Genomic DNA, 487,587 nt, shown 5'->3' with positions numbered 1-487,587 from the left:
TGGCCCGGAAGCCCCTTCCTCTGGGCCAGGAGCAGCAGGACAGAAGGTGGCCCAAAAGCCCTTTCCTCTGGGCTGGGAGCAGCGGGAGGGATGGTGACCAGGAAGCCCCTTCCTCTGGACCAGGAGCAGTGGGACAACGGCTCAGAAGCCCCTGCCTCTGGGCCGGGAACAGTGGGACTCAGTACCTTGGTCTGGTGGTCTGGTGTCCTCTGCGCCTTGATAATGTGGAATCAGGTGGCTGCCTGTCTGCAGTGGGGTGATTCGCTGTCTTCCGCATGACTCAGGACCTCGGTAGGGCGTGCACAGACCTGCCTGTCTGCAGTGGGCTGATTCGGCGTCTTCCGCGGGACTCAGGACGTCGGTAGGGCGTGCACAGACCTGCCTGTCTGCATACATGAGGCCCTGGGTTCAATCCCTGCGAACACACACACACACACACACACACACACACACACACAAACTGACAGTTGTTTTTTTAAAGATGTTTTGTGGTTTACCCTAGAAACACCAAGCTTGTGCACACATGTGCATGGGCATGTGCACACATATATGCACAGGTGTATATATTTGTGCCTGTGTGTGCTCATGCATGGGGAGTGTTACCATGCAGTCCATAGTTCAAGTTCAATTCAGTCAGCCACCTTACTGAATATGTTTGGTTCCAAATAACTTAAAGCTCTTTCTAAAAATAAAATTCATCTGCTACAGACATTTTCATCATGAATAACAGTAAAAATAATATGCCACAAACTCAGCAGGGGAATTCTAAAAGAATAGTTCTCAAAATGACCTGAGCCACTAGAATATGCACATAGTCAAGATGAATACTTTCAGGATAAACATACTCATTTGTGTCATTTTTTTCAAGGACTTGTTTCCTATTTCCAAAAAGATTTGAGGTAGTCTCTGGTAATCGAAATCAAACATATTAGTTTATCCTAGAATTTCACATGACAAAATCTCTAGGAAATGCTTATTTTGGTTTGCATGAGAAGGAAAAAAGATAAAGCATGTGAAAAGGAAATAGTTGGAGAAAAAAATCATAAAAGTATTTTGTTTAAATATGAATTTAATATAATAAAAATCACAAATAGGGCAAGAAAAAATTATTTCAAATCTTTGTGTTAGTTAGCTTTTCATCATTGTGACCAAATACCTGAGAAAAACAGCTTAGAGGAGGAAAGGTTTATTTTGGCTCACAGTTTCAGAGATTTTAGTCCATGGTCAGCTGGTTCCATTGCTTTGGGCCTGAAGTGAGACAGAACATCATGGTGGAAAAATATAATAGAGCAAAGCTGCTCATGTCATCATAACGTGGAAGCAGAGAGGGGGAAAAGAGCCAGAGAGGAAAGGGGCTGGAATAAGATACATCCTCAAGGCATGCCCCTGGGGACCTACTTTCAACAACTGGGCCCTATTTCCTAATAACCCATTCAGGCAAGTGCTCTCATGATCCATTTACCTCTGTTGGCCATTGAACACTGCTGCACTGGGGATCAAGCCCTCAATACATGAGTCTTTGGAGGACACTTCATATTTAAACTATAGTAAGTCCCCAACTTATAAACATTTGAGTTGTGAACTTTCACAGATACAAATGGACCTCGCATTTGGTTTTTTTTTATGCTTTACATTGGATATTTATGTCGAAGGTGTGTAAGACTCACCGTCAGACTTACAAATGGATCTGACTTACGAATTTTCTCCCAGAATGGAACTCATTCGTAAGTAGGGAACTTACCGTGTAACTTTCTTATAGAACAAAACAAAGTAGAGACAAATAAAAGAACTCAGTGTAAAAAATTTTGATTGCAATGACAAATGATGGCAAGAATGTGAAGAAATTGGAACTTTGCTGATGAGAGTGTAAAATGGTGTCACCACTTTGGAAAATAGTTGGCTGTTTCTTAAAAAGTTAATTTTCCATATAATCCAGAAAGTTCACTCCTAGATATCTTCTCAAGAGAAATAAAAATATATGTCCACACAAGACTTATACATCAATGTTCACAAAAGCTGTATTCATAATAGCCAAAATGTGAAAACAACTCAAATATCTGCAGTTGAATGGATAAATAAAATGTGGTATGTCCATTAATGGATCATTATTTGGCAATAAAGAGGAATGATGCACTGAAACATACTACAACATGGCCAAACCATGAAAACATTATACAGCAAGTCTCCAACTTACCAATGAGTTTCATTCTGGGAGAATGTTCATAAGTCTGATTTATTTGTAAGTCCAACAAAGTGAGTCTTGTACACCTTTGACACAAATATACATTGTAAAGCATAAAGAAATCAAACACACACACAAATACTGTAAATAAATTATTTTTACTCTAAAAGTTACCTTAAAATGTAACAGTACAGTGTAACTGTAAATAAATTATTTTTACTTTTATAGTTACCTTAAAATGGTAATGTATGGGGGATCGAACTCAGGACCTTGCGTTTGCGAGGCAGGCGCAGTGCCACTGAGCTAAATACCTGGCCCTGTGATGGTTTTTAATTTCCCTAAAGGGTTTTCAAATATATGCACCGAAGAACTATAAGGGTGAGTACCTCATTATCCTTTATAGTCTCGGAGTACTAATTTGCCTGGCTAATCAAGGTAATGTCTCAAGATCTCAGAAAATGGTTTTCATAATGGAGTCCTAAGTAGCTACAGTAAAAACAGGCTGTCAAAATGGAAGAAAGCTGTCTTATCTGTCCCTCACCTATCAGGAGCAGTTCTGTCTCCTGGCATTTTTGCCACTCACGATACATGGTATGGTTCTTTAAAACTCATTTAATGTTTATACCAAAGGTTGTGCTCTGCAGGTGTATGTGGTGCAGAGGGTGAGGTCTGGAGCATTGGGCACCGTGTGCATTGTTAAGGACACAGGACACAGTGAGACAAAGTGGGATTTAACTGCGTCAGTCATGAGTCACACTACCAGTGTTGTCAGGTATTTGTTCTTAATTGTTATTGTAATATATTTTCAGTTGTTTTGTTTTTCTAATTTAATTCTCTCTGTTGTCTGACTGTGAACTGCTAACAGTGTTAAACTTGATGTAAATAAATGATGCCCTTGAAAGAGAAAAAAAAATGGTAATGTAGACATGTGAACTACTTTTGCAATTTGTTCATATCCATGAATGTTCGCTTTAATGAGAGGTCTGTTCATATCTGTGAAAGCTCACAACTTGAATGTTCATAAGTTGAGGACATATTGTACTAGGTAAAAGAAGCCAGTCACAAAAGATCAAATATTGTATGAATCCATTTATATGAAATGTCCAGAATAGGGAAATCTGTGGAGGCTGAAAGAAGATTAATATTTGCCCAAGAGCCTCAGGTAGAAATGGTGAACTGCTAATAAGGATGAAGCTATACTGGAGGTGATAAACATGTTCTAAATGGTGGTGAATTTTTCATAGCTCTTTAAGTTTACAAAAAATCATTGAATTGTATACTTAGAATAAGTGAAATTATGTATATTATTGTCCAATATTGCTGTTAAAATAAACAATATAATGAATGACCTTATCGCCTATGTATCACTGGTTTTCAAGCTTAAATTCACTGTAAAAACTAACAAAAGGAAGATAGATACAATAACATTAAAATGTGGGGGTTTTACACATCAAAACACAAACTAAAAATAAAATGCAAAGAATAAATTGACAGCCAGGTGTAGCGGCACATGCCTGTAATCCCAGAACTGGGGGGCTGAGGCAGGAGGATTGCTGAGAGTTCATGGCCAGCTGGGCTACATAGTGAGTTCAAGGCCAGAAAGATCCTTTAAAAAAATAAATTGACAATGATATTTGACATACATAAGACAAAAATGTTCAATTAGTATATATATAAAGATTTCATAAAAATCTGTAAGAAAGCAGTGAGATTTCAATACATCAGTGGGCAAAGGTGTTAAGCTATTCTGATTAGACTAGATCAATGCCTGCTCAAAAATAACAATTAAAAAAAATTACAAGTAAACAAACAAATATAACCATCCCTTGTATCTGCTAGGTATTGGTTCCAGGAGTCTCCTCAAATACCAAAATCTGCAGATTTCAAGTTCATTATATAAAATGGCCTAGCATTTACATATAACCTGTGCACAGCCTCCTATATATTTTAAATCATCTCTAGATTGCTTAAAATACCTAATACAATGTAAATACCACATGAATAGTTGCTATACTGTATTGTTTAGGGAATAATAGCAACGAAGCAAGTCTGTGTGTGTTCAATGCAGATGTAATTTTTTCCAAATATGTTTGATCCGAAGTTAGTTGAACCTGAGGATGCAGAACTCATGGATATGGGAGGGGGTGATTAGATATTCAGCCCTAAGGAAAGTCAGAATTAAAATATTAATTAACAAAAAAGTAATGTTCTATTCTGGCCTGAATATGGCGAGACAAGTCCTCTTTGTGTTATTAGATTAAATATAAAGAAGGATATCCTTTAGGAAAACAATTGGCCATTTGTCCCCAAAGTCTAAAAATATGACTTTGAATTAATAATCTTCTATAATTATAGAATTCTAGCTCAAGGAAATAACTTAAATATATATGGAAAATGTGATAGTGTACAAAGATGTTCTGCTTAGTGGGATCTATATTAACTACCTAACTGCCCAACAAGAGAATGTACATATAAATTAGTCCTCATTCATAGAGTGGAATTCTTGTGAGCATTAAAAAATATTTATGAAGAGTTGATAATAACATGGGAAAGTATTTGAGTTATATTTAATGAGGAAGACAAAATATTAGGATATAATTAAGTGAAAAATAATTACAGCAAAATACAGTATAATTTCAATTAGTTTAAAAAAAGTGTAAAAAATAAAAAGACCAGAAGAAAATATACTGAAGTATTAGCTATTGCCACCTTTGGGTAGATGAGATTCTCAAATATTCATTTCAATAATACACTTATGGTCAGAAAACATAGTTTACCCAATCTTTTTCAAAAAGGCAATCTTCAAAGCAAAAGCCTAATAAAGATGGGTATTCCAGAATAGCTCATTGTCTACATTTCTAAATTCATTATAACCTTACCTACCAAAACCCCATATTGGATTAAATGATACAATGATTTTGGTATGATGCATCAAAATTTTAATTCACTGAACAAAATGCTGTATTCTGGGTTGTTCACATTTTTGAAAAGAACTACTGCTAAATTGGCAGTTGTAAATTATTTCGCAAGTAAAAACTCAGCAAACCAACTGGGGCTGTCTGCCTATTTGTCACATTTAATCATGACCCAATAGAGCAATCAATGTTTGCCATATATCAAAAGCAACCATGCAATTAAGCTCTGGCCCAATGTCAGTTAATTCAATGAGACAAATAGGGCTTTAAAAAAATTTCTAGTTGGCATGGCATGAAGTAAAATTGATTGATTAACTGAATTTCTCAGTTTTCAACTGATTTGAAATGTTTTGAACATGCCAACCTCTAGCCATTTTACTTTGAATGCAGCCTATTTCTAGCTATACCATTTCATCAGGGCCAATAATACTTTTTAGAAAACTTTTTATAGTTATTAAGGTACCAATGTTTACATTTCATCTGACAATCACCCAAGGTGCAGCCTGTTAACCACAGGAATGAAATGCAGGTGGCCTCCAGCTTGGGGTTAGAGTAAAAGTCCTTAAGAAATGGACTTGTAGAGGAATAGCAAAAGGAGCAGCTTCTGAAAAAAGCTGCCCTGCAAAAATCAGCCACACTTCCCAGGTCTACTTTCCATTTCATATTTACAGTTGGCTATCACAGCCCTTTGTGGCTACGAGGGTTTCCTTGCAACTCAAGATATTTTGTTTTCCCATCCTTTCTGTCCTGTCTGCTGAGGGATAATCATTAGGCTAGGAATGCCTGTACCACTAGACTTTCTAAAGGAATTAAGGCAGCCACCAGGCCATGAGGCAGTAAAGTATAGCCCTAGAGGTGAGGTATCTCAGGATCTGGTCTCAGCAATTTCTTTATAGCAAGGTCTTGGGCCAATCAGTCCTCTGGGCTCTGGCTCCACTGAAAGTCTGAGGAGTTCCATATTGAATAATGTTATACTAGATCATGAAGTCCCCATCTACGTCCTCTCAGGACATTATTTGTGAATTCTGCTACACTTACAGCCTGTCCTCTACTAGTCAGTCCCTTGATTGCTAGCTCTTCAAAGAAGCTCTAAATTTGCCAGGACATAGATTGTCTTAGACTCCACAACAAAAGGAAGCCACCCCCATGGGGTTTATGCTTCTGCCAACAGGAGAAACAGTCTTTATCCTGCATGTCTGTGCACAGAGTGATTTGGAAACATGAGTATAGATCCTTCAGTCTTCTAACCCTTTTTCCTCTTTCCCATCTTCAGTTATAAGTGGGTTCCAATGTTGACATGGTAACCCATAGTCAACAGAGCACCTTCTTACATGTTCTCTTGGCCACAGAGACTCAAAACTGAAGCACTTCTCACATTACCTGTTCGAGACCAAAGACTTTTAGAGCTTATCTGTCAGGTAAGCAGCCATTAGGGCGGGGCACTGTATTCTGAGAGTGTGTGTGGCCACCACATGCTCTCCCACACCCATTTAATAGCTAGAGCATCATGGGAAAAGGTAGGCTAAGTACGCCATTAGCTGCTGGGATGATGACCATGTAAATAGATATAAGCTTTCTGGAAAGCAATTGGTATGGACTATCATAAGACTCCAGCATACTGTATGTCTGAACTTACGTCCATAGGTCTGACATACAGAAATATAATGACAGACAGGGCCTGAAATTAATGGACACAAGAAGGGGTTCCTCCACCTGCCTACTACCTCTTCCCTTTTGTGTTCTTCGGTTTTGTTTTGAGCCTGGGTCTCCCTCCATGGTCTAGGCAGGCCTGAACTCACCATCCTTCTTCCTCATCCCCTCAAAAGCTGAGATGATAGGCCTGTGCCGCCATGCCTGCCTCCCTTCTCCTTCCTCCATAACTTGGCCGATCCAAGGCCTTGCCCCAGGAGCTTACTCCTGGTCTCCTACCCACTGCCAGCCTGCTGCATGCGGTGCCCTTCTAAGCCCTCTTATGATAGTATTTGTAAGCTCTTCTGCTGCGAGTACACCCAGGCTTCTTTCAAGTCACTTGATTTGTATGTCCTCAAAGAGGCTGTGAATTCCCTGATACATAGATCATCTTAGACTCCAAAATAAAAGAGGGAAGCGACTCCCATGACATTCATGCTTCTGCCAACAAAAGAAGTGTTCTTTAGCCTGAATGGTGTGCATACAGAATACTTGAGAGGAAACTGATAGACCTTGCAGGCTCCTGCCTCTCTTTCCTCATTTTCCTGTCTCCCACTACGACTTGGTTCCGATATTCCCATGGCAATCACCAGTCCTAGAATACAGACTTATGTTTTCTCTTGGCCACAGAGATTCAACCTCTGAAGGATTTCTCACAACTGCTTGTCAGGACTGGAGACTGAAAGAGCTTATCTTTCAGGTGAGCAGCCACGAGGGCAGGGCTCACCAGATTTGGAAAGTGTGCATGTGTGTGTGAGTGTGTGTGTGTGAGGGCACGCGTATGCGCATGCCTGACCAGTCATTCTTTTATTACTTAAGTACATGACTGTTTTCTCCCCAACATCTTTTTATTTTCTTCTTCTGAAGCCTCAGGACTTGACAGAGACAGAATACAACTATAATTTCATGGCAACCCCAAACCCCAGCAGTGACTGCTCGGACTCAGAGCAGTCCCATATGAAAATAAATTCCCCGGAGAGCCTCGCAGGGGATGATCTCCCTGATTCCCACACCTTCCACAAAGAGACCAAAACCACCCTCAAAGGTAACGTGTGTCACCAGGAGACAACAACCTTTCATGAAGGATATGTTGTGGGTTCCTCAGTCAACGGCCACCCTACTGTGGAAGGACCAGAGGACACAGGGAGTCTAGGAAGATGCATGGACAATAATTCTGACACCACCAAGGACAACCCTAACCAGGCGCATATACAGATGTATCCTGATGTGGAAGAGGATGAGGAGACAGACTCAGATAGCGAAGGCGAAGTAGCTGATCAAATTGTCACTAACAACAACAAGTGGATAAATAAGAATTTAAGACTCAGAGGGCTATACATTGACCCTGTGGATGGCTGGCCAGTAATTCAGCTTGTCAGTCCCAAACTCACCAAGGAACAAGCACCAGAAGATAGTCACAATGAGGAGAGAAAGGAGGAAAGCGAAAGCAGCGAAGATGAATATGGGGATGCAGATAAACTAATTGAAAACTTCAAAGACCAAGATGAAGGCATGCTAATGGGATTAATTGAAAAAGAAAAAGAGGACACGAAGATCAAGAACAACGAAGACACCTGGAGTGATGACGAAGAGTATGTGGACCTTTATGAACGAATGCTGGTGTATAAAATATCTGATGACACCAGGCTTCCTGATTCCAGTGAGGATGATGGAAGACAGCTCAATGAGAGTTCCTTGGAGAAGGAAAACATCCCAGACAATGAAGACCCTCAGGACGCTGATAAACAAACCTATGACTCTGACAAAGATGATGCCCTCTGGCTCCGAGAACCACCTGAGGGAAACTTCCAGCTGGGCAGCAGCTCCCCTCCTCATCCAGCTCAGGTCCCATGTGAAGAACACCACACATGTGAGGACCTGCCCACGTGCAAACCACCAGAAAATACACAAGTCACCCAAGTCCCAGAGATGCCGGCAATGCTCCCGGAAGATGAACCTGCTGAGGTGAGCACAGAGCTGCCTCCCGGGAGAGGATGGGCAGGCCTGGTGGAGGTGCTGGGTTGGCCAGGGACAGTGTTGGGGCAACACTACCTTCTGGGAAGCAGGGCTGGACCCCAGGTGTCTGACAGGATGCACAGGGGGAGGAGGTCAGAAAGGAAAGGAGTCTTGTTTTCTCTTGTTTTCTCCCTAACATCTTTTTATTTTCTTCTTCTGAAGCCTCAGGACTTGACAGAGACAGAATACAACTATAATTTCATGGCAACCCCAAACCCCAGCAGTGACTGCTCGGACTCAGAGCAGTCCCATATGAAAATAAATTTCCCGGAGAGCCTCGTAGGGGGTGATCTCCCTGATTCCCACACCTTCCACAAAGAGACCAAAACCACCCTCAAAGGTAACGTGTGTCACCAGGAGACAACAACCTTTCATGAAGGATATGTTGTGGGTTCCTCAGTCAACGGCCGCACTACTGTGGAAGGACCAGAGGACACACAGAGTCTAGGAAGATGCATGGACAATAACTCTGACACCACCAAGGACAACCCAAACCAGGCGCGTATACAGATGTATCCTGATGTGGAAGAGGATGAGGAGACAGACTCAGATAGCGAAGGCGAAGGAGCTGATCAAATTGTCACTAACAACAATAAGTGGATAAATAAGAATTTAAGACTCAGAGGGCTATACACTGACCCTGTGGATAGCTGGCCAGTAATTCAGCTTGTCAGTCCCAAACTCACCGAGGAACAAGCACCAGAAGATAGTCACAATGAGGAGAGAAAGGAGGAAAGCGAAAGCAGCGAAGATGAACATGGGGACGCAGATAAACTAATTGAAAACTTCAAAGACCAAGAAGAAGGCATGCTAATGGGATTAACTGAAAAAGAAAAAGAGGACACGAAGATCAAGAACAACGAAGACACCTGGAGTGATGACGAAGAGTATGTGGACCTTTATGAACGAATGCTGGTGTATAAAATATCTGATGACACCAGGCTTCCTGATTCCAGTGAGGATGATGGAAGACAGCTCAATGAGAGTTCCTTGGAGAAGGAAAACATCCCAGACAATGAAGACCCTCAGGACGCTGATAAACAAACCTATGACTCTGACAAAGATGATGCCCTCTGGCTCCGAGAACCACCTGAGGGAAACTTCCAGCTGGGCAGCAGCTCCCCTCCTCATCCAGCTCAGGTCCCATGTGAAGAACACCACACATGTGAGGACCTGCCCACGTGCAAACCACCAGAAAATACACAAGTCACCCAAGTCCCAGAGATGCCGGCAATGCTCCCGGAAGATGAACCTGCTGAGGTGAGCACAGAGCTGCCTCCCGGGAGAGGATGGGCAGGCCTGGTGGAGGTGGTGGGTTGGCCAGGGACAGTGTTGGGGCAACACTACCTTCTGGGAAGCAGGGCTGGACCCCAGGTGTCTGACAGGATGCACAGGGGGAGGAGGTCAGAAAGGAAAGGAGTCTTGTTTTCTCTTGTTTTCTCCCTAACATCTTTTTATTTTCTTCTTCTGAAGCCTCAGGACTTGACAGAGACAGAATACAACTATAATTTCATGGCAACCCCAAACCCCAGCAGTGACTGCTCGGACTCAGAGCAGTCCCATATGAAAATAAATTTCCCGGAGAGCCTCGTAGGGGGTGATCTCCCTGATTCCCACACCTTCCACAAAGAGACCAAAACCACCCTCAAAGGTAACGTGTGTCACCAGGAGACAACAACCTTTCATGAAGGATATGTTGTGGGTTCCTCAGTCAACGGCCACACTACTGTGGAAGGACCAGAGGACACACAGAGTCTAGGAAGATGCATGGACAATAACTCTGACACCACCAAGGACAACCCAAACCAGGCGCGTATACAGATGTATCCTGATGTGGAAGAGGATGAGGAGACAGACTCAGATAGCGAAGGCGAAGGAGCTGATCAAATTGTCACTAACAACAATAAGTGGATAAATAAGAATTTAAGACTCAGAGGGCTATACACTGACCCTGTGGATAGCTGGCCAGTAATTCAGCTTGTCAGTCCCAAACTCACCGAGGAACAAGCACCAGAAGATAGTCACAATGAGGAGAGAAAGGAGGAAAGCGAAAGCAGCGAAGATGAACATGGGGACGCAGATAAACTAATTGAAAACTTCAAAGACCAAGATGAAGGCATGCTAATGGGATTAACTGAAAAAGAAAAAGAGGACACGAAGATCAAGAACAACGAAGACACCTGGAGTGATGACGAAGAGTATGTGGACCTTTATGAACGAACGCTGGTGTATAAAATATCTGATGACACCAGGCTTCCTGATTCCAGTGAGGATGATGGAAGACAGCTCAATGAGAGTTCCTTGGAGAAGGAAAACATCCCAGACAATGAAGACCCTCAGGACGCTGATAAACAAACCTATGACTCTGACAAAAATGATGCCCTCTGGCTCCGAGAACCACCTGAGGGAAACTTCCAGCTGGGCAGCAGCTCCCCTCCTCATCCAGCTCAGGTCCCATGTGAAGAACACCACACATGTGAGGACCTGCCCACGTGCAAACCACCAGAAAATACACAAGTCACCCAAGTCCCAGAGATGCCGGCAATGCTCCCGGAAGATGAACCTGCTGAGGTGAGCACAGAGCTGCCTCCCGGGAGAGGATGGGCAGGCCTGGTGGAGGTGCTGGGTTGGCCAGGGACAGTGTTGGGGCAACACTACCTTCTGGGAAGCAGGGCTGGACCCCAGGTGTCTGACAGGATGCACAGGGGGAGGAGGTCAGAAAGGAAAGGAGTCTTGTTTTCTCTTGTTTTCTCCCTAACATCTTTTTATTTTCTTCTTCTGAAGCCTCAGGACTTGACAGAGACAGAATACAACTATAATTTCATGGCAACCCCAAACCCCAGCAGTGACTGCTCGGACTCAGAGCAGTCCCATATGAAAATAAATTTCCCGGAGAGCCTCGTAGGGGGTGATCTCCCTGATTCCCACACCTTCCACAAAGAGACCAAAACCACCCTCAAAGGTAACGTGTGTCACCAGGAGACAACAACCTTTCATGAAGGATATGTTGTGGGTTCCTCAGTCAATGGCCGCACTACTGTGGAAGGACCAGAGGACACACAGAGTCTAGGAAGATGCATGGACAATAACTCTGACACCACCAAGGACAACCCAAACCAGGCGCGTATACAGATGTATCCTGATGTGGAAGAGGATGAGGAGACAGACTCAGATAGCGAAGGCGAAGGAGCTGATCAAATTGTCACTAACAACAATAAGTGGATAAATAAGAATTTAAGACTCAGAGAGCTATACACTGACCCTGTGGATAGCTGGCCAGTAATTCAGCTTGTCAGTCCCAAACTCACCAAGGAACAAGCACCAGAAGATAGTCACAATGAGGAGAGAAAGGAGGAAAGCGAAAGCAGCGAAGATGAATATGGGGATGCAGATAAACTAATTGAAAACTTCAAAGACCAAGATGAAGGCATGCTAATGGGATTAATTGAAAAAGAAAAAGAGGACACGAAGATCAAGAACAACGAAGACACCTGGAGTGATGACGAAGAGTATGTGGACCTTTATGAACGAATGCTGGTGTATAAAATATCTGATGACACCAGGCTTCCTGATTCCAGTGAGGATGATGGAAGACAGCTCAATGAGAGTTCCTTGGAGAAGGAAAACATCCCAGACAATGAAGACCCTCAGGACGCTGATAAACAAACCTATGACTCTGACAAAGATGATGCCCTCTGGCTCCGAGAACCACCTGAGGGAAACTTCCAGCTGGGCAGCAGCTCCCCTCCTCATCCAGCTCAGGTCCCATGTGAAGAACACCACACATGTGAGGACCTGCCCACGTGCAAACCACCAGAAAATACACAAGTCACCCAAGTCCCAGAGATGCCGGCAATGCTCCCGGAAGATGAACCTGCTGAGGTGAGCACAGAGCTGCCTCCCGGGAGAGGATGGGCAGGCCTGGTGGAGGTGCTGGGTTGGCCAGGGACAGTGTTGGGGCAACACTACCTTCTGGAAAGCAGGGCTGGACCCCAGGTGTCTGACAGGATGCACAGGGGGAGGAGGTCAGAAAGGAAAGGAGTCTTGTTTTCTCTTGTTTTCTCCCTAACATCTTTTTATTTTCTTCTTCTGAAGCCTCAGGACTTGACAGAGACAGAATACAACTATAATTTCATGGCAACCCCAAACCCCAGCAGTGACTGCTCGGACTCAGAGCAGTCCCATATGAAAATAAATTTCCCGGAGAGCCTCGTAGGGGGTGATCTCCCTGATTCCCACACCTTCCACAAAGAGACCAAAACCACCCTCAAAGGTAACGTGTGTCACCAGGAGACAACAACCTTTCATGAAGGATATGTTGTGGGTTCCTCAGTCAACGGCCGCACTACTGTGGAAGGACCAGAGGACACACAGAGTCTAGGAAGATGCATGGACAATAACTCTGACACCACCAAGGACAACCCAAACCAGGCGCGTATACAGATGTATCCTGATGTGGAAGAGGATGAGGAGACAGACTCAGATAGCGAAGGCGAAGGAGCTGATCAAATTGTCACTAACAACAATAAGTGGATAAATAAGAATTTAAGACTCAGAGGGCTATACACTGACCCTGTGGATAGCTGGCCAGTAATTCAGCTTGTCAGTCCCAAACTCACCGAGGAACAAGCACCAGAAGATAGTCACAATGAGGAGAGAAAGGAGGAAAGCGAAAGCAGCGAAGATGAACATGGGGACGCAGATAAACTAATTGAAAACTTCAAAGACCAAGAAGAAGGCATGCTAATGGGATTAACTGAAAAAGAAAAAGAGGACACGAAGATCAAGAACAACGAAGACACCTGGAGTGATGACGAAGAGTATGTGGACCTTTATGAACGAATGCTGGTGTATAAAATATCTGATGACACCAGGCTTCCTGATTCCAGTGAGGATGATGGAAGACAGCTCAATGAGAGTTCCTTGGAGAAGGAAAACATCCCAGACAATGAAGACCCTCAGGACGCTGATAAACAAACCTATGACTCTGACAAAGATGATGCCCTCTGGCTCCGAGAACCACCTGAGGGAAACTTCCAGCTGGGCAGCAGCTCCCCTCCTCATCCAGCTCAGGTCCCATGTGAAGAACACCACACATGTGAGGACCTGCCCACGTGCAAACCACCAGAAAATACACAAGTCACCCAAGTCCCAGAGATGCCGGCAATGCTCCCGGAAGATGAACCTGCTGAGGTGAGCACAGAGCTGCCTCCCGGGAGAGGATGGGCAGGCCTGGTGGAGGTGGTGGGTTGGCCAGGGACAGTGTTGGGGCAACACTACCTTCTGGGAAGCAGGGCTGGACCCCAGGTGTCTGACAGGATGCACAGGGGGAGGAGGTCAGAAAGGAAAGGAGTCTTGTTTTCTCTTGTTTTCTCCCTAACATCTTTTTATTTTCTTCTTCTGAAGCCTCAGGACTTGACAGAGACAGAATACAACTATAATTTCATGGCAACCCCAAACCCCAGCAGTGACTGCTCGGACTCAGAGCAGTCCCATATGAAAATAAATTTCCGGAGAGCCTCGTAGGGGGTGATCTCCCTGATTCCCACACCTTCCACAAAGAGACCAAAACCACCCTCAAAGGTAACGTGTGTCACCAGGAGACAACAACCTTTCATGAAGGATATGTTGTGGGTTCCTCAGTCAACGGCCACACTACTGTGGAAGGACCAGAGGACACACAGAGTCTAGGAAGATGCATGGACAATAACTCTGACACCACCAAGGACAACCCAAACCAGGCGCGTATACAGATGTATCCTGATGTGGAAGAGGATGAGGAGACAGACTCAGATAGCGAAGGCGAAGGAGCTGATCAAATTGTCACTAACAACAATAAGTGGATAAATAAGAATTTAAGACTCAGAGGGCTATACACTGACCCTGTGGATAGCTGGCCAGTAATTCAGCTTGTCAGTCCCAAACTCACCGAGGAACAAGCACCAGAAGATAGTCACAATGAGGAGAGAAAGGAGGAAAGCGAAAGCAGCGAAGATGAACATGGGGACGCAGATAAACTAATTGAAAACTTCAAAGACCAAGATGAAGGCATGCTAATGGGATTAACTGAAAAAGAAAAAGAGGACACGAAGATCAAGAACAACGAAGACACCTGGAGTGATGACGAAGAGTATGTGGACCTTTATGAACGAACGCTGGTGTATAAAATATCTGATGACACCAGGCTTCCTGATTCCAGTGAGGATGATGGAAGACAGCTCAATGAGAGTTCCTTGGAGAAGGAAAACATCCCAGACAATGAAGACCCTCAGGACGCTGATAAACAAACCTATGACTCTGACAAAAATGATGCCCTCTGGCTCCGAGAACCACCTGAGGGAAACTTCCAGCTGGGCAGCAGCTCCCCTCCTCATCCAGCTCAGGTCCCATGTGAAGAACACCACACATGTGAGGACCTGCCCACGTGCAAACCACCAGAAAATACACAAGTCACCCAAGTCCCAGAGATGCCGGCAATGCTCCCGGAAGATGAACCTGCTGAGGTGAGCACAGAGCTGCCTCCCGGGAGAGGATGGGCAGGCCTGGTGGAGGTGCTGGGTTGGCCAGGGACAGTGTTGGGGCAACACTACCTTCTGGGAAGCAGGGCTGGACCCCAGGTGTCTGACAGGATGCACAGGGGGAGGAGGTCAGAAAGGAAAGGAGTCTTGTTTTCTCTTGTTTTCTCCCTAACATCTTTTTATTTTCTTCTTCTGAAGCCTCAGGACTTGACAGAGACAGAATACAACTATAATTTCATGGCAACCCCAAACCCCAGCAGTGACTGCTCGGACTCAGAGCAGTCCCATATGAAAATAAATTTCCCGGAGAGCCTCGTAGGGGGTGATCTCCCTGATTCCCACACCTTCCACAAAGAGACCAAAACCACCCTCAAAGGTAACGTGTGTCACCAGGAGACAACAACCTTTCATGAAGGATATGTTGTGGGTTCCTCAGTCAATGGCCGCACTACTGTGGAAGGACCAGAGGACACACAGAGTCTAGGAAGATGCATGGACAATAACTCTGACACCACCAAGGACAACCCAAACCAGGCGCGTATACAGATGTATCCTGATGTGGAAGAGGATGAGGAGACAGACTCAGATAGCGAAGGCGAAGGAGCTGATCAAATTGTCACTAACAACAATAAGTGGATAAATAAGAATTTAAGACTCAGAGAGCTATACACTGACCCTGTGGATAGCTGGCCAGTAATTCAGCTTGTCAGTCCCAAACTCACCGAGGAACAAGCACCAGAAGATAGTCACAATGAGGAGAGAAAGGAGGAAAGCGAAAGCAGCGGAGATGAATATGGGGATGCAGATAAACTAATTGAAAACTGCAAAGACCAAGATGAAGGCATGCTAATGGGATTAATTGAAAAAGAAAAAGAGGACACGAAGATCAAGAACAACGAAGACACCTGGAGTGATGACGAAGAGTATGTGGACCTTTATGAACGAATGCTGGTGTATAAAATATCTGATGACACCAGGCTTCCTGATTCCAGTGAGGATGATGGAAGACAGCTCAATGAGAGTTCCTTGGAGAAGGAAAACATCCCAGACAATGAAGACCCTCAGGACGCTGATAAACAAACCTATGACTCTGACAAAGATGATGCCCTCTGGCTCCGAGAACCACCTGAGGGAAACTTCCAGCTGGGCAGCAGCTCCCCTCCTCATCCAGCTCAGGTCCCATGTGAAGAACACCACACATGTGAGGACCTGCCCACATGCAAACCACCAGAAAATACACAAGTCACCCAAGTCCCAGAGATGCCGGCAATGCTCCCGGAAGATGAACCTGCTGAGGTGAGCACAGAGCTGCCTCCCGGGAGAGGATGGGCAGGCCTGGTGGAGGTGCTGGGTTGGCCAGGGACAGTGTTGGGGCAACACTACCTTCTGGGAAGCAGGGCTGGACCCCAGGTGTCTGACAGGATGCACAGGGGGAGGAGGTCAGAAAGGAAAGGAGTCTTGTTTTCTCTTGTTTTCTCCCTAACATCTTTTTATTTTCTTCTTCTGAAGCCTCAGGACTTGACAGAGACAGAATACAACTATAATTTCATGGCAACCCCAAACCCCAGCAGTGACTGCTCGGACTCAGAGCAGTCCCATATGAAAATAAATTTCCCGGAGAGCCTCGTAGGGGGTGATCTCCCTGATTCCCACACCTTCCACAAAGAGACCAAAATCACCCTCAAAGGTAACGTGTGTCACCAGGAGACAACAACCTTTCATGAAGGATATGTTGTGGGTTCCTCAGTCAACGGCCGCACTACTGTGGAAGGACCAGAGGACACACAGAGTCTAGGAAGATGCATGGACAATAACTCTGACACCACCAAGGACAACCCAAACCAGGCGCGTATACAGATGTATCCTGATGTGGAAGAGGATGAGGAGACAGACTCAGATAGCGAAGGCGAAGGAGCTGATCAAATTGTCACTAACAACAATAAGTGGATAAATAAGAATTTAAGACTCAGAGGGCTATTCACTGACCCTGTGGATAGCTGGCCAGTAATTCAGCTTGTCAGTCCCAAACTCACCGAGGAACAAGCACCAGAAGATAGTCACAATGAGGAGAGAAAGGAGGAAAGCGAAAGCAGCGAAGATGAACATGGGGACGCAGATAAACTAATTGAAAACTTCAAAGACCAAGATGAAGGCATGCTAATGGGATTAACTGAAAAAGAAAAAGAGGACACGAAGATCAAGAACAACGAAGACACCTGGAGTGATGACGAAGAGTATGTGGACCTTTATGAACGAATGCTGGTGTATAAAATATCTGATGACACCAGGCTTCCTGATTCCAGTGAGGATGATGGAAGACAGCTCAATGAGAGTTCCTTGGAGAAGGAAAACATCCCAGACAATGAAGACCCTCAGGACGCTGATAAACAAACCTATGACTCTGACAAAGATGATGCCCTCTGGCTCCGAGAACCACCTGAGGGAAACTTCCAGCTGGGCAGCAGCTCCCCTCCTCATCCAGCTCAGGTCCCATGTGAAGAACACCACACATGTGAGGACCTGCCCACGTGCAAACCACCAGAAAATACACAAGTCACCCAAGTCCCAGAGATGCCGGCAATGCTCCCGGAAGATGAACCTGCTGAGGTGAGCACAGAGCTGCCTCCCGGGAGAGGATGGGCAGGCCTGGTGGAGGTGCTGGGTTGGCCAGGGACAGTGTTGGGGCAACACTACCTTCTGGGAAGCAGGGCTGGACCCCAGGTGTCTGACAGGATGCACAGGGGGAGGAGGTCAGAAAGGAAAGGAGTCAGGGAGGAGATGTAGAGAAAACACCAAGGAGCACTGGGAGAGAGATGGAGGGTAGGAAGAAAGACAAAGGCGAATCATTATGACAACAAACAAACCGCAACAAAAACAAAACAGTTTTGGGATGGCCTCTGTGCTTCAGTGTTGACTTTGAAACTGGCCATTTACAGTTGGGCTATTTGTAGTAAAAGGAACAGAGTTCCATAAATGAGTCAACACTGGCTGCACTGCTGGGAGGTTACACTTGTTTAACTCATCCTCCCTTTCTCGCCAGATGCTGAAGACCAGCACCAAGGAGTCCTCCTCGGTCTCCCTGGGGGAGTCAGAGGACGATGACACTGGATCTGACACACAAACCACAACCTGTGTGAACTGGAGGCAGGCCTTCCGCTGGCTCCGGAAAAGAGTCCTCTCGTGTATGGGGAGGAGAGTGACAGTCAGAAACCCACCAGCAACCCCAACCAAGAAAAGTCTTCCCACTTCCAAGGAAACCCACCCCAAAGAAACCCTCAGTGATTAATTAGCACAACCCAATCCACTAAGCACACTAAGCAGTGTGATGGCCCCACTTCTATAGTCCTGTGATTTTATTATTTTAAATAAAATATGCATTCGTGTTCTCCATGTCTGCTTCCTCCAGTACATCTTCTTGGTGGAGGCTGAAAGGAGCCATGTTGTGCAGAGGGCTGAAATGCATTTTCAGCAACTGGTAGGTAGCATGCACTTCCTCAAGAGCTGTGCTGCTTCTCTCCTTTCGCCCTGCTGCCCAGGTGTTGTTCAATCTCATCAACTTTATCCATTTCAGGGATTTCATCCTGTTTTGTCACTAACTCACGTCCCCACATTTAGAAACCAGCAGCACAACCATCAGACTCTCACCAGGGTGGTGCACTCTGGGGTGATCATCCAGCGCCTGAGCAAGCAGCAGTGCAGATCCAGTCACTCAGGAAGCCAACTCCACTTGACAGTGTTTGGGGCGAGCAGAAAGCAATGCTCATGGTCCTGGGGCACCAGGCTTCTTCTGGCATCTTGGTGACTCCTAAAAACCACAGAGATCTTCATCCATTTCTCCTTAAGATGAAGGAGGAGAAACTCTTGGTGGGAGGGGTGGCGGGTGGTGGTGGCATGAGACACTCAGAGCCACCACAGGGAAAGAGGACAGCTACAATCCTGGTACCTTAACCCATTGCTCAGGATTTGTGTTCACTCTGAGGCAGACAGGGACTCAAAGGCTGCTTTGGCCAAAACATCACAGTAACCCATCTCTTGGGCCTACAGATATCAAACTATTTATTGCTTACATGAAAATGTTCCTGCTTCCTCCCCTAATGTGTGTTATTTTCCCTAAATAAGGAGATGAACAACAAAAGTATTACACAAACCTATTAGTAATGAAATCTCAGCCATGCCCAGTGGCACACTCCTGCAATCCCAGCTACTCTAGAGGATAAGGAGGGGGATTCAAGTTCAAAGCACATTTGTGGTAACCCCTCTCTGATTAAAATAGAAAACAGGAGTTTGGCCTTGTGGTCTGAAGTGGATGGCCGTACCCTGCTCCATCTGGCTTGCTCCACCCACTTGCATCCAGGAGACCGTGAGGAACCCACCCCCCCACCCCCACCCCCGGCAGGCCCACCAGCTGCCAGCTTGGCTGTGCAGGCACCTGTAACAACAGCCAACACCACCCCAACCCCCAACCCCCTGCCTCTGGCCTCTTGGCTGTGCAGCTACCTGGTTCCATATTATAGAGGCACAGGGGGGACATAAACGCCATTGTCCTGAGTTGCAGAAGAGAACAACAGAGAGAGAGGGCCTCTCTCAGGCTCCCTGATGAAAACTGAAGCCCACTGGAAAGGTGAAGAGAATCTCTGCAGTATAGGTACACCAGACCACCATACTTGGTAAGTTGGAGGGATCATTACCTCCCATTTGAACTTGGACTATTTTCAGGGGAAAGACAGCCGGAACCTGTAATAGAACCTTGCAGAGTTCAACCCTGCAGGAGGACAGGGAGCTCATTTTGGGACTTACAGCCAGAAATCTGCCTGAGTCTCACAGGTCTGTGACTGGCTTACTGAGACTCATTGACTTATAACTGACAGTACCAAAAACAAAAATGAGAAGACATTTAAGCAAGTCACAAAGTCAAACTTCCACCCCACAAAAGGCAATTTCTGGGGAAAACAAGGTGGAAAAGTCTGATAATCAACCACCTGGACACCCTGAACTGATTGCACAGGAAGTAACAAAACAGATGAATGAGGCTCTAGAAAAATTCAAAGCAGAAATAATCTCCCAGATAACTACAGAGATGGTGAGCAGAGTGAAAGACATAATTAGAGGCTCTAGAACAGAAATAGATAAAAAAAAATAGATGAGCTCAGAAACATGCTGGAAGCCAGGAATGCCCAGCATAAGAAAGAAATGGAAACCATGATCACCCAACATAAGAAAGAAATAGAATCCATGAAACAGATTCAAACAGATATTCAGGAGATTAAAAACTCCATTGAAAGCATACAAAGCAGATTAAGGGACTCTGAAGATAGAATATCAGATATAGGAGACAGGATTGTGGTTAAGGACCATGAAAACAGAGATTACTTAAAAATAGTAAGGGACCATGAGAAATCAATCCAGCAGCTGCTAGATGATGCAAGGAAGAATAACATAAGACTGATAGGAGTCCAAGAAGAAACAGAAGAGAGTCCAATTGGCATAAAAAACTATTCACAGAAGAATAGCAGAAAACTTTTCAGACAGAGGTAGAGAATTGGATATACAGATAAGTGAGGCATATAGAACTCCAACTAGCCATGATCAAAAAAAAATTTATGCCTAGACACATAATAATCAAGATCCCAGAAACCCAACAGAAGATCAAAATTCTACAGGCAGTTAGAGAAAAGAAACAAATCACCTATAAAGGAAAGCCCTTCAGAATCATGGCAGATTTTTCAACACAAACCCTCAAATCAAGGAGAGCCTGGAATCAAGTATTTCAGGCCCTAAAAGAAAATAACATCCAACCTAGACTGTTGTATTCTGCAAAATTATCTTTCAAAATTGATGGGGAAATTAGATACTTTCATGACAAAGAATACCTGAGAAATTTCATGAACACCAAACCAGCACTCCAAACAATCCTAAGCAATATCCTAGAAAAAGACAATGAAGGTCACAACTCCATGAGACCCAACAGAGGGAAGCCACCAGACAAGGTAAGAAACTAAAGGGAAAGGGGGGGGGAAAAAAAGAAATAAAAGAGCCAACAATAGTAAAACATGACAAGGATGAGTCAATATCTATCAATTATAACTATCAATATTAATGGTCTCAACTCACCAATCAAAAGAAATAGACTCACAGAATAGATTAAGAAGCAAAATCCAACAATATGCTATATACAAGAAACACACCTAACTCAAAAAGAAATTCATAGACTGAAAGTAAAAGGATGGAAAACAGTTCTCCATGCCACAGGAACCCAGCAAAAAGCAGGGGTAGCAATTTTATTTGCAGACAAAGTAGATTTCAAAACAAAACTTATTAAGGGAGACAAAGATGGTCACTACATCCTTGTGAAGGGAAAAATCCAAGATGAAGAGATGACAATCCTAAATATATATGCACCAAATACGAATGCCCCCAACTATACAAAACAAATATTAATGGACATAAAAAACCAAATAAGCAGTAACACAATTGTAGTGGGGGACCTCAATACCCCACTATCACAAATAGACAGATCATCTAGACAAAAAATGAATGAAATTCTAGAACTGAAACAAGCTATTGAACAAATGGACTTAATAGATGTTTACAGAGTGTTCCAATCCCACAAAAACAGAATACACATTCTTTTCGGCTGCACATGGGTCATTCTCCAGAACAGACCACATGCTAGGTCATGGAACATGTCTAACTAAATGTAAAATAATTAAAGTTACCCCCTATATATTATCAGACCATAGTGCAATAAAATTGGAGATCAATAACATAAGAAACAGCAAAACCCCCACAAACACATGGAAACTGAAAAACACCCTCCTGAACAACCAATAGGTCACAGAGGAAATTAAAGAAGAAATTAAATAGTTTCTACAAGTAAACGATAATGCCAGTACAACATACAGGAATCTATGGGACACAATGAGAGCAGTTATATGTTGGAAATTCATAGCAGTGAATGCCCATATTAGGAAAACAGAGAGAATGCAAATAAATAACCTAATGCAGAACCTCAAGGTCCTACAAAAAGAAGAGCGTAAGAAATCCAAAGCTCATACAAGAGAGGACATTTTAAAGATCAGAGCAGAAATCATTGCAATGGAGACTGAGAAAGATACAAAAAAATCAATGAATCAAAGAGTTGGTTTTTCTAAAGAATAAATAAAATCAAAAAACCTTTAGCTAACTTTATCAAAAATAGGGAAGAAAAGGCTCAAATCCATGCAAGTAAGAATGAAAAAGGTGAAGTCACAACAGATCCAACAGAAATCCAGAGCATCATCAATACCTACTTTGAGAACCTGTACTCTAAAAAAATGGAAAACACAGAAGAAATGGACAGATTCCTAGATACATACAAATTGCCAAAGTTAAATGAAGAAGATATAGAAATTCTAAACACCCCAATTACAATGAGTGAAATAGAAAATGTAATAAAAAATTTAACAACAAGAAAAGCCCAGGTCCTGATGGTTTCACTGCTGAATTCTACAAGACATTTAAAGAAGAACTATAGCCATTCCTCTTTAAACTCATCAAGGAAAGTGAAAGAGAAGCAAGGCTTCCAAATTCATTCCTGGAAGCAAGTGTTACTTTGATTCCAAAACCAGGGAAAGACCCAACACAAAAAGAGAACTTCAGGCCAATCTCCCTAATGAACATAGATGCAAAAATCCTCAACAAGATACTGGCAAACAGAATACAGAGTGTCATCAAGAAGATCATACACCCTGACCAAGTCGGATTTATCCCAGGGATGCAAGGATGGTTCAACATATGTAAATCAATAAATGTAATACACTATATTAACAGAATTAAGGACAAAAACAATTTGATCATCTCAATAGATGCAGAAAAGGCATTTGACAAAATCCAACACCCATTCATGATAAAAACACTACAGAAAATTGGCAGAGAAGGTCTTTATCTCAACCTGATTAAGGCTATCTATGAAAAACCAACAGTCAACATCATACTAAATGGCCCAAAACTGAAAACGTTCACACTAAAATCAGGAACAAGACAAAGATGCCCACTATCACCACTCCTGTTCAATATAGTTCTGGAAACATTAGCCACGGCAATTAGAAATGAGAAAGAAATTTAAAAGGAATAAAAATAGGAAAGGAAGAAGTTAAACTGTCATTATTTGCTAACAATATGATACTATACATAGAAGCCCCAAAAAACTCCACCAAAAGACTTCTACACTTAATTGACAGATTCAGTAGAGTAGCTGGATACAAGGTCAACACTCAAAAACAACAGCCTTCTTATACACAAATAGCAGACACACTGAGAGAGAAATTAGGGAAACAATTCCTTTTACAATAGCATCCAAAAAAATGAAATATCTAGGAATCAATCTAACAAAGGAAGCAAAAGACCTCTATACTGAAAACTACAGCACTTGAAAAAAGAGATCGAAGAGGATATAAGAAAATGGAAAGACATCCCATGCTCCTGGGTAGGAAGAATAACTATAGTGAAAATGGTCATACTTACAAAACTACTATATAGACTTAATGCAATGCTGATTAAAATTCGAACAATATACTTCACAGAACTAGAGAAAACAATCCAAAATTTCATTTGGAACCAGAAGAGACCTAGAATAGCAAAAGTAATTCGAAGCAACAGAAACAAGGCAGGAGGTATCACAATCTCCAACTTGAAACTACACTACAAAGCTGTTGTGATAAAAACAGCATGGTACTGGCAAGAGAACAGACCTGAGGATCAGTGGAATAGATTAGAAGATTCAGAAACAACTTCAGACATGCTTGGCCACCTCATCTTTGACAAAGGAGCCAACCACCCCTATTGGAGGAAAGATAACCTATTTAATAAATGGTTTTGGAAAAACTGGATTTCAACCCACCAAAGATTAAAACTAGACCCATATCTATCACCATGCACTAAACTAAGATCAAAGTGGATTAAAGATCTAAATATTAAAACAGAAACACTAAACTCGCTGGAAGATAAGTTAGATAGAACTCTTGAAGACATTGGCATAGGAAAAGACTTTATGAACAAAACCTCAGTAGCACCGGAACTAGCACAAAGAATCAACAACTGGGATCTTGTCTTATTAAAAAGTTTCTGCACTGCAAGGGAAACACCAACAGAGCTAAGAGACAACCTACAATCTGGGAAAAAAATTTTAGCAGCTGTACCTTAGACAAAGGACTACTACCTAGAATATATAAAGAACTGAAAAAAATCAGACCCCCAAATTCAAAGACCCAATTCAAAAATGGACATCTGAAATGAACAGACATTTCTCAGACAAAGAACTAAAAGCAGCAAATAAATATATGAAAAAATGTTCAACATCACTGGTCATTCGAGAGATGCAGATGAAAACAACACTGAGATTCCACCTCACTCCAGAAAGAATGGATGCTATCAAGAAATCAACAAATAACAAATGCCGGCAGAGGTGTGTGGAGAAAGAAAACCTTCTCCACTGTTGGTGGGAGTGCAGACTGGTGCAACCACTGTGGAAATCAGTATGGAGATACCTCAAAGAACTAGTCTTTGAGGTCTCATTTGACCCAGCTATTCCCCTGCTGGGGAACTTCACAAAAGAATTAAAAGAATCATACCACAGCAATATATGTGCACCCACGTTTATAGCAGCACAGTTTGTAATAGTTAAAGCTTAGAAAGAGTCCAAGTGCCCATCAACTGGAAACTGGATAAAGAAGATGTGGTTTTTTTATAAAATGGAGTACTACTCAGCCATCAAAAATGAGAAATTAGAGACATTTATACCTTAGTGGATGCACACTGAGGCCATACTCTTAAGTGAAATAAATAGGACATATATATGTAAATACCGAATAGTTTCTCTAGTGTGAGAAATTGAAAGTGTAAATAAGGATTAAAATGATTAAAATGAATAATTGATAATTTGAAATAGGAAGAAAATGTCCAAAGAGGTAGGGATGGTGGGAGGGGAAGGAGAAAGGAAAGAAGGGAAAGGAAAAATTATGAGAAAAGAAAAAAAATGGAAATGAAGTCTATGTAAATAGGGAAGTTTGGAGGGTGTGAAGGGCACACAGAAAAATTAAGAACCAAGATACATCATGTACAGGTACAAGCACCCAATGATAAATGTAAACGTATTGTATACCTAAAATGTACCAATAAAAGAATTTAAGGGGGGAAAAAAAGAAAGGATAAATAACAACAGTGAATGGGAGCATCACACTACCAGACAAAGGCAGAGCCAGCAATATAGGTAAATGAGAAAATAGGTTCCCCTGAGCATTTTTAACTTCAAGTCAACCTGCATTCATTCATTTAGTCATCCATCCATCCATTCATTAAATATTTATTGAACTCTTACTATGTGCCAGACTGTATTCTAGACATTGGAGATAAAGCTGTGAGCAAAACATGTAACTCCAACCTTGAGGGAGCTTATATTCTAATAGTGGAAGACAGATAACTCACAAACCAAAAAGAAATGTCAAGCAATGGTGATGCCAAGAGGAAAAATAAATAAGGAAGATTACATTAGGTGAGTAAGTGACTGGGCAGGGTGGAATTTTATACGGTTTGGTGAAGGAAAGACTGATAATGTAACATTTAAGCAAGACCTTAAAGAAGTGAAGGAGAGTACCATGCAGGTATTTAGGAGACAAGTGCAAAAGCCCTTAAACCTGGGCTGGGGATTTAGCTCAGTGGTGCTTGCGCCTGCCTCGAAAGTGCAAGGTCCTAAGTTTGATCCCCAGTACCAAAAAAAAGCACCCCTAAACCTGCTTCCAGAGGAGCAGGGAGGTGTCTGGAGCAGAATGAGCCAAACAATGTAGAAGACAGGATCTCAGAAACAGTAGGGGTCACACCTTCAAAGATCCTGTGGCCCATTCAGTAACTTGGAATTTACTCTCAAAAAGTGGAAAGACATTGGGTATGAGTCAAGATTTGAAGGCTCACTCTGCATGCTGTGTGGAGGACAGAAGTAGAAGACAACAAGCCAAGCAAGATGTGGGAATGGCTTAGACACATGATGTAACAGAGGTGGCCCAGTCTTACAAAGGCAGCCACAAGCCATCCCCATAGAGGGATTTGGTAAGAGCTGTCAGCTGCTAGTTTTTCCAGGCACCAGCAGGAACAGGTGCTTCTGACCCGGGGTGCAAGGGGAATATTTGAGTGGCATACCCCATTATCCAGGACAAATGTCCTGCCAAGAAGTTTTGAAAAAAATTGATAGGTTCCAAAAAAGTGTAACTGTGTTGAACCTGTTTGAGAATAAACTTGACTATTCTTATAACCTTAAAATAAATTCACTCAGTGGTTTTGTGTTTTATCTTCCCACAATGAAAGCATTAATAAGGTTTTTTTGGGGGGTGGGGGGTTGGTACCGGGGATCAAACTCAGGACCTTGCACTTGCGAGGCAGGTGGCAGCACCACTGAGCTAAATCCCCAGCCCTAGTTTTTAAATGAATATTCAAGAATCAAACAAACTCTTAAGAGATGAGGAAGAATAAGTAGGAAAGATGGAACATTCCAAACAATTTCATAAAGATAATGTATCAAAATTAGGAAAGACTTGTATAAAAAATGATAGAAAATCTCATTCATGAATATAAATGCAACAACCCAACAATATTTGCAAACCAAATCAACATATATTCAAAGTGATTTACATATGACCAAGGTTATTTTAATATCAGAAAATCTTATAGAGCCATTTGTTTTACAAAGGAATCATAAATCAGAGAAATATCATGTTTAAACCTATCAGATTATCAAAAGGAACTTTTAAAAAACCCTTTAAGTTTTGAGAGAGTGTCTCACTAAGTTGCCCAAGCCAACCTCAAACTTGCAGCCTGCTTGCCTCAGTCTCCTTGTGTGCTGGGATTATAGCCATGTGCCACTGCACCCAGCTGTATTCCACTTCTTGAACTGGTTATGGATCCATGACTGTTCATTATATTATTTGCTATAATATATACCTATTCTTTTTTAAAATTTTTATTTATTTATTTGTTTTGGTACCGGGGATCGAACTTGGAACCTTGCGCTTTCGAAGCAGGCAGAAGAACCACTGAGCTAAATCCCCAGCCCTATACGTATTCTTTTGAATGTATACAATGTTTCAGTTTTTAAAAGAAAGTGGATGAACCAAAGGACTAAAACCCTTCTTCACACTTAAAATTCAACTGGTGAGACTTCTCATTTCCCTTACTTGCCTGTTGGAAGAAATGATTTTTTCTTAGGATGTGCTTAAGACAAAGAAAATTGGTACACATAAACTGCTTGGCTTAGTATCAGACATCTGTTAAGTGTTCCATAAACATAACTAGTATTATTACCATTCTCTTCCCCATTACCATCGGCACTGCCAGGAGAGCAACTTTAATTTTATGATCAAATAGAGGGTTTATGAAAATTCTTAACAGAATAAGTTATTGGAGAATATCTGGTATCACTGGACCTTGGTATCCCGGACCTTGGTATCCTCAACATTAGTCAAATGCTCAGAGGGACGTGCTTGCCTCAATCTCTTCACTCTGCCCTGGGGCTGGCTTGGTTGTGATTGAATCCAGGGGCAGAGCCTGGAGACTTCCTCTCCTGAGCCATGATGGATGATGCTGAGAACCTGGTGTGTGGCTCACTGTTCTCAAGAAACATGGAGACAGTGGTTTCCTGCTGTTTGCAGAATGTGTGATTACCTCATTCAGAACAGTCTTCTCAACCTGCCTAAGGCCTTCCTAGCCTATCAGATAGATACTGCTATGACTCCGCCTTCTTTATTTGCTCTTGACTCACATTTTCTCCAATCTTGTCTGTAGCAGAAGTGGAACCTTTGGTACTATGATTCCAGCCTCTAACTCCTCTCAGGCATTTTAGATTTGACCTTGTTATTAAGTCTCCCTATCATTGGCATCTCAATAATTCCTATCAAACTTTAGCTTATCTCACCCTATGGTTCTCCAACTTCTGGGGTGCATGGAATGAGGAAATGTTTCTTGGTTCCAAGCCCAACCTGGTGGGTGTATTAAGAAGCTTTTGGTTGCAAGTGAGAATTTCCACTTGATAATATTGATAAATATTAAAAAGACAGTATTGGCACAGTAATGAAAAGCTACAGTGATAAGATGACCTTCTGGGGCCCAATGATGACACCAAAGATATGTTTTTTTCCCCTTTAGGCATGATTGCTTCATCCTAAAGCTGTCTCCTTTTGTGTTTGCAAAATGGCTGGAAGCAGGTTTAATGATTGTGTGTTTCCTCATTTACATCTTGTAGGAAGAAAAAAAATATGCTACTTCCAGTAGCTCAGGAGTCTTTAGCAAATGCCTCTAGAAAAACTGTCCTCTTGACTCATTGTCCTGAATTGGGTCATGTGTTCTGAACCAAGCCAGGGAGATGAAACATTGCTGATAAGTGGTTAATTAGAACTTCCTGCTGTGCTTCAGAGTGGGTCATCCTCTCCCAGAGTACACAGGCTGGTAGAGGAGATGTGATACCTGTGCTCTATTGGCCCTTCTCCTCTGTTCTGTACTGCTCTGTGCCCAAAGAGGCCAACTCTTCAGATTGCATCACCCAGTTCTCTTATTCTGTCTTTAGTTGGATTTGATCATGGGAACACTTACAGGGGATCAGAGGAAGTCTTGCTGTCGTTCTAACTGTGGCTGTGTTGTTCTAGAGGGATACCTCCTAACGGGTGTCCCCAAGCCTCTCCAGAGTCAGCTCTCTTCAGAGCCCTCATGGCTGGGATTACTGTCCCTGTAAAAGGGGCCCAAGAGAGACCTCTTGCTCTTCTGACATGTGAGGTTAGAGTGAGAAGATGGTGGTCTGTGAGAAAGTTGGCCTTCACTAGACACTGAACTTTCTGGTGCCTTAATCTTAGACTTCCAACCTCCAGAGCAGTGAGAAATACATTTTGTTGTTTATAAGCCACTTCATTTATATTATTTTGCTATAGTAGTTTGAATGGACTGAGATAGTGATCATCCTACCCACACCTCTGTAATTAGCCGCTTCACCAACCTCTGTGATTGTGTCCACTGCTTTCCTCCTGGACCTTGATTTTACAATACCTGAATGAAAACTGGGGACATATTACCAAGAAGGGTGAGTGGACATGATGGCAGTCAAAACCAGTCAATGCCCACTGTTGCTTACTGTTACCTCCTGCCTGCTTCCCTAACTAACCCATGGGAAACAAGAAACCTTCCCTTCATTGGTTTCTAATAGTTCACTGGTCTAGCTTGTTATTCTGCCACAGATTAGATATGTGAACAATATTTTTATAAATACTTGCAACGAGAGTCTTATGTGTCTTGTCTCCCAGAATCATTTCCCAAGAGCAAGAGACTTCCAACTGCTTTGTGAACACAGCCTCACAGAGAAAGTCGCTAAAGCTTTCAGACCCGATATTCCTTCCAAGAAATGCTGCCTGACTGCTTGTAGTACATGCCAACAGTCAACTGGAAAATGGAAGACAGATATGGCTAGAGAAAATAAATAGGCAGGAAATCTCAGAATGAAACAGGACTCAAATAACATATTCCACAAGTAATGCAAACTTCAAAAGTTTCCTGGGGGTTTGACCAGACTTCTTCAATGGTCACAGCATTCCTCTCATTATCAGCAACCCCTCTTCTTCCTCTACATTATGACTATTTGTAACTCCATGGAAAGATTATTTTTTTTGCTCACAGAAGCACAAAGACAGGTTTGGGCAAAACAGTTTTGGGGAAGGGAGATCTGTGTGGTAAAAGGGGCACAAACTGGAGTATCTGAGCTTGCTACACAGAATTCCTGTTGGACAAAACACATTGCAAGGTGCATACATACAGTTAAGAAGAGTATATTAAAAGATGTGAAAAGATGAACTTAGAGCTATGGAGAAATCCCATTCCAAAAAGTCAGACACCCCCACCTCTTCAAGAAAGAATGGGCCCTTGGAACTGGTATACCCAGTTGTCAACTAAGGTGAAGTGAAGAGGAAAAACTTCTGGGTTGTGTCATGATAAATGTGCATGCATATGAAGTGTGTGCGCGTGCGTGCATGTGTGTGTGTGTGTGTGTGAGAGAGAGAGAGACAGAGAGAGAGACAGAGAGACAAAGAGAAAGACAGAGACAGAGAGAGAGAGAGAGACAGAGAGAGACAGAGACAGAGACAGAGACAGAGACAGGGATTGATTTCCTACCATGGACAAAGTTCTCTTCTCACTTCCTCTGCAGCTTTATGGGGTGTGGGTGTGGGTGGGAGTGTAGCACACCTCCTTCCACTGGTCCTGTCCTGACAGCTGGGGAAGGATGTGTGCATCTACAGAGGGACCTGCATTTGGCATCTGCCTCAAAACAGCTGTTTTAACCATGTAGGAAGCACCACAAGGTCACCAGTCATTCTCCATGAGAATGAAGGCCAAGGATGCAGAGATAATTGTGTCAACGGGATTCAACTTCCTGGATGACCTCATTTCAAAGATCTGCAGGACTCAGATAAGCATTCCAGGGCTCTGGCACAGAGCCCTTCCAGAGAGAGGAAAGGGATAGGAAGCTGACTTTCCATCAGTCTGCACCACCTTCCTTGTGCTGAGACAGCACACCTGGGACCACCAAAAGTCACAATGCCCTGTACAGGCTCTGATCAATTCCACACAAAAGTCAAAGTAAAGTCTCCATGGATCCACAGTTAGTTAAGGGGCTTTTCCTTCCATATCCCCCATCATAGATTTGTCATATTTTCATTCAAATGTATTTATATGTTATTCTAGAACTTTTTCTTCCTTTTGTATTCTCAGAAAACACGTCAATAATAGTAAGAAGAAAAAAATTGGTAAATCTCAGAATATAATTTATAATATTAATAGCTATAGCTAGTAATAAAGAAAATTAAATGAGGTTTCTAAGCATCTATGTATATTTTGAGCCCTTTTTATGTCAGACATAACTATAAGTGCAGGAGTTTCCCATTCTGGAAGAGGTCACAGATTTGTTGGAAGTAACAGATTCTTAGGTAAATGATTATATAAGTCCAACAAAGTAATTTTATCCTTAGGAATTTTTCTAATATTACATTGAATAGTAAATAAGCCAAAATAAGAGTCATTTATCAAAACTTCATGTACTGCTCAGTTTTGCCCTGGAGTTTATTAATTTATCCCATACTGTTACCCCAAATCATCTGCCTTGTTCCTATAGAACTTTCGGCCATGATGCAAAACTTTCAAAGTTGTGCCATCCAGTTAGGCAGCCATAAGCCACGTGGAGCTATTGAGGCCCTAAAATATAACTAGGTAACTGAGGAACTGAATTTTATATTGAATTCATTTAAATATGCACACAAAGCTAGCAGTTGCCATGGACCACAACATAGTTCCAGAATTCTAGTCCCATGAAGATGTGGCTAGATGGGCCCAAACCAATGAATTTCCATCAACTGAGATTAAAATCAGGTAACACACCAATGGGAATGGTCAATGAAGTATTAAAGAAGAACTATCTGCCTGTCCATCTAGACCTACTCAACCTTGAATGTCTGGGAGAAAATGAACCTGTTACTCAGATGTAGCAGGAGAAAAGGCAGGAAGGGGAAGCATAAGGCAAAGTCAAGCAGCTAAAATGAAAGAACCAGGTATAAACAAACCAAAAAGCAGATTTGGGAGGACAACCCAAAGCTCATGAATGTCAAAAAGGAAAATTAAAGCAGGTTGAAAGTCAAATCCTATATTAAAACATTTAAGATGCATTATTAGAAAAATCAAGTCCAATCCAAAAGCCATTTATTGACATCCCTCCTTGTATAAATAAATCCTTTTTCTAAATGTTTCCTATATGCTCAACACCAAGTGAGGGCTCATAGGAAATCTACAGTAATATTATTTTTTACCTTAAAGCTTGAAGTTTTGCTGTATAGAGCAAATGCACACCTGCAGGATAGTAAGAAACCTATAGAAGACAGTACTGAGTAAACTGCACTTAATTTAGCCACATCTAAAACTCATCTGTAAACAAAAAGCAAGATGGGTTGAGAGACAGGGAGAGAGGTGAGTGCAGGCTGCTCTTACCTGAGAGGACTTCATGGAGAGCAGCAGGTGTGGTGTAGCTGCTCTGCAAGTCTTAGGACTAGGTTGAAGTTAGACTGGTCACCATTTACCTCCAGTAACATCCTTCATTAGATCCACCCCTGGTTTTGCCTGTAAGCTCATCATCTCTCATGATACATGGGCAGAGCAGAGTTCTGTGAACTTGCTTGGAATGGCCATGAGCCTTGTTTGAATTCCAGCCTCACCAACTCCAAAGTGGATAACCTCAGGCAAATTCCTTAGCCATTTTTTTTTTTTTTTTTTTTTTTGCCAGTACTGGGGACCGAACCTAGGCCCTCTACAACCCTAGTCCCTTTTATTTTTTATTTTGAGAAAAGGTCTTGCTAAATCACTTAGGTTGCCAGGATAGGCTCAAACTTGCAATCCTCTTGCCTTCGCCTCTCAGAGTACCAGGATTATGGATTATTTAACCATGCCTAGTTAAATTCCTTAGCCTCTCTAAACACTGGTTTTCTACAATGTAAAAAATGAGAGTAGTATTATCCATGCATAGGGTTTTTATTAGAATTGAATTAGATAAATAAAAGGCTTACATAGAGCAACTTTTAAAGCTGCTTTTTATACTTAAGAAAACCTACTTTTTTGAGATATGATTGACATACAAAACAGTATACACATTTAATGTATAGAACTTGGTGAGTTTGGAGATAAGTATATATCCTTGAAACAATACCACAATCTATGCCATCAACATATCTATCACTTCCAGGGCTGGGGATTTAGCTCAGTGGTTCTGCTGCCTGCCTGGCAAGCACAAGGTCCCAAGTTCAATCCCCGGTACCAAAAACAAACAAACAAATGAAAAATATCTATCACTTCCAAAAAAGGTTTTCTCCCACTCTGTTATTTTTGTGTATGATAAAAACAGTTAACATGAGATCTACTCTTTAGCAACCGTTTTAGTATATATTATTACCTATAGGGACTATGCTGTACCATAGGTCTCTGGAACTTATTCAGAGGACATAACTGAAACCCTGCTAATGCCTTTAACTAATATCTCTTCATCCCCCAACCCTGTGGTAACCACCAATCAATTTTGTTTCTATGAGGCTGACTACTTTATATTCTTCATACAGTATATGTGAGAACATATGGTATTTGTCCTTCTTATTTCACTGTCCTCCAGGTCCATCCACATTATCATATATTACATGATTTTCTTCTTTCTTAAGGCTAACTGGTTTCCACTGTATGTATACACTACATTCTTTTCATCCATTTATCCATTGAGGAACACATAAGTTGCTTCCCTGTCTTGGTTATTGTGAATAATCCTACAGTGTACATGGAAATGCAACCATCTCTTTAACATACTGATTTTATTTGCTTTGGATATATAGCCAGAAGTGTGAGAGTTGGATCATATGGTAGTTCTATTTATAATTTTGTGAAATATATATACTCTTTTCCATAATGGCTGTACTAATTTACATTCCTACTCAGTGCACAAGAGTTCTTTTTCCTCCGTATCTTTGCCAACACTTGTTTTTTTTTTACGATACCCATTGTAACTGGTGTGGGATGTTATCTCATTGTGGTTTTAATTTAAATTTCCCTGAGTAATGAAGTGGAGCACTTTTTTCATTTACCCGTTGGTCATTTGCATGTCTTCTTTAGAAAATGTCTATTCAGCTCCTCTGCCCACTTTAGATCAGGTTATTTGTTCATTTGTTGTTGAGGTATAAGTAAGTGTTCCCTATATTTTGGATATTAATTCTTCATCAGATGCATGTTTTTCAAGTTGCCTCTTCATTTTGTGGATTGTTTCTTTTGCTGTGTAGAAGCTTTTAACATTATTTGATAATCCTCTGGTTCTGTGCAGGTATTCCCTATCCTAAAAACTTCCCTGATCTTTTTTCCCTTGCTATTGGGTGCGTGTGTGATGATGTGCTTACTGCTCTCATAGCCAGTGAGCTCCTATACCTTGCTTCTCCTAAACACTTCCAAGATTGTTTGTGCTCGGCATCCCATGCAGTTTTACCATTTGTCTTAGATATTTCACTTTTCTAGAAAATACTGCTGGTGATGACTGCATTAAAGTAAGTTGGAGTAAATTTGGTAGATGTCCACATTGTGCTTTCCAGCTCCTACTGGAATTGTCTGCAAATATGCAAGATCATTAGGCAATAAACAAGGCTCTCACTTGAACATATGCTCAACTCTGAAAGATAACCAGCAATAATTTGTCCTTTTATTGAGCTTTTCTACATGAACACCGGAACATGTGATAAATAATATCACCCATTTAAGGACTTGCTGCTAATAAGATGAAATATCTGTAACTTCTGATCCTAGAAGATGGTGGGAGGTGGGTTCCATACTGCTGTTCTTTCTGGCCATCTGGTGTGCCAGCCAGTTGAGTCCTGGCCATGGTCTGAGGTAGTGGTCTGAAGGATGCACAAAGTCACCAAGGCCCTGGTCAGTGTAGTCTGGAAATTAGAGGTAAAGGTAAAGGTGTTGTCTTGGTTACTTCCTTCACTTCTGGGACCAAATTTCAGACATATACAACGTGAAAAAGGAGAGGTTTATTTTAGCTCACCTTTTGGTCCATAGTCTGCAGGCTCCAAGACAGGGCAGTGTGGCAGAGGGGCATGGCCAAGGAGAGCTACTCGTGATGTGGCAGATAGGAAGTAGAGAGAGAACCAAGGCAGGAGTTGCGAAGGAAGATTCAGTGTCAGATCCACAGTGACCCACCTCTTCCGACCCTGAACCCACCTTCTAACAGTGAGTCAGCTATGTGGTCCCCATAATCCAATCACCTTCCAAAGGCTCCACTTCTAAGCACTTGAGGTTCTTGCGGGGAACATCTAGACAAAAACTATAACAAGCATCTATGTAAAATAAATGGGATTTACAGACTGACCAGCCCTTTAATACAGTATACAATGAATAAAATGAATACTCTTGCTGTACCGTTTTTCATTTACAATATAGAATAAAATTACATCTTTACTACTTGGTATCTTTTTAAAATTTGGCAACAAATATTTTCAGGAGCAATTGAATAAAACAAGAAATCTGCATATTTAAAAACTAAGTCCTGAATTTCTATGTAACAAAAAGCCAAGGAACACATAGCTTGTATAAAATGTTTGCTGGCACTTATGATCCACCACGAAGGGTCCTGGTGATATCAGTGACCACATGAAAACCAGGTACAAATAGGAAGACAAGCCAATCTTTGCTTCAAACATTAGATGGTTTTAAGGAGGCTGTGGTCACAAACAAGAATTCACTTGTGCAGCTGCCAATTATCAAATAACAACTCTTCTAAATTAATTTTGTCTATTTTTATTCCAGTTCTGCACATACAAAAAGTGAACTGATAGCTGTATACATGTTGCCCCATTAGCAAAAGAAGAGGCCTTTTTTATGTTAGAGTCCTCAGATATTTGAAATGAGACATTGGTTAATTTCAATGATGGTTTGTTTCATCTTCTTCAAAACAATTCATGAAATCAAAGTAAAACTTTTGTAAGTTTATTCTCAGGAAAATCATCTGACATTGGTAAGAATGCTGCTATGAATTCAGTTTACAAGTTCAACATTAAAGATAAGATGTTTTAATTTGCATTTTTCTAGTGGCCAGAGATGTTAAACGTTTCTTCATGTATTTATTGGCAATTTGTACTTCTGAGAAGTGTCTATTCAATTTGCCTGCCCATTTTTTGATTGGGTCTTTTATTTTGGGAGGTATAATTTTTTTTAGTTCTTTATATATTCTAGATGTAAGTGCTCTGTCTGAGGAATAGCTGATAAAATATTTTCCCATTCTGTAGGTTGTCTCTTCACTTTGTTGGTTGTTTCCTTTGGTGTGCAGAAGTTTTTTAATCTGATATGGTCCCGTTTGTTGATTCATGATGCTATTTCTTGTGCCACTTGGGGTTCTTTTCAGAAAGTTCTTGCCTATACCTATGTCTTCAAGAATTTTACCTTTTTATCTTCTATCAGATTAAGTGTTTCTGCTTAACATTTAGATCTTTGATCCATTTTTATTTTAGTTTAGTACATGGTGAGAGACATGAGACTATACTCAATCTTCTGCATGTGGACAGCCAGTTTTCTCGGCACCATTTGTTAAAGAGGCTATCTTTCCTCCAGTGTATGTTATTGGGCCTATTAGAGAAATGCAAGTTAAAACAATACTTGAAAGAATGGCTGCCATCAGGAAATCAAATAATTATAAATGCTAGTGAGGCTTCAGAGGAAAAAGTAACCCTTCTACATTGTTGATGGGAATGTATACTGGTACAACCACTGTGGAAATCATTATGGAGAGTCCTCAAAAAACTAAAAATATAAATTCCATTTGATCCAGTTATTCCTCTTCTACATATCTTTGGAAAGAATTAAAGATATCCTATTAAATGATACATGTATACTCTTGTTTATAGCAGCACAACTCACAATAGCTATATCTTGGAAGTGGTTTATATGTCCATCAACAGATGAATGAATAAAAAATGTGGTATTTATATACCATGGAGCAATATTCTGCCATAAAAAATGGCAAATTTGAGTCATTTGTAGAAAAAGGGATGTACCTTGAGACTGTAATATTAAGTGAAATAAACCAGACACACAAGCTTAAATATCACATGATTTCACTTGTATAAGAAACTCAAAATATAAATAACTGAAGAGAAAAATAAAAAATAATAGGAAACAGCAGATACCTCTTTTGCAAAAGAGAAGGGAGGCAGGAGGGTGAGGAGGAAAAGGGGATGACAAGAGAATTAAGATGTGCTGTGTACATGTAACAACTCCCCAAGGATCATCGGAAAATAAAAATGTACTAATAAAAATAAAAATTAAACAAAATATAAGCTGTGTTTTGAGGTAATAATAGGAACACAAATTTGGGAGGTAGCACAGGCTCATGGAAATGGAAAAATAGTGTTCTTACTAAATTAAGAAAAGACAGAGCAGAATGTACTTGGAAATGGTTATAGAGCACATAATTCATAAATGTGTCCAAACCACTCTGATACGTCACTAAAGGAAATTGTCATTGTCAAAATATTACAAATATTCCTAAAAAAGCAAAGTAACTAAAGTACAAAATTCTTGCGACAGAGTGTACATTAAATATCCCCCTCAAAACAAACAAAGCAAAACAAAACAAAACAAACAAAGCCCACATACTAACAATAACAGCAAAACTTCAGCCTGGCAAAGTACATTTTCTTTCTGAGTTGCCTATTAACAATCAGATTTTATAAATGTATGAATCTTTGAATAACCTCTTTGTAACACTTACATATTCTACAATACTCTTGAATTATTTTAGAATAATTCCTCACATGTTGGCTGCATCTTAATGAAAATGTATTGGAATAATTATTTTAAAAATTTCAAGTTGTGAATCTTTTTATGAATTATAATTATCTATAACAAGCTCATATAGGGACTCATTGGAATTGTCTCTATCAAACCAAGGGAGGAAATAAACTAAGCCGTGGGTCCTCAGGGGTATGTAATACTTTGGCTTATGGGAAAAAAATCTCTTGCCGAAGCTCCTATTTTTAATTGGATCAATTTATATTCTGTACTAAAATGGAATATAATTAAAAAGGTCTGCAATTTTACAGCATTTTAACTTTGGTGAAGCATTAAAAAGAATCATGATGAACAAAAATATTTGACAAGTTTGCTTTGTAAAATGCTTGTTGAATAAAACTGCTCTGAATGAGAAGAAAAGAGATACCTTGTTGAAGTTATTTGGACTGAAATAATTCAATATGAAAACATAAGAATTGAGAATAGATTTCAGTTAGCTGCATTTTCTCTTGAGTTTACTAAGCAATGCAGCATCTGCAAAGAGTATTTTTTCAGTTAAAACTATTTTGGTTTATAGAGAAGGGTCAATTTTCCAATTTAATAATGGTGATCCTGACCCTACCAAGGTCCCCAGTCGCGCGGAACACACGCCGATTCAGCCTGCTGCAGACAGGCAGGTCTGTGTACACCCTACCGAGGTCCTGAGTCATGCGAAAGACACCGAATCACCCCGCTGCAGACAGGCAGCCACCTGATTCCACACTACAAAGATGCAGAGGACACCAGACCAACAGACCAAGGTACTGAGTTCCACTGTTCCTGGCCCAGAGGTAGGGGCTTCTGAGCCGTCGTCTCACTGCTCCTGGTCCAGAGGAAGGGGCTTCCTGGCCACCATCCCTCCTGCTGCTCCCAGCCCAGAGGAAAGGGCTTTTGGGCCACCTTCTGTCCTGCTGCTCCTGGGCCAGAGGAAGGGGCTTTGGGGCCACCATCCCTCCCACTGCTCCCGGCCCAGAGGGAAGGGCTTCTGAGCCACCATCCCACTGCTCCTGGTCCAGAGGAAGGGGTTTCCCAGCCACCATCTCTCCGGCTGCTCCCAGCCCACAGGAAAGGGCTTTTGGGTCACTATCCCTACCGCTGCTCCCGGCCCCTGTCCCACCTCACCCAGCTCAGAGGAGGTAATCCGTGCAGGTGACAACAGCACCCCGCCCCAGTCAAAATGAGAAAACACATAAATAAGTCTCAAAACCAGACTTCCAGATCACCTACAGCAACCCCAAAGGGAAATGAGATGGAACACTCTGATACTCAACCACCTGGACCCACTGAACTGGCAACAAAAGGGGATCTGGAAAAAATGAAATCAGAAATAATTTCTCAGATAACAGGAGAAATTGTGCCCCTAGTGCAAGACATGATTAATAAATCTAGACAGGAGCTCAGGAACATGATGGAATCCCAACATAAGAAACAAATGGAATCCATAAAACAGATGCAAATAGATTTCCAGGACATGAAAAACTCCACTGAAAGTCTACACAGCAGAATGAGCCAATGTGAGGATAGAATTTCAGATAGAGAAGATAAGATTGCAATGAGTGACCAGGAAAAGAAAAATTGCTTCAAAATTATAAGGGAACAAGAGAAATCAATCCAGCAGCTGCTGGATGATGCAAAGAAGAATAACATAAGACGGATTGGGCTCAATGAAGACACAGGAGAGAGTGGAGATGACATAAAAAAATCTCTGCACAGAAATAATGGCAGAAAACTTCCCAAGCAGGGGAAAAGAGCTTGACATACAGATAAGTGAGGCATATAGGACTCCAAATAGCCTTGATCAAAAAAAAATCTACACATAGGCATATAATTGTTAAAATTACGGAAACACAACAGAAGAACAAAGTTCTCCAAGCAGTCAGAGAAAAGAAACAAATCACATACAAAGGAAAGCCCATCAGAATCACAGCAGACTTCTCAACACAAACCAACAAGGCAAGAAGAGCTTGGAGTGACATATTCCAAGCCCTAAAAGAAAACAGCCTCCAACCCAGATTGATGTACCCTGCACAGCTATCTTTCAAAATGGATGGAGAAATAAGATACTTTCATGACAAAGAGCACTTAGGAACTTCGTGAATACCAAACCAGCACTCCAAAGAATTTTACACAATATCCTAGGAACAGACATTGAGGATCACAACCCCAGGAAGCAAAGCAAAATGAATCCATCTGGCATGACAAGAAATTAAATGTAAAGGGGGAGAACCCAACAAAAAGAAAAAGTCATGGCAATGACAAGTCAATACATTTCAGTTATAACCATCAACGTTAATGGTCTTAATTCACCAATCAAAAGAAATAGACTGGCAGAATGGGTCAAGAAGCAAAATCCAACAATATGCTGCATACAAGAAACACACTTCATTCAAAAGGAAACTCATAGACTGAAAGTTAAAGGGTGGAAAACAATACTGCATGTGACAGGAACCCGAAAAAAAGTAGGAGTAGCTATCCTCTTTGCAGATCAAGTAGATTTCAAACCAACACTGATTAAGAGAGACAAAGAAGGACACTACATCCTTGTAAAGGGAAGAATCCAAGAGGAAGAGATGACAATCATAAATATCTATGCACCAAACACTAGTGCACCCAACTATATAAAACAAATACTAATGGACTTGAAAAGTCATATATGCACTAATACAATTGTAGTGGGGGACTTCAACACCACACCATCACAAATAGAAAGATCAACTAGACTAAAAATAAGTAATGAAATACTAGAACTCAATCGAACTCTTGAACAAAGGAACTTAACAGATACTTACAGAGTCTTCCACCCCACAAAATCAGAATACACATTCTTCTCAGCTGCACATGGGTCATTCTCCAAAATAGACCACATACTCACACATAGAACATGTTTAAGTAAGTGTAAAGGAATTGAAGTTATCCCCTGTGTATTATCAGACCATAGTGCAATGAAATTGGAGATCCATAGCAAAAGAAACCCCAAAAATTTCATAAACATGTGGAAACTGAACAACACACTTCTGAATAACCAATGGGTCACAGAGGAAATTAAAGAAGAAATCAGACAGTTCCTTCAATTAAATGACAATGACAATACAACATATCGGAATCTATGGGACACAATGAAAGCAGTCTTATGAGGGAAATTCATAGCAGTGAATACGCATATTAGGAAAACAGAACGAGTCCAATTAAACAACCTGATGCTGAAGCTCAAGCTTCTAGAAAAAGAAAAGTAGGACAACCCCAAAGCTCATACAAGGGAGGAAATTATAAAGATCAGAGGAGAAATCAATGCAATGGAGACTAAGAGAACGATACAAAAAAATCAATGAAGCCAAGAGTTGGTTCTTTGAAAGAATCAACAAAATTGACAAACCTTTAGCCAACCTTGTCAGAAAAAGGAAAGAAAAGGCCCAAATCCATGCAATTAGGAATGAAAAGGGTGAAATGACAACAGACCAAGCAGAAATCCAGAGGATCATCAATACCTACTTCCAGAACCTATACACCAATAAGATGGACAACACAGAAGAAATGGACAGATTCCTAGATACATATGAATTACCAAAGTTGAATGAAGAAGACCTAAAAATTCTGAACAACCCAATATCAACCAATGAAATTGAAAATGTAATTAAAAACTTATCAACTAAGAAAAGCCCGGGCCCTGATAGCTTCACTGCTGAATTCTACAAGACATTTAGAGAGGAACTGCTGCCACTACTGTTTAAACTCTTCAATGAAATTGAAAGGGAAGCAATACTCCCAAAGTCATTCCTGAAAGCAAGCATCACCTTGATCCCCAAAGCAGAGAAAGACCCAACCGAAAAAGAGAACTATAGGCCAGTCTCACTAATGAACATAGATGCAAAAATCCTTAATAAGATACTGGCAAACAGAATGCAGAAGATCATCAAGAAGATCATACACCCTGATCAAGTGGGATTCATCCCAGCGATGCAGGGATGGTTCAATATACTAAAATCAATTAATGTAATACACTATATCAATAGAGCCAAGGACAAAAACCATATGATTATCTCCATAGACACAGAAAAAGCATTTGACAAAATCCAACATGCATTTATGATAAAAACCCTACAAAAAATTGGAATAGATGGTCTCTACCTCAAACTGATAGAAGCCATCTATCAAAAACCAACAGCCAATATCATACTAAATGGTCAAAAACTGAAATCCTTCACACTCAAATCAGGAACAAGACAAGGATGTCCACTATCACCACTCTTGTTCAATATAGTTCTGGAAACATTAGCCACAGCAATTAGACAAGAGAAAGAAATAAAAGGAATAAAGATAGGTAATGAAGAAATCAAATTGTCATTATTTGCAGATGACATGATACTCTATGTAGAAGACACGAAGAACTCCACCAAAAGTCTTCTAGACTTAATAACCACATTCAGTCAAGTAGCTGGTTACAAGGTCAACACACAAAACTCAATAGCTTTCCTCTACACCAATGACAGACTCACTGAGAGAGAAATAGGGCAAATAATTCCTTTCACAATAGCATCCAAAAAACTGAAATACCTAGGAATCATCCTAACGAAAGAAATCAAAGACCTCTTCTCTGAAAACTATGGCACTTTGAAAAGAGAGATTGAAGATGATATCAGAAAATGGACAGACATTCCCTGCTCCTGGGTAGGAATGATTAATATAGTGAAAATGGACATATTTCCAAAACTGCTATATAGATTTAATGCAATTCCAATTGAGATCACAGCAACATACTTCATAGACCTCAAGAAAAAAATCCAAAAATTCATTTGGAGCAAGAAGAGACCCAGAATAGCAAAAGCAATTCTAGGTAACAGAGACATGGCAGTGGGTATCCCAATCCCCAACCTGCAACTCTACTACAAAGCTACTATGATAAAAACAGCATGGTACTGGCAAAGAAACAGACTTGAGGATGAGTGCAACAGATTAGAAGATGCAGAAACAACGCCAGACACACTCAGCCATCTCATCTTCGATAAAGGAGCCAAACACCCTCACTGGAGGAAAGATAGCCTCTTTAATAAATGGTGCTGGAAAAATTGGGCTTCAACTTGCCAAAGATTAAAACTAGACCTATATCTCTCACCATGCACTCAACTAAAATCAAAATGGATTAAAGATCTAAATATTCAAATAGAAACTCTGAACCAGTTGGAACAGAGGTTAGGTAGAACCCTTGAAGACATAGGTGTAGGAAAAGATTTTATGAACAAAACCTCAGTTGCCCGTGAACTAAAACAAACAATCAACAAATGGGATCTCTTCTTATTAAAAAGCTTCTGCACAGCAAGAGAAGCCACCAGCAGTGTGAAGAGACAACCCACAATGTGGGAAAAAATCTTCACCTGCTCTTCCTCAGACAAAGGTTTACTATCTCGAATCTATAAAGAACTTAAAAAGATCAGACCTCCCAAATTTAAAGACCCAATCTGAAAACGGGCATCTGAAATGAACAGACATTTCTCAGACAAAGAAGTAGAAATAGCAAATAAATACATGAAAAAATGTTCAATATCACTGGCCATTCGAGAGATGCAAATGAAAACAATGCTGAGATTCCACTTCACTCCAGAAAGAATGGCTGCTATCATGAAATCAACCAATAACAAATGCTGGTGGGGCTGTGGGGAAAGAGGAACCCTGCTCCACTGCTGGTGGGAGTGTAGACTGGTGCAAGCACTGTGGAAATCAGTATGGAGATATCTCAAAGAAATAGGACTGGAAGTCCCATTTGAGCCCGCTATTCCACTGCTGGGGATCTTCCCCAAAGAATTAAAAGAATCATACCACAGTGATGTATGTGCACCCATGTTCATAGCAGCGCAGTTTGTAATAGCTAAAACTTGGAAACAGCCCAAATGCCCATCAACTGGAGACTGGATAAAGAAAATGTGGTTTTTTAATAAAATGGAGTACTACTCAGCCATCAAAAATGAGAAATTAGAGACATTTATAGCTTAGTGGATGCACACTGAGGCAATACTCTTAAGTGAAATCAATAGGACACACATGTATAAATACTGAATAGTTTCTCTGGTGTGAGAAACTGAAAGTATAAATAAGGACTAAATGTATAATAGGTAATGTGAAATAGGAAGAAAAGGGGCAAAGGGGAAGGAAGTGGGAGGGCTAGGGGAAAGGATAGAAGGGAATGGGATTAATATGAGAAAATGGAAAAACAGGAACAAAAGCTTTGTAAATAGGGAGGACTGGAGGGGTTGAAGGGAGGGCTGGGCAAGGGTGAAAAATAAGAACCAAGAGAGACTATGTAAAGGGGCAAATTTCCAATGATGAATGTCATTATGTTGTATACCTAAAATGTACCAATGATTAGAATGAATAATCGATAATGTAAAATAGGAAGAAAAGGTCCAAAGGGGTAGGAGTAGTGGGAGAGGCAGGGGAAAGGAAAGAAGGGAAAGGAAAACATGATGAGAAATGGAAAAAAATGGAAATAAAGTCTTTGTAAATAGGGAAGGGTGGAGGGCGTGAAGGGAGGGCTAGGAATGGGGAAAAAATAAGAACCAAGATGCATTATATAAAGGTACAACTGCAATGAGAAATGTAATTGTGTTGTATACCTACATTGTACCAATAAAAGAATTTAATACAAAACAAAACAAAACAAAAAGTAATGGTGATCCTTCTGCCTCAGCCTTTTGAGTTCTGGGATTACAGGTGTGTACCACCACGCTTGGCTTTGAATAGAACTATTTATGGTTCAGTCATTATGATGAAACTAATTTTTTAGTCAATACATAATTTAAGAACTATGTAATTATCATTATTTTAGTGTCTTGTTCTATCTCAAGCGTCCCAGGTTAGATACTTTCTGGCTTTATCCTAGCCATAGTTCATACCAGCCAGCATCATGATTATTTACACTTTATTCTTCCCCACTTGACTGCAACTTCCCTGGGAACAAGAATTTGATGTTACTGATTCACTTCTTTTAGCTGCCCTTACTACATGCCAGGCACTGTTTAACTATTTTAATCCCCATTAAGCTCTGAGATGAGCACTCTATTTATCCCCATTTATAGATGAGAAAAGTGAGGTTGAATAATTCAACTATGGTCCTGTATTATAGATGAGCTGAGCTGGGATATAAGCATAGGGGCAGTCTGGCTGCAGAGTTCATGCTCCTAACCCCACCCTACATGACTCTCTTTGGATAAATATCCTCAGTAAATGTTTGTTGAGTGAAAAAAAAAATGAAGGAGTGAATGGACTGAAAGAAGGCAATGGTGCTCATTATAAACAACATGGGTGAAAAAAATGGCAGCAAGCAGAAGGAAGTACCTATCACACAACTGCATATTCACACCCCAGGATGGAAAGGCTTCCAGGTGGAATGAGGACTCTTCAGTGGAAAGTGATTTACCTCGAGTAAAGAGGCTTGTTTACACAGGAGGCCAACTGCCAGATGCAAGCAGTAGAAAAAACAAAGGTATTGTCCCTCCGCTGACAACAGAGGCCTGCTCATTTGGCTTGTTTATTCAGTCAGACAACCGGATACTGTCTGGCTAAAACCAGGATGTTGAGTGTCTGTCTCTCAGGGTCTAGAGGCAGGCTGCCCGGCAGCTGGTACCTGAAGGACAGGAGTCAAGTCTGGGAGAGCTCTTGCCTCAGCAGAGGAACTGAGGGAGAAGGAAGAGGAATCTAGATTTTGATCTAGGCCTGCTGATGCCTTTGATAGAGATGAAACTGTCATGGGAAGGAATGCCCTCCAGTGAGGTTCAGGCTATTTGAATTTGAGACATTTGGAAAGTGATTGGAGAGAGAAGAGGTGGCTAGGCAGAGAGAGGGCCATTGTGTCCTATGCTGCCTTTTAGTGAGGAGGGCTCAGCAGTGCTCCTGGAAGTTAGTATGGGCAAGGGAGAAATCATTGTCACCACATGAAAGGAACACCGGATGAGAACATGTTGCTTGAATAAGGAAGAGTATGACAATCACCACACACACAGCCCACTTCCACAGCCTCCCATGGCAAGACAAAATGGCCGGCAGAACTTCAGCTCCTGGGGAGGCTGATACCTTCCTTGGTCCATCCTATGTTCTCCTGACTCCAGGAGCGCCAGGACCACCCCCAGACCATCAACTCTCATGGGGCTTCCTTTCCCAGTCTTTGTTCTTCCTTCTTTCTCTTCCACAAGTACATCCCTCACCAAGTCCCACCACCACGTTAAATTGTTTTGTGTCTTCTTACTGCAGGACCTGAGCTGACATGCTTTCTACATCTCAGAAAGTGACAGTGCTTTTTAAAGACCCAGAGAAAAACCCTAGTGTCTTATTCTCTGGTGTCTTTGGGAATCAAGGACCCAAGATGAATGGTTGATTGATTCACTTATTTAGTTATTACTTGATCAGTCACTTCAGTAGGTGTTAATTAAGAATCACTGTTTTCCAGGAACTGCTGGTCCTTGGGAGTCTTAACAGTAAACAAGGAAAACATAAGTGAAAATCCTTCTGTGCAACTTGAAAATAAAAGACCATGAAGAGTCTGGGGAGGAAAATTCTCTCTGGGGGTCACTGAACCTTAGAGAAATATGGGTTACCAGATTTTCATGGCTGTGATTGAATACCTGAGATAAACAACTTAATGGTGGAAAAATTTATTTGGCTCAAGGCTTCAGAGGTTTCAGTCCACTGAAACCTGGTTCCATTGCTGTGGACCTGAGGTGAGGCACAGCTTCTTCATGGAAGAAAGGGTATGGTAGAGGAAAGCAGCTCACCCCTTGGTGGCCAGGAAGGAGAGACTATAAGAGAGCCAGAGTAGAGAAGGGGAACAGACTGGATATAGACCCCAAGGTTATACTCCCAGGATTCCTTCTCTTCTACTAGGTCTTACCTCCTGTTTCCATCAACTCTCAGTAATACCATCGAATTATGATCTCATTAGTGAATGAATCCACTTGATAAAGTTAAAGCCCCCATGATCCAATCAACTTCCAAAAGCCCATCAGCTTGCCTTTGGGGATCATTTTAGATCCAAATCACAATATAACATAACACACCTGATTCAAAAACATAAAAAATGATCCCAACACACAACAAAGATGTTCAAGTACAATCAGCATAACTTCAGATGCTGCCTTTCATACCTTGCATACCCTTTCACACCATGCACACTCAGTTCCTCCAAATAGACAAGGGGAACACTCTGGTTGTAAGACAACACACAGCATCACTGGATCCCATGGCACTCCCACAGGTGGCACTGGCCAGTCACCTTTGCTGCTTCTACTCCCTGGTGCCACCACTATATCGAGGAGTGGGGCCGAACACTACCACCTGGCTGCAGCCACCAGGAATTTGATTTACATGAAGTAGCCTAAAAATCACCCAGTTAAACAAGCTCCAGACTGGGAAATGAGCTAGGCAAGAGCTGATATCCAGCCCAAGGGTGAGTTATCAATTGTGAGAACAAGACAAGGGAACAAGCATAGTCTGGGGCCAGCCAGAGTGGCACATCCTATAAAATGACTCTCAGGAGGTGCTGAGACCCAATTCCCTGCTCTGCGCCAATCTGTATAATGGAAGGAAGCCAGAGAGCACAGCCCAGTGAGCTGTTGGAAAAGATGAGCCACAGAGACTGTTGGACTCAGCAGTGCTGTTCTGAGGTCTGTGGGTGAAGGCTGTTGCTCTTAAGAAGCAGTGGATTTGAATCTGAACTCTGCCATTCTCTTCCTGTGACAGAACCAGTCCTTTCATGTCTCCAGGCTGTGGTTTCCTGTGCTATGAAGGAAGGATAGCAGCTGCACCTACATCACTGGATTATTGTGAGGGTTAAATGAAGTGACTTGTGGAAGGTGTGTAGCACTGTGCTAGGCAACTCAGAAGTGCACAACGAGGATTGGTGATCTTACCCTTGCTCCCCTGACCTAGCTAGTACCCTAACCAGGTGTCCTACTTTTGCCTACTTTATTTTCAAAAATGAAAAACAAAGTGTAAGTTACCTTCTACTTCCAGGAAGGGGTTTTTGGAAATAACCCCCAACATGAGGACTCCAGGAGCCAGCAGACTGTAGATACTCTACTCCAGCCCATAGAGAAAACCTCTTACCAGCCACTGGAGTCTCTGCTTCAGGCCCTCACAGGGACTCTGGGAAACATCAGGGACTTAGGCCGAACAATTGGATGGATTGTGCCTCTTACAGCAATTTCATCTGTGACTCTGAGTAACAGGTTTTGATCTCCAGCTCACTGCCAGTTAGGAAGTGAAACTCTTTCTGGAACACTTGCTGTTTTGTTGGTTTTCCCCTAGAGATTTTACGATTTCACCTAGAGACTTCCGGCTGATGTGCTGTGCTGTGTATAGAGGATACCCCTGTAAAAACTGACAAGAGAATTCATGGGCTCCAGTGCTTTTCCATGGGAGTGGGGACACTATGGCCCTTAAATCAACAACTGGACACTCACAGATGTGCATTTCCTGCTACCAGAGAGAATGCTGGGGCTGTGTCCCATGGCACCTGGGAGCCATACTGAGAACTATGTTGGGCGGCTTTTTGTGTAACCTATGGCCTAAATGAGAAGACAAGAAAGAAAAAAGAGCCTTTGTTTCTGCTGACACATTTGCCTTAGGAGTCTGGATAGAGGAGCTGGGCTCAGTTTGGGGCTTCTGGGCAGGACTGGAGCTGGGAGCAGTGCTGAGAGAGCTCCTAGGCTTTTCCATACCGACTGCAAGTGTAGTGATTAAAAATCAGTTCTGTAGATGGCAGGGGAGGCCCTCCTTTAGTAGGCCTCTCTTGGGCAAACAGCAGAGTGGGAGAATGACGGGAAGTCTTTGTGTGACTTTCATTCCTCTCTCACTTGAAATCTTGTTGTGTTTGTGACTTTAGGTCAGGCAATTTACTTCAGAGATCCCTCAAGGAGGATACCTAGGCCATTCCCACCTCAGTCTTCCCATCTTTCCTTTGTCTTGTTGGTCAAGCTGCTGTGTGAGCCAGCCAGCAAAGGCAGCTATAAATACTCTTCTTGGCAGCTGGCTTCACATGGGGTCCACAGCTGAGGGCGGCCCCCCTGGGAAGCACCTGCATCTCTTCAAGGGCCCCTGGGAGCCTGAGCCTTGCTTCCTGCCATCAGTCTTTGAATAGTGCATGGGTTGACCTTTTCCATCTGTGAGGAAGCCAGGGTGGTAATCCAGCTGCCCAGCTGCATGTACAGGGCACCAGGCTCCAAGCTGCCAAAACCCTCTAAACTCCGAGCCTGAGCCTCATGTTCACAAGGTTTGATAAGAGAGAGGCAAAGAGAAAGAAGGAAGATGCTTTTTGATGCTTCTCCTCTTGATTTCACTTGTTTCGGGGAAGAATGAAACACTAATCAACCAAACCTTTTTACCCTGGATGAGTCAGAAACTTGATAACCGGAGAGTTTTTCAAAAATCAATGAACAGATTTTTGTTTGTTTGTTTTTTTGCTGTTTTATTTATGAAGCATGGGCTGAAAGATCCCTTATGGGCATTTTAAATAACCACAGGCAAGTCACAACAGCAGCTAATGGTCAATTGTAAATGGAGTTTGGCTGTGTGGTTATCATTCAAAATGAGACAATATTTAAAAGCCAGGCTGTATGTGAGATAAAGGAGAGTTTAAAAGACTCATTGGAAGACAGTTTTCACACTTCAGTGAGCAGAAGAATGGCCTGGAATACTTATTTAAGAGACAGACCTTGGAGCCCACCTCCTGAGATCTGATCCTATAGATGTGGGCCAGGGCCAAGGATCTGCGTCTGAGTCCATAATTCCAACTCCAATGCTCCAGGATGGGATTGCACTTTGAGAAACGATGCCCTAAGACAGTGGTGCAGTGAGGACCCAGGACATTTGTTGGAAATGCAGATTATCAGGCCAACTCCAGACAAAGAAACAGAAACTTTCGGAAGTGCCCAACAATCTTGTTTTAATAAACCTTTAGGTGATCCTGAAGCCCACTGAATGCTAAGAAATACTGTCCTGAGGGATTTCTCCCAAGAAAGGAGTGCAAACCTGGGACAGTGGTGACATAATGTGTAGCCAAGGTTGAGACCACTGCTCTGGGTCATTCCATGGGAATATAAATGGTAATCTCTTTCAGAGCCCCTATCTTCTTGAGTTTACACCTTTTGGAGCCAGGATTAGCATTAATAAGGCAAAAGAGAAATGTATGGGCTTTGTTTCAGACAGCCACATGTTCAAGTCCAGTCCCCAAAGGGACCTCCTTGGGGGTTCAGTTCCACTTGAACTGTGAAGTGGAGGCGATGCTACCTGCCGCACTGTGGTGCTGTGGGGAGTGGGGAGACCCTACCTGGGAGAACCCTTATCCAGGGTCTGAGACATGGTGAAAACTCCATCTTCCTGTCTGTCTCTGTAATCATTGCTTCTTTTAGTTTAATACAAATCTGGAATAGAGCTCAATGACTGATTTTCTCTCCAGAGAGCATCACAAGACTCATGTTAAAATCCACCTCTTGTTTTAGGATGGAAGTATGAAGAGCTCGGTGAGCAACCCTGGTTTTGGAGAAAGCTGCTGGCCCGAGGGCTAAAGCTGCTCTAACTCAGCTAAGCCGGATTCTACTTGCAACCACATCTCCATAATGGGCGATTACTTTCTAATATGGTTAGGCTTTTCATACAACCATTTTGCCTTCTCAGTCCACCTCTTTTGCTTGAGATCCCACTACGGTTTGGAGGCAGAGGTCTTTCATCAACTGCTATAAAGGAATCACTTCTGTCTCTGTGTGTACTGTTAGCCTGTAATTCAATCAATTAGAGGATCAGTCAGCACTGTACACTTATGTGAGAACAGACTGAGTAATCACTTGGGCAAGAAGCTAGGTTGCCTGTGTTTTATATTTTATATTATATATAATAATGCTATTGACCCTAGAAAAATAATTGACAATGATCACTTCAACAGATTCTAAAGATGAAACATGTCGCCTGAGAAAAGGAATGAACACATGCCACTTGGAGCGTGAAGCTTACACAGACCACATTTGTGGAGGGAAGTGGGAATCATCTGTGTGCAAGGATCAGATGTTCCACATACTTTGCATTTGGACGGCAGGGTGTTTAGTAAGGTCAGTGCTGGTAGTGGTGGGCAGCCATGGAAGCCAAATAGTTAATTTATGGGAGAATAATCATAGCCTTAGGGCAAGGAGAGATGGGTATACCTACACCACTCTGCCACCTAGTGCTTTAGCTCCGGCCAAACATCTACTGAGGGCCTCCCAGGTGTTAAGCACTTTGACACGCACAATCTCATTTGGTTCCCACAAATACTTATCACTGTCTGCTTTTTGTAGATGAGAAATTGAGGTGCAGAGACATGAAGGCATTGGACAAACATCATGCAAGCAGTTACTAGCAAATCAGTACACCAACCTAGGCCTTCTGTCTCCAAGTTCAGTGTTTTTTCTGTGTCACAGTCATTTCCTTACAAAAGGTAAAAGAAATATTCCAACCGGCACTGATTTGGAACTTTTCTATCCATTTTACAGATGATATGATGAAGGTAAACCACAAGGCTTTAAGAAAATGGACTGTTATAAACCACTCATTCAGCCACAGGTTATTCTGAAATAAGGACAGAGGAGAGACTTGGGCTGGCCTGGGCCTGATCTGGGCCTCAACATCAAGGGTGTTCTGGCGGCTGCCATTTTCCACTTAAATGTTTCCCCAAGAGAAGGAGCCGAGTCACTGAACCCAAGCTCAGAAACAGGGAGTGTTATTTTCATTTATCCTAGGAGACATTACTTGCTTTCATTATCCAGCTCACTTATTTTCTCATTCATTCAGTCTTCATTCTTTCATGGTTTATCCTAAGTGAGGCAATCTCATATACTCACATATCTCCTTAAACTATTTTGTAAAACTACATGTCCTCTTGAACTTTTTAAAGATGAGGTCTAACGTTTCTCTTCCCATGCTTAATTGAGAAGAATGTAATTCTGGCATATAGTAACATTAACAATTTAAAACAAAAGTGTTAATGTACACTTTCGTGTGAGTCCAAAGGAGCAGAGTAGATAAGCAATTATATATTTATGTCATCCCAAATTTACAAATACAAGAACATAGTAAAAACATCTTTTTCTTCCTTGATTTCATATTTCCATTCCATTTCCTCAATAAGGTATTTCATACTTGAAAAATCTATTACTAACCACCCTATCATAATTCTGCAGAGCAATAATTAATATAAATTAAATTGATTTTTAAATTTCCTATAATTTTAAGGCTTTGTATGTTAAAAATTTTCCTCACATTCTGTTAAAATTATTAAAACAAAATTAATCAAAACAACTGTAGGGAATGCACCATAAAAATCAGGGAAACATAAGATATGCCTTTCTTAAGGCAAGCTAGGAGAGGAAAACCTTTCCCATGATAATCTGCCTGCAGGTATGTCTCAGGTTGATGTTATCAAGAGTACAGGTGGTGGGGCTGGGGATCTAGCTCAGTAGTTTCGCCATTTGCTGTGCAAGCGCAAGGACCCGAGTTCGATCCCCAGTACCCCCCCAAAAAGAGTACAGGTGGAAGTCTAGGATCTTGAAATCAATCCCCTGAAATGTATCCAATGTAGCATGAGCAGCTGAAGGCTACTTCCCTAGGAGCCCAAAGCACTGAGCCTCCATAAGGGACTATGAGCCAAATGAACAACCAAATAGCACAAGCCAGATGCCGTGCACATTACATCTTGTTGGGACCAGTCAAGAGACAAACCCATTAGTAATTTGAACAGGAGAAATCTAGTGAAGAATTGCTAGCAAGGCAAAGGATGATTAATTGCTAAAAGGTATCTGTCTGGTGTAATAGCAGTAGAAGTTGAAGGAAAGATTTTCAAGATTTAGAAGGGGGTACAGTAAGATTGGCAAGCTGACCCTGAAAGAGAAGGCGGGGCTGTTAGGAACAACAACAAAAATCTGCTGTTGGGGGGCCACCCATCCTAGTTCTCTGAGATCTGTCACCACTGAGATGAACACTGCGGGGACCCTTTGCCTCCCAAGTTGCTCACAACGGTGTGGAAACAGGACAGTTACAGGGGAAGTGTCCTCTCCCTTTGCAGCTTGGCTGTCTCCCTGCTGCGCCCTCTATTGGCGAAGCTTAGCATTGAGCCTGTGTCAAAGGACAAATGCAGTGCTTAGAGTCCAGCTCCAGAATCACAGAGCAAAACCAAAACCCCGAAAGGATAGGTTTGGAGCTGCAAGGCAGTAAATGGAACAAATGTCAAGAGAAAAGTAAAGTTAAAGGATAAATGACTTTTACTGTCTTTTTCCCCCCAAAATAATAGATTAATAGACTCTACATCGGATCCTGAGTTAACTCCTTCTGCCTCAGCATAAACAATGGAGTAACTGGATGCTAAATGAATCCTTGCAGCAATGCCCAGGGCTGAGAATCTTACTCAAAGCTCACAGACCCCTGTCTTTGCTTCTATGTGCAGGCACAGTGAGCCCACTCTCTCACATGTGCAGGAAGCGTAACCAGGATTCTGGAAGTGAGAATTACTTGTCTCTCATCCTGACCTCAGTTTGAGGAGATGGCTTTGTCGCTAGCTTTTTCTCCTTTGATTCCTACCCAAGAGGAGTAGAAAGGCAGGGAGCAAGGGATGAACTATTTTGATTTTTTGTGAAATGATTTCACACAGTCACCAAATTGGCACACATTCCCCTTTTCACCAACTCCCCTACAATCTTTGTCACTGCAGTCAAGAAGATATTTTAAAAAACCCCTAACATATCAGTGTCAACCAACTGTGACAGAATTATTTCAAAATCATTCTCCGTTGGCTTTACTCGGATGACATGCTCAGCTCTCTTCTATAAATCACCCCATTACTCATCACAAGCATCTTTAGAAAGAGTCTCTGAAAGGCCACACAATGTGCAGAAAGTCTCCTGTTAGGGAGGAGAAGGTTGAGGTGTGTCCATTACCATCACTAATTGGCTGTGTGTGTGAGAAAACCATCCAGTTCCCATCACCTCCTTCTGTCACCCCCAACACTGTGGAGGCCTCAGGACCATAGCTATCATCGTGAAGTTCACGAGAGTCTGTAATACTGTGTCCATGTTGTTGAGTATTGTTGAGATGGATGGGCCAAGAGAATTAGTTAGTGGGATGTCTACATAGCTTGGTATCCACAGTTCTTTTCTATTACCTTTTATCTACATTATTTTAAAAAGTGAGTTTCCTATTAAATTACAATATATTGTACATATAGTAAAGTACACAAAATGATGATTTCTTACATAAATATATGCCTTTATAATTACCTTTTAATCAAAATATAGTGCATTAACTATCCCCAAAAGATCCTTTGTGCCCTTTCTTAGTATCTTGGCCCTACAGGTAACAACTATGCTGACTTCTATCACCATAGTTGTTCTGTCTGTTCTTGGACATCATATACATGAAACCTTATAATATATACTCTGCTGTATCTGACTTCTTTCACTCAACACTCAACACTGTCTGTGAGATTCATCCCCAGGTAACTCCCTCCTTCTTATTGCTGAGTACTATTCCATTGTATGAATTTACATCAATTTATCCTTTCAACTGGTGGTGGACATTTGAATGGTTTCCATTTTTGACTTTTATGAATGAAGCTTCATGTACATCTCTTTGGGTGGATAGATAGACAGATAGATAGATAGATAGATAGATAGATTCTTGAGTATTATATCAATTATAACAATCCAATCAGAAGAACAAAACCACATAATAATTTGAGTAGGGAAAGTGTGATTTGAATAATGTTTATAATAAATGTAATAAGGGATTAGCTACTAGGAAGTAAAGAGAAATCTCAAGAATAGAGGAACCTGGAAATCTGTCTTCCAGGGTCTCATCTCATGGCAGTGTCATACCTAATGCATTTACTACAATACTGATGAAAGGGGTTGGCCGGGGGAGCTGTGAGCCACCAGGAGCTACTGGATGCCAGGCCCTGAAGGAGCTGGGCCCTGGGGCAGCTGCCCGTGCTGCCCAGGCAGGATGCTAGCGGAGGGCACTGAGGAGCCTGAGGAGTCAGCACACTGGCACCAGGAAGCAAAACTCTTCCTCCACAGTGGTTCACCAGTAGTCTCTGCTCAGCAAACTTCAACACCAGCTGGCAAAGAAAAAAAACATACTTAAAGAGGCAAGATCCATCTCACTGAGCAGGCAAAAAGGGTCAGTTGTCAAGAGACAATAAGTCAATAGTTGGTGCAGGTGTATTCACAGAAATGGAATTGTTGGATCACACAGTTATTGCACATAGTGGTGGATTTTGCCAGTTTTCTAAAGGTTTGCACTAAAGTACAATCTCAGGAGCAATGTACAAGAATTCTAGTTGCTTCATGTGCTTGCCAACATGTGAACTATCAGTTTTCTGACCTCACATGTTCTGTTGAGCATGAAGTGGTATTTCACTGTGTGGGCTTAGCACTTCCTTGATGAGTGATGATGCTGAGCACCTCTTTATGTGTTTCTTGGACATTTAGATATTCACTTTAGGAAAGAGTCTGTTCAAGTCTGTTTTCATTTTTTTAAAGTTATCTTTTTTTCTGATTGATTTATAGTAGTGCAGTAGTAGATGATATAGGCTGGTTGCAAATCATTTATCGGATATGTGTATTGCTAATATCTTTTCCCAATATGTTATTTACCTGTGTTATTTTTAAAAAATATTCTGAGATAGGTCACAATACTGTATATCCCAAAGTGCCGTCTCTTTTAGGCTAAGTATCAATGGCCACCGAGTCGTGGTGACATGTTTATATGGCTTAGAGTAAATTTGGAATTGGCCTGTGTACTTGCCTAAGAAGGCAAACAAATATTTTAATAATTATCCAACTCCATTTAAAATATTCGTTCTTCATTTACTCTGCCAGTTCAATTATTGAAGTTGAAAATTTTTGAAGATGGAAAAAAAAGGTCTGGATTGATTATGAAAGTTTCTGTTAGAATCAGATTCTCTTTCTCTATTTGCAAGACAGACATCTTTAAAAATCAACAGAAAGACAATGCCACTTCTAAGCATCCCAATGGCACTTTTTCTTCCTTGTCATGGTTCTCTGTTTTCCTTTATAACATTAAGTTTCTTAAGAGCAGAAACTGGCATGTGCTGTGTAGTCAAAGAATGTTCCTTGAAAAAAAAAAGTGTAATTGATTGAATCACAGTAATCACTTAACTTTAAAAGTGAGTTAAGTTATAAAGTGGGTTGGGGCCGGGGATTTAGCTCAGTGGTTCTGCCACCTGCCTCGCAAGTGCAAGGTCCTGAGTTTGATCCTGAGTACCAAAAAAAAAATTGGGTAAACTTACAACCATTTACTTATGTCCATTTTTAACTGACGGTGTTGAGTGTAAGTTAGGGGAGCCGAATAAACCTGGAAGGAAGGCCTATTTCCTGAGGCATGAAACATGGGAAATGAGAAGCACTAGCACAATCCCTTGGCAGTGAGGACTGATAAGAGAGGGGAAGAACTAGTGTGGCTCAGACCAGGAAGCCATCGGAAGGCATCTGGTGATGTAGTGCAGGATGGCTGGCCGCAAAGAGCACAGCACAGGGTAGGAGCCATCTGGGAACACTTCACTAGAGCCAGCACCTCCAGCTACATGCTGGACTTGCCCAGGATTCACTGCAGATCCCTTCATTCAGAATGAGAGTGAGGTAGACAGGTGTGTGTGTGTGTGTGTGTGTGTGTGTGTGTGTGTGTTTTAATGTGTGCCAGGTGATTCTGAGGCATGATTGAGATTCAGAATGCATGCTCTAGCAAAGTGAGGCTGGAAGGCTTTTGCAAATATTGACCCTGAGGTCTATATGAAGAATATTTATATAAATTTCTTTGGAAGAACCTAGAGGACACAGCAACAGAAGTTGTTGTTGCTGCTAAGTGGGTGTTTTAGCCTAGATCTGAGGGGTAGGATTAGATTTCCAGTAGTGAGAATATTTCTTTCGTTGTAAAAAGAAAAGCACAAACAAGGAGTTCTGAACTAAAGGTAAAAAAATAAGGAATTAGGGAGCAAAAAAGTAAAAATTCACAATTCGTCAATTTGTATCCTTTTTGCTACAATTGTTACAATTAGCCCATTGGATTTTTTTGGTACCCTGAGACTATCAAACAATGTGGAGAAATTATTTAGTGATAAATGGTTATGTTCCACACAAAGAAGGCTTTGAATGCCAAGGTCAGAAGGGTGGCCACCCACCAGGCATAACTCTTCAGACTAGGGAATTCATTCCTGGGGTAGGTAGTTTCATTAGTAAATCAGTCTGAACCCTAAAATCGTACAATTCTCTGATACACACCATTTGCAAGATGTGAAGTAATAATTACTTTTGAGGCTGAGTTTTCTTCACATCTATCTTGCTAATGCCAATGTGCCTTAATAAGTCATATTTTCCACGTGATTACAACTGGCAGTTGTTGGCAGGGTTTGGGCTGAGCATGAGAACTAGAAAACTGATGGGAAAGTTTAAAGCCTTGTAAACCTGACGTTTAGAAAGAAAGTATAAAGTCAATTGCAAGGTCTCTGCCTGTCCAGATAATAGCATGGTATTAGAAAAAGAAAACCAGTGAGGTTAAAAGAACTTATAATTATTGGTACTGTTCTACACTAAAATCTGGAGGTTCTATGTCCCAAAGAACCAACTGGAGAAACCAGCTCTCCAGCTATTTCCAATCCCAGCCAAATTCACCCAGCCAAACATTCAACAGCTCAATTTATAACAAGTCTGGATGAGCTATTCCAATAGGTTGTTTGGAGAAGGCTTACTTCTAAGAACATTAGACAATATAGCCTAACTGAAGGAGAAAAACTTACATCATTCTGGCAAGACAGTGCTATACTTATTCATTCATTAAACATATATTGGATGACACCTATGTGCCAGGCACTGTGGTAGGTGTCAAAAAGCACAAAGGAAAAATGTGATTCTGTTTTCATGGATCTGAATCTGAAGAAGAAACTAAGTATAATAATGTCCTGAAGTGAAGTGATAGAGAAACACAATGTCATGGAGCATACAGCCTAGTCTTAGGGCCAGAAAAGTTTAAAGTCAGAGGCTACTTCCAGGAGGAGTGGCTACTTAAGTGGAATTTTAAAGGAGAGATGGAGTCAAGGATGAGCTGAAGTGACTTACAACAGCTTGCAAAAAGCAATTAAGTACATTTCTTCCCAACTCTGCCTTCAGTGGCCTGATTGGTAGCTTGAAATCAGCAAAGGTAGGAGTATTTACACTTTTGAAATGAAGCTTTTTCTTCCTAGAGAGCCTGTTAAACATTTGCCCCCACACTACTGGGAAGGCCAGAGCCAAAGGGGGAAAAAACGTTTCAGACCAAGTATATACCACATGCAAAGGCAAGAAAAAAAAAACCATAGAGGTGTTTTTCTAGGCTATAATGTGCACAACTATAATGGAGGAAGATAAAATCAAAAGGCCATGCAGGACTAGGTTTCGGAGGGGATCATGTCATGGAATTTTAACCTTCATTCCAAAAGGGAAATGTGTGTTAAGCTAAGGTGTGATCTACCGAGGTTTTCCACTTGGAAACATCCAAATGTTCTACCCCTGGAGCCCCTCCTTAATAGTAAATTGTAATCATCTTATACAACCTAAATTGAGATGAAAGAGAATTTTCCCCTGAAATCACTCCCAAACCCCAAAATTAAACAAAAAGCAACACATTAGAGAAAGAGCACTTCTAGCTTTGCCCCACCTGTTTGTCCAGCCACAGTGGCTGTGGGTGTGCCATCTGTGGATGAAGGGACTGCGTTTGATGCACTGTGCACTATCTGCCCTGGAGCACACTTTAGTCAGTGCGGGAAATGCCAGCTTCCTCTAGAGCATTCACACAGACCTGGACTCAATTTCTTGATTCCATTGATGGACACAGGGCTCAGCTTTTAAGCTTGGGAGATATGGCCGTTTACTTTGTAAATTTTTCTAATTTTGTAACTGGAGGAAACAGAGAAAGTTGGGTCACTTGAAAAGATGCTGTCATTGGCTTTCCTGGGTATATTTCAAACATAGCTTCAAGTTTTCAGTTCAACTGTTAATGAGCCACCTTAAAACTTCATCCTGTTAGCAAAATGGCCCAGCTTACTGCTGGGTGCTGTGGCAATGTGACTTGACTAAGGATGTCTGTTCAACTTCCCACTTATTAGGAAAATTTCAACCAAAATATGGTAAAAATTAATAAATGAATAAATATATTTCTTCCTAATGTGACACTTTCCACATACTCTTCTCCTAGTTTAAAGAATGTGAGCCAGGCTATGCCTTGCTTCTTATAGTATTATGTTGAGCCAAGATTCTTCAGGCCATGAACTTATTCTCCAATTCCACCATTGCCCTGGTGGGCCCCAACTTCAGGACTCATTCATTAACTCTGTAACCCTACATATGCAGTGAGTACTGCCTGAGTTTTTCCTTGTATTTTTTCTTGCAAATATCTTTTCATTTTGGTCTATTTCTAGTGGTTTTGAGCTTTCCTGGAGAATAAATAATAAATATATAATCCAAATTGAGATTAGAGTGAAAAAATTTGCTCCTAAAACTACCCTCAAAACCAAAACTGAGACAAAAATCAAAATAAAGAAAATAAAAGCAGAAAGTTCTACTTCTTTTTTTTTTTTTTTCTCATTGGGAATTGTACCTTTATATAATGCATCTTGGTTCTTATTTTTTCCCCATTCCTAGCCCTCCCTTCATGCCCTCCACCCTTCCCTATTTACAAAGACTTTATTTCCATTATTTCCATTTCTCAGCATTTTTTCCTTTCCCTTCTTTCCTTTCCCCTGCCCCTCCCACTACCCCTACCCCTCTGGACCTTTTCTTCCTATTTTGCATTATCGATTATTCATTCTAATCATTGGTACATTTTAGGTATACAATATAATGACATTCATCATTGGAAATTTGCCCCTTTACGTAGTCTCTCTTGGTTCTTATTTTTCACCCTTGCCCAGCCCTCCCTTCAGCCCCTCCAGTCCTCCCTATTTACAAAGATTTTGTTCCTGTTTTTCCATTTTCTCATATTAATCCCATTCCCTTCTATCCTTTCCCCTAGCCCTCCCACTTCCTTCACCTTTGCCCCTTTTCTTCCTATTTCACATGACCTATTATACATTTAGTCCTTATTTACACTCAGAAAGTTCTATTTCAGTATCAGATTGCCCACCACCATAGCCTGATTTGGCTCAGGTGCGCAGCCCATTGTGTGTGTTGCCATCTAAGTCCAATTGTTAAATTTCTGTTTAATATAAAGATTTATTAGCTATAAGAAAAAGGCTGAGAAACATAAGGGAACTCTATAGAGTGCCCTTGGGCTGAGAGAGAACACTTGAGGAAGGACCAATGTGGAAGGGGCCACCCTGCCTGGAGAAGGTGTGGCTCAGCCACCAGACAGCAGAGGTTTGTTGTAGAGCTCCGGGGTTTCTGGGTAGACCAGAGGCTTTCTGAGGTGCGGCTGAGGAGCCGGCCGTCAGAGCTGGTAGTGGGAGTGTACCATGGGAGTCCAGGGTTGGGGGCGGGGGGGCTCTGGTTTTCATTAGGGACAGCTGCAGAATGGCTGTGAGGTTGCAGAGGGACCATGCTCTGAGGCTGAAACCAGTTCCACCAAAAGTCCTCTCATTCATACTGCCAGCACCCCCAGTCACCCTGAGATGGCCAGAGCCTTTCCTCCTACAGTGTCCCTCTAGTGCCCTCTACTGGAAAAAAGCCTTTAGCACTTTTCTTTTTAATTGTATTATACATACATAGATATTTATTATAAGTAAAATACATTTTATTGCTCACTTTAAAGGAGAAATACTTAAAGGAATCCATATATATATTGAAAAGCACATTCAGAGCTAAGAGGCAGCAAGTCGATAAATGACACAGGAGGTCCAACATTCATTCTACTGGGAACTGGAAAATATGGTCACTCTCCCAGCCATTTAAGTCCCACCATAGCTAGTTAGCTGTGCTACATTTCTCAGACCATCCCTGTACTTCATGTAGTTGCTTCCCACTCATTCTAGGTGTTAGCTTGGGGCGCATGGTTATGAATTGTAGTTTCCAATATAGTTTTGAAGTGACAGTGTTTTGTGATTTCATTCCTTCCTTCTGGTCCCTGAGTGAATCATATGGGCAATTATCCAGCTTCTGCTGATGCAGTCAGCCCATTGTTCTGGGATGCTTCTCCCCGAAGTTCCAGAACACAGGGTTGTGCCATACACTCTGCTTCCCACAGTGTCTCTTTGGGAACTCAAGCAGGCTCTGCTGCAGGTGCTCCATCTTCTTGATGGTACAAATAAGCTCTAAGCATGACAGTCCATGGCTAAGAGAAAGGATTCCAAAACCAGAAGTACCTTATTTCCAATGTTCATTTAAACTGCATGTTAAGTACTCAGATCTCAGTTTTCTCATCTATAAAATAGGGGTAAAGACCACCTGCTCCTGTGAGTGTTAGAATGATTGAGATAATGTGTGTAAAATACTTGGAAAGTATCAGATGCATAGTAAATATTTAGTAATAGTTATTATAATACTATGCCAATATCCAAACTTAGATTCCCAGAGAAATAGTAAACTCAGTTGTTGATCTCCTCACAATGCTAAAATTTTAGCAGTGGTTTATGCTTATTACAATTTTGAGTATCATTATTACCAACTAAAAGAAAAATGAGTGTTTTTCTTCTTTTTTCTTTAAGACAAAGTCTCACTATGTAATCCAGGCTCGCCTTAACTTGTGATTCTCCTGCCTCAGCCCTCTGAGTGCTGGGATTATAGGCATGCTTCCCCAGGCCTGCCTGAGAAATGAGCTTTGATGGAATAATTTTTACTCTTTTCTAGGTTCAGTTTCAGAGCAGAGAATTTGCAAGGATTTTGACTATGTTTTTTCTTTTTAATTCATTGGATGGTGTTGTTCATTATCCACTTGAGGGGGCATTAGAATAAATTAATATTAAAATATTTAAATCTGGAATAATGTGTTTGAAATGCCATTAGGAAGATTTATCACCTGCAATGAGAAATCAGTGCTCCATTAGCTCCAGTGCCTCTTCAGTAAGTTTGGGGACCTCTGGCTCAGATCAGTACCTGGCACATGTGTCCTTCTCTGTCCTGACTGCTGTCTGGGTGTCTGTTCTGGAGTTTTCTGAGGACTTGCTCTCCTGATTCACTTTTCAGCTCAGACACCTTCCATCTGACTGGGTGCTCTTCAATGGCGTCAGCCATTGAGCTGGGGCCCATGAGCACTACTGGTGCGATGGACTGAATTGTGTCCCCAATTCCAAATTCACATGTTGCAGTCCTAGCCAGACCTCAGAATGTGACTATTTGGAGACAGGACCTTTAAAGGGTGACTAAGTTAAAATGAGGGTGTTGGGATAGATCCTAAACCAATCTGATTGGGGGCCTTGTAAAAAGAGGAATTGGGGACCCAGAGACCAGACGGATGTGCAAACAGAGGGATGAGTATGTGAAGAGGCAGCAAGAGGGTAGCCATCTGCAAGCCTGGCACAGATCCCTCCCTGTGGCTCTTGAGGAAACAAACCATGAGCACACTTTGATCTTGTACTTCCAGCCTTGACAGCAACGAAAACATAAATCTCTGTTGCTTAAGCCTCCTAATCTGGAATTTTGTTAAAGCAGCCCTAGCAAATTAATGTACAGAGACAGGCAAAATTCACTTTTCCAACCACAGGTAATACAAAATATATTGGGTGAAGACAAAATAATTAAAAGAGCTACATTTCCAACTAAGAGAATAGATCTGTGAGAGGGAACCCACCAGATCTCTGAGGTGCTACCGTGATTGTTAAAAATATAGACTGTAACCAAACTGCTGGGCTCAGGTCCCAGCCCCGTGCTTGCTGCCCCTGTGATCTTGAGCACATTCCTTTACATCTCTGTGCCTCAATTTCTTCATCTGGAAAATAGACATTATAATAACACCTTGCTTGTAATGTTGTAAGGATTACAAAAGTTAAAGAATGTAAAATGCTTGCAACACCTGGAACACAGTGAATGGTGTGGAAGAATTTGCTGTTGCCTGGTCTCTGAAAAAGACTTAAAAGGAAATATAATTATAGGTTCTTTCAATCAATTAAGCACTTGCCAGCATTCTCTAAGACTCCTTATTTATAAGATCCCTTTCCTTGGTTCAGACTTGTTTCCCTTTGCCAATTTTATTCAAAGATAATGACCCACTTAAGTAGAAATACCAAGGAAGCCATTATGGAAGGAAAAGTTCTCAGGAAATTCCCAAGTAATCTGCTAGGGAGAAAATACAATATTTTAAATCTACTTAAGAGCCAACCAGCTCCAAATGAGTCTACTGTTACAAATTAGAAGGAGGGGAGTTAGAAATGGGATGGCTCCTGGCCTGTGTGTTGATTTTGTGAAACTGCTCCAGCTGTGCTCTTGTGATTTGTGTATACTTTTGTATGTATACTCAACTTCAATAGAACTTTACTTAAAACAAATGCCTTACCAAAATATATAATCCAAGGTCACCCAAGAACTTTTGAATCCTTTCTATATCTTCTTCACGAGTATCCAAAATTTTCTTTGATGAAGAGCTCTGATCTTGGAATTAAGCTTAGAAATGAGCAGAATAGACAATTGCTAAAGGATCAGAAAAAAACTAAAAAGTTTTTAGTATAAATACATCCCATGTAATATTTGGGATATATTTATACTAACAAATATTTGTTATTCATCTGAGATTCACACTTAACTTGATCATTGTGCACTTTTATTTTCTAAATTCAAATTTTAACAACTCTTTTATAGTACTATATAAATATGTACCAAATATTATACAGGATATATTTATACGTAAAATGATTGTTTATCTGAAATTCCCATTTAATCATGTGTCCTATATTTCATCTGACAATCCTATTCTGACTCTTTTGCACATACTGATTCATTTAATTCTCATACAAGTGAATTTCATGGATGAGTAAACTGAAGAGGGAAGGCTAAATAGTTTGTCCCACAAACTTGGCAATATCAAGTGCTGGTAAAAATGTTGAGCAACTAGAACTGTCATATGCTGCCGATGGAAATGCAAAATGGTATAGCTACTTTAGAAGGTTGCTTGGCAGTTTTTAAAATTAAACTTCACCTCTCATATGACGCTATCTACTGTATGACCCTATTTACCTTATCAGCTACCAAAACAAAGAAAAAAATATACACAAACATTGAACTGAAGATGATAAAGTCCATATGGGTGTAAGTTAGGAATTCAGAAATGATTTATATACCAAAGCGGCAAAGTAAACAAATGTATTGCAGAGCCAATTCTCTTGGAAAAATAAATTACAGATAAGGGAAGAGGAAAGCTAGAATAAACTCTCAGGTGCCTGATTGGAGTCTATTCTTCAGAGGAAAAGTCAGGATTTTCCACTGGATGCAACTCTGTTCTCACCCTCTGCAACAGCTGGAGCAACAGGGCAGAGTTGTGGGACTGCACCCCTTCTCGGGACCATGCTTACCCTTCCTAAGTGTGGTCCAGGAAAAATGCATCCTCAGAGGGCTACTTACTGTTAGAACATCTGAAAAGTCTTACAGAATTTTGTGAGGAAAGTATTGCTAATGAATCTCAGTGAGTTGTAGACCCTGGTCTGAGGGGTCCACAATTTCCTCAATTTTTGAGGAAAATACCTCCCATATCTGAATGTATGAATAAACTATTGAGGGGTAACAAAGTCAAAACCATCTGCTGTCATTTGAAGATTCTGTCTGTGATATTTCTTAGGGCTGTCGATGTCTTCCATCTTTCCATGAGGTAGAATTGGTTTTTTTTCCTAACGACTTCTCAGGTTTTTTACTTTGTAAAGGAACTATATGCTGTATGAGGAATAGACTGGTCCCTGTCTTTTCAACTAGCTCAAAAAGTAAAGGCTAATTTTGATAAATGTCAAGTGTTTCCATGTTGATAATATGAATCATTCGAGGCGACTACTTCAAAGGATGTGTTTCTGGTTAATGGAAGAATAAGTTCTCTACTGAAAAGAAAAGGAAAGAAAAAGAAATAACTACCATTAACATAAACCAGATACTCAGAGACACCACCCATTTAGCAATATCTTTAATGGATTCAGGACATACTTGAACTAGTTCTTTGGAGGCTCAAGGGACTATTGGGATTTCTGAGATGAGAGAATTAAATATTACCCTCTCTCCAGCTTCTGAAAGGCCTCAGGAAGGCATGCTAGGTTCGAGCAACTCATCTGTGCATGTATGTGAATGAAGATGGGCCTGGAGGCCCCCTGGGTCCTGCCTTCCTGTCTGCAACCAGTAGGCCTCCTGATCCTGATTTGGAGCTGCCATCCTGGAGCACTGCAACCCCCCTACCTCCACAAACACCCCAAGAGTAGAGATTGGCTAGCCAGACTGTCATTCCTAGGCCCCTAGCAAATGTTGAAAATACCAGCTTGGGGTTTTGATGTCCTCTAGGCTAATGCTATTCAAACTGTGGCTGGCAATGATGTGTAATTAGTCCATGATGAGGTCCAATCTAAAACTAAGTGCTTAGAAAATTTGTAGCAACTTGACAGAGTAATCTAATAATGAGTCTAACCACTAAAAACTTTTCCTTTTCTACTGTTCAAAACTAGTATTCCCTGACTTTTGGGTGATACGGCTATGAATTTTCCAGAATTCCTGGGGTGGTAAGAGGAATCTTTCCATTCTTTCTTTCCACACATTCTTCTTCCCCTGCCAGGACAGCTTTTCATTCACACATCTTCTCTTGGAGACACTTCACGCTTGGACACCCTAGTCTGTCTCCCTCCCTCCTAAGGGAGGAGGTGAGTGTACTAACCCATTGGCTGTCAGAGAGCAGTTTGTTTTATTTTTAAAACAAATGGGATGACAAAATTCACTGAATTTCTTGTTTTGGCCATTCTAGCTTTATGCCTAGGACAGTATCCATTGCTTCAAAGGGATGGATACATCTATAAAGGATACATATAAACAGATATGTTTATCCTTGCAATGTGTGTGGAGATACATAGTGTGTGTGCGCATATATATATATATATATAATTATTTTACATTAAAATGTATATGGATGTCCATGGGTCAGTCAACAATTTCAGGCCAACATGCTGGAGATAATAAAGCAGAAAAGACCCTTTACTTTGGTGGGCCTCATCCTTGCCTGTACCTTATAATCTCCCAAAGAGTTTTTAAAAATACACTGATGTCTGGTGTCATGAGTATTTCCCCAGAGATTCTGAAGTTACTCATCTAAATATGGCAGAACATTCTAATGTGCATATAAGGTTGCAATTCAGTTTTATTTAGAGTATAAAGGCCACAGTTACAGTGGTATTAATTTCTATGGGAAACCAGTAGCATGCGGTTTCCTGTGTGGCCAGCAAGAGCAGCCATGGGAGTCAAACATGGTCTCTTCTCAGCTCATACAGGAAAATTTTCATGTGCTGATGTTACATTGCCCTGTTCCATCATCAAGGATAGCTACACCTTTGTCATATACAGGGTTCAGGTGTTGGCCTTCTGTCTGGAGAGATGCTAGAGCAAGGCTGATGTTTGCAGCTATGAACTTAAATAAGGTAACAGGATAGATGGCCATGACTTTGTATCATTTGAAGCATCGAAGTATTCTTCAACTTGGCTAGAGAGTTCCAAACACCTCTGCCTAAAAGTTTGCCCATCTCAGAGGAAAGCTCAAATCCCAGAGAGCGGGGATGTGAAGTTTTGCCCTAGGAGAAGACAGAGAGTTTGGATTCAGAAATCTCAATCCATAATTTAAGCTCTCTGTCTTAAACTCTCCAGTCACCTATCCTTAATGAACTGGTTGCTGGAAGTAAGATTAACTCCTTGGAAGCTCTCTCTTTGTTGTTTACTCATATCCTCAACTCTTGAGGAGAAGAATAATAAATTTATCTTTGAGCCCCACCAGGTGAGAAAGTAGCAGTTAACATACATCAACCCATTTCACTTCCACTTCCACCCTAAGAAGTGGCTTCTTCACTTGGCATATATGAGGTTGCTTCTAATGGGCACCAGGCCATCTCTCTGTCCACCAGTGGGTCATAGCCAGTACAGCAGCAGCTCCTGCCTTTCAGACAGCATGGGTTAAAAGACACATCAGTCTGGAGCTAAGGACAGAGGTCCCACACACTTTCCTGCACAAGATAATGCTGTGGCCCATGACATGTTCCTGTAGGTGGTTGAGCTGAGCTCCTAGGCTGCTTCCTTGTGGGACCTTGAACGGTTGGATTTTTATGTCCCCTGTCAGGCAGCTGGTGGGACAGAGTATCTTTCAAACCCTTGTGTATTAGTTATCTTGCTATAAAATGTGGCTTGAGTAATGTCTATCTGAGAGTTGCCATAGAGCAGGAATACAGGCATGGCTTAGCTGGGTTGTCCTCTGCTCAGGCTCTGAGAGGCTACATTCAAGGTGCCAGCCAGGCTGTGTTCTCACTGGGAGACTCAACAAAGGAGGAATCTGCTTCCACACCCACTCAAGGTATTGGCAGAACTAATCTCCTTGGGGTCTTGTGTCTGACTGTCTTGGCTTTTGTGGGGGCTATAGGCTTTCAGCCCTTATACGTCATCCACAATCTGCTGCCATGTGGCCCTTTCACTCACAGCAGCCTACCTCAAAGCTACCCAGGGAGAGTCTCTTTCTGTGAAATCATCTATTGCCTTTGTCACATGAGGTAACCTAGTTGAGGAACAGGAACCCATAACATCTGTCACAGAATGGAACGCAATCAATGGGCGGGGGGCGGGGATGACATCTGTAGCCTTCACCATTTTCTATTGTTCAGAAGCAAGTCACAGGCTCCACTTGCACTCAAGGGGAGGGTCTTACACAGGTTGTGTCTGGCACACTCAGCCATTTCCTTTTGATATTTGACACTGACTACAGGATTTCCCCTTTGTTTCTTCTTCCCAGGCCTGACCTGGGCCTAATCTTTTTGTCACTGGTCCCTGATGGCTTCCTACTAACTCCAGCACTCTCCCACTCTTTCTCCCTGAAGATGGTCCTGAATGATATAATTTAACCTACTGGTGTTATACAGCCTTGACAAATAATGCCACCTAACCTCTGAGGAAGCTGATACTGAGAAAGGTTCAACATCTTGTCCAAGGTCACTCAGATTATAAATCTGCTTTAGGGTATACAATAGTGATAATAATTGTCAGGACTGATAATTAATGAAATAATCTATGGAGAAGTACTTTATAAATTAAAGAACACAGTGTAAATATTAAGCATCTTCCATTAAATACATGGATTTTTTGGATTTTGTTTTCTTAACAAAATAGATCCTTACTTATATTTGCCCTTAAAAAAACCCTGCATCTAGGCAAAATTCTATTTACACAGCTTTGTGGCATATTAACAAGAGTTAAATCTTCCTAAATGTGTCTAGCATAATCCAATGTGTAGCATACAAAGCATAAATGGGGGAAAATTAATCAAAGAAAAAAGTCTTTAATCTCCTTTTCCTCCTTTGTTCTTTGTATTTCCTATTCAGACTTGTGAGTTCCATGAATGCACCACTGACTTTGGGAGAAGCAGACTGTCTTTTCAGACCCCCTTTGATGCCCCAAAACACAGAGAAAAGCAGAGACCTCCTTCCCTCTCCACCCCAGGGCCCTACACTGCCCATCTGAGCCCAGCATTCTCTCCAACTTCAACCAAGAAGACTGGGGAGCCAAGGCTGCTGGGAGCCCCTGGGTGGGGGCTTAGGGAGGTTGCTGAGACTCAGGCTCTCACAGATTCCTGCAGTAACAAACTAACAAGACCTGAACCTAGACACAATTAGGTTTCCATTAGCTGGATAACTGCTTCTGTGCCCAGAAGTAGAGAGAAGAACAATCACACCATTCTTTAACAAGCCTGGGGTTTATCTCTGGTTACTTCATGCAGTGAGGACAGACTGCAGAGATTCCCACATCTCTCTGGCGTTGAGACTGGTTGGTAACAAAGTTTCCTACTCTCTCATACAGCCTACCACTTACAGATAAGAAGTCATTCCTCCCATTATTAAATACTACCTGTGTGTTCTCACAGGATTTTCTGCACAGTGCTTAAACACAGTCTTGTGATAGACACATGTGGTCCCAGAAGAGCATAGCCTCTCAAGGTGAGGTAATATGTGATCCAACATCAGAGAGATATGGACTGGAAACATAACTTGGCTATTGGGCACCTGGTTACCTGGTTTTACTCTCTAAAATAAGAGTATTATCACTACAGGAAATTCTCAACTTATGAATGAGTTTTGATCCAGGAGAATGTCTGTAGGTCAGATTCATTTATAGTCCCACAAAGTGAGTCTTATACAGGAAATCTGTGAAAGTTCACAGTGTAAATGTTCATAAGTCAAGGAATTATTGTACTTAATTCACTGTTATGTTCTAAAATTAGTGATTTAATACATATAAAATCTTTTCAGAGGGCATGGTCTGCAGAGATCAACACTGACCAGTAGAACTTACCATAATGATGGAGATTATTGGATCTACCCTGTCCAGTGCAGTAACACCAGCCACATGTGCCCACTGATCTCTGAAAATGTGGCTGCTGGAGTTTTCAGCCTTTAAATTCTAAAAAGGCTGTTGGGCCATTATATTCCCTCAGGCTACAGACACAGGCCACCTTTCTTTCTGTCTGTGGCTTCAGGAAACTGATGTTCACTGACAAGTTACCCTGGGAGAACAGATGGAGCTGTGACAGAGCAGAGAGTGGATCCTAGAGCTCCAGGACCCTCAGCCAGCTCCCCTCTACACCCAGGGGCAGCAGGACCTCAGTGGAGAAGAGCTGAGTGTGGCACCCAGAGGCTGCTCTTGGGCTGCCTGTCAAGGCACCTGAGAGTCAGGGTTCCACCAGCTCAGCAATTTGGCTTAAAGAAAGTAGAGACATGTCTTGTCTTCATATCCCAGGGGAATAAGAGTAATCTCTGCTACAGCATTATTATCATCTTTTTCAGCCAGAATGGAGATGTCCTTACCAGGGCTTCAGGGTGGGACTGAATCATAAACTAGGGTGGGAGTGAGGGAGAGGGTGGGTGAAAGATATATACTAGACAGAAGGGAAAAAATGCGTAGAGGGGAGCAAGATGCCCTAGACAGAGGTATTCCAACTTCCCACACCAGACATTCTCTTTGCATTCCCTTAATAGAATTGCATTACACTGTACAGTGTTTTACAGTTTGTAGCCTTGGTCATTAATAGCCTCTGAACCATAATAACTAATTCTTTCTGCTGGATAAGTAGAAAAGAAGACAAATGTTATTCATTACATTATTATGCTTGTAGATAACCTCCTATGGAGTGGGCAAGTAGGGGAAACAACTTGCTGGGTGGCCAATATTTTCTATTTAACTTGCTGACTTTGGGCTCCCTTCATATTCTACATGCTAACTAAAAGTCTCCTGAGGGTTGAATACATAAAATGCTTTCTCTAGAACTGTGCTGTGCAAGGCAATAGCCACTGGCTAAGTGTGGCTACTTAAATTTAAATTGAAAAAGTTATAATTAAGATGAAAAATGTTATCCTCAGTCACACAGGCCACATTGGACTAGAGTCGATCCTGTCAGAGAGAGCACATGAAGGACTTTTCTATGGGTGAGGTGAATTCTGTCATGCTACAATGCTCCAGGAAGGAGGATCATTATACGGACATCTGGAAAAGGGCTGTCAATGGCCACTTTTTGTTGTTGTTAAGCTTACTTAATACTTAAAAACTATATTTCAAATCCTAATGAATCATAACAGTCATAATCTTGTGTATCACTTACAGATAAAGATGAAAAGCTTCCCAGGTACACAGCAGTTGTCTCTCTTTTGAAAGCTTTTAAGTGTTCTGCTTCCTGGGGGCTGATGATATTTCAAGAATCTAGTCATAACTCATGAGCAACAGTGTCTTTTATGTACTGAGGCTTAGTTACTCTGCAAAGGTGACAAGAACACATGGGTCTGTGCTCAAGGTGGGGACTGGAAATGCCCTGCTGCCAACATGGATTAAATTAACCGCTCACCCCAGGGACACTCAGCCTGCAGAAGGCAAGTGAGGGAGAAGTTGCCATTAGGATGCAGGTAATGGGGGCATTAAACTATTGACTCTATGGAGAGAAAATGAGCTTAGGGTGGAACTGCCTGGGTACATACAGTGTCTACACAAGTGGATTATCTTGATAATGGTTTGATGCTCCTCTGCATTTTCCCAGCAATGACATGCCCTTACATGGCACAGGGGTGGTTGCTACTATGTTTGAGCTTGGAGTATGATGCTGCCTCCCATTAGAAGCCATTATCCTTTTCTATAGCTGCAGCATGCCTACACAGCCCGCTAGTAGCAGAAGGGCCAGAACAGAATCATCTAAGTTCCAATGTAAAGAAACAGAAGCCACTGCAAGACAATGGGAAAAGCAGATAGGAAGAAGGAAGGTGTGTTTGGTCCCAGTCTGGCCCAGGTCCAGCTACCTGTCTGTGTGACATGGCAAGTCCTTCACAGTGGGTTGCCTTGCTATACAAGGACAATTTTCTCTGAGGTTATGTTAAAATGGTTCCCAGTTGTTGGGTGTCTCTTGACAGGCTTGGTATCAGTCAATTGGCATGTCAGAACTAGCCAATGGCTCTGAGAAGAGGTCACTGCTCTGACTGTATCTTATAGCAACATAAAATTTAGGTGACATCCCAAACATGTACAGTGAGAGGTAGTGGTCAACACTAAAGCCAGGTGGTCTTACTATTGGTGTAGGTTTCTGAGTCTCCTGGCCCAGTATTTCGTCAATACATGTATTTACCTGTCCAGTCTCCTCAGGCTTCCCCACTTACCTGATTTAGCAGTAAAGAGCATCGGCTCTGGGTACAAACCCCAGCTCTGCTGTTAACCCTCCCAAGGTGGCTTTCTCCTCTGTGAAGGGTATCTCTCAATGCTGAGACCCCCTGAGAGCTGTCAGAAATTCAGAATCACAGACCCTACCACAAACAAAGTCAGAGCCTACATTTTAACAAGACCTCGGGTTTATTTGCACACTGGAGTCTAGTACCTTGGTATACCAGATAATATGGCATTGTGAGAAGTTATTCTGTAAAACACATCAGAGTTCCATGGGGGTCTGTTTTGCATAGCCAGCCCTATAGCACTGGTCTAGACATACTTCACTTGTGTACTCAGAGGCTCTGCCACTATAGGTGCCCCACAGTGAACATAGCTGTGTGCAGTCAGATGGTTGTGAAGAAAATTAGGGAGATGAAGTGACCAAAGACAATGAGGGGCTTTACCAGTCATCTCCTGTAAACTTAGGGGTGGGAGAAAAAACACTGCTTAAGTCAGAGTCTGTTGTTACAACTTCCCATCAAGATTGGTGCTCAACTGGGTAAGATCCAGGAAAGCAAGATCCTGGGGATACTGAGTGGCCCCTGTTACTCAGGCCTAGCAGAGCCTCGTCTGGTCCTCAGTTTACCATAGTTCCACTTGCAAGGGACTCTGTTTACAGGCATCTCACCAAGCAACTTTGAATAAAGGGGCTCAAACTTCTTTCTTTCCTGTCCTCCACACCCCTACTTACTTTGGGGGGTTCTCACACAGCAGGAATTCCTCAAGACAGGAATTCTTTGCAAATGACTTATGAGAGGCTTGCTGTCAGGAGTAGGGGTAGAAATAGGTTTACCACATAAAACACAGGGTGCCAGGTAAATTTAGATTTTAAATAACCAATGAATAATTTTTAATACAAGTATCAACCAAATATTTAATGACACACTTATATTAAATTATTATTCATTGGTCATCTGAAATTTAACTGAGTATTGTTATTTTTATTTACTAAATCTGACAGAGAAGAGAGCTAAGTAAGCAAAGAGGTGGGTTTTGCTGGAGCTCATGGGAGACCAGTGTCACACAGTCTATGACAGAAGTAGTCACAGGGTAGGGTCAGGAAGGCCAGCATTCCACGCTCAGGTATCATTCAGTTGGTGGCCACCATATACCCTGAGCACAGCAGGAGGGGTGCTGGTCATAGGCAAGGGGATGAGGTGGACCCCATTAGGGTTCAGGCAGTTCTCCAGAGAAAGAGGAAGCTGAGTGCCACAACAACCAATACTCCATCAGGATAGAAGCTCCACTGTTCATAGCCCCCGATTCCCAAGTCTTGCTGACCACCGTCTGGCCTCTGAGAAGCCAATGTCACCTTCCTGGTAGTCTTGAACTGGGAAGCATCCTTGAACCTCTGATCCCCATTGGCCTCATTTCAATAGGAATGGATCTATACATACAGCTTTCAAAAATAGAACTAAGTTCACTTTGTCCATGAGCTGCCAGATCTGCATGATCAGTGTAGCACCCTGCCGACTTTGGTTTGCTCTGGGTGCTCCCAGAAGCTGGGCTGAGCACTATGCTCCATGGTGCTTCAGGAACAGGGTCACTGTTTCATCAGGACAGGAAAGGGTGGGGAGGAGAAGCTTCTAACCCACGTCCCTTCCCAAGCTGTGAGGTCCGGGCAGTCTTCAGGTGCTTGGCTCAGTTGACGTCATTTTCGGACCATAACATGCTCACATTGGCTTGTAGATAGAGCATAAATCATACATAAGCAGTTAAAGGAATTCCTGGGAATGTGTTTGATTTCTACTTCCTCTTTAAGGTCTAGTAGAAAATTAGAGATGAATGGAAGTATTCAGGATCAACTACTTAAAAAGTCAGTCTGTCAAATAAAGAGGGAATCTTTTGCCCATTTATTCAGCAATGAGGTTATAGGAACAATATTCTGAAAACTTAGAATCCTTCTCTCACCACCACTGTTAGTCATTGCTAGCTCCTCACCAGCTACAATTAGAAGAATCACCCCTGCATACAGTCTAGGGAGCAAGATATATATATATATATATATATATATATATATATATATATATATATATATATATCTTAAGTAGGCTTCTATGTTTAAAGGTGTTTGAAAAATCCTGCAAGACGGAAGTGTTTGAAAAATCCTGCAAGACAGAACTATTTTTTTGGAAGTTCATGGAATTCACTTATATTGCTAAGGTTTGGGGAAGTCCTGAGGAGAAGAATCCCAGCTTTTTGCAAGTCTACTTGCTTGTAAAACACCAGGAGTTCTGCTGGTAGTGTTAAGAAAATGACAGCCTTCAGGGAAAAGAGCTGGAGACAGTCACTTGAGACAGGACCCTCTTTACCATCTGCACTGACCAGCTTCCCCTTTTATTCCCCCATTACTAATTTCTCCTAGATTAAAAAAAAACATATTAAAAGCAGTTAAAGGGTAAACAGAAATCAGGAGGAGTAACCTTTATTATTGTCAAGCCAATTATCCAATACACTCTCACAGTATTCCTCACCTTCTTCTACCCAATACCCAGATCTAGAATGATTTGAGAGTGAGAAAAAAGCATAGAGCACCAGCTCATCCAGGAAGCCAGCGCATGGGAGAACTCTTAGGACATGAGTGAACCATGTCAGTGTGTCCTGCAGGCTCAGGAACTGGGAGGACTGGCTGTTTTTTTGTTTTGGTTTGTTTTTTCCTTGGTACTGGGAATTGAACTCAGGACCTTGGGCTTGCCAGGCAGGCACGCACCACTAAACTAAATCCCCAGCTCTTGGACTGGTTCTTCTGCCTTTTTTCAAGAAAGACAACCAACTGCATATCTTACACTGAGGAGAAAGGTCTAAATGAACCCTGCTCATTCTGACAGCTGGGAGAAAAGACATCTAAGAAGGAAGAAATTACCAGTGGTCTGTTCTTCCAGATTTAATACATTCTTATTCTATATAAGTATGAGGGGTATAGACAGAACATATTTGTTTTTTCTCCAATCACAAAAGTAGGAAATATGTGAAAATTTCCTTGAGTGTTACTTGAGAGGCATTGAGTAGGTCTTCCTGTTCCTAATATAATTTTTAATATAATTAACTGATACATGAAATTCCATCATTAGAGATTTCTTCCTTTGAGCTAAGTCAGTGGTTTCATCTGGGGATTATTCACCTGTCTCTCTTCCTTGTTAAAACAAATGGCTAAGTGAAATAAATCAGATATACATATGTAAATATTGCATTGTCTCTCTGGTGTGAGAAACTGAAAGTGTAAATAAGGACCCGAATGTATAATAGATATTGTGAAACAGGAAGAAATTGTTCAAAAGGAAAAGGGATCTAGGGAAGGGGGTGGGGGAAGGGAAGGAAGGGAAAAGAAAAAAAATGAAATAAGGAAATAAAGCTTTTGTAAATAAAGAGAGGAAGAGGGGCTGAAGGGAGGGGAGGGGAATGGAAAAAAAAAGAAATCAAGATATATCATGTACAGGTACAAATTTCCTATGATGAAAGTGATCACTATGTATACCTAACTTGTACCAAAAACCTTAATAAAAAAAAATATTGCTAAGCCTCACCCCTAGAGTTTCTGATTCAACAGCAATCTGGGAACTAACTACATTTCTAACAAGTGCCTAGGAGATGCTGCTGGTTTAGGGAACCTCACTTTGAGGACCACGAGTTAGAAGGCCATTATGAGATAGAGGGTGTACAGAGCTATTAGTAGAATGGGTGGCATATGCAAGCCTGCCATACTCATTGGTTCTCAAACTCAGCTGCTCATCAGGACTACTTGGGAGCTTGTAAAAATCCCAAAGCTCAGTCTGAACCCTGGACCAATTACAGCCGGATCCCTGGGGACATACTCCTGCCCTCCCACTTTCTGAGGCTCCTCAAGTAGTGCCAATGTGCAGTTGTAGTGTGGATGCACTGCTGTCCATGGAAGGTTGTAGAGAAAGCCACTCACATTGGACAGTAATTTCTAACAGCTGCTGAAGGCCCTGGTCTGGAGAGGATCAGGGACACCTCTGGCCCTGTGGGGAAGACCCTGCAGTCCTCTGGGCTTCCCCTTACAAGAGCAAACCGTTCCAGATATGACCTGAATCCAAGGCCCAGGAACCCTTGTTTCTATTTCATCATTTTCTTCCTTCACCATCTCTGAATGGTCTGAACTTGTCACCTGAAATTGTCGCCTATCCCTCAATCCTCTGGAACAGGGAGCAAAGGGTCTCTTCCCCAGCTCTCATAGTCTACAGCTCAATTCTCTCCTGAACTGAGTAGCCCTCCCAGGCCCTGTGCTGTGTGCCCACTCTCTGCCTCCTCCTTGATCTCTTGAGCATCAGTCCACTTCTTTTCACTCCAATGTCCTCCCATGTTCGAGTCCTCACCAGTTTTCATCTGACCCCCATGACCTCTCCTGTGCTGGACCTCTCACCTCACTAATCCTCAGGTCCTTGCTTGCTCACCCTCACACTGCCAAGGAGGCATCCTGCTAACGCATACAGACCCTACGGTGGGTGCCTCCCTTTCTCTCCAGCCACTGGGACCTCCCCAATGGATCCTTGCTCAGGACCTTCACACAGCCTTCACCAGGGACAAGGAGCCCTCCCAGACCCTGACTCCTGCTGAGCCTTCTCACCTAGCCCCTTCACCATGATGCCCCCAAAACTGTGCTCCTCTCCCCAAAGCCTGGGCATAATACAGGCCAGTAATATGAATAACGAGAATCATCCTAACCATTGTTGGCTTGTTGTCTTTCCATATAGACAGAGGAAGGAAGGAAATAAGGGGTAGAAAGTCTTCACTGATGAGTACTACCAGTTATTTATCAAGTGCTAATTGTGTGTTTCCCAGTCATGTAGCACAGACATGAGGACATGATCCCTGCTCCAAGGGATTTACACCCAAATTCTCGTGGAGATCTTCCTCAGGTGTCACCAGGATGGCAGGTCTACCCTATTGACAAGAGACTTTCTTTGGTTTAACAAATGTTTAGAAATTCTTGCAAAAGCAAGTACTAAGGCACATTTTGTTACACATTTATTACATTATATTTTCCCAAAGGACAAAATTATATATGTTAAAAAATAAAAAATGAACAAATTAATATCTGTATCTATCTAAGTAACTGAGACCTGGATTGCTGTCATTCTAACCCATTCATGAGGCTGAGAATCCATGAAATGAGACCACCACAGAAACTGCTGAGGCTGTGCAAATCTCCAACTGTATCTGCAACAGGTGGCCATGCTCTTGTCCCTGACTTCTGCTTCCCTTCTCTCCTGACCTCTCCTCGATTCTTTCCTCCCAGGTGTAGCTGCCCCATCCACATGGCCTCCAGGCCTCTGCCACTTGGCCCAGCTGAAATAATTTCCTCTTCTTCCCAGCCCTGCCCATCCTTCCTGCAGCCTAGGATGCTTTCCCAGATTTCTGGTAGGGCTGCACTTTATGTTTGAGGGTGGAGACAAGAAAGGAAGAGCTTTATTATCTGAGCCATGACCTCTAGGAGTATACCTCCTTCCCATCTGCAATTCTACAAGCCATTAAAAGGTGCAGTCCTGATCAACCTAGAATGCAGCCTGCTGGGCACAGTGGGAATTGAGAGTTTTGAATAAGTGCACCCCTCCACACACTCCTCACCCTATTCTGCTACACTATCCCCGGTCATGTTTCCATAGGAGCCACACCGTTACAGATGCTAACTCCAGCGGCCCCTCCTAGAGGAGCCACTGCTGACTGCAGCAACTGGGACATGAAATACAGGCTTGATCAGCATAGGCTCTGTTCTTAACTTCCCAATCACAGAGTTCTCAGGCTGCTATACTGAGCCGGCAGCACATGCAACTGTAGAGGCTGAGGAGCAGTCCCAGAGACTAAAGACCAGCCAAGAAATTTTTATTCCTTGCCAAAGATAAATCCCAAATGGATGACTTGAGTGCATAAGGTGAGTAATTGCAAAGACAAGACAGAGGTTGCAGGAGTCCTGGACAAGTTTTCTCACCTGACAAATGTTTTGCTATTTCTTCTACCCAGGGCTTTTTATTGAGAATAATCAGAGCAGGCAACAGTGACATCTGCTGTTCAGAAGAGCTTCACACTGGGTAAAGAAACCAGAACTTTCCCAGAGCAGTGTCACCCACCCCAATTACACAGAACCAAGTGCTGAGGTCTGTTGGTGTCTTTATACGTGTTTTTTGATGAGTTCCCATTTGTCTGGTACAAGCAGGTGAGACATCATTCTAATTGATTGCAGTTATAATATTCTTGGACCATGAGCGTTCGGAGAACCTAGTACAGCCAAAGTACAACTTGCAAACAGTACTAAATCGAATTGACTCTACCTAGCACTACGAAGGTACTGGACCCTCAATAAATAGTTGATATGTTTGAGAATAGGGGCACTCATGAGTTGAACTGTGTCCTCCTAAAAGATGCTCGAATTCTTAGCCCCAGTGTCAGTAACTGCCTATTTTGGGAAAGAGAGCCTTTGTAGATGATTAGGTTAATATGAAATCATTAGTCTTACTGGACTAGGGATCACTACGCTTTCCTTATAAAAAGAGGGAATTTGGATACAGAGGCTGGCATGATGTATTGATAAGCTGGGATAAAGATTGCAGCAAACTTCTAGAAGCTAGGAAAGAGATCTGAAAAGGGTTCTCCCTCACAGCCCTCAGAAGAGAGCAACGAACTCTGATAACACAATGACTTCAGACTTCTAGTCTGCAGAACTGGGACAAATTCCCACTGTTCTAAGCCACATGGCTTGTGGTGCTTAATGATGACGGCCCTAGCACACTAACACAGGCATTGATTATGGTTAGAAGAGTCTGCTTATACTATAGCTTCAACTGCATAGCAGCATTTGTGGTAGAACTAAACAACATGGTGGGTTGTAATCCTATTTACCAGTGGTACAACTTTAAAGCTCAAAGATGGTCAGGTAGTTATTGACCAGATATCTTTTTTTTTTTTTTTTTTTGGTTCCGGGGATCAAACTCAGGACCTTGCACTTCCCAGGCAGGCAACAGAACCACTGAGCTAAATCCCCCGCCCTCGACCAGATATCTTGTTCATAAAATGAGAACACTGACCTCCTCTCACTTGACATGCCCTTCAATAAGTTCATGCTTCTGAACATGGCCTATAAATTGGATCCAGGCCTGGGCAAATTGACAGACTTTACACAGAATGATGCCATCAATGTGACCCCATAACCACTTTACTCTGTGCCTAAGACACTGACTTGCAAGGAACAGATCAATGGTCTATCCTTTGCTTTTGTTACCAACTGGGATTGCCTAAGGGGAAGCACTAGTGGGAGACCAGATGGTAGGAGGTAAGTGAGGTGAGGGCTTTCATCTGGCTCTTGCCCTGTTGGTTCATTAAGAGCTGGCTATATCATTTATAGAAAACTCCAGCTCCTGCCAGGAAACTATTGCCACACAGTGTCCCTGTTGGAGTTCTGGAAATCCCTGGCCCTCTTGGCCCTTCAGACTTGGTTTATGACAGCTCCCTTCAAGGGGTAACCAGGGTACCCTATTAAACATGACTCACTTGTTTGCACTGTGCTCATGCCTTAGTAAATTCCCCTTTAGTAAATTCTCCTCGGAGTATCCAGCTTGAGTATGCCATCTTTGCCTGCCACAGCTCATTTAGTAATTAATTTAGGAAGTGGTCCCAGAAAACAGGGAGCAAATAAAACCATGGGGTGTTTGGCTTATATGTTAGATGACTTCATGGATAATCTTTGTGAAAGACAGGTAACTCATGGTATGCAGTGTATCATGACTGACCAAATTATCCAGCAGTGGTTGGAGGGATAAGTACAAGGGTAAGATACTGGGCAATTCAGGGATTAGGGCTCTGCTTTGCTATAGTGACAATAGTGATTGGGATAGTTCCAAAAATTGGGCACAATATTTCACATTTATTACAATGAACAAAGAAGCAAAGTTTATTTTTCTACTATGCTTTCCCCAAAGATGGGAAATACTACCACAGGTGGTAGAAGGGCATTTCCTGGAGGCCAGTGATGGATAGTGTACTTGCCCATGTCCCTGTCATACTGGGTCCAACATGGACACTTACTGTGGTTATTTCCTCATTCTCAGGATGTGTAGGTGCAAAAGATCACCTTAGCCATTAGCAATGTTCACATTAGTTTCCTGTCCTACGGAGTCGGGACTATTATGGCTGGAAGGGCCATATGGATTCTTCTGGGACTTACTCCTCTGCCAAGATGATAAATCAAAAGTGATGCCACCTCTCTGGGGAATTTCCAAAATTGATACTGCCATGGTATCTTGAATGATACAGGGGTGGTGATACCTACTGCATTCTCATGAAAGATCACCTGCTTGAGCTGGTGCAAATTCTAGATGTGTCATGGAGAACGAAGAGTTTCACAAATTAAGTACTGTTGGACTTTTACTATGCATTTCATTAATTTAATCCTGAATATGTACAGGGGATATTCTGGATGAGAGACAGATTAGTTCTTATGATTGACATAATAACAACTATGCAATCCTCCTTTGCTCTCATCCTTACTCCTAGGCTATGTTAGGAAAGCCAGATTTTTAAAAATCTACATATGGGGCTGCATACTCTGTGTGGCAAAGGACAGAGAATAACAGTCCTCTGTTCATATACAGAACACAGGCAGCTATCCCTTTCCTTCCCGAAATGGGGAGAAAGAGACTCTTCTCCTTGAAGATGGGGGTGGAGAGCACTCTGGGTTCTCATATTAACTCTTCAGTTAAACTCCTTCAGGGACCAGATCACCTTGTGGGGTTCCATACAACGTAGAGATGTCTCCAAGGTCCCCACCTCATTCCTCCTTGAAGTGTAAATATTTAGGGAATCAAGGTTCCAGATTTTGTGGCACCTTAGGATTGACCTAGAGCAGAGATGGTGAACCATTTAGAGCTTTCAATGATAACAAATAGTCCATGTGGCACACATACCATAGGTTCCACCACTGACCTAGAGAAATAGTCTGGACTATAACCATTTTGGCCTTCTTGGCAAGATAGGAAAAGATTTATTTTCCTTTGCTTTAGAGCAAACAACCAGGAACTACTGATCTAAGTCTCACAGTGTACGCAAAGTAAAACATTGTTAGAAGACAAGCATTATCTTTAGATTGTATACATTTTTTTGGGGGGGGGTACCAGGGATAGAACTCAGGACCTTGTGCTTGTGAGGCAAGCGGCAGAACCACTGAGCTAAATCCCCAGCCTCAGTTTGTACACATTTTTGTTTCTCAAGAGGGCAGTGCTTTTTACAGGTGTACTGAAAAATGCAGGGAAGGCATTCCTGCATGGGTGTAAATGGGGTCCCTCTTCCCAAAACCGCAGCGCTGAGAATAAGAAATGGTTGGAAAGAAAAGAAGGGAAAAGAAAAAACATGAGAAAAGGAAAAAAATGGAAACAAAGTCTTTGTAAATAGGGAAGGGTGGAGGGGGTGAAGGGAGGGCAGGGGAATGGGGAAAAATTAAGAACCAAGATACATCATGTAAAGGTACAAGATTCCAATGATGATGTACTGTATACCTAAAATGTACCAATAAAGTTCATGGGAAAAAAAGAAAGAAATGGATGTCACTTCCAAAGCAAGATACGGGGACTATTGGCAAAGGGAAAAGGCAATAGATGCTAGAGAGGCCTCCAGAAAATGCTCACAGTTTAAATAATGTCTCAAGCAAATCCAGGATGACATTGAATGGCCAACACTAGATTCCTAGTCAGAGCCTATCTGGAATACCCTTACCACTATATTCAACATTGTCTTGGAGCTTTTTAAAATACAATTAGACACAAGAGAAAATTACGGTTTACATGGAAAGGAGGCAAAGAGGAAGCCACGTTCTTATTATGTGTAGATCTCATTGCAGTCTAAAAGAATCAACTGAGAAATTAGCAAAAGTTATGAGAAATAAGCAAGTAACTGAGTTGCAATAACTGATAAATTTTCTACATACAAAAATTAGAAAAGTCCTCTCTAAGATTTAATTTTGAAAACAATTATGAGATCCCTACTTTATTTCTTGTATGGAAACTAACTGAATAAATATTTAAATGAATAAACATTTAAAGTAAGCAAAACTATTGACTTAAACACTGAATTAAAAAATAATAAGAAATAATATTAATTGAGCGTTTACCCTGTGAGGCACTACCTCACAATATCCTGTGATGGCTACAAAGGCTGATGAGTTCAGAGAGGCTGAGTGACTCAGCCAAGATCACATAGCAAGTGTGATTTAAGCACAGGCACACTAACTAGAAAGCATATTCACTTCTTCTTTGGTTTTGGTACCAGGAATTGAAGTCAAGACCTTGTGCTTGCCAGGCAGGTGCAGCTCCACTGAGCTAAATCCCCAGCCTGGCTCACCTAATCACTATATTATACGGTTTGTGAGCTGGGTGTGATGGTGCATGCCTATAATCCCAGCACTCGGGAAGCTGAGGCAGGAGGATTGTTGTGAGTTCAAAGCCAGGCTGGGTTACATAGTGAATTCAAGCCCAGCCTGAACCACATAGGGAGACCCTGTCTCAAAAATAAACAAATAAATAAATAAATAAATTTATGCTCTGTGTCCCCCAAGCCTTTATATATTGCAATCTAATACCCACTGTGAGATATTAAGAGGGTGAAAACTTACTTCAACTATGGAGTTTAGAGGTGGGATGTTTGGGTATTGATTATAAGATAAATAAGGTCATTAGAGTGGCCCTCCCACAACTGGACCCCAGCAGCTTTGTAAGAGAGACCAGGAGAGCCTCACATGCACACCCACTCCCCCTATTGCCTGCCATGTGCTGCAGTGCCACCTTGGGACTCATCCAACAAGAAGGCCATTGCCAGATGCAGCCCTTCCACCTTGTACCTCAGAACACTTGGGGAAAGGAAAAGTTTTTCAATTTTTTTTTTTACAAAGTATGATCTATAACTCAGATGCCATAAAGACAAAGATTGATCAATTTGACTTTGTAAAAGTTAAAGTTTTCTGTGTGAAAAAATTCAGTGAAAAACAACTAAGAAAAAAATACGTGCAACATGTGTCAAAGGACACATTTCCTTGACATAAAGAATATTTGTAGATTAGTAAGGAAACCCTGCAATTGAACAGAAAATTGAGAAAGAAATACGAATAGAAAAGATGTCCAAATGGAATATAATTAAAATAATGAAATTATGACAATAAAAACCACTCTTTTGTCTTGTATATTGGTAAAATATTTAAATATTATAAATATTTTAAAATAGTATTAGCAATGATAGTGGAAAGTGCATTTTAATATACTGTATAAATTGAAACAACTTCTTCATAAAATAATTTGTCAACATTCTATCAAATGTAAAATGCACAGAACCTTCGACATAAAAAATTCCACTTCTAAGAATCTAATCTCGACGGTAATTGTACAAGTGTAGGAAGATGCCCCTGAAGCAATGTATTAGGTGGCTCAGGAAAGCAGTCTAAATGCCTATTACTGAGGGCTGAGAAAAACAGAAACTATAAACCCGAACTGGGTGTACAGGTGGCACATTTTGGTAATCCCAGCTACTCAGGAGACTAAGACAGGAAGACAGCAAGTTCAAGGCCAGTCTGGGCAACTTAGTGAGACCTTGTCTAGATAAATAAATACTAAATAATAAATAAGTAAACAAATGTGTGTGGGTGGGGATATAGCTCAGTGGTAAAATCCTCCTGGGTTCTAGCCCTAGGACTGAAAAAACAAACAAGTAAGCAAGCAAACAACATAAACTCAAATTCTTTCATCCAATCTGTGTTAAAAGTAGTTTGAAATTACAGGCCACAAGTTTTAATGGTATAATGAAAGCTTTGAATGAAGAACTTGTAATGAAAGCTTTGAAGAAATTGTTGATACAAGTGTTTTTGATAAGTGATGCTACTGGTTAGCTCTGATCCATTAAGAAGGTAAGAATTTAGAGATTATTTGCCAACCAATTACTGCAACATTAAAATAAGTCTAAGTAAGTTTAAATAAGTTTTAATCAGTCTAAATAAGTTTCCATTAACATCAGTTTTATTAAAAAGAACAAAAAGCTTTGCTAATATTTTGAAGTTTGTTTTCATCACTATCAGAACTGCTAACTGTAACTTTGAAACCAGATATGTTTATATTCTCCTGTAAACTGTGTTTGCAGATGAGATTTGATTGCTCATCAAGCCTGAGACACAAAACCACTAATTATGACCTCATGGGCCTTGTAATAATAAACAAATCCATACAAAATCTGTGCAGCTTTTCACAGAGTTAAGAATGTATCTTTATTTTGGCTTTCTCCTTTCCTCAGTTTATGTAAATAAAATATGTAATTTTAAAGTAGTGTCCATGCAAGATTCATTATTTAAAACACAATTCAAAACTCTTATCTTTTTCAATTAGCTAGGTAAATTATGGCATATCAAAACAATGGAATAAAGACTAGAGCAAACTGTCCCCAGCCCAAATCTGAATGTGGAGGGCTTAAGTCACTTACAAACCCTAGAACCGAGTTTCTGATTCAGTTGGTCTGAACAGGGCCTAAGAATGTGCATTTCTACCAAGTTCCCCATTAGGCTGGGGTAGCTGGGCTGCAGACCATACTTAGAGAAGCACCACTTTAAAGGCCTGAAGTAGCTCTCTCTGCAGAAGTGAGCCAAAGGAGAGGGGACTACGGAGCTGACCTCATGGGGTCTCGGGGTAGGAATCTGCATGATTCTAGGTTAGGGAAGGAAAAGAAACAACTGCTGGCCTCAGGGTGTGGAAGGCAGGAGCAACTGTGCTGTAGCTTTGGGGACATTACAGGGGCATGGTAGGCAGGCCTAGAGTGGGCAGGAAGGTGGTTGGTGGAGGTGGCAGAGGTTGGGGACAGACAGCCCAACAAAGTCAGAGAGGCCTCTGGTTGCCTCTCAACTCGAGTCCAGAGGCTCTGGCTTTAGGTGAGAACAAGAAGATGAGAGAGCTTGAGAGGTACCTGCACAATGGGCAGGGGTACTTGGCACCTGAACAAAGGTACAGCACCCAGCTACCTATGTGGGATGGGAGAAGTGAAACCTCCAGCCCCCCAGCTTTAGAAGGCTCCAGCCACATATACTGCTGTGGCAGCAGAAAGGGCTGCTGAGGAGTCTGCCAGTCTCAGGAGGCCAGGTCCCATGGGCTGTGACCTTCCTTTAAAAGTGGGCTTTGTAAGACAAAGTCCCAAAACACAGAATAGATGAGGTGTCTGCATGAGAGAAGTGAGAGAAGACAGCAGCAGTTCCTGAGAGCTGCAGAATGCACTAGGCATTATTACTGCCAACAGACAGTTGTCAGCTGAGGCTGGCCTTGGGCTTGGAGAAACCCATCTGGAAGTATCTTTCATATGACTTGAGCATGTCATATGTACGAAGTAGAAGAAGAAAGCTAACCACCCAAATAGGAAGGAAAGGCTAAACATTGCTACAAGCCCCAGAGTGGGTCACAAACACAGAGTTTGCCAGGGGGTACTGTTGATACAGTGTGAGAGCATCACAGCAGCTCTGCTTTCCAAGGGACACAGAGCAGCTGATCTGAGAGCAGTGACACAGCCCGGGGACCTTCTGCCAGAACCTTCTCTTATTCAGATGGAGAGGCTGCCTCTGTGAGAACCAGCAGGACTGGAACCAGTTTGAGGAGATGGAGGGGATGTCTGGTCTGAGATGATGGGGAGTATTACATGGTAGGACGGCTATAACAATATACCAGACCCTGGGTGGTTCAGACATCAGAATGTTACTGTCTCGCTGTTTTGGAGGCCCAAGATCAAGATACCTGTGGGGTTGATTTCTTCTCAGGATTATGAGGGCGAATCTGCTCCGTGCCTGTCTTCTAGCTTCTGGTGGGTTGCTGTCAGTCTTCAGTGTTTCTTGGCCTGTAGATCCCTTACCCCAGTATCTACCTTGAACCTTACATGATATTCTCCCTTCTGTCTATTCTATGGCTTGAATATTGCCCCCCCAGTTCATATTTTGGAAGCTTGGTCCCCAGTGTGGTGGTGGGAGGTAGGGCCAAATGGGACCTCCTCAGGACACTGGGACATTCCCTTAGAAGGAATGAAGGTAGCTGAGATCTCATGAGAGCAAGTTTCTATAAAGGCCTGAGGGTGACCTGAGTTTTCCCCTGGTTTCCTGTTTTGTGACGTGATTCTTTCTCCCATATACACCCTTGCCTCTGCCATGGGCCCAACAGAGACAGCATGGTGTTTGGACTTTCAACTTCCAAAACTGAGCTAAACAAACCTCTTTAATTTACAGCATTATTCTGCCTCAGGTATTTCATTACAGCAACAAAAAATGCATAAGCCTGTCTCCAATTTTCCCTTCTATAAGGAAATCAGTCATATATTTCAGTGCGACCTCATCTTACCTGATTACACCAACAAAGATCTATTCCAAATATGTTCCTGTTTCGAGGTACTGGGAATTTTGAGGAGACTCAACTAAAACTGTGACAGAGGCCCTGGTGATCTTTATCCAGGTTCCTGACTTTACCTTTTTTTTTTTTTCGGTACCAGGGATTGAACTCAGGACCTTGCGCTTGTGAGGCAGCTGCAGTGCCACTGAGCTAAATCCCCAGCCCTTGACTTTACCTTTTAATGAAGCAAACATGGCACTTTCATGAAATTTTCATTTGGCCAGGCAATTCCCTGGAAAATCACCAGACAACCCATTACTCAGGCTCCAAGTGGAAGTACACCAGGGTGACTAGGATTCCCCAGTAAATTCCATTTGTAAGAATGTAAGCAACTCACAGGTGGGATTAAGTTACTGGGTTCTGCTAGGGCTAAATGTATTGTCTCCCCCCTCCCCCCACCTGACCCCCAGGGCACCCTGGAGGCAGCGTGGCAGATAGGCACAGCTGGCAATGGCACCAACCCCTGAAAGTTCTATCAGTTCAAAGGCAGCATACCAAGTACAGAAACAGGAAGTCACCTGGAGAACTACCTGTGATTCTCAACCTTCCTCACCTCATTTTGCCCTAACACTATTCTGCCCTGTATGCCTCTCGATGACTGCCTTAGCCTCCTCATTTCCACCTCTGACCCACTGCAGTGCATTGTCAATGCAGCAGCCTTGGTGATTCTTCTGAACATAATATAAATTATGTCAGGATGGGAATGGGATTAAGCTACTCAAGATGAGGCTAAAACACACATAGTCCTCCCCATGTCCTGGAGTGCTGGAAACAGAATGGCAAACTCAGGCAAAGCTGCTCAGAAGGCTTTGACTCAGAGCTCAAGTCAATTGGTACCACTGCTCCACAAGAAATGGCCCATGTTTCCATTCTTGGCACATCTCTGTTTTTCCCTGTCTCATTCTAATCAGCCACTCTGGCCTCCTTGCTGATCCTACAGCCCACCAGGCCAAATCCGATAGCAGAAACTGCCTAGATGACTACAAGGTCACTCTGCTCTCCTAAAGACCTTAGATGTCAACTTCCCAGGCAGGCTTAGTCTGATGGCCCCATTGCAGTTGCACTCTTCTTCTAATCCCCACCCCCTGCTACATTTTCCCTATAGCACTTACCATCTTTTAACATAGCGCAAAATCCCTTATTCTGTTTATTACCTGTACACCCCCACTAGAATGTAAGCTGCATGACAGTGGAAATGTTTTTGTCTTTTGATGTACCCTGAGGGCCTAGGACATTGTTTGGCATATAGTACATATTCAGATTAGGATTGTCGGACACATGGGTGTGGAATTAGACACATTGCAGGCTCCATCTCAGAAAAAATGGCCTAGAAACTGCAGTGCCAGGACTGCAGGAATCTGCATTGTTACAAAGCTTCTGGTGTGATTCTTAGGCTCAGTGAAGTCTGGGAACCAGTATGAGTCTAACTGATGATGTTACACAGTTGTAGCCCTGGGTCTCTGAAAAGTACATAGAGAGAACTGGGACCAGGTGGTAAAAAGACAACTAGCATAATTGGAAAAAATTTCTGCCAGCTGTTCCTCAGATATAAGACTGATATTTAGACTATATAAAGAACTGAAAAAAATCAAATCCCTCAAATTTAAAGACCCAGTCAAAAATGGGTATCTGAGATGAATACACTTTTCTCCAATGAAGAAGTACAAATGTCAAATAAATATATGAAAAAATGCTCAACATCACCGGTCATTTGAGAGATGCAAATTAAAACAATGCTGAGATTCCATCTCACTCCAGAAAGAATAGCTATTATCAAGGAAAAAGGATGGGGAAAAAGAAACCCTACTCCAGTATTGGTGGGAGTGTAGACTGGTGTAAGCACTGTGAAAATCAGTATGGAGATTCCTCAAAAAACTAAGGCTACAGCCACCCCCAGCACAGAGGAGGAGACTTCTGGGCCACTGTACGACTGCCACCAGCACCGAGGAGCAGAACTGCCCCCAGTGCCGAGGAGGTGAGCTGGATGGGCACCAGCAGCACACACAGCTCCCCTCCACCCCCGTTGAAATGAGAAGACATGTAAACAAGTCTTAAAACCAGACTTCTAGATCACCTAAAGCAACCCCAAAGGAAAAGGAGAGGGAACAATCTGATACTCAACCACCTGGAATCCCTGAACTGACAACAAAAGAGGACCTGGAAAAATCACAAATAATTTCTCAGATACCAGCAGAGATTATGCCCATAGTGCAAGACATGACTAATAAATCTAGAGATGATACTGACAAAAAAAATAGAGGAGCAGAGGAACATGATGGATTGGGTCTTTAAATTTGGGAGGTCTCTTGTTGCTTTTGCTGTCTTCTGGCCACCGTGAACTGTTGCCTCTCTGTCACCACACCTTGGAGCCAGCCGATTATGGACTGAAACCTCTACAAACTAAGCAAATATAGCAACAGCCAACAAATATACTATGCAGAATTTACCCTACAGATAAGGCATCTGATGCACAGAAAGGCTGGCAATGAGCCTGCTGCAGACAGGCAGGTCTGCGCATGCCCTACCGAGGTCCCAAGTCATGCAGAAGACGCCAAATCAGCCTGCACCCCGGCAACAATCCACTGGACCCCCCAACCCCGCTTCTCTGTACAGACACCTGGTTCCACACTACAAAGACGCGGAGGACAACGGACCACCAGATCACGGTACTGAGTCCTGCTGCCTCCGGCCCAGAGGTAGGGGCTTCTGAGTCACCATCCCACTGCTCCTGGTCCACAGGAAGGGGCTTCCCGGCCACCATCCCTCCCACTTCTCCCAGCCCACAGGAAAAGGCTTTTGGGCCACCATCCCTACCGCTGTTCCCGGCCCCTGTCCCACCTCTCCCAGCTCAGAGGAGGTAATCCGTGCAGGTGACAACAGCACCCCGCCCCAGTCAAAATGAGAAAACATGTAAATAAGTCTCAAAACCAGACTCCCAGATCACCTACAGCAACCCCAAAGGGAAATGAGATGGAACCCTCTGATACTCAACCACCTGGACCCACTGAACTGGCAACAAAAGGGGATCTGGAAAAAATGAAATCAGAAATAATTTCTCAGATAACAGGAGAAATTGTGCCCCTAGTGCAAGACATGATTAATAAATCTAGACAGGAGCTCAGGAACATGATGGAATCCCAACATAAGAAACAAATGGAATCCATAAAACAGATGCAAATAGATTTCCAGGACATGAAAAACTCCACTGAAAGTCTACACAGCAGAATGAGCCAATGTGAGGACAGAATTTCAGATGGAGAAGATAAGATTGCAATTAGTGACCAGGAAAAGAAAAACTGCTTCAAAATTATAAAGGAACATGAGAAATCAGTCCAGCAGCTGCTAGATGATGCAAAGAAGAATAACATAAGATTGATTGGAGTCAATGAAGAAACAGGAGAGAGTGCAGATGACATAAAAGATCTCTTCACAGAAATAATGGCAGAAAACTTCCCAAGCAGGGGAAAAGAATTTGACATACAGATAAGTGAGGCATATAGGACTCCAAATAGCCTTGATGAAAAAAAATCTACACATAGGCATATAATTGCGAAGATTCCAGAAACTCAACAGAAGAACAAAGTTCTATAAGAAGTTAGAGAAAAGAAACAAATCACATACAAAGGAAAGCCCATCAGAATCACAGCAGACTTCTCAACACAAACCCTCAAGGCAAGAAGAGCTTGGAGTGACATATTCCAAGCCCTGAAAGAAAACAGCCTCTAACCCAGATTGATGTACCCTGCAAAACTATCTTTCAAAATTGATGGAGAAATAAGATACTTTCATGACAAAGAGCATCTTAGGAACTTCGTGAATACCAAAGCAGCACTCCAAAGAATTTTACACAATATCCTAGGAACAGATATTGAAGATCACAACCCCAGGAAGCAAAGCAGAATGAACCCATCTGGCATGACAAGAAATTAAATGGAAAGGGGGAGAATCCAACAAAAAGAAAAAAAAAGAAACATGGCAATGACAAGTCAATACGTTTCAGTTATAACCATCAATGTTAATGGTCGCAATTCACCAATCAAAAGAAATAGACTGTCAGAATGGGTCAAGAAGCAAAATCCAACAATATTCTGCATACAAGAAACACACTTCATTCAAAAGGAAACTCATAGACTGAAAGATAAAGGACGGAAAACAATACTCCATGCGATGGGAACTCGAAAAAAAGTAGGAGTAGCTATCCTCTTGGCAGATCAAGTAGATTTCAAATCAACACTGATTAAGAGAGATGAAGAAGGACACTACATCCTTGTAAAGGGAACAATCCAAGAGGAAGAGATGACAATCATAAATATCTATGCACCAAACACTAGTGCACCCAACTATATAAAACAAATACTAACGGACATGAAAAGTCATATATGCACTAATACAATTGTAGTGGGGGACCTCAACACCCCACTGTCACAAATAGATAGATCAACTAGACTAAAAATAAGTAATGAAATACTAGAACTCAATCGAACTCTTGAACAAAGGAACTTAACAGATGTTTACAGAGTCTTCCACCCCACAAAATCAGAATACACATTCTTCTCAGCTGCACATGGGTCATTCTCCAAAATAGACCACATACTCACACATAGAACATGCTTAAGTAAGTGCAAAGGAATTGAAGTTATCCCCTGTACATTATCAGACCATAGTGCGATGAAATTGGAGATCCATAGCAAAAGAAACTCAAAAAATTTCATAAACACGTGGAAATTGAACAAACCACTTCTGAATAACCAATGGGTCACAGAGGAAATTAAAGAAGAAATCAGAGAGTTCCCTCAATTAAATGACAATGACAATACAACATATCGGAATCTATGGGACACAATGAAAGCTGTCTTATGAGGGAAATTCATAGCAGTGAATATGCATATTAGGAAAACAGAACGAGCCCAATTAAACAACCTGATGCTGAACCTCAAGCTTCTAGAAAAAGAAGAGTAGGACAACCCAAAAGCTCATACAAGGGAGGAAATTATAAAGATCAGAGGGGAAATCAATGCAATGGAGACTAAGAGAATGATACAAAAAATCAATGAAGCCAAGAGTTGGTTCTTTGAAAGAATCAACAAAATTGACAAACCTTTAGCCAAGCTTGTCAGAAAAAGGAAAGAAAAGGCCCAAATCCATGCAATTAGGAATGAAAAGGGTGAAATGACAACAGACCAAGCAGAAATCCAGAGGATCATCAATACCTACTTCCAGAACCTATACATCAATAAGATGGACAACACAGAAGAAATGGACAGATTCCTAGATACATATGAATTACCAAAGTTGAACGAAGAAGACCTAAAAATTCTGAACAACCCAATATCAACCAATGAAATTGAAAATGTAATTAAAAACTTATCAACTAAGAAAAGCCCGGGCCCTGATGGCTTCACTGCTGAATTCTACAAAACATTTAGAGAGGAACTGCTGCCACTACTGTTTAAACTCTTCATTGAAATTGAAAGGGAAACAATATTCCCAAATTCATTCCTGGAAGCAAGCATCACCTTGATCCCCAAAGCAGAGAAAGACCCAACCAAAAAGGAGAACTATAGGCCAATCTCACTAATGAACATAGATGCAAAAATCCTTAATAAGATAATGGCAAATAGAATGCAGAAGATCATCAAGAAGATCATACACCCTGATCAGGTAGGATTCATCCCAGGGATGCAGGGATGGTTCAATATATGAAAATCAATCAATGTAATACACTTTATCACTAGAGCCAAGGACAAAAACCATATGATTATCTCCACAGATGCAGAAAAAGCATTTGACAAAATCCAACATGCATTTATGATAAAAATCCTACAAAAAATTGGAATAGATGGTCTCTACCTCAAACTGATTGAAGCCATCTATGAAAAACCAACAGCCAATATCATACTAAATGGTCAAAAACTGAAATCCTTCATAATAAAATCAGGAACAAGACAAGGATGTCCACTATCACCACTCTTGTTCAATATAGTGCTGGAAACATTAGCCACGGCAATTAGACAAGAGAAAGAAATAAAAGGAATAAAGATAGGTAATGAAGAAGTCAAATTGTCATTATTTGCAGATGACATGATACTCTATGTAGAAGACACGAAGAACTCCACCAAAAGTCTTCTAGACTTAATAACCAAATTCAGTCAAGTAGCTGGTTACAAGGGCAACACACAAAACTCAATAGCTTTCCTCTACACCAATGACAGACTCACTGAGAGAGAAATAGGGCAAATAATTCCTTTCACAATAGCATCCAAAAAACTGAAATACCTAGGAATCAACCTAATGAAAGAAATCAAAGACCTCTTCTCTGAAAACTATGGCACTCTGAAAAGAGAGATTGAAGATGATATCAGAAAATGGACAGACATCCCCTGCTCCTGGGTAGGAAGGATTAGTGTAGTGAAAATGGCCATACTTCCAAAACTGCTATGTAGATTTAATGCAATTCCAATTGAGATCCCAGCAGCATACTTCATAGACCTTGAGAAAACAATCCAAAAATTCATTTGGAGCAAGAAGAGACCCAGAATAGCAAAAGCAATTCTAGGTAACAGAGACATGGCAGGGGGTATCAAAATCCCCAACCTGCAACTCTACTAGAAACCTACTGTGATAAAAACAGCATGGTCCTGGCAAAGAAACAGATCTGAGGACGAGTGGAACAGATTAGAAGATGCAGAAACAATGCCAGACACACTCAGCCATCTCATCTTCGATAAAGGAGCCAAACACCCTCACTGGAGGAAAGATAGCCTCTTTAATAAATGGTGCTGGAAAAACTGGGCTTCAACTTGCCAAAGATTAAAACTAGACCTGTATGTCTCTCCATGCACTAAACTGAAATCAAAATGGATTAAAGATCTAAATGTTAAAATAGAAACTCTGAACCAGTTGGAACAGAGGTTAGGTAGAACCCTTGAAGACATCGGTGTAGGAAAAGATTTTATGAACAAAACCTCAGTTGCCTGTGAACTAGCACAAACAATCAACAAGTGGGATCTCTTCTTATTAAAAAGCTTCTGCACAGCAAGAGAAACCACCAGCAGTGTGAAGAGACAATCCACAATGTGGGAAAAAATCTTTACCTACTCTTCCTCTGACAAAGGTCTACTATCTTGAATTTATAAAGAACTTAAAAAGATCAGACTTCCCAAATTTAAAGACCCAATCTGAAAATGGGCATCTGAAATGAACAGACATTTCTCAGACAAAGAAGTAGAAATAGCAAATAAATACATGAAAAAATGTTCAACATAACTGGTCATTCGAGAGATGCAAATGAAAACAATGCTGAGATTCCACTTCACTCAAGAATGGGTGCTATCATGAAATCAACCAATAACAAATGCTGGCGGGGCTGTGGGGAAAGAGGAACCCTGCTCCACTGCTGGTGGGAGTGTAGACTGGGGCAACCACTGTAGAAATCAGTATGGAGATACCTCAAAGAACTAGGACTGGAAGTCCCATTTGACACTGCTATTCCACTGCTGGGGATCTTCCCCAAAGAATTAAAAGAATCATACCACAGTGATATATGTGCACCCATGTTCATAGCAGCACAGTTTGTAATAGCTAAAACTTGGAAACAGCCCAAATGCCCATCAACTGGAGACTGGATAAAGAAAATGTGGGGTTCTTTTTATAAAATGGAGTACCACTCAGCCATCAAAAATGAGAAATTAGAGACATTTATAGCTAAGTGGATGCACATGGAGGCAATACTCTTAAGTGAAATAAATAGGACACACATGTATAAATACCGAATAGTTTCTCTGGTGTGAGAAACTGAAAGTGTAAAGAAGGACTAAATGTATAATAGGTAATGTGAAATAGGAAGAAAAGGGGCAAAGGGGAAGGAAGTGGGAGGGCTAGGGGAAAAGATAGAAGGGAATGGGATTAATGTGAGAAAATGGAAAAATAGGAACAAAATCTTTGTAAATAGGGAGGACTGGAGGGGTTGAAGGGAGGGCTGGGCAAGGGTGAAAAATAAGAACCAAGAGAGACTATGTAAAGGTGCAAATTTCCAATGATGAATGTCATTATGTTGTATACCTAAAATGTACCAATGATTAGAATGAATAATCGATAATGCAAAATAGGAAGAAAAGGTCCAAAGGGGTAAGGGTAGTGGGAGGGGCAGAGGAAAGGAAAGAAGGGAAAGAAAAAATGATGAGAAATGGAAAAAATGGAAATAAAGTCTTTGTAAATAGGGAAGGGTGGAGGGCATGAAGGGAGGGCTAGGAATGGGGAAAAAATAAGAGCCAGGATGCATTATGTAAAGGTACAATTCCCAATGAGAAATGTAATTGTGTTGTATACCTACAATGTACCAATAAAAGAATTTAATTAAAAAAAAAAGAAGAAAGAAAGGCTGGCAATGTTCACATAGCAAGGAAATTGTGTGAGCAGGCCAAGTCCATGCTGTAAACCACTGTATTCTGCAATACAGATGCTCCTGGGTTTGGGATTGGGTTATGTCCCTGAAAGCAAATGTGTTAGGTTGAAAATGCATTTACAACACCCAATGTACTGAGCACCATAGCATAGTGACACGGCACACTGTAGAGCACTGATCGTTTCTCTTCCTGATTGAAGGGCTGCGTTTTGCTGTCCTTCCCAGCATCATAAGAGAGAATTGTTCTTCACATTCTTAACTTATGTAAAAAACAAAATCCAAAATCAAAGTCTGCTTTCTACTGAATGTACATTACTTTTGCATCATTGTAAAGTTAAATAAATTTTCAATCAAACCAAAAAAATAAATAAATAAATTTGGGAGGTCTGACTTTTTTTAACTTCTTTATAGATTCTAAATAGTACACCTTTGTCTGAGGAACAGCAGCTGAAACTTTTTTCCCACATTGTAGGTTATCTCTTCACTCTTGGTGGTTTCTCTTCCTGTGGAGATGCTTTTTAATAAGAAGAGATCTCACCTGTTGATTTTTTGTGCTAGTTCATGGGCAACTGACGTTTTGTTCATAAAATCTTTTCCTACACCAATGTCTTCAAGAGTTCTACCTAACCTCTGTTCCAGCCGGTTCAGCATTTCTGTTTTAATATTTAGATCTTTGATCCACTTTGATTTTAGTTTAGTGCATGGTGAGATATATAGGTCCAGTTTTAATCTTTGACAAGTTGAAAACTAATTTTTCCAGCACCATTTATTAAAGAGGCTATCTTTCCTCCAGTGAGGGTATTTGGCTCTTTTGTCAAAGATGAGGTGGCTGAGTGTGTCTGGAGTTGTCTCTGCACCTTCTAATCTGTTCCAGTGATCCTCTGGTCTGTTTCTTTGCCAGTACCATGCTGTTTTTATCACAGTAGCTTTGTAGTATAGTTTTGAGTTGGTGGTTGTGATACCCCCTGCCATGTCTCTGTTAACTAGAACTGCTTTTGCTATTCTAGGTCACTGCTTGTTCCTAATCCAAAAATGGGCATTTGAAATGAACAGACCCTTCTCAGACAAAGAAGTAAAAGCAGCAAATAAACATATGAAACAATGTTCAGCATCACTGGTCATTTGAGAGATGCAAATGAAAACAACACTGAGATTCTACCTCACCCCAGAAAGAATGGCTGCTATCATGAAATCAACCAATAACAAATGCTGGTGGGGCTGTGGGGAAAAAGGAACACTGCTCCACTGCTGGTGGGAGTGTAGACTGGTGCAACCACTGTGGAAATCAGTATGGAGATACCTCAAAGAACTAGGACTGGAAGTCCCATTTGACCCAGCTATTCCCCTGCTGGCTATCTTCCCCAAAGAATTAAAAGAATCATACCACAGAGATATATGTGTACCCGTGTTCATAGCAGCACAGTTTGTAATAACTAAAACTTGGAAGCAGCCCAATTGCCTATCAACTGGAGACTGGATAAAGAAAATGTTTTTTAAAAAAATAAAATGGAGTACTATTCAGCCATCAAAAATGAGAAATTAGAGACATTTATAGCTAAGTGGATGCACATTAAGGTGATACTCTTAAGTGAAACAAATAGGACATACATGTGTAAATACCAAATAGTTTCTCTGGTGTGAGAAACTGAAAGTGTAAATAAGGACTAAATGTATAATAGATAATGTGAAATAGGAAGAAAAGGGACAAAGGGGAAGGAGAAGTGTGAAGGGTAGGGGAAAGGAAAGAAAGGAATGGAATTAATATGAGAAAATGAAAAAATGGAAACAAAATCTTTGTAAATAGGGAAGGGTGGAGGCATTGAAGGGAGGGCAGGGGAAGGGGGAAAAATAAGAACCAAGAAAGATTATGTAAAGGTGCAAATTTCCAATGATGAATGTCATTATATTGTATACCTAAAATGTACCAATAAAATTCATTAAAAAAACACTAGGGATATAGGTTCCATTTGACCCAGCTATTTTCCTTCAAATATCTTCCCAAAAGAATTAAAAGTATCATTCCACAGTGATATACTCACACCAATGTTCACAGCAGCACAAATTTTAATATCTAATTCATGGAAACAGCCCAAATGTCCATCAACAGATGAATGGATAAAAAAGATGTGTTTTTTAAAATACAATGGAGTACTAGTCAGCCATAAAGAAGGATAAGTTTGAGACATTCCTAGCTAAATGGATGCACCTAGAGACCATACTCTAAATGAAATAAAACAGACACACATGCATAAATATCCCATTGTTTCTCTTGTGTGAGAAACTGAAAGTGTAAATAAGGACCAAAATGTATAGTAGATATTGTTAAATAGAAAATGTTCAAATAGGAATGGGTGTGGTGGGGCAGGAAGGGAAGGAAGGAAGTCGAAAGAAAAAAAACATGAAAAGAAAGACAAAATGGAAACAAAGCTCTTGTAAATAAGAAGGGCAAGAGGGATAGAATGGAGGGGAGGGGAATGGGAAAAATATGAATCAAGATATATCATGTACAAGTATAAATTCTATACAATGAATGTGATTATTATGTATATCTAAATTGTACCAATAAACTTAATTAATGATTAAAAAAATTACATGATTGTCTCAACTGATGCAGAAAAAGCCTTTGACAAATCTGACATAATTTCATAATGAAAACCCTGAGGAGAATAGATATAGAAGGATCTTATCTCTATCTGAGAAAAATCATTTGTGATAAACCAATGTCCAGCAGCATATTAAATGGGGAAAAGCTGAAAGCTTTCTCTCTAAAATTACAAACAAGACAAGGATATCCAGTATCACCACTTTTGTTCAAGATAGTACTCAAAACATTAGCTAAAGCAATCATGCAGGAAAAAGAAATAAAAGGGATACTTATAGGAAAGGACGAAGTCAAAGTATCATTATTCGCAGATGACAAGATCCTCTACATAGAAGACCTAAAACTTCAACTAAAAGACTCTTACAATTAATAACCAAATTCAGTAATGTAGTAGGATACAAAATCAACACACAAAAATCAGTATCCTTCCTGTACACTAATAATGAACCCACTGAGAAAGGAATTAGGAAAATAATACCATTCACAATAGCATTAGGAAAAATTAAATACTTAGGAATTAACTAAAGAATTGAAAGACCTTTACAATGAAAATTACAGTACTTTGATAAAGGAGATTGAAGAGAACATCAGAAAATGGAAAGATATCCCTTGTTCCCGGATTAGGCAGAACCAATATAGTCAAATAATTCCAAAAAGGATAGACATATTTATTGAAAATTCCAATCAAAATGCCAATACTGGTCTTCACAAAACTAGAGAAAACAATTCTAAAATTCATATGAAACCAGAAGAGACATAGACTAGCAAGAGCAATCCTGGACAACAACAGCAAGACAAGACTAATCATATTTCTGGACTTTGAGCTATATTATAAAGAAAATTACATTCATTAAAAACAGCAAAGTGTCACGAAAAAAACCCCTGCAGAAATATGTGTCCATGGAACAGAATAGAGGATGTGGAAACAACTCTAGGCACATTCAGCTACCTGCTCTTTTATAAAGATGTTTAAAAATTTACGTTTGAGAAAAAATAATGTATCAAATGGTGCTGGGAAAACTGGCTATCCATATGTAGAAGATTGAATTTAGACTTGTATATCCTACCATGCAATAAACTAAAATCAAAATGGATCAAAGAACTGATGTTAAAACACAAACACCTAACCTGCTGGAAGAAAAAATAGTTAAAACTCTTGTTGTCACAGGTGTAGGCAAGGACTTTCTGAACAGAACCCTAATTATACAGGAAACAGTACCAAGAATCAACAAATGGTATCATATAAAATTTAAAAGCATCTGCACAGGAAAAGAAACAACCTATAGAAGTGAGGAGACAACTTACAGAATGGGAAAATCTTTTGCCATCTATTCTTCAGAGGATTGATATCTAGACTATATAAAGAACTCAAAAAAATTAAGACTCCTCAAATAAAAGACCAAATTTTAAAAATGGGCAGACAAAATGAATAGGCACTTCACGGAAGAAGTACAAATGGCTAATAAATACATGGAAAACATCCTTAGCATTGATGACCATTGAAGAAATTCAAATTAAAACAACACTGTGATGCCATCTTACCCCAGAAAGAATGGCCATCATCAAGAAATCAAATAATAACAAATGCTGTCAAGGCCATGGGAAAAATGAACCCTTCTACATTGTTGGCAGGAATGTAAACTAGTACAACCACGGTGTAAATCATTATGGAGATTCCTCAAAAAACTAAAATCAGAAATTCCATTTGTCCCAGCTATTTTCCTTCTAGGTATCTTCCTGCAAGAGTTAAAGGCATCATACTATAGAGATACATCCCTAACCATGTTTATAGCAGCACAATTCATAATAGCTAAATCTTGGAAGCAGCCTATGATGAATGGTTAAAGAACATATAGTATTTTCACATAATTGAATACTACCCTATCATAAAGAAAGATAAACTTGAGTCACTTGTAGGAATAGATGCACCTTGAGACCATAATATTGAGTGAAATAAATCAGATACACAAGCTTAAATATTGCATGGGTTTCTCTTATATGAAAAATCTAAAATCTAAATAAAGAGCAAAATGAAAGGTAAATAATAGGAAAAGAGAGATAAGAAGGAGGACACATGGAGGGGAAAGAAAAAAATGTAGCAGCCATGAGGGAAAGGAGTGGGAGTATAAAAAGAATTAAGATGTGTTATGTACATGTACCAACTCCTCACAATGAGTGTAATCGTTACGTACTGCAAACATGTACTAACAAAAAAAAGAAAGTTTAGAGAAATGATGGCTGGGAGAAAACACGTGTAACATGTACAACAAGTGGAATGCCAACAAGTTAGGAAATACCAATAAGTCTTATACTCACCTCAAAGCACTAGAAAAGGGTAATTTAAAAATAAATTCAAAGTACATGTAGTGCACACTCATAATCTCAGTGACTCAGGAGGTCAAAGCAAGAGGATCACAGCTTTAAGGATAGCCTGAACGACTTAGAGAAACTGTCTCAAAAAAGTAAAACAAAAAAATTAAAAATAAGATATCCTATTTATCTCAGAGGAATGCAAAGTGAGAAATAATCTATCACACTGAAGAAAAGGTAAAAGATTTATTCTGATATGGGCAAGGCTGTGAAGGAACAAATACTATCATACACTTACTGATGGAGGTATAAATGGGGGCAAACTTTTAGGAAACTAATTTAGTGGCATCTTCAAATTTTTAAAGAGTTTCTTTTGATATCACAGTCTTACTTATAAGTATCTATTCACCAGATATAAAATTGCCTAAAGTTTAAGAATATGTACACAATGATGAGAACTGAAAGTAGGCTGGGGAAGCAGCTCAGTGGTACAGCACTTGCCTACCGTCATGAGGCCTTGGGTTTCATCTCTAACAGTGCAGAAAAAGAAAAAAGAAAAATTGAGAATAACCATCAATAGCAAATAGTTAAATAAATTGAGACATCTTCCTGTAAAATATTAAGTGTTATGGTGGGTATCTAGATGTCCCCACAAAGCCTCATGTGCTCATACATGGGGATTTTCAGGGGTGGTTGAATTAGAGTGCGAATATGGATTAAGTGCGTGTGATAACTAAATTAGTCTACTGGTTGGTTTGGCAAAGTTCTTGGTATGGATAATGGGAAGGCCCACCCTTGGTGTGGGTGGCACCAACAAATAGGCTTGTAGCATGAATGGAATAAAAGGGAAAAGGAGGCTACTTGTTGCCTCCTGCCTAGCGTGCCATGGACTATTTCTCCTCTGCCATGCTACCCTGCCTTAGAGCCAGACAATTATGAGCTGAACTCTCTAAAAACTGTGAGCTAAAACAAACTTTTTCTTCTTTAACTTGTGAGTATTGGGTTTTTTGTCCTAGCAATGAGAAAGTAACTAAGACCTTAAGTAATTATTGTTACAAGTGAGCTGTACCTACCTGTATGTCCATGATAACATTAAGTGGAGGCAGAGGAGAGTTTTAATGAAAGAAGCAAATTATACAGTGATGTATTTTGGTGTGAACCCATCTTTATACTTTTTTTTGGAAAAACTCCAAAATATGTATGTACATATGTGTGTGTGTGTGTGTGTATTTGAAAGAAGAGAAAAAAAACTCTGCGGAAGGATACATATGAAACTCTTAAAATGGAGTATTACAACCACTATGATTGATTTCAAAATTTTAAAATGTTTTTAAAACTAAATAAAAAACCAGTTATCTTGGATATACCTCCTGATGTAAATTTTGTAGAACAATAATAACCACCATTAAATTATTTTTCAAAAGCAACTCTTTCCATATATGCACAATTCAGTAGAGTGTTGTCTAGTATACAAAAGGAAACTGAATGTTTTAAGTTGACGACTAATAAAAACTACATCAAAACAAACATTTTAAAGGCCAGAGACACTCTAATGCTGCAGACATGTAGAAAACAATGAATTGTAATGGGAAAAATCTTTTAAAATACTTTTAGAACACTATACTTCCTATTCTGCATTCATTTGATAGTAAATAGTACACAAAGTTATGTTCTGACACAGAGCTTTTAAAAAGTGTTGCTCAAGACCTTCGCAGCTACATGAAATACAAAACTACATTTAAAATATTCAGGCACATTTTACGTCTGGATTTTCCTAAGCTGCAATGGCACCTCAGCGCCACAAACCCTTTCCTGCAGAATGTGAAAGTGGTATTAACCATGTAGCAGCTTACCAGGTGTATATCGGTGATGTGTATTTAATTCTGGCCCACTGCTTCACAAAATCGACAGGAATGCCTCCTTTTGCCATGTTCTTTGAGGATATATCTGAAATGAAGAGAGATCAATCAAAGGACTTCTTAATATTTCTAAGAAGATGTACGGGTATGGACAGCATTCCATTTATTCAGAGGGCCAATATAGGTCACCTGAAAACTCCAGAAGACGGTCTAACATGTGTTCTGAATCTGGAGGAAGACTTAACTAGGAGCATAGAAGACCTGAAAACCTCAGCTTCTCAGGCAGGTGAAACTCATCTCGTACAATTTGTTGAGGAGTTGTTGATTAAACAGGAAAAGTGCAAAAAATTTCTGGAATGCCATATTTCAACTCAGAAGAAATTTGAAGAATACAGCTGGCAGAGAAGGCTGTCTGAAAATCCTGCTGGGGCATCTGTATCTGGTAAAGAAACTTAACATCTGGGGGCAGCACAGCAAGTCTTTCCATTGTAGTCTACCTCCAAGTTGGCTATATAATAGTTTCATTTCCATTTTCCAAAAAACTACTTCCTTTTCTGTTTTCCAAATTTTCATGGTCATGCATAAAAATAAATATGTGTTACAAAAAAAAAAAAGTATTCATACCAAACCTAAATCTGAGGCCATTTTCAACAATGGAAATGTTGAGTTAAAAGAGAAATCTATAAGATTCAATATAATTTTAATATACAAGTTTCAGAATCCAAGCCAAAATTATACTTTTAAAAATAAACTTTAATTTTATTTACTCAGTATTAATTTTATATCATGTACTAAGTAAAATTATTTGATCTCTTAAGCTAAGTGATCCAGGTACTAAATTCAATGTGCATTATGCTCTCAAAAGCATTAAAACAGTTAAAAAATTATTTGCAGGGGCTGCTGATTTAGCTCAGTGGCTCTGTGCCTGCTTGTAAGTGCAAGGCCCTGTGTTTGATCCCTGGTACTGACAAAAAAAATTCTTTGAAGAAAACCAGTGATTACATTTATCAAACATCTGTTACTGATGCTAAACACATCACAGATTCTTGATTTTAATACCAACTTCTCCACCATAAAAAATAAAGTAAAAAGATCTTCAACTGAAAATCTCATAATCAGTTCTTTCATGCCTCAAATCAGATTTTAAAACCAATTTTTTAAAATATTAGATGTGGTAATCTCATTATTAAAAGACAGATTTATGCCGGGGATTTAGCTCAGTGGTGCTGCTGCCTGTCTCGTAAGCGCAAGGTCCTGAGTTTGATCCCTGGTACCAAAAAAAAAAAAAAAGAGAGAGAGAGAGAGATTTATAATGCTGAAAGAATATCATAGACATCTGTTTTCTGCATGACATATGACATACTTAACTGGAGTTTTTAAGAAAAAAGCTAATTTAGCTACACATAAATTTGCAATTATAGCTTACAAACATAGTGTGAGATGTGCTATTAATGGGTTACTGATATATGAGGAACTATAAAACCTTAAATTGCTTTCTAAATTCTAACATAAGTGTCCTTCAGGTATCACAGTGCTTTCGTAACAGTAATCCATCAGAAAATTTCAAGTACTTTTGTGACGTTTAGGATATAGTTAACTTGGCCAATGGAGAATGTAATCAGTAGGAAATACGGCTTCTCAAAATTAAATCTTATTTAAAAACTAAAATTTATGCTATATATGAATATTATAATTTCACAAGAAAGATTGTCAAACATTGTAATCACCTCTACAGAAAATGAGATAACTGGACTAACTAGACATTGAAATTGCTAAATGATTGCTGTGTTTCAGATCTAATATGTCCCCCAAAAAGCTCATTCTGTTAAAGGATTGGTTGCTGATGGGCTTTGTGGAAGTGATTGGATCATGCAGGCTGTAATGTTGTCAGTGGATCAATCCACCGATGAGATGGTACTTTAATGGCATTTTTGGGAGGTGATGGAAACAGGAGGTGGGGCCTAGTTGAAGAGAGTGGGTCATGGGGGCATGACCTGGGGGACTATATCTGGGCCCTTCCTCCTTCCTCTCTGCCTCTTTTCCTTTCTTTCTGCTTCCTGACTGCCATGAGGTGAGAAGCTATCCTCCATAACACCCTTCCACCATAATGTTTCTATCTTACCACAGGCCTAAAAGCAATGGACTCACTGATCATGAACTAAAACGCCTGAAACCACGAGTCAAATAAATCTTTCTTCCTTTTAAATTGTTTATATCAGGTATTTTGTCCCAGCAATTTAAAGTGAACCAATGTAACAATACTGTTTCTGTGAAGACAAGAGAAGGAACTATTTTGCAACAAAAAATCATATTCTAGTGGTATTGAATTCTTCATTCTATTGAAAAATTCAGATTATTATTTTGCCATCGAGAATTTGATTTGCATAATCTACACAAACCAATATAAACTTGGTTTTGTATAGAACATATTTGTATATTGAAAATTTTTATTATTAAAAATTTAAAAGTAGTAATTTTTAAGAATGTGATTTTACCTAAGTAAAGGGGCCCTTTTCTAACTCAGAGAAAGCCACAGTATAGGCTACCAGTGATTCTAAAAACCACCAAGTCAAACCAGGGTCTGGACCACTAGGCATACCACATAGGAGAACATTTTGCCTTTCAGCTCCACTCCACCCTCTTCCCTCACCGCCACTCTGCCTAAGGTAAGATTGGGAGCAGGGGCAGCTTCATGTGTTTTACTCTACAAAGTGGCTGCTAAAGTCTGGGTATGTGTGCCCTTGTATCCTACTCTTGATCTTAGCCAAAAGGCCAAGAAGCGATTGCCCTTGTACCCTTCAGGAGACTGTCCACAGTGGTCACAGGATACACGACTCTAAAAAGCTCACAAACCATCATTTTAGGTTGTAGCCATGGTTCTCAAACTTTTTTATATATTAGAGTCACCTGGAGGGCTTGTTAAACCACACATTTCTGGACCCATTCTCAGATTTAATTAAGAAGGCCTGGAGCAAGACCCAAAAACAGCATTTCTAACAGATTCACAGGAATGCCTTTGCTGCTGGCCCAAGGGCCATCTTTGGAGGACCACTGATTTGAAACGTCAGCAGTGGTTCTGATCAGTAGATCCACGGGGGCCTGTAAACCTGTGTGTTAAACAGGACCGGTCTTTACTCAGAGTGCGTAATGACATTCAATCCAACGTGTGTCATTGTCCTTTTAATCACTAGGTGGCAGCACTTGCATAGACATCTCTATACACAAATCTGGTATAAATAACGAATCGCAAAAAGCAAGATTAGAAAGCCATAGGAATTGGCTACAAATTGGCTGATAACATAAACCTGCAAATTGGATGATAATATAAACCTGACAAATAGCCAAAAGGTTTCCCTCCTAAGAATACATTCCCATGCAAATCGAGCTTCAAGGTCAAGTAAAATAAGCTGTTTTAAATAGCACCAAAGGAATCATCACACTGGAATCGGCCCTCTGTTCTGACACCCAGGTGTGGGATTTCATACTTATCCCTCTGATAATTCAAAATTGTTTGGGCCCGGGGATTTAGCTCAGTGATGCCGCCACCTGCCTCTCAAGTACAGGGTCTTGAGTTCGATCCCCAGTATCAAACAAACAAACAAACAAAAAAATCGTTTCTCTGTGGACAGCAACATTTCTCAAGGAGCTTGTTAAAACTGCCAATTCCTCTCTCCCTATTCCATTCTAATTAAGTAGATTTGGGGTTAGGTACAGACAGTCCTATGTTTAACAGGTATCTCAGGGGATTCTGAGGTGCAGCCATGCTTTGGTACCTGCACCTGTTTGTTAAAAAACTGTATCTGGAGATTTTTGCTTTGTGATTCTTTCTAGGTTCAAATCTCATAACAGTTGCAAGTGCAGAAGAGCTATGCATCTCTGAGGTCGCCATCAGTCACCACATGACAACTGAGCACTTGCAAGAAGGCTGGTCTGAACTGAAACCTGTGTCAGGGTTAAGTAACATCAGATTTCAAAGTCTTGGTAGGGGGGAAAAGAATGTAAAATGTTTCATTAGTCACTTTTTATATTGATTACATGAAATATTTTAATGTATTATTAAATATATTAATATTGGGTTAAAATATTCTTTTTAAAAATTTTATAAAATGCTTACTTTTTTATTCATTAAGTTTATTGGTACATTTTAGGTATACAATATTATGACATTCATGATTGGGAATTTGTACCATTACATGATATACCTTGGTTCTTATTTTTTTCTCCTCCCCTCCCTTCACCTCTCCACCCCTCCCTATTTACAAAGACTTTGTTTCTGTTTTTTTCTTTTCTCATATTTATTCCTTTCCCTTCTTTCCTTTCCCCTACCCCTCTTAATTCTCCTTCCCTTTTGAACCTTTTCTTCCTATTTCACATTACCAATTATATATTTTGATCCTTATTTACACTTTCAGTTTCTCATACCAGAGAAACTATTTGGTATTTATATATGTGTGTTCTATTCATTTCACTTAAGAGTATGGCCTCGGTGTGCATCCATTTAGCTACAAATGCCTCTAGTTTCTCATTCTTTATGGCTGAGTAGTACTCAATTTTATTTAAAAAAATAACACATCTTGTTTATCCAGTCTCCAGTCGATGGGCACTTGGGCTGTTTCCAAGCTTTAGCTATTACAAACTGTGCCATTATAAACATGGGTGCACATATTTCGCTGTGGTATGATTCTTTTAATTCTTTGGGGAAGATACCCAGCAGGGGAATAGTTGGGTCAAATGAGACCTCTAATCCTAGTTCTTTGAGGTATCTCCATACTGGTTTCCACAGTGGTTGCATCAGTCTACACTCCCACCAATGATTGAGAAGGGTTCCTTTTTCCCCCCAGCCCTACCAGCATTTGTTATTGGTTGATTTCTTGATAGTCATTCTTTCTGGAATGAGGTGGAATCTCAGCATTGTTTTCATTTGCATCTCTCCAATTACCAGTGATGTTGAACATTTTTTCATATATTTATTTGCTGCTTTTACTTCTTTGTCTGAGAAATGTCTGTTCATTTCAGATGCCCATTTTTGGATTGGGTCTTTAAATTTGGGAGATCTGTTTTTTTAAGTTCTTTATATATTCTAGAGTGTAGACCTTTGTCTGAGGTATAGCTGGTAAAAAATTTTTCCCACATTGTGGATTGTCTTTTCACACTATTCATAGTTTCTCTTGTTGTGTGGAAGCTTTTTATTAAGAAGAGATCCCACTTGTTGATTGTTTGTGCTAGTTCATGGGCAACTGAGGTTCATAAAGTCTTTTCCTATGCCAATGTCTTCAAGAGTTCTACCTAACCTCTCTTCAAGGTGGTTTAGTGTTTCTGTTTTAATATTTAGATCTTTGATCCACTTTGATTTTAGTATAGTGCATGGTGAGAGATATAGGTGTAGTTTTAATCTTCCGCAATTTGAAACCCAATTTTTCCAGCACCATTTATTAAAGAGACTATCTTTCCTTTGAAGTGGATTAAAGATCTAAATATTAAGTCAGAAACACTAAACTTGCTGGAAGATAAGTTAGATAGAACTCTTGATGACATTGGCATAGGAAAAGACTTTATGAACAAATCTTCAGTAGCACAGGAGCTAGCACAAAAAATCAACAACTGGGATCTCATCGTATTAAAAAGTTTCTGCACTGCAAGAGAAACTACCGACAGAGCTAAGAGACAACCTACAGTGAGGGAAGAAATATTTAGCAGCTGTAGCTCAGACAAAGGTCTACTATTAAGAATATATAAAGAACTGAAAAAAATCAGACCTCCCAAATTCAAAGACCCAATTCAAAAATGGGCATCCGAAATGAACAGACATTTCTCAGACAAAGAAGTAAAACCAGCAAATAAATACATGAAAAAATGTTCAACATCACTGGTCATTCGACAGATGCAGATGAAAACAACACTGAGATTCCACCTCACCCCACAAAGAATGGCTGCTATCAAGAAATCAACCAATGACAAATGCTGGCAGGGGTGTGGAGAGAAAGGAACCCTTCTCCATTGTTGGTGGGAATGTAGATTGGTGCAACCACTGTGGAAATCAGTATGGAGATATCTCAAAGAACTAGGACTAGAGGTCTCATTTGACCCAGCTATTCCCCTACTCAGAATCTTCCCCCCAAAATTAAAAGAATCATATCACAGCGACATATGTGCACCTATGTTTATAATGGCACAGTTTGTAATAGCTAAAGCTTGGAAACAGCCCAAGTGCCCATCGACTGGAAACAGGATAAAGAAGATGTGTTTTTTTTTTTTATAAAATGGAGTACTACTCAGCCATAAAGAATGAGAAACTAGAGACATTTATAGCTAAATGGATGCATATTGAGGCCATACTCTTAAGTGAAATAAATAGGACACACATGTGTAAATACCGAATAGTTTCTCTAGTGTGAGAAATTGAAAGTGTAAATAAGGATGAAAATGATTAAAATGAATAATTGATAATTTGAAATAAGAAAAGGTCCAAGGGTTTGGGGATGGTGGCAGGGAAAGGGGAAAGGGAAGAAGGGAAAGAAAAAATTATGAGAAAAAAAATAGAATAAAACTCTGTGTAAATAGGGAAAGGTGGAGGGGGTGAAGGGTGAACAGGTAATGGGAGAAAAAATAAAAACTAAGATGCTTCATGTTCTGGTACGAACACCCAATGATAAATGTAAATGTTATTTTATACCTAAAATGTACCAATAAATATATTATATATAATTTTTTTAAAAAGAGGCTATCTTTCCTCCAGTGAGGGTGTTTGGTTCTTTTGTCAAAGATGAGGTAGCTGAGTGTGTCTGGAGTTGTCTCTGCAGCTTCTAATCTGTTCCAATGATCCTCTGGTCTATTTCTTTGGCAGTACCATGCTGTTTTTATCACAGTAGCTTTGTAGTATAGTTTCAAGTTGGGGGTTGTGATACCCCTGCCATGTCTCTGTTACCTAGAATTGCTTTTGCTATTCTAGGTCTCTTCTTGTTCCAAATGAATTTTTGAATTATTTTCTCTAGTTCTGTGAAGTATGCTGTTGGGATTTCAATTGGGATTGCATCAAATCTATATAGCAGTTTTGGAAGTATGGCCATTTTCACTATATTGGTTCTTCCTACCTAGGAGCAAGGGATGTCTTTCCATTTTTTGATATCCTCTTCAATCTCTTTTTTCAGAGAGGTGTAGTTTTCAGAATAGAGGTCTTGGATTTCTTTTGTCAGGTATTTCAATTTTTTGGATGCTATTGTGAGAGGAGTTGTTTCTCCAGTTCCTCTCTCAGTGAGTCTGTTGTTTGTGTATAGGAAAGCTACTGATTTTTGTGTGTTGACCTTGTATGGGTTAAAATATTCTTAAAAACAATTCCACCTATTTATGTTTTTAACATGGCTACTAAACAAATTAAATAACATGTGTCCTACAATGTATTTCTATTAGACAGTACTGTTAGAGGATGTAAAGAACTATGGCAAGAGTGGGGAGGAAAAGTGGAAATCAGAGAGACAGAGAACAGGGCTTGGGGTTAAGTCCTGAATGCCCAGCCTTCTGACACTGTTCATCAATGAAGGCCTCAGATCTAGGCAGCTAGGCCTGGAACAGAAACACCATCAGCTTGCAGCCTGCAGGGTTCTGCAGGGGCTCACTGCAGATAGGATGTGAGGACTGCAGACACCCTGGGAACACCAGGCTCTCCAAATGGCCTGCATTCTACAACACATCTGGTGTTGGTCTCTTTCTAGAACTCCCTGGGCTGTTTCACATAGGAAAATGTGGTTCCTGCAAATCACTGTTGAGATGTGGGGCACCCCACCTGGATCTACTGAACGTCTATACAATTGCAAAAACTCTTCTTTACAATAGAGAAATTTTGATTGCCGCCAATCATCAAATAAAGCCATACTGCTTGTTTTTTGTTTCTGTATTACAGAGAGAAAGGTTGTTAAAGTATCCACTTTGCAATACTAGCAGTGAACTCCAAGCAGCAGGCTCTCAGCAGAGTCCCCACACCAGCATCATCTGGGAATGGGTCTGAAATGCAAATTCTCAGGCTCCAGGCCTAACTTAAGAGGTCCAAAAATCTGGGGATAGGACCCCACCTCCTGGACTTGACCAACCCTGCAGATGATTATGACATGTACCCTAAAATAATCACTGAACCTTGGAAAGAGGGTGCCATCAAATGGGAGGTCCAAGTGGATGGAGAGCTGATGGCTTCTGGCCTCTCTTGTGTCTGCTGCCATTGAGAAACTGTGCTCTCAACCCATTTAAAGAGTAGATTTGAGTCAGGACCACCAGGGTTCTCAGTTTCCCTTCTGGGCAGACGGGGGCATTCTTAAACTTCTCTAAATGGGTTCTGCCACCAGAAAATTGGGAGAAATAATACATCCTATTCAGGCTTATTATTGGGAATGAATGAACAAATATATGGAAAAGACTGCACATGATTCCTAGCATGTAAGTAAGACATCAGACTTGCAGGAGAAAACAGCCCAGAGCTTGTCTATGGAGTCATTCTATCCATTGTTCTTATCGCTTTGCCCATAGAGTGGTTGCTTTTTTTCATAGAAATCACTTACTTTCCATGATTAGTCAGTGAATCGACAATTCAATCTAATCTCATTTTTGCTATGGACACATTAAAATTTTATCTCCTCAAACTTATGATTCAGATTTGAATTCAATGAACTCCCCAAGTGGTTTTTGAGGTTTGAACTTCCCTCCCTCTCACATTAAGGCTTTAGAGGTGGCTTTGATAAAATGAAACCAGTTTTCACTAGAACTCTGGTGCTCACTCTTGGGGTTGCTGTCTTTTTGTACATATTTTATGAAATGTGCACTTCTTTTTTAAAGCTCATGTTGTGTATTAAATCTCTAGACTTGTTCTTCCTATGTGTCTGTTACTTTGTGTCCTTTGACCTACATCTGTATCCTCCTTTAATATATAACAGATATTTGTGAGGTGACTGTGATATTGGAATTTGGCAGGCTCAGCCAAGGGCTGGGATGGGTAGTTTTCTTTCCTGGGCCTTAAAAAAGGTGTTGCGGGGGAAAAGGTTACACATCAGGAAATACCACTTTAAAAGAACCTGAGATGGAATGAGTCATCAGCAAGTACCTGCCACAGCCTCTCTCCCTCCATATTCAACCAGTCAGGGCAGCAAGTCTGTCTAACAAGCATCAGAAACACTCAGGATTAGGCCAAATTAGGAAACTGAAACCTAGAATCGCCTGGCTCTTCCCACTTGCTGGGTTCTCAGGCAGAAGGTATCTATGTATTATTAAGGATTTCTCAGTCTCCTGCACTTGAGGTGAACGTCATCATCATCATTGTGCTAAGACATTTAGACTGTAGGGGGATCTACACTAAATTCTAACCCATGGGCCTGACCTTAAAAAGGGGCAGAATATATTCCCTGTTCCATTACTGGCCACTCTGGCTGAGGCAGGGCTGCTGGTGGAGAAGGAAGAGAGCACTGAGTCCCTTCCTTTCTTCTGAGTCCAGGCAAGGCTGGGCTTGAGGGATGGAGGGAGGTGGGCAGGCAGGAAACTGCCCTCAGGGGCTGGGAGAAACCAGTTCCCTCTTCCTGGAAAGTTTCAGGCCTTGAAAGACACTGTGTGGCCTAGGAGCCAGGCTGTTCAGCAAGCTCACTGCCCATAGCTGCATCTACCCCTTCCTGGGGTGTTGAGACTGGACAGTACCTATTCATAACCATGGGGAAGGGAATCTAGAGATTTCATACATCCAAGTGTGTTCCTTGCCTTCCATAGCTAGAAGCTGCCTCGGCGGCTTAAAGATTCTTCCTAAAGTTCATTGTTGAGGGTTGTCTTTGAGTCACATTCTCTTCTCTTTACTAAAGTGATTGTCAAGACCCAAGCTGTCAGAAATGCCTCCCTGGACTTTCTTCTCCAGGTGAATGGTAAACAGGCTACATCACACAAACTAACTCCAATTAATTGGCATTGTCCTGGAGCCACAACTTGGAAGCCATCACCCAGCTCGAGCAGAAGAAATGTGGTGATTGATTATAAATGTCTATGGAGGGCAAAATATCATGAATTTGCCACCTCTCTTCTAGACAATGATTCTTCATTTCCTCAGCCTCTTCATGGGAAGACTTCTTTGGGCTATTTTATGTACATTTTGCTACAACAAATAAAATAATGATAATCACTATGGTATATATAACCCCTACTAAACTGACATTATATCCTTACTACAGTATCAGCTATTTTCCACAAATCATCTGGTATCTTCATAACACCCTCTCCAGGAATGTATCATAATGTTCCATTTGGAGGAAACTGTTGAGACCCAAGAAAATTAAGTAGTGCTTCAAAGGAAGTAGGGCTAGGATTTGAAGCCAATCCAGTCTGACTCAACTAGCTAGAGCTGTTTTCTCAATGCTATGCCATCTATTCCCAGACCTCTCATTATTGGACTATGTCTGGTTTCTTCAATATAATAAAATAAACATATTATTACCTCATGAAAAAGGAAACTCTGTGCAACAGACATTGGAGCCATGCAGTAAGTGAATGCTAGATGCTTGAGTGGACAGGAGCTTTTATCAGCTCAATCCCCACTCATAGACTCAACCCAGGCCCACAGAGTGCTGTTATCTCAGAGATGTCTGCAGGCTCTGCTCGCCCCACCAACCCACCTGTTACCTGACCTTGTGTCTCCTATGGAATGAGGTCTTCAGATGGTTTCCTTGCTTTTGCCAGTGTTTACCCAGGACGCAGACTTTGCTTTCCACTAGTCTCAAGTCCATATTTTGATGCAGCCAAATCTTATTTCTCTGGGCTCCATTCCAAACCAAAGAGGGTGAGCAGAATGAATGGAAAGAATGTTTAAACAGTTTTGAGAATGGACCGTGTTAAGTCGCTAATGGGGGCCAGTACTAAGGATTCCAAGGCTGGAGAAAGCACTTTGGCAGCATAAGAAGGTGAAAATGCTGGTGAACACAAGCAAATTTTGGTTTTAATTAGAAATGTGTTCATCAAGGCTCCACATATTCTTTTTTTCTGTGAAATTCAGAAAATGAAAATAAGATACCTCAAGGAGTATACTATAGCATTACCTACAATTCAAAAGTGATCTTTTGCTTCAAGGATGATGAGGGGGAAGAGGAAACCAGGATTCTTTTGTTAAACAAATTCTAGCCTGGTTAGAAACCACATGTACACATGAGGTAAAGAACTGGGCTAATGACTAATTGATGTTGCTACAAATCTCCTTCATTCATTCTTGACTCACATGGGTCCTTCTCACAGGGTGCACTTATGCAAATTGCTCAAGTAATTTTTTTGTCTTCTTGCCAAGAAAAAAAGAAGTTTCTGTCTCTTAAAATTGCTTGCCTAAGTCCTGACTCCTGTAACTGGAGAAAGGCTTGGACATGACTTTCACTTGGGTATGTCCCTCCTGTGGATGGGCAGACAGACCAGGAAGCTCCTCGACACACATTCTCCACTTGTCCCAGGGTCCTGCATTCTCCTTTCTTCTCCTAGCAGTGACTACTCCTTTTTAGTCCCCGTGGCTGCCTCCTTCCCAGTTTCTTCACATTGAAGGGCCAATGTTCATCCTTTGGCCTTCTTTCTTCTTTTTCTCTCCTTCCCTTTGTGATTCCATCCATTTTTGTGGCTTTCAATAGCACCGTGTACCAAGGACTCCCTCTGTTTTATACACCAGCCCACTTCCCAAATCCCCACTTTACTTCTTTACCTTAATGTCTAACAGCCTCCCCTGCCTTACTAGATCTAAAATAGAATGCCGTTATCTTTCCCCAAACCATTCCAAAAGAAGTCTTTCTGTCCCAGTTAACAACATCTCCATCTTTCCTCATGATCTAGCCAAAAACCGTATATTATATGTACACCTTGTCCATCTTTCACCTTGACAAGGTGAAAAGGTAAAATCACATCTGATTTTATTTAATTTGGTCTTTTCTTTTTCTGTATTAGTCTAAAGACTTGTCTAAGTTACATAGGCTCCACTCCACCCCCCACCCCCAAATTCTTTGCTTCATTAATATTTGTAATTTTTAAGTTCAATTTTATTTATTTGTGGTCTGATCTTTACTCTTCCTAATTTTGGGTTTGGTTGGTCCTTGCTTTTTGAAATCCTTGGAGTGCATTTTAAGGTTATTTAAGATTGTTCTAATTTTTTATTGTGCATTTGTTGGTACAAACATCCCTCTCAGTACTGTTTTTGTTGTTTAATATATATTTAGGTAAATTGTATTGTCATTTTCATTTGTTTCTAAAATTTCACCTTGACACCTTGACTTTCACCTTGACACCTCACTTGCCCACCTATCAAGACATCTGTTGACTTCAAAATATATCCGTAAACTCTTTCTCCATCCCTCTGTTCCTACTGCCCTCTCCATTTCAAATTCTTTGCAATTGCTTCCCATGTGCCCCATCAAGCATTTTCTCTCTGACCTCACTTCCTGCTCTTCTGCCCCTCACTAACTCTGCCCTAGCCATACTGACCTCTAATATACTAGGAAACACTGGCCACAGGACCCTGGCACTGGCTAGTCCTACCTCCTTCAGGACTTAGTTTAAATATGTCCTGCTATGGTACTGGCAAAGAAACAGACCCGAGGATCAGTGGAATAGATTATAAGATGCAGAAACAACTCCAGACATGCTCAGCCACCTCATCTTTGACAAAGGAGCCAATCACCATCATTGGAGGAAAGATAGCCTCTTTAATAAATGGTGTTGGAAAAACTGGATTTGAACCTGCCAAAGATTAAAACTAGACCCATATCTATCACCATGCACTAAACTAAAATCAAAGTGGATTAAAGATCTAAATATTAAAACAGAAACACTAAACTTGCTGGAAGATAAGTTAGGTAGAACTCTTGAAGACATTGGCATAGGAAAAGACTTTATGAACAAAACCTCAGTAGCACCGGAACTAGCACAAAGAATGAACAACTAGGATCTCGTCTTATTAAAAAGCTTCTGCACTGCAAGAGAAACCACCAACTGAGCTAAGAGACAACCTACAACATGGGAAAAATTTTTAGCAGCTGTACCTTAGACAAAGAACTACTACCTAGAATATATAAAGAACTGAAAAAAATCAGATCCCCAATTTCAAAGACCCAATTCAAAAATGGGCATCTGAAATGAACAGACATTTCTCAAACAAAGAAGTAAAAGAAGCAAATAAACATATGAAAAAATGTTCAATATCTCTGGTCATTCGAGAGATGCAGATGAAAACAACAGTGAGATTCCACCTCACCCTAGAAAGAATGGCTGCTATCAAGAAATCAACCAATAACAAATACTGGCAGGGGTGTGGAGAGAAAGGAACCCTTCTCTATTGTTGGTAGAAGTGCAGACTGGTGCAACCACTAGATACCTCAAAGAACTAGGACTAGAGGTCCCATTTGACCTAGCTATTCCCCTGCTGGAAATTAAAAGAATCATACCACAGCAATATATGTGCACCCATGTTTATAGTGGCACAGTTTGTAATAGCTAAAGCTTGGAAACAGCCCAAGTGCCCATCAACTGGAGACTGGATAAAGAAAATGTGGGTTTTTTATAAAATGGAGTACTACTCAGCCATAAAGAATGAGAAACTAGAGACATTTATAGCTAAATGGATGCATATTGAGGCCATACTCTTAAGTGAAATAAATAGGACACACATGTGTAAATACCAAATAATTTCTCTGGTGTGAGAAACTGAAAGTGTAAATAAGGACTAAAATGATTAAAATGAATAATTGTTAATTTGAAATAGGAAGGAAAGTTCCAAAGGGATAGGGGAAGTGGGAGAGGAAGGGGAAAGGAAAGAAGAGAAAGGAAAAATTATGAGAAAAGGAAAAAATGGAAACAAAGTCTTTGTAAATAGGGAAGGGTGGAGAGGGTGAAGGGAGAACAAGGAATGGGGAAAAAATAAGAACCAAGATACATCATATACAGATACAAGTACCCAATGATAAAATGTGTTGTATACCTAAAATGTACCAATAAAAGAATTTAAGCAAAAAAAAGCCCCTCCTGCTATGCCTTTTTAAAATAACACCTATCATCTTCTAACTCACTTTGTAATATACATATTTATTATGCTTTATTGTCTCACCTATGAGGGGTAACCATAGGAACAAGGATTTTGTTTTGTTTTGTTCACTATGTATATTGAATGTATAGGACAGTTTCTAGGCTTATAGTAGACACTTAATCGATATTTATTAAACAAATGAATGAATATTGCATTTAAATCCTAATAAAAGAAATAACCACTCCAGGATTCCTACTGGTATGAAGCCACTAGCATCTTGGTGATCCTTTTCCAAGCACAACCAAAATTATCTCTGCCTTGTGACCCTGAGTTGTAGAAACAGCCCCATACATCTGAAATGATGCCGAAAGAAGTTGTAAGAATTTAATTTCTGTCTCTTGAATACCCAGTTTATCAGACTCTGTCAACCTTCCTAATCTAGCTTGCCAAGAGTCACAAGACCACTTGGAGGACAAGTACCCTCTCTGAACCCTAGACAGGCATATTTAGTCACTGATTCTACTTGGCCCTAATGACCATGGACTGCGCTAAATTCTCTCACTTTCTTGCTTTTGAAAAACGTTTTTTGTTGTTGTTGCTTTTACTTCCTACACTGGTGTCTGGTTTTCAAACTGTGTTTGATTCTTGAATCAAACACAGTTTCTTAATCTCTTTGTGCCTCAGTCTCCTCATCTGTAAACTGAAGATTACGGTAAAAGTAACCAGCTCACAGGTTTGCGGAGATTGACTGAGTAAATGGGTGCATAGTGCTTAGAATAGTGAAGCACTTATAATAGCGTTCAGTAAATGTTAGCCATCATTATTAGTATTGTTATTATCATTACTAACATTAAACACAGAATCTTACTTGGCTTTTTAATCCTACCACATCACATAGTGTCTGAGACACTAGGCCTCATGGTGCCTGAATGCTTAAGAAAACTTTGCTGAACAGATGAATGAATGAATGAATGAATGAAGAGCTATTTCAGATATATATACATATGTATAGCTATACAACAAATACATACATATCTATATGTAGATTTATAACAAATATATACATGTAAATATTCATATATATGTGTGTGTGTGTGTCCTGGGGAACGAACCCAGGGCCTCATGCATGCTAGGTGAGTGCTACTTCCCCAGCCCCAGAGGCTAATATGTTTTCAGCTCCTCTTAGCATAATCCAGCACATAGCAATCCTCAGGAAATGCTTGTTAATGGGAGATGGAAGGTTTCTGTATTTATTCTGAGAGAATATTCTAAACATTAAAAAAAAAACCACTAGAGGCAGCACTGAGGGGGTTGAGATGGTGCTTATAAAGCTCTGGGAGATGGATAGATTAAGTGTGTGGTTTGGGGCAAATTTTTTAACTTTCTTGGGTATCAGTGTTCTGGTGATCAACTGGGGCTAAGTTTAGTCCCAGTATCTTAAGGGGACTAAATCCAACAATACTTGCAAAGTGCACAGCTCAGCCCACCTGGTAAGTGCTCACTCAATTATCAAGAATTTTAAAACTATGTCTCAAGTATGGCTGACATGTGGACCCGTATATGAGGGCTGAGGATACAACAGACAAGTGGCTGCCTGGTAGCTTGATGATGTAATAGCCAAGTGCCCGAATACCCATCTTTTCATCCCCATGACTCTTCATCTTTGTGTACACACCACACGCACTTCCTTATATGTACCTTAACCAAAAGTTTCTCTTTCTTGTTCTCTCCTGCCATGAACCTGGGACAGTCTCGATAAGTTCCTGCTTCTGTAACCAGAACTTCATTTGTCATGTGTAAAGTATTTCTCAAAAAATTTTAAACAAGTCCAGACAAGTTGTATCCGTTCAGAATACTTGAGTGATAATGAAAACTGGGCAATTTCCATGGACTTCCTCTCCCCTACTTCTGCCCTGGATCCCCTCCAAGTCCACACAAGTAAGCAGAGGGCTGAAAGGAGACTTGCTATGTGATGAATCAAACACTTCATTGCAGATGGCATCCATCTTCATGCCTGCTCAATATAAACCAAACTTTTCCTTCGTTGGTTTCACCTAGAAAATACTCAGCAGTTTGTAATTTATTATCTCTGGCCCTCTGTGAAGCCTGTGTGACAATCTTTTTTATAAATCAATTACTTTAATTTAAATGTCATATATTTGTATTGGATTGACTTCTCCAGTAACTTATGACTGATGTCTTTACAAAAGACAGTTAACTGAGAGAGAATAATGGAAAGCTTTCTTGTGCTTGGATTAGAGGAGAGGGGCCCTGCTTGTGTCTTTGGCATTTTGAACCTGGACAAGAAAAACTGGGAGAAAGGCAGAGGAAATGGCTTATATCTTAATCCCTCCATGTTAAAAACTGGAAGCTGCTTTACACTGCAACATTAAAAAGTTAGAAGAGTACCAAGTCAAACAACTAATTTGTTCTCCTTGTATGAATTTCAAAAAGTCAGCTTAAAAGCTCTCAATCTTAGAAGGCAAAAATGGTAAACAAAGGAAACAAATGTACAATATGGCAGAGAGGATAATTCTTACATGTTGCAGAATGTCTTCATTTTTTCATTTTGTCCTAGAAATGAAAAAGTGATCAGAGGGAAATAATACTGCTGTACAGTGCTCATCTTAATAATCATTCAATATTGTTGCCTTTTAATCTTTATTTTGATTATAATAAATGAGTTAAATTTGTCTAGGGATTCAGTGATACATTTGCCTTATGTATATAAACATTTGGGACTAACTTTTTAATAATCATTTGGAGTAGGAGTGCTTGGAGAGGATGGTAGGAAAATAATGGATTCATTAGGTCAGTCTTATTTCCTGTCAAATCTCAGTAGCAAAAGTGTACTGAAAATGTTCACTGACAAGTGAGTAAATACAATGGTGCAATTAATCATGTATTAATGTGTATAATATTAGAGAAAGAAAATTCAAGCAAGTGGAAAGATGTTTCTGCAGTGATCTATGACTCTGTTATTGCCCTTCTGTGACATTGCCCTTCTGTTGACATTTTGACATTCAAACTAATTTTTAATTTCCCAAAACAAACCATCAAATTTTTAGCTTCCATTTATTACCATGATATATGTGTAATAGATGCCATCATCCCATCCAACCTTTACTCCCCCAACCTATTAGTTTTACCTGGTCCCTAATCCACAACCCATTCTTAATTCTCATCCCATTCCTCCTTGACTTCCTTTTATCTTTTACCCTATCCTTCTGGGTGGCTCAACATTAAAATATTTCTGGTGTCCTAATTGTCATCCAATAGCCTGACCAAGACTGGTAGCAGAGGGCACATTTGGAAGTCAGAGGAAGAAAAAATCAAAAAGAAATCCATGAGATTTGGCAACAGGGGTGGGATGGCAGAGGGACATTGAGAATGGTTAAAGATGACTCTTTGGTCATCATATGATGAGAAGAGTGAAGGCACTAGGGAAGTGAGGAGCAGAAGAAGGTATGGGCACAGAAGGAAGAGGATGAATTTTGTTTGGGACATGCCAAGGTCAGGAGCAACATCAAAGTCCTGAGTGGTTGATGATTCAAGAATGCAAGGTGCATAGGTGGTCAGGTTCTTGCAGGTCTGAAGAGCAGAGGGCTAAGTCCCTGAGAAGGAGATTCCCAAATGAGGGCAATGTCCAGAAGGTTGTGGGGATCTGGCTTTCATGTGTGCCGGGCCATACTCCCTACTTTCCAGCATTGAAGGGGTTACACTTCCACTTGCTTATTACTGAAGAGCTCTTTAATATAAAGGTGGAGCAAGAAGTTAATCATGTAAGCCAAGTGTGGCTGAAGCAGTTGTCAGAGCTATAACAGAGGAAATGCCCACTATTCCTCTAGATCTCACTTACTGAACTAAAGAATTCCATAAAATTATTTCCCTGACAGTTTTTCCCCCTGAGAAAAAACAGGACTACATTTGGGAACCCAAAAGCAAGGTTGCTAAGCCTGCTGTTACAAAGTCCCAGAGACTGTGTATTAGTCAATTTTTCACTTCTATGACAAAACACCTGAGAAAAACAACTTAAAGGAGGAAAGTTTTATTTTGCTGCATGGTTCATCCCATGGTTGCTTGTCTCCATTGTCTCTGGGTCTGTGGAAGGGGTAAAGGGGTGAGAGAGAGAGAGAGAGAGAGAGAGAGAGAGAGAGAGAGAGAGAGAGAGATGGGGGCAGGAACGAGGACAAGATTAGCCCTCAAGGGCACACATAAACCTTTAAAGAATATTTCAAATCATAACAGTCTAGGTGGCTTAAACAACAAAAAATTACTATCTCACAATTCTGGAAGCAAGAAGCAAGGAATCTGCAAGGTTTGTTCCACTTGAGGGATGTGAGAGAGAATATGTTCTAGGTCCCTCTACTCTGCTTTAGACATCTGTCTCAATGTTGACATGGTGTTCTTTGTGTATCTTTACATCACCTTGCCCCTGTATGTACTGCTATGTCTGAATTTCCCCCTTTTATAGATACACCAGTCAAACTGGGTTGGTGCCTACCTTCACTTCAACTGGATTACCACTACAAAAACCTATCCCAAAATAATATATGTCCTAAAAATATATATTCTGAGATACTAAGGGTTAGGACTTCAACATCTGATTTAGGGGTGGGTAGGAGTACACAATTCAATCTGTAAGAGCAAGTAAGAAGGAAAGAACAAGTGTGGGAGGAGTCATACATTCTGTCAACTTGGTCAAAGTATGTCAGAACTGATTTGTCCTCAGACCTTTGGAAATCCCCTGCATCTGGATTTCCCAATTCTTATAATCTCATCCCGCTAGAAAATAAGATGTCCAAATGCATTCCGTGCATTTCTAATCACAAACCCATTCCACTTCACTGCAGGAAATGTGTTAATTAGGTCTTATTTAGAGTAATTTAACTGCTGTAGTTAAAGTAAGAACTTTGAGGTATTTTATCATTTCTCTAAGTCTTAAGCAAATCTGTTCCTGATGTTCAAGACATTGCAGAGTATTAGATTATCTGAAGGTCTATTTCCTTGGAGTAAGTTAGGTTGGTGATAAAAGTCATTGGTGACCTTTTCATTTCTTTTCATTACAGTAAAACTCCATCTAGTGTTCTTTCAAAATTTTAAGGAAAACGTCTAGATGAAGCAGAGTGTGTGTTTGGGACAGATAAATGACTGCAGATTCAAGAGCTCCTATGAAATACCAGATACTGTGCTAAGCTCCAGGATTCATGGTCTTATGTGAGAGGGAATATTCATATACTAAGAGTAGATGAAATTTACAAGTTGGAAGGGAAGATCCAGCAGATCAGAGACAGTGAGATTGAACCTATTGTTTTCAGACAGAATCTTTGCTTATGGTTAGGCAAACATTTCAACTGGTCATTTTCTCTGCCAGTTATCAAATATTTGTATATTACCCTTGCACATGAGTACACAGTTGGGGGGACATTAGAGAGGAGGATGGAGGTGGTAACAAGCCTAAGTAAAAGAAGTAAGATTTAGATAATGTATTTGTCTATTGGCAATTTCTATAATGAAGTATTGAGGGCATGATACATTTATAACAAAAGAGGTTTTTTTTAGCTTATAGTTTTGGAGGCTGAATGTCTCAATAGCATAGCACAGGCTCTGGTGAGGGCTTACCTCAGCTATGTTACCTCATGATGGATGACAATGGTGGGTTGGAGTGTGAGGGAGAAAGAGATTACAATGGCAAAGAGGAAGCCAGAGAGTGATTCAAAGGTCAGGGTTGCTCTGCTAACAAGTCACTCATGTAAGATCTCATGAGAGCAGCTTTACTTCCTTACAAGAACAGTGCCCCCAATAACCTAAGGACCTCCCACTAGGCCCCACCTATTGAAGATTCCACCACCTCACCACAGGCAAGCTGACGATCAAACTTGTAACACATGAACCCTTAGGGAACAAACTCAAACCATATCCAAACCATAGCATGTAGGCATACAGTTTAGAGAATTAGCTTGGGAAAATTAAACAGATTCTCAAGCATCTCAGTGTTAGGACCCTTTTGCACTCTTAAAAATTTATTGAGAAACTTACAGGTCATTTGTTTATCCTGTTTATATTTATTAATATTTGCCATGTTAGAAATTAAAACAGAGAAATTGTTATAATGTGTTCATTCACTTAAAACAAAAATAATATAAATAACATCTTTCATATATATTAACTCCATTTTCCCCGAAAAAGATAATGAGAAGATGGGCATTGTGCTATAATTTTGGAAACTTAATGTCTGGTATAAGAGAAGACAGAATCCTGTCCCTATGCTCTTTGCATTAAATGTGTTACTTAAATTGTTTTGGCTGAATAATATAACAAAAATCTAACCATACACAGAACTGTAGTTGGAAAAGGTAGGACCTTGTAAATCTCCCAGAAAGAATCCAAGAACCTCTATGGGCCCTCTGGCCACACTTTGAGAACTGCAGAACTAGTGTCCTTATAATCTTCTTACTTTCTGATTAGACTTCCTCTTCTAAATATGCTGTTAAAAGGAGATTTAAACGTTGGGAATTTTTTTGTATATCCTTTTATTGGTATATTTTAGGTGTACAATATAATGACATTCATCATTGGAGATATGCACCTTTACAGTCTCTTGGTTCTTATTTTTTCCCCCTTCCCTTGCCCTCCCTTCAATCCCTCCATCCCTCCCTATTTACAAAGACTTTGTTTCCATTTTTTCATTTTCTCATATTAATTCTTCCCTTCTTTCCTTTCGCCTACCCCTCCCACTTCCCCCTCCCCTTTGCCCCTTTTCTTCCTATTTCATATTATCTATTATACCTTTTAGTCCTTATTTACACTTTCAGTTTCTCACACCAGAGAAACTATTCGGTATTTACACATGTGTGTCCTGTTTATTTCATTTAAGAGTATCACCTCAATATGCATCCACTTAGCTATAAATGTCTCTAATTTCTCATTTTTGATGGCTGAGTAGTACTCCATTTTATAAAAAACCACATTTTCTTGATCCAGTCTCCAGTTGATGGGCATTTGGGCTGTTTCCAAGTTTTAGCTATTACAAACTGTGCTGCTATGAACATGGGTGCACATATATCACTGTGGTGTGCTTCTTTTAATTCTTTGGGGAAGATACCCAGCAGGGGAATAGCTGGGTCAAATGGGACTTCCAGTCCTAGTTCTTTGAGGTATCTCCATACTGATTTCCACAGTGGTTGCACCAGTCCACACTTCCACCAGCAGTGCAGCAGTGTTCCTCTTTCCCCACAGCCCCGCCAGCATTTGTTGTTGGTTGATTTCATGATGGCAGCCATTCTTTCTGGAGGTGGAATCTCAGCATTGCTTTCATTTGCATCTCTCAAATGACCAGTGATGTTGAACATTTTTTCATATGTTTATTTGCCATGTCTACTTCTTTGTGTGAGAAATGTCTGTTCATTTCAGATGCCCATTTTTGGATTGGGTCTTTAAATTTGGGAAGTCTGATTTTTAAAAAATTCTTTATAGATTCGAGATAGTAGACCTTTGTCTGAGGGACCACTGGTGAAAATTTTTTCCCACATTGTGGGTTGTCTCTTCACACTGCTGGTGGTTTCTCTTGCTGTGTAGAAGCTTTTTAGTTAAACTTTGGGATTTTAATCCCTAACATGACATTAAAAACTGATCTGTGTCGTATGCCTACCCTCAAAGTCTTAACTCCACCTCTGCATGTGAGAAGACAGCTTTGTTATAAAAGTCACTACCTTTTAGTTTGTTTTTAGGGAGTTTAAAAATAGATCAGAAACAGCCTTACCCAGTACATACATTTAATCACCACAAACATTTCTTTTTTTATGCCTCTAAGCCTGAACATCCAGACATATACACTTACGCACTTATAAATAATATTAAAGTATGTATCCATGAACCACAGGCAGTAGGAAGTATTCTGTGAATTTTGTTTTATCTTTTTTTTCATCCTTTCAAGGAACTATGCCATGTGAATCAAGATGACAGGTAAAAATGCATAGGAAAAGGAAAGAAACTGCCTTGTTGCTCAACTGTCCCAAGCCCATCTCTGATTAAAAACCTATGGCTCCCTAAACCAAGAGGGCTTGACCCTAACAAGGCCATGGTTATAGCCACAAAAGACTGATCCTCAAAAATCTTATATAGGATATGGACAGTCTCACACTGAAAGCAGCTGACAGACGGTATTTTTAAGCTAGTGGTTTGCAAAATACAATGTACATGTAATACAGTTAGTTGATAGGGGACTGAGTTTGGTAAGATCTGTACACAGATGCCAAAAGGGCTGAAGAAGCCCATCATGAAGTGAAGTATGACACTGCACTGAATTGTATCAAGGATGGTACTGATACTTGTCTTGATTGCATCCCTCAGTAGATGCAATGGAGTAGAACTGGCTATGAGAGTTTTCTAGGATGGCAGGTTAATTTGGGTTCTCACTAATGGAAGGTTTTATGACTCTAGTGAGTCCCTGGAGAAGGCAAGGCAAGCAAAGCTGGAAAAGATAATTCTTTCTCAATTTTAGTGCCTGATTTAGGATAGGTGGGCACAGAGGATAAATACTGTGTTTACTTTCAAAGAAATGTTAAAGTAATTATAATTATTGCATCGCATTGATGGATTAAACTAGAATAGGAAGCATAGGACATAATGACATAATGTGGTTTATTTCAAAGTACACACACACATACTGTATTTCATAGAGCAATAGAGGAATTTTTTTCCAAAAGAACAAATAAGATTAGGAAAATAAGACTCATGGATTCCTGCACATTCCTAGTTTCATGACACTGCGGTTTTATTGGGTTAGTGTAACCACACTTGGCTACCAAAATAGCTTTCATTCTGAGGTTGTTACTGCAAAGTAAGTAGCTTACAGTTCCCTCACACCTCACCGGATATTAATCTTTCAAAGTTCTTGCCCTCCCTTTTGCAATGTTCCTGATGTTCATACTTCCTATTGAGAAACTGCCACACACATTGAGGATATCCTGCTTGGTTAGCAGGTCAATTTTTCCGAGTGGCAATTCTCAGGAAAGTTGTTTTGGGGGGCAAACCTATACCATTGTGGTCCTGAAGTTTGTCAGATCCAGATCATCAACTAATCATGGTCTTGAACAATAGTTGTCCAAAGTAGCTCTCTTGTGGAATTGCCACGGCTAGGCAATAATTTCTTCTTATTTAGAAGCATTAGACATTGGTAGGTGTGTTTCTGCTATCAGTTATGCCATTTTATGTTAGGTTATGCAACAAAATATCTTTTGAAAGCCCCAGATACTTCAAGAAGTGCTATCACATTGAAAAAATTATAAGAAGGTGATTTGAAGAAATGATGGTCCCAGCAGGATTTGTTTTTAAACTGTGACCTCTCATAGCACTTCATAATTGTTTTGTTAGTGCCAGGAAATCTCATGTAGGAGAAATATGGTCAGTTTTTCTAAGATTTACATCATTAAAGGATATTTCTCTTTTTTTCCATTAAGTTTATTGCTACATTTTAGTTATACAATACAGTTACATTCATCACTGGGATCTTGTACCTTTACATGATGTATCTTTGTTCTTATTTTTTCCCCATCCCCCTGCCCTCCCTTCACCCCCTCCACCCTTCCCTATTTACAAAGACTGTGTAAAGGATATTTCTTAATTAGGAGGAGTTTGTTCAAAAGTTGGGGAAATTGAGAGAGCAGTTTGAAGGACTCAAATTCTAATTCTGTGGGTATCTGTTATTTATTACTACATAAAAACACCTTAAAATTTAGTGGATTAAAACAAAAATCATCTTACTGTTCCTGTGAGTGAAGAATTAAGCTAGAGCTTAGTGGGGATGGCTCACCTCTGCTCCACATAGTGGTTTCTGAGCCAGACCAAGTGGCACTGGAAGATGCAAGGTCACCTCAGTCACATGCTCAGGGTCTGGCGCTGGCTGCTGGCTGGGACAGCTCACTTCTCCTCCAAGTGTGCCTCTATCTCCCTGGAATTCTTCATCATTCAGTGGCTCCTCAAAGCAACTGGATCCCCAAAGGAACTGAAAACCTTCTCAAGACGCAGAAATCATATGGCATATTTTTCTCACATTATATTGATCAAAGGAAAGCACAACCTAGAATCATGCTGAGGGGAAACAGACTCTAGTTTTTGGCTGAAAGAGCAGCTGCTACCCAGGAATTGCTAGTGGTCATATTTTGCTGAAAAGCTACTACAGTGGAAGGCTCCTAGCAAAGAGGTTCTAAGTTTCTTCACTGAACAAACTAATATTAGCAACTTGCCTCTTGTGTTATTTCAAATGCTCCAAAGTGCTGTTATCAGACTACTCTTTGTAAAGAAAAGAGCCACCAAGTACACTGGCCAAATAAACATGGCATTTATTATTAAGATCAATTTCAGAGACAATTCAAATGTGGGGAAAATGTGCATGTTAGAGTTAATGAGAAATGGTAATTATCCAATATATGGCTCAACAGAGTTCTAAGATGAATGGATAAATACCTGAGGACTAAAAACTCATTTCTTTGATCACTAACTCCATTGAGTACCAACTTGCATTGATCTCATCCAGCCTGAGGCACTCATTATGGCCTTTGTCTAACAGAATAGGGCCTTAAAGGACCATTATTTCTCTTCCATTCTCTCATCAAACTATGGAGAAAAGCAGTCCATGGGAATAAGGAGAGCAAATGAGTATATGTATTTGTAGCTCAAATACCAAAGCTACACTTTATTGAGAAGTTGGCCCCTACTTTAATTGCTCTGAACCACGCAGCTCAACCAATACACCTTCACCTTCTAGTGGTTCTTTAATTTCCTCACTGTGTTTTCACCATTGAATAAGTTCTCACTACTTTCACAATGGTTTCCTAGGTGATAGGGTTTCCAGGAATGCACTAAGTCAGAGATTACCATATTTCCAAAGTTAATCAATGCCTGCTAAGTCTCTGTTATGTGCCAATAGTGTGCTGGGTGCTGGGAATACAATGGCCAAAATGCTGGTTGAGGGCCTGAGGGTGGACCTTAGCGGTAGAGCGCTTGCGCATGTATGGGATTGATCCCCAGCACTGAAAAACAAAACAAAACAAAAGCTGATGAATGTGGAGTCTGACCTTTTTAAACTTACAGTCTGATTAGAGAAATAGGCCATGAAAATGTAAAATGAATGTTTTAAATAAGAGATATTGTAAGTGTTATGGGTGGAATAAAGAAAGTGATGAGAGAAAACAAGAGGAACCTCCTTTAGACAGAGATGATCATGGAAGTGCATTTGGAAAAAGTGATGTTTAAGCACAGACCTAAAGATCTGAAAGGAAGAATCACATAAAAAGTCAGGGGAAAGTGCTTGGAAACAAAAGAACACAGTGAATATAAAAGTGCTGAGAGGAGAAAGAGCTCACCATGTTCTTAGTATTGAAAGTAGACTGATAACATCAGAGTACAAATAAGCAAACTTCTGTAGAAAATCATAAAACATACCTCAAGATGCAAGTTTAAATTTGTGCCATATTCCACATAAGGAAAATAAATGATTACAAAAATCTTTAAAAAGCAAAATAAGACCACCACAGCAAAAATAACTGGACCCAGAATTTTAGAAGTCTGCAAAAAAATCTTTGAAAGGAAAAAAATGGGGCCTATAGTGGTGTTTTTTCTACCTTCTTCCTAGTCCTATATTGAGAATGTTTTGGGGGTTTATAGGAGTTTATTCATTAGTCTAGTGTTTCTTAACCATAAAATGAAGTCATCCTTCAAAGAAAATATTATAAATAATCGCATTAGCTTAAATTATTTTAATTAAAATGTTTCTTTGAGGTGAATGAAGTGTAAATGCCTTATACTCATACCACTTCATGAAAATCTAAAACTAAATCAAGTTTATGAATTAACTACAAACTTTCAACCAATATATAAAATAAGTAAAAATAATTAATAAGTGAAAATTATCAAGATTAATTTAGAGTAATGGATGATGTTATTTGCTGCTAAGTTGTTGATGTTTGATTTAATAGTAGAAAATGTACTAAATGTATGCATTTAGTTTTACTTGCTGGAAATTTTGGCCATCAGTTGAATCATTATTATCATTGTCATTGTTTTCTTCTTTAAATGCACACACCAAAATACAATATGGAAAATTTTTAAGTACTGTTTTAAAAATTCTTTGTTTTTCACTGCTGCATTTACTGCCAATCATTGCTAGTTTGTATACACACACATACAAACACACACACACACACACACACACACACGACTTTACAAAGTAGCCAGTGACTAGGAATTTACGCTGATGGCCAACTTTGCAGTCTTTTATACTTTCACTCTGTGAAGCAACATACCACTCATTCTCCACTACCTGTCTCTATGAAGTGATTGCAAAATCTCACAGCGCATGTTGAAATGGAATTTGATTTTCTCTAGTACTGTATTAACATGACCATATGTACAAACCAGATGTCTTGCTAAAATTGTGTGAGGTACAAAAATTCTAGAATGTGATTTTATTACTTTAATATTATCATAAATATGAAGATAGAAAAAATGCCTGTTAGCTGTTTCTTTCTTCCTTGCTTCTCATATGAAGAGATAACACCTCATCGCCCTTCCTTTGAATAGAGGCTTCATGATTTTGGACACTTGTGAGGGTAGGTCATAAGAGTTTTTGAAAGTTCTACCTGGACTGTCTTGCAATTGCTTGGCACACTCTCTTCTGGAACTGCCATACCCTGAGCAGGCCAAACAATTTGTGATGGATCTGCCTTTGACAGCTGTGGCTGAGCTGCCACCCAAGGGCCTGTGTCAAGTGCCAGTTATATGAGCAAGCCCCAGATGTCTTACTGTGACTGCAAGAGCAAAACAAGAGAATTCTGTAGCTAACCCCAGTCAATTTACAGAAATATTCAAGACAACAATAAATTGTGGTTTATGTCACTGGCTCCAAAGTTTACACTATTTTCTTGACACTACACTGTGGCCTATTAAAAATTATAATAAATTTTCCTAATGTCAATACTTAAAAGTTGATTCCTGTGATCTCCTTTTGTCATTATATAGCCCTCTGAGCCAGCAAGGGTAAGTGTGGGTATCACCATTTTATAGAAGAGTAAATACAGCCCAATTAGACATAGACCATGTACCTTAATTGAAAGTATTTAACCCTACCAGGCAGGATGTGTATGCAAAATATTCCCTACACTGGTTGCCATTCTACCTACCATTTTATCAGAAAAGATTTATTTACTTGGCTAGTGATCTGTTTGTGTCTCCAACTGTTTCTTATTAAAATGTGAGCAGGACCAGTTTATACAACAAACAAATTGTCAGGTACCATCTGTCAAGACCTGCCTAAGAGTCCACAGACAGTTACTAATTTCAAAGTAGGGTATCCATAGTGGGGACTCCAGGCACAAACTCTTTCTTCAGAAGGCCTCTTAGATCAGCCCTTAAGTGGAAGATGCTCCTTGATTGGTGGCAGTCACTTGACTGCATTAGCAGGTGAGCCAGCCAGATCCCAAGCCCCTGGTCTCCTGACTCCAGAGCTTTTTGCTCAGTGGGACCTGGCCACTGCTTTGGGCTCACTCTAGACTGAGACCAGCATTTGGTCCTCCTGGGGGAGCCATGCAGTGCAAGAGAATGTACAGCTAACCAGTATAGCCTCAGGCAAATAAGTGAAAGAGTTTTCAAACTCCACTTGGTACAAGGACTCATGTTATTTTGAAGTTTTCTCCTTTACCCTGTTAATACTCAGATGGAGGGTGTTTCACTGGAATGGAATCACTTGCAGTAAACATGAAGATCACCCACAGAATCTACTTAAGTCTCTGCTAGAAGCCAAAAACACCACACAGTTATGTGATCCAAATCCCTGGGTCAGACACATGCGTGGCTCTCAGATCACTTCTCAGCAAAATTCTTTGGTTAACAGTGGATTCAGCCAGCACACTTGCTGAGTGCCAGGATAATCAAGATCACTTTGCCCATAGATGACAGTTCTGGGAAACATGAGGGCAGCTGTAACTCTTCAGGTCTTTCAAAGCATTTCAAAAGCCACAAAGAGCAGTGTGTTAGTCAAAACCACATTTTCCTGACAGTGCTTGGGGCTCTCAGAACTAGGCACATGACTAAATTTATTCAAGCATTTTCTCCATCATCGAGCAGGGTTTTAGTTTTGTTTTTGTTTTCAATTAATGGTTCCTTCAAATACCACTCATACAGGAGAAAATAAACACTATAACAATAAACATCAATTATTATAAAATTTTCCCCTATGTTTATAATTCTCAATAGGAATGCCTGAATTCCTGTAGAATATGATGAGAATTTCAGTTGGTAGGAAGAATTCAGAGGTTCAGGCCACCAGCTCTCCAAAGAAAGGAGATGGAATTTCTACATCAATGACAGTCCTCTTTAGCTACTGTGTTAGCTACCTGGACCTCTGATTTATTTGTTTCTTTTTCAAAACAGAATGAAAATCACTTAAGTAAATTATCTCAAGGATGAATTGCAGAACAACAGTATTTAACACATATTAAATACTCAGTTGGATAAGTGCTTCATTATGCATTATCTCATTGAATTCACAAAACATTCTTGTCAAGTAACACTTATTTTATCATTCTAAGGAAAAAAATAAATTATATTTTTCTCTATATGCCCATTCAACACTCTTTTGTGACCCTGTATATAGGTTTATTCCTGTTCTTCAATTGTCCATTCAACACCAAATGAGTGTCTTATGGTTCAATTCAATTCTGTCACTAAACAAGCTCAGCACAGACTCCACATATTAAGAGCTCAGTCCGCACAACCCCCATTTCAGACATCAATCATAAGTCCCAGGCTGTCTCCTGTATTTTTCACCAACCAGCTAAAAGTCAGAGTTCCCAAAACTCTCTTTTTGGATTAAATAATTTGCTAGCGTGGTTTTCAGAACTCAGGGGTATACTTAATTATGTATATCAGTTTATTAAAACAATAAACGATATGATAAAGTATACACAGGAACAGTCAGATGAAGAAACACACAGCATGAGGTCTCAGAGGATTCTGGGTGCAGGAGCTTCTGTTCCTGTGAAGATGAGATGTGTCACCCTCTCAGCATGGGCATATGTTCCCCGAATGAAGTCTCCAAATCTCATAGTTCAGGAATTTTTATGTAGGATTTACCATGTCAGTAAGATCAACAATTAACTCAGTCTCACTTTTTTCTACTTCCTAGAGGATGGAGGGTGAGGAAAGGTCCAAAGCTTCTAATGATGGCTGGGTCTTTCTGGTAACGAACCCACCAAGAGATACCTCATTAGAACAAAAGATGCACCTACCACTCAAGATATCCCAAGGGATTAGGAGCTCTGTGCCAGGAGCCAGGGTCAATGAACCAATATCAGAATAACAACAACAACAACAAAAAGCATTTCTGTCACTCAGTTTAGGAGCTCCGTGTCAAGAACAAATGACAGAGACTTAATACTTTATTATATCACCTTATAATCTCCATTTCACAAAGAAGGGGATTAAGATATGGTATGTTTCCCTAACTAGCTGAAGATCACCCAAGAAGTAACTGGTAGAACAGGCATTCTAATCCCAATCCACCTGACTGCAGAGCTGGCAATCACAGCCTCCGTGCCATGCAAACTTGCTTCAGAGGCCTGCCTGTACATCAACAGAACATTTGTACAGTGGCACACAGCAAATGGAGTCAGTTCCTAACTTTTGATTATCCAACATACTAATACATATTTGGTCACAGTGGCATGATGATTTATAACAAATAATACATATATTTCGTCTTTTTCTCTCTTTCTTGGCACAGAGCTCCCCAGATCTTTGGGATTTCAGAAGTATCTTTTATGCTAATAAGATGACTAAAGGTGGGAGCTACTGGATTGCTTCAGGATGGGGCTGGTTGCAAGGGGAACCAACCAGTTGATTAGAGGATTGGAATTTTGACTATAACTTCTAGTGAGAGGCTGGAGATTGACTTAGTCACCAGCTGGCCAATGGTCTAATCAATTATGTATATGTAATGAAGCTTTCATATGAAAACAAGAGGATGGGGTCAGATTGCTTCTGGGTTGGTAAACACATCCAGTCCCAGACCTCACCCCCCTATACTTTTCTTCTGGCTGTTCATCTATATCCTTTGTAATAAACCCCAAAAGATAAGTAGCTATTTCCCTGAGTCCTGTGAGCCCAGGTGACTCTCCATTTATGGCCTGTTAGAGTATGGGTGACAGTCTGAGACTTGTGACTGACATCTGAAGGGGTAAGATTCTTGTGGGACTAAGTGCTGACCCTGTGGGGCCTGTGCTAACACTGAGCTAGTTAGCCTCAGGATTGAATTTTAGGATGCAGTTGGTGTTTGCAGAGAACTGGAGAATTGCTTGGTGTGGGAATAATGGCCACACATTTGGTGGCCTTTCCAAGAGGGTGATCATAGAGAAAAGTGGTTTGTTTTTCTCATAGTCACTTTTGGGTGTACTCTCCTCACCCTTAGTCACCCTTCTGTTGACACTTCTGCAAAGGGAGCCTATGATAGTCCCGTGCCTTCCACCAAGAACTCCTGTCCTTGTGCCAGGGGCCCTCTGGGTTGGACTGGTGGAGGAATTGTTCCATTCAGCCCTCTCCCTTGCCAGCTCCCTGACTGCCCTGTCTCTAGTTCACTCCTTCTATGGGCCCCATTTTCTTACCTGCTCTCTGCTGTCCAACAGTAAGATTTCCCATCAGAAAACAAGCATGTTAGTCTCAAAAATACAATGTACCAATGAGCCCTCTTCATTGCAGCAGCCCATTTAAGAGCATTCTGTATTGAAAAATTCCTATCTACCCACATCTTAAAACCCAACAGTGAAAACTGTGCTTTAATATATGTCAAGATGAAGTTAAGCCAAAGTTTCCTGTTTCACTTTTTACTGTACTCATTTAAATAAATCCTTAGTGGACTCTGTTTCCTACTGCCAGAAAATATTAGTCATTTCCACGTCTAATGGCACATTTTGTGAAATACTCTGCACTGTAGAGTCACACAGCATCTGAGTTATCTACTCTGACTCTCCTTCTGGCCTTCATTGTTTTGAAATTATTCCATAACTATTTTTCCATTTCTGTTCATTTAATGGCAGTGTTTGTATTCTTCATTCTTTTCCTTATATTCTTTCAGGCTAGCCTTTGAAATGTCAGGCTTGGTTCACAAAAATAAAATTTAAAAACAGGAAGAAAGGAACTTTGTTGTCATTTCTTTCAAATTGTAGGAGTAATATATTTTGTTTAAAAATTAGATTTTTAACCAATTAATTCATGCTTTGAGAATCATTGGTATAAAAGAGAGCTTAAAAAGGCCTTGGAGATTATTTCTACCTTACTTAAAGCTCTACTAGTTGTAACGTACACTCAGACTGGCCTGAATACAGAACTTTTACTGGAAGCAGCTGGGATATCTTCCAGACTGGCAAGGACTGAAGAACATAGCAGCAGTAGGACAGAAGGAGTTAGTTCCTTCCTTCCTCTTCCCTCTCTCTCTCTTCCTCCATCCCTTCCCTCCATGCTCCCCCCTTTTCTCCAGTCCCTTTTCTAGGTTGCTCTGTTCAAACAATCAAAAAAGAGAGTTGATTGCTACTGGCCAGCCAATAGATTGACTCCTCCCTAGGTTCTGTGTCACCTTTGTGTCTTCCATGTTACAATGAGGGAGTTCTCAGAGAACGGAGGGGTAATGTTGGCAGAGCTGTCAATAGCATCTACCACATTAGCTGCATAGAGAAGTGCAGTTTGGAAAAATTGAGACTGGCCACAGAACATATATCTAATATTTGGTAAAACCAAGCCTGGAGGCGGTAAATAAAAATTTAGTTTCTTGGCCAGAGGCATTCTGGAGCTGCCAGTACTAGTGCTGGAGAGTTCATTGTTAAATCTTCATGAATTTTTTAAGCAGGTCAACCTTGGTAATTGAAAATTAGCCATAGTTAGAATATTTACACTATGAAAATCATTTACCATTACAAACCAGGAGATTTTTCCCTTTCCTTTTCAAAGAATCAGCTTACAGGAATGCCCTTGCTCAGTTCCATGAGGGGGGACTTGACAAAAATGCAGATACCATATTTGAGGTGAGTGGCCAGTTCTGCATTGTCTGATAGCAGCCACACTAACTGTATCATTACCTGATTGTCCTGTAGCCAGCTAGACTCCTGGGTAGACCTGGACAGCACTTTTTCTCTTCTTTATAATTCCACAAAATAAGCCCATTGTTCTTGTGCCTGCTCTTGTTACCAAATTCAAAGCCAATTCCTTCCTAATTGTTAAACAATAAATATTCACTATTTAAAAAGTAAGACAAGCCTGACCAAGTGCATGTAAACCAAAAGTGTTCTTCAGAGACGTGCTTAAAAGAACAAAGCAGCCAATAAAAAAAATTCCTCCTGGGGATTTGACTTTCTGGGTAGTTATTTAAAGACAAATCATGTACAAATTGCTCACAACATCTTTCTCCAGCCTCCAGTAATGTGGCCTGGCTGCTCACTACCTCATTCCCATCAGCAGATGATGGTTGGGAGAGAAAGGAACCACCATGTCTGTAAGTGATTCCCCAGGGTCCAGGCCTCTGCCACCCATTATGAAGCCCACTGACGTACCTCTATTGTCATACTGACGGTGCTCCATTCAGGCTCTTGTCCCACATTTCTTAAGAGGCATAAACTACATGTACCTCACTGACCACAAGACAGCACTGGGATGGGGGGAGGGGCACTGTATTTCCATCCAGTAATGCTTCCTGGGTCACAGAGCCTAAAATAACACAAAGCAATGCTCCAGCCTTTCCAGAGGAATGTGAGGGCAGTGATCACCACCACTATTGCTCTGCTGTGACTCTGGCGTGATTTCCCAGAACATGATGTCGTTATGAGAGTTCCTAGGCACGCAGATCTGGCACTATTGCACTTTCTTAGGATACTCAGGAAACATGCGCATGCCAAGATAAATACAGTCCTGGCACTTACATCTATGGAGATAAAAGCATTTCATGAATTTTGATGCCCTATCTTCTTCTTTCTCTTTTTCCTTTTTTCTTCTTCCTCCTGTCTTCTCCACTTCCTCCTCTACCTCATCCTCAACCACATTCAATATTTATTGAACTTCCAACACAATACTGAGTTAGGTACTTTGAGAAACACAAGAATATGCACTGAAGTTAAAAAAAAAAAAAGAAAAAGAATACAACTCAGGATCTGGATCTGGCTATCTTCCTCTCTAAGATTAACCTATGTAATCTTACTCATTGTTTTTCAAAAGCCCATGTTATTAACATGATTATCAACATCCTGTTATCAACACAGATCCTTAGTTATGAAGGATATTTCATGATCCATCCCTTGTAGTTTCTTGGAAGAGGCAAGCATTTGGAAAGCTAATGAGAACATGGAGAAATACCTTCTATACAATGTATTAAGATTTATTGTACTTATTTTATTAAGCCACAAATTGTTTTCAGTGGATTAATGCATTATATAATGTAATCTTTACAACAACACTGTGAGGTGGGGTATCCCATATATTGTAATATTGGACAGTTTTAGGTCCACCTGTTCTTTTCAGATCAGAAGCTCCCTGGATGAGGGACAAAATCAGAAATTCTCACAGTTGAAGGAGAAAGACAAATAATCTAGGACTTTCCTTATACAGAGAGAAAACTGTGGTAGGAAGGCAGCATGAGGTAGGGGAAAGAGGGAATTCTATCTGACCGCCTAGGTTCCTCCCCCACTCCCTAGACACAGATTAGACACAAGATTTGCACATGACCTCTCTATGCCTTGATATCTTCTCCTCTAACATGGGGTCAATACTATTCTCTCTGCTCAGTTTGTAGGGCTACTATGAATATTAAATATGGTAAGAGATTGAAAACACTTTGAGAAACATTAAACTCTATAAAAAATGACATCTCTGTACCTATTTCTGTGAAGATCTAACACTAGGTTACACTTAGTTGAATATGTACTTGTGTGAGTCCCAGAGTGTAAGCTCTTTGGAAAAAGGAAACAAGTTTTATTTGCATGTTTATCAACAGCACTTAGTACAGTGCCTGTTAAAATTTTATTTTATACCTATTTATCAGAAAATGATTACTGGATGGATGGGTGAAAGAAACATAAATTTGACGTGCTAAGGGTAGCTCTGAACATCCCCAGGGCTATTTCAGAGATGATTGTAATTCAGTTTCTGTGATATGACTACATCGGGGCATGGTAGTCACTGTGTCTCTACTACAGCAGAAAGGTCACTCTTGTTTGCTGCTGCATTAGAGAGCATGCCTCTCTTTTCTCAAAAGGGCATTTCCATTTCCCTTTTGAAAATTCCAGTCTAATTATGTTGGGGGTTATCTAGAAACCTTAGGCTGAAGTCTTATAGGCCATACTGCTGGGACCAATACATAGCCATTTGAAGGTAGTGGTAGGGCTTCTAAGACCCAACAGAGCTGCCCAAGTCGTTTCCCCTCTGGGATATGGATCTCTTGTTGGGCAGCCCTTCCCTGTTCACATCTAGATGTAGATTCTGTGGCCACTCCATCCAGCCCTATAAGATATTCCCAGGAAATGATGAGCTCATCTTCATCAGCTACTTTATTTGGGAATTCAGGAGTGTGTGTCTATGAAGCATCTCCTCTATCCTGTGTCTGAATTACTGATGTGGAAATTTTCTCTGAGGTGAGAGATGAATTCAGGAGTGTGAACATCTTCAAGGAGGGAGTGTGAGTAGATAACAATTTTGGAGGATACTCACTTGATAAGTGGGGTCAAGGACAGGAACAAAAAGAGCAGGGGAGACATAGAGAAAATGAGAGAATGAGAATGAAAGGTAGTGACACCAGAAAGTGACATGTCATGAGAGCCAAAGAAACAAAGAGATGAAGTAACAATATCAATGCAATGTAGTCAGCAAACGTAACTCTGACAAAAGCTTACTGGATGTGGCAATAAGCAGTCCTTAGTAAGATGAGGGTGCAACAATTCAGACTTGTATGAGTCAGAAGAAGAAAGCCAGGAAAGTGGGTGCCTGGGAAGATGAGGGTATGATGGGGATCAAATTTTCAAGAACTTAAACAGAAAAGAATTGTTGACTGGTAGTTAGAAGAGATAAGCAAATCAAATGAAGAACTTGCCAATTTGGACAAATTTCAGCCCACCTGATGATATGGGAATCAGGCTAAAAGAGAAGGGGAGAGTGGCTGGGGATGTAGCTCAGTGGTTTTGCTGCCCGCCTCGCAAGCACAAGGAACTGAGTTTGATTCCCCCCAGTATCCACCGCCCCCCCAAAAAGAAGGGGAGGTTCCAAAAAGAGAATGCCCAGGGGACCAGGATGTTCAAGAAAGGATGGGATTCATATGACCAACATTTGAGACTCCTAGCTTAAAGTTGTGAAATGAGGGCCAGTGACATATTATTAAAAGTCAACTTCTGCAAACACCACAAAGAAACCTATTAGGCAATGAAAATGGGAGAATATATACAGAGTTTGAATATCTGGGTTCAAGTGCTTTAAGGAAGATCTTTTAATTTTTTTGGATGTGGTACTCTACATTAAAACCAAGGCTTCACATATGCACACTACCACTAAGCTCTACTCCTAGCCAAAGACAGGTCTTTTAAAGGTAGACCTGGTTAGGATTAGACAAAATTCATGATGGGACAGTTTAGTATTGGTGGACACAGGACTGTGAAAATTAAGTCTTGAATAAGTAAACAATTGTTTGACAACCATTTGCTCAGAAAGACAATCTATTGTCCAGAGAAAAGAGTTGTTTGCCCAGATGAGCAAATTATTTGTGCAGACAAAAGCAAATAAGGAAGTTACTATTGATTTACAGTCTTTTTTCCTAGGTAAGAATTTCCTGGAAAGAAAAAACAGATATCATATTGACAGAGATGGTTTTAATCCTCAGTCTTGAGAGGTAAGCTTTGTGGATCTTTGCAGGTGGCTTCAATTCTCAACATCAAGGGCCTCTTTAAGAGTGAGCATAAACCAGAACACTACAGCACTGGTTCCAAACTTTGCCAACACTGGAATCACCTAAATACTGATGTCTGATAATACTGAAATCATTTTAAAGTACTGATGTCTGGTTTGCACCCTAAACATTCTAATTTAGTTGGTATGAGACATGACTTGGGCATCAGAATTTTTGCTCTTACAAGTTCAGGTGATTCTAAAATTTGGGAACCACTTCACTAGATTTAAAGGGAAAAAAATAGGGATGAAGGATGAAGTAGCCATTTGGATGCTGCTTTAGAAATATAAGAAAAGAACAATAAAAGTTTGATGAACTACACATATTATAGGTTGAAATCAGAGAACAGAACCCCAGAATAGGCACAGAATGTAGCTTATAGCATGAAAGATATGGGTTGGTGGTAAAAAAAAAAATACCACAGTGGGAAGATCTGAGGAGGGGGCACTTATGGCAGCTCAGTGGTGGGTTGGACAGAGAGGTCTGAGCAAGTTCATTATGGTGATCAGAGTGGGGAGAACAGATCTGACCCAAGGGCGGTTCATACAGCTAGGAGATGTGATCTGAGGAGAAGCTTGCAGTACAGATTTCAGAAGTAGAGGAGGCCTAAAACATGAGGGTGCTGCTTCTCTGACAGGTGAGAGTGGAAGCTTGGGGTATCATGGAGGAAAAGAAAAATGTGAGGTGATGAAGGATGATGGAGTAGAAAGAACACTGTGAAAATATGGAGGTGGCCATGAACAGACAGGAAGGTTAGAAAAAAAGACACCTGTGTCTTGGTAGCCTAGAGATGATGCTAGAGAGTAAGAAATCTTGTCCAACACCCCTTAATGCTGAAAATAGAGGGTGCCTGCAAGGCGGTAAGGGCTGCCTGGGAAAGAAAGAGCAGCAGGGGACTTGGGTCCTGCAGAGAGACTGAGCCACATCGGCCACAGGGCCAAAGGTGGGGAGGGCTAAGCCCTGGGTTAATATTAAGGTGAACTTGTCCCTATGGAGCAAAAGTTTCAGTAAGAAGTAGAGAGAGGGATGGGGTGGAGAGGAATGTGTAAAGTTGGAAGAGCTGTGTAGAAGATCATGGGGTGAGAGCAGGAAGCCAGAAGGCTGGTTGGAGAGAGGAAACAGCAGACACCAGGACAGCAGTGCGCTGGCTGACAGCTGCCTTAACCTGAGACCATATCAATGAACAAGGCTGTTGGCATCATCAGGGAATTACTTATTTTTTTCATCCCTGAAAAAATTATTTAATTTTTGAATAAGCCATACATTTGATGGTTTAAACATCAAAAGTGTACTGAAAAGGGGTACAGTCAAAAGCCTCCCTTCCATTTGGCCCCTGATAGTCCATTTCTCTCCTCTTCAATAAGCAACCATTAAAGTTTCTCCTATAACACTGAAAGACCTGAGGTTGTGTACACTTACACAGATGTGTAGATCTACATGTTCCCCTTCCATTTACACAACAGTGGCATATTCTCAGGGTAGTTGCTGTGATACAACTCCAGAGCCTGTCTTTGCATAGCATACAATAGGAACAATGCCCCTAGAGGTGTTCAATATGGAAGAATTTGACAATATGGCCAGTTTTTTTTTTCTTCACAGAAGTGTATTTCTTGGACACCTTTAACATCATTACCTAAAACACATCTTTATCCTTTTTTTTTTTTATGGTCATTACTATGGCATGGTCTGGATGTACCATAAATTAAATGTTCTACAAAGGATGTTTTGGTTGCTCCCAATTATATGCTTTGTAGACAATGCTTATTATTTCATTTTGCACATGCCCAAGTACATAAAATGAATTTCTCAAACTCTAGTTACTGGTCAGTGGTTTTCTGCTAAAAGTAAATTGGCAATGCTTTCTCTAAAGGTCCAGATAATTTTCCCAGACATATGGTCTCTGTCTCAGCTCTCAATTCTGCCATGGTAGTGTGAAAATGGATAACATGTAAGTGAGTGAGCATGGCTACATTCCAATAAAACTTCATTTTGGAAGCTGAAATTTAAATTTCATATTATTTTCATGTGTTACAAATAATATTCTCCTGATTTTTGTTTCAATTAATTAAAAATGTGAAAATTATTCTTGAGATTGTAATGCTAAGTGAAATAATTAGACACAGAAGGCTAAATATCACATGATTTCTTTTATATGAGAAACCCAAAATATAAATAAAGAGCAAAGTAAAAGACAGATGATAGGAAAGAGGGAGGTAGACTTTGTGGAGATGGGAAAAGGACCTGGGGATGAGGGGGAGAGCAGAGGGCAGAGAAGGGAAGAGGAAATAAAAATGATTAAGATGCAATATGTATAGGTACCAGTTCCCCAAGATGAACATAATTATTATGTGTCACAAACATACAGTAATAAAAAAGAAACAAAAAAACTATCCATTCTTACCTCATGGTCTATATACAAAGATAACTGCCCATGGACTATAACTTGCCAACCTCTGGTTTACACAATACAAATTTTCATAAATATTAATAAATTGGTCTTCATATAGGCTGCATCACTTCATATTTTCAACAGTAATATTTAAGTTGCTATTTTCCCCTCAGTCTTGCTGACTAAGTGTATCATGAAGCTTTTGGAGTTTTGTTAAACAGAAGACTGTCTTGGTTTCTGCTTCTCTGAGAATGAACATATCATCTTATATTTTTAAAATGTCATTCATAGTTATTTTCTTGTCAATCATCAGCTCATATCCTATGGTAAAATTTATTTCAAATATCAAGTTTCTTATGGATAAATTGTTTTTCTTTTTTTGAAAATAGAAATGAAAGGGAAAGGGGGTGAAAAAGGAATTAAGATGTGTTATGTACATATGCAAGCTTCCCACAAGGGATGTACACATTATGTACTATGCACATATACTAATAAACTACAAAAATAGAAATAACTTTATTGCATTTTCTGATTATACAAAATGATTATAATTATGTCAATAGCAAAAAAATTTAAAACAGTTATAATTTTATCCTCCAGACATACCTCCTTTTTATATTTGTGTGTCTATTTTCCCAGACATTTTCCAGACATTTGTATATGAATATGCCTTTAAAAAAACATGATTCATCCAACGAAATTTATTGTTCTATCAGTATTACAAAACTCATAGTACATTTATCATTTTGCAACTTGCTGTTTGCACTCACTGATAGATCATGGAAATTTTGTTGTCAGACCATCAGTGCAGACAGTTATAACAACAAAGTATGAAATGCAAGCCAACAGTGCAGTTTCTTGCATCCTCCCTGGGCTGATGCATCTGCCTGTTCTGATGGAGATGCCAGTGAACCAGCAACAGAGAGTAGCACAGGAGTGTTATAAAGCTGAGTGGAAGCTACCTCCTTGGTGACTAGAGAGAGTCATTTGTTCAACAAATACAGTACTAAATACTGGGGACAGGAAGTGGCTGAGGTCAAGGGGATCTGCTTTAGATTAGATGGACACAGGAGGTCTGGTTAAGGAGGAGACAAAAGCAATGAGGCCTAAAAGACAAAAAGGAGCTGGTCAAGTCAAGGTCTGGAGAAGGGAATTCCAGGCTGAGGGAACAGCAAGGGCCAAAGAGGAAGATGGGGTCAGTCCTAGAAGCCTTGCGGGCTTCTTGACAGAAAGTTCTGCTTTTATTAAAAAGCAAGGGGAAGTCTTTGGAACATTGATGTGATCTGATGTGTACTTTTGAAAAAATTTAAGTTTAGAATTTTCAGATAAAATTACAGAATGTCCAAGTAACTTTGAACTTCAGATGAACAATTACTAAAATAAATTTAAAGATCGAAATGTTTTTCATCACAATTCACAAATGGGGAACATCTCATCTAAATGAGGTACTCTGATGAGCTGAGCAGAGGATGTGGGTTTTACAGGCAGGAAAGGGCTGAAAGAAGCAGAAACTAAGAGCAGAAAGGGGATTGGTTGTTTCAAAGTTATTTGCTTACAGGGTTAAAACAGAAGGGACCTCCTTATCATGCTGGCTCAGGTAAACAGGGCCCCGTCTGGTCAGCTGTAAATCTTGTGTTTTTGTTTTTTTTAAACTGGACTATTTCAAAGTTCAGTCTACGTGGCATCTAGCATGAATCACTATTCTGGTTTGGTCAATCTGTTGGGCCAAATTTAGGAGCTCAATCCACCACAATGTATTCCTATAACTTTTATTTAATATAATGAATAATTTGGAGGCAATAAAAATAGTGGCACACAATTGTAATCCCAGCACTTTGGGAGGCTAAGGCAGGAGGATTGCAAGTTTGAGCCCAGGTTGGGCAACTTAGTGACTTAGTGAGACTCTGTCTCAAAATAAAAATAAAAAGTGCTAGGGATGTAGCTCAGTGTGAAGGCTGTGGGTTCAATCCTCAGTACTAGAAAAAAAGTACATACTAAAAAATTACTCATTGTTAATAGTAAATTCAAATTTAATTGTGTGTTCTGTATTTTTATTTGCTAAGTCTAGCACCTTTATTATTCTGGCTGTTAAGGAGAGTTTGGGGGGTTTGAGTGGTGGTAGCATAGATTCCTTAATCAGCTTTTCGAGAAGTTCAGGAAGCTAGTGTGGTTGCCCTGGAGATGGAGGAAAGGGAGTAGGTAAAGTATGTGTTGAAGGTAGAGTGAAAAGAATGTGTTGACAGATTGCTGTGAACTAATAAAGAAGGAGAAGCACCAAGGTGACTCCTAAGTTTTTGATACCTGGCTGGATGATCACAGAATGATTGTGGTATTTTCTCTTTGTTTTACAAAGTCTGCATCTTGGTGGTTATGCAATAAAAAATAACAAATCAAAATAAGAAAAAAGAGGTTTAGGGCAAAGGTAGAGATCTTCTTTCTTATTGAGAAGCAACAACTCTCCAACCTCACCTTTTAAAACCAACAGAGATACATATACTTAAAAACAGATTATTTATTTTTGTTTCTGGGAAAGAAAACTATAATTTTTACTTGAATTAAGAAAAAGAAGAAACATAAAATGTTATTTGATAATTGGTTCAAGCACTAATTGTATTTTGGCTCCATCCTATGGTCAATTTCTCACTATATAGAAAGAGTATATGATAGTAAGGAGAAAGAGGTGTGGGGAGTAGAAGGGACAGAGGCAGCTAGGAGAAGAAGGAATAAAAAGATGGGAGAAAATGTAAGAGATTCAAAGGGTTTGGCTTCTAAACTGCCTACTGGTCCGTTTTCTTATTCAGTTGGTTAATCATAAGGTATTTAAGGCACCAGTTTATACAGGCTAATGATGGCGGTTCACTAGTCTAAGGAGCAGGAGGAAGAGTATTTACTGAGGTAGTACTACTAGATACTTTACATAAGTTTTCCCAATTTTTACAACAACCTTGATGTAGGTATGCTTGTCCCTGTTTCACAGAGGTTAGAAACTTGCCCAAGAACGCAGGATAAATGGTTATACTTACTTAGATTTGAATGCAAGTCATTCATCTGAACCCCAAGTACGTAGCTCTTTTTAATTGCATAATATTCCCTCATTTGGCTGTAAAGAGTTTAAATATCTTCATACCTAGTAATATTTATAATGAATTTCCTTGTTGGCTCTTTTTCTCCTTTAATGATTCTCTAATTCCAGAAATAGCCCTTTTTAGTATATGTGCTGCCGAAGTGAGCACAATAGCCCTTTTTAATTTAAAAAAAAAATTGCTTTCCTGTTGAGTATAAATAAGGACACAAGAGCAAAGAGATGAGTATTTCAGAATGGTTTTTATTGTGGGAACAAAAATCTGCCTATAGATTGACTCTGTTGGCAGAGGTGGTTGATAATCTTTAAAGGAGAAATTTTTTTTGTTGGGATTTGTCTGAGATAAGGCCTAGGCTAATATGAAATGGGGAACATTGTTAGAAGAGGAAAGGAATTTCATCTTAATAAAATGCCAAGGAGTCTTCTTTAAGCAGAAAAACATGGCCTGGTTTCTTGGGAAGAGGATTTCATGTCAGTTTGTTTTAATTAATGATTTTCATTTTCTTCTACGGGGTTTGGGACCTGGGAATTTGGTGGCAGAAAAAAGATGGCCTTGATGGAGTGACTTAGTCCCAGGGTCTAGGCCTGAGAAGACTCTTGTGAAGTAGACATACTGAAGAGGGTTGGGATACTTGAGAGATTTCCTATTCTTTTGTGCTGTGTAAATCTTTTTGCTTTGTTCATCTTTAGGAAACTGATTAACCAGCACAATTCAGGTTGTGTTAGCAATACCTTCAAGACTGAAGGAAGAACTGTATTAATTCTGGAGCAAAGCCAGGAAAGAGGCAAAAGCCTTCAGAAGCTGTTACAAGGTAGTCAGAAATCTCTCTGGAGTTCTACCAAATATGCTAGAAGTGAATAGATTTCCCACTGTGGTATAGAATGAGATTTATTAATTTAGTTTTGTTATTAAACAAAGGCAGGAGGACAAAGGGAGGGTCAGAGTATAGTATGGTAGGGAAAATTCTCACAGCAATATGTGTGCACAGCAGAGAATTAGATAAGAAATGAAATGCAGGAAGGTCCTGTGGTTGGGTTTCTCCCACAGAAGGAGAAAATTCCTGTATTCCTTATTATGCAAATAATATGCAAATTATGAATTTGCTTAAAAAATTTGGTCACTTCATTTTGTCTTCAAGAGAATTGGGACAACAAAAGGGAATGTTTGTCAGAAGTCCAGAGTTGTTAGATATCTTCCAGGGGAAATGAAAGGGTAATTTTTTTTCTCAAACAAACATCCAAGTTTTGAGTGAGTTTTTCAAATGCCTTAATGTTTCCCTTGCACAAAGCATATCAAAACAAAACAAAACAAAAATTATGAAATGGTCAAAATATGACTCATATAGAAAATGACATACAAATGAAAAATTCTTTTATTCCCCCTTTCATTTTGCCATAGGGTGTATCTATTCTCTTTCTTGGCTCAACAGTGTGAAATAAAGATGGTTTTTGCTATCATTTGCAGCCATTTCTCTAAATTAAACCTGTCACTTGGGAATAATACAGAACACATTTGGTGATATGCGAGCTCCGGAGCATCAAACAAATGGACCAACTGCTTCCACAGCTGCGTATGTGACACAACCAAGGATGCCCAAGGATGCCCAAGAATGCCCAGGTAGCCAGCAGAGACAAAGCCAAGGTGGCTGCTGGTAAGAAAAGGTGGATGTCACTGGACTTGAAGGAGGGACTGGGAAGGACATTGGAGAACTGCTGTCCCTCTACAAACAATCTAAAATTTGGACAAAATCTGCCTTTGGTTCAATTAAAAATCTTTTCTGAGAATTAGTTGACCTGATTAGAATTAATCCTTCTCCTTCTTGTAGCAAAAGGCTATAAAATATGTCTCCTAACAACAGAAATGTTTTACCATCTTATAAGGGCACTGTTTCATAAAAGTCACACTTTCTGCCTCCCACTGTTCTCCCCACAATGACTGAAGCATCACAGTCAGAACAAACGTAGCAATTTGCCTTCAGTATCATTGCATGTTCTCAAAAGAGGTGACAATTCTTAGCTGTGGATTAACCAATTTTAGTATACTTTGGTAAGAATATTCCAAATGTTTCCTTTTATCTAATAAAAGCATCACTGTACCAACTGCCAGTTTCAAATACTTGGGATTATCTCTATCTTTCTTCTTTTGTGCTTCTCTTTCCCTTCTTCATTCCAACCCTTTTGCTACCTGAGTGTTGGTTTCCTCCACAATCAGACGGCTCAGTAGGTCATCAGGTAAGACCAGAGTGTTGGCAGCTGCAGAGAGAAAAAATGAATGGGGCCAGAAATGCCAGGACCCAAAAAAGCCAATGGCTACTGTAAACTCCAAAAACAGTGTGGACTCCAAATGCGACCCCTTCTGCACTGCAAGCTAGAACTGGAGAAGAAATGCAGTGCAACATCCAACATATATGAGGGGTTTTAAACATTTAGGAAAGGGGTTGTTTAAAACTGAGCCACAGAACAACTACAGAAAAACTTCACTTCAGGGTTTCCAGTTTTACTCCACCACAGTGACTAGGTGAGAAACAGCTACAAGAGACAGTTGTAGAGAGGGTGCAGGCTAGACACAGACCCACTGAGAAGTTTAAAGTAAAGCTGGGAAGGACACAGTGCCCCACCATGCAATGTAAGAAGCCAGATCTGATGAGTGTGGCTTTCAGGGACAACTGCATCTAAAAGTATTGGCAGTTTAAGTCCAGTGGTCTGCTTGAACCCTCACCCCACTGCACACATCCAGAACAGAGAGATAAGTGGTCTGATTGCTTTCCCCATCTACCAAAGTGAACAAGGACACATGTTGGCTTGGACAGTTGCCACAGTGATGGTTGAATGAATGGAGGGGGCCTCTGGAGCAGAGTGGGGGCCGCCTCACAAACCCACAAGTTGTAAAGCTAGGTGGAGAAAACCATGACTTGCTAGATTTCAAGACTGCCTGTTTTGCAAAGAAACCATTCAAAAATACAGAGGAATTTTTTTGGAGTCATTTTTTGGGGAAAGTTTTGGATTTTAAAATGTTTTTCCTTCTTAGTTTTTTCTTTTTTCCCTTTCCTTTCTTTTCTGTTTTTTCTTCTTTGTCTTGTTCATTCTTTTCTGTTACTTTTATCTAATTCTATTAATTTTCTTTTACTCCTTAATAGGATGCTTTATCTCACTTTTTTCTCCTCATCTTTCATTACTAATTTTCCAAATTTCACTTTTTTCATTCTCCTATTCCCCACCCCCTCTATCTTTGCTAGTATAACAATTAAACCTTTAAAATATTTAGATAGTTAACTCTATGCTATTACTGTTGAACAGTTTTCTATTGTTAGTGGAGGTACAGTTGTAGCATTAAGTAGATATTTATGATATTTCAATATTTAGTATATCTTAGTATTTATATTATAATTATAGATCTTTTTGTCTTACTATAAATTTTTATTTTATGAAAACTAAAACAAAATTTCATAACAATCTAATTCTATGGTCAAGGATGGTTCATTTTTGTTTTCTTTTTTTGTTTTTTTAAAATTAAATTCTTTTATTGGTACATTGTAGGTATACAACACAATTACATTTCTCATTGGGAATTGTACCTTTACATAATGCATCTTGGTTCTTATTTTTTCCCCATTCCTAGCCCTCCCTTCACGCCCTCCACCCTTCCCTATTTACAAAGACTTTATTTCCATTTTTTCCATTTCTCATCATTTTTCCTTTCCCTTCTTTCCTTTCCCCTGCCCCTCCCACTACCCCTACACCTTTGGACCTTTTCTTCCTATTTTGCATTATCGATTATTCATTCTAATCATTGGTACATTTTAGGTATACAATATAATGACATTCATCATTGGAAATTTGCACCTTTACATAGTCTCTCTTGGTTCTTATTTTTCACCCTTGCCCAGCCCTCCCTTCAACCCCTCCAGTCCTCCCTATTTACAAAGATTTTGTTCCTGTTTTTCCATTTTCTCACATTAATCCCATTCCCTTCTATCCTTTCCCCTAGCCCTCCCACTTCCTTCCCCTTTGCCCCTTTTCTTCCTATTTCACATTACCTATTATACATTTTAGTCCTTATTTACACTTTCAGTTTCTCACACCAGAGAAACTATTTGGTATTTATACATGTGTGTCCTATTTATTTCACTTAAGAGTATTGCCTCAATGTGCATCCACTTAGCTATAAATGTCTCTAATTTCTCATTTTTGATGGCTGAGTGGTACTCCATTTTATTTAAAAAAACCCCACATTTTCTTTAACCAGTCTCCAGTTGATGGGCATTTGGGCTGTTTCCAAGTTTTAGCTATTACAAACTGTGCTGCTATGAACACGGGCGCACATATATCCCTGTGGTATGATTCTTTTAATTCTTTGGGGAAGATCCCCAGCAGTGAAATAGCGGGGTCAAATGGGACTTCCAGTCCTAGTTCTTTGAGGTATCTCCATACTGATTCCCACAGTGGTTGCACCAGTCTACACTCCCACCAGCAGTGGAGCAGGATTCCTCTTTCCCCACAGCCCCACCAGCATTTGTTATTGGTTGATTTCATGAGAGCAGCCATTCTTTCTGGAGTGAAGTGGAATCTCAGCGTTGTTTTCATTTGCATCTCTCAAATGACAAGTGATATTGAACATTTTTTCATGTATTTATTTGCTATTTCTACTTCTTTGTCTGAGAAATGTCTGTTCATTTCAGATGCCCATTTTCGGATTGGATCTTTAAATTTGGGAGGTCTGATCTTTTTAAGTTCTTTATAGATTCGAGATAGTAGACCTTTGTCTGAGGAAGAGCAGGTGAAGATTTTTTCCCACATTGTGGGCTGTCTCTTCACACTGCTGGTGGCTTCTCTTGCTGTGCAGAAGCCTTTTAATAAGAAGAGATCCCACTTGTTGACTGTTTGTGCTAGTTCAGGGGCAACTGAGGTTTTGTTCATAAAATCTTTTCCTACACCGATGTCTTCAAGAGTTCTACGTAACCTCTGTTCCAACTGATTCAGAGTTTCTATTTTAACATTTAGATCTTTAATCCATTTTGATTTCAGTTTAGTGCATGGAGAGACATACAGGTCTAGTTTTAATCTTTGGCAAGTTGAAGCCCAATTTTTCCAGCACCATTTATTAAAGAGGCTATCTTTCCTCCGGTGAGGGTGTTTGGCTCCTTTATCGAAGATGAGATGGCTGAGTGTGTCTGGCGTTGTTTCTGCATCTTCTAATCTGTTCCACTCATTGTCAAGTCTGTTTCTTTGCCAGTACCATGCTGTTTTTATCACAGTAGGTTTGTAGTAGAGTTGCAGGTTGGGGATTGTGATACCCCCTGCCATGTCTCTGTTACCTAGAATTGCTTTTGCTTTTCTGGGCCTCCTCTTGTTCCAAATGAATTTTTGGATTGTTTTCTCAAGGTCCATGAAGTATGCTGCTGGGATCTCAATTGGAATTGCATTAAATCTATAAAGCAGTTTTGGAAGTACGGCCATTTTCACTATATTAATCCTTCCTATCTAGGAGCAGGGGATGTCTGTCCATGTTCTGATATCATCTTCAAACTCTCTTTTCAGAGTGCCATAGTTTTCAGAGAAGAGGTCTTTGATTTCTTTCGTTAGGTTGATTCCTAGGTATTTGGGTTTTTTGGATGCTACTGTGAAAGGAATTATTTGCTCTATTTCTCTCTCAGTGAGTCTGTCATTGGTGTAGAGGAAAGCTATTGATTTTTGTGTGTTGACCTTGTAACCAGCTACTTGACTGAATTTGGTTAGTAAGTCTAGAAGACTTTTGGTGGAGTTCTTGGGGTCTTCTATATAGAGTATCATGTCATCTGCAAACAATGACAATTTGACTTCTTCATTACCTATCTTTATTCCTTTTATTTATTTCTCTTGTCTAATTGCCTTGGCTAATGTTTCCAGAACTATATTGAACAAGAGTGGTGATAATGGACATCCTTGTCTTGTTCCTGATTTGAGTGTGAAGGATTTCAGTTTTTGACCATTTAGTATGATATTGGCTGTTGGTTTTTCATAGATGGCTTCTATCAGTTTGAGGTAGAGACCATCTATTCCAATTTTTTGTAGGGTTTTTATCATAAATGCATGTTGGATTTTGTCAAATGCCTTTTCTGCGTCTATGGAGATAATCATATGGTTTTTGTCCTTGGCTCTAGTGATAAAGTGTATTACATTGATTGATTTTCATGTATTGAACCATCCCTGCATCCCTGGGATGAATCCCACTTGATCAGGGTGTATGATCTTCTTGATGATCTTCTGCATTCTGTTTGCCAGTATCTTATTAAGGATTTTTGCATCTATGTTCATTAGTGAGATTGGCCTATAGTTCTCTTTTTCGGTTGGGTCTTTCTCTGCTTTGGGGATCAAGGTGATGCTTGCTTCCAGGAATGAATTTGGGAGTATTGCTTCCCTTTCAATTTCATTGAAGAGTTTAAACAGTAGTGGCAGCAGTTCCTCTCTAAATGTCTTGTAGAATTCAGCAGTGAAGCCATCAGGGCCCGGGCTTTTCTTAGTTGATAAGTTTTTAATTACATTTTCAATTTCATTGGTTGATATTGGGTTGTTCAGAATTTTTAGGTCTTCTTCGTTCAACTTTGGTAATTCATATGTATCTAGGAATCTGTCCATTTCTTCTGTGTTGCCCATCTTACTGGCGTATAGGTTCTGGAAGTAGGTATTGATGATCCTCTGGATTTCTGCTTGGTCTGTTGTCATTTCACCCTTTTCATTCCTAATTGCATGGATTTGGGCCTTTTCTTTCCTTTTTCTGACAAGGTTAGCTAAAGGTTTGTCAATTTTGTTGATTCTTTCGAAGAACCAACTCTTGGCTTCATTGATTTTTTTGTATCGTTCTCTTAGTCTCCATTGCATTGATTTCTCCTCTGATCTTTATAATTTCCTCCCTTGTATGAGCTTTGGGGTTGTCCTGCTCTTCTTTTTCTAGAAGCTTGAGGTTCAGCATCAGGTTGTTTAATTGGGCTTGTTCTGTTTTCCTAATATGCGTATTCACTGCTATGAATTTCCCTCATGAGACTGCTTTCATTATTTCCCATAAATTTCGATATGTTGTATTGTCATTGTCATTTAATTGAAGGAACTGTCTGATTTCTTCTTTAATTTCCTCTGTGACCCATTGGTTAGTCAGAAGTGTGTTGTTCAATTTCCACATGTTTATGAAATTTTTTCAGTTTCTTTTGCTATGGATCTCCAATTTCATCGCACTATGGTCTGATAATGTACTGGGGATAACTTCAATTTCTTTGCACTTACTTAAACATGTTCTATGTGTGAGCATGTGGTCTATTTTGGAGAATGACCCATGTGCAGCTGAGAAGAATGTGTATTCTGATTTTGTGGGGTGGAACACTCTGTAAACATCTGTTAAGTTCATTTGTTCAAGAGTTCGATTGAGTTCCAGTATTTCATTACTTATTTTGTGTCTAGTTGATCTATCCAGTTGTGACAGTGGGGTGTTGAGGTCCCCCACTACAATTGTATTAGTGCATATATGACTTTTCATGTCCGTTAGTATTTGTTTTATATAGTTGGGTGCACTAGTGTTTGGTGCATAGATATTTATGATTGTCATCTCTTCCTCTTGGATTGTTCCCTTTACAAGGATGTAGTGTCCTTCTTCATCTCTCTTAATCAGTGTTGATTTGAAATCTACTTGATCTGCAAAGAGGATAGCTACTCCTGCTTTTTTTCAGGTTCCCGTCGCATGCAGTATTGTTTTCCACCCTTGAACTTTCAGTCTATGAGTTTCCTTTTGAATTAAGTGTGTTTCTTGTATGCAGCATATTGTTGGATTTTGCTTCTTGACCCATTCTGCCAGTCTATTTCTTTTGATTGGTGAATTGCGACCATTAACATTGATGGTTATAACTGAAACGTATTGACTTGTCATTGCCATGTTTCTTTTTTTTTCTTTTTGTGGGGTTCTCCCCCTTTACATTTAATTTCTTGTCATGCCAGATGGGTTCATTCTGCTTTGCTTCCTGGGGCTGTGATCCTCAATGTCTGTTCCTAGGCTATTGTGTAAAATTCTTTGGAGTGCTGGTTTGGTATTCACGAAGTTCCTAAGTTGCTCTTTGTCATTAAAGTATCTTATTTCTCCATCAATTTTGAAAGATAGTTTTGTAGGGTACATCAATCATTTTTTGTTTTTATGGTATGTCAATATCTAGTTTTTCTTTGACGCTGTTATTGTTGCTGACTTTGTTGCTATTGTCAGAGTGGCATTGTTATTGCAATTAATTGGTATTCTCTGTATACTAATATCTGATTGCCTTTGTGTTATTAACAATACTATGGTCCATTCAAGAAAACTGGGTGCTGGGCCAATTACTGTATCTTCCTCTCCCAAATAAATGAAAGTAGATGAATCTTTAGACAGAGGAAAAAGCCTATTGTTATCCAATTCCAGAGAGCATCACTGAAAAGCAAACACTAACCAAATAGATTTCTATATTAGCAACAAAATCTGTCCACTATAATCAATCTACAAACCTCAGCATGCATTGACACACAGAGAAACAGACAAACAGACACACTCACACTCATGTGCTTGCAAAACATGAGAAGACAAGGCAATAAATTGTCTCCTAAAACTCCAAGCTCCCCCAGAGCTGCTCCATGAGGCATTAAAGGGGGAAAAAACAAAAACAACACACCCAAATTATTCAAAATGATAGAATAGAAAATTTAAAAAACAGATTATTAAGGTCCTCAGCAAGCTCAAAGAAAATATAACCAAATAGGTAATAGACTTAATAAACAAAATGATAAGAAATTTATGGAAGAAACTAAAAAACAAAGCTAGCTGAGCTAAACAAAACAGGAATGACCAGTTAGCATATAATTAGAGTTTATAAAAAGGTATCAAACAGAAATCCAGGAAATTAAAAATTCTACCAAAAGTATTGGTAGCAGAAGTGAACAATGTGAATAGAGAATGTAAGAACTAGAAGTTAGGGCTGATGTTGATGATCAATGACTCAGAGATGCCTTAAAACCAAGAAGAGAATATGAAAAATGGATTCAATAGATTCTAGACAACATGAAGACTAATCGAAGATTAATTTGAATTAGTGAAAAATCATAAACCAGCATAAATACCATTAAAACCTGTTTATAGAAATAATAGCAGAAAAATTTCCAAATATGGGGAAAGAATTCTACATACAGATAGTTGAACTTAGAGAATCCCAAGTAGCCATGATCAGAAAGGAACCTCTCCATGTCACATCATAATAAAAATCCCAGAAATCTGGTACAAGGACAGAATCTTAGAAGCTGCTAGAGAAAAGCAGTTAATCACTTATATAGGTAAATCCATTTGAATTACAGCAGACTTCTTAAACATAAAAGGCCAAGAAAGCTTTGAGTGAAGTGTTTCAAGTCCTAAAAGAAAATGACTTCCAATCCAGACTTCTATGTCCTGAAAAATATCTTTCAAAACTGATGGTCAAATAAGATATTTCCATTACAAAGAGAAACTTAAGAAATTCATGACTGACAAACAAGCAGTACATAAAATTCTCAAGGATATCCTAGAAAGAGACAATGAAGCCAATAATACCAAGAAATCTAATACAATGAATATACCAGGTGGGACAACCAGTTAAGCAGAAATGGGATGGGGAAGGAAACAGGAAAATAATGCAGTGACAGGAACAAAGTAATATCTTTTAGTAATAACTCTCAATGTGAATGGTCTCAATTTCTGAATCAAAAGACACATGTTGACAGCATGGATCAAGAAACATAATCCAACAGTATGTTATATACAAGAAACATATTTAAACCAAAAAGTAATTCACAGACTAAAAATCAAAAGATGGAAAACAATGTTTCATGAAACAGGCACTCCCAAAATAAACAGAAATAACTGGTCTATTTTCAGACAAAGTGGACTTTGAGCCAAAACTTAACAGAAGAGTCAAAGGTTACTACATATTGGTTAAGGGAATAATTTAATAGGAAGAGATAACAATGTTAAACATGTATGTACCAAACACTGGGACACCCAACTTTATGAAACAAACACTACTAGAATTAAATATCAAATAAACATCAACACAATTATAGTAGGGGACTTCAGTACCCCCACTGTCACAGATAGACAGATCATCTAGACAAAAAAAAATCACCAAAGGATATCAGAGTTGAACCAAACTTTCAAAGAAATGGACTTAATAGATATCTACAGTGTTCCACCCAACAACAATAGAATACATATTCTTCTCAGGAGCACATGGGACTTTCTCCAAAACAGAACACATTCTAGCTCATAAAGCATGCTTTAGTAAATGCAAAAGAATCAAAATTTTCTTTGTATATTATCAGATCACAGTGCAATGAAATTAGAAATCAATGGCAAAATAAACTACAGAAATTGTGCAAACACATAGAAATTAAACAATACTATCTTGAATAGTCAATGGGTCACAGAAGAAATCAAGGAAAAAAATTAGTTCCTAGAATCAAATGATAATGCCAGTATTACAACTGGAACCAATAGAGCACACTGAAAAGAATCCTTTTAGCTGTGAATGCCCATATTAAAAAAAAAAAAAAACAGAGTGAGCTCAAATACATAACATAATGGTGCATCTCAAGGTCCTAGAAAAACAAGAACAATCCAGATCCAAAGTTAGTACAAGGAAGGAAATTATAAAGATCAGACCAGAAATTAATGAACCTGAAACTCAAACAAACAATACAAAGAATCAAAGAGCTGGTTCTTGGAAAGAATAAACAAAATTGACAAAGCCATCACCAATCTTACCAAGAAAATGGAAAGAAAAGACTCAAATCAATGAAATTAGAAATATAAAATACAGACACTACTGAAATCCAGATTATTACTAACCACCTTAAAAACCTGTACTCCAATAAATTGAAGAATTCAGAGTAAAGAGATAGGTTCTTAGATACATATGAACTACTAAACCTTGAATAATCCATTACCAGGCAATGAGATTGAAAAAGTAACAAAGAAAACTACCAACTAAGAAAAAGCCCAGGTCCCGATGGATTCACTCCTGAATTCTACAACAACTTAAAGGAAGATATAATACCAGTAGTGCTCAAACTCACTAATGAAATTGAAAGAGAAGGAGCACTCCCAGAGTCATTTCTGGAACTAGCATTATCCTGATTCCAAGGGCAGAAAAAGACCTCACCAAAAAAGAGAACTACATTCCAACCTCCTTAATGAATACAGATATAGAAATCACCAATAAGATACTGGCAAATAGGGTGCAGCAAATCATCGTGAAGATCATACATCATGACCAAGAATGGTTCATCCCAAGGATGCAGCAATGGTTCAACATGTGCAAATTAATAAATGTAATACATCACATAGACAGAAGCAAGGACAAAAACCACAAGATCATCTAAATTGACACAGAAAAAGCCTTTGACAAAATCCAACATCCATTCATAATAAAAAATCGTGAAGGGAATAGATATAGAAGGAACTTATCTCAACCTGATGAAAGCCATTTATGACAAACCTGTTGTTAGTACCATATTAAATGAGGAAAAAAACTGAAACCTTTCCTCTAAAATCAGGAACAAGACAAGGATATCTACTATCACCATATCTGTTCAATATAATACTTGAAGCCTTAACTGGAGCAATTAGACAAGAGAAAGAACTAAATGGGGTATGTATAGAAAAGAAAGAAGTCAAATTATAATTATTTGCAGATGACATGATTCTCTGCAGAGAAGACCCAAAAATTCCATCAATAGACTTCTAAAGTTACATTCCTGTATACCAATAATGAACTCATCAAAAAAAGAAATTAGGAAAACAATACCATTCATAATAGCATCAGAAACATTAACTATTTCATAATTAACATAACCAAGGAAGTGAAAGACTTCTACAATGAAAACTACAGTACACTGAAAAAAGAGATTGAAGAAGACATCAGAAAATGGAAAGATATCTCCTGTTCCTGGATAGGCAGAACTAATACAGTCAAAATGGCCATAATTCCAAAACTGACATACAGATTTAATGCAGTCTCAATCAAAATACCAGTAGAAGCAGAGAAATCACAGAACCAGAGAAAACAATCCTAAAATTCATATGGAGCCAGAAATGACCCAGAATAGCAAAAGCAATCATAGACAACAAGAGCAAAACTAGAAGCATCACAGTCCTGGACTTGAACTTATACTATAAAGCTACAGTGATAAAAACATACTGGCACTGTCACAAAACAGACATGAGGATCTGTGGAACAGAATATACTAGTGATGGTGAACCTTTTAGAGCTTTCAATGATAACAAACAGCCCGCTGTGGCACATGTGCCATAGGTTTGCCACCACTGGAATAGATGATGCAGAAATAACCCCAGGCACATTCTTCAGCTCTCTAATCTTTGACAAAGGGGCCCAAAACATGCTGGAGGCAAAATAGCCTCTTAAATAAAAAATAAAAATTCAATTCAACCCAGCTGCTCCTCTTCTAGATATCTTTCTGAAAGAGTTAAAGACAACATATTACAGTGATAACATGCATATCTATGTTATACCAGCACAATTCACAGCAGGTAAATCTTGGAAAGCTGCCTGTATGTCCATCAACAGATGAATGGATAAAGAAAACGTAGCATTTACACACAATGGAGTACTACTCTGCTGTAAAAAAGAACAAACTTGAGTTATTTGTAGGAAAATGGATGCACCTTGAGACCATAATATTGAGTGAAATAAATCAGGCTCTCAAGCTTAAATATTGCATGGTTTCTCTTATATGAGAAATCCAAAATATAAATAAAGAGAAAAATAAAAGATAATAGGAAATAGGGGGATAGATATTTTATAAAAGGGAAGGGGGCAAGAGACTGAGGAAGGGGGGGAAGGGGAGAGGGGATAGGGATAAAAATGAATTAAAAGGGCTGGGGATTTAGCTCAGCGGTGCCGCTGCCTGCCTACCCAGTGCAAGGTCCTTAGTTTGATCCTTGGTACCAAAAGAAAAAAAAAAGAATTAAGATGTGTTATACACCGGTATCAACTCCTCGCAAGGAATGTGTTCATTATGTATTGCAAACATGTACTAATAAGAAATAAAAATTGACAAAAACTATTGTATGATGAAAAAAATCTTTTAACCACTAACCCAAATATTTGTCCTGCTCAACAACTTTTAAGAGGTCCCCATTTTGTTTCTGGGCATGGTAGTGCATGCCTGTAATCCCAGCATTCAGGAAGCTGAGGCTGTAGGATCACTGAGAGTTTGAGGCTAGCTTATACTACATAGTGAGTTCAAGCCCAGCCTGAACTACATAGTGAGACCTTGTCTCAACTCCCCACCCCACCCCCCCGCCACATCACCAAAAACAGTTCCCCATTTCATATGAAGCAAAGTCCTAAGCCTGGTATTGCAGGGTCAATATGAGCTGGTTCTGCTCATCTTTTATAGCCCTAGCCTTCTATCTTCCTTTAAACATATACCGCTCTTGACAAAATGTACCTTAGCCACCTGGGTCTTTCCTTCAGCTGTTTTCCCTGCCTGAAGTTCCTCAACTCTATCCAAAATTTCTCCATTTCTGCATATCTAAAACCACTAGCCCTAACTCTAGTCTTTTTGCCATCTCTACCTAATCTTTCTTCTTGGCTACTAAAAGGTACCTGCATAATGAGGCCAGCCTGACAGTAATGACCCAGGTACTGCTGGCTCTGTCCTACACATTTTATGGACCTAGCCCCCCATCTAAGTTCTATTATACATGGGTTTCTAAAAGTTCCCAAGTACTTCACTTGAACAGGGACAGTTTTTAGACCTTGCCTTTGCTCTACCATCTTCCCCAAGCACCTGCTGGGAACTGCTGATGAGGATACTGCTACAGTACTGGAGCCCCTGCCATATCAAGGTTGTACAATATTCTATATAACCTCTGTGAGTTGGTGAAAGAGCATGCAACTCATTACTGAGAACTTGGAGTCCATTCTATTATAGAGGTCCCAAAATAATGCTATTGATATTCTAATGATCTTTGAGGCACTGTGAAATAATTCTTTCTTCTTACCACCCCCAGCTCCATCTTGTCTCCTTGCTCCACAGGATTCAGATGTTAGATAAATGTGGACAGGACATTGTGCTGTACTTGGAATTGAACCCCCAGCCCCAAATACAGCATTCACATGGGTCAAATATGTTATGCCTGCTTCATCTTTTCATAAGAGCTCCACTAGTTCGTACTATAAACAGATGAGGGGCTGGACTACCTATACATTTTCCAGAAAATACAGCCTCAGTGAGTCACTTATTATAGCTGGGAATCTATCATATCTCTCATGTGTGATGGGGTGGAAAAATGGTTAAGACCTGTGAGCTTCCATGATGCCTTCACACTGCACTGTGGTTTCTGACCACATGTGGTTACTGAGTGTTTGAAATGTTGCTGGTCCCAAGTGAGATGTGTTGTGAGTATAAAATACACACCAGGTTTCAAAGATTTACTTCCTTTCCCAAAAATGTAAACTAAGTCATTAATAACTTTTCTAATACTGGGCTGGGGATTTAGCTCAATGGTTCTGCCACCTCCCTCCCAAGCACAAGGTCCCGAGTTCCATCCCTGGTACCAAACAAAACAAAACAAACTTTTCTAATACTAATTATATGTTGAGATGGTACTATTTTGGATCTAATAGGTCAAATAATATGCTACTAAAATGACTTTCTCCTATTCATTTTTATGTTATATGGCTTCTAGAAAACTTAAAATCAGGTACAACATATGTGGTTTATATTTGGGGCTCACATTAATTTTTATTGTGCAGTGCTACTCTACAGGAGTTCTCTAGTTTGCTTGTTAGAAATGCAAATCCTCATGTCCCACCCCAGAGACTAAAAAATAAACTCTGACAGCCCACCCTTCTTCCCAAAAGAAGGGATTAACAAATGCTCCAGCTGATCCCCATTCACACTGATGTCAAGCTCATCTGCTAAAGAAGGTCAGATCTCAATAAATTTTGTTTAATGATTCAGTCTTGCTGGTTTCTTTTAAGTTCAAAATTCTTCTGTCAGTCCATCATTCAGTCAGTGAGCAATAAAGTAAATACTAATCTTTCTTCCAACTGTGGAGAAACAGCTTGCTGGTAATTTCACAAGTTACCACTACCATGAAATGCAAGTCATTATCAGGACATCTTTAACAATTCTCAACAGAAATGTAATGAATACAAGGGCTATACCAGAAGCAAGAGATAGGTTTGGAATCAATGTAGAGAAAATATGATAAGTTAAAATATAGAACAGCTCTGGTCACCAAGCCAGGCCAACTGGCTGAGGTACTTTGCAGTGGCATCGCTCTGGAACTGCCTCTGCCTGCCTCAGTGCCCTGCTGCACAAGGACAGCCACAGCCTGAGCTCCACCTGCACTCCCACCACCACCAACTGGAGTTTCACTGATACCGCCTAAGACCCTCCAGTCTTTGCTTATCTCAACTTTTCCCCTTCCAGGATTCTAAAATTCACTGCAACACTGCAAGTTTTCATTCCTTGTGTCAACATGTTGTTATCAAGATCATTAGTCCATAGCCATGCTTGAAGAAAACTCCCACAAAATATGCCAGACACACACGAAGCCTGTCTTCTTCATGCATGGGTGCTGAGCAGACAGAAGTAGCTGTAGCAGACTTGCTTTGCACACTCTGTACAGTAATGTCCTCCAAACAGCAGTCTCCCAAAAGCCAACTCCATGTTTAACATACTTAGTAGTTTTGAAAACCTCATCTACATACTTATTAAAACAAATGCATGCATACTGTAATACTTCTAATTCCTAGGTTATTCTGGGTATTGAAATGCAGGTACTGATATAAATGTAGTAGATGCACTATTAAAAATGAGACCATAGGGCCAGGGATTTAGTTCAGTGGTTCCGCTGCCTGCCTCGAAAGCACAAGGTGCTGAGTTCAATCCCCGGTACCAAAAAAAAAAATGAGATCATAAACCGAGCATGGTGATGCACACCTGTAATCCCAGGACTTGGGAGGCTGAGGCAGGATGATCACCACAAGTTCAGGGCCAGCCTGGGCTACATAGTTAGTTCAAAGCCAGCCTAAGCTACATAGCGAAGCCCCGTCTCAAAAAAAAGAAAAAAATGAGACAAGTGTGTTCAATTTTGTAACTTGCCTTTTTCACTTGTCAGTGTTAAGTGGGCAACTTTCAGTATTGTTTGTATAAATTTACCTTTTTCCACTTAATGGTTATACAGCGTGAATATTTAATTAGTTTATTTCAACATCAGTGTCAAAACACAGAAAGCTCTCAATAAACATTGGATTTTTTTCTTTAAATATGAAATTTATTTATTTTATTTTTTTACATTTAAAAATTAATTTTATTGGTACATTTTAGCTATTCATAATGATAACATTCATTATATGGAATTTGTGCCTGTACATGATATATCTTGATTCTTTTTTCCTCATTTCCTTCCCCTCCCTTGAATCCCTTTTCCTCTCCTTATTTGCAAAAGCTTTAAACATTGGATATTTTTAAATAATCATACTAATATTTATATATTTTCTTATTAACAATTCTCATTCCTAAAACTGTATTTGTATTTTAGCTTCCTTCCTCATGTACAAACATCCAATATACATACATAAAAGAATGAACTCTAGCTTTTATTGATCAATTCTATACTTTAGCTTTAGTTTTCTCTTTATTACTATGACCTATTTTCTTTGGATTAATTTTTATGTTCTTTTAGTTTCTAGAGTTGAATGTATACTTATGCTTCTTTTTTTCCCCCCTATGTTCTAAAAAATCATTTTAAAGCTATCTAGGAAAAGTATTTTAATTTGACTTTGGCTACATCCATTGTCTTCATTGTCTCACTCGGTTTAATCTTAATTTGAATTTTGAGTCCTTTTGATTCAAGGATTCTTTCAAATAATATTTTAACATTTCTAAGTGTTGTAAACAGGTTTATTACCATTGCAAAGTTTGAGCCTATTGCTTTGTATTTAGGAAATGTGGCTCATATGCTTTGAATTTTTAAGAAATCACCAAGTTTTTGTTAGTCATGGAAGAGACATTTCTCCTACCACATGTATTTCTGAGGCTCCAATGAGTTGCAGTGTAGCCTGTTAAGCAGAGGATGTGCTGCAGTGCAGGGGCCCTGGCTGTTTATACAGAGTGTGCCATCTGGTAAAGGCCCTGTGCCTATGGAGAACAGGCTGTTGGTTGCTCTGTGCTGGAATGCACAGCTACTCTGTGGGTTGCTCAGCTAGTCATAATCTCATGTTTACTGTTCATGTTTGTAAACTGTGATACCAGGAAATTGCAAGTCCAGCATCAGAGATGATAGCTGTGACTACGAGATCCCTGCTGTGTGGGTTGAAAGGCAATAAGAATAGACTGTGCTCTTTTTCATCAGTTTTGACCAGCCAATTCATTCTTTTTAACTAGCAATAATATTCTCAGTGGACAAGCCTGCCTTATGCTTTAGAACTATGCTGCCCAAGATGGTAGCCACTGGATACATATGGCTATCTAAATTTAAATTAATATCAATTAAATAAAATCCAAAATTCAGCTCTTCAGTTGCACCAGCCACCATGCTCAAGAGTTACGTGTGGCTAGTGGCTGTTGTACTAGACAACGAAGATATAAACCATTTTCATCATTGAAAAAAAATGTCTATTAGATAGCCTGCTCTAGATATAAAATTAGATAGTGTGGTGGTCTTTGGATATGTAAATCTGGGTAGGTTATAGTTCCTATTATTCAGTCAGGCACTAATCTAGGTGTTGCTATGTAGGTACTTAGTAGGTATGATTAAAATCATAATTGACCTAGGTGTGGTGGCCCATAACTGTGATTCCAGAACCCTGGGAGGCTGAGGCAGGAGGATTACAATTTCAAGCCAAGTCTAGGAAAACTTAGTGACTTAGCATGCACCTGTCTCAAAAATGGGGGCTGGGGGTGGGGACTGGGGGGATGTAACTCAGAGTTAAGGCCCTGGGTTCAATCCCTGGTACTGAAAAAAATCCATAACCAGTTGACTTTTAGTAAGGAAGATTTGTTAGATAGTTTGGGTAGGTCTGCTTGTATCAGTTGAAGAGCTCTAAAGGCAGAACTGAGATCTCTCTCTCTAATGAATTATGGCTGTGGAAGTTCTAGCCTTGCCCAAGAGTTCCATTCTGCCCTTCCTCGCAGCCTGTTTCTCCCACAATTGGATAAACCAATTTCTTGGAATAAATCACTCCATGAATAGAGATACAGACATAGATAGTTAGGGCTATAACATAAACTGTTTCTCTGATTGAACCAGGACTAATATAGAGAGGAACTCTCTCATCTGTACAACCCCAACACTACACACAGAACTGCCCATATTCATTTGCATTCCTGTCTCAACACAGGAAATGCCCTTTTTCTTTTTGACAAGCAGTCTTTCCCCAGTACTCCGGACCCAAACTCTCATTTAATCAAATGCTTAGTTCCATTAGTGATCCCTGTCCTCTTCTGTGTCTTTGTCCTTTTCTTTTTCTCTGGATTCTTCCTTTCATGCTTTAGTACAACTCAAATGCTTATGTGCAGGAAGGTTGTTTACTTAGGAGGGATCCCAGGGTGGGAGAAAGAGTGGTAACAGGGAAAGAAGGAAAGCCAGTACATAGATGAATTTTCTTAATACCTTCACGGGTACCTGATGCTCATTCCCATGGGACCTTGTGAGCAGCAGATTTCTGAAATGCATGTCAAAATTGTCCACCCATTCTGTAGGTAGTAACTTCAGTTTGTTGGTTATTTCTTTTGCTGTGCAGAAGTTTTTCAATTTGATATGATTCCATTTGTTGATTCTCAGTACTATTTCATATGCAACCAAGTTCCATTCAGAAAGTCCTTGCCTATGCCTATGACTTCAAGAGTTTTACCTATTTTATCTTCCAGCAAATTAAGTGTTTCTGTTTTAACATTTAGATCTTTGATCCATTTTTATTTTAATTTGTACATGGTGACAGACATGGGTCTCTGTTCAATTTTCTGCATGTGGACACCCCATTGTCCCAGTACCATCTATTAAAGAGGCTATCTTTCTTCTAGCATGTTTTTGGGCCCTTTGACAAAGACCAAATAGTTGAATGGCCTTAAAGTCATTTCTGCATCCTCTATTCTGTTCTACTGATCCATGTGTCTGTTTTTGTGCCATGGTGTTTTTGTCACTGAAACTTTGCAATATGACTTCCAATCCAGGATTGCAATGCCTCCCACTTTGCTTCTGTTAGCCAGGATTGTTTTTGCTATTCTGAGTCTCTTCTAGTTCCACAGCATAACCAATAAAAATTAAAAAATAAATTATCCACCCAAGAGATGAAAGAGAAAAGTATTTATTTGTTAGCTGCCACTGCCCTCAGACCAAGGATCATCTCTTAGGTGTTGAGTTGCCTGGCTTCTGGGTTGTATAGGCATGATGCCAAAGAGGATCCCTACAGGAATTCTCAGCCACAAAACAAAGAAGAAGCAGAATGAAAGGAGGAAGTCAGAGGCAGTGGCCCAAAGTGAGGCACTGCCATGTTAGGCCTATGGGAGCTCAGAGCTGAAGTCACACACAAGTGTCCAATATAGTCCCCTTCCATTTACACACTGGCTTGTCTCCTTATATCCCTTCATATTCACACTTGGAAGAATGTAACCAGGACTTCAAAATGGAACTTTAAAAATCAAATTATTTTCTCTTAAAGGTAAGAAATTTTTCCAAATTTCCTACTGCTGACAGCACAGTAAACACTTCTTTCCCTTTGGCATAAAAGTGACATAATATGAAAAAAAAGTGACACAGATGCCACAGAAGGACTGAGCCCAGGTTTCTTCCCACAAGAAAAGGAATGAATCAAAGATGGCTGGAACTGATAAAGCAGTTGTGGAGCTCTGCATTATCTATCTAAGCTCCTCATCTCCCTGAGCTAAAGATGGTTGGAAGTGATAAAGCAGGTGTGAAGATCTGCATTAACTCTCTGTGCTCCCCCACCCCTCTATTCCTTAGTATAAAGGACCCTTTCCCACTCACACAAGGTGAGATGATGATGATTTGAAGCACTGTGTCCCTCCATCTCCTTGAATAAATCATTTTTCCTTTTTACCAAAATATATGGCTATTTGATTTGGTCAGCAGTAAGCAAACAAACCTAAGGTATGAACCTAAGTGGCTGGTAACAGTTTTGGTGATCCAGCCAGGAGGTAAGACCCTGCTCCTGAGAAGCATGCATCCCAGAAGGCAATTGGAAAAGGGACTAACTGCTCCTGGCTAGCTAAACCCATGGTCAGGACTCCGGGGACATTCCAGCAGTGTCCAGAAACACTTTTGCATCCAGGAATATCTTCCCTTTCCTATTCATGGCATCAGCTGGTTATCAACAATTTTGTTGACAAAAGGAAAAGGTTGTTTGGGAAGCTGACAAGCTCTGCCTCGAAAGTGCACTCTAGGAATCTACTGTCTCCAACATTTGGACCTTCCTTTAGATCATTCAGCAGTGCCATTTGGGTGAGGTAAGGATCTTCACCTTTTGGAATGATTTGGGACCTATGGCAGGTCATTTTGGGACACTGAGTAGTTGGCAGTGCCATTTGCTTTGAGGCAAGCACCTTCACCATTTGTGGCCATTTGGACCTAGTACAGGTAACTCAGGGACAGTGACTGATGTATATTCAGAGATAGAAAAATATTTCCAGGCACTCTTTTTGTTTATTTGGAGTACTCATTTGTTTTGGTTTGCTTTCATTGCTTTTGTTTCTTTTATCTTTTTTCTTCTTATAACCACCTTTATTTTAGGATGGGTTTCAGTACCTTCTAGAATTATGTAAGCCATTTGGGGTTTCAAGCTGATCTGTAAGCCAATACAGAGTTCAACATTCTTAAAACATTTGATGATAAAAAAGTTTGGATTAATAGATTTTAAAAGGATAGAGGGCGGCACTGGTGGTGTATTGAAAAATTCTATTGTAAACTGCTAAGGAAAAAAAGTGCTTGGGCTACCTTGTAGCTCCCTAAGTAGTTTTATGTACCTGTAACTTAGAAAAAAGCAATTTTATTGAGAGACAGTATGGGTTAACTTTGGTAAGAATAATATCCATAGCTGCTTTCCTCAGACTTTTCTGGACTAGTGGAACTACAAGCAAGAGCCTTCTGAGCCAATGACTATGCAGCTTCTTGGCTAATGTTGGTAAGTTTCTCATCGGGGTTTACATTTTCCATTTTAGCTAACAGTCCTTGGTTCATTGTGTGTTTCAAAATATTTGTCATACCTTCTTTATTGAAAACTGATTTCTGTCTCCTGCTATTTCCATTCCTTAACTAGAAAAATGGAGACGTTTGACTACAGATGGTTTACCCTTGTGTTTTCCTTGGTGGAGCATATTGTCCCTAAACTGGTTTTATCCCCATATTAGAGACCTTGAGAATTAGCACTAAATGAGATATGTAAACTTCTGACCAGCTATGTCTAAATTTTAATACAATGAAAAATGTCTTAAAACCTGCTGCAAGAGCCTGTAAATAGATTAAGACCTATACTTACTTAGTTAAGGCAGGAAAAAGAAAAGACTAAAGAGCATGAAGTAAATGTTATTAGTTTCTCATTGTTTATGGCTGAGTAGTACTCCATTTTATAGAAAAAACACATCTTCTTTATCCAGTCTCCAGTTGATGGGCATTTGGGCTGCTTCCAAGTTTTAGCTATTATAAACTGTGCTGCTATAAACATGGGTGCACATATATCACTGTGATTCTTTTAATTCTTTTGGAAAGATACCAAACAGAGGGATAGCTGGGTCAAATGGGACCTCTAATCCTAGTTTTTTGAGGTATCTCCATATTGATTTCCACAGTGGTTGCACCAGTCTGCACTCCCACCAACAATGGAGAAGGGTTCCTTTCTCCCCACAGCCCTGCCAGCATTTGTTATTGGTTGATTTCTTGATAGCAGTCATTCTTTCTGGAGTGAGGTAGAGTCTCAGTGTTGTTTTCATCTGCATCTCTAGAGACATTTATAGCTAAATGGATGCACATTGAGGCCATACTCTTCAGTGAAATAAATAGGACACACATGTGTAAATACCAAATAGTTTCTCTGGTGTGAAAAACTAAAAGTGTAAATAAGGTTCAAAATGTATAATTGATAATGTGAAATAGGAAGAAAAGGTCTAAAGGAGTAGGGGAAGTGGGAAGGGTAGGGGAAAGGAAAGAAGGGTAAAGAAAAAAATATGAGAAAAGGAAAAAATGGAAACAAAGTCTCTGTAAATCGGGAAGGGTGGAGGGGGTGAAGGGAGGGCAGGGAAATGGTTAAAAAATAAGAACTAAGGTACATCATGTAAAGGTACAAGATCCCAACAGTAAATGTAACTGTATTTTACACCTAAAATCTACCAATAAACTTAATAAAACAAAGAAAATGTTATTAAAAGTTTTGGGTTTGTTGCAATCATTTTTTTCTTATTTTGTTTTATATCTCTTTTTGTTGCAATCTTAAAGACTTAGAAATCAGAGTTGGATGAACATTGAGATAATGTGACACATATTAATGTAGTACTGCCTGGGCATTATTTCATTTAAAAGTTGAAATGGTTTAGCTTCTCAGAAAATGTTACATAGCAATATTATAAAGGCTGCTTCTAGCATTCGTAGAAGGGGTCCTAAGAAGCAGTATTTTACTAAACACTGGTTGAAAGAGTTAAAAATGGCTACTCCACTTGAGAGCTTCTGTACTAAGTCCAAAAGAAAGAATAGACAGTTTTGTCTTGTGCATTTACTTGTGTCTGAGTAAACATTATCCAGCCATGCTTCTTACTAATTTCCTGAAAGATGGGTCCCCACATACGTGGGCAATAATTTCCTTGACTCTAGAATGACAAACTAGAAAACACTGATATGGGACCAATATATCCTCCTGTAGTTTGTAGATATTTCTAAATCTTCTGAGCTTTGCCATTTCAAATGGCCATGATTAGTAAAGTTCTTTTTATGGTTTTCCAAGTGGACTCACTTAGGGGTATCATTATTATCCAGGACAGCCTGCTTTTGGTGACATAAAAATTTGGTTAGAAAATAATTCACTGGGGGTCAATGAAAATATTCAAGTTTAAAAGCCCCAGAAAACTCTTCAAAGATTTTTAAATAGCTTTCTGTTGTAGTACATATAGATTCAATACAATTTTTGAGAGTTTTCTCTTTCCTCAACAACAACAAAAAAATGGTTTTGGTACATTAACTTGAGTTTGTCAGATGTTTTACATTTTGTGGGCAAAGTAGAGGTAATTGTTAAAAATTAAATTATACAATATCTGAGTTCTTTATTGGTAAGTAAATTGGTAAGTCTAAATTCATGTATTCTTTGTTTCTTAAAATTTTATAAATGATAATGTATTTAAGTCTATTAAATGTGTTTCATATACTGTTGATATATATGCATCTGTATAACACTACTATAAGATAAAAATATATCTGATCTTTTAATAAGTGTCAGAACAACTACTCTAGAGGGACAATAAATATCTAAAAATGGAGATTTTTGTCTAACTATAGGCTAAGTTAAAGAATAAGCTTTAAAGAATAAGTCTCAAAGTGATTGAGGGTTAATCCTAAAGTTAATAATTTGTATAAGCACAACTCATTTAATAGTCTATAACAGTTGGTTCTAAAAAATATCTTTTGCTGTGAAGAGTCAATAGCTATCATTTAGCTGGTCTGTTAATGGGTTTGTTTATGTGGCCTAAAGCATGTAATTTTAAGAGATGCTAAAAGACTTGCTTGCTTTTATGTAATACATAAACTATTACTTTTACTATCTGGTCTTTGCTTAAATTACTTAAAATTAGTTTTTTAAGAGATCACTTTATTTTTATAGATAAGTCTTGAAAGGTTCACAAATAAAGATTTGGGGCTGCTTCCATGTCAAGTATGCTGTATGTTCATTTCTAGATGTTCTATACTTACATGTATAAATGACACAGTTTGGGATACAAATATGAGTTAATAATATGAGTTTTGAAACTACTGATAACCTTTTTGTGAGATAGCATAATTTTGTAATGGTCTAAAAGTTAACATTTTTGTTGTAAATTGGTCATATATCTTAACAGTGTATTTTTTGAGTACAGTGTTTCTAGTTAGTGACAGTTTGTTCTAAGAAAAATATATAAGAACAAAATTTAAAATATGCACAAAGATAATGTCAGAATCTTTATTTAAAACATTAAGGCTTATAATATTGATCTGTTCTTAGTAAAATCTACAACAAAACTTTAAAAAGAGAGGTTTTATATTTGTCAAAATAATTTCTCGTATTCTCTATTTTATGGTTAAGTTTTGTTCGTTTGTTTTTGAGTTAGAAACAAGGTCTTGGTTTGTAGTTCATTCTGGCCTTAAACTCACTATGTAGCCCTGGCTGGCCTTGAACCTGAGTTGATACTCCTGCCTCAGCCTCTTCAGTGCTGGGAATACAAGAATGTGTAACCCTAACTGGCTACTCTTGTTAGGTTTTAAATGATTAGGATAATTAATTCTTAGGAAGTTCATATTTACTTAGATATTTGTTTAAATTTTTGTCTTAAAAGTAACTACAATTATATATGATTTTTCTTATTTTTTTTTAAATATAATTGCCCTAGTATAATGCAGGTAGCCACGACTGTTGTCTTAATATGTTGTAAAAGTTACTAAATTGTTTTGCTAAATTGTTACATTAGCTATTGCTAATAGTCATGTAACTGGCAAAAGCCGTATTTCTCTTGGTTCACAAGAGATAGTATTTCTCAAAACTGTACATTCTTATTGGTAATATAGACATTAATTTTGGCACACTGCATTCAAAATTGTTTATAGTTCTGTATGTGTACCTAAGAAATCCTAAAGGTGTTACTAAATTATAATTATTGTTCTTGGCATTAGTAAATTGTTTGTTTTCTCCCAAATGATAATTCACATTGGCTTACAAAAAGAGAGCACTCTTAAATATTTGCTTGATATAACTTTCTAGCAGAACTAAGCTTGCTTCATAGAAATATTGGCTTTTAAAAATTTTTCCATTTTTATTATTTTGTTTGTAATACATAATGATTACATTCATTGTGGGGAATTGATACATGTACATAGCACATCTCAATTGCTTTCTTTCCCCTTCTGTTCCACCCCCTTTTAAAAATTTTTTCTTTGCCATCATCAGGTTTATATATTTATAAGTCTTTATAAAGTTAATTATCATACTTATAGATTAACACCCAAACTAACAAGTCAAAAAACATAAAACACATAAGACAATTATACTAAATCAAGGTATACTTTTAGATACATTGTCCATGTTTGATTACAATAACTTTTTTCTCCCTCTTTTTTGTCTCTTTTATTTTGCACTTTATTTATATACTGGGTTTCTCATATAAGAGAAGTCATGTGATATTTAAACCTGTGTGTCTGATTTACTTTGCTTAACACTGTGGTCTCAAGGTGCATCCATTTTCCCACAAATGACTCAAGTTTATCTTTCTTTATGGTAGAGCAGTACTCCGTTGTGTATAAATACCACATGTTCTTTATCCATTCATCTGTTGGTGAACATATAGGTTGCTTTCAAGATTTAGCCATTATAAATTGTGCTGCTATAAACATGGGTACGCATACATCACTGTGGTATGAATTCTTTAACTCTTTTAGGAAGACATCTATAAGGGAAACAACTGGGTCAAATGGAATTTATATTTTTGGTTTTTTAAGGAATCTATACACTGATTTCCATAGTGGTTGTACCAGTTTACACTTCCACCAACAATGAAGAAGGGTTTCCTTTTCCCTCTGCAGCCTTTCCAGCATTTGTTATTTGTTGTTTTGTTGATGATAGCCATTCTATCTAGGCTAAGAAGGAATTTCAGTGTCATTTTAACTTGCATTTTTTCAATAGCCAGCAATGTTGAACATTTTTTCATGTATTCATTGGTTGTTAGAAGTGTCTATTCATTTTGGATGCCTATTTTTTTGATTGGGTCTTTGAATTTGGAGGGTCCAATTGTTTTTGAGTTCTTTATATATTCTAGATTTGAGTGAGTCCTTTGTCTGAGGAGTAACTGGCATAAATTTTTCTCATTCTTAAATTGTCTCTTCATTCTGTTTATGCTTTCCTTTGCTGTGCAGAAGCTTTTTAATTTGATGTGATACCATTTGTTGATTCTTGGTATTATTACTTGTGCAACTGGGGTTCTGTTCAGAAAGTCTTTGCCTGCACCTGTGTCTTGAGGAGTTTTACCTATTTTTTTCTTCCAGGAGATTAAGTGATTCTGTTTTAATATATTTAGATCTTTGATGCATTTTTATTTTAGTTTATTTCATGGTGAGTGATATACTTAACCAATGGAGTGAATGACCTTGGCAATAAAAACTACAGTACTCTAAAAAAGGAAATAAAACAGGACATCAGAAAAGGGAAAAATATCTCATTTTGAAATTGCATTTCTAGAACTGCTGCACAGATTTAACACAGTTTGAATCAAAATACCAGTAGAATTCCTCACAGAACTAGAGAAAGTAGTCCTCAAAATCATACAGAACCGGAAGAAACCTGGAGTAGCAAAGCGAATTCTGGGCAATAGGGCAAGGTAGGGGGCATCATAATTCTGGACTTCAAATTATACTACAAAACCACAGTGATAAAAATATCATAGTATGGACAAACAAAACCAGACTTATGGATCAATGGAAAAGAATAGAAGATGCAAAAACAACTCCAGGCACCTTTGGCTACCTTATCTTTGACAAAGGGGCCAGATATTTTCCCTGGAGGAAAGATAGACCTTTTAACAAATGGTGCTGGCAAAAATGGCTATCTATATGCTGAAGAACATTGGATTTCTTTAATTAACTTTGTCACTATATTTCTTAGTTCAAGTCTACTGCACAGACTAAATTTGCTTTCCTCTTACTGACTTGTTTTATGTCTGCTTGTAAGCTTTGGAACTATTTGTCAAGGTTCTAATAGTTTAGGGTGCTGACTAGAAAATAGGGTTAGACTTCACAACAGACTCTAGATAAACTCAGCCTAAGAGCCACTCTTTCTAAATCTCTGATATTGCCAAGAAGGGTTTACAACACTGACTTTAATCATCTGTCATATCTCCTCCAATATGAGATATGCCAACTGACCATCCATGGGGAAAGCTACCTCAGCACCAAGGATCAAGGCTATCCAAGGTTAATTGGCAATGCCTTCAGGGAAGAAAAATACACATTCAGAGACAATGGGGCAAGTTACAAGCATCAAAGAGTCACCTGTGTGTCAACCCTACCAAAATAAGTAGATCTGCAGAGGTTATGAAAGAGGGTTCCTATGCATGACTGCCTAAAAGCAAAAGGTCTTTTTAACAGGTGTAATGATTAGACATCTTTTGACTTTAGCATCTTTTGTACATGATTTCACACCCTTTAATGATACAGTGTCATGCTCAAGCAGGTGGCTTTCCCTTGCTTGTGTTCCAGCCACTCGTGATAGAATGCCAATTCAACAGGAGCCAGTCAGCCAGATGATGATGTGTCACATCAAGGCCCTCAAGGTTGAGGGCTAGAATAAAGCAAAGGGAGAATTGTAACCAGCACTGCAAAGTGGAACTTTGAAAGTGACTTTTTCTTTTAGAGATAAGTAATTTCTCCAAATTTCTTCCTCCTGACAGCATAGCCAACATTTCTTCCCCCCAGCCAGAGTGACAAAATATGCAGATGCCCCAAGAGGCCTGAGCTCAGGTTCTTTCCCACAGGAAAGAGGAATGAATCAAAGATGGCTGAAAATGATAAATCAAGTATTAAGATCTGTATTGTCTATGTTCACATTTTTCTCTGTTCCTTACTATAAGGGACCCTTACCCATCCGTGCAAGGTGACATACTGATTTGAAGTAAACGGGCCCTTCCATCTCCTCAGAGGTAGTTGAATAACACTTCTTTTTCCTTTTTACCAAAACATATGGCCTCCTTTGATTTGATCAACAGTAAGAAAGCAAATCTCAACATATAAAGCAGGTAGATAGAAGCAAACAGTTCTGAAGTCACATACAAGTTTCCAATACAGTCCCCCTCCTTGTATCAGCTTATCTTCTTACATGGAAGGAGGGAAGGGGAATACTCACACTTGTTGGAAGATTTGTGTGTATTTGATACCTTCACTTTTCACTTCTTATTCACAAATAATTCCTCTGTGTCCTGGCCCTGCCCCCATTACCTCCACTAGCTCCTAGACTATTCTTCTTAATGTCACTTACAATCTCCAAGTTGCCAAATGCAGTGACCCTCTTGCAGTCACAGTTTTCTTGATATCTCAGCATCATTCAAGACAGTTGACAACCACTTTCATCCACATATAATCTCATCTCTAACTTTACAGCAGCTTATTTTGAGGATTATCTCCTGGACTTTCTTTCTCAGGGTCATTTCCGGGCTTTTCCTTTTCTAACATCAGATGCTCTCAGGGCTCTGTCCTGAAGCCTCTTTTCTTTCCATTATGTACTGTCCCTCTTGATTAATTCTTGTATTCTAGTGAATTACTGTTTTTTGTACATACCACTTGACATTTATTTCTCTAGCCTTGATTTTTTGGGTCAAATCTGGACTCATATAATCAACTGCATCTAACAAGAAACTTAACAAATCCAAATGGAACTCCTCATGATTCTCCTTGAGCCTGCTTAACTTAGTAAATGATATCAACATTTACCCAATTGCTCAAGGAGGAAGCCTACAAGTTATCTTTGATATGATCATTCTCATGCTCATATTCAATGTAACACCAAGACCTGTTTGCCCTGATACTAGACTGATACTACACTGTACCTCCAATCCATCCAACATCTCTCCAGCTCAATTACCACACCCTTAAGGGTCAGGGCCATCTCTCTCCAGAACACTTGAAAAACCTCCTAAGGGCTCTTCTCACATCCATTCTATTTTTTTAATTAATTTTATTGTTACATTTTAGGTATACAATATAATGACATTCATCATTGGAAACTTGCAAATTTACATAATCTCTCCTGGTTCTTATTTTTTCCCCTTCCCCTGCCCTCCCTTCAACCCCTCCATTCCTCCCTATTTACAAAAACTTTGTTTCCATTTTTTCATTTTCTCATGTTTATTCCATTCCCTTCTTTCCTTTCCTCTACCCCTCCCACTTCCCCTTCCCCTTTGCCCCTTTTCTTCCTATTTCATATTATCTATTATACCTTTTAGTCCTTATTTACACTTTCAGTTTCTCACACTAGAGAAACTTTTCGGTATTTACACATGTGTCCTATTTATTTCACTTAAGAGTATCGCCTTAATGTACATCCATTTTGACATAAATGTCTCTGATTTGTCACTATTTACGGCTGAGTAGTACTCCATTTTATTTTTAAAAACTACATTTTCTTTATTCAGTCTCTAGTTGATGGGCAATTCGGATGCTTCCAAGTTTTAGTTATTACAAATGGTGCAGCTATAAACATGGGTGCACATATATCACTGTGGTATGATTCTTTTAATTCTTTGGGGAAGATCCCCAGCAGGGGAATTGCTGGGTCAAGTGGGACTTCCAGTCCCAGTTCTTTGAGGTACCTCCATACTGATTTCCACAGTGGTTGCACCAGTCTACACTCCCACCAGCAGTGGAGCAGGGTTCCTCTTTCCCCACAGCCCCGCCAGCATTTGTTATTGGTCGATTTCATGATAGCAGCCATTCTTTCTGGGGTGAGGTGGAATCTTAGCATTGTTTTCATTTGCATCTCTCGAATGACCAGTTATGTTGAACAGTTTTTCATATGTTTATTTGTTATTTCTATTTCTTTGTCTGAAAAATGTCTGTTCATTTCACATGCCCATTTTTGGATTGGGTCTTTAAATTTGGGAGGTCTGATGTTTTAAAGTTCTTTATAGATTCTAGATAGTAGACCTTTGTCTGAAGAACAGAACGTGAAACTTTTTTCCCACATTGTGGGTTGTCCCTTCAAACTGTCGGTGGTTTATCTTGCTGTGCAGAAGCTTTTTAATAACAGCAGATCCCACTTGTTGATTGTTTATTGTAGTTCACTGGCAACTGAGGTTGTGTTCATAAAATCTTTTCCTACACCAATGTCTTCAAGAGTTCTACCTAACCTCTGTTCCAGCTGGTTCAGCATTTCTGTTTTAATATTTAGATCTTTAATTCATTTGAATTTTAGTTTAGTGCATGGTGAGAGATATAGGTCTAGTTTTAATCTTTGGCATGTTGAAGCCCAATTTTTTCCAGCATCATTTATTAAAGAGGCTATCTTTCCTCCAGTGAGGGTGCATGGCTCCTTTGTCAAAGATGAGGTGGCTGAGTGTGTCTGGAGTTCTTTCTGCATCTTCTAATCTGTTCCGCTGGTCCTCAGGTCTGTTTCTTTGCCAGTACCATGCTGTTTTTATCACAGTAGCTTTGTAGTATACTTTCAGGTTGTGGGTTGTGATTCCCTCTGCCATGTCTCTGTTGCCTAGAATTGCTTTTGCTATTCTGGGTTTCTTCTTGTTCCCAATGAATTTTTGGATTGTTTTCTCAAGGTCCGTGAAGTATGCTGCTGGGATTTCAATTGGGATTGCATTGAATCTATATAGCAGTTTTGGAAGTATGGCCATTTTCACTATGTTGATTCTTCCTACCCAGGAGCAAGGGATGTCTTTCCATTTTCTGATATCCTCTTCAAACTCTCTTTTCAGAGTGCCATAGTTTTCAGAGAAGAGGCTTTTGATTTCTTTTGTTAGTTTGATTCCTAGGTATTTCAGTTTTTTGGATTCTATTACGAAAGGTATTGTTTGCCCTATTTCTCTGTCAGTGAGTCTGTTGTTCGTGTAGAGGAAAGCTACTGATTTTTGTGTGTTGACCTTGTATCCAGCTACTTTACTGAATTTGGTTATTAAGTCTAGAAGACTTTTGGTGGAGTTCTTGGGGTGTTCTATATAGAGTATCATGTCATCTGCAAATAATGACAATTTGACTTCTTCATTTCCTATCTTTATTCCTTTTATTTCTTTCTCTTGTCTCATTGCTGTGGCTAATGTTTCCAAGACTATATTGAACAGGAGTGGTGATAGTGGACATCCTTGTCTTGTTCCTGATTTTAGTGTGAAGGATTTCAGTTTTTGACCATTTAGTATGATATTGGCTGTTGGTTTTTCATAGATGGCTTTTATCAGATTGAGGAAGAGACCGTCTATTCCAATTTTTTGTAGGGTTTTTATCATAAATGCATGTTGAATGCTTTTTCTGCATCTATTGCGATGATCATATGTTTTTTGTCCTTGGCTCTATTGATATAGTGTATTACATTTATTGATTTGCATATGTTGAACCATCCTTGCATCCCTGGGATGACTCCCACTTGGTCAGGGTGTATGATCTTCTTGATGATCTTCTGCATTCTATTTGGCAGTATCTTATTAAGGATTTTTGCATCTATGTTCATTAGTGAGATTGGCCTGTAGTTCTCTTTTTTGGTTGGGTCTTTCTCTGCTTTAGGGATCAAGGCGATGCTTGTTTCCAGGAATGAATTTGGGAGTACTGCTTGCCTTTCAATTTCACTGAAGAGTTTAAACACTAGTGGAAGAAGTTCCTCTGTAAATATCTTGTAGAATTCAGCAGTGAAGCCATCAGGACCCAGGCTTTTCTTCCTTGGTAAGTTTTTAATTACGCTTTCAATTTCATTGATTGATATTGGGTTGTTTAGAATTTTTAGGTCTCCTTTGTTCAACTTTGGTAATTCACACGCATCTAGGAATCTGTCCATTTCTTCTGTGTTTTCCATCTTATTGGCATACAGGTTCTCGAAGTAGGTATTCATGATCCTCTGGATTTCTGCTGGGTCCGTTGTCATTTCAGTCTTTTCATTCCTAATTGCATGGATTTGGACCCCTTTTTTCCTTTTTCTGATAAAGTTGGCTAAGGGTTTGTCAATTTTGTTTATTCTTTTGAAGAACCAACTCTTGGCTTCATTGATTTTTTTTGTATCATTCTCTTAGTTGCCATTGCATTGATTTCTGCTCAGATCTTTCTAATTTCCTCCCCTGTATGAGCTTTGGATTTGTTCTGCTCTTCTTTTTCTAGAAGCTTGAGGTTCAGCATTGGAATGTTTAATTGGGCTCACTCTGTTTTCCTAATATGAGTATTCTCTGCTGTGAATTTCCCTCGTAAGACTGCTTTCATTGTGTCCCACAGATTCCGATATGTTGTAATGTCATTGTCATTTAATTGTAGGAACTGTCTGATTTCTTCTTTAATTTCCTCTATGACCCATTGGTTATTCAGAAGTGTGCTGTTCAATTTCCATGTGTTTATGAAATTCTTGCAGTTTCTTTTGCTATTGATCTCCAATTTCATCGCTCTATGGTCTGATAATATACAGGGGATAACTTCAATTCCTTTGCAGTTACTTAAACACGTTCTATGAGTGAGTATGTTGTCTATTTTGGAGAATGACCCATGTGCAGCTGAAAAGAATGTGTATTCTATTCTGATTTTGTGGGGTGGAACACTCTGTAAACATCTGTTATGTTAATTTGTTCAAGAGTTTGATTGACTTCTAGTATTTCACTGCTTATTTTTTGTCTAATAGATCTATCTATTTGTGACAGTGGGGTACTGATGTCCCCCACTACTCTTGTATTAGTGCTTGTATGATTTTTCATGTCCATTCATATTTGTTTTACATAGTTGGGTGCACTAGTGTTTGGTGCATAGATATTTATGATTGTCATCTCTTCCTCTTGGATTGTTCCCTTTACAAGGATGTAGTGTCCTTCTCTGTCTCTCTTAATCAGTGTTGGCTTGAAATCCACTTGATCTGCAAAGAGGATAGCTGCTCCTGCTTTTTTTCAGGTTCTTGTGGCATAGAGTATTGTTTTCCACCCTTTAACTTTCAGTCTATGAGTTTCTTTTTGTATTAAGTGTGTTTCTTGCATGCAGCATATTGTTGGATCCTGCTTCTTGACCCATTCTGCTAGTCTGTTTCTTTTGACTGGTGAATTGAGATCATTAACATTGATGGTTATAACTCATACGTATTGACTGGTCCTTGTCTTGACTTTTTCTTCTTGTTGGATTCTGCCCCTTTGCATTTAATTTCTTGTCATGCCCGACGGATTCATTCTGCTGGGCTTCCTGGGGTTGTGATCCTCATTGTCTTTTTCTAGGATATTGTCTGAAATTTTTTTGGAGTGCTGATTTGGTATTCATGAAGTTCCTAAGGTGCTCTTTGTCATAAAGTATCTTATTTCTCCATCAATTTTGAAAGATAGTTTTGCAGGGTACATCAATCTGGGTTGGAGGTTGTTTTCCTTTAGGGCTTGAAATATGTCACTCCAAGTTCTTCTTGCCTTGAGGGTTTGCATTGAGAAGTCTGCTGTGATTCTGATGGGCTCTCCTTTGAATATGATTTGTTTCTTTTCTCTAAGTGCCTATAGAGTTTTGTTCTTCTGTTGCATTTCTGAAATCTTAGCAATTATATGCCTATGTGTGGATTTTTTTTGGTCAAGTCTAGTTGGAGTCCTATATGCCTCACTTATCTGTATGTCAAGTTCTTTTCCCCTTCTTGGGAAGTTTTCTGCCCTGACTTCTGTGAACAGTTTTTCTTATGTCACCTGTAACTCTCTCCTGTTTCTTCATCGACCCCAATCAGTCTTATGTTATTCTTTGTCTTGTCTAGCAGCTGCTGGCTTGATGACTCGTGGTCCCTTACAACTTTAAAGCAATTTTTCTTTTCCTGGTCACTAATTGCAATTTTATGTTCTAACATCTGAAATTCTGTCCTGACATTGGCTCATTCTGCTGTGTAAACTTTCAATGGACTTTTTAATCTCCTGGAAATCTGTTTGCATCTGTTTTATGGATTCCATTTGTTTCCTATGTTGGGATTCCATCATGTTGCTCAGCTCCCCTATTTTTTATCTGTGTCCTCTCTAGATTTATTAATCTTGTCTTGCACTATGAGCACAATCTCAGCTGTTATGTGAGTCACTATTTGTGATTTCATTTTTTCGAGATCCTCTTTTGTTGGCAGTTCTGAGAGTCCAGGTGGTTCAGTATCAGATTGTTCCTTCTCGTTGCACTTTGGGTTGCTTTAGGTGATCTGGAAGTCTGGTTTTGATACTTGTTTACATGTCTTCACATTTTGACGGGGGTGAGGGGGTGTGATGCTGGTGCCCTTGTGGCTCTTCTCCTTGGCACTGGTGGTGGCTCTGGTCCTCTGTGCTGGGGGTGTTTGTCCTCACATCCATTCTTATTTCTACTCCAAATATTTATCCTTACACCAAAGACACAGTCTTACAATGTCAATCAGATAATTTTACATCTTGGCTCAGAATACTTCAACACATGCTGCCTGTCTTTTTATGACATCTACAGTTAAAAACAGGACAAGAGGTTCAGAATGGCCTGACCTCCACATGCTTCTCCTGTATAGTCTTGTATTCTAGCCCCCTTCCCTCAGATTCAGTCTTATATCAAAATCATTTTAGGTGTGTTACTCAGGGACACTGGGTCCTTTGCTTTTTTTGGGTCTGGTAGGTATGCTTTCATACTAAAATATTCTCCTCCCACTTTGTCCTGGGGAAACCCATCTCTTTGGATCTTAGACTTATCACCATTTTCTCAGGCTTACTATGGTCTGTTTCTCTATAATTTAAAATTTTGTACTTCTCTTTCAAGGAACTGAATGTAATGTGTACTGATATATTTGTTTATTTGATTATTTACTACTGTCAGTCTACCCACTCCAGGAGGGAAGAAACAACAGTTATGCTGCTTAGTATCTTTAGAGCCTAGTATAATGCCTAACACTCAAAAGCATTAACTCAATGAGTAAAGAGATGGAGATAAGGAAGAAATTAATTATTTAAAATTTAATAGGAAAATTAAATTTTATTGAGTCTGAAATAGTTGAGACTCAACTTCAATTTGTCCTTTGAAGTGATCATGTGCTGCAGCAGTCCCAAACCATTTTGGCACCAGGAACAGTTTCCAAGAAGACAGTTTTTCCATAAAGTAGGGGAGGAGAGATGGCTTCAGGATGATTCAAGCACATTGCATTTATTCTGCACTTTATTTCTATATCATCATATCCTTTTTTTTTAGTTTTTGGTACCAGGGATCAAACTCGGGTCCTTGCACTTGCGCAGCAGGTGCCGAAACTACAGAGCTAAATCCCTGGCCCATCATATCCTTATTATATAATGAAATAATTATACAACTCACCCTAATGCAGAACCAGTGGGAGCTCTGAGCTTGTTTTCCTGCTACTACATGGTCCCACCTGGGGGTGTTGAGAAGCAGTGACACCAGATGTATGTTGCTTATGTGCAGTTGACTCAATAATTTTGTCTTGGTTGCTGTTGCTGCTTCACAAAGATAAGATATTGGAAATGTCATAATACTTTTCAGTGCTTTTGTGGTGATCTTGGCATATTTTGCCTTGACTTTAATAAAGAACATATGAAGATTTGAATTTGTCTCAGACATACTTTTAAGGCAACCATCATTTGTGATCGCAAGCAATTGATACTCTTTTAGCATGGACAAAGATGATTCAATTAACTTATTCATAATTGAGATGTGGATACATTATTTCCAAGTCTGAGGGTCTTCTGTGGTTGGGAAGTAATATTTAAACCCCCTTTTTAATCATAAGATTAATTTAGTGAAGACTGTTATAGCATCTGAATATCCACTTGATTTTTAATAATAGTGACAAAAATTTATTTGTTAATTGCTTATGTGACAAACCTTGGATAAATATATATCTATTTGTACATGTTTACATTCTTTCTGTGGAGTTAGTGCATGTACATAAAACATCTTAATTCTTTTTTTTTTCCATTTCCTTTCCTTCTCTGCCCCTCCTCCCTCTGTCTCTTGATCCCCTTCCCATTTGAGAAAGATCAATCTCCCTTCCTAAAATCTATCTTTTACTTTGCTTTTTATTTATAATTTGGTTCTCTCATATAAGAAAAACCATGTGGGGCTAGGGATTTAGCTCAGTGGTTCCAGTGCCTGCCTTGCAAGCGCAAGGACAGGAGTTCAATCCCTGGTACCAAAAAAAAAAAAAAAGAAAGAAAACCCATGTGATATTTAAGCTTGTGTGTCTGATTTATTTCACTCTCTTCTGAAGTGGCAGATTGAGATCACTGGGCAGGTTGAATATGTCACACTAGCAAGCAAGTTTGTGACCCATTCTGTGTCACTGAAATCTGCTGCCAGTGGTGACTGTTTTTCTAAAAGAAGTATTTGGAGTAGCTCTTCCAACTCAACAACCCTGGCCAGTGATCTGCTTTTAGAAAGACATTTCTCTTCTCTATTTAGGAGAAAAAGTGTGTGCTCTGTGTCCACCTCATCACAGAGCTACGAAAACAGGTGTGAGTTAAGGGGATGTACTTTAAAGTGGTTGAAAATTTTAATCATATCCTGCAAAACATTACTAAATTCAGGCGATACTGTTTTTTTTTTCTTAAGTTCTTTTATTGTTACATTTCAGTTATACAATACATTTGCATTTGTCATTGGGTGCTTGTACATGTACATGATGTATCTTGGTGCTTATTTTTTCCCCATTACCCATGCACCCTTCACCCCCTCCACCCTTCCCTATTTACATAGACTTCATTTCCATTTTTTTCTTTTCTCATAATTTTTCCTTTCCATTCTTTCCTTTCCCCTTCCCCTCCCATCAACCCTACTCCTTTAGACTTTTCTTCCTATTTCAAATCATCAATTATTCATTTTAATCATTTTAACCCTTATTTAAACTTTCAACTTGTCATACTAGAGAAACTATTTGGTATTTACATATGCGTGTCCCATTTAGTTCACTTAAGAGGATGGCATCAATGTGCATCCATTTAGCTATAAATGACTCTAGTTTCCCATTCTTTGTGGCTGAGTAGTACTCCATTTTATTAAAAAATCACATCTTCTTTATCCAGTTTCCAGTTGATGGGCACTTGGGCTGTTTCCAAGCTTTAGCTATTACAAACTGTGCTGCTATAGGCATGGGTGCACATATATTGCTGTGGTATGATTCTTTTAATTCTTTGGGGAAGATGCCCAGCAGGGGAATAGCTGGGTCAAATGGGACCTCTAGTCCTAGTTCTTTGAGGTATCTCCATACTGACTTCCACAGTGGTTGCGCCAGCCTGCACTACCATCAGCAACGGAGGAGAGTTCCTTTCTCTGCACAGTGCCAGCAGCATTTGTTATTGGTTGATTTCATGATAGCAGCCATTCTTTCTGGGGTGAGGTAGAATCTCAGTGTTGTTTTCATCTGCATCTCTTGAATGACCAGTCATGTGAATATTTTTTCATATATTTATTTCATGCTTTTACTTCTTGTTCTGAGAAATGTCTGTTCATTTCAGATGCCCATTTTTGAATTGGGTCTTTGAATTTGGGGTGGTCTGATTTTTTTCAATTCTTTATATATTCTAGATAGTAGTCCTTTGAGGTACAGCTGCTAAATATTTTTTCCCACATTGTAGGGTGTCTCTCTTTTTTTTTTTTTTTGGTAGTGGGGATTGAACTTGGGTCCTTGTGCTTGTGAGGCAAGCGGTGGAACCACTGAGCTAAATCCCCAGCCCTGTAGGTTGTCTCTTAGTTCTGTTGGTAGTTTCTCTTGCAGTGCAGAAGCTTTTTAATGAGATAAGTCTCCAGTTGTTGATCCTTTATGCTAGTTCCCATGATATTGAGGTTTTGTTCATAAAGTATTTTCCTATGCCAATGTTTTCAAGGGTTCTACCTAACTTATCTTCCAGCAAGTTTAGTGTTTCTGTTTTAATATTTAGATCTTTAATCCACTTTGATCTTAGTTTAGTGCATGGTGATTGGTATGGGTCTAGTTTTAATCTTTGGTAGGTTGAAATCCAATTTTTCCAACACCATCTATTAAATAGGGTATCTTTCCTCCATTGATGGTGATTGGCTCCTTTGTCAAAGATGAGGTGGCTGATTATGTCTGGAGTTGTTTCTGCATCTTCTAATCTATCCCACTAATCTTCAGGTTTGTTATTTTGCCAGCACCATGCTGATTTTATCACAGCTTTGTAGCGTAGTTTCAAGTTGGGGATTGTGATACCCCCTGCCATGTCTCTGTTGCCTAGAATTGCTTTTGCTCTTCTAGGTCTCTTCCGGTTCCAAATGAATTTTTGGATTGCTTTCTCTAGTTCTGTGAAGTATATTGTTCGAATTTCAATTGGGATTGCATTAAATCTATATAGCAGTTTTGGATGCATGGCCATTTTCTCTATATTGGTTCTTCCTACCCAAGAGCAAGGGATGTCTTTCCATTTTCTTGTATCCTCTTCAATCTCTTTTTTCAGAGTGCTGTAGTTTTCAGTGTAGAGGTCTTTTGCTTCCTTTGTTAGATTGATTCCTAAATATTTCATTTTTTTGGATGCAATTATAAAAGGAATTGTTTCCCTAATTTCTCTCTCAGTGAGTCTGTTATTTGTGTACAAGAAGGCTATTGTTTTTTGAGTGTTGACCTTGTATCCAGCTACTCTACTGAATCTGTCAATTAAGTGTAGAAGTCTTTTGGCAGAGTTTTTTGGGTCTTCTATGTAAAGTATCATATCGTCAGCAAATAATGACAGCTTAACTTCTTCCTTTCCTATCTCTATTCCTTTTATTTCTTTCTGTTTTCTAATTGCCATGGCTAATGTTTCCAGAACTATATTGAACAGGAGTAGTGATAGTGGGCATCCTTGTCCTGTTCCTGATTTTACCATGAAAGTTTTCAGTTTTTGACCATTTAGGATGATGTTGGCTGTTGGGTTTTTACAGATAGCCTTAATCAGGTTGAGATAAAGACCTTCTATTCCAATTTTCTGTAGAGTTTTTATGATGAATGGGTGTTGGATTTTGTCGAGTGACTTTTCTGCATCTATTGAGATGATCATGGAGTTTTTCTCCTTGACTCTGTTAATATAGTGTATTGCATTTATTGATTTAGGAATGTTCAACCATCCTTGGATCCCTGGGATAAATCCGACTTGGTCAGGGTATATGATCTTCTTGATGACCCTCTGAATTCTGCTTGCCAGTATCTTGTTGAGGATTTTTGCATCTATGTTCATTAGGGAGATTGGCCTGTAGTTCTCTTTTTGGATTGTGTCTTTCCCTGGTTTTGGAATCAAAGTAACACTTGCTTCCAGGTATGAATTTGGAAGCCTTGTTTCCCTTTCAATTTCGTTGATTAGTTTAAAGAGGAATGGCTATAGTTCTTCTTTAAATGTCTTGTAGAATTCAACAGTGAAGCCATCAGGTCCTGGGCTTTTCTTTGTTGGTAAATATTTTATTACATTTTCAATTTCACTCATTGTAATTGGGGTGTTTAGAATTTCTCTATCTTCTTCATTTAACTTTGGCAATTTGTATGTATCTAGGAATCTGTCCATTTCTTCTGTGTTTTCCATGTTATTATAGTATAGGTTCTCAAAATAGGTATTGATAATGCTCTGGATTTCTGTTGGATCTGTTGTGACTTCACCTTTTTCATTCTTAATTGCATGAATTTGCACCTTTTCTTTCCTTTTCTTTGATAAGGCTGGCTAAAGGTTTATCAATTCTATTTATTCTTTCAAAAAACCAACTCTTTGATTCACTGATTTCTTTGTATCGTTCTCTTAGTCTCCACTGCATTGATTTCTGCTCTGATCTTTATAATTTCCTCTCTTGTACAAGCTTTGATTTGTTATGCTCTTCTTTTTCTAGGACCTTGAGGTTCTGCATTAGGTTATTTATTTGAGTTCTTTCTGTTTTCCTAATATGGGTGCTGCTATGTATTTCCCGCATAGAACTACTTTCATTGTGTCCCACAGATTTCTGTATGTTGTACTGGCATTATCATTTACTTGTAGAAACTGTCTAATTTCTCCTTTAATTTCCTCTGTGACCTATTGGTTATTCAGAAGTGTGTTGTTCAATTTCCATGTGTTTATGAAATTTTTCATGTTTCTTTTGCTATGGATCTCCAATTTCATCACACTATGGTCTGATAATATACAGGGGATAACTTCAATTTCTTTTACATTTACTTAGATATGTCCTATGAGCTAGCATGTGGTCTATTCTGGAGAATGACTCGTGTGGAGCCAAAAAGAATGCGTATTCCAATTTTGTGGGGTGGAACACTCTGTAAACATCTATTAAGTCCATTTGTTCAATAGCTTGGTTCAGTTCTAGAATTTCCTTGTTAACTTTTTGTCTAGATGATCTGTCTATTTGTGATAATGGGGTATTGAGGTCCCCCACTACAATTGTGTTAGTGTTTATTTGGTTTTTCATGTCTATTAATATTTGTTTTATTTAGCTGGGGGCATTTGTATTTGGTGCATATATATTTAGGATTGTCATGTTTTCCTCTTGGATTGTTCCCTTCACAAGGATGTAGTGACCATCTTTGTCTCTCTTAATTAGTTTTGGTTTGAAATCTACTTTGTCTGCAAATAAGATTGCTACCCCTGCTTTCTTCTGGGTTCCTCTGGTGTGGAGAACTTTTTCCATCCTTTTACTTTCAGCCTATGAGTTTCTTTTTGAGTTAGGTGTGTTTCTTGTATATAGCATATTGTTGCATTTTCCTTTTTAATCCATTCTGCCATTCTATTTCTTTTGATTGGTGAATTGAGGCCATTAACATTGATGGTTATAATTGATAGATATTGATTTATCCTTGTCATAATGTTTTACTTTTGTTGGCTCTTTTATTTCTTATTTTTTCCCCTTTCCCTTTAGTGTCTTACCTTGCCTGGTGGCTTCCCTCTGTTGGGCCTCATGGAGTTGTGACCTTCATTGTTTTTTTCTAGGATATCATTTAAAATTGCTTGTAGTGCTGGTTTGGTGTTCATGAAATTTCTCAGGTGTTCGTTGTCATGGAAGTATCTAATTTCCCCATCAATTTTGAAAGATGATTTTGCAGGATACTACAGTCTAGGTTGGAAGTTATTTTCTTTTAGAGCTTGAAATACTTCACTCCAGGCTCTCCTTGATTTGAGGATTTGTGTTGAGAAATTTGCCGTGATTCTGATGAGCTTTCCTTTGTAGGTGATTTGTTCTTTTTTTCTGCCTGTAGAATTTTATTCTCCTGTTGGGTTTCTGGGATCTTGACTATTATATGTCTAGGTGTAGATTTTTTTTTTTATCATCACTAGTTGGAGTTCTATATGCCTCACTTATCTGTATGTCCAATTTTCTACCTCTGTCTGGGAAGTTTTCCACTATTACTTCTGTGCACAGATTTTTTTATGTCAATTGTACTTTCTCCTGTTTTTTCGTGGACTCCTAATAGTCTTATGTTATTCTTCTTTGCATTGTCTAGCAGCTGCTGGATTGATTTCTCATGGTCCCTTAATATTTTAAAGAAATCTCTGTTTTCATGGTCCTTAACCACGATCCTGTCTTCTATATCTGATATTCTATCTTCTGATTCCCTTAAACTGCTGTGGATACTTTCAATGGAGCTTTTAGTGTCTTGAATATCTGTTTGAATCTGTTTCATGTATTCCATTTCTTTGTTATGTTGGGAGATCATGGTTTCCATTTCTTTCTTATGCTGGGCATTCATGGCTTCCAACATGGTTCTGAGCTCATCTATTTTTTTTATCTGTTTGTATTCTAGCACCTCTAATCATGTCTTTCACTCTGCTCACAATCTGTATAGTTATCTGGGAGAGTATTTCTGCTTTGAATTTTTCTAGAGCCTCATTCAATCTGTTTTGTTACTTCCTGTACTATCAGTTCAGGGTGTCCAGGTGGTTGATTATCGGACTTTTCCACCTCATTTCCCCCAGAGTTTACCCTTGGTGGGCTGGAAGTCTGAGTTTGTGCCTTGCTTAAATGTTTTCTCATTTTTGTTTTTGGTACTGTCCTTGGTTTAATTCCTGGGTTGATACTTCAAAATTCGTTATTGTAAGTATATTTGTTGCTTGTAATTAGAACCATTATGGAATAATTGCTTCTTAGAGGTGTCTTCCAGATATAGCTGGTCTTTAGGATTTGAGTCTCTAATGGCACTGAGTCTGTCTCATTTTCATTATACATGGAAGGATCAATGACTAGATCAATAACAACACCTTGGCCCAAGTGATACAATCAGCAACACCATAGCATCAAGTACATCTTAGAAAAGGACATTTTGTGGTAGTTATTAATCTATCACCTTTAATTGTATGAATTAAATCAAAATCGAGGACCAACCCAACATATGTTTACAGTGAATAAACTCTTCAATATAGCAACTTTACCTTTCAGGATGGGAGTTAGAAGGAGTTGGGGAGGAAGGGATAGATAGGTGGAAGGATGGGGGAAGGTTAGCAGTGAGGCCAGAGGACAAGAGTGAGAGAAGGAAAAAGAGAAGAGAAGAAAAGAAGAAATCCAAATTATGGCCAGAACAGGAACAAAAAGGGTGATGAAGAATAATGTGGGACAGCAAGAGAATGAGTGTGAGAGAGAAGGAATGGAAAGAGAAAAGAAAGAAGAAGGAAAAAAAAGAAGAGAAAAAAATTTGCAAAGAGGAGGAAAAAATTAAAAATAAGAGAAAAAAAACCCAATAGTACTAATTTTGGAAATAAAAAATAAAAATGGAAATGAAGTGCCTCCTTCAGGGTATGTGTCTGCTGTCACAATAGACAACATGGGCAGCGGTGTCAATATAAGTCAATGAGTCACAGCAAGCCAGTTGCAGACCTGTGCAATTCAGGCAGATATCTGGCTGCAAGTCCCAAGTTGAGCTCCCTGTCCTCCTGTAGGGTTGAACTCTGCAAGGCTCTATTGCAGGTTACAGCTGCCCTTCCCCTGAAGACAGTCCAGATTCTGATGGGAGGTGAGGATCCCTCCACCTTACCCAGTATGGTGGTCTGGTGGTCTGGTGTCCCCCGTGTCTTTGTAGTGTGAAGCCAGGTGGTGGTACAGCTAAGAGGCCAGAAGAGTGAGGGGGGGAGGGGGCCAAGAGGGGGTCCTACAGGTGCCCTCATGGCTAAGTGGATCGCAGCCATGGGCATGAGCTGGATGGAGTGAGTTCCCTGCAAGCCAGGACCTCTCTCAGGCATCCGCCAATGTGCCTTGTGTGAGCTGGATGGGGCGGGTTCCCTGCCCAGGTGATATTGTTTAGCTAGCCAACACTTCTCTATGGGTGACACAGTGCATATGAGAAACATGTTCAGAAGTGCCCTCCTTGATCCAAGTAGTAAAAACCAGAAAGCTGTCCAGTCATGACAGCCTCTTTATTTGTGCATATACCATCACAAAATGACTAATACAGCTTTTCTTATATGTAATCACTCAAAGACTTGAATAGTTCTATAGCTGTGGTGTTGCTTGGTAACAAAAGTGCAGATAACATATCCCTGTTCACATCCTTCTGATAAATGTATCACATGAAAATATAATGATTGTTGCCTTGTTATCAATATCAGTAACCTCATTAACCTAGATAGAATACCATAGAGATTCAATCTTTTCTGACATTTGTGCCTCATATCCTCTACAATTTCATCAATTCATCCAGTTACGGTCCTGGCCAAAGGAGGAACATATGCTACCTTTTGGAGTGCAGCCCCTCCTAAAAGTTCACAAGAAATGTCCTCAGCAACAGGCAGGATCAACTCTTCACCATTAGTAAAGGTCTTCTTAGCTTAGCAATACAGTTCGACACTAAGAAAGATGCAGACACATTTGATGAAGTGGTGGCCTTCAATAATTCCTTCTTTGTGTTCACCTTTATTGCTTTTTTTGAAATCTACAAAGACTTGTCTTTTAATGCAGTGTGATTGGTCTCAATGTGGCAAGGCAGATTTGAAGGTTTCATGGCTTCTTTTGCATAGTCAGTCACCACATATTACTCAAATAGGCTTAAAGAATATGAATCACCTGTTCTGATGGACCTGTAATTTAAGTAGGAGTCCTGTTATTCTCTTTTAAATGCAGCTTTCTTTTTGTAGGCATCCTTAGTGGCTTCTCTTTTCTCGCAATTGGGTCTTTTCCCTTATCAGTGAAGCTCTCCAAGGACATTTGTTTTTAAATACATTTGGCTGGGGTTAGCTTGGGGGCTTACCTAAACTGTGACTGAGACCAGTGTGCAGGACAGGAAAAAAGTGCAGACAGAAGGGGTAAGAAAAAATAATGGATGGGCCACATATGAACTAAAATAAATATCAGATTCTGACTTAAAGACTGCCACCAGATGCAGCTTGTTACTTGCCATTCATCAATAAGGTTTTAATAAGAGTCTGCAAGCAATTGATTTACTATGGTTTCTGCATCAACACCTTAGCTCCACATCAGATGATCAGTCATTAGATTTTCATAGGGAGCATGCAACCCATATCCATCACATCCACAGTCACAGTAGCATTCATGCTCCTATGAGAATCTAGGGCCACTGCTGATCTGACAGAGACAGAGCTCAGGAAGTAATGCTAGCAATGGAGAGCATCTGTAATACATTTAAGCTTTGCTTGCTCCACTTACTCACCACTGACCTCCTAATGTGCAGTCCATTTCCTAGCAGATATTGGTATGAGTTCCTAGCCCAGAAGTTGGAGACCCATGTTATACCCAATGTAGCTTATCTTAATGAGATCAACATTTTTTGCTTTTTAGACATGTAGTCTGTTCTTTCTCATCTCCATGTTCACCACACTTTGCATTCCCATTCTATAACAACAGAAGTCAAACAATCCCAGCACAGAGGAAGAGTCTTCCAGGCTTCCATACACCACTCCCAGCACAGAAGAGGGGAGCCACGTGGGCACCAGCATCACACCCCCTCACCCCCGTCAAAATGTGAAGACATGTAAACAAGTATCAAAACCAGACTTCCAGATCACCTAAAGCAACCCAAAGTGCAACGAGAAGGAACAATCTGATACTGAACCACCTGGACTCTCAGAACTGCCAACAAAAGAGGATCTCGAAAAAATGAAATCACAAATAGTGACTCACATAACAGCTGAGATTGTGCTCATAGTGCAAGACAAGATTAATAAATCTAGAGAGGACACAGATAAAAAATAGGGGAGCTGAGCAACATGATGGAATCCCAACATAGGAAACAAATGGAATCCATAAAACAGATGCAAACAGATTTCCAGGAGATTAAAAAGTCCATTGAAAGTTTACACAGCAGAATGAGCCAATGTCAGGACAGAATTTCAGATGTTAGAACATAAAATTGCAATTAGTGACCAGGAAAAGAAAAATTGCTTTAAAGTTGTAAGGGACCACGAGTCATCAAGCCAGCAGCTGCTAGACAAGACAAAGAATAACATAAGACTGATTGGGGTCGATGAAGAAACAGGAGAGAGTTACAGGTGACATAAGAAAAACTGTTCACAGAAGTCAGGGCAGAAAACTTCCCAAGAAGGGGAAAAGAACTTGACATACAGATAAGTGAGGCATATAGGACTCCAACTAGACTTGACCAAAAAAAATCCACACATAGGCATATAATTGCTAAGATTTCAGAAATGCAACAGAAGAACAAAACTCTATAGGCACTTAGAGAAAAGAAACAAATCATATTCAAAGGAGAGCCCATCAGAATCACAGCAGACTTCTCAATGCAAACCCTCAAGGCAAGAAGAACTTGGAGTGACATATTTCAAGCCCTAAAGGAAAACAACCTCCAACCCAGATTGATGTACCCTGCAAAACTATCTTTCAAAATTGATGGAGAAATAAGATACTTTATGACAAAGAGCACCTTAGGAACTTCATGAATACCAAATCAGCACTCCAAAAAAATTTCAGACAATATCCTAGAAAAAGACAATGAGGATCACAACCCCAGGAAGCCCAGCAGAATGAATCCGTCGGGCATGACAAGAAATTAAATGCAAAGGGGCAGAATCCAACAAGAAGAAAAAGTCAAGACAAGGACCAGTCAATACGTATGAGTTATAACCATCAATGTTAATGATCTCAATTCACCAGTCAAAAGAAACAGACTAGCAGAATGGGTCAAGAAGCAGGATCCAACAATATGCTGCATGCAAGAAACACACTTAATACAAAAAGAAACTCATAGACTGAAAGTTAAAGGGTGGAAAACAATACTCTATGCCACAAGAACCTGAAAAAAAGCAGGAGCAGCTATCCTCTTTGCAGATCAAGTGGATTTCAAGCCAACACTGATTAAGAGAGACAGAGAAGGACACTACATCCTTGTAAAGGGAACAATCCAAGAGGAAGAGATGACAATCATAAATATCTATGCACCAAACACTAGTGCACCCAACTATGTAAAACAAATATGAATGGACATGAAAAATCATACAAGCACTAATACAAGAGTAGTGGGGGACATCAGTACCCCACTGTCACAAATAGATAGATCTATTAGACAAAAAATAAGCAGTGAAATACTAGAAGTCAATCAAACTCTTGAACAAATTAACATAACAGATGTTTACAGAGTGTTCCACCCCACAAAATCAGAATAGAATACACATTCTTTTCAGCTGCACATGGGTCATTCTCCAAAATAGACAACATACTCACTCATAGAACGTGTTTAAGTAACTGCAAAGGAATTGAAGTTATCCCCTGTATATTATCAGACCATAGAGCGATGAAATTGGAGATCAATAGCAAAAGAAACTGCAAGAATTTCATAAACACATGGAAATTGAACAGCACACTTCTGAATAACCAATGGGTCATAGAGGAAATTAAAGAAGAAATCAGACAGTTCCTACAATTAAATGACAATGACATTACAACATATCGGAATCTGTGGGACACAATGAAAGCAGTCTTACGAGGGAAATTCACAGCAGAGAATACTCATATTAGGAAAACAGAGTGAGCCCAATTAAACATTCCAATGCTGAACCTCAAGCTTCTAGAAAAAGAAGAGCAGAACAAATCCAAAGCTCATACAGGGGAGGAAATTAGAAAGATCTGAGCAGAAATCAATGCAATGGCAACTAAGAGAATGATACAAAAAAAATCAATGAAGCCAAGAGTTGGTTCTTCAAAAGAATAAACAAAATTGACAAACCCTTAGCCAACTTTATCAGAAAAAGGAAAAAAGGGGTCCAAATCCATGCAATTAGGAATGAAAAGACTGAAATGACAACGGACCCAGCAGAAATCCAGAGGATCATGAATACCTACTTCGAGAACCTGTATGCCAATAAGATGGAAAACACAGAAGAAATGGACAGATTCCTAGATGCGTGTGAATTACCAAAGTTGAACAAAGGAGACCTAAAAATTCTAAACAACCCAATATCAATCAATGAAATTGAAAGCGTAATTAAAAACTTACCAAGGAAGAAAAGCCTGGGTCCTGATGGCTTCACTGCTGAATTCTACAAGATATTTACAGAGGAACTTCTTCCACTAGTGTTTAAACTCTTCAGTGAAATTGAAAGGCAAGCAGTACTCCCAAATTCATTCCTGGAAACAAGCATCGCCTTGATCCCTAAAGCAGAGAAAGACCCAACCAAAAAAGAGAACTACAGGCCAATCTCACTAATGAACATAGATGCAAAAATCCTTAATAAGATACTGCCAAATAGAATGCAGAAGATCATCAAGAAGATCATACACCCTGACCAAGTGGGAGTCATCCCAGGGATGCAAGGATGGTTCAACATATGCAAATCAATAAATGTAATACACTATATCAATAGAGCCAAGGACAAAAAACATATGATCATCGCAATAGATGCAGAAAAAGCATTCAACATGCATTTATGATAAAAACCCTACAAAAAATTGGAATAGACGGTCTCTTCCTCAATCTGATAAAAGCCATCTATGAAAAACCAACAGCCAATATCATACTAAATGGTCAAAAACTGAAATCCTTCACACTAAAATCAGGAACAAGACAAGGATGTCCACTATCACCACTCCTGTTCAATATAGTCTTGGAAACATTAGCCACAGCAATGAGACAAGAGAAAGAAATAAAAGGAATAAAGATAGGAAATGAAGAAGTCAAATTGTCATTATTTGCAGATGACATGATACTCTATATAGAACACCCCAAGAACTCCACCAAAAGTCTTCTAGACTTAATAACCAAATTCAGTAAAGTAGCTGGATACAAGGTCAACACACAAAAATCAGTAGCTTTCCTCTACACGAACAACAGACTCACTGACAGAGAAATAGGGCAAACAATACCTTTCGTAATAGAATCCAAAAAACTGAAATACCTAGGAATCAAACTAACAAAAGAAATCAAAAGCCTCTTCTCTGAAAACTATGGCACTCTGAAAAGAGAGTTTGAAGAGGATATCAGAAAATGGAAAGACATCCCTTGCTCCTGGGTAGGAAGAATCAACATAGTGAAAATGGCCATACTTCCAAAACTGCTATATAGATTCAATGCAATCCCAATTGAAATCCCAGCAGCATACTTCACGGACCTTGAGAAAACAATCCAAAAATTCATTGGGAACAAGAAGAAACCCAGAATAGCAAAAGCAATTCTAGGCAACAGAGACATGGCAGAGGGAATCACAACCCACAACCTGAAAGTATACTACAAAGCTACTGTGATAAAAACAGCATGGTACTGGCAAAGAAACAGACCTGAGGACCAGCGGAACAGATTAGAAGATGCAGAAAGAACTCCAGACACACTCAGCCACCTCATCTTTGACAAAGGAGCCATGTACCCTCACTGGAGGAAAGATAGCCTCTTTAATAAATGATGCTGGAAAAAATTGGGCTTCAACATGCCAAAGATTAAAACTAGACCTATATCTCTCACCATGCACTAAACTAAAATTCAAATGAATTAAAGATCTAAATATTAAAACAGAAATGCTGAACCAGCTGGAACAGAGGTTAGGTAGAACTCTTGAAGACATTGGTGTAGGAAAAGATTTTATGAACACAACCTCAGTTGCCAGTGAACTACAATAAACAATCAACAAGTGGGATCTGCTGTTATTAAAAAGCTTCTGCACAGCAAGATAAACCACCGACAGTTTGAAGGGACAACCCACAATGTGGGAAAAAAGTTTCACGTTCTGTTCTTCAGACAAAGGTCTACTATCTAGAATCTATAAAGAACTTTAAAACATCAGACCTCCCAAATTTAAAGACCCAATCCAAAAATGGGCATGTGAAATGAACAGACATTTTTCAGACAAAGAAATAGAAATAACAAATAAACATATGAAAAACTGTTCAACATAACTGGTCATTCGAGAGATGCAAATGAAAACAATGCTAAGATTCCACCTCACCCCAGAAAGAATGGCTGCTATCATGAAATCGACCAATAACAAATGCTGGCGGGGCTGTGGGGAAAGAGGAACCCTGCTCCACTGCTGGTGGGAGTGTAGACTGGTGCAACCACTGTGGAAATCAGTATGGAGGTACCTCAAAGAACTGGGACTGGAAGTCCCACTTGACCCAGCAATTCCCCTGCTGGGGATCTTCCCCAAAGAATTAAAAGAATCATACCACAGTGATATATGTGCACCCATGTTTATAGCTGCACCATTTGTAATAACTAAAACTTGGAAGCATCCGAATTGCCCATCAACTAGAGACTGAATAAAGAAAATGTAGTTTTTAAAAATAAAATGGAGTACTACTCAGCCGTAAATAGTGACAAATCAGAGACATTTATGTCAAAATGGATGTACATTAAGGCGATACTCTTAAGTGAAATAAATAGGACACATGTGTAAATACCGAAAAGTTTCTCTAGTGTGAGAAACTGAAAGTGTAAATAAGGACTAAAAGGTATAATAGATAATATGAAATAGGAAGAAAAGGGGCAAAGGGGAAGGGGAAGTGGGAGGGGTAGAGGAAAGGAAAGAAGGGAATGGAATAAACATGAGAAAATGAAAAAATGGAAACAAAGTTTTTGTAAATAGGGAGGAATGGAGGGGTTGAAGGGAGGGCAGGGGAAGGGGAAAAAATAAGAACCAGGAGAGATTATGTAAATTTGCAAGTTTCCAATGATGAATGTCATTATATTGTATACCTAAAATGTAACAATAAAATTAAATTTAAAAAAAAAGAACTCAAATCACCTCCACCTCTCATACCATCATAAAAAATAGCCATTATTTTAACAGCTACTCTTTAAATACCTCAATATATTTTAAATAAACATGTTAGAGTAAATCACCACCTGCTAGCGTTTTGGTGGCTATCTTTCATAATGTTTTAAGTAATGAAATTCAGTATTTCCTGTGTTTCCCCAAATGTAGTATTTATAGACTTCCAGAAAAATAGACCATAACCTTGAAAAGGCACAAAATCTTTAATACAGTGGATGATATGTGATATCTATTAAATGTGCAGGCTGAGTTAGGAACTTGACCAACTGAGGCAAAGATATAAATAAAATGTTCCCTTTTTTTTGGATAACCGGCTAGGGAAACTAAATAAAGGAGAGCTTAGGCAATCCTACCAACTATTTATCTAATTGCTCAAGTCAAAAACCTAGGAGTTACCATTGATTCATATGTGACATCATTCTTTAATCATCTGAGCCAATTCTAGTCATCTAACGTTTCTGTCTTGATGTTATTACTATTCTGTTCATACAGCCTCTGAACCATGATGGCTGGCAGATTAAAAGTGAAGATAGATGGAGCCGGGGATTTAGCTCAGTGGTGCTGCCACTTGCCTTGCAAGTGCAAGGTCCTGAGTTTGATCTCTGGTACCAAAAAAAAGAAAATGAAGATAGCCATAAAATTATCTGAAAATATTTGAACTATCATGTCTATGGGTATGCAGACATTTCAAATAGTGATTTGTAGATTTCATTCAATCCATCCCTCATTTTGCCATATCCTTCCTTAATGTCTTCCACTTCATTCTCTACACAGCAACCACAAAGGTAATTTTAAAACTTGAACTTGATTGTCTCACACTACTGTTTAAAATCCAGTCTCAATGGCTTCTCAGCATAATCTGTCATCTGCTCACACAAAGGCAGACATTTCCTGTTGCCCTATCTGCCTCTCACCCTGCTCCTCCCAACTCTGAGCTCCAATTGCATACTGGACTCCCAATTCCTCATATGCAGTGTTTAAAGGTTCCTGAAAAAACACCAAAGCCTAAATACAGCTTTCTGGCTTTGCTTGAGAGGATCCTCTCCATTCTCCTGCCTGACACCCCCTCTACTGGCCTTCCAATCTCAGCATGGGCATCTGTTCCTCGGGAAAGACTGCTGATTTCCCATGAAACATGCTTAGACCCTCAGACCTCTCCTTTAGAACTGTGAAACAGTTGTAAATTATGTACAGTTCTGTAAGGCCTTGAACTTAGTTTCTGATCATTCATACTACACCATAAGATTTAAGTTAGCAGCTTGTGTAATATTTCTCACCAGAGTGCCCATGGCCTTTAGTAGAAACCTAGATAGAATTAGTGTCCAGAAAATGTTTTAAATTGAAAAAAAAATCAATGAATAGTTAGACATTTTATAGTTTAAGTATACCATTCTACTTGCTGTGATCAAACCCCAATTCTACTTGAAATTTTTTGCTAATTATTTGTAATTATCCTCTAAGTTTTCTTTATTTCTTATTGGCTAGGTTCTGTGTTTTTTTTTTCTTTATACACTCTTGGGTTTGTGTGATTGTTTACTTGATATGTAGTGTGGGATGTGGACTCTGAGGGATTGATGATCTCAGCCAGGCTGGAGCACCAGGCGAGACTAAGTGACAGTGAGTTCTACTGAAGAGCAGTGGATGTTAAAGAAAAGAAGAAAATTGCACCCAATAACATGGTTCATTCTAGCAGATCTATTGCACACAAGGCCAGAAAACAAGCACTGAGCAATACTTCAGCATACAACATTTTTTGGTTGCTTCCCAGTTCACAAACCCTGGAAACAGCCCAGTAGATAGGGCAGACCAAAAGTAGTTTCATCTATGTAACACAACTCTGCACTGCAGCATATAAGGGTGGGTGAACCCATGTTATATCTGAGTTAGCCAGATTGTCTCCCACAAATTTGAAATCAGGAAGAACAACAACCAAAGGGAAAAAAACAGGAAAGTTAGGAATTACTGGCATTATGTTTAAGTTATTAATAGCAGAGGACTCGAGAGCCATTTCTGTTGATTACTGTATTCTCGGGAGCCTGTAAGCTGTCTCTGTAGTATTCCAATAAATTCCCCTGGCTTTTTGGAATCAGTCAGAACTGGTTTTTGTTATTAGCCACTCAAACTGTCCCATGATTACAAATAGAGAGAAGCTACCTCTGTGCAGATCACAGTGAAAACTGCAAAGGTAGGGAGGTCATTTTACAAATTACAGGGGAGAGAATGAGAAGGAGAGAGGGAGACTGAGAGCCTGAGAGCAAGAGTGAAAGAAAGTAATAGACAGAATGAAAGTGAGAGTGGGAGAGCCAGGGGGAGAGAGCACAGTGTGCAAATGAGAATCAGAAGGGGGAAGAGTACAGAGTGAGAAAAGGGGAGGGGGAGGGAGCACAGGCCCTACCACTGGAGGAACAGGCAGAGGAGGGGAAGAGAGAGCAAGTGAGAAGGTAGAGCAAGAGAAAGGTAGCAGAATTTGAGCATATCCAGTGTAGGCTGGAAAGCAGAGTTCTGTTGGGGCTAAAGTCATATAAAGGCCCAAACTAGGAAATAAGTCAGGCTCAAGGAAAAAGAAATAGGCTAAAATATTTAGTAGGGGAAAAATCAACTTAAAAATGGAGAAGAAAATGAGCCACCAGAATTTGGAATGTGCTTCCTAAAGGGCTTGGGATTTTTTAGTTTTTACTGCTTTGAATTGACTTAGCTTATGAAGGGATTTGCTGAAAAATGTGAAAATAGAGAAAAGAGAAAGAGAGAGGGAGGGAGAGAGAGAGAACCACACATAAGGCTTCAAAGGTTTTGCTTGAAGACTAAAGTGACAGAGCCTTTGTGAAATCCCAAGAGTGCACGAAGCACTGAAAACCCAGAAGTGCTCCTTTGCTCATTTTCAGACAGAGATGACATCTGGTCTAGTGATTTCCTCACTGGAAAAATCTGCTGGCTTTACAGTAAGACACGCTTTTGGTCAAGTTCACAAAACAGATTTATTTTGATTTTTCAAGCCAGAATAAATATTCATAGCAGCTCTATGCAAAGAAAACATTTTTATTATTTTACCACCTATATATTATAGAATTTCAAGTCATGCACAAAAATCTTCTTGATTCCTTAAACAAAATGGATCACCAACTACATACAAGTTTGATGCATAGGGTGACTGAGCAAAGTGGGACTTTATATCATGGTCCAGTATGAGAGAAGGTATCCTCTTTCCTGCATGACTCTGGTCACCTGCTCAGCCACATTGAGGCTCTTCCATATCTTCCGGATGAACTGTGGTTCTCAGGAAATTTGTCACCTGGGCTCTGCCCGGAATGCTATGTCCTAGACACCCCTGCCAGGCCTCAGCTTTTTTTTTTTTTTTTTGACATGTTTTTTATAGTAGAGAAGAAGCATTACCTTCATTGGTGGGATTGATTTGATAAATGCTGTCTTACTGAAGGAGGATAGAAGAAATAAAAAGTAGAAAGGAGACAAGAAAATGGTAACTAAAAGAGTACATTTAAGAAGATTGCAACTTCCAGAACACAGCTGAAGTTACCCAGTGATCCATATCAGCATTCCTTTGGTTAAATTTAGGCTTCTTTTGTTCCAGACTCATCATACTCAAAATACCTCAGGAATACTGGAAGTCCATACATTGGCTTAATGGAGAAAAGAAAGAGCAGGAACCTGATCCTGAGATAAAAGAACAGGCTGAGAGAATCCAAAGAATGTTTAAATTACCCATTCAAACAAAACAAAACAAAACTGGACCCATACGGTAGAATGGGCTAGTATTCTTGAGGGGTATCTATCTTAGTTACTTTTCTTGTGGCTGAGACAAAATACCCAACACTCAAAGTTAAAGGAGAAAAGGTTTACTTAGCTCACAGTTTCTAGAGGTTTCAGTTCATAGGTAGCTAGCTCCAAGGCAGAGTGGCATGGCAGAGGAGAAACAGTTCATGGCAGACAGAAGGCAGCAAGGCAGCAAGCAGCAAAGTAACAAAGCAGCAAGCAACAAGCTTCTATTCTTTATATCCTATCCAGGCTACCCAACCTTAGAGCAGGTAGTACTCACACCCAGGGTAGGGTACTCTTAATCCTAGCATTGCACCTTGAATCCATCCCAGCATCACATCTTTGATCCCAGCATCACACACCCTATATCCAGCCATCTCTGAAAATCCCTACTATGACCACATGAGGCTTTAGGGGGATATCTAGATATAAGCTATAACAGAGGTGCCTTTTCCTAGAGTTTCCATCCCTTCAAGAGAAGCATAAATGTTCCTGTTTGAAGGAATGTCTCATTTTCCTGAATGCTCACATACCATTCTTGAGGATGCACTAAAATTTCTGCCTAACAAACTCTTCCTGTACCTCTTAGTGACACATGGAATTCTTTTTCCACAACAGAAGTTAGCAAACCTGCAGCCCCATTTTATGTCTAGGGAGGATAAGTTTCCTTATCTCAACTTCAGTAACCTCCTCAGACCCCATCTGGTGATGTTACCACTAGACTAAGTCATATGTCCCCAAGATCTAGCAAGATACTTAGCACATGGTAAATGCTCAATAAATCCTTGTTAGTAGGTGGATAAAGTATGTTATCTTTCAACTTCAATACCTCATTTCTAAAAAGACCCAATGGGTGGGCACTTCTTAACACTTGTGAAGACAGAGTCCTGGACATTGGCTTCAACTCTTCCCCTTTCTTCCTGCTACATCAGATCCTAGTCCTGTCACTGCTTCATCCCTAATACTTATATGTGTCCCTCCTCTTTCCTTGCAGAGTTACTGACTCAGGTAACTGTATCCCATGGCTGGCTGCAATACCTATTCATTTGTTTTCTTGGCTTCCTCTTACAATCCCACCCCCACTGAAAGTTGCCAGATTCAAACGCAGTTTAAATTTCCAGTCAGAAACTGTGCCTCATTAGAGTCTCTGGAACTTGTTCCAACTGCTGATTCAAACAGTGGTTCCTCTCTTATATTCACTGGAATCACTGAGAAACTTGCATTAATCATAAGCCAGATGTAGATGGATTGAGACTAGCCCACCTGGTTTTTACCTCAGTTTATTTAATCTATCTGAATAAGGATGGGGATGTCCTTCAACTTTGCTCCCTTGATAGACCATGGGCTCAGAGAGCCAACCATGTACTCACAACCAGGCAACTCACCCATTCCCTGGCCCACTAGTATCCCTCTCCAGGGTGACTATTGTTCCCAGTCCATGTTATCATCTGGAAGGCATCGGAAACCCCAGAGAACTGAGTCATGAGTAAGGTTGGAGATGAATCCTGGCTTTTATGAGTTGCTTTCTGAGGAGAGGTCCCTGAAAAAGGATGATAGGTGGATAGTGAAGAAAAATGCCAGGGTAAGAATGAATACTGAGAGAAGTTTCTTTTCTTTTTCTTTTTTATAAGTTCACTGTGTCCAAACAGAGTACTGGAGAGGCAGGCATGTAAAGGTATAAGATATTTCCTCCTAAAGTGAAACAGCATGAAGAAAAAGCCTACTTAACTTTTGGAGCTGGACTGGGAGATGGAACTATTGCTACCATATTACAGAAGGAGATTTGAGAAAATTAGTCACCCATCATCCATGTTGCCTGACAGTAGGACCAATAAGATCAGCTTTGCTTTGTTTGAGGTAAGTTGAGAAGGAAATGCCCATAACCAAAACCATAATAGCAATAACCAAAACGGTCTGACAAACAAAAACCATTAAAAAAAGGGAAAGAGCGTCATCCTGGATATAGAAAAAAAGCACACATTCAAAAGTAATCTCCAGAAAAATACACATGAAAATTTCAGAAAACTGTCTTGGAAAATATGACATGATTCTTCCTCCAGTGAGAGTGGAGAAAGTTATAAGAAAATATCTGCTGATATGAAGAGAATTTCGAGTAAGGAAAAAGGGAGATATAGAGAGGAGATTAAAAAACTCAAATGTTTAAAAAATTTTTAATCCACATGAATGGAAAGAAAAATCAACATTGACTTTGGAGGAAACTGACAATGTACTTGGAAAAATTGAAAAATTTTCACCCCAAACAGAAAAAGTGCTGATATCCAAGCCATCCACCCAGAAACTCTGATTTCATTAACCTACAATAGGGCTTTTGTGTGTTTTTTTGTATTTTGTAATTGTTCTTTGCTTTGTTTTTAATCCTGATATCCCAGCCACATCTCAAACCACTTAAATTGGAGTGGCTGGGGATAGGCATGGGTATTTTTTAAAGTTCCCCAGGAAACTGCAATGTATAAGCACAGTAGAGAACTACTCACTGTGCAAGAGCTTTATAGGCAAAAATTGCAATTGGAGGATTTCAATATTACTTTTCATTTCTGAAGGCAGTAGGAAACATGGTTAGGCATTCAAGTATGGACATCCCTCCTTAACAATCAAGTTCTGCTCCTATGACTAGGTCATTACATGTGTTGGTCGCTAAATGAGGAATTATATATATATAGGACTTATATATATATATTATAATATTCAGAACAAAGAAATGGTCAAAGAAAAATCCAATTTAATGACTTTACTATTATTTGCATAACCCTTATACACAGTACTGTAATGTATAACAGAACTTAAAACTACAGTACTATACAGCACAATCAGCAAAAAATTACAGTACTGTATAAACAAGGTATACTATACTAAAAAGAGACATTGAGGCTCTATAAACAAAATGTATAGAACTGTACAAAAAAAAAAAAGAGGGACTGTAAGTCTGAACAGTGGGTTGTAAGCCCAAACAGTCATTAAATAGGTAGGTTGTTAATTGAGGAATATCTGTGCTTATACCAGTATAGATCTTCCAGAAGAAATAAATTGAAGACATCCTTCAACTGGCCAAATATGTAACAAAACAAAGAACTAAAAACTAGTAAAGTCATAGTTTAAAATGCAAATATTGGCACAGTGCATGGTGATACATGCCTGTAATATTATCTACTTGAGAAGCTGAGGCAGGAGGACAATGAGTTTGTGGCCAGACTGGGCAATGTAGTGAGACCCCTGTCCCAGTCAATCAATCACTGAATCAATAAAATGCAAATATTGTTCCTGAAAAAGTATATAAGGAAAAAGCATAATTTAATAAATAATTTCTATATTATATTCGAATGATTAAAAAGGAAAGGTAGAATAAATATATATTATATACATTTCATATATTGTATACACATATACACACATGCACATATTTGAATATATGTGTGTGAAAAAAGAGACAATAAAAGCAAAGTAAACTTATAAGTTATTTAAAACTTTATATTCAAAGTTCCACAGCTGTGAATTGATTTTGGACCCAATTATCTGGTCACACCACTAGGAATAACAGTGTAAAACCATGCTTTCCTCTGTAAAACAGTGTTAAAATTTATTTGATTTTCTGAATCAAATTTAATCCTGCTTAGGGCCGGGGACTTAGCTCAATGGTGCCGCCACCTGCCTCATAAGCACAAGGTCCCAATTTCGATCCCCTGTACCAAAAAATAAAAATTAAAAAAATGAATCCTGCTTAAGCATCATCTATAGAAACATGGGAAGACTCCTTTCCTACCTTTGGGTCATGTCAGAATTTATATCGAGGAAAATAAAGGAGTCCAGGTTTTTCATCAATTTTGATTGCTGCTAACTATGATTGTAAGTGTACATGCTTCATTCAAAAGTTCTCCTTCAGTCTAAAAGGTGTTTTCTCTACACAAAGTGTAGCAATAGCTCTTGATTGAGGCCCCAAGATAGGGCCACAAATATAACCTCACTCCTTCCAGAATCCAAGCGCTAGAAGCAAGTCATGGCCTTCTTCAAGACTTGAACTTGTAACCATGTTAGCAGGCCTTCACCTTAAAAACATAAGGATCAAGGGCTTTCTATTTCTGAATAAAATATAGTAAGTCATGGCAAATTCACATGGCAACAATTAGAACGAGCCAGATAAATTATGAAAGACACAGTTGTAAGGGTCTCTGAAAATGAGGAAGTAATGAAGGCTACATAAATTACCAGTTGTATGTTCTTGGGACATTTTTAGAATTCTGGGCGTAGATTCAATATTATACTTGGCTTGTAAAGAAGGAATCTTCTTGGGAAAAGAGAAACCAGAGAGACTTTTGTCAGTCACGTGGGGTTGATGAAAGAAATTAGAAACTTGAGCAATGCTAGACTCAGCTGGTTTTCCCCATGGGACATCTTCTGAGTTCAAGGACTATGCAAAGAAGGCTGGAATATTTGGTGAAAGGCTTCCAAAAGGCATAACAAAATCTCCTCTAGTTTTATGATGCTAAGGAAAAAAATTCAAAATACAGAAAGAATTTCTGCCATTCAAATACACAGGCAAGTACTATTGAGTAGGTCTTCCAGATTTTGAAATTGTATTAGGGCAAAGGAGAGGTGGCTAAAGAGCAAAATTCAAACATCCAAAGCACAGCACCAAATCCCCTACAATCATTTAGGCCTGAGAACACAAAGCTCCTCCAATCTCTAATCAAAATCCTGAAAAGGCTATATTTTGTGAAACAAAAAATTGAAATGAACTAAGACTTAACAAAGTTACAATTTTAACTGCAACCTCTTCCTAGATCAATGATAAATCCCTTATCCTATATGCCTTTCCAAAGAGGCCCAAAACTATGGCATTATGCAATCTCAAACTAGAGCATCCAGAACCATGAGCTAAAATAAACCTTTCTCTATAAGCTAAATGCCTCAAGCATTCCATATAGTAATACAAAACTAACTATTATAGCATGCATGGAACTAAAAAAGAAATGAAGAGCAACATAAAGTGTAAATAGTGCTTCATTTCACAATAATGATAATGATGCCTTGAGATATTATGACATATGTAAATAAAATATGTAAGAACAATATAGCATGAAAGTTGGGATAGACTATATTAAATTAAAGATCATATTATAAGGGCCAGGGATTTAGCTCAGTGGCACCATACCTGCCTCACAGGCACAAGGTCCTGAGTTTGATCCCCAATACTTGAAGAAAAAATCATATAATTTGCAGTGAAATTCTAAAAGAGTAATATAAAAATTTATAACTGGTCATCTAATAAGTAGAGAAATAGAATCATAAAACATACTTGATTAATCCAAAAGAAGTCTAGAAAGAAGGAATAAATGAACAAAGACCAGGTGAATAAGTAAAATATAAATAGCAAGATGGTGGACTTAAATCAAACTGTGTCAGTAATTCCATTCAACTTAAATGAGCCAGATAATTAAATTTTTGAAAAAGATTGTTAGATTAAATAAATTGTAAAACCCCATCTATATAGGTAGACACTGGTAAAAGAGAGCTGATGACATTATTTTAATAGTTACGCTAGTATTAAAGGAAGTCTTAAATTATTTTTCAGAAAATTCAAATCATGGAATATGTACCCTAAGTACAGTGGAAATTTAAAATATAAATCAAAGAAAGATAATTAGAAAATATTCAAGGATCAAAGTCAAATAAAATTGGAAAATACTATGAACTGAATGATAATGAAAGTGATGTATTATTATACGATGATATCAAAAAAGAAATTTACAGTTCTAAATGCAAATATGCATTTGAAAAACAATAAATTGAATTCAGAGAAATTAAATCCAAAGAAAGTAGAAGAAAGGGACGATTGATGAACAGAATTAATAGGTAAGAATAGTAACACTGTTCAGGAAAAAGAGAGAAAACTATCGGGAACAAAAAGGGGACTATCACTAGACATTTAATAAATAAAAGGATATTATGAACAACTTTATGTTACTTTATTTTTTAATTTATTTATATTTGCAGTGTTGGGGACCAAACCCATTGCCTCAGGCATGATAGTCAAGCAATTCTACCACTGAGCTACACCCTCAGGCTACATCATTTATTTTTGAAAATTTAGATAAAACTGATAAAATCTTTTAAAAAATAAATTTACTAAAATGGACACAAGAATAGTAACTCTTGGGACAGGGATTTAGCTCAGTGGCACCACTGCATGCCTCACAAGCGCAAGGTCCTGAGTTCAGTTCTCCAGTACCAAAAAAAAAAAAAAAAGAATAGGAACTCTTGATAGTTCTAGATTTGTTAAAGAAACTGAATTGAATATTGAATAGTCTTAGATCTACTAAAGAAATTGAAAGAAATTAAAAATTGTTTTCTGTGGGGAACTACCCTACTGCTTATGCCCAAAGCAGGCTATGAGCAGTGCAGGCTGTAAAGAGTTAACCCCACAATTGGCTTGTTTTGAAAAGTGAGTCCAGTTGAAGCCGACTTGCAGAGGTCAGAGTGACACTTACTCAAATTCCATTCCCAGAGTTAAAACTTGCTTTACTAAAAAGACAAATTATTAACCACAACCTATATTTTGGCTGTTCTGTTCCTAATTCAAGAATGCTTTGTCTCTTCCTTTACAAGTTTGCCTGCATCAGTAACATGTCCAGAGCAGCTACACATCCTCTCACGTAGCCTCTTTACCTCAATCTAACTATGATGTCACCAATAAATATTGACAGCTCTGGGTGTTCAGGGCCTTTACTTGTTCAGCCATGCTTGTACGAGCATTGGTCATCCTGGCTCCCCATTTCTCTGTTTCTTTAATTCCATCTTTCAGTTTTTCTTTTAATTTTGCATTGTAGCACTTAGCAGGAGATTGGAAGCCATTGCAGAGGTCTCTGATCATTTTCCAAGGGGTTCAATAGTGAATCTTTACAAATATGTAAGGAATAAATATTACTATTACACAAACTCTTCCACCTCATTCTACCATGTTTCTTTATTCTTGTCTAAATAAATCAGAAACTTAGTGTAAAGGAGGAAAACAATGTAGATAAGTATTATGGCTTACATCTAGATGTTTCCCCCCAAAGTCTCACGTACTCGTAGGGTTTTGGGAATGACAGGGTCATGGGTGTGTGATACTGGATTACTCCACTGATTGGTTTAGCATAGTTCTGGGTGTGGATGATGAATTTATTGAAGAGGGAAGACTCATCCTAGGTGTGGGTGGCACCAACCAATAAGCTTGTAGCCTCACCTGGATGGAATAAAAAGGGAAAGCAGAAAGAAGGCTGCTGTGTCTTTCTTAATGGTTTAATGGCTTGTTATGCCATTTAGTGTTTCTCCTCTGTCATGCCCCTCTGCCATGCTATCGTATCTTGGAAACAACCAACTATGGACCTCTATAAACTATGAACTAAAAAAACCTTTTCTCCTTCAACTTCTGAGTGTGTAGTATTTTGTTCTGATAAGAAAGTAACTAAGACAACAAATGTTCTCAGGACTGCCTCCAAAGTGACCTACAACCTTCCAGAAAATTTGTTTCTTTGATGAGAATAGTCACATTTGAAAAAGGCTTTACCTTCCATGGGGGAGAGAGCAAGACATATCTTCAGAAATACTAATTCTTGTTTTTCTTACTAAGGGTTGGGAGTGAGGAATAAAGAGAAAATGTTGCTTTTTTTCTTCATTATAAATTTATAGTAAAAAAAGATATAAGTGCATGTTGCAGGGAGCTCAGTTTAGAGGTAAAGTAAAGTGTTTAGGACAATGCCCAGCACACAGAAATCACTTGATGTTTGTTTAGTTCTATTCTCACTTTAACTTTCCAATGTTCATATTAGCAGCTGGTGGTAGATTCCTGTTTTTTGCTCCTTGCTTCCACTCTATCTTTTTGGGCAACAGTCCTGCAATATTGTTAACTAGATATTACCTTATATCTACTCACAGCCCATGTGTAGAGTTTCCAGTACTTGGGCTTCGGAAGATGAAAAAAGACATGGGCCAATGAAGACCAGTAACACTATGATAGTTAATTTTACATATCAATTTGACTGGGCCATGAGATGTCTGTGGTAAAACACTACTCTGAGTGTTTCTGTGGTGGTGTTTCAGATGAAATTAACATGTGAAGTGGTAAACTTAGTAAAGCATGTTGCTCTTCCTAATGTGGGTGAACTTTATTCATCAACTAAAGGCCTGAGTAGAACAAAAGTGCTGATCTTTCCCCAGTAAGAAAGAATTTGTCCTGCTTGATTTTCCTTGAATTGAACCATTGGCTCATCCTGGGTCTTTTGGACTAGAATCACACCATCAGTTTTCCTGATCTCAGACCTTTGGATTTCAACTAGAACTATACCATTAGCTCCCCTGGGTCACCAGGTTGGTGACTCACCCTGTAGATCTTGACCTTTGTTAACCTCCATAATTATGTGAGAGAATTCATTTTAATACATTTCTTTGTATGTTTTATACATAAGGAGTCAATAGGAAGAGTTGAAAGTGGAGCAGACTCAGGATGGACAGAAGAGAAGGACCCTGGGGACATGGGCTAAACCTCTCTTAAGTTGCCCCTGAAACTCCCCTGAAGACCTTTCAACCTTTCAGCATGTACCAGGCAGTCTGTTCCTTCTGTGTCATGACAATCAAGTTGGGTTTTCTGTCACTTACAACCCAAACAATGTTTTCTTTAATGAAAGCACACACAGATACTCCTGATTTTTCCTTGTTATTTTTACTGAGTCTGATTAGAGACTACATTGTTGAATAATGAAGCATTTTGTTTTCTAACTTTAGACCAGCACTGACTAGTAAAACTTTCTTTAGTAATAAAAATGTTTTATATCTGTACTGTCAAGAGGCCCCTGCACTGCATAAAATTGCCTAGAAAGAGAATGTTGACCAAGATGAGAAGAGGTCAAGGAGAGCAGTCTGGTGGGAAAAAAAAGAGCAAATAGATGAGCAATGGCCAGCCAGGCAGATATGAAGAGTCCAGACAAAAGTGGAGCACAGAAGCCTAGAGAAAAACATGTTTTCAAGGAGGGAGTAGCCACCCTTGCCAAATTCATCTGAGGAATCAAACTGTCAAACAAAGATCCAGTAGAGATGAAGAGGCCAATGACACTCAAGAGGACATAGATAATTAAAGGACTGATGACCCTGAGAAGGTGTGAGGTCTCAACTCAGAGCATGTATACTTCTCTACAAGCCAGACCCTTTGTATTTAATGCAGAACTGACTCAAATAGACAGAAACTCAAAAAGGTGGAACAGAAAGCAATGGTGTTTCTTCCTACTGCTCTGCTTTGAAACAAGTTTTCTAAACTTGTACTTTTCTATTCCTGGACAAAACTTCCATTGCATGACTTAGTTACTCTCGGATAACAACAATGAAAAATCAACTTGTCATGTTTATCACCTCATATATTGTTAAAACTCCAAAATTTATTTAATTTTAAGTTTTTCCCTCCTCCAGCTCTGCCCTATCCACCCTAGAAAATTATCAGCGAGGGAAGGGAAAAGGAGATTTTTGTTCCTGTTTTGTATGCCTCACTCTATCCAAACATCCTCTCCCTCTCTCCACTCCACCCTCACTCACTGACAACTCTCTCAAAAGATACTCTCAACTCATCATCTTAGCTCTTTCTATTATTTCACCTGGAGACAGGCAATGAGCTAATGCCCACAAAACAGATACTACACTCTTCATGTATATCCTAGAGAGGTGTCCCATCCCCCTCCCCCTTTTAGGATATTTGAGTACTTTGCTGTCAGACTTGTGGGGTCTGCCAAAAGTCAGAGCACAAGAATCCCATTTTAAAGAAAATACATGTGCTCTTCAACTTACAATGAGGTTGTAATAACCTAACAAGCCTACTGAAAGTTGAAAATATCATAAGTGGAATATTAATTTAATCCATTTAAACTACAGAAAATCATACTTAGCAACATATTCATATCTAGTGCATTGTATGTGTCAGTTGTTTCCCCTCATAATAGTTATGTGGCTGAGAGCTGTGGCTCATGACCACTGCCCAGCATTACCAGAGAATATCATACCATTTATTGCCATCCTGGACAAAGATTGAAATTCAAAATTCCAAGTACAATTTCTACTAAATGTGTATTACCTAGGCACCATTGTAAAGTGGACCCATCATAAGTGGAACTCTCCTAAGTCTAGGACCATCGGTCTGTACATAAGAAGGAGGATGAATACACAGAATCATGCAGCCATTGTGGCTAGACTTGGCTTGATGCTGCATTTAACTCCTCTATATTATTCATTCCAGCACCACATACACTCTTCTTTCTAACCATTCATATGTCGTATGCTTTAGAACAGAAGTAGGAGGAAACAAAGAACCACATACCATTACAAAGGTTGCTAACTGCAGAAGGAGTCTACGCTGAAGGGCAAATGGCAAATGAAATATTATCTCTACTATGGACCCTAGCATGGGACTGTATTGTCTCTAAGATACACCTACTTTATTTACTTGTAGCAAGGTATCTTGTGGGTTGGCAGAGACCCTGGAAAGGAGATACAAAAGCATAGGAGAAATCACTAGTCTGAACAGAATTACGATGACTTGGTAGAATGGAGACCACTACAGAAATAGTGTGACTTTTATCTTTATTTAACAGGATGATATAATTTATGGATACATAGGATGCCATATTGATTGGGGGTGGAGAGGAGCAACCAGCACAGACAGAGCCAACTAAGAAAGAATGAGCATAATTTGAACTGAGCTAAAAAGTGAGTTAGTCAAGTCAATTTAATTTAAATAGGGAAGATAACACACCTAAAATTATTTTCTCCCATTCTGAAATATTATTTGGCTGTCATCCATTGTTTTATTTAAGTGTTTAAATATGTTACAGAAATGCTTAGAAGCTTCCTTGTGCTAACAGAATTTTAGATTCTGACCACAGGTTTAGTAATTCAATCTAGGTACAACCTCTTCCCTTTTTCTTGGAATGCTTCACCTTCTGAGGTCAGCCAAATGTTTGACCTGCCTGAGATCAAGAGATAGCTAAGGATGGCCAGTGATTTAGCTCAGTGGTTCCTCCACCTGCCTCACAAGCCCAAGGACCCAAGTTCAATTCTGGGTACCAAAAAGAAAAAAGAAATAGCTAAGGAATGGCATAAGTACGTGCACATGAATGGTGATGTTAATGGTTGTTTGCATCTCTTAGGTTAGTTAAGAAATGAATATAACTTTAGAAAAGGGTCTTTTGATTGTACAATAATGGTAAACTACAATGTTATATTCTCCACGAGTAGATGATGATGATGACAATGAGAGAGAGAGAGAGACAGACAGACAAACAGATGTTATGGTACTTACTCTCTGAAAAACTCAGCCACATGTTGGCTTCCATTTGATGTTAACAAAAAAACTACTCTCCCAAGTAAACAGAAAATTATTAAAAATTCTAATTCATAAGAGAGTATCCTAAAACACCAAGGTTAATTGCTTTGTTTACTGAAGAAAAATAGCCCTGGAGAGAGGTACATGCTTCTCACACTAGCTCATGAGATAAGTGTTCAGTGTGGATCACCATTTATAAAGTTACCTACTGGTATCTCAGTATGAACCAAACCACCCAGATATGATACATCACATTCCTGAAAACTACTAAGCTTCCTTAAGCCCCTGCCCTGTCAGCAGAGGCAGGGAAGTGTTGCCTCAATTTCAGTATACAGAGCATGTGCTTTTCCACTCCAAATTTCATCCTATTCTGTACCTCCATGGGATCCCAACAACTGAGGACAACACTAGACAGTGGGCCTCTAAACAGGTTCACTCTTGATGGACTCACTACTACAAAATCACATCAACAATTTCAGGAGAGGTCAGTCTCACAATTAGGAAACACATTATTCTCCAATTTGCAAACTCTCAGCATTATGGCGAATACAAACACAAGTGGGTTGGACTCCTTACCTGATGTGAGCATTCCTCTGCAACATCCTTGTCAGTTCTCATCATTTGGTTGGAGAATTCCTAGGTAGAAGTAAAACATGTTATTATCTCAGTAGGCACAAATTATAAGATCATAAAGATTTATATTCCCATGAATAAGAGCTTCTCTTATTTTTTTATTCTCACCAAACTGTCTCTTATTCTATTCTCATCAAACCAGACATGGAACATTATCAGATTGTTTAACTTTGTCAAATCTGATTTGGGGAAAAAAAAGTATATCTGTTTACAGGTATGTTTCTATGCATTTAGATAAAATTAGAATTTTAATTTGTTTTTAATATTGTCAGGTTTATTACTTATTACTATTTTTTATCTAATTGAGTTTTCCTTTCCTTATTTTTTTGTATATCAGAATTATTTGCCATACATTTAGTAAATTTTCCCCCATTTTCACTTGTACTTTATTCACACCATACTTTGTCATGTAGATATTTTAAATTTTCATATGGTCAGTTGGCTTTTTCTTTTAGAACTTCTTGGTTGTCTGCTAGGCTTACAGAGATCTTGGGACCTTGCGCTTGAGAGGCAGGCATCGGAACCACTGAGCTAAATCCCTGGCCCTCCCTGACTCTTGATAATAAAAATATTCATTTTTCTGGGGTATTGTTCTCCACATTTTGTAAATCATACATTCATCTAGAATTTACCACAGTATAGTGTGAATATAGGTGACTAACTTTTTCTTTTCAAATACTTGAAAAGAGCTTTTACACATCCCTTCTCCTATCTGAATGACTGAATAGTCATTCATTGAGTGAGTTAAAAATAGTACTGGAATGGGCCAGGGATTTAGCTCAGTGGCACCACACCTGCCTTGCAAGTGATCCCTGGTACCAAAAAAAAATAGTACCGGCATGATGGTGCATACTTGTAATTCTGGCACTCAGGAGGCTGAGGCAAGAAGATAGCCTCAAGTTCGAGGCCAGCCTGGGCTACATAGTGAGTTCAGGACCAGCTTGAGCTACATAGCCAGACCCTGTCTTGAAAGAAAAAAAAAAAAAAACAAGAAGAAAAAATAAAATAAAAAATTAATAAAAATAGTTTTGGCAAGTCAAATTGGCTCTTATTTTTACCACTAGTCCAGACTCAGGAGAAACAGAAAGGACTGGATTCCCATTTTACAGAGGCTACACCATCCTCTTTGTTTTGTTGTATCTTCCTTGAGTCCAAATAACAATTAGCAAAACAGCTTAAATAGAAAAATAGCTTGAGGAAAGTGGGTACTTTCTTAATTGTGTACTAAGGTCTTATAATTTTCTTAAGAAGCAGATCTCATCCCATTCTGATTTCCAGACCAGAGATAATCTTTGCCAATCTACTCTGGAAGAAATGAAATAGCATTCTGTTCATTCTCCACTGTTTGGATAAGGAGTGTGACTGTATTTGTGGTGGTGGTATGGGAGGGTGCAGTGATAAAAAAGATGCCATAAAACAATTACATCTGTTTATGAGTTGACACACATGAATTACTATAGCAGAAAACAATTTAAGATAGCTGAAAAGTCATAAGACTATTCTTTCCACTACAGCCATCCTGGATTTACACATACCAGAATGCTCTAGGGCTATGTCCTGAATTTTTGTCAAAGGTCCTAATAACATTTTGGATTAATTCAAATTCCAAGGATAATATTGAGGTGATTTATGACAAGAAAAAGTGACATTTAAAAATATAGTCACTAGTAATTTATAAACTGAAGATGCTTTTATGTCAATACTCAATTGGAGAAAAGCAATCTTTGTAGGAATTTCCCTTTTCTTCCCCAGTATACAAATAGCCAGGCTGTTTGTATGGACACTGCTGCTTAAGTAGAAGATTTTACACTAGACTTCTAAAAAATTGCAAAGAAGCTCTGTAAAAGGAAATATGTCTCACACCAAATAGTCCCTTTGCTTATTAAAACAAGCATTTTATTCTATATTTCACTGTAGAGATATTATGGGGTTGAAAAGGAACTTTGTTGGAATTGATCTGGAGTTAGTGCTTAGATTCAAAGTTCCAAAATTCTAATTTTTTCATTTGAAAAGTGTCAAAGCATCTGTCCAGATTTTAGTTTCAAAAGGATATTCCATTCACTGTAATGAAAAAATTAAAGCTCCTACATTATTTTACTCATAGAATATATGCCTGCTTTGACAGATTTTATAAAGGACTGATCTTTTAGCAACATTCGTATGTTTAAAATAATTATCACTCTTATTTTATCCAAGTACTTAAATTCTTGATGTTTTAGCCTCAAAATTTATTGAGAGAGAAAGAGAGGCTGTTCAGTTTATAATGGATGTAGGAGAGAAAGGGCTTAAACAATGAAACTTGAAAGAACAATTTTAGTAAAACAAACAAAAACAAGTTTAAAGTTACCAAACAACTATGACAGGAAAATCATGATTCTAAATGAAAAGGACTATTTGGGCTGTAACTTTAAAAATTACCTGGATTTGTCACTATCTACAAATAAATTCCAAGCAAACAACAAAACTCCATATTTTGGACTTATTATCTAGGATATATATTAGCTGAAGAATGAAATCATAGACAAAAATGCAGTTAAAAGGAGTGTTTAGGGCAGGGATTTAGCTCAGTGGTTCTGCCGCCTGCCTCGCAAGCTCAAGGACCCAAGTTCTATCCCCAGTAGCAAAAAAAAAAAAAGTAGTGTTTATTGAAAGTACAAGAAGAAAGAAAGCTTTTGGTAGTTGGGAGCAGTCCCCAAAGTAGGGATGCCTTGTGATTTCTTTGGGGTATTTCATGAACAAGCAGAGTGCAAAAGTTTGCTTAGCATCCAGCAGTCACCTATCACAGGTAGCCCTTTGAGGTTTAAAATGAACAAGTACCAGTCTACACTCCCACCAGCAGTGGAGCAGGGTTCCTCTTTCCCCACAGCCCCGCCAGCATTTATTATTGGTTGATTTCATGATAGCAGCCATTCTTTCTGGAGTGAGGTGGAATCTCAGCATTGTTTTCATTTGCATCTCTCGAATGACCAGTGATGTTGAACAGTTTTTCATGTATTTATTTGCTATTTCTACTTCTTTGTCTGAGAAATGTCTGTTCATTTCAGATGCCCATTTTCAGATTGGGTCTTTAAATTTGGGAGGTCTGATCTTTTTAAGTTCTTTATAGATTCAAGATAGTAGACCTTTGAGGAAGAGCAGGTGAAGATTTTTTCCCACATTGTGGATTGTCTCTTCACACTGCTGGTGGTTTCTCTTGCTGTGCAGAAGCTTTTTAATAAGAAGAGATCCCATTTGTTGATTGTTTGTGCTAGTTCACAGGCAACTAAGGTTTTGTTCATAAAATCTTTTCCTACACTGATGTCTTCAAGGGTTCTACCTAATCTCTGTTTCAACTGGTTCAGAGTTTCTATTTTAATATTTAGATCTTTAATCCATTTTGATTTTAGTTTAGTGCATGGTGAGAGATACAGGTCTAGTTTTAATCTTTGACAAGTTGAAGCCCAATTTTTCCAGCACCATTTATGAAGGAGGCTATCTTTCCTCCAGTGAGGGTGTTTGGCTCCTTTGTAGAAAATGAGATGGCTGAGTGTGTCTGGCGTTGTTTCTGCATCTTCTAATCTGTTCCACTGGTCCTCAAGCCTGTTTCTTTGCCAGTACCATGCTGTTTTTATCACAGTGGGTTTGTAGTAGAGTTGCAGGTTGGGGATTGTGATACCCCCTGCCGTGTCTCTGTTATCTAGAATTGCTTTTGCTATTCTGGGTCTCTTTTTGTTCCAAATGAATTTTTGGATTGTTTTCTCGAAGTCTATGAAGTATGCTGCTGGGATCTCAATTGGAATTGCATTAAATCTATATAGCAGTTTTGGAAGTATGGCCATTTGTGGAAATCAGTATGGAGATACCTCAAAGAACTAGGACTGGAAGTCCCATTTGACCCCGCTATTCCACTGCTGGGGATCTTCCCCAAAGAATTAAAAGAATCATACCACAGTGATATATGTGCACCCATGTTCATAGCAGCACAGTTTGTAATAGCTAAAACTTGGAAACAGCCCAAATGCCTATCCACTGGAGACTAGATAAAGAAAATATGGTTTTTTTATAAAATGGAGTACTACTCAGCCATCAAAAATGAGAAATTAGAGACATTTATAGCTAAGTGGATGCACATTGAGGCAGTACTCTGAAGTGAAATAAATAGGACACACAGGTGTAAATACCGAATAGTTTCTCTGGTGTGAGAAACTGAAAGTGTAAATAAGGACTAAATGTATAATAGGTCATGTGAAATAGGAAGAAAAGGGGCAAAGGGGAAGGAAGTGGGAGGGCTGGGGGAAAGGACAGAAGGGAATGGGATTAATATGAGAAAATGGAAAAATAGGAACAAAATCTTTGTAAATAGGGAGGACTGGAGGGGTTGAAGGGAGGGCTGGGCAAGGGTGCAAAATAAGAACCAAGAGAGACTATGTAAAGGTGCAAATTTCCAATGATGAATGTCATTATATTGTATACCTAAAATGTACAATGATTAGAATGAATAATCGATAATGTAAAATAGGAAGAAAAGGTCCAAAGTGGTAGGGGTAGTGGGAGGGGCAGGGGAAAGGAAAGAAGGGAAAGGAAAAATGATGAGAAATGGAAAAAATGGAAATAAAGTCTTTGTAAATAGGGAAGGGTGGAGGGCATGAAGGGAGGGCTAGGAATGGGGAAAAAATAAGAACCAAGATTCATTATGTAAAGGTACAATTCCCAATGAGAAATGTAATTGTGTTGTATACCTACAATGCACCAATAAAAGAATTTAATACATTTTAAATAAATAAACATTTTTAAAAATTAAAAAAATAAAAAATAAAAAAAATAAAATGAACAAGTAGGACTCAGTCTTTCTAATGCAGAGTTCAAAAGAACAAAGATGTGTATACCTACTGTCTGTCAGATTATCTATCTAGAAGGCTATGTCAGAATGCAAGGTATTTACATGTGTTTGAAGCTGAAATATGCTGCGCACTAATATCACTGTTTCCTTGAGAATGGCAAAACCACAATTTTCAGGTGAAAAGGACAAGCCCAGAGCCAAAATTACAGGCTTATTGTGTGTTTAAGGCCTTTATGAATTTTTTAGTGAGTTTCCTAGAAGGAAAAAAAGACAAATAACTTTTAGGTCCTGAAGCCAAAGTTTCTCTTAAAAGTACAATTTTCAGATTCCAATTTCCTTGTCTCCTTTCTTCCCATTTGAAAAATTGTTTTTTCAATTTTTATTTTTCATTAGTACATGTTTGCATTACATAATGATTACATTCCTTGGAGGAGTTAGTACTGTTACCAGGTTTCTGGGGTGCTTGCCAAAAATGTTAATGGGGTTCTGGGGTGCTTGGGACTTATTCTAGAGCTTCTAGGTACCTGTCCTGTATAAAGAATTGGACAAAACAGGTACAAAAGGTAGCAAGGTTTTACACTTATTAAAGGTAGAAAAAGAAACATGCTCTACAAAAGGAGTTGGGACCAACTAAATGTAAGAAAAGAGATACACTCTGCAAACCACATACCAACTTCCCTAGCCAGTTTTCCATGCCCTAATTTCCTGCCTCATTTCCTCCTGAAAGACATAAATCCCCATAATTTTTTATGGGGTTCTGAGAGAGTGGAAGTCTCCATTTGCATATAGCTATTTTCTGGTTAAAGGGACTGTAAGCCCTACCTACTGGGGATGATGTTCTCTTCAACTACCTTAGGATGTTGTGGCTCATCAGCTGGGTTGAAGATATAAAAACCAATCAGAAGACAATAAGAAAGGACTTAGCATCTATATGTGAAGGACCGCTGAGCTGCCTGTTTGAAGGGAGAAAACTTGGTGAATTTATCAGGAGAGTTAATTTACTATTAGGTTGGGGACATAAAGACCAAATATGAGAAGGAACAGGTCATATTCCCACACTTCCTGTGGAGGAGAAACTATGGGAAAGAGAGATGTTAGATTAAACCATCAGGAGTCTGATAGCCATAGCCTTAGCACTGTACACAGAGCAGTACTGGAGCCTTTCTGAAGAGGAGTCTCAGGCCTTCCAGAGGTTCACAGTAATAGTTTTTCTTTTCTGGGTGGTCTCTTTATTCAGTGGTTCAAGTGCGGCTGGCTTTATGCTACCTAGAAAGGTAAACCCAGCTATCTATCCCTCCTATCTTTTCTGCAGTGGGTATGGCAAGGATAACTAAAAAGGAGCTCTTCCGTTCTGGTTTTAATTGGTTTGCAGGAGTCCCTTCAAGTTTTAATGAGAACTTGGTCTCCAGTGTGGATAATAGGTGATCCCCCTAGGTTAGGAGCTGGTAACATTTTGTTCTCATATAATTATATAGCCTGTCATACTTGGCCTGGATTAATATGACACTGTAAGAGTCTTGTGGTCTCTGGATCTACTACTATATCAGAAGATAGAAAAGGCCTCCCATATAACATCTCAAACAGACTTATATTTAGTCCAGTTTGTTTTGAACCCTCATGAAAGCTATTGGAAATAATCGGAGCCAAATCTCAGAACTCTCTTGGCAAAGTTTTGCCAGAGTTCACTTTAGGGCCTGGTTGGCTCTCTTGACCTTTCCAGAAGACTAGGTCTCCATGTAGAATGGTGATGGTGCTTTATTCCTAAATCTTTTGCCACCCCTTGAATGAGAGATAAAAGAAGGTCCACTGCCACTCTGAAAGGAGTGGGGCAGTCTAAACTGCACCTTGACAGCCTTTGTGGCCTTTTCTAAATGAGAAAGGTCTCAATCCAGCCTATAAAGGTGTTCATTAGGACCAAAATTTGTTTAAATCCCCCACATGGTGGCATGTCCTCTACATAGAATGTCCCTCTCTGTACAAGGTCTAACAAAGCACGTGGTTCGGGCTTGCCAGGGATAAGGTAGATACAGAGTGGGCAAGATTTGCAGACCTGTCAGACGGTTTCTGCTAGTCCTAGTCCTGTGAAAATTCAAGTGACTGTTTCCAATGTAGAATCTCTTCCCATATGTAAAGAATCATGAAGGGTTTTTATAGCTTTCCACTGTGTCTCTTGAGGAAGGACCAGTATGTTTTTTAAATATCACCAGAGTCTCCTTTTAGTTCCCCTTGTCTCAAAGCCCATTTATCTTCCTGGGGTTTATAGACTGGTTTTAATGGTTCCTTGGGAACTGGAAATAAGGCTAGTATCTTGAGAGTCTGCAAGGCTGCCCTTCTTGCCTCAGCCTTTTGATTTTTCCAAAGAGACTTTCGACATGTCTCTTTGATGTTCCTTGTAATGAATGACAGTGACCTGCCTGGGAAGATAGACTACCTCCAATTTTGCTAATAAATCTCTTCCTAGTCAGGAAGTAAGACACCATGGGACAATTAAAAACTCACAACTTAACATATGATCTTTGAAATGACATGTCAAAGAAGGAATAAAGAAGCTCTGACTAGGGATCTCAACCCCAATTATGGCTATAGATCTAGAAGAGGATTTTCCAGAGAATGGAAGTTAAAACAGAAGCCAAAGGAATTGAAATTGCTTACTCATGGCATCCAGGATCACCCAGGGCTTTTCACAGAAGATAGAGATGTCCATGGACAGGGGCACTGTAGGCTGCCCCAGGCCCCTTTAGTCCTCTTCATCAGAGTGGGAGATGAGGGTTTTGGCTGGCCTAGCCCCTCTCTTGGAGCAGACAGCCCATCCTCAAGTGCTATGATTCAGGCACATAGGCCACCTGACACACAGCACAGGGCCTGAGCAGCAGCTTGGTAGAGTCATGTGCCTAGCATCCAGTTTTGTTGCAGGCCTCAATTGGCATGGGTTTTTCCTTAGATGACCTGTGTGTGCTTAAAGTATTGCCAGTTGTGACAGTCAGAACTTTGGTCTGTCTTTCTGTCTTTTTTTTCCCTTGCCCTTCTCTTTCCATCTTCTTCTAGATCCTGACTATTGAACACAAAAAAGGCTGTGTCCAGCAATCAGGTCATATGGGTCTGGTGTCCCACCTGCAAACCTACCAGGATCTTTTGAAAATCACTAGCCTCTCATGGAAACAGGTGAGAGAGATCCATATTCCCCTGAGAAATAGGTAGGCAATGATATCAACATTTTTCTTCAGAGGCCTCTTTAAGTACCATAGTTTCTGGGCCTTTCCAGAGATAAAAGGCCTGAGCATAAGGGATTTCACACTGCCTTCTATGTCTTTTACAGAAATGCTCTAACCAAAAATAGTATAAATTAGACTACCATTCTGTACCCATTGCTTGCCATCTCCTAGTTCATGAAGACAAGGATGGAGCCTTAGGGCTTCAACTATGCTACCTTCAGGATCAAATTGTTCCCTGCATGGTACTACCTAATAGTAAGGTGGCTAGGGTCTCCAGAGTGTTTCCCATGGCACATCATGGGGCCCATAGAGAGAGAAGACTAGATCTAGGGTAATTCAGATGGTACCCCATACAGAAGGATTCAGTACTTAAGGCATCCCTTGTAAGACTCAAGGACTACTAAGCAGACATCTCCAGCCAGCATAGCACCGGTACCTTCTTATTTATTTATTTTTCTTTAGAACTCTCCATACCCTGTGGCCCACTGACTCCTTAGAGAAAAAGGTGGATCCCCCTCAGAGGCTCAACTAGCTACTGAGCAAGGTGGACCCCACCCCCACCCCGGGTTCCAACTAGACATTTGAGCAATAACACATCCCTAAGAGATCAGTAAACTCTTAAGAGATCAGAATGGAGCCCTCTGTGGGGCTCCCTTAGATCAGGATGGAGCCCCATGAGGGCTCCCTTAGCTACCTGAGAAATGCTATCTCTTGCACTTACCTTGATAAATAAAACTTTGGAACTTTGTTTAAGGCATTAGAGATAGAAATCTCTTTTTTAAAAAAAAACTTTAATATTCCGAAGTACAGGGATGGCTCTACTTTTGCACATTCACAGCCACTTGAGTTCACCTTTACTGGCTGTTTTTTTGTTCTGCTCAGGCTGTCAGGCATATATTTTGAAATTACTTGAATTTCTGTCAGAGAAAAATCCAGGCTGGAAATATCTTTCATTCATGATGGAATTTTTTGTTGTTGTTGCTGTTTTTTAGTTGATGGTACAGTCAGACCTTAGTACACAATCTTATAGACCAATAAGGACCTCTTTATTTAAAAAGATTGCAGCTCAGGTCTTTGGCCCCTCATATTGGAGTCATTAGGTTTATTAGACCTCCCAGTTTCTTGGGGTTTATTATTTTGGGGTCCTATCTTCAATCAGCTGTGCTCCTGCCCTGTCTACTACCAGTGTCTATTTTTTGTCTTGTGTTACTACCACCATTTACCCTTAACACCAAATATGTGGTGGCAAGCAACCTGCTATTCTTAAGCTTATGCCTACTTGTAAGGACTTGACCTTTTCTAGATGAGGTTCCTGTATTTGATTATCTCATACTATTTTCCCATTTAATGAATCTGTGTGACCAACCCATGTGACCAAATCAAATGGCCCATGAACATGACAGAATCCATGTGCCTGACCCACAGGATGGATCAAAATGGCCAACAAACATGTTGGACCAGGTGACTAACACCTAATGAACCAAAAAGTCCACCAAATATGGCAAACCCTTAGGTGATTCAGTGAGGCCAGCAGATCACCTTTCTTAAAGTCAATTGAGACAGTGAATATAACCTACTCATGGAGAAAAATTGATCACATTCACAGTCCTGCATGTTCATTATGCAGCACACATACATGGTCAGGGATCCAGAATCTCAGGGTCCATCTTATAATTCTGCCTGTCACATTCTAACAAGTTACTTGCAAAAGTTCTTAACTTCTACATTCAGGAGAAGATCAGAATTACAGTGAGATGCTCAGATATCAACTTGTGAGCAAATCCAGTTTCTTAATCAGTATAAGAAGGTAGCTGGTGGCTCTTTCCATACTAGAACTAGGAGAACTTTCAAATATGGCCCTCCTAAATAATATGTTTTCATAAAGAGTAAAGAGGATCTCCCTTTCCATGGGCCCCAGCTTTGGAGTAAGAATTTACTCATCTTTGCTCACTCTGAAGTTTATTGGTAGCTTCTTATAAAATCAGTCTCAGTTGTGCCCAGCTAAGCAGGCACAATAGACCTATGAAAGCAAAACCAGAGATGAAACAAAGAAATGTTCTGACTCTTCAGCATTGCACTTTTAAATGATTGCAAAAGACGGAACTGGAGAAAAATTCCAAGTGGTGGCCCACTAATGTATGCTCTGATTTACTGGGAGTACCAGAGATCGAACTTGGGACCTTGCACTTGTGAGGCAGGCGGTGGAACCACTGAGCTAAATCCCTGGCCCACTCTGATCTTAATAGAGTTCACAGTGTAGTTCAAGTCTCTCACATTCAGCTCACTGCATATCACTATTTGATATGAGGAAACAGAATGGAAATTGAGAAGGCAATCTTTAAGAACAGGTGCAAAACCAAAATTCCACACTACCAGAAATAGTGATGGGGCCACCAAATGTGCAGTTATACTCATGACATTTTCATAACTCTTTCTTGTGTTTTTTCCAGATCATTTTATCAAGAGAAGTCATATTTATCTGCCAAAAATAGCAACAGTAAGTACATTTATCTGTCAAAATGTCTATTATATTTGGATCTCTGCACCAGAAGATTTTCCTCCAAAACCTTTATGAGGAAATTTTAAAAGAAATAGAGGTGTTTCAAGTCCCTATTTGATTTTCTCTTACTGGAAAATTTGGAAAAGGAACCCAGGCATAACTAGCTGAAAAACAAACCTGTTTATACAGATTCACTTTATAATCCCTGCTCTCTCTGTATATCTATATCTATAGATATATATACAGAGAGATCACACCTTTTAAAATTACCCCCCCCTTCAGAAAACAAGGAACAAACACTGTCTTTTAAGGGCTTTTCAAGGTACTAAATGGCCACATGGACATGAGGTGAAAGACAGCTTGTCAGCCCAGTACCATTATCGTTCCTCAGGTGAGGTGCGTAATTCCTCATATAAAGAAATCACTCTGCCACATTCTTATGAAAAGAAGCAGTCACTGGTCATAGGCTTCATTGTGTCTACACTAGACAGGTTTAAAAAGAAAACTAGTATGGTCTTTGGCTATTCCCCCCAATCCTTTTGCCTCTTACCTTTACTTATTTCCTTTTGAGACAGGGTCTCACCGTGCAGCTGAGGCTGCCCTTGAACCTGTGGCTATCCATGTGCAATGTAGACTGCTTAACACCGTCTCTGGCCTCTACCCACTAGATTCCAGTAGCGCCTTCCTCCCCATGTTGTTATAACCAAGAATAGCTCCAAATGTTGCTAAATGTCCCTTGGGGAGTAAAATTATCTCCAGCTGAGAACTGTTAGACTAAGGGAATTACAAAAGAAATGAAGAAAGAGTCCCTTTCTATAAGAAAATCTTATGGAGACACAGAATATTAGATACAGAAGCATCATCATAGCCAAGTCTCTCCTTTTCATTAGTGAAAACATTGAGTGAGGCATGGAGACATTAAGTGACTTGCTCAGTCAGTTGTACAATGAAAATGTTTCAGAAAAAGTGTGGCATATAATCGAGCCTAAATTGTATTTGTGTATATCACAGATGTTATGGAAAATGAAGGAAGACAGGGAATCATGTTAGTTAGCAGTGGCACAAAGGAAGTAGGACTGAGCCTCAAGAGCTGAGCACTGAAGGATAAAACAGGCAGGAAGAAGTGGGAAGGGGATGCCAGGTGTGATCATGCGCAACCACAGCATGGACACAGACTTGAAGGTAAGAGTGGAGGATGGCGCATGATAGCCATGGCAGAGACTAACTTAGAATGGAAAAGATGAAGTTTGAGATATTGAGTGCATCCAAATTTTGTGGACCTCTGAACCTCCTTGATTAAGTCCTGGCTTTTGTCAAAAACCCTCCAAAATGGGGCTGGGGATTTAGCTCAGTGGTTCTGCCACCTGCCTCACAAATGCAAGGACCTGAATTTGATCCACAGCACCCCCCCAAAAAAAAACCCTCCAAAATATCCTTCTGATATCATCTTGAGGAAGGCAAAAGGAAAAAAAATACTGAATGGGAATTGAGAGATCTGAGTTATGGTTCCAACAATTCACTGACAGCTTGTGACTTCTTGGACAAGCCCCTTTATTTCCCTTGGTCTCAGTTCCTACATCTGCAAAACAAGGGGGCGGAACCAGATGGTCCCCACGGTCCTTTCCAGCTCTCACATTGTATGATTCAGTGAACACTCACTGCTAAAATTTCCCCTACACCTGCTATCACTTTGCTAATGGACCATGAGCTGTTTGCTGTTGGCCCTAATGTGTCTCCATCTCCACAGGTTCCCTAAGGAGGCTGTGAGGGGAAGGAAGGGGGGTGACTTCTGGTTTTGCCACACAAGATCAAATCCATATGTGAACAGCCTGACTGCAAGGAAATGTACCGAAACTCCAAACGTTCCTAAAGAATTGCAATGTTTTCTGCCATAGAATAAGACCCACCATTTCTATTTTACTAAATACATGGTTGCATGGTTCACTTAGTTAAAAAAAGAAGTACAACAGTCGAAGAGCAAGGGAACAAAGAACAATTCTTCTAACATGAGATTGTCATATCATTTAGTAAATTCCAACAAATCCCATAAAAGGATTTAGTATAGTTTAGTATAAATGAGAGCAAAGAGAAAATAAAGACTGCTGGGACACTATAAGCAAGATTCAAGGACAGCTGAAAAAATAGGGAAAGATATTTGTAATACCTTTGACCAATGAAGGATTGCATCTAGATTAAATATGAAGTTATTGCAAGTCAATAATAAAAAGAAAGCAATCCCAATAGGAAATCCAGCAAAGGCAATTTCCAAAGGAGAAAAACTCCAAAGTTAAAACAACATACCATGAAATAATCAAAATAAGAGATAATAAGGGAAATAGAAAATTAAAGGAATGGTGAGATATTGCTTTATAGCTTTGGGGCTAGTAAAAAGCTAGAAACCTGAATAATGCTAAGTGTCTGAAGACTTACACAGACTTCTGTACTATTGGTAGGAATGTGAACTGGTGCAACCAGTGTGGAGAAAAATCTTGGTAGAAGCCTACTCATCAAAAAAGTAAAATCATACTTAATGACCCTTAGTGAGTAAACATCTATATTAGTTTCCGAAGGCTTCCCTTCCCTTCCTTTCTTTCATTTTTGTGGTACTGGGGATTGATCCCAAGGTCTTGCACAAGCTAGGTAAGCACTCAGGAGGACTTCACTCTCTGAAAGCTCTACATAGAGGAGAATCCTTTCCTGTCTTATCTAAGAGACTCCAGGCACTCCTTGCCTATGGCTGCGTAATTCCAGTCTCCTCTTATCTTCTGTTTTTGTGTATCTCCTCCTCTTCTGTCTCGTCTGAGGACAGTGGTCATTTGATTTAGAGCTCATCTTAATCCAGTATAACCTCATTTTAACTTGATTACATTTGTGAATACTTTAGTATCAAATAAGGTCACATTCACATGTTCTGGCTCTGCTAGTAATAAAGTATCTCCCATCTTAATATCCTACCAGAATCCTAGACCACCTTTTCCCACCTCCTGCACCTCAGCACTTAGCACCTGCTTTCCAGTCTCATGTGCTGTCCTCTCCTCCTTGCATGCTGAGCTCCACTTCACTATACCTTTTGGATGCCTTGAAACCACCAGGCTCTTTTCTGCTTTACTACCTTTATGTTTTCCTTCTCCCTAAAATTGTGTCAGTTGAATGAACAAAATGATTAAGTACATTTATGAACAACACCAAATTCATCAGCATGTTGCCCAAACAGCTTCTCTGCACCTTGGACTTCACATTCTCTCAGCCCCTGGGCATGTGATTAGTCACCATAGCAAATGGACTCTCCTGTATGTTGCCTCTCACACAATCATTCCTTTCCTTTATTATCCTAGTCTCAGCTCACAACACTGGGTGCTTTGTTTAACAATTTTCTACCTGAACTTTGGCCAATGTTTCATTTCTTTATTCTTTCATTGACAATTGTATTGAATTAGGCCTCATGTTAGGCACTGTGCCAGGTGCTGTGGAAAACAGTGATGATAAGACAGATCGAGTCTCTGCCCTCACAACATTTACTCTCAGCCTAGATCTTCACTTGTACATTCTACTGACAGATTAGTTTTTAAATTCCTCTTTGCATAAGCTTCCACCCCTTTAAAGCCTTCTATAGCTTCTTGCTATCTAGTGAAAATAGTTTACATTTTTAGCCTAATACTTCCACCCCTGGAAATTCATCTTCTCTTGCCCATCTATATTCCCCTGTGCCAGATAGTCTACCTTTCTGCTTGGCACTTTTGCTCAAGCAACTCCTCTTACTTTTTATTTTGATTCCATTTTTTCCTTCTAGCTTTATTAGAGTATAATTGACGAATACAAATGTATATATTTAAGCTATACAATGTGGTGCTTTGATATACATATATATTTACAAAATAATTGCCACAATCAAGCTAATTAGTATAGTCACCACCTCATAGTTACCTATTATTTGTTGGGGTTTTTTGTGTGTGATGAGAACACTTAGATCTACTCTTCACATTTTCAAGTTTATAATATGCACATTTTTTTTATACCAGGGATCGAACACAGGACCTTGCACTTTTGAGGCAGGTGCCAGAACCACTGAGCTAAATCCCCAGCCCAATATGTACATTATTGTTAAATATAGTTTCCACACTGTATATGAGATTTTTAGAAGTTATTCATCTTATAACTGAAAGTCTATACCCTTTGACCAAAATCCCCCATTTCTCCCCTCCAAATTCCTAGCAACTAGCATTTCACTCTCAGTTTCTGTGATTTTTATTTCAATTTCCACATATAAGTGAGATTATTGAGCATTTGTATTTCTGTATCTGGTTTAGTTCACTTAACACAATGTCCTCAGGCTCATCCATTTTGCTGCAAATGACAAGATTTCTTCCTTTATGAAGGATGAATAATATTCCTCTGTGTGTGTGTGTGTGTGTGTGTGTGTGTATACATACACAAATCACATCTCACATTTTTGTGATCTGCCCATCCATCAAAGAATACTTAGCTTGTTTCCATATCTTGGTTATGGTGAACAATATTTCAATGAACATAGGCATGTAGCTATCTCTTTGAGATACTGATTTCATTTCCTTTGTATATACCCTCAGTATGATTGATGGGTCATATGGTAAATGTACTTTTAATTTTTTAAAGAAACACCACATTGTTTTCTACAATAGCCATACCAATTTATAATTCCACCAATGGTGCACAGGGGTCTTTTTTTCTAAATCCTGATCAACACTTATCTTTTAAATTTTTAAATGGCCATCTAAAAAACTGTGAAGTAATTTTTCACTGTGGTTTTTAATTGCATTTCTCTGAGTATTAGCAATGTTGAGCAATTTTTCATATGCCTTTTGGCCATTTATAAAACCTGTTTGGGAAAATGTCTGTTCAGGATTTCTGTCCATTTAAATATTTTTTAATATTGAGTGTGTGAGGGTTTTTAAAAAATATATTTTGGGATTAGTCCCCTGATAATTACCTTGCATATATTTGCTCCCATTCTATAGGTCATCTTTTCATTTTGTTGTTTTCTTTGCCATACAGAAACCTTTTAGTTTCATGCAGTCCCACTTTTTTATATTCATTTTTCTTTGCTATGTTTTTGGTGTTATATTCTTAAAATCATTGGCAAAATCAATTAGTCACTGTCAAGGAATTTTTTCCTATATTTTTTGCTAGAATTTTTCCAGTTTCAGGTCTCATGTTTAAGTCTGTAGTCCATTTTGTGTATAGTATAAGAAAAAGATTTAATTTCATTCTTTGCTTATGGATATCCAATTTTCTTAGCATCAATTACTTAAGAGACTATCCTTTTCCTGTTCTGTGTGCTTGTCAACTTTGTAAAAGATTAGTTGACTGTATGTTCTTGGTTCTATTTCTCTGCTCTCTCTGTTTCACTGGTCTATATATGTATTTTTTAAAAACTTGTTAAATTTATTTTTTATTTTAATTTATTAGTACCTGTGTATAGTACATAATGTTCACATTCCTTGTGGAAGGTGCTACATGTACATGACACATCTTAATTCCTTTTTTCATCCCCCTTTCCCTTTTATCCTCCCTCCTCCACCCATCTCTTGATCCTCTTCCTTTCTTTTTGTATATGTTTGCAGTACATAATGCTTATATTCCTTGTGTGGAGATGGTACATGCATGTAACACATTGTTTTGATGACTATTACTTTGTAATATACTTTGAAATCAGTCAGTATGATTCTTTTATGCTTTGTTCTTTCTGAAAACCAGTTTGACTGTTTTATTTGGGGTCTTTCGTGGTGTCATACAAATTTCAGAATTTTTTTTGTAAAAACTGTTACTTGAATTTTGATAGGGATTATACCGAATATAAAGATTGTTTTGGGTATTATACATACTTTAACAACACTTATGAGCTTTATATTAACTCTTTCACTTCATGAGCATGTGATATCATTCCACTTATTTCTACATCTTCAATTTCTTTTGTCAGTAGTTTATAATTTTCAGGGTGTAGCTATTTCACCTCACTGGTTAAGTTTATTCTCACATATTTTATTCTTTTTGATGCTATTGTAAAAACTATGTTCTTAATTTTTTATAGTCCATTGTTAATGTAGAGAAACACAACTGATTTTTATATGTTAGTTTTGTGTCCTGTACTTTTATTGAATTCCTTTATTAGGTCTAAAAGTTTTTTGGTGAAGTCCAGAATTTTCTATGTACCAGAATGTCATTGGGAAATACAGACAGTTTTAGTTTTTCCTTTCCAGTTTGTATGTCTTTTTTTTTTCTTGTCTAAATACTCTGGCTATGATTTCAGCCCTATGTTGAATAGAAGTAATAGGACTGGACATATTTTTCTCATTTCTAATATTAAAGGAAAAGCTTTCAGGTTTTTACTATTAAGTACATAATATTAGATTTAGGCTTGTCATATATGATCTTCATTATGTTAAGACTCTCTGTACACCTACTCCTTCTATGCTTGCTTTATAGAAAATTTTTAGATTTAAACGATGTAGAGGGCCAGGGATTTAGCTCAGCGGTTCTGCCACCTGCCACTCAAGCACAAAGACCTGAGTTTGATTGCCACTACCAAAAAAAAAAAAGCTCTTGTTGCTTTACTACCATCTATCTGCCTTGAACTGCTATCATTTGCAATGCCACTCTGCCAAGCTGCCTTGCTTTGGAGCCAGCTGATTATGGACAGAAACCTCGATGAACTGAGGAGCCTTCTGGGCCACTGTACCACCACCACCAGCACTGAGGAACAAAGCCACCCTCAGTGCTGAGGGGGTGAGCCAAGCAGGCACCAGCAGCACACATCGCTCCCCCACCCCTTCAAATGAGAAGAGACACAAACAAGTCTCAAAACCAGACTTCCAGATCACCTAAAGCAACCCCAAAGGGAAACTAGAGGGAACAATCTGATACTCAACCACCTGGACTCCCTGAACTGCCAACAAGAGAGGATCTGGAAAAAAAGAAATCACAAATAATTTCTCAGATAACAGCAGAGATTGTGCCCATACCGCAAGACATGATTAATAAATCTAGAGAGGACACAGATTATAAAAAATAGAGGAGCTGAAAAACATGATGGAATCCTACATAGGAAACAAATGAAATACATAAAACAGATACAAACAGATGTCCAGGAGATTAAAAACTCCACTGAAAGTTTATGTGGCAGAATGAACCAATGTGAGGACAGAATTTCAGATATAGAAGATAAAATTGCAATTAGTAACCAGGAAAAAAAAATTCTTAAAAATTGTAAGAGACCATGAGAAATCAACCCAGCAGATGCTAGACGATGCAAAGAAGAATAGCATAAGACTGATCAGAGTTAATGAAGAAACAGGAGAGAGTACAGATGACATAAAAAAAACTCTTCACAGAAGTGATGGCAGAAAACTTCCCAAGAAGCAGAAAAGAATTTGACATACAGATATGTGATGCATATAGGACTCCAACTAGCCTTGATTTAAAAACATTTACACATAGGCATATAATTGTTAAGATTCCAGAAACCCAACAGAAGAACAAAATTCTATAAGCACTTAGAGAAAAGAAACAAATCACATACAATGGAAAGCCCATCAGAATCACAGCAGACTTCTCAATGCAAACCCTCAAGGCAAGAAGAGCTTCGAGCGACATATTTCAAGCCTTAGAGGAAAACAACCTCCAACCCAGATTGATGTACCCTGTAAAACTATCTTTCAAAACTGATCTGGAAATAAGATGCTTTCATGACAAAGAGCACAATAGGAACTTCATGAATACCAAACCAGCTCTCCAAAAAATCTTAGACAATATCCTAGGAAAAGACAATGAGGATCACAACCCCAGGAAGCCCAGCAGAATGAATCCATCGGGCATGTCAAGAAATTAAATGCAAAGGGGGAGAATCCAACAAAAACAAAAGGTAATAACAATGATAAGTCAATATGTATCAGTTATAACTATCAATATTAATGGTCTCAATTCACCAATCAAAAGAAATAGACTGGCAGAATGGGTCAAGAAACAAGATCAAACAATATGCTGCATACAAGAAACACACTTAATTCAAAAAGAAACTCATAGACTGAAAGTTAAAGGGTGGAAAACAATATTCCATACAACAGGAACCCCAAAAAAATAAAACAGGAGCAGCTATCCTCTTTGCAGATCAAGTGGATTTCAAACCAACACTGATTAAGAGAGACAAAGAAGGACACTACATCTCTGTAAGGGGAACAATCCAAGAGGAAGAGATGACAATCATAAATATAAATGCACCAAACACTAGTGCACCCAACTACATAAAACAAATACAAATGGACATGCAAAATCATACAAGCACTAATACAAGAGTAATGGGGGATATCAATACACCACTGTCACAAATAGATAGATCTACTAGGCAAAAAATAAGCAAAGAATACTAGAACTCAACTAAACTCTTGAACAAATGAACTTAACAGATGTTAACAGAGTGTTCCACCCCCACAAAATCAGAATACACATTTTTTTCAGCTGCACACAGGTCATTCTCCAAAATAGACCACAAACTTGCTCATAGAACATGTTTAAGTATGTGCAAAGGAAATGACATTATCCCCTGTATATGATCAGACCATAGTGCGATGAAATTGGAGATCAATAGCAAAAGAAACTGCAAGAATTTCATAAACACATGGAAACTGAACAACACACTTCTGATAACCAGTGGGTCATAGAGGAAATTAAAGAAGAAATCAGACAGTTCCTACAATTAAATGACAATGACAATACAACATATCAGAATCTATGAGACACAATGAAAGCAATCTTACGAGGGAAATTCATAGCAGTGAATACTCATATTAGGAAAACAGAGTGAGCCCAATTAAACAACCTGATGTTGAACCTCAAGCTTCTAGAAAAAGAAGAGCACGACAAACCCAAAGCTCATACAAGGGAGAAAATTAGAAAGATATGAGCAGAAATCAATGCAATGGAGACTAAGAGAATAAAACAAAAAATCAATGAAGCCAAGAGTTGGTTCTTCGGAAGAATAAGCAAAATTGACAAACCCTTAGCCAACCTTATCAGAAAAAGGAAAGAAAGGGCCCAAATCCGTGCAATTAGGAATGAAAAGGATGAAATTACAATGGACCTAGCAGAAATCCAGAGGATCATCAATACCTACTTGGAGAATCTATATGCCAATAAGATGGAAAACACAGAAGAAATGGACAGATTCCTAGCTATGTATGAATTACTAAAGTTGAACAAAGAAGACCTAAAAATTCTAAATAACTCAATATCAATCAATGAAACTGAAAGCATAATTAAAAACTTACCAAGGAAGAAAAGCCTGGGTCCTGATGGCTTCACTGCGAATTCTACAAGACATTTAGAGAGGAACTACTGCTTAAACTCTTCAATGAAATTGAAAGAGAAGCAATACTCCCAAATTCATTCCTGGAAGCAAGCATCACCTTGATCCCTAAAGCCGAGAAAGACCCAACACAAAAGAGAACTATAGGCCAATCTCCCTAATGAACATAGATGCAAAAATCCTTACTAAGATACTGGCAAAGAGAATGCAGAAGATCATCAAGAAGATCACACACCCTGACCGAGTGGAATTCATCCCAGGGATGCAAGGATGGTTCAACATATGCAAATCAACAAATGTAATACACTATATCAATAGAGCCAAGGACAAAAAACATATGATCATCTCAATAGATGCATAAAAAGCATTTGACAAAATCCAAAGCACATTTATGATAAAAATCCTACAAAGAATTGGAATAGATGGTCTGTACCTCAATCTGATCAAAGCCATCTATGAAAAACCAACAGCCAATATCATACTAAATGGTCAAAAACTGAAATCCATCACACTAAAATCAGGAACAAGACATGTTGACCACTATCACCACTCCTGTTCAATATAGTTTTGGAAACATTAGCCATAGCAATTAGACAAGAGAAAGAAATAAAAGGAATAAAGATAAGAAATGAAGAAGTCAAATTGTCATTATTTGCAGATGACATGATACTCTATATAGAAGACTCCAAGAATGCCACCAAAAGTCTTCTAGACTTAATAACCAAATTCAGTAAAGCAGATGAATACAAGGTCAACACACAAAAATCAATAGCTTTCCTATACACAAACAATAGACTCACTGAGAGAAAGAGGGCAAACAATTCCTTTCACAACAGCACCCAAAAAACTGAAATACCTAGGAATCAACCTAACAAAAGAAATCAAAGCCCTCTTCTCTGAAAATTGTATCACTCTGAAAAGACAGTGAAGACAATATCAGAAAATGTAAAGACATCTCTTGCTCCTGGGTAGGAAGAATCAACATAGTGAAAATGCCCATACTTCCAAAACTGCTAAATAGATTCAATGCAATCCCATTGGAAATCCCAGGAGCATACTTCACAGACCTTGAGAAAACAATCCAAAAATTCATTTGGAACAAGAAGAGACCTTGAATACCAAAAGCAATTCTAGGCAACAGAGACATGACAGGGAGTATCACATTCCCCAACTTGAAACTATACTACAAAGCTACTATGATAAAAACAGCATGGTACTGGAAAGAAACAGATCTGAGGACCAGTGGAATAGATTAGAAGATGCAGAAAGAACTCCAGACACACTCAGCCACCTCATCTTTGACAAAGGAGCCAAACACCTTCAATGGAGGAAAGCTAGCCTCTTTAGTAAATGGTGTTGGAAAAACTGGGTTTTAACTTGCCAAAGATTAAAACTAGACCTATATCTCTCACCATGCACTAAACTAAAATCAAAATGGATTAAAGATCTAAATATCAAAACAGAAACACTGAATCAGCTGGAACAGAGGTTAAGTAGAATTCTTGAAGACACTGGTGTAGGAAAAGATTTTATGAACAAAACCTCAGTTGCCCGTGAACTAGCACAAACAATCAACAAGTGGGGTTTCTTCTTATTAAAATGCTTCTGCACAGCAAGAGAAACCACCAACATAGTGAAGAGACAACCCACAATGTGGGAAAAAAATTTCACCTGCTGTTCCTCAGACAAAGGTCTACTATCTAGAATCTATAACAAATTTTAAAAAACCAAACCTCCCAAATTTAAAGACCCAATCTGAAAATGGGCATCTGAAATGAACAGACATTTCTTAGACAAAGAAGTAGAAATAACAAATAAACATATAAAAAAATGTTCAACATCACTGGTCATTGGAGTGATGCAAATGAAAACAACGCTGAGATTCCACCTCACCCCAGAAAGAATGGCTGCTATCATGAAATCAACCAATAACAAATGTTGGTGGGGCTGTGGGGAAAGAGGAACCCTGCTCCACTGCTGGTGAGAGTGTAGACTGGTGCAACCACTGTGGAAATCAGTATGGAGATACCTCAAAGAACTAGGATTGAAAGTCCCATTTGACCCAGCTATTCCCCTGCCGGGTATCTTCCCCAAAGAATTAAAAGAACCATGCCACAGTGATATATGTGCACCCATGTTCATAGCAGCACAATTTGTAATAGCTAAAACTTGGAAACAGCGCAATTGCCCATCAACTGGAGACTGGATAAAGAAAATGTAGGCTTTTAAATAAAATAGAGTACTACTCAGCCGTAAAAAATGAGAAATTAGAGGTATTTGTAGCTAAATGAATGGATACTGAGGCGATACTCTTAAGTGAAATAAATAGGACACACATATATAAATACTGAATAGCTTCCCTAGTGTGAGAAACTGCAAGTGTAAATAAGGACTAAAAGGTATAAGGGATAATGTGAAATAGGAAGAAAAGGTGCAAAGGGGAAGGGGAAGTGGGAGGGGTAGGGGAAAGGAAAGAAAGGAATGGAATTAATATGAGAAAATGAAAAAAATGGAAACAATGTCTTTGTAAATAGAGAGTCATGGAGGGGTTGAAGGGAGAGCAGGGGAATGGGGAAAAAATAAGAACCAAGAGAAGTTATGTAAAGGTGCAACTTTCCAATGATGAATGTCACTATATTTTATACCTAAAATGTATTAATAAAATTAATTAAAATTTGTCATAAAAAAGATGTAGAATTTTGTCAAATGCTTTTTCAAATCTATTGAGATGTTTTTTGATTTTTATCTTTCATTGTTAATGTGCTATGTCACTTTTACTGATTTGCATAAGTTGAACCATCTTTGCCTCATATTAATTAATCCACTTTATCATGGTGGATAATCCTTTTAATTGCTATTGAATTTAGTTTGCTAATATTTTGTTGAGGATTGTTCTATTTTTATCAAGAATGATGGTATATAGTTTTCTTTTCATATAGTGTCCTTGTTTGGCTTTGTTATTGAGAGAATATTGGCTTCATAAAATGAGTTTAGAAGTATTTCTTCCTTTTTAATATTTGGAGAATTTGAGAAGGATTGGTGCTAATTTTTCTTTAAGAATTTGTAAGATTCACTCATGCAGCCATCTGTTTGTGGGGTTTTCCTTTTATAGAAGATTTAGCCTGTCTCAGCTTGTCCTATATTGTCAGTTCCATTAGCACTGGGGACTTCTGCTATTTTGCTCATTTTTTAAATGAATAATTTCCCTATCTAATGGACACTTAAACATTTAAAAACACTTTCTGAAATAAAATGATGGAGTGGTAATCGGTTGCAAAATTCAGCCTCTCTGAAACTCAGCATCTAGACACTGGAAAATAACAATCTGGGGAAGAAAGGGAGGGGGGAAGGAGGGAGGGGGGAAGGAGGGAGGGAGAGAGAGAGAGAGATATCACTGGGACTTGGCAAAGAACTGACAGGAGAAATTCAAAGCGACAAAGAAGTTGAAAACACAGAGAAGGTTGAAGTCTACAACACAGAGAAAAGAAGGAAACAATTTGAACTCTCCCCCAGTTCTTGCAGCTTGCAGGGAGGTGAACCTGGCTCCGCAGAAGTAAGGACTCTCAGTGCTACCCTCCCACCAGTGACTGGGTGATACAGCCATGGGAGACAGCTGCAGATAGCAGGCTAGAAAGAGATCCTCTGAAAAGTTTAAACTCAGGTCAGGTAGGACATGGATCCCAACCCTCACAGTGAGAAACCAGGCCTGGTTTGAGTTGTGCTCAGAAACACATGAGTCTGAAAGTGCCTCCCTGTGATAATTATTTGACCCTGTGCCCTGCTGCCTACATCTAGCACAGATATGAGATCTGATTGCCTTCCCTATCTACCAACCTGAGCAAGAAAGTATTTTGGTGTGGACACCGGCATCACCTGGGGTAAACAGGGGCCTTCTAGAATAGGAGACACATGTCAAAACCCACAGGTCATAAGACTAGGTGAAGAAAACTGAGACTGGATGGACTCCAAGTCTGTAGACTGTAGAAGGAAACCACTCATTCAAAAACACAGAAAAAGAATTGTTTTCTGTTTTTGAACTCATTTTCTTTTTCTTACTCTTTTTCTTTCTTTTTTTCCTTTTTCTATTCCTTATTCTCCATATTACTTCCTTTTTCCCTTTATCTTCTATTTTTTTGTTGGGTTTTTTCTGTTACCTTTATCTAATTCAAAAATATCCTTCTACTCCATACTAGGATCCTTTGTCTCACTCTTCTCTTCTTCTCATCTTCCATTGTTAATTTTTCAAATTTTACTTTTTACACTCTGTTGTTCTCAGTACACTATATCTTCACTAGTATAGGCATTAAGCATTACTAATCTTCAGATAAGTAACTCTAAGTTACCACTATTGAATTCTTTTCTATCATTAGTGGTGGTATAATTATTGCATTTAGTAGGTACTTGCTATATGTCAATATTTGGTTAGTCTTAGGATTTATACTATACAAATTCACCAATTTAATTTGTTCCACAATTCTGAAAAAGATGGCAATGTTTGTGATCATGCAGGAAAGATAGACACAGTCATGTTCAGCACCTGATGCAGAATTTGCAAACAAAAACAAAATTTTGCCAAATGCTTCTGTTTGTGAACCAAACTGCTCACAAATAAAAGTGTTTGTGAACTGAGGTACCACTGTAAATGTGGATTTCTTTTCTAAGGTTGGGGTGGCACATCATTGGTTTTTATGGTATGCCAATATCCAGTTTGCTTTGGATAGTATTACTATGGCTTATTTACTAGATACGTCCAGGGTCACATGGTTATTGCTATTAATAGGTTTTATCTCTATGCTAATACTAGAATAACCTTTGTGACATTAACAATACTGCAGTCCATTACTGGAGAACTGGGTACTTGGACAAATACACTGCATCCCCCTCCCATTTTAACAGAGGTAACTGTATCTTGGAACAGAGGCAAAGAATCATAGTTAGCTATGCCCTGAATGCATACTCAAAAGCAGAATAACTAAAGAGATGTTCATATTAGCAACAGAATCTCTCCACTATAAGTGACCACATACCTAAGCACAAAACAAACAACAACCACAACAACAACAACAACAAAACCCAGCAAACAAAAAACACTAGAAACATGAGAAGACAAGGCAACAAAATGTCTCCCAAATCCCCAAAGCCGATCCATGGGGGGACTGAGGGAGAGCAAAGCAAAAGCCACACAGCCAAACTATTTGAGAGAATGAGAGGAGACTTTAAAAAAATAGATTAATAAGGTGTTAACCAGACTCACAGAAAATATAACTAATCAGATACTAGAGATAATAAGAAAACAATTAGGGAGCTTACAAAACACACTGATAAAAAGCTTGCTGAACTAAACAAAACATGGAAGAACAGTTTAGCAAAGAACTAGAGCCCATGAAAAGGTTCCAGAGAGAAATCCAGGAGATTAAATATTACATTGAAAGTACGGGCGGCAAAAGTGACCAATGTGAGGACAGAGTATCAGAATTGGAAGACATAGGTGCTTTCAAAGACCAATTACTCAGAGATATCTTAAAAACATAAGAAACATGAAAAATGGATTCAATAGTTCCTATATGATGCACAAAACACTAATCTAAGATTAAATGGAAGAAGTGAAAAAATAGAGACAGAACAAAAAGCATAAAAATCTGTTCACAAAATAATAGCAAAAAACTTTCAAAATATTAGGAAAGAGTTCAGCATACAGACAAGTGAGGCATATAGAATTCAAAATGGCCAGAATCACAGAACCTCTCCATATTACACCATAGTCAAAATAACTGAAGTCCAACACAGGAACAGGATCTTAAAACCTGTTAGAGAAAAGCAATGAGTCGCTTATAAGGTAAAACCATTAGTTACAGCAGACACAATCCTTTAAGGCCAGGTAAGCTTGGAGTGAAGTGTTTCAACTCCTAAAAGATAGCAACTTCCAACCCAGACTTACATACCCTGCAAACTTTCTTTTAAATTTGATCGAAAAATAAGGTGTTTCCATGTCAAAAACCATCTCAAAAAATTAATGACTGCAAAGCCAGCACTATAAAAAAATTCTCCAGGGGGCCAGGAATCTAGCTCAGTGATGCTGCCGCCTGCCTTGCAAGCGCAAGGTCCCAAGTTTGATCCCTGGTACAAAATATAAAATAAAATAAAATAAAATAAAATGTAAAACAAACTCTACTGAACATAAAAGAAATCAGAAAAACACCAACACTGTTATAATGAGGGAAGCTCAATATCATACTAGCACAAATACACAGATGAACTAGACAAAAAAAAAATCATTCAATATCAGAGTTCAACCATACCTTTGAACAAATGGACTTATTAGATATCTACAGAGTACAACAGAATACACATTCTTCTCAGCAGCACATGGGCCTTTCCCCAAAATAGACCACATGATAGCCCATAACGCATCCTTTAGTAATTTCAAATGAATGAAAATTATACCATGAATATTATCAGATTATAGTGCAATGAAACTAGAAATCAATGGCAAAAGAAACCACTTCCATTTTTGAATTGGAAGACTCCTAGAATTAATAACGAAACTCAGTAGCATACCAGGATACAAAATCAATGCAGAAAAACCAAAGGCATTCCTGTACACCAAATATAAACTCACTGAGAAATTAATGAAACATTATCTATCTTTCTCAATAGCATCAAGAAAAATTAAATACCTAGAAATTAACCTAACCAAGGAAGTGAAAGACTGCTACAATGAACACTCCTGAAAAAGGAGATTGAAGAGGACATCAGAAAATGGAAACATATTCCCTGTTCTTAGATAGGAAGAACCAATATAGACTAAAATGGCCATACTTCCAAGACTGATAGACAGATTTAAGGCAATCCCAATCAAAATACCAATAATATTTCTCACAGAACTAGAGAAAAAAGTCCTAAAATTCATATGAAACAAGAAGAGACCTGTAATGGCAAAAGCAATCCTAGGCAACAAGAACAAAAAAGGAGGTATTACAATCTGGGACTTCAAATAATGTTACAAAGCTACAGTAATAAAAACACCATGGTACCAGCACAAAAAGACATGTGGATCAATGAAACAGAACAGAGGGTGCAAAAATATCCCCAAGAACTTTCAACTATTTGATCTTTGACAAAAGGCCCAAAAACATACACTGACACAAAGACAGCTTCTTTTATAAATAGGGCTGGGGAAATTGGCTACCCACATGCAGGAGATCGAATCTAGATCCATATCACTCATCATGTACTAAATTAAAATCAATGGATCACAGATGAAAATGTTAAGACAGAAACAATCTGCTACAAACTTAAATAGGTAAAACTCTTGAATAGATATGGTAGGCAAAGACTTTCTGAACAGAACCCTAGTTGCACAGAAAATAGTACCAAGAATCAAAAAATGGTATCATATAAAATTTAAAAGCTTCTACACAGCAAAGGAAACAATCTACAGAAATAAAGAAACAATCTACAGAATGGGAAAAAAATTTTGCTTACTATTCTTCATATAGAGAACTAATATCTAGAACATATAAAGAACTCAAAAAAATTAGACTTCCAAAATAGAAGACCTTATCAAAAAATGGGCAACTGAAATGCACAGACACTTCTTAGGAAAAAAAAAAAGTCTAAATGGCCAATCAATATATGAAAAACTGTTCAACATCTCTGACCATTAGAGAAATGCAAATTAAAACATTGAAATTCTAACTTGCTTCAGAAAGAAAAATCATCATAAAAAATCAAATAATAACAAGTGCTAGAGAGGCTTCAGGGGTAAAGGAACCCTTCATTGTTGGTGGAAATATAAACTAGTACAATCATTATGGAAATCAGTATGGAGATTACTCAAAAAACTAAAACAAGAGAGAAAAAACTTGGAAGAGCAAGCTTCAAGATATAAGATCACAGGAAGCCCAGCTGTTGAGCTTTGGACTGATTTTTCTGGGAGCTAGAAGCACAGATGCTACAACTGTGATATCCCTTGTGGCCCAATAGGAAATATTGAGTGGCACTGAAACACCTAGAGACTCAATTTAAGGAACTGGTGCCAATTTATGAAAAGAAAACTGTGGAAGTTGAAGGGACCACTGCTTCAATCAAAAGTAATTTTAAAATGACAGATCACTTCTCCTTGAGTGAAGAACAAAAACCAGAACTACTTATGAAGCATGAGAGAGAATCCAATCAGAGGGACAAGCATGATGAAGATGATGAGCTGATTTTTGTTGGGATGGAACATGTGAAAGAAGATTCTGAAATTCTCTTAGTCAAAGTGATTTCAAATTCAAAACCAGTTATTTCAAACATTTTGAACAGTCACTCCACGCTCATATTTGAAAAGAAAGAAAGGCCACCTCAGTCAAGACCTTGCTCATGTGTCTCAACCTGGAATTCACGTGACCCCAACAGCCAAAGCAATGGCTGCCATGCTGAACTCTCAGTCTGAATGGAGATCAACAGATAGTCCGAGATCAACAGATAGTCCCATTACAACTAAATCTTCATCCAAACTTGCTTATAAAATGAGCTCACCAGAAGTCATTCCTCCTCATGATTCAAACCAACTTTTCACTGCTAATAAAATCAGTAGAAATCCCAAAAGATCTAAACTCGGGAATGAAATCCCAAATGTACATTCTTCTACTATGACCCCTCCTGGTATCTCTCCTATAATGGACACATGTACACCATCAAAAAAGATCTGCTTGTCAAGAAATGTTCAGAATGGAACATCTTTTCCTTGGACTCATGCTAATGAAAAGGCACCTTTTGTTCTCAGGGATCCAGACCCAGAAAATAGCTCTGATGCTTTGGTAGAAACAAGCTTATCAGGTCTAACAGGTCAAAACAAGACCTTTGATCCTAAGACAGGAAGTCTGATCCTGTTACTTAGTGACTTTTACTATGGACAATTTAAAGGAGATGGGCAGCTAGAACCAAAGACTCACTCAACCTTTAAATGCCTCAGCTGCTTGAAAGTTCTGAAAAATGTTAAGTTTATGAATCACATGAAGCACCATTTGGAATTTGAGAAGCAGAGGGGTGATAGCTGGGAAAACTATACCACCTGCCAGCACTGCCATCAGCAGTTTCCAACTCCATTCCAGCTGCAGTGTCACATCAACAGGATGCACACTACCCAGGAGGCCTCTGCTATCTGTAAAATCTGTGAGTTGTCATTTGAAACAGATCAGGTTCTCTTACAATACATGAAGAACAATCATAAGCCTGTGGAAATGCCCTGTGTGTGCCAGCTTTGCAATTATAGATCGTCGGCCTTTGCTGATGTGGAAACACATTTTAGAACATGCCATGAAAACACTAAGGATTTGCTTTGTCTGTTTTGTCTTAAAATTTTCAAAACTGCAAATTCATATATGAATCATTGTTGGAGACACTGGAGCAAGAAGAGAGTCTTTCCATGTTCCAAGTGCTGGCTACAGTTTTTGAGTTTGAAGGAGGAAATAGAGCACAAAAGCAAAGATCATCAAACATTTAAAAAGCCAGAGCCACTGGAAGGGTTGCCTCCCAGAACGAAGGTTATTATTCAAACTTGAGTTCACCCATCAAGAGGTACAGAATCTATTATTGTGACCAACATTGACTTTTGCCTGTCACCTGTAAAAGCTAAAAAGAGAAAGAACTCTAGATATTCTGGACTCCTTTGCAGCCAGGGTTCTGGCTAAATATATGTTTTACACACTTCCCTGGATTCTGAAAGGCAGATATGAGACTAGGTCATCTGTATATCATGACTGATGCTAGCATGCAGTGTCAGATTTTACAGTGACATCTCTAGCTCCCTACTATAAAGAAGCAGTTCAGAAATCTTTGTGCCCTTTCTTCACTCAAACCCCTCGACAAAAGTAAATACTACTCTGATCTTTATCATCAGAGATTAATTTTTACTGTTTTTGCACTTTAAATAAATGTGTTATATCACTTCAATTAAATGGAATCAAACAACAACAACAACAAAAAACTAAAACAAGAAATTCCATTCTACTCAGTTATTCCCCCTCAGGTATCTTCTTGAAAGAGTTAAAGACATCATATTACAGTGATGCATGCGTGCCTATGTTTATAGCAGCACAGTTCATAATAGCTAAAATTGGAAATGGACTATACATTCATCAGTACATGAATGGGTAAAGGAAATATGGTATTTATACACAATGGAGTACTACTCTATCACAAAAAGGATAAACGAGTTATTTGTAAGAAAATGATGCACCTTGAGACCATAATATTAAGTGAAATAAATTAGACACACAAAATTAAATATCACATAGTTTCTCTTATATGAAAAATCCAAAATATTAATAGAAAGAAAAATGAAAGATAGATAATAGGGAAAAAAGAGATGGAAAGATAAAGGGAAAATGGAGCCAGGAGGGAAGGGAGTATAAGGTGATATAAAAAGAATTAAGGTAAGTTATGTACTTGTATCATCTACTAACAATGAATGTAATCATTATGTGCTACAAACACATGCTAATAAAAATTTTAAAAAATAAAAAGGGGACAAGTGGTTAAAAAAAAGTTGAGTTTTGAGGGAGCATACAACATCCAGGTGGAAGCTTTCAATATATTACAAACTGAAAATTGGGAGGAATTTGCAGATTTGGGATATGTCAACAGGTTGTTGAAACTGTGAGGAAAAATGAGGTAACAAAAAATGATCAAATATGACTGATTAAATGAGGTCATTATATGCAATGCTGGAGGCTAACTATGGAGCCTAATCTTAGATCTGGCTCTGGAGTTCTTTCCCAAGTAAAGAATAAAACAGCAGCTTCCCACCACACTTGCTGATCTGCCAAAGTGAGGCAAATGCAACCCCTCCCATCTGAGGAGCTCATGCTTTGCTAAAACATTCCACATACAGTGTGCTGAATTTATGAGAACCACTGCTGGGTCTGGGAACAATGACTACTGCTACCTAAGAAGCATTGTTCTGGGTTAGAGTTAACCGCCCCACGTGCTCCCCCCCCCGCCCCGCCCAGCCATCAGATCACCTAGGCCTGCAGAAGCTAAAAGATTCCAAGAGTCTGAGAGCACATCACTATTAAAGAAAAGGTTAACTTTACAGGACTGTCTAATTGAAGTGGCTTTAAATAATCCATATACATCACAGGTTTCTTACCAAACAGTTCAGAATGCAGGGCCAATTGCCCACAGTCACCCTGAAAACAGCAAGGAAAGACTGAAACCAAGCATTAAATCAACTTGCCTCTTTGGTTGCACATTAGAATCACCTGAGTATCTTTAAAAATTAATAAAAACAGTTGCCTGAGTCCCACTCCACACCAATTAAACCAAAATGTCTAGGGGGTTGGGGACTTGTTCATCACTATTTTCTTGGAGCATTATAGATGACTCTAATGTATTGCTACGGGATTTAAAAAAACAAAACGAAACTTGTTTCAAGCTATAAAATTGTATTGCTGGAAAATTTTACTTTCTTCCCTCCTTCCTGGAAATTAAGAGGGCATATAAATGATCTTAGTGTGTTTTCCTCAACCCTGATCATCATCTTGGAACCTACCTAACAGTAGCTGCTGGATGCATAGTTGTGTCTCATATGGAAGGAGCCACTGGAAAAAACGGTCCACTGGGGACCTGGCAGCAAGAGGATGAGTAGATCACACCCCAGGACAGGACAGTTTTGCTGTGGCTGCAGATTCATTTGGTTAGTATTTCCCTTTTTTCCTCCTTTGCCGTGAAAAATACTCAAATACAGTAAATATCAGAGCTGTGAGGGGTCAGGGTCCTGGCCTCCTCCTAAAAAAACTCATGTTAGTAATGAGGATGGTAAAGAGGAAATTGCAGAGTAATACAGTGATTCCTCAAGACCAGATGCATTTTCCACTCCTCAGACTACACCCTAACATTTACTTGCCTTTCAGGGACATTCAGAGGACAAGCACACTAGTACACCTAAGGGATGGAGACTGTGAAGAATGATCTGAAGTAAACTAGGTACAAATAAGGGGGCAGGTCCAAAATTAATTTTTACACTATTTCAGGACACCACATACAATCATAGGAGAAGTGAACAGACTGGCCTTAAATACTATATTGAAGGACTGGATGAGAGCACTTGACACAATCTACCACTGTGTCTCTTTTAAAGCTACCTCCTCAGTGACAGGACACATTCCCAGAGTTCTCCTGTCTTGTAACAGCTCCTTCATTTCCCTCACTGCTCCTCTCCCTCCTTGGGGGACTCTGAGGAATACCTGCTGAGCCAGAAGCCTCCTAGGAACAGCCTGAGACATGATCAGCCCTATCCCCTCATTTTACAGGAACGGAAACTGAAATCCAAAGAAAGTCAGTAATCTGCCCCAAATCATGACACTAACTAGTGACATAAATAGGATTCCAATACAGGTCTCCTAGCCTCCAGCTGCCTTCACTGCTCAGTTCACCTATCCACTGTGTCTCTTCCTTGGACACAGGAGAGAAAACATCCAAGGACATTGCTGATCTTATAGGAAGCTGGTGCCTTTCAGTCTTCTAAATCCTTGCTATTTAAAGACAGGAAGTAGTAAAGAAATCATCCAGCCGGGGATTTAGCTCAGTGATGCCGCCGCTGCCCCACAAGTGCAAGGACCAGAGTTCAATCCCCAGTACCAAAAAAGAAAAGAAATCATCCAGAAGCTTGTCAGAAATGCAAACTCAGGCCTCACCCAGACCTACTGAATGAATCAGAACCTGCAGTTTAACAAGACCCTCAGCTGATTCTAATACACATTAAAATTTGTGAATCATTTTTCTAAATCACTATTTAGATATTCACTCATGAATGGATGTATTTAACATATACCATGTAAAATAGAATGATAGGTTTTGAGGTTATACTATAATAAAAACAGAATGTGTTTTAATAATTTCTTAATTTAAAAAAATGTCAAATCCAGATATTTAGTTGGATTCATTAATACATGTGGATATGATAACCTGATTACCATGCCTAAATAATTTTAGATTTAACTATTGTGTTATTTATGATAAAAATAAAAATATAGACATCCATAATCCTGTTATCAAGTACATTAATTGATTTCCAGTATTCCCAAGCCACCCTCATCTATATAGAAAGCCTTTATTTGCATCAAAACCATGATTCAGGATTAACTCTGTGTTCAAGACAAGGAATGAGTACCAGTTCCATTGTCATTCTTGTCAAATTCATGGCACAGAATATGTTTAGTGCCATAGTGATTGTTATATCTCTCCAAATTTCTCTGAATTTCTTGGGTTATCAAAAATACAATCATCTGTGGTATGGATTTAAAGAAGCCAAACCACATCTGATGTCTGCCAATTTTCCTTCTCCTTTCTCTTATTAACATTGAATTTCTAGTCAAGAGCTTTGGCTTTTCCTTGTTTCTTGGCAACAAAGCTTCCAGAGGAAGTGCAAGGGCAAGGGCAAACACAAAGACTTAACAGAACAAAGGCAGACAGGATAAACATGCACACAGGCAAACACAAAACCTATGAATATGAAAACAATAGATCCCCCTTTGATATACTGACAGAGTATGTATCAATCCCAGGTGTCACAGCCCCTCTGTTCTCTGTTCCAGTGCTGTCCTTGTGTGCTCTCATAACAGCATTTGTAACTTTTTGGCTGACAATACTAATTGCTGATTGTAAATAAAATCAAGTCTGAACTCATAAAAACAAAATCTTTGGAGTAAATACTGCAGCTGGGGAGAGAAGCATTACATGTTCAAAGCTGCAATAGCAATACAAGCCAGGATGTGATAGAGCAACCAAAGAAGAACAAAGATGATATGCACAACAGATACTAAAAGGAGATTTGGAACTGGAGCGGGGAAAGGGGTGGTTCTCTTTCCCTCTCTGAAGACTGGTCTTTTTTGCTTATCTATTTTCATAGTAGGGAAAAGATGGCCACTCCACAGCTCTTACTGATGGAACTGCAGAGAACAGCTGTCTCTCAAACACCTCCAAATTCCCAAGCGAGAAATGATTGATCCAGTTTGGATCAAGTGCTTACCCCTGCACTATTCAATCTGTTAGCAATACCTGACTGTCAGTCAGTACTGTAATCTATACCTATGGATTATATGCAGGACAGGGGTCAGTTCCTTGAATAAGCACTTTGTTGGCTTCTGACCTGGCCAGATATACCAAAAGTTGGTCACATGCCAGTGGCCTGACTGTCACTGCATGACCAGAGAAATACAATGACAAAGATGACAAGCATTGACCAGTAGCAGCACCAAGTCCAGGAATGTCTGCCTGAGCTGGGTACCTGGATGGAAATTCGTATCAGTTTTCCACAAGCACAGCAGCACTATCTCAGAGGAATTCAGAGGGAACAGATACTCATGGGTAAAATATTGAAATCCTCTCAAATTCACCTTCCTTCATCTCTCAATTCTGTTTGATACCCTATATCTGGCCCTGTTTTATCATTTTAGTACCTTCTCCTACAACTCATTGTGTCCCACTCTCCCACTGGGGCTCCTCCTCTTAGCATGTAGGCACCAGACTTCTGGAGCAAATACATCTGCACAAGTATCAGGAGAAAAAGCTGTCTAGCCTCCAGTCAGGTTTCTACTTCCCTATTCTGTTCCCTTCTTTGGTATTATCTTCTTAAAGATAAATTCATGGGGAATTATGCAAGTAAGAACTACATATTCAAATACAAATTTCACTGAGGCTCTAGGCAAATGAGGCCTGGACCAATTCTGATAATTTGATAAAACCATCATACAATAAACCTGCTAATTTAGGTTAATTATATGGTGATTATTGGTAATAAGTTATACTGGAAATTTGTTCACTTTACACATTGTGCTTTAACAGCCCTATCACTTAGTATTACCATATCAGTTACATTAGAGTGCTTCTGGTGCCAAGCAACAGAAAACCTATAAAACCATCTTAAGTATCTCACACTAGTGAAACTGATAGTGTAAACAAGGGTTAAAATGATTAAAATGAATAATTGATAATTTGAAATAGGAAAAAAGATCCAAAGATGAAGGGGTGAAGGGAGGGGAAGGGGGAAGGAAAGGAGGGAAAGGAAAAACTATAAGAAAAGAAAAAAACCGGAGATAATGTCTGTGTAAATAGGAAAGGGTGGAGGGGGTGAAGGGCGCACAGGTAATGGGGAAAAAATAAGAACCAAGATACATCATGTACAGGTACAAGCACCCAATGATAAATGTAAACATATTATATGCCTAAAATGTACCAATAAAAGAACTTAGAAAAAAAAAACTCAAAAAAGAAAAACCATCTTAAGTAGTAAAAAGTCATTATCATGGTAAGGAGGCCACCATGAGGAAGTTTTAGAGTTTAATGGCTCAAACATATTATTAAGGTACAAAATCCTCCCTTCTTTCCTCAGTGCCAGTCTCAGCATATTGGTTTGACCTTTTAGCTAGCTCCCCTCATGACCCTAACATGGCTGTCATAATCTTAGGATAGTGATATATGCGCACCCATATTTATAGCAGCACAGTTTGTGATAGCTAAAGCTTGGAAACAGCCCAAGTGCCCATCAACTGGAAACTGGATAAAGAAGATGTGGGGTTTTTTTATAAAATGGAGTACTACTCAGCCATAAAGAACGAGAAACTAGAGACTTTTATAGCTAAATGGATGCATATTGAGGACATACTCTTAAGTGAAATAAATAGGACACACATGTGTAAATACTGAATAGTTTCTCTAGTGTGAGAAACTGAAAGTGTAAATAAGGATTAAAATGATTAGGACAAATAATTGATAATTTGAAATAGGAAGTAAAGGTCTAAAGGGGTAGGAGAAGTGGGAGGGGAAGGGGAAAGGAAAGAAGGGAAAGGAAAAATTATGAGAAAAGGAAAAAATGGAAACAAAGTCTTTGTAAATAGGGAAGGGAGCACAGGGAATGGGGAAAAAATAAGAACTAAGATACATCATGTACAGGTACAAACACCCAATGATAAATGTAAACATATTGTATACCTAAAATGTACCAATAAAAGAATTTAAGCAAAAAAAAAAGTATATAGCAAACTCATGTTCTTGTGGGGAAGATGGCTGTGGTTGTGTTTGTCACCTGATGTAGAGTTTGCAAATAGAAGCAAAAATTTGCCAAACACATCTGTTTGCAAACCAAATTACTCATGAACAGAAGCATTCGTGAACCAAGGTATTGCTGTAGTTATTTTTTCTATTCTTGGATTTGTAACTAGAATGACATATGTGGTCTTTCATATATCAGAGTGGGAAAGCTGAGCAGAAGTCTCTGAAGTGGCCTTTCCTCACCCCAGCCAAGATAGAAAATTTCAAAAAGTACAATATCCTGAGGAGAGTGATGGATCTAAGCATACAGAGGCTGTGATTCCCATTGCATTACCATTTAATTTATCAGTCTGGCCTCTACAAAAGCCAAGTGGATTTTGGAGAATGATTGCAGATTATGCAAACTCATTGGCTCCAGTTGCAGTTGCTTTACCAGATGAGATGTCTCTGATTCTGACAGATTAGCATTGCCTCGGGTACATCATTTGCAGCAATGGATCGACAAGTGTGTATTTTTTACAATCTATACCAGATAACAGTATCAGAAATAGTTCTGGTTCACTCGGAACAGACATTAATTACATTTACAATCATACTCCAGGACATTTTAAACCCAATGTGGGAAGTAGTGGCAATATGATGGAGGCCTTATTAAATCGCATTCCTTTCAGATAGTGGCATAAACTTTATGCAGATCCAGTGGCTCACACCATTGTTGGTAGTCCACTTCCACCAGAAGACATAGTAAATGTTTCACCAAACTATGAGGTGTAGCTGCCACGGGGTTACTTCATGCCCCCCATACCAAGAGAACAGCAGACAAGAGGAAGTCAGCATCATGACATGAGGAATTGACTGAGGACCAGGAAGCAATAGGGCTGCTTTTACGGATCAGGAGCAGGGAAGACTGTGGCACCCAGGTGACCTACTTGGGTGACTCTTAATGGAAAATCAGTAAGTTCAACAGTCACAGCCTAGCACTGCAACCAGCAAGTAAGCCACATGGACCAGATAAGGGAAAGGGGAAGCTTGAATGAGTGGTAGAAGAATATGAGTATCTGTTTCTGCCTTTAAAATAACTGCTAAAATGAGGACTTTAGTTTACCCCATTTGTCTCCCTCTTGTAAGTCTCCCCAGGAAAAAAGCCTATCAAACTCTGAGAGCGCTATTAACAGAACTTATAAGATGCAAGTGAATCCACAGTGCATCACCCATCATCTCCTTCAGGGCCCAAGAACTCATTTCCCTGCCTGCTGTAGGATTGGCAGCTGGCAACTATGAGCTGAATCCCTCTCCAGGCATTGCCCTCTGCTGAAGAACTTCTTTACTGAATATCATACTTTCTTCTTGGGTACAGGCTATATCCAACTGAGCAATGTGGGAATATAAGGTTGATATAAGACTCTGAAGGGCTATTGCAGCTGCACAGCCACTGTGGTATTAGTGAGGCCTTTCTTACAAGTGCATTACAATTCACATTCTCCAATAAAGCTATCTTCACGTTCGAAAAAGTATTGATCCCAAGAGAATTCCCCAATAACTTACCTCCATGCAAGTCTCTATCTCATAATCTATCTACCAAGGAACTCAAAGTACATTATTTCACTTCATCCTCACTATAATTTTGTCACTATTTTGCCAAGGAATCTTAATCCCTAAGAAGTTTTTGGAAAATTGCACCATCTCTGATTCTACAGCCTATGCTCTTGATTAAACATGCATCAGCAAAGTATAATTCCTGTGCTAGAATTAGGCAACTATCCTTCTGGACGAGCTTCTGGGTGCAGCCACTTGGGCACTAACTTGCAGAATGTGTCTTCTCATTGCATGTTCCCTGGAACCTCCCTGGAAGTTTCAGAGGAAGAAGAAAATGAACTCCAGGCCCTACCGAGCTCCTGAGTCACGCGGAAGACGCCGAATCAGCCCGCTGCAGACAGGCAGGTCTGTGCACGCCCTGCCGAGGTCCTGAGTCATGCGGAAGACACCGAATCACCCCAGTGCAGACAGGCAGCCACCTGATTCCACATTACCAAGGCGCAGAGGACACCAGACCACCAGACCAAGGTACTGAGTCCCACTGTTCCCGGCCCAGAGGTAGGGGCTTCTGAGCCGTTGTCTCACTGCTCCTGGTCCAGAGGAAGGGCCTTCCCGGTCACCATCCCTCCCGCTGCTCCCAGCCCAGAGGAAAGGGCTTTTGGGCCACCTTCTGTCCCACTGCTCCTGGCCCAGAGGAAGGGGCTTCTGGGCCACCATCCCTCCCACAGCTCCCGGCCCAGAGGGAGGGGCTTCTGAGCCACCATCCCACTGCTCCTGGTCCAGAGGAAGGGGTTTCCCGGCCACCATCCCTCCGGCTGCTCCCAGCCCACAGGAAAGGGCTTTGATGTCACCGTCCCTACCGCTGCTCCCGGCCCCTGTCCCACCTCACCCAGCTCAGAGGAGGTAATCCGTGGAGGCGCTAACAGCCCCCCATCCCAGTCGAAATGAGAAAACACATAAATAAATCTCAAAACCAGACTTTCAGATCACCTACAGCAACCCCAAAGGGAAATGAGATGGAACCCTCTGATACTCAACCACCTGGACCCACTGAACTGGCAACAAAAGGGGATCTGGAAAAAATGAAATCAGAAATAATTTCTCAGATAACAGGAGAAATTGTGCCCTTAGTGCAAGACATGATTAATAAATCTAGAGAGGAGCTCAGGAACATGATGGAATCCCAACATAAGAAACAAATGGAATCCATAAAACAGATGCAAATAGATTTCCAGGACATGAAAAACTCCACTGAAAGTGTACACAGCAGAATGAGCCAGTGTGAGGACAGAATTTCAGATATAGAAGATAAGATTGCAATTAGTGACCAGGAAAAGAAAAATTGCTTCAAAATTTTAAGGGAACATGAGAAATCAATCCAGTAGCTGCTAGATGATGCAAAAAAGAATAACATAAGACTGATTGGGCTCAATGAAGAAACAGGAGAGAGTGCAGATGACATAAAAAATCTCTGCACAGAAATAATGGCAGAAAACTTCCCAAGCAGGGGAAAAGACCTTGACATACAGATAAGTGAGGCATATAGGACTCCAAATAGCCTTGATCAAAAAAAATCTACACATAGGCATATAATTGTTAAGATTCCAGAAACACAACAGAAGAACAAAGTTCTCCAAGCAGTCAGAGAAAAGAAACAAATCATATACAAAGGAAAGCCCATCAGAATCACAGCAGACTTCTCAACACAAACCATCAAGGCAAGAAGAGCTTGGAGTGACATATTCCAAGGCCTAAAAGAAAACAGCCTCCAACCCAGATTGATGTACCCTGCAAAACTATCTTTCAAAATGGATGGAGAAATAAGATACTTTCATGACAAAGAGCACCTTAGGAACTTTGTGAATACCAAACCAGCACTCCAAAGAATTTTACACAATAGCCTAGGAACAGACATTGAGGATCACAACCCCAGGAAGCAAAGCAGAATGAACCCATCTGGCATGACAAGAAATTAAATGTAAAGGGGGAGAACCCAACAAAAAGAAAAAGTCATGGCAATGACAAGTCAATACGTTTCAGTTATAACCATCAATGTTAATGGTCTCAATTCACCAATCAAAAGAAATAGACTGGCAGAATGGGTCAAGAAGCAAAATCCAACAATATGCTGCATACAAGAAACACACTTCATTCAAAAGGAAACTCATAGACTGAAAGTTCAAGGGTGGAAAACAATACTCCATGCAACAGGAACCCCAAAAAAAGCAGGAGTAGCTATCCCCTTGGCAGATCAAGTAGATTTCAAACCAACACTGATTAAGAGAGATGAAGAAGGACACTACATCCTTGTAAAGGGAACAATCCAAGAGGAAGAGATGACAATCATAAATATCTATGCACCAAACACTAGTGCGCCCAACTATATAAAACAAATACTAACGGACGTAAAGAGCCATATATGCACTAATACAGTTGTAGTGGGGGACCTCAACACCCCACTGTCACAAATAGATAGATCAACTAGACTAAAAATAAGTAATGAAATACTAGAACTCAATCAAACTCTTGAACAAATGAACTTAACAGATGTTTACAGAGTCTTCCACCCCACAAAATCAGAATACACATTCTTCTCAGCTGCACATGGGTCATTCTCCAAAATAGACCACATACTCACACATAGAACATGTTTAAGTAAGTGCAAAGGAATTGAAGTTATCCCCTGTATATTATCAGACCATAGTGCGATGAAATTGGAGATCCATAGCAAAAGAAACTCAAAACATTTCATAAACACGTGGAAATTGAACAACACACTTCTGAATAACCAATGGGTCACAGAGGAAATTAAAGAAGAAATCAGACAGTTCCCTCAATTAAATGACAATGACAATACAACATATCGGAATCTATGGGACACAATGAAAGCAGTCTTACGAGGGGAATTCATAGCAATGAATACGCATATTAGGAAAACAGAATGAGCCCAATTAAAGAACCTGATGTTGAACCTCAAGTGTCTAGAGAAAGAAGAGCAGGACAACCCCAAAGCTCATACAAGGGAAGAAATTATAAAGATCAGAGGAGAAATCAATGCAATGGAGACTAAGAGAATGATACAAAAAATCAATGAAGCCAAGAGTTGGTTCTTTGAAAGAAGCAACAAAATTGATAAACCTTTAGTCAACCTTGTCAGAAAAAGGAAAGAAAAGGCCCAAATCCATGCAATTAGGAATGAAAAGGGTGAAACTACAACAGAACCAGCAGAAATCCAGAGGATCATAAACACCTACTTCCAGAACCTATACACCAATAAGATGGACAACACAGAAGGAATGGACAGATTCCTAGATACATATGAATTACCAAAGTTGAACGAAGAAGACCTAAAAATTCTGAACAACCCAATATCAACCAATGAAATTGAAAATGTAATTAAAAACTTATCAACTAAGAAAAGCCCGGGCCCTGATGGCTTCACTGCTGAATTCTACAAGACATTTAGAGAGGAACTGCTGCCACTACTGTTTAAACTCTTCAATGAAATTGAAAGGGAAGCAATACTCCCAAATTCATTCCTGGAAGCAAGCATCACCTTGATCCCCAAAGCAGAGAAAGACCCAACCGAAAAAGAGAACTATAGGCCAATCTCACTAATGAACATAGATGCAAAAATCCTTAATAAGATACTGGCAAACAGAATGCAGAAGATCATCAAGAAGATCATACACCCTGATCAAGTGGGATTCATCCCAGGGATGCAGGGATGGTTCAATACATGAAAATCAATCAATGTAATACACTTTATCACTAGAGCCAAGGACAAAAACCATATGATTATCTCCATAGACGCAGAAAAAGCATTTGACAAAATCCAACATGCATTTATGATAAAAACCCTACAAAAAATTGGAATAGATGGTCTCTACCTCAAACTGATAGAAGCCGTCTATGAAAAACCAACAGCCAATATCATACTAAATGGTCAAAAACTGAAATCCTTCACACTCAAATCAGGAACAAGACAAGGATGTCCACTATCACCACTCTTGCTCAATATAGTTCTGGAAACATTAGCCACGGCAATTAGACAAGAGAAAGAAATAAAAGGAATAAAGATAAGAAATGAAGAAGTCAAATTGTCATTATTTGCAGATGACATGATACTCTATATAGAAGACCCCAAGAACTCCACCAAAAGTCTTCTAGACTTAATAACCAAATTCAGTCAAGTAGCTGGTTACAAGGTCAACACACAAAACTCAATAGCTTTCCTCTACACCAATGACAGACTCACTGAGAGAGAAATAGGGCAAATAATTCCTTCACAATAGTATCCAAAAAACTGAAATACCTAGGAATCATCCTAACGAAAGAAATCAAAGACCTCTTCTCTGAAAACTATGGCACTCTGAAAAGAGAGATTGAAGATGATATCAGAAAATGGACAGACATCCCCTGCTCCTGGGTAGGAAGGATTAATATAGTGAAAATGGCCATACTTCCAAAACTGCTATATAGATTTAATACAATTCCAATTGAGATCCCAGCAGCACACTTCATAGACCTTGAGAAAAAAATCCAAAAATTCATTTGGAGCAAGAAGAGACCCAGAATAGCAAAAGCAATTCTAGGTAACAGAGACATGGCAGGGGGTATCAATCCCCAACCTGCAACTCTACTACAAACCTACTGTGATAAAAACAGCATGGTACTGGCAAAGAAACAGGCTTGAGGACCAGTGGAACAGATTAGAAGATGCAGAAACAACGCCAGACACACTCAGCCATCTCATCTTCGACAAAGGAGCCAAACACCCTCACTGGAGGAAAGATAGCCTCTTTAATAAATGGTGCTGGAAAAATTGGGCTTCAACTTGCCAAAGAGTTAAACTAGACCTATATCTCTCACCATGCACTAAACTAAAATCAAAATGGATTAAAGATCTAAATATTAAAATAGAAACTCTGAACCAGTTGGAACAGAGGTTAGGTAGAACCCTTGAAGACATTGGTGTAGGAAAAGATTTTATGAACAAAACCTTAGTTGCCTGTGAACTAGCACAAACAATCAACAAATGGGATCTCTTCTTATTAAAAAGCTTCTGCACAGCAAGAGAAACCACCAGCAGTGTGAAGAGACAATCCACAATGTGGGAAAAAATCTTCACCTGCTCTTCCTCAGACAAAGGTCTACTATCACACATCTATAAAGAACTTAAAAAGATCAGACCTCCCAAATTGAAAGACCCAATCCAAAAATGGGCATCTGAAATGAACAGACATTTCTCAGACAAAGAAGTAGAAATAGCAAATAAATACATGAAAAAATGTTCACCATCACCGGTCATTCGAGAGATGCAAATGAAAACAACGCTGAGATTCCACTTCACTCCAGAAAGAATGGCTGCTATCATGAAATCAACCAATAAGAAATGCTGGCGGGGCTGTGGGGAAAGAGGAACCCTGCTCCACTGCTGGTGGGAGTGTAGACTGGTGCAAGCACTGTGGAAATCAGTATGGAGCTACCTCAAAGAACTAGGACTGGAAATCCCATTTGACCCTGCTATTCCACTGCTGGGGATCTTCCCCAAAGAATTAAAAGAATCATACCACAGTGATATATGTGCGCCCGTGTTCATAGCAGCACAGTTTGTAACAGCTAAAACTTGGAAACAGCCCAAATGCCCATCAACTGGAGACTGGATAAAGAAAATGTGGGTTTTTTATAAAATGGAGTACTACTCAGCCATAAAAAATGAGAAACTAGAGACATTTATAGCTAAGTGGATGCACATTGAGGCAATACTCTTAAGTGAAATAAATAGGACACAGATATGTAAATGCCAAATAGTTTCTCTAGTGTGAGAAACTGAAAGTGTAAATAAGGACTAAATGTATAATAGGTCATGTGAAATAGGAAGAAAAGGGGCAAAGGGGAAGGAAGTGGGGGGGCTAGGGGAAAGGATAGAAGGGAATGGGATTAATGTGAGAAAATGGAAAAATAGGAACAAAATTTTTGTAAATAGGGAGGGCTGGAGGGGTTGAAGGGAGGGCTGGGGAAGGGTGAAAAACAAGAACCAAGAGAGACTGTAAAGGTGCAAATTTCCAATGATGAATGTCATTATATTGTATACTTAAAATGTACCAATTATTAGAATGAATAATCGATAATGTAAAATAGGAATAAAAGGTCCAAAGGGGTAGGGGTAGTGGGAGGCACAGGGGAAAGGAAAGAAGGGAAAGGAAAAAATGATGAGAAATGGAAAAAATGGAAATAAAGTCTTTGTAAATAGGGAAGGGTGGAGGGCGTGAAGGGAGGGCTAGGAATGGGGAAAAAATAGGAACCAAGATGCATTATATAAAGGTACAATTGCCAATGAGAAATGTAATTGTGTTGTATACCTACAATGTACCAATAAAAGAATTTAATACAAAAAAAAAAAAAAGAAAATGAACTCTACCCCAGCTCTTCTCTCCCGGCTCCGTAAGTCTTCGTACTTATTGCTTTGGGTTCTAGGGGTTATCTACTGTGAAGCTGCAATCACGTTTTGTGCTGCTATACTTGTGACACTGTGCAGAGGAGTCTTCATGGCTTGACCAGCTGCCCTCTTCAATCCTGGGAGTCCCAGATGCAAGATATTTGGCTTGTTTCAAACACAGTAATTGATCTTGATTTTAAGAATTCAGTGGTTTAGTAAGTAGTGTGGCTCGGAAGTTACATAACGAGGTCTGTATCAGGTCTTATTTTCCTCCCTTGAGTAAGGCTAGGTACCTAATATCCTCCAAGTTCCAAGGCGGATATAGCACATGCTTAATGGAAACGTGGATTTGCAGTCCCTACCATGACAGAGGGACACATTGTTAACAATTGCTGCAGGTAACTTAGAAGTCCTCATCTTTTATAACAATTTTATTCTCACTTTATTCTCTGAGTGATCTAAGAGTATGAATGCTTATCAACTTCTGCACATACATAATATTTATAAGTAACTAGACAGAGCAATGGAGCATGTTTCATTATTTTGCATAAGAACTTCCCTTACACAACTTCCATATATAACTTGCCTGGCAACCCCCTTTTCTACCACTGAGGCACCAGTGCAGAACACCCTCTGAGGAGTGCTCTTAGCCCCTCCACTGGAAGCTTCCCAAGACAATCAGAAGAAAGGTCCAGGTTCTACTGGCCCCAACTTCTTATGGACAGTTCCTCTAATGTCTCTTGGACCTACCTCTCATTACTCCCAACCATGTTTCTTCTGCCTTGGAAGGTCTTTCTCCTCCCCACAACTCACATGTCAAACTCAAAGCCTGTCTTCGTCTTCCCATGTCATTTCCCAGCCTTCTCCCCTGACTTGCAATCCATACTTGTTGCATCCTCCCCAAGATTCCACCTCTGAAGAGCCCCTTCCACTCACATCATTTCCAAAGCCTTGTCAGCATGTCCTTGTACAGATATTAGACCACAATCACCAGCTTCAATGGAATCAGTTGGAGTTTTAGAGTTAGAACACTATTTTAAGATCAGATTCTGTCATTTACTGGAATGTAATCCCAGGGAAGTCCCTGTACCTCTCCAATATCCACTGTCCTCATTTGTAAAATGGGGATAGTAAAACTTAGGGAGAGTTAATGAGGTAATGTGGTGGAAAGTAACCTTTACATTTTAAAGTGCTGTATAAATGTTAGCATTTTTGTATGGTTCCTCTCCAATGAGCTCTCTGAGACCACATCTTTTACTTCCTTTCTCTCTGGGTCACATACAGTGCCAGTAACACTGTAGGCTAATCTTAGACTCAGAGTTAAAAACGAATAAATGAAAACCACTGGCCTATCAGAATTAAGGTGACATCCTAAACACATTAAATCTATTGTACATACTGTTCTACAGAGTGAATCTAAAACATCCTCTATAGGGAAATATCCTGACAGAGCATGAACATCAATTTACTGCCCATCCTTGCAAACCCACATAGGGAAGAGGAACAGTGCCAAACAGATCCAACCTGCCTTCTAACATTGGACCAACACTGCTAATGGGGAATGTGCTGGACTCTGGAATTCTGGTAAGCTTTCCCCCAAAAGGCTGCTACCTTTAAATAACTATCTTTAAAAAATCGCACTTAAGAAATCATTTTCAACTGAGGTATTATTTGTTCCTCTTTGATATCTGATGCAACCCTTAGTGTTTTCCATTGCTTTCTAGCTGTGTCACATTTCCCTAGAAGACAGAAATGAAAGTGATGACTAAGAAGATTGCATTTAAATTTCAAATGTTTGACCTAAACATCGATTTCCCCACCTACCCCCTCCCATTCTTGTCCCCTTGCCATGCAAAAGGGAAAATTACCATTTTTCACAGTATAAAGTCTTAAACTTGCATCATTACTTGTAAGCGTGCAATCTTTAAACACAAATTGAGTCCATTTAGCTGAAACTGTATGGAGATGAACCTACTCAGAGAATTCAGATTATTTTCTCTTTCCCTAGTAATCTTCTAAAAATAAGGAAAGGGTTACATGTCAGAAGTGTACCAATTGCAGTCTACTTGGCCTCCATCACTTAGAAACAACCAGACATGAACCCATCTCCACTGCATTTTCTGTATCCCAATCTTACTTCCAAGTTAAATTATTCAATGCCCTATGTCTGGAGTGCAGGGGAGAAAAGCATTGGAAAAATACAGTGACAAGAGGAAGAAAATATTAATTTGGAGACTTTCTTCAGGCCATCTCTAATATTTCCCTCACAGAAGCAGGATGAGATTTCTCAATTGAGTATTTTTCATAGCTGGCCCAAACTTGAATAACACAGGCAGTACTTTGATGGACAGCTAAGTTAATTGAATGGTTGTGGTGATGAATTAATGCTTGGCATTTTCCAGGGCAGTCTGTTCCTGATATGATCACTATGAAATCAAAATCTGCTTTAGATTAGCAGACATTTTAGCCCTGCTTTTATTCAGGCAGACTCCCTGTGGGTCTGTTTTTATCAATATTTTATTGTTAGCCAAGGTAGCAAAAGATAGATTATTGAAAACCAAATGGTCACTAAGGTATCTTTTGCATGGAAGAATGATACCACTTATGGAACTCTATATTTTCTTAGTATCTTTTTTGAAAGTTAGGCAATAGAACTATGAAGCTAAGCAAAACCACCCCTAAACATAAGATATTCATGGTCTTTGGCTCATTAACTTATCATTTTAATATGTCAGGTAATGACATAGTTGGACAAGGGTGGAATGGGGGCTTAGGAAGGAGATTGATCAAGATTTAACAGATAAGTAGGAACTTGATGGAAAAATGGAAGAAAAAGGACCATGTGGCAAGGAGAGCAACATAAACAAAGAAGCAAGATGAATAAGAGGATGCCCTGTGAAGAGAATGAGCAGACATTTTTCTTCCATATGTGTTGAACCCAGGGCCTTCTCAATAAAGCACCCCAGCCTTCTCCCCTCCACCCACTTCAGACAGGGTCTCACTAATTCTCCAAGTTGTTCAAACTTGTGATCCTTCTGCCTAAGCCTTCCAGAGTGCTGGAATTACAGGCTTGTGCCACTGTGCCAAACTCGCATATGTATTCATACACACAGTGGTCAGGTCATGGAGCCTAGGTTACCATTTTGCTCCCCTCTGGCCCAGAAGCACTCAGAAGAGGTCGCTCCTGAGGCCGTGGCAGCCCAGGAAGCACTGGCCTCTAGCACCTCCTGTTCTGTCAGCCACCCACCTGTCTCATGGCTCCCTCCATCACCACTCCCAGAAATCTGGAGGTGGGGTATCTTCCCAGGGCCCGGGGTGAACTGAGGAAGGCTCTGCTGTTCCCTGCCCAGTAAGTGGCCCACTGTGCTGCAGAGCTTTAGCGGGTTCGGTGTCTTCCGGAATAATCTGGGCAACAGCCTTGTGTGCTTCACCTCTGCCATCGGGGTTCCCTCCAAACTAAAGGGTTTCAGACCTGCCTATGTGAGGGCCTGTCAAGGCTGGGGAGAAATATCACCACTGGGTCCTCAGAACTGTCCCCCTCCCTCACAGCCTAAAAGCTCTGTAGTGCGGCCAAGCTTGGGTCCCTAAAGTGGCTCTGCAAGTTTGTCAGGCAGCCTATTCCCCTCAGTCCTCACAGAGGACAGGAGGAAGCCCAGCTGGGGCCCCTGCTACATTGTGTCTTTGTATTTTAAGCACAAATGAAAAATTAAATATCTAAAGAGGCTTTCAACCCCCGAACTGGTAACAGCAGACACTGATGGGAGGCGGGGTGCAGCAAAGGAGAGACGGGATCTGCAGGAGGTGTTTTTGTACATGCTGTAGTCTTTTTTTTTTTTGGTACTGGGATCAAACTTGGCACCTTGCGCTTGCGAGGCAGGTGCTGGAACAATCCCAGGCCCTGCTCTACTCATTTTGAGTGTTGCACTGTGCATGTGGATTGCTTACTCTAGAAGTGTAATTGCTTTTAGAATATTCTTTAGAAAGAAAAGTGATATTTTAGAGCCCCTGAGTTTCAGTATTTTTCCACAATGCAGTATTGAATTGTTACCTTTGTACTCAAAAGGCTTCCTTGAAACTAAACTTCTAAACTCAGTTTGATCTTGTGATTAAAGTAGATCTCAGACACTAACCTACTTTGAATCCTTAAGTTTCATTACTCCTTTTACCTCCACTTCCACATCTTTGAAATAGGAATAATTATAATTTCCATTTCACAGATTTAGTGAGATTAAATGAACTTATGTGTATAGAGCACTTGATGTCTGCCACAAAGTAAACTTAGGTACTCACAATCAGTATCCTTATCAGTTGCTATTTACCTCTGTCACCTTTTGCTACAGTATGTGATAAGTTTCAGGTAAGTAATGCATGCCTCTGAGAAGCATGACACATGAATTCAATGAGAAAAATGAATGGCTCAGTGGTAGAGCACTTGCCTAGTGTGCAAGAGGTCCTGGGTTTGATCCCCAGCACTACCAAAAAAGAAAAAGAGAATGTGATATTATTCAAGTGGTAAAAAATTTTCAGATATAGGATGAGTAAATTCTGGAGATCTAATGTACAGCATGGAGAGCATAGTTAAAAATGGCATATTACATATCAATTTGCTAAGAGAATAGATGTATACAGACACAAATGGTGTGAAATTAACTATGTGGGGGTTCTGAACAGATTAATAGTTGTGGTAAACATTTCACAATGTATGTGTATATGAGATCATTACATTGTATAGCATGAATACATACAATTTCTATTTGTTAATTATTCCTTAATAAAGCTGGAAAAGTGAACTTAAAGGTTTTCAAAACCTCTGTCTCCGATTTATTGGAGGAAAACATCCTTTCCTGTGAGCCATCTGTGGTGCAGAGGACAGAAGACAGGAGCTATATCGAGGACCTAGGCTCAAGCCCTTGCTCTTCCAATAAACTGACAGTTGGCTGGTGGGCGAACCACCAAGGTCTCTGGCTCTGAATTTCTTCACAGAAATGTCATACGGCCAAGAAGCTAATGCATGTGAAAGGGATTTATACCCACTAAAACCTTGCATGTTTGAGGTACACCAAACCAAAATTCTGTACACAATTGATGACCTATTAAGAGAATAGCTGAATTAAACAAAGCAAGTGACAACCATCTGGAACTTTCTACAGTGCCATGAGAAAAATTTGCCTTTTGTAAAACTCAGAGGTGACTAAGTTAACTGCTGAGGGAAGCATTCCCTATCAGCATGCCCTCTCGGTGGGGTTGTTGGTGTCACCTCTCCCACCATACCCTTTTCTTCACAGACATGTTCTCTGGGATCTATATCTGGATCCTTTCACTTCTCTGAAAATATCTTGCCTCCTTCAAATCTAGGACACCAAAATACACTCCAGGTTTCTATAGTTCAACCCACAACTACTTTTAATCAGTTCAAAGAAATCTTAGACAACCAAATACATCAATTATCTGACATCAAAATAACACCAACACTCTAGGCTGCAGTTTCCTTACCAGGAAAATTACATCTCAAATTCTGAAAGTCATGAAATTGGCACAAGTGTAAACAGAGTTCCACTGTTTCTTACAGCACTGTCCTTTCTGGGTAGTTCTGGGAACTTACACTCCTAGACGCATGCTGAAATCCACCTCACACCCAGCTTCCTGGAATCTTGAAGAAGATGGTACCTGAGTTGTTTGAGTTCTCGGTTGCACAAAGCTGCTGTCTACCTTGTCCTGACCTACCTGTACTAGCAGGCCCCTCATACAGCTGTTATTAGTAAATTCGTACTTACTGAAGAGACAAAGGAAAGAATTCATGGATGAAAGGATTAGCTTGTTCATTCAACAAATATTTTCTAAATTTCTATTATATAAAGCAGATTGTGTTTCCTAAGAACCTAATCCACCTGTTCAGTGGAGGGAGAGTCTGTGGAGGCTTCCTGAAGAAGTGAAGCTTAGCTGAGACCTAAAAGGAGAGTAGGAGGTGATTTAATACAAAGAAAAGCCATGAGAGAGCAGGCCCAAGGCCCTGCAGTGGGAAAGAAAGAAGAAATAGATGGATGAATGTGTGAGTGAATGAAAAGGACAGAGCAATGCTTGAGCAGCATGGCTTGTCCCTCATTACTGCCACTCTACCTCTGATTGGGTTTCTTTCTCATTTAGCACATTCCCATTGCCAGATACATGTAGTTATATTTGCTTAGTCTACAAAGCAGGTATGAGTCCTGGACCCTTACTACTGAGGTTAGAAAAGAATTTTGTAGTGTTTATATAAAAACTTTTCCTCAGTTCCTGTGGCATGCAAAACACTTGTTATCCAAATAGAGGGCTAAGAAATCATACTTTTACTCCCTCAGAGGAGTCATTCCTTTCAACTTTTCACAAATTCACCCCAAATTTTTCTAATTAAGAGCTTCCATTTCAGCTTTCTCCATTATCAACATAATTGTAACAGCTTCCCAAATGGGCTATAGCATTCTAGTCTTTTGGTTTTGTACTTGGTTACTTTGCAATAAAATCTAGTAAGTACACTGTAGAATTTAACCATGTCTTTCTTTCATAAGGTAAAAATCCTCAAGGGAAATATGTTTATTAAGTAGAAAGAAGAAAAACTTTTGCCATTCCTGAGAAGAGGGTATGAACTCTGTAAATGTCACCACTGACTAACTTTATCTATTTTCAGAAGGCCCTGGGGGGTTTCAGGGCTTCCCGTATGGTATATTAAAAAATGACATTCCTCTGAAAGAGTAACTCAAAGCCTTTGCTTCCTGGAGCACTCACTCACCTGCCACAATTGTAACTGAAGTGAGTGGAAATTCCAGGTGCCCAGATTGCAAAACTTTCAGTTGCATCCCCACCTGCTGTTGGGTACTACAGGTCCCTGCACATTTTAAGACCATGAATCGAGGGTGTTCTGTGTCTGATAGCTTTCTGCAGGCCCCAAGGCTTATGACTGTGCCTTTTTAGCACCTGCCTTTCCTCCTGTGTCCATTACAATTAATTCAGTTTACACCCAGTTTACCTCAGAGCTGGGCTTCAATTCTTTCAGTGTGACTCCAAGAAAGTGGCTTTTAAGAGGCACCTGTACTCTGCCGTATTCACTGGAGAAGGAGGGGACCTGAGTGGGGAGGAAATAGGGCTGGCTGTGGTTTTCAAGTCCCACCCTATTTGTAAAGACTTCTTATACTTGCAAATTTGTTTTTCTCCATACCAACTTGAAGACATTAAATTAAAGCTAGATAATAGGAAGTAGAGAGATAGACCTTTCTCAAAGGAGAAAGGGATCAAGAGAAGGAATGAGAAGGGGCAGAAGGGAAGGGAAAGAGGGTGGAAAAAGGAATTAAGATTTGTTATGTACAGGTACCAATTGCCCACAAGAAATGTAAACATGTACTATAAATATGCACTAGTAACAATAATTAATTTTTAAAATGTTTGTAATAGTGGCTCATTATGTGAGTCTCTCTACTTTTGTGGGTTCTTCAAGTTTCCCAGGATAAATTATAAAAAGAACAATTAAGCACAACATTCCACATGATGCAAGATCCCTGGTACTTTATTTCCTCCTCTTCGCCTGCACCAAAGACTAGGGAACCTTTGACAGCTGAGCATTCTGCTCTAAAGCTCTCCTGAATCCCAACTCCTTTTCCCACTTAGTTAGAAGCAAGCTGCAAGTTTATGCATCTTACATCCTACTGATACTTTTATAAAGAAACTGTTCTCACTGTGATAGAAATTACAGGTTCATTTCTTCTGAGAAAGAAATTACATATTAACTGGCATTATGATGTTATTTTTACCCTTTATTTAGAAGGTAAAGTTTCTAAGGACTATAAACTTACAAAGATGCTATCGGGAATAAATTTTATTTCTATGTCTAAAAGTCAAATAAGCAAGTATGATGTCATAATAGTTGCATTTTGCAATACTGCAACCGAGGCTTTTATAATCACCTAAAGTCTAAGTCACAATACAGATATGTAAAGTAAAACACAGAAAATGAATTATTTAAATACCATTGCCACAAATTTTAAAAGGGCATTGAACATTTACAAAGTTAATAATAATGCACAGCATGATTATAGAAACCATGAGGCTGAAAGTCACCAGCTTCTCAGGAACTATTATAAAAACTCCACATTCTGGTCATGAGGGGTATTCTACTCCCACTTGAAAACCATTCTCTGGACAGATGTTTTCTAATACAGGCAAGGCCAGGACAAATTGACTTTTCTTTCCTTCCTGTAGAATAGAGGAAGACTATGGGACTTAAGGAAAAACCACTGATATTGAAGACTCAATGCCAATCTTGACCCAAGCACTTTTCCACCCTACCCTACAGCTCAATCCTCACATCAAACCATCTTTCCGGGCTCTGGATGAGAAAAGGAAGCACACCCCCCTCATGCTCCATTAAAGCATCCATATATTTTTAAACTTAGAACATGCTGGAAAATATGGGTTATTTTGAACTAATAGGATAAATTTGTGAAAACTCCCTTTATGCTTTGATGCAATTTATAGGGCAGTTTTAAAAAGCAGTTTTTATTACTTTCAAAATTATGGTTTAACTTTAGGATAGGCCAGCAATTGATTGTTTTTGTGAGTATCAGCAAGTGATGAAATAAGAATAACTTGAAATTAAACATTAAGTTCTAAAATATCAGCTTGGAATACATTTGTTCTTTTTAAGCATTTTAATAAAATTCTACTCCCATGTAAACATAATAGCAATAGCTTTTGCCTAGTCTTGATTGGCAGGTTTACCACGGGGCATTCCATCTTTTTGTGCATGTGTACGTGTGCAGAGCTGGGGGTCAAACCCAGGGCCTAGCAAGTGCTGTATAACTGAGCTACACCCAGCCCCACTCTGTCTTAATTAGGTGATGAGCTCTTGTTAGAGCAGGAGTTGCAGGCAAGTGTTCATGAAGGACAAACTGCACCATCCAGGCTTGCTCAAGAAACCCCACTCCATGAGGAGGGGACAATTGGCAATCTGCAAAGCAAATGCACAGCAAATCATAAATCACCAGCATCAATGCAGCTAGCTTTCCAGAGGTGCATGAGCAGTGACAGGAGCCCCAAATTGAGGGTAAATGTGCTGTGTGTTACTTCAGTGTGCACATCAGTTCAGCCCCACCACATCAAGGTGCCTTGTCCCCTTTACACACACAGAGTGTGTGCTTATATCTGGTATCAGTCTCCTTTATCTTGCCCATAGCTAGCCTGCAGAAGTTTGGTGTATTGACCCACATTCTAGAAGGCAGCCTAGCCGACTTCTTGAAAGCCAGCACCTAAACACCCCACTTTTATATTGAACCACAGGAGCAAATTCTCTATATGCTTTGTTTGAATAAATAAGATGTAGGGGAGTGAGGTCCTATTTAAATAATTACACAAGTTCAGGGAGAAGACATGACTTGGCCAGAGTAGTATGAATAAATATAAAGGTGGGACTTCTAGTTTCACTTGCAGAGTTAGAGATTTGTGTCTATTTCTCTCAAACCTATTGAAATTTATTTGTAAAATTAATATTACAAAAAAATTGTAAAGAAAAAATTATGCTAAGCAAACAAGGAAGTCTGCATATGGGAAGGATTCCAGTCACAGGAGTGGGCAGAGTGAAACACTTCCAGAATACAGGGTTAGGTGAGAGGTTCAAACAGAACAAGATGCACATGTGCTTGGTCATCAGTATTGACCAAGTCACCAACCTCTCCAAGGTTCAGAATGAACTCTCGGATATTCTAAGTGTGATAGCAGAAATTTAAAAGCTCAATAGAAGGGTTAAATTATAAAGTTGAACAAATCTCCCGAGAGGTATGTTTAAGAAAAAAATTGAAAAGATAAATATTCTAAAATAATACAGAGGGTTAATCCAGGAGGACCAATATGCAAAAAGAGAGAATAAAAAGAGATGGGGATCAACTGGAGACTGGATCAAGAAAATGTGGTTTTTTTATAAAATGGAATACTACTCAGCCGTCAAAAATGAGAAATTAGAGACATTTATTGCTAAATGGATGCACATTGAGGCCATACTCTTAAGTGAAATAAACAGGACACACATGTATAAATACTGAATAGTTTCTCTAGTGTGAGAAACTGAAAGTGTAAATAAGGACTAAAAGGTATAATAGATAATGTGAAATAGGAAGAAAAGGGGCAAAGGGGAGGGGAAAGTGGGAGGGGTCAGGGAAAGCAAAGAAGGGAATGGAATTAATATGAGAAAATGAAAAAATGGAAACAAAGTCTTTGTAAATAGGGAGGGGTGGAGGGGTTAAAGGGAGGGCAGGGAAATGGGGAAAAATAAGAACCAAGAGAGATTATGTAAAGGTACAAATTTCCAATGATGAATGTCATTATATTGTACACCTAAAATGTACCAATAAAAGGATATACAAAAAAAAAAAGAGATGGGGATGATCCCAGCAGCCCAAATGTGGTTAGGGCTGATATAATTTAGCACATCACAGAATGGTGAATTAAAACAAAAAAACAAAAAACCCCAAAATTTACAGAGCCTTTAAAGGACTTGGGAATTGACAGTTCCAGATACTTCTGAAGTGGAAAGTTAATGGAAACAACAACCTAACAAGAGATGGGTGAAAGTGATTTAAGTAGTAATAAGTAGCCTTTGCTTTCCTCCTTGCTCCACCTCAATAAGCATTTCTTCTTCCCTATCTCCTGTAAGGTGCAGGCCATTCTTTGAAAGAACTCTTTCTGCTGGAGGTCAGCTAGCACAGTTGGTAGTTTGAAAACAGTACTGCAAACCAGGGCATGTGATGATTGTAACAGGCTGAGAACCCAGCTCTCCTTCCCCAGCCTGCATCCTCAGTTGGATATCAAAGCACCAACAGCTTACTTGTAATCTTGGCAAAAGTTAAGAAAAATTTCTTCTGGGAAATCTGATTAATCCAAAAGGAAGGGGAGTAAAAAGAACTAAGATGTGTTATGTACATGTACCAACTCCCCACAATGAATGTAATCATTATGTACCAAAAACATGTACTAATAAAAATAAAAATTTTAAAAATTATTAAATCAGAGGTTTCCTAGCTAACCCTAAAATTAAAGTCAAAATTATCAAGCCTGCAAACTCAGAGTTTCTACTCTAATCTCCAACACATATCCAAGGGTTACCAGATATCTAAGGAAAGCCCAGAGCAAGGAAATTATAGATCAAAACAAATTGATAAAAACAATTTGGAAGAAACAAAATGTATAGTGGCTCAAAGCATCATGAATACTCTCAGAGAAATAAGAGGCAATGATATACCCTTGAAACAAGAATAGGCAACTATGAAATGGAACATTCAGATTACAAAAAAACCCATATATTAGAAATTAATCTACATGTTAGTGATAATGAAAACTCAAAAGAAAGATCAGAAAATATAGTTAAGATAGTCTATAAAGCAGAGTAAAATAACACAAGAAAAAATAAAGAAATTAGAGGACCAATCCAGGAGTTTCAAAATCTGACAAGAGTTTCAGAGAGAACAGAAAAATAAGAGGGAGTAAATCATTTATAAAATAATTCAAGCAAATTCCTCAGAAGTGAAAGATGACTTTCTAGACTTCCTGAAAGAGCCTCTGAGGGCATAGAACAATGGATGAAAATAAACCCTTGCCCAAGACCATCACTGTGAAATTTCAGAACACTAGTGATAAAGAGAAGATCCTTCTTAACTTGACTGCTGGAGGATGCTCTCTACCAAAACAACAGAGAAAACCAAAAAGAGGAAGAGATGAAGAGTTCAACTTGGGAGAAAAACATAGGGAATTCCAAGATTGATGGCAAAGGGAAGTCTCAAGTGATCAGCTCTGTAACAGCCTGAAGAGTGCTCAACCTGAGGGCATAAAGAAGTAAAATGATAGGAAGGACAGGCTCTACTGAAGAGGAGAAAGGGAGTAATAAACTATCTAACGTTGGCTGATCTTGTATCTGTTAAAAGATAAGTCTGTTACTTGGTAGGTACAAAGAAAGAGAAACAAAAGGGGAGAGGGAAGTCAAGAATTTCAGAAGAAAAGAATCATAGTCTAACTTGAAAATTTTATTTGCATAGGCAAGCTATACATATAGAGAAATTGATTTAGTAAAAACTTGTATTATCATGGGAGGGTAGGGCAAGAAAGGATAGAGAAGAGAGAATGATGTAAGACAGTTGAGGATTCATCTATCATAATAGGTGGTTATGTCTAAAAGTCACAGTTGTAAAGAGTATAACTTGGGCATGTTATTCAAAAGTACCAAGAAAATACACCAGAAAATATGGCCAAACGATGCCAAAGTGGTTGCCTCTAAGAAAGGTAAATAGAACAATGTGAGAAGTGGCGCAGGGAACCTCTTTGTTTTGTTATAAACTTTTAATATTAATTCGCCTTTTAAATAATGTACGTGTATGCCTTTGATAACTTAGTTGATTTTTAAAATATCTATGGTTTTCAAAATAGAAAATAAAACAAACACAAAGGATTTTAGTTCTTTACTAACTCACTGAGTCAACATGGCCCAGAGAAGGAGCTACTTTCACTCCTCTCCTTCCAAGTATGTAGCACAGAGTAAGCATACAATAAATGTGGGTTGATTGACTGATTGTGTCATTGATTAATTAAAACGAGCTGTCAAAAATATGAATGGGGTCCGGGGATTTAGCTCAGTGGTTCCACCACCTGCCTTGCAAGCGCAAGGTCCTGATTTCAATCCCTGGTACCAAAACAAAAAACAAAAAATATGAATGGGTTTCTTGAGCTACATTAAAAGAAAATTGTAGAAAAAATTAATAGCTAACACTATTGTCAGTCTGTATTATAAATGCTAGTCACATATCACAACATTTAATCCTCACAACCCCATGAAGAAGATACTGATATTGCTGCCTCTTCATTTATAGATAGGGAAACTGAAGAGCAGTGAAGCTATATTACCCATTCAAAATAACACTAAGAAGTATTGACACTGAATCTACACCCATGCTGGTTGATTCTGAAACCGTCTGCTCTTACCTGATGAACTGTACAAGAAGTGGAATATTCTATTCTGTTTTGAGCACATCCTACACACATACACACACACACACACACACACACAAACACACTTTAGAAGTGGAATCACAGGCAGTTGAATGGGATAAGAAGAGATCAAAAACAATGAATGTATGAGAAATGAGTAGTTTTTCAATAATAACAGTCTAGTTGTGCTTGGAAGGGGGCTGATCAAGAAGTCTTGAATTTGTTCTATATGTCCCCACTATAAAACTAGAACTGATTTTAAAGATTATCTGGAACTGTATCTCATCTGATAGAAGTTTTTCACAACTCCATGGTGTACTTGTTTTGAATTACCATCAAGAAATACTTGAGGGAGGATAAATTTACAAAGAAAAAGGGTACACTTGGCTCACAGTTTAGGAGGTTTAAGGACATGGTGCTGGCATAAGCTCAGGTATCACATAGATCCTTATGGGTGCAACACGTGACAGGAACACTTGTGGGAGGAAGAAATTATAGTACAAAACAGAAATCTAGAAAGAAACTGGAGTCCCACAATCCCTCCTGAGGGCATAGCTCCAATGAAAGTTCTAACGTTCTCCCCACTGAGCCCCACCTATTAAAGATCTACCACCTCCCATCAACACCCTAAGGACCAAACCTCCAACACATGATCCTTTGGTGGGGGGAACAACATTCAAACTATAGCACATGGAAGATCAACTTCTTTGGAAATGGTCTCATTACCAAAATTTATGAGCTCATCAAACTCCAGGCTTAGAAGAAACTAAAGGCATTTTATCCAATCACCCTCAGGATGTTCAGATTTCTTTTATAGAACCTTCCCAAAAGACAACACAGCAGAGATGGCACACTTAAAAAAAATCAGAGTTGCACATACACATAGTTGCAGGAGTTGAATAGTTCTACATGATTTGGCAAGAACAGAAATAACTTCCAGGCAATATCAACTTTCAATATTTTAGTAAATTTTTAAAGAATGATTTGCCTTTATATTTATATCATGCTTACATTCCTATATCTTGCTTTTTCAGTACTAGGTATTCTACATTAATTACTCACAATTTTAGACAATTTATTCTTTAATTTCCCACCCACAATATGTACAAACATCCTTGCCATCCTTTTTTAATTTCAAAATAATTTATACAATAATTTTTCTTATATCATTGTTTTATGTACACTAAAAACTACAAGCCCTATTCAGAGCTGAGTCATAAGGTAAACCACAATTATTTTTCCTTTTCTACATAACTTTGTGTTTTCCCATTGCTCATCACTAATCCAAAACTCTTTCTGCCAAACATCTGAATTTTCTTACTCTCCAGGTATTCAAACAGATCAGATATTCTTCTCATTTTACCCCTTTGAGAAAGTCTCTTTCAAATCCTCCTACTTTATACTAACCTGGCTTGTTCTAACCTATCCTGGTTACCCTCTCTAGAGCTGGGGCAGAGTTACCTTGGAATTTACCTATATCATTGCTTGGAGATTCCTTCAGCTTTCTCCCCTTTCCTGCATCAATTTTCTGTTTTTTCCCATTGCTTTAATAGTGCTTATCTCAGAGAAACTTCTTAAACTTCTTAAGAGTGGTTGTTCACGGGAAAACTCTTGATCTTTTCAACTACGTCTCTTTATGCTACCTCACACTGGGTTCAATATTGTATTAGAGCTGCTAGTATTGCTATTAAGAAGTCTGGAGTCATTCTGGAAATTGGCTTTTTGTATGTGACCTGTTTTTGTCTTCCCTGAAATCTTGAACATCTTCAGTGTCTTAAAGTGTCTTCAGTGTCCTGAAGGTTCACAATTCTATTGTGAGTGTAGGTCTATGTTCTTGCATTGTGATGGACATTCCATACACAGCTCTGGTTAGTAAATTCCTGTAATTTCAGACCTGGAAAATGTGCTTGGAATTACATTGTTTGATGAACTACTTCCTTTGCCTTTCTCTGTCCCCTCTTTTGAATGCTATTATTTAAATACTGTACTTCATGGATTGATTCTTTAATTTCTTTATCTTACTTACCTAACCTCTCTTTCGCTTTTTTCTTTCTATTTGAATTTCTATCTTTCCAATTCTGTACAGTGTATATTTCAATTTCTACAGTGTTATGACTTATTCTAATACTTCCATATCAACTGCTTTGCCCATAAGGGCTCAACATGCTAGCTTGTCCCTAAGGTAATCTTTGTTTTTCTTTTTCTTTCTTTGCACGTTTACAAAATCTCTCTTGGTTCTTATTTTTTCCCCATTCCCCTGCCCTCCCTTCCACCCCTCCATTCCTCCCCATTTACAAAGACTTTGTTTCCATTTTTTCATTTTCTCATATTAATTCCATTCCCCTCTTTCCTTTCCCCTACCCCTCCCACTTCCCCTTCCCCATTGCCCCTATTCTTCCTATTTCACATTACCAATCATTCATTTTAATTGATATTAACACTTTCAGTTTCTCACACTAGAGAAACTATTCGGTAATTACACGAGTGTGTCCTATTTATTTCATTTACGAGTATCGCCTCAATGTCCATTCATTCAGCTATAAATGTCTCTAATTTGTCATTTTTATGGCTGAGTAGTACTCCATTTAATTTTTAAAACCCACATTTTCTTTATCTAGTCTCCAGTTGATGGGCAATTGGGCTGCTTCCAAGTTTAAGCTATCAAAAATTGTGCTGCTATGAACATGGGTGCACATATATCACTGTGGTATGATTCTTTTAATCCTTTAGGGAAGATACCCAGCAGGGGAATAGCTGGATCAAATGGGACTTTGAATCCTAGTTCTTTGAAGTATTTCCACATTGATTTCCACAGTGGTTGCACCAGTCTACACTCCCACCAGCAGTGGAGCAGGGTTCCTCTTTCCCCACAGCCCCACCAGCATTTATTATTCATTGATTTCATGAGGGCACCCATTCTTTCTGGGGTGAGGTGGAATCTCAGCATTGTTTTCATTTGCATCTCTCCAATGACCAGTAACGTTGAACATTTTTTTTTCATTTGTTTATTTGCTGTTTCTACTTCTTTGTCTGAGAAATGTCTGTTCATTTCAGATGCCCATTTTTGGATTGGGTCTTTAAATTTGAGATGTCTGATTTTTAAAAATTCTTTATAGATTCCAGATAGTAGACCTTTGTCTGAGGAACAGCAGGTGAAATTTTTTCCCATATGGTGGGTTGTCTCTTGACTCTGTTGGTGGTTTCTCTTGCTGTGCAGAAGCTTTTAAATAAGAAGAAATACCACTTGTTGATTGTTCGTGCTAGTACATGGGCAACTGACGTTTTGTTCATAAAATCTTTTCCTACACCGATGTCTTCAAGAGTTCTACCTAACCTCTGTTCCAGCTGGTTCAGCATTTCTGTTTTAATATTTAGATCTTTAATCCACTTGAATTGTAGTTTAGTGCATGGTGAGAGATATAGGTCTAGTTTTAATCTTTGGCAAGCTGAAACCCAATTTTTCCAGCACCATTTATTAAAGAGGCTATCTTTCCTCCAGTGAGGGTGTTTGGCTCCTTTGTCAAAGAAGAGGTGACTCAGTCTGTCTGGCATTGTTTCTGCATCTTCTAATCTGTTCCAGTGATCCTCTGGTCTGTTTCTTTGCCAGTACCATGCTGTTTTTATCACAGTAGCTTTGTAATATAGTTTCAAGTTTGGGGTTGTGATACCCCCTGCCATTTCTCTGTTGCCTAGAATTACTTTTGCTATTCTAGGTCTCTTCTTGCTCAAATTGAATTTTTGGATTGTTTTCTCAAGGTCTGTGAAGTATCCTACTGGGAATTCGATGGGGATTGCATTGAATCTATATAGCAGTTTTGGGAGTATGGGCATTTTCACTATGTTGATTCTTTCTACCCAGGAGCAAGGGATGTCTTTCCATTTTCTGATATCCTCTTCAAACTCTCTTTTCACAGTGCTATAGTTTTTGAAGAGGTCATTGATTTCTTCCTAGGTATTTCAGTTTTTTGTTTTTCTTTTTTTTTTTTTTGGTACCAGGAATCGAACTCGGGACCTTGCGCTTGCAAGGCAGGCAGCAGAACCACTGAGCTAAATCCCTGGCCCAGTATTTCAGTTTTTTGGATGCTATTGTGAAAGGAATTTTTTGCCCTATTTCTCTCTCAGTGAGTCTGTTGTTCACACAGAGGCAGGCTATAGATTCTTGTGTGTTGACCTTGTGTCCAGCTACTTTACTGAATTTGGTTATTAAGTCTAGAAGACTTTTGGTGTTCGTGGGGTCTTCTATATAGAGTATCATGTCATCTGAAAATAATGACAATTTGACTTCTTTGTTTCCTATCTTTATTCCTTTTATTTCTTTCTCTTGTCTAATTGCTGTGGCTAATGTTTCCAAAACTATATTGAACAGAAGTGATGATACTGGATATTCTTGTCTTGTTCCTGATTTTAGTGTGAAGGATTTCAGTTTTTGACCATGTAGTATGATATTGGCTATTGGTTTTTCATAGATGGCTTTGATTAGATTGAGGTAGAAACCGACTATTCGACTATTTTGTAGGGTTTTTATCATAAATGCATGTTGGATTGTGTCATGTGCTTTTTCTGCATCTATTGAGATGAGTATATGGTTTTTGTCCTTGGCTCTATTGATGTAGTGTATCAGATTTATTGATTTGCATATGTTGAACCATCCTTGCATCCCTGGATGAATGCAACTTGGTCAGGGTGTATGATCTTTTCGATGATCTTCTGCATTCTGTTTGCCAGTATCTTATTAAGGATTTTAGCATCTATGTTCATTAGTGAGATTGGCCTGTAGTTCTCTTTTTTGGTTGGGTCTTTCTCTGCTTTAGGGATCAAGGCGATGCTTGCTTCCAGGAATGAATTTGGGAGTATTGCTTCTTTCAATTTCATTGAAGAGTTTAAGCAGTAGTTCCTCTCTAAATGTCTTGTAGAATTCAGCAGTGAAGCCATCAGGACCCAGGCTTTTCTTCCTTGATAAGTTTTTAATTATGCTTTCAATTTCATTGATTGATATTGGGTTGTTTAGAATTTTTAGGTCTTCTTTGTTCAACTTTAGTAATTCATACATAGCTAGGAATCTGTCCATTTCTTCTGTGTTTTCCATCTTATTGGCATACAGGTTCTCAAAGTAGGTATTGATGATCCTCTGGATTTCTGCTGGGTCCATTGTAATTTCATCCTTTTCATTCCTAATTGCATGGGTTTGGGCCTTTTCTTTCCTTTTTCTGACAAGGTTGGCTAAGGGTTTGTCAATTTTGTTTATTCATTCGAAGAACCAACTCTTGGCTTCATTGATTTTTTTGTATCATTCTCTTAATCTCCATTGCATTGATTTCTGCTGTGATCTTTCTAATTTCCTCCTTTGTATGAGCTTTGGGTTTGTCCTGCTCTTCTTCTTCTAGGAGCTTGAGGTTCAGCATCAGGTTGTTTAATTGGGCTTGCTTTGTTTTTCTAATATGAGTATTCACTGCTATGAATTTCCCTCATAAGACTGCTTTCATTGTGTCCCACAGATTCTGATATGTTGTATTGTTATTGTCATTTAATTGTAGGTACTGTGTGATTTCTTCTTTAATTTCCTCTGTAACCAATTGGTTATTCAGAGGTGTGTTGTTCAATTTCCACGTGTTTATGAAATTCTTGCAGTTTCTTTTGCTATTAATCTGCAATTTCATCACACTATGGTCTGATAATATACATGGGATAATTTCAATTCCTTTGCACTTACTTAAACATTTTCTATGAGTGAGTATGTGATCTATTTTGGGGGGTTTTTTGGTACCGGGGATTGAACTCTGGTCCTTGCACTGCAAAGCAGGTGGTGGAAACATTGAGCTAAATCCCCAGCCTTCTGTGGTCTATTTTGGAGAATGACCTGTGTGCAACTGAAAGGAATGTGTATTCTGATTTTGTGGGGTGGAACACTATGTAAACATCTGTGAAGTTCATTTGTTCAAGAGTTTAATTTCTAGTATTTCATTGCTTAGTTTTTGGCTATTTGATCTATCTATTCGTGACAATGGGGTATTGAGGTCCCCCACTACTATTGTATTAGTGCTTATTTGATTTTTCATGTCTGTTAGTATTTGTTTTCTATAGTTGGGCACACTAGTTTTTGGTGCATATATATTTATGACTGTCATCTCTTCCTCTTGGATTGTTCCCTTTACAAGGATGTAGTGTCCTTCTTTGTCTCTCTTAATCAGTGTTGGTTTGAAATCCACTTGATCTGCAAAGAGGATAGCTACTCCTGCTTTTTGGGGGGTTCCTGTTGCATGGAGTATTGTTTTCCACCCTTTAACTTTCAGTCTGTGAGTTTCTTTTTTAATTGTGTTTCTTAAATTCAGAATATTGTTGGATTTTTCTTCTTGACTCATTCTGCCAGTCTATTTCTTTTGATTGGTGAATTAAGACCATTAATATTGATGGTTATAACTGATATATATTGACTTATCATTGTCATGACTTTTTCTTTTGTTGGACTCTCCTCTTTTGCTTTTAATTTCTTGTCATAACCAATGGATTCATTCTGCTGGGCTTCCTGGGGTTGTGATCCTCATTGTCTTTTTCTAGAATATTATCTAAAATTTTTTGGAGAGCTGGTTTGGTATTCATGGAGTTCCTATTGTGCTCTTTGTCATGAAAGTATCTTATTTCTCCATCAATTTTGAAAGATAGTTTTGCAGGGTACGTCAATCTGGGTTGGAGGTTGTTTTCCTTTAGGGCTTGAAATATGTCACTCCAAGTTCTTCTTGCCTTGAGGGTTTGCATTGAGAAGTCTGCTGTGCTTCTGATGGGTTTTCCTTTGTATGTGATTTGTTTCTTTTCTCTAACTGCTTGTAGAATTGTTCTTCTGTTGGGTTTCTGGAATCTTAACTATTATATGCCTATGTGTAGATTTTGTTTTATCAAGGCTAGTTGGAGTCCTATAATGCCTCACATATCTGTATGTCAAATTCTTTTCCCCTGCTTGGGAAGTTTTCTGCCATCACTTCTGTGAAGAGTTTTTTTATGTCATCTGTACTCTCTCCTGTTTCTTCATTGACTCCAATCACTCTTATGTTAATTCTTCTTTGCATCATCTAGCAGCTGCTGGGTTGATTTCTCATGGTCCCTTACAATTTTCAAGAAATTTTTCTTTTCCTGGTTACTAATTGCAATTTTATCTTCTATATCTAAAATTCTGTCCTCACATTGGTTCATTCTGCAGTGTAAACTTTCAGTGGAGTTTTTATTCTCCTGGAAATCTGTTTGCATCTGTTTTATGGATTCCATTTGTTTCCTAAGTTGGAATTCCACTGTATTCCTGAGTGCCTCTATTTTTTTATCTATGTCCTCTCTAGATTTATTAATTATGTCTTACACTATGGGCACAATCTCTGCTGTGATCTGAAAAATTATTTGTGATTTCATTTTTTCCAGATCCTCTTTTGTTGCCAGTTCATGGAATCCAGGTGGTTTAATATCAGATTAAACTGTCTTGTCTCCCTTTGAGGTTGCTGTAGGTGATCTAGAAGCCTGATTTTCAAACTTGTTTATGTGTCTTCTCATTTCAATGGGGTGGGGAGTGTGCTGCTGGTGCCCACTTGGCTCACCTCCTTGGCACTGGGGGTGGCACTGCTCTTCTTTGTTGGGGGCAGTGGTATGGTGGCCCAGAAGGCTTCTCCTCAGGGCTTGGGGCAGCTCTGCTCTTCTGCACTGGGGGCAGTTGTAAAATGGCCCAGAAGGTTCCTCCTTGATGCTGGGGGCAGCCCTTCTCTTCTGTGCTGAGGGTGGTGGTAAGGTGGCCAGAAGGCTCCTCCTCAGTGCTGGGGGTGTCTCTGCTCCTCTGCTCTGGGGGTGGTCTCCCAGCAAAATCTTCAGACCATCTCAGGTTCTGGATTGCTTGCCTCTCCCTCTGGAGTTGGATTCCAGGTTCTTCTCATCTGGAGCCAGCCTTTCTGCTCCTAGTCAGCGCATGTGACTCCCTGCAGAGGTCAAAGATTGACCTCCTGCCCTCTGGCTCTGGGTGCAGGATACTCCACACGGCCCAGGTGCCCTCTATTCTAATTTCTAATATGTTTCCTCATTATTATATTCTAATCTCTCTACTAAAATATTCATTTATTATGTCATTATTAATCTCTTGTTGTAGTCAGGGTTTGCAAGGAAAAAAGATTTAATACAGGACACATAACCTATAGGATTATTTTATAATAGTCTACCGAAAAAGTTAAATGTATAGGCATGAGAGAGACCTAGCTGTGCATTAAAGACCCAAAGAATCCAACCAAGGGCCTGGACCCCACAACAATGTCCCAGCTGAAGGCCTAGAGTCTAAGGCAATGTCCTCCATGAGTCCAACCAGTGGCCTCAAGCCCACATCAATATCTCATGCTTGTCCATATCTAAGATCTTTGCTGGAAAGGCCCAAAGGCCAGTGGTGGAAGTTAGAAAGCCTGTGCCAGCAGGGTGAAGGATTTGTGCCACCAGGCTGAGGGATCTACACTGGAACCATGAAGTGAGGCTCACAGCAAAGATCAGAGCTTCCCTGATGAGAACAGCAGCCATTCCCAGTGACAGTGAGAACTGAGCTCCTTCTGTGATAAAAGAACAACCAACTTCACATCAGGAAAACCACCCACTGCAAGCTTCTCCCATAAAATCAACTGCCAATGATCTTCCCTTTTCTCTCTTTATGCTGTTGGCAACAATTTTCAGGTGGGTCTTCCCACTGATTCAGTTCAGCTGGGTGTTCCAAGTTGACCATTAGTTAATCTACCACATCTCTAGAGCTTTTTCTTGTTGTTCTATTAAATGTGCCTGCTAGCCTTCTATTTCTGTTTTGTGGTTAAAATATTTTCTATCTTTAAATATATTAGTAAGGTTTTTTCCTTGAAAGTTTCTTCTTGTGTAATCTTGTTGTACAATTTTTATTTTTTATTAGTACATATTTGCAGTACATAATGATTACATTCCTTGTGAGGAGTTGGTATATGAACATAATACATCTTAATTTTTTTCTTCCCCTTCCCCTCTCTTACCTCACCACTCCTTCCATCTCTTGGTCCCCTTTTGCAAAAGATCTATCTCCTTATTTCCTATTATCTATTATCTATCTTTTATTTTGCTCATTATTTGTATTTTGGGTTTCTCAATAAAGAGAATCCATGTGATATTTAAGTTTGTGTGTCTAATTTATGTCCCTAACATTATGCTCTCAAGGTGCATCCATTTTCCTACAAATGACTAAAGTTTTCCTTCTTTATGGCAGAGTAGGACTCCATTATATAAATACTACATTTTCTTTACCCATTCATCTGTTGAGTGGATATATAGGCCACATAAAGATTTAGCTATTATGAATTATGTGGCTATAAATATGGGCATCCATGTATCACTGTAATATGACGTGTTTTAACTCTTTCAGGAAGTTACCTAGAAGAGAAATAGCTGGGTCAAATGGACTTTGTATTTCTAGTTATTTTAGGAATCTCCACACTGATTTTCATATTGGTTGTACTAGTTTACATTGCCACCAACAATGCGGAAAGGTTCCTTTTTTTGTTGCATCCTCTCTTTTGGTTTTTTTTGTTTTTTGTTATTTTTAGTTCTTTTATTAGTACATTTTAGGTATACAATTTGTTTACATTTATCATTGGGTGTTTGTACCTGTACATGATATATCTTGGTTCTTTTTTTTTTCCCCATTACCTGTGCACCCTTTACCCCCTCCGCCCTTCCCTATTTACATAGATTTCATTTCCATTTTTTTTTGTTTTCTCATAGTTTTTCTTTCCCTCTTTTCCTTTCCCCTTCCCTTCCCTTCACTCCTTCATCTTTGGACCTTTTTTCCTATTTCAAATTATCAATTATTCATTTTAATCATTTTAACCCTTGTTTACACTATCAGTTTCTCACACTAGTGAAACTATTCAGGATTTACACATGTGTGTCCTATTTATTTCACTTAAGAATATGGCCTCCATATGCATCCATTTAGCTATAAATGACTCTAGTTTTTCATTCTTTATGGCTGAGTAGTACTCCATTTTATAAAAAAACCACATCTTCTTTATCCACTTTCCAGTTGATAGGCACTTGGGCTGCTTCCAAGCTTTAGCTATCACAAACTGTGCCGCTATGAACATGGGCGCACATTATATCACTGTGGTATGATTCTTTTAATTCTTTTGGGAAGATACCCAGCAGGGGAATAGCTGGGTCAAATGGGACCTCTAGTCCTAGTTCTTTGAGGTATCTCCATACTGACTTCCACAGTGGTTGCACCAGTCTGCACTCCCACCAACAATGGAGAAGGGTTCCTTTCTCCCCACAACCCTGCCAGCATTTGTCATTGGTTGACTTCTTGATAGCAGCCATTCTTTCTGGGGTGAGGTGGAATCTCAGTGTTGTTTTCATCTGCATCTCTCGAATGACCAGTGATTTTGAACATTTTTTCATATATTTGTTTGCTGCTTTTACCTCCTTGTCTGAGAAATGTCTGTTCATTTCAGATGCCCATTTTAGAATTGGGTTTTTGAATTTGGGAGGTCTGATTTTTTTCAATTCTTTATATATTCTAGATAGTAGTCCTTTGTCTGAGGTACAGCTACTAAAAATTTTTTCCCATATTGTAGGTTGTCTGTTAGCTCTGTTGGTGGTTTCTTTTGCAGTGCAGAAGCTTTTTAATAAGATGAGATCCCAGTTGTTCATTCTTTGTGCTAGTTCCAGTGCTACTGAGGTTTTGTTCATAAAGTCTTTTCCTATGCCAATGTCTTCAAGAGTTCTACCTAACTTATCTTCCAGCAAGTTTAGTGTTTCTGTTTTAATATTTAGATCTTCAATCCACTTTGATCTTAGTTTAGTGCATGGTGATAGGTATGGGTCTAGTTTCAATCTTTGTCAGGTTGAAATTCAGTTGTTCCAACACCATTTATTAAATAGGCTATCTTTCCTCCAATGAGGGTGGTTGGCTCCTTTGTCAAAGATGAGGTGGCTGAGTATGTCTGGAGATGTTTCTGCATCTTCTAATCCATTCCACTGATCCTCAGGTCTGTTCCTTTGCCAGTACCATGCTGATTTTATCACAGTAGCTTTGTAGTATAGTTTCAAGTTGGGGATTGTGATACCTCCAGCCATGTCTCTGTTGCTTAGAATTGCTTTAGCTATTCTAGGTCTCTTCTGGTTCTAGATGAATTTTTGGATTGTTTTCTCTAGTTCTGTGAATATATTGTTGGAATTTCAATTGGCATTGCATTGAATCTATATAGTAGTTTTGGAAGTATGGCCATTTTCACTATATTGGTTCTTCCTACCCAGGAGCAAGGGATATCTTTCCATTTTCTTCTATTCTCTTCAATCTCTTTTTTTCAGAGTGCTATAGTTTTCAGTGTAGAGGTCTTTTGTTTCCTTTGTTAGATTGATTCCTAGATATTTCATTTTTTTGGATGCAATTATAAAAGGAATTGTTTCCCTAATTTCTCTCTCAGTGAGTCTGTTATTTGTGTACAAGAAGGCTATTGTTTTTTGAGTGTTGACCTTGTATCCAGCTACTCTACTGATTCTGTCAATTAAGTGTAGAAGTCTTTTGGTGGAGTTTTTTGGGTCTTCTATGTAAAGTATCATATCATCAGCAAATAATGACAGTTTAACTTCTTCCTTTCCTATCTTTATTCCTTTTATTTCTTTCTCTTTTCTAATTGCTGTGGTTAATGTTTCCAGAACTATATTGATCAGGAGTGGTGATAGTGGGCATCCTTGTCTTGTTCCTGATTTTAGCATGACAGTTTTCAGTTTTTGACCATTTAGTATGATGTTGGCTGTTGGGTTTTCATAGATAGCCTTAATCAAGTTAAGATAAAGACCTTCTATTCCAATTTTCTGTAGGGTTTTTATCATGAATGGGTGTTGGATTTTGTTGAATACTTTTTCTGCATCTATTGAAATGATCATATGGTTTTTGTCCTTGACTCTGTTAATATGGTGTATTACGTTTATTGATTTATGGATGTTGAACCATCCTTGCATCCCTGGGATAAATCGGACTTGGTCAGGGTGTATGATCTTCTTGATGACCCTCTGTATTCTGTTTCCCAGTATCTTGTTGAGGATTTTTGCATCTATGTTCATTAGGGAAATTGGTCTGTAGTTCTCTTTTTGGGTTGGGTCTTTCCCTGGTTTTGCAATCAAAGTAACACTTGCTTCCAGGAATGAATTTGGAAGCCTTGTTTCCCTTTCAATTTCCTTGATGAGTTTAAAGAGCAACGGTATTAGTTCTTCTTTAAATGTCTTGTAAAATTCAGCAGTGAAGCCATCTGGACCTGGGCTTTTCTTTGTTGGTAAATATTTTATTACATTTTCAATTTCACTCATTGTAATTGGGGTGTTTAGAATTTCTATAGCTTCCTCATTTAACTTTGGCAATTCATGTGTATCTAGGAATCTGCCCATTTCTTCTGTGTTTTCCATTTTATTGGAGTAGAGGTTCTCAAAGTAGGTATTGAATATCCTCTGGATTTCTGTTGGATCTGTTGTGACTTCACCTTTTTCATTCTTAATTGCATGGATTTGTGTCTTTTCTTTCCTTTTTTTGATAAGGTTGGCTAAAGGTTTATTGATTTTATTTATTCTTTATAAAAACCAACTCTTTGATTCATTGATTTTTTATATTGTTCTCTTAGTCTCCATTGCATTGGTTTCTGCCCTAATCTTTATAATTTCCTCTCTTGTATGAGCTTTGGATTCGTTATGCTCTTCTTTTTCTAGGAGCCTGAGGTTCTGCATTAGGTTATTTAGCTGAGTTTTCTCTCTTTTCCTAATATGGGCATTCACTGCTATGAATTTCCCACATAGAACTGCTTTCATTATGTCCCATAGATTCCTGTATGTTGTACTGGCATTTTCATTTACTTGTAGAAACTGTTTAATTTCTTCTTTAATTACTTCTGTGACCCATTGGTTGTTCAAAAGGGTGTTATTCAGTTTCCATGTGTTTGTTGGGGTTTTGCGGTTTCTTATGTTATTGATCTCCAATTTTATTGCACTATGGTCTGATAATATACAGGAGGTAACTTCAGTTCTTTTACATTTACTTAGATATGTCCTATGAGCTAGCATGTGGTCTATTCTGGAGAATGACCCGTGGGCAGCCAAAAAGAATGTGTATTCCAATATTGTGGGGTGGAACACTCTGTAAACATCTATTAAGTCCATTTGTTCAATAGCTTGGTTCAGTTCTAGAATTTCCTTGTTAACTTTTTGTCTAAATGATCTGTCTATTTGTGATAATGGGGTACTGAGGTCCCCTACTACAATTGTGTTAGTGTTTATTTGGTTTTCCATGTCCATTAATATTTGTTTTATTTAGCTGGGGGCATTTGTATTTGGTGCATATATATTTATGATTGTCATCTCTTCCTCTTGGATTGTTCCCTTCACAAGGATGTAGTGACCATCTTTGTCTCTCTTAATTAGTTTTGGTTTGAAATCTACTTTGTCTGCAAATAAGATTGCTACCCCTGCTTTCTTCTGGGTTCCTCTGGTGTGGAGAACTGTTTTCCATCCTTTTACTTTCAGTCTATGAGTTTCTTTTTGAGTTAGATGTGTTTCTTGTATATAGCATATTGTTGCATTTTCCTTTTTAATCCATTCTGCCATTCTATTTCTTTTGATTGGTGAATTGAGGCCATTAACATTGATGGTTATAATTGATAGATATTGATTTATCCTTGTCATGATGTTTTACTTTTGTTGGCTCTTTTATTTCTTATTTTTTTCCCCTTTCCCTTTAGTGTCTTACCTTGCCTGGTGGCTTCCCTCTGTTGGGCCTCATGGAGTTGTGATCTTCATTGCTTTTTTCTAGGATATTGTTTAGAATTGCTTGTAGTGCTGGTTTGGTGTTCATGAAATTTCTCAGGTGTTCTTTGTCATGGAAGTATCTAATTTCCCCATCAATTTTGAAAGAAAATTTTGCAGGATACTACAGTCTAGGTTGGAAGTTATTTTCTTTTAGAGCTTGAAATACTTCACTCCAGGCTCTCCTTGATTTGAGGGTTTGTGTTGAGAAGTCTGCTGTGATTCTGATGGGCTTTCCTTTGTAGGTGATTTGTTTCTTTTCTCTAACTGCTTGTAGGATTTTGCTTTTCTGTTGGGTTTCTGGGATCTTGACTATTATATGTCTAGATGTAGATTTTTTTGATCATGGCTAGTTGGAGTTCTACATGCCTCACTTATCTGTATGTCCAATTCTCTACCTCTGTCTCAGAAGTTTTCCACTATTCCTTCTGTGAACAGTTTTTTTATGTCAATTGTGCTTTCTCCTGATTTTTCATGGACTCCTATCAGTCTTATGTTATTCTTCTTTGCATCGTCTAGCAGTTGTTGGATTGATTTCTCATGGTCCCTTACTATTTTTAAGAAATCTCTATTTTCGTGGTCTCTAACCACGATCCTGTCTTCTATATCTGATATTCTATCTTCAGATTCCCTTTATATGCTGTGGATACTTTCAATGGAGTTTTTGATCTCCTGGATACCTGTTTGAATCTGTTTCATGGTTTCCATTTCTTTCTTATGCTGGGTATTCATGGCTTCCAGCATGTTTCTGAGCTCATCTATTTTTTTTATCTCTTTCTGTTCTAGATCCTCTAATCATGTCTTTCACTCTGCTCACCATCTCTGCAGATATCTGGGAGATTATTTCTGCTTTGAATTTTTCTAGAGCCTCATTCATCTGTTTTGTTACTTCCTGTGCTATCAGTTCAGGGTATCCAGGTGGTTGGTTATGGGACTTTTCCATCTCATTTCCCCCAGGATTTACTCTTGGTGGGGTGGAAGTCTGAGTTTGTGCCTTGCTTAAATGTCTTCTCATTTTTGTTTTTGGTACTGTCCTTGGTTTAACTCCTGGGTTGATAGTTTGAAATTGTTTATTGTAGGTATCTTTGTTGTTTGTAATTAGAACCCTTATGGAATGATTGCTTCTCAGAGGTGTCTTCCAGATATAGCTGGTCTTTAAGTTTTGAGTCTCTAATGACTCTAAAGCTATCTCATTTTCCTTATACTAGGAAGGTTCATTGACTAGATCAATACCCACACCTTAGCCCAAGTGATACAATCAGCAACACCACTGCATCAAGTACATCTTTGAAAATGACATTTTGTGGTAGTTATTAATCTATCACCTTTAGCTGTGTGACTTAAATCAAGATCGAGGACCAACCCAACATATAGTGAATAAACTCTTCAATATAACAACTTTACCCTTTGGGATGGGGAGTTAGAAGGGGTTGGGGAGGGAGGGATAGATGGGAAAAAGGATAGGGGAAGGTTAGCAGTGTGGTCAGAGGACTCAGGTGAGAAGGAAAAAGAGAACAATAGGAAAATAAAGAAGAACTCTGACTGAGGACCAAAACAGGGACAAAAAGGGAGATGAACAATGTGGGAGAGCAAGAGAGTGAGTGTAAGAGAGAGAGAAAGGAAAGAGAAAAGAAAAAGAAAAAAAGGAGAAAAACAAATATTTGCAAAGAGTAGGGAAAAAGATTAAAGATAAGCAGAGCAAAAGAAAAGAGAAAAAAAACAAAATAATAAAACTAATTTTGGGAATAAAAAATAACCATGAAGATGAAGGGGCTCTTTCATTGTATGTCTCTGCTGTCACAACAGACAACGTGGGTTGCAGTGTGCAGATATAAGTCAATGAGTCTCAGCAAGCTAGTCACAGACCCATGAGATTCAGCCAGATTTCTGGCTGCAAGTCCCAAGTTGAGCTCCCTGTCTTCCCGTAGGGTTGAACTCTACAGAGTTGTATTGCAGGTTCCACCTGCCCTTCCCCTGGAGATGGTCCAGGTCCTGATGGGAGGTGAAGATGACTCCAACTTACCCAGTACAGTGGTCTGGTGGTCCGGTGGTCCGGTGTCCTCTGCGTCTTTGTAGTGTGGAACCAGGTGGCTGTACAGAGGAGCGGGGGGTGGGGGGTGGGGGTGTTGTTGTCCAGTGGATTGCTATCGGCGCGTTGCTCGTGACTCACAGCATTGCTACGGCGTCTGCAGACCTACCTGTCTGCAGTGGGCTGATTTGGCGCATTCCGTGCAACTCCTCTCTATCATTTGTTATTACTGGATTTCTTGCTGATAACCATTCTTTCTGGAGTAAGATGGAATCTCAGTGTTGTTTTAATTTGCATTTCTTTAGTGGCCAGAGAGGTTGAACATTTTTGCATGTATTGATTGACCATTTGTACTTCTTCTGAGAAGTGTGTGTTCATTTCAGTTGCCCATTTTTTACTTGGGTCTATTATTTTGGGGTTCTAATTTTTTTTACTTCTTAATATATTCTAGATATTAGTTCTCTGTCTGAGGAATAGCTGGTAAAAAATTTTTCCCGTTTTAAATCTGATATGATCCCATTTGTTGACTCTTGATGTTATTTCTCGTGCAATTGAGGTTCTGATCAAAAAGTTTTTACCTATGTTTATGTTTTCAAGAGTTTTACCAATTTTATCTTCCAGCAGATAAGTGTTTCTGTGTTAATATTTAGATCTGTGATCCATTTTTATTTTAGTTTAGTACATGGTGAGAGATATGAGTCTAGATTCAATCTTCTTCTGCATGTGGACAGCCAGTTTTCTCAACATCGTTTGTTAAAGAGGCTGTCTTTCCTCCAGCGTATATTTTGGCCCCTTAGTGAAATATCAGATAGCTGAATGTGCCTAGGGTTGTTTCTGCACCCTCTGTTCTGTCCCACTGATCCATGTGCCTGTTTTTGTGCCTGTACTATGGTGTTTGTATCATTGTAGCTTTGTCATATAACTTGAAGTCCCAGGTTGTGATGCCTCCTGCTCTTCACTTGTTGCCCAGGATTGCTTTTACTATTCTGGGTCTCTTCTCGTTCCATATCAATTTTAAGATTGTTTTCTCTAGTTTCTGTGAGCAATGCTATTGATATTTTGATTGGGATTGCATTAAATCTGTAATACCAGTTTTGGAAGAATGGCCACTTTTATAAAATTAGTTCTACCTATCCAGGAACAGAAGATATCTTTCCATTTTCTGATGCATTCATTGGTTTCATCTTGTGTAACCTTTTTCACCATCTGAGTTAGTTTTCTCCAGTTGTTGATCTGATTATTTGACCTTTATGTTTTATATGGTCTCAGAGGTCTGTTATTCTTTGGTTGTCTTCCCTTCCTCTTTTTGGCAGTACTAGGATTGAATTCAAGGCCTCTGCACTGAGCTACACCCCAGCTTTTTTTTTTTTTTTTTTTTTAAGTCAGAATCTCACTAAGTTTTTAAGTTTCTCAGGCTGGGATGGAAATTCCTATCCTCCTGCCTTAGCCTCCTGAAGCAGAAGGCATGTGCCACCAGTCCTGGTTGGTTATCTCCTCTTTCAAGAGGGATTAAAAAATTGATTGGAAGCTCTGGCCTTTGAATGTTGTTTGTCCAATTTTGATTTCACTGGTAGAGTAATCTAGCTTGGTTTTTGTGTGTGTATGTGTGTGAGACCTCAAACATAAGAAATATCAGATATTTCTTCTAGGGCTGCTCAGATATGCTGGAGAATACTTTTTTGTCTGAATGTGGAGTCTTGTCTGATAGCTCAGGAGTACTTTAGATAATACTTGTTACTGCTCTCATCTGTGCTTTCAAACCTCAGTCTAAAGACTATGTTTTAAAATCTCATAGAAAAAAAAACTGCTAAGGCTAGAGAAAGGATCAATGTTCTTGCATCACTAAGTTATTAGAGGAGTCAAGTAGTCTAACTAGTTTACAATTTTTCTATCAGTCACCTCTCCTTCACCATTGTTCCATAGATAGCTGATATTACCATCTCTATAACCTCTGAGGGATTCTAAAGTTATGATCAAGGAATTCACAATTTTTCTCATTATCAGCTTAACATTCACCTTTTCCAGATCTTTTAAGTCGGTTACCAGTTGTCCATTTTATTTCTGCCTTCACAATATTGCGGGAGAGGCATCCTTGCCTATCCTCATGATTTGGTGCAGCTTGAAGACAATCATATTTTAGTTTTAGTGGTTTGTGAGGGGAGGGGAGAAAGAACTACAAATATGTGTTCAATCTGCCATCTTTACTCCCAAATCTCCTGCATTCTTTTTGGGAGCAGTTCTGACGGAAAGTTGGGCACTGCCCACCAAGTACCATAAGTGGTTCCCACTAATGTGACAACTGAAAATGTCCCCCACCATATTCCCAAAAACACTCTGGGTAGAAGAGCAGTTTTACTGTCTGTTGAAAACCCCTCCAACCCTTTAAGAAGATGATACCTGGAACTGCTGCCCCAGAGGGAAGGTGAGGTGTCCCATAACCTTTAAGGGGGCTTCTAATCCTCAGATGTTAAGAAATTACTGATTCAATAAATCAGTCCTTTGGCTGTCCCAAGTATAGCAGTGCCTGTATAAACTAAGAACTTCCTTCTAAACACATACTTCTATGGTAGATTTCAACCTCAAAATCTACTCAGTTTAACTCAGCAGTAATTTACAGGATGTATTTTATGCACAGCATTGGACTTGATGCAATAGGGAACAAAAGACAATTTTAAGATGTGTCTCTCCCCTCAAAGAGCTTCTAGTCCATGATAACCCCATTAGAAATGTATAGAAACAACATGAAGTAGAGTATGACTAAGGGCCAAATTTCTTCTGCTACTAATGATATCACTTGTTAATGTTTCTTTTTAACTATTTCTAAGACTCCTTCACATTTTCTATCTTGGGTGATAGTTCCTTAAAGGAAAAGAGTACATCTATATTCCCTGTGGCACAAGCCTGTAATCCTAGCACACAGGAGGCTGAGACAGAAGGATTGCAGTGAGTTCAAGGCCAGACAGAACTACATAGCAAGACCCTGTCTCAAACAACCAAAATTAATTAATTAATTTTTAAAAATAAATATATCCCCTGCGGCAAAGAAGAAGGATTATCCTAATCAACTTAGACCCATCAGAACTCAGCCCATGATCACAAATGGATCTATCCCACTTAAAGTGGTTGTGACCCTCTCCAATCATTGTGACAACCAAGAATGTGCCCACACAATTTCAAATATCTTTGGAAGGTAACTCTCCAAGGTGGAGAACTACTTTCACTCTTTTTTAAAAGGTAGATGCTACATAGTGGAGGACAAGTAGAAGAGAACTTGGGGATATAACTATAATGTCCATTACAATATTATCATCTCCATTTCAAAGATGAGAAAATTGAGACTCAAAACATTTAAGTAACTTGTCCAAAGTTATTCTGTGATCAAAGACAACTCACCTAACTTAATCCCCAATTACTTATTATTATGGAGCTAATAATGCCATTGGAAAGTTTGCAAACTTTGTGCTTCATGTAATCTGATTACACATATATTCAGACATATGTGTGCACTTGCACATTAACCTGCTTTCACCCCAGAAGAGAAACAATGAAAACATTATAAATGACATCAAATGACCTTTCAAAAATTGTCTCAAATACTGTGGTCTACACTCCTCAGCTGAAGTACTGTGAGGCTGTGAATGAATGAATGATTGCGCACATGTGCGCACACGTGTATGTGTGTGTGAGTGCACGCATGCACGCGGGCGTGTACATGCTGGCAAGATACGTGTTTCCTGACTTATTTTCTATTTTAAGTGGCCCTGGGGATGTAAGAGAAGTCAGATGATTTGCAATCGTGATAGATTAGTCTTTAAAATATGACCGATGAATGAGATGGAATCCCTGAGGGTGGAACGTCTGAGCACACTTTAAAGGAAATCACCACAAGCGATATGAGCCCTGCCTCTCAGTTGGTGAACCCTGAATTATCTCATTGATCTCACCACTCACCTCACTCCTCTGCTGCCTGTCCTGACAATGGGTAGGAGAATCTACTTTAAGTGCATTCTTAGCAACATTCTACTCACACACAGGAGTCCCTTCCAAAAAAACACCCAATTTCTGGTAAACCCTGCTCCACCTTCTGGACAGGTTACTCAACTAGCATTCTGGCCCCAGATGCTGAAGCCCCAGCTCCACCAATGTCCAGAGCTCTACTCATCATGGAATATTTTGAATCAGAGAGTGGCACGATCAGATCTGTGTCAGAAAGACCACCCTCCCTATTCCCATTCCTGGCAGTAGGAGCAGAACAGACAAAAGTAGAGGGGGTTTAGAGCAAGATCAAGCAGGCTGCCATGGGGTTCAAGCTTGAGCAGTGACCACACAAAAGGAAGGAACAGATCCAGGAGAATCTGATGAGGCAAAACTCACAGATGAGGTGAAGGGAGACTTTACCTCATCGATACATAGACCACAGGAGGGTACACAGCAGGGTACACTTAGAGGGGAGGAAGGTCTGTCTGAGTGGAGTTTGAGATCTGTTTACTTGGAGGTGCCTGCAAGGTATGCAAGTGGAGATATCCAAGATGGGTGTTTGGGGTCAAGGGCTCAGTCCAAGGTTGGGTTGAGATGAGCAAATGTAGGAGTCACACCCATAGAGATGTGACAACTAAAGCCACAGCAGACAATGATGACAAAATTCTCCAGGGAGAGTGTGGAGGGAGGAGAAAAGAGGGCCCAGGCTGGATTTCTGGGAACAAATGAAGAAGTCATCTGGAAACTACGAAGAAACTGAGAAAAACAATTAATATGCTTGGCTCCTCCTTTGGATCATAACATTGTTTTTTGCTCATTCAACAGAGATGTGGGCAAATTAGACCAACAGAACTCTCTATATTACTACACTGGAAGACTTAAAGGAGTGTGCACAGTCAAATTTAAAGCAAACTGGAAGCTTGGGTGTAGCTTAGAGGTAAGCAGAGTATATGTGAGGCCCTGCTACAAACTAAGCTTCCTTCTCTGCTCACATCAAGTTATAGCATGTTTATCTGATAGCTATGTAACACTGTTCACATTGACAGTGCATCACTCTGCAATGGTAGTCAGAAAAAGGCATGGAAGGACTAAATGACTCAGATGCCAAGAGTCTCCAGGGACAGATGACACTGAGGGAAAGATGAAGATCTCAGTGATGGAGAAATGGGGAGGAGATATTCCCTTTTATTGTAATAGCCATGTGCATGCTAATGGAACACATTTAAAACCTCATTTCCCACCATTTGATGACCTATAACATATAGGGATAACAGAATTTATTTAAATCTTGATTTCTAAGAAGTAGAAACTTTTCTACTTATAGGAAACTTAAGAATAGGCAAAACCAGACCACTACTGATTATAGGTCTTGATAATGGTTAGATCTGGAGGGTAGTTATCAACTGGAAGGGAGCCAGATGGAGTTCTCTATGGCAATGGAAAGAAATGTTCTGTATCTTGATCTGGGTGGTGGTTACTTAGAGGACATAGACATAGAAATTTTCAGGTTGCACATTTAAGACTTGGTATTTTACTGTATATAACTTCTATACTAACAAAACTAATTAATCTGAAACTAAATATAGCATATATTCCTCACTACACACACACACACACAACACACACACGGCAGATACAGGATAAGGTCTACATTGCCCGGCTGAGAAAATAAAATTATAAGAATACTAATCCACTTGCAATGCCGGGAAGGAACTGGAGGACCCAGTGAGATCCTAGAGCTGAAGTAATGAATAAGAAAGTGACTGGGTGGGAAAATTGGAGGCTGTGACCTGAGTGGGATGTTAACAAGGTGAAGCAGTCCTGCTAAATGGCAAAGTCCAAGGTGAGGCCATTGTGTGAAATGCTGAAATGTAAAGGTGGACATCTTTAGAACTGATGTCTCGAAGGAAATGAAACATTAGAAGTATCTGTTATGTGGTCCCTAAGGCTCCCTCAAGAATGTAGGAAGAATTGTGTCAAAGATTCAAAGTGTCTAGGAAAATGGCCAAGGAGATGAGCAAGAGGCAGCTTAACATGATCAAAAACCACTAAAGGTGATTTATGGCTGTTTTTGATGATAGTGAAGAGAGAAACAGAAGTAACTGGTATATAATTGAGAAATTGGCTTTTTAAGTAAAAATACAAAGTTAAAAGATAGTGTTATATTCTTGAGAGAGAAGGAGGAATTTTTGGTGTTTGATCACCTTCTCTTTGTTTCAACAGCCCTCTATGCTATCCAACCCTAACAAATTAGCTAGCAATGGCCCCAATCTTCCCACCCCAACTAGGAGTTCCTTAAGAATTGTGTCTCTCCCATACTCTTAGGTGAAATAAATCAGACACAAATGTTTAAATATTGCATTGTTTCTCTGGTGTGAGAAACCAAAAGTGGAAATAAGGACTGAAATGTATAATGGATGTTGAAAAACGGGGGGAAAAAATGTTCAAATGGGAAGGGGAACAAGGGAGGAGGGAGGAAGAAAGGAAGAAGGGACAAGAAAAAAAGTGAAAAAAGAAGGAAAAAATGGAAAGTAAGCTTTTGTATGTAGAGAGAGGAGAGGGCATAAGGGGTGGGAGGAAGTGGGATAAAATAAAATTTATTCTAAAAAAAGAATTGTGTCTCTCTCAGTGCCTGGGATGCAATGAATATTTAATGAATGAAATGGGAAAACAAAACAAAGGAGAGAAGATAGGAAGGAAGATAGGAGGGAAGGGCCTGAATTCTAAAGAAAATATAAGTTTATAATTTTTTAAAATAAAACTAAACCATGCCACAATGGGATAAATGGGGTCCATAAAACTTAATGCTGTGAAGTGCAGAATTATGATACTAAAAAGTAATTGAAAATTATATTTTAAATTTTTAAAACATTTGTATGTGTTAGATCTGTGGGCAAGTGACTAATTAGTGACCTAACTGAAGTCACATAGCTCTCACCAAAAGGCAAGTACTATAATGAGCAACCTTCCCCAAAAGAAATACAGTTGAAATGAGTATGGGATCCACTTGGCAACTGTATTATATTTGATGTCATGTTATTGTGGGTAGTGTGCCTGAGTTTTATTGTAACAAAGAGTGTGATCCAAAAAACATCATCATCACTATTATTGTCACTATCTTTTTTCTCTGCCATGAATATTAATCCAAGTTCCAGTTGAGCCAGGTAGAAACCAGGACCTGTACATGCCCACTGGGGAAGCAGAACCTTAATCAACCAGTAAAAAAAATTTTCTAGGAATTCAGATAACCTCTCATAAATGACCATCTGATGCTGGAGCAGAATGGCAGTGCTGAGTGAGGCAAGCAGAGGAGACCACACTCCTAGGATCCTGGCTGGGAGAGAGTCACCTGTCCTTACCATGGTTTTACCCCATTTCTGAGTTCTTTCCTCTCTTTAGCTCTCTGTCTTTCACTACCTTTCTCCGTGTTGATCTTATCATATCAGAAATTGTTCTAATAAATTAAGGAATTGGAGACTAAACAATTTATTCATGAAATTGTGAAAAGATGACTGTGTCTGTCATGAAGGAAAGTCAACTTGAAGGGTAAATTTTAGGCCCCAGTGAATCTGGACCTGAAGGTTGTTTGGGAATCTGGAATCATCCCTCCAAGGCACTTACCTGGTATAATCTCTGCATCAATTCACCACAACCCATGGATTTTTTGAAGAACTCAGTCTCAGTTCTAGCCCTTCCACCACTGGGAACTGGGCCATAAGTTGGTATCACAGCTTCCTTTTCTACTAGGTATATCCTGCTTTCTGACTTGTACTGTTTGGAGAGTTTTGTTTGTTTTTAATTTTCAAAATGTCCTTTGAAGTAAATGAAAATACCCTTTCATTTAAAGGTGAAAAACTTCTACTGTCACCATTTCCTTCAGGCTGCTTTCCAAATGGTGTAATAAAATCAGTTCCCATCTACAATCTTAGAAATGGTGAGAACTTTTCCTTACTATTTAAAAATATGGAACATGTATAGGGAAGATAAATCCAACTTAACATGTATGTAAACATCAATTCTCTAATAGAAAAATTGTAGTTCAAAATAATACAGTAAAATCAAGTAATCAATCATTTTCATGTAAACTCAGACTGTTCCTAATACTTTTGCAGTAAATGTATTCTCTGTAAATTCAAAGGATTTCTTCCTGGTCAAACTGAAGCTGTAGTAATTTATACACTTTATAATGTAATGTGATAATTTTTAAAATATTAAATTTCTCTCTTAAAAGCTCCTAAATTCATAGACTTAAGCCATGCAGAAAAGAGAGAATTCCAGGTAAGGACTTTGTTGAAGTAGTAATAGGCAAAAGAACAAAAAAATTGGAGAAACTTCTAAATTACTTTTGAATGAATGTCCTAGCAAATATTTTAAAAATTAATTCCTTAACATCATAAATTTAATTTAAGAAATTTAAGAAAATTTAAGAAATTTAAGAAAAGCATATTTCAATAAACTATTTACATTTCCAACTCAGCTGGAACACCTGTTTCTTTATCTTGTAAGTAAACAAACAAATTAGTTTGGTGATTAATGTAAGAGACTGTGCTGTGTTAAGAATATGCCTAAGGGCTGGGGATTTAGCTCAGTGGTTTCGCCTTCTGCCTTGCAAGCAGAAGGTCCTGAGTTCAATCCCTGGTATCAAACAAAAAAAGAGTATGCCTCAGAACACAAGGAAGGGCTTGACTTGCCATGTTAGCTCTGGGCAAAATTTCCACATCCCAACCAGTTATGAAGTATGGTTGACTGACCTAATAGCCCTGTTACATGGTCCAAAACGTTATTTCTTGAAGAGTGATTGTGGATCTTCTCTTTTGAAATTATAACTCTCAGCCACTATGAATTGGAATTTCTGAAAGAAGTGCCCTAGAATCTGTATTTTTCAAGGAACTCCAGGTAATTGTTATAAGCAACAAAATTTAAGAGCTAGTGAGTTAAGACTACACATATTTCTTCACATTTCTTTTGGATTTTATAGAGTAGTAAAATTTGTAACTGTCATTATTCCATGGGCCAGGGATTTAGCTCAGTGGCACCTTGCCTGCCTCCCAAGCACTGAGTTTGATCCCTGGTACCCAAAAAAAATTATAACTGTCATTATTCCTAACAGTTTATAAGACAGGAAGGGGAGAGAGTAGGGACAGGTAAGATAAGCTCAAAAGTCACTTGCTGTCATATAGTGGCTATGTGACTGGAAATTAAACATTTTTCATATTTTTCTGAATTTTGGCTACTACATCTGAAAATGGGGGTAACAATAACTTCATAGGGCTTTCAGGAGAATTACATCACATAATTAACACAGATTAAATCACACTGAACATAAAACGACAAGTAGTTCCACCCTTGAGAGACAACTACCACAGGAATATGAATTGATTTTATGCAGGAAGCAATATGGCCTTTATGATTGCTCAGTGAAAACAATCTGTTCTTCATTATATCACCAGTCTTGGAATACATAGTTACTTCCAATCAGCAGCCAATATTCTAGTAAAAACCAAAGTGAAACAAAAATGCTCAGAACCACTGAAAATATTTAATATTCTACAAGTTTCGGTTGTGATGAGGCAAGAAAAAAATTATAAGTGTCACAAGAGGCCACAAATGATATGAATATTAGAAAAAACTTCAGTAGTATTCATTAGTACAAAAAGGGTAGTTTAGTAAAGCAGCTATAATACAAAAAGCAAAAGTTTTCTTTCATTATAATGCAAATTTTATATTCACCAGTAAATTTCATATATAATGGGAAAAATTCAATTCCCAAAGCACAGCAAAACATAAAATACACAGGAATTAATCAAAAAAGAAATACATAGTACCTATATATTTTTAAGTAAATTTTTATATTTTTACCACAATTTTTTTAAAGTTAGCCTTGGTGGGACATATATACACAAGTATACTCATAGACATTACATATAATATACACACACCTCTGTACCAACACATAAAACGAAGATTTAAATTTATCATATCCCAGCTTTTAAAAATTACACTATGGGCATCATTTCTCTTTTTATAGTCTTAAAGCAATATGTAATCCTAAATTTGCACATCTGAAGATACAATCCTTGGTTGTAGCAAGGTGAAAAATACATAGCTCCAAGGAGACTGCTTGTCTGGTTAATCTGAGTTTGAATTTCCTGAAGCTTTTTTTCCTTCTGATTTAATTCATTATAGGTCTCAGTCAACTTAAAAGCTCTTGCCCCAGATTGATATTTTTCATTTTACTGAGTTAAAATTTAGACATAGCTTGTTAGAAATTTACACACTTTATCCTATCTCTATTGCTAAAAGCCTCTACTGTGGAAAAAAGAAATTAGTTTAGAAATAATCCTCCCCACCAAGAAAAGCACAAAGGCAAACCAGCTATAGTCAAATTTCTCTATTTTTTTAGTTAAGGCATGGAGGTGGCAGGAGACAAAAATCAGTTTTCATCAAACAAATTTTGACAAGTCTTTTTTTTTTTTTTGGTACCGGGGATCGAACTCGGGTCCTTGCGCTGCAAAGCAGGCAGCAGAACCACTGAGCTAAATCCCCGGCCCTGACAAGTATTTTGAAACACAACCAGTTTGAAATGAATCAAGGACTATTAGCCAAAATGTGGGGAAATTTAACCCCAATAAACTCACTAACATTAGCTGCATGGAAGGCTCTTACTTGTACTTGTCTAGAAAAGGGCAAGAAAAGCAACTACGGAGAGTGTTCTGGCCAAAGTAACTCCCAAGTATTTTCTTAAGGACGGTTGTATAAAATCAGAGTGTCTTTCAGTTATACAGGCCATGTTTTATCACAATAAAATCCCCTTTTTCTAGGTCTCAGGTAACTAAAACTTTTCTAGGTAGCTACACAGTTGCACAAGCACTTTTATTTCTGAGCAATTTACAACATAGCTCCTCAATTACACCATCAGTGTCTCTATTCTCTTAAAGTCTCTTAATCCAACCTTTTTTTTTCAACAAATGTTTTTAGAACCTTGAACTCTATATTGGCTCACAAAGAAACCTCAGAATTTCTAGAAGCCTCAAACGACTTATATAATTTTAGAAGATACTGAAACCTTGCTGCCCATCCTAAAATAAAGGTTTTTTATAAGAAAGAAAAGAAGAAACAAAAGCAAAGGAAAACAAACCAAAATAAATGAGCACTCTAACCCAAAAAAACATGTGCCTGGAAATTTTTTTCTACCTCTGGATCCCTTCTCACACTAATGACGTGCACTAAGCCCAAATGGTGAAGATGCTTGCCTCACCCCAAACAGCACTGCTGACCAGTCAGTGCCCCCAGAATAACCTGCAATAGGTCTAAAATAGCTTCAAACAGTGAAGGTCTTTAGTTCACTTAAATGGCACTGCTGAACAACCTAAGAGAAAGTCCAAATCATGGGGACAGTAAACCCCGGGAGTGCACTTTCCAGAGGGAAATTAGGCAGAGCTTGTCAACTTCCCAAACAACCTTTTCCTTTTACCAACAAAATTGTTGATAACCAGCTGATGCCATGAATAGGAAAGGAAGGATATTCCTGGATGCAAAAGTGTTCTTGGCCACTGCTGGAATGTCCCCGGAGTCCTGACCATGGGTTTAGCTAGCCAGGAGCAGTCAAGTCAATTTTCTAATTGCCTGCTGGGATGCATGCTTCTCAAGAGCAGGGACTTTTCCTCCTGGCTGGATTGCCAAAACTGTTACCAGCCACTTAGGTTCATACCTTAGGTTTGTTTGCTTACCACTGACCAAATCAGATGAGGTTGTGTATTTTGGTAAAAAGGAAAAAGAATTTATTCCAAGCTAGCTTTGCAGACATGGAGGGGCCCATTTGTCTCAAATTACCATCTCCCCTTATACAGGTGGGCAAGGGTTCTTTATAGTAAGGAACAGAGGGGAGGGGGAGCAAGGAGACAATGCAGATCTTTACATCTGCTTTATCACTTCCAACCATCTTTAGCTCATTATCAACTTTCTTATGGAAAGGAAACTGGGCTCTAGCCTCCTCTGGCCTGAAGAGAGGAAGGGGTATTGGTTATATGCTCAGCAAGAGGAAGTTTGGAGAAGTTGCTTATCTCTATGAGAAAAAAAATCTAACGTTTAAAGTTCTGTTGCACACTGCTAGTCACATTGCTATATACTAGACTGCTTTAAATGATTTGAATATATTAAATTATTTAATCCTCACAGAAACCCTCATGGATACACATGATTCTTCACTTTACAAATGAAAAAAAAAAACAAAAACCAAAACCTAAAAAACAGAAAGGCTAAGTAACTTACCCAGGGACACACAGTTCTTAAGAGCTGGAAGCCAGGCAGCCTGATTCCAAGTTCATAACCTCTCTGATTGTTGACAGTGAGTTAACAGAGTCTATGTATCAAAACAAACAAGAAAAAAGATGAACAAAATAGACAGAGGACCAAGAATTTAAACACATTGCCAAAAAATATATCTGACCATGAAACATTCAAACTCATAATCAAAGAAACAGCATATTAAACACTAAGATGCCATTTATACCTATCAAATTGTCAAAGATTTAAAAATGTTAAGTACCTTAAGTACCTAATGTTGGCCACAGCACTGAGAGATGGGCAAATTCCATACACTGCTAGTGAAAACTTATAACACCTTTATGAAGGGCAAGTTGGCAATATTTATAAAAAGCCTTAAAATGTGCTGGTCTTTTGACCCTACTATTTCACTTTTAGGAATTTATTCTGAAGAAAATGTCAAATGAGTGCGAAAATGTCTGTGCAATCATGTTCATTACAGTATTAGATATGATAGAAAAATAAAAGCAATCTATACCTATAAATTTAGCTAATAAATTCTGTTACACTAAAAATGACAATGTTGAATATATATTTTATATGAATATTAAAAGATGAATATGACATAGTGCAAATTTTTTAAATGTATAAAACAGAAAGCATAGTATAATAGTTCTTTTGTAATATAAATTTAAATGCCTAGAAAGTTTAGACAGAAATATATACTTAGATATACTAAACTAATAGTAGTGGTGACTTTAGGGTAGAATTAGTTTTTCTCTTGTGTTTTTTGGTGTTTTCCAAATTTTTTCTATTAAGCATGTTTTATCAATGAAGAGGACAACAATCATTCTTAAGAAAAAGAAAGCAAAAGGCATTTCTCCAGCTAAAAGAATGAACAGAATTTGGTGTCAGATTTCTGGAGGAAAGAGAACTGAGCAGAACAAGTCTGTAGACAAATAGAGAGAAGGTTACTCTCAGTAACAAGCAACAAGCCACTGGCTCACAGCACAGTTCTTTGATGAGAGGCTTAACCTCCTTAGCCAAGCAGTTGGCAAAAAGTCTAGAAAGAGCTCATACAGAGATGATTAGGATATGATTCTTCATTCAAAAACTTAGTTGCTCCCACCCTGACTAGCAGCATCAACATGACAATGCAAGACAGAGATCTGAGCCAAACTGGAAGGCAGGCAGTTCTGGTAACCATCCTAGGATGAGTTGATTCACTAGTGCCTTGGGCAAGGAGGAATAGGAAGTAGGTAACATTACCCTATTGGAAATCATTAATAAGGTATTCTACATAACTATGCTGGGGTTAACTGCAGAGTAAATTATATCAAGCTTTAATTCAATAATATGTGCTCCTTCAATCTCAAGTGACTTTAGTTATATTTGGAGATTAGAATTTGAGATGCTTCTTATATCTAGATGAGTCCTATGAGACGTCACATCAAAATTGTGGTGGCTGGATTGGCAGACTCATAGAATGCTGGAACAGTGCATTAGTTGATAATTTTAACTTGGTGTGTTCAAAAAGAAAAACATTGTTGGCATGACACCAGCACTCATAAGCCTTGCTGAATTTATATTGTTAGTCTGGAGTCAGGTTGTGAATTCTGGTGGCTGGACTTGGAGTTTGGAGTTAGGAAGCAGGAGAGAGAATAAAAGAAAAAATTTCAGCAACGACAAAACAAGACCATTGCTTTCTATTTCTCTGACCAGTTATTTACAATAACTGAATGTTCAGCTGCAAATTTCAACACTAAAGGAGAATGGTTTTGGCGTCACCTGGAGAATAAATCAGAAAGCAGCTTTGAAATTATTCAAAGGAAGATTCTTCTAGTTTGAGGAAGCCAGGATAAAAGTGATAAAAGTGATATAAGAAGCCAGTAGAAGATTATTAGGGTATGGATAGTGGTTGGTCTTATTCCATAGTTACAACAGACAAGGAAATTATTGCTAAGTGAAGCAAGAGCCTCTGACTTCCAGAAAGATTTGACACTCAAATATTTTCTGAAGATGGTCATGGGCCCCTCCCTCTCCCACAGAAATAAAGGGCAGAGGATGCCCAACCCCCTGTCAGGGGAGAGTAAAGAGCTGTTTTAGTTGCTTTTCTCATTGCTGAGACAAAATATCTGACACTGAAAGTTAAAGGAAGAAAAGTTTATGTAGCTCAAAGTTTGTAGAGGTTTCAGTTCATAGTTGGCTGGCTCCAAGGAAGGATGGCATTGCAGAGGGGCATCACAAAGGAGAAACAGTTCATGGTAGGCAGAAGGTAGCAAGGCAGCAGGCAGCAAGTAGTGACCCTGTTTCTGTCCCTTATGTCTGATCCAGACTACCCACCTGGGTGGGTAGCACTCACACTCAGGATGGGGCAGCCTTAATCCTAGCATTGTATTATGATTCAATTCCAGCATCACATCCTTGATCCCAGCAGCACACACCCCAGATCCATTAACCTCCAAAAAGCCCCACCTATGACTACATGAGGCTATGAGGGGACATCTACATACAAGCCATAACAGGGCTGAAGGAAAAACTCTCAATGATAAATATGTACTTATGACATTATATGGGGCTTTTTGGTGCTGTGTTTCTATAAACAATTGAGGGAGACTTATTTTTAGATTTTTTGGATATTACTTTTCTCTGTTGATTTGTACCTTGCAAAACTTCCATCACATACCTCTCCACCACATGACACATTTTTCTTCTTTATTTTTACCTAGATACTCCACTACTAACTCAAGGGTGAGAGAGAAGGTATTTGACTAAGATATCCCAGCAGTTGCTGTATCAGAAACAACTCTTCACCTTAGCAGAATGTCAATGACTATTAACAGCAGTAAATGTCCTTACTACACCAAGCCTATCTTTAAGGTGGGAGTCCTGTCTTCACAGCAACAGCTACTCCCAAAGACAGGCTGTTAAGGAGTAAAGGAAAAGAATAAAAGGGGAGGGGAAAAGCAGTTCATAGTTTTTTTAAAAATGAGGATATGGAGAGAGGGTGAGCCAGTCCCAGCACCCGGAAGGAAGCTCCCCACCTCCATCCCAGGCTCCTAGGGCAGAGAGGGTGAGCCAGTCCCAGCACCCAGAAGGAAGCTCCCCCGCTGCCATCCCAAGCTCCTAGGGCAGAGAAGGTGAGCTGCGTGGACACCAGAAGCACCGCCCCCCCGTGGAAATGAGAAGACACATAAACATGCCTCAAAAACAGACTTCTGAATCACCTACAGCAACCCCAAAGGGAAACAAGATGGAACATTCTGCTACTCAACCACCTGGCCTCTCTGAACTGGCAACAAAAGAGGATCTGGGGAAAATGAAATCAGAAATAATTACTCAGATAACAGCAAAGATTTTGCTCATGGTGCAAGACATGATTAATAAATCTAGAGAGGACACAGATAAAAAAAAAAAGGATCTGAGGAATATGATAGAATCCCAACATAGGAAACAAATGGAATCCATAAAACACATACAAACAGATTTCCAAGAGATTAAAAACTCCATCGAAAGTCTATGCAGCAGAATGAACCAATGTGAGGATAGAATTTCACATATAGAAGATAAGATTGCAATTAGTGAGGGGGAAAAGAAAAATTGCTTTAAAATTGTAAGGGAACATGAGAAATCAATCCAGCAGCTGCTAGACGATGCAAAGAAGAATAACATAAGACTGATTGGAGTCAATGAAGAAAAAGGAGAGAGTGCAGATGACATAAAAAATCTGTTCACAGAAGTGATGGTAGAAAACTTCCCAAGGAGGGGAAAAGAACTTGACCTACAGATAAGTGAGGCAAATAGGACTCCAGCTAGCCTTGATCAAAAAAAATCTACATATAGGCATATAATAGATAGGATTACAGAAATCCAACAGAAGAACAAAATTCTACAAGCAGTCAGAGAAAAGAAACAAATCACATACAAAGGAAAGCCCATCAGAATCACAGCAGACTTCTCAATGCAAACCCTCAAGACAAGAAGAGCTTGGAGTGATGTATTTCAAGCCCTCAAGGAAAACAGCCTCCAACCCAGATTGATGTACCCTGCAAAACTATCTTTCAAAATTGTTGGAGAAATAAGATACTTTCATGATAAAGAACACCTCAGGAACTTCATGAATACCAAACTGGCACTCCAAAAACTTTTAGACAATACCCTAGGAAAAGACAGTGAGGATCACAACCCCAGGAAACCCAGCAGAATGAATCCATTGGGCGTGACAAATTAAACGCAAAGAGGGAGAATCCAACAAAAAGAAAAAGTCATGACGAGGCTTTTAAAACTTTTGACTTCATCTCCCTAATAAGTGTATAATTCAATCTTATTATTGTACTGATTAGTATTTTTCTGATTCTAGAGTTGCGCACTATTCCTTGTGCTATACTGGCTATTTATCATCTTCTTATGTCTACTTTTTAATTGGGTTGTCTATTAATGAGCTCTAAGAATTCTTTATATATTTTGCTCATAGGCTATATGCACTGTAAATATGGTCTGTTTAAGGACTACTTTTCATTTTAATGATGTCATTTAAAGTTCTAAATTTTGATGGAATCTCATTTATCAATTTTTTTCTTTTATACATCATGTTTTTTGTATCCTAGGTAGTTCTTGCCTACCCTCAATTCATAAATATTTTCCCTTATAATTTCTTCTTAAAGTTTTATACTTTTAGGTTTTCTTATTTAGGTTCATAGATCCCTTCAAGTATGGAAAAAAAGGGTTGAGGTTAATTTTTTATATATGGATACCAGGTGTTCTAGTGCCATTTGCTGAAGACACGATCTCTTCCTTGGCTCTTGAATTGAGTTTATAGTCTATAAAATGCTAATGTTAAATAATCTTTCAAAACTCAGTGGACCATATATGTGTGGTTCTATTTCTAGATTCTCTGTTTTATTCAAATGATCTATATGTCTTTTCTTACAGCAACACTGCCTTGATTACTGTCACTTTAGAAGAAGTCTTAAAATTGGGTGCTAAACATCTTCCAACACTGTTTTTGTTTTTGTTTTTGGCTTTTCTGGATCCTTTGTACTCCTACATAACTTTTAAATTTCAATATCCAGTTCTTCATTTATAGCAAGTATACACAGACTTGAATTTTTATACATACCTTGTGTTCTCTAATCCTGCTAAATTCAAGTACAAGTTCTAGGGGCTCCTAGAGATTTCTTAGTATTTTCTCTGTAGATGATCATTTCATCTACATATAAAGATTTTGCTTCTGCCATGCCATTCCTATCCTACTTGTGTCATTTTGTTGCCAGACTATTTTGGTGGGGACTAGGTTTCAAAGTTTAATGGACAGATAAAAAGTAAGCATATCTGCCCTTGTTCCCCACCTTAAGGAGAAAGCATTGTATCTTCTCCATCCATACAAGGCGTTCTCACTGGAAGTATGGAGTACATGTCTTTAATCTGTTGAGAAGTTTCTTTCTACTTCTAGTCTCCTGATAGCTTTTGCCATGAACAGCTGTAGAATTTGGTCCAATACTTTTTCTCCAACTAGTGACAGGATCATATGGCTTTTTCCTTTCCTCTGTTAAAATGATGACTTTGGGGGGTGGATCTTCCAATGCTGAACCAACACTGCCATCCCTATAACAAAACCACTTTCTACATCCTGCCAGATCTGACTTCTAAGAGTTTGTTTTGTTAAACAAATTTCTATCTATGTTCATACTTTTTTCTTCTATTATCTTTATTCAATTTTAGTATTAGCACAATGTTGAGTTCCTAAAATGAGGGGAGAAGTGTTCCTTCTTTTTCTGCTTTAATTGTTTGATATAATTTATCAGTTAAAATGTATATGAGCCTGCTGTTGTCATATAGGTAGGTTTTCAAGCTAGGAATATACTTTTTTAATAGGTGCTATTCAAATTTTATATTTCCTCCAGAGTTAGTTTCATTAATTTGTCTTCTAAGCTACTTCTTAGAAGTTGTCAAACTTATTTCAAAAAATATTTTTGTAATATGCTTTCTATATCCTTTTAAATTTTGTAAAATCTGTGGTAATGTCTCCTAGATCTTAATATTGTAATTTTAAAAATGTATAACTGATATTGTGTAACAGGAAGAAAAGGTCTAAAAGAGCAGGGGAATTGGGAGGGGTAGGGGAAGGGAAAAAAGGGAAAAGAAAAAATATGAGAAGAGGAAAAAAATGGAAACAAGGTCTTTGCAAATAGGGAAGGGTGGAGGGGGTGAAGGGAGGGCAAGGGAAGGGGAAAAAAAATAAGAGCCAAGAGACTCATGTAATGGTACAAGATCCCAATGATGAATATAACTGTATTGTATACCTAAAATGTACCAATATAGTTAATGGGGAAAAAAATGAGGATATGTGTGTATATGTAACATAAACGACTTTTATAAGGTTGGGATTGAAAATAAATTGTGGAAATTTAGGATGAAGTTAAGCACAAGGATCATGCAAGAGATAGAAAATATCTAAGAACCAAAAGTCTATTTGTTTTTGGCCACAGAACTACTTTCTTCCCAAACACAATTATTTATCATTCTAATCATTAGCTAATGAGTTCAGCAGAATTAGCTACTTATGGTTTTTGTTTCCCTTTCATCTCCAGGACAAGTGGTTCTGTTTACTTAAATGATTTATGTGCCAACTACAAAATGTAGCTAACATAGACATGCTTGCCTGTTCCCTCCTCAGACATTTCTGGATTGGTTTTCTTCAGAAAGACAAACATCTTGGAGATTCGTCACAACCCTCAGAATTCATCACAAAATTATCTATCCACTCTAACAAATCATTTAGAATAAGACAGCAACTCAAAATAAAAACAAAAAATGGCATTAACAGACCAAACACTGGGCAATAAAATATACACATGATACTCAACGTCACAAATAATAATCAAAGGGTGAGGGCTAAAACATTGATAATATTCAATGACGATCAAAGTGTGGAGAAGCAGATATTTTTTATGGGAGTATACATTATTGTAATTTCTCAGAAAAGAAATTGGTAGGTCTACCAAAACTTTAAATGCATGTACCCTTGTGCCAGGATGACTACTTCTAGATAATTATATTGAAGATATAATATGGTGAATATCTATGTTCAAAGATATTTATTAAAGAGATATTTGAAGCGACAAAAGAAATCCAGAAACAACTTAAATATTGCTATGGTTTGCATGTTAAATGTTCCCCAAAGTTTCATATGTTGAAGGATTGGTCTCCAGCTGATGGATTTGTTGAGGTAACAGAACCTTTAGAAGGTAGGGCCTAATGGAAGAAAATTGGATCCATGGGGGCGTGCCCTTAAAGAAGATGTTAGAACCCCAGGATTCTCCTCCCTCTCCCTATGATTCCTAGCTACCATGAAGTGAGTGGCTTTGACCTCCCACATGCTCTACCACACCCCACGATGTTCTGCCTCATCAAAGGATGAAAGCAACAGGGCCAAGTGACCATGGTCTGAAACCATAAGCTAAAACTAAAGTAAGTCCTTTCTACTCATAAGCTGTTTGTCTCAGGTATCTTGTCACCACAATAGAAAGTTAACATAAACATCCATCAAAAAAGGACTACCATAATTACGGTAACTTCATGTAGTAGAACAATATGCAGTTTCTTTAACAATTCAGGTAAATATATATGAATGAACAAGGGAAACTGTCCATAAATATATTTCAACTAAATTGTATTTAATGATCTTATATTCCCTTATTTTAAAAGTAAAATAATATTAGAAAACTTCAAACAAAATGAGAAATTCTCTACTCCTGTCCTCCCCAATCTCCCAGCTGCTTTTTCAGAAAGTCACTTCTCGCTACCTTAGTTGTTTCTTTTGGCATTTATATGTCACCTTATTTCTAAACTACTGCTCCTAGAACATATGTAATTTATTTATTTAAATGACTTGTTTGCCAAATACAAAATACTGAAATATAGTGCAAACCACATGTGCAATTTTAAATTTTCTAGCAGCCACATTTTTAAAAAAATTAAAAGAAATAGATGAAATGAATTTCAATATCTTTTACTTAACCTAATATATTTAAAATATATCATTGAAATATTTCTTAATGAGATGTAGCTATGATTTTAATGTTCCCTCTAAAATTCATGTTGAAATATAATTGCCAGTGCAACATGTTCTGAGATGAGTAGGTCAAAGGACTCCACACTCAAGAATGCTTTAAGGCCATTATCAAGGGAGTAGGTTAGTTATACAAGAAGTCTGGACTCCTATAGTTTCCTGCTTCTTTCTCTCTTTCTCATGCTCCCTAACCATATGATGCATTGCACTGTTATGAGTCAGCAAGCAGCCTCCCACCAGATGGAGCCCCTGGATCTTGGATTTCCCAACCTCCAGAACCAAGAGCCAAAAAAACTTATATTGTTTACAATTTACTGAGTCTGTGCTATTCTATTATAGCAGTAGAAAATGGACTTAAACAGATATTTTACATTCTTTTTGTACTAAGTCTTTAAATTTCATTGTATAATTTATACTAATAGTACATCTCAGTTTGGGCCAGCCACATTCCCAGGGCTGAAAGCCATCATGTGGCTGTTGACCACTGTATTGGATAGTATAGCTCTGAAAAAGAATACTCTCTCCTTGGCTTACTAGTTACGAAGTGAGCTATCTTTTGATTAATGACTGACCTCCTATTATGGGTAAATGAAAGTCTAGTTGTCCTAACACTGTGCCTTCTCACTCATTCTTCCTAATATATCATATTTTTAAAATTAACTATTGCTATTCTCTTATTATTTGGTTATGAAAATATTTTTATAAAATAAAAAGAAAAAAATTTAAAACCTAAATATTCAGTATTTATATTATGTGCTCATATAAATATTAATTATGGCCAACAACTACAAGATACTATGATAATGCTTCCTTTCTTATTTTTGTTTTGTTTTGTTTAATTTAATAATTATCTTGTTTCTTTAGTTTACAAATCTTTTTTTTTTTTTTTTGGTACCGGGGATGGAACTCAGGACCTTGTGCTTCTCTGAGCTAAATCCCTGGCCCATAGTTTATGAATCTTGATGCTTATTACACTGACTCTTCTACATACCTTTCACTTCAGTGTTCCACTGGTCAGTCTTGTTCAGTAATTTATCACATCCCGGTGGTCTCCCATCTTTCATTTGCTTGCTTTATACTCTCATTTTGGCCAGACTCATCATCTCCTAGCTTCGTACCAATCTTATAAAGATTGGTATAGTGTCTATACTACCTAAAGTCATCTACAGATTCAATTCATCCTATCAAAATCCCAATGGTATATTTTTGCAGAAATAGAAAAATTCATACTGAACCTCAGGGTACTCTGATTTACCAAAACAATTTTGAAAAAATAAAGAATAAATTGTAAGATGAATACTTCTAGATCTGAGAACATTACAAATCTACATTTATCAAAACAGTGTGGTATTAAAACAGACACATAGACCAATAGGATAGAAGAGAGAGTGTGGAAATAAACAATTGCATATGTGCGCAGGTGATCTTTGACAAGAGTGCCAGCACACTCCCTGGAAAAATGACTGTTCAAAAGAAAAAAATAAGTGCTGGATACTGGATGTGATGATGCACATCTGTAATTCCAGAACTCCAGAGGCTGAGGCATGAAAATCACCATGAGTTCAAAGCTGGCCTGAACTATGTAGTGAGACTCTGTCTCAAAAAAACCCCAACCTCCCCATTAAAAATGGTGCTGGGAAAGATATCCACATGCAAAACAATGAAGTTTTACCCTTATTGTACAAAATCTACAAAAATTAACTTCAAAAGGACTAAAAACCTAAATTTAAGACCTGAAACAATAAAACTCCTAGAGAAAATATGAGAGAAAAACCTCATGAAACTGGATTTGGCAATCATTTCTTGGACATAACACTAAAAGAGTGGACAATAAAAGCAAAAATAGAAAACAGGACTACAGCATACGTAAAAACCTTGTGTAACAATGGAAACAATTAACGGAGTGAACAAGTAACCTATTGAATGGGTGAAAATACTGAATGGGTAAATCATATATCTGATAAGGAGTTCATATCAGAATATATACAACTTAGAAACAAAATATCAAATGCCCCAATTAAAAAAATGAGCAAAGAGGGCCGAGGATTTAGCTCAGTGGTTTTGCTGCCTCCTGCCCAAGTGCTAGGACCCGAGTTCGATCCCCGGTACCAAAAAAAAAAAAAAAAAAATGAGCAAAGAACTTGAATAAGCATTTTCCAAAGACAATATGTTAGTCAGACTTCTGTCATTACAACAAATAACCGTGATAATAAACTTAGAAAAGATTTATTTTGGCTTATTGTTTTGGAACACTCAGTCCATGATCAATTTGCCCTGTCGCTTTGGGGCCTATGATGAGGCAGCACATCTTAGCAGAAGTGTGTAGTAAAACAAAACTGTTTACCTCATGGCCAGAAAGTTAAAAAGAGGAAGATGAAAGGGCTTAGTAGGAGGTCTTTAGGTCATTAGGGAAATGCCCTCAAAGGGAATTGTTGGACCTTGGTCTCTTTCTCTCTCTTATTGGCTTCTTGGCTATGAAGTGAGCAGTACTGTTCTAACACCCACTCCTGTCAAGATGAGCTGCCTCACCACTGACCCACAAGCAATAGGACCAACAAATTATGGACTGAAACTGCCAAAACTATAAGCCAAAATAAACCTTTTTTCCTTATAATTTGATTATCTTGGGTATTTATTAATAGTTTTGGGCAGCTAACACACACAATATACAGAAGACCAACAATCACAACTGTTCAACTTCATTAATCAACAGAGAAATGCCAATCAAAACCACAATGAGGTATCACTTCACACCATTAGGGTGGGTGCTAAAAAAGCAATAGTTAAGTGTTGGTCAGGGTATGGAGAAAGTGGAACACTTATACAATGTTGGTGGGATGGTGGGATGATCCAACCACAACAGAAAACAGTATGGTGGTTCCTCCCAAAATTAAAAATAGGACTACCATAGGACCTGGTAATCCCCTTTCTAAGTATATATATATATATATGTATATATGTCCAAAATAATTTATTTTGTCCCGGGGATCGAACTCGGGTCCTTGCGCTTGCGCAGCAGACGGTGAAACCACTGAGCTAAATCCCCGGCTAATAAAATTTTTTTTTTTGGTACCAGGGATCAAACTTGGGTCCTTGCGCTTGCACAGCAGGTGGCGAAACCACTGCGCTAAATCCCCAGCCCTGTCCAAAATAATTTGAAGCAGGGTCACAAAATCATATTTGCATACTGAAAGTCATAGCAGGATTATTAACAGTAGCCAAGAAATGGAAGCAACACAAATTTCTATCAATAGATGATGAATAAAATGTAATGCATACATAATGAATACTATACCGCCTTAAGAAGAAAGAAACTCAACATATGCTACAACGTGGATGAAGTTGAGGACATTATGCTAGTGAAATAAGTCAGTCACAAAAAGACAAAAAACATATGACTCCACTTACAAGTTATCTACAGTAACAAATACAAAGAAACAGAAAGTAAAATAGTAGTTACCAGACTAGGGGGAATGGGAATAGGAAGTTGTTTGACCAGGGTATATAGATTTTCAGTTTTGCAGGATGAAAAGGTTCTAGTGATCTGTTTCACAATGATGTGAGTGTGCTCAGTGCTACTGAACTATACAACTAAAAATAGTTAAGATAGTAAATTCTGTTGCATGTTTTTTAACATAATTTTTTTAAATATTGGAATGATGGTGGAGGACTTGGTGATGATGCAGTTCAACCCATCTCTTGACTCATGTCGTCTCAATCTGTACTGATTGCTCTCTACTTCTGATGTGCAGCTGTCATCCTGGCTTCTCCCTCTACCACTCTCCAGATTTCCTTCCTTCTCAATAGCGATGAATCTTCTGGTTTTTGTCTTCCATTTCTTCCTCTCTTGGCCTATTCATTTACCTACATGGAGTACATCCTCCAGAAACTTACTGAAAGGGGGCACTTAAGGAATATTTTCAGATGTGTCTGCCTGAAAGTGTCTTTTTTTTCACTTTCTCACATGATTCAGAATTTGCCTTGCTATAGAAATCTCAGTTAAAAATGTCTTTCATGTATTTTAAAGTACTGTCCATTGTCTTGTAATTTCCAGAAATTATTGATCCCTTACATGTGAATTCCCCACTTCTCACATGCCTTGAAAGCTTGTAGAATCTTCTTTATCCCAATGTAATGAAATTTAACAATTATACTGGAGATTATTTTTATCCAATGCACTGGATAATCCTTGGTCTCCTTTAATCTTAAAACCTATGCCCTTTGGTCATGAAAATATTCTCCATATTCTCTGTTCTCTCTGTCTTTCTGAGACTTTTGCTGGATCCCCTGGCTTCAACCACTAAATTGTTTGTGTTGCTGTTTTATTTCTGACTTTCCTTTTGCTTTGCTTTCTTTTTTTTTTTTGGTACTGGGGATTGAACTTGGGACTTTGCACTTGAAAGGCAGGCAGCAGTACCACTAAGATAAATCCCCGGCCCTTTGCTCTCCTTTCTCAGAATTTCCTCATCCAACCTTTCTTTTTAATTGTTCACTCCTGGCTTATTTCTATATCCAGGGATTTTTTTTTTTATCCAGGGATTCTTTTTGTTTCCAAATATTGCTTTTTTTATAACATCTGTTCTTTCATAGAAGAAATATTTTCCCTAAAGATGTTAATATCAAGTTTTATACTACCTTCAAAATGTTTCCTTCTAGTTTCTTTTCTGTTTATTTTGAACTTTTCCTAATTAGATGCTATCCTCCCATAGGTAGCTGTCCTCTTGTGAACAGTGACAAACAGTGGCAGTGCTGAAAATAGAAACTTTAAGCTTCGGGACAAGGTTCACTGACTCTGACCTTCACTATGGAGTGAAGGACACTGCACAGTATACACATTTACGTCTTTCTGATTGTACAGATCAAATTTCCTACGTTGTATTCTGGCTTCTACCTTGACCCCCTAACTGGCTGCTAAACTCAGGGAATCGTGAGGGGAAAACTTCACTATGCTTATGTTCACTAAACATCTCATTTCCAGTACAGAGTCTGTGCCTTACAATTCCAGTCCAGAAACCCTGCTACCCACATTTCCTACTCCTCCTCCTCACTGCCCTGATACACACACACTCCCAGTTGTCAGCGCTGAGCCTTTGAGCATCCTGAGTCAGGACAAGTGTTTCTCAGCTTTTTCCATGGCCAGTTTGGAGTTCAGCTTTTCTAGGTCTACTACCTCCATTGCCACTCATTCGTCTTCCTTTCTGCTTCCAAAACTTTAAGAGCTTTTGCTTCCTCTTTTGTTCCATTTTTATATATGCTGGGCTTTAAAAAAAAAAAATCTTTAGTTTTAATGGAGTTTTTAAAATACAGAAAAATTATATGTTTAAACTACATATTAACTCAGAGATCTCCTAAATAGATGTTTAAAAATTAAAAACACATGATATAGGATGTTCACAGTTATGTGTAAAAAGGAGGAGACTATATATAGGCTAATAGAAACTAAAAAGTTACCTGAAAAAAGAAATAAGAATAAAGTTTCTTTTACTTTTCACTTTCTACCCTTCTGTGGTAGTTGGTTTCTCTTTCAAAAGCCATAAGCATGACTAATTTATATAGACCTAATCTTTAAAAATTTTAAAGACCTAGTTTAAAAAATGAAATCAGCCAGGTGTATGCTTATAGTTCAAACATTTAGTAAGCTGAGGTGGGAGGATCACTTAAGCTAGATGAGATCAGCCTGGGCAACACATGATACCCCACTTCAAAAAGTATGCATATGAAATAACATTTAAGAGAAAAAACATGTCAAGACCAGAATGAATCTCTCTGAACCATCACCTATTCTAGTTTGCCAATGGTATTGGAAAGGGTTACAACCAAGCACACAGTTTGAAAGCACAAGAGCTCTATTTTGGGAACCATTAAAAATACTTCTCCTGATTAGGCCATTCTACTTCATATCTGGTCCTGTGGCAGCTCCATTTATAAAATGGAGATGATAATGATAACTACCTCAAGGCCACTGGCAGAACTAAGTAAATTAATACTTGTAAATGCTTGCTGGGCACCTACTCTGCATTAGAAATTATTTTCAAATACAGATTCTTGCTTTTATAGAATTTAAGATTTAGTAGGGAAGAAACATTCAATTTTCTAAAACCCAATCAACCAACAAACAAAAAGACACACACTAAAAATAATTACACATTGCCATAAGATCCAAAAAAAGAAAAAGTAAAACTGTAGTAAGGATTATAGCAGAAGACATGTTTCTCAACAAATTCTCATAGCCCACACAGGAGTTCAGTGATTTTATGATGAAAAATAATCAGAAAAGCTCCCTCTTGGCCAACACTAGGAGCATATTACAGATTCTCCGACTTAGGATTACATTATTAAAGAAACATTCTCAGGCCAGGGATTTAGCTCAGTGGCACCACGTCCGCTTCGCCAGCGCAAGGTCCTGAGTTTGATCCCCGATATCAGGAAAAAAAAGAAATATTCCCCTTTTAAAGTTGGAATAGATCACAAATTATCTTAATAAACAGGTAGACAGATTGTAACATGCCCATTCATTGGAGAAAAAGAAATCTCTTCCTGCAGACTAAAGCACAAGTCCTATACACTCTTCAGCAATAAATGAATTGCTAGCATTTACTAAGCACTAGGGTAGAGACACTTGGGGAGTCCCTAGTTTCACAATGCTAAATTTCTCCTTTGTGGGGACACTCCCAGCTGCCCCAGGGAAGACCTCAGAGCCTCCCAACTCCATTTCGGCCTCTGTCCAATAGTTTGTGTGACCTCCACAATATATACCTAGTGAGATGCCCTATAACACAAATCCCAATCATCTACGAATCTTGATCCTCTCTAGATACATGGTGTATCTTATAGCAATTTTCAATGATGACCTATAATAGTATGAAATATATGAAATGATAAATCCAAAGGTCTCAGAGACTACCACACTGCTATGATTTTCATAAGTAGAGGAATTCAATAGACTATCAGCTTCTTTTCCTGAGTTACTTAGACTTCAAGCATTAAAGAAACCATGACACTCTATGTCATCCAGTCTCACCCTGTCCCTGGTTTTCATGGTCAAAAGGATTTCCCCAGAAGTTCAGCAAAAGAGAGAGAGGAAGGGTGATTTACTAAGTATTTCCCTTCCTTACAGTCATGAGGCCCCTGCAATTTCCTATCTGAGACACTGAGATTAGAAAATATTGATGAAGTTGGCCAACATAGAAGGTAGAAATTACCTTACACACCAGGAAAGTGTTCAAGAAGTACCTGTAATAGGGATCCTAAAAGTCAGAAGCAGTTAAAAATGATTTTCTTAAGAAAGAAAGCCCTGAGCTAAGGTCTAAAGGGCAAAAATGTGCTGACTGAGCAAAGGAACAGGAAGAAAGAAAAAATCACTCCCAATAGAGAGGTATCACGTAAAAAGCCTCATGGCCGGAAGAGCTGAAACACTCAGGAGTCTGGAAGAAGGACAGAGAAGCAAAGAATGACACAAGATAGGACTTACAGGGTGCTGAAGGCCCCGTCATGTTGAACTTCCAACGTAGCTGTCATAAGGAGCCATTCAAGGTTTAAACCTTCAATAAGAGAGAGTAGATTCATATTATGAAAAGTTTACTCTGAGGCCAAATAGAAAGTTATGATTCAGATGGAAAATGGTAGAATCTTGGCCTGGGATGTTGGCAGTGGAGACAGAGAGGTCAATCTGAAATTTATTTACAAGATAAAATTAACAGATTGCACATGGAGGAAAGGAGAAGAAGGCACCTTCATGACTCTAAGGTCACCTGGAATTTGAACATAAAAGGAACAGCACTGAGGACAGCTGGGAAGAAGCAGGTATGCTGAGACACCTGGAGCTGAGCAGGTGGGTCTAGACCAGGCATGGCAAATCTTTTAGAGCTCTCAATGGTACAAATAGTCCACTGTGGCACATGTGCAATAAGTTTGCTACCACTGGCCTAGTGTCTGTCTTTCTGAAGGGTATTTTATGGTAGAAAAAGACACTACAAGATCCCTTCCCTTGTCACTAAACTCCAAGCAGGACACTTCTTTTATGAGCAGAATGCAGGACCAGAGGTCAGGAGAATCTGAATCATCTTTAAATTTTTCATAGGTTAGTTGCATAGTCTTAGGCAAGTCAGTTCACCTCCCTGAAACAGTTCTCAGAAACTGAGACCTTTCTCCCACATGATATTCTCCAGAAATGTCTAGTACTCCAGAAATGTCCACATTTATGGAGATTTGTCTGTACTGGACAATGAACAAGTATAAATTTTAAAAGGTTGCTTAAGATCATATAGATAGTAAGAGTTGAAGAGCTTACTTAAATCTAGGTGTAATTCACCCTAAAACTGTAAGATATGAGCAATAGAGGAGAAAATGGAGGTCTCAAGAAACATTTCTACAGTATAACTAATGATACGATGTAACAGGGCCAGTTTGTGGGGATAGCTCACACTGTCCCTCCAACTCCTTGTGGGAGAGTGCTGGAGTTCAGTTTCATTATTTCCTCTAATGACCCATGGCAGACATTACCACATCCTCAAACCAGAGAAACACACAGGACTCACATTTTGCGAAATAAAAAATCCTGAAAACCAGTCTAAAATTTCCCTTTGAAACTCATCAGAACAACCAACTCGATCTCAACTCTGTCCTGACACTCTTTCTAACCTAAAAGCTGATAAAATATTTTTTAAATTTTCAGAATTTTGACTCTACAGAAATTGTGACAAACATGTAATTGCACTATTTTTTTTTTTTTTTGAGACAGGGTTTCACTATGTATTTCAGGCTGGCCTTAAACTCACTATGTAACCCAGGTTGGCCTTGAACTTATGGCTGTAGTTGTACTTTTGAAAATACAGTTGAGGGCCAGGGATTTAGCTCAGTGGTTCTCCCACCTGCCTCGAAAACACAAGGTCTCGAGTTTGATCTCCGGTACAAAAAAAAAAAAAAATACAGTTGATACATAATCCTTTCATATGACTTATGAAATGTTTTCAAGTAGGCCTTGCAAAATTAACGAGAGTTCACCAAACCCTCAAACACTCAAAAAGAAGTTATTTCTTTGGAACTGATTTTTTAAAATTATCCACTTAAGCGATCAAAATACATCTAGATGTTTAGGGCACTTGGAGATTTTTAAGGTCTTTGTTGTTTCCTGATGATTTCTAATGGGTTTGTTCTGTTTTTTTCAATTAGTCTGGAGTAAAGTCTAGTACTTCCTTTTATATTCTCACCAATGCCTAGGACAGGTTTAAATATCCAGCATATTCCAGGTTCACTAGAGTAATATTCACAGCAAGTTTATTAACTGCTAAATATTTTACATATATTATCTGATTTTTCTTCACATCAGCCTGAGTAAATGGGGAAAGTGAGGTCACTGAGCTAGTAAATGGCACAACTGGAAGTCTCACCCAGTCTGTATGAGTCCCAACTCTCATGATCCTAGTTCCCACATTACACTGATACCAAAAGACTCATCCGTTCCTTCCTATATCCTCCTCTTTCTTCAAAATGTATTCTTGTGTTATGTTAACAACTGCCATAATTATTAAAGCCATTATTTTAAGGGAAAACTGTGACTTCATTTCAGTAGATGAGACAAAGTGATAAAATCTTTTTACCCAAATCTTAAATCCACATACTAGTTGGTTTAGTAATCCCAATACTAAAGATATAGACAAAGAATATAATCAAGCAAATATGAAATAAACTATATATGATAATGTTCACCACGTAGTCGTTTGTAACAACTGAAATGTCCATCAGTGGGAACTGCCAAAATAAATTGTTATGGTTTATAGAATACTACACAGCTCTTAAAAGAATAAGGTCAGTTTTTGTAGGAATATAAAAAGATCTTCAAGAAATATTAAATTGAAACAGAAACAACAGAGCATTGTATGCTGTATGACCTTACTTTTGATTAGTTAAACTAAATAACATACATACACCTAGAAGATGATTCAGGAGGAGAATATCCTCTGTGAATTCTGATGAGGTAGAAAAAGACCTGAATTTAATGGTCAAGGACCTCTTACCTGCCAGGTGACAAGAGTGTATACAAATTCCTTTGTACTCTGGCAAGGAGCTTAAAAGGTAACTGGCAGTGTTGGCTGGCTGCTTTATAAAAGGTGTCCAGGGAAAAGGTGTTGGAGAGTGAGATTTCAGAGACTGCTTTACTGAGAGTGGCAGGGCTGCCCCAGAGGAACTGCAGATGGGCCAAGTCAGACTAAACTGAGTGAGCAGTCTTCATGTTCACTAGCTACAGGTTTTTAGATCAGACAGCAGCAAGCTAAACAAGAAGACAAAGTATGGCCCATGCTTCCACCACTGGTACTGCTGAGTGCCCAGACATGTTTCCCTAGGGCCCATCTTGGGAGGAGAAGACAGAGAAGCAAGTGCTAAGGGACCAAGCAGTTCCTCGAAAGGAGTTGTGTCAAAGCGAAAGGAGGCTGTTTGAAGGAGAACTGCACTGCTGCTGACAGGGCCAGACTTCCCTGCTGCCTAGTAAGGCAGAAAAAGATAACTGACTAGTTAGAGCAAAATAGAAGTGCTGCAGGTTGTATATCCAAGTGTGAGAAGTGTGTTAATCAGTGACTGGTATATAACACTTTCTTTTGTTTTAAAATCTATACCTGGGAGATGGATAGTAAAGTCTGATTAATGACTCACAGGCCCCTTATCAGAGTACCCCAGGGCATTTCAGACTTGGTATACTAAAGAGACAGAATTCTTCCATCTGTAAGACTGAATCCCTTCTTGTTGTCAGACCTAGGAATAGCTTGTTGTCAAACCTAGGAATCTTACTTAACTACCTAAACTTTTAACTTTCCTAGAAGTATGATTTTAGGGGTCTGCAAATGTGGATTTGAATGCTGTTTTTCTACCTTCTGTGAGTTAATTGACTTCTCTGAACTTTTGTGTTCCCATCTATAAAATGTGAATTATTTATGTATGAATATATTTGTTCAACAAATGTTTTTTGGCTATGCCAGATGCTAGGGACATGAAGATGAACAACATAAAGTTCTTCATCCTTGCAAAACACTCACTTTAGCAGGGGAGATACATGCAAACCATTGTTCTAAGACCACATAATAATTCCAATATGGTGATATCTTGCCTGAAGCCAAGACTTCTAGCACTCATCTAGGTCTAGTTCTCCTTTCCTTTGGCCTCGTAACAGGACAAACTTTCTGTTCCCTTATAGTGATTAATGGTATTGACCAGTGAGCTGAGAATGTGAGTAGCATGGTCACTTCTGGGCCAATATGTTTAATTTCCAACATAATAACCTCCAATGCTCTCTTTTCCTGCCATATCAGCCCAGGAAGTTGAATGATTCAGATGATCCAACCACAAGATGGTGGGGCCTCCATCAGCTCTACTGGCAGGTCTCTGAGGGGAGCTGCACAAGAGAATGGACCAGATCCACAGCAGAATTTGATTGACTAAGCCATCAACTTGAGTTGGCAACTGGGATTTGTGTTATGAGCCCATGTAGCATCATCTAGCCCAACTAACTCATAAACAAACCCACAAAAGGCATTCTCAAAGAGCCAAACACTAAGTGAATGCTAACTGATAAGTGAAAGAAGAGCTTGGGAAAGAGGTAAGGAAAGACCATCCAAACAAAGACAAAGACCATCAGAACATCAGAGAAAAGGCCTAGAGGGTTGAAATGACCTGGTGGGCAACTACAAATAGTTCAGGTTGCTGGAATAGAGAGAGAAAAAGAGAAATTGGGAGAGAGCAAGACAGACAGAAATGAGACAGACAGAAATGGGGGGGGGGGGGGACTTGGGCCATTTTAGTAGATGAGCTTTTACCCTGAAGGTGATGGGAACCATGCAAGGCTTTTGAGCAATGACTGATATGCTCATCTGTGGTTATGTAGAGGAAGGATTGGGGCAGGAGACCAAGATGAAACTTAACAACTTATGGAAAGTACCGACCATAGTACCTGGTAGACAGAAGTAGATGACTTCCCTTTTCCCTTCCTCTGCTCATATATTAATGCAGTTTTAGAAATTAGCCTACCCTGAAGCTCAGCAATCTTACTTTAGTAATTTGTAAATACAAAGTTTTCATAATGTTAAAATGTATGTACCTGCAGCCTTGCCTACAGAGGTAAGAAACCCCAAACAACCTGGATGTCCACCTGTAGCCAGGTGTAGTGGCACATACCTGTAATCTCAGAACTCTGGGAGGCTGAGATAGGAGCATCACAAGTACAAGGCCAGTCTGGGCAATTTAGCAACTTAATGAGACTCTATCTCAAAATAAAAAGAAAAAGGACTTAGCTCAGTGCTTAGGTCCTTGGTTCAATCTCCAATACCACAAAAAGAAAAAAAGAAAGAAAAAGAAATTAGTTAAATAAATCAAGAAAATGATATATTATACATTACTTACTTCACTTTGAAAGCTATATTAATTGATCTTGGTGGATTATTCATGTTATTGAGTTAGGTGGTATGCATTGTATGGCTTCATTACTATGAGTATTAAATAAGCTTATCTCAATCTTATATATCTAATTAAAGTGCCTGTTTATGTCTATTTGCATGAGCCTATGGCAGACTATAGGATTTTTTAAAACTATGGTACTACAAAAATTAAAGGAAAAACACCATCCTGGAGAACTGGAAATGGCAATGTTTTTTCTACAGAAAATGTTTCCAATTGCAAAGCCATAATAAGCCAATTCCTCTGCTGGTTGAAGTTTCCTCTTCCTGATGAAATACAATTGTTTTTAAATCTAATGTCTTACCTTGAGTTCTCTGTGATTATTAATTTTAGTGGACTGAACCACAAACTCCTGGGAGTCCTAAATGGATTCCAGCATTCAATGCAAATTTCTCCCTGAGAGGAAGCCCTGATCACTTTTAGGAAATGAATGAGCCTTCCCATCAGGATAAGCAAGTTACAGTAGTAGTGGAAAGAACAATCTTCCAAAAACAATTTACTGGCCTTAAATGAGCAAGGACATGCAAATCAAGCTGTATCTGAATCATTAAAAGTTCCCTGAAGGACAAGGGTTAATGCATGTAGTAGGTGCTAATGGTTTAAGTCTAACTTATTAAAAGCAAAACATCAACCTCAGAGATAGAATATCTGTGCTCATATCTGTTGTGCTCTTATTTTCCAGCATTTTTGCCAAACACTTTGAAAAATATCAGACAGACAATTTTAGAAGATATAGACTGAACTGAAAGTGTCTGGAACATCCAAATGAAAATGTCCACCGGACTGTCTAGAATGCAGGAGAGCATTCAAAGCTAGGGACATATAAATTAGAAGAGAAATAAAGCTACATAAGGATGAGCTGGCCCACAAAGCCACAGCAAGAACATCACCTGGCTTATCATAGTTCTTAAGATCACAGACTCCTAGGTTCAAAACTTTACCCTTTTCTAGAATGCACTTGGCGATACTCATCTAAGACTTTGGTTTCCTACCTGGAAAATCCAGTTGATAATCATAGCTCCCTTAGAAAATTGTAGTGAAAACTAAATGAAATAATATATGTAGACTTAGAGCACCTGATGCATACTGAGCTCTCCAAAACATCACCTATTACAAGGGTCAGCTAGGACAATGGCCTGAACAGCACCCACAGAAGGAGGTGCAGCGGAATGAGTGAAGGGAGTGAGGCCAAATAGAAAGGAAGGGTCGGAGCTGCAAATGGGGAAAATTAGGTAAGATTACTAAAAATCTTTGCTAGATTTAGCAACCAGGAAGTGGAACAGCAAAAGACTGTTTAGGGTAGAAGCCAGACAGACTGCTTCCAAGCCAAACATTCAGCTTTACTACCCTTCCAAGAGATCTAGGAAGCAAGGGATACCTTAAAAACAGTTAAAGGAGGTCAAATAAGCTTTTATTTAATATTTCCTGGCTATCAAAGTACTGTAATATGTAATCAATGCAGAAAACAAAGAAAAATGCAGAGGGGGAAAAAAAAGTCCTGCTTATTCCACCTTCCAGAGAAACCTACATTTTTCTCTTTTTGTGTATTTTTATTTGCATATGACAAGAATAGTTCATCTTGTCATGTGATAAGCACAGTCTCTATTTTCCTGATAGTTTGAAGCCCTTTATTTAAAGATATCTGAAGAAAGCTGGTAGGATATTCTTACATCAGAGTTGCCTAAATAAACCCTTTAAAATATGTAACAAAACCTAACCATACAAGAAAGGACATAAAGTCTACTTCACATAAATCAAAATTTCTGTAGGGAAAAAAAGAAACCTAACAGAAAACACTATAAGCAAAGGGATGAATGATAAACTAAAAATATATGTGAAAACAAAAGTTTGCCTTTTGGGCTCTAGCAAGAGTTCTGTCAAATCAATGGAAAATGAAATAAAATGGTTCTCAAATATCTGACCAAATGCTCTATCTTTCTTAAATAAGAGAGACAAAAATTAAAACTGTAATGAGATGTCTTTTCCCCTATCGGGCTGGCAAAGATCAAGAAGACTGATAGTATCATGTGCTGACGGCAATATGAGGAACATGGCAGGAGGGAGTGTTACATTGCTACAACATCTATCTGTTTCTATCTGTCAAATTTGCCCATATCTTTTGAGTCAGCAATTCCATTTCAAGGAAACTATCCCACTGATACACTCACAAGTGTGAAATCGCACATGGACAAGATTATTCATTACAGCTTTAGCTGTAATAACAAAAGATTGGAAACAACCTAAAATTCCATCAGTGGGGCACTGGTCAAATAAATGGAATTACAAGCGCAAAAAAGGAAGAGCCAACCCTGTATCTCCAATGAGAAATGCTAAAACACATTGAATAAAGAAAGCAATATGTAAAATAGTGTAATTAGTGTATTATCATGTATATAGGAAGAATAAAAATAAATGGGAAATTCAAATATTTTGCTAATAAATCCATAGCACATTACTAAAAAAAATCATGAGAAAACAGTGGTCACCTCTAGTGGTTTAGGCATGGTAGAAATTACTTATTTTTCACTGAGTATCTTTTGGTAGTTTTTGAATTTGATGCCACAGGTATGTGTTATCTATGAAAAAAAAGAAAAAGTAAAATATAATATTTTAAAACAAAATGAAATCTATGAGCCATTTTATTTTCCATTATTTTTTTGTGTTAATTTCTGGGTTTTTTAAATTGACTTTTCCCTTCTTGCTTTATCTACTTTAATCCTTTTCTTTCTTTTTCCTTTCTCTTTTTTTTCTTTGTCTCACCTCCACTTAATATAAAACAATAATTAGCATCAACTAGCAATTTAATTTTTAAAGCACAGTTATTAGAATTATTAAATTGCTAAAAATATAACAACTACTCCCAGATGGTAAATTTTATTTGCCATCATTCACAAATGAGGAAACCCAAAATCAAGAAACTGAAGCACCTAGACAAAGCCACACACCAAGAAAGGATGGAGCTGGGATTTAAGTCAAGTCTGTCTCTGCAATCTATGCTCTAATAATCTGTGCTTTGTGATGTGAACTAAAGGTAAGTCCCATGTTACTGTTGGATATAGTATTAGTCTTTATAATTTGCAATCAAATATACTTCATTTTTGTATAGCTTTTGAAAAACACATAAAGAAAAATTTATTATTTAAGCTGTTCTCTACTTATAAACTTTTGCTGATTATTTTCAACACATCAGTTGCAAGGAAATCTCACCTTTCATTCACTGATTAACACTGAACACCAACTGCTTGAATCTGTGTTATCCTTGATATTAACTCAGGAAACCCTCTGTAATTGTGGAAAGAAAAGTAATAACAACAGCTCTTGTTTATTAGACCCCTCCTGTGTGCCAGACAGATGCTAAGTACATAGGTTCCAACAGCCATAGTGACCATTGCTACCCACATTTTACAAATGAGAAAAATTAAGCCCATGGGGTTAAATAACTTCCCAGTAGGTCACAGTCTGTAAATTACAGAATAAAGATTTGAACTCAGGCAGTTTGGCTCCAATCCTTTGCCATCAGGACACTGCCTGGAAACAGGCTAGTACGGAACATGACTCTATGGAGAGCCCAGAGGATAACCCTCACTATTCCTGGAAATGGATCAGCAGAGGCTTCCTGGAGGATCGAGGCAGGATCTGAGTCTCCACAGAAGTTCAGAACATAGAGACGTCACAACATCCATGTTCTACCCTGCACTTAAAGGGTCCGACGTGCTTCGGACATTAAAAAAAAATACTGTATCGTAGAGCCTCATGTGACCTGCCTGGGATCTGTGCCATGTAACAGAACCAAGTTTCTTTCAGGAATTTCATATTTTACTCAATATTCTAAAATTTGGCTACCACACAGTCAAGCATCAACCAGGTTCCTGTCATTAGTGGGTACTGCTGTGAGACATCAAGAGAGTGTATTTAATAGCATTGTTTGTTTTTCTAATGCAATGTCCTAGAAATACGCAATAGAATTGTAGCAGAGATGAATTGAAAGGAGAATGCAGCACTAGATACAATGCCAAGAATAATACTGGAAGAAGTGATTCTCTGTCATTCTGGCACAGTTGAGAGCTAAATATATGATCCGAGAACAAACGATCCTTTAGGGACCCTAAGAGCCCTCAGGGTTGTCTTCACCTGTTTCACGCAGGACCCCAAAGGCAGCCTGTCCAATCATCTGTCTTGGTTTGGGTGAAACAGTGACAAATCAGAAATCTTTAGTCCTCTGAGCTGCTGCCTTCCTGTGTCAAGTTACCTCACTGTGACTAATATTCAGTCCTTTACTTAACCCATGGCTCGTGAGAACTGAACTTAGCCTCTTCCCTGATCTACCAAGGCATGATCTAATTCCTGACTAGGGAAAATCCAAGGGCATCTAAGTCTGTAGTACAAGTTCTCCCCTGTGCACTTCCTAACTCTCCCCTAATTTAGCTAGTAGCTTGTGTCTGATTATACAAGTAACATACTTCATTTGGGGGCATAGAAGAAAAATACATTAACCAGAACTTTTTCCTTAAGTTCCTTCCAAGGACTGAGGAAATAGCTCAGTGGTAGAGCACTTGCATAGTATGTGCAAGACCCTAGGTTCAGTCTCCAGCATCACAAAACAAACAAGCAAACAACCAAAAAGTTTCTGGCCAACTGCCTCTGAAATAAGAGAAGATGAACTATTTCTTAATACCATTGATACCTCCTTTTCTTGCACTTCCCAAGTAGTATTCATATAAAAACTAATCTCTAGATTGAACTAATTTTGCCTTTAAAATATCCTTCTACTTCCTTAGGTCCACATATGTTCTGGAAGATATTTAACAACCTGATAGGAAGCAGAGGAAAGTGAGGCGAAGGCTCTAATTTGTAGCATGCAATTTCCATGGCATAAATATTCCCATCTTGTCTTATTTTAAGCTACCATCAAGACTCACTGAATGCAGAGTAGGAAAAGATGGGCACAACTGACTCTCTTTTGCCTAAGCCAGCTGTCATTGGCACATTCCTGATGACTGCAGATTGTAACATCCTTCCAGCCCACCTTCATGATCCCAGTTTCCTCAGTTCTTTTTCCTACTCCCACAGGTTATATACTTTCATCACATTACTGTCTTGCTCAAACCACTTTGGCTCCTTATTTCCTTTTATTCCTCCTAGCTTTGAGCAACCATCCATCCCCTCCTCTCACCTAAGTTAGTCCCAACACATAAGGGTGCTAGAATTAACAAATTAAAAAAAAAAAGATTACCCAGTTAAATTTGAACTTCAGATAATACGGAATATGTTTTTAGTGTAAGTATACAATATTTGTAACATATTCATACTAAAAATTATTTGTACATATCTGAAAGTTATCTGGGAAGCTGGGTATTTTATCTAGCAATCCTATGCCTATCCTACCCACCACATTTTACCTCTCCATCCAAACACCAACAAGTTTCTTCATGACTCTGGGAGCCTGTGTGGTAAATCATTAAATCTCAGGTAAATCATTAAATCACAAAGTGAAGAGTGAAGTTCCATAGCACAAAATTTCAATGATTTAACATATTTAAAACATCTAAGTAAGCAATCAGCATTCAACAAACACCTGATCGATCCTACATGTCAATCCTCAATTACTCAAAGTACTTTAGAAGGAAATCAAAATTGTGGTTATAGAATCCAAGGGCTAAGAGTCTTCTCAGGACTTCACCCAGTATACCCAACCTATCCCAAGGTGGTGCTTATGACTATATTTTTAAAGAGATCTAGATGGGTAAATATTTCTGAAAAACCCAGTACTACTGTCTTTCTGCACCTTGGAGCCTCAGAGACACAATGGCTATCTACTTCCAACCCACAAACCTTCCAGGGCCATCATTAAAGGAGGCTATCTGGCTACTATCTGCTTTGTGGTGGATCTTGCTTCAGTTTCCTTTAGAAATTCAGTTTTTCTTGCAGAAGCAACACAATCATAATACATGACTGGTCCTCTGAGGGAGACACAACGAGAACCATTGTAGAAAGAGAAATATCTCGAAACTAAAAACTCTTTATCATTTTTTTTTGCTTTGCAAAACAGGCCCAATAAAAAATTTCAAGATATTAGAGGCAATGAGCTACATAAGATAAGCAGACATGATGCCACCTTGGTCCATGATAACTCTCCACATATCTGACCAACAAAGAAGAGCAGTGAACTGGGCTGTGTCCCAGAACCAGCGGAAAAAACAAACTGCAATCAAACTGAAAACTCCTTTCCACGATGCCAAACAATCAACACCACTTACTGATTTAGAGATTATAGTTTCTGCATGAACAACTAGTAAGTTAAACCTCCCTAGGAACCCCAGAGATTCTTTTAAATACCTTTTATCCCCACTGTTATAAACTCTTCCCGCCTTACGAAGTGAATACTGTGCATATATAGGAGTCAGCTGTAACCTTACTTGATGTTTCCCTTCTGAACTCTGACTAGCTGGTCTATAGAAATGTTTACATTGCATCTACTCAGGGAGTCACCCAAGATGTTATCCATACAAAGAAATATAACCAAAAATAGTTTTTCAAATGCTTTGTAGTTTTGAAACACTAGTGTTGCATATGTATATGTATGAATTAATAATTACTGAAATGATTATCCCATAATGATAACAATCATTACAATTGATAAGGTTATTTTTCAATTTTGTTTCCTTTTTGCCTATTTTCTTAGTTTTCTAACTTAAGAGACTATTACTTGTGTAATTTTAAAGCTAAAAATACTTAATTTTTGAATATTTATCTCTTCTTACTTGTACAATAAGTAAAAAATCTGCCAATTCCTTGCATTCATATGTCCCAAAACAGACATTGTTCTGCCTCTCTTGAATCTGCTTAATCTACCTGAGACCACCAAGATTGTGGCCATGTCAAAATGGACAGCACCCCAGCCACCAGAACAGATCTACTAACTGCTCCTTGTATGGGAACTAAAATACAGCATCAGACTTTTGGAGTTTTAAGAAATATTTTTCTAATTTAGAGACTTCTATATCTCCATTAAGTGTAGGTTCTGGGTTTCCAAGCATGGCTAGTAAAGATCCAAGTAATCACAGACCATCAATAGAATGCTGGAGCTAGGAAAGAATTTAGACAAGATCTCCCTAGTCTATGCCCTGAGACAGGACAGTACCCTGCCCCAAAGCCTCCAGTTAGTCATCATCTCAAGACTCATATCTGCCAATTTTATAAGATATACTCATAAAATATAAGAAACCAGGGATTTGGCAATGCTTAAAAGGACAAGCCTACTTCAGGGAAATCCTACATTTAGCCAAAACTTTTTGCTGGCAACATATGGAACCCTAACCTTCTTCTGAATGCTGCACATCAAGTCAATAAGACCACTGGGGCCTTCAAAAGCCTGACTAATAAAGTGGCCATACATCTTGAGACAGAAACAGCCCTGGATCTAAGTCTACTTCTGAGCCTACACTGCCCCCGACTATGTATGTGTTATCTTCACTGGACCCACAGTGAACAAACTAAATACAGAGAAGAAGTATATATGACAGCTTCTTTATTAAGAGAACCTGACTGTTCTAAAGACACAGAAAAATCCCTCAGGGCACACAATAGTGCAGTCCAGACATAGACTACTGTGGAGACCCAGCAGCACAGCAGCCAGCCAGCCAGCCAGCCCCGGCTTTCCAGTTACCCAGATTTACAAGACCTCCCAAACACGAAGTGAGTAGCAACCCTTGGAGCTGTGTCCATGGTAGGGCAAAGAACACTGTTCTATTACACACACACACAGATACACACACACACACACACACACACACACACACAGAATCTAGTAACTTGAAGAAGTCACATATGATTCTTTGACCAGCTTACCTGGACCTGAATTCTTCTGAAAAATTTTAAATCAATCCAGGTGGACCTTTCTTCAGGAATAATAAAACCCAGTGTCTCAAAAGTACAGACTGTTCAACATGTCCAAAGCATTTTATGGAAGTTTTTCTGCTACAAAGACTACCTTGATGAATTCAGCTTGCTAAAAACATACAATGAGGTTTATTGAGAGGAACTAAGATAGTCTTTTCAGCAAACAACTAGCCAAAAGAGCAGAGAAAGGAGGCAAAAATGCATCATATCCAGGCCAGCAGAATCCTCTGGTCTCTCCATTACATGTGATACTTTCAAAGGGATTCTTAGTACCTTAATTTTAAGGGAAAAGAGTAGAGAAAACAGCCAATACTTTGCATGCTTAGTTTCTGCCTATGACACTGAACTCAGAGAACTAACTCTTTAGAAACTCTTTAGAAACCCAAGATCGTTCAAATTGACTACTGAGAATAATTAACTGATTGCTCTGAGCTGAAGCTTCCTAATTGTAAAGCAGAACTAGGAGCCAGCAATACAGAAAGCTGATACCACAGATGGAGAAGAGACAAAACTCAGAAACTCAGTCTGAGGTATTTCCCATGCCCTGGGAGCTCCTTCAGGACACAAAGCAAATTCTTATCACCAAATCAGCATTCCAGCAGCTGGTTTATCAACAACTTCATTTCCAGCACCCTTTTCCATCCAGGCCAGGAGAACAAGTGGAAGGGGGTACAAGAGAATACCAAGGCAGGGAGACTACACTATTGTCCCAAGGGAGATCACTTCCCTCCTGAGATGCTTGGAATTTTCCACTTTGGGAGAAGGAAGGTAACTTATTACATAGCAAAACAATGAGGCCACAGAATAGATGAAACACAGCAGGGCAGGTGTGCCCCTTCCTTGACCTTTAGGGAGCTGATCCATCCCCACTGCACCCATTGTCTCTGAGAAGCTGAGGCCAGACCAAGAAGTAGCCAGGAGCTACAACAGAACGATATGAGGTCAGAATTAGGGTTGGACCAGGCTGGCAACTGTCAAGAACTTTGGTAACTGGGCCTGGCTACCCCTCAAGCTCAGTTAACACTTTCTAAATAGGCATGCTATATGTCCCTAATATTCTATCCTCACATACTAACAACACTTTTCTGAAAGCAAGGCATTTCCCACAGCCTTTAGGCCTAGGATTTGCTCAGTGGGATTCTATCTCAGAAGAAGCCATTAAATCACCCACTGTTTCAGTTTTTGAATTTCTTCTGCCTTGGTGACAAGGGAATCTGCATTCTATCAACAACTGCAAGTTCCCCCAGAGACTTCCCTTAATTCCTTGGGATACTCTCCCTCCTGCTGAATCATAGACCCACCCATTTTCAACCTCCAGAATATAGCCAAAGAGCAAATGGAGTATTTGCCCTTCCTCTCTTGGTCTCAGGGGGCACTTATTTCAAATCAACAATGGTACAACCCAGCAACTAAAGTATTAATTTATAAACACTGATACTGCAGCCTTTCCTAATCATGCATATATATTAAACTGTAGGAGAGATTTGGGGGCAGTGAGTATTTGGGGAATCTTCCTACCTTCCTCTTAATTTTGCTTTGAACTTCAAACTGCTCTAAGAAAAAAAAAAAAAGTAACTAGAGATGAGTTCTCCAAGCTGAAAACCCACTGAGATATATAAAAAAAGAAATCTATCATGGTAGAATTAGGGTTGTTGCATCCATGCTCTGGAGTAAGAATCCTTTTCTCCCACAAAAAACAAACAAACAAACAAACAAAACAAGGAAAACCCAAGGCATTGATATTAATAAAGATCTATGATGGCAGTACATAAGAAGGCATTCACATCCCCACATAACCAGCCCTTTGCTGGCAGCCAGAAGCACAAGATCTGGTGTTGTGAGTCCCCCTCATGCTTGGGAACCACTCTCCGGAACTGTAGTAAGATGACAATGCATAGGGAAAGCTTCGAACTTCTGACAGAAAAATGATAGGCAGAAAGCTCTGGAAAAGGTCTAGGAGCAAGATACAATTGGGGTAATTTTCAAAAATCAAAGGACCTCATTTGGTTATCTTAATGTTCTCCAATAAAAGAGGGGAAATTTTCTTTTATTCTCCACTGTGCATCATAAGGAATTTTCAGCAGAATATAAGATTTCATTTGTTGGGAAGGAAAATGATTGGGAGACCAGCTTATCAGCACAGTGGCCTAGCTTCTTTATAGTAACTGCATAGGTAAAACCCCAGGACAGAGCAACAACAGAAGAGTTCCTTAAGGCAGAAGCTCTAGATGAGGAATGTTACAAAGATTTAGTGCTCATTGCTGAGATTATTTTTTTTACACACTATCTTATTTTTAAACACTATCTTTATTTAATCTTCACAATAGCCCAATAAGGAAAGCACTCTTATTGCAGAAGTCAATGAATAGTGCACAGATTCTTGGGATAACTTAGGCAGGGTCAAGGAGCTATTAGGTGGAAGAGCTGGCTTTCAATTTGACTGTGAGACCTGAGAACCCATGTACACTACCGCCAAGAGCTGCAATGGTGGCATCCAGACCACTCAGAACTTGTGTGTGTATATTGTGTGTGTGTGTGTGTGTGTGTGTGTATAGACATCAACACATACTGTAAATACAGAAATGAGTACCTGGAAAGCTCAGAAAACCCCAAATTAGGCTAACAAATGATTTAATTGAAAATACAATGAAAGAGACACTATCTCTGGGGTCAGGAGCCAGGAAAGGAAGGCTTACTTCTCCCTGGATGCCCTGATGTCCTGTTCAAACATTTTATCCTACATACATGTGCTCTATTTTAAAAAACACTTTTTATTGAAAAGATAAATCTGTATCTTGTATTGAATTACTAAGCTCAAATACTTGAACTTTACCGGGTCATATTTTCTAAAAAATAGTTAACTGAGGAAAAGCAATCCCATCCCACAAAGGTCTATTTACAGCGAGTGGGTTCGATGCAGGAGAGAGACATGCGGTGGCTCATGCATGTCTATGCTGCTAAAGACCACAAAGCACTAAAAGTGAAACCATCCTGCCATCCTTCCTCATTTTCATTTTCAAACCAAAAACCCCCATGATGGCCACAGGACCCAGAAGACACTGCCTCTTGTTTAGACATGAAAGTAGATGACCTCATTTTCTTCAACAGGTGGGTACTGACATGTTATGCACAAAACAAAACTTAAGTAAATTAATCCATGTTTTAAATACTCTATAGCAGAAGTCATCATTTCAGTGACTTGAAGAGAACTTCTTTGCAAAGCAAAGAAGTTGATTGTTATGTTAACACCGTGTTTTGTACATAATTTTTCTGACAGCCATACAAGGCTTCTAGTTTCAGCCTAAAGCCATATCCAGAGATGCTTGGATGTCTGCAGACTCATGGGGCAGCCTGGTCTGATGTCTATATTTAGGAGGCCAAGGACTCTCTTTCCAGAGAAGTCACCCTAATAGAAGAAGAGGCGTGTTTGAGCTCCACCCAATAAAGTAGCCTCGGGCACTGGAGAACAAGGCATGATTCAGAGCCTAAAGTCTCTTGTCACCTTTGGATTCAAATCCAGTCATACAGCAAGAGTTTTGAGAAGATGCCACAAGGTCTTCTCTGATGGCTTCATCAAAGAAGTGAGTAGTTTTTCCCCCCATTCCTACCCTGAACCAAGTGGGCTTCAGCAACTTGAGGACTCCAGGAGGCCCAGCATCCATCTGGGCACTTCAAAGTGGCCCAGGAAAGTGGGATCCCAGGACTGCTGGCAGTAGTGGAGAGACTCTGGCACACTAGGGACAACCCTGTGGCACAGCGATCAAAGTCCTTACCAGGAGATCCCCCAGGAGGCCACTAGGGGGAGAGCAGGGTAGCAGTAGACCTCCCCGAAGCGAGTTGAAACAGGTGAGGAGGAAACTGGCAGTGGGGATTTAATACCAAAAAGGTGTCATTTATGCATGTGTAGCACACTCCACATGGAGCCTTCTAAAATGACTGCATAGGATTTGAGGGTAGCCAGGTAATTCAGCAACAGCTGGTCATGGCAAGAGCCAGGAAATAAAGTAAGGTAATGACTGGTAGTAATATCTTCTGTGTGACCTCGGGCTTAACGGTCTGTGGTGTGATGTGGCAAAACTCAAGGCAAAATATCTTAGGTATTTAAAAAATACGAAAAAGTTGGAATACTAAATCTTAGCATCTCTGTCTGGAAATCAAAGTATTGTTTTTCAAAAATCACAGCCAGTTTTAGCTTCTGTTTTCCCTCCTCATAAAACATTGTACATGACTTCAGCTTTACTTTCTCAAGACATGCTAAAGTGCTGAGTCACTAGAAAAAAAAAGAAAGTAAAGGAAGAGGGATCCTGATTCTTAGGGCAGCCTCAGTGATGACCTAAGCCACTTTTTTCCACAGTTGTGATTCTTTTCGATGCTAAACAACGTCACATTTTGCACAATCTTAATGAGGTTTCCAATCAGCCCCACCCACTCTGGCCCCACCCCCACCGTCCATCAAAGATTTTATCAAATGTGGGATTTTCCCATGAGTCTCAAAATTAGAGTGTCAACTCCCAATAAATATGAGACAGGGGATGTCTGAAGCTCATTCTGCTCCTGAGCCCACCAGGAACGAAACAGAGCTAGCTCCATCTTGCCCTCCATCTGCCCTCCAGGAACAGCTATGAAGTTTCTCTCCACAAGTAAGTGAAGGAAATCCCTAGCCCTGGAGGCGCCGGCTGATGGTGCTCCTCCCTTGTGAGGGAGGTGTGTGGCTGAGTGAGGGCTGGCGTCTGGCCAGCTCCAACAGCAGGCTCACAGCTGTGCTGTCAGCTCACTGGCTGCTCTCCCTTCCCTTCGGCACAGGCACCTTCCGTCCACTTGCCTTGTGGGGGCTGCTCCTGGTAACAGTTACTGCTGCTCCCACCTCACAAGTTCTGAAAGATTTCAGGGCTGATACGACGTCAAGTAAGCCAACAACCTCTAATTCACAAGCGTTTCGACTGTTTACGCTAGTCCTCCACGATGTCCAGGAACTGAAAAGTGAGGTGGGTAACTTGGTGATGGGGATGTAGGTCCCCACGTGGGCATACATTCATTCTCCTTGCCCCAGTATGGACAAGGGGCTCATGTGTTGGGAGGTCTCTGCTGGGTTCTGGGACAGACTAGACTAGATTGTGTTCTGTATTTCTTCTTTGCTGATGGTGTCAGGAGGTTTCTTCACTTTCTGAAAAATACAGAATGGAGCTGGAACTCATTTTCCCTCACCCATTCTTAGCTACACACTTAGACTGAATGGTCAAGGATTCCTTTTCCCTGACAGAAAAGTAAGGTCCACCAACGTTCATTTTGTTCCTTGGAATTTGGGAGGATTAGAAAAATGCCACTAAAATGAATGTTCAGCTTCTCGGGAAGTTACAGTACTTTTAGATTATGTGAGTTTAGTGGTTAGGACTCTCCAGGGTCATTCTAGCCAAAATACTACCTTAGGGCCCACCAAATAGGCAAAGTCATAGGTAGGTAAAAGCATCTCCCAACTTTAAACGCAAAGTGTTTCGGCTCTGTTTGATAGAAAGAAAGAACACAAAAGAGAGAGGATTGGGAGCCAGAATTCTCATCACTAAGCTTAAGGATCTTGGGCAAATTCTCTACCATTTCTGCACTCTTATCTGTAAAATTATGGAGTTAGACTGGATGATCTTACAGGTCCTTCCAGGTGGAACATCCTATGGTTTAAATTCTGTTTACTGTAAATTATCATCAAAATTGTTATCACTTATTAAATATCAACTACCATCTATGCATTTCACATATAAACAGTATATCTAATATCTAAAGAAACACTCAAGGAAGATGTTTAATGTTTCTCAATTTGGAAATGAAGAAACTAAGATTTAGAATAAAGAACAAGCCTAGAGTTCCAGGTCAACCTGGGATTGAACCCTACTAATTCCACTAGACTTTGCTTGCCAAGATGCCAGTAGGTTGTGACTTCCTTTTTTTAAAAGAGACTTTCCTGACTGTAGTAGAACATGAATTGGCCCTCTAGTGGTGTTTGTTTTAGGGGCACTTAAATGATAACAATTCTGCTATTCTTTCCTAGACGTGCAAACATAATGTCAATTGCCTAGAGGAGGAAAAGGCAATGTTAAACAACCTGAACCTCCCAAAGATAAAAATAGAAGATGGATGCTTCTACGGTGGATACAACTGGGTATGAGCATGTCACATTTACTTTAAGCCAAATTCTCCCTCTTGCAAGAAGTGCCTGCAAATATGTAGGCCCAGGAAGGCAACAAAAACAGGGATAGATGTAAAGAATATTATACAAAGTCCATGAAGAAGCCAACTTAACCTTTTTTAAAGGCAGTTTATCTTTGAACAGGCAGGAATTTTCATTGTGTTTAGGGATTTTTTTTTTTTTTCTTTTTTTGAGACACGATCTCACTATGCAGTTCAGGCTGGCCTTCAACTCACTGTGTAGCCCAGGCTGGCCTGGAATTCATGGCAATACTCCTGTCTCAGCCTCCCAAGTAATTGGATTACAGGTGTGCACCACCAGGTCTGGCATGTTGGAACTTTTCACACATGTCAAATGTTAGAAATCCCAGCAGGTTTAGCTGTTTCAAACTTTGTAAGGTGATTGGGGAAGAATCTCCTCTTTGGCTACCAGTGGCAGGATCCAGGCCCATCCTCCCTGCTGAGTTCATTCTCCACATACCTCTCCTTCTGGACAGTGAGATAACTCGAACTGACTTCTGATTATTCCATAAAAGGAGATTTCAAGCCAACATTGACAAGGGTAGGAGTGTAGGAAGAGCTTTAGATAAAAGTCAGTAATGGTATCTGACTATTCAAATACTTAAAACAAGACAGCTGATGATGCTGTCCAGTTTCCTAAAAGATGATGTCTAATTTTCTAGAGGATCAGAGAAAGAAGATGCTGAACTGTAGGAAGTTTAAGTTTTCAAATTGATTCTTGTCTCCTAGCAGTAACCAATTCCCCTACCATCTCTTTTCATAGGAAACATGCCACTTGAAAATCATCACTGGTCTTCTGAAGTTCCAGATCTACCTGCAGTACATGCAGAACAAGCTTCAGAGTGACTCTGAAAATGAAAAAGCTGAAAAAATATACACTAGTGTCAAAAGCTTGAGTCTGTTCATGAAAGCTAAGGTGAGTGCTCCTCATCTCTCACAGGGAAAGGAGAAGAGAAGCTTAAGGAAAGCACCTGACAACTCAGGGATGCAATGCTGCTTTGACAAAGATGGCTACATTCTAATGAGAGGGTCTGAAAACTGCTTCCTTATAGTTAAACATTTTTTTTGGCTCTCTTCTGCAAAGACCGTTGATAACTGGATTTAAAATACTATATTAGGGCCAGGGATTTAGCTCAGTGATTCCGATGCTTGCCTTGTAAGCACAGGGTCCCAAGTTTGATCCCCGGTACCAAAAAAAAAAAAATTACTGTATTAAACTACATGGATTTAAACATCAATTTCTAATATCTTAAGAGATAGGAAAAGTCTGTGATAGAAGGAAGCATATTTAACCCCACTCAGTGAGCCATTCTAAAACAACAGATTTCACAAAAATGATTTTAATATTTTAATCACTAGAAAGTGACATTCTTGTTGCCAGAGTTAATGTAGAGAAAAGGTCAAAGGCTAAGGACTGGAAAAGGAGGGATAAAGGGCTTTGGCCACCACCAGCTAGCTATTAAATGGCAGATAATGGGAAGGGTTTTGGCTCAGAGAATGGATGGACAAAACAAAGTGCAATGAAAGGGTCCTGGAAGGAAACTTTGGGTGCTAATTTTGCCTCTGCAACTTCTAGTTGTTTGCCTTAAACCAGGCTTTATCAGGGCCAAGGATTTAGCTCAATGGTTCCACCACCTGCCTGGAAGGCCCAAAGTCCCACCTTCGATCTACAGTACCAAAACAAAAACAAAAACAGGCCTTACCATATTTTACTATGCACAGGAGTCCCCTGGGATCTTGTTTCATTGCAGTGTGCTTTAGCAGGTCTAGGGTAGGGCCTGAGATTCATATATCTAAGGTACTCCCTAGTGATGCCAGTACTACTGTACTCCAAGGCCATACTTTGAGGTGCAAGGCCTTCCACAAGCTACTTATTGCCATATTAGCAGCTCTGTAGAAAGGTGTTTCCAGTCATCACCGGATCAGTGGACTCAACAAGTACTGAATGGATAGAGAGGAAAACTGGAGGAAAGTACTAGACTTAGAATCCATTAAATTGCCTTTAGCTATGAGTTCTTCATTCATCTATTAAATAACAACTGTTCATACTGCTTTGGATAACAGGAGGGAAGACAAATAAGGTAGTGGCTCTGCCCTCTGGATGTTTACCATCTAATGGGAAACAGCAGCAAAGGGATGGTTACAAATCAGTCACTGTGAAACAGTCTTTCTCAGGGTGGGCTTAGAGCAAAACACCTCCTGCAACCCGGGTGAGTCAGGGCTGGTGACCCCAGTTAGTGTCATTCACCTCAAATTTAAACATCTTCCCACAGAACAGAACATTCCTCCACCACAAAGGATATGTTCAGTGTGTGATTGTTTAATCCTCTTTGTTTTCTTTTCCTTTCAGGTAAGCAATACAGAACAGACAGTCTTCCCTAGCCCAACTGCGAATGCCACCCTGCTGGAGGAGCTGGAGTCACAGAATGAGACTCAGAAGCTTTTGATAGTTCAAATCGTTCTGTGCAGCCTTGAAGAATTCCTGCAGAATAGTCTGAGGCCTATTCGGAAAGCAGGTTCAGACTTGGACTTAGATATCTAATATGATCAGTTCATGGGCATTTCTTCCTATGGTCAGAAAACATGTCCTGTCCACTGAGTATCTTATCTTGTTCTCTACGAAGAACTGACTGTATGAGTGTTAGGACACTATTTTAATTATTTTTAATTTATTGATAATTTAAATATGTGAAATTTGAGTTAATTTATATGTGATTGATATTTATAATTTTATTAAGTGGCACTTGAAATGTTATATGTAATGTTTTTGAAATTATAATATAAAAGTCTAAGCAGTTTTGAATATCCTGTTTCAGAGCCAGATCATTTCTCTGAATGTATAAGCTTACCTCAATAAATTGCTAATTTATATACATTTTAAAAGAAATGCTTGTGTTGCATTTTTTATAATCATTAAGCTGTCTTTTTTTAAAGTTAATTAAGTTTATTGGTGCATTTTAGATATAAATAATGATCACATTCATCATAGGGAATTTGTATCTGTACATGATATATTTTGATTCTTTTTTTCCCATTTCCCTACCCTCCCTTCAACCCCTCTTCCTCTCCTTATTTACAAAAACTTTGTTCCATTTTTTCTTTTTTTCTCATTTTTCCCTTTCCCTTCCTTCCCTTCCCCTGTCCCCCTCCCTAGTTCCCCTACCCATTTGAACACTTTCTTCCTAAAGCTGTCTTTTCACCAAAAAACTTCACATTCTTTAAAAAATCAGCAATTAAGCCTGTGTGTGTCATGTGAAGCTAGATAAAATAAAAGTCAAAATGGCCTCAGAATGGTCAAAAGAGAAAGAACAAAAGTCCTTTACTGGCCTTAGAAATATAAGGGAGACTGCCTACAGAGAATCATGAATCATGAAGGGAGACGGCCTACAGAGAATCATGACAGGAACTGAATCTGTTGGAGGGAACAATTTTTCAGGATCTAACGATAACTTTCAAGGTTTGAAAAATACTAGAGTGACTAGTTTTGCTTCTTGACCTGGTCAGGTGCAATTCTAGTGAGCTTATAACAATTACAACTTCCTCTATGTGCATCAGTTTGCAACTCTTGATAAAGAGCCTCTTTCATGGAAAAGCTGATTTTTGTCAGCTGATCCCATGTTTCCCAATCTCCACCCAAATGGGCTTTCTTTGCTTTTATTTTAATCTCATTTATGACTGTGGTTTACAAAGCTAAATATAAACAAGTTCCTTGTTAACACCAGTACCAAAAATAAAGAAAAAACCTATAATCACCTGAAGAAAGATATAATTGAATACTTATTACATTCTAGGTGCCATGCTAAATGTGTTGCAGCCATCATATCATTAACCTCAATACTTACACACTCTACTGGATGTGAGAGTAAGTGACTTATGCAAGTCATGCAGCTAGAAAATCAGGCATGAGCTCAGGTTTGAAACCAAGTCTACCTGCATCCAGGTCTCCTCTTAACTTTTAGGTTTCATCACCTCCCAAGGAAATAAAAAATGAATGTAGAAAGTCCCAAAACATTTAATTATAGAGAGACATTTAAAGATGCAATCAAAGCCTTTGAGATCATACAACCACTATGTAAGATAGCAGTGTGCAAGCTTCCAAATAATAACGAGAAGTTATGCCTGCCTCCTCTGGGTTCCTCAAACTCTGCACATACCTATATATCACAGTATCTAGCACAATGTGTCACATCTTAAAATTAATGGATTTTTCTTTCCAGCCAACAAGTGGGTTCCTCAAGAAAGAAGACTCTAGTGTATCCATGTTTGCCTTCTAGACTCATGGCCCAGACGCTGAACAAAGTAGGTCTTAAAAAAATATATTTAATGAAGAAAGTATACTTAGGTAATCAAATAGAAGATGTGTCATTTCTTGGGACCATATATGTGTTCATTACTTTTCTCTCATTGCTGAGACAAAATACCTGACACCAAAAGTTGGAAGGGAAGGGGTTTATTTGGCTTATAGTTTGTAGAGTTTCAGTCCATAATCAGATAGCTCCAAGGCAGGGATGGCAAATAGGCACTGGAAAGGAGAAATAATATGGTGCCAAAAGGCAGCAAAGATAACAAGAGAGGGAAGTTAACAGTGGCTCTCTGCCCCTTTTATCTTATTCAGACTACTTAGGGCAGATAGCACTCACACCCTTGAGCCTAGCATTGCATCATGAATCAATTCCAGCTTCACATACTCTAAGTCAGTCCTATGACCACATGAGGCTCTGGGGGGACATCTAGACCCAAATTATAACAATATAGTATTAAGGGAAATTGTTAATTCTATACACTTACGTACCTTCATTTTAAGAAAAAATAGCAAGCATTTGAAAGAAACATTCTAAGGACATCTAGAGGAGGCAATAAATAGTCAGAGCATGTCTCTCTAGTTGTGTTTTCTTCCTCCACTGGTAATATTCTTTATCTCCTATCTTATTTCCCTCATCTCATCACCCTTGTAATCCCAACACTGGGAAGCTGAGGCAGGAGGATTGCAATTTGGAGCCAGCCTTGGTAATTTAGTGACTTAGCAAGACCCTCTCTCAAAATATTATAAATTTTTAAAAATGTAAAGGGGTGCAGGAGAAGTAGCTCAGTGTGAAGGTTCTGGGTTCAATCCTTAGTATAAATATATAAATACATTTATTTATTTATTTAAAAGGAATGGTGATGAGAGAGGCAACCTAGACAAATTAACATGGCTTCCTTTCTGCACCTTGTTTCAACACTGGAAATTTGGTACAGATTTCCCCTTCCTCACCCTAGCAATACAAAAGTTCTGTCTTCTAACAAAGCTTCCCCCAACCATAACCACTATAGACTTTTTCCTCCAGGCCAAGGGAAAGTCCACAGAGGCCAAGAACTAAGAGGAGTCAAGTAAGAAAAGAGACACATACTCTGATTTCTAAAGACCATGGGTCCCAAGTAGGCTTCCCAAAATTAAAATCAAATCTGAAAACAAAAAGAATTAGCAGTTGATCAATACATCCATTCTTCAAGCAAAAATGTGTTGAGCAACATGTATTAGTCAATAAATGTTCATGATAGAGGTGAACAAAATAGATACTGTCTCTGCCCTGGTTGGTTTACTCTGTGACAGGGAAAACAGACATTTCACAAACAGTGTAAGAATAATGAGATTTACAAAAAGAGAAATGTGTGGTTCCCTGAGAACCTATTCTGGGACACTGATACAGAGGGATCTAATCAAACCTAGGAGGAAGTAGTCATGAAAAATTCCTAGAGGAAGAGAGGTTTTGGAAAAGATGTAAAAGATCTGTATTTAGGAAGGGTTTGTAGGCTGAAATAATAGCATATCCAAAGGTCCAAATCAACAGAAAGTATATTATGCTTGAGATATTGAAAATTACATTATGTCCAATGCATAAAGAGCAAGAAGGAGGGTGGTTGAGATGTGGTGAAAAGAGAGACCGGGAACAAAGCATCAATAGAATTAGAAGCCATATTCAAACTTTGGAATTTATCTCACACATGGTAAGAAAGTGGATTTTAAGTAATAGAATGCCAAATGAATGTTCATAGTAATACCATCACTCAAGTTGCAGTATGAAAAATGTTTGGGGAAGTAGCTGGTAGAGGATGTTGGAGAAACTTTTCAAAGGGCTCCATTGTAGTCCAGGGAACATAGGATAGTGTACTGAGTTAAGGTGGTGGTAAAGATAAGAGAAGAGAAGGTAATAACAACTATCAATAAAAGGCCAGAGCTAGTTCAGTAAAATATGGTGACTGCAGAGCAAGGTGCAGAATTCCAAAGGACAACTAGGGGCTTTGAAGGAGAAAAGAGATAGAGGTTGGAAAGAAGAGTGAAACCAAGAATTTGGGATTTCAGAGAGTTCATTGATTCAAATATTCTCTGAGCATGTGTAATGTGGCAACTTCTGTCTTTGGCCCAATAGATACAGTGGTGAATAAGACAGTTCTGTTCTCAAAGAACTTAGTCTAGGGAAAGCAGTTTAAAGAAATGACTACTCTGCCATATGCCAAGTACATGTGCTGTTATGAGTTGGATTGTGTCCCTCAGAAAGATGTACTGTCATTCTAATACCCAGTAAATATGACCTTATTTGGAAATCAGATCTTTACAGATGTAACCAAGATAAGAGGAGGTCACTAGGGTGGACCTTATGAGAAGAGAAAATACACAGAAAGATACACAGGGGCAAGACACCCCAATCCTTGGGCTGGTAACATTAGTGGGCTGTTAGGAAACAGACCTCACAGCAGGAGGTGAAAGGCAGGCTAGTGAAGCTTCACTCATATTTCCAGCTGCTCCCCATTTGTTGTTTTGCCACCTGAGCTCCGCCTTTTGTCAGGTCAGCAGACGCATTAGATTCTCATTTAAGTGTGAACCCTACTGTGAACTTCCCATGTGAGGGATCAAATTTGCTAATTCTTTGAACTGTTCTGAACCCACCATGCACCCCAATCCCTACTCACCTAAAAAAGTTTGTATTCCAAAAATCCAGTCCCTGGTGCTAACTACAAAGTTTGGGGACTACTATATAGGGGAGATATTCATGTGAAAACAGAAGCCAGGTGTGGTGTACACAAATATAGTCTCAGCTACTCAGGAGACTGAGGCAGGCAGATTGCTTAAGCTCAGGAATATGAGGACAGCCTGGGCAACATAGTAAGATCCCATTTCAGAAGGAGAGGACAGGAAGAGGGAAGGGGAAGTGGAGGAAGTATCTGTTCTTCCATATTCACATGAAAACAAAGGCAGACATTGGAGAGATGCATCTATAATCCAAGGAAGACCAAGGGTTACCTGGAATTACCAGAAGGTAGGAAGAGGCATGGAAAGATCTTCCCCAATAGGTTTCAGAGGGAACACAACCTTGCTGATAACTTGATTTCGGACTTTTACTCACCAGAATTGTGAGAGAATGAATACCCGTTGTTGCAAGCCACCAAGCTTGTGGTAGTTTGTTTTGCAAATAGGGAAGGATGGAGGGGTTGAGGGAGGGCAGGGGAATGGGGAAAAAATAAGAACCAAGAGAGATTATGTAAAGATGCAAATTTCCAATGATGAAGTTCATTATATTGTATACCTAAAATGTACCAATAAAATTAATTTTTAAAACAGAATGGCTGAGTAGGAATCCATTTAATTTTTTAAAAAACACATTTGCTTTATCCAGTCGCCAGTTGATGGGTATTTGGGGTGTTTCCAAGTTTTAGCTATCACAAACTGTGGTGCTATGAACATGGGTGCACATATATCACTGTGGTATGATTCTTTTAATTCTTTGGGGAAAGATACCCAGCAGGGGAATAGCTGGGTGAAATAGAACTTTCAGTCCTAGTTCTTCGAGGTATCTCCATATTGATTTCCACAGTGGTTGCACCAGTCTACACTCAACACCAGCAGTGGAGTAGGATTCCTCTTTCCCCACAGCCCCACCACCATTTGTTATTGGTTGATTTCATGATAGCAGCCATTGTTTCTGGAGTGAGGTGGAATCTCAGCATTGTTTTCATTTGCACCTCTCAAATGACCAGTTATGTTGAACACATTTCCGATGCTTATTTGCTATTTCTATTTCTTTGTCTGAAAAATGTCCATTCATTTCAAATGCCCATTTTTGGATTGGGTCTTTAAGTTTGGGAGGACTGAATCTTTTAAGTTCTTTATAGATTCTAGATACTAGACCTTTGTCTGAGGAAGAGCAGGTGAAAATTTTTTCCCACATTGTGGGTTGTCTCTTCACACTGTCGGTGGTTTCTCTTGTGGTACAGAAGCTTTTTAATAAGAAGACATCCCACTTGGTGATTGCTTCTGTAAGTTCATGGGCAACTGAGGTTTCATTCATAAAATCTTTTCCTACACCAATGTCTTCAAGAGTTCTACCAAACCTCTGTTCCAGCTGGTTCAGTGTTTCTGTTTTTATATTTAGGTCTTTAATCAATTTTGACTTTAGTTTAGTGCATGATGAGAAATATAGGTCTAGTTTAAATCTTTAGCAAGTTGAAACCCAGTTTTTCCAGCACCATTTATTAAAGAAGTTATCTCTTCTCCAGTGAGTGTGTTTGGCTCATTTGTCAAAGATGAGGTGGCTGAGTGTGTCTGGAGTTCTTTTTTGAATCTTCCAATCTATTCCACAGGTCCTCCAGTCTGTTTCTTTGCCAGTACTATGCTGTTTTAATCACAGTAGCTTTGTAGTATATTTTCAAGTTGGGCAATGTGATACCCCCTGTCATGTCTCTGTTGCCTAGAATTGCTTTTGCTATTCTAGGTCTCTTCTTGTTCCAAATGAATTTTTGGGTTGTTTTCTCAAGGCCCATGAAGTATGCTGCTGGGATTTCAATTGGAACTGCATTGAGTCTATATAGCAGTTTTGGAAGTATGGCCATTCTCACTACATTGATTCTTCCTACCCTGGAGCAAGGGATGTCTTTCCATTTTCTAATCTTGTCTTCAATCTCTCTTTTCAGAGTGCTATCGTTTTCAGAGTAGAGGTGTTTCATTTCTTTTGTTAGGTTAATTCCTAGGTATTTCAATTTTTTGGATGCTACTGTGAAAGGAATTCATTGCCCAATTACTCTCTCACTGTTTTCCTGTACAGAAAAGCTATTGATTTTTGTGTGTTGACCTTGTATCCAGCTACTTTACTGAATTTGGTTATTAAGTCTAGCAGACTTTTGGTGGAGTTCTCAGGGTCTTCGATATAGAGAGTATCATGACATCTGCAAATAATGACAATTTGACTTCTTTGTTTCCTATTTTTATTCCTTTTATTTCTTTCATTGTCTAATTGCTGTGGCTAATGTTTCCAAAACTATATAGAACAAGAGTGATGATAATGGACATCCTTGTCTTATTCCTGATTTTAGTGTGAAGGATTTCAGTATTTGGCCATTTAGTATGATATTGGCTGTTGGTTTTTGATAGATGGCATTTATCAGATTGAGGTAGAGACCGTCTATTCCAATTTTTTGGAGTGTTTTTATCATAAATGCATGTTCGATTTTGTGAAATCTTTTTTCTGCATCTATTGAGATGATCATATGGTTTTTTTCCTTGGCTCTATTAATACAGTGTATTACATTTATTGATTTGCATATGTTGAACCATCCCTGCATCCCTGGGATGAATCCCATTTGGTCAGGGTGTATGATCCTGTTGATGCTCTTCTGCATTCTATTTGCCAGTATCTTGTTAAGGATTTTTGCATCTCTGTTCATTAGTGAGATTGTCCTATGGTCATCTTTTTTGGGTGGGTCTTTCTCTGCTTTGGGGATCAAGGTGATGCTTGCTTCCAGGAATGATTTTGGGAGTATTTCTTCCCTTTCAATTTCACTGAAGAGTTTAAACAGTAGTAGCAGTAGTTCCTCTCTAAATGTCTTGTAGAATTCAGCAGTGAAGCCATCAGGGCCCAGGCTTTTCTTAGTTGGTAAGTTTTTAATTATGTTTTTCAATTTCATGGATTGATATTGGGTTGTTTAGAATTTTTAGGTCTTCTTCGTTCAACTTTGGTAATTCATATATATCTAGGAATCTGTCCATTTCTTCTGTATTGTCCATCTTATTGGCTTATAGGTTCTTGAAGTAGGTATTGATGATCCTCTGGATTTCTGCTGGGTCCACTGTAATTTCAACCTTTTCATTTTTAATTGCATGGACTTAGGCCTTTTCTTTCCTTTTTCTGATAAGGTTAGCTAAAGGTTTGTCAATTTTGTTTATTCTTTTGAAGAACCAAGTCTTGGCTTCATTGATTTTTTGTATCATTCTCTTAGTCTCCATCGCATTGATTTCTCCTCTGATATTTATAATTTCCTCCCTTGTATGACTTTTGCATTTGTCCTGATCTTCTTTTTCTAGAAGCTTGAGGTTCAGTATCAGGTTGTTTAATTAGCCTCGCTCTGTTTTCCTAATATGAGTATTCACTGCTATGAATTTCCCTCATAAGACTGCTTTCATTGTGTCCCATAGATTCCGATATGTTGTACTGTCATTGTCATTTAATTGAAGGAACTGTCTGATTTCTTCTTTAATTTCCCCTGTGACCCATTGGTTATTCAGAAGTATGTTGTTCAATTTCCATGTGTTTATGAAATTCTTGTGGTTTCTTTTGCTATTAATCTCCTATTTCATCACACTATGGTCTGATAGTACATAGGGGATAACTTCAATTCCTTTGCACTTACTTAAACATGTACTATGAGTAAGTATGTGGTCTATTTTGCAGAATGACCTGTGTGCAGTTGAAAAGAATGTGTATTCTGATTTTGTGGGGTGGAACACTCTGTAAACATCTGTTAAGTTCATTTGTTCAAGAGTTCGATTGAGTTCTAGTATTTCATTACTTATTTTTAGTCTAGTTGATCTATCTGTGACAGTGGGGTATTGAGGTCCCCCACTACTATTTTTTTTTGTATTAAATTCTTTTATTGGTACATTATAGGTATAGAACACAATTACATTTCTCATTGGCAATTGTACCTTTATATAATGCATCTTGGTTCTTATTTTTTCCCCATTCCTAGCCCTCCCTTCACCCCCTCCACCCTTCCCTATTTACAAAGACTTTATTTCCATTTTTTCCATTTCTCATCATTTTTTCCTTTCCCTTCTTTCCTTTCCCCTGTGCCTCCCACTACCCCTACCCCTTTGGACCTTTTATTCCTATTTTACATTATTGATTATTCATTCTAATAATTGGTACATTTTAGGTACAATATAATGATATTCATCATTGGAAATTTGCACCTTTACATAGTCTCTCTTGGTTGTTTTTCACCCTTGCCCAGCCCTCCCTTCAACCCCTCCAGCCCTCCCTATTTACAAAAATGTTGTTCCTATTTTTCCATATTCTCACATTAATCCCGTTCCCTTCTATCCTTTCCCCTAGCCCTCCCACTTCCTTCCCCTTTGCCCCTTTTCTTCCTATTTCACATTACCTATTATACATTTAGTCCTTATTTACACTTTTAGTTTCTCACACGAGAGAAACTATTTGGCATTTACACATTTATGTCCTATTTATTTCACTTAAGAGTATTGCCTTAATGTGCATCCACTTAGCTATAAATGTCTCTAATTTCTCATTTTTGATGGCTGAGTAGTACTCCATTTTATAAAAAAAACCCCACATTTTCTTTATCCAGTCTCCAGTTGATGGGCATTTGGGCTGTTTCCAAGTTTTAGCTATTACAAACTGTGCTGCTATGAACATGGGTGCACATATATCACTGTGGTATGATTCTTTTAATTCTTTGGGGAAGATCCCCAGCAGTGGAATAGCAGGGTCAAATGGGACTTCCAATCCTAGTTCTTTGAGGTATCTCCATACTGATTTCCACAGTGGTTGCACCAGTCTACACTCCCACCAACAGTGGAGCAGGGTTCCTCTTTCCCCACAGCCCCGCCAGCATTTGTTATTGGTTGAGTTCATGATAGCAGCCATTCTTTCTGGAGTGAAGTGGAATCTCAGTGTTGTTTTCATTTGCATCTCTCAAATGACCAGTGACATTGAACATTTTTTCATGTATTTATTTGCTATTTCTACTTCTTTGTCTGAGAAATGTCTGTTCATTTCAGATGCCCATTTTTGGATTGGGTCTTTAAATTTGGGAGGTCTGATCTTTTTAAGTTCTTTATAGATTCGAGATAGTAGACCTTTGTCTGAGGAAGAGCAGGTGAAGATTTGTTCCCACATTGTGGATTGTCTCTTCACACTGCTGGTGGTTTCTCTTGCTGTGCAGAAGCTTTTTTAATAAGAAGACATCCCATTTGTTGATCGTTTGTGCTAGTTCACAGGCAACTGAGGTTTTCTTCATAAAATCTTTTCCTACACCAATGTCTTCAAGGGTTCTACCTAACCTCTGTTCCAACTGGTTCAGAGTTTCTATTTTATTATTTAGATCTTTAATCCATTTTGATTTTAGTTTAGTGCATGGTGACAGATACAGGTCTAGTTTTAATCTTTGGCAAGTTGAAGCCCAATTTTTCCAGCACCATTTATTAAAGAGGCTATCTTTCCTCCAGTGAGGGTGTTTGGCTCCTTTGTAGAAGATGAGATGGCTGAGTGTGTCTGGCATTGTTTCTGCATCTTCTAATCTGTTCCACTGGTCCTCAAGCCTGTTTCTTTGCCAGTACCATGCTGTTTTTATCACAGTAGCTTTGTAGTATAGTTGCAGGTTGGGGATTGGGATACCCCCTGCCATGCCTCTGTTACCTAGAATTGCTTTTGCTATTCTGGGTCTCTTCTTGCTCCAAATGAATTTTTGGATTTTTTTCTCGAGGTCTATGAAGTATGCTGCTGGGATCTCCATTGGAATTCCATTAAATCTATATAGCAGTTTTGGAAGTATGGCCATTTTCACTATATTAATCCTTCCTACCCAGGAGCAGGGGATGTCTGTCCATTTTCTGATATCATCTTCAATTTCTCTTTTCAGAGTGCCATAGTTTTCAGAGAAGAGGTCTTTGATTTCTTTTCTTAGGGTGATTCCTAGGTATTTCAGTTTGTTGGATGCTATTGTGAAAGGAATTATTTGCCCTATTTCTCTCTCAGTGAGTCTGTCATTGGTGTAGAGCAAAGCTATTGATGTTTGTGTGTTGACCTTGTAACCAGCTACTTGACTGAATTTGGTTATTAAGTCTAGAAGACTTTGGTGGAGTTCTTGGGGTCTTCTATATAGAGTATCATGTCATCTGCAAATAATGACAATTTGACTTCTTCATTTCCTATCTTTATTCCTTTTATTTCTTTCTCTTGTCTAATTGCCGTGGCTAATGTTTCCAAAACTATATTGAACAAGAGTGGTGATAGTGGACATCCTTGTCTTGTTCCTGATTTGAGTGTGAAGGATTTCAGTTTTTGACCATTCAGTATGATATTGGTTATTGGTTTTTCATAGATGGCTTCTATCAGTTTGAGGTAGAGACCATCTATTCCAATTTTTTGTAGGGCTTTTATCATAAATGCATGTTGGATTTTGTCAAATGCTTTTTCTGCGTCTATGGAGATAATCATATGTTTTTTGTCCCTGGCTCTATTGATATAGTGTATTACATTGATTGATTTTCATATATTGAACCATCCCTGCATCCCTGGGATGAATCCCACTTGATCAGGGTGTATGATCTTCTTGATGATCTTCTGCATTCTGTTTGCCATTATCTTATTAAGGATTTTTGCATCTATGTTCATTAGTGAGATTGGCCTATAGTTCTCTTTTTCAGTTGGGTCTTTCTCTGCTTTGGGGATCAAGGTGATGCTTGCTTCCAGGAATGAATTTGGGAGTATTGCTTCCCTTTCAATTTCATTGAAGAGTTTAAACAGTAGTGGCAGCAGTTCCTCTCTAAATGTCTTGTAGAATTCAGCAGTGAAACCATCAGGGCCTGGGCATTTCTTAGTTGGTAAGTTTTTAATTACATTTTCAATTTCACTGGTTGATATGGGGTTGTTCAGAATTTTTAGATCTTCTTTGTTCAACTTTGGTAATTCATATGTATCTAGGACTCTGTCCATTTCTTCTGTGTTGTCCATCTTATTGACATATAGGTTCTGGAAGTAGGTATTGATAATCCTCTGGATTTCTGCTGGGTCTGTTGTAATTTCACCCTTTTCATTCCTAATTGCATGGATTTGGGCCTTTTCTTTCCTTTTTCTGACAAGGTTGACTAAAGGTTTATCAATTTTGTTGCTTCTTTCAAAGAACCAACTCTTGGCTTCATTGATTTTTTGTATCATTCTCTTAGTCTCCATTGCATTGATTTCCCCTCTGATCTTTATAATTTCTTCCCTTGTATGAGCTTTGGGGCTGTCCTGCTCTTCGTTTTCTAGAAGCTTGAGGTTCAGCATCAGGTTGTTTAATTGGGCTCATTCTGTTTTCCTAATATGCATATTCACTGCTATGAATTTCCCTCATAAGACTGCTTTCATTGTGTCCCATAGATTCCGATATGTTGTATTGTCATTGTCATTACATTGAAGGAACTGTCTGATTTCTTCTTTAATTTCCTCTCTTACCCATTGGTTAGTCAGAAGTGTGTTGTTCAATTTCCACATGTTTATGAAATTTTTTGAGTTTCTTTTGCTATGGATCTCCAATTTCATCACACTATGGTCTGATAATATACAGGGGATAACTTCAATTCCTTTGCACTTACTTAAACATGTTCTATGTGTGAGTATGTGGTCTATTTTGGAGAATGACCCATGTGCAGCTGAGAAGAATGTGTATTCTGATTTTGTGGGGTGGAAGACTCTGTAAACATCTGTTAAGTTCATTTGTTCAAGAGTTCGATTGAGTTCTAGTATTTCATTACTTATTTTTAGTCAAATAGATCTATCTATTTGTGACAGTGGGGTGTTGAGGTCCCCCACTACAATTGTATTAGTGCATACATGGCTTTTCATGTCCGTTAGTATTTGTTTTATATAGTTGGGTGCACTAGTGTTTGGTGCATAGATATTTATGATTGTCATCTCTTCCTCTTGGATTGTTCCCTTTACAAGGATGTAGTGTCCTTCTTCATCTCTCTTAATCAGTGTTGGTTTGAAATCTACTTGATCTGCCAAGAGGATAGCTACTCCTGCTTTTTTTCGGGTTCCTGTCGCATGCAGTATTGTTTTCCACCCTTGAACTTTCAGTCTATGAGTTTCCTTTTGAATGAAGTGTGTTTCTTGTATGCAGCATATTGTTGGATTTTGCTTCTTGACCCATTCTGCCAGTCTATTTCTTTTGATTGGTGAATTGAGACCATTAACGTTGATGGTTATAACTGAAACGTATTGACTTGTCATTGCCATGACTTTTTCTTTTTGTTGGGTTCCCCCCCTTTACATTTAATTTCTTGTCATGCCAGATGGGTTCATTCTGCTTTGCTTCCTGGGGTTGTGATCCTCAATGTCTGTTCCTAGGCTATTGTGTAAAATTCCTTGAAGTGCTGGTTTGGTATTCACAAAGTTCCTAAGGTGCTCTTTGTCATGAAAGTATCTTATTTCTCCATCCATTTTGAAAGATAGTTTTGCAGGGTACATCAATCTGGGTTGGAGGCTGTTTTCTTTTAGGCCTTGGAATATGTCACTCCAAGCTCTTCTTGCCTTGATGGTTTGTGTTGAGAAGTCTGCTGTGATTCTGATGGGCTTTCTTTTGTATGTGATTTGTTTCTTTTCTCTGACTGCTTGGAGAACTTTGTTCTTCTGTTGTGTTCTTGGAATCTTAACAATTATATGCCTATGTGTAGATTTTTTTTGATCAAGGCTATTTGGAGTCCTATATGCCTCACTTATCTGTATGTCAAGGTCTTTTCCCCTGCTTGGGAAGTTTTCAGCCATTATTTCTGTGAAGAGATTTTTTATGTCATCTGCACTCTCTCCTGTTTCTTCATTGAGCCCAATCAGTCTTATGTTATTCTTTTTTGCATCATCTAGCAGTTGCTGGATTGATTTCTCATGTTCCCATATAATTTTGAAGCAATTTTTCTATTCCTGGTCACTAATTGCAATCTTATCTTCTATATCTGAAATTCTGTCCTCACACTGGCTCATTCTGCTGTGTACACTTTCAGTGGAGTTTTTCATGTCCTGGAAATCTATTTGCATCTGTTTTATGGATTCCATTTGTTTCCTATGTTGGGATTCCATCATGTTCCTGAGCTCCTCTCTAGATTTATTAATCATGTCTTGCACTAAGGGCACAATTTCTCCTGTTATCTGAGAAATTATTTCTGATTTCATTTTTTCCAGATCCCCTTTTGTTGCCAGTTCAGTGGGTCCAGGTGATTGAGTATCAGAGGGTCCCATCTCATTTCCCTTTAGGGTTGCTGTAGGTGATCTGAAAGTCTGGTTTTGAGATTTATTTATGTGTTTTCTCATTTCGACTGGGGCGGGGGGCTGTTAGCGCCTCCACGGATTACCTCCTCTGAGCTGGGTGAGGTGGGACAGAGGCCAGGAGCAGTGGTAGGGATGGTGACCCAAAAGCCCTTTCCTGTGGGCTGGGAGCAGCCGGAGGGATGGTGGCCGGGAAACCCCTTCCTCTGGACCAGGAGCAGTGGGATGGTGGCTCAGAAGCCCCTCCCTCTGGGCCGGGAGCAGTGGGAGGGATGGTGGCCCAGAAGCCCCTTCCTCTGGGCCAGGAGCAGTGGGACAGAAGGTGGCCCAAAAGCCCTTTCTTCTGGGCTGGGATCAGCGGGAGGGATGGTGACCAGGAAGCCCCTTCCTCTGGACCAGGGGCAGTGGGATGATGGCTCAGAAGCCCCTACCTCTGGGCCGGGAACAGTGGGACTCAGTACCTTGGTCTGGTGGTCTGGTGTCCTCTGCGCCTTGGTAATGTGGAATCAAGTGGCTGCCTGTCTACAGTGGGGTGATTCGGTGTCTTCCCCCTGACTCAGGACCTCAGTAGGGCCCCCCACTACTATTGTATTAGTGCATATATGACTTTTCATGTGCATTAGTATTTGTTTTAGAAAGTTGGGTGCACCAGCATTTGGTGCATATACATTTATGATTGTCATCTCTTCCTCTTGGATTGTTCCCTTTACAAGGATGTAGTATCCTTCTTTGTCTCTCTTAATCAGTGTTGATTTGAAATCTATTTGATCTCCAAAGAAGATAGCTACTGCTGCTTTTTTGGGGGGTTCCTGTTACATGGAGTATTGTTTTCCACTCTTTAACTTTCAGTCTATGGGTTTCTTTTTGAATGAAGTGTGTTTCTTGTATGCAGCATATTGTTGAATCTTGCTTCTTGACCCATTCTGCCAGCCTATTTCTTTTGATTGGTGAATTGAGACCATTAACATTGATGGTTATAACTGCTACATATTGACTTATCATTGTCATGACTTTTTCTTTTTGTTGGATTCTCCTCCTTTTTTGTTTAATTTCTTGTTGTGCCCAATGGATCCATTCTGCTGGGCTTCCTGGGGTTGTGATCCTCATTGTCTTTTCCTAGGATATTGTCTAAAATTTTTGGAGTGCTGGTTTGGGATTCATGAAGTTCCTAAGGTGCTCTTTGTCATGAAAGTATCTTATTTCTCCATCCATTTTGAAAGATAGTTTTGCAGGGTACATCAATCTGGGTTGGAGGTTGTTTTCTTTTAGGCCTTGGAATATGTCACTCCAAGCTCTTCTTGCCTTGATGGTTTGTGTTGAGAAGTCTGCGGTGATTCTGATGGGCTTTCCTTTGTATATGATTTGTTTCTTTTCTCTGACTGCTTGGAGAACTTTGTTCTTCTGTTGGGTTTCTGGAATCTTAACTACTATATGTCTATGTGTAAATTTTTTTTTATCAAGGCTAGTTGGAGTCCTTTATGCCTCACATATCTGTATGTCAAGTTCTTTTCCCCTGCTTGGGAAATTTTCTGCCATCACTTCTGTGAACAGTTTTTTTTATGTCATCTGTACTCTCTCCTGTTTCTTCATTGACTCTCATCAGTTTTATGTTATTCTTCTTTGCATTGTTTATCAGCTGCTGGATTGATTTCTTTCAGTCCCTCACTATTTTAAAGAAATTTTTCTTTTCCTGGTCACTATTTGCAATCTTATCTTCTATATCTCAAATTCTGTCTTCACATTGGCTCATTCTGCTTTGTAAACTTTCAATGGAGTTTTTAATCTCCTGGAAATCTGTTTCCATCTGTTTTATGGATTCTATTTGTTCCCTATGATGCGATTTCATCATGTTGCTCACTTTCTCTCTAGATTTATTAATCATGTCTTGCACTATGAGCACAATCTCTGCTGTTATCTGAGAAATTATTTCTGATTTCATTTTTTCCAGATCCTCTTTTTTTGCCAGTTCAGGGAGTCCAGGTGGTTGAGTATCAGAGTGTTTCATATCATTTCCCTTTGGGGTTGCTGTAGTTGATCTGAAAGTCTGGTTTTGAGACTTGTTTACGTGTCTTCTCATTTTGACAGCGTGATCCTTTTGGTGCTCATGCAGCTCACTTCCTCTGCACTGGGAGCAGTGGAATGGCAGCCCAGAAGCCCCTTCCTCTGCACTGGGAGTGGTGGAATGGCAGCCTGGAAGCCCCTTCCTCTGCACTGGGAGCAGCTGTACTGCGCCCCAGAAGCCCCTAGATGTGTTTCTTGTATGTAGCATATTGTTGGATCTTGTTTCTCGATTCATTCTGGCAATCTGCTTCTTTTCATTGGTGAATTGGACCAATTCATCTTGATGGTTATAACTGATATGTATTGAGTTATCCTTGTCATATTATTTTTCTTTTCTTGCTCCCCCTTCTTTCCCTTCTGTTTAATTTCTGGCCTTACTTAGTGTGTTCATTCTATTGGGATTCTTGAAATTGCTATCTGCATTGTCTTTTTCTAGAATATCCTTCAGAAGTTTTTGAATGCTGCTTTGGTGGTTATGAATTTCTTCAGGTATTCTTTATTATGGAAGTATTTTATCTCTCTGTAAACTCTGAAAGATAATTTTTCAGGGTACATCAGTCTGGGTTGGAGATTGTTTTCTTTTAGTGCTTGAAATACTTCACTCCAAGCTCTCCTTGACTTAAAAGATTTGTTGAGAAGTCTGCTGTGATTCTGATGGGTTTTCTTTTATAGGTGATTTTTTAATTTTCTCTAACAGCTATTAATATTGTGTTCTTGTGTTGAATTTCTGGAATCTTGATGCCTTGGTGTAGTTTTTTCTGATCATGACTATTAGGAATTCTATATGACTCACTTATCTGTATCTCAAGTTCTTTTTCCATACTTGGAAAGTTTTCTTCCATTACTTCTGTGAATAGGTTTTTTATGACCTTTGTGCTATCTTCTGATTCCTCATTGATTCCAATTAATCTTATGTTAGTCTTCTTTTCATCATTTAGTAGTTGTTGGATTGATTTTTTTGTGGTCCCTTGCTTCTTTTAAGTGATTTTTCATTTGATGATCACCAGCCACAACCTCGTCTTCTAGATCTGATTCTATCTTCACATTGGTTGACTCTGCTGTGTATACTTTCAATAGAATTTTTTTTTTGGTACCAGAAATCGGACTCAGGACCTTGCACTTGTGAGGTAGGCAGCAGCACCACTGAACTAAATCCCCGGGCCTCAGTAGAATTTTTAATCTCCTAAATTTCTATTTGGGTCCATTTTATGGAATCCAATTCTAATCTTTGTCGGGCATTCATGGTTTCGTTGCCTTTCCTAAGCTCCTTTATTTTTTTATTTGTATCTACTCTAGATTCACTAATCATTTCTTTCATTATGGTCATCATCTCTTTAATTATCTGTGGGTTTTTGTCAAGAGAATTATTGATCTGTTTTGTTACTTCCACTGTGACTATTTTATTAAATTCAACTGGGAGATTTTTTTATGTCTTTTACCTCAGTGCCCATTGGTTTGCCTTGGGGAATTTGGAGACTATGGGTTCCATCTTGCTTCCATGTTTTCTCATTTTCTTTTGTTTGTTTGTTTACTGCATTGATGCTTGTAAATTGCTTGTGGTAGGTAGTTTTATTTCTAGTATCAAGACCTCTTTAGGAACTGACTACCTTTCAGAGATGTCTTCTAGGCAAAGCTGGCTTTTGAGTCTGTCCCAAGATCTTAGCTCTTCAATTTATTACAGATGAAACATTGCTGCCTGTTTGGACTACCATCCAGTTCATTGGTAGTGGACTATAGTATTGCTTATGACTCCCAAGAAACTAGGTATTGGCATACAAGGAAGATCAATTGATCACAACAACTGTCACATTAGCTAAAGTAGTGAAAGCAGTAATAACAATAGCATCAAGCACAGACTAGAAAATGACAAACTGTGATAACTAATCATTTGCCACCTGTTAGGGCTTGGGTTTAGATGTTCTCCCAAAGTCTCATTTGTCTCAGAAATGAGAAAAAAGTAACTAAAATGGAATTTGGTACCAGAGAAGTGGGTTCATTGCTGTGATTATACCTGATCATGTGGTGCAGGAGCCTTCGAGACTGGCTTGTGAGAAGTTTGGAAAGGTCTGGAGATTTAAAGTAGAGCTGGAATACCTTGGGCTGTACTTGATGGGAGATTCTGGTTAGAGCTCAGAAGACTAGAAGACTGATAGAAATCCTTCCAGTAAAGACGAGGCTCAGGAGGTTTCTGCTGAGAAGCACCACATTGGTTGTTTGAATCCACATAATGTGTGTTATGGCTTGGCAGAAAGTTTGTCTGCTTTTTGCTCATGTCCAGAGACTTTGCCTGAGGCTGAGATTAAAGATTAAGGACAATGGACTAATTGATCTTACAGAACAAATTTCAAGGCCATCTAATGTTGAGGCAGTGGCATGGCTACTGTTGGGATCTTTTACCCAAATTTATGTTGAAAATCAATAGCAAAGAGCTCAACAAAATGATTTAAAACATTTTGAATTTGGCCATAAAGGAAGCTCCAGTAAATCTGTGGACTGCAAAGATAGAGCAAAGGAAATCTTGATTGCTGAGAAGGAACAGGAGAATAGAAAAATGACCTAAAGCCATCACAAGAATCAGCAAGACTCCACCCTTTTTGGCCTCAAAATTGCAAAAGTGAAAGTCATTCCTTTGAGAAGAGAGCCCCAGAGCATGATGTTCCAGAATGGTGGCAGCCTAGGGAAGTTGTTCCTTAGGATTTGGCTCATAGGCACTGGACCTCTACAGCCAAGAGGGAAGAAAGCCTGGGTAGTGCTACAGCTGGCAGCAGACCTTGGCACCATTTACATGGTTCATGCAGAATACAAGAGTTGTTGGGTCAGGAAGGCTTCCATATAGATTTCAGAAGAAGACCTGGGAGGCCAGGCAGTGTGCCTCTGAGAGCACAGTGTGTGAAGCTGTGAGTGTGAAGCCAAAGATGCAGTGAAGACCACAGAAGTTTGGAGAGGCCAAAGGTGGATTGTTGAGGAAAACTGCAAAGAAGGCACAGAGCCAGCCCAAGAGAGAAGCCATGGGAGCTACAACCATCTGTAGTGCCATAGGGGTGGAGCCACCCAAGTCCTTTGGTATTCACAACCTGCCACAGCTTGCCCAGGATGCTGGAAGTAGAGCTGTGGACTTTAATGTAAGCCCTGCAGGATTTTCAACTTGCTTTGATCCTATTCCTTTGTATCCCCCTGTTTGTAATTTTTCAAATGGAAATGTCTATCTTGTACAATTGAGTGTTGGAAATTTTAACTTTTTTTTTCATTTGTACAGGGGCTTGCAACTAAGAATTTGCCTTAAGTCTCAGAGGAGAATTTGGACTTGGACTTTTCAACAATGCTGAACTGTTAGGACTTTGGCAACTCTTGGAGATGGACTAAGTGCTTTTTTGCATAAAGGGATATGCATGTCTTTGGGGGGTCAGAGACAGAATGTTCATAGCTTGTGTTTATATGTCCCCTCAAAGCCTCATGTGGTCATAGGGCTTTTTCAGAGATGGCTGGATCTGGAGTGTGTGACACTGGAATTGATTTATGGTACAATGCTAGGTTCAAGGGCACTAGGATTAAGGATGTGAGTGCTACCTGCCCTAAGTAGAATAGATAAGATAAAAGGGGCAGAAAATGTTCTTAAGTTTCCTTGTTGCTTTTGGTATCTTTTGCCACCATGAACTGATGCCCCTCTGCTATGTGTCACCCTGCCTTGGAGCCAGCTGATTATGGACTGATACCTCTACAAACTGTGAGCTAAACAAACCTTTCTTCCTTTAACTTTTGGTGTCAGGTATTTTGTCTAAGCAATGAAGAAAAGTAACTGAAACACCATCTTTAACCATAAGTACAAGACTTACAGTTATATAACAAAGTCTAAGACAAATCAGAAAATTATACACAATAAATATCCACTCAATAGAGCAATTTTACCCTAAGGAGAGAAAATTTTAAAGGTATAAGAAGAATAACTAGAGAAATAAAGAAGAGAAAGAGATTGGATGCAAGACAGAAGGACAAAAGAAGATTACCCAAGCCTTGGGATATTGGTGAAGAAGATAGAAGGGAAAGAAAGAAGGAAAAAACAAAAACAAGAACAAAAAAACCCCTAAAAATGTTGTTCACACTCAAGAAAAAACAGAGAATCAAAAACATCAAAAGCAAAGAAAAAGTTCTCTGCTTTCAAGCCTAACTTCTGTGGTCTACAGTTTTGTGGTAGTGTCCAATTCAGGATGTGACTTTGCTGTCACTGGTAGACAAAGGAGGCTGTTAGAGCCCAGATCTGTGCTGGATAATGCCAGCAAAACTACAGTAGGATTACGGTAGGGTTCTGGATAATCCCAGCAACCCTGCAGTAGGGTTAGGGTTGGGTGCCAATTCTGATACTTTCAAATCCACAAAAGTTTAGGCTGATTCTGGCCTCTGGTCCTGGGGTTGAGACCTGAATCATTCAGCCTACAACACTGGGTGTCTCTTGCTGGCCTGACCATGGCTCCCTGTCTCTAGATGTCTCCTGTGGTTGTCACTCACCCAGTCACTGTGGGATTTCAACACTGAGATCTCTGAGATGAAGCCAATCCATGAATGCTTCAAGTCCCAAGTTCAGTTGACCCCTCCCTAAAATGGCACCCAGCCAAGCACCTTCTCCAGGGGACATAGCAATCACTTATACTGGAGTCACTCACCAGCTGTTGTGGTGCACAGCAATCACTGCTCCATTCCACTGGTGCATTTCTCCCTGGAGATCTCTGGAGTCACCCGCCTTCACTGTGTTCTGTAGATTTGATCCTCCTCTCTCATGCCATTAGCCAGGCACCAGAGAGAAGGTACAGTTTGCCCTTTCCTTTTTCTGCACTGAGGTCTATCTCTTCACTTTGTCTGTGGGCTCCAATTTTCCCTTCAGATCCTTCCTAGGTCCAGAGATCTACCTCCCTCCTTGTTTTCTTCCCCAAGTTTTTATTTCCCAGTGACTGGATTCTAAATCTTGGAGATATTGATTTGTTGCTTCTTACACTCCACCATCTTCCCAGAAGTTACGTACCTGTTAATCTTATGAAGTACACCTATGAAAGTTTGCAACTTGAATGTTCATAAGTTAGGGACTTACTGTACAGTGGACCCTCAAGTTACAACCAGCCTGACATACAAACAACTTGGGTTAATTAGGTTAATGAAGATTAATCTGCCTCTTGTTATCTATAGCATGTACCCACATAAATATCCAGATCTCAGCTGTATTGGCTTTCAACCAACTTGATTTACAACAAATCCTTGGGAACTGATCGAGTTCATAAGTCAAGGGTCCACTGTACTAGTCTCTTCATTCCCAGTCAATGTATCCCAGTCTGAGGATTTGATGAGCAGTGGCCTGGAATCTGTTTATTGACAAATTCCAAGGTGATTCTGACGATTCAAAATGTAGAAATTAAGAAAATACTTGAAGGCCTGAAATCAACCTCAATCAAATTACATCACTAACCATAGCCTTTGTTTCCAGAATGCTTCCTTCAAGCTCTTTCTACCTCTAATATTTCATAGCCTCTTTCCTCACAAGTCTCAGTGGTAACTGCTCTCTGGGACAAAGTAAACTTTAAAAATACAGCTTCCTTGAAGACTACTGTTAGTGGGAGAAAAGCAAGATAAAAGGTACTGGAATAATGATTTTTTTTATGGCCATCTCTCAAATTTTCCAACAATAAGGATGAAAATTTAAGAGGAAAAAGAAAAACAACATTTTCAGTGAAACAAGGAAACAACCATAGCTCCAGTGCACAAGCATACTACTCAAACTGTGGAGAGTCTGCACAGAGAAGTGAGAGGAATAGAGCTCCTGCAGAGTACAGGAATTATCAGCCTTTTGAAAGGCCTGTGCAAGGATGTTTAGAGAACAATCCTAGGGGTAAAAATAGCCCACAACAGTGAGATATGTGGACTGTTCAGACATAATGTTTCTTTAATGAGTTGATCCAAACACAATAAACAATGAACAGTGTAATTCTTAACCTGTGTAGGTTTGTGTGTGGCTTTTGTCCATCATTTTAAAGGCACCAGGGCAAGATTTGCCACAATTAAAATGAAAAAATTTTAAATATATGAAGTTCTAAAAAAAAAATTGAATGCTGAAAATCCTTTACTACAAGTATTGACTGGTTTAATGACTTCAGGAACCTCTACATTTTCTACTCCATTAACCATTTTAGAGAGCCAAGAATAAAAGGAAGAAACTGCAAAGCCACTTCCTCAATGTTGTAGGGGAAAGTTAATGAAGAGACACAATTACATCAGATCAGATTTTTTCATTGATATTAATCTCTGTTATAAGCAAATGCCCCCAAACAAGATGTGTTATGTGTATGTACCAACTTCCTACAAGGAATGCAATCATCATGTATTACAATATGTACGAATAAAAATAAAAATAAATATATTTTAGTTAAAAAGAAGAACCAGGAAGAGAGGAAGAAGAAGGAAATGTTCTCAACGATCTCTACCCACAATCTACTGAAAAATGCTGAGTACAAAGGCATGTGGAGATTTAACTGTGCTACCTGGGGTTGGTTTATTTATTTGCTTAGGCTTTTTAAGTAGCTTAAATTTCAACAAAATTGAACAAGAGGTACACATACATCCCACATATCTTCTGCCTCCACTCATGCAAATCTCCTCTATTATCAATATACCACACCAGAGAGATACACTTAAAACAATCAATGAACCTGTATTAATCACCCAAATAAATTATTTACATTAGGGTTCATTCTGTTTTATACATTCTATTGGTTTGGGCAAATGTATAATGGCATGTGTACATCTTTATAGTATTGTGCAGGGTAGTTTCACTGTTCTAGAAATCCTCTATGGTCTCTCCATTCATCTCCCTCTCCCCTCAACCCTTGAAAACCACTGTCTCCATAGATTTACCTTTTCTAAAATGTCATATACTTAATTAGTCCCCAACATTTTTGGCATCAGAGACTGGTTTCATAGAAGACAATTTTTCCTTTGATTCGGGGAATAGGAAGTTTCATGATGATTTAAATGCATTACATTTACTGTGCACTTTATTTCTATTACTATTTCATCATTTTTATAAAATGAAATAATTATATAACTCACCATAATGCAGAATCAGTGAGCTCCCTGAGATTATTTTACTGGAACTAAATGGTACCATCTGAAATTGATGGGAGACAGTAACACTCCAAGTGTGTTGCTTATGTCCAGTTGACTACATAATCTCATTTTGGTTTAGATCATTGCAGAAAACCCTCCTTCACAAAGATAGGACGTTGGAAATGTCAGCAGGCTTTTCAGTGCTTTATGGGAATCTCAGAATGTTCCAATTTGACTTTAATCCAGAACATAAAATATATGGATATTTAAAGTTGTCTCAAACATATATATATATGTTTTTGTTTTGTTTTGTTTTGTTTTTTGTTTTTTGTTTTGTTTTTTGTTTTTGGGTTTGTTTTTTTTTTGGTACCGGGGATCTAACTTGGGTCCTTGCGCTTGCGCAGCAGGCAGCGAAACCACTAAGCTAAATCCTCAGCCCTCAAACATATTTTTTAAGCCAAGGTCATTTTCAATCTCAAAAAGTTGATCCTCTTCTAGCATGGACAAAGTTAAATTTAACTAGCTTTTTCACAAATAGGTCATGGATCATCTCCTTCCCAGTTTAGGGGTAATAATGCACGAGCTTGGAGGAAGAAGGCTCTGGTTCTACCTCTTTGAAAATCGCTACTGTTTGAAATATGTCAAACATGCCAATATTCATTCATTATCTTCATACTTGCAGTTTGGCTTTCAATGCATCTTCTTATTGGAGGGCCATCAATCCTCCAACTGCCTAGAAAGGGGGATGACGAGGGCTAAAGAAAGAAAGACAGCAGAGACTTGAGTTCATTTCAAAGTACATGAGGGGCCAGGAGGTCAGTGCCTCAGAGTGGGCAAAGACAAAGACACTCTGAGTTAGCCATTATTTATTGGGTACACCCAATAATTGGAGGGAGTATCAAGTGACTTAGAGAGCAGTGGTAATTCTATGTTGATGAGGATCTTAGGTTGCTGAGGATCTAATGTTGATGAGAGTGGAAAGGGGAGTATTCTTACAATAGTAAGTGGGACAAGATAGCCAGCTAATAAAGAATTTGTCCTTCCCCCAGGGGAAACCTTTATCTTTTTTTATTACTACTTGGCTCTCAAAGAACCAGGATGTCTTCAGCTGATGTAATCTTGCTCTTGAGCATCACAGCATCACAAGACCATTGAAGTTTCAGCTGTCCCCAGAGCCAAAACAGTTATGTCTCCACATGCCATAGCTGGCTTGCAGGCAAGGATATTAAGCCTCAGACAGCCTCAATCATAATTTAATTATGAAATGATTTTCCCCAAAATTATGTAGAATGGCTCTCAACATCTACTTTATCTGCCAACATGAATACAGTTATTGTTTGTCTTGAAGTGACAGATTGAGCTTGTTGAGCAGGTCGAATATGTCACACTAGTTGGCAAGTTTTGTATCCTTGCTGTATCACTGAATTGTGTTGCTGATTTTTTGTGACTGCTTTTCTCAAGAAAATTTCTGCACTGGCTCTGTAATTCAAAATCTCTGGTCAGTGGTCTCCCTTCAGAAAGCCATATGTCCAAGGAGCCCACCACTCCTGGGAGAGGAGCATGGTGTGGTGAGAGCCCCACCTGGCAGACAGCAGAAAGACCATTGTTCTGAGCTCAAGAAGATGGCACAGTGGTGAGTAGCAGAGAAAGGGCCTCTCTGGGGCTTCTTGTTGAGAATTGAAGCCCACTAGGATAGAAAAGAGAGTCACTCCAATAAAGACACAGTGGAATGCAGCAGCTGGTGAGTTGTTGGGGTCAGCACCTCCTACCAGAAACTGGACTCGGTGCATGGGAAGGGTGGCTAGAGCCTTCAGTAGAACCGTGCAGAGATCAAACCCAAAGGAGGTCAGGGAATGCAATTTCAGCCTCACAGCCAAAAACCAGCCTGAATTTCAGTGGACTATGGCTAGCCCCCTGAGATCAGCGGACACAGATTTGTACACTGCCCATGTTGTCCACTAGCAACAGCAGAAACACATCTTGAAAGGAACATTTTTTCTTCTTTTCTTTTCTTCTTCTTTTTCATTTCCCACCTTTCTTGTTTCTATTTTTCTCATGTTTTGCTTTGTCTTCATTTTTCTTCTTTTTATAGAAGCATGAATACAGTTTCTAGTTTTCCTGTTGCTGTTAATTTCTTCTGTTCTTCTTTTTATTCTCTCCTTTTTTATTCCTGTCTTCACCAGTTTCCCAAATTTTGCATGATCTTCCTGTGTCCTTTAGCCTTACTTCTAACCTTTCCATCTCCTTACATTTCTCTATTCCTCCAGCTCCTTCTAAATCTTCTCCCCAGAAGGCAAATTCACTCTATTGGGCTTATTTACTGCAAACATATTTCTGGTTGGTTCTAGATTTTTATAATAACCACAAGTCTAGTTCATGCAGTCAGAGGTGGCAGACTAATAGTTACCATAGTTTGTCATTTTCTAGGCTGTTTGCTGCTATTGTTAATGCTGATTGTATTACTATGCCCAAGGTGACATGATTGTTCTGGTCAGTTGTTCTTCCTGGTATACCAAGACTGAGATGGCCTGAAGGTCATTACAGACTCAAAACCCAAAGGCCAGCTATAACTGGAAGACAATCTGAAAAGTAGCCATTCCCTAAGGGTTCTAAATACTAGCAATAAAGATACTTACAATAAGCAATATACAAGTTATCAACCCAGGAATTAAACCAAAAACATCAACAACAAGAAAAATAGAAATGAGAAGACACCTAAACAAGATGAAAACCCAGACTTTCAGATCAACAAAGGTAAATCCAGGGGGAAACAATTTGGAACAATCTGAAAGCCAACCACCTGGACACCTTGACCTGGTAACAAGGTAAGTAACAAAAAAGATGAAAGAGGCCCTGGAAAAAATGAGATCAGAAATAATTTCTCAGATAACAACAGAGATTGTGACCATAACGAAAGACATGATTAATAACTCTAGAGAACATACAGATTTTTTTTTAAAAAAAGAGGAGCTGAGGAAAACAATGGAAACCATGAATACCCAGGAAAGGAAAGAATTAGAAAACATGAAACATTTCCAAGCAGATATCCAAAAAATTTAAAATGCCATTGAAAGTTTCCATAGCAGAATAAGTGAATGTGAGGACAGAATTTCAGATATAGAAAGCAGGACTGTGGCTAGCAAACATGAAAAGAAAGATTTCTTAAAAAGAGCAAGAGATCATGAGAAATCAATCAAACAGTTACTGGATCTTACAAAAAAAGAATAACTTATGATTGATTGGAGTCAATGAAGGAGTAGGAGATAACACAAAATACATAAATAAACTTTTCACAGAAGTAATCATAGAAAACTTCCCAAACTGTAAAAAAGAATGTGACACAAAGACAAGTGAGGCATATAGAGTTCCAACTAGCTGTAATAAAAAAAACTACACCAGGCCAGGGATTTAGCTCAGTGTTTTCACCACCTGCTGTGTAAGCACAAGGACCTGAGCTCAATCCCCGGTACCAAAAAAAAAAAAAAAACCCTACACCTAGGCATATGATAGCCAAGATTCCAGAAATCTAGCACAAGAACAAAATATTGAAAGCAGTTAGTTAAAAGGAAAAAAAAAATCACATACAAAGGAAAGCCCATCAAATTCACAGCAGACTTCTTAAAACAAACCCTCAAGTAAAGGAGAGTCTGGAGTAAAGTATTCCAAGCTATAAAATAAAACAACCTCCAACTCAGATTGTTGTACCTTGCAACACTATCTTTCAAAATTGATGGAGAAGTAAGACACTTCCACAAGAAAGAATACCTGAGGAACTTCATAAATACCAAACCAGCCCACCAAAAAATTCTAAACAATATCCTAGGAAAAGACAATGAAGGAAACAACTCCATGAAGCCCAACAGAATGAATCCATCAGGCAAGGCAAGAAATTAAATGTAAAGGAGGAAAACAAAAATCCAACAGCATGAAAATATCATGACAAGGATAAGTCAATACATATCAGTTATAACCATCAATGTTAATGGTCTCAATTCACCAATCGAAAGACTGGGAGAATGGATCAAGAAGCAAGATCCAACAATATGCTGCATACAAGAAACACACTTACCTCAAAAAGAAATTCATAGACTGAAAGTCAAAAGATGGAAAAAAATACTCCATGCAACAGGGATCCCCCAGAAAAGCAGGGGTAGCTATTTTATTTACAGACAAAGTGGATTTCAAACCAAGACTAATTAAGAGAGACAAAGAAGGTCACTACATCCTTGTAAAGGGAACAATCCAAAGGAAGAGATGACAAATATATATTCACAAATACTGGTGCACCCAACTATATAAAACAAATATTAGTGGACATGGAAAATCAAATAAGCACTAATACAATAGTAATAGGGGACCACAAATGGGGGACCACTGTCACAAATAGACAGATCAACTAGACAAAATCAACAATGAAATACTAGAACTGAACCAAACTCCTGAACAAATGGACATAATAAATGTCTACACAGTGTTCCACCCCACAAAATCAAAATACAAACTCTTCTCAGCTGCACATGGGTGATTCTCCAAAATAGACCACAAACTAGCTCCTAGAACATGTTTAAATAAATGCAAATGAATTGTCATCCCCTGTATATTATCAGATCGTAGTGCAATAAAATTGGAGATCAATAGTAAAAGAAACCACAAGAACTCAATAAACACATGGAAATTGAATAATACCCTCCTAAACAACCAGTGGGTCACAGAGGAAATTAAAGAAGAAATTAGACAGTTTCTACAATTAAATGACAATGCCAGTACAACGTACTAGAATTTATGGGACACAATGAAAGCAGTCCCACGAGGGAAATTCATAGCAGTGAATATCAGGAACCCATATCAGGAAAACAGAGTGAGCTCAAATAAACAACCTAATGCTAAACCTCAAGCTTCTAGAAAAAGAAGAGCAAGACAAATCCAAAGCTCATACAAGGGAGGAAATTATAAGGATCAAAGCAAAAATCAATGCAATAGAGACTAAGAGAATGATACAAAAAAAAATTAATGAATCAAAGAGTTGGTTTTTCAAAAGAATAAACAAAACTGAAAAACCCTTAGCCAACCTTATCAAAAAAGGAAAGAAAAGGCCCAAATCCATGCAATTAGGAATGAAAAGGATTAAATTACAACAGATTCAACAGAAATACAGAGGATCATCAATACCTACTTTGAGAACCTGTACTCCAATATGATGGAAAAAAGAAAAGAAATGGTCATATTTCTAGATACATATCAATTACCAAAGTTGAATGAAGAAGATATAAAAATTCTAAACAACCCAATATCAATTAATGAAATTGAAAACATAATTACAAACTTACCAACAAAGAAAATCCCAGGTCCTGATAGCTTCACTGCTAAAATCTACAAGAAACTTAGAAAAGAGCTAATGCCACTACTGCTCAAACTCTTTAATGAAATTGAAAGAGAAGCAATATTCCCAAATTCATTCCTGGAAGAAAACATCACCTTAATACCAAAAGCAGAGAAAGACCCAACCAAAAAGGAGAACTACAGGCCAATTTCCCTAATGAACATAAATGCAAAAATACTCAATAAGATGCTAGCAAACAGAACGTAGATCAAGATTATACACCCTGGCCAAGTAGGATTCATCCCAGGGATGCAGGAATGGTTCAACATACATAAATTAATAAATGTAATATACTATATTAACAGAGTCAAGGACAAAAACCACATGATCATCCCAATAGATGGAGAAAAAGCATTTGACAAAGTCAAACACTCATTCATGATTTTAAAAAAACACTATAGAAAATTGAAATAGATGGTCTTTATCTTAACCTGATAAAAACCATCTATGAAAAGCCAACAGCCAATATCATACCAAAGGGTCAAAAACAAATTTTTCACACTAAAATCAGGAACAAGACTAGGATGTCCACTATCACCACTCCTGTTCAATTTAGTTCTGGAAACATTAGCCACAGCAATTAGACAAGACAAAGAAATAAAAGAATAAAGATAGGAAATGAAAAAGTTAAATTGTCATTACTTGCAGATGACATGATACTCTATATAGAAGACCCAAAATATTCTACCAAAAGTCTTCTAGACTTAATAACCAAATTCAGTAGAGTAGTGAGATACAAAGTTAACACACAAAAATCAATAGCCTTCCTGTACATAAACAACAGACTCCTTGAGAGAGAAACTGGGGAAACAACTGCTTTCACAATAGCATCCCAAAAAATGAAATAGCTAGGACTCAATCTAACAAAGAAAGACCTCATCTCTGTTTGAAGATCTCTACTCTGAAAACTACAGCACTCTGAAAAAAGAGACCAAAGAGGATATCAGAAAATAGAAAGACATCCCATAATCTTGGATAGGAAGAACCAAAATAGTGAAAATACTTCCAAAACTGCTATATAGATTCAATGCAATGCCAACTGAATTACAACAGCATATTTCACAGAACTAGAGAAAACAATCCAAAACTTCATTTGGAACCAGAAGAGAACTAGAATAGCAAAAGCAATTTAGCAACAAAGAGAAGGTAGAGGGTATCCCAATCCTTAACTTAAAACTACATTGCAAAGCCACTGTGATTAAAAAAAATAAAAAAAATAAAAAAAAATCATGGTGCTGGCAAAGAAACAGACCTGAGGATCAATGGAACAGATTAAAAGATGTAGAAACAACTCCAGACATACTCAGCCACCTCATCTTTCACAAAGGAGTCAAACACCCTGAATGGAGAAACGATAGCCTCTTTAATAAATGGTGCTGGAAAAATTGGATTTCAACTTGCCAAAGATTAAAACTAGACCCATATCTATCATGATGCACTAAACTAAAATCAAAGTGGATCAAAGATCTAAATATTAAAACAGAACCACTAAACCACCTGGAAGACAAGTGAGGTAGAACTCTTGAAGATATTGGCATAAGAAAAGACTTTATGAATAAAACCACAGTCACATGAGAATTAGCACAAAGAATCAACAACTGGCATCTCAGGAAAAGCTTCTGCACAGCTAGAGAAACAACCAACAGAGTGAAGAGACTACCTACAATCTGGGAAAATATTTTTACCAACTGTTCCTCAGACAAAGGACTACTATTTAGAATACAGAAAGAACTTAAAAATCAGACCCCCCAGATTTAAAGAGCCAATCCAAAAATGGACATCTGAAATTAACAGATGTTTCTCAGATGAAGAAACAGAAGCAGCAAATAAACTTATGAAAAAATGTTCAAACAAGCAAGAGAAACCACCAATAGAGCTAAGAGACAACCTATAATTTGGGAAAAAATTTTTAGCAGCTGTACCTCAGACAAAGGACTACTATCTAGAATATATAAAGAAATGAAAAAAATCAGACCCCCAAATTCAAAGACCCATTTCAAAAATGGGCGTCTGAAATGAACAGACATTTCTCAGACAAAGAACTAAAAGCAGCAAATAAACATGAAAAAATGTTCGACATCACTGGTCATTCAAGAGATGCAGATGAAAACAACACTGAGATTCCACCTCACCCCAGAAAGAATGGCTGCTGTCAAAAAAATCAATCAATAACAAATGCTGGCAGGGGTGTGGGGAGAAAGGAACCCTTCTCCACTGCTGGTGCGAGTGCTGACTGGTGCAACCACTGTGGAAATCAGTATGGAGATACCTCAAAGAACTAGGACTAGAGGTCCCATTTGACCCAGCTACTCCCCTACTGGGTATCTTCCCCAAAGAATTAAAAGAATCATACTACAGTGATATATGTGCACCCATGTTTATAGCGGCACAGTTTGTAATAGCTAAAGCTTGAAAACAGCCCAAGTGCCCATCAACCGGAAACTGGATAAAGAAGATGTGTTTTTTATAAAATGGAGTACTACTCAGCCATAAAGAACAAGAAACTAGAGACATTTATAGCTAAATGGATGCATATTATGCTAAATGGAGGCCACACTCTTAAGTGAAATAAATAGGACACAAGTGTAAATACTGAATAATTTCTCTAGTGTGAGAAACTGAAAGTGTAAATAAGAATTAAAATGAATAATTGATAATTTGAAATAGGAAGACAAAGTCCAAAGGGGGAGGGGAAGGGGGGGAAGGGGAAAGGAAAGAAGGGAAAGGAAAAATTATGAGAAAAGGAAAAGAATGGAAACAAGGTCTTTGTAAATAGGGAAGGGTGGATGGGGTGAAGCGAGGACAGGGAATGGGGAAAAAATAAGAACCAAGATACATCATGTAAAGGTACAAGATCCCAATGATAAATGTAAACATATTACATACCTAAAATGTAACAATAAAAGAATTTGAGGGAAAAAAAGAACAACTTCAATAATAAAAAATTAACACACACACAAAGAATGTTAAACTAGAGACATTTATAGCTAAATGGATGGACCTTGGGACCATACTATTAAGTAAAATAAATAGGACACACATGTGTAAATACTGAATTGTTTCTTTGGTGTGAGAAACTGAAAGTGTAAATGAGGACCAAAATGTATAATAGATTTTTTTTTTTGGTACCGGGGATTGAACTCAGGTCCTTGTGCAAATGTATAATAGATATTTTGAAATAGAAAGAAAAGGTTCAAAGGAGAAGCAAACTAGGAAGGGGTGTGGAGGAAAGGAAAGAAGGGAAAGAAAAAATTAGAAAAGAAGGAAAAATGGAAAGTTTTTGTCAATAGGGAGGGGTGGAGGAGTGGAAGGGAGGGAAGAGGAATAGGAAAAAACAAGAACCGAAATATATCATGTACAGTTACAAATTCCCAATCATGAATGTGATCATAATGTATACCTAAAATGTACCAATAAACTTAATGAATTTAAAAAGCCATATGTGTTCTGTACATAAGAAAAGATATATTCTCTGTGTCCATCTCTTTACAGAGATATGTGAACATAAAGCATTATATTCTGACAAGAAGCATGCAATCTAGATTCCCTCATATGGCCAGTTCACAGTGGGGTTCATGCTTCTGTGAAAATCTAATGTCACTGCTAATCTGACAAGAGGTAGACCTAGGCAGTATGGTGAACAATGGGAAGCATCAAAAATACAGATGAATCTTCACTCAGTTACCATCCTGTTGTGTGGCCTGGTATGTAATAGGCTATGGACAAATATTGGTCTGTGGTCCAATTGTAGGGGACCCCTGCTACAGTTGGACTCATATATATGAGTATATGTAGTCATTTCAGATTACCTTCTTTTACATAATAATATGTATTTAAGCTGGGTGTGGTGGTGCATGCCTATAACCCCAGCACTCAGGAGGCTGAGGCAAGAGGATCACCATGAATTCAAGGCAAGCCTGGGCTACATAGTGAGTTCAAGGCCAGCCTGAACTAAACAGCAAGAGCCTGTCTCAAAAAACAAACAAATAATAAGCATTTAATTTTTTCTGTGTCTTTTCATGGCTTAATAGCACATTTCTTTTCAGTGCTTCAATTAAACCTGTCTGAATGTGCCACAATTTATTTATCCATTCATCTAAGAAGGACATGTTAGTTGCTTTCAAGTTCTGGCAATTATAAATAAGGCTGATATAACTATGTATGTACAAGTGTCTATGTGGATATAAATTTCCAGCTCCTTTGTAAATACTGAAGAGCACAATTGCTTTTAGTAACAGTATGTTCAATTTTGTAATAAATCACAAATTGTCCTCCAAAGTGGCTATATGTACCATTTTGTATTACCACTAAGAATAATTAAAAGTTCCTGTTAAAAAATAAATAAATACATACATACCTAAAAATAAAAGTTCCTGTTGCTGTATATCCTTGCTAGCATATGTTGTCAGTGGTATGGTTTGGGCCATATTAATAGATGTGTAGTAGTATCTTATTATTACTTTAATTTCCATTTCCCTAATGACACATAATATGGAACATCTTTTCAGTGAATATTCTTGTTTGCCATCTATACATTTTCTTAAGTGAAGTACCTTAAGGTTTCAGGCTCACTTTTTAATTGGGTTGTTGGTTTTCTTACTGGTTTTTGTTTCATTTTCTTTTTTCCTCTTTTATTTTATTTTTATTGGTACATGTCTTAAGTACATAATGATTACATTCCATGTAGAGTTGTTACATGTACATAACACATCTTAATTCTTTTTTTAATCCCCTCCCCTCTCCTCCTCCCTCTCTCCATCTCTTGGTCTCCTCTTTTTCAAAAGACGTATCTCCCTATTTCCTCTGATCTTTTCTTTTGCTCTTTATTTATATTATAGATTTTTCATATAAGAGCAACAATGCAATGTTTAAATTTGTGTGTCTGATTGCTTCACTTAACTTTATGGTCTCGAGGAAAATCCATTTTCCAACAAATGATGCAAGTTTATCCTTCTTATTTATGGGAGAGTATTTCTCCATTGTGTATAAATACTACACTTTCTTTATCCATTCATCTGTTGATGGACATACAGGCCTCATCCAAGATTTAGCTATTATGAATTGTGTTGCTATAAATATAGGTATGCATGCAGCACTAACTCTTTTGGGACGATATCTAAGAGGAAATAGCTGGGTCAGTGGAATTTCTATTTTCCATATTTGAAGAATCTCCACATTGATTTCTGGAATGGTTGCACTAGTTTATATTTCTACCAACAATGTAGAAGTGTTCCTTTTTCCCTGCAGCCTCCCTAGCATTGGTTATTATTTAATATCTTGATGATAGCCATGCTTTCTGAAGGTAGAATCTCAGCAATGGGAAGGTTAAGTTTTCTGAAGGTGCATTTCTCTAATGGACAGAGATGTTGGACATTTTTTCATATATTTATTGCCCACTTCTTCTGAGAAGCGTGCGTTCATTTCAGTTGTCCTTTTTTTTTTGTACCAGGAATTGAACTCAGGACTTTGTGCTTGCTAGGCAGGTCCAGTGCTGCTGAGCTACATCCCAGCTCTCAGTTGTCCATTTTTTGATGGATTCTTTTATTTTGGAGGTCTAATTTTTTTGAGTTCTTTATATATTCTAGATATTAGACCTCTGTCTTAAAAATAGCTGATAAAATATTTTCCCATGTGTAGCTTATCTCTTCAATCTGTTGGTTGTTTCCCTTGCTGTGCAGATTTAAATCTGATATGATTCCATTTGTTGATTCTTGATGTTATTTCTTGTGCAATTTGGGTTTTTTTAAGAAAGTTCATACCTATGTCTATGTCTTCAAGAATGTTACTATTTTCTCTTCCAGAAACTTAAGTGTTTCTGTCTTAACATTTAGATCTGTGATCCACTTTTATTTTAGTTTAGTAAATGGTAAGAGGTATGGGTCTCAATTCAATGTTCTACATATGGCTAACCAGTTTCCCTAGCACCAAGTATTAAGGAAGCCATCTTTACTCCAATTTTTGGTTCCCTTTGTCAAAGATGATATAGCTGAATACCCCTGAAGTTTTTTCTGTATCTTCTATTCTATTCTATTGATCCATGTGCCTGTTCTTTGAAAATACTATGGTTTTATCACTATAGCTTTATAATACAATTTGAAGTTTAGGCCTGTGATTCTTCCTGCTTAGCTTATTCTCAGAATTACTTTTGCTATTCTGAGTCTCTTTTAGTTCCATGTGAATTTTAGGATTGTTTTCTCTAGTTTCTATGAGGAATTCTATTGGTATTTTCACTGGAATTGCATTAAATATGTATATTGATTTTGGAAGTCTGGCCATTTTAACTATATTGATTCTGCCTATCCAGGCACAGGCACAGAGGATTTCCCTCTCTCTCTCTCTCTCTCTCCCCCCCCTTTCTCTCTTTTTCTTTCTTTCCTTCTTTCTTTCTGAGATAGGGTCTTGCTTTCTAGTTCAGGCTGGTCTTGAACTCACTATGTAGCCCAGGTTGGCCTCAAACTCATGGCACTCCTCCTGCCTCAGTCTCCCAATAACTGGAATTACAGGTATGCACCACCATGCCCAACTTCTTTCTTTGATCCCCTTCTTCAGAGTACTGTAGTTTCTGTTACAGAAGTTTTTACTTCCTTGGTTAGGTTAATTTCTAATTATTTAATTTTTCTTGCTGCCTTTATGAATGGTATTTTTTTCTAATTTCTTTCTTAATGAGTTCATTATTGGTCTACAGGAATGCTATTGACTTTTGTGTTTATTTTGTATCCTGCTATACTACTAAATTTGATTATTAGTTCTAGAAATCTTTTGGTGAAATTTTTTGACTTCTATGTAGAGGATCATGCTGTCTACAAATAATGACAATTTAACTTCTTCCTTTCCTAAACATATCCCTTTTATTTCTTTCTCTTTCCTGATTGCCCTGGATAATGTTTCAAGGCCTATATTGAACAGGAGAGGTGATAGTGGACATTTTCTGATTTTATCTTTGGTTTTTCATAAATGGCTTTTATTAGATTGAGATAAGTTCCTTGTATACCTATTTTTTAGGTGTTTTTTAAAGTCATGAATGGATATTGAATTTACTCAAAGACTTTTTCTGTGTCTGTTAAGACAAACATGTGTCATATATATACATGGTTTGGGGTTTTTTGGTCCTTGCTTCTGTTTATGTGATGTATTTCATTTATTGATTTCCCTGCATCCCTGGGATGAAGCCTACATAGTCATTATGTATGATCTTTTTGATGATTAGTTGCATTCTGTTTACCAGTATGTTATTTAGGATTTTTGCACCTATGTTCAAGAGATTGGCCTGTGTTCTCTTTGTTGGTTCTTTTTATCACCTTGGAATCAGGGTAATGGTAGCTTCCAGGAATGACTTTGGGAATACTCCTTCTCTCTCAATTTTATTAGACTTTGAGGAGTATTGGCATTAGGTCTTCCCTAAAATTGTTGTAAAATTCAGTAATAAATACATTGGGTCCTGGACTTTTCTTAATTGGTATTTTTTAAATTACTGCTTCAACTTCATTTCCTGTTATTGGATTATTCAGGATTTTTATATTTTCTTTGTTCAGTTTTGGTAATTCACACATATCTAGGGATCTATCCATTTCTTCTATACTCTCCAACTTGTCAGAGTACAGGTTTTCATGGTAATTATCAATAATCTTCTAGATTTCAGCAATATCGATTGTGATTTCACCTTTGTCATTTCTAATTGCAGTGATTTGGGTCTTTCTTTTGGCAAGATTGGCTAACATTTTGTCCATTTTGTTTATTCTTTCAAAGAATCAGCACTTCAATTCATTGATTCTTTGTATTTTCTTAGTTTCAATTTCATTAGTTTCTGCTCTTATCTTCATAATTTCATTCCTTGTACTAGCTTTGGATTTGGATTGTTCTTGTTTTTCTAGGACCTTGAGGTGTGTTATTATATTATTTATTTGGGTTCACTCTGTTTTTCTGATGAAGACATTCACAGCAATAAATTTCTCTCTTGTGCTCGGTTCGTCAGCACATATACTAAAATTGGAATGATACAGAGAAGATAAGCATGGCCCTTGCACAAGGATGACATGCAAATTCATGAAGCGTTACATATTTTTTTATATTGTGAAATAGGAAGAAAAAGTCTAAAGGAATAGGGGAAGTGGGAGGGGTAGGGGAAAGAAAAGAAGGGAAAAGAAAGAATGTGAGAAAAGGAAAAAAATGGAAACAAAGTCTTTGTAAACAGGGAAGGGAGGAGAGGGTGAAGGAAGGGCAGGAGAATGGGGAAAAATTAAGAACCAAGATACATCATGCAAAGGTACAAGATCCCAATGATGAATGGAACTGTATTGTATACCTAAAATGTATACCTAAACTGTATTGTATACCTAAAACCCATAAACTTAATGAAAAAAAAATTTTCTCTCTTAGGGCTGCTTTCATTGCGTCCCATAAGTTCTTGTATGTTTGTCTTAGTTACTTTCTTATTGCTCAGACAAAATACTCAAAACTCACAAGTTAAAGGAGGAGAAGTTTATTTTAGCTCACAGTTTGTAGAGGTTTCAGTTGATAGGCTCCAATGAAGGGTGGCAAGGCAAAGGAGAAAGACTTCATGGCAAGGCAGGCAGGAAGCAGCAGAGACTTCCTTCTTTCCCTTTTTATTCCATCCAGGCTACAAGCCTATTGGATAGTGCTACCCACAAGGATGGGCCTTCCCCCTTCAGTAAATCTATCAACCACACTCAAAATTATGCTAAACCAACCAGAGGACTGATTCAGTTTAGCATACCCATAATCTAGTATCATACACCCATGATCCAGTCATTCCCCAAAGCCACACCTACGAGCATACGAGGCTTTGGGGAGATGACTAGACATAAGCCATAACAATGATGTACTGGAATTGTTTGATTCCAGAAACTAATTTTTCCTTGATTTCTTCTGTGACCTATTGATTATTCAAGAGAGTATTATTTAATTTTTATGTATTTGTGTACTTTCTGTGGTTTCTTTTGCCATTGATTTCCAGTTTCATTGCACTATGATCTGGTAGTAGGCATGGGATAATTTTGATTCTTTTGCATTTACTTAAGCTTGCTTTATGAGTTAGCATGTGATCTATTTTAGAGAAAATCTCATGTGCTCTGAGAAGAATGTGTAATTTTTGGTTGTTGATGGAATATCCTGTGGATATCTATTATATTCTCTTTTCAAAGTTTTGGTTCAACTTTGATTTTTTTGTTGTTTTTTCCCTACTTGATCTGTCCACTTGTGACACTGGGGTTTTAAGGTCCCTCACTGTAATTGTGCTGATGTTTATTTGATCTTTTATGTCTAGTAGTGTTTTTTTTTATGAAGTTGTGCCAATATTCTGTGCATGTTTATACTTGTTATATATTCCCATTGAATTATTACCTTTACCAATATGTAGTAATATTTGCCTCTTCTGATCAGTCTTGGCTTGAAATCCACTTTGTGTGAAAATAGGATAGATATTCCTGCTTTTTCAACAGTTCCTGTTTCATGGACCATTAATTTCCATTCTTTGACTTCTAGTGTGTGAAATTTTTTTGGATTAAATATGTTTCTTTTATACTGTATATCATTGGGTTTTTCTTCATTCATTCTGCCAGTCTATGTCTTTTGGCTGGGGAATTTAGACTATTCATAGTGAGAATTATTACTGAAATATTTTTATTTATTCCTGCCATTGCATTTTTTAATTAATTTTATTGGTACATTCTAGGTATACAATATAATGACACTCATCATTGGAAATTTGCACCTTTACATAATCTCTCTTGGTTCCTGTTTTTTCCCCCTTCCCCTGCCCTCCCTTCAACCTCTCCACTCCTCCCTATCTACAAAGACTTTGTTTCCATTTTTTCTTTTTCTCATATTAATTCCATTCCCTTCTTTCTTTCCCCTACCCCTCCCACTTCCCCTTCCCCTTTGCACCTTTTCTTCCTATTTCCTGTTATCTATTATACCTTTTAGTCCTTATTTATACTTTCAGTTTCTGACACTAGAGAAGCTATTCGGTATTTACACATGTGTGCCCAATTTATTTCACTTAAGAGTATTGCCTTAATGTGCATCCATTTGGCTATAGATGGCTCTAATTTCTCATTTTTGATGGCTGAGTAGTACTCTGTTTTATTAAAAAAAACACACACACATTTTCTTTATCCAGTCTCCAGTTGATGTGCAACTGGGTTGCTTCCAAGTTTTAGCTATCACAAATTGTGCTGCTATGAACATGGGTGCACATATATCACTGTGGTATGATTCTTTTAATTCTTTGGGGAAGATACCCAGCAGGAGAATAGCTGGGTCAAATAGGACCCAATCCTAGTTCTTTGATGTATCTGCATACTGATTTCCTCAGTGGTTGCACCAGTCTACACTCCCACCAGCAGTGGAACAGTGTCCCTCTTTCTCCACAGCCCCATCAGCATTTATTATTGGTTGATTTCATGATAGCAGCCATTCTTTCTGGGTTGAGGTGGAATCTCAGTGTTGTTTTCATTTGCATCCCTCGAATGACACTCTTATCTTCACATTAGTTGTTTTTCATACTTCAATATAATTTTTAACCTCCTGGATTTCTGTTTAACATCTTTTTGTGGATTATAATTCTTTCTTAAACTGGTCATTCATGTTTTGTATCATTTTGTTTATCTCAGCTAGCTTTTTTTATTTTGGAACCAGGGATTGAACTCTGGCCTTTGCACTTGCAAGGCAGTCGGCGGAATCACTGAGCTAAATCCCCAAGCCCTCAACTAGTTTTTTATTGATGTCTTCTGTAAACCCACTGATCATTTCATTAAATTCATTATATATTTAGTTATGTCTTCTTTGAACCCACTGAGTACCTTATTGATTTGTTTTTTTAAAAAAAATCTCTTCTTTTATCCTTTCAAATAATTTGGCTATGTGGCTTTTGATTTCTTCCCACTCAATGCCCCATGGATCAGCTCTGGGAGAGTTGGGAGTTTTGGGGACACATTTTATTGCCTTGTCCTTTCATGTCTCTTTAGTTTTTGTTTTGTTCTGTGGCTTATGGGTGCTTATAGTGGAAAGATTTTTTTTGCTATAATGGAGATCTCGAGTTATTGTCTGCTATTCAGTGATATACTCTGAGCATTGCTAACTAGGCTTTTGTCCCTGTAAAGATTCGACCACCTCCATTAATTTTGGAGGGGAGGATATACTGTAATTAACCCAACACTCAGTTCTCTAGGAATGGACTGCAGTATTGTTAATGTCACAAAGAAAATTGAGATGTTGGCATACAGAGACAACCTGTTAAGGGCAACAACTATGCCACCCTAGTAATACCAACTAGGTCAGTAACAATAATATCATCAAAAACAAACAGGATATTGATATCCCATAAGAACTAATAATGTACCAATTTAACTATAGAAAAAAGATCTAAAATTATAGTATAAACATAAAATCAAGCCAAATACTTATGTACAGTATTTACCAAAAGTGACAACCGTATCTCCACTAACAATAGAAATGAAGAGTCACGCAGAACACGCTGAATCAGCCGGCTGCAGACAGGCAGGTCTGCGCACGCCCTACCAAGGTCCCAAGTCACATGGAAGACGCCAAATCACCCCACTGCAGACAGGCAGCCACTTGGATCAACACTACAAAGATGCAGAGGACACCAGACCACCAGACCACAGTACTGAGTCCCACTGCTCCCAGCCCAGAGGTAGGGGCTTCTGAGCCATCATCCCACTGCTTCTGGTCCAGAGGAAGGGGCTGCCTGGCTACCATCCCTCCTGCTGCTCCCAGCCCACAGGAAAGGGCTTTTGGGCCACCATCCCTACCGCTGCTCCCAACCCGTGTCCCACCTCTTCCAGCTCAGAAGAGGTAATCCGTGCAGGCGCCAACAGCAACCCCCCACCAGTAAAAATGAGAAAACACATAAATGAATCTCAAAATCAGACTCCCAGATCGCCTACAGCAAGCCCAAAGGGAAATGAGATGGAACACTCTGATACTCAACCACCTGGACCCGCTGAACTGGCAACAAAAGGGGATCTGGAAAAAATGAAATCAGAAATAATTTCTCAGATAACAGGAGAAATTGTGCCACTAGTGCAAGACATGATTAATAAATCTAGACAGGAGCTCAGGAACATGATGGAATCCCAACATAGGAAACAAATGGAATCCATAAAACAGATGCAAATAGATTTCCAGGACATGAAAAACTCCACTGAAAGTCTACATAGCAGAATGAACCAAAGTGAGGACAAAATTTCAGATGTTGAAGATAAGATTGCAATTAGTGACCAGGAAAAGAAAAATTGCTTCAAAATTATAAGGGAACATGAGAAATCAATCCAGCAGCTGCTAGATGATGCAAAGAAGAATAACATAAGACTGATTGGAGTCAATGAAGAAACAGGAGAGAGTGCAGATGACATAAAAGATCTCTTCACAGAAATAATGGCAGAAAACTTCCCAAGCAGGGGAAAAGAGCTTGACATACAGATAAGTGAGGCATATAGGACTCCAAATAGCCTTGATCAAAAAAAATCTACACATAGGCATATAATTGTTAAGATTCCAGAAACTCAACAGAAGAACAAAGTTCTCCAAGCAGTCAGAGAAAAGAAACAAATCACATACAAAGGAAAGCTCATCAGAATCACAGCAGACTTCTCAACACAAACCTTCAAGGCAATAAGAGCTTGGAGTGAAATATTCCAAGCCCTGAAAGAAAACAGCCTCCAACCCAGATTGATGTACCCTGCAAAACTATCTTTCAAAATGGATGGAGAAATAAGATACTTTCATGACAAAGAGCACCTTAGGAACTTCATGAATACCAAACCAGCACTCCAAAGAACTTTACACAATATCCTAGGAACACACATTGAGGATCACAACCCCAGGAAGCAAAGCAGAATGAACCCATCTGGCATGACAAGAAATTAAATGGAAAGGGGGAGAACCCAACAAAAAGAAAAAAAAAGAAACATGGCAATGACAAGTCAACACATTTCAGTTATAACCATCAACGTTAATGGTCTCAATTCACCAATCAAAAGAAACAGACTGGCAGAATGGGTCAAGAAGCAAAATCCAACAATATGCTGCATACAAGAAACACACTTAATTCATGGCAGAATAGGTCAAGAAGCAAAATCCAACAATGTGCTGCTTACAAGAAACACACTTCATTCAAAAGGAAACTCGTAGACTGAAAGTTAAAGGGTGGAAAACAATACTCCATGTGACAGGAAGCCGAAAAAAAGCAGGAGTAGCTATCCTCTTGGCAGATCAAGTAGATTTCAAACCAATACTTATTAAGAGAGACGAAGAAGGACACTACATCCTTGTAAAGGGAACAAGCCAAGAGGAAGAGATGACAATCATAAATATCTATGCACCAAACACTAGTGCACCCAACTATATAAAACAAATACTAACGGACGTGAAAAGCCATATATGCACTAATACAATTGTAGTGGGGGAACTCAACACCCCACTGTCACAAATAGATAGATCAACTAGACTAAAAATAAGTAATGAAATACTAGAACTCAATCGAACTCTTGAACAAATGAACTTAACAGATGTTTACAGAGTCTTCCACCCCACAAAATCAGAATACACATTCTTCTCAGCTGCACATGGGTCATTCTCCAAAATAGACCACATACTCACACATAGAACATGTTTAAGTAAGTGCAAAGGAATTGAAGTTATCCCCTGTATATTATCAGACCATAGTGTGATGAAATTGGAGATCCATAGCAAAAGAAACTCAAAAAATTTCATAAACATGTGGAAATTGAACAACACACTTCTGACTAACCAATGGGTCACAGAGGAAATTAAAGAAGAAATCAGACAGTTCCTTCAATTAAATGACAATGACAATACAACATATCAGAATCGATGGGACACAATGAAAGCAGTCTTACGAGGAAAATTCAGAGCAATGAATATGCATATTAGGAAAACAGAATGAACCCAATTAACCTGATGCTGAACCTCAAGCTTCTAGAAAAAGAAGAGCAGGACAACCCCAAAGCTCATACAAGGGAGGAAATTATAAAGATCAGAGGAGAAATCAATGCAATGGAGACTAAGAGAATGATACAAAAAATCAATGAAGCCAAGAGTTGGTTCTTTGAAAGAATCAACAAAATTGACAAACCCTTAGCCAAGCTTGTCAGAAAAAGGAAAGAAAAGGCCCAAATCCATGCAATTAGGAATGAAAAGGGTGAAATTACAACAGACCCAGCAGAAATCCAGAGGATCATCAATACCTACCTCCAGAACCTATACACCAATAAGATGGACAACACAGAAGAAATGGACAGATTCCTAGATACATATGAATTACCAAAGTTGAACAAAGAAGATCTAAAAATTCTGAACAACCCAATATCAACCAATGAAATTGAAAATGTAATTAAAAACTTACCAACTAAGAAAAGCCCAGACCCTGATGGCTTCAATGCTGAATTCTACAAGACATTTAGAGAGGAACTGCTGCCACTACTATTTAAACTCTTCAATGAAATTGAAAGGGAAGCAATACTCCCAAATTCATTCCTGGAAGCAAGCATCACCTTGATCCCCAAAGCAGAGAAAGACCTAACTGAAAAAGAGAACTATAGGCCAATCTCATTAATGAACATAGATGCCAAAATCCTTAATAAGATACTGGCAAACAGAATACAGAAGATCATCAAGAAGATCATACACCCTGATCAAGTGGGATTCATCCCAGGGATGCAGGGATGGTTCAATATACGAAAATCAATCAATGTAATACACTATATCAATAGAGTCAAGGACAAAAACCATATGATTATTTCCATAGATGCAGAAAAAGCATTTGACAAAATCCAACATGCATTTATGATAAAAACCCTACAAAAAATTGGAATAGATGGTCTCTACCTCAAACTGATAGAAGCCATCTATGAAAAACCAACAGCCAATATCATACTAAATGGAAAAAAACTGAAATCCTTCATACACAAATCAGGAACAAGACAAGGATGTCCACTATCACCACTCGTGTTCAATATAGTTTTGGAAACATTAGCCACGGCAATTGGATAAGAGAAAGAAATAAAAGGAATAAAGATAGGAAATGAAGAAGTCAAATTGTCATTATTTGCAGATGACAGGATACTCTATATAGAAGACCCCAAGAACTCCACCAAAGTCTTCTAGACTTAATAACCAAATTCAGTCAAGTAGCTGGTTACAAGGTCAACACACAAAAACCAATAGCTTTCCTCTACACCAATGACAGACTCACTGAGAGAGAAATAGGGCAAATAATTCCTTTCACAATAGCATCCAAAAAACTGAAATACCTAGGAATCAACCTAATGAAAGAAATCAAAGACCTCTTCTCTGAAAACTATGGCACTCTGAAAAGAGAGATTGAAGATGATATCAGAAAATGGACAGACATCCCCTGCTCCTGGGTAGGAACGATTACTATAGTGAAAATGGCCATACTTCCAAAACTGCTATATAGATTTAATGCAATTCCAATTGAGATCCCAGCAGCATACTTCATGGACCTTGAGAAAACAATCCAAAAATTCATTTGGAACAAGGAGAGACCCAGAATACCAAAAGCAATTCTAGGTAAGAGAGACATGGCAAGGGGTATCACAATCCCCAACTTGCAACTATACTACAAAGCTACTGTGATAAATACAGCGTGGTACTGGCAAAGAAACAGACTTGACAATGAGTGGAACAGATTAGAAGATGCAGAAACAACACCAGACACGCTCTGCCATTTTATCTTTGATAAAGGAGCCAAACACCCTCACTGGAGGAAAGATAGCCTCTTTAATAAATGGTGCTGGAAAAATTGGGCTTCAACTTGCCAAAGATTAAAACTAGACCTATACCTCTCACCATGCACTAAACTAAAATCAAAATGGATTAAAGATCTAAATATTAAAATAGAAACTCTGAACCAGTTGGAACAGAGGTTAGGGAGAACCCTTGAAGACATCAGTGTAGGAAAAGATTTTATGAACAAAACCTCAGTTGCCCGTGAACTAGCACAAACAATCAACAAGTGGGATCTCTTCTTATTAAAAGGCTTCTGCACAGCAAGAGAAACCACCAGCAGTGTGAAGAGACAACCCACAATGTGGGAAAAAATCTTCACCTGCTCTTCCTCAGACAAAGGTCTACTATCTCGAATCTATAAAGAACTTAAAAAGATCAGACCTCCCAAATTTAAAGACCCAATCTGAAAATGGGCATCTGAAATGAACAGACATTTCTCAGACAAAGTAGAAATAGCAAATAAATACATGAAGAAATGTTCAACATCACTGGTCATTCGAGAGATGCAAATGAAAACAATGCTGAGATTCTACTTCACTCCAGAAAGAATGGCTGCTATCATGAAATCAACCAATAACAAATGTTGGTGGGGCTGTGGGGAAAGAGGATCCCTGCTCCACTGCTGGTGGGAGTGTAGACTGGTGCAAGCACTGTGGAAATCAGTATGGAGATACCTCCAAGAACTAGGACTGGAAGTCCCATTTGACCCCGCTATTCCACTGCTGGGGATCTTCCCCAAAGAATTAAAAGAATCATACCACAGTGATATATGTGTGCCCATGTTCATAGCAGCAGAGTATGTAATAGCTAAAACTTGGAAACAGCCCAAATGCCCATCAACTGGAGACTGGATAAAGAAAATGTGGTTTTTTTTATAAAATGGAGTACTACTCAGCCATCAAAAATGAGAAATTAGAGACATTTATAGCTAAGTGGATACACATTGGGGCAATACTCTTAAGTGAAATAAATAGGACACACATGTGTAAATACCAAATAGTTTCTCTGGTGTGAGAAACTGAAAGTGTAAATAAGGACTAAATGTATAATAGGTCATGTGAAATAGGAAGAAAAGGGGCAAAAGGGAAGGAAGTGGGAGGGCTAGGGGAAAGGATAGAAGGGAATGGGATTAATATGAGAAAATGGAAAAATAGGAACAAAATCTTTGTAAATAGGGAGGACTGGAGGGGTTGAAGGGAGGGCTGGGCAAGGGTGAAAAATAAGAACCAAGGGAGACTATGTAAAGGTGCAAATTTCCAATGATGAATGTTATTATATTGTATACCTAAAATGTAACAATGATTAGAATGAATAATCGATAATGTAAAATAGGAAGAAAAGGTCCAAAGGGGTAGGGGTAGTGGGAGGGGCAGGGGAAAGGAAAGAAGGGAAAGGAAAAATGATGAGAAATGGAAAAAATGGAAATAAAGTCTTTGTAAATAGGGAAGAGTGGAGGGCATGAAGGGAGGGCTAGTAATGGGGAAAAAATAAGAACCAGGATGCATTATGTAAAGGTACAATTCCCAATGAGAAATGTAATTGTGTTGTATACCTACAATGTACCAATAAAAGAATTTTTTAAAAAATTCATTTGAAAATTTAAAAAAATGATTAGGACAGCAAGATAGGGACCAAGTTTAGCATCTCAAAGGGAGAAGTTAAAGTCCTTCCCCACATCAAGTGAGGTGCCTGCATTTTTTATTGCCCTCATTGGGAACTATCTTGTCTTGGGAGTGCTGTGATCATGGCTTTCCCACACAGCCAGGAAGTCTAGGTTTTTTGTATACTTCTCTGTTCCTGAGAGAAGTTAACAGCTGACCTTGGGACTGCAGGGCCTGTAATCTGGGCCCTCACCAATCTATGCATAACATGGCTGGTCCCCAACACCAACCCTGGAAAATAACAACTTGGTGAAGGAAAAAAGAGAAGCAGATCAGCTAGAATTGGAAAGGAACTGATGGGAAAAATTAAAAACAATGGAGAAGTTAGAAAGATGATCCACAATGCAGAGAAAAGAAGGAAACAATTTAGACTCTCCCCAGTTCTTGCAGCCTACAGAGAGGGGAACCTGGCTCCCCAAAAGCAAAGTAAGCATCTGGAGCTGGGATATTTAGAGAGAAACAGCTTTTGTGAAGTGAAAAATCAGTGTGGGATTTTGCTCCCAAGAGATTCCTTCCATACAGTAGGCAACAACCTAAAGCACAGGCATCCACCATATCACCAGAGTGCTTGATCAGGTGCCATTTCAGGAAGGAGTTGATTATTTAAATCTGGAACTCAGAACAACTAAAACACAACTTCACTTCAGAGCTCCCACGGTGACCAACCTATAGCAACTGGGTAGGAGACAGTCATGGACAGGAAGCAGGCTAGAAAGAGATCCCCTGAAAAATTTGAAGTCAGGCCAAGAAGAACACAGGCCCCATGGCTCACAGTGAGAAGCCAAGCCCAACTCAAGTTGTACTCAGAAATAGCTGGGTCTAAAAGTGCCTGCCAGCATTAAATACCTGAACTCTTGCTCTGCTGCCTACAACCAGCATAGATCTGAGGTCTGATTGCCATTCTTCTCCACCAGCATGAGCAAAGGTATGTTCTGGTATAGACATTGCCACATCCAGGTGTAAACAGAGTGGCCTGTGGAATAGGAGGTGTACCTCAACCCACCAACTATATTAATGCTAGGTGAAGAATATCAAGATGTGCTAGACTGCAAAGTTGCAAATCTTAGAAGGAAATATTTTCTCTGTTTTCACATTAAGTTTTCTTTCTTCTTTTTCTCACTTTTTTTCTCTTTTCCTTTTTCCTTTTAATTTTTTCTATTTTTTGCTCTTCATACTATTTTTTCTTCCCTTTTTTCTTTAATCTTCTATTTCACAGGGTTTTTTCCTAGTACTTTTGTCTAATTTTGTAAATATCATTCTACTTGATAATAGGATCTTTTTCTCTCCTCCTTCTCATCTCCCATTGTTCAATTTTTCAAATTTTTCTTTTTGCATTCTCCCATTCCCAACCCCCTAATTGTCTTTAATAGTATAATCATTAAGCTTTATTCATCTTTAGATAGTTAACTCTATGTTAGTGCTGTTGCAATTTTCTATTGGTGGTGGAACTATAGTTGTCACATTTAGTACCTATTTGCTGTATGTCAATTTGTTTTAGGGTTCATACTATAATTATATATTTCTTTTCTAATGTTAAGAATGGTACATTATTGGTTCTTATGGTATGTCAATAAGGGCACAGGAATGTACCCACTACTTGATTCCTGTCACCATGATAGTTGTTGGGGTGGACAGGATCACTGTATATAGTCCCTCCCAGATTGGTCCCAGAGAAGGTGACAAAAAGGGGAGAGATCTCACCAGGACAAGGTCTCCAGGTTAGAATATAGGAGGTACTGATTCCTTAGGACAGGCCTCAGACAGTTGTTGAAGAGTATGTTGAAACTTAGCCAGGGCTCTTATATCTCTGACCTGAGCTGCAATTTCTCCATCTACTAGGAAATCAATGGTGAGAAATGGGTGCCTGTATAATATCTCAAAGGGACTGAGGACTAGAGTCTGGGTGTATTTCTGATATGTTATCAGGGCCAAAGGAAGTAGGATAGGCCAGGGGAAGTGAGTCTCCTAGGTGAGCTTTCTCAGATGTCACTTAATGAAGTCATTTGTCTTTTCTATCTTTCCTGAGGACAAGATAGATAGTAATGAATCCTGAGGGTTTAGGATGCTCTCTGGGAGAAGGTGGCCTTAAAAGAAGGGTCATTATTACACTGGAGGCTTTGGGGGAGCCCAAAACTGGGAATAATTTCTGATGTTAAAGTGTTTATCACCTCAATAGCCTTCTCTGTTTTACATGGGAAGGCCTCCACCCAACTGGTAAAAGTGTCTACCCATACTAAGAGGCATTGAATTCTCCTGCTCTTGGGAATATGGGTGAAATCTATCTGCCAATCTTCCCCCAGTATATCCCCTACTTTGTTGGTTGTCATGGGGTGAAATCCTTTTATTTGGAGAGGTATTCTGTTGGCAACCCTCTCATGCCCTAACAACCTGGTCCACTGTTTGATGAAGCCCTTTTCCTTTAAACAGCCTCTGAGCCATTTGGTATTTTTTTTCTATTCCTATATGAAAAGTTTAGTGGAGAGTTTTAAGGATTTTCTCATTGATTGGCCATGGGTATGAGTAGTCTTTCCCCTTCCATTGAGAATCATCCATAAGGGAGTACCTGATATCCCTGTGACAGGGTCCACTCTGTCTCTGCTTGTTGTAAACAGGTTTGGCATTTCCCAGAGTATTTTTCCAGAATTAGAGTACCTGTATAGACTCTGGGTGGAAGGGCTCTTGACCTTCTGCATTGGCTGCCTAATCAGTCAATGGTGCCCATGACTAATCTCATTTGATTCCTTCTGGTGGTCTCAGCAATATATGACTGCCACCTGGGATGGGAGATAGACTGAGGATCTCTCTATAGTATTCAATAGGAGAATTGATGGCTGAAAGAAACTGCCTTTCTTTCCATATAGCTGCATGGACATGCAGCACTAGAAAGGCATATTTTGAAAGTATTACAGACAACTAAGTTAGGTAGAACTATTATAGGCAGTCAGATAGGGCTGGGCCCTGGGCCCTCAACAGAGTCAGTGCAAAAGATAAAAACACATTACAACTGTGGATGTGGATGGAGATGCATCTGTTGGAGACCAGGCCTCAAGATAAAGATGAAATGACTAGGCTTGCATATTTCCCCAAAGGACAAGATAAGTGTAACACCTGGCCTAATGAAGTCTAGATAGACATCAATCACCTGGTGGGTGACCAAGACCTCCAGACCCACCATTTCCTAGAAAAAGTCTTTGTTCTTTCCATGCACACTTGTTATGTGACTTGTTCTCCCATTGGATCACTATTATCTAAGCAACTATACTTATAACCTTATTGGTTATTCGTAGCTTTAACCCATATTGTACCCATGTGGTTTTGCTCTACAAAACTTCCCCTGAAGCCGGGGATTTAGCTCAGTGGTTCCAGCGCCTGCCTCACAAGCACAAGGTCCCGAGTTCGATCCCTGGTACCAAAAAAAATAAAAGACTTTGCTTAAAACTGGTATTATTGGGGCCGGGGATTTAGCTCAGTGGTTCCGGTGCCTGCCTCAAAAGCGGAAGGTCCTGAGTTCGATCCCTGGTACCAAAAAAAAACCAAAAGACAAAAAACAAAAAAAAAACTTCCCCTGAAAAGTGGGGTCCACAGCTACCCATGTGGGGCTCCTCTGCCTCTTAGGAGCTATTCTCTCAATAAACATTTCCTACTCGTAACCTCCACTGTTCCTAGAATATTCATTCTTTGATTTTAGAGAACATGAATTTGATGTTGTCATACTTGGCCTGAATGAGATCTTCACAAGCAAAGAGGCCACTCTCTGAAAACAACAGACTAAAACAGATGGCCATAAAGAAAATTTAGGATGAAATACATAATCTCCCTGGTGCTGAGAAGTCCAATGATTATCTGCACACCTGCACTGACCATCCTTGGACCCTCAGTCATAAACATTCCTTATGATCATAGCCCCCTTTTAAAGACTTATATAAGCCTAATTTCCTTCCCAGCTAGCTGCTGATATTTATCTCTCAATGTCAGCCCATCTACACATGGATGTAATAAACTCTATTCTTTCCAGCTAGTGGCTAAAATCTGCCCCTGATTTCAGGCTCTGTTCACTGGAATAAACCTTTTTGTTTTTTTTTCAAAAAGCCTGTCTCAAAGTGGCATCACACGCATCATTTATAACAGGTATATCAGGCATCTAACAGGTTGGGAATTATATTTTCCTTATATCATTTGGAGGTTCTATTTCATCTCCTATATCATCCCTGTATCAAAAATGTGTAGATGTTAACTCTCTATCCTTTTTCCAAGCTACAGCTCTCTAGTAAGAGCTATAAGTTCTACAAGCTGGGCACTGCTTCTGGGAATAAGGAAAGGAGCTTTCAATGGTGGCCTGTAAGGTCACCACTGTGTATCCTGTCCTTTGTATCCTACTATCAGCAAATGAGCTCTTATCACAGAAGAGAATTATGTTTGGGTTCTCTAAAGTGGTATCTTTAAAGTCCTCTCTAGCAACATATGTCTGGAGAATCACTTGCTCATATTCATGGTCTAATAAATCTTCCTCTGGGAGGAAGGTGGTGGGATTTAGGAAAAAGCAGTTCTCAATTTGGAGAGTTTGGTCATTCCAGGAGGATGAGCTGACACTTGTGGAATGGCCTGTCTGAGTGCTTTTGACCTGAGGAGCCCAGCTGGTATAGTTAGAAACAAAGGAGCTGTGTGAGTCACTCCCTTCCCTCCATTTAACTCTAAACAGCATTCAACAGTTATTACTGCTTCCATTATCCTAAGAAAGGACAGAAAATAAAATAACAAAAGCCTAGGAGATTGCCATGCCCTAGGTAAGAGCACAGGCACCAAAGCACTAGTCCCATGAGAAGTTCGAAAGCATAGGTGCCTGATCTTTTAAATTGTGAGAGCCTGAGTTATTGGTCCTTTTTTTTCTCCTCTTTTTCCAGTTTTTGATGCTACCTTTTACTGGTGTGCAGTGCTTTTTCTGTTGCCCCAGCACATTTATTGGCATGGACTGGCCCCAAGCACAACTTCCCATGATCTTTAATAAACATAGCTACTTACTACTTACTATTGGGTGTACATTTGGCAATTCTTTCCTTGTCATACACAAAAACCTGTACTATTATTAGCCCATTCAATTGTAACATCTGGCAAGCCCAGAGAACATTACCAAACCTCAGAAGATCTCACCAAACAAGGAGCCAAGGGACTTTACTACACAGCAACTGAAACATCCCACCCAGACAATGGAGGCATTGACAGCCCAGAGGCTTCTGGAGACTGCAGCAGAAGTGGGCAACCAGCAACCCAGCCAAAAAGGAGGGTAACTCCATTTTTCCTCTAGTGTTCTTTTTGTAAGAGACCAAGATGCCTGTTGAGGATATGGGATAAGCCCTGACCTGACTGTATGGCAGTGATTAGACTGTGGGGCAAAAGGCCTCTATTTATGGAGGACAGGGGACTCCTCTCAATCAGTTGGGCTTATATTCTGTTGATCCACACAATGTGGAAAGTCTATCTTGAAGGCTGTATGACAGGTCTCAGTGGGGATGGACCTAAGACAAGACAAGCAAAGAAGGCCACTGGTAGGCCATTCCTTTGCATAGCCACCCATAGCAGGGGACTGGGTGACACAGACCTGGCCCCACCTGAATTGTTGCTTTTCTCTGTGAAGTACTTGGTAACTTTCCCTGGACTTGTGCAGTTCTGTTTAATGCCAAGGGTGTTTATATTTCCCTGTGGGTCATGGATTCATATCTGTGGGGAAATAGTCTGGAGTTTGGGGTTCTGTTGAGTGAGGCAACTACTATCCTTTTCAAAACAGGATATTAGGTGGTTTCAAAACTGGCTGACACACAGCCAGTGAGGCATCCCAGTTCTGGACTCCATGTATGAACTTTATGGGCATGGGGGGAAATCTAAATCTCCAAAGGGAAAGTGGCAAATGTCCAGGAAGGCCTGGAGACATCTAGCCCCAATGGAGTTCAGCTTTATCAGTCAATGCTTTAATATAAACTGAAAGGGGTTTGTAAAGAATCTAGAGAATGCCTTGTCAGGCATCCTTGTGAAACTAATCCAGGAAAGGCTCTATAAGGCTTCTGTGACCTAACCCCAAGAAATTCAGCCTAACCAGGTCACACCCCTGGAGCTGAAAGGCTAGATGCCCTGTCAAGTCCTCAGAAATCAAGAGTGACTCAGGAACAAGCCTGCTAAAATTCTAAGACCTAGTTTCTACCCCTCCTATCTACAGACCCATCTTGAGAAGCACCTCATCTATTCCTTTTAATTCCATCCTCAACCATTGGGAAGAGTTCCATACTAATAACTGATAGGTCTCCCACCACCTCAGCAGCTATTATGTATAGTAGCTGCCCTCTTCCTATGGTGCCTTGCCCCCTCCCCTGTGTGACGTCATGCCAAGATGGTTGCTCCCACCAAAGAACAAACCCTTCTTTCCAGCATGCCCCTGTTCCCACCTAGAGAGTAACCTAATACTTGCTCACCTCCTACCACCTAGTGACATCACCAGCTCCTCCATTCCCTAGTCACTACCTCACTCAACCCCACCTCAGCCCCTACAAACCCCACCCCAGTCTCTATAAAAGACTCTCCCTGCCCCAGCCATATTGCTTTTGTCTCTCCTTTGTTCAGAGACAGCCCGGCAGATCTATTCCCCTAATAAAGGCTTGTTGTGGCCTGGTCTGGTCTTGGTCTTCGGCCGTTTTACCTGACTATACCCTTCTAAGAAATCTTGTATTCCCATGTAATAAAACATGGTCACCCATTGGCAGCCTGAAATATAATGTCATATTTCTTTTGCAGTACTGGGGATTGAACTCAGGACCTTGCACTTGTCAGGCAGGCACGATGCCACTGAGCCCCAGCCCTTATAATGCCATATTTCAATTTTATCTTTAATGTAAGAAACAAGAAAAATAGTCAGAGGTGCCTTACATTCAAGCCTTTATCTGAGGCTTTATATATATACCCCAGAAGTAATCAGTCCTCTGCTGATGCTGAGGGGCCTCTCTCCTGTCAGCTCCTCCTCCCCACAGGCTACCTTCTCAACAACCTGCTCAGTCAGTACCCTTATGAGATAAGGGCCGTCTCCTGAGTCCGCACCCCATTAGGTCTGGGTCTACCTACCATAGGGCCCCATATTTATATACTAACTTAGACTCTGAATCTATAGACTCTATTAAAGGTCAAATTATCCTAAGACAGTATTTTATTAGTCAGTCAGCTTCAGATATTAGGAAAAGGCTCAAAAAAACTCCAACTGGGCCCACAAACTGAAATAAGACAATTGGCCAATGAAGCTTGTTCAGGATTCAATAACTATGACGAAGTAGAAGACAAACAAAAACTGAATAAGAAAAGAAGGCAAGCTAAAGCCATGCTTACCCTATTTGATAAGGCTCATGGCAAAGCTCACATCACTAAGGGAATCCAAGGGAATCCAAAGAGTGATAAAAGCAAATCAAGAGTATTTCAAGAGTAAACAAATGGGACACTGGGCAAACAAATGCCCTCAGAAACTGTCTGCTTGTTGGACCTGTCAGAATATGGAAAAAGATCCTCGGCATTGGAAGAGGGGCTGCCTTGTCCCCAGGGAGGAATGAGATCATCCTTCTTCATGGTGGTCAGGAAAGAATGCCCAGACAGTGAGTGGTGATAGTGTTTGAGGCAGGCTGCAAGGCCCCTGCACAAAAGTACTACAATTAATTCACAGAAGTCTTGGATAACACTAGATGTAGTGGACAAATTACAGTTCTCTACAATACTGAGGTGACTTATTCAGTTCTAGTTTCTATTAGGGTGAGCTTTCATTCCATCCTAAAGTTGTGAGCCTTGAGATAATTAAACAGATAGCTTTCTTTACCTCCACTCTAAACTGCCATTTGGAAGATTTCCTTTTCCAAACTGCCTTTATGGTGATGCATGCCACATACCAATAATTGGAAGAGATGTACTTTTCCTACTCAGGGCCATTCTAACATTCAAACCTCTAGCAAACCATTTCCTAGTTGCTAGGGACACAGTCAGCCTGACCCCACAGAGCCCAATGTCTCTGCTGGGAGTTGGTCTTCAAGCATGGTATGATAGCACCCCAGAAAGGACTGTCAAGGCCACTCCAGTAGTCATTCAGCTAAAAGACCCTCATCTTGGGCCAGGGATTAGCTCAGTGGTTCTACCATCTGCCTCACAAGTGCAATGTCCCGTGTTCAATCCCCAGTACCAAAAAAAGAAGAAAAAAAAAAAGATCCTAATCTATACCCTCACAGAAGACAATATTTCCTTAAAATCAAGCTAGATTGGGTTAGAGCCCATTATTGATAAGTATTTGGCTAAAGGACTACTGGTGCCATGCCAGTTCCCATGCAATAGTCAAGCCGTCAAAAAATATGTATATATCACCTAGTACAAGATTTCACAATCCTATTAACCACTTCTTCTGCCAATAAGGTACAAAAAAATAGATAGTTGAATCCACCTCTCTAGGGTAAAGCCCAAACCACCTGAGACACCAGAGGACAAAAAAGAGAGACCACGAACTTTGTACACCTGTAAACCAGTAGACAACTTCAAGTTTCTTTTTAGAAAAAACACCAACCACTCTGGTAAACGAGATAAGTAAAATGGCTTGCTCCCTCTAAGTAAATTGTTGAGTGGTCTTACTACTGTCTTGTTCACTACACTTAGGGTCCCTGTTCCAAGTTATAACATGCTATCTTTTAGTCTTTTCTGTTTCTTTTGGGATAATCATGGATTATTCAAAACACCCTGTGATAGGGATAATAAATAGTGACTACTTACATGAGACCTTAAAGCTAATCATATCTTTCTCCTATCATCAACAGCCACCTAAGAACATGACAGACAGCCATGACCAGTGGTGGCAAACCTATGGCATGCATGCTGCAATGAGGTGCTTGTATCATTGAAAGCTCTAAAAAATTTTCCACCACTGGCCTAGACAAACTTGCCCACAGTATTGCCTTCTTTCAAAATCAGATAGACTAATAGCAGTAGCAGTACAACATCACTGGGAACTAGATCACTTAACAGCTGAAACAAAGGGGTTATGTTTGTTCTAAAAAAATTTGTTTAAAGAATGTATCTGCTTTGGCAATAGGTCTAAAAAAGACATGGCACAAAAACTGCCTAACCATGTTTTCATAGTCCTTGAAAAACTACTTGAGTCATGGATGTCCTGGCCAAATATCTGGAATTAGGGGTCTTGGTTACTGTCCTGGATAGCACCTTTATTAATGCTTCTCAGAGCCTGATTATTTAGATCTTGCATACTTAATCTCTTAGTCTAATTTGTTTCTTCTTGTTTGACAGCCATCAAACTACTGGTGATGACTACAACTCAAGATCAGAACTTGCATCCATCTGCATGGTTTGTCAAGAAATTTTTGCAGGAAAGGCTCACCTCCTTTAAACTCACAAATCTTTCAGGGCAAGGGTTTTTTGGTCCCTGCATAGATAGGGTCAATGCCCCTATTCAGCTGGAAGTAGCTATAGAAGATGGAATTTTCTCCTTCAACTCCCCTCAAAGATTTTCTGGGAAGAGGCCTCTCAGGGGGGAACAGTACAATTAGACACAAAGGAGCTGAGTCACTCCCTTCCCTCCATTTAACTCTAAACAGCACCTAACAGTTACTCCTGCTTCCATTATCCTAAGAGAGGTAGAAAATAAAATAACAAAAACTTAGGAGATCACCATGTCCTAGGTGAGAGCACTGGCACCAAAACATTGGTGCCATGGGAGATCCAGTGGGTGGCACCAAAAGCAGAGGTGTCTGGCCTTTAATTTCTGAAAGCCTGAGTTATTGGTCCTTTTTTTTCCCTCCTTTTTTTCTGGGTTTTGTTGCTACCTTTGACCAGCATGCAGTGCTTTTCTGTCATCCCCAGCACCTTTACTGGCATGGACTGGCCCTGAGCACAACTTCCCTTGATCTTTCATAAACATAGCTACTTACAACTTACTACTGGGTGTATGTTTGGCAATTCTTTCTTTGTCATACATAAGAACCTGGAATATCATTGGCCCATTCAACTGTAACACAGCCACATTATGGGAAGTAAAAACCATTAGATCTTTTCTCAAAGTTAGTTTAGATGTTTCTGAGATAAAGAGGGCCACAGCAGGACCCGCCCATAGGCAAGCTGGCCATCCCTTAGCTACTACAGCATATTTAGCTCTTGGCTGAGATATCCCACAGGTTATTGTGCTGGACCTCAAACTTGGGTCAAAACTCCCAGAGCCACTCCATTTCTTTCAGACACATATAAATTAAAATGTTGTCCTATTGGAAGTCTCTATCCTGGTGCCTAGAGAAGGGTTTGAGTTTCTCAAAGGCCAATCAGGCCTCAGATTCCCATATTATGGTGTGAATATTTACTGCTTGAGCCTTCTTAATTAGTTGGTAGAGGGGTCATGCTATTTCTACAAATCTGGGTATCCATAAGTGACAGAAACCAAGGATTCTTTAAAATCCCTTTAATTGTCTTAAATTTTTAGAGTGAAAAGGAGGAGATAGACTTATTGCATTTTTTCCCTCAATCTCTGCATACCTTTGCATAGGACCAGGCCCAAGTATCTTACAGAAGGGCAACAAAGTTGAGCTTTAGATACACTTTATATCATTTTTTTCCAGAGAGTTCAATAGGGCCTGTGTACTTTGCCTGGAAATTTCCTCCAGGGGAGAGCAGAGAAGCATATTACCTACACATTGGATAACCTTAGTTTGTGGATACTCAAAGGAAGAGAGGTCTCTAGTCAGGGCCTATCTAAACAGGTGGGGGCTATCCCTGAACACTGGAGTAAAACTGTCCATGTCAGCTGAGTAGACTGATCAAAAGGGTCTTCAAAGCAAAGAGGAATTGACAGTCCAGGTGGAAGAAAATACAAAAGACATTTTTTAAATCTGGGACTGTGAACCATTCAGTATCCCCTGGAATCTGAGGTAATAAAGTGTAAGGATTAGTAACCATCAGATATAGTGGTACTGCTGTCTCATTTATCATTCAGTGGTCTAGAACCAACCTCTATTCACCACTAGACTTTTGTATGCCCAAGATGGGGGTGTTACAGGGACTACTACAAGGTCTGAGAATGCTTAATGACTTGAGATTGTCAACTATGGCCTGTAGTTCCTTTTTCAACTCAGGCTTCAGAGGGTATTGTCTTTGATGGGGAAAGGAGTTGGGATCCTTGAGACAAATTTTTACTGGAGTGCTATTAACTGTCTGTCCTTTCCCTGGTTTGCCATTTGGTTCTCTATTTGGGTGTTCTAGATGTCCTCTCTGGCAGAATTTGACTCCAGTATCAAGAAGGAGATCAACATTGTCCCCTTCAATAGTTAAAGTTACCCAGGGCTCAGGTTGGGGATTTACTCAGTGGCACCCCACCTGTCTCACAAGCGCAAGGTCCTAAGTTTGATCCCCAGTACCAAAAAAAAAAAAAAGTTACCCAGGGCTCGCAGTAGAGTGTGACAGTCCGGGTAGTGACAGCCAAAAGGGGATACCCAAAAGTCCTTCATTCCAGTGAGCTCTGGGCCATCTGGAAGGTGCGGTTTGACCCTGGGGACCTTAGACTCTGGGGATATTCCAACTTCCAGTGATCCCCTTGACATATAGGACAGGATTTGTGTAGCTTCCCATTATGGGAGAATTATGGGAGAATTCCCATTACTGGGAGAATCTTAGTGTGTTGGGAGCAATGCTACATAATTCTAGGGAAAAATCATTTGAGTAGGCCTAGTTCTCCTGCCTACAGACCAGCCTCGACATTCCAGACATAATTGCATTTTGGCCTCGGGTCACAACTGAGACCTCAGTGATCCCCGGATGCTGTAATGCTCCAGGACAAGACCACACCTGTGGGAGACGCCAGGGAGGAACCAAATCTTCATCTGCATAGTTCCTCATTGTCCTTAGATTTCCACTGCCCCCCCCCCAGTCTTTTTACACCTTGTTTATCCCAACGTAAAGTACTGAACTCTGCATTTTCACTTGTTACATCTGTTTCCCCATGTACTGAATAAAACGTGCTGCAAGCTAGGGGGCTCTTGTCCTTGCCGCCCAGAGCAGCACTGATCAGACCCAAAGCTCAGCTTCTTCTCAGTCTCATTTTTCTACCCTTCCTGTAATTCACCGTGTGCTGCTGTGGCTCGCAGGAGACGAGGACTTACTGCAGAGGTTCTGGTAACGTCCCCTTTCCCTGTTCCCTACATTAGTGGGTGTGGAACATGAGAGTGATCTTAGAGACCCCCCAAAGCACTTCCCCATCACATATCTTTCAGTATTTTAAGTATTTCACTCCACTCTTTTCTTGCTTGCATAGTTATTAAAGATAATCATGTAATTATTTCTCTAAAAATAAAGTGTCTTTCCCTCTGGCTTCTTTTGAAGATTTTTTGATTTTCTACAGTTTTAGTATGATATGCCTAGGTGTAGGTTTTTCGGTATTAGTCTTTTGGTAGTTGGTATTTCTAGATTTTGTGGATCTGAGGTTTGTATATGTGCTGCCGAAGTGAGCCCTAGATCTAAGGTTTGATGTCTATTACTATTTTTTTTTTTAAGAGCAAAAAGCAGTGGCAAATTTTATTTGAAAAAGTAAAAGTATGAAGAGTGAGGGAGAAATTGGCTCTGCAGAGAGAGCTTGGGCTGAGTAAGAGAGGAAAAAGCAAGATAAAAGTACATTCTGGAGGAAGTAGGGGGGGCCTTAGTGAGGAAAGCCATGATAGCCTGTTACTAATTTTGAAAAGAACTTTATTCTTACTTCAGAATCTCTTCTGTTCCTTTCTCTCTTTACCTTCCAGTATCCCTATGGCTAGTTACTCTTTTTGTAATATCTTAGTTCTTAGATATTTTATTCTATTTGTTTCATTCCTTTAACTTTGATTTTTAGTGTGGGAGGTTTCTATTGCTATATTTTCAATAACCCATTCAACATGTGCAACTTTGTAAGTTTTATTTATTTTATTTATTTATTTATTTATTTATTTATTTATTTTTGAGACAGGGTCTTATATAGTTTAGGCTGGCCTCAAACACATGGTGCATCCTCCTGCCTCAGCCTCCCAAGTACTGGAATTATAGGCATGCACCACTATACCCACCGCAAAGCACGTGTAACTTTAAAAACTTGCAGAAAATTTAAAATTACTTTTCCTGTGAAGTTATCATGAAATAAGCAACCAGGCATCATTTAATGGGGGACATGTTTAATGCATTAGCTTATTTTAATATCTTTATTATTGCTAACATGTTAGATGATGCGCTAAAGAAAGAAATAAGATCCTCATCCTTTTTTTTTTTTTTGGTTTCTTGAGACAGTCTCACTATGTAGTTCAGCCTGGTTTTGAACTCACTATATGGTCCAGGCTGGCCTCAACCTTGTAGTGCTTCTCCTGCCTCAGTCTCCTGAGTGCTGGGATTACAGGCATGTGCCACCACACCTGGTAAGCCTCATTCTTGTTATAAATTGACTATTATTCTATATTGTGCCTTTCTTTTTTCAAGTTAGTGAAATGAATAGAATTTTATGATGTGAGAAGATATAATTTGAACTGGCTGTTTTCCTGGAAGATACCTGGAAATACTAGCAAGACAAATTTTCCATTGTGCAGAATGACTGTGAGTGAGCCACAAGAAGAACTTGATATCCTGATCCCCTTGGGTATACTTGTTTTAAGTATAATGCAATTTGTAAGACATTATTACATTTTTTTTTAATCAAAAGCAGATATTAGGCTAGAGATGTTGCTCTTGTCTAGAATGTGCAAGGTCCTGGATCGGATCTCCAGCACCACCCTCCCCAAAAAGTAGATAACAAAGTATTTGTTGACTGAACATAAATTGCTGTTTTTTCCCTCCTGAAGCATAACTACTCAGATGCTAAGTAGTTCTACCACACCTCCTGCTTATGCCCTAATCTAGAAGTGTGCAGGAGATGCTCTTTGTATAACTTCATCTTACAACTTCAGTCTTCGTGTAGATTAACAAAGAACTAGATTAATTTGAACTCATGATGTCCTTCTGGTACTTTTCTTTGGTTCCTTTAGAATGGAGTGATAATATGGGGCACTTTGTCTTCAATTCTATGATTTTAGTACACTACATTAATATTTGTTCCTTTTAATTCTTCCCTCTCACTTGGAGAATCATATAAAAGATTTATTTAAGTCACAGTTTTGGAGGTTCGAGGGCATGGTCCTGGCTTTGGCTCAGCTCTGACGAGAGCCATCTGGGCTGTGTCACATGATGGTGGGAATGTGTGTGTAAGGAGAGATCACATCAAAAAACTGGAAACTAACAGCGAGTAGGGCCAGGTTCAGGCTTCTAACACAACCTTTTCACAAGAATTAACCAGAGTTTCATGAGAAATACCATCATCTCTGCTGAGGGCAGTATCCCCAGTTACCTAAGGGCTTCCTGCTAGGCCCCACCTCTTAAAGGTCCCACTACCTCTTCTATCACCATACCAGGGATCAAATGCACAACACATGAATTTTTGGGGGACAAAATACCCCCAAATCATAGTACACATAGATACTCAGAATACCTTGTCTAGTATCAAGTAACGAGAAAATGACAGAATGGAGAGCCACAGCAGTCTGTCTGATAAGTAGCTCTTGTCTTTTTCTAATGAGGGGTACTCCCATTCTCTAGATGAATAGATTGTGTATAATAAAACATGGTTAGCAAATGTTGCTTCTCTTTGGTGTTTATATAGTTTGTATTTTTTTTTTTTTTTTTTTTGGCACTGAGGATCAAACTTGGGACCTTGAGCTTGCAAGGCAGGCGGCAGAACCAATGAGCTAAATCCCCAGCCCTGGTGTTTATATATTTTAAGGCAAACATGGGTGTCAGCTCAGGCTGGGCTTGTGAACTTTGGAATTCTCAGTAGAACATAGGTGTCCAGCAGGGGGAGTGGGAGAACAGCACCTGTCTTGTAAAAGGTCTGAGCTCCCCACCCCATGATGGCATGCTGCTCTTGCCTTCACTGTCTTAATATGTTACTTGGCTTTGACTTGCAGCCCAAGACCAGTACTTTGCCTTTTCTTTCCTTTTGGTAAGAAGGTGGCCTATGTTATTACTGATAACCGGTCTTAGATTGGGCAGGAATTGAAGTTACAGAGAAACAGTCTTTGAACCCCACTGTGTTTCATAGAGCAGATAGAATGAGAAGTGACATGGACTTAGAACCCCATCTCAGAAAATATAATGAGATCTGAATATGTGTTATATGAAGTCTTTTCTGGAACAAGGCCAGTCATAAATAAATTAATGAGAGACAATGTAGACTAGATCTTTCCTGGCATGCTACAGGTAGTGAAACTGGACACAGGAGGCAAAATATAGAAAGCAGATGGTGGATGTGGACCAGGAGAGAGGCACTGAAAAGCTGGGAGCTAAGCTGGTGAAGCACCATGAGTCCACCTAGGTGGTGATGAACTGAATGACTATGCAATTGGTTTAGCTTGCAGAGATGACACTAGGACAGAGATGGCCAGGATACAATATGGCTGTAAGTTATGACTAGATGGGTAAGAATACAAAGATGTGTGAAGCTCAGCACTGTGGCTGAAATTGGATTCTGAGCTAAGGAGTGGGAAGTTTGGATCTGGGAACTGATGTTCAGCTTGTTGGGATGGGGATGGGAATACTTTTGGAATGGAGGAGGGGAATTGTCATATCCTGAAAAGATAGGCTGATGCTGGCCCAACCAGGCAGCAGGGGGCACATGAGGAGGGTGGCACTATGAAGAACACAGCTTGGCAGAAGTTAGTATAGAAGCTCTGTACCTCTCTTTTCAAGCTGACCCTCTATAGTGCCTCTAAATCCCAGCTCCCCAAAATGTTTTTTCTTCTAGTTGACCCTCACCCAATCCTACTTGGGAATTAACTGCCTAGTGAACTGTTGGCAGATAACACATCTGTACTTTGATAGTGGAGGTGGAGGCAGTGGAATTTTAAATTCCAGAGCCAAGGGAATGCAGCTTTTAGCCAAAGCCTGGATGAAGGGAGCAGACACATGTATACAACAGTACAAATTATCTCAAGAAACATTATCTCACAGAGGAGGTATTTGGGATAGGAAATTCTTCTTTACACCCCCTCAAGTGTGCATTGCTAAATATCCTGATTATTCAGAAGCCTGTCATCTGAAGCAAAGAAGTCCAAGATACTTGGACACCACCTAGACTTGTCTTCCAGCAAAGTCAGTTTCCTTTTCTGTTTCCCAGTCTGTAGGTCAAGTACATTCTTTTGGTTTGCCATAGGCCAGTGGTGGTAAACCTGTGGCATGTGTGCCACAGTTGCCTATTTGTATCATTGAAAGCTCTTAAAATGTTTGCTATCACTGCTATAAACCAGGGAGAAATTAAGTCCCCTGTTCCTTCTGTTCTAGACTCAGATTCAGGCAGCCGTAGGATTAAGATTTTCTAATGACCTGGAGAATAAGTCCAATTGTTTAGTGGAAATGAAGCAACTATTTCAACATATGAGTTCCACATGATTTAGGAAGAGATGGTTCCAATAATTCATCTCCAAATTGTTAGTGAAAAAATTAAGCACTTTTGGTTACTGATGTTAAATTATGAGACATAAGACAAGACTGACCATTGTTTTGGCTTATCAAATCATGGTTTTGAGAAGTCAAAATATCAAGAAAAATGTATTCATTAAAACCAAGAAGAAGAAATATGTCTGTTGAATTTTTGTGGTACCAAATTCATGATGTGTTTCTTAACCTGTTTTCCCTAATTTTAAAAGTTGTAAATGTTCATTGTAAGAAAAAACTGAGAAACATAAAAGTAAAAAAAATAATGACTATGTCAACTATAATCTTAAAAATACCCACTCAACATTTTAGTGGGTTATTTTTTTGGCTTTAGTTGTCAATGCTTGGGCTTAAAGTTTTCAGAGTGAGGCTCATGTCATATAACCAACTTCACAATCTGCCTGTTGTTTTTTCTCCCATAATGCTATATGGTGAGTACTTTCCAGTGTTATTTATATTAATTATGAACCTTTTTAGCGAGAAACTTCTAAACTTGCCACCTTTCACTTTAGTAATGATGTTCTTATGGGAACAAAGAAAATAAATGGTTTAATTTTTAAAGAAAAGTTCAAAAGCTCTCTCACAAATGCATTTTAAAAACAACATGTAACCAAGATGCATTATGTAAAGGTACAATGAGAAATGTAATTGTGTTGTATACCTACCATGTACCAATAAAAGAATTTAATACAAAAAAAAATGTAAAAAAGAAACTTATTTTTCTCCCTAATGTACCTAAGATGTCAGTAAATAGTTTCATCTTCTTTTCTCAGCCAGAAATTTAAGAGCCATCCTTTAGTCTTTTCTGTTTCATCTACTTCCTGCACTCTGGTTTTATTTCCTGAGAACTCTAATCCATTGCTTTCCTTGCAGTACAGTCTCGGTTCTGAATTTTACACCAGTTATTAAATGCTTCAACATCCCAATCTTATTCCACAGTCTAATCTCATTCTTTCTATGCAGTGTCCAGAATGATCTGGCTCAAGGCCAATAGCGCTTGCCCACCCTGGTAGGACTTGAGTGGAGGAGCTTCTTTAAGTTGGCTGTCCAATATGGATATGTATGGAAGGGTAGGGGGGCTTGATATGATTTAATATCCCCCAACAGTCATATTCTTTTGAGTTATAACAAACTGTCATTATGTCCTCTCATATCAAGGACATACTAAAGAGGTTACAACTGGATGGTTGGATGCACATGAGAGCTGAAGTATTAACTACTTCAACCATGTTTAAAAGGTCCTAACAAAGCAGTTATTCAGTCTTGTTTGTTTAATAGCTCCCATCTTCCCTAAATCTCAATATGAATCAAAGAGAAAGTGCTGATTGTGATTAATGTTATATCCAGGGTGGTTTTGTATGTGAGAGTCTATGTGTTTTTTCTTTCTTTCTTTTTTTTTTTTTTTTTGGTACCAGGGATCAAACTCAGGACCTTGTGCTTGTGAGGCAGGCGGCAGAACCACTGAGCTAAATCCCCAGCCCATGTGTTTCTTTTTGTTTTTTTTTTCCTTAAATTCTTTTATTGGTACATTTTAGGTATACAATATGTTTACATTTATCACTGGGTGCTTGTACCTGTACATGATGTATCTTGGTTCTTACGTTTTTTCCTCATTACCTGTGCGCCCTTCACCCCTCCATCCTTCCCTATTTACATAGATTTTGTTTTCTTTTTTTTTTCTTTTCTCATTTTTCATTTCCCTTCTTTCCTTTCCCCTTACCCTCCCACCATCACTACACCTTTGGACCTTTTCCTATTTCAAATTATCAATTATTCATTTTAATCATTTTAATTCTTATTTACACTTTCAGTTTCTCACACTAGAGAAACTATTCAGTATTTACACGTGTATCCTGTTTATTTCACTTAAGAGTATGGCCTCAATATGCATACATTTAGCTATAAATGTCTCTAGTTGGTCTTTCTTTATGGCTGAGTAGTACTCCATTTCATTAAAAAAAACCACATCTTCTTTATCCAGTTTCCAGTTGATGGGCACTTGGGCTGTTTTCAAGCTTTAGCTATTACAAACTGTGCCGCTATAAACATGGGTGCACATATATCACTGTGGTATGATTCTTTTAATTCTTTTGGGAAGATACCCAGCAGGGGAATAGCTGGGTCAAATGGGACCTCTAGTCCTAGTTCTTTAATGTATTTCTGTACTGATTTCCACAGTGGTTGCACCAGTCTGCACTCCCACCAGCAATGGAGAAGGGTTCCTTTCTCCCCACACCCCTGCCACCATTTGTTATTGGTTGATTTCTTGATAGCAGCCATTCTTTCTGGGGTGAGGTGGAATCTCAGTGTTGTTTTCATCTGCATCTCTTGAATGACCAGTGATGTTGAACATTTTTTCATATATTTATTTGCTGCTTTTACCTCTTTGCCTGAGAAAGGTCTGTTCATTTCAGATGCCTATTTTTGAACTGGGTCTTTGAATTTGGGGGGTCTGATTTTTTTCAATTCTTTATATATTCTAGATCGTAGTCCTTTGACTGAGGTACAGCTGCTAAAATTTTTTTCCCAGATTGTAGATTGTCTCTTAGTTGGTAGTTTCTCTTGCAGTGCAGAAGCTTTTTAATAAGATGAGTTCCCAGTTGTTGATTCTTTGTGCTAGTTCCGGTGCTACTGAGGTTTTGTTCATAAAGTCTTTTCCTATGCCAATGTCTTCAAGAGTTTTACCTAACTTATCTTCCAGCAAGTTTAGTGTTTCTGTCTTAATATTTAGATCTTTAATCCACTTCGATCTTAGTTTAGTGCATGGTGATAGGTATGGGTGTAGTTTTAATCTTTGGCAGGTTGAAATCCAGTTTTTCCAACACCATTTATTAAATAGGCTACCTTTCTTCCAATGAGGGTGGTTGGCTCCTTTGTCAAGGATGAGGTGGCTGAGTATGTCTGGAGTTGTTTCTTCATCTTCTAATCTGTTCCACTAATCGTTAGGTCTGTTTCTTTGCCAGTACCATGCTGTTTTTATCACAGTAGCTTTGTAGTATAGTTTCAAGTTGGGGATTGTGATACCCCCTGCCATGTCTCTGTTGCCTAGAGTTGCTTTTGCTATTCTAGGTCTCTTCTGGTTCCAAATAAATTTTTGAATTATTTTCTATAGTTCTGTGAAGTATATTGATGGAATTTCAATTGGCATTACATTAAATCTATATAGTAGTTTTGGAAGTATGGCCATTTTCACTATATTGGTTCTTCCTACCCAGGAGCAAGGGATGTCTTTCCATTTTCTTATATCCTCCTTAATCTCCTTTTTCAGAGTGCTGTAGTTTTCAGTGTAGAGGTCTTTTGCTTCCTTTGTTAGATTGATTCCTAGATATTTCAATTTTTTGCATGCTATTGTAAAAGGAATTGTTTCCCTAATTTCTCTCTCAGTGAGTCTGCTATTTGTATATAAGAAGGCTATTGTTTTTTGAGTGTTGACCTTATATCCAGCTACTCTACTGAATCTGTCAATTAAGTGTAGAAGTCTTTTGGCAGAGTTTTTTGGGTCTTCTATGTAAATGACAGTTTAACTTCTTCCTTTCCTATCTTTATTCCTTTTATTTCTTTCTCTTTTCTAATTCCTGTGGCTAGTGTTTCCAGAACTATATTGAACAGGAGTGGTGATAGTGGGCATCCTTGTCTTGTTCCTGATTTTAGCATGAAAGTTTTCAGTTTTTGACCATTGAGTATGATTTTGGCTGTTCGTTTTTCATAGATAGCCTTAATCAGGTGGAGATAAAGACCTTCTATTCCAATTTTCTGTAGGGTTTTTATCATGAATGGGTGTTGGATTTTGTCAAATGCCTTTTCTGCGTCTATTGAGATGATCATATAGTTTTTGTCCTTGACTCTGTTAATATAGTGTATTACATTTATTGATTTATGAATGTTGAACCATCCTTGCATCCTTGTGATAAATCTGACTTGGTCAGGGTGTATGATCTTCTTGATGACCCTCTGTATTCTGTTTGCCAGTATCTTGTTGAGGATTTTTGCATCTATGTTCATTAGGGAGATTGATCTATAGTTCTCTGTTTGGGTTGTGTCTTTCTCTGGTTTTGGAATCAAAGTAACACTTGCTTCCAGGAATGAATTTGGAAACCTTGCTTCCCTTTCAATTTTTGATGATTTTAAAGAATAATGGTGATATTCTTCTTAAATGTCTTGTAGAATTCAGCAGTGAAGCCATCAGGACCTGGGCTTTTCTTTGTTGGTAAATTTTTTATTAAATTTTCAATTTCATTGTAATTGGGGTGTTTAGAATTTCTATATCTTCATTTAACTTTGGCAATTCGTATATATGTATGAATCTGTCCATTTCTTCTGTTTTCCTTTTTATTAAAGTACAGCTTCTCTAACTAAGTATTGATGATCCTCTGGATTTCTGCTGGGTCTGTTGTGACTTCACCTTTTTTGTTCTTAATTGCGTGGATTTGAGCCTTTTCTTTCCTTTTCTTTTGTTACAGGGATCAAACTCAGGACCTTGCATTTGCAAGGCAGGCACAGGAACCACTGAGCTATATCCACGGCCCTTCTTTCCTTTTTTTGATAAAGTTGGCTAAAGGTTTATTCATTTTATTTATTCTTTCAAAAACCAACTCTTTGATTCATTAATTTTTTGCATCATTCTCTTAATCTCCATTGGATTGATTTCTGCTCTGATCTTTATAATTTCCTTTCTTGTATGAGCTTTGGGTTTCTCATGCTCTTCTTTTTCTAGGAGCTTGAGGTTCAGCATTAGGTTGTTTTTTTGAGTTCTCTCTGTTTTCCCAATATGGGCATTCACTGCTATGAATTTCCCATGTAGAACTACTTTCATTGTGTCCCATAGATTCCTGTATGTTGTACTGGCATTATCATTTAATTGTAAAAACTGTCTAATTTCTTCTTTAATTTCCTCTGTGACCCATTGGTTGTTCAGGAGGGTGTTATTCAATTTCCATGTGTTTCCATGTGGGAGTTTTGCAGTATCTTATGTTATTGATCTCCAATTTCATTGCACTATGGTCTGATAATATACAGGGGGTAACTTCAGCTCTTTTACATTTACTTAGACATGTCCTATGAGCTAGCATGTGGTCTATTCTGGAGAATGACCCGTGTGCAGCCAAAAAAATGTGTATTCTGATTTTGTGGGGTGGAACACTCTGTAAACATCTATTAAGACCATTTGTTGAATAGCTTGGTTCAGTTCTAAAATTACATTGTTAATTTTTTGTCTAGATGATCTGTCTATTTGTGATAGTGGGGTATTGAGCTCCCCCATTACAATTGTATTAGTGCTTATTTGGTTTTTCATGTCCATTAATACTTGTTTTGCATAGTTAAGGGGCATTCATATTTGGTACAAATATATTTAGGATTGTCATTTCTTCCTCTTGGATCGTTCCCTTCACATGGATGTAGTGACTGTCTTTGTCTCTTTTAATTAGTTTTGGTTTGAAATCTACTTTGTCTGCAAATAAGATTGCTACCCCTGCTTTTTTCTGGGTTTCTGTTGCATGGAGAACTGTTTTCCATCCTTTCACTTTCAGTCTATGAGTTTCTTTTTGAGTTAGGTTTATTTCTTGTATACAGCATATTGTTCGATTTTGCTTCTTAATCCATTCTGTCAGTCTATTTCTTTTGATTGGTGAATTGAGGCCATTAACATTGAGAGTTATAATTGATAGATATTGACACATCCTTGTCATGATGTTTTACTGTTGTTGGCTCTTTTATTTCTTATTTTTTCCCCCTTTCCCTTTAGTTTCTTACCTTGCCCGGTAGCTTCCCTCTGTTGGGCCTCATGGAGTTGTGACCTTCATTGTCTTTTTCTAGGATATTGCTTAGAATTGTTTGGAGTGCTGATTTGGTGTTCATGAAATTTCTCAGGTGTTCTTTGTCGTGGAATTATCTAATTTCCCTATCGATTTTGAAAGATAATTTTGCAGGATACAACAGTCTAGGTTGGAAGTTATTTTCTTTTAGGGCTTGAAATACTTCACTCGAGGCTCTCTTTGATTTGAGGGTTTGTATTGAGATGTGTGCCGTGATTCTGATGGGCTTTCCTTCATAGGTGATTTGTTTCTTTTCTCTAACTGCCTGTAGGATTTTGTTCTTCTGTTGGCTTTCTGGGATCTTGACTATTTATTATATGTTTAGATGTAGATTTTTTTTTTTGATCATGGCTAGTTTGAGTTCTATATGACTCACTTATCTGTATGTCCAATTCTCCACCTCTGTCTGGGGAGTTTTTTACTATTTTTTACTTCTGGGAACAGTTTTTTTATGTAAATTGTACTTTCTCCTGTTTTTCCATGGACTCCTATCAGTCTTATGTTATTCTCCTTTGCATCATCTAGCAGCTGCTGAATTGATTTCTTGTGGTCCCTTACTATTTTGAAGAAATCTCTGTTTTCATGGTCCTTAACTGCAATCCTGTCTTCTATATCTGATATTCTATTTTCAGATTCCCTTAATCTGCCCTGCATGCTTTCAGTGGAGTTTTTAGTCTCCTGAATATCTGTTTGATTCTGCTTCATGGATTCTATTTCTTTCTTATTTTGGGCCATTATGGTTTCCATTTCTTTTTTTTTTTTTTTTTTTTTTTTGGTACCAGCGATTGAACTCAGGATCTTGTGCTTGTAAGTCAGGCACAGTGCCGCTGAGCTAAATCCCCAGCCCTCCATTTCTTTCTTATGCTGGGCATTCATGGCTTCCAGCATGTTTCTGAGCTCATCTATTTTTTTTTTTATCTGTTTCTGTTCTAGAGCCTCTAAATCATGTCTTTCACTCTGCTCTCACCATCTCTGTAGTTATCTGGGAGATTATTTCTGTTTTGAATTTTTCCAGAGCCTCATTCATCTGTTTTGTTACTTCCTGTGCTATCAGTTCAGAGTGTCCAGGTGGTTGATTATCAGACTTTTCCACCTCGTTTCCTCCAGAATTTGCCTTTTGTGGGGTGGAAGTCTGAGTTTGTGCCTTGCTTAACTGTCTTCTCATTTTTGTTTTTGGTACTGTCCTTGGTTTAGTTCCTGGGTTGATATTTTGAAGTTGTTTATTGTAAGTATCTTTGTTGATGTATTTAGAATCCTTATGGAATGATTGCTTCTCAGAAGTGTCTTCCAGATATAGCTGGTCTTTAGGTTTTGAGTCTCTAATGGCACTGAGGTGGTCTCATTTTCATTATACCAGGAACAGCAACTGATTAGGTCAATCACAGCACCTTAGCCCAAGTGATACAATCAGCAACACAATAGCATCGAGTACATCTTAGAAAATGACAATTTGTGGTAGTTATTAATCTATCACCTTTAACTGTGTGAATTAGATCAAAATCAAGGACCAACCAACCCAACATATGTTTATAGTGAATAAACTCTTCAATATAGTAACTTTACCCTTTGGATGGGGAGTTAGAAGGAGTTGGGGAGGGAGTAATAGGTAAGTAGAAGGATAGGGGAAGGTTAGCAGTGAGGCCAGAGGGTACAGGCAAGAGAAGGAAAGAGAAGAAAAGAAAGATAAAGAAGAAATATGAATTAGGACCAGAACAGGAACACAAAGGGAGATGAAGATCAATGTGGGACAGCAAGGGAGCGAGGCAGAAAGAGAAGAAAAAAGAGAAAAATAAAAATCTTAGAAGAGTATCAAAGAAGAAAAAAATTAAAAATAAGAGCAAAAAAATAGTGGTAATTTTGAAAATAACAAATAATAGATAAAAATGAAGGGACTCCTTCAGGGTATGTCTCTGCTGTCACAATAGACAACGTGGGCAGCAGTGTGTAGTTATAAGTCAAGGCATCTCAGTAAGCAAGTCACAGACCCATGAGATTCAGGCAGATTTCTGGCTGCCAAGTACCAAGTTGAGCTCCCTGTCCTCCTGCAGGGTTGAACTGTGCAAGGTTGTATTGAAGGTTCCAGCTGCTTTTCCCCTGAAAATAGTCCAGGTTCCAATGGGAGATGAAGACCCCTCCTACTTACCAAGCACGGTGGTCTGGTGTGCCTTTATTGCAGAGATTCTCTTCACTTTTCCAGTGGGCTTCAGTTTTCATCAGGGAGCCTGAGAGAGGCCCTCTCTCTGTTGTTCACTTCTGCAGCTCAGGACAATGGCCTTTATGGCCCCCTGTGCCTCTGTATTATGGATCCAAGTAGCTACACAGCCAAGAGGCCAGAGGTGCAGGAGGCCTGTTGTTACAGGCACCGAACGGCATGCCCAGGGGTGTGGGGGAGTCCTCATTGGCTAGGTGTCCTAGTCACAAGTGGGCGGAGTGAGCTGGACTGAGGAGGGCGCAGTCAGCACGTGCCCACTCTGCCCATGCAGCTGAGCTGGTGGCTCTTCCTATGTGTGTTTTCTTAATAGTGCTTGGTCTGTCTAATGATAATATGAATCTCATCAATTTTTTTTCTTTTTTGAGACAGAGTCTCACTATGTCGTTCAGGGTGGTCTTGAACTCACTATATAGCCCATAGTACCCTTGAGCTCATAATAGTCCCTCCTGCTTCAGCCTCCTGAGTACTAGGATTACAGGCATGCACCATCATCCCAGGCTCTGAATCCCATCAATTTTGTACTCTGTTGCCTTGTAGCAATTCCTCAATAGACTTTGGAATAAAGGTTGTCCAAATGGATAAATTCTTTGGAGAACTGAGGATTTACTTCTTTTTTATTATTTTTTTCAGTGCACATTAATACTACTTAGTGATGGGGCTTGTTTTGGGAAGTTAGTACATTTAACATATCTTAATTATTTTCAATTCCCTTCTTTTCATCCTTTGCTTCCCCCTTCCCATTGATTCACCCTTCCCATCCCCCAGCAGTCTTCCTCCTGGTTTTCTATCTTTTCTCCTTTATTTTTAATTAATTGGCATACTTTTTTAGGTTTATCATATAAGAGAAAGGATGCTATAATGAGAATTGTTCTCCAAACCCTTACAAAAATAACACTGTCTTGTTGTGGGCCCCTGTTCAGCTGTCCAGGGTCCCTGCCAGGTGCTAAGGTGTATGTCAGACTGCAGTGTGAGATCACCTACCACTGTGGCTAGACAGTGCTGGCTGAGACCTGTGGAATTTCCTGATGTGGATCAGATGGGAGTGGAGTACACATAAGTTTTTCCAAGGACCCTTCTTGCTTTTGATCCTACTTTTTGTTGTTTTAATTAGTGCTGTTTAAAAGCAGTGGTTTAGCCCAGGGGGCTTGGTGACTTTAGTCACACAGAAGTTATCTGTTACTCTGTAAGCCCTAATAAACTCATTTACTCACCAAGCTGGACTTGTCTGACTCATTTTTTGGGTGATTGGTCCTCTCTCAGTTTAGAGGCAGACATTTCTCTGGGAAACACACATAAATCTGGTATTCAGACAGCATTCTAACAGATGCAAAGATGAGTAAGGGGAGAGCATCCATAAGAAGAATCCCAGCATGGCCATCCTCCTTCATGTGGAATGGGGTGATGTGCCTCCTAGAAGAGTGTGATTCACTGTGTGAGTATGGGGATGTCCCCAATCACCTAATGGACTACAGTATATTACTGAAATCCCCCAAGGTAGCCAGTATGGGATGGGCTTGCAGGAGAGCTGTAGCAAGTGTTGCATGGCCCCTGTTATGATTGATAAGACATGTGACTGAGGCCAAAATATCTGCCTGGGTGGAGGTTCTTGAATGGCCACCTACTTACATATTAAAAAAATATATATTAGGAATGTCTTGGAACCTCAAAGATTAAGGAAAATACTACCATTTGTCAGTGAGCAATATGATTTAAAGGGGATAAAATTGCTGTATAACATCACAACAGCCATACCGTAGCCCTTCCTCATGGCAGCTGCAGTAGCAGAGGCTACGCTCCAGAATCAAATATATATTGAACAAGTACAAGAGGAAGAGAACTGGGATAAACCTATTAAGATGTCGGCTAGAATTATTCCTGGAGCTAGACACTGCCAGGAAAATGATAGCGGGTATATTTGACTAGTCCTAATTAGAACATAAACACTGAATTAATTCTGAGACCAAAGGAGAGGAAAAATGTATCAAAAACATTCTAAAATTCAAGCAGCCAAGGGAATTGTAAAGAAAGGAAATCCTTAAAACAGAGAAGGGGTTAAAGAAGAGGTGATGGGTATGAGGACATATTTTTGGTAAGGAAAAGTGTTAAGATGTTGAAAAAAAAAAAGTACAAAATTAATGTACTCATTACTTTTCTTGTTACTGAGACAAATTACCCAACACCCAAAGTTGAAGGAGGGTAGGTTTATTTAACTCACTGTAAGAGGTTTCAGTCCATGATTGGCTGGCTCCAAGGCAGGGTGGCATGGCAGACAGGCATTGCAGAAGAGAAACAGTTTATGGCAAGCAGAAGATAGCAAAGACAAATGAATGGTGACAAGCCTCTTTCTGTCTCATATCTTTTCCAGGCTACCTGTCCTTAGGGTAGTAGCACTCACCCTTAATCGTAGTGCCCTTAATCCTAGCATTGCACCATGAAGCAATTCCAGTGTCATTCTAGATCCAGCCATCTCTGAAAAACCCCACCTATGATCGCATGAGGCTTGGGGGATCATTTAGACTCAAGCCATAACAACCAGAAAGTCAAAATAAGCCAAAAAGTTTTTGGAGAATAAGGCTTATAAAAAATTTTGTATGTTTGGCTGTTCTTTGTTTTGCTCTTGTTGATTCTGTCAAGCCTAAGAGGTACTCCTTTTAAACCTCCTTGTCAAATGTGGCTAAAAAGGGAGACCACATAAAATGTAGACAAAGGGGCGCCAGGGGCTTTTAAATAAACTAAGATACTTGTGGGGCAGGCTAAACAGCTCTGTTCTCCCAGTGGTTTTAAATTCCTCCAGCAATTATGTTAACATGTGTGAAGTGTTCCCTACTAAGAAAGCTCACCCAAGGGCTGGTATTCTGGCTTTTCAAAAATGCCTACATGAATGACCTTAGCCATTGTCTCAAATCCCCAGAGATCAAATTGATAGAGTGGCCCAGGCCCCCAGGTTGGGGGTGGAGGTGGGAATGAGATATTCATCTAAAAATCACACTGTTAATATAAACCATCTGACAAGGTATCTTAGTTACTTTCCTTATTACTGGGACAGAACACCCTACACCCACAAGTTAAAGGAGGAAAGGTTTATTTTGGCTCACAGTTTGTAGTGGTTTCAGTCCATAGTTGGCTGGCTCCAAGGCAGGGTAGCATGGCAGAGGGGCGTGCAGAGAAGAAAGTTCATGACACAGCGGCAAGAAGCACAGCAGGATTAAGGAAGGAGGAAGTGCACTATATCTAGTATACCCTTCCAGGCCACATTCACAGTGACCTACCTCTTCCCACCAGCTTCACCTCCCAACATCACACCCAGCTATAAACCCATCAATGGACTAATTCAGTGATAAGTATCACACACCCATTATCCAAATGCCCCACCTATGAATGCTTGAGGCTTTGTGGGGACATTTTAGATATAAAACATAACACAAGTCCTAAGGCCCAGGTATTCAAATACATTCTTCTCAAATTAGACATTCCAAGCTCTTAGGGGTATCTCCCACCAGACAGGTCAAGGACCCATCCCAAAAATTTTTGGAATACAGTATGCAGGGGTTATGTAGGACTGTATAACTCTGTAATCATAAAACTCCCCTAGCCCCAACTGTGATTGAATGTGAGTAAATAGATAAAGATGCTTCTTAGTTCCAGGACACTAGATAAGATCCTTTTCAGCCATAATTATCCAACTCTTTGTTCTGGACACCACTATCTATAGAACAATCTACAAAGCATCTGCTGACTATCAGTACATGTCAGGCTAATTAACATACAAATGTAAGACCACTAACCTTTGTTCCTTCTTCTGTAAATTCCGCCTGTTAACTTCCCTGCAAGCCCCTATAAAAAGAGCCTCGGACTCTGGACTGATGCCTCTCTAAGCTACTTTGCTTTGGGAGTGCCGTCTGGCCAGACTAAGGTCTGTTTCACTTTCCGACTTGTCCGGTGTGTTCCTTCCCGGGTGTTCTTTGCTGCAGTCAGCTCCTTGGAGCATTTGGTAAGGTCCTTGGTCTTACATTCTGGAGGCACCGCTGGGATCCCCGGGTGTGCTCCACTTCAGCTCCTTGGAGCATTTGGTAAGGCCCTTGGCCTTACATTCTGGAGGCACTGCTGGGATCCCTGGGTGTGCTTCACTATAGTCAGCTCCTCGGAGCGTTTGGTAAGGACAGTGGTCTTACAGTTATACAACCAAGAACTGTTGTATTAATCCTTTACCACACCAAAAGCCATCAAGGAAATGGTTACCCAGATAGAAAGAAGCTCACCAGACGATATTGATACTGGGTACAGAGCTGCTTGGTGCTGTATGTCTTTCTCATGCAGACAATGTGCCCTCAGTAGAACATATACTGGAATTCAATTGGCCAGGACAACTATTTCCTACCAGCCTGTTTGAAGAGTTCATTGATGAAAAGCAGGCCTCACAGGAGCTTCAAGTCCAGGTAAGGAACTAGGTAGAATGTGAGCTTACTGTCCTACAAAGGCAGTGGGATGCTGAGAAAGGAATTGCAGGCTCCAGATGAGGACAGGGACACATGACCTTGTCATTTTGTCTAAATGGCTGTAGAGGTCTCTTCCAACACATCTTCCTGCTTATAGGTAGGAGGCAATATTGCATAATAAGAACACAAGCTGGGGCAGTCTCCACAGGCAAAGAGCCTGTGCAGTCAGACTTGCACTCAAAAAAGCCCTAATCTTAGTCTAATGCTCTGATATCACCACCTTCAAATTCTTAGCAACACTTAAACAAGGGGCCTACATTTTTTCCCACGTGATCCCACATATTATGTAGCCTGTCCTGATACAAGGTCTAGAGCCAACCTATGGGATCAAATCCCTGTTCCACCACTTTTTAGGTAAAAGATGTAGGGCATGTTATCTCACTTCTTTAAATCCACTTCCCATCCTGTAAGCTGAGGATAAAAACTGACTGTTACAAGAATTAAAGGGGATAGGTGAATGTGATCAATATGTATGACAAATATGTACTAATAAAAATAAAGTTTAAAAAAAGAATTAAATCAACCAATAACAAATGCTGGAGGGGCTATGGGGAAAAAGAAACCCTTCTCCACTGTTGGTGGGAGTGTAGACTGGTGCAACCACTGTGGAAATCAGTGTGGAGATTCCTCAAAAAACTAAAACTAGAGGTTCCATTTGACCCAGCTATATCTCTTCTTGGTATCTTCCCAAAAGAATTAAAAACATCATACCACAGCAATATATGCACATCCATGTTTATAGCAGCACAGAGTGTAAGAGCTAAATCTTGGAAACAGCCCAAATGCCTACCGACTGATGAGTAAAGATGTGGGTTTTTTTTTTTTATACAATGGAGTGCTGCTCTACCATAAAGAAGGATGGGCTTCAGACATTTATAGCTAAACGGATGGACCTTGAGACCATACTCTTAAGTGAAACAAATCGGACACACATGTTTAAATACTGCAATGTTTCTCTGGTGTGAGAAAGTGAAAGTGGAAATAAGGACTGAAGTGTATAATGGATGTTGGGATGTGGGAAAAAAGTGTTCAAATGGAAAGGGGAACAAGGGAGGAGGGAGGATAAAAGGATGGAAGAGACAAGAAAAAAAGTGAAAATAGCAGGAAAAATGGAAAAAAGCTTTCATACATAGGGAGGGGAGGGGGCTCGAGGGGGGGAATGGGATAAAATAATACTTATTTAAAAATTTTTTTAAAATAAAGTTTCAAAAAAGAATTAAAGGGAGGGCCAGGGATTTAGCTCAGTGGCACCGCACCTGCCTCACAAGCGCAAGGTCCTGAGTTCAATCCCAGATACTGAAAGAAAAAAAAATTAAAGGGAATACTATATGCAAAAAGGTAGCATTGTACTACACATAATCATACGTGGTAACTATTATTTGTTCTCAACAATAATGAGGGTAATTAGTTATCTAATACCATATAACAAATTACTACAAAACTCAATGGCTTGAAACATATTATTTCAGTTTTTGTGGGTCAAAAACCCAAGGGCAGCTTACCTATGTCCTCTGAGTCTCTTGCCAGACTACAATCAGTGTGTCAGCCATGGCTTCAGGTATCTCAAGGCCCAATGTTGTACCCAGATCGCGAGGTCCCCAAAGAACACCAAGGAGCCGATTCCGATGCAAACACACGAGGGTCGTTTATTCAAGCTTGAGCAGGGACTCTCATCCGACACCGACGCAGTGGGTCAGGATTGAGAGCCCCGACTCTAAAACACCAGGGGTTTTTATAGAGGTTACAGCAAGGCGCGGGGTTTTCAAAAAGGCGCGGGGTTTCAAATCACACGCAAAGCACACGATTGGCTAGCATTTAGCAAGTTTTGAAAGTTTAAACCTGATTGGCTGTGCCTTGCGCGCTGAACTGCAAACGGCTGCTCAAGTCATCGAAAAGAACATCTGGGATACTGGGGTATTGGGGTAACTACTGATTAGCTGTTGCAGGCCATCGAGAAGAGCATCTGGGACATTGAGGCAGCTACTGATTAGCTGTTGCTAGGCTAGTTGCTAGGGGACTGCTGAACATTCTCACAGGCCGGTGGCCAAAGTACATCTTGTGGTTTTTCTTGGAACTAGAGTTTATGTCCAGGCCACCTCACTCTAAGATGGGGCCAAATTTTAAAATGGAGTCACTCAGGCCTCACACCAACAGGGTAGGAATCTGATCTCAAGCTCACTCCTGTGGCTGTTGGCAGGAGTTCCTAGTGAACTGTTGGACTGAGGGCCTCAGTTTCTCACAGGCTGCAGGTCACTCTCTGTCCCTTGCTATGTGGCCCTCTCCACAGAGAAGCTCACAACAGGGCATCTTGTATGTTTCACCTCAAGCAAGAGCCAGAGAGAAAGGAAGACCGAACAAGTATGAAGTCAAAGTATTTGCATACCAAAAGTGTCATATCATCATTTTTAACATATTTGATTCATTAGAAGCAAGTCACTAGGTCTATCCTACACACAGAAGGAAGAAATTACAAAAGGACATCATTAAACAAGGTTGTAATCCCAGCAGTCAAGTGACAATGCAGGAGAGTGGCAAATTTGATGCAAATCTGGGCTACATAATGAGTTCAAGGCCTGCCTAGACTATACAGAAAGACCCAGTTTTAGAAAGAAAAAGAAAAGGCAGCACTGTTATGGACTGAACTGAGTCACTATAAAGTTTATATGTTGAAGTTCTAGCCCTTAATACCTTAGAATGTGCTGGATTAGGTGATAAAGCTTTTAAACAGGTAATAAGATTAAATGAAGTCTTATGGCTGGGACTTACTCCACTAGGAGTACTGCCCTCCTAAGAAGAGGAAGAGTTATCAGGGGTGTATATGCACAGAGGAAAGGTCATATGAGGACACGTAAGGTCATATGAGGTCATAAGAGGACACTTGTTATCTACAAGAAGAGAAAGCTTAGGAGGAACCAAACCAGTTTCCCCGACAGGGGCCTTTCACACAATAATCTCTTATGAGACTCTCCTGCTTTTGCAGAAAAGGGCATAGTTGGCACTCTCCAATATACGTAGGCTGACGGCCATTATAAATAATCTTAAATGATCCCATTTTCAGGAAACTGGAAGCTCCATGATTTACAGTCATCTCCAAAGGTATGAATTGCTGGAATTAACATATGTAAGAATTCAAAACTTAAGCAGTCTTTAAAAAGACACTTAAGGGTCCCCGGTGTGGTGGCACACACCTGTAATCCCAGCACTCAGGAGGCTGAGGAAAGATTGCCATGAGTTTGAGACCAGCCTGGGCTACACAGTGGGTTCAAGGACAGCCTGCACTACATAGCAAACAAACAAACAAATAACAAAATAAAGACACTTAAATTCCTCACCAAGGGTCCTAATTTGTTGTATTTCAAAATGCTATATCATATTAGACCTATTTCATTTGCCATAATTTTTAGACCTATGCATATCTTAGATATGTTCTGATGTAATCAGACGAGAAAAACCACAACAATACACTTTTCTTCTATACCTAAATTTAACAGAAAAAAAACTAAAAATGATCCACATATGCTGAGTTTCCTACAGCTACAGTCTTTCAGACAGGAGTCATGTTCTTTAAGGAAAAGAAATTAATCATTCTATGGAGACCTTTTCATTGTAAAATAACTTGGGGGATTCTCTTCAAAGCATTTAGGAATTTTAACAATCTAGTAGTCCACCCACATCAATGCTGTAGAGCTTTTTTTTTTACTTAAAAGTATTAACACGAAAAAAGACAAATAAGATTCAGCAAAGCACTAAACCAATTCTATCTCTTAATGACAACTCTCAATTTAAAAAATAAAGTCTTGCACTACCAGTTCCAGCCATGAGAAGAGGTGGTATTAGATTTAGCTTCCTGCCATAAACTGAACAAAATGCATTAAATCTATTTATCCCTAATGTACCATTCTTGGAATCCCACTGACAACGGAACATAATAAAATTTTTTCTCTTCAAATTCTTGTTCCTTGAATTTTTCTAAGTAATATATGTGAATTGCATGCAAACATTCAAAAAAGTGAAACCTGCAGCATATTAAGCCACAAGTTTTAAGGATTGGTCAACAATCCAAACAGACATAGGATCCTTGAAAGAAAAGAATTGAATGACGTGAAATTCATCTTCACCCTGCTTGGGAAGCTGAATCTGAACAGAAAGTTGCATTCTCATAAGGCAGAAAAAACATAGACTTCAGTTTGAGGTTCCCACCATGCGTAGGACTTTCAGGTCAAGGGCTACAGAGGAGGGGACTGCCCAGGAGAACTCCAGAAAAAGAACCCCTAGAAATTTTATGGAAATTCTTCTCATGTTGGTGTGGTTGCACATGCCTGTAATTCCAGCACTCAGGAGGCTGAGGCAGGAGGATCACCACCAAGTTCAAACCCAACCTGGACTACATAGTGAGTTCAAGGCCAGCCTGAACTACACAGCAAGACCTTATCTTTTATTCCCCAGTTTTTGTGGGTTTTTTGGTACTGGGGATCGAACTCAGGACCTTGCGCTTGTGAGGCAGGCACCAGAACCACTGAGCTAAATCTCCAGCCCTACTTTATCTTTTAAAAAAAGGAAAGAAAAAGAAATTTTTCTCAGGTCCTTAACTATAGGCTATATAACAACAAGATGAGATTCCAAAACCTTAGCAGAAAATTGCTTTTAGAAAACTGGAGAACTGGGCAGAAATTTCTGAGTCTACAAGCCCTAGGAGTTCTATAGTTCTAACCCAGCCAGAGTAGGGAGATGTTGGTAAACTCCAAGACTTTAGATGTGTCACCAAAACAAAAAAACAAAAGAACTTCATATTGAGGAATATAAACTACTTGTATTATTAAACTAAAGTAATAATGAGGTCAAGACTAAAATAAACCTCCCGTAGCAAGGCCTAACCATAATTTTCATCAGAATTAAAGTAATCTGCCAGTAATTTAACCCCCATCCGGAAAAGAATTCACCACTCTTTGGAGAAAGATACCATGATCCAGAACTTCTATAAAGTGCTATCTACTTCACCTAGCATGACAAACTACAATAACTTGTTACAATGACTAATAGCTAAGAGATGGAAGCACATACAGAGGTGAAACAAATATTAGAGTTAGCAGAGAAGACTTCAAAATTAATATGTTAAAGAAAATAGGGATTAAAAAAATAGGGGTAAATGATGAAGAACTGGAATATAACAGAGAACTGGAATTTTTTTTAAAGAACTAGGCATCCAATAATTGCAGAACAATTACCCAAAAGTAACAAATTATCAGATGAGCTTACAGTATAAGAGAAAACAATAATCAATTTGGCCAGGCATGGTGGTGCACACCTGTAATCCCAGCACTCAGGAGGCTGAGGCAGGAGTGTCATGAGTTCAAGGCCACCCTGAACTACACAGAAAGACCCTGTCTCAAAAAACCAAAATAATAATAATGAAAACAGTAAGGATGATAGTGAAAATAATGTCTCTACTATTTACTGTACTAGGCCTACACAAATTCTTGATCTACATGGCACTTAACTCTTACATGTTTTATTTCCCTTCTTTCAATCTATTACTCACAAGACTCATACAGCAAAAGAAACACAAATTTTGAAGAAGCATCCTGCTAAATATGTTTACTATTAACATACTATCACAGGAAAGGGGTTCTTCAAAGAAGTACATACGTCACAGAATTTTTAATCAAAATATAGTTACAGTACCCACAAAGTTTTTTTCTAGTTCTAATAATATATATTCGTAGCTTTAAATTGTTTTCAATTAAATAATACTCTGCACCGTGTATCAGAGAACATACACTTTTAGCATTCTAAAATCCCTATTATCTGCTTCCATGCAACTTACCTACATCTCTAATTATAACCTCAAATATACATTCCTGCCCCCCTCAAAGCAGTACTTGTTTCTTGCATATACAATCCTCACTCAAAACTGCATCCAAGCCGGGTGTGGTGGCGCAAGCCAGTGATCCCAGCATTTGCAAACCTGAGGCAGGATCACTGTGAGTTGAGTTCAAGGCCAGCCTGGGTTCCATATTGAGTTCAAGGCCAGCTGAACTACAAGAGATTCTATCTTAATAAAAAAAGGGGGGGGGGGAGTGGGGAAGTTAGCTCAGTGGTTCCACTGTCTGCCTTGCAAGTGCAAGGTCCCAACCAAGTTTGATCCCCGGTACCAAAAAGGAAAAAAAAAGCATCTAACGAATCTTTGTAGCAACTCTTTTCAGATCCTTGGCTCTAAACTGTAGAACAGGGCAAGACTCCACCTTATCAGACAAATTACTAGGAAGTAGAACAGAGATTTCAGACTTCACAAAAATGTGTTCAGCAGAAAGTGTTACGGTTTATATCTATATATCCCCCAAAGCATTATGTGCTCATAGGTGGTGCTTTGGGGAGGTAACTGAATCATGGGAGTGTGATAATCAGATGAGTCCACTGATGAATTTATAGCTAAATGTGATGGTGGGAGGTAAAGCCTGGTTAGAGGAGGTGGGTCACTGGGGGTGTGGCCTGGAAGGGTGTCTTCCCCCTTCCTCCCTTGATCACTCTCTACTTCCCATCACCATTCCATGAGCTGTTTCTCCTCTGCCATGCCACCTGCCTTGGAGCCAGCCAACTATGGACTGAAACCTTTACAGTTGTGAGCCAAAATAAACCTTTCCTCCTTGAACTTGTAGGTGTAGGGTATTGTGTCCTAGCAATGAGAAATTAACTAAGACAAGAAGGCAACGGTTATTCACTGAAGCTGAAGCGGAGGTAAGACAGACCATGACCCCAAGATCCTAATCTAATCCTTTTATCACTAAAACACCTTTATCACATACACCTTTGAAGCCTTACCACCTAATGTGATTCAGGTCTAGGATGGTCCAGGGGTGTGGGTGGGCTTGCTCGTAGGCCATCCTGCGGGTGCGTAGGCCTGGCACCTGAAACCATGGGAAATCCAGGTATCAAAGTTGACTCCAGAAGAGAACCTAACAGACCAGTAGCAATGGAAGAAATTGAGAAAGTTACCAGAAACCTGTAATTCCCTACAATGCAAAGCTCAGCTGGAGCCACGGGTTAAAAAAAATCCTTCATGAACAAGAGCGATCAGAAGCAACATGATGGATTCAGCTCATGAAAATAGACCACCAATGCTAATGTCTTCAAAATCAAGACATATCACGTCACATTGCCACTGTTGGTGAAAGGAAGCATTATTTGTGTGGCTGCTATGCAGCTTTCAGCAATATAGCAATCACATTTCCAGTTCAGAAGGTCCTCTTTCAGCAGTAGCATTTTAATCAAAACCTGAGGTGCAGTACTTCAGTTACGGAGGGATGGATTTTGAAACTTGTATCATGGAATCCTTCCATTAATGCAGAAAAAAACTACCCTGGCACTTGTTTGGTCTGTATGAGGATTTGTGTTGCCTTCTCCATAAGCATGTCAGAGCTCCAGTTTGAAACCCAGGCTTTGGAGGCAATACTTGCAGGGACAACAGAAGCCATTTTCACTCCAGTGGAAAAAGTTCAGACATTGCTTCAAGGCCACAAGCATCACGACAAATTTACAAACACTTATGAAGCCTTTCAGGGCTCTGAAATGCCATGTAAGAGAGTATTTTCAAGGCTTGGTGCTGATTCTTTTCCCTAATGGATTCAACAATGTTCTTTTTTTAGGCCATAGAGGTCCCATTAAGGAGCCATCCACCTACTGCAACAACTCTCAGTGCTCATTTGGTTAATGACTGTATCTGTGGGGGTGTATTGGGTGCCACATTGGGCTTTTTTTCCGGTTAATGTTGTAAAAACTTGCATACAGTCAGAATGCTGGGGAGTTTCAGTCTTTTTCCATATTCAAAATAATCTGGCTAGACTGGGACAAGAAACTGACAAATCTCTTCAGGTTACCCATCTGAATTATCATCGGTCCCTCATCTCTTGGGGCATAATCAATGCAACTTATGAATTCTTGTTAAAGATCATATTAAAAGTCACCAGTCATGTTATCAGCTCAATAGACCTGAGAAAAATACAGTTTGACTTAGGTTCAAATTGGCCCCAATATAAGTTGGTCATTGAGTCCAGGCCAAAGTGAAATATGGGAAAGCCATTTTCCCTGAGCATCAACAAAAACAGAATAAAAGGTTTCAGTAGGAAAAAAAAAGGTTTAAGGGCTGGAAATTTAGCTCAGTGGCAAAGTGCCTGTCTTGCAAAAGCAAAGTCCTGAGTTCAATCCCACATAAGGCGCGCGTGGCGGGGGGGGGGGGGGGGGGGATATGGTCTAAGATGAAAACCTTAAGATGAGAACCTGAACATAGGCACTTCTAACAACTTTTCCTGTGATGTCAGCCTAGGTTCAGCAACAAGAATGTCTGAATTAGAAATAACACTTTGAAGCAAGTATTATTGTTCATTATTGTTCCTATTTTGTCAATGAGTCCAAAACACTTGGGCCAGGGATATAGCTGAGGGGTGGTGCCACCACCTGCCTCACAAGTGCAAGGTCCTGAGTTCAATCCCCAGTACCAAAAAAAAAAAAAATGACTTCACTAAGGTCAGGAACTATGTGTGTGTGGTGCTAGGAATTGAACCCAGGGTCTCACATATTCTAGGCAAATGCTATACAAGTGAGCTGCACTCCCAGCCTAGTAGTAGGTTTTTTTTCTCATCAATAATATTTATTATTCATGTGAACAGCTTTACAAAAAATGGTATCAATTTGCTTAGCACATACTCATATACAGCTAATTTTGAATAGCTGTTACATATTTTTAAGTGACTTGTGTTCCATGGAGAATGATACTCCTTTAAAAACATGGGATATGTCGAAAATTAATGAACAGGAAGAACTTTTTACATATCAGAATTCTAACAACCTCTGCTTACTAAAACTGATTGTGTTTTATATGGGGTCTGTCTTTTGATATATAATCATTACTGTTGACATCAGAAAATTCCCTAAGATGATCAAAAGTAATCAGCTAACAGGAAATACTGCTATTCCCTGGTTTTTCACTAGCCTACTATATACTAGGACTTTCTAGCATCTTGCATAAAACACACCACGTGGGCCAGGGATTTAGCTCAGTGGTACCACCGCCTGTCTTGAACGTACAAGGACCTGAGTTCAATCCCCACTACCAAAAAACATACACACACACACCATGTTTGTCAAATTTGATTATACCACCCTAAAATTCAATAAAATGCAGGAGCTTAGTTTCAAACATTTCATAAACCCTGTTATATTCATTCACATATTAAAGTGTGTGCTATCTCAGCTCCTTTTCAACAAGTGCTTAAACTTTGTTCCTTAGCTTTCTCATGTGTGAGTTTCTGTATTCCTCACTTTAATCTTGTAGATAGCTACAAGGTAACTCCTAAAGGAGCACAAAACCAGTTATCTTTATTATTCACATAACTGTTTAATCAAAATGGACATTCACAGCTTTCCATTCTCAATTTCTAGAAACCCTGGGCAACAACAGAAAGTATACACCAAAATATTAACAAGAATCCACTGACAACACACTTTATAGAAAGGAATGCTGGGGGAAGGGGTGACCACCAGCTTAAGTAATTCTATGGAATTTTAAAACTGCCTTATTTAAAGCATAATCATACATGCCTAGATTCAGAGATGCTGAAGCAATTATATTAAGTGCTTACCAAAAATGGCTTCCTGCAGTTAAGTCTCAAGAATTCCATTTAAAATAAAACTCCCTTACACAGTAGACTCCAGTCTTCACCGTCTCCATGGCAAAGGTAACAAAACTTGAGAAAACAGGCTTACACAGCAAAGAGGAATTTACATTTAAAAAACAAGGAAAACATTTTTGCTAATGATAGCCCCAGACACCTGAGAGGTTACATTCACAGATAATCCTGTAAACAGTAGATGTTTAAAGACTTCAGCCAATGGACTTCTCAAACTGTGTCATATTTCAGGTTCTTTCCTTCATTAATTACATCTTCCAAACTAAGAAAATAAAGCTATCTTGTTAGAAGAATGGAAAAAGCTAAATAATAAAGTAGGCTTCAAATAAATGGCAAGGACCCAGAAAACCAGTACCTAGAGCTGAAAGCTAGTTCCCATTTATTAATTGCCTTTTTTTCTTCCAAGGAGTGCCAATATTCTGTGCACTCTCCATGGGCTCTTGTTTGGCTAGCTCTAGGTTGCTAACACCACTGAGGAAAATCTTAAGACACATTTAACCCACTTATACATATATCAGATATACAATTCCCCAATGCCATTTCCATCCCCTAGCAACAAAAACACCAAAGCCCATTTCTTTTTAAGAACTTTATTTCAATGCTGTGGAGTAGCCCAGTTTGTCACAAATTAAAATTATCTCTAATCTTACTACCTTAGAACATCCCTGGGGGAGTTATTAATTCAATGCTAAGGGAAATAGGAATATATCTGTTAAGTGAATGGCTAGGAATTAGCTTGAAATGTTTTTATTTTTTAAGGCAGCACATACACAGTTTCCCTGATTTGAAAAAGTAATGGAAGGCTTAATTTTTACCTTATAGTCCCTAGTATGCTCAATTCAAAAAAGACTCAAGACATTAACATCGTTAAAAATATTTATTTTGATAAGTCTATCAATAAATAAGTCAGGAGAGGTTCCACTTTGTCACAGACACATCTGAGGAGTAAAAGCCCTATGCCATCGAACTGGTGAACATTTGAATGACATCCCACTCTTATACAGCCAGAGCACACACTTTCCATGTTGTCTGTGTTCGATGATTGCTTCCAAATCCAGATGAGAAAATAGTCCTTTATCCCCAAAGTAGGCTAAAATGTTTATGAAGAGGAGAAATAAATTAAACCCCAATACAAAAATTTTCTAAACAGTTTAAGAACAAGAAGATTTTATGCATTTCTGTTTGCTCATCTAAAAACTAAATTACTAAAAGCATCAATATTATTAAACAACAAAAAAATTAGAACTATATTTAAATAGGTTTGAGTATGGCTACCTAATATTAAAAAAAAATAAAAAGGAAAATATAAGTTGATAACTAAAATGAAGTCAATCAAAAGACAAATGATTAATGGCTTTCACAAACTGGAAGGACTGACAAACCCAGATCACTAATACTAAAACAACATGCTGTCTTGAGCCAGATTCTGTGTGTAAAGTCCACCATAACTCCTGTGATGGTAATCCCTATTTAAAGCTATGGAAACAAAGGCTTTCAGATGGTTACAGGTGGTAAGTGGAAGAGCAGGATTGACCCAGGTGATCTTAACTTTAGTCTACCCACATCCATAGAAGCAATTAGTATCCATTTCTACTTCAACTAATTCTTAAGAATTAACTACAAAAAAAAGAATTAACTACAGCCAAAAAAAAAAAAAAAAAAGAATTAATTACAGCCACTAAAGAGTCCAAACTTCCAAAGCAACAGGATCTAGAAAGGAGACATAAGATGTTTCATGTCTAAATCCTGCTGGGTAAAAAATATGATTTCTAGTCAGGTACAGTAGCCCATGCCTGTAATCCCAGCACTTAGGAGCCTGAGGCAGGAGGATGCCATGAGTTTTGTGGCCAGGCTGGGTGTGTTATGGCTTATATCTAGATTACTCCTCCCCTCCAGCAAAGACTTGTGTGCTAACAGATGGGGCTTTTGGGAGGTGACTGGATCATGGGTGTGCAATTCTGGATCAGTCCACTGAATGGTTTAGCACAGATCTAGGTGTGAACAATGGACTTACTGAGGAAAGACCCACCCTGGGTGAGGGTGGCACCAACCAATAGGCTTGTAGCCTGGATGGAATAAAAATGGAAAGGAGGAAGGCTTGTGGCTTCCTGCCTTTCATCCCATGAGCTCTTTCTCCTCTGCCATGCTGTCCTGCCTTGGAGCCAGCGGCCCGTGGACTAAAACCTCTACAAACTATGAGCCAAAATAAACTCCTCTAACTTTAACTTCTGAGTGTCAGGTATTTTGTCCCAGCAATGAGAAAGTAACTAAGACACTGGGCTACCTAGTGAGTTCAAGGCCAGCCTGAACTATATAGCAAGACACTGTCTCAAAAGGCCAATGAAAGAAAAAAAAAAATGATTTCTATCCCAACTGAATAAAATTGTATTACAAAATGACAATGAGGGTCTTTTCTTTTTTTTTTTTTTTTTGGTACCGAGGATCAAACTCGGGTCCCTGTGCTTTCAAGACAGGCAGCATAACCACTGAGCTAAATCCCCAGCCCAATGAGGGTCTTTTCAATGAGGGTGCTTTCATATCTTATACACAGTTAAGATATGAAAATAAACTTCATCTATTAGGATTTTTTTCCTCAAATGTAATGAATGTCCAAAATAAAAATCTTCCTTGGCCTTACACAGATAATAGGAATAATGATTCTGTTGGTTAACTTATTTGCCTTATAATGTTTTATTAATCTATTACCTCTTACTCAGTGTAATACTGCATTGTGAATAATGCATTCCTATCAACCAGCAATTGTTGACCATGTGCAATGTGCTGTACTGAGTGAAAATGGAGGATATTAAGGGCTATGAACATAGCTCAACGACATGGCATGTGTGCCACATGTATAAGGTCCTGAATTCTACAGTGATGAATATGGTTCTAATCCCAAAAAGATTCAACAAGTTAGCAAAAGAAACAAATCACTAATTTACATAAGCATCATATATAATAAATGTAGAGACAACAGACTTTATATTAATAAACAACACATTTTACACTTTTTACACTAACAAAAACCACAGCATAAAAAATTCTGTTCCTTTCAGAGTAAAGAGTAGGCCACAAAGAAGATCTCTCTAATGCAGCCAGCAAGGTACATAATTATTTCCTAAAAACAAGTATACCTGGGGAGTAAACCAGAAGACACTTCTAATGACAGAAATAACCAAGACAGCACAAGAAAGAAAAACAACACTGAAAAACCAAAAAGGTGAAGAAATGAAAAAGCTGGTGGTGGTGGTAGAGGTACTTCCAGTCCCACAAATGTGAAGGGTCAAAACTTGCTGGGTAACTGAAGACAAAAAAAGAAGTACAGAGGGACACATTCCATTCCATCCCCACCTCTGACCCTAAGGCACAAGGACCAAGACTGAGGAACATTTAATTAATTCAACACTTGTTGACCAAGTATTTTAGGTGCTTACAGGACAAAATGTAATGCAAATAAGCAATAAGTATAATACAAGATAAAAAACGATAGACACTGAGAATACTATGGGAACACAGAAATGAAATTAGTTTCATCGAGGAGGATGGTGGGAAAAGATTCAGTGACAAGGCAACACCAGAGATATGCTTTCCTAGGAGCAGATTTTTATCAGGTGGGAACCAATGAGAAAGAGCATTCCAGAGTGAGGGAGCATAAGCACATGGGGCAAAGGCATGAAAATAGTTTATTCTGGAATTAGCATGCAGTATCATGTAGCCAGAATAATGTTCTCATAGGAGGAGGTAGCAATAAAGGAGAATATACAGAAAAAGATTAAAAATTACCATTAATGGTTTATTGATATTACTTAGAAGCACTACTACCACATTATATATCATATTCTCATCCTCATGGCAAGCTTATGAAGTATTATGATACCCAACTAATAAAAGAGGAGACTACAGTTTAGAAAGATTAATGGCTTCTTGGGGAAAGGTATTTGATGATAATTTCCACTACTTGAAAAATATTGACACAGTTCAACCCAGTAGTCACATCTGATACTATATCCTAAGGTAATGTTTCCTTAAGGAAATAATTGGTCCACAGTTATCCAGTTAGTCAAGAACAGATACATTACCTCAAGCCCCATTTAAAAGAAAAGAAACTAATAATTCAAACAACAAAGGCCAAGAAAAAAGGAACTGAGTGGGGAGCTCTGAAAGCAGTTTTAAGAAGCCATGTCATAAAAGTTTAAAAGGAGAAAAGGAGACTAAGAAAGGAAATGGTGAGTGAAAATCATTTATTGAAGAACTTTATCATGGAAAACAGTAATTGTGAAAGTGAGCAAGTTGAGGGCACATATGGTGGCTCTCTTTGATAAGAAAAACCTCTCCACTGAGAAAGGAGAACCCAGTGAGGCAGAGGGACAGACGATGATATTATCAGATGACAGACACTGTGGGAAGAGGCAAGATCACCTTCAGGAGGCTGTGTGACCCAGTGGAAAGAATGAGGGCTCTGGAGGTAGACATTACTTCACTACTTATCAACCGTGTGACCTTTTCTAAAGAATTGAAGAAACAACTACAGACAATGAGTGTAAAGCACCTGAACAACAACTTCAAAGTCACAATGAAAATGATTCTTAATAATATTACTACAGGGCTAGGGATTTAGCTCAGTGGTTCCATCACCTGCCTCACAAGCACAAGGTCCCAAGTTTGATCCCCAGTACCAAATAATAATAATAATAATAATAATAATAATAATAATAATATTATTATTATTATTACTACTATAGATTGAACATTCCTAACTTGAAAATTTAAAATCTGGGCTCAAGCATTTTTTTTTTTTTTGGGGGGTACCAGGGATTGAACTCTGGTCCTTGAGCTTGTGCAGCAGGCAGCAAAACCACTGAGCTAAATGCTCGGCCCTACTCAAGCATTTTTGACAAAGAATACCAAATCAAGGGAGAGGGATTTAGCTCAGCAGCAGTGCAACTGCCTTGCAAGCGTAAGGTCCTGAGTTCGATCCTGGTACCAAAAAAAAAACCCAATCAGTATTATTTTCTGCTTATTCTGGCAAAAAAAGACTTAAAGGAGGATTCTGAAGAAACTGAAGACTTAAGAGAATAGCCAGTGAAGTCTGTTAGGGCAAACTATGAGGATGCCTGCACAACAGAAGGTCAAGCTGAAATCCTATAGCACCAGTATGCAGTGGTCAAGGTCATCATAGGGCCAAGAATATCAGTCCTTTCTTCACAGATTATTTATATATGTATATTACCATATATACCTACCTGTTTATAAATGTATGTATACATCTATACATAGTTGTCGCAAGTTATCATAGTTTGAATTCTGAACATCACCCAAAGGCCCATCTGTTAAAGGCTTGGCCATCAGCCTGTGAAGCCATTAGGAGATGGCAGAACCTTTAAGAAGTGGGACACACAAGAAAGTTGGGTCAATGGGACCATGCCCTTGAAGGGAATAATGGAACTCCAGTCCTTTCTTCTCTCTTTGCTTCCAAGTTGCCATAAGGTAATTAATTAGGCCTTCTCTGCCAGGCACTACTGCCATGATGTACTATGCTGACACAGCCCCAGAGCAACAGCTTAAAGCAACCATGAACTGAAACCAATGAAACCATGAGCCATAACTTACCTCCTTATGGGCCAGGGATTTAGCTCAGTGGCACCACGCCTGCCTCGCAAGCACAAGGTTCTGAGTTTGATCCCTTACCTCCTTATATAAGTTGATTATCTGAAGTATTTTGTCACAATAATGGAAAGCTAACAGACATTTATTCATACATATCTATACATACGTATAAATGTGTGCTGTGTGCATGTGAAGTTTTTACAAGTGCTTATCCAACACCAGCATGGTTGCTTTTGAGAAAAGAATATGGCAGTGCATTTTCAGAGCCACAGATGTTCATACACTTTGACTGATCCTATAAGAATTTATGATGAGATAAAAATCTATGAGTTATATGCATGAAAATGTTAATTATACTGTTAAAGGAAAAATTGAAAAGAGTCTAATTAAACCTATGTAATCTCCCAAAAAAATGCATATCAACTAATTTTGGGTGAAAAAACAAAATCATGTATCCTTGTCACAATGATATAAAGGTTATATTCATCTAAATAAAGATGAGAATATAGAAAACTAAAAACAGTTTGCCTTTTAATGTGATAGGAAAATAAACTTGCTCTTCTCCTTTTAAAAAATGTTTCACTGCAATTATAACATGGCATTGTAATTAAAACTTGGGAAGAGGGAAGTAGCTACCTGGTAAAGAAGCTAGACTGGTCCATAAACTGCTATAGTTTTCCAACAGCCCAAGACTACACTGACAGGCTGAGGTCTATGTGAACATCTATCATTATTATTCTTTTACTTCCCAATGATTCAATACTAATATATGAGCATCTTCCCTGAAATGTTTGAAACAGTACCTCAAAACTGTTGGCTCAGGCATTCCAGGATCTGCACCTCTTTTAAATCCTGAAGGGACAGAAGAAAAAATACTAATTAAAACTCCAACAGTCAAAAAAAAAAAAAATTGGGGCCGAGGATTTAGCTCAGTGTTTCCGCCGCCTGCCTTGACAGGGCAAGGTCCTGAGTTCGATCCCCGGTACTCCCCCAAAAAATCTATGATTAAGATATTCTTTTAATCCAATCTAAGACAACTAAAATGATATCAGATCTACCAACCCTATCTAGAGTTAGTTACCTGAGCTACAGAACAGTTTCCAATGTTCACTAAGTATGGAATTATACCTAGGACTAATTAGCGGGAAGGACAAGCTATCTTGTATCTATTGTATACACAATTAACACAGTAGCTTAGCATGCTCTATTTTTCATTATTAGTCATTACCCAGCAGCTAACAAAATCCCCAAATTATACTGCATGTAAGTCTATGAAGAACACAGCCAGGCATGGTGGAGCACACCTATAATCCCAGCACTCAGGAGGCTGAGGCAGGAGGAGTTCCCCAAGGCAGCCTGGGCTACATAGTGAATTCAAGGCCAGCCTAGACTACATAGCAAGGACTCTGTCTAAAAAAAACAAAAAAACAAAAAAACAAAAAAAAAAGACTACGAAGAACACAAAGTTTTTTTTTTTTAACTGGACCTTTTTTTAAAAAAAGCAGCTGAGAGTACCTATTTTATCCCCTACAAACCTCCCTTTTTACAAAGCAAAAACTAATGATAGAAGAGAGGATGAAAAAAAATCATTCAGTAAGTATTCAACAACCTAATTAAACCAACTCATTACAAGTTGATTAGTTAAACCTCTTACCGGGCCGGGGATTTAGCTCAGTGGTTCTGGCACCTGCCTTGCAAGCGCAAGGTCCAGAGTTCGATCCCCGGTACAAAAAAAAAAAGAAAAAAATCGCTTCTCGGCCTTTTGGCTAAGATCAAGTGTAAACCTCTTACCATTTAAAATATACTTGTAAACTCATTTGACAACATACTTGCTACTTTGTTGTAGTAACTGATGAAAATCAGAATGTCAAGAACTATAGCCAGCCAGGTATGGTGGTGCATGCCTGTAATCCCAGCACTCTGAAGGTTGAGGCAACAGGAGGATCTCCGTGAGTTGAAGGCCAACCTGAACTACACAGCTACTTCTGCAATTTGTTCACATCTACAAATGTTTATAATGCAAGGTCTATTTGTATCTGTGAAAGTTCTCAACTTGAATGTTCAAAAGTTGGGAATTTACTGTCTGATTTTCAAGCTGTTCTAAGGAATAAAGGGTTATCACAGCCTCTGCTCATAAGATTTATGGAAAACTAAGAGATCATGGAGAATCGTTTTTCAAAGATGGCTCAAAACCTTTTTTGCTGGTAAGGTCCAGATTCTTTCCTGTCACATCACTTTCTGTCATATTTTATAGCACTATAGGCCATGAAGCCCAGAAAGGTATGTTTAAACCTAAATTATACAAGAAATTAATCCATACTTGTAGGCTTTAGTGAGAGCTGAAGTGGAAAAAGTAAAAGAACAATTTGGAAACTTGTTTAAACATAAAATTAAGTTTTATATACAGTGTTAAGGAAAAAAAAGATAAAAAGTATGTACTAGAAAGACAGTCTTACTGTCAATCTCAAATAACCTGAGTTGGACAGTAGGGTGAAAATCACTATGGTCAAATAATTGAATAAAAAGGAAAATAACCTCTAGAGGGACTGAAGCCATTGATATAGATTTTAGCAACCAAAAGTAGAAAAAGAATCTCAAAAAGGAGAGAGTGTGAAAGGCAGATACTAGTTATAGAGAAGCAAAGACAAAAAAAAGCAAGAGCAGACTAAAATAGGATTCTATGTTCTCAATGATAAATTTTTTAAATGTGGCACAAAGAAGAGAAAGAATGAAGATTCCCACACCTTTCTCGGCTAAAAGGAGTTATTCCCAGTATGGCCACCCAAATAGTTATTTCATAATTAAATAAAAACTGAAGGGAGAGAGGGAAGAGTCCAGCAAGGAATAGGGGGAACAGCACAGGCTGTACAAGTAGCATGTCATATATTTGCTCTAAAACCTGATACCTGCAAAGTTACTAATATCTAGGGAAGCAATGTTTTAAAAATTGCATTCACGTTAGCCAAGTGTGGTGACACACACCTATAACCCAGCACTCTGGGAGCCTGAGGCAGGAGGCTTACAAGTTTCACCCCATCCTAGGGAACTTAGCAAGATCCTGTCTCAAAATAAAAAATGACAAAAGAGTTGGTGATGTAGTTCAGTGCAAAGGCCCTGGATTCAATTCCCAGTATGGGGGATGAGGGTTAGGGGTGAAAATAAAGTAGGAAAAAGTCGTTTTTAAGTCCTACAAGGGATGACAGGTGGCTTCCAGAAGATCATAGGGAACTAGAAACCACAGCTGCCTGGAAAATGTCCAGCCTAATCAAAGGCTCTGTCAAGACTGAGGGAATATACTTTATATTATACGATGCATGACATCTCAAATAAATTGGAAGCGGCATCCTGTTAGAATCCTATTTTAAAACGTGAAATTGACTTTCAGAAATGTCAAACTATTTGCTAAAACTGACAGAGCCAGGGACAAAAACTTTGGAACTTTCCCTTTCACCACTTTGCCTGAATAGGGCAGTAAAGATTTAAAAAAAAAAAAAAAAGAAAAGAAAACAGGATTAGAAATAGGATACCGTTCCAATGCAGCTCTAGGTGAAAATATTTGCCTAGGCGCTTACAAATTCTTGCAGTACAGTAAATGCTGGGCCCTTATGTCCCAGTGCCCAAGTTCAACCCGGTGACCTTGGGCAAGGAATGTGCAACTTTTCTATAGCTCAGTTTCCTCCCCTGTAAGACGAGGCCAAAAAATTTCTACACTCTTCACGGTACAATGAGAAACCAGAGGCATTCAACTACTGTCATAATCATACTTGAAAATACTGGCATATTCACAAGGTGTCTAGATTCTCTGCCCACTTGGGCCCACCCAAAGGTGAGGAGAAACGCCTAGAAAACCCGCCTAGTTCGTCGCTTTCACATACATAAAGTCAACAAGCCGTCACAGTAATCCCGAGAAGTATGCCTGATTTCAGTTTTACAGATGTAAAAACAGTGAAGGACTTGTTAAAGACTGCCCATCTAGTAAAGGAAGGAACTCGAACTCAAGCTAAATTGAAACCAGTAGACGAGGCAACTTCAGAGGAAGCGCGCGGCTGGGATCCCGTTTCCTTCCCCTCCCAGAAAGCCAAAGATGGAGTCGGAGACTCCACCAAACCCTCCTCAGTCTTTTCCGAGACTCTTCTACTGACCCAGGTAGATCACAAGAGGAATAAAACCCCAGCGGATGGCAAACTGGCCGCCCTTGAAGAGCTGCTGCAGCCTCTGCTTAGCCTCTTTACTCAGCTTCACCATGGCGACGGCCCGCAGGAACCGAGGACCTCCACCGAAGTGAGCGCGCCGAGACTCCGCGAGGGAAAGGAGGTGCGCACGCGCCATACACTGCCTTTACGGCAGGAGTCGTGAGCGTGGCCAGCAGAGGTCGTAATTCATCGTTCTTATCCCGCCCTTCCCCTCCGCGGCACCTCCCGTAAGAAGGGCCTGTGTGGTTGGTTTCTGGTGCTTCGCCGAGTGTAGTTCAAGTTTCTTACATTTTAGCACCTGGATTTTGCGGACGCTGTGGGATGCTAGAGGAACTGTTCTTAGAGCTCTCATTGTCCCACAACTAACTCCTTCCCACAGCCTTACGCATTTTTCTTGTCTTTTTTTTGGCCACAGTGTCGCTTTCTAGTTCAGTCTGTCCTTGAACCCCCTAAAATGTAAAGCCCAGGCTGTCCTAGAACTCAGAGATCCTCGTGCCTCGGCCTCTAAGAGTGTTAGGATTACAGGCGTGCACCACCATGCCCGGCCTGTTGTTTTGTTTTTGTGGTGCTGGAGATTGAACCCAAGGCCTCAGACTGAGCTGTATCTCGGCCTGTTTTTGAAAGTCTCCTACCAAAATTAGATATATAAATAAAGAGCTAAATAGAAGATAAAGAGGAAGTAGGGAGATCTTTTTCAAATGGGTGAGGGAAGAAGAGATGGAAGAAAGGGAAGGAAAAATGATGAAAATAGAGCTTTTGAACATGGGAAGGGGGCCAACGGTTTGAAGGAGCAAGGAGGGAGAGGAAGGGTGGGGGGAAGAGAACAATAAAGATGTATTTGTACATGTACCATCACCCACAATAACTGTAATCATGTACTGCAACTATGTACTAAAAAATCTGCATTTCAGATGAGTTCCAGCATTTAAATGACATCTTGCTACTTAAAACAAGAAACTTTCAATTTCATACTAAATAAGAACAAAAGGGTCTGAGAGTGCTAAAATCACAGGCACATGCCACCACACCTGGTACAACTCCAAAAGTTACTTGTCTGATGTATAAGGAATATTCATTTGAAAGAAGATTTAAGTCCTGATTCTTAGATTTGCTGTGTGATCCACTCTGACCCTGTAGAGTATACTTCTTTTGCTACTTTTAATTGGCCCACACTCAATATGTGAAACATGTTTCTTTTCATTTTTCATACCTTTAATAAACGTGAAATCTCACTACCTTTTATGCTTGTTTTGACCAATTCTTTGGTCAGGACAAAAAAATCCCTAGAAACCACCTCTAGAAGGGGAACCCAGCTCCCCAAAATATAACAAACCCAGAGCCTTTGCACAGAGCTACATTCCCAGACCTTTTTGCTTTTTAAGACAGGGTCTTGCTAAGTTGCTAAGTTTCTTAAACTGGGCTTGAATTTATGATCTTCCTTCCTCAGCCTCCCAGAATGCTGGAATTTTTTTGAGACCCTGTCTCAAAATAATTGCTCAGGCTGGCCTTGAACTTGCAATCCTATTTCAGCTTCCCAAGAATATAGGAGTGTACCACAGCACCCAACTATTCATTAGATCCTAATACAATGAAATGAAGAAAGAAGGATAAACTTAGAAATCATGAGGCTCTTAGATTAGAACTGCCAAGATTTGAATCCAGTTCTGTCACTCAAAATGAGGACCTTAGAAACTAGCTGATAACACATCAGAAAAGGTAATTAATTCATCATGGTTACCAGGAAAACAGGGCTTAGTTTCTAAAATGCAGCCAATTGGATAAGCCAAATGAAAAAGAGGGAAATTTTTATTGTGCACCTTATTTCCCAGAAATGTTATTTTAAAAATACATCAGTATTCAAACAACATGTACTTTCTTGGGTTTTAACTCTTACTTATCTTGTCCTTTTTTTTTTTGCTAGAGTGTTTTTGTGTAGGTAATCTCTCATTGCCATGGAATTCTCAGGCATTATGAACATATTCATATGCATAAAAGATAATTTTCTCAATGAAGAGATTAGTCAAAGAGCATCACTGGGACATCAACCAAGTATAAAGCTTTGCCAGAAAAAGGAAGTTTCAGAAAGCTGTCTATCAAGCCACTGCCCACAAGGATTTGGTAATCTCATTTGGAGACAAAGAGTACGCATACTCCTTATAAGAAAACAATAGAGCATGGAATAATAGCACAATCTGTAGGGCAGAATATACATTGCTACAGGAATATAGAAGAGAAAATCACAAAGAGCTGAGGAGCTTGGGGAAAACTTTGTAGGATTGACCCTAAACTGACTTCATGTGTGCTGGGGATTGAGCTCAATGCCTCAAGCATGCTAGGCAAGTGCTCTACCGCCGAGCGACACCCACAGTCCCTGAGTTGACTCTTGATGGCCCCAGGCAAAGGGAAGAGAAAAGAAATAAATGCCAGAATCTGCACCGTTAAGAGGAAAGAGAGACAGAGACAGAGAGACTGAGATCACTTTAATTGGGGGGAACAAAAGCCTCAAGCATGAAATAATGAGACCAAGTTACAAAAAACCTGAATATCAAGTTAAGGATTTGGATTTTAGCCAGAGAATATGGCTGGAAAGCTGCTGAATATTGTAGAGGGGGAAAAAAATTATAAAATGAAAACATTCTTAGGTTTTAATTTTTTCAATTTTTTTTATTTTGTTGAAAGAGAAATAAAATCACATAGTTTCGATGTAAAAGGCACAAAAGGGTATATAGCAGAACATCTCCCTCCCATTTCTGTCCCCCTGCTGCAGTTTTCCTCCAGAGGCAAACCAGTGTTACCATTTTCTTTTATATTCTTCCAGAGATACATGCGCATATGGAAGCAAAGACTCATAGACATTCCGCACCACTCCCTTTTCTGTAAGTAGGGTGCCCACACCTAATTACCTTGCATTTTCACTCAGAAATATAATTTAGAGATTCTTTTGTGTGAATACATAACAAGAGCCCTATTCATGTTTTTAAATAGATAGAAATGGAATAAAAGAATACGTAGTTAAAATCGTCTCTACCTTTTCTCCCCCCCGGTGCTCAGTACTCCCAGAAATCACCTCAGTTGGTCTAGTTTCTCATACATCCTTTGAGATATTCTAGACATATTGAAATGAATAAACACACACAACCCTTCTCCTGCCTTTAAAATAAACAAATAAGGGGGCTGGGAATTTAGCTCAGTGGTTTCGCCGCCTGCTGTGCAAGCGCAAGGACCCAAGTTCAATCCCTGGTACCAAGAAAAAGAAAATAAGATGTATGCTACACACTTACTATCTTACCTTTTTTTAGACTTAGAAGTATTCTTAGAAATCTTAATAAAGTTTGTTTGGATGAATAATATTGCAACAACATCAATTTCTGGTTTTGACAATGTATTGTGTTGTTTGATGTTATCATTTGGGGGAGCTGAGGGAAAGACATGTAGGAACTCTCTACACTATTTTTGGAACTCCTTATGCGTCTTCAAGTACGTCAAAATAAAAAGTACTATAAATATTTCTCAGTGATTATTCCATATCAGTTCACAGTTTCATTTTTTTACAGAATACATCTAACAATTTATTTAACCTGTCTTCTATAAAGCTCAGATTTTCTTAGCACTGATAGCTGGTATCAGTGTCCATCAGTACATGTGCAGTTTATGACTCCATTGTTAAAAGTTATCAGTGGACCCAATTCTATAACCACAATAAAGATCCCACCAGGAGAGGCCAGAGAATCAGGAGTAACCAGTTCTTATCCTCATCCTGCTATTTACTAGTTGCTTAACAGTGAACATGTCACAGCCCTTTGGTCTTGCTTCCCTCATCTACAACATTGGGATCACCTGTCCTGGTGTCCAATTATTCCGCGGATTAAACGAGATGATAATTGTAACAGCATTTACTCAAGTTGCATCCACTGTGAAAATGAATAGGCAGGAATGAGTCTCACCTAGAACATGTATCACAATTCTCTATCTAGTCAAGTTAGTCTTTCAAAAGACAAGAGACTCCTGGGCCAGAGACCAAGGACTGTATTACAAGTGACAAAAGAAGTAGCCAGAATTTTGTGTTGGTTTGTATTAGTTGCCCATGCCCACCAAATTCCATGATGGTGACAAAAGGACCCATTAAGGATGACTGCATGCAGAGAACTGTGTTATGAGAGAGGAAAACTGAGATGGGGAGAGTTATTGTGTATTAGCCAGCTTTATCATCGCTGGAACACAACACCCAACATCCACAACTTAAAGGAGAGGTTTAATTTGGCTCACAGTTTCAGGGCATTCAGTCCATGGCTGACTGACTCCAAGGCAGGAACATCATGGTGGAAGGGAGTGGTGGAGCAAAGCTGCTTAGCTCATGGTGGCCAGGAAGGAGAGCAGGGGAGCAGCACCAGAGAGGAAGAGAGCCAAGGGACCGGATATAAACCCCAAGGTCATAGTTCCATGACCCATGCAGATACATCCAAAAGTGTGTATTACTAATCCCCTGGGTGGCTCCCAAGCCAACCATGTTAACACAGTCAGGTTGAACGCACATGACTTTTATTATTTTGGGGGGGGAGGGGAACGTTATAAAGGTTATAAAATCTTTATCTTAATAGGGCCCTGAGTGTTTTTCCCCTTAAGCTTCGATGAAAAGGGAAATGAACAAGATTCTCTAGTTCCTTAAGTGCTTTGTGCAACAAGTTCCAAGAGCACCTTGCTTTTATACTTGGCAGAAGTAAACCTGCTTTTTGTGTAGATGAAGACATTGCCTCCTTCCAGGGACACTTACTGCAAACATATGTCCAAGTAATGGCCTGAAGAGCATCAGGGCCTCACATTCTTAACAAGTTCAGGAAGACTGTGTAGGGATGCCTAGAGCCCAGGGCAGATTGTATCTCTCAATGACCAGGATGGAAACATTAGCCAGGGATGATTCAAAAACAAGGCTGAATGCTATCAAAAGGATGCAGAAGCCACAAGCCCAAAAGTAGAGAGCTGGAGAGAGCAGATGAGGTAGGGTCTGGGGACAAAAAGAGACTGAAGATGGAGATGTTACAGCCTAGAGACGGATGTGATAGCACATGCCTATAGTCCCAGCACCCAGGAAGCTGAAGCAGGAGGATCACACAAGTTTGATGCCAGCCTGAACTACATAGGGAGACCCTGTATCAAAAATAATTAATTCATTCATTAATTAAATGTGGATATGTAGAGCATAAGCAAGGCAAAAGCCAGAAGTGCCGCAGACCAGCCGCAGTTGATGTCGATGTAGGGTAGGAAGGGGAGATGTCCTGGGCCGGCGATGAGAAAAGAACGTTCTCAAGCAATGTTCAGGTTCCCTCTGATAAGTCTCAGGGTCTGATTTATTTTTATATCTTTAAGCAATAGCTAGGAGGCATTGGGCGGAACATGTTTACATTTTAGGTTGCCTTAGCAATTTCTATTGAAGTAAAGGTTATTTTTTGCTAAACAGAGTATATTTTTTCTAAGCTGATTCATTTCATTGAACATCATGAATACATTTTTAAAAATTACAATTGTCCCCTTATTTACCCACACCTAAGCAGAACAGAAGGTAACTTAATCAAAATCTCTATATCAGCGGAGGTATAAGCAAGATTTAATCAATTAAATGTCAAACTTGTGGTCACCAGCTGGCCCTTGAGAAACTGCACAATGGTTAATATAGTTTGCCATTAGCTCTCTATTTTTCTATACCTCTATTCATCTTAACTAAATGTCATTTAGGTTCATTGTCCATGAGCAGGAGATATTTACAGCATTTTGAGAAATATTGAGTAACTTGCCTCCTTAATGCATTTACCTGTCTTAACTTTCTTTCTTTTTCCCATTTTCCAGTATTTCTTACATCTAAAGTCTGTCCTTCCAATCCTTTTGTAAGATCCCTTTAGTAAATAGAATGTCAGCAATAAGAGGGGGAGTTATAGTAGTGGGGAAACAGAGGGGGTTTTAGGAGAGGTTTCTTTAGCAGTGGATGTGGCAATAGAACTAAGAGAAACTGGAATTTGGGGCTTGTGAGCCAGATCAGATTTCAATACATCATTGCCAATTTGCCTCATGGAGAGTTTGTTGTTAGTCACAAACACAATGACTCCTGTGATCAGAGTAACAATTATAAACATTATGGCCAGAAAAAATAAAACATGAGGGTACGATGTGTTCCACCCTTTCTTTCCCCCAGCTGGAACTTTGTCAAGCAGCATTGGAGGTCGGTTGGGCTTCGCCACAGAAGAAAGGACAAGATCTCCCAGGGAAAGAATATAGTGGAGACAAACCGCAGAAGGACATGAGCAGCCCCATAAAGAGGGCAGAAGACTGAGACAGCCAGGTGAGCAGGAAGCAGGGTCAAGAGGAGAAGCAGGCTATGCAAAACTAGAGTCAAAGCATGCTCAAAAGTTAAGGGAAGCCTCCCCTGACACATCCCCGGGCATTCCTGGGCCCTTCCAGCACCCACTGCCTGTCCAGCTACCATCAGACTTTAATCCCCGAATCTCAAAACAGGGGTGTGTTTCATCTCAATACCCAGAATCTGCAGTGCCACCTCCCATTGTTGGCCCTCAATGTATGCATTTTGAATTCATGGATCAGGTAATAGGTAAGGTAGTTGTTTGCAGAGGACTGTAATATTATGTCCAAGGCAGGCTGTAAAGAGCTAACCCCACATCTGGCTTGTTTACAGAAGTGAGTCTGGCTGAAACCTACCTGTCGAAGTCAGAGTAACTCACACCCAAATTCCATTCCCACAACTAAAACCTTCTGACTAGAAGGACAATGTTCTAATTACAATCATACATTTTGTCTATTCTGTTCCTAATTCACAAATGCCTTGTCTTGTCCTTTATGAGCCTTGTTTACATTAATTTCCATAGAAACCACACATTGCCTTTACCCCAGTTGATTGCCAATAAAAGTCAGTGCCTGGGACTGGCCAGCGCTTCTGTCAATTACACCAGCATTAGTCATCCTGGCGTCCTCGCATCCTGGCGTCCCCGCTTTCTCTCTCTTAGTTCTCTCTCAGTGTATTTTTTTCTCAGGCCTGCATTGCACACTGGGAAGGTGGGGACTAGAGACTTACTGCAGGAGTCTCTGGCAGGTGCTATTAGCATTATGTGGCCCATGGTATCTGATTCTATAGATAAGTCATTTAAGAAGAGGACTGAGAACAGAGTCATTGCTTTTGGAAGTTGCAAAATCACAGGTCACAATTCCAGAAGACAATTTTGTAGAACTGAAGGTATACAAACCAGATCTCCAGGTCTAAGGGAGTGGTAAAGAGCCACGGTGTAAGCTATTATTCTTCATGCACACCCTACCCCTACCTTGGGCATTGTGTCCCCATAGTGAAGCATCAATTTTGCCTCAGAGAAAAGCACAGTTAATACAACTGAAATGGAAAATAATGGGAACAGTCAATTTTAACTTTTAAAAAATTTCCACTCATGATTTTATTTATTTATTTTTTATTTTATTTTATTTTTTTTGCCCTACCAGGGATCAAACTCAGGATCTTGTGCTTGCAAGGCAGGCACGCTGTCATTGAGCTAAATCCCCAATCAGATGATTTTATTAATTAACAGATTATGCCTACCGAGAAGGTGCGAACAAAGAACAGAGTTTAACACAAAAGCATTAGTCTAGGAGAGAAAAGAATGGGCAAAGGTTTATCCTGGACCCTGATCCCAAGAGATTGAAGGAGGACAGTGTTACAGGGGTAAGTCGGAGATGGGGACCAAGAGGCCTTACCTGGACATAAAAGGTCTGCTCAGAGCCACCAGCTTGGGAGATCATTAAGAGATCACCATGCTCCCACTTGGTGACCCTCACCTGTGACACAAACATTTCTGCCTCAGAGCTTTTGTATCTCTGCCCCTTCTGCCCAGAACCTTCTTCTCTAGGCTTAGTCCTTCATTTCCTTCAAATCTCTTCAGAAATATCAGCCTCTCCTCCCTGACCATCCTGTCTAAACTAGGAGCCCCTTCCCCGACCACCGCATGTCCCTGGTCTCCTGACCTTCTAACACAGAATGCACACCGGAGTTCCTATCTGATTTCCAATCTGAGAAAAATCAAAGGGGCAAGGAACAAAAATATATCTGGATCTGCAATATCACTTACATTTCTCTATTCCAGGGAATGTTGTGTGCTTGCTAAAGGGAAACATGTCTATTGGAAGGGAGGAGTTTCCCTTTCTGGACCTCAAATGAAGAAAGAGAATTTGAAATTGGATTTAATCATAGTTAGTAAACTTTGGTTTTAAAAGAGTAGGCTAGGGACTCCCTCGCCCACAGCCCAGCTGCTGCTTCCTCTTCTGCTTGGAAAGTTTGGGAGCTATGAAGCCAGCCAGGAGAGCCATATGCGCCTTGAGGAGCAGGGGTGAGCTTTCATTTCACAGTCGATTCTTCCCCCTTGTGAATCTCTTGCTGTTGTGGGTCTGGGAGTCGGTGTGGCTCCGGATGAGGACAGGTAGAATCACTGTGGACTGAGACCCACCTTTCTAGGCCCCAGAATGAGGAGGAGGAGGAGGAAGGTTACCCCATGGGGTGTGACCCTCTGACACACAGCCCCTCCCCTAGGACATCAGTGTCTTGGCCAATGGCATCTTCGGATGTCTTGACAAAGCCACTTCTGTTTAGAATGGGTTCTGGAGTCTAGAAACCTAAGAGTGTGGCCTGGCACATGGTTCTGCTGAGGGCTTTCTGGCTTCATGAGAGGAGAGGGAGCTGGAGCAAGAAAAGCTGAGGATGTTAGACCCACCTTTGTGACACCATCTCCTGCAAGAACGAATCCACTTCCACCAAAGTCACTCACTCCAGTGAGAACAGCATCAGTCCATTCATGAAGGTGGCACCCCCGGGACCCAAACATCTCCCATCAGCCCCAGACCCAACACCGCAGCATCTGGATTTAAGGATCCTGCACAGGGACTTTAGGTGACACAAGCCACAGCCCCCTGTAAGGTGGGGGGCAATGGTGGCCACCGTGCGGTGCTATTGTGATGAGCAAGTAAACACCTGTGATGACTTAGAGCAGCCAGGCCAACTATGAACCAAGATGGTAGCAAACCATTTGCTTCTGGAGGCTCCTCTGCTGGCATACAGCTGATTCCCTTCTAGACTTCTTTGTTCCTCCACTTCAAAGTTGATTTCAGAAGGGTGTCAGGAGGGTTGAAATTTTCCTACAATTCCTACTGTCAGTCCCTGCTAGGGCAAGTCACCTGTGTGACTTCCTCACTCCCTGCAGCAACCCTTGGAGGTCACTTCCTCCTTTGGTACTTAGGATTGAACCCAGGACCTTCACACTGAGCTACATTCTCAGTCTTCTTTATCTGTTTATTTCTTTCTTGATAGTCAGGGTCTCACTAAATTGCCCAGGCAAGGCCTGAATTTGCAATCTTTCTGCCTCAGCCTCCCAGAATTGCGGGATTACAGTTGTGTTCCACCATGCAGGGCTTCATTCTCCACCCTTTCAGTTCTGCATTTAGTGAGGCTCTGAGTGTTACAGGGAGGCTCACCGTGGCACGGCCCCCGTCAGTGCACAGCTGGGTTTGCTCTGAGTTTCCCTGCCACATATTTCCTTCCTCATACCTGTCTCAGAAATCCCTCGCTCATCCCTCATGGACCAAAGGCCCTCATTTTTAAAAATTGTAGATATTTTTTCTTAACTGTATTTATAAGTAAAATTTAACAACAACAATAACAACAAAAAAAGAGGAGGTTAGACATTTTATCCCTTGGGAAGAAGTGACCAGACTACATCCAGACAGCTTCACCATGGAAGATACTGTTTAGTCCTCCTAAAACAGGGAGGAGTTACCTGCAGGGATTACCCACCACTGAGACTTCTGAAACAAAAGTGACCCACCTAGCAGAAAGCTAAGAAGCCAAATTGTTAATGTCTTATTAAATAACCATCACTCTGTCTTCTAATAGAAATATTACACAGTAACAAGATTGCATTATTCCTTAGATGAGAAAAAAATTTTGTGTGTGTGTTTGTGTGTGTGTGTGTGTGTGTGTATGGGGCTTAAACTTGGGGCATTCATATTGAGCTACATCTCCAGCCTTTTTTACTTTTTATTTTGAAATAGAATCTCACTAAGTTGCCCAAGAGGGATTCAAACTTGTGCTCCTCCAACCTCAGCCTCCCACAGAGCTGGGATTACAGGTGTCTCCCAGAGTACCTGACTGAGAAAAATATATATTTTAATTTTTTGTTTGTTTGTTTTTTGTTTTGGTACCGGGGATTGAACTCGGGTCCTGGTGCTTGCGCAGCAGGTGGCAAAACCACTGAGCTAAATCCCCGGCCTCAAAAATATATATTTTAAATGGCAGACATTTTATATATATCTTACTCTCAGTGAGAAAGGAATCTTATAAATTTCTTACAGAAAGATCCAGTTGATTTATAATGTAAAGGCCCATTAAGGAGAAAATATATTCGCTCCATCTCCCCAACACCAGATCCATCTAAACACCTGCCCAACATTTTCAGCCCAGCCTAAACTACTGGGAGCCTGGGTGGAAGAGTCGATTTGTTCCCTTGCTGTGAAGTTCAAGGTCTCCACCAACAGTGACTAGCATGAAGCCTGTGCTTTCTCCAGTAGAAGAAAACTCACTCACGCTCCAGGACTTGAACCCTTCTAAACTGTCATTATGAACCCCTTTCAGGTTACCCAGCTTTCCCCTGCTAGTCAGGACCTTAGTACTCAAAGGGATGGAGCCATAAGGGTATACTAGGGCGGAGCTAGACAGGAAATCCTCCTCTGCTACACACGGGGCTCATTTCTTTGCCCCATGGGCTGATTACCCACCGGTAATTAAAATCAAATGGTCTGTCATCTTAAGGCCATTTCTGTAAGGGGTGTGCTCTGAGAAGCAGAGAAAGTCAGCAGAACAAAGACTTAAAGGTGATTGTTAAAAAATTTCATACACTTCATTGGGCAAGGGATTTAACTCAGTGGTTCCGCTGCCTGCCTGACAAGCACAAGGACCCGAGTTTGATCCCCCATACAAAAAAAAAAATTCATACACTTCACATTAGAATCAAATTCAAGTGACTGCTTTGGATACTAAGCTTTTATCAAAAAGAGAGGCTCATTTCCATGTGCAGTGACTCCAGTCACCCTGGGGGGTGAGGCAGTACATATTTTTCGAGATGATTTAGAATGAAAGCCAGTGAGACAGCAGCTAGGGTGACAGGTGCTATAGACACAGGTAAGACAGCATCCAGAAAGAGACCACAGCAAGAGGCAGGAGTGAGTCAGGTGGTAAAAGCCAGGTTTTAAGCAGTGAGAGCTGCTCATTATCATGTGCCTTTCCTATTACACATGCACACACACACACACACACACTCATATGCCTCATAACAATACACACATGTGCTTTTTCTCATCACACACACATGCATGCACACGCACACACTCCAGCCAAGCATGACTACTCCAGTTCCCTCCCCCTGCCAACATAAAATATAACCACATATTGAGTTCTCAGAGTTGGAAACACTAGTGTCATCCTAGTTTGGGAGAGCAGCCAAGAGTCTGTGAAGAAAGAGTAGGAAATCCTGAAGGTAAGAGGTGCGACTTTCCCAGAACCAGGTCACTCAACAGGTCTATGCCTCTAATGACCCAGGGGTAGAGAGGTTGGGGATTGGAAAAATTCATGAAAATATAAGACCCAATTCTCACTGTCCTAAGCATAGGAGAGCCCTAAACAGGAGTAAGCACCTTATACTACTTACTCCGCCTACCAACTTCTACCAGGTTGAAATGGTGTTAATCCTTTTTGAAGTATGTTGTATGTCTCTCTTTTTCTTTCTTAGTGCATTCATTTATTCATTCATTCATCAAACAAATGTTTGTTATGTACCTACTGTGTGGCAAGTATTATTTAAGGACCAAGAGATATAACAATAAAGATAATACTTCTGTTTTCTTGGACTTTATATTCTAGAAGAAAAGGGAGTCAATAATAATAACAGCAGCAGATACATGGTGTTTTCTATGTGTAGAGTACTCTAGATCCTTTCTATAATTAACTTTTTATTTGATTGACTGTAGTACTTGGGATTGAACGCAGGACTTCATATTCATGTATGCTAAACAACACTACTACTGAACTACATCCCTAGCCTTTTATTTATTTTTATTTTTATTTTTATTTTTGAGAAAAGTCTCACTAGTTGCCCAGGCTGCCCTTGAACTTGGAATCCTTCTGCTTCAACCTCCCTGAGGGCTAGGATTGGCTTATTTACTTACTTTATCTTTCTGACAACTTATACAGTAGATATTATTATTATCCCCGTTTTACAAATAAGGAAACTGAGGCATGGTCAGGCTAATGAACTTGCTCAAGTGTACACAGAAATAAATAACAGGATAGGGATTTGAATATAGGAAGTTTAATATCAGAGTCCATACATGTAATTGATATAGATAGATATATGTAGATAACAGAGACAGTGGTAAGGACAGAAATAGATAAGGGCACATGTATCCACTTTCATAGAGGGTAGGGAATCCTCTAACATGAAGTAAACAATTTAAAAAGGGACCAAAAATTTTACTCCAGGAAGCCAATTGAGGTAGATAAGTGTAATAAAGAAGCAAGGTCCAGAAATAGAACACAAGTCAGACACTTGGGAGGCCGAGGCAGGACGATCACTGTAAGTCGCAGGCCAGCTTGAGATACAGAATGAGTTGAAGTCCAGCCTGAACTACATAGTGAGGCCCTGTCTCAAAAAAAAAAAAAGGAAGAAAAGAAAAAGAAATAGAACATGATGGAGGAAGAGAGCTTTTTCAAGATAAGATGGCCAGGATAGGGACCCTGGAATAATCCTAGGTGGCTTTGCAAGGTCTGCCCAACCCAAGACCATGTGTAATCATGAGTGACAGGTCCCAGGGTTCAGCAGCAAACTCGAGAAGACCTAGGGGCCAGTGTGCCTGCAGGAGACGGTGTCAACCGTCCTGTCCCCTGCTGTGAGTCCCCCCCCACACACACACACGCAGCAGATGCCATCTGGAGACAAGAAGGAAGGGGGATCAGAAACCCAAAAGACAGAGCCTTTTACAAAAATAGACTGAACATTTACCTCAAAAGGCTGTTTAAATTATTGAGTCTGAATAAATTAACTGGCCTGGATTAAAAGTAAGGTCCCCCGGGGACCCTGTGACCCTGTCCAGCAGAACGCTGGCTCATGAAGGAGCAGGTAGACAATAGAAAAATACAGTCACCCTGCTCTCCCACCACACCCGTGACAGCACTGCTGACTCTCAGGCTGCTCTTGGCAAAGAGAGGAGAAGGGACACAGGATAACAGCGAGAGGAAGCTCAAGAAAGTCTTGTTCCCACTGGGCCTTAGCACATCAGGGGGCAGGAGCCAAATCCACTTCACGTGCTTCTGGGAGAGAACAAAAGGATCATTCATTTTCTTCATCAGAATTTTTCTAAAACTGAAAGTATTATTTAGGAGAAGCCATTTGTGACTTTGCTACATTTAATTATCCAGTGCAAATTTGGATAGCCTGGCAGCTATTTCCAGGATTCCAAATGTGGGTCTTAAACATGCGTTAATCAGAAAAGACAAGTCAGTCAACCGTCTTCGAGTCATTTATCGTCATTTCTGTGAAGGGCATTTATTTGCAATGCTGGCATGTAATTCAGGCAGCCTGGGTATTACAGACAGAAATTAAGCAGTCACAAACCCTGACATTTTGGAATTTAAACTTGGTTGATTTGAACAATCACACAACTGAACAAAGCTTCCTGGACAATTCGATCTGTGGGGAGGCAATTTCTCACCTCCACTCAGGAATTCTGTGCATGCCGTGCTGTGCCCCTGCTTAGACCTCCATCTAGACTAAAGCAGGGCCATGGGGCATGGTGCTGGGTCAGTTGTTTTTAGGTACTGAAAAGTGGGAAACTGGTTTTCTCGTATGCTAGGAAGAGGCCAGCAATGTTGGCCACTTAGCCAATTTCCATTTCTCCATTGCCTCTTTTCTTTCGTTTTCTTTTTTTTAACAAAAGCACCATTGTTTTCATTCAGGGTAGAAATGTGCCCAGTGTTGTTGTTGAGGAGAAGGAGGAGGTTCTTGCTTTGTAGTTCAGAGTGGCCCTGAATTCACTTTGTAAGCCAGACTGGCCCCTGAACTTTCGGCTATCCTTCTACCTCAGCTTTCTGAGTACTGGGATTCCAGGCACGCATCACCACATCTGGCTAACAGCATTTTTAAAAAAATGCATTTCTCAGTACCACTTGCAGCTAGAGCCGGGCATGCAACACATTTCTGGTCTGAAGCTTTTGGGAAAACACTTTTTAAGAGGACTAACTCAGCAGGCATTCATTCACCTTTGCCCTTCACCTTTTCCAGTCTTCTTTTTTTTTTTTTCCATTAAGTTTACTGGTACATTTTAGATATAAAATACAGTTACATTCATCACTGGGATCTTGTACCTTTACATGAGTCTCTTGGTTCTTATTTTTTTTCCCCTTCCCCTGCCCTCCCTTCACCCCCTCCACCCTTCCCTATTTGCAAAGACTTTGTTTCCATTTTTTTCCTTTTCTCATATTTTTTCTTTTCCCTTCTTTCCTTTCTCCTACCCCTCCCACTTCCCCTGCTCCTTTAGATGTTTTCTTCCTATTACACAATATCAATTATACATTTTTAAAATTACAATATCAAGATATAGGAGACATTACCACAGATTTTACAGAATTTAAAAGGATATAGAAAGCATATTACAAAAATATTTTTTGAAATAAGTTTGACAACTTCTAAGAAGTAGCTTAGAAGACAAATTAATGAAACTAACTCTGGAGGAAATATAAAATTTGAATAGCACCTATTAAAAAAGTATATTCCTAGCTTGAAAACCTACCTATATGACAACAGCAGGCTCATATACATTTTAACTGACAAATTATATCAAACAATTAAAGCAGAAAAAAGAAGGAAGACTTCTCCCCTCATTTTAGGAAATCAACATTGTGCTAATCCTAAAACTGGATAAAGATAATAGAAGAAAAAAGTATGAACATAGATAGAAATTTGTTTAACAAAACAAACTATTGGAAGTCAGATCTGGCAGTATGTAGAAAGTGGTTTTGTTATAGGGTTGGCAGTGTTGGTTCAGCATTGGAAGATCCACCCCCAAAAGTCATCATTTGAACAGAGGAAAGGAAAAAGCCATATGATCCTGTCACTAGTTTGAGAAAAAGTATTGGACTAAATTCTACAGGTGTTCATGGTAAAAGCTATCAGGAGACTAGAAGTAGAACAGAACCTTCTCAACAGACTAAAGACATGTACTCCATACTTCCAATGAGAACACCTTGTATGGATGGAGAAGATACAATGCTTTCTCCTTAAGGTGGGGAACAAGGGCAGATATGCTTACCCTTTTCTGTCCATTAAACTTTGAAACCTAGTCCCCACCAAAATAGTCTGGCAATAAAATGACACAATTAGGATAGGATTGGCAAGGTAGAAGTAAGGTCTTTATATGTAGATGAAATGATCATCTACAGAGAAAATACTAAGAAATCTCTAGGAGCCCCTAGAACTTGTATTTGAATTTAGCAGGATTTTCCAGTCTTCTTGCCTGAAATACAGATGAGATGCTGGCTATGCAGCAGCCAGCTGTGAGCATGAGGAGTTAATCAGAAGGGCTAAAGCTATATTTTAAGGATGGCTTAACAGAAAGACTCTAGGATTCTTTGCATCATTGCTAAAATGTTGTATGAGGAAAATAAAAGTGACTTCATTAAGGCCCTGTAGTCAGATTTTTGTTACACGTAGTCAAATGGAACCTCTAATTGAGTCTATGAATAATATAGGTGAGATTGTATAAGTTAAAGGACCTATGTGATTGAAGCTCGCTTTGTGACAGTTCCCGCCCCGTTTGAGCACTGGAAGATCTCTGCAGAATTCAGAGCAATATTTGCAAAGAGGAATTTTACCCCAATTCAATCATGGACCTTAAAAACCTGTATGTGATGGTCTAAGACAGTTATGGCAAACCTTTTAGAGCTTTCAATAATATAAACAGCTTGCTGTGCCACACGTGCCATAGGTTCGCCCCCACTGGTCTAAGATGTGACAGACACAGGGCTGGGTGCTGTGGGTACAGGTTCCTGCCCTCATGGCACTGATGTTCTGCTCAGGGGAGAGGAACAAAAGCACACAAACAGGAAAGGGGGCTAAAGCAATGCAAAGAGCCCAGCAGATTAAGCAAGCCAGGCTGCTATTAAGAGGCAGGGCCTGGGCACCGAACAAAGTGCAAAGGTGAGATCTCTCTTCTGTGGGGTCTGTTCGTCCACCTAGCTGCCACCACAGAACACGACAGACTGGGAGGCTTCCATAACAGAAATGTGTTTTCTCACAGTTCTGAAGGCTCAAAGTCCAAGATCAAGGCGCCAGCAGGTTTGGTTTCAGGTGAGCCCTCTGTCCTGACCTGTAGACGCCACCTTCTCACTGTGCTTCCCCTGCCCTTTCTTTGGCTCACATATGCACAGGGAGGAATACTTCTGCTGTCTCTCATTGTTATAAGGACGCTAGTGCTACAGTTCCCATAACCTTATTTACCTCCAAAAGATAGAGTCACATTGGGGTTAGGGCTTTAATATATGAATTTAGGGGCACACAATTCAGCCATAACAAGTGGTTATGAATGGAGTTCTGAAGGAAGAGACAGTGCAAGCCAAAATGCAACCTCATGGAAGAGCATTCCAGGCAGAAATATGTTGCTTGAAGGACAGCAAGGAGGCCAGCATACCAGGAACAAATGAACAAGGGAGACAAGTCAGAGGTGAAATGGAGGACAGATCACATATATAAGCCCCAGAAAAGACTTTGGCTTTTTCCTCCCAGTGCTGGGGATTGAGCCCAGGGCCTCCTGCCTGTTAGACAAGTGCTCTACCATGGAGGTACATGTCTTCCTCACTATCAGCATCCCATTCCGAGGTGGTACATTTGTTACAATTGGTGAACCTACACTGACACATCATTACCAAGCAAAGTTCATAGATTTCATTAGGGTTCACTCTGTGTTAGACACTCTGGATTTTCATGAATGTATCATACAGAATTTCTACTCTCACTGCCAAAAATCTCATTCCATTCATCCATCTTCCCTTCCCCCACTGTCTGGCAATCACTGATCTTCTCACTGTCTCCAGTTTTGCCTTTTCTAAATGTTAAATAGTTGGAATCATACAATATGTAGCCTTTTCAGATTGGCTTCATTCACTTTGTAACATGCCTTCAAGCTTTCTGCATGTCCTTTTGTGAGTTGATAGCTCATTTTATTTAGTGCTAAATATTCTGTGGTCTCGATGAACCACAGTTTATTCATTCACCTACAGAAGAACATCTTGGTTGCTCCCAATTTTTAAAAAAATTTTATTAGTATATGTTTGCAATACATAATAAATACATTCATTTTAGAGAATTGGTACATATAAACATTGCATCTTGATTTTTAAAAATTCCCCTTGCCCTCTCAAATTTTGGTGGTTATGAATAAAGTTGATATAATCATTTGTGCACAGGTGTTTGTGTGCACATAAGTGTTCAACTCCCCTGGGTAAATACCAAGGAGTAAAATTCCTGGATCATGTGGTAAAAGTATGTTCAGCTTTGTAACAAACCAACAAATGGTCTTCCAAATACTCCATTTTGCATTCCCACTAGCAATGAATGAGCATTCCTGTTGCTCCGCATCCTCACCAACATTTGAAGGTGTCAGTGTTTGGGATTTCAGTGATTCCAGTGGGTGTGTAGTAGTATCTCAGTGCTGCTTTAATATGCAATTCCTTCATGACACAGCATGCTTGGCATCTTTTTGTGTGCCATCCTATCACTTCTACTGTTCACCCCACACCAAGGGCAGGGGTCTGACAAGGGCATGAATTGCAGGAGGTGGGCTACTGGGCACTGTCCACCACAATCAGATTCACAAGAGAATGGAGGAGAGGAATGGAGACAAATAGAAACAACTCTTTTTTTTTTTTTTGGTACCGGGGATTGAACTTGGGTCCTTGTGCTTGCACAGCAGGCGGCAAAACCACTGAGCTAAATCCCCCACCCAAATAGAGACAACTCTTAAGGGAGTTTTGCTATACAGAGAAGCAAAGGAGGGCAGGTGCCAATTTCGATCTCTGGTACAAAAAAAAAAAAAAAGAAAAGAGAAGCAAAGAAATGAGAGATTCATCACCATAAGCGGTAAAGTTAAAAGAAATTGTTTTAAATTTGTTTTACAACAAGCTAGATCTTCCTTGTCAGTTAAGGTGATATATTTGATATGTTGAGTAAATGACTTCATTCTATTTTATACTTTATTTGTATGTTTCCTAGGCGTATTGTGAGAAACAACACCCAGGTTTGTAAATAACAAACCTAAGGAGATTTTTATTTTTTTGTATATCCTTTTATTGGTGCATTTTAGGTGTACAATATAATGACATTCATCATTGGATATATGCACCTTTACATAATCTCTCTTGGTTCTTATTTTTTCCCCCTTCCTTTGCCCTCCCTTCAACCTCTCCATCCCTCCCTATTTACAAAGACCTTGTTTCCTTTTTTTCATTTTTTTCATATTAACTCCATTCTAAGGGAATTTTTAAAAACAGGCTATTTGGTGCCCATATGGGGATTGGAACGAGAGCTTTTCATCCCAGGGCTCCAGGATGCTCAACTGTACTCTTGAACTGCAGAAATCAGCTGCAAGGGCTTAATTATGCAGAGGAAACTGACCTGCTTCAGTGAGGGCAGTCATTGTCTTCTGGCTTGAGAACAAGCTTGCAGCTGCTTGGAACAGGCAAGCTGTTGGGCAGAGACCTGCACATGGCAAACAGCCCAAAGACCCCAATTAAAATGCTATGCAACTGGAGTGATCACATAAACCATAAATAATATCAGCAATTGCTTTACAGGCTGACTCTGCTCTGCAACAACACACTAAAATGTGTGCTAAATGCAGACACAAGAGTAGATGAATGGGCTAATTAACTCATGAAAGCAAATTCCCAGATCTGTATCTGATTTTAGTCCACTGAGAACATGTTAGTCTTGGATCCTCCCTGAGATAAGGATCAGGCAACTGTAGGATTGGGGAGGAGGGTAATAAATAACACTTTGTTCCCCTGCCACATGCAGAACCACCTTAGATGTAAAGCATAGAATGGACATGTTTTAATTCTTATTTTTATTACTATATGTTTGCTGTACATAGTGATTACATTCTGTGTGGGGAGTTGGTACACATACATAACACATCTTAATTCTGTATTGTTTTGTTTTGTTTTGTTTGAGACAGGGTCTCACTATGTAATTCAGGATGGCCTTGAACTCACTATGTAGCCTGGGCTGGTCTCAAACTCATAGCTATCCTCCTGCCTCAGCCTCCTGAGTGCTGGGATTACAGGTGTGCACCACCACTCCTGGCCTTAATTCTTTTTTCAACCCCTTCCCCTTCCCACCCTCCCCCACAGAGTGTAAATTAAAGCATCAGACTGTGTCTCTGGAGCGGAAACTATCCCACTTCACATCCCAGCCTGGACCTTCGGTCACTGCTGCCTTACACTGGGTCTGTGCACGAAGGAAGCAAGATGGAGCAAATTCTCTCTACTTATAGCCTTTGGATAGATTTGCTCTTCTTTGAGAAAGATGAGCCAGTGGGTGTCACCTCCCATAAGTCAAGGGAGGGCCAAAAATTTAAACTGAGTAAAGTGCAGGATCATGTTGTTGCAGGGCTAATGAGAAATACTATTTTCCAATCAGTTTGGACTGTCAAAAAAAAAAACCACCAAAATTTAAGTTAATGACACAATGTACCCAGTAGATTGTACACTGAATCAAGATAACATTTTTTAGTTTCTTTTTTCATTATTATATGTTTGTGATATATAACCAAGATAACTCTGAATGGCTTCCGGAGGGTCACTTACCGTGGTTCTCCCACCTGATCAGAAAGGAATCTTAGCCAATCCCCACTGAGACCAGGGGACAGGCTGAAGGAGGAAGCCAGCAGGACAACCTCAAGACTGCATGCTGCCAAGATTGGTGTCTGCACAGGATTTTACTGAAATTCCTTCCCCTGGAAAGGAATGAGGAAAGGACTGGCAAGAGGCCCAGGGCTTTATCTGGCAGAAGTTCTACCACAAACAAATAGGCTGGGAATCACCACCAGCCCCAATAGCAGCAAAACTAGCCAGAGAAGTAAAACACAGCCTTCCCTCCTCCCCAGCCATGCCTTAGGATTCCTGTTCTCCCAGTAGTTCATCATATGTGTGAGAGACAGGCCAAACAATCACCAAGGAAATTTGAGGGCTGGAGGTACAGCTCGGGGTAGAGCATTTGACTAATGTGCAGGGCCCTGGGTTTAAAGGGTGGTGGTGGTGCACATTTGTAATCCCAGCACTCAGGAGGCTGAAACAGGAGGATTCCTGTGACTTTAAGGCCAGTCTGGGCTAGTGAGTTCAAGACAAGCCTGAACTACCTAACTAGACCCTGTCTCAAAAACAAAACAAAACAAACAAAAAAGGAAATTCAGCAGGTTTTATTGAGCCAAACTCCAGACCAGATTCTAGGAATACTGGGCTATATTCATACTTAAGGTGACCAAAGAAAGGTACATCCTGGGTAAGACCCCATCACTATCCCATTATGAGCCTTGAAGAGTGTTATGGTAGGAATATTCAACTACTTTGGGGAATAAATGGCAAATCTTATTCTCTGGAGTCATTCCTCCTCACTCATTCCAGGCACTATGCCCTATCTGCCCAGGATTCTGTGGAGAAGGAAACAGTTCTCATAAATTTGTGTTCTACCCTCATGACAACTCTACTTCCGGAGAATACCACAATGCAGCTTCACTTCATCAGAGAAAATTCTAGATGACCAAAGTCCCTTCCAATCCTATGATCCTTCTTGAGCTCTCTCGGTCACTTTGATTCTTTGCCCTCCTAAATTTGATGTCCTCTCAGCTTCCTGCTCAGACTGCTAAATCCCACACATGTGCTCTCTCTTCTAGGAAGCCTGTCCTGCATCCTTAGCAGGCTGGGCTGAGTGCCTTGTTGTGCCCTTGGCACTGTGCTGGAGCTTCTATCAGCAAGTCCATCTCACTTGACTCCTCACTTTAGGACATGGGCAGTTTCTCATTGAACACCACATCTCCTCCACCAACTACAGTACCTGGTACAGAACAGACACTGAAAAACTGTGTGGTGCACTGAATAATCCTTCCAATCAAAATGAAATCAAGTGCTGTGGTTAGTTCTTAGGAAATCTCAAATCTCAAAACTCCAGGGACAGAGTAAAGGTAAAAACAATGTAGAGTAGGACAGGGGTTGCCATGCTGTTCCTTAGTACTTCTGCAGACCCCTGTGGGAAAGGGCATGGATACTCAGGATCTGGGACAGTTGCTGCTGGCCTCATGTCTCCCATTCCAAACTTCCCTATACAGCTTTCCTTCCAGAGAACTCCAGCTTCAGAGTAGGAAGTAAGCTTTTTGCCTGATGTGAGCATAAGGCCTTGAATATGAAGATTCGTGTCTTTCAAGTTTATATATGTCTAGCGATGGAATCTCTAAACGCAGGGTGTGCCTGACTATGATGTTGCCATCATACTGCCTGTTATACTGCAAGGCACAAGGATGATCAATCATTCATTCAGTAGTTATCTCTTGGGAGCCTGTGGCAGCAAGTGCATTAGGCACTGAGCAGAAGTAAATACGGAAAATAAGCTCCTCTGAGCAGGGGTTATAGGAGATGCCATTCTTAACTTCTGGAAGGTGAGTTGGCTCCTCCTCTCCTCCTTCCCTACAGTTGTGGAAGTCTTCCTAGCCAAACCTTAGGGAAGCACTTGATGACTTGAAACAACAGAAAGACGTCATGTCAGTTTTGGCAACTCCAAGTCCAAAATCCAGGTGTCAGGGCAGGAACAACCTTTTGGGGAGAAGTCTTCCTTGTCTCTTTCTAGCTTCTGCTTGTGGCCAAGGATCTTGGCATTCCTAGGCTTGCAGCCACTTTAACCTCCGCCTCTGTCCTCACATGGCCTCCTCGTGTATTTCTATTTTCACATGCATTTCCCCTTGTTATGAGGATGCCAGTCACGTTGAATAGGAAGGGCGCATTCCAATGAGCTCGCTTGATTACATCGGCAAAGACTATTTCCAAATAATTTCACGATCGCTGCCACCGTAGGTTAGGACGTCAACATATCTCTGAGAGGGGGGCGCGATTCAATCAGCACCACATTCTGCACACAGTTTAGTTTGGACATCCAGCTGACATTCCTTCGACCCAGGGAAAGAAGCTGCTCGCTGGGGAAGGCCTTCACAGACTTTGGCCATCGCTGGAAGCCTGCAGTCAGGGGCGGGATTTCCAGGCACCCAAGTCCCCCCCTTTGCCCCACCCCCTCTTTAAGGAGTTTCCATCTCCCTCCCCGCCACGTGTTATCCTTCCTTTAACGTGAGCCAATCGCGTTACATAATTAATCGTGAAATTTAAAATTAAAATAAGCATAAAGAGTGTAGCTGAAGAATTTAGAGAGACAAGAGGGAAGAGGGGAAGGGTGCGGAGACACCTAACATTATTTGAGTGCTAAGTGATCGCTGCGTCCTGCAGCGAGATAAATACTCACAGTGCTGTCCGAGCCCGCGACTGGGGAGGCCGAGAGGCCCTGGCCGCGGGAGACCAGGGCTCCTTCTCCCGGCAGGGGACGCGCGAGGGCCTCCGGGCTGGGCGGGCGGGGAGGCAGGCGCTAGGCGGGGTGCTGGCCCGGGAGGGGCGTCCGGGCCAATTTTTGGTTGGCTGCTGCGCGGGTGAGGACGGCCCAGGGCCCTTTTCAACTGGGCCTCGCCAGCTCCTTCCCTTTTCGGCCGCGCGCACTCCTGGGTGAGTAGACTCTGGACGGCGGTCTGTGGACCCAGCCGCCTGCACCCCCTGCCCTGCGCGGGGACCTCCGGGATCGGGGCTCCCGCCGGGTCACGGGCACATGGTCTATCGAGGAAGCAGATGAGATCAGAGGTTCTGAAGCATTTTGAAATTTCCTAGTGGAGCAGTATAATTCCAGTTCTGGCTGGAAACGGAGGTAATTTCGCCCACGCGGCCACTTCCCCGCCACAAATGCCTTTTAGTTGTCACTTTGGAAGGCATTTGGGATTTTGAAAAGGTTCCAGGGAGAGTCTAGCGGGAGCTGAAGACCCGTGAGTCAGACACACCGCTCTGAGCCTGAACTGAGGAAGCCCACGTTTCGCCCCCAGATCCGCCTTTTAGGGGCGGCCGGCGCGGTGTGCTGCGCAGGGCCCGCTTCCAGCTGTTCAGGGAGGGAGGCCTGGCTTTTCTTCCCTGGGGAAAAAAATCTGAACCCAAGGTTCTGCCTTGGACACGGCCTTAAATACCTGACTTCTGCCCACCAAGCTATAGAGCATACGAGGCCGTCCTGGACAGCTTCTCTCAAGAGTTTCTAAGTCTTGGGGTACGTGTGTCCGTATTTGGGGTATTGATAGAGTTCTCTGCTAGATAAAATGGCTCTGGCAAGCCCACCTCCTAAATGGACCTTCCTGGCAGATAATAAGTCATTCAGGGAAACAATAACCTAACTTTACCGCCTTGAAGCTTTCCCACTTATAGTCCTTCCCACCGAGAAATTCAAATTGCCAATGGATTTAAACCTCACCACTGGCTGCCTCCACTATGCCCCCCCCCATACCCCTTGCCCATATAAATAAGAGGTCACCTAGCCAGCCCCTGGTCGCTGCTCTCGCCGTTGTTCGAGACAGCCCGGCACCCCATCCCCTTATAAAGGTCTAGTCTCAGTTCGTATTTTCGCCTCATACTAATCCTCTCAGGCTTCACTGAGCATTCTGAGTGTCATTAAAGAGGAAGGGAGTGTAGTGTGGGTGGCCCGTGTTCCCGGCATCTTGTTCAGCCCTAGACCACTTGGACAACTTTCCCTGTCCTGAGTACCCCAATCTGACAGATAGCCCTGCACACGGAACAGGGAATGGGTCCCCTTTGTTTAGCATTGCTCTTGGTGTTAGGGTTCCTCTTGAGCCAAAGTGTTTATTCAGTTTGACCTATGAGAGACGTAAGCAGAGAGCTTGGCAGATCAAGGCGGCAGCCAGAGCTAGTCTATTTAAAGGCTGTGGAAACCGGAAACTTCTCAACCTCTGGGTTTAATCTCAGCTTCAGGGTAAACAAATGAGTGCTTTTGATTTTTAAAAATCTGGAAAAGTTGTGTTTCAGTTTTTCCTAAGAAAATACCATAAACGTGATGCCATTCCGTGCTAGTGTATCAGATATAGTTGGAAAGATGGTAACAGTATAAGGAATCTTGCTTCATTTCACTCATAACTGGAAATTACAGAAGACTCCCAAGTGTCAGAAATTTGGAGGTTGCAGCTTTATAAAAAATATCTATTTAGGGCCGGGAATTTTAGCTCAGTGGTTCCAGTGCCTGCCTTGCAAGTGCAAGGTCCAGAGTTCGATCTCCGGTCCCAAAAAAAAAAAAAAAAAAAAAGATCTATTTAGAGGTAGTGTTCTATGTAATCCTCAAAGATAGCTTAGTAGATAGCCAAAATAGTGGCTGCTCTTCCAAAGATAAAGTTGTAGCCCGTTATTAATATTGCTGTCACTTTTTTTTAACCAGGCTCAGTGGAGTTCAAGATGTTGATAAACATAAGGTATGGACCTATGGAAAAAACTAGGGGCTTGAGCTAATAATAGGAATAGAATTCCTGGCCAAAGATGAGAACTCTAACCTGATTGGATATGCTCTACTCTGATGGGTTAAAGGATTTACCTGAGGCCAATTTGATATGCAGGAATTTACTAAATTCAATCAGCACCACCCTTTTGCTTTAGGCAAAAAAGGGGGGAAACCCCTGTAGTAAATCAATACTCAAGCCAAGAGAAAGGATTTTGAATATTAAAAATGTTACTATGTTAACTGAGTCAGCAGTGGGTGAAACTAGAAACCACTATTTTTGCTGTTATTTAGTAATTACTGACTTAATACTTACCTATTGTGATTTTTTTTTTTAACAGGTCTGGTGCCTGGAAGAATAGGTGAAGCTTTTCGAGTAGAAAAGGTGTATCTGTATGCAAAGTAGAGATTTTGCCCTATGCCTATTGTAGCAGGGGTGAATTTTGAGACAGGTGCAGTTACACATAGGAACAGATATCTGAGAATTTTGTGCCTTTGCCTTTTAGTGCAGTTGGTCCCGCAGAGACTAATTTCTGTAGAATTCCATTTTTTTTTTTTAATCATCTAGTCCCAGTCTGAAACTATCTTGATTCATATACTCTACAAAGATTAGTACATTAAGGTCAAAACAATTCTAAGTAGCTATTTCATAACTAAAGTATCTCGCTTTTTGAAAAACATGGTCCTGTATTTTATATGCAAAAGGTCATTTTAGTGATTAGATTTTAATCCTTTTGGCAACATGAATTGATTCCAAGAGATTTTTTTGCCTGTTCACATCTTGTTCCACAATTGTTCTACTTGATTATGGTGGTGGTTACATGATTATGCATTTGTCAGATCTCATGTTTAGTAGATTTTGCAGAATGTAAATTGATACTTGAATAAACACAGCTTTCAGAACATCCTTTCTGTTGTCTTACAATGTTTCATTTATATATATGAGAAGGTGGTTTGGAATCATCACCTTACATGATTTTGAAATGTTAGGAACAGCAAATATATGTCAAAGTAATTTTTTGTGGTGTAAATGACATAAGTGACTCATGCATACAATAAATACCTGAGAAGTAGGAGTAAAAGTTATGGTGGTTAGATACTGCTTGGCATTTTGTTTCATTTGAAGACAGAGTCTCACTATTTCAGGCTGGCCTTGAACTCTAGCCCAGGGTGGCCTCAAAGTCCTGCAATAATCCTGCCTCTGCCTCCTAAGTGATGGACGCTCCACCATGCCCTGGCAGCTATTGCATTAAAATTTACCTTTATTGTTATCAGCACACGTTGTTCTATTTTAACAGCTTGCCTAGGGTATGGGACCCTACCAGTCTGAAAGTTCATTCTAGTCACTGCAAGATAGCAGAAAAGGGTGTGAAAATTGTCACTTAATTCTGTTTTGAGTTCCTTGGAGTCTCAGTTTCACAGGCCAAGAAAATTTACCCTTGGCCAGAGCCAGCTGGCCAGGAAAGTAGGAAAAAGCTTCTGGAAAGTAATTGGGGCTTGCTTTGATCTCAAAGCTTGATGGTATGCAAAGCACATAGTTCTGTAAAAGGCTGGCTGAAGAACCTGTCTATGTCTTGAGAATGATGTTGAAGGGTGTATTAATCAAATATTGGTCGTGAGTCATTCTTTCCTGTAGGTATTATTGCAGCCAAAGAGCCTTGGAGCCCTGGCCCAGTGGCCTAGGGTACTGGCTCAGTTGTGCTAGCTTTCCCATACAAACAGCCCTTCAGGTGCCCCTCATGCTCCTTAGTGTACCTTCACCTCACCGAGTCCCCATCCCTATACCTTAGCAATCTGGAATTGTCCAGCGTCATCAAGAGATCGAGCATCACCAGAGAAAGCAGGATGAGTAGTCGCAATACCACATAGTTCCGTGGGACGGACTTAGCCTCCGACTTAGCCTCCGTGGCACAGCATTTGTGCTATGGTACAAGAAGGTGGCCACCTGTCTGTTAAAACTACCAGTCCATTCTTCTGTGCTCAAGTACCCTGAAAAGTGAAGCAAATTGGAAGTTGAATAAGTCAGAGGACCTATTAATTCTAAGTGAGAGCCAGGCATGAAGAGAATCTTTCATTGTGACTGCAAAAGAAATTGTGGTTGGAATATTTCTTTGTTCCGAATAATGTACATACTATATACATTCCTCATTTAGTGACCCACTCACAGGAACAGAAATCAATCATTAAATGAGGGATGCCTGTATTTGCTGGTCTACCTGTACCTTAAGTCCCATTGTAGAGATAATTCTTACCTTTGGGTCACTTCCACAGTGACCCTTTCCACTTTGTAAGATGGAACTGGTTAGGGTATGCTTCAGTTGATTTCTCCTATAAGATAATTTTACTTTGTATCTAGGTTAATATCTGAAAGGTTAAAATGTTGGTACAAACTGTAAAGAAACTGAAATTTCTTTATACTCTCATCACAACATTCCTAAAAATGGCTTATAAACAATATAATAATTAGAATAAAACCAAGAAGAGAGCAGGAATATAAAAACAAGCCATTAGATTGCATGTTGTTGCTCTGGCCAGTTTGGCCCAGACCTTTCTAACAGCCAAGAGACAGCTGGCAAATGAGTGATTTGGCAATTGAATGTCACTTCAAAATGGAGGACAGGAGTGGTCATTTGAATTTGAGGCTCCCTGAAGCCAGGTGAAATTTTTTTTTCCCTCATGATCTCAAGTACTTTGAAGAAAGAAGTAGAACCCAAGAGCTTTGGATAACTAAATAAGGACCTAGAAAGCTGATTACATGACCCCTGTGAAGCTGGGGCCAGCTTGGTTGAAAGCCATGCTCACATTTTGAACAGATAAACAGCCACACCTGTGTTTGAAAGGCTTATTTTTATTTTATAGACTCATAAAGTTCACCTTTCCAACATCTACCTTGTGCTTATAAACTGAAAATTTCTGATTCCAATTTTTTGTTACAAAATGGTGAATTATCAGAGTCTGGGATTGTGCAAGCATAAGTAGACGGCCCCCTGGTGGAGTTGATCTAAACTGCACGGGACTCATGGTCTTGGGGAGCCTCCACATTGCTTCTGCAGCTCTGGGACAGCTCCACACCAGCCTGTTTCAGAGAAGAAGAGAGAAAACTCAGTCAAATCTGTCGTCTTGATTTGTTTCTGGGGGCAGCAGACTATTGTAGCTGATGCAATAAAGCCTAATGCCATTAATATTGTACAAATTCCCTGGCCTGTTACCGGTAGTCTCCTAGGCAGAACAGAGCCCATCCTATTACATATAGGCCTCCCATAGTGGAGAAATATACGGAACTCTGGGAATCATCCTGGAGTCTAAAACTGCAGCTGGCAGCCACATGTGGCTAGCGAGTACTTGAAACGTGGCTAATTCAAACTGATAGGTGCTGTAGGTATAAAAACAAGGCAGGTGTGAAGAATATGAAAAAATGTAAAAATCTCAATTTTATAATGATTGCGAGTTAAGTAATAATTGAATACATTCAGGTGAATGAGATATACTTTAAAATATTATTTGCATTATATTTCTACTGGAAAACACTGGCCTTAAACATGAATCAAAATAATCTTAGAAATATGCAAATAGTTGCCCACAATGTAATAGAGAGGAAGATGTTGCTTTTCTACTATGCAGAACCTTGAGGGAAAAGGAAGAGTAAAATTAGCACTTAAAATGCAGAATTTACAGGGATGCAACTATTTTTTTCAAGGACAGAAGTTGCAGGGGTAGGGAGCCAGTACTACAGAGAAGATTGATATAAATTTTCCTTTCATGCTGCTCATGTCTCTGGAGATTTTAAACAAAAGACATCAGAATGTATTTATTAAACTTTCCTTTGTTCTATGCCTACTCTGGACAAACATTTGTGTATGTGTTAATCAACGGCCAAAGGATTTGGTAGGGAAGGTCTCCTCAAAATAAGCTTCTTTAGTAAGCATCCAGATGAGTAGTTCTGGTCCCGTAATCTGTTCTTCAATTGGTGTGTGTGTGTGTATGTGTTAATGTAGTGTTTCAGGCTTTTTTATGGAAGAGAGAAATTCGGTGGGGGAGGCAGCACCGTAAATATCACCAGAACTACCTTATGTTAAGAAAAATGTTCCACAGAATTCTCTCCTTCCCTCATTTTCAGTCATTGTTTGCTCTAAAAGGCAAGTCTGTGTAAAATCCCCTTCTGTAGTTTTCTTGCTGATATGTCATTTTGGTTTTGGGTTGTTTTTATTTTCTACAAGTTGCTGAGGATTAAATCCAGGGCCTCACCATGCTAGGCGAGTGAGTACCCTATACTGAGCTAGGCCTCAGCCTCTAACTTTTTTTTCTTTTTTTTTTTTGAGGCATAGTCTCTTTATATAGTTCAGGCTGGCCTTGAACTCAGTGTGTAGCCCAGGCTGGCTTTGAACTTGCAGCAATCCTCCTGCCTCAGCCTCCTGATTGTTGGGATTCTAAGTATGCACTATTATAATATGCCTGGCTGTCATTTTGTTTTGAACAGTAAATGAATTCTTCCTTTAGTTTTCACACTTCTCTTAAGTAGTGATTCTTAACTGACAGGACACTTGGTAATGTCTAGAGACACTTGGTTATCACAGGTGGGTGGGAGAGGGATGCTAACCAGCACTGAGTAGGTAGAGACCAGAGATGCTACAAAATATCCTGCAATACACAGGATAACCCTACCACACAAAGTGGTAACCCAAAATGTCAACATTGCAGAGGTGCAGAAATGCCATCTTAGAAAATGTCATTCTCATCAACTGCTACCTGCTATGGTGCTCCTGGGTATACAGTAGGCTATTCCCAAATATGACTTTCCCTCACACAGAAAAGTTCTCTAAACTATGAGGCCTGTATCAGTCAGCTTTTCATTACTGTGACAAAATACCTGAGAAAATCGACCAGGAAAGGTTTATTTTGGCTCATGGTTTTAGAGGTTTCCATCTATCATTGGCAGTTTCTGGTGCTGTACATCACAGCAGAAAACTGCTCACCTCAAGACAGCCAAAAGTAGAGAGCAATGGAAAAAGCCAGAGGGGAAGGGGCCAGGGACAAGATATAGGCCCCAAGGTCACCTCCCATGGCCCACTCCCTTCAACTGGACCCCAAATCCTAAGTCTCTGTTACCTACCAACAATGTCATCAAACTATCTCCTCAACAGATTAATCCACTGATGAAGTCAGAGTCCTCATGATTCAATCACCTTCCAAAAGCTTAGCCTCTGAATACAAGACTCTGTAGGGACATTGTAGATCTGACCCAGTGATGGCGAACCTTTTAGAGATGCATGCCCAAACTGCCCACTTATTTATGTGTGCCCAAAACCCACTTATTTATCACAAAGTTCCAATGCTGCAATTCAACCTGAATAATGGGGTTTTAGTTTAGAAAACAACTCATACATTAACATCTTTTGTCTTAAAAGAAAAGCAACACGAGGACCATAGGTTCGCCACCACTGACATAAGAAGGCCTAAGAGGGCTTTAATGCTAACTCTATTGTTTTCATTTCTGAACAAAACTTACAGCTCTTATAAAATAATGATTTGTTATTAGTTTAACCCAAGATGTAAATGAGTTTTTCTTCCAGCTTACTCAGAAAGCTAGTTTTAATGTTGATTGTTTATCAGAGACCAGAAACTCCAACTAGTATTGCTCTTAATCAGAGCTGGTCTCAGCAGCATCACTGAGGTGAAGCTCAGCCAAGTCGGCTGGGGGTCACTGGCCTGGCTCAGACTTCATAAGCCACACAAAGATTTCCTCATGATCTGTTTCTCTAGCAAACAGCTTCAGTCCTCACTGGGGACACTTAGCTCAACCAAAAAACATTTACAAACCAGCTGAACAACAACAACAACAACAACAAAAATCCATCCAAAGAATTGATACCAAACATCGTTGACTGTGTTCTACCTCTCTAATCTTAACACTGACCTGAATACCCTGACTAATTATAGATCCTGACAAAAAATAAAAATATGAAAACACTGCATTATGATATTGGCAAAATTAAAACTAGCCACTCCGGGTCATCTGGGAGGAGTCTCTCTGGCTTCAGTTAACGATGAACTTTTCATACTCCAGACAGTTCCACCAGGGCAGACACGCTTAAGCAACTGGCGCTGTTGGCAAAGTGATGACATGACTGATGTCAAGTGTAGCAATGGCACGAGGTAGGCGCACTAGCGATCATCCCACTAGAGCCCTGAGAAGCACTGCCTACCACTCAGGTTAAAGGTGACCAGGTGCCCTTTGTTGTTGTCTCATTCACATGGGTGTTTTTAATCTTACATTTTCCTGCATAAAAAAAATACAGCACGCGCCCCATGGTTACAAACAGTATGGAAATGAAGACCAGCAGACCAAACTGCCGGGGCTGTGGTGCCAGCATGACGAGGACAAAGTGGATGAGGTCCATGAGGTAGTTCAGGGAGCACTGCACACCACTGACAGCCCCTCGCTCTGCCTCTGGAATGTTCTCTTGGAGAAGCTGGGTCACAGTGAGGTCAAAGGACCAGAGGCCTGTGGGGCAGCAGTGTAGGGGGAGAAAAAGCATGGACAGATGTCAGAGAACCTCAGTGAGATTTGGCCTCTGACACTGCCTAGTGTTGTTGCCTTGGGTAGATGCAACTTCCTGCTGCTTAGTTTCCCATCTTGGAAATGGGGACGTTTCAAACCACTAGCACACTGGATGATTCCTTCAGATAGCACAGTAAAATGGGTAGTGCTGTGCCACCCTATCTGTACAAGGCAGTGTCATAATTTGTGGTGTTTTCATTATCTTTTCAGATCACCATCGCAAACACCATCTTCAGAGGCAGTGTAACTTCATTTTAGATGTATTTATGTATGCTCCCACTTCACTGCAAAACTTTTATGTTTAGGACAAAGGGCATACTCTTGGCCCTCAAATCTACTTGCAATTCCAGATTTTTCCTCTTGGGTCCAGGCTCAGGAGAGGAGGAACTGAGCTCCTCTCTTCCCCCACATTCATCCATCTAAAGTGGCTACATTTGAATGAGCTTCAGAAGCAGCCTTGGCACATGCTGCGCGGGCATCAACTAGGGCAGAAGCCAGCTGTGTGGATGACAGTGCTGTCCTTGAGCAGGAATATTGGCCCTGAGGGTTCTGGTACCTGCCCTCAAGGGGACCCGTACCCAGCTTTGCCTGTCTGGTTGACTTTGAGGCCAGTTGGCCTTCTGGATTCTCCTAAAGATTCAGCACTGGCTCTGAAGAGGTCTCCTGGTTGCCTCTGTCTCAATCCCTGGACTTAGCTCTGGGCTCTGGAATTATTTGGAGATAATGTGCTATGTCCCCTGGTGTCTGCCTTTATAGAGTACCAGCCAGATCCCTTGTCCTCCTGAGCTTCCTTGCTGCAGCCCCCAGCCAGGCCTCGACAGGCCCCTATCTTCCTGGGCCATCAGGACCAGCCCAGGGCCTCTGATCCCTCCAGCTTGCCCTGTGGAGGACCTCACACTGGGCTGGACTCTGACCCCTGCTCACCTGTAGAATCTCTACACCGGCATTTAGCAAGCATCGCTTACCAAGTTGGAAAGTATTTGGAAAATGCTGCCACAGCAAGATGTGAAGTGCTCAAGGCAGTGAGGGCTAATTATGCACTGAGAATTATTTTAAAATTGAAGGCATACAGGGTTACAGTTCTTAGATTTTTTTAAAAGCGAAATGACTTTTAAGCAATGTGCCACATCTTATAGGCAGAGTTCTGTAAGTTAATTTATGCATTAGAGTGGAAACAAGTATTTACTGAGCGAATATCTAGGATGAGCCCCGTGCTTGGTGAAATGCGGTGGACACCGAGAAACACTGCAGGTCTCCGCTCCTAGTGACAGGGCCAGGCATCATGGCCTCCAGGCCTGACCACACTGCCCAGGCTACAGGCACAGTGCACCCTGCCGGGCAATGGTGTTTTTAAGGTGTGCAGTTGCAATATCACACCACCAACCGCAAGGGCATTTGTACTCCTGATATGAATAAACATAAACGGAGGCAGGAAACATCTGCATCATCACTTAGTATATGGCTCCCCGTGTCACTGTCCACCCCATACCCACCCTCACACAGCAGCACCTGAAAAGGCACCAAAATTACAGCTAAAATGTAACAATGATGATGACTGAAGAGGAGACTTAATCTCCCTCTCTCCCGCCACCCCCTCCCTCCCTTCCTCCCTTCCTTCCTTCCCCTCCTTGTCTTACTCCTCTTTCTTCTTTGTGGTAGTAGGAACTGAATCCACTGAGCTGCATCCCCAGAACTTTAAGAAAAAAAATTTTATTTTGATTTTTTAAAATCTTGAGACAGAGTCTAAGTTGCCCAGATTTTGTGGGCCTCAATTTTGTGATCTTCCTGCCTCAGTCTCCTGAGTAGCTGTACACTACCACCGTGCCCGGCAAATATTCATTTTTGATGTGTAGCTACTATAGTTGTGAGAGTTTTGTGCTAAACCATTACTTACAAGAATTATTTCATCACCTCCTCAAGACACCCCTAATAGGGAGATATTGTTAGTGTTTTCCCAGTCACAGACCAGAAAACTGTGACTTAGGGGTCTTGCCAACATCATCAGGCAGCCTGGCTCAGGTCCTGAGCTGTCCCTCCTGAGTGTGATGAGAGCTCTGTGTCTCTAGTCCTCATCCAGGATGCAGCCATAGTCTGCTGTTGCTGCAGGCGAACGCCCCAGATTCCTCATGCTGATTCACTCTCAGGTTTTCCTGCATTGGCCACATCACAGGCCTCAGAATCACAGGCCTCAGAATCCCATGCCAAACATGACCCACTCCTCACTGATTCTTCCCAGAATCACACCTGAGAAGAGCAAGATGATGGAGGCATAAGACTCGGGTTGATCAGGGTCCTACTGGCCATCAAATAGAACCATGCTATTGGTCCAGTGGATGGAAGAGTGATCCAGGAGGATGGGTTGGTTCAGGTTTCTTTCAAAGGGGTAAATGTGTTTCTGGTCCTTTTTTAGCAACTCATGGTTTGAAAAATTCTTGTTTGATGGAAGTGAGAAGACAGCCATATCAAAAGGACTTCCAGGAGCAAAGACAGAAAACACACAAAGCATCAGACAGCCTACATGGAGCCAGCTGGAAATGACTCCCGTGGTGACCAAGCCATAATGCCCCCTGAGCCAGGTGAAGAGAATAGTGCCCATCAGGCCCAACAGAGCTGAAAGGGCCATTGGGATGCTAAGCAGGGACCCTCCAATCCCTTGGGTGTAGGCATAGTTGGTCGTGATGCAGTCAAACCCTAGGACCGTCATGTAGAGGAAGGCCAAGCCCAGCCCGGCCAGGAACACGGTCTGCCAGCAGTATGTCTCCCAGCCCTCGCAGCACGTGTGGAGCAGCCTCTGCGTGTTTCAAAAGCATGGAAGAATCCCTTTGGCTGTGGCCTGTTTTCCTCCAATGTTAGACCTGTGATCCTTTGGTTTTTGCAAAGTTCTGGGTTTGCTGATGAATGTGTCAGTGTTTTCCTCAGAGTCCATTTCACCTAAAGTAAAATCTGGATAAGCTGAAAGTCAGTACCTGCCCACGTCCCCTTTGGCCCACCCCAAACACATGTGCTTCTCTGGCGGATGGTCCCGGTGTATACTGATGGCCTCCTGTCCCCAGGCACCTGTGTCTCTGTCTCTGCCTGAAGATTCTCTCTCTCTCTCTCTCTCCCCCCCTCCCCCCTCCCCCTCTCTCCCTCTCTCCTTCTCTCTCTCCCTCCCCTCCCGTGGAAAGTGTGTGGCAGACAGGCTGTAACTTTGCTGGGACAATTGTGAGGTGCATCCTGCACAGTCTCTCAGGAGGTCCCCATTTCTCCACTTCTCCCTTTGTGGGCTTTTGTCCCTTCTCTGCCTCCTTTCCCATTCCCTCACCAAGTTCCTGGGAGCACATTCCAAACAGATTACTTTTCACCCCAAATCCTGCCCCTAGAAGCACTCCTGAGAGAATTCAAACTGAGACCCACCATCGGGTCAGGAAGGCAACACTGACAGGACAAGATGGGGACAAGGAGGGGGAGGACAGAGTTTCAAAGGCTTGAAACTTGGTAATGAGTTCCCAGAAATAAGGGTAGAGCCTTCCTGTGGCTATTTTTCTGAAGACACAGATACTTATGGGGTGTGTGTGGGGGCGGTAAACTGAAGCCTTTTAGTTTTCCAGGATATAGTAGACAATAATTATAAACAGATTAAAAAATATATAACTATTCGTGAGAAGTATTCAGCACGAATTAAGTTCTGTGAAGGACTCAAGGAGCTAAAAATGGCTTTGAAGGAAAGACACAGGGACAGGTTAAGTTACATCCATTTTAGACCAAGAACAGGGGGAAGATGAGGTTCTGCATGATAGAAATGAATTTTTTGTCAGGGCAACTTCAAAAAAAAGCTAAAAAATAACAACAACAACAATGAAAAGATAGTTAACATTGATTTAAGCTTTCCTCTATGCCAGAAAATGAAATACCGCTTTGGGCAGACTGTCCTGTTTAATTGTCACAACATGCCTATGAAATCTGTTCCATTATCATCCTCGCTTAACAAATAGGAAGACAGAGAATAGGAACAGATCATTCAGCCTTGCAAGGTCACACAGGTGATACATAGCAGATGTGAAGCATGAAGTTCTATCTATCTACCTAGGTATTTATCCATCCATTCATCATCTAAATATGTCCACCATGCGGTCTTTACAAAATGTATATTTATTCATGCAGTGGAATCTGGTGGGACTTCATTCTAAAACAACTTCAGAAAAAAGTTATGAATTAATTATAAGTCTAGAAAGAGAAACTGAGATAAGAAGTAACTACTGAACTGCATTGCACAGGCAACTGGGCAACACTATCAGTCGACAGGCGGAGATGGCTCTCATTTGGGAGAAGAGGGTCACATTTATTGGCAGGTCTTCTTTCCTTTCATACCTACGATACTGTTAGAGACTTTCTAATTTAAAAAAATGTTAAACAGTATTGACAGAAGAATGGCCAATTCATAATAATCTGACCAAAGTGCAGAACATACTCCTGAATACACTTGGCCTCTTAATTTAGTATCTTTGGGGACGATGTTCATGAGCGAGACAGGAAGGAGTAATTTGCCCTCCCCCAGGGCCATGGGTAAGTTATGCAGGTTGTATCCTATACAGTCCCACATGGGTGCTACTTACGTTGGAGTCTCTCTGAATGGAACCCCCAGAGCTATGCAGTGCATAACTGGCATAACAAAGCAGCCTGCCTACCCCCACCAATAAGATCAGCCATATGAACTGCACAAACAATGGCACAGCTGGAGCCTTCTGATTTATCACTGTTTCTAGGCACATTTACAGACAAAGTGTTAAGATCATGATTAGACACAAGTTCTGGAAAGAAGAAATGAAACACTAAGATAAATAAGCAAAAAAGAACAAGAGGTCTTTCTGAGCTTGCATTACCTTGAATGTTCACAGCCTCCTGCTGCCTTTCTAGGAAGTGCCCCCTTGTTTGTTACTGGGGTTTTACAGCCAATTGGGGAACTAGTTGATAAACCCTGGACAGAAATAGAAACTCTACAAGAAGTGAAACCAAGTGCCATCCAAGAATGAAACCACAACCCATCACATGAGATGCCCATGTCATCACCTGGCCCACGGACAGGGAAGCAAATATATTGATGACCTGGTCCAGCCGCCTGACTGCTGTGCTCATCTCTGGAAGTGGGAGGAAGGAAACATTGCAACTCAGTGGAGGAGACCGTCCCCTGGTGAATTTCCCATCATGCACTTGCTGGGGTTGCCATCCAGGGCCTGGGTACGTGTCAGTGACAGAGAAGATATTCTCTGGTTGAGTTATAGGTTAATACTAGGATTTCAACCTGAAAAAACCTGCAAGGTCAGTTCTGTTGGAGCTCAAATGATTAACAGATTAGTATACTAGCAAGACTAGGGGACTTGGAGCTAATTATTTATTCTGACACCCATCTCAGTACTTCTGCCCATCAAGCCCCACTCTCCTAACAAATCCACCAATATTCAACTGGGCGTGGTGCACAGTGCCTGTAATCCCAACACTGTGGGAGGCAGAGGCAGGATGATCATACATTAAAGCCCAACCTGTGCAACTCAGTGACTTAGGGAGACTCTGTCTCAGATTTTTTAAAAAGAGCTATGGATGTAGCTTAGTGAAAAGGCCCTGGGATCAATCCCAGTACCAATAATAATAATAATAATAATAACTTTAATACCCTCTATTCAAACTGATATGTAATGGTGGGAGCAGGTGACAGGGGAGGAAGAGGAAAGAATGAATGCTTACTCTGTTCCAGACCCATAGTTCCAAGCCTTCTACCTATTTTCATCTTACTTAATCCTCAGAACAACTCTAAGAGGTTAATAGTGTATTTCCCTTTTGCAAATTAGGAAACTGAGGCACACAGAGGTAAACATATTTGCTCAGAATCAGAGAGGGAAAATGGTAGATCTGAGATTCAAACCTAGGCAGTCTGAAGCCAATGTGTTGGTACACACTTGTAATCCCAGCACTCTGGGAGGCTGAGGCAGGAAGACTGCAATTCAAATCCAATCTGGGGAATTTACCAATTTAGTGAGATCTTGTCTCAAAAAAGGGGGGGGGAGGCTGGAGCTGTAAGTCAGTGTGAAGGCCCTGGGTTCAATCCCCAGTACCCCTTTTCCCCACAGCCCCTGAAAAGACAAATCCTGACTCCAAAACTATTCTCTGAACTCTTCCACCATCACGGAAGAATATATTTACTGAATCATTTAAGAAATTGTAATGAACTTGAACCACAATCCATGGTTTATCTTCAATTTCTTTCAAATTAATTAAGAGACTAGGAAGAGTTTCTTTATCCGGAGGCAGAGGACATCTAAAACATTATGTCACCCAGCTTTTATTCACATAGCCGATTTATTGTGGGTGGTGTTATTTAGCCTCAGTACATCTAAATACATGCTATTAAAAGAAGAAAACATGATTATAAGGGGCTTCTCCTCTTTGTAAGGTATGTATTTTAGTAGACTCCTCCTGAATAGCTTCCTTTATCCTGGCCCTCAATACTCATGCTCATCTTCTAGTAGAGAGAACCAACTGCAGAAGCACAGGACAGGACTGGACATTTGTTTTACATCGGCAACTTGAATAGATTACAGTGTGAACAATCCACGTTTGGTAAATGGAAGAAACAACAAAGATGTCAGATTATTCTATTGAGCATCATTATTGGAAAAGCATTTTTTTCTTCCTCTAATATCAGTGATAATCAACAACCACATTGGGAGGGTAGTTTTTGTTTGGGAAGCTGGAAGCTTATCACTGGTCAGAATTAAGAAAAAAATTTTTTGTACCAGGAATCAAACTCAGGACCTTGTGCTTGGCAGGCAGGTGCTGCACAGCTGAGCTACAGCCCAGCCCTTAATTAATCTTTAGTTTGCTTATTTTCCAGGTCTAAAATTGCCAAGGAACTTCTGCAAATGAAAGTGTATGGAGAGCAGTGTGTGGAGAGTGGTGTTAGCCAAAGAGGCTCCATTTTGAATCTTACCCTCCACTGTATAGAGCAAGGAGACTATGTTATGAGGAACCGCGTCCTTGCCAAATTAGATTGCCCTGGAACGTGATGAACGTTCTGTAACCCCGAGAAACAAGGAAGCCCATGAGGGTGGGGAATTCCCAAAGAACTAGAAAACAAGGAAGCAGGTGTCTCTGGATAAGGGTCATGATTAACAACCAAACTCACCTGTTGTATAAAAGAGAGGAGAAAAATAAACTTGGGTGCTCGGTCTCTGGGAGCCCTCTCGACTCTATCTCTTTGTCTTTATTTTTCTTCATCTTCACTCCCCCGTTCAGGTACTGTTTGACAAGGGACGGCGGGCTCCGTCAAAAGTGCAGCCTATGTAGGCTTCCCACAGTGGCAAGGGCAACCGTTTCTTAGGCACTTCTGTGTGCAGATACAGTGTTAAGCACTTTACAAATCCTGTATCTCACAGGATCCTTCCCACACTGAGCTGTGTGTTTCTCCCATTCTACAGTTAAGGAAAGTCAAGTCCTGACAGATTAGGTATCTCACCCCAGGACATACAGCTGGTAGGAGGCACAGCTGAATTGCATTCAAACCCAAACCATTCTTTACGCTGTGTGACACTACCTCTCTCAGAGCCCTGAATGGCCCATCCGCATCCACTCTCCACTTCTCAACTGATCAGAGGCCCAGGAGGCCCAGGGCTGCACTGCTCACCAGCCAGCTGGCCTCTGTTGTCCCCCGTGATGCTCACAATCCAGTCCCTCTGAATGGTGATGGTCAGCGCTGTGCCAGCCAGGTTCGCCACAGCCTCCAGGGTGATGACCACTGCATAGCAGGCCACCTACTGAAGGAAGCAGACTATGGAGCCCAAAATAGTCTTCCCCAGCCCCCAGGGGCACACATAGTTATTTATCTGAGAGAGAGAGAGAGAAATGCTCAGTGAAGTCTGGAGCCAATGTTGTGCTAACCCTCAGCACTTTCTTCCTCTCGCTCCATTACACCAGATCTGATGCTAATTTGTACCTTGCAGACCAACTCAGCGGTTCTGTTGCCTCCTTGTCTGTGGGATTTGGACTCAGATTCACAAATCTGGGATGAGGAAAGCACTGGCAAAAGATCAGCCAGGGCACAAACTGAGATGAGCCCCCCACCCCCCCCAGCATTCTGGCTGCCTGTGGCATTTGGCTGTCGTTGTGGCATGGGAGAGAGAAGGGGGCACTCACAGTGAACCAGCCATGCCACATTTGGTCCATCTCCCTTCTGTAGGAAAACATGAGCATCAGGACCACGCAGCAGGCGGTGACAGAACCATTCCGGATGAAGAGCGCCGCGTGAGCCACTGCGAATGGAAATGGCCAGGGGCCCAATATTTACTCTCAGCTTTAAGAGGCAGGTCACAGACACATCATCCTTCAGTGCAGAGCTACTGCATTTGACCAAATCCCCATGTCAACCAGCCAACAGGCTAGTCTTTTCCATCAGCAATTGGAGGCTTCAGTAGGAAGCAAAGAGCAGCTTTGCAGCTAAGGGAAAAGACTTTACAACCCAAAGAAAAGAAAAGCTGGACTTTGCAAAGGAATTAAAACAGACTCTGAGAGTAGAATAATATGAAAAGCCATACTCCAGCTGAATGAAGGAACTTGACATTTTCTACTGCTATATCTGATTCTGCTGGATTGAATTCATGGTGGAACATATCAATTGGGCCTAAGGAATAACATTCCAGAATTTTGTTTTCTTTGAGACAGTGTCTCACTATGTAGCCCAGGTTGGGCTTGAACTTGTGGTCCTCCTGCCTCAGCCTCTCCCCTACAGCAATATGCCACTAATCCTGGCTCCCAATTTTAAATAAATTAGGCTTATCCATGAAATTGCTTAGCAAATGCCTTTCCCAGGCCCCTGGGTATAATAAAAACAGTCATGTTGACTAGAAATCAAAAGAATAGGACAACTGAGGAAATCCCACATTTTTATTGGACAAAGGAGGTATACAAAGATATTATAGCCAAAAGCTAAAAGGAGATCTACCTTTGAATAAATAAGCCTTCAGATTTAAATTCCTAGTTATTTGGAATACCTGATAGAAAATCTTTTTGGGGAAGAGGGTACAAAATCTGTTACACACAGAAATTGCATTGATATGTGTAACACAAGTGTTATTATACATGGGTAACATCAGAATATTAAAAAGAAAGTGCGTTTTTCAGGAATTTTAAACTAAAAACTTGTATTTAGAATCCAAAAACCTCAGTAAAGGGCTGAGCGTGTAGCTCAGTGTTAGAACACTTACAGAGCATGTATGAGGTTCTGTGTTCAATCCTTCGCATCGCAAAAACAAAGGAAAAACCACATTAAAGTATTTTAAATATAGCACAAGAGAATATGACACAACTCTTTTCCTAGAGTTTTCAAGTTATGCTGTATGGTAATTTAGCTCAAATTTGTAATTTTATTTCACTAAATAAACCAAAAAAGCTAATGAGGTCACGGTGTACCACATAATCATATAAATCGGAAATAAGACTATTACCTTTATTTCTTGGTTTCCTGTCAATCCAATCTCCAATTAAGACTCCAAATATTAATACAGATCCAGCTACTACTAATCCAAACACCGCTGTTAGGAGAAGATTATGTCCATATAATTCTATCAGAAACACACACATGGCAAAGTGCCACATTCGGTCTCCCTGCAAGGCAGTAGAGGCAAAGCATGCTTTAATCATTGACTAAAAGATAGGATCAGGTTGAAATCCAGAAAGATGCATTTCTCCCAAAGAACGTGTAATATGTACACTTTACAAACAATGTCAAAATGATACTTCTATTCAGTACAACTATAACAACACACAATTTATTCATAACTTTAAAAAGCTGGGAAGAATATTTGTTAAAATCTTTTTTTTTTTTTTTGGTACTGGGGATCGAACCCGGGACCTTGCGCTTTTGAGGCAGGCGCCGGAAACACTGAGCTAAATCCCGGCCCCTTGTTAAAATCTTAAAAGCATCAAAGAGTCAATAAATTAATGAGAAAATATCAAACAAACAACTTGGGAAACATGAAAACCCGAAGAAGTGAAAAGGAAGATACCCTGAGGATATTTGTTGATCAGAGGCAACATCTGCGAAATAGAACTGCAGTTTTGGTGGCCTCAGAAAACCAGATGAAAGAAATCCATTCTACCAAAGATAAGAACTAGCTTTAAGCTGAGATTCCATGAAAACCAGAAACAAGCCAGCCCCTGTTTGGGCTCATAATCTAGATGGTTCGGGAAATCCTAAGCATTGAACATGAGCTAAAGTCCCTTCACTGACCAGTGTTATCACTTCCATCAACAAGTGCAGGCTTAAGTTAGACGCAAATGGCTAGGCCCCACTCCGTATCTGGGAGAAGGCAATTAAAATCCTCTCCAGGGCCGAGGATTTAGCCCAGTGGTTCCACCGCCTACCTTGCAAGCGCAAGGACCCAAGCTCAATGCTTGGTACAAAAAAAAAAGAAATTGAAAATCCTCTCCAAAAGAACAGGCTATTACCATAGGCTTCTGAGGACTGTTGCAATAATTTTTAAGTATAATGCTCAGCACACAGTCAAGAATAACCTATCATATAAGGAAATGGAGCACCATGAACAAAATCTACAATAAATAAAAAACAGTAGAGACAGACCCACTGAAACTTCAGGTATCGAGCTCATCAGACCACAGCTGTAAAACAGTAATAATAATTACTATATCCAGAGACAATCTGAACAGGGATGGAAAACAATAGAGTGGCATGGGCACTTTGAAGGAAAAACTAAATAAAAATTTTAGGACTAAAAAATATAGCAATACGAGTAAAAACTAAACATTCAGTTGATAGGTTCTAGCAAATTAGACATAACTAAAAAAAATCAGTTAATTGCAAACATCTGAAGAAGCTCAGAAAGACAAGAATGAGAAGGATGATAAGAAGATGAAAAAAGGAAAAAAGAAACACACTGATGGCTGGATAATAGAAAACAAAATAATAAGGTAGATTTAGCTTACATATATCATGTTATCATTAGGTATAAATGAACTAACTTTTCTGGTTAAAGAATAAAGATCGACAAATTGAATTTTAAAATATGCCACTTAAAGTTTTGTTTTTGCATTTAGTACTACTAGAGAATGAACCCAGAGCATTTGTACAGAGTTACGGTCCCAAGCCTCTTTTTTATTCTTAATTTTGAGACAGGGCCTTGCTAAGTCACTAAATTGCTCAGGCTGAACTTGAACTTGCAATCCTTCTGCCTCCACCTCTCAGACTGCTAGGATTACAGGCATGTTCCATCATCCCCAATAAAGAAAAATATTTTTTAAGTATAATAAAGAGCCAAAATAAAACAATGGATAATGATATATCATGCAAATGCTAACCAAAAGGAATCCAAGTCACTTAAATTAATATCAAAGTAGACTCTAAGGCAAAAAGGATTACTTGAAATAAAGAGGATTTCTTTTAACGATAAAAGCTCAATTCATCATAAAGATATAAAAAATTCCAATTTTCTATGTACCTATAACAAAGGCTCAAATACATGACACAAAATGTACAGAATTAAAATGAAAACTAGACAATCATTGGGGGAGATATTAAGTCACCACCTCTCTTTTTGTAATTGATAGAACAAGCAAACATATAAATACATTTTAAATGTAAGTGTGTTCATTCAACCCAAAGTTTACATTGAAACACTACACTCAATAACCTCACAATAGCATCATTTTAAGCACATGAAACATTTGTAGAAATTAGCCATAAAATGAATTGAGAAAAATCTTAGTTTCAGCATATTGAAACTATACGGAAGATGCTTTCTGACCTCAAGACAATTAAGTTAAAACTAACGGAAACAAAAACCAGAAATTTAGTTTAAACTGAATTTCCTCATATTTGTAAATTAAGGAATATATTTCTAAGTAATCCATAGGTCTAATCAGCAATCACAAAAGACATATTTTTAACAAAGCATATCTAAAGCATATCCAGTGCAGTTTTGCACTGCCTAAAGAGAAACCTGTGGCCTTAAGTAGATATACTAGAGAAAAAAAAGGCTGAGGGGCCGGGATTTAGCTCAGTGGTTCTGGCGGCTGTCTCGCAAGCACAAGGTCCCAAGTTCGATCCCCGGTACCACAAAAAAAAAAAAAAAAAAAGGCTGAATTTAATGAGCTAAGTGTCTATATTATTTTCTTTCTTTCTTTCTTTCTTTCTTTTTTTTTTTTTGGTACCAGGGATCGAACTTGGGACCTTGTGCTTGTGAGGCAGGCAGTGGCACCACTGAGCTAAATCCCCAGCCCTAAGTGTCTGTATTAAAAAGGAAAGGAACAGCAAAAGAAATCAAAGAAAGTAGAGGAAAAGCAATATTAAAATAAGGGCAGCAATTAGTGAACTAGAAATATAAAGAAACATAGAAAAAGGCTTACTAAAGCCAAAAGCTGATTCTTTTTTTTTTTTTTTGGTATCAAGATCGAACTCAGGGCCTTGCAGCCCCTGAGCTAAATCCCCAGCTCCAAAAGGTGACTCTTTTGTGGGTTTTTTTGCACTTTATTTAATTCTTTTATTGGTACATTGTAGGTATACAACACAATTACATTTCTCATTGGGAATTGTATCTTTACATAATGCATCTTGGTTCTTATTTTTTCCCCATTCCTAGCCCTCCCTTCACCCCCTCCACCCTTCCCTATTTACAAAGACTTCATTTCCATTTTTTCCATTTCTCAGCATTTTTCCTTTCCCTTCTTTCCTTTTCTCTGGGCCTCCCACTACCCCTACCCCTTTGGACCTTTTCTTCCTATTTTGCATTATTGATTATTCATTCTAATCATTGGTACATTTTAGGTATACAATATAATGACATTCATCATTGAAAATTTGCACCTTTACATAGTCTCTCTTGGTTCTTATTTTTCACCCTTGCCCAGCCCTCCCTTCAACCCCTCCAGTCCTCCCTATTTACAAAGATTTTGTTCCTATTTTTCCATTTTCTCATATTAATCCCATTCCCTTCTATCCTTTCCCCTAGCCCTCCCACTTCCTTCCCCTTTGCCCCTTTTCTCCCTATTTCACATTACCTATTATACATTTTAGTCCTTATTTACACTTTCAGTTTCTCACACGAGAGAATTCGGTATTTATACATGTGTGTCCTATTTATTTCACTTAAGAGTATTGCCTCAATGTGCATCCACTTAGCTATAAATGTCTCTAATTTCTCATTTTTGATGGCTGACTAGTACTCCATTTTATAAAAACCCCACATTTTCTTTATCCAGTCTCCAGTTGATGGGCATTTGGGCTGTTTCCAAGTTTTAGCTATTACAAACTGTGCTGCTATGAACATGGGTGCACATAGATCACTGTGGTATGATTCTTTTAATTCTTTGGGGAAGATCCCCAGCAGTGGAATAGTGGGGTCAAATGGGACTTCCAGTCCTAGTTCTTGGAGGTATCTCCATACTGATTTCCACAGTGGTTGCACCAGTCTACACTCCCACCAGCACTGGAGCAGGGTTCCTCTTTCCCCACAGCCCCACCAGCATTTGTTATTGGTTGATTTCATGACAGCAGCCATTCTTTCTGGAGTGAAGTGGAATCTCAGTGTTGTTTTCATTTGCATCTCTCGAATGACCAGTGATGTTGAACATTTTTTCATGTATTTATTTGCTATTTCTACTTCTTTGTGTGAGGAAATGTCTGTTCATTTCAGATGCCCATTTTTGGATTGGGTCTTTAAATTTGGGAGGTCTGATCTTTTTAAGTTCTTTATAGATTCGAGATAGTAGACCTTTGTCTGAGGAAGAGCAGGTAAAGATTTTTTCCCACATTGTGGATTGTCTCTTCACACTGCTGGTGGTTTCTCTTGCTGTGCAGAAGCCTTTTAATAAGAAGAGATCCCACTTGTTGACTGTTTGTGCTAGTTCACGGGCAACTGAGGTTTTGTTCATAAAATCTTTTCCTACACCGATGTCTTCAAGGGTTCTACCTAACCTCTGTCCCAACTGGTTCAGAGTTTCTATTTTAATATTTAGATCTTTAATCCATTTTGATTTTGGTTTAGTGCATGGTGAGAGATATAGGTCTAGTTTTAATCTTTGGCAAGTTGAAGCCCAATTTTTCCAGCACCATTTATTAAAGAGGCTATCTTTCCTCAAGTGAGGGTGTTTGGCTTCTTTATCAAAGATGAGATGGCTGAGTGTGTCTGGTGTTGTTTCTGCATCTTCTAATCTGTTCCACTGGTCCTCAGGTCTGTTTCTTTGCCAGTACCATGCTGTTTTTATCACAGTAGCTTTGTAGTATAGTTGCAGGTTGGGGATTGTGATACCCCCTGCCATGTCTCTGTTACCTAGAATTGCTTTTGCTATTCTGGGTCTCTTCTTGCTTCAAATGAATTTTTGGATTGTTTTCTCTAGGTCTATGAAGTATGCTGCTGGGATCTCAATTGGAATTGCATTAAATCTATATAGCAGTTTTGAAAGTATGGCCATTTTCACTATATTAATCCTTCCTACCCAGGAGCAGGGGATGTCTGTCCATTTTCTGATATCATCTTCAATCTCTCTTTTCAGAGTGCCATAGTTTTCAGAGAAGAGGTCTTTGATTTCTTTCATTAGGTTGATTCCTAGGTATTTCAGTTATTTGGATGCCATTGTGAAAGGAACTACTTGCCCTATTTCTCTCTCAGTGAGTCTGTCATTGGTGTAGAGGAAAGCTATTGATTTTTGAGTATTGATCTTGTAACCAGCTACTTGACTGAATTTGGTTATTAAGTCTAGAAGACTTTTAGTGGAGTTCTTGGGGTCTTCTATATAAAGTATCATGTCATCTGCAAATAATGACAATCTGATTTCTTCATTACCTATCTTTATTCCTTTTATTTCTTTCTCTTGTCTAATTGCCATGGCTAATGTTTTCAGAACTATATTGAACAAGAGTGGTGATAGTGGACATCCTTGTCTTGTTACTGATTTGAGTGTGAAGGATTTCAGTTTTTGACCATTTAGTATGATATTGGCTGTTAGTTTTTCATAGATGGCTTCTATCAGTTTGAGGTAGAGACCATCTATTCCAATTTTTTGTAGGGTTTTTATCATAAATGCATGTTGGATTTTGTCAAATGCTTTTTCTGCATCTATGGAGATAATCATATGGTTTTTGTCCTTGGCTCTATTGATATAGTGTATTACATTGATTGATTTTCATATATTGAACCATCCCTGCATCCCTGGGATGAATCCCACTTGATCAGGGTGTATGATCTTCTTGATGATCTTCTGCATTCTGTTTGCCAGTATCTTATTAAGGATTTTTGCATCTGTGTTCATTAGTGAGACTGACCTATATTTCTCCTTTTCGGTTGGGTCTTTCTCTGCTTTGGGGATCAAGGTGATGCTTGCTTCCAGGAATGAATTTGGGAGTATTGCTTCCCTTTCAATTTCATTGAAGAGTTTACACAGTAGTGGCAGCAGTTCCTCTCTAAATGTCTTGTAGAATTCGGCAGTGAAGCCATCAGGGCCCGGGCTTTTCTGAGTTGATAAGTTTTTAATTACATTTTCAATTTCACTGGTTGATATGGGGTTGTTCAGAATTTTTAGGTCTTCTTCGTTCAACTTTGGTAATTCATATGTATCTAGGAATCTGTCCATTTCTTCTGTGTTGTCTATCTTATTGGCGTATAGGTTCTGGAGGTAGGTATTGATGATCCTCTGGATTTCTGCTTGGTCTGTTGTCATTTCACCCTTTTCATTTCTAATTGCATGGATTTGGGCCTTTTCTTTCCTTTTTCTGACAAGGTTGGCTAAGGGATTGTCAATTTTGTTGATTCTTTCGAAGATCCAACTCTTGACTTTATTAATTTTTTGTATCGTTCTCTTAGTCTCCATTGCATTGATTTCTCCTCTGATCTTTATAATTTCCTCCCTTGTATGAGCTCTGGGGTTGTCCTGTTCTTCTTTTTCTAGAAGCTTGAGGTGCAACATCAGGTTGTTTAATTGGGTTCTTTCTGTTTTCCTAATATGTGTATTCACTGCTATGAATTTCCCTTGTAAGATGGCTTTCATTGTATCCCATAGATTCTGATATGTTGTATTATCATTGTCATTTAATTGAAGGAACTGTCTGATTTCTTCTTTAATTTCCTCTCTTACCCATTGGTTAGTCAGAAGTGGTTTGTTCAATTTCCATGTGTTTATGAAATTTTTTGAGTTTCTTTTGCTATGGATCTCCAATTTCATCGCACTATGGTCTGATAATATACAGGGGATAACTTCAATTCCTTTGCACTTACTTAAACATGTTCTATGTGTGAGTATGTGGTCTATTTTGGAGAATGACCCATGTGCAGCTGAGAAGAATGTGTATTCTGATTTTGTGGGGTGGAAGACTCTGTAAACATCTGTTAAGTTCATTTCTTCAAGAGTTTGATTGAGTTCTAATGTTTCATTACTTATTTTTGGTCTAGTTGATCTATTTATTTGTGACAGTAGGGTGTTGAGGTCCCCCACTATAGTTGTATTAGTGCATATATGACTTTTCATGTCCGTTAGTATTTGTTTTATATAGTTGGGTGCACTAGTGTTTGGTGCATAGATATTTATGATTGTCATCTCTTCCTCTTGGATTGTTCCCTTTACAAGGATGTAGTGTCCTTCTTCATCTCTCTTAATCAGTGTTGGTTTGAAATCTACTTGATCTGCAAAGAGGATAGCTACTCCTGCTTCTTTTCGGGTTCCCGTAGCATGGAGTATTGTTTTCCACCCTTTAACTTTCAGTCTACGAGTTTCCTTTTGAATGAAGTGTGTTTCTTGTATGCAGCATATTGTTGGATTTTGCTTCTTGATCCATTCTGCCAGTCTATTTCTTTTGATTGGTGAATTGAGACCATTAACGTTGATGGTTATAACTGAAATGTATTGACTTGTCATTGCTATGAGTTTTTCTTTTTGTTGGGTTCTCCCCCATTACATTTAATTTCTTGTCATGCCAGATGGGTTCATTCTGCTTTGGTTCCTGGGGTTGTGATCCTCAATGTCTGTTCCTAGGCTATTGTGTAAAATTCTTTGGAGTGCCGGTTTGGTATTCACGAAGTTCCTAAGGTGCTCTTTGTCATGAAAGTATCTTATTTCTCCATCAACTTTGAAAGATAGTTTTGCAGGGTACATCAATCTGGGTTGGAGGCTGTTTTCTTTGAGGGCTTGGAACATGTCACTCCAAGCTCTTCTTGCCTTGAGGGTTTGTGTTGAGAAGTCTGCTGTGATTCTGATGGGCTTTCCTTTGTATGTGATTTGTTTCTTTTCTCTGACTGCTTGTAGAACTTTGTTCTTCTGTTGTGTTTCTGGAATCTTAACAATTATATGCCTATGTGTAGATTTTTTTTTGATCAAGGCTATTTGGAGTCCTATATGCCTCACTTATCTGTATGTCAAGCTCTTTTCCCCTGATTGAAAAGTTTTCTGCCATTATTTCTGTGAAGAGATTTTTTTATGTCATCTGCACTCTCTCCTGTTTCTTCATTGAGTCCAATCAGTCTTATGTTATTCTTCTTTGCATCATCTAGCAGGTGCTGGATTGATTTCTCATGTTCCCTTATAATTTTGAAGCAATTTTTCTTTTCCTGGTCACTAATTGCAATCTTATCTTCTCTATCTGAAATTCTGTCCTCACATTGGCTCATTCCGCTGTGTAGACTTTCAGGGCAGTTTTTCATGTCCTAGAAATCTATTTGCATCTGTTTTATGGATTCCATTTGTTTCCTATGTTCCATCATGTTCCTGAGCTCCTCTCTAGATTTATTAATCATGTCTTCCACTAGGGGCACAATTTCTCCTGTTATCTGAGAAATTATTTCTGATTTCATTTTTTCCAGATCCCCTTTTGTTGCCAGTTCAGTGGGTCCAGGTGGTTGAGTATCAGAGTGTTCCATCTCATTTCCCTTTGGGGTTGCTGTAGGTGATCTGGAAGTCTGGTTTTGAGACTTATTTACATGTTTTCTCATTTCGACTGGGTAGGGGCGCTGTTGGCGCCTGCACGGAGTACCTCCTCTGAGCTGGGAGAGGTGGGACAGGGGCTGGGAGCAGTGGTAGGGATGGTGGCCCAAAAGCCCTTTCCTGTGGGCTGGGAGCAGCGGGAGGGATGGTGGCCGGGAAGCCCCTTCCTCTGGTCCAGGAGCAGTGGGATGGTGGCTCAGAAGCCCCTCCCTCTGGGCCGGGAGCGGTGGGAGGGATGGTGGCCCGGAAGCCCCTTCCTCTCGACCAGAAACAGTGGGACGGTGCTCAGAAGCCCCTACCTCTGGGCTGGGAGCAGCAGGACTCTGTACCATGGTGTGGTGGTCCAGTGTCCTCTGCGTCTTTGTAGTGTGGAACCAGGTGGCTGTACAGAGGAGAGGGGGGTGGGGTCCAGTGGATTGTTGCTGGGGCATGGGCTGATCCAAAAGGTGACTCTTTGGAAAGATTAATAAAATAAACCGTGGTATATGGTGCAATGAATAGTACACAGCAATGAAAAGTAACAAACCAGGGCTGCTTGCAACAACATGGATATTACAAACACAATGTTAAGCAAAATAAGCAAGTCATAATAGAATATACATGGCAGCAATTCATTTCAAGTTCAAAGACAAAACTAAACCATTTCATATAGGGATGTATTACGCCAGTGGTAAAATTTTAAAGAAAAGCAAGGCAGCAAATGCCATAAAAATGAGGCTCATGGCTCCTGCTCCTGGGAAGGAAGAGGGTGTGATTATGAAAGCCCCTGTGAGGGATTCTGGCTACACTGTAGCTCTTCATTGGGGTCATTTTATGGGATTCACTTTATAATTATTTATTATAATTATCCTTCAAACATGTTATATGCATGTTCCTCTATGTCCTCCATATTTGGTAATTCTGGACATCTTTTGTTTCTTTGTTTGTTTTTGTTTTTTGAGACAGAGTCTCACCATGTAGTTCAGGCTGGCCTCGAACTCACAGCAGTCCTCTTGCCTCAGCCTCCCAAGTGCAGGGATTACAAGGACATCTTTAAACAAACACACACACACATACACATTGTATCCAATATTTTCAGACATTCTAATGTCCTTAATATTACAGTTCTCTTTGTTCAAAAAATATTAATTTCATTTTGATTCATCTTACCCATATCAATAAGGCACAGCTTGCAGAAATCAAAAATCTTGGACTCCTGAGGTAGATCAATACTGATCCTAAAACATATACATTCAAATCATAAATGTTATTAAATACTTTTGTAAAGTAAATTTTGCCTGTAATGCAGACAGTGTAAAATGCTATTTAGCATGAATTTTCTTTTAGAAAGTAGTCCAGTACTAAGCAGAAATTAATGCAGGCAACACAAATGCATAGGCTTTGCTCAGTAAGTTGGGGGAATTCTCATGGTTTTTGTTTTGATTTTGACATAAAACAGCCTTTACTTGTCGTTGTGTGGCCACTGGGGAAATATTCAACCTTACACCTTTTATCACGTGTAGAGAGAGGTAAAGAAGGAAGCAAGCCATTACACTGTAACACATGCCTCAAAGGAAGGGGCTGGAGCGGGAAGGAAGAACACGGAAGTGTCAGCCAGCCTACCCGTCCTGGGAAAGCAGCACAGGGGACTTCAGTGGAAGTTACTCCTGCACAAAATCGGAGGACCAAGAGGGAGTTGACCTACTAATGTGAGGACTGTGGTAGACACAGTTCTTCAGGCTGGGAGAACCCATGGTGCAAAAAGGTCAGGAGAAAAGAGTAAGTGTAACTGCAAACAAGAAAACTGGAGATGAGGGGAGTGTCAGGTAAAAGGCCGAAAACCAAGACCAGACCAGGCTGCAAGCCTTTATTAGGGGCACAGATCTGCCAGGATGTCTCTGAACAAAGGCGAGACAAAAGCAATATGGCCAGGACAGGAAGTGCCTTTTATAGGAGCTGAGGTGGGGTTGAGTGAGGTAGTGGCTAAGGACTGGAGGAGCCTGTGACATCACTAGTTGCTAGGAGGAGAGCAAGTATTAGGTTACTCTTTTGGTGGGAGTAGGGGCGTGTTGGAAAGAAGGTAGCTATTATATACAGCAGCCACCCTAAATTGGAGGGAAATCTATCAGGGAGGTAAAGTGCAAAAGGCACGGGGGACAAGGAATGGAAAGTAGAAAGCAAGTCCAAAGGGTGCCCGGTCCCCAGGAGGAACAGTGAAGAGGCAGATCCACAAGGCCACTGTGTCTCTGCACAGATCCCCAGCTGTGCAACCTTCTCACCAGCCTTCCTGGCACTCAGACCTGAAAGCCTTGGACTCTTCTGTTAGTTACACCCCATACCTTAATTAGTTGTCATGTTGACCAATTTTTTTTTAAAGAAAATCCTGAATCTAACCAATTTGCATCACCTCCCTTGCTACACTTGCTTCTCACCTGAATTAGTACAATACTTTCCTAACTTCTCTCCCACTTCCACCTCAGCCCACTTTCAATCTGTTTTCATCACAGCAGCCAGAGCAGTTGTGTTACAAACCTAAATCAGCTCATGTAACTCTGCTCAAAATCTCCAGTCCTTACAATGGCTCACAAAGTCCTCGAGGATCCAGGCTCCTCCATTTGTATCTCCTCCCTCCTCTTTACCTTTGATGATGGTCCAGCCATATGAGCCTCATCCTCACCTCTGGACCTTTGCACTTGCTGTTGCCCGACCAGATCTTCTTCCCTCAGGACACAACACCAGCCCTATCAACCCACCTAACCTTTACTTACAAGTTATCTTTTCAATAGGATCTTTCTCTGCCTATCCAATCTAAAAATTGCATACTAAAGCTGGGCGTGGTGGTGTGTGCCTATGGTCCCAGCTACTTGGGTGGCTGAGGTGGGAGCATCCTTTGAGCCCACAAGTTGGATAGCAGCCTCGGCAGCATAATAAGATTCCATCTCAAAAATAAATATATACATATATACATAAATAATGAATAAAAATCGCACTCCCTCTAGACCAACACCAACCAATGGAACATTCTGCAAAGATGGGAAGACGGCCTTACTGTCCAACAGGGTAGCTACTATGACTACCGAGGACAGGAAGTGTGGCTAGTATGACTGAGGAACTGAATTTTTATTTTAACTAGTCATACAAGGCTGTTAGCTACCGAGTTATGAGTGTAGCATCCATGAGCTCATGTATCTTCTTTTGCTGATTTTTCTTTACTATTTGTTAGTAGCATACTATCTAATTTACTTATAATTTATTTCTGTATCTTGTTTATAATTTGTTTTTCCTGCTAGAAAGTAAGCTCCATGAAGGAAAAAATATATATTTTTTCTCTACTATATTCCTCACACCAAGGACAGTTCCTGGCACATGATACACCTTTGAAAAATATTTGTTAAGTGAACAAATGGAGGGTCAGGAGAAAACCTACAAGTTGTATGCAGGCACTGGTCTGGGTCTGCTCTGTTAAACTTCATCTCTTTACCTGCATGCTCATCTGTTCTTCTGGCTCTTTTTTTTTTTTTTGACTTGTCCCTGCATTCAGACCCCTGTATATCTCCCCAGTGGTGTGCTATCTTCTCCTCAACCTACTACTCTCCAGCTTCTTGATTTTAGCTCCTCAGAGACTCTTGCAGCCAGCCTTGGCTCTGCTGCGCTTTGTTTCAATAAGGCTACCCTGAGACAACACGTGACAAGAGGCCCAGGGCAGCCCTGGTGTACTGCGGGCATCTCTTCTGGGCTAAACCTCTGGTTTGAGGTCTGCTTTGCTACTGTGGTAGACAGCTGAGAGGTGCCCTGAAGTAGCAAGGCAGGCCTAAACCATCAGCTCCATATGCTGAATCATCAGACAAAGAGAGACTTCGGGAGTGCAGCCATTTCCTACCATCCCTTCCTTGGATACATGTCTGTGGTGCCAAGGATGGCTAGGTGCTTATTGCTGACCTGAGAGTTCATTCCAGTACATGTACAATGAGTGTGCCCCACGTTTTGTGAAGGAAAACCTACTCTTGAGCCAAGAGATAGTGAAGCAGACAGGAGGGAACTCTAGAAAAGTCTAGTACGACTACTACTTGTTATGATCAATAATGGGTTTCCATTGTACCCTATTGTGACAGCCTCACACAGACTAGGGAAGAAGGCGAAATTAGGAAGTTTGTTGGAAGCTTTCAGTTTTCTTTGTTTATTAACTCTGATGACTCAGATTTAATTTACAGCTTCTTGTATCAGCCAGGCACATCCTTTCTGCATAAATGAGGGAACAATGTGAGCCACTTATTATAGCACCTTGCATTTAGAGGACACTCGACAAACTATGGCTAATAATCTGATGAGTAGTTGTGTATAAACGATTCCACTGCATAATGTTTATCATAATGAGAACAGCCTTTACAAGTAAATTGAATGTTGAAATGTATTACTAAAATTGAAAGTGAAGCAAAAGGTAGTTTTATGGATGGTAAAATATTTCCATTTCATTTGCCTAAACAGATTATGTACACAAAGACAAGAAATCTAAACTCTCCTTTGGACCACCATTTATCTCCTGTTAAACATCAACATGATTACAATGCAGGATGAGTTTTTTATAGTTTCATTGAGTGTCACTTTTGTTATCGAGTGAAATAGCATGATTTCCTTTCTAAGAAAAAGGGCATCTGTGTAGCAAATGACAAGTAGCTACCATTTCCTCCTGAACAGAATGCTGATTTCGCACTGGGTGACTGCCGACAGAAAACTCAAGAGGATGAGTCACACAGGATGTCAGTTTTTTAGGGCAATTCTATTTTGAGACTGCTCTCCAGCAAGGACTGGCCATAGCCTGTTGTAGACAAGAGGCCTTGGCAGAAGTGTCCCAAGTGTTTCTGGGAAGGATCTCACTTTCTGATGAAAGTAGCAAGAGGGAGCTTGCTCAACTCTGCCCCACCCACATCCTGCCTTTGAATGTGGCTGAGATGCCTAAAGCTCAGCAGCTGTTTCCCTATCATGAACTGACCGTGTCTGAAGCCACTCCAGATGCCAAGGCTATGGGCAGAACAAGCTGGGTCTGGATGGCATCACTAAGTGGCTGAACCAACTGTTACGGATGACTCTTGACATTCTTGTTAGGAAAAAATGTTCTTAAAGTTTAAACCTTTGTCCACTGAATTTTATTTGTAGCCAGAAGCATTTCTAACGGATACATAATCTCTTTAACTATCTTGTGCAGTGATTGCCCATATACCCAGTATCTAGCTTTATTTCTAATATTTGCCATATTTGCTTCATCTTTGTGTGTACTTGTATTTTCAATGTATATAGACAATAAATTGTAAGCATCATGACACGTTACTCCTTCAGCATACATTTCCTAAAATTAAGACATTTTCCTCTATAATCACAATGCTATTATCTCTCCCCAAAATACTAATAATTCTCTGATATCATGACAGCTGGTTCATATTCAGTTTTCTTTATTATCCCCAAAATGTGTTCTTGTGGTTGGAGAGACTTGGCACTTAAATGGAACAAGAGGCACTTAAGATTTTTAAATTTTCTCTCTTTTTTTTAATAAACTTGTGTCATTTGTAGGAAAATGGATGCACCTTGAGACTATAATGTTAAGTGAAACAAAACACCACATGGGCCTTAATATAACATAGATTCTCTTATATGAGAAAACCAAAGTAGTACAGTTAGAAACAAAGGAACTGAGTCACTCCCTTCCCTCCATTCAGTCATAAACACTACTACCCTAATGATTATTCAGGCTCATACTTAAGTTAAAAAGGCCTCCTGTTCCCTCTGTTTTGCCCTTCTGCCCATTCCTGCTGCTGCCTTGGGATTTTCCATAAACTTACTACATAATATGAGGTGTATGCTTGGCAATTCTTTCCTTGTCATACATGAGAACCTGGACTATTTTGGCCCACTCCACTGTAACAAAAGTATATCGAGTGCAAAATAAAAGACAATAGGAAAAAAAGAAAAAAATGTTATTGTAATCCGGCACAAACTCTATTTAAAAGTGTACCTTGATTGAGTATAATTGTCTTGTATGTTTTTATGTTTTTTGGCCTGTTTGTGGTTATTAATGTGTGTTTATGATAAGTAACTTGATAAATGAATCTAAAAGATATATAAATAAATCTTATGCTTTTTAAATATAAATAAGTCTTGGACTTTATAAATATTAATATCTTTTTAATGTACATATGCTTGGATAGAATCTTTTATATAAAATACTTGAAGGGGCCGGGGATTTAGCTCAGTGGTTCTGCCACCTGCCTCACAAGTGCAAAGACCCAAGTTCGAACCCTGATACCAAAAAATAAATAAATAAGCAAACAAACACATAAAATGCTTGATAAAAAAAAAAGATTCTCTGCTCCCTCCTCCTGTGACAGCAGAGCTTCACTTTCAGGTTCATGATGGCTTCAGGAGCCAGGAGAACCCTGGGAAGATCTGAATGAAGCTTTGGAGCTAAGGCTGTAACACATTGCCTAAGAGCCTTATTATCATACCTCTCAAGAGTGTTGTAAAAAAAATTCCCATTTGAAAACTTATTTGGGATGAGCTCCTGGTGTACAAATGCTCTTCTCCATTAGACAGCAAGGGAAAAACTGTGAGCATTTAATGTGGGGCAAGGACCTCTCTGTGATGCAGGCTTCTTGCATCGCAGTTCGCAGTTCTAACTTGATCTTCATCCTTAAATGGCCCTACAGATCCAACTCCATAATTTACAAGGAACAGTGTAAGAACATGAATAGGAGATGACATTTTTACTAATACTAATTGTGTATGTGAAACAGTCAACATTTTTTAAAAGTATAATTAAGAAAAATTAGGATGCACCTAAACTCTGGAAGAGAGAAATGGGAAAACACAGCTAATTGCCTGATGACATTTAAATTAGTAAAATCAGCTGAGAATTTTCTAGAATGTTGCTACATAAAAATGACAAATGCTTGATTGCTTATGTTTTTAACCTTCATTTGACTTAATTAAAGCCACTGTGTGCAGAGGAACTGTGTAATTTCAGAAGCTGTGAATGCAGCAGTGTTGCCCTCACAGGAGTAAATGTGCCCCCTTTCTCAAGCAGAGCTTTCTAGAGTTATGTCTAACCAGAGACTTACCTAAAGCATTCGACTCCCCTTTAATGCACCTGGTGCTTGTGGTCTTAGTCTGTTTCTTCTCATTTCTGGAATTTTCAATCTCATTCAATTCCCCCACCATTACTACTTGCTAGGCAAAAAAAGAAAAGAAAAAAAGAGAGATTTCAAATAATGAAAAATACACACAGCTACCATAATATGGCCATAAACTGGCAGAAGTCAATGTGCTTAACTGACTTGATTCTAATTGGATTCCTCTAAATCCATTTATACTGCACTTATTCCAACTGCAGAAAGTTAATTATGTAATCCATTATAAGGGCTTTACTGCACGTGAGTAAAGTCATAACAATTGTCATCGACAAATACAGACCTATTATTAATGCTCAAAACCAATTATTTTGGAGAAAACATTCAGCCAGCTATAATCAGACTCAACAGATTAATCACATACCAAAAAAGGTTAAAGACATGTTTTGACCAAATTATCCATGTTAGCATTCAACCCTGGGAACAATAATGAAAATAATTTGTCCTTCTTTAATGTTATTTATCCAATGTTAATTTCTTAACTGAGTAAATTTGCTATTCAAGTTATAAATAAAAGCATTTTCTCTAACATTATAGCCTTGAGAAGCAAGTACTTTTTTCTGCTTATAACTATTTTATTTCTAAAATAGAGTGAAAATGAAGAATTTCCAAAACTGTAACAGTTTGCTTACTGAACATAAACAGCAAGAGGGTTTAGATTGCTCACTGGACTTTCAGAGGTCAAAGAGAAAGATGAATTTCAAAGCAGCGTAACAAATGGCTTCAGAACCACACTCAGTGTTGCTACCGTGCACTCTTTGTGCAGAAAATGCTGGAGGTGCAAATGTGTCCTGTGGGTCTTGGAAAGAGAGACCAGCAGTTTCTGCCACCAGTGACAGCCTAGCACAATATGCTCTGGCAGGGGCCTTTCTGGCCAATAGGTTACTGCACTGGGAGAAGGGAAAACAGAGCGCAGCCAATCCTGAGGCCTGGACAAGGGGGAGACATGTTCAAAATATCCTTGACATATAAAACCCTGGACCCTGCAGGAACATTTATTAAGATTCCTATAGAAGGGGGAGCAAATATGATCACAGTACATTACACACATCGAAACCCCCAAATGTGAAACTGGAGGAGGGTGGGGCAAGAGAGGGTAGGGGATGATTAAAGAATGTTATATGCATATACAGATCTGCCCAGATGAAACCCATTATTCTGTATATCCAAGGTGCACTAATGAAAATGTGCAGGGAGAAAGATTGGTAAAGAAAAAAGTTCTATTTGTACTTCTAAATGTGTCAGAAATCATTTTGGAGCAAACAAGACCTGACCATCTGCAGAATAAAGTGGGCAACATGTCTCAGGACCTCCTCCAGGCTGACAGACTGCTCCACAGGACCAGGCTCTCCAGGCAAGGCTGCCCAGTACCTCACTCTTTTCCCCTGCAGTTCCTCTGGGGTGATCGGCCTTGCAAGAGCAATACCAATCTAACCAAAAGGATTCCTTCTTTCCTTTTTTTTTTTTTTTTCAAGACTGGGGACTGAACCTTGGGCCTTGCACATTCTAGACAAGTACTCTATCAATGAGCTACATTAATAGCCCTTTATTTTATTTTGAGACAAGGTCTTGCTAAGGTGCACAGGATGGCGTTGAACTTTCAATCCTCCTGCCTCAGCCTCCTGAGTAGCTGGGATTACAGGTATGCACTACCACACCTAGTTTAGGATTATACTTTTCAATAGGATTTTCAGCAACCAATATTTCCATGAAATAGTTTATTTTTTTTAGAGAATGGGATTGGGGATGTCTCCAGGTCCTTGGCTGGATACCATTTAGTGGCAGCTGTGGCCCAACAAAAATTCCTTTTCTGTCCCAAGCATTCAATATTGAATAAAGGACACTTGAGGCCCTGATTCATTTCAGTAATGACCTAAGATATTTCTCCTGGACAGGCTCTGATTCCTGAGACTGCTTTAGGAACATTGAAAGTGTCTATACATCTTATTAGTAATAATGGCAAAGAGTTACTTGAGAAATTTAAGATAACAATGCTTTCAGTTTATAAATATTCAACCAAAGAAATTCAAAAAGATTTAATGAAAGCATTCAATTTGACACATTCTAGAGAAATTATTTAAATTTTGCTGCAAATGCTTCAGCCTAAAATAAATGGCTTTGTTTGCAGAAATGGGTTCCACACATTTGTCAAAATTCCTCGCCCGTTTGGAAGTGCTGTAGTCCTGGTAACCAGGGAGCTCAGCAGAGCCTAGAGGCCTGTAAGCTGGCAGGGGTGACATAAGCCCCACAATGGTGATGTCGGGGCTCACATCTGCTAAATCATTCTCCCATCTGGGGGCCCGGCAAGAGGGAGGGTACAGAGCAGGCAGTGGGAAAGGAGATCCATTTGCTGTGTTTACAAGTGGAAAAAGAAAAAGATGATACTCCCGCTTCATCTTTATTGCATACATGTCATGCCACATGGAGGAAAAAAGGAGGAAGTGGAGTTGTTCTTTCCAGAAGGGGAATATCACAAGAAGCATGGAAATATTAGTGCATCTTTGAAACTACAGGCAGCATCTCTAGGCATTATTCAGTGGGAATCAAAAAAGCCAATTTAGCACTCTAGGCAAAAATGTGATTGTATGGAGTTAAAGGAGAATTGTAAAGTAGCTTATCAAATGGCTGTCAAGTAATGCAGACTTTCCCAATTAAAGAGTGATATGCACAAACATTTGTAAATATGGACATTATATATGTGTATGTACATTTTGTGGCATATGGGTAGGTGTGTGTGTATAGTCAGGCCACACACGGCATAAGAATGTTTTAGTCATTGATGGACCATGAATACAATGGTAGTCCAGCAAGATTATATGGGAGCTGAAAAATTCTTATTACCTAGTGATATCATAGCTATCTTAATTTGTTCCACAATGACAAAGTCACCTATAGATGTATTCCTTGGACCATATCCTCATCTTTAAGCAATACATGAATATATATATATATATTCATATATATATATATATATGGCTCCCAAGTTATGCTACTTTTTCCAGTTAAAGCTATATTTATAAAATAGCATTAAACTGAAATGGTGAGACTTAGAGATGTCTGAAACAGAAGGGTTTACTGAGCCATTATGGATGCCAGACAGAAAAGGACCAGGTCTTGGGACAAGTTCCACAACTACCAGCAGCAATGGTAAGGAGCAGTTCAGAGTATGTCTGAAGAACCTCAGAGCCAAGAGCATTTTCATAATGAAGACTTGCAGAAGGAAAGCATAGATTGTCTACATTGAGGCTGCACTTCCTATAGGTCAGAGGGGCAGGGTAATACAAAGCTAAGGACAGTCCACAAGAATGCCAATTCATGAGGAGAGTCTTTGTTGCTTCTAGATTGATTGGGATTAATAGTCCAGTTCATTTGTAAACCCAGGATGGTGGTACCTGGTGTTTGGCTGCCTGGAGTTATAAGTCAAGGTTTCAACATACATTCAGAAATATGGAGGTCTTTTGCTGGTTTTCCCCATAGCTGTTAACTGATTAATTCCCTTTTTATTTCCTTCTCTTCATAGTTAAATTTAGGATATCTTGGAATTTTTCTTCTATCAATTATACTCTCTCTCTCTCTCTCTCTCTTTTCCTCTAGTCTAACTCAAACTTTTAATGATGAATCTGAGATGCTTTAGGTGTGAACAGTAAAACAGTAAAATAAATTTCTAAAGTTTAGACAGAGGGAAAATTATTACGTAGAGTAAGATGATCAGCCTCCTGAAATATACCTGTCTTCCTATAAGATATAAAAACAATTTCAAAATTTACCACTTTGATAATTTTCAGTGGTTAAAAAAATGAGTACTTCATGCTTTTCCATATGTTTAAGGAAAACAGCTGACATTTAAAGTAAATTTTTAAGATAAAAGGGATGATTCAAGGATCCAGGCAGGCCAGACCTTACCTCTTTTAAAAGATTGTTCTTGTTGATTTTACTATAGTTGTTTTAAATAAACTAGTAACTGAGACATAGTTGTTAAGCCTGTGCATGGCAATAGATGGATTTTTACTCTCCAAAGGAGAATATTTTGCCCCTCACTACACACTGCCTGATAGAATTATGCACTTGACTTGGTAACCCAAGGGCAATTGTAGCCTTCAGTAAAAAGAGTCAAAAGAGCTCAAGGAGGAAGCAGTGGGGAAGCAGATCAGACAGAAGGATTCTCCCAAATCCTGCATTCTCTGGTTTAAACAAAATCCTGTTTTCCAACCTGTTTTCAACTCTTCCTACAGACATAGGTGGCCAGCGTTTCTCCAATAAATGCCCACTCCTGACCCCAGGCATTCAGACCTAGGTGCTTCTGCCCACCCACCATCCCTGAGGCCATAGGCAGGATTTTTGGATACTTTCAGTGTTTTTTTTTTCATCCATAAAATGGGAAGAATAACAAGATATACTTCACAGAATGGGATGAAGATTAGATGAGAATGATAATGTGTGTGGGTGCTTTGGAGAGGGTCTGGGGTAGAGTAAGTGCTCCAAAGACCTTTCAGCTATTGCCATTTAGTAGGAGTAGTATTTACATATTCTATTATTATTTATCATCATTACTATTATGTTCAAGGTATAAAATGGTAATGTGAAGGAGAGGGCAATGGATACTTTTTAGAAGATCAGCCCCAAACACTCCTTCCTTTCCCAGTATGTCAGATTATGATCTTTAAAACGGTGGAATTAATCTAAACATTCCACTGGGATTAAGACAACAGGATAAATCCCTTGGAGCACAGTCCATAGTGATAGGAACAAAGACATGAGAGTGACGTGGAGCACAACAACAACAACAGCAACAACAAATATAGCATTACTCTTTAAAATTGATTCTTTTCTTTTTTTCTTGAAACAGTGTCTCACTGTTATCCAAGCTGGCCTCGAACTAGCTAGACATTTTTCCTACTTCAGCCTCCTGAGTGGTTGATGAAATTAATTTCTAAGCAATGAATGCATAAATCCTCCTTTAAAAATTCAAATAATTTAGATAAGGACAAACTTTTCTTTGACTACCATAATTTGTCCTAGAGCCCTGCACTGTTTCAGGGTGGAATTCATCCTTTGTTTAAATAGTCATTCATCTATTCCTTGTCTAGAAAAAAATACACACTATTCATTTTGATATGAATAAATGAACTCCCATAGTACATACTGCTTCGTAACTTTTTCATTCACTGGTGTTTAGAGACCTTTCCATGTTAGTGTATATAAGTAATTCTACCTCGTTCATTCTTTTCAATCTGTGCCTATTCCTAATAACCACAATGGATTGTTTCAACATCCATTCTTTGGCACTTTCTGTCCATTCCAGAAGTCATTGTTTTGTAGTCATTGTCACTTGCCTGAAGTACTTGTCATTATTCTTTAGCTCTAGTAACTCTAGAAGTGACACTTTTAACTGAGTTAATCATTAAACCATTCCAAACTTCAAAGTCTTTATTTATTAAATGAGAGAATTGGACTATTTATTTTTTAAAATTCTCTTACAGCCATGACGATCAGTGTTTTGGGTTTTGAGAAAGAGAAAAAGCTACCTCTTCCAAATGTCAGAAAGGGGAAAGTTGTGTGAGATGATCTCTGAGTTTCAGCTTACTAATAGGACTATGCTATTCATAAAGTTAGGACCATTTAGAAAGTCTGGCCTACCTCATTCTTCTGATAACATGCATAGCAGTCAATAGTATGTGGGCTTCATTTGATATCACAGGAGTCAAGACATTTTTGAGTAGTCCCAGATTCACAAATTCTTCTAATAGAAAGTGGTTGAAAGTAACTGTAGGGCTGGGGATTTAGCTCAGTGGTTTCGCTGCCTGCTGCGCAAGTGCAAGGACCCGAGTTCGATCCCTGGAACAACAACAACAAAAAAATTACATTTGGGAAAGTAACTGTAGTTGGATTGTTTATTAGGAATGAAATTAGGGTATCAGAGGGCAGATTTGGGGAAGTAAGTGCTGAAAGGAAGTGATATGAATGCTCTAAAATGGTGTGTTCAGTCAATTGTTCAACATTTATTGGGCCCTTACTATGTCCAGCAGTAGAAATATTAAAAATAAAACATCAAAACCCTTAATGTTTGTGCTTCTAAAGCACAGTCATTCTCAAACAGGACTATACATTTAATTATACTTTAAATTAACAGCACAATGATCAATAAGACATTGTTTATCCTCCACGCACAGGATGTTTGCATTATGGAGTAGTTCTCTTTCTCCCCAAATCATTATTTTCTGTTGGAGAATTATAATGAAGTCTGCTTGCCAGTGTGTCTTTTTAATGAACTTCCTCATTGAACCCTAGTATTAACATACAATCAGCAGAGGAGGAAACAGCAACCACTGATGGTAACCATTTTATTATTTTTATCGTATATGTTTT

The 487,587-nt window shown here is 39.4% G+C and overlaps 5 protein-coding genes, 2 non-coding genes and 2 pseudogenes across 8 annotated transcripts; 6 read left to right on the top strand and 3 right to left on the bottom strand.

Moving 5' to 3' along the window:
* Positions 1–6,428: 6,428 nt before the first annotated feature.
* On the top strand, positions 6,429–14,328 carry LOC110346970 (uncharacterized). Its single transcript, XM_087206559.1, has 7 exons — positions 6,429–6,515; positions 7,654–8,751; positions 8,965–10,062; positions 10,276–11,373; positions 11,587–12,684; positions 12,898–13,995; positions 14,209–14,328. The coding sequence occupies exons 1-7, from the start codon at positions 6,429–6,431 to the stop codon at positions 14,326–14,328; spliced, it is 5,697 nt and encodes a 1,898-aa protein (XP_087062685.1).
* A 12,670-nt stretch (positions 14,329–26,998) lies between these two features.
* LOC147829244 (uncharacterized) lies at positions 26,999–293,491 on the bottom strand. Of its 2 annotated transcripts, XM_087206436.1 has the most exons (6): positions 293,399–293,491; positions 208,366–208,425; positions 101,150–101,243; positions 35,159–35,217; positions 34,939–35,004; positions 26,999–34,828 (listed from the first exon to the last, which is right to left on the bottom strand). In XM_087206436.1, the coding sequence occupies exons 2-6, from the start codon at positions 208,376–208,378 to the stop codon at positions 34,659–34,661; spliced, it is 402 nt and encodes a 133-aa protein (XP_087062562.1). In that variant the 5' UTR covers positions 208,379–208,425; positions 293,399–293,491; the 3' UTR covers positions 26,999–34,658. The 2 variants fall into 2 exon arrangements, with proteins under 2 accessions (XP_087062562.1, XP_087062561.1); XM_087206435.1 differs by lacking the exons at positions 208,366–208,425; positions 293,399–293,491 and adding an exon at positions 133,754–134,407.
* LOC101702966 (zinc finger protein 280A-like) lies at positions 236,380–237,967 on the top strand (annotated as a pseudogene).
* Positions 293,492–326,314: 32,823 nt separating the features above from the next.
* On the top strand, positions 326,315–330,858 carry Il6 (interleukin 6). Its single transcript, XM_004839819.3, has 5 exons — positions 326,315–326,446; positions 326,610–326,791; positions 327,847–327,957; positions 328,768–328,920; positions 330,355–330,858. Exons 1-5 carry the CDS (start codon positions 326,428–326,430, stop codon positions 330,544–330,546), a joined length of 657 nt encoding a protein of 218 aa, XP_004839876.2. The 5' UTR covers positions 326,315–326,427; the 3' UTR covers positions 330,547–330,858.
* Positions 330,859–366,785: 35,927 nt separating this feature from the next.
* On the top strand, positions 366,786–366,892 carry LOC147829243 (U6 spliceosomal RNA). The gene has a single exon (XR_015449431.1). It is a non-coding gene; the product is annotated as a U6 spliceosomal RNA (small nuclear RNA).
* Positions 366,893–412,442: 45,550 nt separating this feature from the next.
* Positions 412,443–413,421, top strand: LOC101702260 (mitochondrial nicotinamide adenine dinucleotide transporter SLC25A51-like; annotated as a pseudogene).
* A 2,480-nt stretch (positions 413,422–415,901) lies between these two features.
* Tomm7 (translocase of outer mitochondrial membrane 7) lies at positions 415,902–424,989 on the bottom strand. Its single transcript, XM_013070289.3, has 3 exons — positions 424,793–424,989; positions 421,454–421,502; positions 415,902–416,133 (listed from the first exon to the last, which is right to left on the bottom strand). The coding sequence occupies exons 1-3, from the start codon at positions 424,977–424,979 to the stop codon at positions 416,118–416,120; spliced, it is 252 nt and encodes an 83-aa protein (XP_012925743.3). The 5' UTR covers positions 424,980–424,989; the 3' UTR covers positions 415,902–416,117.
* A 14,928-nt stretch (positions 424,990–439,917) lies between these two features.
* Positions 439,918–482,272, bottom strand: LOC101701909 (ferroportin). Its single transcript, XM_087206558.1, is given in 12 exon segments — positions 439,918–443,000; positions 443,599–443,682; positions 447,487–456,055; positions 458,336–459,043; positions 460,975–461,222; positions 463,763–463,896; positions 464,279–464,394; positions 465,586–465,745; positions 475,214–475,281; positions 481,153–481,261; positions 481,854–481,960; positions 481,963–482,272. Coding segments are annotated over 10 exon segments (2,331 nt in total). The 3' UTR covers positions 439,918–443,000; positions 443,599–443,682; positions 447,487–455,684.
* Positions 449,586–449,658, top strand: LOC147829242 (small nucleolar RNA SNORD93). Its single transcript, XR_015449428.1, has one exon. It is a non-coding gene; the product is annotated as a small nucleolar RNA SNORD93 (small nucleolar RNA).
* Positions 482,273–487,587: the final 5,315 nt, after the last annotated feature.

Source organism: Heterocephalus glaber, unplaced genomic scaffold (assembly GCF_053883595.1).
Source record: "Heterocephalus glaber isolate CG9 unplaced genomic scaffold, H.glaber_assembly_v1.0 deba00000676, whole genome shotgun sequence".
NCBI lineage: Eukaryota > Metazoa > Chordata > Mammalia > Rodentia > Bathyergidae > Heterocephalus > Heterocephalus glaber.
This window is presented reverse-complemented; position numbering and strand designations above follow the sequence as displayed.

Excerpts from the sequence above, each read along its gene's own strand:
- LOC110346970 (XM_087206559.1), top strand. The coding sequence starts at position 6,429 with ATGTTCTCTTGGCCACAGAGACTCAAAACTGAAGCACTTCTCACATTA. Across the intron at positions 10,063-10,275 it reads CGGAAGATGAACCTGCTGAG|CCTCAGGACTTGACAGAGAC; the intron begins GTGAGCACAGAG and ends CTTCTTCTGAAG. Across the intron at positions 11,374-11,586 it reads CGGAAGATGAACCTGCTGAG|CCTCAGGACTTGACAGAGAC; the intron begins GTGAGCACAGAG and ends CTTCTTCTGAAG.
- LOC147829244 (XM_087206435.1), bottom strand. The coding sequence starts at position 133,781 with ATGGAGCACCGTCAGTATGACAATAGAG. Across the intron at positions 101,244-133,753 it reads CCGTCAGTATGACAATAGAG|ATATATCCTCAAAGAACATG; the intron begins GTACGTCAGTGG and ends TCTTCATTTCAG. Across the intron at positions 35,005-35,158 it reads AGAAGTGGAGCCTTTGGAAG|CTCTCCTTGGCCATGCCCCT; the intron begins GTGATTGGATTA and ends CATCACGAGTAG.
- Il6 (XM_004839819.3), top strand. Across the intron at positions 326,792-327,846 it reads TCCAGGAACTGAAAAGTGAG|ACGTGCAAACATAATGTCAA; the intron begins GTGGGTAACTTG and ends ATTCTTTCCTAG. Across the intron at positions 327,958-328,767 it reads TCTACGGTGGATACAACTGG|GAAACATGCCACTTGAAAAT; the intron begins GTATGAGCATGT and ends CTCTTTTCATAG.
- Tomm7 (XM_013070289.3), bottom strand. The coding sequence starts at position 424,979 with ATGGCGCGTGCGCACCTCCTTTCCCTCGCGGAGTCTCGGCGCGCTCAC. Across the intron at positions 421,503-424,792 it reads TCCTCTTGTGATCTACCTGG|GATTTAAAAGAGGTGCAGAT; the intron begins GTCAGTAGAAGA and ends CTGTCCCTTCAG.